Source organism: Triturus cristatus, chromosome 11 (assembly GCF_964204655.1).
Source record: "Triturus cristatus chromosome 11, aTriCri1.1, whole genome shotgun sequence".
In the NCBI taxonomy this organism is placed as follows: Eukaryota; Metazoa; Chordata; class Amphibia; order Caudata; family Salamandridae; genus Triturus; species Triturus cristatus.
This window is the reverse complement of record NC_140594.1, coordinates 78872992-79449707: the sequence shown is the minus strand read 5'-3', so window position 1 is coordinate 79449707 and position 576716 is coordinate 78872992. Positions and strand designations below refer to the sequence as shown.

At 45.9% G+C, this 576716-nt stretch overlaps 1 protein-coding gene across 4 annotated transcripts; it reads right to left on the bottom strand.

Annotated features, from left to right (window-relative positions):
• Window positions 1–126609: 126609 nt before the first annotated feature.
• On the bottom strand, window positions 126610–372658 carry HIC2 (HIC ZBTB transcriptional repressor 2). 4 transcript variants are annotated; one of them, XM_085636147.1, is made up of 3 exons: window positions 372442–372658; window positions 252479–252571; window positions 126610–138209 (listed from the first exon to the last, which is right to left on the bottom strand). In XM_085636147.1, exon 3 carries the CDS (start codon window positions 138170–138172, stop codon window positions 136490–136492), a length of 1683 nt encoding a protein of 560 aa, XP_085492273.1. In that variant the 5' UTR covers window positions 138173–138209; window positions 252479–252571; window positions 372442–372658; the 3' UTR covers window positions 126610–136489. The 4 variants fall into 4 exon arrangements, with proteins under 4 accessions (XP_085492273.1, XP_085492275.1, XP_085492274.1 ...); XM_085636149.1 differs by lacking the exon at window positions 372442–372658 and adding an exon at window positions 371918–372113; XM_085636148.1 differs by lacking the exon at window positions 372442–372658 and adding an exon at window positions 370963–371203.
• Window positions 372659–576716: the final 204058 nt, after the last annotated feature.

Below are 576716 nucleotides of genomic sequence, written 5' to 3'. Positions count from 1 at the left end.
AAAGTCCTCTCCTAAGTGCCCTTAACTTCTAAAATTCCAACCTCGACTTTTCCATAGAATAGAACGGGGCTCATGGCTGTGTTCTCACACTGCATACGTCCCCCATGGGTCTCCTGTGTCACTACCTTGGGTGGTTCCTTGGGGTCCCAGCGATTCTACGTGCTCTAGGCACTGTGTCTAGTCAAGTCATGGTTCTTATACCACTTACTTAATATATGGTTTGGTCTGCCCCTAGGGCCCATTGTATATTGTGCTATTTACTGTCGTTTTAGAACTGTATTATTGTGTATCTTGAACTCTAATCTCATAAAGAGATTAGTAGTGAGTGTTTAGAAATAAATACATATATTTTATATATACCTTATGTGGTTCTCCTTTCATTTAATAATTCAGGAGGTCATAATCTGGTAAACCAAGCTGCTTTACACTCCTTCAAGACTTAGCCCGAAGGCTGCTCTCCATAGCTACCACTAGGATAGCTTTCAATAAAGGTTGTCTTTAAGCCTATCATCAATAAGGGTAGTTTGGACTGGTGGAAGCTGCCCACTATAACTAGTAGACAGCGTATGCCAGGCCAACTTCTCACAAGGAGGTCCTATTTGATTTGTGAAATGAACCTTAAAGGAGTCTTCACTACTGACGCTATTCTAAAACACCCAGACATAGTATTACACTTCATCATGGGAATGCATGTTTCTTGTTATTCAGTGTAGGAGGCTGGCTTAGTATATGGTGCACACTTATTTAAGGGAAGCACCCTGCACCAACCCAGATGACCCTTGTGGTGATTTTAGTGGTCTTAGACAACCATAGAAAGCTCTCTAAGTGGTAGCTGTGGAGAGCAGCCTTCTGGCTTAGGCCAGAAGGAGTGTTAAGCAACTTGTTTTACCATAACTAATCCTATAGTGTAGGTTAAACGAAAAAGAACCACACAGTGTAGTTATTAAAATCAGTAGATTTATTATACACACTCACTAAAACATTGGTATATCTCCTACCTGGAGATATCAACACAATACACACAATATTTCAAATGTAAACAGGAAAGTAAGCACAAATACACAGTAGTCTCCAGGGGGAGACCAAACCATGTACTAAAGAAGTTGAATGCCAACTGTGACCGAAGTGGGGACTTGGACCAGAAGACTCAGAAGAGCTGAGGACACAAGGAACCACCCGAGGTAAGCACCCGGAAGCCCCTCGGAGGCTGTGTGCAGAGTGGAAACACAGCCACGCACTCAATACAAGTCAATGGGGAAGTCACAGTTGCAGTTTTTAAGAAGAAGGACCCAGTGGACCCCTAAGAAACCCAGTGGAAGACAGAAGGAAGGAGAGTCACCCCACCCGTGGGTACCTCAGGAATCAGGATACCTACACCAGGGATATTGGGTGCACAGGTGCGAAGTGATGTCGGAAACCGCTGTAGATCAGAGGACTTCAGAAAAGATGCCGCTGGCGAAGAAGGTGAAAGAGTCCGGTGGTATCCAAGGGTGGATTCTTGAAGAGGAGAACTGCAAGCAGAGGAGACAGTCTATGCCACTCAAAAGTGACCAGGAGGTACGGAAGACCAATGCAATCGTGATGACGGTGACTTTGCCGCTGCAGCTGTGAGGACCAGGCAACACTGTGGAAAACCAGGAGCCGTTCACTAGCTGTGCCATAAGCAGGAGAGTAAGAGCAGTCGCTGAGCAAGCAGAGGAGCCCTCTGAAGCCAAAGAAGACCCTCAAGTGGACCCACAGACCGAAGGCACAGGAGTTGCAAGAGGACCTCGAGCAGCTCACCAAAGATGCAGGCCCAAGGTACAGAGGATGCAGTGAGGACAAAGATCTTGGCAGGAAGAGATGCTGGAGGCTTGAGCTTCGTGTAGCCCGAAGATCTCTGGAGGACAGAGTCAAACAACCTTGGCAACGGCAAGTCGACGCAGTGCACAGGGATTCTGTTCCAACGATTCCAATGGTTCCAACAAGGGATACTGGCCTCAAGCTTGCTGAGAGGACAGACCAGGCCTCGAGAGAGAGTTGCAGTACCTCCACCTGTGTTGATGAGCCTTTTGGAGTCTGTAGGACGTCAGGTGCAGCAGAGCGGTCAGCTTAGCTGCAGCGCCTGCAGATGTAGGGGAGTGACTCCTTCACTCCAAGGGAGATTCCATTGGGTGCCTTTTAATGCCCACAGGCCTGGAGAGGAACCTGGATGAAGCACAGGCATAGACAACGAATAATACTTTGCAGAACAGCAAGACCAGGAGCAGTAGGAGTCTTCCTTGATGCAGTCTCGGTTCCAGGCAAAGTCCAGCAAACTCCAAGGTGTCCAGATGATCGAAGCTGAAGTTGTTTCGGGTTTGAATCTAGTGCTACGACAAATCTGAAGAGCCACCCACAGGTAAGCCCTTAAGTACCCTAGGAAAAGGGTTGGAACGATTTAAGGGTCCCTCCCAGAGGAGGGGCTGGACAGAGGGGAGGATACTCCAATGTCCTTTGGCCAGTTTCGTGCCAGAGCAGGAGCCAACGGCTCCCTGAAATGGCTCAAACTGGAGTATGCAAGGAGGACACCAAATGTGTCCTTCAAAGCAGTCTGGTGGTGCTGGCAAGCACCCCCACCCCAGTCCAATACACCAAGTCCTGTCTGGGAGGTGGTCAAACCTCCCTGTGACAGGAATCCTATTGTTCTACCTTCCACTGCTCAAGCTCAGCAGCCAGAGAGCAGAATCGTGTCTGGGGTTGGCAGCAGCACTAGATTGCTGGCAGACCCTGGAAGGCGGTTACTGACTGGTGCATGGAATCATACCTCCAACACCGGTCAAGGTGTTGGGGTATGATTCCAACATGTTTGATACCAAACATGCCCAGGTTCTGCACAGTCAATATGTAGTTAGCCATTGCTTAGTGACGCATGGCCACTATATGTATCAAAATGGCTGACCGCACTTACAAAGCCTGGATAATCGACTTCGGGGTTTGTAGTGGGTCTCCTGCTCATGCAGGGCACTCTCACACTTATGACCTACCACCATGCCTTCAGGATTGAAAGGGCTACCTTAGGGGTGACTTACAGGTTTTAAGTTCAGTGCCCTCAGATATAAGAAAATATATATCTGTCGTAAGTGGTGCTTGCACCAACTGACACAGGCTGCAATGGCAGGCCTGTAGTTACAGTTTGAGTGGTCTCTCATGGGAGGCCTCTGGTGTACCTCTGCCCTGGGTACCTTACTTCCATATACTAAGGACTTACAACGATACACCAGTAGCCCATTGTGGAGATACCAAAGTACTTACCTTAACAAATTTAGGGAGGAAGCACAGTGGTTGGGGTCCTGATTAGCAGGATCCCAGCTAGACTAGTCAAAACACACTGACACCAGGCGAAAGTGGGGGTAACCATGCTAGAAGGACCCTACCTTCCTACATGCAGTATGAGCAAGTTTGGCCCCAAAAGATCCAGAGACAAGGTCTGTACATCATCTGGTAATCTATTTCACCAGAATCCTCAATACTGCAGAAGTGAATTATACAATATACAATAAAGAACTTTTGGCTGTAAAAGAGATGTTGTCTTTTGGTGACATTACCCAGTAGCGTAACATAAGCCCCTGCATCTCCTGTGGTGCGGGCCCCCTAGCTCCAAAGGATCCCCTCAGCAAAAGTGGTAGGTTGTGGGCTGGAGAGAGTTTTGTTACGCCACTGACATTACCCAGAGTTGGCCCAACATAAGATTACAATTTGTCCAGATCATAGAAATGTCAATTACCTCAAGTCAATTAAGTGAGAAGGCGTGTGAACTCCAGTATCCGACACAGATGCAGAAAGCCGCAACAGCTGTGCGGTCTTTTACCTCTAGTGCATAGATTGACTGAGTCCTTTGTTTTTGAGCATCAATTTGATTAAAGATGGCACTGTTGTATAGATGAGAACATTCTTGCCCTATTCACTGATTGTAAGATCTGTATGTGTACTACTTCCTTGCTTTCATGTCCTGTGGAGGCCCAAAATGCAGGGGCTGAAACAAGTTGACCATTACTTTCCATTGAATCCGTTTAGTGGTACAGCAAAATGCTCCCTATAGAGAACCTCTGATCATTTTGTGTTTGCCCCAATAAGATACGGCATAGCACCGAACAACTAATACCGTGAACCTATCCAGCCCCAATGGGATAAGACACAGAAGCCCTAGAACAAACTCTTCTACCCATCCAATCCTAATGGGATTCCTTGATCTCATCCAGCCTCAATAGGATAAGGCACAGCCACCACAGACAAATCCCTTGAACTCATTCAACCCCAGTGCAATAAAGGGACAGCACCCCTGGACCACTCACTTAAACCCATCCAGCCCCAATTGGATAAGAGGCGGTCTGTTCTTCTGGCCACTCTTTTGATTTGCTTTTTATTCTGACTCTGTGATCTACTGTCAAGAAGCTAACCTCACCTCTCTGTTCAGGCTTTTTTTCCATCAGACCAACAGGCCACCTCTACAGGTCACCAAACAACCTTTGCTTTTTGGATAAGGAGGAGGGAGAGACGGATTTACTAGGAAGACCCATAACTTCCTTAGTAACACTAGAAGAGCAGAAAAAATACACAAATTATAAGGGAAATTGAATACAGGGAAAAAAGCTCCTAGATTTCTTCCAACCAATAATTCAACGAGTGATGCCTTGTTGTAGGACATGGACACATTTGTATCAACCATGTTGTTTGCTAACTGTCAGAAACAACAACCTGTAGTAAAACAAGAATGAACAACTGTTGTTTCCTAGAAAAATGTTCATGAAGTCAAATTCATCAATCCACCAATCCCTGTGATCCCATTGTTTTTCTCTCTGTTCCCAGAGTGATCAAAACAAAACTCACTTCTAACAAATCAGGGGGGGAGAAGGGATTAAGTACGTATACTGCCAAACGCTGAATTGATGCCTCATGAATGCTGGTGACCTCCGGTATGTGCTGTTAACGGATTATGACACATATCCACTCCCCTGCTCTAAATCCACACAAGTTCTACCAAAGTCTAAACCACAAATGTGCCGATGAGTATCACTAAACAAACCAGTGCCAATGGCTCGTCCGCGCTCACATTCCTGAAAACACTATGACTGTACCTATGGTAACTGCAAACATACTTAGTGCCAATGTGGTACCTGGCAAAACTGTAACTTCAGTAAATGCAAGCAGTCCTTTGAAACACAGACACCCTTTGTGATAAACATCACTTAAAAATAAATCAATGCCTTTATATTACCTCAAGTAGTTCAGTATGTCAAGGAGCTCTGTACGCGCCCTCCCCTTTAGCGCCTTGAGACCCTCCCAGGTGAGTAGTTGCGCTTAATAAACCCTTGATTGATTGATTTCAGTGGACATATCAGTGACACCCACCAATGGGCCGAGCAACATAATGTGACTCGAGAGACTGGTGTTTAAAACCTGAATGTCCCATAGAAAACAGGGGGCAACATGAATAAAGTAGTGGCGGCCTGTCCTTAAGGGCGGAAGGGCCCTACCCCTCCAGCTTTTTCCAAACGTGAAGGGTATCCGTCAGACTGAGGAAAGGTCGGCCTGACAGACAATCTACATGTTTGGATGAGGCAGCCTGGTGCTGTACTTGCGCTAATAGTGCAGGCTCCTGGCTGCCCGCGATGAATTTTTCCAGGTTGGAAAAGTCACAGTCCTATGGTTGTGACCTTCTCAGCCTGGAAAAGTACTTGGTGGTCCTCCTCCTCATGAAGAGCAGGAGCATCATTGATAGCCTCAGACGTGGGCGCTTCAGAGTTAAGCCTTAAAGTGCCAAAGGCGGAATGTTTACCAGTGAGGCTCTTTATAGAGTGGGGTGGCGTCAGCAGTCTCACTGACCCCATCCCACTAAGTGATGAGTAAGAGACTGCCATCCCCTCTCATTGGCTGAAGGTCATCCAATGAGAGAAGGTGACACTCCCAGTCCTCAGGAATCACAGAGGCTTCTCTCTCGCCACCCGAGATCACAGCTGCAACGTGGTAAGAGTCTTTTTTAAATGTATGGCACATTTGTGTATGTATGAATGTATGTGTATTTTTGAGTGTGTGTTTGTGAATGGTGGTGAATGTGTGCACATGTTGGAATGTATGGATGTGAGTGTGCTTGTGTGCGTGTGGTCAGGTTACCCCCCCACTCTGCTTGAATTACCGGCTGCCACTAAATAATATGCGGCTGACCGCGGCCCCCGCAGGGGGCCACTAGAGAGGTCAGCCCTCTAGTATCACCTGGGCTCCATACCCCTCCCCCCCCCCTTTTAGGGGCAGGGACTCGGGTGGAGTCCACCCAGCCTGGTCGAGGCGCGCTATGGAGCGTCACTTCCTGGGCGCCTAGTCTGGGGGAGGGTATATAGGCCTCCCCCACCATCTTAGCGACCTCTTTTGCGCGCCCGACAAGCTGTCTTGAAGGGTTATGCGATTGTCGTGTCGAGATTAGCTGGTCGGGAGGTCGCTTTTTGTGAGGTGAGTCGTTGAGGCCTTGGGCCAGTGTAAGGGGAGCCCGCGCCAGAGGTTTCCCCTGTGGATGAGCTCGCCCAGTTCGGTGGGGTGCTCGGTGCAGGCAGCAGGCTGGGTCTGGTTGGCCTGGTCATCGTTGTGGGGCCGATTATCTGGCGGGCTGAGGTGAATGCTAAATCAGGCTTACTGCCTCCCGACCGGCTGCTTCAAGCCCGCTTCACTCTCTAAGGTAGCGGGTGCTACCGCAGAGTCCCCGGTTCCGGTTGGGCCTAGTGGGCGTGTGGGGCCGAGTGGTGTCAGAGGTTGGCCCGATTGCTTGTTCGCACGTCTCGCCTCATTCCCCCGCCAGCTTTCCTGTGGACCATATGTAAGCGGAAGGGGGGTAGTCGATAACCGCCCGCGGGGCAGAGTTTAATCACAAGCTCCGGTGCTTGCTCCGATGTGGGAGATGGGAGCAGGGGGTATTTGCGATCCGCTCCTTCAGTTTGCCCTCCCCCCATGACTTTGTATGGTAAATAATGTTTCTTCCGGGGCCCTTTGGCTGGGCAGGCAGATTTTCTAGTGTTCAGGGGCCGCAGGCTCACATCTCTGCATGCCACCTTATTCGAAAGCAGGCGGCATACATGTGCGGATCACAGAGCGAGGTCTGACTTTGTTGTTGGGGTGTCTCTCCATGTGGGGCCCGTGGGGTGTTCGCTGTGGTAATGCGAGGCGGGCCATGTGTTCCAAATCCTGCGCCCCACAACCCCCCCTTCCTTGGATCGTCTCCTGCCTCGTTGCTGGGCGGGTCACCGGCGCCGCTGATGCAGCTGTAGCACAGGCCGCGTAACTGGGACAGAGAGTTAGTGGCTAGGGCGGTCGGCTTTTAGGCAGGGGACCTGGGTTCGCGCATGGCAAGAGGCTCATACAGCCCCTGATGCTGCGATCACTTTATCTACCTGAGCGTAGGGTAACTGGGTTTGGGTGCGCAAAGCCCCTGCCCTGCACCCCGGGATGGCCACATGTTCAGGGTTTCGGGAAGGATTGGCTTCGAGTTTTCGCATCGGGCCTCAGGACACATGGCCCACAGAATTCAGTGTTTATTTGACAGTTGGTGTGGGGCACGCAGGAACCGGGCGGGGCACTTCTACTATCCTTGTGTCTTGTCTCACACACCTGACTATTGGGCACCTCGCGGCTGTCTATTCTGCTCATCCGCAGCGGGTCGTCTGCTGCTTGGAAGAGGTGTGACACTTCCGATGCCGAGATGGAGTGCAAGGGGTGGATTCACCGGGTTGCGCTCTCTGTACAGTGCGAGGGGGCACGAGTTAGGCCGGGCGTTTTTAGGTCTCGGCTGCGAAAGGCTGCGCTTGCGCAGTCTCGCTCCGAGATTTAATGAGTTGGAGTGACTTTGAGAAGAGGGGCTTGCACCCGCCCCTCTTCTCTCCTGTTCTCCATTGGCTGGCCTCGTAAATGCTGGCCAGCCACTGGAGAAGAGGTCCAGTCACTCCGATTAGGCCCCGTCCTTTTCGGATCGGGGGGCGTGTTTTTTGCGAGAAGTCTCAGGGAGGAGACAACAGCAAAACACGCCCCCCAATCCGAAAAGGACACTCCCTTTCTCCGAGGCATTTTCTGCTGTGCCTCGGAGAAAGGCGGTGGTGTCTTCCGGTGCCCTCGTCGTGTTTTAAAGTCTTCCACAGAGTTTCATATTCATGTGACGGCCCTCCAGGGACCTCGTCTTTATTTCTGGAACACTGCAAAGTAATCTGTAATTAACAGCACCCCGTGGGGTGCGTGCCTCTGCTGTGTGGTCCCAATCGGGTCCCTAAACAGGCATGCACACTACTTTACCTACCTAAAGTGTCGCGGACTGCTAGGCGCGACCAGTCGCCACTTTAACAGATTATGAATTATAAGGCCTACGTTGAATTAAGCGACAGAAAGTGCTAAGAAACGGGCATCAAGTAGCACTGGAAATCAACGGTTAAAATGTGAGCAATCTAGGCAGTTAAATATTTAAATATGAGCATTCGCGACTGCGTTCTTACCAGAGGAGGTCCATATCATTCCACACAGAAGGCAGAAGTGCAGGAACTCCGCGAGCATTGTAGTCAGGTAGCGCCCGCGAACAGTCTCATGCCGGAGAAAGCTGCCGCCCTACGCCCCGAGAGGATCCGAGCCGGGAGCGCGTCCTGCCTCCTCCAGCGCTACTGCACACGCCTACCACAAAGAGCGCCCCACACACGAGTATCACTTGCAAGAAGAGTATCGCCTGCCTGCGCGTAGTGGACGTCGAGGCGCTGCTCGGGGGAGCTGGCTCCTTTGAAGGGAGTCCTCTCCTCCTCCAGTGGTCCTCCGGCAGGTCAGGGCTGGGATACACAGCCAGTGGTGCCTCCACGCAGTGCGCACGGACCCTCCTCGGGCATCGCCTGGTAACACAGGGAATAGAGAGGCTAGCTGCGGCCGGGGAGGAGGCGACGAGCCCGGCCAGGGGTGCAGGCGTGAGGGGAAGGGATAAGCAGCAGCGACCGGCGGCGGGTGGGGAGGAGGGGAGGCAGCAAGCCCAAATTTGCAGCACGCAGGGAGGGAAACTTCGCCCAGTAAGTGATCGGCGTGGGGAAGGCAGGGGGCGGGGGGGTGGGTTTGAAGTTGCTGCGAGCTGGGAGGGAACCTCTGCACTAGCAAGAATCAGCATACACAGGAGGAGGGCGGGGGGGGGGGGCAGAGCCGGGGGTTGCACAGATCCTGAAAAGTCTTCGCCAGTGGTAGTCTCCAGGACAAAAGGGGGAAGGGACCGAGGCAGACAGATTGCACGTAGAGACAGAGGAGCGAGTGGCTGGGAGGGTGTGTGCCACCGGTGGAGCGGCGGCGGACGCGCACACCTTTGTTTATTTTTAACAGCATGACCACAAACATTCTTGAAAAGATGGTCTTTTATACCATTTGCGAGAACACCGTTTTGTCCCTTAACAGGCTCTTTTTCGGGTGATATCCACTCACCAGGAAGACCCACGCAATAAGCGTGAGTGCTGAAATAATTTAACTCAGACACAGTATCCTGCCAGGATAGGCGCTAGAACATGACATATTCTCTGCAGCCGGGTACCGCGAGCCTGCTTCGAATTCAGCACTCAATGCCTCTTTGTTATCGCCCCCCCCTGCGGAAGCTGAGTGGTGTGTTTTGAAGCGGGGACCCGATCCCAACCGGGTCGTTTTATGTGCAGGTAACTCGCACAGCTAAGCAGCATGCGCCTTAACCGAGTGACTTACCTCCCTACAGGACTGGGGCCTGTGGCATGTTAAGATAAACTTCGCAGCTGACGTGAACCTCTTGAGCTATCTTACTAGAATTGAAACCTGTTGAGTTTGGGCACTCGGCTGTCGGCAGTAGGCGCCTTAAGCACCCTAATAGGCTCTTGAAATTAATCCAAGATGTATTAAACGTAGTGCCCCAAAGAACTGGAAAATTCAATAGTATGCCAAAATCAGGGCTAATCAGTAAATATTTCTGTCAGCCGTTTCACCTCGTGGACTTCCTGCCTTGAGCCACACCGTGCAGCCAAATGCACGGAAAACAATAGGGAGGCGTAGGGGCCTACCTGGCTCACCCCCCACTCTGGAAGGACTTCTGGCCGGTCTGTCTGTCTGTCCAGCTGCCCCGCTTCCAAGCTCAGCGTGTCAGGGCGATTATTCCGCCGCCTCAGACATTTTCTGCTTGTTTAAAATCTGATTGGCTGTTAGCGGGGTTAGCGGTGCCAACAAGCAACAGCCATCAGTTTTCCTTGAACGCGCCACAAAAAAAATAGGTTAATGCAGGGCAGGGGTTTGTTAGCGAGTGTGTTAAATCGAGGGAGGGCGGGTGGCGAAGAGCAGCCAGGCTACAAACGCCAGCAGCAGAGGTGTGGGAACCCTGTGTATGTCAGACATCCATACAGGAGGGCGGCGGAAGGGGTCCGCCGTCACAGCGATTACCGAGGCGGAAGTACAAATGCAGCTAAAACACTGGCCGCGCCATTTTTGATGCGTGCGCACTTTATACTTCTGCACTGCGAGGTCTCAACGGCTTACAAAATTTCTGAAACTCAGTAAAACATGTATTTTGTTGCTCGTATACAAATCATTACATCCTTTTGGGCTATTTTACCCTGGGACAACACGGTGTTGAAAAGTTTGTCTGCATGGTGACCTCCATACAATGGATTGTGATGGCCTGTTTTACTTATTGCACAAAGATTTTGCCAACGACAACAATGTAGCACAACAATCATTTTGCTCTTTTTTTCTGGACAAAAGATTCTAACTACACATAGTCGAATCCAAAACATCGACCACCACTATAAATTAAGGCTCGGGCTATAAGTGGGCCACTCTGTCCAGGTCTCAGACCTGCTAGTAATTAACAAGCACTTACAATGCAACGGTCTCGGCATTGTTAAAGTTAGAGCTATTGGCATTGCTCATGACATTCTTTTTGTTTATGTTTTTGTTTTTAAAACATGTAAAGAAACGGCATTGTTATTTACAATGTCAATAGCTTAATCAGTGTGTGTGTAGGTGGCTCTGTGTGTGGGTGCAAATGCAATAGGTCTCGCATTTGAGAGTGCTTAAGCTATTGACATTGTAAATAACAATGCCGTTTCTTTAAATGTTTTAAAAACAAAAAACATAAACAAAAATAATGTCATGAGCAATGCCAATAGCTCTAACTTTACCAATGCCGAGACCATTGCATTGTAAATGCTTGTTGTTGTATAGGAATGCAGTAATACATAAGTTCAGAAATTGATTTCAAAGAATCTAGCAGCCAGGGCGAACCGAGCGTTGTGAGGTGCCAGGTGGTTGGCAGGCAGGACGCTGGGCGTTGGCAGGATGAGGCTTTCGGCCAGGGGGTAAACCAGCAAGCCTGTTGAAAACGCACCTCGGACAGGGCTGCCAGCTTGTTTGTAGGCTGTCTGCATAAATTTAGGCCTGGCGCTATAGATATGAGTGGCACACTTTATGCATTGGAGCTGCTGCTCCAAGGCAGGGTTGTTATTCGGTTGTTATTATGGAGTGCAGTGTTTTCGGTGTGGCATATCATGCTTACTCAGTGGAGGCGGATGGAAACGTCCTGTGTGCAAGTTAGCCTACATATTCCATGGACAGCTCCAGCTGGTTATAATCACATGAACGCTGAGTGTCAAGGGAATATAATCTATGCCCCTTTCCGTAGGTATCTAGCAAAAACCTGCAAACTTGATAGGCACTCTGATACAATACTCTTTAAGTGCTTTAGGGAAACTTATTGTGAGAGGAGAGGAAGTGGCATAACGGCCAGAAGTGCTGACTTTTGAGCGGGAAATCCCGGTATACGTTGTGGTTTTGTTTACCATGCAACACCCATTAACTTAGCAGACAGTGGCTACAGGTCCCTGGCGATGCCAGTATCAGAACCCATTCCTGATGTCATTCCGGATATTTACATGTTCTTTCCTCCTCAGTAATTCAGCGAGTTTTCAGTCGCACCGGATTGTGGTTTGCATGTGCCCATCTCCTGTACTTAACGGTGCCAGACTGTTCAGACTGACTGTGTATAATTTTGATACTGTGCTCCATCTGAGCTACGTCAGTTTCATACCATACCAGGCAGGGGCACCGACTGCCTTGTTAAGCTGTTGTTAATCCTTACGATGTGGCATTCCAGCCAAAGCTGCAGTGTTTGGCGAGTTTTGGCACTGGCTCACAAACCTGTGATTCTGGGCAAATCCCTTGTGTAATGCTACTGGTCCTCATGTTAAAGCGCTCTATACCTGCTGGTCGGGTTCGCACGATACATAACTGCAACAACTTGCCTGGGGTCCTCCACAGGCCATAGGGTGGGTGAATTCCATTATTCCAGCCAGTCGGATTAGGAAAGAAGCAGTTAGTGGGTCTATAAGGCAGTATTTGACCCAGCAGGACAGCGCACACAGGCTTGGACTGTGTTGTGTCCAGGAGAGAGTATAGAGCGGGAACATTGGCTGGCGTAACTTGTAGGCAAATGCACCGCAGCACTCTGCAATGCAGGAAGGTCTAGGAGACCTGAAGAGTCTCACATCATTGACCTTGAATAAGTCATATTAGATTGCTTTCATCGCTCGCAAGGCCACAAGGCCCACATTTTGGGCCAACTCTGTCAGGCATTGGGGGTGCGGTCTGGAGAAGATGTGCAGGGAGGGAAGGGCCCTGCAGTTCAGTCAGTCACGCTGCACGTGACTTAATTGTCTCACTGGCTGCCACGAGTTGGCGCTGTCTGTCTATTTTAGAGATGACCCGACAGGCATGGATTAATTCAATTGCAATTAAAATCACTATTGCCTGCTGCCCAAGCCCTTCGTATAGATTGGAGGGTCTTGGATTAGGCGGAATTATCACGGTTGCACGAGTGTCAGGGTTAGTAGTTGTGGTGTAACTATGATCGGCAGCACGGCAGGAGCAAGATGTGGTGCAAAAGGAAGTGGCGCCTGGCGTGAGTCCTGGCATATAGTGGCACAATTGTCAGGTGTTCCGTAGAACTGCCTTGTTGTATGTAGTGCGGGCATATGCTGATTCTAGTTTCGCGCAATATTGGGCGTCTCTATGTATGTGTCGCCGTGAACAGCTCTAGGTCAGAACTTGTGTTTTACTCAGTTGGCATTGCGGTGCGTCTGCCTTGGGGGTAACCGGACAGGGTGCCCTGGGTGGGGCGAAACAGTATATCAGTTTGGGGTTGATTATTGGTGCATTAAACCAATTTGTACTGCCAGGGCGCCATAAAGTGGGAAGACCACTTGGGGGCAGTGTCTCTCACTTTGGCTGAACAGGAATGAATAATGTCTTCATTCACTAATACCGATAATGGGCATTGCTCCATCCTTCTCAGCAAGGTAGACCAAAGCGGGTCGACATGTCCTTTGAGGTTGATGAGCGATTCATTCAATGCTTCTTTCATAGAACTATTCTCGCCAATTTTAATTCAGTAGTTTGGATGGTGCCTTTGTTTCAAATCCATCAATATTTCATTAACGATATGGTGACTCGCTGTCCGCCGGTCCTTGTTGAAGACTGTCGCATGGCGCCCGAGTTAAATCGTGGACCATGTAGGTTTCAATTGTTTCAATATCAATTCTGTCTGGGCAATCGACCCAATCCATGTCGTGAGTGACCACTCAGTTGGTCATTGTTTCCCTGCTCCCCCCCCCACTAGCACTCGTGCATGTCAGGGGTGCCAAGGCGGGGCGCTCCAGAGAGGTCCACATTCTCTTTAGTTTTGTTGGTTTGGAAGTAGGCAGGAACTGTACTTCTCCCCTCAGGGGGCTTTAAACCGTTGCGGGTTCTTCTTGGTTGTGGCACGGCTGTGTCCGGCTGCCCGTTTGTTTGCATTATATATCGATGTGGGGTTCTAACTTAGTATTATGCCTGGGTGGCAAGGATGGAATTCGCACGTTCTTTCACCTTTACCAGAGTCGCCTGTTTGCCCCCCGGGTGTATGTCTGTATTGCGATATCAGGGAGGTTACTAGTTTGTGGCCGCTTTTCGGGGAAGTGGCCCCATTGGCTAGTTCCTGCATGATGCAGAGGTTTCCTGGCGGTTCTTAATTGTCACTAATGCTTTAGACCTCTATTTCGTCCCACGTGTCCTCGTACTGCCCTCACTAATGAGACGATATTGGTAAGTTGGATGCATGGCATCTAGTATTGGGACAATCGCCAAACCTCCCATGCGCCTTACAAATCCAGGTTCAGCATCATAGGATTAGTGGAGAAATCCCAGCAGATGGTATTTTGTTGACCACAAAGGCAGAACAGGGTGATATGTCGCCTATGTCATTGAATTGGATGACATCTGCATAGCAACAGGTGGATAGCCCATTGGTTGCTTGAGGCACATTGGATAATGGTGCAGGATAATTATTGTTTTATTCTAGGAAACGGGGATCTTATGCCCAGCTTCCGTCTTTCTTTGCCTACGGTTACCAGCCCAGCGGTGATAAAGTACAATTTTACACTTACTCTGGGCAATCACAACAGAAGGAGAGGTGCTGCGAAGGCAAAGTCTCGGCTCCTGAGGGACTATATTTAATTGTAGTTGTGTGGGAGTGGGGCTCGTCTCATCTTGCTATGTCTGGTCGATGCAGCTAAAATGTGTCCTCTGCAAACAAGGGCAGGTTACAGGTCGCTTCAGTTAAGACATATTCACCCCTGCTTTAGCCAGGGCAGCAGGCGGGTTGTGGTAGTTGTCATCTAACAAGTGTGTGTGGTGCAAAATGTTTGGTAAACACCGCATTAGAGCAAAATGGCGACAGGGTGTTCAGACCATGTGGCATTCCCAATATTCAGGAAAGGGCAGGTATTTGCATATAATGTTCCCCTCTGGTTCCCACAGACTTGTCTGCCCCCTGGGTTATCCTTCTATGGGCTAGAACCAGAGACTGGAAGGGGCACCTGCTGCGACATGTGTGCCAAATACGTTGTAAGTCAGTGCTGGAGTAGATGTACCTTGAAGAGCATGATTACTTCCTGGGTTGTCCCAGTGAAAATTGTGGGGCAGATTTACAAGCCCCTTGCGCCTCATTATGCCGCCGTTGCGTCACTTTTGTGACGCAGCGGCGGCGCAAATCCTGCGCCATGGTGCGGGGTTCTTACAATGTGACGCATCTGGGAGATGCCTCACGTTGTAAAGCCCTGCGCCACATGTAGGCGTTCCTGCGCAGGGGTGGTTCCGGCGCAGGAACGCCTCCTAAAAGTGGCTGAGTGAAATCTACAAGATTTCACTCAGTCACTTTTAGGCCCATGCTGCATCAAAACCCTGCGCCTGCCTGAAGCAGGCGTAAGGATTGACGCAGCATTAACAAGATAGGGCCCCCCGGAGCATTGTTGGAGCTGCGTCGTGCTTGCGACGCAACTCCAGCAATGCGCCACTTTTATGGCACAGATGCGTCACGCATCTGTGCCGTCTTTGCCCCATGATGCTGATATGCAGGGATGCGCCAGTTATTGTAAATATGCCCCTGTGTATTTAAGGTTTGCATGACCAATGCGGTTTGTGGTATCTCCTAGCGGACCCACTGAAGTTGTACTGCAGCTAAGCAGGGAACTGGGAATCTGGGTTTCAGTCACAGTGGCAGGTTTAAAGCATTCAGGGTCGTAAATGGGGCAATAAGTACTGTGCATCTGTGATCCGACGGCAGTTAGGCAAGTGGGTTGCGCTGCGTAAGTTGTAATTGCACGAAAGGGTGAGGTGTCTCCTATAGGGGGCACACGACATATAGTTTCAAACCAACTTGATACCATTAAGGTGTTCTCCAGGGTTTAGCAATCAAAGGGGTTTGTGCAATCGTCTGGTCAATGGGGGCGAAGTAAGGGCACCCCAGAACCAAGGAAAGTTGACATGTTCCTGCAGTTACAAAGCTATATTAGGTAGTAGTGTTCCCCAAGATGGGTGAAAAACCGCACATCAATTAACCACAAATGCCCCGCCCGGTTAGCTATATTAGCCCCGCTGGGTGGTGATGCTGTCAGCCATCATGGTGTGCTGCGGTCCCAAGAAATGGGGGAACTAGGTGTCAACCACAAAAGGCTACTATGTAAAGAGAACATTTGGCACGTCCAGTGTTCAACAAAAAAATAAAATTTAACGGAGCAGGTAATTTTCCACCGCTGGGGCTGCACAGGGTGTGAGGTGTGAACCCCCCCACCACGCCCGCCATCTGGGAGTATTCTAGGAGAGGGGTGTTGGAATTGGCACTTTTTCCCTGAATTTTTTCGTTTTTTTTTTATTTTTTTATTTTTTTATTTTTTATTTTGCAAGACATAGGTTTATTGTAGATGTGCACAAATGCTAAATCAGTTGTTCCAGAGGAAACCAAGGGGCATACTTACAAGCCCCTATATTCACCAGAGCATCATTTCCTATGACGCTTTAGTGGTTTGGCGCCATTTTCAATATTTACAAGATGGTGCCAAGCCACTTAGCGTGGCTTAACGCCACCTTGTAAATATGCCCCTTTCCGCCGCAGTCCTCTGCGGCAAAGGGGTGTGAAATGGGCGTTGCTGTGGGCGTTCCACCACAACACCCACTGCTTTTTTTTTTTTTTTAAAAACCTTTATTTACACGTCGAATATTGACAATCATGGGCCTACAACCGCCCGGGCCGGCCGCTAATGTAGAGAAAACAACAATACAGCAGTTAGAAGAGCCGAAGCGAACCGCACACCTAACGGCTGCAGCCGCCCACAACTGAACATAGTATTTCAGAAAGGTTTCTTATTAACTTTTTACAAATAAAACACAAAAAGAAACTTACACCAGGCAAAAGAACTCCATTAACAGGGACTTGCTCTCTCATGGGCGGGGGACAACAGTGACAACGAAGCCAATTACACATTTATTTGCGTGAAAAAGGGCACGGGGGGCAGGAAGAGGCTCGGTCATCCCTCCCGCAAAGCGACCAGGAACATCAAAGTCAAGGGGACATCGTTAATTTTTTCGTTTTTTAATGCATGTTAGATCAAATAACCAGTGTTTAGGTGCAGGTGTTCCCTTCTCCCAAGATGGCTGCCACAGGCCCCTGCTGCTGCAGAGTGGTCTTCATTAGTAGCACCCTAGCTGCCAGGAGCTGGCTGGAATCCCACAACAATGTTGCGACACCAGCCCGCCTTTTTGTCCCATAGGTAGAATGGGGAAGCTCCTGGAATGAGCTGGAACCTTCTAGAAGGGAGGTGTGGTTTTTACTTTTGCCGCCTTGGATAGAGGTCACCTGACCTGGGGCTACTTAAGTGAGGGAGGGAACTTTTTCTAGTCAGTTGGCCAGTGGGGTAGAGCAGAGCTGGAAAATCCACGCAGGAGTTTTAGGCGGTAGGGCCTAGCCAGGGACTTATGCCTCTGAGAGTGACAGGATTTAGGTGCTGCCTCTTAAGTGAGTGAGGGATCCTGTAAAGCCCACTGATCTTGCCCAGCAGTAGGAGGACCCAGGGGCCCTCTGCCCAGCCTGACTAGGAAGGACCTAGTCGCCAACTCAATCCCTACCCCCAAGGAACAGAACCCCCAAGGGCGCCGGAAACATCTGCGCCATCAGGACTTCAGGTCACCCCTGAATGCAGAAACGTAATGCTGAAACCTCCTGTCATGACGGCATGCTGAAACTGAATGCTGAGACCTCATGTCACGACTGCATGCTGAACCTGAATGCTGAGACTTCATGTCGAACCTGAACACTGAAACTTTATGCTAAAGCTGATTGCGGAACGGCTAGGGATCAACCAGGTACTAGCGCTGAGACCCCTGCGCTCCCTGACCTGGCCTGGGACCCCCTGCATCAATCCCCGTTGAGCGCGGAGCTCTCCCGCTTAATTTGACCCCCCCCCTTTTTGTGCGGGGACCAGAGCGCGCTCACCGCCGCAGCCCGGAAGCCTGAAGTGTGCACCATCACCATAGCGTGGCCCGCGGAGAAGCCTGAGGCCCCGTCGCTGCCGTTGCAGCTGCATGCAGAGGTGTGTGAGGCCGTGGCCTGCCCCCGTCGCGGAAGGATCTACTGCAGAGTCCGGAGCTGGGTCGGACGCCTCCAGACGTCGAGATCAAGGTAAGCCGGGAGGCTTGGGACGGACCCGGTGCGCCCCCTACAGACCGGGAGCGGCACCGCACCCCGACACCCGGATTCCCCCTCCGTGGGAGTTCCCCCCGTTCACCCAAGACTTTGACATCCCTCCGAGGGATTGCCCCTCTCCTCCAAGACTGTCGAGTAGCGTTGTGCCCTACGAACTGCACAGAAGTACTTGAGGCTTGCTTAGTACGAGTAACGCTATGTTGGTAGACTCTGCTCCGAAGTGTTCAATGCTCAATTATTACGAGTAACGCTGTGTTGGTAGGCTTTGCTCCGAAGTGTTCAATGCTCAATTATTACGAGTAACGCTGTGTTGGTAGGCTTTGCTCCGAAGTGTTCAATGCTCAATTATTACGAGTAACGCTATGTTGGTAGGCTCTGCTCTGAAGTGTATAATGCTCAATTATTACGAGTAACGCTATGTTGGTAGGCTCTGCTCCGAAGTGTTCAATGCTCAATTATTACGAGTAGCGCTATGTTCGCAGGCTCTGCTCCGAAGTGTACAATGCTTAGTTATTACGAGTAGCGCTAGGTTTATAGGCTCTGCTCACAAGGATTCAATGCGCAATTATCACGAGTAGCGCTGGGTTCTTGAGCGCTGTTCAAAAGTGTACAAGGCCTGACTGGTGCGAGTAGCGCGGTAACCGCCCACTGAGGCGCTAAGGGTACCAGGGGGGCGGTAAGCCCGCGAAGTCGGCCCTGAGCCCCTACTAGTCCCCATGTGTGGCGCTACGATTCCCAGTCCGTACAACGGATGTTAAGGTATACGAGGGTGGCCTAGGGCCTCAGGGGGAATTGCTGGTGAATACAGCGCTGAGGTCACCAGGTACTGCCTACAACACCGTTATGTAATATTGGTGAAACAGATGCTAACCTATGTGGAGAAGGCCATTTACATCTAATGAACTGCATTTACATCTAATGAACTTCATTTACATTTAATGAACTGCATTTACATCTAATGAACTGCATTTACGTCTAACTGCTTAGATAAACTTGAGTTGTTTGCATAAACCCTACAGTGTGGAGTCCCTTATTGTGTGCGTTCCCTGCTTCAGAGGATGTGTGTGTTGTATGGTCGCTTTACACATAAGCCTTTGGGTGCCCAGCCGCTCGAGTCACGTTACTCCCTTAGGGCTTGGTGACCCCAGGTCCTACAAGGGGTAAAGTAGGACTTAGTCTATCATTAATGTTAGACACCATATTATAGACAGTGGGCACTGTTGCCCATAAGGAATAAGGGATACATGGCAAGGGCAGGAGGGCACCCTTGCTCATTGCCACATATTTCTAGTTATGAACATTCCTGGGCGTCATGATTCAGACAGCAAAGGGACTGTTCAAAGGTTAAGTATTATCCTTCTCGCCCTAATAGCCAAAGTAGGCAGGCGGGTTGGGGGAGCGGTCACCTAGCAAGTGTGCTGCTGTCCCATAGATGGGGCACGCAGAGGTTCAGGCACACACGGTGCTAGAAGAACGGCAGCTAGGTGAGATCAGCAAATACATGGGGCAATGTGAGCCATGACGTCTGCAACCGACCCGCCCAGAGTTGGCACGGGGCTAGGTCATGTGATGCAGTGGAACTTTCCCGCATGAGGGTGAATAGTTCTTGGCACAAGTTGACAGGTCAAAAGGGCCTTTGGTTTCATCAGACACTAGCTGATCCAGGCTAACGTCAGGGGCTATTGTGATATACATTGGGTCCATTTATCACCAATAGGGATGGTTCACTTTCATCTAGAGTTGCAGGAGGCTCTAAACAGGAGAAGTTGCAGGTAAGACTAGCTGTTGTGGTGGGGGGCTCTGGCGGTGGCCGCCTCCAGAAGTGTGGCGGAGTTACAGGGTGATCTGGAAGCAGACGAGTACAGAAGGGTACCTCTGCGCTGCACCATAGGGGGTGCTTGAGCCAAATCCTAGGAGCCTCATGGGAGGTTCCTGGAAAACCGTGTCGACGCCCCGTTAGTCCTTCAGGTGGTTGTGGGCCTGAACAACCGGGGGGTTGGTATGCTACACTCCGCCTTGAAAGGGGCGTGAGTAATAAGGTCACGTGATCCGGGAAGAGGCTCACCAGTAAGGGCAGCACAGGTGGGGTTTGCCCCAGTGCTGCCTGGCTCATCAGGCGGCCAGGCGGCCCAGTTGGTTGCCTGCCCCTGGATCGCCCGTAAGATAACCCACCTATTACATAACGGTGTATGTAAAAAACCTGAGCAACTTTACCCAAACAAGAAATGTGTTGTGTGTTTATTTATGCGCATGCATGTTATGTTGGAGGGGTGGGAAGGGATGCCAATGGTGATACTATGCGGCTGACCGCGGCCCCCGCAGGGGGCCACTAGAGAGGTCAGCCCTCTAGTATCACCTGGGCTCCACACACCTCCCCCCCCCCTTTTAGGGGCAGGGACTCAGGCGGAGAGTCCACCCAGCCTGGTCGAGGCGCGCTATCGAGCGTCACTTCCTGGGCGCCTGGTCTGGGGGAGGGTATATAGGCCTCCCCCACCATCTTAGCAACCTCTTTTGCGTGCCCGACATGCTGTCTCCCACCCTACCGCTTACCCAGCCTGGTTTGTGGTAGGCAGGAGGCAGAGAATGTTTTAATGTGCTCTTTATTGTTGCAGGTGGAGTTACAGGGCGATCTGGAAGCAGACGGGTACAGAAAGGTACCTCTGCGCGGAACAATAGGGGGTGCCAGAGCCAAATCCTAGGAGCCTCATGGGAGGTTCCAGGAAAATTGTGTCGGCGCCCCGTTAGTCCTTTAGGGCGGTTGTGGGCCTAAACAACCGGGGGTTTGCTATGCTACGCTCTGCCTTGAAAGGGGCGTGAGTAATAAGGTCACGTGATCCGGGAAGAGGCTCATCAGTAAGGGCAGCACAGGTGGGGTTCGCCCCAGTGCTGCCTGGCTCATCAGGCGGGCAGGCGGCCCAGTTGGTAGCCTGCCCTTGGATCGCCCGTAAGATAACCCACCTATTAAATAACGGTGTATGTAATAAACCTGCAGCAACTTTACCCAAACAAGAAATGTGTTGTGTGTTTATTTATTTGCATGCATGTTATGTTGGAGGGGTGGGAAGGGATGCCAATGGTGATACTAGTGGTGGCACATTCACGGAAGGCTTGAGCCAGGCTCGAGCCCCATGTGGCTTTGGCTCAACTCAAGGTCCTCTTGAACCCATGGGCCCAAAATCAACGAAACTTCATGTGGCTTCCACCTGACATGCACGTTGTAATGTCATGCAACGAGAATTAAAGACAGAGACATACCCATCTACCGCATGGCCATCATTTTTTCTGCATGACCAGTGCGTTACACTGTTAAGGACGGTAAAACAACTAGGGAAATGTCCTAATGACAGTATTTTTCTCCTTATCAAAACATAATTGAAACAGCAAATGCAATAGGAAAATGCTCTCAATTGTTATCTAGAACTGCTGAAATGATCTGTAATTTGATCTTCAAAGAGTACTTTACATAAATTCCAACTTGGGTATCACATCCACACCCCTAAAGAATCCACCAAATGACCGGTATTTTTCACTGGGAAAGGTGGCAACCGTAGCGGCTGAGCTGCACAATGCGAAATCAAAATCCATGGGATCAATCCCAGCTTCCCTGCTTAAACAAATTGTGTGATCCTAGGCCAATATTTCACTCCTCTTTTTTTCATTGCATATGATGAACGCTGTACAAAAGCATGTAGTGTGTTTTTAATTTCATAAGAGTATAATGTTGCTCTATTTATAGTAAGTCTCTAGGGCACGTTTAGGGTGCACATGACAGCAGACTTGCCTCTCAGCTCACGATCGGCATTGTTGTCAGGGCAGAAGGGGGGGGTTGACGGTTTTGAAGTTCTATCCCTTTGAATAAATGCCTTGCACTACGGTGATATTATCTGATGTGCTACGGTGAAAGAATTCCGCATGTTCAAGACACACGTTTTGTAACTTTGAATAGACTTTTTTTTTTACGTGATTTCTTTTGCACGATTTAAATGAATGAATGCAAGGAGATTTGTAAACGCGCTACTTAGCCCGAAGGCATCAAGGCGCCTAACCAAAAGCAATTCAAAAGAAAGGCAAACATCAAGTCTAAGTGTAGGCATTGGCTAATAGCCACGTCTTAAGGGCCTTCCTAAACGCATGCACGGAGGGAAGAGATTTGATCTCCAAAGGCAGAGTGTTCCACAGCTTAGGGGCCAGAGTTGAGAAAGCTCTGCCACCCCACTTAGCTTTACGTATCCGGGGAACTAAGAGCAAGGATTTATTGCCGACCGGAGGGTTCTAGAAGGTGTATAAGGGACCAACAAGTCCCTCAAGCCTCCGGACCTGTTGGTGGCCAGAGCCCTGTAAATCAGAGACAAGGACTTAAAGGATATCCTGGCCTTGATTGGAAGCCAGTGTAGGGTCCTTCTGGCCGTGTGGGCAGAGGCCCGTTTGGGCAGGTCCAGAACCAATTTAGCAGCAGCATTCTGCACCATTTGGAGATGGGTTAACAGGCCATTGTTAATGCCTAAATAAAGAGCATTGCAATAGTCGAGTCTGGAACCTATCAGTGCCAAAACAATTTGTTTCCTGGCCTGAAAGGACAAATAGAGCCTGATCTTCCGTAGGATTTTTATAAGGCCCCAACAGGTGGAAATGGTCCTCTTTACCTGTTGGTCCATCCTCAGGAGGGGGTCAATCAAGACTCCTAAGTTTTTGGCCAGGGTCGTCGGTATAGGACACACACCCATAGTGGAAGGCCACCAGTCAGCCGACCAAAAATCCTCCTTTCCCCCAAACACCAGAATCTCTGTCTTTTCCCCATTAAGCTTCAATGAATTACAGAGCATCCATTGAGCGACTGCCTTCATACAGTTTTTAAAATTGGAGGCAGCAGAGATGACAGGTTGGGCAAAAGACAGCAGTATCTGTGTATCATCGGCATATGAGATTACCTCCATCCCAAAGGATCTAATGAGCCTGGCAAGTGGGGTCACATAGATGTTAAAAAGGGTCGGACTGAATGCCGACCCTTGAGGGACCCCACAATGCACAGGAAGGGATGGAGACAAAAACTCCCCCAGCTTTACTCTCTGTTCCCTCTGATTCAGGAAAGATGCCAGCAAACTAAGTGCCGGCCCTTCCACCCCAATCTCTCTCAGCCTCGATGTTAGGACTGAGGGAGACAGGGTATCAAACGCAGCCGAAAGATCCAACAGGATGAGGAGAGTAGTCTGTCCCTTATCTACCCTGGTGCGGATGGTGTCAAGCACGATGGTGAGGGCAGATTCGGTACTGTGTTCTCTCCTAAATCCGTGCTGCGAATGATCTAACCGATCAAAAGTTTCCAGAAAGTCGACAAGATGCTGATTTAGGTGAATTTCCAGCATCTTGGCGGGAGCTGGGAGCAGCGAGATGGGGCGAAAGTTTTTAAGCACGCCCGGATCAAGTGTGGATTTTTTTAAAAGAGGTTTGACCACCGCTTTCTTCCATTGAGGGGGAAAGGTCCCTTCCTTCATTGCCCCGTTCATAACACCCAATAAGGGAGGCAGAAGACAGTCCTTACACTGTTTAAGAAGTTTCAGAGGGCAGGGGTCTAGAGGAGACCCCGACCTAACCTTAGACAGGAGGACTTCAAGTTCCGATAAGGAAAGGGATGGAAAACTGGACAAACATCCAGGGGGCACCTCCTCAGGTAATGGTAACGGGGTAACAGGAGAACGTGTGGAGGTAGATAGAATCACCTTTTGTAGCTCTAACGCTGAGTGAATATCCACAATCTTAGTATTAAAGAATTGTGCAATATCGTTACAGAGCTGTTGTGAGCTGACCACCGGGTCTGGCATCTTTAGTGAGATGAGCGTGTCTACGATTTTAAAGAGGTCTTTAGGTGAAGAAAGAGAGGAGGTGAGAGAGGTGAAATATTCTTGTTTAGTTCTTATTACCTCCTTCTTATATTTCTTCACGCAAGTCCCAGCTAGACCGCCAAAGGCGTTCCTGTCTCCGTAATCCCTGCCTGAGCAGTCTTAATGATTCAGAGAACCAGGGAGCCGAGGGGGTTCTTCTAGCAGAATAGCACAGAGTGGCTGGTGCCAGTTCATCAAGAGCTGTTTTGAAACCGTTCTCCAACCTCTCCACTGCCGAGGTTACATCCTCCCCAGGGGAGATCAGTAACCCTGTAAGTCTAGGGGCGAGCACGTTGTTCGTTAGATTTTTTAAGTTGCGTCTCAGTTCAAACTTACTAGACTTATTTCCCTTATTGCTGGCCGAGGTGGTCGTTAAAACCACAGGGATCGCATAGTGGTCGGACCATGAGAGAGGAAAAGGCATTTCAGTGGCCAACCGAGTGTCGTTGGAGAATACCCCATCAAGCGTATGGCCAGCCGTGTGGGTGGGGCCTTTAACTAGCTGTATCAACCCACACCCAGAGAAGATATCCAGAAGAGATTGAGTTTCAGTTAAATCTGAATTCTCCAGATGAAAGTTTACATCCCCCAGGACAGTGAAGTGGTCACAACCAAAATGTGACTCTAAGATCTTAAGCACCTGTCGGCCAAAGTCGGTTTTGGTCCCTGGGGGTCTGTAAATAAGAAGGCCCTTGAACGGCACTCCGTATGCTCCATTAATGGAGAATTGGAGAGCTTGAAAAGACTCCTGGAGATCCTCTAAGGGAATAATATGGCAGGACAGATGGTCCCTATGAAGAATGCCAATCCCTCCCCCCATCCGACCCACTCTGTCCATTCTCACTAAGGTGTAGCCTTCCGGGACTGCCTCCACAAGATCCGGACCTGAGGAATCCTTTGCCCAGGTTTCAGTTATAAAAACCCAGTCCGGGACTCTAGACAGTACAAAATCCTTAAAAGCGAGATTATTTTTAATTAAGGACCTCGCGTTTAAAAGAAAACCCGTGTTGCTCCTCACCTTAGTGTCGAATTTAGGCCTTGAAACAGCAGCTGAAAGAATCGGTCCCCGAGCAGAAGACCGGAAACATTGACAATTGGGGGAGGTCAAGAACCCCTCCGGGACGTACCCGTGATGGCATGGAAGTTTGGACGGTTTTAAAGCAATTAACTCCTGCCTCGTATATACTATCCTAGTATTCTCCCGGTCGTTGTAATCTATCCTAACGCCGTCCAGCCCGTCATTAGCGCGGACGGGCGCAGACGGGCTGGACTCTGGCGTGACTCCGGCGTGAGTACGGCGCACACGCTGCGCGAACACGCTGCGCGTCAGCATGACGGAGATATATAGGGCTCTAATCAGAAACCACCTGCCAGCTGGAGCGCTACGTCGCGTCTGTTCCTGCCAGCCTCCCCTTTTCAAGATGGCGCCGAGAATGCAGTAAAAGGCGCCGAGCGCGCTGGGGATGACCCGCTAAAGCAGCGGTGAGGGCCCGATTTAAAGTGCAGGTGAGAGTGACATTTAAAAACAGGGAAGAATGAGCAAACAATTATAAACACAAATACTAAAAGGGGTACTTTTAAAAATGTAATCCGCGCCTAAATATCCAAGCGCTACGCTTAGAAGTAAGCACACTTTCATGGCTCGGCTCGTGCACAGCTCATAGAAGCAAGCCAGACTCTTGGCTCGGCTCTCCTTGTTCATTTGTTGGTTCGCCCACGTCTCCTGAACAGCGTACGGCTTCTGTCATTGGACTGGATTGCCCACAGTGGATTGCATGCACGCTGGGGCCTGTCATGGCGCCCGAGCACCGGCTCCCATGGAGAGCACACTGAAAGGCTCCTGTCATTGGACTGGATTGCCCACAGTGGATTGCACGCACGCTGAGGCCCGTCATGGCGCCCGAGCACCGGCTCCCATGGAGAGCACACTGAAAGGCTCCTGTCATTGGACTGGCATGCCCACAGTGGATTGCACGCACGCTGAGGCCTGTCACGGCGCCTGAGCACCGGCTCACATGGAGAGCACACTGAAAGGCTCTTGTCATTGGACTGGCATGCCCACAGTCCATGCAAGTAAGCAGAGGCCTGTCATGGCGCCCGAGCACCGGCTCCCACAGAGAGCACACTGTAAGGATTCTGTCATTGGACTGGCATGCTCACAGTCCATGCACGCACGCTGAGGCCTGTCATGGCGCCCGAGCACCGGCTCCCATGGAGAGCACACTGTGCGGCTTCTGTCATTGGACTGACATGCCCACACTCCATGCACGCGAGCAGAGGCCTGTCATGGCGCCCGAGCACCGGCTCCCATGGAGAGCACACTGGATAGCTTCTGTCATTGGACTGGCATGCCCAGAGTCCATGCATGCAGGCAGAGGCCTGTCATGGCGCGCCTGCACCTGCGCCCATGGAGAGCACACTGCAAGGCTCCTATCATTGGACTGGCATGCCCACAGTCCATGCACGCACGCTGAGGCCTGTCATGGCACCCGAGCACCGGCTCCCATGAGTGCACACTGTACAGGTTCTGTCATTGGACTGGCATGCCCACAGTCCATGCACGCACGCAGAGGCCTGTCATGGTGCCCAAGCACCGGCTCCCATGGAGAGCACACTGTAAGGATTCTGTCATTGGACTGGCATGCCCACAGTCCATGCACGCACGCAGAGTCCTGTCATGTCGCCGGAGCACCGGCTCCCATGGAGAGCACACTGTGCGGCTTCAGTCATTGGACTGACATGCCCACACTCCATGCACGCGAGCAGAGGCCTGTCATGGCGCTCGAGCACCGGCTCCCATGGAGAGCACCCTGGATAGCTTCTGTCATTGGACTGGCATGCCCAGAGTCCATGCATGCAGGCAGAGGCCTGTCATGGTGCCCGAGCACCGGCGCCCATGGAGAGCACACTGCAAGGCTCCTATCATTGGACTGGCATGCCCACAGTCCATGCACGCACGCAGAGACCTGTCATGGCGCCCGAGCACCGGTTCCTATGGAGAGCACACTGGATAGCTTCTGTCATTGGACTGGCTTGCCCAGAGTCCATGCATGCAGTCAGAGGCCTGTCATGGCGCCCGAGCACCGGCGCCCATGGAGAGCACACTGCAAGGCTCCTGTCATTGGACTGGCATGCCCACAGTCCATGCACGCACGCTGAGGCCTGTCATGGCGCCCGAGCACTGGCTCCCATGAGTGCACACTGTACTGCTTCTGTCATTGAACTGGCATGCCCACAGTCCATGCACGCACGCGGAGGCCTGTCATGGTGTCCAAGCACCAGCTCCCATGGAGAGCACACTGTAAGGATTCTGTCATTGGACAGGCATGCCCACAGTCCATGCACGCACGCTGAGGCCTGTCTTCGCGCCCGAGCACCGGCTCCCATGGAGAGCACCCTGTAAGGCTCCTGTCACAGTCCATGCACGCATACAGAGGCCTGTCATGGCGCCCAAGCACCAGCTCCCATGGAGAGCACACTGTGTGGCTTCTGTCATTGGACTGCCATGCCCACAGTCCATGCACGCACGCAGTGGCATGTCATGGCGCCCGAGCACCGGCTCCCACGGAGAGCACACTGTAAGGCTCCTGTCTTTGGAGTGGCATGCCCACAGTCCATGCACGCACGCAGAGTCCTGTCATGGCGCCCGAGCACCAGATCCTACGTAGAGCACACTGTAAAGATTCTGTCATTGGACTGGCATGCCCACAGTCCATGCACGCAAGCAGAGGCCTGTCATGGCGCCCGAGCACCGGCTCCCACAGAGAGCACACTGTAAGGATTCTGTCATTGGACTGGCATGCCCACAGTCCATGCACGCACACAGAGGCCTGTCATGGCGCCCGAGCACAGGCTCCCACGGAGAGCACACTGCGCGGCTTCTGTCATTGGACTGGCATGCCCACACTCCATGAATGCACGCAGAGGCCTGTCATAGCGCCATAGCACCGGCTCCCACAGAGAGCACACTGTATAGTGCCAACATTGGCAACACACCCCACCCACACAAACACATAGCATGCATGCTACATAAACAGATACACAACACAACTTTTGTTTTGGTAAATATTGCTACAGGTTTATTACATACAATGGTATGCAATATGGTGGGTTATCTTACGGGCGATCCAAGGGCAGGCAGCCATCTGGGCCGCCTGCCCGCCTGACGAGCCAAGCAGCACTAGGGCGAATCCCATCTGTGCTGCCCCTTCTGGTGATCCTCTTCCCGGATCACGTGACACCTTGGTCCCATATTACTCACGCCCCTTTCAGGGCGGAGCGTAGCAAGGCAAGCCAGCGGTTGTTCACGTCCACAACCGCCTGAAGGACTAACAGGGCGCCGACACAGTTTTCCAGGAACCTCCCATGAGGCTGCTGGGATTTGGCTCAGGCACCCCTATTGTGCCGCGCAGAGGTACCCTTCTGTACCCATTTGCCTCCAGATCAGCCTGTAACTCCGCCACAGCTCTGGAGGTGGCCTCCGTCGCCGCCAGAGACCCCCACCGAAACAGCTATGGTCTTAACTGCAACCTCTCATTTCTAGAGCCTCCTGCAAATCCAGAAGAAAGAGATCCATCCCTACTGGTGATAAATGAACCCCATCTATATCCCAATAGCCCTTGACGTTAGCCTGGATCAGCTGGTGTCTGATGAAACCAAAGCCCCTTTGTCCTGTGAACTTGTGCAATGAACTATTCACCCTCCTGCGGGAAAGTCCCACTGCCCCACATGCCTCAGTCCCGTGCCAACTCTGGGCTGGACGTTTTCAGACACCATGGTTCACATTGCCCCATCTATTTGCTGATCCCACCTAGCTGCCATTCTTCTAGCACCGTGTGCGTGAACACCTGTGTCCCATCTATGGGACAGCAGCCCACTTGTTAAGTGACCGCTTCCACAATCCGCCTGCCTGCTTTGGCTATTAGGGCCAGAAGGTATTGAAATAATAACTCAACCAAAAAAACAAATAAATACGAGATATATATATATTTTTATATCCACAATTCTTGTTGGGTGTCATTTAATCTGTCCTTCCTTTTCCAGTATAGTCTTGTGTGTTACCAGGGACCTACTTTTTAGGCCCTAATATATATCAGTTGGACCGGTATCGGTTCCCTCTCTAGTAACTGTTAAGACAGGGCGTCATGGGATCACACATTCACGTTTACCCATACTCTTGTGCTACACCCGCTGGGGTGTGGTAAATAATTTAATTACCGGAACTTAATTTGATGCGGAAAATCTATAATAATAGCTCAGTAAAATAAGAGGCAGAATCCGTGGTATTAGAGGTTCGGAACGGGCTTTATTCCAAAATCAATTTAAATTGAGGAGCTCCATGTTCCATCACCCTGAAGGTTCAGGAAGTGAAGACGCTACTTTATTGACAAGTAATCATTTTTATACAATAGGCATTACAGTGAAACAGATGGAGGAGGCGTAACAATTGATAGCAAAGATAAGACATACATGCGTAGCTAGAGTGGGTGTAACTGGGCGTAACTAAAGAACGTCATCAGGTATGATGTCATAATAGGGTGGTTCCATGAAAGAATTTCGCAATGTCAGTAGAAATACTTGGCAGAAATGCGCGCGCAGCAGCATGACGTGTGATTGACGTGCAACTAGGGGGTGAAGGGGACTTGACATTTAGCTCTACATGTGGCGACAGAAGTCTGGAGGGTCAAGTCAACCTAATCCCAAATCATATCTAACATCCTATGTTTAGAGAACTATGTTATCCAAAAGAGAGGTCTCTTAGAGTAGAATCTTATTCTATACTGACTATACTGACTGTTAGTGCGTGTACAAGCGTCTAAGTGTCTACACTAGATGCGAGGGCAGAAATCTTCCATAGTAACAGGGCTATGAATTACTTGCATAATGACAGAGAAGCCGGGCCTTTTGCTCGGTAGCTGGAAGAATGTTTACTTAAACTACTAGACAGGAATGCATTGGGTAGGGAGCGGAGCAGATAATCTCGAGGGTGAAATACAGTTTTTGGCAGGCAACAGGCTGATGTCAGGCACCGTTAGTCGCGCAGAGAGTAGGGCAAAGTTCATGGATACAGATGCGAGCTCAGACTGGAGCTTTCAGAGGCAGAAGGCAAGAAAAGCTTGATGGCAGAATCAGGGCCTACTTGCCTGGACTGTAAAATGGCATAAGTGAACCATATAAAGCCGGTGGCCTTTCATACTTAGGAATGGAATATCCGGCCCATTCATGGCGGATCTGAAAGAGGACATGTTGACGGTGGACGCACATGTGTTTGCGTCTTCATAACTGGAACTGGAGGGAACATACATGTACTTGTGATTTATACATGAAACCGTTGGGGTCCAAGATAGGGGACATAACTGATCATAAAAATCCATATTTCCACATTCCCTCCTTGTCCCCTACTTGCCCGTTAAGAGATATCAATCTTCATCAATCCGTTGATCTGTTCATATAACATCATTTGTTCTTCTTTCTTCTTCCGTGATGAATGAAATCTTGGTGGTGGAATACACGATGTGGCACATAGACCACAGATCGCTGGTCCACATTGTAGGCATAGACAGCAACTGAATAATATGAGGAAGCCAATACCTAGGAAGGATAGGACCTTCCATCCAAAGGTAGATAATACACTCCAAAACCAACCGGACCAAGTCCAGGTGCCTGGATTCTGGTGTATCTGGCTTACAATCTTATGAAGGCGAGTTATGGCTTTATATACAGATGGCGAATTTTCTGGTATGAAAATGCAACAACTTGATCCGATGATCCTACAAGCTCCGCCCCTATCGGCCAGGATGACGTCAAGGACAAGACGATTTTGAAGCACAACAATCCGCATAGCAGACTGCTCTTCTGTTAAATTGCCTAAGGTGGAAATAGTTTCGTTCACTACTGCTTCAAGGGTTCTGGTTAATCTACGTATCAGCTTACTATTGGTAACTGTACCTATATAGGGAAAGAGACCTTTATTGAAATCTGTGTATTTTTCCCATGCTGTCTCAGTGTAATCGACTATTGGGAGATCTCTCCTTTCTCTATTGTGTACTAAATGAGTGTTTCTGTGATAATCAGGAGGAGCTAGGAAAACAGGTGGCAAAAGGAATCCGATGTAGCAGGTACCATCCCAATCTAGAGGTAGGCGTATATATGCGGTCTGGCCACATATAAAGTAGGAATGGCGGGAAGCTCTAAATGTAGACTTGCCTTGATCACTAAATTCTATCACAGTGGTGCATCTACTATGGCCCATATGTATGGAACCATTCTTTCTTACACATAATTCACCTTTTACTGGAAATACTGACATGGCGGGCAAAATTGGGGTAGCTTCGGATTCGACATTCAGGATCATGAGATTAAGCGTAAAATTACCTAATCCATACACTTCATTTTCTAGATCAGTTTCTGTTCTTTTGGGAAGTCCCTCCTTGTTAGGGTGACAGACTCTGAGTAAAACTAAGTTCAGATTTCCCCATACCCAGTTATTCTGGTAAACTGCAGAATTCGAATCTAGGGAATTAATTAAACTAAACCATGCTCCACAGGAGCCGTTGTGTGTGAACGGGTATGGAAAGAGAGGTAGAATTCCTTTATAGTTCTGATAGGGAGGGAGTCGACCACATATCCAACAATTTGTAGCATTGCTAACCTGATGGGAATGATGTAACATACTAATAAACGTGTTATTGCGCAGCGCAAATCTATAAGACAACTCATGCGGAGGTAATTCACTAAAAGAATGTTCAGCAGTAACATTATAAACATGTCTAGAAATAGGATAATATGTGTGCAACAATATACTTGCAGTAATTATTAAAAGACTTAAGAAAAACAAAATTAATAACGTCACTGTGCAATGACTACGCAGTGATTTACAGTACGCATGTCGTTTCAACTTTATCCTTCTGTTTCTTTCTCCGTACAGGTCTAAGGGATACATGTCAGAGACAAATTCAACCGATTCACCTTGGAGAGGACTTAAACAATCAAATTGCCTGACTTGTTAGACCGAAGTTTTAGTTTGTATTGTTCATGGTTATTCAGTTCAACCAAAGGAAGTTTTGAGTCAATCGGTGAAGACACGCAAGGTGTGTCGTTTACGTCTGATGGTAGTCCATGAAATTTCTTGATATGACTTGAATGTATCCAGCCTTTTCGACCTTCGATCTTCACAGCTGTCCTCGTCGTTAGCAATACGAGTTGAGGCGATTTCCACCTAGGATCCAGCTGAGACTTCCGATCAAAGTTCCTCACTAACACCAAGTCTCCTGGAATTACGTCATGGGGTTTCACCTCGGTGTTGTCGGGAAAGGCTGCAGCTACCTGTGAACGACAAGATTGTAGTGCAGACATCAAGGAAGCCAAGTAATCTGTCAGCATATTACAGTCAATATCAGTTATTTTGCGTGGTATAGGCGTCCCCCACATATTTGGTGGTCTACCGAAGATCACCTCATAAGGGGATAGCCCTGTTCGAGAGTGTGCTACCATTCTCATGTAAAAGAGTGCAACGGGTAAGGCTACTACCCAGTCGACACCTTTCTCTCTACAGATTTTGGACAATCTAATTTTCAGGGTCTGGTTATGTCGTTCCACGAGACCTGCTGCCTCGGGGTGTCGGACACAGTGAAATTTCCACTGATAGCCTAACAAAAGTGAAACGTGTTTCATTAGTTCGGATGAGAACGGCTGGCCGTTATCTGAGTAGACAGCACGTGGTAAACCGTACCGTGGGAAGAATTCTCGAACTAACTGTTTGGCAGTAGTCGGGGCAGTGTAATCTGAAACCGGGTATGCCTCTGTCCAACGGGAAAGAGCACAGACAACTACAAGAACATATTTGAATCCTCGACATCGTTCCATCTGGATATAATCCATCTGGAGGACTTCAAAAGGGTGATCAGGAGGCTGAAATCCACCCTGTTCTACGGGAATGCTTTTACCTGGGTTAAACTGACAACAGATCATACAGGTACGGACTTTTTGTTTAGCTGCTGCTCGTAAATGTTTGTTGAACCAAATGTGTTGGATGCTGTCTAGCATAGCTTTTTCTCCTAGATGTGCTGGACTATGTACAGTGTTAATAACGACTTGGACCATTGAATCAGGAAGGAACCACACAGATTTTTCCTTCGTCATCCATCCTTGATCCGTTTGGATCCCTCCTAATGCAGTCCATTTCTTTATTTCGTCTGGTGTAGCATGTGTCTGTATGTCGATTACGTCAAGAGCGGGATCCTTAACCATCATGCAATGTGTTGGTGTCGGGACTATTGTCTTTGTCATGTCGGATGTTTGAGTTTGAGCAGTCTGTTTAGCTGTTCTGTCAGCTAGATCATTGCCTTGAGAAATGATATCAGTAACTTTCGTATGAGCTTTACATTTCATAATTGATATTGCAGTGGGTAGATGTATTGCATCTAATAAGGCATGAATAAGGGGTCCGTGCTGAATGTGGGCACCGTGAGAAGTTAAATAACCTCTCTCTCGCCACAGCACGCTGAAGTCATGTACAACTCCGAATGCATAACGTGAATCAGTGTATATGTTGACTTTTTTATTTGTGGCTTGAATACAGGCTTGTGTCAGAGCGATGAGCTCTGCTGCTTGAGCTGACAAGGTATTTATGCAATTTGTTTCAATGATTTCAGTGTCTGTTGTGACTGCGTAAGCGGCCACTAGCTCTCCTGTACCTGTTCTCATACATGAACCATCTACATACAACGTCAGGTCTGGGTCTGACAATGGGACGTCTGTCAAATCTTGTCTGGGTTTCGTCGTGATAGTGATAACTTCAATACAATCATGTGCTAGTGGGTCTGTTCCATTTACAGGTAACAGTGTGGCAGGATTCAATGTACTACAACGTCTGATTTCTATATGTGGCTGAAACAATGTTAATTCGTAACCAGTGAGTCGTGCTATAGTCAAGTGTTGTGTTTGTGTGCGGTTCAAGAGAACCTCTACTGCATGTGGTACTTGTACTGTCAATGGATGTCCTAATACTATGGCATCGCTTTGTCTGATTGCTAAAGCTGTTGCTGCCACTGATTTCAGGCACGCAGGCAAAGCCTGAGCTACGGGATCTAATGTACTAGAAAAATAAGCACATGGTTTGTGTGATCCTGCTTGTTCCTGTGTGAGTACTGACAAGGCAGTACCTTCGCGTTCTGTAACGAAGAGTGTAAACTGTTTATTGTAACATGGTGTTGCTAAAACAGGTGCTTGGCATAAGGCTTTCTTTAGGCTTTCAAAAGCTTGTGTATGTTCCTGAGTCCAAGGGAGAACAGTCGATGTGGCTGCCTCCTGTGTTGTCAATTGAATGAGTGGTTTTGCTAGAAATGCATACTGAGGGATCCACTGCCTACAATATGAAGTGAGGCCTATGAAAGCCCGCACCTCCTTTTGTGTCTTGGGTATTGGCATATTAGCAATTAGCTGGATGCGATCTGGTGTAAGCTGCCTTCCCTCCTTGGACAGCGAGTGACCAAGGTAAACAACTCGCTGGACACAGAATTGCAGCTTAGAAGGGGACACCTTGTGCCCCTTTTCGGCCAAAAATTGTAAAACCGTCAGTGAGGCTTTTTCACATTCAGGTTCGCTTCTAGCGGTGATCAGCAGATCATCGACATATTGAAGCAGGGCAGTGTTGACTGGCATGTGGATACTGTCGAGTTCTCGTTTCAGTGCTTGGCTATAAATGCTGGGGCTTTCTGTAAATCCTTGAGGTGCGCGTGTGAATTTAAAGCTACGTCCATTTAAACTAAATCTGAACAAATATTGGCTTTCCGGATCTATTGGGACGCTGAAGAAGGCATTCTTGAGATCAATTACAGTAAAGAATGTTGCTTCGGAATCAATGGCTGTCAGTAATGAAGAAATGTCTGGGACTACGGGGTATTGTGGTACTATGCATTTATTTAATTCGCGCAGATCAATAACCAATCGATATACTGGCGGGGCTGTTGGATCGGTTCGTTTAAGAATCGGAATTATCGGTGAATTACATACATTGGAGTCAGTTTCCACAACCACTCCTTGGGTAATAAGCTCGTCAATGATTTGTAGTAAAGCCACTACAGCATCTGGGGGTAACTTGTATTGTCGCATTCGTGGAAGTACCACTCCTGCCTTTAGTGTGACTCGATATGGTGTAATGTTCATGCAACCAACATCTGTAGGGCCTTGTGCCCATAAATGTGTCGGTAAAGTCTGCAGTCGGTGATCCATGTCTCGGGACACGTAGTGCCCTTTGAAATCACGTAAAAACAATCTTACTCCTTCCGGAGAACAACATATAATAGCTCCTAGAGCTTTCAAAGTTTTTATGCCTAACAAGTTTTCTGGACATGATTTAGTAAGTAATAAATCTGTAGTTCGTGTCAAGGGACCGATCGTAAGTGGAAGAGGCTGTGTTACTTCGTTAATGATAGGTTTTCCTGAAAAGCCAAGGGAAATATTCTGTGAGCCTGAGAGGGGTGCCCCTGGAACTTCACTACGTTTTATTGTTGTTCGGCTTGCCCCTGTATCAAGTAAGAATTTTCTATCTTGACCTAACAGTTCACTGTGTACATAAGGTCCTTCTTGATCTACAGGGACCTCAATAAGGGGAAGCCAACTTCCCTCTCTAGGCTGTTTCATGAGTATCGTTGATAATCAGGATAGTCATACTGTGCGGTCTGATACATCTGTCGGGTCGTTGCTTGTGTGGCAGCAATAGGCTGCGGTGGTGGAGCTGGCATAGACTGTTGCGGAGCTGGCATGGACTGTGCATGCTGCAGTGCTCCTTGTTGGTTCTGATCCTGTCTAAGTGGTCGTGGTCTTTCTTTTGTATTACCTATGGCGATATTATGTTTTAAGACTGGACAATCGTGTACATAATGACCTGGCTGTTTACAATAGTTACATGTCCCTTTTACAGGACCTGTTGAAACACTGGACTGTGTTATACCCTTCTTATGACCATCAGCTGGAACTGTCTGGGAAACTATCATTTTCATCTTCGTGTCTTTCATGCGTCTATGTTCATGTTCTTGTTCTTCTCTAATTCTATTGTGATGGTACTGTAGCATTTGTAACATTTGTGACGGAGTGTTACCTTGCCAGGTACTCTCGAACTTCAATACTCTATTCTTAACTTGGGGCAAGGCATTTTCAACCAATTTTGTCACAAACAGATGTGGATACGACTCGCTACTTGCTTTTATTCCACTATTTATACCAAAACATTTTTCAAATCGGGAATAGAAATCACTAGTGTCTTCATCTGATTTCTGTTTACAGGCTGAGATTGCACCCCAGTCTTCCTTTTTCGTAGTTAATAAACGTGGCAGTACCTGTACTAGTAAACCTGGTAGTGCTTTGGTCTTGTCCCCGAGCCCTGAACCTGGACCTCGAGCTTTTTCTTCGTTCTCTAATCCTGTCCAATCTATCTTCTGGTCTCCCACCTCCCAATCCTTTTCCTTGAGTTTTTCGTAAATGCCCGCAGGCATTAATACCTTCAATATTGTCATAATGTCGGGGTAGGTATATTCTCCCATGAGTAACATATCTTTAATTTCGCGGTGGAAACCCGCTGGGTCTTTGTCATGACTGGGTACCACTTTCTTCATTTCTAATAGTTCTATTTTAGATATGGGTGTGTATACAAACACACGTTTAAACTCATTGTCATCACCCTTTATCGGGTGCACTTCGCGTAAGGGATTTTGTCTATCCATGTAATACGTCGTTCTTTCCTTGATGGGCAGTGAGACATGTTCAGGACATACAAAAAGAATGTACTGCCTTCTAGATTCTAGTATTTCTCTAATTAACTTGGTACCGGAACCTCTCCATTTATTCGTGAGTAATTCAGTCAATATATCAGGTAAGGGGCCAGGATCGGAGTGTTGGCTTTTATATAATATAAGGAGTTGTTGAATCATATAGATACCAGCTAAACGCTGTTCATCTGGGGCGAGGTTCAAAAACGTATGTGCTAGTGTATCATCACCATATTTTCCAGGACTATCAACCCAGTGTACGGCTGACCTGGCTAATTCTTGTTCGTCCATAGAATCGAGTATATGATAACCCCTTCGTTCTCGGAGTAATTTGTCAGCGGCTTGGAATGAATGTTCGGGGGACCTTATATTTATTATAGGAGTTTGGAATTTTCTGTTATTATCTGGACGTATCGGACATATCGGATCAGTAAAGCATCTAGTATTATTGTAAGATCTACCTCTACCTACATAGGCCATGGTTTCTAACTGTCCTGTGGGCAGTTCTAATTCTTCCTCGTCCTCGGTTTGTTCTGGTTCGTCTACTGCTAATCTTTCCTCGTGTATTCGTTCTATTTCTTTGCGGATCTTTCTGCTCATAGCTACTATACATGATCGTTTATCGTGTCTCCCCTCTGATATATTCTTACCCCATGTGGTAAGAATTTGCATTTCTTCCGGATTTACCCCTGGTTGATCTTGATTTCTGATCACACAGTTTATGAGGAAACGTAACAGTTCCCCCTGTATTTCCACCTTCTGGTACTCCATGGCTCTGTTAATACTCTCAGGGTCTCGCCCTGACTGAACAAAGTGATATATATTTTCTAAATGTGCAGTCATTCCTGGTAGCTTTCCTAAGTATATTGCAGCTCGTCGGATACGTAATGATGCCAGCATCATTTCGTCCCCTTTTCCTGGCACAGGGTCATATCTACAATCTATTAGAAGTTCCTTGAGCGTGTTGGGAGTTACTAGTTTGGGTGTACGTTGGTGGGCTAATTCTTGAAAGGAAAGTTTATTTGTTCTGGGTGGCGTAGAAAAAATGCTTGATGTACCTCCGGTAGCACCACCTGGGGTGCTGGATGTGAAAGGATTCGTTGAACGGGATATAGCAACCATAGGTGTGGATGCGGATGTAGAAACAGATGTGCTTGCCGGAACTTGTGTCGGGGTTTGCTGTTGCAGAGGTACAGACGGAGGAGGGTCTTGGCATTGAACCCCCTCGGCAGACGGTCTATGTGGCGCAGCATTAGCATACTCGGGAGCTGCGTCGTCTAAATAAGAGGAAAGAAAAACATCTTCTGCGGATCTGGGGTGCCCTTTGGGATGTACTTTTATCGGAAACAATGGGGGTGGCAAGTCTTTTGGTATTTCCGGAGTAGCCTTAGGTAATCCTTCGGCCAGAAGAGGATACATACCATTCACAAGGGCATTTCTTTGTCTGTCTGTTTGTTCTGACTTTACTCGAGTACCTTCTTCAATTAATACATTTTCTCGAACTTTATTTGAATTCTCCTTACTTTTCTCTTCCTGTCTGAGCGCTTTTTCTGTACGTCTATATGATTCTTTACGCCATAATTCAATGGCATCTTTCTGTGACTGTCTAGCTTTCTTTTTCCATAATTCTTCTTCTACTTTCATAATGCAATCTGCATCCCAGGTCCCAGCTGCGGGCCACCTCTGACTTTCTGGTAATTCCTTGGTGTAGTCTACCCATAGATCAAGAAATAATATGGCGTCTAGGCCATGTTTATGATACATGAAGTACCCTGGAGTGTCCCTAGGAGGAATGGGAACAGCTTCTTCGAGTACCCCTTTTCTGGTTTTGATCTGTCTTAATTTCGAAAAGAGCGGCATATTGAGAACTGATCTGATACCTAATTTTGAACACGTTTAATACCATAAAACACAATAATGAACAGTCATTCACACCACAATATACGGAACGTATTTAAAACATTTTAACATTTAACATTTAATGAATAAACAATGATGGTCATTTAGGGAACTAGTCACTAAGCATAATACTCGATATTAACTAGGTAAATCTGAATTATATACTAGACATACTTGATATACTGCTAAACAGTACAGATACACTGCTGAAACAGTGCAGACCGGATTTGTGTACCCAAACCCGTCTTGACCGGCACAACCTATGTGCACGTCAGAACGCCTCCCCGATAATGGTACTCACCGGGTAGCTCGGAACGGAAGGCCTCGGAACTGAACTGAACTTGAACCGGACTGGACTCGACTCGGAACTTCGGAAACTTCGGAAACTGGTGGGCCTCTGTATACCTCGGATCTTGCTCTCTCAGCTAGGCTCTGGTCGGGATACTTCGCACTTCTCACCGCCTCGTCTGGGTGTTGATCGCAGCCTCAGTTACCCCCGCTCGGCAGGAGGGAGATACAGGAAATCCTGTGGGTACGCGTTGTTGTCCGTCCAGCTGTGACAGGAGACCGGGCCTGCAACGCACCGCCGGCGCGTGAGATGAGAAAGTGTCCCTGTTCGGGCGCCATTTATGTGGTAAATAATTTAATTACCGGAACTTAATTTGATGCAGAAAATCTATAATAATAGCTCAGTAAAATAAGAGGCAGAATCCGTGGTATTAGAGGTTCGGAACGGGCTTTATTCCAAAATCAATTTAAATTGAGGAGCTCCATGTTCCATCACCCTGAAGGTTCAGGAAGTGAAGACGCTACTTTATTGACAAGTAATCATTTTTATACAATAGGCATTACAGTGAAACAGATGGAGGAGGCGTAACAATTGATAGCAAAGATAAGACATACATGCGTAGCTAGAGTGGGTGTAACTGGGCGTAACTAAAGAACGTCATCAGGTATGATGTCATAATAGGGTGGTTCCATGAAAGAATTTCGCAATGTCAGTAGAAATACTTGGCAGAAATGCGCGCGCAGCAGCATGACGTGTGATTGACGTGCAACTAGGGGGTGAAGGGGACTTGACATTTAGCTCTACATGTGGCGACAGAAGTCTGGAGGGTCAAGTCAACCTAATCCCAAATCATATCTAACATCCTATGTTTAGAGAACTATGTTATCCAAAAGAGAGGTCTCTTAGAGTAGAATCTTATTCTATACTGACTATACTGACTGTTAGTGCGTGTACAAGCGTCTAAGTGTCTACACTAGATGCGAGGGCAGAAATCTTCCATAGTAACAGGGCTATGAATTACTTGCATAATGACAGAGAAGCCGGGCCTTTTGCTCGGTAGCTGGAAGAATGTTTACTTAAACTACTAGACAGGAATGCATTGGGTAGGGAGCGGAGCAGATAATCTCGAGGGTGAAATACAGTTTTTGGCAGGCAACAGGCTGATGTCAGGCACCGTTAGTCGCGCAGAGAGTAGGGCAAAGTTCATGGATACAGATGCGAGCTCAGACTGGAGCTTTCAGAGGCAGAAGGCAAGAAAAGCTTGATGGCAGAATCAGGGCCTACTTGCCTGGACTGTAAAATGGCATAAGTGAACCATATAAAGCCGGTGGCCTTTCATACTTAGGAATGGAATATCCGGCCCATTCATGGCGGATCTGAAAGAGGACATGTTGACGGTGGACGCACATGTGTTTGCGTCTTCATAACTGGAACTGGAGGGAACATACATGTACTTGTGATTTATACATGAAACCGTTGGGGTCCAAGATAGGGGACATAACTGATCATAAAAATCCATATTTCCACAGGGGGATTAGTATGCTCCCCACTTACTTGCTCGGGATTAGTGATGGTCCCTCGAGGGGTGAAAGGTCAGGGCCTTCTTCCTGAAAATTGTCCATCCAGACTTCTACAAGAAGTCTACCTCATTGCTTTGTAAAGCTGTTCCTGGTTCCACTATTAATTCTGGTCGATATGCTCTACCAGGTTTGCACCAACATCTTAGCCAATCGTATGCCTGCCTAATTCCAAGGGCTGGCTGGTTTAATGCTTTACAAATGAAACTGCCCGCAAATGAGGCCTTGCACTGAAACTCTACTGGGTTGTCTCGTCTTCCTTTCAAAGCTAGAAGTGACCACCAAGTGTACATGGTACCTGTTTGTATATGGTGCCAGCAGATGTTTTTCATCAAGGTCCTTGTAGCCAATTGCACAATGCAGTCTCAACAACATTTCGCAGCACTTCTCTGCGTTGTAATTGCCCAGAGTAAGTGTAAAACTCAACTTTCCCAACACTGGGCTGGTAACCGGCGGCAAAGAAAGACAGAACCTGGGCATAAGATCCCAGTTTCCTAGAGTAAAACAATAATTATCCCACACCATTATCAAATGTGCCACAAGCACCCATGCTCTATCCACCTGTTGCTATGCAGCTGTCATCCAATTCAATGACACCGGCGACATATCAACCAGTTCTCGCCTTCGTGGTCAACAAAATTCCATATGCCGGGATTTCTCCACTAGTACTTATCAATCAATCAATCAATCAATCAATCAGTGACACTTATAAAGCGCGCTACATACCCGTAGGGTCTCAAGGCGCTGGGGAAGGGGGGGGGGGGGGTGCAGCTACTGCTCGAACAGCCAGGTCTTCAGCTTCTTCCTGAAGGAGAGGTGGTCTTGGGTCAGGCGCAGGTCGGTCGGGAGGGAGTTCCAGGTCTTGGCGGCCAGGTAGGAGAAGGACCTTCCTCCTGTAGTCGCTCTTCGGATGCGGGGGACGGCGGCGAGGGCGTGGTTGGCTGATCGGAGGTGGCGTTTGGGAGCGTAGAAGTTGACTCGGCTGTTGAGGTAGCTCGGGCCTTGGTCGTGTAGGGCTTTGTGTGCGTGGGTGAGGAGGCGGAAGGTGATTCTTTTGTTGACGGGGAGCCAGTGAAGGTCTCTCAGATGTCCGGAGATGTGGCTGGTTCGTGGGATGTCGAGGATGAGTCTGGCTGAGGCGTTCTGGATCCGCTGGAGTCTCTTCTGGAGCTTGGCGGTGGTACCGGCGTAGAGGGCGTTGCCGTAGTCCAGTCGGCTGGTGACGAGGGCCTGGGTGACGGTCTTCCTGGTCTCGGTGGGGATCCACCAGAAGATCTTCCGTAGCATGCGTAGGATGTTGAAGCACGCCGAGGAGACGTTGTTGACTTGCCTGGTCATGGAGAGGGAGGGGTCCAGGATGAAGCCCAGGTTGCGTGCATGGTCTGTCGGTTTGGGTGCGGTGCCCAGGGCGGGAGGCCACCAGGAGTCGTCCCAGGCGGAGGGTGAGGAGCCCAGGATGAGGACCTCCGTCTTGTCCGAGTTCAGTTTCAGGCGGCTGGTCGTCATCCACTCGGCTACCTCTTTCATCCCTTCGTGCAGGTTGGCTCTGGCGGCGGCGGGGTCGTTGGTCAGGGAGAGGATCAGCTGGGTGTCGTCGGCGTAGGAGATTATGCTGAGGTTGTGTTTGCGTACGATGGCCACGAGGGGGCTCATGTAGACGTTGAAGAGGGTGGGGCTCAGAGATGATCCTTGGGGGACGCCGCAGATGACTTCGGAGGCCTCTGACTTGTACGGTGGTAGGCGGACTCTCTGTGTTCTTCCGTCGAGGAAGGAGATGATCCATTCCAGCGCCTTGTCCTGGATTCCGATGTTGCTGAGGCGCCGTACTAGGGTGCGGTGGCAGACCGTGTCGAATGCCGCGGAGAGGTCTAGGAGGATGAGGGCCGCTGTTTCTCCATTGTCCATCAGGGCTCGGATGTCATCGGTGGCGGCGATGAGGGCGGTTACGATGCTGAACCTGGATTTGTAAGGCGCACGTGAGGATCGGCGATCATCCCAATGCTAGCCACCATATTTCAAACTTATCAATATTGTACGGCTTAGTGAGAGAACTACGAGGACTCGTGGGACGGAATAGAGGGCTAAAGCATTAGTGCCAATTAAGAAATCACCAGGAAACATCAACATCATGCAGGAACTAGCCATTGGGGCCACTTCCCCGAAACCCGGCCGCAATCCAGTACCCCCCCCCCCCATAATACCGCAAACCAGACATTCACCCGGGGGTCAAACAGGTGACTTTGGTAAAGGTGAAAGAACGTGCCAATTCCATCCCTGCAACCCGGGCATAATACTAAGTTAGAGCCGCACATCCATATAGGCAAACAAAAGGACAGCCGAACACAACCGTGCCACATCCAAGAAGAACCATCTACCGTTTAAAGCCCACTGAGGGGAGAAGTACATTTTGAGCGTCCTTCGAAACCAAGAGAAGGTGAACGTCTCTGGAGTGCCCTACCTTAGCCCCCAGACCTGCACGAGTGCTAGGAGGGTGGGGGTAGAGAAACAATGACCAACTGATGCCTCGAGTGGGCGTGCATTCCTAGTCACGGCAGGAGCGCACATGGCATCCCTGGGAGAACCTGGCTCTACATATCCATCACAAACCATGCCCATCGCACCTTCCTGAGGCACCAGGCCACATTCTCCGCACAGCCCCCAGTGTCGAGGTGTGGCCATGCCCTGTGCTCCTGGAGGGGCCACTGGCAGCAGAACTAGCTGCTCCTGTGTTGCAGTATTCAAAGCGCATCACCGTCCCTGCATATTAGATGAAAACATTCGTAATTTGGACAAGTGTGTCAGTGCACTGTCAGTAACCGTCCTCAAAGTGGGCATGAACGAACGGAACAGTATCAATTAAAAGCCGTTCGAAACAGGTGCCCCAATAATTTGAAACCAGGGTGGCTGGTAGTACTACAGCGTGTGCTGTTGATTACAATTAAATGCACTTCTGACCTCAAACCTTCAGGATGCCGTGTTTTAAATGCGTCAGCGCCCCCCAAGCGTGCTGAAGAAGGCCGTGCCTTGCACCTTGCCTGGTATTTTGCCGCTATGTCATTGCATCCCTATATTTAATACAAAAGGAGCAGAACACCTACAAGAAGTCCATCTATTGGCTTAGTCAATGCTTCTATTTGCATCATATAAATAAGACATAATTATAGCTCAGTTGCATAGCCAACCAAGAGCTAGCCGCCCCCATCCATAGCTGCCAAGGTTTCAGATTGCTATGTGTGACATTTTCATAATTTCAGTGCAACTATGAGTGACAATTAAAGGACTATGACTCACACTTTCTTGCGAGCAAAATCACAATGAAGATGAGGGAGACGTATCGATATCAGTAATTACACCCATTAGACCAACGAGAAACTCTAAGACCACCAAGGTTTACGGCTGCTTTAGTGCGCATTTTCGGCCTTGGAGGCGCCTTGAGCGATCTACACATGTTCCGTAACCCCTGGTGGCACAAGGAAGTCTTCGCTCAATTAAAAAAAAATGAAACAGATTGCTCACAGCGCACGCCCCCCACAGCGCCCCCCAGGCGCCAACGGGACAAGCTGAGGTTTGCACTGGGCATCACCACTCAAAGGAAAGGCACCACAACCAACCAATCCACTGCGCAGGTCACTCACAACGGCACCACTGTAAGGACCCCACCTTAACAACAGCTCCTACATGAAGCTTGAGTGCACCCTGTGAATAATGTAGGCTGATAAAAGACTGCCCATCGCTCATACACTGTCATTTCATGCAGAACGAACACCGGTAGACCTGGAGCGATACCCCAGAGTTTACAGCTGCCGGTCCGGGGTGACATCAAATGCCTAACCAGCGTGCTATTAAAATTCAATCTTTTGACCAAAGACAGTGATATTTCACTGTGACAACAAAATTACTATGAACAGAACGCTTTATCGCCATTATGCAGGAACTAGGGCTGTTCCACCTAGCAAGGATGCTGCGCCCATATAAACCGGCAGCCAAAGCGTGTCCGTGAACCGCCCACAAACATATCCTGTGACGCTGCATGTTCTGCGCTACCCTGTACCTGAGCAACGCAAGTGCCCCAGTTAAATTACATCCGCATGGCTAGAAAACATACAAATGACACGTGAATAGCAGTTGGCAAGTGAGCACATGTTCGTAAACAAAATGCTCCCAGTACATCCAAATAAGGGCGCTGCGACCAATGATACGGCCGCCTAAGCGTGTTCCTAACCGCACACACCCCACCAACATGCATCATGTGACGTTGCCTGTTCTGAGCCACCCCGTGCCTGAGCAACGCAAGTACCCAAATAATTAAACAAATTGCCGGAGGAACACCGGGGAAATTGGGTGTCCTTAGTTACTCTTCAGCTATTGCACAAGTCAACACCACCTCTACTGGAATTCCTCTAAATAGTGCAGCTGCACTTTTGGGGCCTATCAGATCACGCCTGACTGTAGTTTTCATGCTGCGTTTGCCCCACTATGATCACTGTAGTGTAGCATGCCAAACTGTTGACACACCTTCGACCGAACGTAAAACCCAAACATGAGTAGTGCCACCTGGTGCTAAAGCACCCCATGAGGATAGGTCGATAGCATCTGCTATAGGGTCATGCTGCCAGCATATTGCAGCCAGACGAACTTAACCCTTACTGCAACCGTGTACACTGACCCATGGACCCAGATGCCGAACCTCCGTGTCTGATGCCAAATAGGACGGGACGCATGCACCAGAAAACAACACTCCACAACAGAATGCGGCGGAAGGCCCAGCGCCCGAAACATGTCCGTGCTGGGCCTAAAGCAAACACAACGCCGTGATAAGCACTCTCGGTGGAAGCACCATGAAGGCCGCCCAGAGCGAATACCAATGACTCCTGCCACCATCCCGAGGCAGCACCCCCACCTCAGCGTAGCGGTGCAATAACCAGGTGCCCGCGTCCCAAACCGGACAAACCATGTCTCGGCGCCGCATCCCCAGGGCCGCACCGCCCACCGTGCTCCCCCGATGCACCAACCACCAGGCCTCTGGGACTCCGAACTCCCACCCAGCTCCCCCCGCGACCAGGCTCCCACCGGGAAGTAAAAGCCACCGGACAAGAGGGAGAGACACCGGGGGTGGGGGACTGCTAATGCTCACCCCCCGGACCGTAACAAAACTGACGCACGCCTCTCGCCCTCGGCTCTGCGAGGTCTCACTTAGGTGGGCGGAATTTGCGTAATCGCGTTACGCAAATCTCCGCGAAACGGTAAAAAACCTCTGCGAACACGCAGAAATTCCGCGAGCACGCGGAATTGCTTGTTCGCGATGCTTTTTTCCTGTTCACAATCGCTGTTTGCGTGCTCGGGGAGAAATATCTTGCGAACACGCATTTTGAGAACGCGAACAAGCAAAAAATTTCTCGAAGTTGCGGTAAGCAGAATTTTGGGCAATTTCGCGTTCTCCGCGGAACGCAAAATTGCCCAAATTCCGCAAATTCCGCGAGCGGAACGGAATTTGCCGCCCAGGCCTAGTCTCACTGTGCTCGGCACAGTGGAAGACAAAGAAACTGCTACAGTAGGCCGAAGCCCCCGGAGCTGAAGCTGGCAAGCGGGCACACTTTCGGGTGCAAACCGGGCGACGTGGGGGAGGTCAGCTGCCCTTCAAGCGACGTAACAACACCATACCAAATTGTGCCAATTGACCCTCCGTAACGAAACTGGTGCATCTTTCCAGTGCTCCGTACCTACGGGTCGAATTTGCGCTATATAAAACTCAAAACAGCAGACACGTTTAGCATAGAATACTTGCCAGTGTGGAAACTTCTGGCCTTTTTGTCCACGGCGCTCAGAACTTGGAAACTACAAGTCGGAGACTTAAGCATGAAGTTGACTAATAAATCTGAGACAGGGTGAGTGGGCGACTGCACCCCCCTCCCCCGGCTAAGCTATAGGCCACGAATGCCACAACGAGTCGGGCCATGCACGACCAGGCAGCGGGCCCTTACCACTGTAAAATACGAATGAAATCTGTGGCACCCTGCTGCAACACACAACACAAGGACAGGAGGGGGAGAGACTAGGGGTGGGGGTGATACTGCCCCCCCAAACAAAACGACGCAAGCAGATCGCCAGATTACTGAAGTGGGTACCGCATGGGGTTAATTTACAGGCGATTGCATTGTATATTTTGAAAAATTTGAAAATAGGAGACCTTTGAGAGGTTAATGGTAACAATTGTAAAACCTTGCCTCGGAGTTACTGCTCCTGGCAGTACGCATGCGGCTTGAATAGTTCCACCCATCGCGCCTGGCCAAGGTGCTCCTAGACACCCAGACGTGGGAACTGTTGGCCACCACCAGTAAACTGCAGATACCGCTCCACAAATTGGACGAGGGGGCCCGAATCAAAGAGGTAAGGGTTCTGGGAGGATGCTGTTAAAGCCCCCACACTCACCACAAGTATCCCGACGCACGTGGAACCGCCCGACCAGGTGACGGCACGCTTCTCTCCCCTTCCATGACATAGTATTAACACCAGCACCTGTCCAAAATCGAGAGCCGCAGGCCGGCCTTGGGTGGCGAGACAAACAACGGATTGTTCCCAGGCAGGTGCGATCGAAGCACATGCCCCGCTGGCGCCGGGACCCGAACCCGTGCAATCCATACGCAGCCCCTGCCGCCTGGCAATCCAGCCTCCCCAGTTGCTTAGGGAGTGTGGAAAGGAGGTGACCACCACCGCTGTCTCCACCCCAACTTCGCCCCCTGGTGGCCCTGTGCAACCGCTGCATCTGTGGCCGGGTGGCAAGACCAGTTTAGCCAACAGGGGACAACCAGCAAAAGGGAGGAGGGGGGTGAGGGCGGTATGGGTACAGGCCACTCACCGCGAATTTTCTCGCACTCCCACAACTTCGGCCCGGCGAAAGGAGACACGACCGAAAACCACTAGACGGCGTGTCCGGCGCAAAAGGGGACGCCCGGATGGCAGGGGAAGGCCTATATACCTTCCCTCAATCCTCGGCGCGCCGGAAGTGACGCACCTAGCGCGCCACAGGCCAGGATGGGGGGACTCCTCCCTGAGTCCCCGCATTAGAGAAGGGGGTGGGATGGTGCCCAGATGGCACTAGAGGGCCGTCCTCTTGAGTGGCCCCCTGCGTGGGCCACGGGCAGTCGCAAAGATTCTGTCATTGGAGTGGCATGCCCACAGTCCATGCACGCAAGCAGAGGCCTGTCATGGCGCCAAAGCACCAGCTCCCATGGAGAGCACACTGTGCGGCTTCTGTCATTGGACTGGCATGCCCACAGTCCATGCACGCACGCAGAGGCCTGTCATGGCGCCCGAGCACTAGCTAGGGTGACCAACCGTCCGTAAATTTCACGGACAGTCCGTAATTTCGGCCGTCTGTTCGTTGTCCGTGAATGATTCTTTAACGGACGCTATTTGTCCGTAATTTTAACCGGGCGCCGATCGCACCACCCTAAAGCCGGCACAGCTTCCACCCACCTCCCTGCTTGACTCCGATGCTGTTGAGGTCGGGTGTAACAGACTCCGATGCAGTACCAAAGCTCAGATACCCAGCAGCATTGGAGAGGCACAGCGGGATGGCAACCCTCACACCTTCAGCCCTTGATGAGCTGTTAAGAGGTGTTTGAAGGTGACTGAGAGGGAGGGGCTGCAGCTTCAGGAGCAGGGGCATCTATTCAGATGCAAACAGCCCTGAATGCGTCATGTCTCTGCAATTTAGAGGGGCCTCACACATTCCCTTTCTGCCCAGGGCCCCAAACATCCTAGAACTGGGCCCTGATTACACCAAGGCAGCAGGTGGTTCTCTTCACAGAGCTTAATTACTGTCACTAAATTGTAAGCAAACCTCAGTTCTTCAAACATGCAGTCTATAATGTAATAAAAAAAAAAAATTGCACAATCGCACCCACACTGATTAACAAAGTATGGAGGACAATCAGTTAAATCAGTTCTCTTGGAGTATCTCCTTTAAGTACTGTACATCACAGTGGGGGGTTACAAAACTAACATTTTGGAAAGAGAGCCTGTCTTTTCGATGTCCTGTCCAGGAGGGGGTGAGGAGCCCTACCCCACCCTGGAAGAGACCAAGATTATACTAGAATACTGCATGCCCACTCCTGTGTCCACCCTGGTGGATCCTTTTCACCCTCCTGAGATGGCTCCTGCCCCCCCCCCAGTGATGGCTCCAGTCCCCCATGTGGTGGTTCCTGTCACCCCCCTCCCCCCCCCCCCCCCGCCTGTGATGGCTCCTGTCCCCCCCGTGGTGGATCCCGTCTCCGCCCTGGGTGGCTTCTGTCCCAGTCCTGGAATGGCTCCTGCGGCAAGGGTGAAGTTCTTGATGGGCCTCTTCTCAAAAAGGCTCAGCTCAAAATTAATATGAAAAGTTGGGCGAGTGAGTAAGTAAAGGGATGGGTGGATGGCTGGATGAATGGATGAATGAAAGATTGAATAGATGGATATGAGAGAGGATGGATGGATTGATGAGTGAGTGGAGGGATGGATGAGAGAAAAGGTAAATAGCTGAATGTATAGGTGGAAGGGTAGCTGGATGGGTAAAAGTGTGGATGGATGAGTGAAAGGATGGATGAGTGAAAAGGTGGATGATGAGTGAGTGGGTGGATGGATGAGTGAAATGATGGATGGATTGATGAATTGATAAGTGCAAGGGTGAATGAATGGACGGATGAGTGAAAGGGTGGATGTAAGGATGGATGAGTGAGTGAAAGGGAGGGTAGATGGACAAAAGGATGAATAGATGAGTGAAGGAGTGAAAGGATAGATGGATGAGAGAATGGATGGATGTGTGATAGGGTCAATGGGTGGATTCATGGGTGGATGAGTAGATGGATGGGTGGGTGGATGAATGGAAGGAAGGATGGCTAAGTGAAAGGGTCGATGGATGGATGACTGAAAGGGTGGATGGGTGGAAGGATGAGTGACTGGGTGGATGGATGAGTAAGTGAAAGGATTGCTGGATTGGTGAAAGGGTAAATGGCTGGATGGATGAGTTAATGGATGGATGGGTAGAAGAGTGGATGGATGAGTGTACAGATGGATAGGGTGAAAGGGTGGATGGATGGATGATGGATTGATGAGTGAAAGAATGGATGAAGGGATGCATGAGTGAAATGATAGATGGAAGGATACATGATGGATAGGTTTGCAAATGGTTGAATATGTTTGGATATGGCTGGGCTTACTTATATAATATTGCGCGACCTCCTCTGATGTGTCTGTAAAACTTACCTGAAGTTTTGTCCTAAATTTTTACCTCCTGGCCTGAATTTGTGTCCTGAATTTTGACCCTTTGTCCTGAATGTTTACACTCACCGTCCTGAATTTGCACCAATGCCAGTTGGTCACCCTAGCACCAGCTCCCATGGAGAGCACACTGCATAGCTTCTGTCATTGGACTGGCATGCCCACAGTCCATGCACTCACGCAGAGGCCGGTCATGGCGCCCGAGCACCGGTTCCCATGGAGAGCAGGTATGCAGAGGCAGCTCCCGGGACTCGGAGCTGTCAGACGCCCGTGTGACGAGGCCCTGGGCATGCGCTTGCCCTCCACCCACATGCCCACAGCCAGGCTCGCGTGCTAAGGTTGTGTAAGCGTGCTAAGGTTGTGTAACCGCAGCAGTGTTACAAAAGGCCCGGGACGCTCTTGCACACACTGGGGGCAGGCCCGCCCCGCCCCTGAGCCATCTGTACCCCAGGCACAACAGAAAGGTGAGCGGGCGGCACGGCTTAACCGTGTCAGTGCCAGTCGCGCCTAGAGCCCTGAGCCTGCATCTGTGGGACGGGAGGCGCTTTGAATCGAACCGTCGCGGTCTTCTGTTCTGACATCTTCGAGCCACGCGGGGCCTGTCGTGGCCAGCTATTTGAGCCAGGCTTTCGCCATTGTGTGCCCGGCCACCTGTTTCTTTTGTTCTTTTGTGAAGGTGGGGCTCTAAATTTCACATACATGCCAACATTTCGAAACAGGAGATAGGGAGACAGTGAAAAAAGGTCGAGGGGAGGGGTGTATTTTCACTATTAACTCAAATCAAACAGTGGCGGGAGAAACTAAAGTAAAGCCCTTTTTGGCTCTCAAAATCGGGAGTCTGTGCCGAATCGGGTCTGCTGGCACGCATGGCTTCAAGGCCGGACGGTGAACCCAAAGCAGCCCTGGTAATTGTGTGGGACCAGACCCGGGGGAGTGCCAGTGTGAAGCACCGCTGCTTGCTGCAAGACCAGCCCCCAGTAACAAAACCGCCCCCCCCCCCCCCCCGCTGCAAAACCGGCCCCCACCCTTCCAGCCTCCTGGGGAAACGCCCGATGCCCGGTAAGGACAGTCCGGCCACGCATAGCTTCGGCACATTTCAGTGATTCCTTTGACCCTGTGTCCATCTGTCCGAGGTCCTATTGTTGGATTCCAGGACCGGGCTATGTATTTGTACTTATATAGCGCACTTCTACCCAGGGGTCTCGTAGCGCTTTATTCATACCGCTGTGGAACCCTTCCTGGTTTTCCTGTGAGATGTCCACTCCTGGGCACCCCCCAAGGTGAAGCCCGGCATCCTAGCGCTGTGGGGGCCGTTGTGGAGATTAAGCAAGCTATTGCCCAGAGTTGCACAGTGGGACCCATGATTAGAATAGGCACAGAGGCGAGAATTATCAGGTCCGGGGAAATTGAATCCAAGAGCCGCCGAGGCGGTAATTGAACCCTGGTCCCGGGCCAGACCTCTGCATCAGGGTCTGCCGCTCTAACCATTGAGCCACACTTCTCCACGTGGCATTTACCGATGAGCATCGCCAAATCTATAAATCTTAAGAAAGCAAATTCACTTGCAAATGTACCTTAATGTTTAAGGTAAAGTCCCACGGATGCCTTAGCGTGTGCGGTTATATTTTACTTATAGGATTTCCTTCTTTGTACTGGTTTGTTGACCACTAACACCTTAGTGTCGTTGCACACTTACACACATTTTAAATGAGTCCCTGCTTTGTTGTCCACTGCACATTTCTGGTGGACCATTCTAGCAAAGAGTAGCCACGTTCTGAAGTTGGGTTGAGGCGAGGATTTTAGAAAACAGTCTAAGCAGTTCCTGCTGTTGGGAATTGTATCCATTCACTAAGAGGTTGCATTCATCCCACTAGAGGTACCCGACACCTGCTTGTTAGCGCTTACTCATAGGATCATTCCCGTCACGTGCTCCAGCTTCCATTTACCTGCGTTGAGAAGTGTATAAATGTACCACCGAAATTAGCATTTCATGCTGCAACATATCAAGAGCCAAGCCCTGGCCTCTCGTAATGCCCATTGCCTTCCTTAATTTGAGTGATTGCTGGCTATTTTTGCATTAAACACATGTTAGATTACTTTGTGCTATGCCAGGCATTGTTTTCTTTCACAATCTGGTCTCAAGATTTGCCTTTTAGGGCCTTGTCACTAGGCAAGTTTTCGGGCTATGATGGCCAGGCGTACACACTAGCTCCGAGGCTAGCTCTGTGACAGCTCCTCTGTCGTACCGCAAACAATTGTGCGCTATTGCAGTGTTCATTTTGCGCAATGGAGTCCAGTATGCCCTGGGAAGGACGTTCAACAGAATAGGTCTACAGCCAGCCTTCCTCAATGAGCCCTTGAGGAGACCATTGCAGTGACCCATTCAGCATCCGTCAGCTGGCCTCCCACACCTGCTTCCCACCTGCATTGGAGGGCCTCAGGTTTGACTCAGAGTGCGCTGCGGTGTATCACTGTTACCACCGTTCATGAGCTTCCTCCCCTATAGAGTGCAGAAAGGGCTTCATGTGTTGGGGGTTTGGACCACTGATATTGAGCAAATCTTACACAGGTCATTGAAAGTTTGCAGAAGTCCATCTACAAAATATCTGTTTTCAGGCCGCAGCCCTGTAGCATTGGTGATTATTGAAGGTGCTTTAAATTTGTGATGCATCGACTTTGGGATCAAAGGGGTCCCAGGGGAGCAGAATTCAACAGTAGCTTTTGCTAATACTCTCTGTAGTCAAGTAGAGTCCGATTCTCTTTAAGAAGTTGTTGATAAGGGGTCCTTGCCAGTCATTTTTTCCCTTGTGCCAGGAAGTGCTACCCCCACTTCTTCCAACTGTTTCATGTCATGTTTGGGTTTAGTGGCATCTCTGCTGAGCACGGGTTTAACGCCCGCGAGTCATGCTTAGGAGGTTCCTCTTATGCACGCCTTGAACGCCTCCCACTCAACTAAAACACTAGTCCCGGTCCCCCTCCAGTGTTGGTTTGTCATTGCTTCACTTCTCAGTTTTTTCTACACATCAGCGTGGGTTTGTGCAGTTCCCAATGATATGTAGAGGGAGGCCCTAGCTACAGCAGTCTCCATGTCCCAGAGTCAGTGGAACCAGCTTGACATATCAGGGGCCTGAATTCCAGTACCAAGATCATTCAGTGGCCCCACTGGCCCGCTTGGCCTCCAGCCTTGCAAAGGTCTGTTTCTCGGTTCGTCCTCCATGTCAGGCCCCCTCACCTTCCTCAATGTGGCCATCTGTTGGCTTCATATCTCAGCGTAGGGCAGCTGAGTCCATCAACATGAAGCAGATATTCTCCAGGGCTTCCTTTCTCTGCTCGCAGTCATTCATTGAGCGGACCCGCCCTTGCAGCTTTAGTCTCAGCTCTCAAAATCCACGTCTAAGTTTAAAGATCTGGTCCGAAGAACTCAGGCAAGTATTGGGCATCCAGAGGACTCACACAGGTAGATCTGTCTCTGGCTTCCAAACAAAACCAGTAGCTAGTAACGGCACCCAAGGCGAAACAGTTCACCACGGTCTTGTATGGGCAGAGTCTCTAACCATCATCTACTCAGGTCCATGTGGACTTCACCGGCACAATAATATATCTTGTTTCCCTTCATCCACAGTCAGTGGTGTGCCTCCTCTTGTTCCCTCCCCCATTTCAACCAGAACTCTTAGGTATCCGCCATCTTGTCATTGAGCTGTCTGTCCCATGATGTACCTCCATTTTCCTAATTTTCTTAAGGTCTGCTGCACAAGCTAGCTAAGCTTTATGATTTCTGGGCTGCAGACGTGCAGGATGATGTCAGATTAAAGAGTGGGTCTTGAGGCCAGGCCTGGAACTCACTCAGATATGACCAACTTCAGTGGATACTAGACAAGCCGCCCGTCCAGCAGGTAATCTTGACAGTGATACCGGACACAAAGCCATACAGCGTCCCCAGGGCATAACTGCAGACTACCAAGCCAACACCGCAGGAAACGTTCCTAGGAATAAAGGATAGCTACAGGCCCGGCCCTGAGACCTATTCTTGTTGCAAAAGTCGATTTCAGCTGGAAAAACAGGCAGGGGCACCAGGCACTTGGTGTGTCTCAAGTGCATAAGCAGTACAGGGGTTGTGGGGATTTTGGATATTAATCATAATGCCCCTTCAACTCAAGGTTTTCTGGAAATACATGTATTGTATATGTTGTTTAAATGCCGGTCCTTTAACAATGCAAGCTGCATTTCAAGGGGTGAAGTTTGCCATAGACAAATTCCTTGAACCAGAGATAGAACTAGGTGAAGACATATATAGAGTTCTATTCCAGAAGGTGTTTGGAGAGTCTTCTTTTTCAATGATGAAACATAGACATAAAATACACAAAAGGTGACGGAAGGAATGCTTGCGATTTGCTTAACCACTGGCAATCGCTGGGGCTAGCATCCCAACCCAATCCATCGTTCTTTAGCTCACTATTTCACCTCAGTTTGGACCCACTCATATGCAAATCAGTCTTGACCCTGTTCCTCAAGGGAACAGTCCAGCCCCAGCTGCCAAGCCAGGTCCTCTCTGGACCGGAAACAGAGCAAAATAACAATGGATTAAACCCAGATCTGTGACTAGGGTGAATATTTGACAATGTTTAACATTCCGTCTATCATCTTTTTGTGAAACATAGTCAAATACATTTTTCTGTGAGATACACTTTTTATATGAAAGTAGGTAAGTTTGATGTGTGGTATGTGGCTCAAAGGAACAGCCAACATGTGTTTCGTCCCCTCAGGCTGATATGCCTGGGCTTTCTCAAGGCTTAGGGTGAAAAGATGTTAAGTCCATTTGCGTTGTCAAACTGATAGTAGTTCCAATTCTGTATGTATTTCTGTGTCCATGGGGTAAATCCCTCTCCGGCTGACATCGCTGCAGAGAGCACTTCCCCTCTGAAGAGAGTTCTACCTACTTCCATGTAGGAAGGTAGGATCCTTCTGCATGTGTACCCCTACTTTTTGCCTGGTGCTAAGCTGTTTTTTTACTACTAATCAGGACCCCAGTCTATCTGCTTTCTCCTTAAACTGTTATGTTATGAACTTAGGTACACTCCAGATTGGATACTGGGGTACCCTTGTCAATCCCCAGTATAAGGTAACCATTTACCCAGGGCATAGGTACCCAAGAGCCCTCCCTCGAGCTGAGGCATGTATTATGCCACCCATAAGAGGCCATGCAAAATGGAACTACAAGCCTGCCATTGCAATCTGTGTAAGTTGGTGCATGCACCACTTACTTAAGATATAAGTTTACTATATCTAAGGTTCACTACACTTAAAACCTATAAGTCACCCCTCTAGCAGGCCTTTACAATCCTGAGGGAAGGGTGCTTGGTTCTAAGTGACAGTGTGCCACTGCATGAGCAGAACACCCCTGCAGCCTACGGAGTCCATTCTACTGGCTTGTCAGTGAAGCAGCCATTTACGACATATAGAGTGGCATTATGCGACCATGTGATGACCAACTCTAAAACGGCTGAAACTAACCCTATCGTGTTTGTCAAACATGTTGGAATCATACCCCACTACCAGTAACTGGTGTGGGAGGTACGATTCCACCCCTCAGAAGCGAGCTTCATGGGGTCCCTGGTGTTCCCGGTGCCAGCCTTCTAGTCCCGGACAGCACAAAATGGTTGCTGCCGACCAGAGACACATTTCTGCCCTCCTCCTGCTGAGCCAGCCAAGCTCGAGCTGGGGAAGACAGAACAATAGGCATCCTGTCACAGGGAGGCGTGACCACCTCTCAGACAGGATTTAGTGTATTGGGGCTGTGTGGGTGCGCTTGCAAGCGACTGAAAGTCTGCATGAGGGGCACATTTGGTGTCCCTGTTCATAGTCCAGTTCAAACCAGTCCTGAGAGCCCTTGGCTCCCACTCTGGCGCGAAACTGGATAAAGGCCATGGGAGTAACCTCCCCACTGTCCAGACCCTCCCCTGGGAGGGTCCCCTGAATCTTGCCAACCCTCTTCCGTGGGTACATAAGGGCTTACCTGGCTGTAGGACCTCAGATTTGATGTGGACAAGATTCTGAACCAGAAACCACTGAACTTTGACCGTCTGGACACTCTGGACTTCCTTTGGGCCCGACTTTGTCTCCCTCTCAGTCTGAAGCATCGTCTCTGCCCGTGCATCATACAGGATCCGTGCAGGACCTGTGGAGCATCAAGGACAACCAAAGATATCTCCCTTGGAGTGAAGGAGTCACTCCCCTGCATTCGCAGGCACCGCAACACTGCTGTCCGGTCTGCTGACCCTGAGCTCCTACAGACTCCGAAGGCTTCAGCGACACAGGAAGTGGGTTTATATGTCCCACGAGGTACGAGCTGCCCTCTTGCCAAGTTTGAGATCAGAATCCCTCGTGCGGGCTGTAATACCCGAACCCATGTGCACTATGTACATTTGCAAGTGCATATGCTTGTTGACGTTTCCCAAACAAGTGCATTGGGCCCCGAGTAGTCCCAACCTCTGGCACCATATTCTACCAAGAACTTTGGCCCCCTCACATTGAGTGCTCCGTGGGCTGTTGTTTGGTGAAATCGCTCGAGGTCTTCTTGCGACTACAGTGCCTCTGGCCTGTAAGTCCACTAGAGGGTCAACTTTGCTTTTCTTGGGCTCCCCCTGGTTGCTCCAGGCCTGCCCTGACTCCCCTTGCTGTGTGAGTCTCCTGGACCTTGCTGCTCCGAACCGTACACATTTGCCGTTGCCAAGGCTTGTTGGTGCTCCCGTACACCGACCCCTCAGCACTCAACATCCTTCGTGCAACAGCTCATATCGGGTTCCTGGTTGTCCTCAACGTCTCCTGGTCCCCGTAGCTGCAGAGTCCAGAACTCCATCAACGCACCTGAAGCACCTGACATCAGTGGGCATTCGTCTACGGAGCCCCTGGTCACTCCTGAGTGACCCAGACTCTGTCCCCTCTGCTTTCAGGTACTCGTTGACAAGAATCCACCTTTGGATTCCAACAGACACTTTTCTTCCTTCCAGCAGCGGCTCTTCTTAGAAGTCCTCCATTGGGTTCGATGGCTGTCAGACCTATCCATGGGTGAGGTGGCTCTCCAAACTACTATCTTCCACGGGGTTTCTTCGAAGTCCACTGGGAAGGGTCCTTAAACTCTAAAACTTCAACTGCAACTTTCCCATAGAATTGTATAGAGCATGCAGTCGTGTTCCCACACTGCGCCCGTACTCCGTGGGGTCCCTACTTACTCACCTTGGGTGGTTCCTTGGGGTCCCAGCGATTCTACTTCCTCTTGACACTGTCTTGACTTGAGTCGTGGTTCTTATACCACTTTCTTAGTATATGGTTTGGTCCCCCCCTTGGGGCTCACTGTGTATTAGTGCTATTTACTGTCATTTCTGTGCTTAAGTATTGTGTGCTATGTGATTATCTCCGTGTAGAAGATACTGTGTCGTACTAGATAGTGCTATATTAATAAATACATATTTTTATTACTACTGTGTGGTTCTCCCTTCATTTAACCAATACTATAAGGTTGCATTCTGGTAAAACAAGCTTCTTAACATTCCTTCAGGACTAAGCCTGAAGGCTGCTCTCCCCAGCTACCACTTGGATAGCTTTCTAAGGTTATCTTTGACCTCTTAAATCACCATAAGGGTTGTTTGGACTGGTGCAAGGTGCCCACTTTAATTAGTGGACAGCATATACCAGGCCAACCTCCCACATTCCGCATAAAGCCTACTCTATCGAAATAGAGGATTACCCTTTAAAGAGATAGCACAACCATTCTAAAAAAAGAGCCCTACCTTTCGGAAGCGAGTCAAACTTGTCTGAGAAGACGCTTGTCCTTCTGAAAAGAGCCCGGCAAAGTTTCAAGAGCCCACCCATCTGAAGCGAGACCTGCCTTCTAAAGTGAGCTCTCTCCTCTGAAAACACCACTGCTCCTCTGAAGAAATGTTTGTCCTCCTAAAGAGAGCCCTGGACCACTTCAAGAACCGACCCTTCTGAAATTAGCTCTGCTTTGTGAAGAGTTTCCTCCTGAAAGAGTGTTGCTGTTTCAATAAGGGGTTAGTCACCCACCTAGCTCTGCTATTTTGACGAAAACTTTGGCCTTCTGAAGACGAATGTGTCATTGTTAAGAGTGTCTACAAAGCCCACTGCCATGTCGAAGGATCCACTGCCATTTGGAGTTTGCAACTGTTACTTCACTTAAGCTTTTCTAACAGTAGTGTTATGCCTATGTTCAAGAACATGACCTTTAAAAACAAACTCCTGTCTATCTGACGATAGCTCTGCCCTTCTGGAGCGAGTTCCACTTTTCAGGACAAAGTTAGGCTCTTTTGAAAAGTGGTCTGTCCTTCTAAAGTCAGAGATGGCTTCACCCTTCTGAAGACCTAAACGCTTCTGAAGACAGCTTTTCCCTTCCAATGAGATATCTATTCTGCCTTGAAGAGAGTTCTGTCCTTTTGAAGGGACCTCTGTAATTCCCAAAATAGGTGCGACCTTGCAAAGAGGGTTATGTCGTTCTTAAGAAATCCATTTCCTTCTTAAGAAAGCAGTGTTCATTTGAAGAGTAGCGCGTCCTTTGGAAGAAAACTATGTTCTAAAAGGAGGCCTGTCCTTCTAGAGAGCCTTGTAGTTCCAGAGAAAACCATGTCATTCTGTAAAGATGTGCCCTTTTAAAGAGACCCCGGTCCTTCTATAGTGATCGTTGTGCATTGAAGTGAGACCTGCTAATTAAATGACTGCCCTGCGCTTCTGAAGAGAACGCCCTTCTGAAGAGAGTCCAGCTCAGCCCGCCTGAGAGAAGCCTACCTCTCTGAAGAGAGTCCAGCTCTGCCCATCTGAAGAGAAGAACTCCCTTCTGAAGAGACTCCAGCTCTGCCCATCTGAGGCGAAGAACGCCCTTCCGAGGAGAGTCCAGCTCTGCCCATCTGAGGCGAAGAACGCCCTTCCGAAGAGAGTCCAGCACTCCCCATCTGAAGAGAACGCCCTTCTGAAAACAGTCCAGCTCAGCCCATCTGAAGAGTACGCCCTGCTGAAAACAGTCCAGCTCAGCCCACCTAAGAGAAGCCTACCCTTCTGAAGAGAGTCCAGCTATGCCGATCTGAAGAGAAGAATGCCCTTTTAAAAAGAGGCCAGCTCTGCCCATCTGAAGAGAAGAATGCCCTTCCAAAGAGAGTCCAGCTCTGCCCATCTGAAGAGAAGAATGCCCTTTTAAAAAGAGGCCAGCTCAGCCCATATGAAGAGAAGAACGCCCTTCTGAAGAGAGTCCAGCTCTGTCCATCTGAAGAGAAGAGCGCCCTTCTAAAGAGAGTGCAGCTCTGCCCATCTGAAGAGAACGCCCTTCTGAAGAGAGTTCAGCTCAGCCCACCTAAGAAAAGCCTACCTCTCTGAAGAGAGTCCAGCTCTGCCCATCTGAAGAGAACGTCTTTCTGAAGAGAGTCCAGCTCAGCCCACCTAAGATAAGAACGCCCTTTTGAAGAGACTCCAGCTCTGCCCATCTGAAGAGAATGCCCTGCTGAACAGAGTCCAGCTCAGCCCATCTGAAGAGAACACCCATCTGAAGAGAGTCCAACTTAACCACCTAAGAGAAGCCTACGCCCTTGAAGAGAGTCCAGCTCTACCCATCTGACGAGAAAACCCTTCTGAAGAGAGTCCAGCTCTGCCCACCTAAGAGAAGCCTACCCTTCTGAAGAGAGTCCAGCTCTGCCCATCTACAGAGAACGCCCTTCTGAGGAAAGTCCAGCTCAGCCCACCTAAGAGAAGCCTACCCCTCTGAAGAAAGTCCAGCTCTGCCCAGCTGCAGAGAAGAACTCCTTTCTGAGGAGAGTCCAGCTCTGCCATTCTGAAGAAAAGAACGCCCTTCTGAAGAAACTCCAGCTCTGCGTATCTGAAGAGAAGAACTCCCTACTGAGGAAAGTTCAGCTTAGCTCACCTAAGAGACGCCTACGCTTTTAAGAAGAGACTCCAGCTCTGCCCATCTGAAGAGAACGCCCTTCTGAAAAGAGTGCAGCTCCGTCCACCTAAGAGACCCCTACCCCTCTGAAGAGAACGCCCTTCTGAGGAGAGTCCAGCTCTGCCAACCTGAAAAGAACGCCCTTTTGAAGAGACTTCAGCTCTGCCAACCTGAGAGAAGCCTACCCCTCTGAAGAGAGTCCAGCTGTGCCCATCTGAAGAGAACGCCCTTCTGAAGAGAGTCCAGCTGTGCCCATCTGAAGAGAACGCCCTTCTGAAGAGAGTCCAGCTCTGCCCATCTGAAAAGAACGCCCTTTTGAAGAGAGTCCAGCTCTGCCAACCTGAGAGAAGCCTGCCCCTCTGAAAAGAGTCCAGCTCTGCCTGGAATGGTCTGAACTGTCACACTTGCAGGAGTGTCATGGTTAGTAGTTGTGTTGTTACTATCATTGGCAGCATTCCAGGGGCAATGTGTGGCGCAAGCTGCAGTGGTCTCCTGACGAGGACCCTGGCTGTTCGGGGAATCTCAGACTCCTTCTGAAAAGAGCCCGGCCCTCGTTGAGGCTAACCATCGGTTCGATATTGCTTGCCGTAGCACCTAAGGCTGTATGTATGCAGGTGCTTGCTTCACTGGCTACTTTGAGCTAGACTTCCTGGAAGAGGTAGCCCAATAATGACGTTTCTCGGTACGTAGCCTAGACTTCCAGTTTTAAAAGGTAGATCTTTCATTTCAAAATCTGAAGAATGCTGCCCCTTCCAAAGGTTTAGGGTATTTGGCATGAGAATCCCCTTCCAAGGTCAGGCCCAAGTTTACTGTTACCCCTCATCAATCATACATTCAACACTGCAGCGTCAAGACATCACAGAGGTGCTTCTAGGCAGCAGGCGGGGCCCGCCAGCTTAGGTAAACCAAGGTACACTGAAAACGGCGGGAATGGCATTTGGGGTGGCAACCGTGGGAAAGAGATGGCGATCTAATCCCCTGGCATTTCCACTCAAAATGTCTGTCATACATGAGTTTTAACTAGCAATGGCTGGGGCACTTGTGCAGCGTCATAAAGACAATCAACGTCATAATGACAATCACCTTAATGATTTCAGAGGCACAGACAGAGGGCGGTGCGATCGGTGCCACCGCACCGGGTGCTGACTTGGGGTGGGGGCGCCCTGTTTGCAAGTATATTTTTGTTTTTAAAGCACCTGCTGCCGCGTTCCTTGCTTCCAGCAATTTTCAGCCATCCGTAAAAATGTCACAATCACTCCAGGGATTAATGTTCCTGCTGGAGAGAGATTGGAGGTTTGTCTAGTGGAAGTTTTAACTCACTGTAAGGTAGCACAGAGGGTTAATATGCCAGTTGCAAAGAATGTGTACCATGCCGATCACAAAGTGCATACAATGTAAATAGGTCAGTGGGTTACTGCTTGTGTCCCAGGGATCCTTTAGTTACTTGCAGTTTGTATAAGTTAAAATACTAAAATAGCATAGTGAGCTATTAACTGGCATCAAAGAGCTGCATGCAAATTGCAAGATATATATTAGAGCTATAGGTCTTTTTGCCCTGTCTTTCATTATCCTAAACTTGCAAAAAGGGTTTGTTTAGGTAGAAATCAATTCTTATCATTAAAGAGAACCCCTAACCATGACGTTATTTCTTAAATTCTGAATTTGTGCTTTTCCAGACCAAGGAATCTTAAACTATACTGCCTACCAGTATAGATGACATGTGACTCCTACACCGTGTAACCTTATGTAACATTTCCTATACACTGATTTACACATGCATGATTGTCTCTATGCCAATGTGTGTGTGATCTGACACCCTACATTGGTATGAGTGGCGCTATAAAACGAAATCAGTCTGAGAGAGAGTCGTTATAGAGACTTGAGGGGCACTGTTAAAGGGTGCTTATGAGGGAATCCGTGGCAAGAGGTGGTCATTGGGGGGTGGCGCCAACAAACATTGTCGCACAGGGCGCCACCAGTGCTAAAGCCAGCCCTGGGCACAGACGATGTCAACAGGACCAACCTATACCTAATCTGCAGAAACATGGAGGGGATTTTTTTTTATTGGGGAGGGGGGTTGGGGGGAGGAGGGGGCGCATACTAGCGTGGTCTCTGGGGACATCACACTCCTCCAGGGCCATCGTGTGCTCTTGGCATCCCCCGGTGACCGCCAGTCGCCCTCACCCGCTCGCCTTGCTGCGGCAGAGAGCCTGGGTGTGGCTGGAGCGCTGTGGTTTAGCCTTCCATGTTTCCCTCCAGGGCCTTCGGTGTCAGCACTGATCTCATGCACCCGGCAAGCTTGGCTTCTCGCCTGCTGCGGTTTCCTGAAAGTCTCCACGCAGAGCCTGTCAGTGATGGAAGGCTGCCCGGGCCTGTCTGCTGGCACCGAGCTGTGCTGACGCAGCCAGAAAGCCAGGTGTGTCGAGCTCTCCGGGGCACATTTCCGTGTTCTCGCGAGGCCAGGCCTCTGGCCGACTCCTCACGGATGGAGGGAGAACGGCGAGGTACCCAGGCCATCCTGATGCCTCGAAAGAGAAGGCCTGACGTCACGAGGCCTCCACACCACTTAAAAGAGCAGAAAAAACGCCTCCAAATGAAACTTAAATAGGGGTACCTTCAGGCAGAAAGGAGGGACTCTTGGCTGTGTGAAGCTTGGAGGTGAAACAAAAACCAGACGTCGCTCCTCGGAAAGAGAGAAGTGTTGAAACTCGGAGGTTCCCTGAATGGTAGTATAGAATCATCATCTGTCATTCTGTAGTGCTGCAAGATCTAAACATGGCCTCAGGGCGCTGCTTATCCATTTGGGAAGGGGATTAAACTCGGATTAGGCAGGCTTCCAGCTGTTTCCTAAATACCTCATAGGAAACATCCTTGCGTATTTCCACAGGGACACCAACTCATTTCTTTTGATTGTCCCTTCCCTTCCCGCCACCCGCCGCCCACCGAATAATAACCAGCCAGTCTATGATACCTCAAACCGATCATAGGATTCTTCTTCTCCTGGTGACAGCTGGTGTTGTTGAGTTGAACTGCCTCATCTCCATGTCACAGCAGCCACCTGTGTTTCTCCTGCTAGTATTGCTACTGGATCTCTCCCCAAGATGGCACCGTTACTTCTGGCATCTTTCGCCAGGTCTGGATGCAATGTTCTAGTTAAGAATCGATGTTCCTGTCTGTAAGTGCTGTTGGAAAGTTACCCAGGCTGCTGTTCTTCAGATCCACTTTTGTGAACTCCAACGTCATACTCAACAGGGCCGGCAGGAGGGCGGACGGACCCACCAGCGGCTGCAGGGAGTACTTCTGTATTCAACAGCGGCTTACGTCTAAGAGGGCTTTGAAGACTTACTCGCCGGAGTAATCCTCACCCGTCCGTTTCACAGCAGCATCCAGGTGTCCCTTCTGGGGTTTTAGCACTTTGCAAACAATGACTTGATTGACTGCATGAAGTTATAAACAGACACTGAAACCTAGACTGTGTACATAGTGCCAAGTTGTCCACCAGTTTCCACATTCTGAAACTCTAATGGTTTTTGCATTTGATTTTTACTTTCGAGCGTTGATGCCCCCTCCCCCTTCCTTGTGTGCATCGTGTGTCCGCCAGCTCTGCATGATTACTTGGCCATGACAGCTCCCTTTTCCCACCAGCATGAATCAGAAGCTGCTTTTCTTGGGTTCAACAAATTCACATGCATGACATCAGTACATGTTCACTTTTGGATATTTCATTGTTTTTTCAGAGCCTCGTTTCTTCTTCTCTCTGCTAAAATAGCTCATGTTGGAATGGTTCTACTTCGAGTCCTGTCCATCACGCCAGTCATGGCAGCTAAACCTACATAATCCCTGCATCTCCTGCTTGAACAGGAATCATCCGATGGGTAGCTGTGCTGTGGATGCTACCAATGGAGGACAAACCAAGTCTGCATATAGAGTATGTATGGACCCCCCCCCCCCAAAGGGGTATGTTCCATTTCATAAAGAAGAGGTGAGAATGGGGACTCGGCCACTAATGATGATCCTATGTAGCATGCCTGTGATGAACTTCCAAGGGGCACTGCCCAAGGGACTCAGGAAAACATGAAAGCAATAGTTCTTATGACCATGTAACACACTAGCCTTTGCGCTGACATTCCTTGTGCATGTCATGAACACACAAGGTGAATGTATTACACTCTTATGAAGTCTGGAAAAGCTGAGGGTCTGCCTAGCGAGCAGTAGCCGACCGACTTGCTCGGAGAGGAAAGGAGAGTACCTGGCCCGGAAGGAGGAGAGAAGCTCAGAAACTATCCCAGCAAATGGAGCACCAAGAGGAAGCAGACTACCATTGTGAGAGAAGCCAGTACTGACCCAAGTTGTGAGGCCACCGAGACACTATTCATGTCACAAACCACATGACAAACTAAAGCCAGACCAACTAGGTGTCCGGCGCCCCTGCAGTGTGCCCGAAGAACTGGTGCTGCCATTGTCTGGCGCCTTCAAGGAGCCATTGTCGCCAAAGCAGAAGTCCTTCCCCAAGGTGTGCAGACCACAACTACCGAAGAGAAGCACTCACGGATCAAGCCTCGCATGCTGGACATGGCTGCGGTCCAAGTAAGGAGCATGGCCGCCGTCCGCGGTCCAACAGCCTTTGTAGCTGCCGAAGACATGCCGCATAGGCTGAAGAGTACAACTACTGAAGACGAACACTTGCCAAGTAGGCCTGCTCTGTTGACCACCTCCACAATCCAAGTGAGGCTGCCTCTGCAGGGCAGAGACAGCAAGAAGATGCCAGAGTTGCAATCCTGTTCAGCACGCCATTCAGCGCCACAACAGTCACGTCAGGAGGCAACACAAGGTCTGATCTCGTAGGACGAAGAGGCTCTGTTTTCACAACATGAAAATAATCCTTTCATTAAGAAGTTAACATTTTTCTAGCGTGAACTCTTTGGCAAAACACTATTTGTACTGACCTGCGAACTAGTAAACGGTGATTTCTTAGGGAACTTCCAACTATCCATTTCCCTGAGAATTGGTTATATATGGATTGGTGGTACCCTAAAGTTGAAGAGGGCACCGCAGATCTTGACTAAGGGACCTAGGTGAGATTGTATACCTTGTAGCTGTACCCCCATCTAATTATGCAGTAATTTGTTTTGATGTGATTGTAAAGTGAATTCTTTTACTAAAGAGGAGGACCGGGTGGGACACTGATTTATTGTGTCTGTTGCTGGACTCTGTGAGTGCTGACGAGATGCCCCGCCTACCTTCCTGAGTAGCCTTTGTCTTCTCAACCATGCAACTTTGAAAATCAAATGCAGAACAAGTCTGTCCTGCGGCCCCCAAATGGGATCTGGCAGTTGTGGTGTTTCCTGGAAAGCCTCAGTTGAAAGCTAGCTTGTCATAGAGCAGAATTTCCCAAACTTTGGGTCGCAAGCTGATTTTTGGTGGGTCACGAAAGTTCAAGCGATAAATATAGATGTCTTTAAATTCTGTATTTATCTTGTCACATTTGCTATGCTTTTAGGTCAGAGGTCAAATGTCAGTCTATGTCTTCTGACACCTGCTGCTTATTTTGTAACATGGGGAATGGTATTTACAAACTCCTCTCACTTTGCAGACAGATTGTAATGACTGGAATGAGATAAGTAGGGCTAAGAGTAATGAGGATTACGTAATCAATTACCTCTATGTCTGTCATCTTCGCCCGTGTCACTACTTATGAGGAATAGCAAAGTCCAATTCGAACTGTGCGATCAGTAATGAAAAAACACCAAAAGTCAAACATTTAACCAACAAACTTCATGGTGAATGAAGAGAACTCCAGGGAACCAAGGACAAGGTCCTTGCGATAGGGCACTAGTAACAGGGCTAAGCACAAAAATGAACAAGGTCACGAGGAGTGGCTCAAGAAAAACGCCCAAATGACTTCCAGAGCCACTACCCAAAGCATAATGAAACTGTCCAGGATAAACCCCAAAAAACGAAACCTCAAACAAAGATTCCACCAGACAGCAATACAACCTCCCAAAACAGAGAGTGTTATTTGATCCAGGTGACCCGACCCAAACTGCAGAAGAAGAATCAGATTACTGCCAAACAAGCTGAACACTGGATAAAAGCTAACCCTCGCACGCCAAGAGGACCACAACACACTTCAAGGAAGAGAAAGCGGGATACAGCAATGTAGGATTAGAAGAAGTGCCATGTCACCACAGAAGGCAGAAGAAATTCAGCCCAAAGGACCTGACGCACTGAGGCAAACATGCAGAGAAGTGGACAGAAAGCACTCCAGGAACCTCCCTGCACAGACAGAGGAACAGTGAAACAAGGCCCTTAAATTCAAGGGCAAGCCTTCAGCCCAGAGCACCTATAGCTGGCACCAGTTGAAAACCTCCTAGAAAAAGGAGACATTAAGGAGGAATCCTCCCAACGGAAGAACAGAAAAAGGTCATGAAGGCAATGACATCTGCAGAGGTAGTAAAAACAGTCCGGGAATCCCGGCAATTCGGAACCCAGAGGATAAAACCACAAAAGTAGACAAATTGGGGGAAGGAAGGACAAGAACCACTGGATAAAAATGGACATGGTTGACACAGAAATGGAGTCCCCAAACACCAACCCCAGCTCCCATACCATATCAAGTGAACAACTGGGACATAAAGCTAGAGTTGTAGAGAAAGGGAGGGTTAAAACCCCAATCCTGGTGCAAAGAAAGAAAATAGGACAAAGACCTCTGTCCTTTGGCAGCAGAAAGAAGCAGGAACACCAATCACTGCCCACTTCTGGTGAAGGCACCCTTTCAGTACCACCTTTGGCCAAAAGGCCTTGGAGCTTCTGCCTTAAGACAGACAGATGGTCATCCATCAGTTGGATCAGGGTCAGTGGAAGTTGTGGCGGAGCGGCTATGAAGGGTAGGGTGAATCTTTTCTTTTCGACACGATGCACGACCCACCTGTCCGATGTTATGGTCTGCCCCTCTAGCAAGAATCACTGGATCCTGCATCCAGCCAGGTGGCTGCGCTCCACTAACGACACACTAAAAGGGTTCAGCAAGTGGGGCCTCAGTGGAGGGAAGGTAGTAGGCCAACTAGCTTGTTGACCCTGACTGCAGGTTCGTTGAGTGCCACGACCTCGGCTACTAAATTGCAGGCCACCATGAGGAGGCTGAAAAGGCTGGTGGTATGAATTGCCTCTGCTGAAACTGAGAAAGGAATGGTAGGGCTGATGCGGCGGGGCAGATAAACCCAGTGAGTGTGCTGTGGCCCTGCTCTCTTTGACCAGCTCCAGAGCATCATCTGCCTTGCCCTCAAAAAGGCAAGTCCCGTCAAAGGGCATGTCCATAAGGGACAACAGGAAAACCAATAAAGCGCAGTCAAGCATGGCGCAGAATGGTTCCAATGGCTCGCCCAATTCAATCAATGGTGTCCAAGCCACCACAAATTATGAATTTGTAATATTGGAAATTGGTTCATAATATGACTTTTTCACAATGAAATCAGTGAAAATATTCTTTCTTTGTGGATGCTTGCATTTCATGAACTCCCCATGCAGAGTTCATGGCCAGAATGAATACCATCTTCCATGGCAGAGACTTTACATCTGTTTTCTGGATGGTTTCAAAAGGGCTTTATAAGAGCTCTGAGCACTGTATTTAATTTCTTCTTAAAGTAGGTTAACACAGTGGCAGCCAGACTCTGAATATACTTTTAATGACATTGATTGTTAGACCACAGTGATGAGATCACAAAATTACTGTTAATTGATGAATGTTTGTCTTGATTGAGCCAATTCTAAGAGATATGGTAACAACTCATGACATAAGACAGAGCGGTCTTTTGACGACGCACACCGTATGCAAAATCTCTTCCATTTCCGTTTGTAGATGGCTTTTGTGGAGTTTGCCCTAGCCTGGGCCAGCTTTATACATGCCAGCATGGAGGCTTTGAGGGCTCCTGAAGATGGGCCCTTGATAAGCAAATCGTGAAGTAGAGAAAATCTTGTTGGCTTTGTCTATTCAGGAAAGCAATTGAGGGAGAGTAGAATTTCATGACTACTCATGGTAATGGCAACTGGCCACTTCAAACAGGAGAAACTGGAGAGGTTTAAGGTTTACTGAAATACAGAAATATGCAGATACAGGGACGTCACATTCAACTCATCTAGAGCTGAAAATGTTTTTGGTCGCCATGTGAAAAGATAGCTTTCTCAGACAGATGTTCCGATTCAGAAAATCTATTATTAATATGGAGTCACCCAGCTTCTTTCACACTTGAAAGAACCTGGAACAGAATCCCAGATTTCGGTTTGATTTGGGAGCACATTCTAATGCCTATTTTCAGATTTTGCCCACCAGACAACAGCTGGTTGCGAAAAACCTATTGTGGGATATCCCAAGATATTACAATTGGCTTGGAGCCTGCCCACTGCTTCCGATGGTTCGCTCTTCTGCTTGTTTCTTATTCAATGTATTTTCTTCCTCTTGTGGTTTTACCTCCCCTGGAACATAGCTTCTTTTCCAAATGTTTGAATGGTTGACTGGTATTCTTCACTGTTCACTTTTATGGTGTGGTAAATAAAAATTCCTTTACCGGGACTGAATTTGATACAGGAACATAGTAAAATAGCTCAGTAAAATGAGAGGCAGAATCCGTGATATTAGAGTTTCGGAATGGGCTTTATTCCAATAATCGATTATAATCGGATGCTTCAAGTTCCATCACCACGGGGGTTCAGGAAGTGAAGTACATACTTTATTGACAAGAAGTAACTTTTATAGTACATACGTTATAATGGAGCAAATACAGTAGGCGTAATAATTGATAAGGAACTTGACGTGGTACCTGCGTAACCGAAAATGGGTGTTTACAAGGAGTAAAAAGGAACATGATTGGTTATGACGTAATACATAGGTGGATCTATAAGATAATACTTGGCATTGATGCGCGCGCAGCAGTATGACGTGTAATTGACGTGTAACTAGGGGGTGACGGGGACTTGACATTTAGCTCTATATGTGGAGACGAGAAGTCTGGGGGGTCAAGTCAACCTAATCCCAAATCATATCTAACATCCTATGTTTAAAGAACTATGTTATCCATAAAAGAGGGACTCTCGGACAGAATCTATTCTATACTGACTGTGCGTGCGTGTACAAGCGTCTAAGTGTCTACACTGAATGCGAGGGGGTAGGAATATTCCATGGTAACAGGGCTATGAATTACTTGCATGAGGACAGAGAAGATGGGCCTTTTTGCTTGGTAACTGGAAGAATGTTTACTTAAACTACTAGGCAGGAATGCATCGGCTGAGGGGGAAGCAGATAATTCGAAGGTGAAATACAGTTCTTGGCAGAGAGTAGGCTGATGTCAGGCTTCGTGAGCCGCGCAGAGAATGAGACAAAGTTCATGGTCACAGATGCAGGCTCGGGCTGGAGCTTTCAGAGGCAGAAGGCAAGAGGAGTTTTGATGACAGAATCAGGGCCTACTTGCCTGGACTGTAAAGTGGCATAAGTGAACCATATAAAGCCGATGGCCTTTCATATTTAGGAATGGGATATCCGGCCTATACATGGCGGATCTGTCAAAGGACATGTTGACGGTGGACGCACATGTATTTGCGTCTTCATAACTGGAACTGGAGGGAACATACATGTACTTGTGACATGCACATGGAACCGTTGGGGTCCAAGATAGGGGACATAACTGACCAGAAAAATCCATATTTCCACATTCCCTCCTTGTCCCCTACTTGCCCTTCAAGAGATATCAATCTTCATCAATCCATTGATCTGTTCATATAGCATCATTTGTTCTTCTTTCTTCTTCCGGGATCTTGAATGAAAATCTTGATGTGGAATGCACGATGTGGCACACAGACCACAAATTGCTGGTCCACATTGTAGACATAGACAGCAACTGAATAGTATGAGAAGGCCAATACCTAGGAAGGATAAAACTCTCCATCCCCAGGCTGATACCGTATTCCAAAACCAACTGGACCAAGTCCAAGTGCCTGGGTTCTGGTGTATCTGGCTTATAATCTTATGAAGGCGAGTGATGGCTTTATATACAGATGGCGAATTTTCTGGTATGAATACGCAGCAGCTTGATCCGATGACCCTACAAGCTCCGCCCCTATCAGCCAGGATGACGTCAAGGACAAGACGATTTTGAAGCACAACAATCCGCATAGCAGACTGCTCTTCCGTTAGATTGCCTAAGGCGGAAATAGTCTCATTCACTACTGCTTCAAGGGTTCTAGTTAATCTACGTATCAGCTTACTATTAGTAACAGTACCTATATAGGGAAAGATGCCTTTATTAAAATCTACATACTTGTCCCATGCCGTCTCAGTGTAATCGACAATGGGGAGATCTCTCCGTTCTCTGTTGTGTACTAAATGAATATTTCTGTAATAATCAGGAGGAGCTAGGAAAACAGGTGGCAAAAGGAATGCAATGTAGCAGGTACCATCCCAATCTAGAGGTAGACGCATATATGCAGTCTGACCACATATAAAGTAGGAGTGGCGATAAGCTCTAAATGAAGATTTTCCTTGATCACTGAATTCTACTAAAGTAGTGCATTTACTATGGCCCATATGTATGGAACCAACCTTTCTTACACACAATTCACCTTTTGCTGGGAATACTGACATGGTGGGTAAGACTAGCTCAACTTCGGATACGACATTTAGAATCATGAGATTAGGTGTAAAATTACCTAATCCATACACTTCATTTTCTAGATCAGTTCCTGTTCTTTTGGGGCGACCCTCCTTGTCAGGGTAGCAGACTTTGAGTAAAACTAGGTTCAGGTTTCCCCATATCCAATGATCTTGGTAAACTGCTGTGTCTGAGTCTATGGAATTGATTAAACTGAACCATGCTCCACAGGAGCCATTATGTGTGAATGGATGTGGAAAGAAAGGCAGGACTCCTTCATAATTCTGATAGGGAGGGAGTCGGCCACACACCCAACAATTAGTAGCATTACTAGTCTGATGGGAATGATGTAACATACTAATGAAAGTGTTATTGCGCAGCGCAAGTCTATAAGACAATTCATGCGGAGGTAAGTCACTAAAAGAATGTTCAGCAGCAACATTATAAACATGTCTAGAAATAGGGTAATATATGTGCAACAACATACTTGTAATAATTATTAAAAGACTCAATAAAAACAAAATTAATAATGTCACTATGCAGTGGCTACGCAGTGATTTACAATACGCCTGTCGTTTCAACATTTTTCGGGTATTTTCTCTACTCAGGTCCAAGGGATACATGTCAGAGACAATTCAACCGCTTCACCTTGGAGAGGACTTAAACAATCAAATTGCTCGACTGGTTGGGCCTAAGCTTTAGTTTGTAATTTTCAGATTTGTTAGGTTCAACAAAAGGGAGTTTTGTATCAGTCTGTGAGGGAGTGCAGGGCACAATGTCTATATCCGAAGATAGTCCATGAAATTTCTTGATGTGGTTTGAATGAATCCAGCCCTTGCGGCCCTCGATCTTCACGGCTGTTCTTGTGGTCAACAGGACCAACTTGGGTGCTTTCCACCTGGGCTCCAGCTGAGTCTTTCGGTCGAAATTCCTCACAAAGACAAGATTACCTGGAACAACGTCATGGGGTTTCACCTCAGTGTTGTCGGGAAAGGCTGCAGCTACCTGTGAACGAGAAGATTGTAGTGCAGACATCAAGGAAGCCAAGTAATCTGTCAGCATATTACAGTCAATATCAGTTATTTTGCGTGGTATAGGCGTCCCCCACATATTCGGTGGTCTACCGAAGATCACCTCATACGGGGATAGCCCTGTTCGAGAGTGTGCTACCATTCTCATGTAAAAGAGTGCAACTGGTAACGCTATTACCCAGTCGACACCTTTCTGTCTGCATATTTTGGACATTCTAATTTTCAGTATCTGGTTATGTCTTTCTACGAGACCTGCTGCCTCGGGGTGTCGGACACAGTGGAATTTCCACTGATAACCTAACAGAAGTGAAACGTGTTTCATTAATTCGGATGAGAACGGCTGGCCGTTATCTGAGTAAACAGCACGTGGTAAACCGTATCGTGGGAAGAATTCTCGAACCAACTGTTTGGCAGTAGTCGGGGCAGTGTAATCTGAAACCGGGTATGCCTCCGTCCAACGGGACAGAGCGCAGACAACTACGAGAACATATTTGAATCCTCGACATCGTTCCATCTGGATATAGTCCATCTGGAGTACTTCAAAAGGATGATTAGGAGTATGAAATCCACCCTGTTCTACGGGAACGCTTTTTCCTGGATTGAACTGACAACAGATCATACAGGTACGGACTTTTTGTTTTGCTGCTGCTCGTAAATGTTTATTGAACCAAATGCGTTGAATGCTGTCTAGCATAGCTTTTTCTCCTAGATGTGCTGGACTATGTATAGTGTTAATTATAACTTGGACCATTGAATCAGGAAGGAACCATACAGACCTTTCCTTCATCATCCATCCTTGGTCCGTTTGGATCCCTCCTAATTCAGTCCATTTCTTTATTTCGTCTGGTGTAGCATGTGTCTGTATGTCAATTACGTCAAGAGTAGGATCTTTAACTGTCATACAATGTGTCGGTGTCGGGACTATTGTCTTTGTCATGTCGGGGGTTTGAGTTTGAGCAGTCAGTTTAGCTGTTCTGTCGGCTAGATCATTGCCTTGGGAAATGATATCAGTAACCTTCGTATGAGCCTTACATTTCATAATTGATATTTCAGTGGGCAGATGTATTGCATCTAATAATGCATGAATGAGGGGTCCGTGCTGAATGTGGGCACCGTGGGAAGTTAAATAACCTCTCTCTCGCCACAGCACGCCGAAGTCATGTACAACTCCGAATGCATAACGTGAGTCAGTGTATATGTTGACTTTTTTATTCGTGGCTTGAATACAGGCTTGTGTCAGAGCGATAAGTTCTGCGGCTTGAGCTGACAAAGTATTTATACGATTAGTTTCAATGACTTCAGTATCTGTTGTGACTGCGTAGGCGGCTACTAACTCTCCTGTACTTGTTCTCATGCATGAACCATCTACATACAAGGTCAGGTCTGGATCTGACAATGGGACATCGGTTAAGTCTTGTCTGGGTTTTGTTGTTATTGTAATAACTTCAATACAGTCATGGGCTAGTGGGTCTGTTCCGACTACTGGTAAAAGTGTGGCAGGATTCAATGTGTTACAGCGTCTGATTTCTATATGTGGCTGAAACAATGTAAGCTCGTATCCTGTAAGTCGCGCTACAGTCAAGTGTTGTGTTTGCGTTCTATTTACAAGAACCTCTACTGCATGTGGTACTTGAACTGTCAATGGATGTCCTAACACTATGGCATCGCTTTGTCTGATTGCTAAAGCTGTTGCTGCTACTGATTTTAGGCATGCAGGCAAAGCCTGAGCTACGGGATCTAATGTACTAGAAAAATAAGCACATGGTTTGTGTGCTCCTGCTTGTTCCTGTGTGAGTACTGACAAGGCCGTACCTTCGCGTTCTGTAACAAAGAGTGTAAACTGTTTTCTGTAACATGGCGTTGCTAAAACGGGTGCTTGACATAAAGCTTTCTTTAAGCTTTCAAAAGCTTGTGTGTGTTCCTGAGCCCAAGGGAGAACAGTCGGTGTGGCTGCCTCCTGTGTTGTCAATTGAATGAGTGGTTTTGCTAGAAATGCATATTGAGGGATCCACTGTCTACAATATGAAGTGAGGCCTATAAAAGCCCGCACCTCCTTCTGTGTCTTGGGTATTGACATGTTAGCAATTAACTGAATGCGGTCGGGTGTAAGCTGCCTTCCCTCCTTGGACAGCGAGTGACCAAGATAAATAACTCGCTGGACACAGAATTGCAGCTTAGAAGGGGACACCTTGTGCCCCTTTTCGGCTAGAAATTGTAAAACTGTCAGTGATGCTTTTTCACATTCCGGTTCGCTTCTCGCGGTGATCAGCAGATCATCGACATATTGAAGCAGGGCAGTGTTAACCGGCATGTGGATACTGTCAAGTTCTCGTTTCAGTGCTTGGCTATAGATGCTGGGGCTTTCTGTAAATCCTTGAGGTGCGCGGGTGAATTTAAAGCTACGCCCATTTAAACTAAATCCGAACAAATATTGGCTTTCCGGATCTATTGGGACGCTGAAAAAGGCATTTTTGAGATCAATTACAGTAAAGAATGTTGCTTCGGAATCAATAGCTGTCAGTAATGACGAGATATCTGGGACCACAGGAAATTGTGGCACAATACATTTGTTTAACTCGCGCAGATCAATAACCAATCGATATACTGGCGGAGCTGTAGGATCTGTTCGTTTAAGAATCGGAATTATCGGTGAATTACATACATTGGAGTCTGTTTCTACAACTACTCCTTGGGCAATAAGCTCGTCAATGATTTGTAGTAAAGCCGTTACAGCATCTGGTGGTAACTTGTATTGTCGCATTCGTGGTAGCACCACTCCTGCCTTTAGTGTGACTCGATATGGTGTAATATTCATGCAACCAACATCAGTAGGGCCTTGTGCCCATAGATGTGTAGGTAAAGTCTGCAGTCGGGGATCCATGTCTCTAGATACATAGTGACCTTTAAAATCACGTAAAAACAACCTTACTCCTTCCGGAGAACAACATATTATGGCTCCTAGTGCTTTCAACGTTTTTATTCCTAACAAGTTTTCTGGACATGATTTAGTAAGCAATAAATCTGTAGTTCGGGTCAGAGGTCCTATCGTAAGTGGCAGAGGCTGTGACACTTCATTAACAATAGGTTTTCCTGAAAAACCAAGGGAAATATTCTGTGAGCCTGAGAGGGGTGCCCCTGGGACTTCACTTCGTTTTATAGTTGTTCGACTTGCCCCTGTATCGAGTAAAAATTTTCTATCTTGACCTAATAATTCACTATGTACATAAGGTCCTTCTTGATCTACAGGAATCTCGATAAGGGGTAAGTCAACTTCCCTCTCTAGGCTAGTTCATGCGTAACGTTGATACTCCGGATATTCATACTGTGCAGTCTGATACATTTGTCGTGTTGTTGTCTGTGTAGCAGCAACAGGCAACGGTGGTGCAGCTGGCACAAACTGTATTGGCTGTTGTGCGGCTGGCATGGCCTGGGCATGCTGCGTAGCTCCTTGTTCATTCTGATCTTGTCTTAGTGGCCGTGATCTTTCTTGTGTTTTGCCTATGGCGATATTATGTTTTAGCACTGGACAATCGTGTACGTAATGACCTGGCTTTTTACAATAATTGCATGTCCCTTTTACAGGTCCTGCTGAATCGGAATGTGTCATACCCTTTTTGTGTCCTTCAGCTGGAACTGTCTGGGAAACTAGCATTTTCATTTTCGTGTCTTTCATGCGTCTGTGTTCATGTTCTTGTTCCTCTTTAATTCTATTGTGGTGGTACTGTAACATTTGTAACATTTGTGTTGGAGTGTTACCTTGCCAGGTACTCTCGAATTTTAATACTCTATTCTTTACTGGGGGCAGGGCATTTTCCACTAATTTTGTTACAAACAGATGCGGGTATGATTCGCTACTTGCTTTTATGCCACTATTTATACCAAAACATTTCTCGAATCGGGCATAGTAATCGCTAGTGTCTTCATCTTGCTTCTGTTTACAGGCTGAAATTGTACCCCAATCTTCCTTTTTCGTAGTTAATAAACGTGGCAGTACCTGTACTAGTAGACCTGGTAGTGCTTTAGTTTTGTCCCCAAGCCCCGAACCTGGACCTCGGGCCCTTTCTTCTGCTTCTAATGCTGACCATTCTATCTTTTGATCACCTACCTCCCACTCTTTTTCCTTGAGTTTCTCATAAATGCCAGCAGGCATCAACACCTTTAATATTGTCATAATGTCGGGGTAGGTATACTCTCCCATGAGTAACATGTCTTTAATTTCTCGGTGAAAACCCGCTGGGTCTTTGTCATGACTGGGTACTACTTTCTTCATTTCTAACAATTCTATTTTCGATATAGGCGTATATACAAATACACGTTTAAACTGATTGTCCTCGCCTTTTATTGGGTGTACTTCTCGTAAAGGATTCTGTCTATCCAGGTGATACGTCGTTCTTTCCTTGACAGGCAATGAGACATGCTCTGAGCATACAAAAAGAATATACTGCTTTCTAGATACTAGAATTTCTTTAATTAATTTGGTACCTGGACCTCTCCATTTATTCATAAGCAATTCAGTCAATATGTCAGGTAAGGGACCAGGGTCCGAATGCTGACTCTGATATAGTATAATGAGTTGTTGAATCATATAAATCCCAGCTAACCTCTGCTCATCTGGGGTGAGATTCAAAAATGTGCGTACTACTGTCTCATCACTATATTTTCCGGGACTGTCCACCCAATGAACAGCTGCCCTCGCTAAATCTTGTTCATCCATAGAATCGAGAAAATGATAACCCCTTCGTTCTCGGAGTAGTTTGTCGGCGGTTTGGAACGAATGCTCGTTAGACCTTATGTTAATTATAGGTATTTGGAAATTCCTGTCATTATCTGGACATATTGGACGTATTGGGTCAGTATGACATCTAGTCTGATTCCTATTGCAAGATCTTCCTCTACCTACATAGGCTATGGTGTCTGACTGTCCGGCGGGCAGTCCTGACCCTTCTTCCTCGCTTTGCTCGAACTCGTCTGTCTCTAATCTCTCTTCGTGTAGGCGTTCTATTTCTTTACGGATCTTTCGGCACATGGCTATTATACAATTTTGCTTATCGTGTCTCCCTTCTGATATATTCTGGCTCCATTTTGTAAGAATTTTCATTGCTTCCGGATCTACCTCCGGTCGGTCTTGATTTCTGATCATACAGTTTATGAGGAAACGCAACAGTTCCCCCTGTATTTCTACTTTCTGGTATTCCATAGCTCTGTTAATACATTCTGGATCTCGCCCTGTTTGAACAAAATGATATATTTTATCTAGATGCGCAGTCATTCCTGGTAGCTTCGCTAAATACCCTGCGGCTCGTCTGATACGCAATGATGCCAGGATCATTTCGTCCTCTTTACCGAGCACCGGGTCATATCTACAATCTATAAGAAGTTCCTTAAGCGTACGATCACTTACGAATTTGGGTGTACGTGAATGCGCTGACTCTTGGAAAATAAGTTTATTTATTCTAGGTGGCGTAGAAAAAATATTGGTAGCACCTCCCGTGGCCCCGTCTGGGGCGTCGGGTGTGAAAGGATTCGTCGAACGTGACACAGCAACTATAGGTGTGGACTCAGCTATAGAAGTATTTGTAGGAACAGATGCAGAAACAGATGTGCTTGCCGGAACTTGTGACTCGATTTGTTGCTGCAGGGATACGGGTGCTGGATCTTGGCGTTGGACCTCCCTGGTATGCGGTCTACGTGGGGCGGAATTAGCATACTCGGGAGCTGCGTCATCTAAATATGAGGAAAGAAAAACATCTTCTGCGGTTCTAGGATGCCCCTTAGGATGTACCTTGATTGGGAATAATGGGGGTGGCAAGTCTTTCGGTATCTCTGGAGTGGCCTTAGGTAATCCTTCGGCCAGAAGGGGATACATACCATTCATAAGGGCATTTCTTTGTCTGTCTACTTGTTCTGATTTCACTCGGATACCTTCCTCAATTAATAGATTCTCTCGAACTTTATTGGAATTCTCTTTACTCTTCTCTTCCTGTCTACGTGCTTTTTCTGTTCGTCTATGTGATTCTTTACGCCATAATTCAACGGCGTCTTTCTGTGACTGTCTGACTTTTCTTTTCCATAACTCTTCCTCGACTTTCATGATGCATTCTGCATCCCAGGTCCCCGCTGTGGGCCACCTCTGACTTTCTGGTAATCCCTTGGTATAGTCTACCCATAAATCAAGAAATAATATAGCGTCTAAGCCATGTTTGTGATACATAAAGTGCCCTGGAGTGTCCCTAGGAGGAATAGGGACGTCTTCTTCGAGAACCCCTTTTCTGGTAGTGATCTGTCTTAATTTCGAAAAGAGCGGCATATTGAGAACTGACCTTATACTTGATTTTGACCTGATACTTGAATTTGAACAGACTTAATACAATAAACACGATAATGAACAGTCATTCATACCACGATATTCAGAACATACTTAAACACTTTAAACATTTAACATTAAACCTTTAACTGAAACAACAATGATGATCATCTGCATAACTAATCACCAAGCTTAATTCTCGACAATAACTAGACAATAACTAGATACTTCGGAATACTTCGGAATACTTGATATACTGCTAAACAGTACAGATACACTGCTAAAACAGTGCAGACCGGATTTGTGTACCCAAACCCGTCTTGACCGGCACAACCTATGTGCACGTCAGAAATGCCTCCCCAGCAATGGTACTCACCGGGTAGCTTCGGAAACGGAAGGCCTCAGTAACTTGAACTTGAACCGGACTGGACTCGACTCGACTCGACTCGTCGGACACTGGGCTTGACTTCGGACTGGTGGGTCTCTGTATACCTCGGATCTTGCTCTCTCAGCTAGGCTCTGGTCGGGATACTTCGCACTTCTCACCGCCTCGTCTGGGTGTTGATTGCAGTCTCAGTCGCCCCCGCTTGACCGGAGGGAGATACAGGAAATCCTGCTGGTACGCGTTATTGTCCGTCCAGCTGTGGCAGGAGACCGGGCCTGCAACGCACCGCCGGCGCGTGAGATGAGAAAGTGTCCCTGTTCGGGCGCCATCATGTGGTAAATAAAAATTCCTTTACCGGGACTGAATTTGATACAGGAACATAGTAAAATAGCTCAGTAAAATGAGAGGCAGAATCCGTGATATTAGAGTTTCGGAATGGGCTTTATTCCAATAATCGATTATAATCGGATGCTTCAAGTTCCATCACCACGGGGGTTCAGGAAGTGAAGTACATACTTTATTGACAAGAAGTAACTTTTATAGTACATACGTTATAATGGAGCAAATACAGTAGGCGTAATAATTGATAAGGAACTTGACGTGGTACCTGCGTAACCGAAAATGGGTGTTTACAAGGAGTAAAAAGGAACATGATTGGTTATGACGTAATACATAGGTGGATCTATAAGATAATACTTGGCATTGATGCGCGCGCAGCAGTATGACGTGTAATTGACGTGTAACTAGGGGGTGACGGGGACTTGACATTTAGCTCTATATGTGGAGACGAGAAGTCTGGGGGGTCAAGTCAACCTAATCCCAAATCATATCTAACATCCTATGTTTAAAGAACTATGTTATCCATAAAAGAGGGACTCTCGGACAGAATCTATTCTATACTGACTGTGCGTGCGTGTACAAGCGTCTAAGTGTCTACACTGAATGCGAGGGGGTAGGAATATTCCATGGTAACAGGGCTATGAATTACTTGCATGAGGACAGAGAAGATGGGCCTTTTTGCTTGGTAACTGGAAGAATGTTTACTTAAACTACTAGGCAGGAATGCATCGGCTGAGGGGGAAGCAGATAATTCGAAGGTGAAATACAGTTCTTGGCAGAGAGTAGGCTGATGTCAGGCTTCGTGAGCCGCGCAGAGAATGAGACAAAGTTCATGGTCACAGATGCAGGCTCGGGCTGGAGCTTTCAGAGGCAGAAGGCAAGAGGAGTTTTGATGACAGAATCAGGGCCTACTTGCCTGGACTGTAAAGTGGCATAAGTGAACCATATAAAGCCGATGGCCTTTCATATTTAGGAATGGGATATCCGGCCTATACATGGCGGATCTGTCAAAGGACATGTTGACGGTGGACGCACATGTATTTGCGTCTTCATAACTGGAACTGGAGGGAACATACATGTACTTGTGACATGCACATGGAACCGTTGGGGTCCAAGATAGGGGACATAACTGACCAGAAAAATCCATATTTCCACAATGGAACAACTATTTTTAATTTTTTTTCGTTAAGCACACCATGAGACTGCGTGTATTTGAGAGATCTCTCCTTCATGTGCTTCACCCCACAAAGTAAATGTCCTGTGCTATATGTTGCACTCCACCTCGTGTGCGGCCCTCTCATGTGCTTCTTTACCCCCTCACCAATCTCAATGTTACTCTGTGTGTGCTGCTTTCCCCCATCTACCCTCCCCCCAACTTTATTTTAATGTTATCCATACCTTGTACTCACCGTTGTCCCCAACCCACAATTGCCCCACCCTGTGCAGGTTATGCCGCCAGGTGTTCACCATCAGAGAAATTCTCTGGTGATCCAGCAACTTCCAGAGGCACAGAGGCTCTTAGCACAGGACCTAAGACCCCACCCTGCTTGTTGCAGTACTACATGGGGGTGGTGATGTCTGTGAGCCCCTGCACCAGCCTCACTCTGATGGTGGGCAGGAAGGTCTTTGGCGCCTAACTAATTATCCTCAACTCAACAAGTTGATCTTTCGCCAGAAACCAGAGCCTGATGATCTCCACCTCTCCCAGATGACCTTTCCAACTTACAAGTGATGTATCTGTGACCACTGTCAAATTTGGGTAGGGTTGAGAAGGGTCTGCCACTGACCCAATCACTGTCCAGCAGCCGCTACTGCAGATCTTTTGCAGGCTTCGATGAAATCTGGACACAATCCTACAGATTTCCCATATGCTATGCCCACTGGGACTTCAGGCCCAACTGCACAGCCCACATATGCCATCTGGCATTTTTCACTAGCAGAATGCAGAAGGCCAACAATCCCAGCAGTCTCAGAGACATCCGCACTGAGATCAAGGAGAGAGACTGAAACATCACGATCATAGCCCAAATGTCTTGGGCTCTCCGCTGCGAGGGAAAGTCATAAAAACATGCCAAATTCAGAATGGCTCTGATGAAATGGAGCATCTGTGAAGGAGTTAGGTGCGACTTCGGCATGGTGATGGAGAACCCCAACCATACAAGGTTCACAATCAACTGGAGGTGGTTGACAAATGCCTGAGGCGAGCCAGTCTTCAACAGCCAATCATCAAGGTAGGGGAAGTTTGGTAATCCCAACCTATGAACATGTGCTGTGACCATTTCCATCACGTTCCTAAACACCCAAGGTGCACTGGTGAGGCCAAATGGAGCACTCCAAACTGAAAATGCTCCTGGCCCCCTCTGAACCTCAGATAACACCTGTGGACCTGCTGGACGAGGATAAGGAAATAAGCATCCTGCAGCTCCACTGCCACCAACCAGTCTACATGTTCGAGGAGACAAAGAACCTGGACTAGTGTGAGCATTTTAAATTTGTACTACGGCAGGAAGGCATTGAAAGGTCGAAAGTCCAAATTAGGAGAAAGGCCTCCATCCTTATTTGGCACAAGGAAGAAGCGGGAGTAGCAGCCAGTTCCTACTTCAGAGATTGGACACCTTTTTGTTTTTATAATATCTATACTGGAGTTGTACAAAACTGAAGCACAGTAACAACCATGAAAAACAGGCCCATGCCCTTACACATTATCAAAGGTGCTGGAACAACACATACTAGGCAGAACACTATGCTGGGCATAAGTCCGACACCTGCTTTTCTGTAGAAAAACAACCAGAGGGCATAGACAGTGTAATAAGTATACATTAAAATCATGTTTGGGTCCACTCCATGGGTGGTGTAGAGTCCCAGGTGTAATACCTAATCATAAAAATGCAAGGGTATACAGATCATTGGGTCTCCAAAAACATAAGCACAGAGTACAACAATCACATCTAGGGACAGTTACTTGGCCAGGGTGGTTTTTCATCACTACTGACCTCCAGTCTCATATTATATGCATCTCAAATACAGATATTAGGTCCTATTCCACCCAGGATCTGTATCTTGGTGATGGCATCTGCCTCCGCCCATTTCACAAGTTCATGTAGCCAGCGTTTCATGTCAGGTGCTATACTGGCCTTCCAAGACATTGCTGTCTTCCTCTTAAAAATCAGCAAGGTGCGATTGATGAACCTGTAGGTGTATTTATCACCTTTAGTGCTGGGCCTTACACCTAGAAGACAATATTCAAGGGCGCAGGTATTATGCGATCTACTAGGTCCGACAGCGTGCCGGTCACTTCCCTCCATGCCTGGTGAAGTAATCTGGCAGTCCCACACCATGTGGTAGAAATCAGCCAGCTGACAGTGACATCTCTGGCCCTCCGATGGGGCCCTCCGGAATAGGTATGTCAGATATAGGTAATTGAATGGTGCGTAATGGAAACGTGAATTTCTGGATATGTCCTTCAAGTGTATTTCAGCACTCGCCCATAGCTTACCAGAACCCACTATATGGCCTCTTTGGCCAAAAAGTGCAAGGTGGACAGCTGGTCCTCGATCGCCACCCTGGTGGTGGAGTAAGATGCAGTGGGGTAAAGATAAATGCAAGGGAGTAGCCCTGATGCACACTGTGGGAGACCCACTTATTGGAAGTGATGGCTTGCCACACTTGGAGGAAATACCGGATCCTGGCTCGGACCAGGTGGTTGTGCGCTGCCAAAGATGTATTAAAGCGGGTTTGAAGATGCAGATGCAGAAGGGGCTGTGACCTGAGCCGCACGTTGCCCCTGCTGTCGTGAGTGTTATCTTTATAAACAGCATCCTCAGTCACGAAAGGGCTAAAAGGCCTGCTGCGCTGGTGAAGGGGTCAGACGTTAGGAAAACTGGAAACCCTGATCATATGGCCATAACCATGGACAAGGCAGCATTGCGGATGGAATTATGGCCTTACCCTACCCAAATTTGACAGGTGTGTGCAGAAAGACCCAAGCAGCGTGCTGTGACTCTGCTTTCTTTGAACCGTTCCAGGGCTGAAACTGATGATGAGAACCATCAAATGGCATGTTCATTAGGGATGCTTGCACATCCCTGGAGAAGCCCACAAACCTAACCTAGGTGTGGCACCCAAGTGCCACACTCTGCCCATCGCTCGACCCAGACAGTCAGTCATGTTCAAGTCAGAGCGGTTCACAAATGTTGCTGCATCACAGCCACCCTGGATTGCTTGGGTTAGGAATGCCTGCAGGTCACCTGGAACTGCCGGCAATACTTGAGCCACCTTGTCCCGTAGGGCATGAGAGTAACAACCTAGAAGACAGCTAGCATTTACTAAGCTCAGAGCAAGATTTGTAGAGGAAAAAGACGCTTGGTAAATGTTACCATTGTCTTTGACTCTCAATCAGGTCAGGTGGTAGAGAAGGTGTTGTGTTTAACTTGACTGACGGATGCCTCTACCGCCAAATTCTGGCATAGAATATGGTTTAAGAAAGGCTGGGTTGCCTGGTGCTAGACATTGACGTTGAGCGACATGCCTATTTACTGGCGATCCATAACATGGTTTCCCAAAGAGTATCCTTGAGGGTCTCATTAATTGGTAGCAGAGGTTCTATAGGGGATTGACCAGGCTGAAGTACCCCTGTCAAAATATTAGTCTTCACTTCCGTAGTTGGAAGTTGCGTGTCTAATACTTCTGCCACCCTACACATAGCAACAGCAAACAAGGCACTTTCCTCAGGAGCAGCACCCTGGGGACCCACAAGTCTGGTATCTGGAGAAGTATCCAGGTAACTGGCATCTTGGAGTTTTTCATTCCCCTCTTTAATATTATCATTGTCCAAGTCAGTGCTGAAAAGATTGTGTACATTTTGTGCCCTAACAAGTGATCCAGGCAAGGTGTCAGAATTGTATTGCAAGGTCATGGTGGATTCTGGTCGATCGGATAAAGCTGTGGGCTGCAAATCCTCCTTTAGCGCAGGCACCATAGTTGAAGCAAAAAGAAATGGTGTAGTAGAGGGTGCAGGGACTGAAGTTGACACTGGAGCTGGTGTTGAATCCAATGCGGGTTGAAGGGGCACAGATGGCCACAAGGGAGGACACGTCAGCAGAAGCCCCTGTGGAGCACTGGGGCCCCAAGGTGTGCCAGAAGGAACAGGCAAATCGCAGCACATGCAGCACGGCCTACCTGAAGACCTCTACGTGCTGAAACATTGCCAACTGACCCAGAAATGTGGGGTGCATCGGGACAAGACTTGGTATAGACTCAGATAGAGATCAGGAGTGAGTCTAGGTAGCATGTTTACGCCCTCACACCCTCTCTGGTGTTCAAGAGTGGTGGAGAGGGGTAGATTTCCGTATGGACTTTTTGTACTTCTTGTTCGACCTAGCCAAAGACTTGGGACAAGGACCTGCCGCAGAAACAACTTCTAGAGTGGAAACTGGACATTCCTTTCTACTTCATCCGGTTATGGCGTGGAATCCTTCAATGTTTGGTGACATACAACTTTTCCTCTTCGTCCCATATGGCCTTTGGATTCATTTGAGCGCAATCGTCGCAGGCCCGGATTCATTTGAGCGCAGTCGTCGCAGGGCCTAGAATGTGCTCTGACTACAGGCACAATAATCATACTTTGTCAGGGTCCGTCGTATACACATCTTTTTGCCATACACTGTGAACCCTGTTTCAAGGCGGGGCATTTTCTCCTTGCACACTGTAGAAATTTTAAAAAGGGTCTAAAAGATCAAGGAATAGCTCCACATCTGCATCTGAAAGCACAGAAAGAGAGGATCCAACGCCAGTGTGCATGGGCGGAACGTATATGAAGCTCCAATAGTCACTTCAGGAGCAGAATGACGTATGTGTTGAGGCACACTAAGCCACCTACCGGCATGCAGGAATTCTGCTTTAAAGCAAGGGTCTGGCAGCTCCTCAAAAATAAAGTTTTGTAAAAACCATGACAAAACTAGAACTGACAAAGCCAAAAAATTATTAACCAATCCCACACTAATTGGCATTGTCAGTGCTTGTTTTGGAATCGATGTTTAACTCTGGGTGGTGGCGTTTCAGGTGGTCATTGGATACATTTGAGAGTATAGTCTCATCGCACTAGGTCTAGGACCCACTGGTCTGATATTATTTCTAACCATTTTTGTTGAGAAGTAGAATTCCGGGGCATTAGGGTGGTTGGAGATGATAGAGTGACCGGGGGCCAGACAACAGTCCGCATTGTCATTTGATCCTGAGATTTTGACTGTTCCCCTCCTCTGAGTTTTGCCTGAGGTGGTTTTAACCGCTGCCAGAGGAACACTATGTTGTTGCAGAAAATAAGGCTGTCGAAAGGAAATGGCCTGCTGACAGTGCTACAGTTGGTATTGATACAACTGACCCCCCTTAACAGATGGAAACATGGCTTCTTTCTCTCACAACTTGAACGAGTTTTTGAAGCCTGGATTGACACCAGCGACTTTTCTGTACCCGTATCTGCCCCAATGTGTTTCAACAGGTTTCCCAAAGAGAGATTTGCTGTCAAAATAAATATTCAGAATAGGACTTTAAACTTCAGGTCTGAACAAAGTGCATTTCAGCCTTCTCTGGCCAAGTGAGAAAAAAACACAGCATGGGCTAAGTCCATATACTATTGTTTAATGCACAACAATCTCTTCTGTCCTCTCTTAGAATGGCCTTGTACACATTTTTAGGTCTCGCCTGAGCCAGCACATGCGCTGCTCTGCGAGACATTTAGTTAGTGGATTTTTAAAGTGCTACCAGAGGCTTTTCCTGGCCTCATGCTTGCATTCACGAGCACGTGCACGCACGTAGCCGCCATCTGTCTTTCTTCCGTCTGGCCGTCATGGCTCATAAAGCACAGCGCTCTCCCAAGCGCCTCGCTCTGCCTCTCCCCCACCACAGAGTGCGTCCCTGCGATCACTTCCCGCTCACTTTTATTTTTTTCCCATGGCCGCGTCAGTTTCATTTTTATATGCTGCTATACATACATTCCAGGAACAAATGACATTTGCAACCATGATTTACTTTTATAATTTTGTTATGCTGTAATAAAACCACTCAACTCCCCAGAGTAGTAACTCGTTCTGTATAAACACATCCCGTTGCCAGCAATCCCGTTCTAGCTACTTTGAGGCTTTTTGTGACACAGTATTAACTTATCCCCAGGGAGTGTGGCAAGCGTGCATTTTCTTAAAACCTTCTTCCTTTGCTGTCTGGGAGCTGATCCTTCGCTGTTCTCTGTCGTCACACCTGTTCTATCCATCGCATGCACCAGCGTGAGCATGTTCGTTCCACTTCCTTCCTTGCATTTCCTCGCTTATGTGTTTGCACAGTTTTTTGTTTGTTTAATTCACACCCCGAGAGGACAATGCCAAAATAGAGACTAAGTGTGTGTGAGTGAGTTAGGCGTGGAGCCTAACTCACTCACACACACACACTCAGTCTCTCTTACTCACTCACTCACTCTAAAACACTATCTTACTCACTCTCTTATACTCACTATTACGAACTCACACTCACTTACTGCCACAAACAAACTCTCACTTTAAAACTTAGATTCATTCTCACACTGTCTATCACTCACTACCAGTCTCAATAACTTCCTCACTACAAAAAAGTACTCTAAATCAATCTCTAACTCACTCTCATATTTTGGCTCTCACTAATTCTATATCGCCAAATCACTCACCATAAATAATTCACCATTACTCAGTCTCAATAACTCACTCACTAACATACTCTCTCTTACAAACTATCACTAACAATCTAACAATAATTAACTCTCAAAAGAAATCGCAAAAACTTACTCTCCCAATCTCTGCCAAAAACTTAAGCGCTCTCACTAAGTAACTTACAAACTCACTATCGCTCACTCTATCTCACTAAATCATCCATACTAACTCACTGTCACTAACTCACTATCACTGACAAACTGTCAAGATAAAAACTAATATCGCTAACTCTTCCTATCACTCACAATAACTACATCACCCACTCTCGCTCACTTATTTACTAACTATCACACTCTCTCTCAATAAACTCTCACACTATCTTTCAAAAACTAACACACTCACACTAAATAACTAACTCTCTATCACATACACACTCACAGTAGCAAAATCTCCGTTACAAAAACATCCTGTATCTATCAGACAATAACTAACAAATTCACTATAAAAATAAATAACTCATTCTCACTAACAAACTCTCACTAATAAACTCTCAATAACTCAGTATCACATTATCAAAAAAACTACATTAAAGAAACACTCACATAAAAAAAATTACACATCCAATAGGTCTAGCCTTACACACATTATACCTGTTTACACATGCAAAGAGTAATATTGTTATACCAATAGTATTAAACTGCATAACTACATAATTAAAAGGTCAAATAAACAATACCTATTACCTATCCATTCGCGTAGCCAATAGGTCTCGCATTTGGGACATTACAAGTATTCAGTTATGCAGCACAATATCGTTGCTGCAACAACAGCAACGGTTGCATAAATAAACACTTCTAAAATCCCAAAAGCGAGACCTATTGGCTATGCCAATGCTTGTTAATCTTCTGGGTGCATAGCTATACATGGGGCCATGTTTGTCTCTCATATCAGCCAGTGAATTTGCCACTCTGGTGCAGTTACGGATAACACTTGCTTTCAATAACTATTTTTTGACCCTCAATCTTTGGTGTGGGCTGTGCCCTGTAATTTTGTATTTCTTGATAACATATCAGCTGCCTGCATTACCACTGAATTCGGGGAGTCCCGCAAGGCTGACCAGGCTTTGGTGCTTTATACTTTTTCTACACAAGCGGCACAACAGATGCAGGTGCTTGCATTAGCTTAAGTCTGCCTTGTCAAATAATTTTCCTAGACGGTTAATGTAAATTGGAGGAAGCAGTCAGGTTCATAAGATACATCTTGACGGTTTAAGTGCTTTGGAGCTCTTTCAAACAAACACGGACGATTTGGGCAAAGTGATCTTCCCATCAGACCGGACCATAAAGACAGTAGTGCCTTGTGAACATATGCACTGAAGCAGATGCCACAGCCTGGCAGATGTTTAGAACAGGTACTCCTCACATCAGAGCAGAAGTTGCAGCCTTGGCCCTTGTGAAATGGACCCGCAGACCTTCTTGGAATGCTTCTTGGCCACTGCATAGAAGATTTTGATGTAGAGGACTATCTACATCAAAATCTGCTTCTCTTTTGCGCTTACTGAACACGCAAACAAGTTTGAAAGGTTGTCTAGGCCTTTCACATACCCTCCGTATCATACACCATGGAGTGAGAAAAGCTCAAAATGACGCTCTGGTAATTTTGTGTGCAGTCTCTTACAGGAATATAAAAAATATTAAGAAGAAATGATTCACCCACTGTAGGAAGGTGGATATCTGACTATGGTTACCCCCAACTTTTTGCCTAGTGTCTAGCTGGTTTTTCGACTTAGTTGGCCTGAGATCCTGCCATTCAGGGTCTCAGGCTGTCTGCTCTCTCTGTAAAATGGACTCCATGTACCCTAGGTACATAACCAATTGGTAAGGATCACCTTATTGGACCCTGTACAGTGTACCCTAGGTACCCAGGGCATAGGTGTACCCTAGGCCTCCCAGGGGCTGCAGCATGTATTATGCCACCCCTGGTCTGGCCTTCCAATCAGACACAACTGGCTGATCACTCAGCTGGGGCAAGGTCGTGTAATCACCCCTTGCTTAGGTGTAGTATTCCTATACCTACCTTATATATAGACACATGTGTACCTATCAGTCACTCCTATGGCAGGCCTTAACAATCCTGGAGGCAGAGTGCTTGGTAACATGTGAGATGGTGCTCTAGCATGAGCTGAGCCTGTCTGCAGCTTTCGGAACCATGTCCTTATAGCTGTTCTATGATATAGCCTACCATATACTCTTAAAGTGCCTTATAATCTTAAACGGTTATGGTAACTATGGTTTGGCTTTATCAAAACATGTCGTGTAAGGTGTCTAACACTTTGGAATAATACCCCCATACCATTTCTGGTGATGAGGATATTATTCCTCCCTTCTAGAGGGAGAGACATGTTAAAATCCTACTTTGCTGTGTAACCTCTGACCAAAGCCTCAGCATCACAAAATGGATGCTGCTGCCACAGACACAAGTCTGACCTCCTGCTGCTGGGAGTGATCCCAGCCAGGGAGGCCTGGACAATAGGTTTCCTGCTTGGGGAGGTGCTAGCACCTCCCCAGACAGCCTTTAGTGTATTGGGGCAGGGTGGGCTGAAAGGAATGAGACATGCCTGGGGCACACAAGGTGTTCCTTGCATAGTCCAGTTCAAACCGGCGCTGGGGCACTCCAGCCCCAGCTCTGGCGCGAAACTGGACAAAGGGAAGTGGGTGTAACCACCCCCTCCCAGGTCCCACCCATAAGGCGTGACCTAGCAGGTATCCCAGCCCCCCAGATTAGTATAAGAGTGGGAGTTGGGCCTCAAGACTTTAGATTATCCTGAACCTGCAAAACTGAACAGAAACTCTGGACCTTCGACATTCGACGAAAGAAGAAGACTGAAGAATCTCCCTTGTAGCCAAGGAGTGGCTACCCTGTGCAAACAGGCACCATCAAGTGACTACCCTTTGCTTTGTGAAACGTTCGACGAGGAACCGATTGCAGAGCCCGACCAGAGCCTTGATTTCCAGACTTCTCCGACCCTCATCCACATCTGCAGCAGAGCTGAGATCCGTGGAGGCGACGAGCGACCGGCTACCTGGGAAAAGTGGCTAGTAACTTACAGCGCAGCTTCTGAGGTACCCTCGAAGTTGTGCACCGGGGATTGAGAAGCCCCAACCCCAAGCACCATCTGCACCGAAGACCAGCCCCCCACACTCCACGAGTCCTGCGTGGGGCCCTTCAGCATTTTCCTGCTTGCCGCGTCTGTCCGGTTGCTTGCCCGCTGGCTAGTGGCCTTTGTGACGACGCTCCCTGAAATCTTCTGCGCTGGTTTGGCTCCTCCAGACTGGCTCCCGCTTCTCTGCAAAGAAGAAGCACCCCAGACCTTCCTGGTCTGCACCAGAAGCAAGTCCCTTGTTCTTCGTGGGTTCCGCTTGCCAAGGCTTGGTGAGTCCTAGTCCAACTTCGACGCCGCCGACAGCAAGAGCCTTCGTGGGACAGCTCGCCTCCTGGTCCTGGTCGTCCTCGACGCTTCCTGGTCCTCCTGGCTGCAGCGACAAGCTTCACCTTCACCTGCAACTCTTCACGACATCGCCTGGTTCCTTCCTGGTTCCACGTGGTCACTGGCTAGTGACCTTGACTCTGTCCCCTCTGCTTGCAGGTTTCTTCTCTTCTTGATCCCAGCCTTGGGATCCACCGGACACTCTTCACTGACTGCCTGTCAGCATCTTTCTTCAGGCATCCATAGGAGTCGACGACGAAAACGACGCATCTTCACCCCTATGCACCCGCAGCCTGTGGGCTAGGTAACTTGGGTACTCCGGTGCTCATCAGGATAGTGACTATCCTAGTGTCTAGTTTTCAAGTCTCAACTTCCTAGCTACTCCGGAAGTGTCCTAAATCTATCTATTTCTAAACTGTAACATTGCTATTGACTTTTACGCATTACGCGTGAGTGTTTCCACTCTGCACACGAATCCCGTGGGCCTCCCACTTCCTAACTAACGCTAGTGTAGGGTAGCCCCAGCGATTCCCTAGGCCTAGGCCTATCCTATTTCCGTGACAGTGGTTCTTATACCACTTATTTAGTATATGGTTTGCGTGGCCCCTAGGGCCTAACTGTATTACTTACCTGTGTGACTTACTGTATGCATTAATAAGACTGTGTTGTACTTACCTCTAAACTCATAAAGAGTGCTGAGGGTTTGCTTAGAATAAATACACTTTATTTTATATATATATCTGTTGTGGTGTCCTTTCATTTGGTATTCAAGGGATTATATATGGTATCACAGCTGGCTTCACATGCCATTCAGAGTTTAGCCTAAGACTGCTCTTGTCCATGCTACCACTAGGATAGCTGGTCTATAAGGTTGACTTTACAACCAATCACCATAAGGGTATTTGGACTGATATAAGGTGTACACTATAACTAGTGACATCATACATCAGGCCAACTTCTCACATTGGTGAGCAGCGGTTGGGATCTGAGCTTGCTGTTGTAATACCATTGTAATCTTGAGATACTAAATTGAAAGATCACACAGATATTGTCTAGGTACATATAACATAGATTATTATACTTAAGTCCTACTGGACTTTGTAGTTGTAGGTTGAAGGGAATAACACACCCTGACTACAACTACTAGAAAGGTTTAGTAGAAACAACTAGTGTAGGTAGGTGCACACACCACACCCTCACTAGATCATGCCTCTGGGAGAAGATCAAGTAGATGCTCTCTCAGGAGGGGCAGGTCTGCAGAAGACCCCCTCTAGGTATGATACCTTAACATTCCAGGAGATGAGACAATTGTGTACCTCCAGAGGAATAAAACAGGGTGCAAACCCTACCCTTAGACAGCTAGTGGAGCTTCTGGAGGCCTATGATGCTGAAAGAGCTGCCAGGGATGGTGCCATAGCTGTAGATAGGGGTCTACCCACCACAGATGAGTCAGATGGGACTTCAGAGGAAGAGGTAGACAGCCAGGGCCAAGTAGGAAGACTTAGCCAGGCTAACCTAAGTTTACATGGGAGTTTGCATGGGGTCCCCCCATACAGACCCCCAAGTAGGCTTTCACAGAGAAGCAGGAGGGACAGATCCCCTTCAAGGGAATCCATCCACTCCCATGTTTCTAGCATCTCCAATGCTTCCTCTCACAGGGGAATGACTTCACCTGAGAGAAAGGAGCATAAAGCCAGAATGAGGGAAGCTAATCTGAGGATTCAGAGGGAAGAAATTGCCCTTGCCAAAGAGAAGCTTGCTCTGGCTAGAGAGCAAAAATTGTGTGGGTCAGAACCCACTGGTGGCAGCAACATTCCTAGAGATAGGGATAGGTCTTATGACCATAGAAACCTAAGCAAGATAGTCCCCCCATATCAGAATGGGGATGACATCCACAAATGGATGACTGCTTTGGAGAGGGCCTGCAAAGTACAGCAGGTACCCCAAAGTCAGTGGGCAGCTATCTTGTGGCTCTCCTTTTCTGATAAAGGTAGAGACAAGCTCCTCACAGTCAGTGATGAGGATGCAAATAATTACAAAGTCCTGAAGAGTGCTCTGATAGATGGGTTTGGCTTAACCACTGAGCAATATAGGTTGTTGTTCAGAGACACCCAGAAGACACAGACACAGGACTGGTCTGATTTTGTGGATTGTGCCACTAAGGCTTTGGAAGGTTGGTTAACTGGCAGCAAGGTGCAGGACTATACAGGATTGTACAACTTGATTATGAGGGAGCAGATCCTTAGTAATTGTCAGAACCAGCTCCTCCATCAACACCTGGTAGACTCAGATTTGACCTCTCCCCAAGAATTGGGAAAGAGGGCAGATAAATGGGTCAGGACCAGGATTAGGCCTAAAAATCAGGGTGGTGACCAAAAGAAAGATACCACCAAGCCTCAAGAGAAGGGTGGGGATAAAGCAAAAGAGAAATCTTCCTCAGGGCCCCAAAACTCCACACAGGGTGGTGGGTCCCAAGCTCCCTCCTCTACCACAGTTAAAAAGCCTTACTGCCATGTGTGTAAAACACCTGGGCATTGGAAAACTGACAGCAGTTGTCCACAGGCTAAAAACAAAACTGTTCCTCCAACTACTCCTGTCACACCACCTATTACTGTCAGCAGTAATCCCCCAGGTGGTGGGAGTGCCCCCAAAAATTTGGTTGGGTTTTCTTGGGGAACACAGGGGGACTCTGGCTTAGCCAACTCCCCTACAGCAGCTACTCTTGTCTGTGATGGTGGCATGGGGTTTGCCAACTTCACTGCCTGTCCCAACACTTTGGGTAGGTACAGACAGGAACCCTACATCAATGGTAGAAAAGCTGAGGCCTACAGAGACACTGGAGCTAGCATCACTATGGTGGCCCATAGGCTAGTTCCCTCTGAGCAGCTTTTGCCTGGTTTCTCATACCAGGTAACTAACATTGATGGCAAACAGAACAGTCATCCCATGGCAGAGGTATGTCTCAGCTGGGGAGGGGTCACTGGCCCTAAAAGGGTGGCAGTGTCTCCAACCTTGCCTGTGGACTGCTTGCTGGGGAATGACTTAGAACTCTCAGCTTGGGCTGAAGTTGAACAAGACACCCATTCCAAAATGGTAGGCCTTTCCAAAAAGGGTAGTGGGGTTGTGCCAGTCACAACCCCTGTCCAAGTAGCTTTCCTCCCTGAAAAGGTTGGAAGGGCAGTGGTAGCCACAGCCCAGGCACAGACAGACTTCCCTGTAGAAATTGGCAGAGCTGTGACAGTCACAGCTCAAACACAAACTGAGTGCCTTCCTGAAAAGGTTGGCAAGGCTGTAATGGTCTCAGCCCACACTCAGACTGATATAGGTGTAGTGAAGCCTGAAACTATGGATCACTCCACACAAACAGAGAGTAGTGGGGAGGAAGAAAAGTCTCCCTCTCCCCAGACATTAGGAAAAGGTCAGCCTCCTCAGGGATCTGACCTCACCCCTTGTGAAGGAACTGCCCCAGAGGTAGCCAGGCCTGGCCTGGCAGAGCCTCTGATGTCAGTGGCCCCTTCCAAGGTGGGACCCAGTCTGGTGCAGGTAGCCTGCCTCTCTCTACCCTGCCTCAGTCAGCCCAGGGCTGCAGAGGTCAGGGAGGCCAGTGGACCCCAAGAGGGCCCCTGTCCACAAGAACCCCCCCTTCAAAAGAATGAGGATTGCCTGGTTAGTTGCCCTAGCCAGGTGATGGGTAAAAACATTCCTGAGGGATCCCCTTCACAGGTAGTTAGGGACCTCCCCCAGAGGGATTCTGTTGGGCACAGGCAAACATGGGACCTTAGGGCCCCAAACCTGACCTGTCCCTCCAGTAAGCCCACAAAAGGGACCCAGCCTCCAGCTTTAGGTAGCCAGAGGCTGACCCTGAGAGCACAGTGCAACTCAGTTAGAGAAAGAAAGGCATCCATGGTGGAGGATGATTGGAGGAAGCTGAGGCCTCACTTTGGGGACACTCACTTCAGTACTCCATCTCAACACCAGCCTTTTACTTTGCAAAGACACACCAAAGGTAGAAATTCCCTATGGTGGAGACCCTATGATATCTTTAGGATGAGGGATTGCTTAGTGGACCATGAGACAGGGGGTAACCATGCCAGTGCTGGTTCTTCCTTATATGGCCACTCAGGCAATAGAGGCTTACCTTGTAAAGGCCAGCCTTATCTCCTTTCGTTTGGGGGGGGGTTGTGTAGGAAGGTGGATATCTGACTATGGTTACCCCCAACTTTTTGCCTAGTGTCTAGCTGGTTTTTCGACTTAGTTGGCCTGAGATCCTGCCATTCAGGGTCTCAGGCTGTCTGCTCTCTCTGTAAAATGGACTCCATGTACCCTAGGTACATAACCAATTGGTAAGGATCACCTTATTGGACCCTGTACAGTGTACCCTAGGTACCCAGGGCATAGGTGTACCCTAGGCCTCCCAGGGGCTGCAGCATGTATTATGCCACCCCTGGTCTGGCCTTCCAATCAGACACAACTGGCTGATCACTCAGCTGGGGCAAGGTCGTGTAATCACCCCTTGCTTAGGTGTAGTATTCCTATACCTACCTTATATATAGACACATGTGTACCTATCAGTCACTCCTATGGCAGGCCTTAACAATCCTGGAGGCAGAGTGCTTGGTAACATGTGAGATGGTGCTCTAGCATGAGCTGAGCCTGTCTGCAGCTTTCGGAACCATGTCCTTATAGCTGTTCTATGATATAGCCTACCATATACTCTTAAAGTGCCTTATAATCTTAAACGGTTATGGTAACTATGGTTTGGCTTTATCAAAACATGTCGTGTAAGGTGTCTAACACTTTGGAATAATACCCCCATACCATTTCTGGTGATGAGGATATTATTCCTCCCTTCTAGAGGGAGAGACATGTTAAAATCCTACTTTGCTGTGTAACCTCTGACCAAAGCCTCAGCATCACAAAATGGATGCTGCTGCCACAGACACAAGTCTGACCTCCTGCTGCTGGGAGTGATCCCAGCCAGGGAGGCCTGGACAATAGGTTTCCTGCTTGGGGAGGTGCTAGCACCTCCCCAGACAGCCTTTAGTGTATTGGGGCAGGGTGGGCTGAAAGGAATGAGACATGCCTGGGGCACACAAGGTGTTCCTTGCATAGTCCAGTTCAAACCGGCGCTGGGGCACTCCAGCCCCAGCTCTGGCGCGAAACTGGACAAAGGGAAGTGGGTGTAACCACCCCCTCCCAGGTCCCACCCATAAGGCGTGACCTAGCAGGTATCCCAGCCCCCCAGATTAGTATAAGAGTGGGAGTTGGGCCTCAAGACTTTAGATTATCCTGAACCTGCAAAACTGAACAGAAACTCTGGACCTTCGACATTCGACGAAAGAAGAAGACTGAAGAATCTCCCTTGTAGCCAAGGAGTGGCTACCCTGTGCAAACAGGCACCATCAAGTGACTACCCTTTGCTTTGTGAAACGTTCGACGAGGAACCGATTGCAGAGCCCGACCAGAGCCTTGATTTCCAGACTTCTCCGACCCTCATCCACATCTGCAGCAGAGCTGAGATCCGTGGAGGCGACGAGCGACGTGGGACCGGCTACCTGGGAAAAGTGGCTAGTAACTTACAGCGCAGCTTCTGAGGTACCCTCGAAGTTGTGCACCGGGGATTGAGAAGCCCCAACCCCAAGCACCATCTGCACCGAAGACCAGCCCCCCACACTCCACGAGTCCTGCGTGGGGCCCTTCAGCATTTTCCTGCTTGCCGCGTCTGTCCGGTTGCTTGCCCGCTGGCTAGTGGCCTTTGTGACGACGCTCCCTGAAATCTTCTGCGCTGGTTTGGCTCCTCCAGACTGGCTCCCGCTTCTCTGCAAAGAAGAAGCACCCCAGACCTTCCTGGTCTGCACCAGAAGTAAGTCCCTTGTTCTTCGTGGGTTCCGCTTGCCAAGGCTTGGTGAGTCCTAGTCCAACTTCGACGCCGCCGACAGCAAGAGCCTTCGTGGGACAGCTCGCCTCCTGGTCCTGGTCGTCCTCGACGCTTCCTGGTCCTCCTGGCTGCAGCGACAAGCTTCACCTTCACCTGCAACTCTTCACGACATCGCCTGGTTCCTTCCTGGTTCCACGTGGTCACTGGCTAGTGACCTTGACTCTGTCCCCTCTGCTTGCAGGTTTCTTCTCTTCTTGATCCCAGCCTTGGGATCCACCGGACACTCTTCACTGACTGCCTGTCAGCATCTTTCTTCAGGCATCCATAGGAGTCGACGACGAAAACGACGCATCTTCACCCCTATGCACCCGCAGCCTGTGGGCTAGGTAACTTGGGTACTCCGGTGCTCATCAGGATAGTGACTATCCTAGTGTCTAGTTTTCAAGTCTCAACTTCCTAGCTACTCCGGAAGTGTCCTAAATCTATCTATTTCTAAACTGTAACATTGCTATTGACTTTTACGCATTACGCGTGAGTGTTTCCACTCTGCACACGAATCCCGTGGGCCTCCCACTTCCTAACTAACGCTAGTGTAGGGTAGCCCCAGCGATTCCCTAGGCCTAGGCCTATCCTATTTCCGTGACAGTGGTTCTTATACCACTTATTTAGTATATGGTTTGCGTGGCCCCTAGGGCCTAACTGTATTACTTACCTGTGTGACTTACTGTATGCATTAATAAGACTGTGTTGTACTTACCTCTAAACTCATAAAGAGTGCTGAGGGTTTGCTTAGAATAAATACACTTTATTTTATATATATATCTGTTGTGGTGTCCTTTCATTTGGTATTCAAGGGATTATATATGGTATCACAGCTGGCTTCACATGCCATTCAGAGTTTAGCCTAAGACTGCTCTTGTCCATGCTACCACTAGGATAGCTGGTCTATAAGGTTGACTTTACAACCAATCACCATAAGGGTATTTGGACTGATATAAGGTGTACACTATAACTAGTGACATCATACATCAGGCCAACTTCTCACACCCACCAAATGGCGGCATGTTTCATCATCAGAATCTCTTCTCACCTTGGTTGGATAGTACCACCAGGGAGGACTCAACCATGTCCAGGAGCTCTTAAATATACAGTTTCTCTGGACATTTCTGGAAGGCCAGGTGAAGTAAAAATGGTTTAGGGTTAATCTGTTGCCCCTATCTGTGGGTGGGGTAGAGGCATTACAATGCCCATTCAGGACAGCCCCCACCCCTGAACTTACATTAAAAGAAATCCCTGGTTCCTAGTGGGCATTCTGCCCTCCCGGGGTTGGGCAGATGGTGGCTATCGCCTCCATATGCACCCCAGTGTGGGCAGAAAGACTGTGGTTATTTGTGGGTGGGGGCATTACAATGCCTATACAGGGCAGCCCCCACCCATACATGTACATTTAAAAATCCCTGGTTCCTAGTGGGCTTTCTGCACCTAGGGAGAAGGGGGTGGCAGATCTGAGGCTATTGCCCCATCTGGCCCCCAGAAAGACTGTGGCTTTTTTGGGGAGAGGGGGTATGGGCATGCGCATTCTGGGATGCCAACACCCCTAAATTTACATAAAAATTGTATCCCTGTTTCCTAGTGGGCTTTAAGCTCCCCGGGGGCAGATCAGGGGCCGTTACCCCTATATGCTCCACATGGGGGCCCATAAAGACTATCCCTCTAGTGTTTGGTGGGATGGGGGCATCAGCATGCATACATATTCAAAACAAATATTATCCCTGGTGCCTAGTGTGTTTTCTGCTTCTCCCCCCTTGTGGGAAGATCGGGGGCTATGGCCAGGGGGGCGGAAAGGCTGTCCCTTTAGTGTTTGGTGGGGTGGGGGCATTTGCATGCCCATTTTGGACAGCCCATACCCCTACATATTGAAAACAAAAAAAATCCCTTGTGCCTAGTGTGCTTTCTGCTTCTCCCCCTTGGGGGAAGATCTGAAACTATGGCCAAGGGGGCAAAAGGCTGTCCCTTTAGTGTTTGGAGGGGTGGGGGCATTTGCATGCCCATTTTGGGTAGCCCCCACCCCTACATATTCAAAACAAAAACTCCCTGGTGGCTAGTGAGCTGTCTGCACCCCCTCACCTTGTGGCGGCGGGGGGCAGATCAGGGGCTTTTGTCCCCATCTGCCCCCCCAGAGAGCAGAAAGACTTAATATACCCAAAAGTATTTAAGGAGCAAAGGCCCTTGCCCAAGGGGCCTCTCCCCCCCTCTGGTGTCTAGTGGTGAATGCCTGCTTCGGGCTCGCCCTCCTGTGGTGATCCCCAAGCAGGGATCCTCCCCTTTCCAATGATACCTCTCCCGTCTGTCTAGGTGCTTGGGGGCTGAAATAGCCCCGCAAGAACAGAGGCGGTGAAAGTGAAAAGAGGTGATTGGCTCATTTCACTTTCAGCGCACAATCGTTACTACATTGGGGGGGGAAAAGCCTTCAGGAGGTTGGGGAAACTCTTCCCCATCTCCCAAGACAAAAAAATAAAAAGGAAATCCGTCTGCTGTATGCAGCAGAGGGATTTCTGTGTGGCGTGCAGAGGATGTAACGGTTACGTCCTCGGCACACCACCATCAAAGCCAAGGACATAACCGTATGTCCTCGGCACAGAAGGGGTTAAAAGAAACATGCTGGATGTCTATAAGGAATATAATGATTCCTCCATCCTTATTACACCAACATGTTTTGGCCAGTTTCCTAGTGCATAACAGGTCACCTGGCCTTCTTTAGAGCATCCAGACCTCACCGCCTACCTTCTAGCTAAGGGGGTGGTAAATCGAAATGTGGCATTAGGCTCCAGTACCTTTTTTTGTACTTGAACCTGTAGATATCAGAAATACACAAAAAGCTTGGTATATTATAACCACTTTTTTTATATATCTATTTCAACACAACACAAATGCCCGAGGTATAAAAGCATGCACACGCCAGTAAACAGAATTCTTGACACTACACATTCTCGATAGTGGCGAACAGATCTGGTTGGGCTGTGCCCTACTGCTTGAAGATGCCCTCACCACCTCAGGATAAAGATGCCACTCGTGGTCTGCCTGACGATGCCTGCTAAGGGCATTCTCTGTGGCATTTAGAGACTTTACAAAGCCCCCTCCAAAGGCACAGTAACTCCTGACATCAGATCCAGGAACTCTATCCATCCTGTTTGTTGCCTTATTACATGGCGGTTGTGTTGTTAGTTAAAAGCTGCACCTGCCTCCCTTTAACGGATGGCAGGAAGGCCAAAGTGCTCGACGCTCCAGGAAGATTTATTCTTCACTTTTCCCAGGTGCCACCCCCAACCCATCAGTGACAAGTCTGTCACAACTGTGCACTCTGGGTCAGAGAGACAGAGTGGCCTGAGACCGGTCAGGTTGGTGGCCATCAACCACTAGTGCAGATCTTCTGTGGTCTCCCTAAAAATATGAAGGAAGTTGGAGAGGTATCCCTAATGCTGGGCCCAATGCAAATTGTGGTTCCACAGCACAGGCTGCATGTGCCATCTGGCATTCGTGATGAGGATAATTCATGAGGCCAGGAGACCAAGAAGCATCAGAACTATCCTCAGTAAAACCTAAGACTGATCCCAAAAGATTGTGATCATAACCTGAATGTGCCAAGCTTGCTCTGAGAGAGTAGTCTGAGTAGGGCTCAGGTGAGAGGGGACTTCAGTTCTTTGACGGTCAAATCAATTGATGTCATGAGTTCAGCAGTCATCCAAAGGTGGTCTACGAATGACTGTAGTAAGCCTGCCTTTAGCAGTCAGTTTGCAAGGTACAGGAAAACATGTACTCCCATCTTCTGAAGCTGGGCTGTGACCACCGCAATCATCATTGTGATGTTAGGGGCGGAGATAAGACTGAAGGGGAGAATGGTGAATGGAAAGTGGTTTTGCTCCCTTCTGAACGGCTGATAATAACTATGGGACTGCAGGACGGATATATGAAAATACAAGGATGCCATCCAGTCTCCTGGGTCAGGCTCTGACAGGTTCGGAGCCAGAGTTAAAATTTTGAACCTGTCCTTCCTCAGAAAGGCGTTCAACAGGTGAAGGTCCAAATCAGGCCCGAGACCATCGTCCTTCGGAACGAGGAAGTAATATGAGTAGCACCCTCCTACTTTCTCAGAGTCTAGCCCCCGTTCGACGGCACCATGGTAAAGATTGACTTCCCGTATCAGAATCATGGAGTGCCCCTCTAAAAGTCGACCCAATGAGAGAGGAAGGTTGGGTGGGGAGGAAATTAAGGGCAAGGTATAACCGTTTTGACTAAATCTGAAAGTACCGCCTGTCTTATGTGATGGATCTTCAATCTTTATTCTGTCTCCAACCAGGGCAAACTAAACCAACCTGGCAGCCATTACAGCAGAGGTGGAAGGATTGTAACACTACTGTCATTACTGGACTGAATGGTTCCCTGTTGGTCCCACTTCCGAGACATGAAAAGAACTGGAACTGCTGCTGCGGTAAAGGTTTGAAGGAGCTGGCATTTTCTGTAAGCTAACCTGTGAGAAGTTGGCCTGGTATATGCTGTCCACTAATTAAAGTGGGCACCCTGTACTAGTCCAAACAACCCTTATGGTGATTTTAAGAGGTCAACGATAACCTTAGAAAGCTATCCAAGTGGTAGCTGTGGAGAGCAGCCTTCAGGCTTAGTCGTGAAGGAATGTTAAGCAGATTGTTTTACCATAATGCAACCTTATAGTATTGGTTAAATGAAAGGAGACATGCACAGTAGTTACACAAATATGCATTTATTAATATAACACCCTCTAGTATGTCACAGTATCTTCTACATGAAGATAATCACAAAGCACATAACACTGTAGCACAGAAACAATCTAAGTAGCACTAATACACAGTGTGCTCCAGGGGGAGACCAAACCATATACTAAAATTGTGATATATGAACCACGACTCGAGTCAAGACAGTGTCTAGAGTACGTAGAATCGCTGGGACCTCAAGGAACCACCCAAGGTGAGTAAATAGGGACCCCACGGAGGACAGGTGCAGTGTGGGAACACAATTGTGTGCTCAGTACAATTCCATGGGGAAGTCGTGGTTGAAGTTTTAGTGTTTGAGGACCCTTCCCAGTGGATTTTGAGGAAGCCGATTGGATCATAGGAGGGTGAAGAGCCACCCCACCCGTGGATACCGTAGTGCCGGAGTCACCTATTCCAGGGAAGCCAGGTGCAAAGGTATGAAGTGGTGTCCGCAGTCGATCTCAATGGAGGACTTCAAGGAAATGCCACTGCTGGAAAGAAGAAAAGTGTCCAATGGAACCCAAAGGTGGATTCTTGATGAAGGGAACCTGAAAGCAGAGCGGACAGAGTATGGGTCACTCAGGAGTGACCAGGGGCTCGGTAGTCGAATGCCCACAGATGTTGGGTGCTTCAGGTGTGTTGATGGAGACCTTGATTCTGTAGCCACGGGGACCAGGAGATGTTGAGGACGACCAGGAGCCAAATACGAGCGGTCCCACGAAGGATGTCAAGTACTGAGGGGTCGGTGTCCGGCGGGAGCACAGACACCCCTTGGCAACAGCAACCCAAGAAGAAAGCCAAGGAAGGCCACGGTCTGGACCAGCAAGGTCCAGGAGACTCACCACTTCAAGGGGAGTCAGGGCAGGCCTGGAGCAACCAGGGGGGCCCAAGAAAAGTAGAGTTAACCCTCAAGGGGACTCACAGGCCAGAGGCACAGGAGTCGCAAGAGGACCTTGAGCGATTTCACAAAAGGACAGCTTGCAGAGCACTCAGTGCGAAGAGGCCGAAGTTCTTTGTAGAAAATGGTGCCAGAGGTTGGGGCTATTCATAGCCCAATGCATTTGATCGGCAAACGCCAACAAGCATATGCACTTGCAAAAGTACACGGTGCACAGGGGTTCGGGTATTACAGCCCCCACGAGGGATTCTGACCTCAAACTCAGTGAGAGAACAGCTCGGACCTCGAGGTACGTGGAACCGATCTCCTGTGTTGCTGGAGCCTTCGGAGTTTACAGGAGCTCAGGATCAGTGGACCGGTCAGTTGCGTTACGGTGCCTGTGAATGCATGGGAGTGACTCCTTCACCCCAAGGGAGATATCTTCGGTTGTCCCTGATGCTTCACAGGTCCTGCAAGGAGACTGTATGTTGCACGAGCACAGACAATGCTTCAGACTGAAAGGGAGACATAGTATCGTGTGTCCAGATGGTTGAAGTTTAGTGGTTTCTTGATCAAAATCTAGTTCACGTCGAAGTTAGGGTTCTATAGCCAGGTAAGCCCTTTTGTACCCACAGGAGAGGGTTGGACAAATTTAGAGGACCCTCCCAGGGGAGGGTCTGGACAGTGGGGAGGGTACTCCCAGGTCCTTTGTCCAGTTTCATGCCAGAGCAGGAGCCAACGGCTCCCAGGACTAGTTCGAACTGGGCTATGCAAAGGGACACCAAATGTGCCCCTCATGCAGACTTTCGGTCGCTGGCAAGTGCACCCACCCAGGCCTAATACACTAAATCCTGTCTGGGAGGTGGTTACACCTCCCTGTGACAGGGTGCCTATTGTTCTGCCTTCCCCTGCTCGAGCTTGGCTCAGCAGCAGGAGTACAGAAATGTGTCTCTGGTCGGCAGCAACCTTTTCGGGCTTCCCTGGACTAGAAGGTTGGAACACCAGGGACCTCACAAAGCTCGTTTCTGAGGGGTGGAATCATACCTCCCACACCAGTTACCCGATTCCACAATGTTTGACACCAAACACGATAGGGTTACTCTCAGCCATTTTAGAGTTGGTCATCACACGGTCAGAGAATACCACTCTATATGTCGTAAATGCCGATAGAAAGTCTGGGTCAGCTGACAGCCTGCACGCCTCGGTCCGACTTGGTGGCTATCACCGTTGAGCGGAGGGCGGACAGGCAGACCCTGTTACTTCCGGGTTAGGGGTGGTTAGCGCACTAGCTTCGCCCTCGCAAGACGATAAAGGGAGCGAGGAACGACTGGCTGTGGCGGCTCAGTGTGGACGGTGGCAGCGTGTACACAGGCTGCTGGAAACGCTACAGGAGGCGTAAGCTAACTTTGGCAACACACGCTGTTCTCTGCTAAACAATTTTACTGTAAATTTTAAAGCGCACTAATTCTTTTAAACGGCCATAGGGCAGTGTAATCCCGTCAATCCCCCCCCACTCACTTGTTGTGCCGATAGAAAGTCTGGGTCAGCTGACAGCCTGCACGCCTCGGTGGCTATCACCGTTGAGCGGAGGGCGGACAGGCAGACCCTGTTACTTCCGGGTTAGGGGTGGTTGGCGCTCTAGCTTCGCCCTCGCAAGACGATAAAGGGTGCTCGTCACTCCAAGCGCGCAGCGGTTGCGCGCAGGGGTGTGCCTAAGAACGCGCCTAAGACAAGCCAAAGAGAAGCCCGTCTGCGCCCGTCCGCGACAGGACGAGGCTAGGGGCTAGAGGTCTTGGCCATGATTGCTACTCAGCTGATGACTGGTATGAAACCCCTGGTAAAATATTCTTCAGAAGAGCTGTTGTGTATTCGTAAGCCGGCACTTCAGGGCTGCATGAGGGAGGAAGGGTGTTTTTTGGAGGGCCCCTTCTCATGTCGGAACTGTAAATATCAAACTTCTGCTGATTGTTTGCAAATCACTCCACTTGAAGTACCCCCTGTGATCACCTTCCTAGATGATTCGCATAAGAGTCGTCAACTCCTCTGTAACATTAGATCATTATCTAAACACTACAGTGAAGTGTGGGATATGATAGCTTCATCGCAGCCTGAACTCTGTTATTTGACAGAGACATGGTTAAAACCACACTCCGCTCCTGCTATCACACTAGGGATTCCAGAGGGCTATAAAATAGCCAGGCTCGATCGGCCTACCAAAATTGGAGGAGGCATTGCCATTGTGTACAAAAATAATCTATCAGTAACCATTCTAGAAGAAATAAGTAACCCAGATTTAGAAATTCTGGTTTTTAAAATCAATTTCTCAAAGAATATTGGTTATAAAGGGGCACTGGTTTATCGTCCCCCTGGACTCTATACCAACTTCAATATCTTGTTGCTGGAGGTACTGGCTAGGCATATCGACCCTGATAATGAGTTCTTACTATTAGGAGATTTTAATATGCATTGTGACCTCAAGGACAATGTTGAGGTACAATCATTTTTAACTGATATGTCCGTGCTGGGTCTAATTTTAATAAATACTGGTCCTACCCACTTGGCAGGGCATACTTTGGATCTTATTTTTTCAAATAAACCTAATACCCTGCTATTTGATTCCTCTACCCAGGTTAATTGGACAGACCATTTTGTTTTGAAATTTTCTTCCTCATACTTGGGTAAAGCCTCCACTTAGACACTAGCCCTTCCTATTAGGCGTAGACCATGGCACAAGATTACTCCAGAAACATTTGAAGAATCCTTTGCTAGATACCCCACCCCACTTGGAGAGAACGTTGATATAGCATTAGATTTCTATAATCAGACGATACTCCAGGTGGTAAATAAGATTGCTCCTATAAAAACCTATAAACCCTGCCGAGCTCGGAAACAAGAGGTATGGTTTACAGAACATCTGAGAGCTCTCAAACAGCAAGTAAGAAAATTAGAAAGGGTGTGGAGATCAACCCAGGATAATACGGATAAAAATCATTTTTGGGCAGCCCTTTCTAAATATCACAAGGAAATTCGCAGTGCCCGGAAATCCCACTTACAGGCCCTTCTCCTGGCTGCAGGAAATTCTTCTAGAATACTATACCAAACTTTACAAACATTTGTGAAACCAGCAGCTTGTGAATCTTTGGAGTTGGCTTCACAACAACTCTGTAATGAAGTAGCACAGTTCTTCAACGACAAAATAAACAAGATTCACGACAATATCCTAAATTGGACTTATCGGCGGCGTTCGATACTATATCACATAACATCTTAATCGAACGTCTGACCGCAATTGGAATAGAAAGCACAGCGTTAACTTGGCTAAAGAGTTTTCTGTCTGACCGCACCCAAACTGTCAGCATGGGCTCATTTAGGTCGACAGAAACCCATATCACCAAGGGGGTGCCACAGGGCTCTTGTCTAAGCCCTACTTTGTTTAACATCTACGTGGCACCCCTGGCCAATATATTGAGAGAATTCGGGTTTGTACCGGTCTCGTACGCTGACGACACGCAGCTTATATTCCCTTTCAAGCATCTGACCGACGAAGTGAGGGAGACCTTCTCAAACGGCATGAAAGCTGTTGCGAATTGGATGAAAGCGAACTATCTCCAATGCAACGTAAGCAAGACTGAAGTAATGCTCTTTGGGGAGGTTAGAAATCTGTGGACCTCAGAGTGGTGGCCAAGTGAACTGGGACAAGTACCTGAACCCAAAACGGTCGTAAAAAATCTAGGGGTCCGTCTTGACCGTGAACTTACCTACAAGCAACATGGCAACTGGGTCTTTGGCCAATGCTTTCATGCTATTGGGCTCTTACGTAAAGTGTTTCCACTACTGCCTGATTCCATCAGAAAAACTCTGGTTCAGGCTCTAGTGCTGAGTCGCTTGGACTATTGCAACGGACTCCTGCTATCGGCCAATCAGGGAGTCCTAGCTAAACTCCAAGTAATACAAAACACTGCGGCAAGACTGGTGATGAATGCCCCCCCCCAAGAACTCCTTCTAAACCTCTTCTCGACACACTACATTGGCTCCCAGTCTATAAAAGAATCAAGTTCAAGACATGCTGTCTTATCCATAGAACCATATATGGCACTGGTCCTCCTTGTTGGAAAGATAAATTCATCCCTTACATTCCTACTCGACTCCTCAGATCTAGCAGTAAACTTCACCTTAAAGTACCAACCATTAAGAAGAGTAGACAAGGGGGGAAAGCTCTATCTGTGGCAGGCCCGACCCTATGGAACAATCTTCCTTATGAGTTAAGGCAATGTTCCGAATTCTTGAGTTTTCGGAAAAAACTCAAAACGTTTTTATTTTAGTAATTTCTCATTACGTTAGCTGGAAACTCGCTGTATTTGCGGTGTGCCTTCATTTCTCCCGTCACCTGTAGCTGCCAACTTCTCTTCTTCTGTTTTTCTGTGCGCAGAGATACTCTTATGCAAGAGTCGATTCTAGCGCGGTATAAATTTATAAATAAATTTATAAATAAAATAAATAAATGGCTGTAGCACTAGCAACCCGGGAGAATGGACTCCGTAGGCTGCAGGGGTGTCCCGTTCAGGCATTAGCACCCTCTCACTCAGAACCTAGCACAATGCCTTCAGGATTGTTAAGGCCTGCCATAGGGGTGACTGATAGGTTTTAAGTGTGGTGACCCTTAGATATAGTAAACCCATATCTTAAGTGGTGCATACACCAACTTACACAGGCTGCAATGGCAGGACCGTAGTTCCATTGTGCATGGGTGGCATAATACCTGCTTCAGCCCATGGGAGGCCACTGGGGTACTAATGCCCTGGGCACATGAGTACCATATACTAGGGACTGACAAGGGTACCCCAGTATCCAATCTGGAGTGTACCCAAGTACGTGACATAACAGTTTAGGGAAAAAGCAGATAGACTGGGGTCCTGATTAGCAGGATCCCAGTCAGACTAGTCAAAAACAGTAGCACATCAAGCAAAAAGTGGGTGTAACCATAAGAAGCAGATCCTACTTTCCTACGTGACCCCTGGGAACAGCCTCAGAATTTTTAGTATCAGTGCAGAAACTGCCCAGTTGGGAGCAACAGCCCCAAGGTTCATGCTGTGACACAACTATACTCTAATCGTTCTTGAGCTGCATCAGCCTTTTGTCCCAATAGCCTGATGCAGTCAAAGGATATGTCCATTAAGGAGGGTTGTAGGTCTCCAGAGAACATGGATGATCCCATCCAGGAATACGGTCTGAGCAGAACATTGGTGCAAGTAGACTATCCAGTATAGTTAGGGCTAATGAGGCCAAGGGGAAGTTAATGTTACCTAGCCACAGGTTGACTGACTGGCAGGCATGAGCATGGCCTAGATCATGTAACCAGAAAGGAATTAGTAAATGGCAATCATGGCTCATATGAATCTGGTCATAGTTGACTGTTCTCAGTTAATGCACTTGTTTTCATCTCTAGAGTGAGTAACAGCAATTCTAGTGTTTCAGCTGACAGCTGAACCACCACTGCTAGCAAAACACATCCGCTGGTGGCCCAGATGACAAATCTATTTCAGTTTCAGGAGATGTGTATAGCCCACTGGCATTTAAGTCTACGTACGACTCCTCAGTATAATAAAAGGACGAGCAACCAGTCCCGTTCCTCATCATCATTGGTGTCTTGAAGGACATGGGTGCTTCTTGCACTGTGTCCAAATCAAGTGAATCCTCTTCTGGTAACAGCATCGGTGAAGCGGTACAAGATTGAAATCATGCTGTATAACCACCAGTAGCACTTTTGGAACTTCGTAGTGCGACACAGGCCATGATCGGGCCGACATTGGTTCGGGGTCTGGGATCAGAATGGAGGCTGAATAATAGATCAGCACCGGTGATATAGGTGCTTGCATCAGTACCGAAGGAACCAATGTGGACCTTAATGTTTGAGGTAGAAGTCAGTGCCAGAGTCGATAAAGGCTTGGTAGCAGGTCCTGTGGGGGACAGACCTGCCGGTGGAAGTCTGACTAGAGCCCATTGTAGCTCCATCAATCAATCAATCAATCAATCCATGAGCCTTGAAGGATCCCCAGAGAAAGCTGTAATCACATCAAATGTCTGAAGCATTGCCTCATTTATGGTTGCTATTTGCTGCCTGATTAATGATATCCACACAATTCAGGGTACGCCAGGATCAACTGAAGGATCGGTTCGGAATGAAAACACATTGGAGGGGAGCGATTTTCATTAATCACCATCCTGCTGGAATTCGAGTGTTGGATGTGGACAGGTCCCGTAGGACTTCTTTGCCTGTGCCAACAATTCAACTTGGACTTACCGTAAGACACGACAAAGAGGTTGATTTTTCATGGCAGTGGACTCCAGACCAGTCTCACAAGCCAGAGTGGGACCTATGCTTCAACTGTGACCTCTTCTTATATCCAGCTGTATAGAATGTCACCCCATGGTCCTGAACCACCTTGGGGTGATTAAGGCCACATTTGTTGCACAACTTAAAAATTGTGCCCAAACATCAAAAAAGACCTTGTGGGGGGTTGGACCGACATCTATATCCTGCAGTCTTGGCATGGCTTCAACCTTGTTGTTTTTGGTGGGGACATTATTCCCTAGAACACTGTGAAAGTTTTAGGAGTGACTGATAGCAGCAGTAGTTTCTTTATGGGGTCACTGCCCTCCTGCCCCGGGGCCCCATTTTAAATGATTACTTTTCCATTTATTAGCCGCAGCAGTGTGCGGCATGGCCCCGGCAAACTTTGCTGTTGTCGTTTTGTATAGTCAGGGGAGGGAGTGTGGAGTCGGACATAGGTGGGGAGTGGAGCTGGAATAGTGGTTGAGTGTGACGATGCTGGGCCTCCTTGGGGTGAAGTGCGCATGTCGGGTGTCCTGCTCTGACCTACCCAACATGCGCACTCGAACCCTCGCCAGACTGCAATGGTAGGTGCCTGTGGTGGATTAAATCCACAGCTCCCAAGTCTGCAAAGGAGCATTGGCCGCCCCTGGCAGAGCCAATACTCATGCTGCTCTCATGCCGTCTACAGCATGAGAGCAGCGCGGATATTGGCTTAGGAGTAGGGAGGGGGTGCTGGCCGAGCTGGTGAACAGTGAACTTTCAACATGCAGTATGGAGGCAAAGTGTTCTCTTCGACCCTACAGTGAGTGTGCCTGCCTGCTCATTTTGTTTAATGCCTTCCTGGTGCCTCGGTCTGAGGAGCCGCATAGAACTTTTTCCTCGGCCCGGATTGTGACCCAGGCACAATCCACAATCAAAAATAAGTTCTTAGTAAAGAAAGGAGAAGCATACGTGCAAAATATGATGGAGTCCGGGGTCAGACTATTAACCCTAGAATGCATTTATTTGGGGTGGGGTTCACCTGACAAATTCTCATGAAGAGAAGCCCCTTGGCACACAAAGCCTCTCCTGTGGGACCGTTAAAGGGGTGATCCCGACAGCCTATAGGCAGGAAGAAAGGGTGCCTGAAGGGGTGAATGTGCAGCTGTACAAGGCGGCAGCAGTGGGAAGGGTGCATGGAGTGAGAGGGTCAAACTTCAGAGGTATTATCAAACAGCCCCTAGATCAAGGAGGACGAGCCACACAAACAAGCGTGTGCCCCCAAGAACAACGGAAGTCCCATATCCAGAATACCATTCAAAAACGAATGATTTGAGAAAGAAAAAAACATTTGCCAGTTTCGTGGGGAGTCTTGAGTTTTTGAACTCACAAGTTGGTGCGCATGGGCCATAGTTCTGGTGAGACAGCACACGTCCGGTATTTTCGGGCCCCCATGAGAAGGAGACCGATCACATATGGTCTATCTGACAACACCATGTCATGAGAAAAAGACCTTTCGGAGAGAACCACATTTTGTGCACTTTGTGGCTTGAAGATCTCTTAAAATCAGTGGATGTCTGTTCTAATGAGAGTGCCATTTGAGAATCATTTACTTGCAAACCATCTTTGGTTCATTTTGTCAGTTTGCAAAACAAAAGAATGCACTGAGATTTTGTAGGGACTAGGAGAAGGCACTACAGCTCTACCTATCCATCGAGATGCTTTTAATGACTGTGGCCGACCCATGAAACATACTCTTGAGTTCTGGAAAGAACAATCCACTGCAGAAAGCAAAGATGAGCACTTGCCAGCAGTAGTGTTGTGTGAAGCTTTTTCTAGTGAATATCTGAGCAATTATCAACAGACAATGCCCATTTAAGGTGTGTTATTAAAGGCATACATACACAAAAACACACAAGCGCACACACTCATACATACTCATAATCGCACAATGTAGTAACATCCCCAGGCAGATACCAGCGACCATCACACTCTGACCAAGTCTTCATCCTTGACGCTGTGCTCCAGTACCTTTCAGCTACCTTCTCACTATACAAACACACTCTATATATAAACATATATATATATATATATATATATATATATATATATATATATATATATATACACACATACACACACGTATATGTATATATACTATTCAGAAGGGTCAGTCATAGGTACACAACTCACATACATCTTACTGGGAGACCCATGCAACTCCACATTGTCGCCTCTCAGAGACCCGCCTCTAAGCCCACTCTCAAGGGGTATAGTAATGGTTGAGTAACATTATCCCTATTGCTATGTGGCACCTGAGCCAGTAACGTTAGTGCAAACATACACATCTCACAGATCAAGCACAGAGCGGAGGTTAAACATTGTTGATGTTACCTCACTTCCGTTTTCTATAGCATTCACAAACAATTTATAGCTAATACCATGGTTTTGTACAGGAAGAGTGAGGACTCTGCGAGCAATATAACTAGGCTATCCTGTTTTAGGTTTAAACCTATAATAACTGATAAAACCCACCAAAAGGAAGATAGCGGTCACTAGTGTAAACATATAAACACTGAAAAAACACCTTTGCAACCACAAACTAAATGCCATTCAAAGAAAGCAAAAGGTGAGTGAAAGAGCCATTTTTAGGTATCGCCTAAGCCAGCGTGCATGCGCTGCTCTGTGAGGGTTTAGTAAGGGCTTTAAAACTTTGAACACATGCTCATGCGCGGGCTTTTTATTTTATCTCCCCCTATTGGCCTTTGCATGCATCTTCCCAAGAAAGACAGCATGCAATTGGCCCAAGGCAGGTGCATGTCCCGCCTTCTCTGTGCCATGGTCTAGGGTCCTCGGGAGCGAGCGCGACCACCATCTGTTTCTAATTATCGTGACCGGTCACGTTAATTGGAAACAGATGGTGGTCGCGCTGGCCCGGGTGCACTTTGGCTTGTTCTGGTTAGGTTCCAGGCACTGTTCTAGCGCTGGCTCTTCATTATACAACTTGAATACAAACTAAACAAAAAAAAGCATAACCTTTTCTGCTCATCCTGTTTGTTTACATTTTCTAACCTTAATTCCCACTCACCCAGACCCAGTCATTCTAGAGCTTTGCGTCATCAGTTCCGGTGTTACTCAGACAGTACGCAACGTAAACAATTGGGAAAATAGCCTGTGCATAATCCACCATTTTTTAGTAAAACTATATCCCTGTCTTTGAAACACCCGCAGCCTGGAGTGTCTAAATATAGGCTGGGAATAAATGGCCCAGTGTGTGAATTTTCACTCTGGCAGCTGCTTTCTTGGGTGATATGAAGGTAAACAGTTATGAGCTAAAGCCCATCCTTGCTTATGCGCAATTGACTCCACAATTTTCCTTACTGACTGGATTTGTACAGTTTCTCGGTTACAGTCTGGTTCTCGGCTGCTTGTGCCCCCACCCCTCTCGATGTGCTCCTTGCACTGCTTGCTATATAATGCTTCCAACGGAGAACTCCGCCACAGGCGCTTAATGCATGCTAGCAATGGCCTCGCCCTTCTGACCGGCTTGTTTGATAAATTTGGAGATCTGAGGGTCTCTGACCCGAAGCCTGCCTGTATGTTCGTTTCCTTCCTTGGCTGCCTGTGTTGTGCTGACTGTGCTATGTGAGATCAGGCTGAGTGTGGAATGTTCAGAAATGTTTTTAAAATAATAGATTCTGGAAAGTTCCATTCAATTGTGAAGTGTTAGTTTAGAGCAAAGAAAATCCAGGAACACCAGGGAGTACTTTTATACACAGCAAAGAACACCTAATACAGAAACTACCTTCCTGTCCCCAATGGGCCACCAGGTAAGCAGCTCTTAGTGGAGCCAACCTCGGTTCACTTTGTGGGATCTTAGGTAGTGCCTGCAGTTAGTAGAGGTTTTCTGCTGTCAGCCTAAGGATTTCAAGGCCTAAATAAGTTTGTAGGGCAAGGCCTCTGTGAGTAGAACTGATACTAGTTTAACATGTACTGCATCTGCTATAAGAATACTAACTGTGGTATCCTTCCCCAGCAAAGCATGCTGTAGTAGAGGAGCCTTGAGAGTAAACCGTGCCGTTCAGTATCTGTTACGTGTATGGTCACCTTTTGAGCAGTTAGTCAGAGGTTACAAAGGTATGGGCCAGAAGTGTTGTGAGTAGATATGATCTTGGAGCACTTTTTTTTTTTTTAGCAGAGTTTTATATAGCGCAAACTTGACCCAAATATAATCAGGTGTCAGAGCGCTTTACATAGCACCAGTTACGTTACATGAGGACACACATTAATTTTTTTTTTGTTAGGCACGGGGAGATTACGTGATTTGCCCAGAATCACAGGAGGTTTAGCGTTGTTACCGAGACTCGAACCCAGTTCCCCCAGGTCCAAGGTCGAGCGCCCTAACCGTTAGGCCAACTCCTCTCCCACTCTCTTTACTGGTGCAAGGGCTTGAGTGTGAAGAGGCTCCATGCGATCAGTCTGTGGAGTACAAAGTCCGTTTTGAGGGGAGCATGGCAGTGTATAAAGCTATCCTGGGATGTCATGATGGCGCAGAGCATGAGCTCTCAATGCAAGTAATCTGTCTTAGATGTGCAGGACAGTTTGTGAGTAAAACCGAATCAGACCCAGGGTGACTTCGTCTTTTCTTCTCTTTTCCCCTCTTCAATTCCACTAGCACTCATGATTTCTTTAGACAGTAGCTCTTCCTCTTAGTGCATATTGTAGGATGGTGGAATCTGACTGCATAGTTGCCCCCACTTTTTTTTCTGATGTTTTTCTGGTTTTCGACTCCTTTAAATTGATTACAAGTACTTTAGGTACACTCCAGATTGGATTCTGGGGTACCCTCAGAAGTCCCTAGTATATGGTATTCTATGTACCCAGGGCATAGGGACCACAGAGGCCTACCAGGGGCTGCAGCAATTATGATGCCACCCCTGGGAAGCCTTCCAAAATGAAACAACAGGACTGCTACAGCAGCCTGTGTAAGGTGGAGCATGCACCCCTTACTGAGATTTAGGTTCACTATATCTCTCGATATCACTGCACATCTAAACGTATCAGACACCCCTATGGCAGGCTTTAATAATCCTGAAGGCAGGGTGCTGGGTTTCATGTGAGAGGGTGCCTATGCATGAGCAGAGCCCCATTACAGCTTTCGGAACCTTTATTCCGGGGTTGTTTGTGATGCAGCCAAACCATATACCCTTAAGTGCATCATAACCTCGCTGTAAATGCTAACTTTGGAATGGCTGCATGGAAACATGTCGTGTTTGGTGCCAAACACCTTGGAATCATACCCCCACACCAGTAACTGGTGTGGGAGTATGATCCCACCCTTCTAGAGGGAGAGACATGACAGCACCGGTATACCCAGTACCAGCTTAACAGACCCTGGCATCACAAAATGGATGCTGCCAGCCACAGCCCCTGCTCTGGCGCGAAACTGGACAAAGGAAATGGGTGTAGCCACCCCTCTTTCCTGACCCTCCCATATGTGGGTCCCTAGTTTGTCCCACCCCTTCCTTGGGTATAAGATAGGAAACCTTGGCCACAGGACTTTAGATTTACCTGGACGAAACTCTTATACATAATCCTGGAACTTCGATGATCTACAAGGCGCTAGATGACTGAAGAATCTCCCTTGGAGTAAAGGAGTTACTCCCCTGCAAGGCAGGCACCTAAGACGCATCTGACCGGTTTGTATCTCCGAAGCTCCTGCCGGACTCCGAAGAATTTGCAACACAGGAGGTGGGTTCCCAGAGGCCGACCCGAGCTCCCAGAAAAGCTGAGACCCATTGCCCTCGTGGGGACTGTGGAACCGGAACCGCTGGACACTGTGCACATTTGCAAGTGCATATGCTTCTTGTCGATCCTTGAGGCTGTGTTTTGGGCTACTTGTAGTCCACACCCCAAGCAGCGTCTCCACCGAAGATTACTGGCCTACACTCACAGAGTGTCCCGAGGGCTGGTATTGTGTGATTCCTCTCGAGGTCCCTTCACGATCCCCGATCCGTCGACTGGTAAGTCCCTGTGAAGGCAACTCGAACTTTAATTGGGCTTACCTGGTTGCTCCAGACGTACCCTGACTCTCCATTGCCTGGGGAGTCCCCAGGACCTTGCTGGTCCGCACCGAAGCATCTTTTCTTTTCCTGCGTGGGTTGCTGTTGCCAAGGCTTGTTGGGTTCAATCCGAGCACCGACACTGCAGCACTCGACATCTTTTGTGGGACAGCTCGAATCCAGCTCCTGGTCGTCGTCGACGCCTCCTGGTCCTTGTGGCTGCAGAGTCAAGCTTCACCTCTTCGTACCTGAAACACCAGACATCAGTGGGCATTCGTCTATCGTGCCCCTGGTCACTGGCAAGGGACCCAGACTCTGTCCCCTATGCTTTCAGGTTCCTCTGATCTTCAATCACACCGGACGCTTTTGTTCTTCCCAGAAGCAGCACTTTGCAGCAGATCGCCATGGAAATCAATGACGATTACTGACACCGTTTGACACCTATGCATCCGGCTTCCCTGGGTGAGGTAACTCGAGTACTCCGGTGCTCCCGTGGGTGTTGGCCCTAGAACCCCCTAAGTCTAAAGAGGTTTGCTCAAAGTCCTCTCCTAAGTGTCCTTAACTTCTAAAATTCCAACCGCGACTTTCCCATAGAATAGTACGGGACTCGCGCCTGTGTTCTCACACTGCATGCGTCCCCCGTGGGTCTCCTGTGTCACTACTTTGGGTGGCTCCTTGGGGTCCCAGTGATTCTACGTGCTCTAGGCACTGTGTCTAGTCAAGTTGTAGTTCTTATACCACTTTTAGTATATGGTTTGGTTCCCCCCCCCGGGGCCCATTGTATATTGTGCTATTTACTGTTGTTTTAGAACTGTATTATTGTGTATCTTGGACTCTAATCTCATAAAGAGATTAGTGGTGAGTGTTTAGAAATAAATACATATATTTTATATATACCTTGCGTGGTTCTCCTTTTATTTAGTGATTCAATAGGTTATAATCTGGTAAACCAAGCTGCTTTACACTCCTTGAAGACTTAGCCTGAAGGCTGCTCTCCATAGCTACCACTAGGATAGCTTTCAATAAAGGTGGTCTTTAAACCTATTCATCAATAAGGGTTGTTTGGACTGGTACAAGGTGCCCACTATACCTGGTGGACAGCATATACCAGGCCAACTTCTCACACATATTCCACAATTCTCGTATATTTAGACCAAGCAAACAGGTGACATCACCACAATAGACATTTTGTTTTACCAAAGGGCCTATGTGTACTCCTTTAAATAATATAGCCACAAACTGAGATGTAATCCAAAATCACTAAAATAATTGTATAACTGCAACGGTGCTTGTTCATGCACCCTATGTTCTGATATAATGAAACCTACCCTTGCAGTCTCTGCAAAGCCCTTCCCACCTTTTGCTATAATACCTGCACTCTGGGAAGAGCAAACTAAAAAAAATCAACGAATATACATGAATACCAAGTGAAAAGTTACAAAGTGTGTGAAATGCCGAGTGGGCTCAACACGGTTGTTAAAATAAGTAAGGCTTTGTAGTGGATCTCTTTCCCTCTGCTCCCTGGTCTCGTTCTTCATTCCTTTTATCCTTTCGTGCTCTCTCTCTCATTACTCTCTCATTTGACCTGGTGTCTTGCATACCTCGGTTGCCATTCTGCTTTTTGAACTATCATCTGTGTACTTGTCCCTATGCTTTGGATTCTCTTTCAGCTCTTAATTGATCCCCCTGGGAGTTTGGATCTCTCGCTCCCCTTCCCCTCTTCCTCCAGTATTCTCTGGTTTCTTCCATTTCACTTCTGTCCATCTCATCTCTGGGATCTCGTAAATCTGCTCTTTACCCTGTGATATGGGGCATATCCCACCCACTCTTCCTGCTTTGGGCTCTCATTCCTTTCAGTTTGTTGACCTCATCGTAGCCAAGTTTCTCCCTCCTCCTCTTTGATGTAGGGGGCTGTCACTCATTTAACCTATTATCTGGTACTTCTTTCAACTCTCTGGGATTTCCATAATGCCTCCATTAGTCTTCTGATTTGGAATCTCTTTCATCCTTTTTTCCGACAATGATTCAGTCCTATTTCACATCTTGACACCGAACTAGCATTTCACATTACTCGTCACATGACACTGGGCAATATCCTAGCACTATGGTCGCATAGCAGGGTCCTTTCCGAAAGACAGGCAGACTTGGAGGCAAATCAGTCAAATGTTAGTATTAACTCTGAAAGGCTGACAGAACTAGGGATAGTCATTCACGTGCCATCATCGGTGTAAAAGGCCAATGTGGATGGTTAAAGACCAGTCAAATGGCAGATGTGCCTCTTGAAGACTATTAGAGCTATAACAATGGTTGACAGATTAGTAAAACTGAGATTAGTTAGTCACATACGGGCATTATCCCTGGAAGACTGGCTGGGCTGCGAAAGATTAATTCATACATCAATCCATCTTCATTGATCCTTCTTCAGGAAGGGTCAATGAGTTGAGGAAGTCAGTCACATCCCACATACCTTCATACAGTTGACTGACTCTGATGGCACCTTGTAAGTAACAAAAAACTGAAGTATAAGACTTCACGTTTACATTTACATCGTATTTAGGATGCAATAAATGTAAATGTGAAGTCTTACACTTCAGTTTTTTGTTACTTACAAGGTGCCATCAGAGTCCCAAAGGTGAGACCTATTGGCTATGCCAATGCTTGTTATTTCTTCCTGAAGGGGTCAATACAATGTAATGCTGTTATACAAGGCAGCAGCAAGAAAGACTGGGCTATGATTATTCGGCTTGAGTTTTGTCGTTTAGGGAGGTCACTAAAATTTGGTTTCTTCTTCCTTTTTCAGTTTTGTGTTTTTTGATCTAAAGATGCAGGTAAACTGTATAGAATCAGGAAAGATCAAAATCATATTTGATATTTTAGCTATGCTCGATTCTTTCACCGATAGCTAAAATGTCTGGTTTCATAAGAATCTTTCCCAATAGGTACCATCACATTTAACCACAGACAGAGAATGGGTAAAACCTTTTGATACATCTGCCCCCTTTTCTAGCGAGTCATTATTGATAGCAGATGAATTGCCAAACACCCCAGGCTTTAAACATTCAATGCAAGGTGTAGTGACAGGTACATGTGAAAAGGGTGCTGTGACCAAGTATCTGAGAGAGTGGTTAAAACAGGGCAACCGAAGTTTGAAAAACATGGAACACAGTGTCACTTGGAATGCTGCAGCAAAAAGTTCTTACCAAGTTTAAATAGCTTGGAGCAATATTGTTTGTATTTGTAGGAATTCAGCTACATATATGAAAAGGTTGTGTGGAGCTGTCAAAATCGATACACGAGCTGAAGGGCTTCCCTGTAAGAGACCCTTGCCACTTGCCAGATGGTATGCTTCAAGCACCTTTACAATTTTCAGAAATTTGATTTTACAGCGCTTGAAAAAAGGCTTGCAATGATGCATTGAAATGTCCCTTAACCAACAGAGGCATTTGAAGTTTATGAAGCCTCACTGAGGTACTTTGCACAAGTTCTAGATCCCTTCCGTTAAGGGGAATTTTCTCCAGACTTTAAAAAGTACTGCTTCATTTTTGATCGCTTCAATATCTGAGAGCCTATGCGCCCAGTTCAATGCATATGCTGCAGAACCTGTCCCAGAGAATTCCAATCTTCAGGTGTACCAGTATTGGTATGGAAAGCTATGTAAGTGGCCCGAGTTAGCAAATTGTGTACTGGCTGTTTTAGCTTTGCCCGTCTCAAGTGCCAATGTTGAGAGGGCCTTTTCACAGATAAATGTTTACATGGGAAGGAAAGAGCACATGACCAAAGACTCAAGAAACAAGTATTGCATGGTGTACTACTAGAAGTTTGATTTGTAAAAATGTATTTGGACCGCATATACCCTCTACGCACAGTGTCTATACACATGCACTATCAGTGCAGAAAGCAAGCAATAATAAAACAAAACATTCCATAAACACCGGCAAAACAGTTTTTTTTTATTGGCACGAAAATGTAACCACTCTTTTTTTAAGGCATTGAAAACACTGAAAAACCCCCACCAGAATTTACCAAAAATAGAAACTTTAAACAGGAAAGCCTGAATATAACACAGTATTCCGAGTCTTGTCTGCCTTCCCCCTCTTCGTGAATTGTGCGCCAAAAGTTGTTTACAGTTTGCACAAGGGTGCGAAGCCAGAGAGAAGACTCGCAAGACCAGATGGAGAGTAAGAACACACCTCGTGACCTCTGCTGTGGTCAGGTTCGAGTGACACGCATTTGATCTTTTAGACATACTTTTTTATTGTAACCTCATTTAAGTAGCACTTTATAGCGTGTCATCAAAGAGCATTTGCAGACTGCACAGTTATAATGCTTGGATGGAAGTGTGTGTATCGGTGTCAGTTATGTAGCCTTTATTGGTATTGTATCCGTCGTATTTTAGTGCCACAATCGTGGTTTTATTTTGGTTTTGCACCTATGCCTTGCCTTACATCATAATGAAAATAAGTGTGAGACAGTAGGCGCAAGCAGTAGGTAGGTACTAGAGTATGAATGGGTACTAAGTGCGTTACTAGTATTGGGCTCAATGATTATCATTGTCCCTACTACGAAAGGATGAAAGTCTGTGCCAGCCCTGGCAAAATTCAAATGTTTAACATTCAAGTTGGGATTTTCATAGTGTATCGTAAAAGATTGCCTCTTCCATACAGCACACAACGAATGCACAACGAATGCACACTTTACTTGCAAATGTCACTGCCTGCATGCTTTTGATATGGGAGGAACTTAAAAATCTATATCGGCTTCAATTTGAGGTGAGGATCAAGTTCAATATAATACTGCCTGTTACATATGGGGCACAAGCTTTCAGAAGCAAATATTGCCACCCTCTCGCAGTCATGCAGCATGTTGCTCAATGCAACGCTCGGAGTATGGCTACGCTGCCTTGACGCCTACACCACATTGGCATTTATGTACTTCTGTACTGAAGAATGGCAGCAGGACGGCAGAGTTCAGCGTTGAGCAAAGAATGTAAAACTTGGGATTCTTCTTTGTGTGCAAAACAATGCAATGAGTGTCAGGAATAGGGTGTAGACAAGCCCAGAGAAGTCTATCTGTGTTCCCAATCCAACATGAAGTATTTCCCTATGAAGTTGGTGCCTGTTGGAAACCTAAAAGGAGGTATTTACAAGCCACAACGGACACATTACTTTATGTGTGTCCTTTGCTCTCTCGCTAAGGTTTTTGTACTAATTTTTGATCCTGCAGTTGGAACGTCTATTAGATCTACAATGGATATTCTTCCTTTGCTCTTACCTCTTCCTTGATATTTAGCGGGGTGTGTGTGGGGGGAGAGGGTTTTGAAAATGTCACGTGGTGAATCATGTTATAAAAGATTTCTAAAGCCCAGCTGAAATCATTAAACATTCTTGCATGCCTATTGGAGATAGTTAGTGATGCCAGACTGGGCAAAGAACTGTCTTTTTCTACACTGGATGGTCTCTTTAACCCCTTTGCTGCTAGGCCTTCCTTCCCCTCCCCCCCCCCATGCACCCCCCCCCTCCCCCGGTGGCTATTTGGGGTAGTTCACACTTGGGCCCCTGTAACTTTTTGACCACATAAGGTATCCACGCCAAATTTGTGTCCTTTTCTTCCAACATCATCGGGATTCTAAAGGTACCCAGGATTGGTGGGTTCCCCTGGAGGGGACCCAAAAATTAGCCAAAATACAGCAAATCTTTATTTAAATGGGAAAAAAGTGCTGCAAATGAAAGCGGCAATTTTTTTCCCCTGCAAATGGTATCAACAAGGGTTTGCGGGGCTGAAATCACACTTTTCCCAGCTTACAGGTACTGACAGACTTTTGTCAGAAAACCAAAAATTTTTACACAGTTTTGACATTTTACTGGGACTTAGCCTATTTTGCTATTTTTTGTGCTTTCAACCTTCTTCCAGCTAATGGTAGAAATGGGTCTGAAAGCAATAATGGATCCTGGAAAGCTATACATTTTAGAAAAGTTGACAGAATTGTGAATTCAGCAAGGGGTCAGTTGTGTAGATCCCTCAAGGTTTCTTTATAGAAACTAACAGTTAAATATAGGAAAAATTGAAAATAAAAGCCATGTGTTAACGTTTTCACCTGTAACTTCTTCTAATTATGACAGATGTTTTAAAGCAATATACCGTTACATCTGCTGGACCTTTCTGGTTGTGGGGTTCTATAGGACTTGTAGGTTCACCAAGAACCCGACGAACCCAGAGCCAATAACTGAGCAGCGTCTTGCAATTGTTTTTTATAATGTACCGGGTATATAACAATACATTTGGGAAAATATATATAGTGAAAAAAGCGGGATGAAAGACAACTATGTATTTCTGGAATTGGAACAAAATATAGAGTTTAGAAACAGTAGTTATTTGCACATTTCCAAAATTGTGAGTACCCATAATATACTATAGAATTATAGGACATTTTTCAAAGTTACTTCTTTTTTACACATGGTCTTTCAATTGGAAGGCAGAAATGCATCGGAAGTCAATAGGTAATAACAGTTGCTCTACAATTCTGTGTTACCCTAAGTCTCCCGATAAAAATGGTATCTCACTTGTGTGGGTAGGCCTAGTGCCCGCGACAGGAAACGGCTCAAAACGCAACGTGGACACACTTCATTTTTAGAGTTAAAACTGACCCTTTTTTGCAAAGTGCCTAGCTGTAGATTTTGAACCCTAGCTCTGCCGGCACCTAGGGAAACCTAGAAAACCTATACATTTTTTTAAACTAGACACCCAGGATGGGGTGACTTGCAGAAAGGATGTCTGGCAAAATTGTATGGGGAGGAAAGACCCTTTCCCAAGGGGCCGCTCCACCTTCCCTGGTGGCTAGTGGGTGGATCCCTGCTCGGGGATCGCCCTCCTGGGGCGATCCCCAAGTGGAAAGGGGAGATTCTCCCCTTTACAACGATACCGCTCCCATGTTTTTCGGTGCCCGGGGGGCGGAGATAGCCCCACAAGCACCTAAATTGTGAAACAAACTAAGTTTCAGTTCCGTTTTCATTGTAATGACGACAGGGCGCGATTGTCATTGCAATGAAAACCCTAACCATGCTTTGGGAGGTTGGGGGAGCTCTTCCCCACCTCCCAAAGCAAAACAAAGGGAAATCCCTCTGCTGTTAACAGCAGAGAGATTTTTTTAAAGTGTACTCGTGATGGAATGGTTCCGTCATGAGCACACTTGAACTTGTGCGGAGCATGGAAGGGGTTAAGTGCAGGGTGGCACTGTGGCTACTTTCCTCGAGCAAGCAAGAAGGCAATTCAACAGGCCTTCTCCGTGTCCAGTCCTTGGCATTGCTTCACATATAAAGCTATGCATCTTAAAGAACCCACAGTCTCTCACCAGCTTGCTAACCATCTTGGGCAGATTACAAGGGCTCTTACTCTACCTGGAAACACCTAAAACTCAAAACACTCACAAGCACTGAGGCCAGCATTGGCAGACTTCTGGAGTTCTCTTGTTTAACAAACATATGAAGACAAAAGGACCTAATGGTAAATAACTTACCTATCAATATAGAACTAAAACTAAAAATCTAGATAATTTATTTCCATTTAATTGCAGAAACTACACTCCTCGTTTAAGAAGGCAAGGGAAAGAGAAACAGGCACCCAAAACTCCCCACAAGTGCTGTACAAACCACAAGAGATGGAAAGGCAATGACAAGACACTTAGGCCCAGGATGGTGTGACAACCAGTTCAGACCAGTGGAGGAAACACTGTGTGATGTAATTGGGACAAGACATGTACAAAGTTCGGCTGAGAATGTTTTCATTAGTCTCTGCTGTGAGTTCTATGCGAGTTGACTCCTGAGGAGCTGAATAAACAAGTCTCACAATTACAATGGTGTCTTTTCATGCTATAGTTCAAGTACTGTAAGTTCTACACATTCCTACCTGGAGCAGAGTAAAACTCAGGAGTGAGGGGTTGAAAACCTCACAGACTGTACTTAAAAGACTTGTGGAGTGCAGGATTATGTGGGCATGAAGCAATAAGTTCCTGGAATAATACTGCCCGACAATATTGTGACTACAGACCAGGGGCGGTGCGTCCATTAGGGCGCTGGGGCGTTGCCCCTCCAGCCGCCCGAGCCTGCAGCTCCCTCGGCGACTCTGAACTTAAGTAAACTCTCAGTTTACTTACATTCAGAGACGCCGAGGGAGAACTGACAATGCATGTCAGTCAGCATGACGTCGAACCACCCACCCCCTTCAGAGTCTGAAGGGGTGGGCGGTCAGGCGTCATGTTGACTGACGGGCATTGTCAGGGGCAGGCAGCAGCACAAGTGTGCATGAGTGGGGAAGGTCAGCAAATTTTTCGCCCGTGCCGTCATGCACACTGGTGCCTGGTCAGGCATTAGGAGAGCGAGGGTTGAGCAAAGGCTCAAACCTTGGTCTCCTAATGGGCTGGCGGCCGGAGAGTTACCGTGCCCCAAGTCAATCCTGGCGCTGCTCCAGTGCCAGGATTGGCTAAGGGGTTGTCACCCACTTGCCAGCACTACGCAGTGATGCGGCTGTTGAAGGCGCCAACGGACCTGAGGCGACGCGGACAGGGTAAGATGGTTTTTATTTTATTTAACTCCCCCCCCCCCCCTCCTGCCCGGCCCCTCCCCCCCCGGCGAGCCGCGACTGGCTGATGTTCAGAGTATTGTGAGTTGTAACATTCTCATGTACCGCTCGTGTTACATATTGTGCTATGTGTAAGATGCATTTGTTGTATACACAAACCTTAATGTGCAGTACAGTTACACTGTGTGCGTGATTGTATGTGTGTGTATTTTTGAAGTGCTAACTGTAATATGCTATTTTTTGCCATTATATATGGAGGCGCCGTGCCTCACGAAAGGCAGTACCTTGATTGGGTCGTCATGTTGGCCCCCCCTTCCCTCACCAACCGCAATAAATAGCGCATCACTGCCTCGCGATGTGCATAAAAGTTATATGCTACACAGTTTTTTTTCATGTACCTTGTAATATCCAACTACCACCGGAGCACAGTTAGCTCCACATAGTAAAACAATAGTTGCAATGTGCAGTCTATTAAATAGTGTTTTTCACATTACCGTGATGGTACCCTGGCAGTAACAAAGATTGTGACCTTTGTACTGTAGCAGTAAATTGCGGACTACATGTTCCTTAGTACACTTGTTCTATATAAAAACATTTTATTTGGCCCCATGTTTCTCTTTTATAGCATATATGTGTACTGTATAGTGCGCAGTGTGGAGGGCTGCTGCATGGTGATATATTGTAACTGCTGAGGTGCCTTGCTATTCTGTGAATGGGCTCCGATATTACCAGTGGCCAGCTGGTGTGGGCTTATTTTAGTGCTGGGGTACGACAGCGATGTGCTGAAGAAGGTTCTTGTTGGGCTGGGGGTGACTTGTGATGGGTTTGTGACACTGCTGTGATCCTGGACGTCCAGGATTCCCTCCACCAGCCCCCTCACCCCAGGCAGGCCCCTCAGACAACTTCTTGTGTGCCAAGGAGCGCCCTTCGGGGACAGAGTGAGGAAATTATTGGGCTGTGGGACTACCAAGGTAACGGGAGAGAAGGAGTGAATTGTGTTGTTTCCTGAGGAATTGGAGCGTGTTTCAGGAAGGGCGTGGTCATCGTTCAGAGAACTGGGGGCAGATACTTTACAAATAAGGTGGGTCACAATAGGGTGGAGTACCTGTGTGTTAGGTTCCGTTAGGGAAGGTTACTGACAGGTTGCAGTTGCTGCCTGTAGGCAGAGTCACTGGGATTATGCAATTCTCGGCCCCTATGCTTTCTGCATAATCATGGATGTGCATTGCTTCTTGCCACTCAATCAAGAATCTGCTGCATTAATTGCAGATTTCGCAAGGAAAATATTTCTATTGCAAACGGAGCAAACGTTACTAAACCAAATGTGCTACACACATTTCCGGGTAGTGGCGCTCCCTAACAAACCTTAACCAGCCACCTTTCAGTTGCTATTTTCACGATTCACGAGATAGGAGTTTGTAAGTCAGGCACGGTGAGTGCAGGCGAGGTGCGTGAGTGAGGGAACAGGCAAGGTGAGCAGGCAAGCTGAGTAAAGAGAGGAGATGGAATTGAGGGAAGCAGACAATATGTTTGCATGGAAGAGAAGGGAGTTTAGAGAGGAGAGACGGAAGTGAGAGAAGCAGGGAAGGTGAGTGCGGAGTAGAGATGGAAGTGAACGAAGGAGGCAAGGTGAGCAGGCATGTGAGTGCACAACGAAGGGGGAAGTGACAGGAACAGCAACGTAAGTGCAGGGGGGAGGAGGGAGTGAGCAGGCAAGGTGAGTGCGGGGAAGAGGGAGTGAGCAGGCAACTTGTGAAGTGTAAGAGAACACAGTAAAAAGTGAAAGTCCAAGAGGTCACCAAGAAACAGCACTGCCAGTTACCTTCAACTGAGACTTGGAAACATTTCCTGTTTTGTCGATGTCTAATCATGGAGAGAAGACATGCAAGATGGGCTTCAGAAGCACATGCGGCTCAGTGCCACTGTGGGTAAAACGAACTTCTGCTTTGTAGAGCAGCATATCACCACACAGGATGGCCCATTCAGCGTTGTCAGCATTCTGGATCTTCAATTGGACATTGTGCTGGTCCATTACACTGTGCGCGTGCTCCACTCCGGAAATGGCGTGTGTACTGTTTTGCGGGAAGAGTGAAGGATCACAGGAGAAGCGCTGCAGATAAATGTCGGTGCAGTCTGTGCAATCTAGGTTAGATGGCAGTCTAATTTACACCCGGGGTGGAATGTACTACACATCACTTTTTTGCAGCTACAGAGGATGGTCACAAATCTGAATACAGCACGTGTCTGCTTTTGCAGCACTTCAAAGGTTCTCACAGAGCGTGGACACAGTTGACGTTTTTACCGGCTGGTTAGGCACAACATTTTATCAGTGAGGCAGCCCACACATGTATGGCCGATTCATTACGTAAGTTCAGCTGCATGCCTGTGTTCTGCCTTGTAAAGTGGTAGTTCACGCTGAGTAAGCTGATCATGCGCGAGCACATCAACAGATGGCTGAATGTGACATTACAGGTTACATATGGGCCTACCTCCAAGGCCTCATACCTTTATAAATTGAGCAGCACTTTACAAGAATGCAGAGAAAAATACCTAGCCTCATATCAGTGTTATGGACGTCAGATGGGGAAACGCTTGAGGCCTATTAGCAGCTAAGCAAAAAACTGTCCGTAGCAAAGCCTGTGCACGAAGACACTTTTCCCTCACTATGACTAGCGGTGCTCCACCAGAAGCGACCTTCGCAGACTCCTTTGCTATGTTGTTACGACTATTTGTAGAGCGTGCACCTCACCCTTAAGGGTATCTAGGTGCTAGCTAAGAAGGGAGCTGAGCTGATTGAGTCGGAGGTCTAGTAAAGAACCATGTCTTCAGTTTCTTGTGGAATTCAAGGACTGAGGAGGTGGCTGTGCTGTGCATTGGAAGCTTGTTCCAGTCCTGGGTGGGAGGAGCAGCAGCCGTCTGCTCTGGCTCTGTGGAGTGGTGGATCTGAGCAAGCATTTTCCAAAGGTAATGCTGCATGCAGTGCAAGACACTGGGCAAGCTAAGCATACATTTTAAAGGGCTAAAGTTGTCATGCTGTACAATTTACATATTACAGTAACTGTTGAAGAAATTAATGCAAGAAGACACAGGGCAGTTTTTAATGTTTTAATATTTCAAGACTATACGTCCCCACTTCTTAATAAGCCTTGCTTTATCGCTGCATTCATTTGCTTTAAAATGCACCATTTGCCAATCTTTTTTAAATTTCTTTCTCAGGAGAGGGACTCTGCCTAGACCCCAGGTTTGTCCATTGAACTTGTTCACATCGCTAACTAGTGTTTTCTATTGGAAAGGGTAGAGCCCAAGTAGTCTTGCTTAGTACCCTAACCCTCTTCAGAAGTCAGACTTGCTTGGCAACCCAGAAATTCTCAGAAATAATGGTTGAGTTTTCCTTTATGAATGCCTAGAACTACTGAATTTTTAGTCCATTTATCACAGATATAGTGCTGAAAATCGCACCAAAAAGACGCCAATTTTGTAAAAATTTCTTCACGGGGGGGGGGGGGGGGGGGGGAGAACCCCCCCCGAATCCCCCTTATTGCCGCCAGCCTCGCTCGCTGCGCTCGCATGCGTTGATTCACTCTGCATACGCGTCACCAGTTTCAAATTCCACCAGCCGCCCCTGCTACAGACACCTTTAACATGCTGGTGTCCCGTGGCCTTTGTTGCTCCCATTGTAAAGACGTCCTTAGTCTTTAGCTCCACATCTTAAAGCAGTGCATTGTGTTGTCTACTTGACAACTGGCCTAAGAATTTTCCAACTTACTGCCCTGCTCCTCAAGCCAACCTTTAATGTGTATTAAATATCCACAATCTCTTTGTAATACTGTTGACAAGACGGCCAGCTAAAATGTGCTAAAACGCAAGAATGAAGTAGTGGTACAGTGGAGTAGGAGCTGTCTAGCAGATTTTATTGTTATAATTTTGTATCTATTCTATTCATAAATACTTATGACCTGCGGTATGCTTATTCTTAAGGCATCACAATGGCCATCAGACCTTTTCACACAATAGATTCTAAAACCCATAAATATTTTAAAAACTTAAGGCGTAAAAATATGACTGCGAACAAGAAAAGGAAAACAAAATATCACAAAATGACAAACTAATAACCATCATCAGTCTTCTGATAAGAGTACCTGTATGATGGGAGCAAAATGTGAGTAAATTACTGGTGGTGTGTCGACTGGCCACAATGTGCCTGAAAGATAACTATTTCAGAGCAAAAGAGTGAAAAAGAGCATCACCTAGGGTACATATACCCACACTGATGGTGATGTGCACAGGCCAACAGCTTCCTGTTTACTTACAGCAGGTGCTCAGAGTATCACAATTCTGCCTTCACAGCTTGAACCAAAGCCCCGATACAGGCCACAGGGGTCACCCACTTACTGACCACATGACATGTAAAAAACAGAAACTGCACTGGGGCGCTAATGATGAAATAGGCTTGATCGTGCAGTACACAATGGCGAGCAAAAAGCGTGGTTTTCTTTTAACACCTTGCCTGCTTCTTTTGCTATCAGTATTCACTGCCATGGCTGTCCTTTTCATGAAGATGAGTGCATAATAAACACATAACACTGAAGAAAAGCTGGGACACAGGAATATCGTTTTCAATCAAGCTTTTAATGAAAAGATCATAAAATAACAGTTTATCATCACTGTACATTAAGACTGCAAATGTCCATAGGCTGAGATAATTATTAGATTTTATGTATCCTCTTAATTATTTATGACACTTGAGATTGAGCCACAACAAAACGTGGCTCTGACCTGAATTCAAGCTCTGAAGAAAACAGAACAAAGGAGTATCATCCCTTTAGAGCCGCGTCCCGGGCCCTGCCGTCCATAGGCTAAAGAAAGATGTGCATCCTCCATTTTTATGGTTTGAGGAGCCACTGGGTAAACTTCCCCTATCCCTCTACCCCCTCCAAACTACATTGTGAACCGATTAAACCTTAACAGACCTCAAGCACAAGTGGATAATAAGGTTCCAATGGTTATGGATTTATCTGGGAAGCTACTAGCCTCACTTCCCAGCTCGCCTCTAAAACACACATATACAGATCTCTGTGGGAGAAGTTTACCAAGGAGTCATGACTGGATTGTTAATATTCGCAGAGGTTAAGCACGAATCAACTACCCACTGACATTTTGACCTACAACTTGTTGCAAAGATGTGTTATCCTTATGTCATGCATTGTAAAACAAGAATTGTGAAAGGTTTTCAACTGTACAGTCCGATCATTTTAACTTGGCCCTTTTTAGTAGTTCTTCCAGAGAAGCATCTTTTCAGGGAGCTGCTAGTCTCTAGAGTGGAGGTCTGCCACTTCCTGGAACAGGACATCACAAAGGGGAAATCTGGGTGACAGTGCATATGTTCAGCTCCCTGGATGCAAACTCATTAACTGCATTAAGCTCTAGGGGTCTATTTTTATCCTCTTATCCGTCAAAATGGCTTCCATGAGAACTGCTCAGAACTCCGCCAACCCACAACAAAGCATACATGCCATGTAAAGTGAAGCTGACATGGGCCCACTAAGCATCTTCACTTTTGTAAATTATGGTCCTTAGGTCATGTGGCCTCTTTTTCGCATTACTGCAAAAAGGGCAATTTAATGCATTTTTATGCAGACAAACTCCAATACAAGCAGTGGTCTAATTTAAGTCAGGACTCAGAAAACACAAATGCACCTGAATAACCACTAAAGGATCAGGGGTGTTAAAAATATCCTTTGAAAGCCTGGGGATTTATGTAAACTGGTTCTCAACATTTAAAACCTGTATCCACACAAAGCATGAAATGAAAGAGGGAAGCATTTTCATAATCACATCAATCCGTCAGGTAAATGCTATTTGCAGTTTTACCTTTCATAACACAAAAAGATTTTAATAAGAATCACAAACGGAATTCCAAGTGTGGCTGTTAACTGATAATCGGACCTGTATCAGCCTTTGTTGGGATCATGGAAAGGCCCTGAAACTTCTAACATCTAGAAAAGTGGTTGGACTGATGCAACCTGGCACTGCTCACCTCGTGGAGAGGGATAGGGTTTAAGGTCACAAGGTTGGTGAATAGGACCTATTACACATTGGCTAATGTATCTCTACAAATAGATTCACTCTCACACATTTTAAGATTACAAAATGGGTTCCATCAGAAAGGAGTGAATGTAGAGATAAACTCGAAATGTGAAAAGACCTTTTAGGTTCTTTCACAAGACATACACTTCTCAAAGATCAAGAGGGATTTGAAAAGGTGACATTTCAAATGAACAGACTTTATTCTTAAATGTTTCTCAGCGTGGCATCATGGCGAGTGGCTGTTTGGAAACATTCTTTGCATGCGACGTGACCCAATCAACACAATGCAGAGAGGGATTCCTAGCGTCATCCACCACATTCCAATCGTTGAATGCAAATACACCAGAAAGTAAAACATGAGGTAGTTTCACAATGCAAAACATTCCCTAGATAAATTTATCTTCCAATTTTTTTAAGACAAATTCCTTGCTAGGTGAATCCAACAGTGCATTGTGCATTTGTTTTATTTTTAATTAATTCAACTCTCCTGGGATGTGCAACCTAACTAATGAAATAGAACAAACTATGTTTTGAAAGACATCTTGCTTTCTGGAAAAGATGCAAACTGTGTGGACAGGATTTGTCTTCAGTTAGTCTTCTTCCTTTCTACATCTGTATTGTACATATGAAAATCAGCATACAGGACTCCATCCAGAAAGGATTTTGAGAAAAGAATTGAGTATCACACTGGAATAGAGCATGAACAGTTTTGCAACTTGCTCAATGTACTAGTGACACATATTGTGTCTCCTTGGTTATGGCGGTTACTTCCTGAGATGTTCTGCTGGTATTGCACCACGGGGTGAATCAGACATTTAGGAACTGCATATCACTGGACTGTGCCAAATTGATAATTATGACTCAAGCTTTGAGACTCCTATTGCTTACAAAAAGTATTGATTGGGGAGCAAATTGAGGAACACATCTCCAAACCTTTATTCTTCTCTCGGCCACTTTCCCTTCATCACTCCCAACCCAATTTGGCTTCTACTAAGCCCGGGAAGTGCTCAACTGGACGAAACTCCTTTTTTCTCACAACTGAAGTGACTCAGTAAATACTGATAATCCTGACTGTGAATCAGCACTGTTTGGAGGACAGTGCTCTGCAGAGAGAAAAGAAAACAACAGTAACAGGAATCATTGAAAAAGAGCATACTGTAACGTGGACACATTAAATACAGAAACAAAACAGAAGTTCCTCTTCTAGATAAAGCTACAAAAGTCCAGTCCTTGCACTGTTTTTTCACAGGTTTATGGTTTATGGCTATGCTGTGAGTCTCTGAGATTAGTTATTTTTTTTGTTTTTCTTTTTTTAAAGTCCTGTAGAGTCAGCCCTGTACACGTGCCTTTAACTTTGCAAGCCACATTCTAGATCGATTTTTTAATGTTATTTCCCCTTGCAAAACAACAGGTGTGCACAGGAGCTGAGAAATAAATACATTCATTACTGCAAATACATATTGATACAAAAAAACAACACTGTCAAATAGTGTCTGCACCATCTTTGTTAGACTGAAGACCAGGCAAAATTAATATCCCATTTTCGGTTACCTCTTCATGAGTTTGAAGTGGCTTTTAAATAAAAATTAAAAAAATAGACTACATTTGTGTTTTGAATTCTCTGTAACACTTTATTTATTTTTGGCTTCAGCAATATTCTGTTGACTTGTTTCCTTGGTATCTCTTCTACTGGGGCCTGCTATCTGTAGCTACTTTGGAGATTATCAGCAATGTGAAGGTTTTAAAAAGTAAGAAAGACCAGTGTGAGTAAGGTTTCATACATTTCTAGTTAGCTGACAAGAGAGTACTATCAGACAATACTCAGCTTACAGAAAGATTTCCCATTGTGAGCTAGCAGGTATCTATGTGGTACTTTGGGACACGCCATTCCAGAAAATATCACATACTACATGGCTAGTATATGAAATGCTACGAAATAAACTAGTTTGGTTGTTTGATTGAAATGTGTTTTTGAAAAAAATCTTGCAATAGGGTTATTTTCCCAATGGTTCTAAACCAGAAATGTAGGAAAGATTGTGCCCATGCTGCCATGCCAGCTTAACAGTGGTGCCACATGGACTCGAGCATGCAGCTTGAAAGGTAAAGGTTGTTGTAGTGTTTCATTTTTGGGTATTTGTATTCAACAATAAAGCATTAAATCGTGTTGAGAGATCTTTGGTGATACTATGCCTTTTACATCTTATTCTTTAAATCTTCTCCATAATGGCACCATCCTAAAGAAATCCTGGTCAGAGAACAGTACCATTAGCAACACCACATGGTTCTCATAAAAAAGGTAAGCTATGTACCACATGCCATTGACCAGTTTCATTCTCAGCTTCCACTGGAACGCTGTGTATTTCAGCTTGGAAAATGTTCAATGTGCACTTAAAGGCTTGAAGGGCGCTAATGCCCTGGCTGGAGGAAAGGAATCTTATTTTAGAAAAACCAAGTAGAGTTATTGGTGGTGAAAAGAATCAAACTATTCCTTCCAACAACCCATTGTTCAACAAAGTCATGCTGTAGTTATTTTTTCCATGGGGGTTATTTTATGTGATAAATACTACATATTCAACAGTCTCCAGCCAAAACTATAAAGAAGTAATTTGTCAACTAATGCAGAATCCCTAAAAACGTTTAAATGTATGCCCAGCGACCACCCCAGAGTATTTATGAACACCCATTGTGGCTGAAGAAATGTCTTGCTATGTAATTTTGTTTTGAGCAAGGAATATTAGATAGGACTCTTGAAGGAATTTACCCAAAGAATACATGGAAACTGCTCCCAAAACATTGAGAAACCTAGCTACAAAGTGCTTTAATGCCTTTTTAAGAGTCATCCAACACTCTGTCACCCGCACAATGAAGACTACTCATGCATCTAAATACAGAACACAACCCATGGGTTGTAATGGAATGCGGGTAGATAGCTATTATTCCAACTACTTTCCCTATCATCAATAGCAAGAAATAGAAATGGAAAAGATTAACTTTGACTGGCCCCTAGATCAGTTGAGGTCTGAAACTGTAAAAGTTTATGTAAACAATGAGATAAATATATTAGTATCTTTTTCTGAGCCTAGCAAGGTTTCTACACTCATTCAAAATGTGCTTTGGTTTAAAAATAGTTTTGTGAATTTGGGTATGAGCTCTTTCTTTGTATTTAATATACAACTTTTGCTACTTAATTGGTATTTCCTGTTATTCCGAAACCATTCTGGAACTAAAACAACTAAAGCATTTATTTAAGCTGCCTGGTGCCTTTGTGAATGTTTTTGTCAATGTTTTTTTTCTCTCGAAGCTCTGTGAACCTGACAACCCTCCCACAAAAAAGAGTAATCTTCCCCCAACCCCGAAAAAACTCTAAAATCTTAAATATGAAACTAGTGTTTTGCTTTTTCATTAAAATACAGAAATTGTTTGATACAATACTATGTCGTACAAATGTAGTTGAGAGTTTGGCGCCTAAGCCAACAATCCCTGAAGTTTTGAGTATTATTATTATTACTGTCACAGTTTGGAAATGTTTTTCTCAATAGTCATTCCATGGAACAAAAATTCTATACAGCTACTTTGAAAAAAACAAATTTCTATTTGTACAATACGCTTGCTGTACACAGACATTTTGTCATCGTTGTTTAAGTGCTGAAAAAAAGAAAGCAACAGAAGGCTCTTGTAAAAACCATTGAGTCCAAAATCTTCAAAATAGTGTATCCAGCAGTACAAAAAAACACAAACCAACTGCCCAACCAGTGGGACACAGGGATAATCAAAGGTTTTCTATGTTCCATTGTAAAACACAATCTTCCATATATTGCAGCTGGTAATAGAGTTTTTATGGTGGACAGCAGTACGCAGCCAGGTGGTAATATTACGACACAGGGACATATTCTAAAACATCGACAGGAGTATAATAAAGGAAAAGACATCTTTGGAACACATTGGCATCAGTTATCTTAACTGCATGGATTTGCCGGCTGAAAATGAGCGATCATTTTAACACCAATACAACTTCAGTAATTTTACATGACTTAACTGTACTAATGTGCAGTAACACAAATATTCTACTATCTCTAAGATAAGGGTCTCCATGTTGAAAAATCTGTAAGGGGAGGCAATTATCGCTGTTATCTCCCGAAGCATTGAAATCCACTCTGGCCACGACTGGGTTTGGAGGAGGCTGTTTTAATGCCGTTTTTAAACTAAACTGTTCACACATGGACATCAGTCTTGTGAGCATGACATTAAAATAAGTTCACAGGCAAGTACCCCAGGCTAGTCCCTAATGAAGGGACTTCCCTGGTGAGTCTGCAACCATGACTGATACCTCATGTCACTGACAATAAATAGTCAAGCCTTATAACACCTCTTTGCAGTGCTAGTGTTGTATTACAATTTTACTTGTTAAATAATGCAATCAAGCTTGGCAAAATAACAACTGGAACTGCTGCAAATATGTTGCAGAATCTTGCAATATATTAAGCAATTTGAGTTCAAACATGTGCAGGGATCCATACATTTGAACACTACGTAAATCATATTTTTAAATTGCACAGCCAAATAGAAGGAAACCCGAGTGAGACAAGCAGTCTCTAAATTGCAACTCCCAAGTCCCTCGAATTTGTGCCTCGTTACCAAACATTCATGGATACTTGTAGGATTTCTTCTGACATCTGCACTCCCTAGCATCCCGTTCTGTACATCTGCTAGAGTTCAGAGTAAGACCTTTAAAACTGAGAACACAACAATAGGCCTTAGAACGTTTAATATGGCCACAGCCAATTGAATTGGAAAAGTTACACCAAGCGGTGGGCATCTGACAAGGTCTGAAACTCCAGTGAAAAGAGCCCACCAAGTGTTTTCATGGTAGTCAAATGCTGCAACCTGTTATGCCATTGACAGCGTAAAACACCGGGCATCAATGTAGTTTTTAACATCAATGACACCACAACCAGGAGTGGAATGTAAATAGTCTATATGGTTCACACAAATAGGAGATTTGAACAAACTAAAAGTGCACCGTAACTCTTTTTTCATTTTCATAGACTTGTGAAGGGGGAAGTTAATCACCAGCGGAACTAGGCAGACAACCTCTTAACACTGCATTTCCAAACTAAAACAGCCTGTTGCAGACACAAATTTGACACAGCGCTTCTTATCAGCGGCATATGTTAATTATTGAATCAGTTTTTCTCAAATGGCAGGAGATTAGCTTTAGCCTACGTCTTGGCACCCCACTGTTAAGAAAGCAGTGTGCTTAAAAACATTGATACCCCATGTACCCTGTTTTTTCACAAAAATCTATTCATCTATTTTGAAGTTCTGGACTCAATGACTTCACATTGACAACATCAGTTTGAGAAAAAAACCATAGCTGCATCCCAACCCAATAAAAGCAACAACAAAAATACAAATCTTTGGGGAGAGGAAACAAACGGGAAACGAGGAATGCCCACACCATCCCCGCATAATGTCTTGGAGAAGAGGTTCCACATGCCATTCAACTTCCCTCTAAGAGACACTTCCTCTGGTTTCTTTAGATGTGGCTGTTCTCTTTTTTGGCAAGGTGATGAGTTCTGTTTTACATTCACTGTTGTCCCTGAAAAAGCTAAAGACAGAACATGCTACAAATCAGAAAGCTTGGCTCTGCCAATGCCCATTGTCTAGCTGCCAATCTTGACACGACTCTAGTGTAACAGTGGCTGCCTAGCTAATGAGATAGAGTTTTGCAGCACTCTCCCTGTGCACCACCTACCAAGGCTACACGTGAACTAAATTGAATTTCAGCCTACATTCTTGTCTCATTGGTTTAATGTCTCTCTCGGTTTTCTAATCTATTCTAGCAAAAAACAAATTGTGGTAGAAATAAAGCGTATAATGTCTTTGTTTACTTGTACATGCTTCCTTTTTGGTCTATTAAATATAAACGCATAAATTCAGGTGAGCATAGCAGAGGAGCACCTTTCACATAACTGGACAATGATAACAAGCTACAACAAAAAATGACTTCTTGTAAACGTTACTCAACTCAGAAGGGATGTTCCCTAGTTGCAGAGAAATTTTACCACCGAGTTCCACCAACCAGAGAGCTATACACAAGGTCACGCCAACTGAAGTCAAGGGTGAGGGCAGGGTGTGCACGTGGAGAGGGGATGGAGGCTAAAACTTCAAAGAAGTTTCTGGCAGAAGTGTGAGGCCTCCGAAGTGATAGCAGCTGCTGGCTGTGACAACTTGTGCAGATGTTCAGGGGAATGTTAGTGCTTGCCTGTCCTTGAAGGAGGACGACCTGAAACGCTCTGGTTTGTCTAAGTGCTTTGCACTCTGTGCTTGCATTTTAGAAGTCGAAAGTCCAGACAAAAGTTGCCCATTGATACATGGCACATAAATATCAATCCAAGACCTATCAAGTACGTACAGTGGGCTACCACGGCTCACAGACAACCTAGAACCGAATGCAACCCATAGATGACACAGTCTTGTAGACTGTCAGAAAAACAGCATTTCCTGCAGACATTTCCAGATCTGTTTCCAAAACTGCGTCAGAGTTTGGTATGACACATGAGGAGATATCCTGAATACTAACCCACTGCCTCTATCTCCAAATCCTACGTGTCGAAGTGCGAGCATTGGAGAGAAATGCAGAGGCGTATTCAACTCGCTGGATTATGGGGATCTTGCTGGCCTTGGTCTGGAACGAAATAGCTTTGATAAGCATGACCGGGCCCTCTCATTTTATAGACCTTCGTAAGCCAGCACCCTAGCCTAAATCCAAACTATGTTAAACTCACATCATTAAAGGGTACAGGTTTCCGGCCTGTGCTGGGTGGAAATCTTAAACTTTTAAGCAATCCCTTTCTTTGGCCAAGCGTTGCTGTAACGTGTTTAGCTGAACTTGGTTGATGAACACTGGGTGGTAAAAAAATCCCAAACTTAATTTCTATTTCATACAGTTAATTACATGTAAGGAAAAATATAAACAAAAAAACACCATCTAATCTTTCACTATCTGTCTTACTGTTCTGAATATTTCAAGAGGTAGCAAAGGTAGGGAGCCTGACTTGCACCAGGCTCACTCTTAGTGAGGAGAGAAACGCTAAACATACACAAACACACAAAACAAAGTACCGAACAGAACTCTTATCAAGTCCAGCCTTTACACCCACCTCAAAACAAAAACCCAAGAAGAGTCCCAGAACCTTCCAGTTCAAACATTCACATAATAAACGTTACTACTGTGTTTTTCATTAATAAACAAGTACCTCTGTTCCTCAAAGGACACCCATACATAACGTGTAAAAGTCAAGACCCTCTTTCACACTGTAAAAAGAAATTCCAGGGCATCCAAATTGTCAGCCAGTCACGGGTACGACCAAGAACGGTGGCTGGGTGGTTAGGGGTGGTCACTTGTAGCAAGCCTGTCCTGACATACCAATGTGAAAGGCAGACCAAAGCCTACTCTGTGGGGAGGGACTGAGGGAGCAGAGTCACTGTTTGCCCCTTTGCCTCCCACTGAAAAGTATGTGCATGAGGGTTAGGGTGGGTGAACCCAAGTCCAGCAAACTTGCTACAATGCCTCCCACTCCGGTATCAGCCTAACGTCCACAGGAAGGTCCGGCCACAGACCTTCCTTTGCTACTGCATTCAGACCAGCGTAACCTGCGTTTGGCTGGTTTCCTATGTTTGAGGATATGTGGATAGTCGGAGTGGTTACCAGTCAGAGAAATGATCTGTGGATCAGAAACATTTGAGGTTACTTGGTTTTCACTATAAACACAAAATGGAGATCGCCCCACCCTTTCGCTTTGGAATATCCATATCTGACTTGCACATGCAAAATACCAAGATGTTTGGTGAAAGTCAACTACTGATAGGGAAAACTAACAGAAATACATGCTAGAAAATATCCAGCAGGAGAACCATCCACAAAATGGACCCAGAACCCCCCACACCATTTCCCCTTAAGATGGCAGCAGCAAACAAGGTAAATCTCCCCCTTTTGGAGAATGAAAGGGACATGCTAAATGTGACTTTAAAGCAACATTTATCGTTTCTTCTTCACTCCCTTTTTATATAACAATTGATGACACTGGGGCATGAAATAAGAGTGTGTGTATGATATATATTCATATACACATATATATTTTACACACAGATGGTTGAGGTAAGAGAAATGGAATGGGGCTTTGGGCTAGTGGCATCAACTCTGCTTTGGACCTCCCCCCAACCCCTCCCCCGGTGTTTTCTTTAAAGCTCATTGGGTTTTCTTTCGCCCTTTCCTTTTAAGCAGTCTACCCATGACAGAACTGGAACGTGATATGCCCTTTAAGCAGCAAAGTCTACAGAAAGGTAACCACCACGGCTGGGAGAGAAGCACATTCGCTGGAAATCTTTGGAGTCTTTGGCTTATGTCGGAGAGGTATGCATGCGCAGGTGGCTGATGAGGTTGCGCTGCTGCGTAAACTTCCCACCACACAGTTGACATTCGTAGGGCTTTTCTCCTGAGTGAACACGCATGTGCTCGGTCAGTCGGTACTGCCTTGTGAAGCGCATGCCGCACTCATCACATGCAAAGGGCTTTAGGCCAAGGTGACTGCGCATGTGCCGCGTCATGGTGCCGCGCTGTGTGAACATCTTGCCACAGATGTTGCACGGGAACGGTCGAGTGAGCCAGTGTGTCTTCTCATGTTGCCGTAATGTGGCTGGATCTTTGTAACTTTTCTCACAGATAGCACACTTGAAAGGCCGTGATTCAGCATTGAATGCCTGATTTGGGGTAGAAGACAGGTCCTCTGCTTCCTCCTTGCAGTAGGAGTCCTCATCTTTGATATAAAGTTCTTCCTCTGTGTGTGTCTCCACATGTGAATTGAGCTCGTCAGAGCTGGGGAAGCCCCTCCCACATGGGATGCACACATACAGGTTGTCACCAAATGCAACGGACTCATAACCCTCCTGTCTGTAGATGTAGTTGGAACTGGCAGGCCCACCTTCCTCGTTCTCGCTTTGACCACTGTCCTCACTGTTATCCTTGCCGTTCTCAAGCTCTTCTTTGCATTGGTAGGGCGGTGCAGAGTTGTAGGGTCCACCTGGGTCATGCTCTGATGTTTTAGCTAAAGGGCCCACAATGACTCCGTTAGGAAGAGAGTCACACTCCTCCCCTCCTTGGCCACAATCTTTTTTACTGCCCCAATCCCTTTTTCGTGCAGAGTGGCGGTGGCCTTTGTGATGGCCGTTCTCTGGTGCAGCATGGTTCTCTTCAGTGGACTCCAGCTCCATGGGCTCTGCAACCCCATCCATCAACCCCGAGACATGGTTTGTCATGGAGTCTTCAAATGAGGCACTGTTGGCTGCAGAGACAGAGGCCGACTGTGGTGAGCCATGCTGACTCTCACTGGGCGGCAAGTCATCTTGAGCGTGTGCAGTGAAGAGAGGGGGGCTTTTCTTGGACAGGTCCAAGCCAAGTTCTTGGTCACACCCGTTTCCATTAATGTTTTCAGTGTTGCTGCTGCTGCTGTGGAGTGAAGCGTGGCAGTTTTCCTGATTAGAGCTGCTATGAAAAATTTCCTCATCAGAGGCTTTCCCCTTCGGCAGTTCTTTGGCATGGGACCCCTTGCTGCGTTCACTATATCCAGGGTACCGTGCTGAAGTGACCGGAGGTGCAGAGAGTCTGTGGCTGCGGCCGTGCCGGCCCAAGCCATGGATACCCAGTCTCCCAGAAAAAGCCTTTCCGTAACGTTTCAACTTCTTTCGGCAGAGGGTGGCGAGTTCGTGCAATTGGAGGTAGCTTGCTGCAGTGAGGAGGGCGCTGAAGTTCTGTTCCCCGGGCTGCTCCGTGGACAGGAGCTTCCCAGTGTAGATAAAGTCTAATATCTGGCGGAAAATGGTTGGGTTAACCATATCCGTGTCCAGGTTAATGAGGTTGTCGTGTAAGACGAGGGACTTGAAGTACATGCTGCTTGCTGCCAGGATGTTCTTGTGGGCGCGGAAGAGGGCATTTTCCACCACAATGATGACGTCACAGAGGAAACCTTTGGCTCGCTGCTGATTCAGCTGAAGCAGCAGTTGTTTGGCATGATGTGGCTGGTCCATTTCCACTTAGTCTTGCTTCAACATTCAACTGTACCACCTGCAACGAGACAAGGAGAGTGTTAAAGCAGATGTCACACAGTCTGAGCTTGGTACAATATATTGAACAACTCAGTTTATCCACTCCTTTCAGAACAAACACCCACCCTATAGTAAAGAATTCCAAGAATCCAACTTAAAATGGAGGAGTATCATATTTATTACAGCCCCAGGCAAATACATGACTCAAGGTTCTCCTTTAGAACAGCTTCCTCCAACCTGTCATCACTTAGAACCTATTCTACCCAAGTGTTCTAGAACAAAATAGACATGACAGATATTGAATTACATTCACATTACAACACATATGTCCCATTAACAAAACATTCTAACTGAAATGAGGCTGTAAAAAACAAGCTGACCAACAAATATATATATATATATATATATATATATATTCACTGAAAAAACCATAGGTTTCACACATGTTATAGTTAGCTGGACATTTTACTGATAAAAAACCAATGAAATTCCCCCGTTATAGTTACTGTAGGCAACTATAACTCACGCGACCGTAATCCTCTGCTGATGCTAATACTGTATTTAGACACTTATTTGCCCATATCTTCTTCCATTAAATTTTAGCTATACATATATTACAAATATTTTTTTTTCATAAAGACACATATGTCATCAGCAGAGGATTACGGTCGCGTGAGTTATAGTTGCCTACAGTAACTATAACGGGGGAATTTCATTGGTTTTTTATCAGTAAAATGTCCAGCTAACTATAACATGTGTGAAACCTATGGTTTTTTCAGTGAATTAGCAAGGTTTTTTAAATGCTATTTCCTAACTATAACGTGTGTGAAACCTATGGTTTTTTCATTGAATTTGTACGGTTTTTTAAATGCTAAGTTACTTTACGCCATTTGTGGCGTGCGCGCCCACTTAACGCAGTTCGTTCCGTGCACGGTTTTTATCAACTTTAATAAGCCCTGTACATTTGGTGGCCTTCGGCCACCAAAAGCACAGGGGGTGAGGTCAATGTGGATAGTGTTTTTTTTATTTCGATTTTATAATTTCATGTTGCCAAAATTACGTTTTTTTTCTCTATTAATAAGCCCTGCACATTTGGTGGCCTGCGGCCACCAAAAGCACAGGGGGTGGGGTAAGTGTGGATAGTGTTTTTTTTATTTTTATTTTTTTACCGTAAGCGTACGGTAAGCTTACGGTAAGCGTACGGTAAGCGTACGGTAAGCGTACCCCGCGAAATTGCCGAAAAAAAAATAAAACCGTTTTTGCTCTTGGGGGATGTTTGGGGACTCCCTCAACATGACTATGTGGGAGGGAGTTGTCAAAACAGCCCCGTAACATGTTTTTGGCCATCATGTTTGATAAACAACACTCAGTGCGAGAGACAAAATGGCGGACGCCGCTTCCTGGTTTCGGCCGATTCAAATGTTTACTAAGATCTAAGAGCCAATCAGAATCGCGCTCGCGCACGCCACCGTAAGCTTACGGTAAGCGTACGGTAAGCGTACGGTAAGCGTACCGTAAGCGGGCTCAGATATATATATTGATTTAAAGGCTATTTTCTCAGAATCTACTGAACCGATTTACACCAAACCTACAAAAGGCACTTCCTTGACCTAGGGACTACCTCTCTGCCAAATTTCTAGTAATTCTGTTCAGCCGTTCGGGCTGTAGCTCGTTCTAAAGGTCCTATGGAAAAATGCATGGGAAAAACGCGTTTTGGGACCCCCCTTTTATCTCAGCCCCCGCTTGACGAATCCCCCCCGAGACTTTCAGGGTAGGAGCGGAGCGTAGCGCCCCACCTATTTTGAGAAATTCGCGAGGATTCGTCGACCGGCGCCAAAGTTATTCAAAATAGAATGTTGAGGTTTTCCTATGGAAACGTGGTCCTAACTATAACTACCTACTGGCGACCGCCAGTAGGTTATATATATATATATATATATATATATATATTCTTTAAATCTTTTGTTTATGACACTACCATATCTCCCAGATGTAATCTGATGTTCACATGCAGATTGATTTGAACTTTCAACATCATGCTCTTATTCATAATTAGAAGAGATATCTTTATTCAAATCTGTATTATCACTTCAACACTAACATTGCTATTAATCACATCGGCACTGCCCATTCAATCATAATTTCATGCTTCTTCCATTTTCCCACCCATTTCACCTTTATACTCAGACAACCTGCCCAGATGAAATTTTCCCATCGCTCAACAAAGCTGAATTGCAAAATCATTTTACACGTCTTTAAGCTGGTTCAGAGAACCAGCTTTCTTCCCCTTTGCACATTTACTCTCTCTCCTTACCTTCACCTAATCACTAATCTCAACCGAAAAAAACGTTGTCCCTTGTTTCTGGTCATATCAATTCTTGTGAATCTGTTTTGCAAATGCCATTTTTTTCTACTTTTTTACAATTTCTGGAGATCATTCTGCTTGTTTGGCTATAGGCACCCAACCTAAATCTTTACTGATGGGAATCAAGACCTGGCTGTTCGATCAGTAGCGCCCCCTATCCCCCCTCTCCCAGCGCCTTGAGACCCTCACGGGTATGTAGTGCGCTCTACAAATGTTTGATTGATCTTCATAACCTAATGTTTCCATTTTAACGAACTGCTGACAGCCAGCAGTATGGTATGGTATCTTTAATTACTCGATAAACCTAATTTTCCCAATTCAACTAACTGCTGACAGCCAGCTGTACCGTATCTTTAATTACTCGGTTAAAGAGTTCAACTAACTCATTCCCTTCTGGATGATGAACGGAGGTGGTTTTAAAAATAATGCCATTTCTCTTTATAAATTTCCTAATAAACAAATTAAGGTCCATTTTTGGATAGGATATACCACAGTAACTTCTCTCACATAAATATTTTGTCCAAAAAGTACACAATGCTTTCACAATCAACTTTTATCAAAATTTCAATATCTGTCCACTTTTAAAAATGATCCATTACTAATATGATGCATTTGCTCTCATTAATTTAATCATCTATCGGACCCATCATATCCATACCAATTTTTCCAAACGATGCGCACATGAAAATAGGTGATAGAGAGGAACGAAAAGTCTTTGGACACTTGTCAGAATAATTACATTATAAACACTCCTTTAATTTCCTTTTAATATCACGATCGAAACCAGATCACCATTACACATTTTGTATCCTATTCTTTATCTGTGAGATACTTAGATGTTCTTTTTGACACAATTCTAGTATTTTGTTGCTTAATGTCATTCGTTGTACAAATTTACCACACCTTATTAACAATCCTTTTTTCACTTAATTTCTCACCTCCCATTGGATGCGTTCATTTATACCCACAACTTTCTTCTCGGGCCATCCTTTGTTCACAAACATCAAACGCTTTGTCTATTTTTGTCTCTGGTTGTATGTTCTTTCCACTCATTGATATCAATATCACTCATAACCATCAAATAGGCCAGCAACATAGCCTTCATTCAAAAACTGTTCACTTTTGTCCTTTAAAGGCAATGACATCAGACTCAAGAAATCAGAAATCTGCTCTTAATGCCGGAAACGTAAAGTATACCCTACTTAAAATCTTCATTTATACCTTCAAATATATTACTCATAAGTCACTGAAACATTGCAGCAGCTGATGCCAGTACAAAAGACTCCTCCCCCTCATGCTCAATTCACATACAGGTTTTTTCCTTTGTGACTCAACACACCACATGCTGAAAAATATTTTTATTAAAGTTTGGAGAACATACAGCCAATCATAATATTGATTATTACTTGTGACAATCATGGAACTTATTTTGAAATGTTCCCGCCTCACAGAACCAAACACTCTTAACCCACACATTTTTTTTTAATGTACCGTATACAATCACAAATAATGTTACAGGGTTAGCCACGAGTGGCAGAGATCATTTGTATATTGCTGCATATGTAGCTACCCCTTACTTCTTATCTTTTGACAGTGAAAGAAGTGTAAGGAGGAAAGGACAGGAAAAATTAGAGGTGAAGCAAAAGGGGGATAGGACAGGCATGTAGAGAGGTACAGACGCTTGGTATTACATTGGTGTCAGCTATACAAACTGCATCACGACTTCCTGCGAACCCACCCGGGCTCTGTTGTGTTCTGCGCATTTGGCTCGAGGATCAGTCAGCTTAGTGTGGAGGCCAGTTGTTTATGGGGGTTTATAAGGGTCCAGGTACGTGTCCAGAGCTTTCCACAGCCCCCTCGAGGACGCTTTCCAGGGTGAGTGCTGTAGCGCGATGCTGTCCGCTCCTCTGAGGTGTATGACCCAGTTGATCCATCCTTTGTAGTTAGTTTTGCTTGTATCTTTCCAGTTGGTTAGTACTATTTTAACTGCTGCGGTCAGTAAAAGGTCTATCAGGTCTTTATCCCGCTCAGAGCTCAGATTCGTGCTTATAACCGCCGTTGTGAGGGAGGAGAATTCCACCGCTAGTTTGCAGCTAAACACATTATTGATGAAGTCAAATACCTTTCCCCAGAACACCTTGAGTGTTGGGCATTGGAAGATAGGTGTGCTAGATCCCCCTTCACTTTGTTACAGTTCCAGCAGAGGGGGTCCTTCCTGAGTCCTAGTGTGTGTAGTCTGGCTGGGGTCCAGAAAGATTTGGGGAGCAACCAGAGTTTAGTTTGCGCTAGAACTGGGGTGATCTTATTACGCGAGGCCGAGGCCCACAGAGTTGCCCAATTCCTGTTCATTTAGCGGGGTGTTGGACTGTTTGTTACAGTATGCTATTGTTTTTTCATTAAGTTTGTTGGTTTTGGGGCGTAGTAGCTTGTATAGTTGCGAGACTTGGTGTCCTATTTTGTTAATGTTTGTGATATATCGGAAGATTGAGGGTTGGGCGCTAGTTAGTTTACTCTTTGCTAGGGCTGTTCTTATTTTCAGGAATCCGTAGAGATCTATGTCTTTTAGGTGGTGTCTTGATTTTAGTTCGGAGAAGGTAATGGGGTATTCCCCATTCTCGAGTTGGTGCAGGTAGCATATATATTTTTCTATCCATGTGTTGAAGGTAAGACTTTTCCCCTTGTACTTAAGCTTGCTATTCGCCCACAGTGATTCTGACTTAGACCCTTTGATGCGGACTTCATTCTTCTTGTCAACTTTTAGGAGTGCTATTTTAGTGTTTTTAAAGATAGGTTTGGATGTGTGGGAGTACGAGTTTGCCCTTAGTAGGGCCAGTGGGCTCAGGTTGTTCAAAATAACTTTCTCTACCTTGAGCCATACTGGTGTGTAGTCGGTCGCCGGGGCAACCCAGTAAGCTCCCTGTTTTGCTAGAAAGGCTAGTTGGTACACCCTAAAGTCTGCTAGATTTACCCCTCCTTGGGTTTTCTCTCTCAGTTTCTTTATGCAAATTCTTGCCTTTTTACCACGCAAGAGGAATTTGGTGAGCATGATATCGATTTTCCTGTGGAACTCGTCTGAGTAGGAGTGGGAGCATGCTTATGAGGTAGTTAATCATTGGGGTGATTATCATTTTTATCGTTTCGATTCTTCCCCCGAAGTTATGAATTTGGGGCACCAGGAGTCCAAAAGTAGGGTGTCGATTAGATCGGTACCGAAATATATTCCTAAGTATTTGATGTGTCCCGTCTGCCAGGTCAAGCCCGAGTCCCCTAGTATATCTCTCGTGCAGTGGATGTTTAGTGTTTTACATTCAGATTTATCATTGTTTAGTGTATACCCTGATAGCCTGGAGTATTCTGCTATTGTGGTCATCAGAGCTCTTATTGAGGGCTTTGGTTGTTCTGTTACTATCAGTATATCGTCTGCGTAGGTGGCTAGTTTTACTACGGTTCCATTGATGTCGACCCCTTTTATGTTAGTGTTTAGCTTTATGTCCTGGAGGAGGAGTTCAAGGGCCAGTAAGAAAAGTGCCGGTGACAGTGAGCATCCCGGTCTGGTTCCTTGCTGCAGTGTGAAGGGGTTCAGAGAGTGTGCCATTAACTGTGATGCGGGCTGACGGGGCCTGATAAAGGGCCATAGTCATTCGTATATATGACTCCCCCAGGTTGAAGGCCTGCATACAACGCTCTAGGAAGGCCCAGGAGACCTTATCAAAGGCCTTTTCCGCATCTAGCGCTATAGCTACTGCCGGCACCGGTTTGGAGTGCACTTGTTCCAGTATGGGACATAAAAGCCTGGTATTATGGCTAGATATATGGTTGCGCAGGAATCTGACTTGTGAGTTGCTTATTAGTTTGGGGAGGACCGTGTTAAGTCTGGCCGCTAGGATTTTGGCGTAGATTTTACAGTCCACATTGATGAGGGAAATGGGTCTGTAGTTTTTTGGTAATTGGTGGTCTTTACCCTCCTTTGGGATGACTATTATGTTAGCCTCTGTCATGGATTGAGGTACTTTCCCTGTAGTTGCAGCATGGTTAAAGACCCTTTTCATGGTTGGGTTTAGGTGGGTTAAAAAGGTCTTATAGAAATCCGCGGTGTACCTATCTGGCACAGGGGCCTTATTTTTTTTTCAGTGACTTGATAGCCATTTCGATTTCCGTGCAGTTGATTTCCTGGCCTAGCCTTATTGTGTCTGCAGTGTTTAGCTTTGGGAGCCCTATTCTGTCAAGGTATTTTGTGCATTCTTGTTGGTTGAGGTTCCGGTCATTCCTATAGAGCTCTGAGTACTCTTGGAATGTCTTGAGGATATCCTTGTGTCTTGTGTGTGTTCTATTGTTTGAGTCAGTGATAGATGAGACCACAAACTGGTTGCGTTTGTGTTTCAGGTAGGAGGCAAGGAGCTTCCCATCTCTGTTTGCTTCGCAAAGGTTAAGGGCTTTGCACTTATTGAACCACAGCCCTGCTCTCTCATTCAGGATTTTGTTGTACTCATATTTGCTCTGTGTTAGTCTCGCTAGGAGTTTGCTGTTTTTTGTGTCTTTTACGTGGTCAAGTTCTAATCTTTTTAGCTCTTCCTCGAGTTGGTTTAGTCTCAGGTTCACATTTTTGTTTCTGAAATGAAGAAGTGCTTGCCGCGAGCAACTGTTTGGTGTCCTCGACTTCTTTAACTAAAGCGTCCATTTTTCGCAGGTCTTCATTTATGAGGCAGACTTCTGTTGACACTGAGTCCATTTGCGATTGAAGAGACGTGCACCAATTAGTTATGGCTGCCATTATATCATGCAGGTTAAGGTCTACCGGTTCCGCCGCCTGGAGATTGAGGTTGTCCATCTGCCCCCTCCTGGTGCTTCTGCTATGAGAATTTGTCTTGCTTGGGCTGGTGGGAGAAGTGCCCTCCTCTACCTCCGGTCATTGCGCCGGATGGGGAGCAGCAGCCCCTAGGCTCCATGCACTGTGGGCCACCAGGTACTCACCGCCGCCTGCCTAGGGCCTTGTTCCCCCTACCGGCCTGTCGGTTTTCTCCAGTAGGCCCTTCCGCTGAATTGGTGCACCTGCGCTCCCACCCACATGTGGGAGGCCATCAGGCGTCGTGGTGTAGAATGTCAGTGTTATGCTGGACTGCCTAAATACATAGGACTTTCTCATAACAAGTCCAGAACGGCTCGGCAGGTACTGTAGTATTATTGTTGGACACTGTATGGGGGGGAGGGGTGGGCTCCCTCCAGTTATGTGGTGTTGGAGTCTACTCCGCAGTACCGTTCGATATGTGTCGTTCTCTGCCTGTCGACCATTCAGCCTCTATGTATCACTCAAGGTTATTCTTGGCCTCCTCTTATTTTGTGAAGTGGCCACTAGTGCAATTGGTGGTCTGGGCCTGTCCCATTCATCACCTCGTCTCCCGCTGGCACTGGTCTCTTGCGGTGATGGAAGCGGTTGGAGTTAATCTGCTGCTAGCTTGTTTTCACAATCTCCAGACCGCAGTACTCTGTTTGAGAGTCTCCTTGTGGCTCACAGGGCCCCACGCAGCACTGCAGCAGGAGGATCTCCCCGGCCTGGTGGACTTGGCGCCCCACCCCCTCTGAGCTCACCACGCATCCACACCAAGGCCTCGCTTCATTGTTCGAGGCCTTTCTTTCTCTGCCTCACCACTTGCAAGCTCCTACCTCTCGGGAACGATGCTGTGTCGCTGCCGCTCAGCTTTTCAATCTCTGGGATCACAGGGCGACTGGTTCCTCGTGACGCCCAAGGCTAGGCCCCACTCCTCAGCCAGGCTGAAATGCATGAGGCGGCCGGGGCGCAGTCGCCGCCCCTCCAGGCTGTCACCCTCGCTCAGGTTGGACCCTGTGATGGCCTCGATGCTGATCGGATGGTGTCCGGTCCTGGCAGTTGCGGACGAAATCGGTGACCGGATGGGCGCGCTGCGTTTTTTTGGCCTGATGGATTCGGGGTGCCACCCCTCTCTGGCAAACCTCACATCCACACCAGGGGTTAGCTTGATCATACTAGGACCCCTTTCTCTGCCTCACCGTCTGCCAGCCCCCGTTATTCAGAACCGATGTTGTGTCCCTGCCCTCTGCTTTCCAATCCCTGGGACCACAGGGGGACTGGTTCTGCACAGCGCCCGAGGCCGAGCCTCGCTTCTCAGCCAGCTGAAACGCCTGTGCCTGCTAGCGCGAAGTCACCACCTTTCCAGGCTCTCTCCCTCGCTCAGGCCAGATCCTGTGATGGCCTCTATGCTTATTGGAAGAAGTCCGGTCCCAGCACAAATCGGAACCAGGAGGGGCAGCGCTTTGTTACTTTGTAATGCTTGAGGATGAATTCTCTGATTTTATGGGTATTTTAGGCGCCAGTCGCCAGAGCCGCGCTAGAGTGCTACCATCTTCCTCGGCTGCCGGCCACGCCCCACATGCTGAACATTTTTGATTTTTAGCAAAACACTTCTTATAAAACACCAAATGTTCCAGGCTATCGCATCTATAACACTTTCATAATTCGGGTGAACTGAATTTCTCATGCACAACACTTTTTGAGTCACCATCATTGGTACCCTGTGTAACTTTTGTGGAATATTAACTATTAGCTTCCTTAGCAACTTGTTTGGAAGTATGCAACTCATCAGTTACTGCTTGCGCACAACTCCCAGTTAATTTTGCCTTATTTAACAGTGCTATTTTATCTTTTAATGAGGCTTCTCCATGGACCCACGATTTATCCTGACTGTTTGAGTTGCTGGTATGCATAGTGATTTGTAATGTATTAACTCATTCTGTAGTAATTCCAAACAACAAGTAATGACTAGATTTTTAAGTGCAGACACATACTCATCCACACGTTTGGCTTTACCTTGCTTTCTTTGGGGAACAATATACCTATCCATGGCCACACACACCACAGGTGAAAAAAGTGCATCAAATCTTCCACTCTATCTTCTCTAACATTTTTTGCAATTTTATTGTACGTTTTAAAATCTCCTCGACCTAAGCAGAATATATCAAAATAATTCTCAGATGCAAAGTAATCCTCCTAGAACGTCAAAATATAATTATAAAAGTATTCATTCCTTCCAATCTTGCCACCACATTGAAGGTTCTCCTCTTGCATGTAAGAAATCTTGAGGCGCTGATAGACTCAAGTAGTCCAAACCACAAAAATTGTAAAGATTTGAAAACTGTGCTTCATAATTAAGCTAGACAAAGGGAAACAAGTTGTATAATATTCAATTCCTAGATCTTGACTAAAACCAGTTTCCAACGAATGATAAGTAAAATCATAATGAATACTGTGCGGGATGTCAGTCGCTCACTTGTTTGAAATCGGATTCTTCTTATTCGGTGCGAGGTCGTTCATTTCCTTCACGACACTCTTCACGTAGGTGCGTCGAGTGTTTATTGAAAAGGTGCTGAATTCAATATGGAAGCACGTTGTGTGACCTCACAGGTCACGCAATGCTGCATACGTGCACGGCGGGTCGCAGTGATGTAATTGACACACGTACATGCCTGTCCGTGCACGTCAGGCGCTCGGACGACCGTTAAGGGGTAACAGCTGATTTCGCTCACAACGGCCGCCTTTAAACTGTGTTCGCTCATCAAAATGACTTGTCAAATACGCGTTTTCATCTTTGCTCCAAATTTTGTATTAATCTGCATCGGACCCGCGCCATGTTTTTACCCAATTACTCGCAGACCGGGGGCTGTAAACATTTTCCTTATTTTCGTGCGTCGACAAATCGGTTGTAAAGAATTCCAAAAGTCCAACTTCGAATGTAGAAGTATCATATTTATTACAGCCCCGGGCAGATACATAGATTCAGAACCTCCTTTTTCCAAACTGTCTTCTCTTGGAACCTTACATAAACATTCTACCTACGTGTTCCGGAACAAATGGGCATGAAAGACGCTGAATTACATTCACATTTCAACACCCCACCTCTGCTCTGCACCCTGCTTGTAAATCCAGGTCAAAGATTCCACTCGTGAGTTTCCAAACTGTTATAAGATTCGGAGATAAGGTTTTGATTGGGAAACCAACCAAGCACAACAGGACTAGCACTAGCAATGAAAAGCATGGCCAGTAACTGCGAGGGCAAGTTTATAGAAATATTACTATTTGGCATGCCTGAAAACTAAAAGAACAGATAGAATCTTTTGGCTCTGGGGCAAGGTCCAAAGGACAGGACATCCAAACACTATTTACCTGCATGCTGATCAGGTTACTTCGACCTTTAAAGACTCCGATACGCAGCACTCTAGGAACAGCTCACAACATCATAGTGGCAAGATAACCGTATGGCTAATGTACAGGATGCCCTCCAATCCAGTTTGAAAGAGCTCCCTGGTACTGTGAAAAATCTAAAACTACATTAAGGAGTGTTTTTCCTAAGCTAGCGTGTCGTCCAGTTGTGTTTAGTTTCAAAGTTCCTCATTCTATATGTACTTTTGATATCCTCTATACAACGTCTGCCAGACAGCCGGCTCTTGGCAGTGCCCAAGCTGTACAAAATACCATAACTTGGATCGTCATTGCATAGTGCTGATGCAACCACGACAACCCAGCTGTGTGCACATTAGAATGTCTGAGCTCGCCTGCATGTTTGCTCCACCTCTGTTTACTGGCTGGAAACAACTGTCCATCGCTTGGACTCCCCTAGGCATACGCCCAACAGCCTCCCTGGATCATTTCTGTTTCAGGAATGATGAAACTCATTCTAGTCGCTGCTCAGATACCCTCACCACTTACCCAATACTGAAAAATAAGAGTGGTCAAGGGTGCGGACGGTCACTGAGCAGTCTAGCAGCTGAAATAGGGCAGGATCACCTTAGTCTAAGATGTCCAATATTAAATAATGAATATCCAGGAGCACTCTTTCCTTATCCCAATTGAGACGAAAGCGTGTTAAGGTACAATGTTTCCAAGAATGCCTGTAATGGTATGGGAGCAGATTTTTCTAGAGTGAAGAGCAATAGAGCTAACTGCTAATTTTTAGAGTTGGTAGGGTTTACAAGGCTTTATTTTCAGCAGTTTGAGATCCAGATTGTAACAACGTTTGATGAACTTGGTGATGGAGTCGACTAACTCCAACAAGAGTTCCGGAATTCTGTCCCGTGCTCAGGGGTCCCATGGACAACGAATCTCAATATTCTTCCTCATAACAAACCTAGTTTCATTAAGACGAACATCATGAAATTCAAAGATGAACAGAGATGGAGGCTGGGGACCGGACAGTGACCATTGCAGATGGACTGAAGTATCTTAATTTGAATTACTCGACCGAACAATCAACTGCCTGATCTACTAATTTGATCTGATATCAAAAAGAGTTGCACACAGCACGTGAAAACATAAGCAATAGACTAGAGGTCTAATTAAAATAAAATTCTAAAGCTGTGTGGTGGACACAGACATTTTTTGCAGGTGTTCATATTGGTTTGCCTCAGCAGGATTCAACACTATATAACCTGATAATTCCTACCTGTTTTTACTTTAATCACATGCCCTAAACACAACCTTAAAAAGGCTTCAACAGCAGAAGTGAATATCTAGAGCCAGATTCATAGAGCCAAGTTAAATAGTCATCCGATAGTAGATTCTGAAAAAATAATTCTTGGATGCGTCCCTTCTAGTGTTGAACACACCACTGGTGGGTACTACTGTAACCCAATCATTAAGAAAGTTAATCATTTTGGCTCTTGCATAGTAAAACTTTTTAATGTTCTTCACAAACACATAACGCAAGTACAGCATGGCACAATATTCGTCCTTACACAGTACAATTACAACACAGGATGTTTCAGGGTACACTTCATATGAAAAGAGAACATCCACCACATGCACAGCAGTAATGCAAGCTTTCTCTCACAATGTGTGTATGTAATAGTGTGTGGTGGTTCAATGTGTTTGATGTTGTGTGTAATGGTTTGATAGTGGGTTTGTGGTAGCTTGATGGTGCCTGTATGTAGTTATGAATGTTGGTGTTATGGTAAATATCAGTGAGATGGTGAGAGCGGGGATGGTGTTTTCCAGGTGACAGAGTGGGTTTGTGTGATGAGTAAAAGGAGACATGTTGATAGATCTTTGACGATAGCTGCAAACAGTGTGGAACATCCAAGTGTCACTGCCCTTCTGGAGGGGAAGGGGCCTAGAGGTACCTAACGAGGTCCTCTTCTTCCTGCAGCACTGAAAGAGCATCTAGGTGAAGCTGTCCCATACTGGTAACTTCTTCTCACCATTGGTTTCTGGCAGTAGATTAGCTGGGGAGTGGGACTGCGTCTGCTGCTTGGGTCTGTGGCATCAGAGATTCTGAGCATGTTTGAGTAGCTCAAATCCAGGATCTCTCATCTCTCTTCTGCTCCTTGAAGCCAAGATGAACCTACTGCTCTGGTACCCTCACCCTGCAGCCAATGTTCATGTGCTTGATCTAGTCAGTGGTTAGCCACTCCATGAGGCTTATCTGGCCACAATACCATAATTGACACCAGAGATAGTTCAACAATGATCCAATAGGGTCAATGGACTGGACACAGTAGAGCCCATCTTAGGGTCAAGGTAGGTTGAAGTGACCAGCGTTTTTAATAATCCTCCAACAAGAGGCAGGGTGTATATCCCACATATGAAAAAGCTTTAAGTCTCATTTGCATAGGTTGGCATGTACAGGAGGAACACCCTGTTTAACTGCCTCTAACCTAAGCAGAGCCAGTAATGCGACCGTAAGTATGCATACATTTGCATAAAACTAAATCATACAACCATGTTACAATATGATGCATTGAAATGCTGGTATTCTCAGAAAACCTTGCATGAGTGCTGGAAGAAGAGATGTCAGTTCTGTGCTTCTCGTGCTCTCAAGTGTTCTATGCTTTAATTCAATAGCCATATGTAAGACACCTTCCTGGGGCCCACATGGCAGACAGGCATTACTGAGCCCCTACTGTGGTAGTTTGCCACTGGTGTCCGTCTTACTATGGCTCTACAACGTAAGCCAAGTACGCACTTCCTGCACTTGACTTTCAATGCTGCAAAGGTGATTGACTCTCAGGACAGAGAGGAGTCATAGGCTTCTCAGGAAGGTAATATTGCAGACCATGCCTCATCCCTAGTGCCTTCTTTGGAGTACTGGTATGAAGTTACAAGGGAAAGGGCATGGTCTATGCCTTGTGCCTAATGCTCACTAAGCATAGCCATGCACAGAGATCACTGTAGGCAGGAGGAGTATTCTGGCTACACAGCATGCCCAAAGTGTATGGATTTTGAAGTTGTGGGTGAAATGCCGCCATAACTAACCATAAGTTATGAAATGCAAATGTTGAGATGCAGATGCTGTCTGTATGGTTGTTCGACAGCCATCCCTTCACCAAGTTACCTAACTGCGGGCGAATCGGATATCCTGACATTCTATTGGCCTCAGCACCCACAAAAACCTGTAGGTGCCCTGAGGCATATAACCGAAATTGACCCTGAGACACAAAGCCTGGCTCTGGTATTAAGTGGGGGCACCAAAAGCGTTGGCCAACAAAGAGAGAAGAGGGAGGAGCAGCAGCTGAGACTGCGAATGTGTTTGCTCGTCCATGCTGAAGTACAACTACGCTGAGGCAATCTCACGATGCATCAATGACCAGGCAAAAACCACGCCCGAGAACACACACTATGAGTTTGGTAAACTGTTTAGTGGGGCTTCCGAATGACACCACAACCCAGTCAAACGAGCTGCCTAGCCAAGAGTACAGACTGACCTACAGGTCACATACTGTGGAAAAGCTGCTCTATTCTAGATACAGTGGCATGCGCCTACACTTGGATAGAAGCTTTCCTGTTTTATTGAGTAGCAGACCCTTTAGATTCTGTAGTGATCATCCCATTAAGCTACAACTTTCCTTGTGTACCATAATACATTGTTGAGTGATTAAAGTATTCCTTCTGTTCTTAAAGAGAAGCACTGAGCTGACTATTCCCTTATTGGCTCTACTGTGTGACTGTTGAGTACTCTATTCCTCACACTTCCTCCCCGAGGCGCCTTAGAAGGCTCTCTCCCACCACCGAGAGTCAAGTGCAGTAGGGTAGTACTAAGCCCAGTTTGCAGAGCCATAGAAGGAATGGTTCCAGGGCGTCGGTGGTAAACGACCCCAACTCGTACAGTTGGGGCTCAGTTAGCCTTCCTCAGTAAACCCTTTGTCCCCAGAATGGGTTCTGACAGCAATGTTTTTTAGGATTTGATTATAAGTAGAATGTCCTTTTAGCAAAACCCCTAGTTAGATTGTCACAAAAATTATAGCATACGGACGAATTATTTATTTTGTATTCTTTGTGGAATTTACAATGTCAACCAATAAGAAGGCCAGAGATGATATGAGGCACTGGTTTAAAAAAATATATTGCAGATTCAAAAACATGCGATATAAAAAGGTACATAACAGTGTTGAAGTTCTGGTGACATTTATAAATTATTACCATATAGCTGCATAGCGTTAGAAAGCCCCAATGTTGACGTATATAATTAGGACAATGCAGTGTCGCTTCGCCATAGAAGTGCTGCGGGGCGAGGTGGAGTCCGACATACGACGCACCAAAAGACTCCTTGCATGCTGCTGGAATACCTGCCCAGACCTTCAGTATTGGAGAACGGGAATTCACCTGCTCGACTGTACCAGTAACACAGGGGTGCCTAATGGTGTAAGTGTGGCTATGTACAGTAAAGGGAACATTTTTAAAAATACTTTTGAGTTTGATATTTGAAAAAGTTGGAGAGTTTTAAAAACTATGTATTCAAAGAGATAAGCTTTTTGTTGTTGTTTTTAATACATTTATCGATTTTTAAAACATATGATCAAACTACACACAAAAACATGCATTGACGCCCTTCCCCACCCCAAATCTCACCCCAGGCTGCCTGAAATCTGGTCACTTCTTTCTCATTTATGAGCCTTCATGTTGCCCTTCTCCACTCATTCCGACCCAGTTTATGAAGCACTTGCATCCTCACATCAAGCAAAGAGTGGTCTGAGATCTCTTTCGCTTTATAATCCACTTCTATAACCCTAAGAATAGTCCCCATCGGAGTGAAGAAGTCAGTGCGGGAGTATGTATCATGTGCCCCCGGAATAAGAGCAGTAGCACCTATTGGCCCCGTGGAGTACCCTCTAAATAGCTTCCACACCTACAGCTTGGAGAAAGTGGTCCAGTTTCCCTGATCTGGCCACCACCACGCCAATTCATGGTATGTCCATCGCCCTTGTATATTAGCTGAATACAACACAAACATCAGGAATCTGTAGATACTGGTTCCCTATTTCGGACAGGGTGTGGCCCATAGCAGTACTTCTGGCCTCCCAGGCAGACGCAAGGTTGGCCATCGTAGACTCTGGAGCGCTGCTGTCATGTACGAAAATTCACATTTCAAATGATCTTGTTGGATGTCATGGGTGTAACTTGGGGCGGTGTTCCATCCCCCAGAGCCACACTCTCGGGACCCCATCATCAGCCAATGATACTCACCTGTTCTCAGACTTTGGCCATGGCACTCGCTGGAAGTAAGCCACAACTCACGCTTTCGGACTCCGCCCGTACCTTCGTCGGCATTGCCTACAATAGAGTCCTCCTTAACGACGATGCTGTTCCTGGCAAGGTTGGGGTTGAGTGGTGTCACCCCCTCACTCGGTATCCTTCTGTTCAAGCCATATCCAGACCTCCAATGCAGAGGTAAAAAAGTATGTGCGATCTTTGTCAATGAGCCTTAATTTCACCTGGAACAGCAGGGCATAAAGAATGTCTACGCTTCTCAGATGTTGTTTGACCAGCAATAAGGTCTCAATCGGTCTTTGAACCAGTACTGTACTGTCCAGATAGATGTTAACAGGTTGTCCTTCTACCATATACGGGTGATGTGTGCTTGCCATCTGATGGATGGCATCTTGATCGCGGAAGTTAAGCAATCTAGCTACAATCGTTCTTATAGGCCCTCCAGGAGGTGGTGACCCACCGGGCACCATGTGGGCTTGTTCCACGCTGAACAACTTAGAAGACCCACCCCCCATACCACAGATTACAGCTACTCCTTCAGAAAGAGGTCCAGATGCAGCACCAACAAACCTCGCAGGCGGGACCCCAGGCACCAGCACCCCCATCCAATTCCAAGCGGCAGTTGACCTTCGGTCAGGCGCGTAGAGGCAGTCACTGTTGGGAACAATTTCCCCTTCCCAATGTGTCATGGGGCCATTTGCTCTGGAGTTACTCAGAAATCCAGACTCCACCAGAGCGGACAAGACAAAAGTCGGTGGGCTATGCAGGGGAGAAGTTTGGACCTCCTCCAGAGCACCCTCAGGGAGTCATGCGTTACCGAAGAATGCAAAGGGGGGCGTCACCAACAGGAGCCGTGATAGAATGTGGAACCCTCAACCGTTTAGGGTATGGGAGGGGTGGGCAGAGGGGGAAAAACGGTAAGGAGAACAGTCACTTCCCTAGAGCCCGCGCTGTTCACCTCATCCCATGATGTGGCTCCCTAGGCACATGCACCCCCCACCTCCTTCCATGTTTTTGGCCTCCACCGTCCGATGCCTTTTCCCAGGCCCAGGGAGTCCACAGTGCACACCACAGCAATCACCAATCTTCTCCACTTCTGTAGTCCCAGGTGTCTGCTTCCAACTCTCCCCAATTTTCCACTCAGGAGGGAGTAAACAACTGGTATGCGGTTCCACTCAATGCCGCTTGCCAGACATCTCGACGTAGCGCACCAGCTGTCGTCCTCTATTTGGGTTCTACCAGGGTCCAAGTCATATCACTTACCCCTCCCCAAGGAACCGGCAGTCTCACAATCTACCCGCAGCCCCAGTCGCCTCAGTGAAGCCTGCCCAGAAGGGGTGAAAAGCTGCCAATGCACCCTGTGCTCCCACGCCAATCCCACTCCTGGGGGAGTCCTATCACCAGTTTGCATGGTCAATCCAGAAGCAGCTGACTCCATGCATGCTCTGGCCAGGCCCCAAAGAGATAAGCTTTGTAACTTCGCAGAGGGAAAATAGGAACCTTCTCAAAAGGTCACATGATGTTCACACTAGTATGCCTAGAAACCTGCACCTGGCTCAACTTTCTGGGCATACTAATGGGAATGATTATGAGTGGATTAAAAAACACACATAAGTATGCTCAGGCGAAGGTGTAACCCTCCTCCTAGACATTGTTTTTTTCATAGGGTTCATACATATTATAGTGGTAAAATAAAGCAAGAACACCACTCACTATATCTATGTTTAGGTTGCACTTTCCACAGTTTCCAATGTTTCAAACAATTTAAAGTTGACCTAATTTACAAGACCTACTTGGGATCCATGTGTGGTTACGCATATGACGTTCGGTGTAAATTGATCAAGGCCTTTATAGTTTAAAACTTGGTTAATTACGTTTTTGAGCACTACTCAAACGTGGGTTCCTTCATAGATGATATTAAGCACACATTTCTGAAAACCTTTTCCATTAAATTTCATCAAACTAGACATGTACACATGATCTACTCTGACCACATCTGGATTAATAGTAAACTGCCCTCACCATTTGAGAACAAAACAAACTAAACAAGGATAAGCTTCATCTATACCGGGGATATGCAAGGCAAGAATAAATGAATATTCAGTTAGTATTTGAAAAACAGTACGTGGCAGTACTGCACAAAGCCATTATCAATGCAAGTTTAGAGTTTGGTTACTATATGGTCAAAATTAGGACATTACGTATATAAGCCACTACAAAGTCCGTAAATAATCTGCTACAAAGTCCAATCCATTAACCACTTGCAACACAGAGAATGGTACCAAAAACATTCTACAACTGCTCTAATGAATATACATTCAAACAAGTGCAAATTCGTAAATTATTTTATGTTTATTTTATGAAGCACCAAAGTAATCTATAAATATACTATCATACCGAAGAATGTACATTTAAACCAGTGAATGTTAATTCACAATTTTTTTTTTAGATTTGACCAGTATCAGGGCAACATCATATCTCACCTCGAGTCAACTTGGGATATACCAAGTGTACGGACTATAAAGAAGACTTTGGGAAACAGCGCGGCCAGGACCAACGCCTACAATCCTTGCTGAGCCCCAGAGGAGCTAGCTGCATCATGCCAGACAAGGGCGTAAAGCGAGTTTAGACTGCCCGCAGTGCAGGAGACTTTGGTCAACATCACAGCTAGGGCCACAAGGCCCAAAATACTTGCTGTGTCCCAGAGGAAGGGCTTGCGGCATCGCAGCGGATGGGCACATAAAGTGCTGTTACACTGTCTACAGTGTGGGACATGCACCAGGCCAGGGCAGGCACATCTGCGCCTGTCAGAGTCCGGGGGAGGCAGGTCTGGGCCACCCCTCTAACTGCTGCTGGTTTCATTACCCCAGGTGGCCATTCTTACCAGACTACCCTCACCGAGATCATAAGTGAAGTTGTTAATTGGTGTGACAAGCAGGTGAGGGGTAGGGTGTAATTACCTGACCTCACACATTAACATGGTTAGAAGAACAGAGCGGGCGGGCAATCAGAAGAAAACAGGGGAGGATTATCGTGCGGTTATCAAGTTCGACCAACCAGATATCGCCGGAAATCCAATTCAACAATTATGACAGAGTAACTCCCTTACATCCAGAACAAGGTACTAGGATCAAGGTACTCTCCTTACTTTATTTGTATCTGCAGGTTGCTAAAGGCATTCAAGTATACACTTAGGCCAACAGGACATGGGTACGTTCCTTCACTTATGGAACATATTCAAGCCCCTTAGTACACTCGATAACAAATGACTGTCCACCCTACTCCTCAAAGGATGTGACTGTCCACCCGTGGTAGAGCTACCTTCTTCTTACAGGATGTGGCTGTTCCTTTGGCAACCCTTGTTATGGTACAGGGTCAGAATAGTATCACGTTTTGGAGTTGGAATAAAGCAGGCTTAGGGAGTAATAAATCAGATCATACAGTCAAATTTCATTAAAGGTCACAATATTGTTGGTTTGTAGAAAACATGGGTTATAGTCAATTATCTTTACATGGATGGTTACGAATAGTTTTTTGCCCAGCCATACCTTCTGTTGCTGGTAGAGCTAAGGGGGGAGGGGAGCTTGGCTACACTGGTCTCGTTAGCTATTAACTGTAAATGGTCCCAAATAAGCACAGGATCACTGTTCCAATTAGTAGTAAATTGCGTTGGAAAAAAAACTGCAGAAAAAGAAAAACACATACATCCTGGTGCTTGACTTTTGTAAGTCATATTCTCAGACAAAATCATCTGAGCACTTACTGGGTCTTGAGGCCTTTCTGGATTCAAATGCTTATAAGCGACATCTCCTACACACAGTGGTCTTACTAGGGGATTTTAATACACATTCCTGTACCAATCTTAATTTTAATTTTATGGTTGATGATGAGCACCAATCACTGATTCAATGACATCTGGGGCAGTCAAGACAAGGAGACCTCCTCAGCTTGATTTTGGCTGATCATAATCTAGTATTTATTGGCCCGTCTAATAAGGGAACAGAAGATCTGGGAGATTTACCCACATTTACAGGCAGAGGATTCACAAGCATTACTGATTCAATCTTTATTTCTTTGTTTCGACCTTCTTTTGTTAGGTGTTCAGGGGTTAGTTAGAATCAGTATTATAGTGACCATATTCCATTGTAACTTAGTATAGATTGCATGCAAGAGGGGAAGTATTAGATGAAGAAGGCTTATCTAAATCAAGCCGTTGAACCCTTAGACCAAGATCGCAGACTGAAATGGAATATGGTGGTCCAAGAGGCTCTTATAGCAGCCCTAACAAACACCTGTGGACAGGAAATTAGCATCTGTCTAGAAGATACCGCTCACCAGAGATATTAAGTGCCTATAACAGGGTCTGCAAACAAATGTAATTGTATTAAATCCACCGGGTTGTCAAATGCAGCGAGACCAGCAGATGGTTTTATCACAAATGCTCAGAGGTCCACCAGAATCTACTGGAAGCCTTGAAGAAAACGCCCAGAATGCCTAATGTCAGTAAAAATGTAAGTTACTAATTATTGAACTGAAAAATTAAATTTAAAAAGGGGCCTGGGAACAACTCCTGCAGGGTAGCTTGTTATCTTGTAGTGTTAGATTTTGGGAAATAGTTAAAGGCTATCTCATTGACATACGGTAAAATATTCAACAATACACAGGACACGTTAGGTAAAATTCGTGCAAAGTGGGCAGAGGACATCAGGGACACTGACGACGAAGAATGGCAAGAGGCGTTGGCTTCTCCCCAGGTGGTGGCGATCCGTTCCCGATTTAAACTTATTCAACTCAAACTCCTACATAGAGTTTACTACACTACTTCGGTGCTTGTAAAAATGGGCATCCTGGGCTCAACTACCTGCCCCAGGGGATGTGGTCGAATCGGCACCTACCTGCATCATTGATGGGAGTGTCCGGTTCTTCAGACATATTGGGGGAAGGTCACGTCAGCACTGTCCTCAACCTGCCGTAAAACATTTGAGGTCTCTCCCAGTTTGTGCCTCCTCAATATCTGGGAAGCAACTGATTTATCAAGAACCGAGAGAGGCTGGGTCTTCCTGGGCTGTATGGTTGCGAAACACAGCATAGCTAGAACATTTAAGGGGGTACTCAAACCCAGGTTTCGTGACAGGGAATCCGATATGGACTGGTGTATGCAGGCGGAAAGGGTGGTATAGGATAGTGGATGATGCCTGCAAAAATGGACGAGAATTTGGGGAGCATGGAATGCGAGTAGGGGGATGATATGTACACCCTTCAGCGACACCTCCTCACTGTTGGTGGATCATGGGGGGCAGGGGGGGTATGATGTCTGTATCATCAAGCACTGTATGAGACACTCGTCTGACGTATTGATTCACTGTACTATTATGCCGATCAACGTACCAATGTATGGGGATTGTTTGAACTTACATGTATTGCACTGCACTTTGTCCCTTTTGTTTTGGTTCACTTTGTATTTGTTTATTCAATAAAAGAAGATTTAAAAAAAAAAAAACAAAAAAAAAAAAGATTTGGGGTAATAGACAACAACCCCTTTTTCATTGCGATCGAGAGGTGCAGCAGATTGCCATATCGCCTCTAGTAACTGCGAATGGCATTTTACGAGGATTTATGGTACTGTCCCTGACGCAGCCTCAGTTTCTAACAGTGAGAGTTTCCAAGGTAAACTTAATATAGAATTCCAGGTCTTAGAGGTAAATGAGGCAATTCATTATCTGTCCAAAAATAAGGCCCCCGGATCCAGATGGTGTACCCTCAGACGTATGCATACTAGATCCTAACGGCCGGGAGAAAATATTTTGTTGCATGCAAAGTGGGTATCCCTCAGTCTTGGACAAGATCTATAATTTTACCCATATTTAAAAAAGGGCAAAGGGATGAATCGCTTCTCTACAAGCACATACTGCTTATCGATTCCTTGGTAAAGGTTGTGTGTCAGGTCATCCTTTCCAAGCTAGCCTTATGGCTGGATGAAAATAATGTTATGTCTGATCTACAGTATGGTTTTAGGCCTGGTCGATTCACCCTGGAACAGTGATTAAGCCTACAGATGATAATACGAAAATACAGTCGCTAAGGGTGGCTCGCTTCACATGGCCTTCGTGAACCTCACGTCGGCCTTCAACAGAATGAATGGGATCAAATTATGGGCAATCCTCATTATTATGGGAGTCAGTAAGGATATTGTGCACTTTTTTGCACGAACTACCATTTTTACAGATGCTGCTCAGCCCTGGCAACAGACACTGGAAAAGCAAATACGTGAGCAAGGGCAGACCTATTGTCTTTGCCAGTGCTTATTTACGTGTAGGAGTCTACATCTATGGTAACGGTCATTTAAACCTTTTTTAATAAAGAAATATAAACAAACTTGTGTGCTATGCCATGCTGTGTATAACATATATCACCACTTAGTAACATTGTAAGTAGAAATAGTTCCTATTTGTCATGTCAACGATATCCATTTTATTAATCTCAAAAGCAGAAGTGCCGAGACACTGATACTGGCACTCACAAGAGCGCCCAACAGATTACATGCGACTTTAGCAAAAGTCCCACATTTATCAAAGATACCCAGGTAAATAAACATGTATAGCAGGTGAATTAAGTAGAATGATGCACAGAAAGTTATTTAATTAACTGTCATGAGGCAGTTTATTTTAATTTGGTGCCACTCAATATGAATGGCCTCACAGCAGAAAGAAAACAAACCAGGGCGTAATTTATATTGTCTAATTGCATGCATATAATTTTCCCTTTTCTTGGGAAGGCAAAACTCTCTTCAGATTGTGCCAGTCAAATGGCTATATGACTATTAACACTGATGGGCACTTGCATTCTCAGAGTTTGGTTACATCAGCATCCGTCCCGTCTTTCACTCCTAGGACCCTAGGTCATGATAGTTTATTATAAGGCAAGCGAGGCGATTCAATAGAGTTTACAGGAACACAGATTGTTGAAACATTTACAAAAAATCAAACGGACACTCCTCTATAAGACATGGCTTGGCAGTCCGGGCTGGACTGTTCCCATGAGGCACAGGGTCAAGACTGATTTGCATATGACCATGTCTGAACTGGGGTGGCGTGGATCTGTGACTGGGGGTGAATGTTTTGCCAATGTGCAACATTCCGTCCATCATCTTGTGTGTTTTGCTGTTCGCCCTATATGCCCAGACGTGGGTCCCGTGCTCACTACGCCACTGGAGTCAAGTTATCCTAGCTGAAGAAGGGTGAAAACCCGAAACCGGTCCTAGGATGCTTGATTCCGGTCCATGGAAGACATGGCTTGGCAGTTCGGGCTGGACAGTTCCCATGAGGTACAGGGTCAAGACTGATTTGCATATGGCCATGTCTGAACTGGGGTGGCGTGGTGAGCAAAATAACAATGGATTAAACCCAGATCTGTGACTGGGGGTGAATGTTTTGCCAATGTGCAACATTCCGTCCATCATCTTGTGTGTTTCACTCCTCTATATGTGACTGAGCCTAGGGTGGGCCAGGCTACTTCTCTACTGGCCAGCCTGATCACTGAGAAACAGCCCTGTTGGGAAACAAGGTCACAGGCCATAGGTCTGTGTAATAAAGTATGTTATGGGGTGTTCACCTTTATCTATGTCAATCATTTTATGTCTGAAGTTCTCTTGTGATATAGTGTTCTAGGGTCTTAGTTAGGCTCGATATGCCCGGACGGCTGAGGAAACGGTTGGCAGCTGAGGGTGTCTCCTAGGCTCTTGTACTCGCAGCTTATACTTTAATAAACCTTTGGTGGTTTATCACAGAGGATGGAATTAGAACCTACGCGTGCAAAGCACAATGTATTAGCCTGCTAGTAGACAGGGGGTCAAAAGCAAGAAATCCATGGCTAGACTAGAGCTGCTTGCTGTAAACATTTTAGAGTAGAATGTGAAACAATGTATATACCGGGTGGAAAAAATTGTAAAGTGGATTGTTTGTCGCGACTACCAGCTGATAATTGTTGTGGGCAAAGTGTTAAAGAATATGTGGAAGAGTGCATCATTGCCAAAGTAGAGGATAAGGGGTGTGAGCAGATATGGATGATTGGCACAATGCTTTAGTTCTTAATAAAACTCTTCAGAAGGTAATTGAATGTGTGATAAGGGAATGGCCGAGAGAAAAAGCTTTGGTGTGTGATCTATAACCATTTTGGAAAATTGCCACTGAATTATAAATGGAGAATGGCATCCAAGTTAGAGGGGACAGAATAATTCCTATAGGGTGTTATAGGAATTTAATTGTGGAGACTGCACATGCAGGACACCTTGGGATGACATATACCAAGGAAAGAATAAAAGCTATGTATTGGTGGCTGTCAATGGATGGTGAGGCGGATAAGGTGATCCCCAATGCTGTTTGAGTGCCAAATACCTTGTAACATCAGTACCAGGACCAAGGGTGTCGTGTAGTCCAGATAGATTGTGGAAAAAGGCTTCTCAGGATTTTTTGGTTCAGTTTCTTGTGCTGCCGGCACAAATGAGGTGGTGGTGTTAATGGACCATTTGTCAAGATGGGTAGAGGTGAAGGGTGTGGTGGAACCAACTACAGACAGTGTGATTACATTTTTAAAAGAAGTATTTCACAGAGAAGGGGTTCCCTGAGAAGGGTTATTTGATAACGGTGTACAGTTCACCTCCACTGTCATGTAGGATTTATTCAAGACGTATGGTAACAAACATTTGCATACACCCCTTTATTGTCCACAATTTAATTGGAAGGTTGAAAGATTCAATAAAGTTTTAGTAGAAAGCAATCAAAGTGCATTGAAATCTTGAGCGGATTGTGAGGAGGCAGTTAAAGATACTATTTAGGTGTATCGCACTAAAAAACATTCCGTTACTGGACAGACGCCTTTTGTGGTTGATCACTGAAGTGTCTATGATTTCTTCACTACAGTCTGATAGGTTTATTACGAAAAGAAATGGCAAAAGCAGTAGGGGGTGACATATTTATAATGAAAGGTTTATGATAAAGGGTACAGGTCTGTAAGGGTGGATAATTATTTCTCTGTTTTGAAGGCTGTAGATAGGTACTTTGTTGCATGGAATCTCACAGGTTACCGTTCTAGAGAAGGGTTTGGGTGTTAGTTACCTCCTTCGACAAACCATGCAGGTAGAATATTTGCACTGTGATAATCCCTTTAAGTCCTTCTTAGGAGGGGCAGTATACTGTTTATCAGTTTATTACAAAAAACTAAATGTGAATAGACATTCAAGGGTGCGTTATTATTACACCATCATCATCAAAATCACTTTAGTCAATTAATTCAAATGAATCATAAAAGTTCCTATATACATCACATATAAAAAAGATTGAACACCAATAAAACCAATTAAAAATTCCTGGTTTTTAGCGAAAGACATAAAAAGGAGGCAACACAGTAGCAAATTGGAGGGTCAGGCGGCAATCTTAAATACAATCCTGGACGGCATTGCCTGAATTTGTATCTACGCATGATTGGAAATCTAAATCTTTTGCGATGTACAGCATAAGACTTGCAGAAAAAGAAAATGTGCAAATCATCGTGGGGCGAAACACCATTGCATGAGCAACACGGCAGAGCTTGAGTGGAAAAGATGCCGGAGGGAAAACCCAGCATACACGGGATAAGGTTTAGACGAAATCTAATTAGAATGAATATGTGGCATGGGTTTGTCACAAATGACAAGTATGATGGATCCCCGTCACCGAGCATTGGCCCCTCAAGATCCACTCGGACCGTATATTTGTTAATATGATTAGTGAGCCTAATTTCAGCGATGTGATTTAAAAAGTGCACTTTTAATGCTCTTTCAGATATAATCCCGCATTTGTGTGGGGGTTCCAAAAATAATTTCCAAACCCAATTCATTTAAGGGTATTTTTTAACGTACTATTCCAAGGGATCCTCTGCACATGTTCTAATGCAAGGCATTCCAAGATGAACTGCGGAGTAAGAATGTAGCCATTTACCCCTGCGTATGGTCAGACCCTTATACAATCAGTTTTACTTTGAGTGATACGTTATTGCCTAAATCGTCACCTCATTTAAAAGGTACTTTCAGAAACTGGAATCGTATTGATATGAAATCTTTTTTGGACATGCTAAACCACGAGCAGCCCACTATTCAGGAGAACATGGAGAGTTTTGAGAGGGAGACTGCCAATTGGCAACTGAGGGCTATAGATATCCATGCCCTTATCAAACAAAAACCTCCCGTATAAGATGACATGAAGCATCTAAATGGTTTACTACGGACTTAAAAACTATCAAACTCAACGTACATCAAGCCGAAAGGAAATGGCGTAAAACCTACCTAGAACAGGATAAAGAGCAATACATTGCGAGCCTAACGGCCTATAAAAACGCTATTCTGGAGGCTTTGCTGCTACACAGAAACTTTGTAAGGATCTGAACTTTTTCTTTGTGGAAAAAATCAAAACAATCCAAGACTCTATCGACTATAGTCATAGTAGCGCAGAAGACCCTTGTGACAATTCCAACTCTACTTCTCTGATCACCTTCCCATGTCTAAATAGTAAACATTTTGTTGATCTTGTAAACAAAGAAAAATCAGGTTCCCCCAAGGAGACATGCACACTCCACATACTAAATAAAATCCATCTATCTGGCCGTCCCAGACACTATCCTTGACCTCCTGAATCTGTCTCTCTCTCAGGGTACTGTGCCTTCAGGCTTCATGGAAGCAGTGGTCAATCTGTTGCAAAAGAAGCAAGGCATGGACCCTCTTAACCTGGATAACTACAGACCAACATCTCTCCTTCCCTTATCCGCTAAATTATTAGAGACCCATATAACCAGCTGTCTTAGTCCCTTTTTAGAGGCAACCAATTTTTTGGATACCCACCAGGCAGGTTTTCGCCCATCACACTCCACCGAATCTGTTATACTTTCCGTTATAGATGATCTAAAAGGTCAGGCAGATGTGGACTGTACTCAAGCTTTGATTCTCTTAGACCTGTCTGCAGCCTTCGATACTGTCAACCATGCAATATTGTTGAATCGTGTTTCTGCAGCTGGTCTCCGAGGCACTGCCTTGGGTTGGTTCAGATCATTTTTAGAGGGCCGCAAGCAATCGGTATAGCTCTCACCCTACAAGTCCAATACTGTAAATATGAATTGTGGAGTTCTGCAAGGTTCCTCTCTTTTCCCGATTCTCTACAATGTGTATATACGCCCGCTCATATCCAGACTCCGTCAGATAAGGGTTAAAATATATAACTATGCTGATGATATGCAGCTAATTTTCTTACCATTGAAGAGTCACCTAAACCAGAGGAATTTGTAAGGAACTCAATGCTGTTCATCAAGAACTGGATGAACCGCAACCAATCAAAACTGAATTCGGAAAAAAACGAAATCATTCCCAAAAACAAATTTCTGTATTGGACTCCCCCACACTGGCCTTTGGAATTAGGTGCAGCTCCTCACCCTAAGCCGTGATCAAGAGTCTGGGTATACACATAGATGCGGATCTCTCCATGAGCTTGCAGATTGGCTCAGTTACCTCTGCTTGCTTTGCCCAACTTCGTAAATAGCGAAAGATTAGAAGATTTTTCAGCAGAGAGGCTAGCATCCAAATTATTATTGCCTTGATACTTTCAAAAATTGATTATGGGAACACGATATACCTCGGCCTCCCGCAAAATCAGAAGCATCGTTTGCAGATGATTCAGAATCAAGTAGCCAGAATAATTTACCAACAAGATAGATGGTGCCATATTAGACGGCTGCTGAATGAGCTCCAATGGCTTCCGGTGAAGCAGCGATCTCGGTTTGAAACTGAAGGTATCCTATTCAAAGCCATACATGGTCTGGGTCCCAAATTCTTATCCTCGAGAGTTCTTAAATACTCCCCTCAGCGCACCTTAAGATCCACGCATATGAATCTTTTGGTAGTACTGAGAATCAGATGCAAACTCACCGGAGGGTCTCAGTTTTCTGTACTGGGCCTGAAATTGTGGAACTTACTGCCTACTACCCTGAGACTTGAAGAAGACTATCTGTGTTTCAGAAAATTGCTTAAGACTTGGCTTTTTACTCTAGCACATAATTAGACTGTAACTGGTTTCGATTTCTCCAACTCACACCTTAGTAACAAGAGACCTGCTGGTGAACGTGCGCTTTAGAAATTCACAATTAACATAACATTAACTGTATCGCTTCTCCATATGGAATGCCATAGGAGAATTGGTGCCATGTTTATCTGGTCGGTTATATAGAGGACATCCAACTCACAATGGAGATTAATATTAGAGCAGCTATTGGGAAGGCCCATAATTTTTTTCCAAAAACCGTCCTGTATTGATTGTATTACTGTTGGATTCATGTATGCTCATACTCCAGCTCCATAGGAGGCAACTGCGCTCGTTTTTGCCCCATATACTTTTTTGACCATGTGTACCTGTTTCGAACCCAACTTTTTAATAAACAAATATATGGCATTAATGCTTTTTTATAGCATGATTCCTCTGTTAGACACCATATTGAACAATGATGACATATGGTCAAAGGTCACCCCTAGATAAGAAAACAACTCCCTCTGGGCCACTTTACGTTCAGAGATAAAAAAAAAGGTTGGAGGTTTCTTGACCTTACGACCTGTAACTATAATAAAGGACTTAGCCTCACTTATTTGTAGGTCCAGATTTTTCATAAAATTTACGTAGGTGTCTAACAATTTCTGGAGGGCCCTTTCCATAGGGGCAATTAGAACTGCATCATCTTCGTAAAGTAATATTGGGATGTGAGCCTTGTTCATTGAGGGGATGTCCAGGGTTGACTCCAATAGGTGGGGGGGGGGGGGGCTGGCTCTACTCCATTTGTATATAAAGAGAACAAAAAAGGGGAGAGGACACACCCTTGTCGAACCCCTCAGGGGATTGGAAACCATCTAGTTCACTCCCCCTGTTGGCCGTATCAGACACAGGCTGCAGCCTTCGTATACAGCTGCCTGATCAATAGATTTATTGCTTGGTCTACCCACATCTCCTTCATAATCCCCCATAGATGAGAAAGAGCAACAGTCAAAGGCTGTTGTTAAGTCCATAAAAGGCTAATATAAATTTCCTTGTTTGACTTGGGTATATTTAGCAATGAGAAAACTCGGGTTAAGTCATTGGTCCTGGGTACCTTTACCCTTTTTAAAACCATATTGAGACGGGATCATAACTTTACTAGTCATTGGCCATTCCGCTAGTCTGTTCAATAGGACTTTGCCCATAAGTTTCGCAGTGCTGTCCAGGAGGGGGATTGGCCTATAATTTTTCGGGTCACATTTTTCACCCTTTTTAAAAATAGGTATTAAGATCGCTTTATGCCAAGACTCAGGCGGGCCCACTTTGGCTATTACATTAAAGACGTTAATTAGCACTGGGCCCCAAATTTTAGGAGAGTTGGTAAAAAAGTCTATTGGGGTGCCATCTAGACCCAGGGCCATATTACTAGTACATTGGGCTAGGACTTCACCTTTTCTCCAGATGGTTAAAAGAAAGGACAGGGTTGGAGGACAGAACAGTGTCTTCCAGGGGTACAGAACTTCCCTCTCTTTTACCCTCAATTCTTTTTACAAAATGCGCCACCCAAGAATCCTTGCCAACATGATTATCTAAATTAAGGTCTGTAAGTGGTTTCAAAAAGGGGGCAATAACTATTGCCCAGAAATCCCTGGAATTGTTTGTAAGGAAACTTGATAAAGTGGTTCCCAAGCTTCCTCCTTCAGTTCTTTTAATCTAGTCTTTCTGGCAGTATTATATGTTTGGCGGGCAAGTTTGACCATATCCGTGTTACTTGGCTCAATCTTCAGAATTTGATTTAGGTTAGAGAGTGCTTTAGTACAATGCTGGTCAAACCACTTCTGACCCTTTTGAGGTGGAACTATACCACTATTTGTTAGATTATTTGTTGTCTCCTGCAGGATTGATTCAAAGGTGGACATAATGCTAGATGGTTGGTTTTTTAGCTCAAGGCAGGTTAAGATTTCATTATACCTGCTTGCTACAACCCGTGGGATATAATCTTCCCTATCAATTTTTCCCCACTTAAGTATGAACACATTCTTCCTTGCAACATAAGGTTTTATATTTGAGATGTGGGAACCACGAATCCCCTCCCAATACAATTGACATATGTCCGCATGGTCACTAAAACCTGGAAAATTAATTTTAATATCAGTAATAGCCCCTCTAATAGATGCTGATACTATTATAAAATCAATAGTGGAGCTATTTAGACTGGAACGAAAGGTCTTTTGTGGCTGACTAGGCAGTGTTTCCCAAACTGGGGTCCGAGGACCCCCAGGGGTCCGTGGCACATTCCCAGGGGGTCCCCAGGCAGCAGTTTTAAAAGCACTGCAAAGTTCATTGTAAAATTAGCAGTTTTCCAGCAACTATAAAAGTGTCAAGAAAATGCCAGTGATTATTGTACCTGCTTGAGAGAGATGAGTTTTGTCCAGTGGCAGCTTTGACTTATCTAATGTGACACAGGGTTAATATACCTACTGCAAAGAACGTGTACAATGCATTTTAAAAACAGTATTTTATGTGCATAGGTCAGTGGGTTACTGATTTTGTCACAGAGATTCTTTTGTCACTGTGCAATTCATAAGGGACAATCGTAATCTAGCACAGTGTCCTATAAACTGTCATCAAAGAGCTGCTTACAAACTGCATGGTAAAAGTTAGTAACATATGTTTATTCCCAGTCTATCATTATCCTGATGCTGCTAAAAAGGTTTATTAGGGTGGAAATACATTTTTCTTGTTAAAGTCAATGCTAGCCACTGTGTTATGTTCTGAATCCTGAGTTAGTGCTGCTCCAGACCAAGCACTCTTTAAAAATGCCTACCAGTATGAATGACATGTGAATCCTACACCTTGTAGTCCCCTTTGCCTTATGTAACATTTTCTATACACTGATTTACACGTATGATTCATTATCTCTATATGTGTGTCATGTAAAGTGCTCTGACATCCTACACTGGTATTTACAAGGCAGCGTTAAGCCACAATAAGTGGCTTAACGCTGCCTTGTAAATAAGGCGAAGCCCCTATCGCCACAGGAACATCGCAAAAAGTGACATTCCCATGGCGATAGGAACTTGTAAATATGCCCCTAAAATCCTTAGTAATTCGAGTATTTGTTTTGTGTGCACACGTGTTTATTTTTTTCGAATTACTGTTTTAATGTTTGAAATTTAAATCCGACAAATTGCTTGGGGGTCCCCGGCTTTCAGTGGTGACTCAAGGGGGGTCCTCAGGAGTCAAAAGTTTGGGAACCACTGGACTAGTGGATTCAGACGGGGGGTTCATTATCTCTACATCTTTGGTGATAATAAATCTATTTAGTATATTACCATAATGGTTATGGCTAAAATGCACGCTTCCCACTCCGTCCACATCCATAAGGCCACACATTGAATTTGAGGTGAAGGGACAGCTTTGTACATTAAAATCACCCATTCACATAACGCCCAGATTTTTTTTGCACAGATTAAATAAGACGTTCATTATTCCCTCAACTAAGGTAGCAACCTTATACATCTCACTCCCAAAAAAGTTATTTTAAAAATTCATTATTAAAACAGTGTTGCCATGTGGACCCTTAAGGTGTAGCATGTCATAATATTGGGATTCATTATGGGAGCAAAGCACTTAAAATCTCAAAGTGTTCTTTAATAAATTCAAAATGCACACCTCGCATGTCCAGAATTTGAAGCAATGGCAGGAGTACGGTAAGATCTATAGCCATCTATATAAATAGGACCCATTTCCCAGGTCTCTTTTATGCAAACTAGATCAAAGGGAGTTATATACTTAAGCCATCTTGGATCTGACAGTTTGTATCCCAGACCTGCAACGTTACATGTGATAGCTGATAACTTATCTATGCCCTTAGGGGATAGAATTGGGGTATCCACACCCTCAAGTGCACCAGCGACAACTGCTTTATGGCTCTCCTCCTTGGTTCTTTGTCAGTCACAGGCTTCCATGTTCGACGATACCATGAATCGATTGGAAGTTGGTAGGGTCGGTAAAGGGCTAGTTCGATACCTCATGTGATGTTGGATATCCAATGAATGGGGGACAGTGGGATGGTACCTAATTCCATTTGGTCTTCGCTGTTGGAGTGTTGGTTTATAGAAAAAACCAAGTGGCAGGGCAAACATTGATTAGTATGTATAACAGATTTGGGGCCATATCAGGTTATTTAAGGGTTAAGACTACACAGTGCCCCCTGAGTGTTTTATCTGAGCTTCCCAACTAGGGGACTCTTCTTGCCATAAAGATCTTAAAATGCCCCTCTGCACGTTTGTTTATATGCTTATGAATCCAGTGGTGCGCTTTAAAAATTAGCTGAGTAGTTGTTTCTTTTTGTGTGTTTGGTGTTAGGCAGAATAACCACAAAGGGGCAGGCGGCTGGTGGGAGGTCTAATCTTAACCCATCATAGACTCTCTGTGCAGTAACACAGGATCCCTCAGGCCTCGAATCTAAATTGCCCCAGTCCACCTCCCATAATCGGGGGTGACTATGCACCTCTGTCCCCAGGTCTACAGTAGGAGTTAGAGCCATTGTCTGATGAGTGGATACCGGCGATCAGAGGTACTGGTGTAGGTGCAATTTGAGGGGGTTGGTTCACAGGGGAAATATGGCTTGGGCCGTTGTGATCCATTGCATTTTCTGTTCCCTCAGAAGTCACCAATTTCGAGGCTGTAGTTGAACCTTGCAGGGTGCAGCCCTAACCCCCAACTCCCAGGGATGACAAGGATTTTGTTGGTGCTAACGCCTTAATTGCACTTTCAATGGACTCTAGACGTTGACATATTGTGAGTAATAGCCCTGTAATCATAGCGTAATGATTGTCCCAGTTCAAGATCTTTGGTGGCATATCGTTTACCTGAAGTTAGGAGGTTGCGGTTTTTTCAATTCACAAATTTGTCGAGGGTATTTTACACTTTCTGGGTCTCTTGACATTGCTAGAACAAGGGGCTTTACCCGGGCATCTTTTCCTTTTACAGGCAGATACCGATACTTGGGGGGAGGGGGGGGGGGGGGTTTGTGGGGGGAGGGGGATAGGGGTAGGTGTTATTCCAGTCGACATTTGGGTAGGAGGGATAGCCTTGGTGAATGTAAGGGAGTTGACTAATACATCTTGAATATTCGAGGTCTGAACCTCGATATTCCCCTCTGGTATAAACGCCCTTACATCGTCATCAGCTAAGCCCGACAATAGTCTCCCCTCTGTGCAGGCAATCTCTTTAGCTATAGCTGAAGAAGCATTAGCTAGAAAGGAGTCTAGGGAAGTTAAAGTCACCTCCTCGTCTGGCGGGTGGGTTGTCTTGTTCGCCATTCTGGCGGGGGGGTTGGCTTGTTCCCCATGCTTTGTCATCCTTTTGTCATCTTCCCTCTTTCTCCTTGTCAAGACGTTACAGAGGGGGGCGGGGGGGCAGCCCAGCCTCCTCCAGGCTCTGAGGGGCATGGATGTGCCTGCCCTCTATTTAGCGCGCCCAGGAAACCAGGGGGTGCATGGGATGTAAAGTCCCCAGCGGTAGGGCACAGCTCACTCCCTCACTAGCAGCAACAATCAGGAAGCAGGAAGTGTTGGCAGCTTATTATTACACATATAATTCCATTCCAGGATGGTAGCACTCTCTGCAATGTTTAACTTATTTCTTTATTTTTTGATCGCAAGCATACTCATGCCAAGTTAAGGTGGCATTTTTTCCTTTTAATTTATATATGTGTGTGTGTATGTATATATACACACACACACACATTGAGTTTGTGTGGGCCTGGTGTTGCTTTGCCTGCTGCCTGGTGTTGCTTTGTCCTTTGCTGCTCGCCACACCACCATCCCGTTAAGAATCTCTGGTGGGACAAGGGTCCCAGGGGCAACACCATTACTGCCGCTGCACCATCCACGCTGGTAATTACACTCTGGGGACTGCAACTCCCAGAGTGCACCGCTGTTCCTGCCGTTCCCCGCAGCTGCCACGAGGGGGAGGCGAGACCAACACGCTCATAGCACAGCCTCTCCCAGCGCAATGCGAGACGCGCGCGGGACGTAGCCCGGACCAAGGGCGGGCCAGTCTGGGGCCGGAAGAGGCTGGGCCATCCCTCTGACATCTGTTATTGAGAAAAGCATCGATAATGGAAGTTCCAAGTATTGCTAATATAATTGTTATACCCTATTTGAGAGTGTGCTACCTCGTGGAGTAGCCGGACACTGGACGCTTTTCTTGTGAGGGCTGAGTCCCTGTTAACCCATGAAATTTAAATTACAGAGCGCTGTTTGTCCCTCGACCCTGTATCCTTACAATCTCGTCTATCATTAGGTGGTTTGATTACAGATAGCGTAACTTGTGCAACTCCAAAAAACGGGTCGCTAATGGAAGCATGCCCCGCTCCTACAAGCCTATCTTCATTAAATCTGGGAGCCTCCAGTGAGGCTGTCCCGGACGCGTCTAGTCTTACCACCAGAGCACGGGCAGCACGGCCACAAAGGAATTCCAAAGCGAAACCACAAACTGCCAAAATTGTAAAAAGAAAGAGGAACACTGGGGCGACTAAGACTAAGATCAAATATACTAAAGGCTGCCAACCTGTTAATAATGCATCAAACCAGGTGGCTATTTCTACCGACTCAGTGGGCACACAGACTGATGTTTTCTCCAACTCTGCCTGTAATGATCTCAATACAGATACCATGGGAGCCGCTGTTGACATTGACCTTGCAGCGGAATCTATTGGAAAGGTACTGGCAAACCTCAAGGATTTAATTAAATCGAATTTTGATGTACTCTGGGGGAAATTGGAGCATTTGGACTCTGAATTGGTCAACCTGAGAGGGGAGAAAGGTGGACTTTGTTCATAATGATGGTGGGGGAGGAATCTCCTCAATTCTCCTGGGCGGTACACTTGGGCATGAGCCACAACCTAGTCTTGTCCTGAATAAAGATGTCACAAATTGTAGTAATTTAAATGTATCTCCAGCGCCACAATTTATCAGCGAGCGGAGGGGAAGACAGGACACTCCTCAACCCAATGTAGTCAACTTAAATTCTGCTCTAGGAAGTAGTAATTTTATCCAGCCACAGACTAGTGCTCCTGCAAGTGATCGGAGCATAAGAAAGTATACTTCTAGTAGTTCTAGGATGGCTCGAATGAGGCCAAATATTGATGTACTAAGTTTACCTCCTGCCCCTATGTGCTGGTGTTGGCTGGGGTCCCTAATTTAGTGGAGGATCAAAGGGAGTCTTGGGTAGACCTGCGTAATAAGTCCGTAGACTGGCTCTGTAAATATAAGGGTTTGCACCCTTCCAATATGAATGACATTCTTATGGCCAGAAGAGTAGTGTGGGTTGGTCACTCTGCCAAGAATATAAACGGTGACTGTATTGTTTTGAATTTTCGCAGGCCCCATATGATTCAGCGCTTATTGAATATTTTTGAGCATCCCTCCACAAAAAATACCTGTATTAGTGCGCTTCCTTTGAGCAATTTTTATAAGCCACCTTTTAAACTCGCTAGGGACACTCATGTCCTCCCTTAGCTAAACAACAGGTTTAATGCACTCTCCAGCTTAGACCCACAGGACTGACAACTACCATCAATGGCAGACCAACAGCATCAGCTACTCTATTTGGCGGACCCTCCCGCTACTATAGTATCAACCCATAATGATAAGCCACTCCGAATTAAGACGGTTTCTCCTGCTACTACGGTATTAACTTACAATGCTAATGACAAGCCATCCTCAATCAAAAGCAGTATTGGAGCAGACTTGAATATCCTAAGTTGGAATGTAGCAGGGCTGCAGTCTAAGCTTGGTGACCAGGATTGGTTGTGCCTAGTTAAGGAACAGGACGTAGTTATGTTCCAGGAAACTTGGGCCACTCATGACTTGCATATTGAGGGGTTCCATTACATTAGTGTAGCGGCGTCCCATCATAAATCGGGCCGTCCATCGGGGGGACTTTTCATTGGGCTTAACGTAGCAGCTGGAGGGAGCTTTAAGGTCCTATCAACTAATAGTTGTAATTATCAAGTTGTAATTTACAAAAGAAGAGTCTTTTTATTTGGTAAATTTCTATAATAATGATTTCCAATCTGTTCCTAATAGGAATTTTATTGCGCTTTTTGATTTTATTTCTAATTTAGATTGTCAGCAATACTCGGGCGATACTATCGGGATTATTTTAGGGGGAGATTTTAATGCAAAACTTAATGCTACATATCATGGTGTAGAGACACTTAACCCAGATTCCTCCTCTCGTAGGGGGGCAGAGCTGGCTGTGTTCTTAAGCTGTATAACACACAAAATGGACAAGGGGGGTCCAAGGGAACAGATTTAAAGACCTGCGAGAAGTTTCATTCCCCTAATACGTAATATGCAACACACAAACATAAACTCTCGGGTCTGAGCAACTTTAGAACTAGAGCATGAAAGGAGAGATACTATAGTCAAGCTGTGTCTAAAATGACAGTGAACAAATCAGAAAGGAAAGGAATCCCTTTAAGGATGAATGCCCTCACTCACCCGAAGGTGACATGCTTCATCATTTAGGCTTTCTCCTCTCAGTGGGAAAACCTAGTCCCACTGAGGGCTACAACCACCGCACTGAGAAGTGGGAGCTCAGGGATGCAATCTCTGTACATCGACGGAGTACGGAGTACGGGATTAATTAACGGCCGCAGATGTTATTGCCACGATTCATGGGGATCATAACCCTATCAAATTAGCACTGAAATTGGCATTTCGACCCGTGGTTTCAGTTGAATGTGGGGCTAAATATCTATCGCCATCCACTGACAATTTAAGATTAATATGAAGGGGCGTTGATAGTGATGAATTGTTTAAGTTACTAGTAAAGGATACTCTGCCTCTCATTAATTCATGTCTGTCATTTAAAACCCCGCACCTAGAGGTAGTTCATGATTTCTCTAGACTTTGCACGGTCATCAAAACCTTACTGTCGAAGCCCGCTTCTTTGAGGAAGCAGGGCCCTAGATGGTTGGACGATAAATGTTCACTGGCGAATAGGATCCTACGTAGGGCCCTTTCAGCCAAACCTAGGTCTGCCTCAGATGTGAAATTGGCAAGGCAGAATTATAATGCAGCGGTTAATAATAGGAAGGGAGTACATCTAACCGATCGTTGGGAAACCCTATCTCAGGCCGCTAGTAATAAAAAGGGTAAAATGTTTTGGTCTGCTGGAAGGGATCTCCGATCCACAGAACAGTTACTAACCTCCATCAGCAGTACCATATCCAGTGAATCTTGGGAAAATCACTTTTCCAATATTTATGCTATTCCTTCATCGGAGACGGACCAGTATAGATCTGGCCCATTCACTGGTATCCAGATAACACTCTCCGAAGTAGAAGAAGCCATTCATCAGAGCATTGGGAACAAGGCCCCGGGCCCAGATGGGCTACCAATGGATTTAATTAAATGGAACCCGGACTTCTGGGTCCCGCTCCTTCGGAATGTTTTTAACAATTTAATGTATGCCCCGCTACCTAGTACCTGGGCAAAGAGTATCATTGTCCCAATATTTAAAAAAGGGGATCGGTCACAGCCTAGCAACTATAGGCCGATCTCATTGATTGATAATACCCTTAAAATTTTGGGCAGAGTCTTATACAATAAGATCCTGGAATGGTCAGAGGAATGCAGTATTTTAGAGCCCTGCCAGTTAGAATTCCGCAGCAAGGTTGGCACTAACGAACAATGATTTAACCTTGCAATTGAGATGTATACTATCGCACGGAATTCCCCGGTCTATTTGGCCTTTATGGATTTGTCCTCAGCATTCGACCTTGTGAATAGGTCAAGGCTTTGGGCTATCTTATTGGCTCATGGGCTGGATGAGCCATTGGTCCATTTTCTGGCATATCTCCATAAAGACCTCCATGCACAGGTGAGGATAGGTAGCGGTGGAGAGGTATCGGGAGCCATTAAGGTTGGAAGGGGGGTCAGGCAGGGATGTGTCTTGGCCTCCCTCCTTTTTATTATTTATATTAATGGTCTAAATAAGTCACTGGTACCCATGACTCAAGATGTCCCCATGATTCATGGGAAACCCCTTCCTGTACTACTTTACGCAGATGATGCGGTTCTTATAGGCCGCACTCCTAATTCTCTGCGTATCCTAGTACAGTCCTTTGTTAAATATATGGATAGTTTGGACTTGCGTGTAAATTTTAAAAAATCATTTTTAATGTCCTGTGGCCCCAGGAAACGCCAGCTTAGTTGTATTGTCGCTGGCAATCAAAAATTGACAAGTACCTGTAAATTCCCTTACCTCGGAGTTGTCTTTGCTGCGAACGGCTCCTGGACTGAGCATCTTACTCATTCCAGGAGCAAGTTCTCAAAGACTATTAACTCTATTTTTAGTTTTCCCCGCCCAAAGAACACATGTGCTATTTTAGCCATCTTAAATTTTTTTAATTACAATATGTCCCTGTGGCCATGTATGGAGCTGAGATTTGGGGCACCGCAGATAGCTCCTGTATTCAGCAGGAAGAAAACAGGTTTTGTAGAAAGCTGTTGAGTATTCCAATCTCAACCCCACAATACATTTGCCACAAGGAACTGAATTTAAATTATATATCTGATTTCATACGTGCCCGCCCAGCTCTTTTCTGGCTATCAGTTTGGAAGAATCAGGCAGCTACCTTAACAAAAAATATCATAACAGACTGTTTGAAGTGTGAGAAGGAGATGGACATTCCCTGGTTATCTGGAGAATATCCGAGCTCATGCAGCGTTAATAAAGGCTGCATCTTCTTAAATCCTAGCGAAGCCGAAACTGTAAATAAAAAAGAACTTAGATGCGCTCTCTATTCGTCATATAGCATTGCAAGAACTGTGTTGGAATCAAAGAAACTTTGTTTCCAGTTATACGGCACTGCTACCCCCTACCAAATTATCTCACCCTACCCATGAGTCGTTGGGAAAGAAGCTCTTATTCCGCCTGAGGGCTGGGACAGTTAAATTTGCATTGTGTTTTCCTTTGGGCTACCACCCGAAACTTGATTCGCTACCCTGTCCATGTGATGGGGTGAGTGGTCAATCAACCCAACACTTCTTGTTTTTTTCCACATACTACATGAAATATATCAAGTGGCTTCTCCCATTTTTTAACAAGAGCAGGCCCATCAGTTTGGATTCTGCTTATTCATGTATGCTTGCCTTGGCTGACGAAGAGCTGGTTTTTCGTTTAAGCACATTTCTGAGAATTGCCACCAGGGCGCGCAAGACAATGATTAATCACTGAGTCTTAATCATGTACGGACAGTTTATAATCATCGAATGGATTGGTTTTATATACTAGTGATTAATTTATTATTGACTTTTTTTTTGTCTCAATTTGCCATCTAAATTTCTTGACATTGTGTTTATACAACTGTAATTCTTACTGTTATGTATTACTATTCTTTTCTGCTATTTTAACCATTGTCGCACTTTTATGGATACAATGTTTATCCGAATAAAGTGTGTGAACTGAACTGACTGAGTGTGTGTGTGTTTTTGTGGTTGATGGGTGAGTGAGCTGATGCAACAATACGTCACTGGGCGGATGAATGGGTGTATGAGTGCAAGGATGAATGATAGAGGGCATTGTATGATGAGTTGAGTGCCTCAATTCACCAGTGACTATAAACTAGACTTGCGAAGCTCGTTTTGGACCCTGCCTGTGGAGGGCCGTGGAATCGACGGCGGGTGGCACACCACGGAGGTGTGGGTGGCTGCAGAGTGGAGTTGGGATGAAGATGAATTTACAATAAAGGGGCGCTCTGGGGTGGGGTGAACAGAACGGTTCATCACAGCCACCGCGGCGCGTGAAGCCAGGGCACATAACGAAAATATTAGCGGGTGTGAAAGAAAGTTCAGGAGAAATGTGTCTCAATTCATACCATATGCAGCTCTGACCCCAGGGCCTCCCAGCAATCTGAGAACTGAAAGCAACGCCGGGAGAAGACGCCGAGGCAACTACGAGAGCTGCATGCTCATTGGCGGCACGTTTGGCTCGCGTTCATCTTTAAAACGATCCATAGTGAAGGGAAAACGGCTTTATTATTAACTAAAACCACCCAAGAGTTAGGACTAGTTCTCTAGTTTTGTGGGACTAGTCAACCAGCAGATGGATGAAGTTTGACGGGGATATAAACCCCAGACAGCGTCCTCACCCTTACAATGTTACAGACTGTACAAGCCACGCCGCAGTTAGGGTACGCCCACGTTAACGCCCCAGGCGGCAATCCTGAAGCACACGAAAACTCACTCTGAAGGGTCATTTTTAGTCTTTACTCCTTTACCTGTGGACTAATTCTAATCCGGCCAGATAGCCAGTAAAAAATCTCAAAAGTAATAAAAAGTTTACGTTCACTAATGCAGTAGAAGTAAAGTAAAATCTGAACACAAAGAAAGAAAAATAAAAGGGTCATTGTAAATACATGGTTAAATAAAATGGGCTCAATATAAAAAAATAAGATTAAAATAAGGTAGATGCCAATCTTTTACCACCCTATCTATCCTTTGGCCTCTCTTCTAACTGGACTTCACCACTAGCCCATAGAGCCCACTCTTTCGCCAACCGCTCTTTAAATTGGTGAGCACCGATTGGCGACGGCCACGGTGTAAGTTGGCTCATCAGGCAGCGGAGGGGGCTGCCTGCCCTTGGATCGCCCGTAAAATAACCCACCATGTTGGCATATTTGGTATGCAAATAAACCTGCAGAAATTTTCTCCACAAAAAAGGTGTTGTCTGGTATACTTCCTAATAATATTGCTGTATGTGGGATGGGGAGTGTTGCTGATATTGGCACTAAGGGAAGAGACTCCTTCGCTTTCCTATTCGAAGCTCAACAGAACGTGGGTCAATCCTTGAAAACAGTTACAAGCTGCACTGTGCGAACAGAGTAGTTTAGCTGGGTGGGAGTATTTCAGTTTTTGGAAGTTAATGGGAACAAACATGCCGATAAGGTGGCGACACACAAGAGCACAGACCCGCATTCAGTGGACATGAGTCCATGTCTACTGAGCAAGCGGAGGGGCTCACGCCAAGTTCCCCTTTTTGAGAGAATAAACGCGGTTCCTCATATGCAAAAGTACTGCACACATGCACTACGAAATGCGGCAGGATATTACGTTTGTGTTATTTTCAATTTGCATCACATGGAGTTTTTGTTGAATTATATTTGTAATCATTTTTTACTTTCTCCATTTTATACCTTGCTTTTTGAATCAGGGAATTTTTTTTTATATACAATTCCTCCATCCCACTCGCCCCACCACGGAACACCTGCTAGGAAAATCTTGAAACCAGAGTTATGCAATCACAAATTTAGCCCCACAACTCTAAAGACTCCACCCCATGACATACACAAGAATTAATCTCATATCTCCACACTACATCATGAAGTACCGGAGACCACACCAGACTCCATGCCACTCAACTCCAAGCCTATGGGTATTTATGGATCAGAAAAATTACGTATGCACCCTCTGCTGGACTAGCCTTAATAGTACAGCTCTCTCCAATATGTACTTTTGCCTACTGAATATCATCATCAAGCAATGGAGCATGCTCTTCTGTATGTAAGCGGACGACAAGCCGAACCTATTCTCCTCTTGCCTGGAAAGAAGCAAAGCCACATCAATATCTCAATAGACCTAACAAGAAGTCTGTGCCTGAAGAACAAGTTACTCACCTTCGGTAGCAATCTTTCTGGTGGATACTCTACATAACGGCAGATTCCTCGTCTTATAATTATTCCTTCAGGCGTCAGATTGGATCTGGAAACTTTAGAGCAGTACTCCTGTGTGCCCGGTGGTGTCATGCAGCTCCACACCAATGCCATTCCGCTTTGCAAGTGACGAGATGGAGCCGCATATAAGCTCCACCCATGAACACTGACATCAGTTGCTAACTTAGACTGCCTGTGCCCTCAAATGCAGAATCCATTAGACGATTGGCATGGCCACTGGGCAGATTTCTAAATCTGCGGTTAAACAGAGGATCCACCAGAAAGGTAGTTACCAAAGTTAAGTAACTTGTTCTGCTGGACACTTGACTGCTGATTTCTCGCTTTGTGAACATTACCACAGCAATACATTCCAAGGTGATGGTCCAGTTCAGACCAAAAGGTCCTGCAAGATCGAGTGGGCTACAGAAGGACTGTATTGTTGAGGCAGTAGTGCTTTATGAATGTCTGTACTGACGCCCATGTAGCCGCCAGACAATGTATCCCACGTGCCCTGAAGTGGGAGCAGCCTTAACTCTGGTGGAATGTACGTCTAAACCTTCTAGAGGTTGCTTCTTTGCCAGCGCGTAGCAGATCTTGATACAGAGAACAATTTATCATGGTGGTCTTTTTTTTGCACTGCTTTGCCCTACATTGGTCTGAAGAACTCTACAAAGAGCGGATTGTCCACCTAATGTTCTTTGGTGTGTTCTATATAAAAGTTTAGTCCCCTTTTAAGATTTAAACAATGGAGTCTATCTTCCTCCTTACAGAGATGAGGTGGAGCAAATAATGTCGAAGGGTGATAGCCTTCCGGACATTAAATGGAATGACCGCTTTTAGTAGAAAGGAAACTCGGGACCTCAACACCAACTTATCTGGGAAGAATGTTGAATGAGGTGGGTTGACTTAAATAGCCTGCAACTCGCTCGCATGCCTAGCCGACGTCATTACCATGAGACAGACGGTCAATGTCAGATGTTTATATATTTTTTTAACAACTTTATTTAACATTTTTGTTCTGCAGGTACAGAGTTCTTTAGAGGAGGAAGAATGAGCACAGCATTACCATCAAATAGACCACCTATGCAGAATAATGGTTCTCATTCCCATCCACCCTCAGCCCACAATCCATTGGGAAGTTGCACGCCCCTTGTGCACTGATTCTTCATGGTACAGGCAGAGTCTAAAAATACATCTCTCAGTCCAGAGATACTCCTGATCCCCACCCGTGGCCTGATCTCCTGCCAAGCGCACCCGCTCAGGGGGACGGGGAAGCCCTTGGGTACGTTTAACACAGGTATGAAAGAGGGTCCATGTCCTCTCATATCGCAGCACAGTGTCCCCCACCAATGTCATCAGCCTCTCCATTGCATGGATATTCCAAACCTTTTACCACCACATATCTAAAGTCAATGGGTATGGTTTGCACTAGAGAAGGACCACTACCAGGCGTGGTGCCAGGAGCAGTGAGCTGAGCAGTCTGGCCAAAGAAGGGGCCATCCACTATTCCCAACAGGGCCAACCTGGGTTGCATTTTGGATGGCTTGAACAACCTCCATCACCTGGAGACAATACAGCTGTGTCAGTGGGCACTCCTGCCGCATGTACAAGTTTGTCCCTCTGGTGCAACAACCTATAATGATTACTGAACTTTGCTTGGATACAGGTGGGTGTCATGTACCAACATAGCATGATTTGGAATGCCCTATGCTGGATGCAAATGGAAGAGAGTATGGCCTGTTGACATCCAATAATACAGTCTCCCTCAGTCAAATCCAGTCCCAGATCCCACCTCCCATTTCTGTGTATATGGTAACTGTAAAGCTGGAGTGGTTGTATCGAATGCCCTGTAGAGTCAGGAGAGCATTAGGAAACTACCCTTATCTGCGAACATGTTTGATTTGAAACTTGTAAAGCGCAGACAGTTACCCAAAGGCATCTTGGCGCTGTAGACAACTGTCCAGAGGAGGGCTGCTATACCTCTAGATGCAGAAAAAAAAAGTCTAGAGAGGGTATAGCCAGGTCTTGAGTGCCTTCCTAAAGGGCCGAAACTGAGAAATAGCCCTAAGGCTTTGTGGAAGGGAGTTGCAGAGTCTATTCGCAGCCGTTGAGAATGCTCTGTCGCTCCATTTCTTCCTTTTAGTTCTCAGCACTATGAGCTGGTATTCATGCGATGACCGCAGGTATATGCCTGGGGTGTACCATCTCAACATAGCCTTTATTCTCATTGGATATGGGCGATAGAGAGCCTTATGCACAATGCAAAGAGATTTAAACATAATGAGCTTTATAATTGGAAGCCAATGTAAGGCCTCCAAACCCATGGCGGCAGACTGACGCCTGGGGATATCCAGTATGTCTGGCCAGCGCATTTTGTACTACCTGGAGTCTGTACTGGGTGTTCTTATTTAAATCCAGGTACAGTGAATTGCAATAGTCCAGTCTGGACATTACTAGGGCAAGAGCGACTTGCTTACGGGCAGACTGCTGAATAAGCGGAAAGATTTTCTTAAGCATCCTTGCTACTGTATGATTCGCCTTGGCTTTGAGGTTGATTCCGGTATCTATCAGAACTCTAAGGTTCCTGGCCTTTCCCCCGGAGTCGGGGGGGGGGGGGGACTCCTAAAGATTGAAGCCAGCAGCTACTATTCCAGCTAGGCGATCCTCCACCAAAAATCAGCACATCAGTCTTTTCCCCGTTAAGTTAAAAAAATTACAAGACATCCATTCTGCCACAGTTGACATGCATCGTGAGACATTCTCTGCTAATGAGCATGAATTCTTGGGAATTGACACAATAATTTGAGTGTCATCAGCATATGACACTGCCTTCATCCAAAATGTCTGAATTATTGCCGCTAGGGGAGCCACATAAAGATTGAAGAGCATTGAGCTTAGTGATGAGCCCTGCGGCACTCCACGGGGCAGGGAGAAGACCTCTGAGTAAAAGAGCTGTACCTTCACCTTTAAAGATCCATCCCTAAGGAATGAAAACAGAAGGGCCAGAGCTTGGTGAGAGATACCCAGGCCTTGAAGTCGATCCAACAGTAGCAAAGGCGAGATGGAATCAAATGCCGCTGATAGATCCAAGAGTATCAGAGCCACACCCTGTCACTCATCCACTAACCGCTTAATGCAGTCTGTGCCTAAAGCCGAACTGAGACATTCAGCTAATGCTGCTGTTCTGCAATTTCCATTAGATGAATATTAAGGTGCTTCTCAAGAATCTTTGCTGGAGAAGGAAGTAGAGCGATCAGGCGATAATTTTTTGCAGTCTGTGCTATCCTGATTCGGTTTGTTTAGGAGGGGCCTAATAATTGCCTCTTTCCAACTCTGGGGGTAAAATCAGGATAGGACGACTTTTTAAATTCATTTGGAAATTGGATAGGCTATAGTGCTAGCTGCCAAATTAAGAACAGCTGGTGGTGATCCTGAGTTTCTATTAGGAAGATATTGTTCCACCATCTTAGGGGAAAGAGTTGAAAAAACTGAAAACTTTCGTGACTTGAACGGTTTGCGTTGACATCCCTTGAGGTGTTAGTTGGAGCCAGCTGGTAGAACTTAACTGTGTGGACACACTAGGGGTAATTTCAAACCCTGCATGGATGTCTATGATGTTGGAATGAAAGAAAGCTGGTAAAGGATTACAAAAAAGTTGAGAGCCCTCTGGCTCCTCCCTGGCCTGCAAGGTAGAAAGCTGCTGCACTATCCAGAAGAGTTCTCTGGCACATGAAGCATTTTATATTTTGTGCGTGCAATAGTTGGATTTGTCCTCAATTAACGCAAGCTTATATTCTTTAATGGTTTTTCTGTATAAGATTTTTTCTTGCTCTTCTTGGTTTTTCCTCCAGGACAGCTCTTGACGGCGACACGCCTGCTTGAGCGACCTAAGCCTATCATTGTTCCAGGGGGCTGATGGTGAGAGTCTTATTTGCGAGGCTACCTTATTGGGGGCCAGTTTGTTAGCTGCTCTCTCCAGCCATTCCGCGAGGGCCTCAGCCCCCCTGTGCGTGCCTTCTGGGATATCACAGGGTATACTATTTAGAGTTATGGCCAAAGCTTCAGCCGAAACCTCCTTCCAGTTTCTTAATTTAGTCAGAGAGCGAGGTGTTTTAATATTTCTGGCTGCAGGTGAGGATAAAAGAGAAGAGGCTACTACGCTATGACCAGACCAGCTGATAGGGATGATTTTTTGATAGGCCAGCCTAGTATCATTAGTAAAAATACCATATAGTGTATGGCCCTGGGGCGGATACCAATTGTGACATTCCAAAATGAGCAAGCGCCTCTATAAGGGAGCGTGAGTCTTGATTATCCAACTCTTAAAGGTGAAAGTTAAAATTACCCAAGATGGTCAAACAGTTATTAGGTTAAAAAAGATTCTAATAAGCGTTTAAGCTCCATAGGAAAGGAGGTCTGGGACCTGAGGTTCTATTAATCAGCACACCTCCAAATGAGCAGGTGGCCGATGTAGGAGAGTAGGATCTGCTTCACATGGTTACCCCCACTTTTTGCTGCTGTAACACTGTTTTTCGACTTTAGTCTGGCTGGGGGCCTGCTATTCAGGACCCCAGCCTAGCTGCTTCCTCTCTAAATTGATTCCATGAAACCTTAGGTACATCACAGATTGGATTCCGAGGTGCCCTTATAAGTCCCTAGTATATGGTATACTATGTACCCAGGGCACAGGTACCCCAGAGGCCTACCAGGGGCTGAAGCATGTATTATGCCACTGCTGGAAAGCCCTCCAAAATGATACCACAGGTCTGCTACTGCAGCCTGGATAAGGTGGTGCATGCACCCCTTACTGAGATATAGGTTCACTATATCTCACCTATCACTGCACATAGAAACCTATCAGTCACCCCTATGGCAGGCCTTATCAATTCTGAAGGCAGGGTGCTTGGTTATATGTGAGAGGGTGCCCAGGCATGAGCTGAGCCCCTCTGCAGCCTTCGGAATCTCTTCTCCGGGGTTGTCAGTAGTGCAACCTGACCATACACTCTAAGTGCATTATATCTAAAACAGTTAATGATAACTTTGGACTGGCTGCACGGAAACATGTCGTGTTTGGTGTCAAACACCTTGGAATCATACCCCCACACCAGTAACTGGTGTGGGAGTATGATCCCACCCTTCTAGAGGGAGAGACATGGCAGTACTGGGTTACCCGGTAGAAACTTAACAGAACCCTGGCATCATAAAATGGATTCTGCAGCCACAGACACGGGTCTGGCCTTCTGCTGCTGACCGAAACTTCGGCTGGGGAGGCCTGGACAATAGGTTTCCTGTCACAGGGAGGTGTAACCACCTCCCAGACAGGCTGATGTGTATTGGGGCTGGGTGGGAGCACTCTCAGAGTGCTTTGAAGTCCTGCACTGAGGGCACATTTGGTGTCCCTGTGCATAGTCCAGCTCAAACCGGTTCATGGGCTTCCAGACCCTGCTCTGGCGCGAAACTGGACCAAGGAAATGGGTGTAGCCACCCCTCTTTCCAAACCCTCCCATAGGTGGGTCCCCTGATTCTGAGTTAGTCCAACCCCTTCCTTAGGTATAAGTAAGGAACCCCTGGCAACAGGACTTTAGATATCCCTGGACGAAACTCTGCAACTGAATCCTGGAACTTCGACTCTCTACTCAAGACTAGAGGACGGAAGAAATCTCCCTTGGGTTCAAGGAGTGACTCCCCTGCTTGGCAGGCACCAACGAAGCAATTGCCAGTCTGCATCTCCGAAGCTTCCTCCGGACGCCGAAGACTTTGCAACACAGGAAGAGGATTTCCAGACTTCTCAGAGGCCAACCCGAGTCCCCAGCAAAGCTGAGACCCGCAGCCCTCGTGAGTAACGTGGAACCGGAACTCCTGGTCACCGTGCACATTTGCAAGTGCATTGACTTCTCGACATCTCTTGAAGTCGTGCTTTGGGTTACCTGTAGCCCCCACCTCGAGCAGAGAATCCACCGAAGATTGTCGGCCTAGTCACCCAGGGTGACCCGTGGGGTGCCATTTTGTGATTCCTCTCGAGGTCCCTTCGCGATCCCTGGGCCGTCGACTGGTGGGTCCCTGTGAAGGTAACTTTGATTTTCCTTGGGCTTCCCTGGTTGCTCCAGACATGCCCTGACTCCCCACCAAGTGGTGAGTCCCTCAGACCTTGCTGGTCTGCACCGAAGCATCTTTCTCCTTTCTGCGTGGGTTGCTGTTGCCAAGGCTTGTCGTGTCTAATCCGGGCACCGATGCTGCAGCACTCGACATCCTTCGTGGGACAGCTCGAATCCAGCTCCTGGTCGTCCTCGACGCCTCCTGGTCCTCGTGGCTGAAGAGTCAAGCTTCACCTTCTTCACCTGAAACACCCGACATCAGTGGGCATTTGTCTATCGTGCCCCTGGTCACTGGCAAGTGACCCAGACTCTGTCCCCTCTGCTTTCAGGTTCTTCTCGGACACTTCGCATCTTCCCGGCAGCAGCACTTCTTTGCCAGCTCCCATTGAAAATGACGACGCGACCCAACACTATTTGACACCTATGCACCCGGCTTCCCTGGGTGAGGTAACTTGAGTACTCCGGTGCTCCTGTGGGTGTTGACCCTAGAACTTCCTAAGTCCAAAAGGGTTTGGTCCTAGCTCATTTCTAAGTGCCCCTAATCTTTAAAAATCTAACCGCGACTTTCCTCATAGAAGCTAACGGGAGCTCACGGCTGTGTTCTCACACTGCACACGGCCCCCATGGGTCCCCTGTGTCACTACCTTGGGTGGTTCCTTGGGGTCCCAGTGATTCTACAGGCTCTAGGCCTTGTGTCTAGTTAAGTTGTGGTTCTTATACCACTATTTTAGGATATGGTTTGGCTCGCCCCTAGGGCCTGACGTGCATCTGTGCTATTTTACCGTACTATTTGAAGTGTAACTTATGTGTTTGGACCTCTAGCCTCATAAAGAGACTAGTAGGGTGTGTTTAGAAATAAATACATATATTTTATATATATGCCTGGTGTGGTTGCCTTTCATTTAGCCATTCAAGAGATTATAGACTGGTAAAACAAGCTGCTTTACATTCCTTCAAGACTTAGCCTGAAGGCTGCTCTCCATAGCTACCACTAGGATAGCTTTCAGTAAAGGTTGTCTTTAACCTATCATCAATAAGGGGTTGTTTGGACTGGTGCAAGGTGCCCACTATCACTAGTCGGCAGCATATACCAGGCCAACTTCTGCACAGCTGATTAAATGAGTTTGAAATGGAGAGCTTCACATTTTTCAAATCATAACCAGATTCCATCAAGCATTTAAAATGTGACTTAAACACAATAGCCATACCTCTGCCCGGTCGCCCAGCCCTATCTACCCTCAAGATTGAATAATTAGTTGGTATGGCATCCACTAAGTCGGGTCCTGATGCATCATTAGCCCAGGTTTCGGTAACAAAGACCCAGTCAGGTTCAAATGCTGCTAGAAAAACAGCAAACTACAATTTGTGTTTTATAAGGGAGCGTGCGTTTACAAAGAAGCCACTGTAGCTCTCTTCCGAAGTGGGGCCAGTATGTTTTGGGTCATTAATAGGTGTCGCGGTCATATGAGGCCTAGGAAAGCTTTGGCAGAGGTACATATGAAAGCCACATGAGGCACATATACATTGCTGCTGCTCATAGAGGTCCAGGAAGGGAAATCTGAAACCTATTTTCGTGGTCTTTCACGTTCCTTGTGCACGAATGCCTGGTTGTCTCACCCAGTGCAGGAGCTGTGCAATGCGAAATAGGTCCCAAGGGCCTAGGAGGAAGTCTGTGGCACATTGGTCCCATGTTTTAGGGGATATGGCGAAGTACAGCTGCCCCAAGCATCAATATGTCCCCTCCGCCACATGTCTGGTACTGCCTGTCCATCATACCCGGGGAGAAAACCGGGTCCACAGTACTGGGGTTAAAGGGGGAAGGATAGGTTGTGATCCATCTTGTCCTCTGTGCCTTCAAATACTTATGTAATGTCACCTTCGTGGACCACCTGAGGGACTGATTTGAACTCCATGCTCATTAGGGAGGGAGTGGGGGGATAGAAGATGGTGGAGGGGGATCGAACCTCACTCCTGCTACAGCTGGCACAGAGGTTTCTTAGAGTCTGAGGGGCACCAGGCCGGGGCCAGAGAGATCTGGACCGCCAGGACATAACGCTCTAAATCGGGCACTCCCATTCCCTCCTCACCCAGGCTTCTCATCAAAAGGGTGCGTGCCACTCTAGGAGCCATCCCATCCCAAATGAAGGCCCACATTCCTTGTTTTAATGATTTCAGAGTATCTGGAGGGATCTATACCAGAAGGGTATGGAAGAGATACAACAATCTAGGCAACAGGTTCACCTTTACACAATTTATCCTGCCCATTTAGGATATCTCAAATCTGTCCCATCTATACAGGTCCTTAAACAATATATCTAGAAGGTGCGTAACTTTGCTAGAGAAAACGTCTGTTGTCGAGGGTGGGAACATCACCCTCAAGTAGCTAATTCCCCCTGGGGACCACCACAGCTGTCTTGTCACTATCTCTTCATAGGTGCAACTATTCCCTCCTACCCTCATTGCCATCGATATCTGACACTTCACTCAGAAGCCGGCCACCGAGCGGAAGACCTCTAGCTCCTCCAGAAGAGCCTGTAATGACTCAGCTGGATTAGTTAAGCAGCAAAGGGCATGGTCTGCGAAAAGCCCCAGTTAGATAGGTCCCTGTTTAGCAGGCATCCCGCGATCCTCAGGTTGCCCATAAATCTACTGTAAAGGGGCTCCATAGTGAAATTAAAGATCAGAGGCGAGAGGGGAAACTCTGGGGGGTCTGCTGGTTAAAGGGATTGATTTACAGGAGGTACAAGTAAATTCAAATTTTCGTTGAGGGTCGCGAACAATTGGCCAAAACAAACATTTTTATTAATGGCCCCAGGGGTGTCTTGTCAAAGGACATCCTCAGGAATGATCTGTCAACGCAGTTGAAGGCTTTCTCTGTGTCGAAGGAAAGCCGGAGCACCTTTGTTCCAGTAGCTACTGCCTTGTGGCCCATGTTGAGGGCCAACCTGATGCGGTCACCAGTCTGCCCGTATCTAATGAATCCAGTCTGGATAAAGGGACAACAGGCGTGTCCAAACCTCCCCCAGTCGGTGAGATAAGACCTTTGCAAAAATGTTCACGTCGCTGTTCAACTGAGGACCTTCAGCAACAATAGAAGGAAGAACTAAATCATGGAGGGGAGGTCACCTCCCACATGGCCAAAAAGGAGTTAAAACCTTTTGTCAGGGGAGGGGCCAAGGGGAGGGTCGCGGTCTCCTTCGAGATCGCGACCTTCCTAGAGAGATGGAAGCACGCAGAGGTCAACGCCTTACTAAAAAAAAAAAAGGCGTATCCGAGGGACCTCAAGAACTTCCGGCCCGTCTCCCTGCTCCCGGTCCCGGCGAAGGTCATCGAGAAGACCGCCAACAGACAACTGACCTGCTACCTCGAGGAGAACAGCATCCTGGATCCGTCCCAGTCCGGGTTCCGCAGCAACCACAGTACCAAAACTGCCGCCATCGCCGCCACCAATGACATCAGGGCCCTGCTGGAGAACGGCGAAACCGCGGCCCTCATCCTCCTGGACCTATCAGCCGCCTTCGACACTGTCTGCCACTGCACCCTACGCACACGCCTCCACAACGCAGGGATCCGAGACAAGGCTCTGGAATGGACCACCTCCTTCTTCTCCGGCAAAATCCCAGAGCGTCCGCCTCCCCTCTTTCTGTTCCGAAGCCACCGAGATCATCTGCGGCGTGCCCCAAGGATCATCCCTCAGCCCGACATTGTTCAACATCTACATGGCACCGCTCGCCCACGTCGCCCGACTACACGACCTCAACTCTTATGCCGACGACACCCAGCTGATCCTCCCCCTCACCAAAGACCCCCTCACCGCCAAAACCAACCTCCACGAAGGAATGAAAGCCGCCGCCGAGTGGATGAAGAACAGCTGTCTGAAGCTGAACTTGGACAAGACGGAGGTCCTCATCCTCGTCTCCACCCCCTCGGCCTGGGACGATTCCTGGTGGCCGACCGCACTGGGAGCAGCACCGATACCCACCAACCACGCACGCAACCTGGGGTTCATCCTCGACTCAACACTCTCCATGACCAAGCAAGTCAACGCCGTCTCGTCGTCCTGCTTCAACACCCTCCGCATGCTCTGCAAGATCTACAGGTGGATCCCCACCGAAAAAGAAGAACAGTCACACAAGCCCTTGTCAGCAGCAGGCTGGACTACGGAAAAGCCCTCCACGCAGGAGCCTCGGCCAAACTCCTGAAACAACTACAACGCATACAGAACGCCTCTGCACGCTTGATCCTCGACATCGATTGCCACAGCCACATCACACCCCACCTGAGAGACCTGCACTGGATTCCCGTCAACAAGAGGATCACCTTCAAGCTCCTCACCCACGCACACAAGGCACTCCACAACACCGGAACGGCATACCTCAACAGACTCACCTTCTACACCCCATACAGCCAGCTCTGCCGACCTCGCTACTGTCCCCCGCTTCCGAAGAGCGACCACCGGCGGCAGATCGTTCTCCCACTTCGCCGCCAAAACCTGGAACACCATCCCCATCCGCCGACCCAGGACCTACTAACCTTCGGGAGGCTACTCAAGACCTGGCTATTCGAGCAGTAGCAGGAAAAGTAGCTATAGATGGTGTTCTGTATGGTCTGTGGTGTAGGCATAGTCCCCAACAGGTCATGCATTACGTGTTATTGCCTTGCGCCACTTGGGAGAGGTCCACATAGGGGTGCCATCACTGCAACATTGTGCTCCTCATTTTAATACATGAAGAACAAACTTCGAACTACACATAAGGAAATGCGGAAATACACACCAGACGGCAATCAGTGGGTGTCGTCTGCTGTGTGGCCAGCTCCATTGGGCCTGAACGGATCTCTGCTCCATCCCGGTGGGCCTCTCAAGGTCTTGCTATTTGTCATCTCTGTTGCTTCGTGCCCTCTCTTTGCACTGTCTCACCCACAGTTTGAGGCAAGCTGTCCGAGATGTAGAGTTGTTAAATTTGAGTTCCATGAGCCTTTAGAGTCATGTATGGAGAGGATGCGGATTTTCTTCCTCGGGATGTGGGGAGCCCCGATGACCCCTGGGGCTGCTCTCCTTTTCTCTTTTCTGATTTGTCGTTGTCTCCCCTCCAAGCGCTGCCGATCCAGATGGACCTGTACGACCTCAGGGTCTGCGTTCATGCCAAACAATGCTATTGTCTCCTCACGTTTGGTGACCACTGCAGGTTTTACCTTGTACCGAAACAGAAGCTATGTTGAACATTCCCAAAGGTATGGGATCTTGTGGTCCTGGAGTAAATCAGTGGCTAGTTTTAGAGATTTGCATTTGGCCAAAGTTAGGGAGCTGACATCTTGCAAAAGAGCCAATGATGAGCCCAGAAACAGTAGGGAGTCCACTTTTCTAGTTGCTTTCATTATGCCCTCCTTCTGGCAGAAAAAGTGGACCCTTGTCAGAACAGCTGGTGTCAAATTGTTTGTGGTTTGATAGGCGTTCTGGACCCAGTTTGTTCGGTCGATTTTCGGTGGTGTATCAGCGGAGTCCTGAAGAAGAAGGCAAAACAGGTCTTGGACGTAGCTCGGTAGTTCCACATCCGAGACCACCTCTGGGATCCCCCGAATGCGTATATTTTGTGGTCGGAATCGTTTTTTAACCATCCTCAGCTCTGTCCGTTAACCACTGGCACAGTTTTTCCAGTTCATCAACACAAACTATCAGCTCCTCTCCCGCAGGGGGCTCCTTCTGCTACCTTAAGTTGTCGGTTCGACCATCTAACGTTTGGATGACCTAATCCAAGTCGGACAACGACCTCACCACATCCTGTTGCTGCAGACCCATCTACTCCTGGAACGCAGCCATAAGCTGGCTGATGTCTCGTCTCGTGACAGGGGCTTGTGCATCTTCCTCTGCTGTTGATGAGGTATCCTGCTGGAGGAAGAGCGCATTGACTGAGGCTGCTCCACAGGCAGGCGCGGGATGACTTGCGCTTTGGAGTTAGTCTTATCAGGGAGGAGCCCCTGGCTCTGGGTTAGGACTTTGTCATCTCTGACCATCCATGAAGGGGGAACAGAGCACAGTTGAGGCAATCTCTGGGGTCCCAGTCCTACCCGGCTTTAAAAAGAAAAGTCCATTATACCGCGTCAGGTCTACAATCACTGCCTTCTTGCCCAGCCGGGTTCCGCTGAGGGCTCCTCTCCCTCAGCCTGCCAGCCCTCCATCTCAGTTCTAGGCCTCTCCAAATCTGCTCCACAGGGAAAGCCCCTCACTTCGCAGCGCGCTATGGTCTGCCGGACACCGACCTCGAGCGGGGCTCTCTATCCGCACCCTCACCTGCCCGCTCCCTCCGACCGTTGCTCGTTTAGAATGGGTAGGGGCTCCCACTCAGCACCTGTTCAGTCACACTTTCCCATGGGTCCGCTTCTCCTATGATGCGGCGGGCATCTTGAATCCGGTGGCGCCGGTAGGGAGAACGGGCCTTCCGAAGGATCGACAACTCCTGTTGCTCCCTTCAGCCCAAGCAGTACTCCATTTCCTGGAACTCTGCCTGCAGCTCAGGCTCGCCAAGGGTCAGCGGGCATTTAGCTGAAATCATCGGGAGAGGGCCGCTAGGAGCTTAGACTACGGAGTTTGGTGAGGACATGCCTACACGCTACCCCCACACATCAGAAGTCTTAATGGAGAACATTGGCGCTGCTCAAAAATGGTGCACATCAAAAACGTGAGAACTAAGTTGAAGTTCCACTGTGCAATCCCAAAGGGTTTTGGCAGAAAGAAATTTTAAAAAATGGCAACATAACAGGGGATTGAAATAAAGAACGCGGATACAGCAACCACAAGAAAGCAGAAAGGCCTGGCACATAGCTTTTGATAGGGTCCAAAGCAAGTCTTTAGATCCCAAATCCATAATCTATCCATTCCAGAAACGTTGTAAGGTGTTTATTTAGCAGCACAGCATAACGTCCTACAAGCAGGATAGCTCAAGATCCACTGGTTTTGCCTCCTGCATTCCATGATCAACATTCTCATGGAATGCAGAACGCAAAACATTACATTGGCCTGTGCACATGACATGCAGGAAATAGAATACAACAAAGTCCTTGCTGGACCGGGGACAAAAACAACAAAACTTCGGAAAGCTTGGCTTGCAGTGAGAATGTGTCAGGCACCACACCAAGCCACACATTTTTCCCAACAACTAGCAAAGATGGATTTTGTGGATGGAAGCCTCTCCACCAAGATGACCTCTACGACCTCAAAAGGAAGGTCGAAAAAAGCCAATTGCTGCTGCTCAATCTCCAAGCATAGAGATGCAAAGTGTACAGGCATGGGTGCAGTACTATATGCTGCTGCTGAGCCAGAAGATTCTCCCATGGTGGAAACCTGATAGGAGAGAAGATGCTCATGGCCCAGGAGTTGCTGGAAGACGCCATGTGCTACCTCTGGGAGCAACTGCCATTTGTGATCTGCTATGTGTCTGCAACTGAGCTAGTCCATCCTAGCATTTAAAGATCCCCACCACCTGGCAGTCCAGCAATTTCTTACATAGCCATAGAGTCTATTGGTTCAGACCAATGACGACGACTCTCCTTGATTTTTGCAGTACCATATGGCGCTGTTGTTGTCTGTGAGCACCTATACCACTCTTCCTTTGATGGTGTGTAATGTGGAAGAAAGCCTTCGACGCCAAGAGTATTACCCTCAACTCCAACAAACTGATGAAGAATCAAGTCTCTACCAGAGTCCTCTGATCTCCATCTCTCCAGATGGCAACCTCAACCGAGAAGGGATGCATCCATTACCACGGTCACACCTGCAGATAGAGGGGTCTGCCACCGACCCAATCATGGTCCAATAGGCTCCAGTACAGATCTTTTCTAGTCTCCTTCGAAATCTGAATACAGTCAAACATATTTCCCTTGTGCTGTGCCCACTGGGACTTCAGGTCACACTGCAGAACCCGTATGTGCCACCTGATATGCTTGGCCAGCAGAATACAGGAGGTCAACAATCCCAGCACAGTCATAGTCAGACACCAAGATCCAGTAAAGAGGATGAAACATCAGGATCTCAGCCCGAATGTCCAGGACACACTGCTCCAAGGGAAAGGCACAAAACCTTACTCTATCCAGAATAGCTTAAATGAGTGAGAGTGTCTGTGAAGGAGTCAGTGGTGACTTTGGCACATTGATCGTGAATCCCAACAATGTTTGGTAGTTCGCCTGTCGTCTGGAGGTGGTGGACGAATGCCTTGGGCGAGCTCCCCTGCAGCAGCCAATCATTGAGGTAGGGGAAGCCTGGTATCCTTGACCCATGAAGGAGTGCTGTGACCATTGCCGTTACTTTTGTGAACACCTGTTGGGCACTGGTGAGGACAAAAAGTCAAACTGAAAATGCTACTGTCCCACTGTGGTATTCCTAGTTTTTTGCCCTGAACTGCATTTGCAGGGCAGCACTTTCTGCCATGCAAAATAACTACTTTTTAACCATTCGTAAAAATACTTGGGACATTTATAACGTTCCCCAAAATATTCCAGGAATAGCAATTTTGACCTTCGAGTGTCTGCCAAGCCCACTGCTTGCCTGAGAGTGCAGCTTAGGGCAAGAAACACAAACGAGCGCCCAATGTGAACTGCAGGTAAGTGCCTGTAGGTCTGCAGTACAGGAAATATGGAAATAGGCATCATGCATGTCCGAAGCCACCATCCGGTCTCCATATCTGGCTTTGGTGAAACTGGAAACCTCGACCTTGGCCAAGAAGATTGCAACATTGCTGGAAGAACTGTCTAGTGGGGAACCCAAGGCACTTGCTACGGGCCCTGCTTTCCTTTAACCTGTACAGGGGCAAATTGGCTCTGTCAGTAAAGAGCCTAGAGTTGTAAAACGGCATGTCCATTATGGATGTTTGGGCATACGCAGAGAAGCCCATAGGCTTCATCTAGCCGTGCTGCTGAAGTGTCACACTGGTACCCATTGCTTGACCTAAACAGTCAGCTGTGTCAAAGTGAGAACATATTGCAAATTTTGCTGCATAGCAACCATCATAATTAGCTTGAGTGAGACTCCAGATGGTTGTCTGGTACAGCCAGTAAAACGTGTGCCATGGTGTTCCAAAGGGCATATGAGTACTTGCCTAGAAGTCAGATGGCGATCACTGAGCTTAGATCAAGGCTTGTAGATGGGAGGAGGGGTGGGGGGTTGGGGGAAACGCTTGTTGAATGTCTATATTTGTTTTGACTCGCAATCATACCGGTTGGTAGGGATGATGTTAAGATTCACTTTCCTGGTGGACATCTGTACCACCAAACTCTCTGGAATGGGATGTTGTGCAAGGAAGACTGGATTGCCCAGTGCAAGAAGATGGTGACGAGCCACCTGCCTATTAACAGGTGGGCCTGAACATGGTTGCGACCAAGTCCCAAAGGAGTATCAGTGAGGGCTTCAATAAATGGCAATAGAGGCTCTGTAAGAGTCTGACCAAGCTAAATTACCTTAGTCAAAACATTAGGCTTCACCTACATAGTAGTAGCTTTGGGTCCAAGACTTCTGCCACTCTTCGAATGACCACTGAGAAGGAGGCACTTTCCACAGTAGCAGGACTGGGGGCACACAAGGCCAGTGTCTGGAGAAGTATATAGACCACTGGTATCTTTAAATTCTTTATACCAGTTTCCTCATTATATTGTGGGATATAATCATCCCCCTCATCAAAATAGCCATTCTGAGACAGTGGCAAAAAGAATGTGTAAAGGATGGGCCCTACCATGTGGTAAAGGCAAAGTGTCAGAATTGAAGGATTGACTATTGGCTGCGTGCCGGGCATGGCCTTAATCGAGGTGGATTCTGCTCAGAGTCGTGGAGCACAAGGAGCTGAAAAACGTTCCTCCAGCATCGGCATTGAGGCAAAGGGGACCAGTGCAGGGAGTGGCGCTGGATCCAAAGTCAGCATGAGTCTGTGCTAAATCTAATGTGGGTTCAATGGGCCCGTAGCGGCACCACAGTGCCAAAAATAGGTAAAGTGCCACAAATATACAGCGTGGCCTCTTTAAAGAGCTCTACATTGCGTGACTTCGGAACTGAGGGTGCATCAGGACTACACTCTGCATTTGCTGCAATGGAGATCGGGAGTGAGACAGGGAGGCATGTCGAGAGTGGCGGAAGAGGCTGAATCGTGCTTTGACATCTTATACATTTTCCTGGACTTACCCGAGGCTTTGACTGCTATGATCTGCTGTGGGAATGAATTCAGGACCTTCCTTTCAACTTTGACCAGTTGCGGCGTGGAGTCTTCTTATGTGTGACGATGTTAAATTTGGCCTTGGATTCATCGGTCACAGTCCTCACACGTCCTGGAGTAGTGCTCCGACCCAGACACAAACAACACACTTCATGATGGTCTGTCAAAGACAATTGTTTGCGGCAGAGCCTAGACAGCTTGAACCCGGTTGTTTTAGGGGTCGCCATTCTTTCTTGGACATTGCGAAATGTTTTGACTAAAATTGGTTTTGAAAATCAAGGACAAGCTCCATATCTGCTTCTGAAGGCACGAAAAGTAAGGAATGAATGTCTTCGCATAGGAGTGCTGTTTATATGTGGATCCGCTTATCACTTGGAGAAACATCGGCACAAGTGCAGCACGACACCACCTACCAGCGCACAGGAATACTGCTCTAAAGTTTACAGATCCTGTCCGACACCTAGAGGAATATTCAAAAAGTCAGAAATCTGTGGTTAGAAGTATCCATCAGAATGGATACTAAATGCAAGTGGTTTTAATGAGCAAGCCTAGCAAGATCCATCATTGTCCATATCCCTGAGCATCCCTTATCTTTTCACTTCATTCTTTTTACTTCGTTTTGCTCACACAAGACAGTAAAGCCAGGAAATTGGAGATGATGTTATGTCTTCCACAAGTGAATACCATGACAAAGCTTCAGCTTCAAGTGCTCACCAAAACTGTCCCCATGTGCAATCTTCAACATAAAGTGTATTGGTTCAACATACTGCTGGTGCTCTCTCACTTCTTAACTGGATTACCAACTAAGACTTTACGTATGTTTTCCTAACAGCATAATAAAAGATTTTATGCAAACCTGAGCAGCCAGATTAGGCGTAACGCAATGCTGCTTTCACTTTACAATGGGTCCCAAGTGAAGAAAGGGTGTCCTTTAGGTTACTGGTCACAATGCATAAGGCTTAGTGTACTTGGCCGCTAGTATCGGAGGAAGCTCAGTGACCATTAGAGAGCGGCGCATAACTGGAGGTCCACATCACGAGGTTTGACATTAAAGTTCAACCAGAGCTGATATGGTCAAAGAACACTGGCAACACCAGGTTAATTGCACTGAATAATTTGAGTCCAAAACAGGAGGTACAAAACAACCATATTAGATTCCAGAAGAAGCTGAAAAAAGCGCCCCCACCAAGCCTGTCCAACGTGAAAAACAAAGCAGAAAAGAAGCTTTTTGAACTGTGTGGTAAGGAACGCGTTACTTACCTGTAACTGCGGTTAACCAGTATTGGTATCTTTCATAGATTCACATGCCTGAATCATTCCCCGTCGTCGGGATGGGAGTCCACTGTAAATAAACAAAGCAATGTCTCAGTAGACATATAGAGTAATAGGCCCAAAAGGCCTTACCTTAGTAACATATCCACGTCCTAATGTAAAAAAGGACCAGACTTTGGAGAGTAGCCAATCAGCTATTACCACCCTCTAGAACCTTCCTGGAAGGAGCTCTAGTCCCTCAGATTTTCATAAGCACAGTGCTAAGTAGTTGTATCACTGAGAGATCCAAGAGAGCCCTTCCAGGGGAGGTGGGTGGGTTGCATGTGAATCTATGAAAGATACCAATACTGGATAACCGCAGTTACAGGTAAGTAACGCGTTCCTTATCCAGTATTAGGGTATCTTTCATAGATTCACATGCCTGAATCAGAATAGTAAGCAATGAAAAGCACATTTCGAAAGGTACAGTATATAAATATTCACCAGATAACATATCAATGTGAAAAATAGAAAGTACCAAAAACAATGACATAGCAGAGGCATAAATCACAGTAGAGAAATGTGCGTATAGAAGAAAGGATGGTGGGATGAAAGGAAGGGCTCACCTCTAATGAAATAGATGACGGAGCACCGCTTGACCCACTGCAGCGTCTTTCATGAGTTCGGTATCCAGGCAGTAATGCTTGGTAAATGTATGCGGCGTCTTCCATGTGGCCGCTCTGCAAATGTCCACAATGGGCACTCCTGCAAACAGTGCCATGGAAGTAGACATTGCCCTTGTGGAATGGGCACGAACTGTGGAGAGCAGGGGACGCCCTGCTTGCTGGTGACAGAAATTAATGGCTGAAGAGATCCAGCGGGAAATACTTTGCTTGGCGAGTGGTAGACCTTTTCTAGGCCGACGGTACGCCACGAAGAGCTGGTTAGATTTACGAAATGTCTTTGTTCCGTCGATGTAGAACTTTAGGCAGCGCTGAAGATCCAAGGAATGCAGGGTCTTTTCTGCCACTGTTTGCGGATTTGAAAAGAATTAACGCAGCACAATAGGCTCATTAAGATGGAACTGTGAAGGAACTTTAGGGCTAAACTTCGGATTTGTACGAATAATGACCCTGTCATGCTTGAATTGAAGGAAAGGGTCTTGGATTGAGAAAGCCTGGAGTTCCCCCACTCGCCTTGCCGAGGTAAGGGCTAGAAGGAGCGCTGTTTTCCAGGAGAGATACTTAAGATCCGCTCTGTGTATTGCCTCAAAAGGGTGTTTCATAAGTTGAGCCAGAACTGTGTTGAGATGCCAAGCAGGAGGTACAGGCTTCACCGGAGGGAATGTTCTAAACAGTCCTTTAAGGAATTGCTTAATGAGCCGATGAGACCACAGAGAAGGACCTGCGGAGGATCTCCTTAAGCGCGATATTGCGGCCAGGTGGACTTTAATGGAGGCATGAGCAAGACCAAATTTTGCCAGATGAAGAAGGTACGGCAGTATTTGCTCCGGAGTGGAAGAAAGAGGGTGTATTTTGTTTGATTTGCACCAGATACAAAACCTCTTCCATTTTAATGAGTATGTTCTGTTGGTACTATCTGCTCGGGCCCTAGCTAGAACTGGTCTACAGTCCGGAGGAATGTCTAAACTCTGAAACTCTCTGAACTCAGGAGCCAAGCTGATAATTTGAGAGACGCCGGATCCGGATGCTGGACTTGTTGGTTGTTGAGCGTAAGGAGAGATGAAAACGGTTTCAACCTGATTGGCGGTTCCAGGGAAACAAGGTGAAGCTCTGTGAACCAATGTTGGCGTGGCCAAGCTGGACCTATCAAGATGAGTGTGCAAGGCTCCGCTTTCAACTTCCGGAGCACCCTGGGAATCAGGGGAATTGGCGGAAAGGCGTACACAAAGACGTTGCACCATGCGATCGAAAATGCATTCCCCAGAGACCCTTTCTGGGGAAGCCAGCTTGCAAAGTGTTGGCATTTGGCGTTCTGCTGAGTAGCGAAGAGGTCCAGAACAGGGGTGCCCCATAGAGCGAATATGCTGTTGAGGATCTGCTGATCCAACTCCCACTCGTGACATGCTGCCTGCCGTCTGCTCAAAGAATCCACCAACACGTTGTGGGTGCCTGGAACATACTCTGCTCGAAGAGAGATGTTGTGACTGAGCAGCCAGTTCCAAACTTTTTGCGACTCGTGAGAGTGTGTCAGAGAACGAGTTCCACCCTGCTTGTTCAAATAGTGCATTGTCGTGGTGTTGTCGGTCCAGACAAACACTAGAGAGTTTCTGATTCGTGGAAGGAAAGCCACAAGAGCGAGATAGATTTATGTGAAGTTTCTTCTCGGAAAGGGACCATTTTCCGCTTATCTGCAGTTCTTGAAGGAAAGCTCCCCAGCCCTCTAAAGAGGCGTCCGTAGTGATGATATGTGGAGCAGCAGGAAGCAAGAAAGGCAAGCCTTGAGAAAGGTTCTGTGGGCAAGTCCACCACCGTAGAGCCTTTTTGATCATAGGGGTCACCTGGATGACGTCGAAGGACCCCGTACACTGGACCCATTGAGCCGAAAGCGCTTCTTGAAGAGGCCGCATGTGAAGGCGACAGTGCGGAACTAACAGGATGCAAGAAGACATCATCCCGAGTAGGGATTTGGGGCCATATGTAGGTAGCCTAATACCGGTCGGTAACGGCCGATTTTCGGTAAATATCCCGTTACCGACCGGTATTTAGGCTTTTGCTATGTAGGGGGAACATTTCAGGATTCGGTAATTTACCGAATCGGTAAAATTATCGAATCGGTAATTTTACCGATTCGGTAAATACCGAATCCTGAAATGAGATGTAGGTGACACTCAAATGAGTGATGTGTAGGGAAAATAATTCGGTATTTAGCACCAAATATATGTTGGTGCTAAATATCGAATTCATTGCAAAAAGCAATATTTTGCTGGACTAACAGTGCCATGTGGCAGACATACATGCCCTTAGGGCATGTATGTGCGCCACATGTGCACACATGCAGGAATCAGGGGTGCAACAGGGTGTCAATGTGACACCCTGCCACCCTTGAATGTGCTCCCCCCATTACCGAATCTGTATTTACCGATTCGGTAATGAGGCATACCTTCCCATTGATTCCTATGGGCCCAGGCCCATAGGAATCAATGGGAAGGTATACCTCATTACCGAATCGGTAAATACCGATTCGGTAATTACCTAATTTCTCCGATTCCGTAATATTTACCGAATGATTACCTACATACGAGTTACCACTTCTTAAATACCGAATTGGTAAAGTTCGGTATTTAAGAAGTGGTAACTTGTATGCTACCTACATATGGCCCTTGAAGAGGCGCACTGACAGCGTCTTCTCGGAACTTATACGGAGCGCCAAGGAATGAAGTTTGTCTTTGCGTTCCTGTGATGGAAACGCCTTCCTCTGTATGGTGTCGAGGGTAGCACCCAGAAAACGTATGCGCTGGGAAGGCTGCAGGACGGACTTGTCCTGATTGAGAGTCAGTCCCAGACAATTGAAAAGCCTCAGACAGGCGCTGGAAGACCAGGACGCACCTTCTAGAGAGGGTGATTTGACGAGCCAGTCGTCCAGATATGGGAAGACTTGATGGTGATGTTGTCGTAGGTATGCAGCCACCGGAGCTAGACATTTGGTAAAAATGCGTGGCGCCGATTTTAGTCCGAACGGCAGGACCCGAAACTGGTAATGCCTGCCCGCCACCATGAATCTCAGAAATTTCTTGTGGTTGCGGGGTATTGGAATATGAAAATAGGCGTCTTGCAGGTCTAAAGACACCATGTAGTCGTCTGCATTGAAAAGCTGTAGCACCTCCTGAATGGTGACCATACGAAACGACTGTTTTTCAAGAACTTGTTTAGATTCCTCAAGTCCAATATCAGTCTCCATTTTCTCTCCTTTTATCGAATGAGGAAAAAACTGGAGTAAAACCCCTTTCCCCTTTGACCTGGGGGAACCCTCTCTATAGCTCCCTTCTGGAGCATGAGTGTCACCTCCAGGAGTAATGCACGCATATTTTTGTGAAGCATAGGACGGGGAGGGGTTTGGGGAGGAATTTGGATGAACTCTAGAGAATGTCCGAATTGAACTAATTGTAGAACCCAGCGGTCCGTAGTTATTTTCTTCCAATTTGTGAGAACGTGGGAAATTCTTCCTCCAACTTTGGAGGGCAGAGAGAAGTTGGAGACCGGCGGTAGTTGAAAGTCATTGTCGCCGAGCGGCGTCCTTCGGTCTCCTTCCCTTGCCACGAAAGGAAGATTTAGTATAGGAGGAGTGTTGTTGACGCTGCTGATACTGTGGACGATATTGCTGAGAGGAAGGGAAGGAAGATCGGTGTTGGAAATCTCCTCTAGTAGATGTTTGACCTCTCCCTCTTGAGCCTCGAAAAGAGGGGTTCCGGAATTGCAGGGTACACAAAGCCCTACCGGTGTCTGTATTCTTCTTAATACCTTGTAATGCCTCATATATATGTGTGCCAAAGAGAAGTTGGCCATCATATGGCATGTCCAATACCTTGGTTTGTACTTCCGGTCTGAAGGAAGTTGCCTTCAACCAACCCTGGCGCCGTAACACAGCTGCACCCGCGAGTTGGCGAAATCCGGTAGAGGCAATATCCATTACACAGTCTATAATTTCAGAGGCAGATCTCTCCCCTTCCAATAAGATCTTCGTTGCCTCTTCCTTCGACTCTTCAGGTAAGTTAGTTAGGTATGGCGCAATATCTGCCCACATCCGCCGATTATAACGTCCCAACAGTGCTAAAGAGTTGGAAGCACGCACTGTCAACACAGACATGGACGAAAAGCGCTTACCAATGTTGTCCAGTCGCCTACCCTCTTTATCCGGCGGAGCAGTCAGCAAAGCAGATGGATTAGTCAGCAAAGCAGATGGATTTTTTTACTTTCTCTGAGCGGCTTGGGTAATGACGGAGTCCGGTTTCGGATGGCCTGTGAGGCAAGCTGGAGCGGTATCTGGCGCTTTATATTTCATATCCAGCCGAGGCAAAACTGGAGGGACCGAGGAAGGGTTCTGCATAATCTTTATCCCTTGTTCCCAAATGTAGTCTATAATAGGGATAGATTTAACCGACTTTTTGAAAGGCTCTTTAAAATTGTAGAGGAAACAATCCTGTTGGTGCGAGGGCATAGGAATTTGAAAGCGCTGCGCCGCTCTCTCTGAGAGGTTATGAAAACCTCCAATGTCCTCCGGAGGAGAGTCAGATGTGGTAGGAACGGGAGAAGCTGGACAGGGAAGAATATAATCATCCCATTCGTCCCGATTAGATTGGGTATCCTGAAGCTCTCCTTCTTCATGTTCATCTTCTTCGTCATCTGTAGAGAGACGAGGTGGTGATGTGACAGGCTCAGACTGCAAAATCAATGGAGGGGGATGTGGCCTTGGTGTTGGAGGCACAACCGGCATCGGAGAAGGGGCTGACGTTGGAAACCGCTGCTTATAGTCAGAGATAAGGAATTGTAGATCAAAGACCAGGGATGCAGGCAGACAAACCATAGAAGGTGGAGGCGGATGATATTCCTCAGGTGAAACCTCCTGATATTCCTGTCCATGATCTTCGTAGTCGGAGCTATCTTGGTACTTAACATGCAGCTGTGACGGACGTCGCTGTACGGAACATACTGCCATCGTCAGAGTCTTCCTCCTCCAAAAGCTGAACTGGAGGCAGGAGCTGGAGCCTACTAGGTGAAGTCCGGGCCGGTGTCAGTGCACGTTTTGTAATTTTGAGGTGCACATATGTACTTTGTACATCAGAGTCCATAGCCGTCGACGGTAGAGTCGTCGATGGTGGAGTGTGGACAGGCATCATTGAAAGTTGAGACAGTGTCATCGACGATGAAGGCTTCGTCGACGGAGCCGTCGTCGACGGGGTCCTGGTCGACGCGGATGTCGACGAGGCAGCTGTAGTCGATCGTGTCGTCTTCGACGCCGTCGTCGGCGATCGCAGCGTCGACGGCAGCTTGGATGACGACGATGTCTTTTTAATTTTCAGCGTCGACGAGACAGACCTACCAGCCGTCGACGATGGAGTGGTCGTCGTCGATGAAGACAAGGAATGAGACGCGACAGAAGTAGACACTGTGGTCGTCGACGAGGTGACAAACTGCCTTCGATGGAGATTTCCTCGTCGATGAAGCCACCGTCGACGAGGTAGACGTCGTCGACTGGGTGGAAGGAGGCTTCTTAAAAGGCATGTGGGACTTCCTGAAGAGAAACTTTCACTGGCAGAGTCTTAGGAGGGACCTCTGAAGACTTTTTATGCGTCTTCTTTTGAGGTGGCTGCGACAAAGGACCCGGAGATGCCAGCCTTGGTCTCTTCTGAGAGGAGATGGAAGAGCCCTCACTTTCCTCAGAGGACAAAACTGTATTCTTATCCTTAAACCTCTGCAGCCAAATTAAGAGGCGCCCTTCACGGTCTTTAAGGGTCTTGGAAGAGAAGGTACGACATACCTTACAATCCTTTGAAGAGTGGTTAGGATAAAGGCAGTAGAGACAGTCCTTATGTTGATCGTCCACATGAAGCCTCTTTTTCCCACAGGAAGCACAAGACCTGAAAAGGCCTTTCTTCGGAGTGTCTGCCATGAAGAACTAAAAAACTCCTCACAGAAAATATACATTTGTAGCACGAAACACTGGAAATCCAGAAAACGAGAAGTAATGAGCAGAGCTCGGTGGAGACTCCCTTAGCACGACATGCGGTAGAAAATCTGAGGGACTAGAGCTCCTTCCAGGAAGGTTCTAGAGGGTGGTACTAGCTGATTGGCTACTCTCCAAAGTTTGGTCCTTTTTTACATAAGGACGTGGATATGTTACTAAGGTAAGGCCGTTTGGGCCTATTACTCTATATGTCTACTGAGACATTGCTTTGTTTATTTACCGAGGACTCCCATCCCAACGACGGGGAATGATTCAGGCATGTGAATCTATGACAGATACCCTAATACTGGATAACAACCGTTGTTTATTTCCCATTGCAGTCTCCCACTTCATTTCTTTGTCTTTCAATACACTTTCTATAATGGACTAAATAGGAGTTGCTGTACTTTAGTTGTACCCTTCCATGCTGTATCGCACGATCACGTCACAAGTTAATAATAAGCCAGCACTGACAAAGCCAATAGGCCAGGCTTGCATTTTGAGTCCTGACTAAAATATTAAAAGAAATGCTGCAGCAGTGAAACAAAAAACAAAAAAAAGGTTTGCCAGAATGCATCTATGAAATAACTAATTTACTGTGTGATTTGTCAGTGTACTTTGAGATATTAAACAGTCCTGCCTGCATGGCAATGCGAGAAACTCATAGGAGGCGGAATAAGACACCAAATAGCCAGTTTCATTTGGTGAGAAAACAATACTATTCTGATTGGATCTCAAGCATAATCTGTATGTTTTTAATAACAGGTAACATGTCAAACCAGACATAAGAAGGTTGTACGACATTACAACGGATGCAATGCCTTTACCACGCATACCTTACAATGCAATGCCTTTACCACGAATAAACCTTTACCACGCATGCCCTTACAACGAAATGGTAAGCATTTATTAGGTAAGTGAAACCTCAACATTTTATTTGACCCTTGCTCTGCAACCCTTTCTCTAACCCTCACATCTGACATAGCAGATACGGAGGTTGCTCCTTGTCCTACCGAGCTACAAAGACATGGAACGACCTACCCTTTCATCTACACAGCTCCCCATCTTTTCGGCTAATCAAATGGATACCCTCAAGGGTGACAAGAAGCTCTCTACAAATCTGATTTAAGAAAATTAAATTTATATACACATATTTATTGGGATTGGCTGTGACAAAGCCTGAATTCGGGTGAAACAAATCTGTTTGAGATCCAGCTGTGACCAACAGGTCCAGTGGGGGGGTGGGGGGGGGGGCGGGGACACGCTCGCACACACACACACACACACTACATTAACCCACCCCTAAATCCTAAAACCACCCAATAGATCACTTTGCGTGCGTGATAAAGGCATTGTGTTCTAATGCCCTCATTGTAAAGGCTGTTTCCCCTTAAGGATAATGTATAAGGCAGTCATAAAAAACACACCTGTGTAAACTAACCTTCGTTCTACTGGAAGAGTACCCCATAGCAATAGGATACAAGGCAAAATCCTGTGCTGGACATTAAAATGATGCAAGGAACCTTAAAACTTTTGCCATTAAAGGACGAGGAACGCTGTCGGATTTCCTCTGCTATTTTATATACTTTGAAATGTCTACAATATGTCTGCCTCTGAACGGAGTGCTCCTTGCTTGATATCCTAGAGTCCAACATCAAATCCACTGGGTCAATGTATAACAGACAGTGGAGCGTGAATCCTTCCTGCTCCCTTCTGAGAAGGCTCCTGCCTGGAACATGTGCATCTGGTGCTTTAGAGCATCAGAAGAGCGTCAATGGAGTCAATGGAGAAACTCATTAGGTACTGATTGTTTGTCTATTACAGTTTAAAGATATTTACAGAGCCCTTATCGCCAAGACTGTCAGTATTAAAGTGCTGCAGGTGCCGAGACCTCTACCATAATCTTCTTTTCATGTTTTATCACATTTCCCTTCTCTCACAGCACATGTTTGTTTTCCATAAATTATATTCTGCTTGTGCCAGATTACAGCATGAAAGAAAGGGGCGGTGCACCAGCTGAGGTGTGAGAGTCGAGTGTTTTATAGTTTTACAAGGGGATGCTTGGCCCAGATTGAATGTTACTTCTTGATGCCCAGGCTGCAAAATTGCAGCCCAAGGGGAGAACAAATATTTTCCCCATGAAAGTTCATTTTCTGCTGCCATGTGCAGGCATCCAGGATGCAAGTACAGGCTTCCTGGATAAAACATCCAGAGCGTCATACAGCAAATTAGCACTCCAGAGATTTGCTCATCAAACCAGAATGTTGGTAATAGCTGCTAATGGCCGTTGGCGTAGTACTTTCATTGGCAATAACATCCGATACAGTGGCAAATTAACTGGAAGGTGTGTTATTAACTTTGCCCACTAGTTACCGTGATTAACAGCTGTTAATTCCTCCTCCCCTTACAATGCACCTTCTCTCTCAGCTTCACCCCAACACTGGGCAATTCACAACTGTTAACATCCCGAGCATTGGGCATTTACGATGGGGGATTGGGAGTGTGGGGGCGGGGGTAGGAAGGGGAAGTTCAGTGGGATAACTCAACTTCCCCTTCCTTTGTGGATAAATAAGTCACACAGGGTCTCACAGGATAATACCAGAAATGTTTATTTATACGTACAGACGTGTGCTGTAAATAAAAGCATGTCATAGCAGATAATTAGCTGCTTTGTATGTGAAAACGTTAATACTTCATAAGAAACAATTGTATCTGTTTGGGGAAAGATGTTTATAAGAGTAAACAAGTTGGCCGCTTGTTAACGTTGTATAAAATCAAAAAGTCAACAAGAACCTACAGTATAGAATTTGAAAAAACAACACATTAATAACGGGGTTGACCCAGGATACAAACACACAACAGTAATATGTCACAGTATTAATAACTTTACGGAAAGGTGTGCCCTAATCATTGCGGCTCTCAAAACATTTTAGAAGTAGAACAAGTTTCAGAAATGTGGTTATTATACTAGTCCTATGTAAACCTACCTGTTTCGGGTGGGTTTCAATAGGCCTGTCAAACTGTTTGACTGGGAGACAAATGCAAAGTATGTGACTAAGATTCTCCACATACTGGTGACAGAGTCTTCACTTAAGCGGGGCGGTCACAATGACTCTCCTATGGCTATGAGCAGTCATCGAGTCGCAAGGATGTTTTTCTTGTGCCATTGCTGACCGCATAGACATAGCCAGTGCCTAATTTGTAAAAGACAGAGTGCCAGTGGCCGGAAGCCGTGCTCAGAAGCCCGCGGGCGGTGCAATTAAACGTAGGCACACCGAATACAACGACTGGAAGTTTTAAATCCACCTCATGCCTCTTTAATCCACTACCAGACACCCCCTGCCCCTTTATCTCATTACTCCAGGTCCCTGCTTTCTCCCTTTGTGATGGTTTTGTTGTCTTGCTCCTCCTTCTTCTTTCCCCTTTTTGTGTTTTTTCCTCTTTGGCGCTCCTCTGATGCGAAAAAATAAGTCAACAAACATTGGCTAAGTCAATAGGCCTCGCTTATGCCAGAGGCATTGGCTTTGCCAATATTTTTATTTATTTACTGAGTTTTATATAGCGCTGGCTAGACCCGGAGGTATCAGAGCACTTTACACGAGGAAGAAACATAGTTTCAGAACATGGTTACAGAGTTACATCAGTTACTGGAGCGTAGTTACAGGAATTACATGAGTACAAAAGCATAGCATAAACATGAGGAAAAAAAATAGGCAAGGGGAGAGAAGATTAGGGGAGAGAGGGAAGGAATATGTTTTAGCCATGCTGTACACCAGTGTGGCTGCTGTTCAGCATAGTTACAAGTTAACGGGGTAAAGGGGAGTGTCGTAGAGTAGTGTGGAGTATTGTAGAGTTGAGTGTCGTGGCGACAGGTGTCATGGAGTGGCCTGGTGTAGTGTTGTGGAGGGAGAGTGTTGTAGAGCGGAAGGGCATAGAATGGAGTAGAGTTGAATGGCGTAGAGTGTTAGAGTGGAGTCGAGTGTCATGAAGTGGTGTTGAGTGGAGTGGCATAGATGGTGTTGGGTAGGGCAGAGTAGATTGTCAGAGTAGAGTGGCATAGAGAGGAGTAGAATGCCGTAGAGTGGAGCGGCATAGAGTGGAGTGGAGTATCGTAGAGTGGAGTAGTGTGTCATAGAAAAGAGTGGAGAAAAGTGGCATAGAGGGAGTTGCGTAAAGCATCAAAGAGTTGTGTTGTGGAATGGCATAGAGTGTTGTAGAGTAGGTGGCATAGAGTGGAGGGGAATTTAATGGCGCAGAGCATCAGAGTGGAGTATTGCAGAATGTAGTGTCATAAGAATGAAGTAGAAATGCCTAGAGTGAAGCGGAGTAAAGTGCAGTTTTGCAGTGTAGATTGGCATATAGTGCAGTGGAGTGTGTTGGTTTTGAATACAGTGACATAGAATGGTGTAAAGTGTAGTGTTGCAGAGTATACTGCAGTGGTGTAGAGTGTAGTGGCGTAGAGCAGATTTTTCAGAGTCGAGTGAAGTGGCATAGAGTGGAGTGGTGCCTGGTAGATTGCAAAGGTGTAGACAAGAGTGCTGCATAGCAGTGAAACAGAAAACAGAAGTCTCTTCTGAAGGGCAGACTGGACCTCAGTGGATAACATACTGAACTTGTGTCTGGCGATATTCCTCTCAGAAATAGCTTGTCTGGAGATGAAGAGAAGCTTAGCTTGTGCTGAATGAAGAGTGTTCCATCTACTTCATTAGGCACTTTGCCTAAACTACCACTTTTGGTAGTAACAGCTGAGATAGACATTCTTTCCTTTAGAGACTACCTTTTAGGAGAACCCTACATACTGTAGTGTAAAACTGCAAGACCCACCTTTCCCATTGACCAGAATATGACAGGGGATAGGAAAAGGAGCATTTCCAGTCAGCCCACTGATACGGTGATATTGTACCCCTAGGGCCAGCCAGGCCCTTATCACCTCTGCTAACAGACAGGTGGGGGGGGTGGGGGGGGGGGGGGGAGGGTGTATTTCTTATGGTAGGCACCTCTGTGGAAAAAAATCCTCTGCAGAGGAACAAATCACTGCAAAACGTTTGTAATGATTGTTGCAACGCCTCAGTTGGTTTTCTAGCTTGCTAATCCTACAGGAATATTTCCATCAGATCCAACTAAAAACATTTGACACTAATGCATTCCATAGGGATCAACATGTTTCTGACTCCGGTATATTGTGCCTAACATTAATCAGAACGTGCTACATAAACATCCTCCCTTTGTAGGTGAACTGATAATTCACATTAATATAGTAAGTCATGCCTTCTTCAGCAGTGGCCTCATACATATTTCAGGCACATAAATACCAGATCTAAGAAAGCACCACCGAAAACTAATTTGGAAGGAAGAAAAACACACTGATCCATACGGGTTTCTAACTTTTCAACGCACACACTGTACATCTACAAGCTTACACTTGAATGAAAAAATGCTTGAGCAAAACATACAGAGAACTCCATATTCTATTAACCCCACAGCAGAAATTTCTCTCTTCTATCCTCTGCCAATACCCGGGAAGCATCAACTCACAAGATTGAATGCTTATTACAAACATATAAAGGATCACTCACAGCATGTACGAACACGGGAAGACCCAAAACAGCTCTAGGACGTCCCTGCTTAAAGCAAGGAATTCTGGACAACAAAATACACGAGCTCTATTTGGAGACAGTTGGCACAGAATCTGCAGCACATTCATGTCGAGAAATTCAGGCCCATCTTGGATCCAAACAGGGGTCTGGGAAAAGTTCAATAGCATCAATAGTTTGTGCGATTCCAGATTCTAATCTAAAGGAAGCAACTGAGCACAACTGTGTAACACTGAACTGCGCAGCACAGGAACCACCTCCTGCCACAAAGGGCTACTCGCATTGAGCGATGATGTTCCATTGCTTACTCTCTAGTCAAAGAATATTAGAGGTTTTTTGACCCACAATTTTAAGCAACATGAATAGTTGCCCATGTTTTTGATGGTACACCCCTGTGAAAGGACTGCAAGAGAAATACCCAAATTTACAATTACATCTCATCAGTATATACAGGAAGGAGTGCTAACATCTCATTCACCAGTAAATACTAAACAAAATCCCACGTGGTGAATGAGCTCTTCAGGGATTTCAATAATTGTATGTCAAGCATATTCAGTGACATGCATCCCAATATTCTTTCTATTTAAGCTCATTTAAAGTCTATTAGCTTCCAAGCTCTAACTGATCTTTAAATACGAGCCCTGAACTAATCTAGCAGCCTGTTATCACCTGCATAAGACGACACAGATCTGCACACTACCCAGTTATGGGGGGGAAGGGGAGGGACCTCACCTTCAACTTTTTTGGTTTAAAACTAAAGTGTATAAAGGCATATATGAATTTTTAAACATTACGCATTCCTGATAAATAAATATGGTTTAAATAACCTTTAAAGCGCGATTCTCAATTTATGCTTGAATAAAATGTTTCCATCACAGTACAAACTCCACATGAACTGCACTAAAAAAATCAACCAAAAAGCCTGTGATGCAGGTAGGATCTAAGCCTGGTTGTATTGGGGTTTAAATGCACCTGCAGTTCTCGAATAAGTATGGCGCACAGCTATAAAGTAGGGGGTAAAACATCTGGCTTCTTCTGAACTCAATAACAAATAACTATCTATTCTGTAAGCCCAGTGAATTCGAGCATTCAGTTTGAGAACTAACTGCTGTACCCGAATAAAATAATTATTTTATGAATAGCTGAATAAAAAGGCAGTAATAAACAATCTGAAATGTCACGACTATTCCTAAAGTTTATCAAATGATGAGGGGATTTTTCGCCACTCTATGTCCAGAAAAAACAATAACATAAGCATTCCCTACTTTACCAAAGTCTTGCTTACATCATGGAAGCCTGCAAATCCAGATTGAGGAATAATGTCAATCTCAAATTCTTCTAATAGGTCTACTGACTGAGCAGAGGCCTGCCTTTATGTATTGTGTTTCGAATCACCATATTTCCTTCCAGAGCAACTGATAGAACATAGGCGTTTACTAACTTGTTGATAAATGTAATCTTCAGTATTCCTGCAATCAGATTCAGGGAACATGGCCAGAATCAATTTGCCAAGCTAAAGGCTTGGCAAGGCAGAGGTACAGGTAACGTTTAAAACTTTACTTTCAATTTTTTTCAAAATTTAGCTTGGACTCTAACCACAACAACCAGCACCATAGCAGATAATTGGAACACTATTTCAGAAGGAAACGTTAACAGAAGGCAGAAAAGACTGGTGCCAACCAGGAGAGTAAAACTAGAGAGCCCCTTTATGACAGACAATACATTTTGATCAATTGTTTTGTGGTGTTCCTCCCACTTACGTGCTTTCTCGATGGTTTCACTCTAATACTTACAACTCCGAGTAAGCACCTGCTGATTCCCTGCAGTCCGCCTAAAAGTAACATCCTGTTCACCAGATTCATTATTATCTGTGTGTTAACAACATTTATTGCAAACTTATTTCTTACACAGCAAGTTATTAAAGCATTTAGTTGAGCCGGTAACCCAACTGGAGTGTGGTCTGTTAGCGAGAAATCATCGGTATTTAATAATACACTCACAGCATGGTCAGCCACTGTAAGTGGGGGGGGCGGGGGGGGGGGTTACATTTAGTCCCACTTCATACAAAGGGCAAATATAAAGTGAGCAATAACAGCAAGAATGTAACCTTGCTTGACCCCATTTCCTACTTCTACATCATTTCATTTTTGGGAGCCATTTGCATTGTGGCCAGTGTGTTTTTCATGAAAGTAACGAAAGATGACAAGTAGGCCCCGGAAGCCCCAAATCTTCCTGTTTTTTTTTTTTTACAACAATCAATACTATCGAGAACTGATGGCAAGTAGAAGATATAATTTCCTCCACTGAAAATTTCCATTTCATATAATGCAGGTATTATGTGATGGTTTGTACCCAAGTCCAGCTCTGAATCCATCTTGTTCCCTGGGACATGGAGCCTGTCCTCCATTTGAGGCCACTGTGCATTAAGGCCTATTTGTGCAAAGATCTTGGATGAAACATCACGAAACGAAATTAGGCTGTAAGCTGACAAATCATTGGGGAAACCCTTAGTAGGTCTGGCATTAGCCAATATCTTTTGAGGTTACTATAATTCTTATATAATTACTTCCAGGGTATTTTAGCCATCCCTCTTCAACTACTGAATGGTTGTTTCATTCACATTTTTATTCCTCCACTATGGCATACAGCGATGGGTCATCCCACTAATATAACATGGTTTAGCCCAGGAGGGTGTCAGTTAGAGCTTCATTAAATGGCAGCAATGGCTCGAACGAGGCCTGCCCAGGCTGCAAAACTTCAGTGAGGACATGGATTTTTACCTCAACAGGTGACAACTGTAAGTCCAGGACTTCATCTACCCGTTGGATGGGCACAGCAAATGAGGCTGTCTCTTCACTTGAGGGATGAGTGAGAGAAACCAGCCATTGTCAGAGGAAGTGTCCAGTCCGCTGGCCTCTTGTTGGTCCAAATAGAAATTGTTTACATCATATTGTTGAGGAAATGAATGTCCAATGACGCAAAATGTTGTTTGGCTTTGATCGGCATCTGATTCGAAAAGTTGTGGGAGCACTGGAGGGCAGCTCCTAAGCAAAGGTGCGGTTTGTCTTACTACGACTGAACGGGGGCCAGTTGCGTCAGCACTGTTCCAGGACACAACCAAAGTCTAGGTTGAGACTGATTCAGTTCACAGCAGGACAGGACAATAGGATCGGAGTTGTCCTCTGGCAATGGCTCCGTTGGTGCAGCTGTTGACGTGGCAGAAACTAGCGTGGGTTGTGGTGCCAGCTCCGGAATCAGAGCTGAACCTGAAGTAGGTTACGGAGGTATAGACGGTGCAAAGGGTGGACCTACCAGTGGTAACCCAACTAGAGGCCTCTGCAGATCTTAGGGGTCCAAAGGCATGTCAGAGGGAGTGATCAGGGTGCCAATGATTCACAACATTGCTTTTTTGAATGCCTCAATTTGTTGCAGTACCGCAGACGTCCTCAGAAATTCAGAGTTCCTCTGAATCAGCTACGGAATTGGCAGGTACGAGGAGCAAGACTGAAGAGCACCTTGGCATCCTTCCAATTTCTCAGGAGAGTGGAGAGGCTGGGACGAGGCCCACCTGTGCTTCTTTATAATTCTTTTTGGACTTTTACTGGTTTGAAGCCTAGTTGAGCAGCCTGAGAGCGGGAATGGGTCCATGCTCTCAACTTCAAGGGGGAACGGAGCTTACACAATGGCCTCCAGTGTTTGGAGCGCCTTTGGGTGCATAGAGGCACACTCCGCAGACAACTTGGAGCTGTGGACCGAACCCAAACACCAGAGATATACCTAATGGAAATCTGTCCAAGACATCTGCTTGCACACTGACAAGAAAACGTTAGGAGCTAGCTCCAGATCCACATAAATAGTGGCGGAGAGAAAGGAAGGGACGCCATAATGATTTGGTATCGCTTTATGCGGATCCAGCCATCACTTCTGGGAGGGAGCGTGGTCGAAGTGGAGCAGCAGACACCCACCTACAGGCACGCAAGAGCTCTGATAAAAAAATCTTCCAGATCCAGTCTGGACTCTATCCAGTCTGGACCCCGAGGGTATCCTACAGTTGAGAAATCTGCAGTTAGAAATATCCATCAGAATTAATCAATAAACAAAAGTGACTAGCAGCGATTCGGAGTCTTGTGCCCTTACAATGTCCTGTGGGAAGCCATGAATCTGAGAGGGATTCTCAGGGGGTTTGCGAGCACAGATCCTGCAGTATGGGACACGTCATCCTGCTCTCTTGGGTGTGGTCTTGGTGCTTTTACACTGCCTACTATAAAAGGTGGGGGGTTGGAAGACGCAAGTGCGCGCAGTTAATTTAATTAGCGGAGGAAGGCCCTTCTAGAGCACGAGGACACATCCACCGCACAGACACACCTGTACAGCTCATTAGGATTCCTCCCATGGCATAGCCAGCTGGGCAAAAGGGGAAAAAAACCTTTTGAAAGCTGGGAAAGAGGAGACGGGACAGAAACTAAAGCAGTGTTTATCCCCCATTCATGGCGTCTGATGTCCACGGCTCTTTGAGATCCCGGGCCCACGCTGACAGGGGAGGCCGGAGCAGGGGGGCGAGCCCTCAAAAAGAAAAGAGGCCAAACACAGCCCGTGTCCCTTGGCTTGAGATCAGCTCGCTGCCTGCGCCTGGTGGCACACCGCCAAAGTGGCATTATTCCTGAAAAGACCATCTGAAGCCCAGCTCACCCCTCGCGCCTACGCCACCTATCAACTGAATATCAAGGCACATTTTCCGCTTTCTGAATAATGAAGCGTGGAGCTAGGAGACTGCCGTTTGTTTCATTGTTGAAATATTCCCATTCAGGGCTACCTGCTGACTTCGCTTTTGGACTGTGTGTGTCTGGAGTGGAGCAGGGACGAGAGGTGGGAGGTAGAATTGAACAGTGGCCTGGGCAAGCTAAGGGCATACATACTATCCTTGCATTTGCAAACATCTGATATAGCAATCATTTAAGATAAGGTAGTTCTTGCTTTTCAGAAATGGAACGCTAAGCAGACATGAACAGTGGACCATATGAGGAGAGACATCTACAAGCACACTAAACTGTGATGCCCCTCACCCTCCTGTCTCCGGGCAGCTGGCATTACCAGCTCTGCTGGGCTGAAAGAGGTGGGAGCCCCGCCATACACAAAAGAGAGACCACACACACTCTAGGCCTTGACAAAGGCGAGGCAGCATCGACTGTACTGCTTTCAGCAGAGCCGGGCACACAATGGGCACATAATAGGGCGGCGCTCCCCTCTCCTATTCAGCAGGTATCCCTGGCCAGCTGGGACGCTGGATAGTGATGTGCCAAGCTGTACTTCATGTCCAAGCCTTCAAGAGCTGCCTTCCAGAGCTTCACAAGGCTCTTTGGATGTGCGAATTTCTGATCATCCAAGACCCACGCAGTGGAACAGTGTAGTTATCGGAAGCAAGAAGAAGCAGAATCATACAATGTCTCCAAGCGGCAAAAGATTGGAGCTACCGGGAGTAAGAAGAAGCAGAATCATACAATGTCTCCGAACGGCAGAAGAGTGGAGCTACTGTGAGTAAGAAGAAGCAGATTCATACAATGTCTCCAATCTGCGGAAAAGTGGAGCTACCGGGAGTAAGAAGAAGCAGAATCATACATTGTCTCCAATCGGGAAGAGTGGAGCTACCAGGAGTAAGAAGAAGCAGAATCGGACATAGTCTCCAAGTGGCAGAAGAGTGGAGCTACCGGGAGTAAGAAGAAGCAGGATCATACAATGTCTCCAGGTGGCAGAAGAGTAGAGCTACCCGGAGTAAGAAGAAGCAGAATCATACAAGGTCTCCAAGCGGCAGAAGAGTGGAGCTACCAAGAGTAAGAAGCAGAGTCATACATTGTCTCCAATCTTGAAGAGTGGAGCTACCGGAGTAAGAAGAAGCAGAATCATACATTGTCTCCAAGCGGCAGAAGAGTGGAGCTACCGGGAGTAAGAAGAAGCAGAGTCATACAAGTCTCCAAGCGGCGGAAGAGTGGAGCTACCGGGAGTACGAAGAAGCGGAGTCATAATATGTCTCCAAGCAGCAGAAGAGCGATGTTATCAGGAGTAAGAAGAAGCAGAATCATACATTGTCTTCAAGCGGCGGAAGAGTGGAACTACCGGGAGTAAGAAGAATCAAAATCCAAGCTGTACCTCCCAGTCGCTCGAAACGCTTGGCAAAAGGTGCTACCCAGAGCCTAAATCTTCAAAGAAATACTTTGCGGGTTCACTTCTGCTGGCCACTATGCAGACTTGGAGAACTATAGGCTTCAGGCCTACAAATGGTTCTTCAACATATGCCGGACCTTTCTGTGCCACGATTCCTGCGACCACTTCTTATAAAGTCTGTCAGCGGGACACCTAAATAAGCATCTCACCAGATGTAATGTATTGGCAGGGCTGAGTGCGCACTAGAGAGGGGTACACTAGCTGTCTGAGTCAAGGAAAGAGTGAGGCGAGGGCGCAGATATGGCCTTCAATGCACTCCAGAGGCACAAACAAAACTCATCAGACACGATACAGAGGGAATGTTTCACAAACAGAGGCTCGAAGCACTCTTGCTGTTCCAACTTCCCAATAGAACTACACCATTTAGGAGGTCCACATAACAAGGAGGACAACTCTCAAAGAATGGACATGAACCCATGCATTTAAAAGACAACGAGCGCTAGTGAAGGAATTTGGGGGGTTTAAGTGGCGCAAGACAGCTACTTGTTGGTAGTGTGCTCCATGCAAAAGCCATGACTGACTGAAGCCCACTTATAGATCCAGTGACAACTACACAGAATTACTGTGGTAAACCTTTCACCCTCAAGACTCCAGCCTTTAGAAGCAGCGCTGCTGGGAGAAACCTCGTGGGACTTTGAGGAGCAGGAACTACTAAATGAAAGAACAACAGAGCCAGCTTTAGGGGTAGGGGAAGTCAATGGTAGTGCGAGTTCTAGCTCCTATTCTGATGCTGTAACCACATGTGCTTGCGTCAGTACAACCCTCCTACCCCTAAATGAATTAAACTAGATCTTTAAAGCACAATCATATATTTGCCTAGGGAACCATAACAGCCTTTGAACATCAGTGTTTCGGACACTAGACTTTGTACAGGTTACATTTTTGAACAAGAAGTCTCATGAAGAGTTAGTGTAGGGTACACATATGAATCGGGTGGTTTTTACAGTCCATAAGCACCGAAACGTACTCAAGAGTCAGAAAGAAGAGCTTTACCAGATGTTCCACATGGTTCCCAGAGGATGTAGGCCGCGGGCAGTAGTCACCAGAAGACGTAGGCTGCGGGTAATCTTAGGTCACCAGTAGTCACACAGCACCAGCACACTCAGGACACCGGCATCACAAGTCAACAGCACTCCTAGGGCACCAGCTTCTCCAGACTGAAAAGGTAGGGAGGAGCAGTACCCAGGTGAAAACCACGCCAGATCCTGAAGATGAGGCACTGTATGGAGGGGGAGGGTGAAGCAGGGTCTGGCACAGCTGCTCTTAGCACACACTCTTGTTGTTAGAAGGAGACACTGAATCACTTCTTGAAGGGCGGGATTCCACCTAACCACATGAGCCTGCTGGTGGAGTAATTGTTTGCTTCGTGCTCTCGAACTGTAGTCACTGGCTTTGGAGCACCAGCCACAATAAGGTGGGGTGAAAAACCACATGAACACCAAGCAAAGCCCCTTCAAAACAAGGCCGTGGATGGGGCAACCCCGGGAAGAATTGCACAAACTGCGCTCGTTGAAGGCTACTGTTGTGCTGTCATAGTTCCAAATACACAACCTTCGCATCTGAACTCTTAATGATCAGTAGAAGAATCCAAAATATTTATAATGAGAGGGCAAAACTCAGCTGAAAAGGTATACTCTGTTGCATAAGATAGATAAATAACGAGATAAAAGATGCGTACATTTCAAATTTCATAATGTGGACAAAAGTCTACTGGTGTTCCAAAAGACCAATAAAAACCCTTAATAAACATAGCCGATATAGTTCTTAAAAAAGAAGACAAATCCTTGAAACTGCAAAATGCCATCTAACATTACATAGTTTAAACGTCCATTGCTTTCAACAGCTCTTTGGCGCAGTTTGGAGTTTATAACCAGGAATGGGTTGACTCAAACCAGATTGAGATAAGAACTTCATCAAGTACTGAGGCTGCTCCCCTAACAACCCCAACTCAGTGCCGAGCTTAAAAAAAAAAAAAAAAAAAAAAAAATTATATATATATATATATATATATATATATATATTATCTACTGGCGGTCGCCAGTAGATAGTTATAGTTAGGACCCTGTTTCCATAGGAAATCCGCAACATTCTATTTGGAATAACTTTGGCGCCGGTCGATGAATCCTCGCGAAATTTTCAAAATAGGTGGGGCGCTACGCTCCGCTCCTACCCTGAAAGTCTCGGGGGGATTCGTCAAGCGGGGGCTGAGAAAAAAGGGGGGTCCCAAAACGCGTTTTTCCCATGCATTTTTCCATAGGACCTTTAGACACAGCTACAGCCCGAACGGCTGAACAGAGTTACTTGAAATTTGGCAGAGAGGTAGTCCTCAGGTCAAGGAAGTGCCTTTTGTAGGTCTGGTGTAAATCTGTTCAGTAGTTCCTGAGAAAATAGCATTTAAATCAATATATATATGTGGGCGGAGCCTAACCACACATCTCATCCTGAGATCTGATTGGCTGTCAGCACTTCATCCAAGAAGTGTTGGCAGCCATCTTGGGACCAATATACATGATAGCACCTCATTAAAAAGCATTGCAGTTAATAGAAGGTTTTAAGACTTTAGTTACATTATAAATCATTTGTTGATGGTACCATACTCATTTTAGGAATTGTGGTATGTTCTAAGGTGATTTCACCATGTGAAAAAGCCTTCTGCTGGGATATCATGATTGAGAGAAAAATATTTTCTCATGCTTTTACCACAGAGGTTTGGAAGGTGATCTATAAGCTAAACTGAGAGCTTATTTTCTGTAAATTCACATTATCTTTCTCAGTCATGTGAGAATGAAGTCTGACATTCTCAGTAAAACATGTACATCCAACAAGGGCAGAGACTGTCAGTTGATTCCTTTGTGTTCTACTGCAGCTTTCCAGAGTGTTCCAAAGAACTACTAGAGCGCTAACCGTCCTACTTATGATAAATGTATGGCACACCTGAAGCCATCTTGCTTGGATTAAAGTGGTAACTCTTAAAACATTTAATTTAAAAAGGAACAAAATGAGGGGGTTCATTTTTCAATAAAAAGTATGATTAGTGCTGCAGAAAGAAAAATTAGGGCACATTTTGAGTGACTTCTCAAATCCTCTTCTATTTCATTAAAAAATTCTGACATGCAGACTGAAACATGCACTTTCAATACCAGCAGCAGTTTTCCCTGGTGAGCAGTAGCTTTACTACAGTGATCTAATGAGCAAAAAGAGTGCTAACATTCTGATTTTATGGCAAATGTGTGACACATTTGAATGCCTTCTTGATGGAATCAAAGTAAAAAACTGAAAGTATTTCCTACTGAGGAGACTGCAGTAAATGAGGAAATTAGGAAACTTCATAACAAATAAGTCTCCCAAGATGGCCACCAGAGACAAAAGAGCCCAAATGTAGCCCAAATATCACCCAGATGTAGCCCAAGTATAGCCCAATGACAGAATGTCCAAGAATGTTCTTAAAAACAACTAGAGCACTTACTGTCTTCATTATGACAAAAGTATGGCACACCTGAAGCCATCATGATTGGAATAAACTGGTAACACTTAAAACATTTAATTTAAAAAGGAACACAATGAGGGGGTTCATTTTGCCATAGAAATTATGATTAATGCTGAAGAAAGAAAATGAGGGCACATTTTGAGTGACTTCTCAAATCCTCTTCTATTTCATTAAAAAATTCTGACATGCAGACTGAAACATGCACTTTTAATACCAGGAGCAGACTTCCATGGTGAACAGTAGTTTTACTACAGTGATCTAATGAGCAGCTAGAGTGCTAACATTCAGAATTTATGGCAAATGTGTGACATATCTGAATACCTTCATGATGGAATCAAAGTAAAAAACTGAAAGCATTTCCGACTGAGGAGACTGCAGTACATGAGGAAATTAGGAAACTTCATAACAAATGAATCTCGCAAGATGGCCACCGGAGACAAAAGAGCCCAAATGTAGCCCAAAATCACCCAGATATAGCCCAAATATAGCCCAATGACAGAAGTGTGCAAAACACTTATTATTTTGTGTTTTTGCAGTGTTATATAGTGCAGACTTGTCAGGTATTGGAGTGCTTTACATGAGCATTGGTTACATCACACAAGAACAAATTCATTTTGGTTGTAGACATGGGGAGACTAAGTGATTTGACCAGAATCACAGAATGTCGAGCTGAAGCAGAAACTTCAACCTGGTTCCCCAGTTGCAAAGTCTGCAGTTCTGGAAGTAACACCACATCCTCTCCCCTAAGTGCAACATTTAATCAAGTTGTCAACTAGATAAAAAAACATAAAGATAACAAATAATTTAAAAGTGCTTTGTCGCTATTTGAAAACTCAGAAAATATGTCCTTATTTTAGTCTTTTAGAGCACTAACCATAATTTTGATGCCAATAAGACCCTCTCATATATGTAATTTCTAAAGGAATGCTCTAGGTATTACAGTTTTGATTACATCAAGATGATGTCAGGCGTTCCACACTTTTGTAATAAATATAGAATGTTAGCGATCTAGTTGTTCATTAGGATACTGTTGAGAGGCAGAGGCCAGGGGCACGGACTCTGAAAATTGAAGGCAGGTAGGAGGGTGCAAAGGCAACAATTTAACCACACTGAGCAGGCAGGAAGGGCCGTGGAAGCACAACAGACTATGGAGGGCAGTGGAAAGGGGGGCAAGGGCAACAAACCAACAATACAGGACTTGCAAGAGAGGCTGTTGGAGGGAAGATCTATTACGGGTCAAGGAAACTAGGGGCGGTCCCCAGAGCCCCGGGAGCCACCACAGAACTGAGCAGGAGAGTGAGTCAGGGACAAAAGGGGCACCTTAATTTGAGCCGGGGTGCCTAGGAACGCTTGCTCCAAAAATGAAGAAAACAGACATATGAGACATGGAATTGGAGGCAGAATACAATGGCAGTTTAATGAGAAGATGCAACTTCAAAGAAACCGCAGAATAGAGACATAAAGTACAAAATACAGAATCCAGATAATCATACAGCTGTCATGATATTCTCTGTATCTCAATTAATGGACTGACAGAGAGAGAGAGAAAACACATCTATAAATGCATCATGAGAAACAAGTTACACCAAGGAAAATGTTACCTAGGGACACTCACATTTACTCTTAGAGCAAGCATTCCTGCAATTACAATACAACATCTTTTAAATGCAAAAGTAAAGAGAACAATGGTTAAACATAACATGACATTTCATATAGGTAAAATAGAATAAGATACTTCAAGCAAAGCAGAGCAAGACATTTTAAGCAAAGGAAGACAAGAGCTCCCAGTTCTTGGGGAAAACCTGCACAGCCTGTTAACCTACATACAGACGGCGAGGTTGTCCGTCGATATCTGTGGGTGCTCCCTTTTTATATCATTTTGTGGGCTCCTTTGCACGCTACATCTACCTACGTATGCTACCCAAAAGCTTCGTCTGCAGATTTTACCAGACATTTCGTCATTTACCCACTTAATGCTGACAATGGACTGGGTGAAAAGGTCAGTCTCTCAGGCCAATCGCTTATCGTAAGTTCCATAGAGCAAGCAGAAAATAATGGGTATTGTACAGGAATTCAATATATTCATGTATAAAATCTCCTCAGTTCTCCTAACTTGACGCTCTGCGGTTGCCACTTCCTTAAAAGCGGGAAACCTGCCCAGGAAGCAAGTACCAGTCCAGGATGCAGCCTACTGTATGTCGACAGCTTCAGGGGGATGTTGAACTTTGATACCGAGCACGGAGCACTCGGGTAGGGTGGGGGCTACTAGTTTGGAGCAGAAGGCCTCGCAGACCTGCCTTCAGACTGCTATACACTAAAATTGCAGAGCTATGGTCAATTTAACAAAGAGGCCTACATATTGAACAGAAGGGCCTACACAGGGGTTTTATGCTGGCTGAGTGGTAAGGATGTCTCAGGATAATTATATAGCAACACAGGACCCGCTGGTCAATTTAATACGGCCTACAAATGCGGCTGGCAGGGCAAGGACAAGGGTCTCATACTTCAGGTGTGGACAGAACGGGCCAGGGGCCCCCTGTGATACAAAATCTACCCTCCTTCAAGGCTGTGGCAATGTAATAGACCATTGTGGGCAGAAGGAAGAGGCAATGGTAGTACAACCATACATGCCAACAGACCCGATTCAGCCAGGAAACGTCCAATGTTTTTAAGCTCAAATGGGCTTTATTTGATCTGTCTCCTGTCTACAATATCCTCTTTTTCAATGTAACTCAAAGGGGAAAATCAATACCCCAGTTTTTTTTCAAAATCTCCCTCTTACCAAGTTCAAAATGTTCGCAAGTTTGGTACATTGGATCATGGAAGGAAATGGGATAGGGACATGGACTTGGATAACAGAGGACAGGAGAGACATGGAGAGGTGCACCAAACTGACCCTGCAGGGCAGGCATCAGGGTTTGCAGCAGCACAATACACCACACAGGGCATGCAGGACGGGAGTGCAGCACAACAATCCATAGAAAGCAAGAGGGAGGGGACAGGACCATGCACATGGACAACAGAGAACAGAGGGGCAAGAGGCAATGGTAGCTAGCTGACCATAATGGACAGACAGGAGAGAAGGCTGCAGCATAACAGACCATAAAGGGCAGGAGGGACGGATCAGGGGCATTACAATGGAACAGACAAGCCAGGAGGGAGGGAGTAGGGGTCTGCACATGTAAACAGAGGGCTGGGGGCAAGGGGGCAGGGCAGGAGCAGCAAGATAGCCATGGAGGTCAGGCAGGATGGGCACTAGAAGCAAGACACAACATGAAGAGCAACAGTGAGACTGTGATGGCATACACACAGACCATGGAGGGAAGGTGGGAGGGGGTCAGGGGCAGCTAACTGACCACACAGGGAAGGTGGGAGGGGCCATGGCAGCACAGAAGACCATGCATGGCAAGTGGGAGGGTTAGTGGCAGCACAATGGCTATGATGGGCAAGAAGGAGGGTGCAGGGGCATGCACAAAGGACGATGGAGGATAGAAGGGAGGGTCAGGACCTGTGCACAGACAAGAAAGTTCAGGGGAAGGGGCCTCACAACAGACCACACGGGGCAGGCAGGAGGAGCAGTTGCAGCACAACAGACCAGGGAGGGCAGAAGGGTGTGGCAGTACAATGGACCATGTGGGACAGGAGGAAGAGGATAGAGGCATGGCATGTGGACAGGCAGGGTGGAGGTGGCAGGGACAGGTTACAGTCATCTGACAATGCTAGGCAGGTGGGAGGGGAGTGGCAGCTCAACAGAACATTCAGAGTAGATAGGAGTGGCAGGTCCATGGGACATGGTGGGCAAAAAGGATGGAGCAGGGGCATGCACAAAGACATCGGAGGGCAGGGGGAAGGAGAATAGGGGCAGCAAGCTAAGCACAGAGTTTAAGCAGGAGGTCAATGATGGGGCATAGAATTGGGCAATGGAGGGCAGGAGGAGTGGACTGGTACATCATACTAAATTGAGGGCAGTGGCAGCACATCAGACCATGCATGGCAGGAGGGAGGAGGCTAGTCCATGGATGCACACAACAGAGGATAGGGAGGAGGGGGATGGGGCAGCAAGCTAACTGTTCAGAGAAGGCGGGTATTAGAAACTTTATTGTTTTTAAAACATTTTGTCTGTGCAAACTACTTAAAATATGAACAAGTATGCAGCATAATCTCACTTTTATTCAGGAAGAAGAAGACGTTAGTGACTGTGACTCCGGGCTCACTTGGCAAAAACACCCCCTGACCCTCCACCCCCTATCGCAAAATGTAATGCCCGTGAAAAGGGTAGGTGAACACAGTGTTATATAGAACATAGTCCTGAGAGCACGATTGAAAATGAAAACTAGATATAGTGTATGGTATAAACTATGCACCAAAAAGTGTGATATAAGATGAACCAGGCGTGAAATATAATATGCAATACATTGTGCGCAATGACAGATTCATTGGAGAGCGCGAGATAGCACAGGCACTAGCGCGTGCTATGCGATATGCGCCTTGGAGTGTAATATGCACAGGGCAGTGTTGTGTAACCTAACTAGTCTCTAAAGTTGTAATATAAAATATGTGCTGGGGAGTGTAACGTTGCATATGCACTGTGACAAAGATATGGATCCCAAATTGTAATATGTATGGCATAGCACTGTGCGTTATAACATAGGCATCGAGGAAGGCACGTTAGATGGGGCAATATAACCCGTGCGAAGACAAGTGTGGCATGACATTTTCACGGGGTGGTGTTACAGTGCACATGGGCTAGAGAGTGTCATAGCATATGCACTAGCTAGTGGAATACAATACAGAGGTGTGTGGCACTCGGCAGGCAATGGTGGGTGTAACACAGCATTGGGCTCTGTCAGGTGCGCGCTGTGACTCGCAAGTGATGTTCGTCCCCTTTCCAGAGAGTAAAATAAAAAGTATTACACATCCGGCAGTGGATGTGTGTTTTATTAACTGTGAGGGGGGTTTCTTGCATAGTTTTGGTCGAATTTTTGTCGAATCCCCTTTGAATGGCTTGGTGTGCATGTGTATTAAATGTGCCCGTCAATAGCTACCCATGTTTGTATAAATAAACGACAAGGGTGTCTACCGGGATTAGGCACGGTAGAGCATCAGACATGTCAGAGCTTCACTAGTGGTGTAAATACATTCCACGTGGATTAATTGCATGCATAGTCGCCTTTTAATGAATATCACGCAAATCGTCATGGTGATAGGTACGTACGGTTTGTCCAGCATGTCCTAGGTGTGTCTATAAATATATATTTTTTAAAAATAATAAAAAACAGTGGCCGGTCCTGGGGATTGGGGTCAAAAAAATATAATTAGGAGACAGGCCCTGGGGGATGGGGTCATCAGGGCCAATAAATTAGAATAAGAAGGGGAACCACACAGCCCCCCTTCTTAAAAAAATAAAATAAATAAAAGACTGGCATCGTGCCGGAGGCCATGCCCCCTCCATGCAGCACTCTGCAAACGCGCCCCCAACAGGCATCTCCAGTATGCGCCAGGGAGCTGCGCTGCAGACAGGTGTTCTGAGGCCAAGCCCCTTTTTACACCTCTCTGCAACGCAGCTCTGTGGCGCTTACTGGAGGTACCTAGTGGTCTAGTGTGACCCTAGGGACCCTTAGGATTCAAGGGGACTTAATCTCTCAACTTAGAACAGCCACAGGGCGCGTTTACACAGTGGTGAAGGGAGGGGACGGGGCCTGAGGTGACGTGTGCAAACACGCACCATGGCACGTTTTAAATTGGGGATATAATTTCCCTTCAATACTGAGGGCCCCTGGGGGCTAACTAGCCCACCAAGTGCTTCCAGTAAGCGCCACTGAGCTGCATTGCAGAGAGGTGGTCCAGGCCGTGCCACTTTTTACACCTCTCTGCAACGCAGCTCTGTGGCACTTACTGGAGGTACCTAGTGGGCTAGTTGGACCCTAGGGACCCTCAGGACTCAAATGAACTTAATCTCCCAACTAAAAACGGGCACAGGGCGTGTTTACACAATGGTGAAAGGAGGGGACGGGGCCTGAGTTAACGTGTGCAAAAACGCCCTGTGGCCTGTTTTAAGAGGTAGTTTTAATCCCCATGCCCTATTATATACTAGGGGCTTATAGAGGAGGTAAGGCTAATCACAGGGGGACCCCAACGCATAATGTTCCCTAGTGTATGTAGGTGTTTTCACTGTATTCTAAGTGTCTTTTAACATAGCACAGGCTCTAGGACTGGTTAGTCAGACTCAGTTACCACCAGTATCCGTCTGAAAAAGTTGAGGGTACAGGATGATTTTGCAACAAGGCTTCTTTCTGCTCTTCTTTTTGTTCTTTCTGCACGTTATCCTTCTTCCTGCACTTATCTTCGTATTTGAGGACTTCTGTTGCTTCTTTCTGCACTTCTTTTGTTTCTTTCTGTGCATTTTTTCTTCTTTCTTCACATGTCCTATCTCTGTAGGCATAGTTAGAAATTAGCATTTAAAAAACCTTTGAAATTAACAGAAAAAACCATAGGTTTCAGGCACGTTATAGTTAGGAATTAGCATTTAAAAAACCTCAGAAATTCACTGAAAAAACCATAGGTTTCAGGGGTGTTATAGTTAGCTGGACTTTTCACTTGTACAAAACCATTGAAATTCCTCCGTTATAGTTAGTTCAGCTAACTATAACTCGCGCGCCCGCAATGCACTGCTGATGACGTCACATATTACATCACTCATGACATGGTCAGTGACATCACTCATGACATCACTGATGACATCTCAAATGACATCACTGATGACATCACTGATGACATCATCCTTGTGATAGAGTGGCAGACCTCCTCTCACCCTAATATAACCTTTGATACACACATTCAAAAATAGAGACTAACATTTTCAAAACAATGGACATACCAATACCAGTTACAACAACCTCTTCAGTAATTCTAAGATCCACATACACATCCACTCATTCACCAACAGTCCAATACAGTCACTCATACATGTACTCACTCATCATATGTACTCATACACCTATACATCCTGTTACACAATGCCACTCATCCATAGAGTTACTCACACACATAGTCACTCATGCTAATAAAGAATCAAACATACATTTACTTGCATATACAGTTATACACACACCACCACACTTACTTCTACGGAAACTTACACATACTTAGTCTTTTAAACAATCACTTATAGAAACACATACTTATTCATACAGGAACTCTTTCAATCTCTCACTCTCACATATACTCACATATATACACCAATAGTCACATATACTAGTTTAAAACATATGTAGTTACTCATAAAGACACTATTGAGACAGTCATTCACTCACTAACACACCCATACACACACTCATCCACCCATACAGTCCTGCACACATACTGTGTTCAACACATACAAACAGTGAGTCACTCATTCATGCACCTATGCACTACGTAATACCCCCCACCGAACCATGCAGACACTCAGACTGATACTCAAAAAACCAACTAATAACCTATATAGACACCCATGTAGCTACTCACCAACCCATGCAGCCACTTATACACAAAGTGAGAGACTGATACAGATATTTACATATTTAAACATTACTCACTAAGCCATGTATTCACTATGATACACTTAATCAGTCAGTTACACAATCAATTTTTCAAAAACAAATCATCCATTTAGACACTTATATACCCATTTATTCTTCCATCGACCTTGAGATATACATATATAAAACATATTTAATTTTCAGAATAACACACATTCACTGGATGATGTCATCAGTGATGTCATCAGTGATGTCATTTGAGATGTCATCAGTGATGTCATCAGTGATGTCACTGACCATGTCATGAGTGATGTAATATGTGACGTCATCAGCAGTGCATTGCGGGCGCGCGAGTTATAGTTAGCTGAACTAACTATAACGGAGGAATTTCAATGGTTTTGTACAAGTGAAAAGTCCAGCTAACTATAACACCCCTGAAACCTATGGTTTTTTCAGTGAATTTCTGAGGTTTTTTAAATGCTAATTCCTAACTATAACGTGCCTGAAACCTATGGTTTTTTCTGTTAATATATATATATATATATATATATTTTTTTTTTTTTTTTTAATATTTGGGGCAGTTCATGCTTAAGCCGTCATAACCATTTTACCACAAAAGCTATGCAAGCCAAATATACGTCCTTATCCCCACAAATGTTGGCAAACGAGGCTAAAGGGCCCCATAGTTTTTTTTAATAGGAGAAGTGTGCTACGCAAGATAGTGTGAGTTTTAGGTCTCGCCTACCAGACAGTGCAAGCTGTCTGGGTGCGAAAGACCTATTGTGAGTTTACAGTGGGTTTATAGTCTGCCCACTGCTTACCATGGGTTGGCTTTATTATCACAAATTATTCATCATCTGCTCAGCCCATACTGCCTGGAAAGAGAGATAAGATCTAGCAACCTGAGCCGTCTTGCCATCCCCAGTGTGAAGAAACCTAGGTGTGGTGGGCGTTCTTTTGCATACCTTGCCCCTAGACTGTGGAACACCTTACCCCTAACTCTTAGGATGAATGTCAACTTATTCAGCCTTAGGAAACAACCCAAGATCTATTGGTTTGCTTAAGACTATTGTATACAGCCTGGTAGACCGCCCAGCACTCAGAAGCCCGGTGGGATTCATGCGCGTGATAAAGTCCTTGAATTGAATTTACTGGTCTCTTATTCAATACCTTGCCCTCCTCTTCTCGTCTTTTTTCCTCCCCTGGAACATAGCCTTTTTACAATCCTTTTGGCTGGCAGTGGCCTTGCACTGCTCACATTTAGAGAACTGCTTTCTTCATTCAGCACTCCATGAGAGTGCACATTATTCGTAGCGCTCTCCCTTGAGCGTTGCTTCCCCTCCTCAAATACAGACCCACCCGTGCTGTGTTGCTCCCGATCCCTCCCTGACTGCATGGAAAAGCACAGCAATAAGGATGTTTCTGCTGGGATATATCTGAAGAGTAGACTTTACAGATTTTTTTTGTTTCATCTCTTGCATTCCACATATTGCGTGAAAGCACAAGCTTTGACACAAAGGATTTTATGGTGCTGCATTCACTCCACTGACATCTGAGGAAGAAGTTTTGTTTAGTGAGACATTTCTCCTGGAGGCCCATAATTCTGCTCCATGGGCTACTATACATGACCAAATGGCTGACACTTGTGGCAAGTTAATTAGACGAGGGCAAACCTTTCTCTTTCCATTCCGACATATACTTATTTTTTCAAAATTAGGTCAATTTCCTGTGTGAAAAGGATTTGAAAATCGATCTATGCCATTTATAAGGATTGAAAAAATTGAATTCAACAAACTATTTTGAGATTATAAGATATGGGTTTGCTTTTCCTACAGTATTGTGATGGTTATCATTTACCTAACACTTTACAGGCAGACATTAGCAAAGCCAACAGCTTGGCACTCGCATAATAAAAGTGAGACCTAGTGGTTTTACCACAAGTGTTTTTTCTAAGAATGCTCTCTACAAAAGGTTTGCTGTGCTAAACTCAGCCTCTTCAGAACTTTCAGGAACCTGCAGAATTGAGAACAATTAACAGAATTGTTGTTATTTTTGTGTTAGCCAATATGTCCTAATGTTGTTTTTCGACCCAATTGCAGTTTATGGTGGGAAGAGGTGTAAACTCCATTGGTGAACCCAGAGAGCTATCTATTTCGAAATGTGGACAATTCTGAACTCAGCAATGGGTCATTTGTGTAGACAACTCATGTTTTTTTCCAAATGAAATGATTGTTGAAATTAAAAACCAATGAAAGTAGGAAAAATAGAAACAGAGGACAAAGTTTTCATTTTTGCTCTGATGGTCAATCTACAGAAGTAATATACTGTTTGGTCTGTCAGACTTTCCCAGTCGAAGGGATATACAGTGTTTGTTGGTTGTCTAAAAACATTTAATACCCAGAGCCATCATTTGTAAATATGCTAAAATACGTTAAAAGAAAAACCTGCTAAAATCTAATATATGAAAATGGTAAGGTGCAAAGCTATACTTTTTTATTTTTTATTTAATATGCCCAAGATTATGAGCTTAGGAATAGTGGTTATTTGTACATCTTGCATTTGGGGTTAACTATGATATCAGGTGATTCAAGTGGGCACTTTGAAAAACATGTTCTTTCTTGCAGCTTGGCTTGCAATAAGAAGCCAAACATGGAGACATTCAACTACTACTTTGTGTTCCCATGCGTCTCCCAATAAAAACTGCATCTCATTTGTATAAACATCAAATTTGTCCACTGAATTCTAATCTTTCTGTGCACATAGGCAGCAACGGTGTTTCGGTAGGCAGCGGCGGTTTCTCCATTAGGGCTCAGGGGCTACGCCCCTCTGAAATTCCTACACATTTACATAAAAACATATTAAATAGATCGATTTATTTAGAGATACGATCATATCTCTAAATAAAGTGATGTATTTAAGTCTGGGCTGGGCTGTCTGTTTCAGGCTGCCTGCCCGCCTCGCTCTGAGGCAGGAGACGGAAGCCAGGCAATAAATCAACTTTCTTAACTGTGATTCAGGATGCAGGGCTTTCTGTTTTAAAGCCCTTCATTGCTATTGTGGTCTAGGGTTGTATGCACTTTGTAGGCCAGAGACGCAATAAGCATCACGGTTTCAGGTGTCGGAGACCTCATCCCTGGGTGATTTCAGACGTCTGTCATTCAAAAGCATAGATCCCACCCGTTCGTCATACGGGAGAGTGGATGCAAGCACGTCTGATCCGGTGCCTTGTTCTCGGTAATGGTAAATGTTTGCACCTCTCCCACTGTGACACCCCACACCCTTACTGCAGATCGCTCACTCCTTTAGAAGTGGAGCTGCAGCATTTGTTCTCCCGCGAAATGGATACAAATATCAGAGTCAAGCCCAAAGTGAGAGATATGTGCTTACTGTGGAACATGTGCTTACAGTGGGCAGTTCTCTGATGTATGACATTAAAACTGACTCCCCCGTCTTCATTCCCCTAGGTTAACCCGGATGCCAAAAACATGGATTGACTTGCAAACAAGGATGGTTATAAACATCAAGTGAATGCATTTCAGCGATTTAGTTCCTCTCTTATTTCACATGCTTTACTTAATCTTTCATTCCCCAAAAGTTAGCTATTTTATAGTGTTGTTGTTTATATGTATTTTTTTCTGTGCCTACTTTGAGGCATGAGCCAGGTCAGGTGTTTATGAAGGGCTTTGATTGATCGTGCAGGCGCGAAGACTGAAGCCAAACAAAGTGCCGGTCAGTGGGTTGGCCTCTCTGCAGAGCACACAGAACAATATTTATGTATTCCATTTGCAACTGAAATTCTGTGGATTTGTGTGTGACAAATTAGCTACATGTGGACAGACACACCTTTGCAGAAAGCAGTGAAGGCAGGTCTAGTTACAATATTTTCAAGGAAAAAGTAAGAGAAATCTAAGTGCTTAAATTTGAGGGAGTGCAGTGCATGTTGGGCGTGATGAAGTGACAGATGCGAGGAAGTGCAACTGGGGAAGAGTGAAAAGAGGATGCTGAAGAGGAAAGAGAGGGGGTTGAAGATGTGCAGATGGACAAGATATGCGGAGAAAAAGAGAATACATATCTGACATGAAGCACACATAACTGAAGGCCAAAAATCCTTGCACAGGCCTCAATGCTATTTAATTCACAGACTCACTATTTCAGAATTTAAACATTTCCAATGTTAATTATTTATAAGAAATCATTGTTCTTACTCATATATCGTAGAAAAGCTAACACCCAGTGACAAAGCCAATCATACTGACTGGCTTTAGGTGTATGCCAGTTGTTGTGTCATTTATCTGGTAAAATTGCATCTCACAGAGAAACCAAAATACCGGTCAGGTGGCACACTATGGGAATCACATACATTTATTTGCATGTTCCTTTATAGAGAGCCCCACTTTTTTTCATCTCACTTAAACACCTATCTGCACATATTTCTTACATGACTGGTTACAGCCAGCATTTGTGGGTGCTTCTCGAAGTCTGGTTAGGGCATATTTTTTCCAAAGCTATTGCTAAATGCAGTGCAAGACACTGGGCAAGCATACATTTTGAAGAGCTAAAGTTGTCATGCTGTACAATTTACACATTACAGTAACTGTTGAACATATTAATGCAGGAAGATATGGGGCAGTTTTTAATGTGTTTAATATTTCAAGACTATACGTTCCCACTGCTTAATACACCTTGCTTTATCGCTACATTCATTTGCTTTAAAATGCACCATTTCCCAATCTTTTTTTCATTTTTTGCTAGGGGGAGGGACTCATCCTGGACCCCAGGTTTGTCCATTGAACTTTTTCACATCGCTTGCTATATAAAAGTCATGCCCAATGTTTACGCCTCGCCACTTTCAAATGTCACCGACCACCACTGCGGGTCAGCAGGCACCTTTCTGGAGAATGGAAGATTTGATGATGGGTTATGTGTTTTTCCTCTTGCTTTCCAGGTGTTCCTTGTCCCGGACTGCAGTGAGCAAATGGGGAAAAGAGGTGATGTTGCACAGAGACTGTCTGGTCTGCCACAGTCAACCCCAAAGCATACTGGTGAATTTAGCCACAGACGGTCAATACTCACATTAGAGAAGAGATCACTTGAACTTTCAAACAAAAGCAGTATGTGGACATTCTTGAAACGGGTCTCATACTTGCGTAACCATCAAAAGGATGGTGCCTTGGGGTGAGCTAAGTGGCAGGTTAGCTCTCAGGTGGAAAACACTTTGCTCCAGAAAGCCAATCATAAAACCACAAATTCCCCTAACAAGCAGCAGAGTACCTAAATGGATCTGCGCAAGACTGAGTTCCGAGTTTGAACTTTTAAACTAGCAGTCTTTTACTGCGAGAAAATACTTTGTGATTACATGACATGTACCAGTGTGCAACGGGGGGCAGTCTTGCCAGCTATTGTGCCTTCCTCCCACCCACCCCCACCTATTTTTCACCTATTATTTATCCTTATGGGAGTCTCTGTGGGATTTGTTCTGCAACTTGTCCTACGTGAATTATCAAATTGATGTGTACATGGTATTGTCAACCTTCTTCCTTTATGGCCCGGAGTAAACCACTCTTCTTGTGGGAGTTTCTGCAGCATCATTCCAGCCAAGAACAAGGGTTCCGTCTTCCTTCTCTCAACTTTAAAGGTACACCGTACTGTTGTTAATGCCATTTTCCTCTGCACCCATCTATTCTGCAAGTACAGTGTTATATTTATAGCGCCCATACGTGAACACCTTCATGTATACTCTTCCTTATAGTGCCTCCTACTGTGCTAGATATATTCTGTCCGCCCAGTTTTGCCAGTCCGTTCATTGCAAATGCCACTATCCGGCGCTTCAGCTTGTATATGGATTGTTCGGGCATGCAGCATCTGCCTGACCTGCATGCCACTTTGACATTATTGCAGCATCACAATTATTCGTTCTGTATCTGATTTGTGAACACTGGCAATTTTCTCATGGTACCCGGATCACGCGGTAAAACACAGAGTGCCATGTTTTATATCTCACATATTTTTAGGTCTCGCCTAGCGACGCAGCGCATGCGCTGCTCGCCTTGGCGGCGAGACTATTGTTGTCGGTTTGGTGGGCGAAGGAGGACCGGACATGTGCGCGCCTGGACAGCTGATGAGCACGCGCACGCCGTCTCTTCCCTGGCGATGTCAGCTTGGGGCTGGACAGCAGATGTGCACGCGCACGGCGTCTCTTTTGCTCGCGGACTTGTTCAGAAGGGTTGTCATTCTTAAGTCGCCCCTCAGACTGACCAGAGAGGCTGTAAGCACAGAGTTTCCAGGTGTGGGTCACGTAAGAGTCGGGTCTCCTAAAGATACAGATGCTGTATGGTAATCTGCAGAAACCTCTTCAAGTTATCAGCAGAGAGGCCTCAGGGGTGAATGGGCTCCTAGTACGAATCAGTGGGAGGCATTACTGACACGGGGAGGACATTATTCATGACCGACGCTACATGGGAGGCAGGTTCATGGAGATGAAGGCAAACAACCACCTCTTTCCGTTATAAAGGAAGCGGGTTGTTTATTTGCCCCAAATACCAACTCGGCTCAAAACAAAATGCATTGGAAATGGACCATGTCCCTTACGTGGTGAAAATGCTTCTTTGTTCACTGACACTGCATATGTTCACGGCACAGGCACCACCGCAGCGGCGGTGGAGATTAACACATGACATTTTCAACCTTTGAATGTCCAAAACACCCCACTCCCCCTCACTTTAGGAACATAGCCTGCCTGCGACCCCCGCTAGCCCCGTAAGGATTGTGAAGAGCGGGTCTTGTTTGCCAGCGCCAAGGTTCCATGTTCGAGGGGGAATTAACTGATTGCTACATTTGGCCCCTACAGAGGGTGAAGAGAGAGACCCTACACACTCACTACATGCCGGGGAATGCAGCGAGTGTGACTTGGATGGATCTTTACTATGGAAAGAGAGATCAACGTCCAAAACCATCACTGCTATTAATGAGAAAAATGTGTTTTAAATAGCGCCTCGCACCTCATTCCAGCTGTTACTAGACGCTATAAATTATTAGTTATATTATCAGCGTACTAGGACTCAGTGTGCCAAGACAAAGCTAAGCAACACAAATACCTTCGGAGTCATTTACCAAAAATTAAACAATGCATGAAACCCCAGATGCAATTAAAAAAAAATATTTTAGCCGTGTTGTACATCAGTGTGGCTGTACACCAAGGCTAAAAGTAAAGTTAGTCTTAAAGCGCTATGAAGCGTCCAGCGCTGGTGCTGCTTCCTATTGCTTTTTTGTGCTTGGAACAGGCAAGGCAGGACGGACAAGCAAAGATGGGGCAAGGGTCGGGACGTATGGGAAAGCAAGGGTGGTGGGGGCAGTGGCGGCTCCTCCACTATGGAGGAAGAGCATCGCCGCACTGCTTTCTCGCAGGAGAGAAGCAAACAAAAATAAACAGCATTGAAAATGCAATAGGTCTCGCCTTTGATTACATTAAAGTCATTTGCTTTGCTAATGGTATTGTATAGCAAAGCAAATGGCTTTAACTTAGTGAAAGGCGAGACCTATTGCATGTTTAATGCTTGTTCAAGACAGCAGCAACAATGGAAATAAGGATACCCACGTTAGGCTCAAGATCGTTAATGAACACTTTTAAAGAAGACAACCCATTCCTGAACCCTATACAAGTTCTATGCCGCTTACCCGCCCAGATCACGCATCATTACTTGCAACCAACCAGAGTGTGCCTTTCAAACGTCCTGGTCAAGACCATGCCCCTCTTTCCTGGACATACTTTTGCTTACCATTTGAAACAAGCACTAATAAAGCCATTAGGTCTCGTTTTAATGTGCTAATGGATGAATGCCACGAGGAGCAAACAGCGGCAGAGACGGGGAGATGTAAAGTAGTGCTTTGTGCACTGCTTTACTTGCACTGCATTGGAAACGAAAGGATACACCCAAACAACCAAAAACGGGTGAGTGAGCACTGTTCCTCTGGGGTGAACCAAGCTGGGAGTGACAGTCTCAAGCCAATGCCTGAAAGAGGCTGCTCAAATAAAGAACTTGGTTGAAAGAGTAACTCAGAGCCCACTGTATGTAAACAGTAGGTTAATTACACCGATCACTTTGAGTGTGCAGCTATAGATAATCGCAATGGTAACAACAACTTAAATGTTAACTTTATTATGTTCATGTTCACAATATGTTCCGTGATAAGAGACCCTAGAATTGTACAGCTCTGCCACAGCCAGGTTCAGCCCCAATCCACACAGGGGTGCCACCTCCGCTTTCAGCCAAGCATCACTCAGAATGCACACTTCATGTAGTGGACATATCAATGTTCAATTCCAATACGTCTTTAAAACAACTGGTAGGGCTCTGTTAAACTTAGCTAGATTTTGTCCAAAGGTGGAGGTGCTTGTGGACAACAATAACAATATATTTGTAATGCCCTTTTTTTATTTTCCCTCACCAGGAGAGCCCGTGTAAGGGAGCGGTTGGGGGGGGGGGGGGGGGGGGGGGGGGTTGAGGTGGGGGTGTTGGGGCCGGTTTAATGTTAGTAACAGAAGAATCGGAATGTCCTATTAGTAAATTCACCGTTTGTCGTTTTTATTTAGAAGCATAAACACACAACACATGCAAGACATTTCAATGTGTCATTAGAAATCACATCTCGGCATTTAGCAGCAAAAAGGCCATCTGATCCATTTTCGGTGGTAAACATCATAAAATGGCCGATAAAAGTCAAAAGTCAAATAACAATCCCTTCCCTCTCTGGAAGCCTCAATGAAGAGATGGTGCAGCTGTTATGTATGTGAGCAACAAGATATGAAGAGCAGCGCTGCACTGCCCCTTCACCTCGTCTTCCTTTAAGAACGAGTCCTAAGGCCAAGTACCACCGGCGGCAAGGAAGAGCATTGGCACCATTGACTGCAGGCCTTGGAGTGCCCCTGCCCCTGCGCCTCATTGACTGCAGGCCTTGGAGTGCCCCTGCCCCTGCGCCTGTACCAGGGATTACGGACAAACTCCAACCGAAAGCAATCCCTTTGAAAGTTATCATACTGTCTTTGGAACTGCAGTTTACATTGTAGTCCAGCAAGCAAAGTGCTCTTGTCAAGCAGTGCTAAAGCCGCAATCCCAACACCCAATAGTTCATGATACGCCACACCATGCAAGGAACTTCAGTCCACTCAATTTCCTGATTTTCTAGTCACAAGTTTTACAAAGAACAAATGCAACTGCCGCCGGGTCAAGGGCCCTGCATGTCGCCATCTTGTTTCGGCTTCCTTGGCCGAGTTAGAGGGCTCCACATGGTGCTAAAACCCATTTTCCGCAATGTCTCTGATCTCTGAATGTCTCCTCCACCTGGCCCGGTTGAGTGAACATTCCTCCACATATAGCCTGCACTTGACAATCTGTAGGTGGTTGAGGAGCGTGCAGAGCCGAAGCTGGTGGTGATGGGTACGTAGCCATGGATTACACACAAACATTTAATTCAAAGGCACCATTGTACGCTAGTATGGTAAGGGTATAGTTACGCCAACATCTGGGGCTCCTCCACATGGAACAGCCTAGCACTGGCTGGCCTGCAGCTCTCAGGATGATCTGTGTTGAATTCAGCACTTCATTTGGAGCGAACCATGGCAACCTGGCCTGTTCCACTGTTAGATATACAATCTACAAGATGTTAGCCATGTTCAGAGGATTTAAAAAGAGTTTAGCAATAAATGATGCAGCATGTGTAGTGGCACAGGGGCCCAATGCGGAGTGGGGACTTCTGCATCCAACAAATTGTCACGGGTCCCATATATCACAGTTACATTGGGGCCATTGGCACCCTTCCTGCGCTACAGGAAGCTCTTGGCACGTTTGTTCCTGTTTGAACATTACTGGAGATGAGATCGAGGTGAAAGGTTACAGTGAGTGACCATCAGACGAACATTCACCACTCTTTGGAGCTCTCAAAGTGTGCATCTATTAAAGTTCACTAATTACCCAAACATCCCTTTATGGCCAGGTGTAAAACGTTTGGCAACCACACAGTACCCCTGCATGGCTTGCAGTTAAATTCAGTGAGCGCCCTGAAGCAATCTAGCGCTTCTAGCTAAGTACCATAGTAGCACAAAAAAGATAGCAGAAAGTCACAGCCAGTGTTGGGTCTTCCAAGTTGACAGTTCTAAACTGTCAACATGTTACAGAAATGAAGATTCCTTTGCATAATCACCTATTACTTTTTACATGTCCTGGGAGCTAAGGAAATGGGGTGATGCAACAATTCCCCAAAGGAATTACGTTTGTCTTTGCAGTAGTGTTATTCCACCGCGACTACTACAGCAGAATCTTGAATTGCCTTCCTAAGCACTAGATTGACCAATTGCAAAATAATCAGAACCACAAACCAAGGCTCATCTGTACCCTCAAACGCAAAGACCACCCACCCCACCCCTAAGGTCTTTGCATTGGCTACCGATCAGAGCGAGTTTCTATTTTAAAACACTGCATTGTTCACGAATCTCTACATGGCAACGGGCCTGGTTACGTGGAAAAAACCTTTTTAGCTCTATCATTCGCTCAGGCATCGGAGATCCTGATCTGCAAACCTCCTAGTTGCCAATCCCCGAAGGCTAAAATATTTAGGGGCAGAGCTCGTCACGTACAAGGCACCTCCATTTAGAACTCCCTTGTTCATCAACTGAGATTCAAAAGTTCAGGGGTGTCTCTAGATGCACTTGTTTTGCTCTTCTTACAGCATTTATAGACTTATGCCAGACAACCTCCAGCCTGATCCAACACAAAACGTCTACTTTTACAGCAAAGCCGGCTTCCAAGACTGATTGTTGAGTGCTCATTCCTTATCTAGGCTTTCTCAGCTCCAGAGTCAGTATTACTTCCCAGCAGGATTTCATCTTTTCTACTTAGTTTCTGCCTTTCCTGCATATCATTTATTTGCAGTGGTCCCAATGCCCTCCAGAACATCCCTCTCCATCCAGCAACACTCAATACGGTAATTTGAAGTTTGAGTGCCCTACAAAAACTCTGGGTAGTGCAGCAGAAGGAACATTTTGGGGGAGATCCCTATTCATGTGGAAGCATTGCATTCTCTAGGAAACAACTTTGAAAGCCCATGCTGCACACTGCTTTCAGTCTCAACTTAGGTCAGCGAATACATATATCCACCCCTGAGTGTTATCTGCCCAAGCCGGATACACCTTACCAAGTGATCATGAAATCAGCTTAGTGTGAGAAAGCTGCGGCATTGACTCAATGAGACAGAAAGATAGGCTGCCAAAATGGTTCTGCGCTGCCACCTTTCCTCTGTTTGCTTCCAGGGTAGCTCTCCAGGCCTCCTTGAAACCAACCTCTTGGGAGGAGCCACCACATCATTGAGGCCTACTCGAAGCCAGAGTCTGCATTAATCAGTTGTAGTTAACTCCACAAGCTTACAGTAACCTGCTCACATTCTCAATGCCACAGTCCAACCTAGAGAAGAGACGAAGGCAGTGAACACGCTGAGAGGCCTCCACAAGTTGGAATTAGTTGCTTAGTATTTCCCTCCACCCAGTGTATCTTCCACACACAAAGTCGTTGGAAACACACACTTAAGGACTTCTTAAATATAGGTTTTGGATGTCACACAATAAACCTCTCTAGAAAGGCTTAACCCTGAATTGTTTGGTCAACTTTATATATAAATTCACTCTCTCCCCTCTTCAACGTCTCGCAGAGGTACACCACTTCCACTATCTCAGGAATAAGGGTGGGTTATTGCAGCCCCTCACTGAACTGTGAAGAATGGCTCCAGAAGAATTTGTTTCTAGCTTGCATTTATGACTCATATATTTTATAATGGTTAATACGAATGCCTGGTCGTGGCTAGGTTAACACCACCACAGCAGTAGAGGTGAGGGATGCTCCCCTCCCTAAATCTGCCTATAAAAGAAACACTGTGGTGGAGGGGCAGTCATTGCCAGAGACTACTCATTTAGACCTCTGCTTTGCCAACTATTAAGGGGATAGAACCTATTTAACCTATTCCCTCCTTTAGGACATATGCCAAACTTTCCGATTAACTATCACGGTTGAACCGGACTATTATTTTGCTCTATAGCCCAAATGTTGATCAATGGTGGCTGAAATTCCGGACAAATCAAATTAAAAAAAAAATGATTTGGATATACCCAATTCCCTTAACTTGAATCGGGATATTATTGACTTGATCAGCTACAAAGGTCACACTTTGGGCCATTTTCGGACAATGAAGCACATAAGATCCTTCCTTTTGTTGGTCAGACCGTTTTACTTACTAGTTTTTTGTGGCCAATGATAACACTAAAGAAGGAAACAAAAACGTTCCAGTTCTCTGTCCAATGGTAACACACACAAAAAAAGGAAACAAAAGTTCTTATGTTGGTCACACTCTTCAGCTAAGCAGTTAATTCCACTGGAAGTTTGTATCACAGAACAATTGGGTGTCTATTGAAGCCGACATCCATGCTCTGTGTACAATGAAAAGAACCCATAAAAGCCATATACTCACCCATGTGTTAAATGAAAAAATGGTAGTAGCAAAAACACACATTTTGCCAAACTAAACACCACTGGTTCACAATATATGATTAATCATGCAAACCTTTGTTTAAGACATCATTGAGAGAGTATAAATCCAAAACGTTACCCAAAAAATGATTGTTTTACACTAAGAGGCTATTGCAGGAAAATGATAGTCAAAAACATTTGCATCTTGGTCAGCACAGGCTACTCTAGAACTATGGGGCTCCCTTAATAGGAACTTCATTGAGAAACTCGAGCTCCTTCTTCAAGAAAGAGTGCCAATAATTTCCAACTTTCATGCTTGAAAATGAGCAGTATTCTCATAAGCTATATCCTTTCGAGCCCATTACTTGAAACAAATACTACACTTTGAAACCTTAAAACAGGTGTTTCTACTATTCTCCTTTTTGATCATCAGAACATTAGTATCCCTGGTCCATCATCTATTCTGAAAACTTTGGAGCCCCCCCGTCTGGATCATGAAAATATCCTCAAATGAATCTCGTAGCATCCCTGATCAATTTAAAAAGGCCATTATCAAACCTAGCCTGCAAAACCCTGAAACAGACCCTGCTATCTTGAAAAACTATAGCAGCCAAAACATTAGAGAGTCACATTGCTATCCAATTAAGCGACTACATTTTAAGAGGCCGAATTTCTCAATCTTTTTCAAGATTATTACATCCTGCCCATTGCGAGGAGTCTGTTCACCTAGCAGCACTGGATGGCCTTAGGATGATGGCTGGAATTGGCAGGGTCGGCACATTGATACTTTTAAATCTGCTGCAGCATCATCATCATCATCTTTAAGGTTATGTGTATCACACGCAAAGCACGGTTTAGTAAAACCCCTAGGTACACGCAGAAATGTAAGATTTCTTACCATCCACACACAGCCTAGCACTCCTCATCTCCTAACCTGTTGATCGTTTCTAAATCCATCAGAGTTAGATTGGGTGAGCGCAGTTTCTCAGTTCTCACTGCAGACCAATGGGACGCCCTCCCACCGAACCTCAGAAATCTCACTTTCCTGTGCAACTTTAGAAAGTTTTTAAAGACCTGGCGTTTTGCCCAAGGATTTTAGCTTTTCATTTTCTTGCCTCCTTTAATGAACCCCAATGGCATGAAGCTGTCTGCATATGTATATGTACACTAACAGAATAACATCAACATAACACTCTTGAAATAGGCCAGTAAAAGATTGACTCTTTTCAATAGAAACAGACCTCGTTCATGCAAACAGTGTGTAGAATACAAAAATACCCACTCTTCACTACAAAGGCAGGCACAGTCACTTCCATCCTAGGTCCTTATGGAGTTCTCAAACTTTCAAACAAGTAACATTTTAATCAACAGCTTAACCTTAAATTCAGGCTCACAGGAGCTCTGGGTGGGGTAAGATGCATGATAACGTGCAATGAAATAAGGCTACATAGGTGCAGGTACGTAAAGTGTTCATCTGCTTTAAATTTCTGTACGCAGTCTCAAGCTCCTTAAAACCACTCATACAGCAATGCCCATACACAGACCGGGATATTTGCAAAGAATCTGAGGCATTGCCACACTAAACATGCCATAATCCCTACAAAAGCCCACAAGCTGGTTTGAAAGTACTACATATTTCACTACAAGTATCCAGAAAGCATTAGGAGAATCCTTTGCACTTTCAAAATTGCACCTACTTTATTAGAAATAAAATATTTTACCAATTCTTAAGATGACTATGGTTTCAACAATTGATCTTCAAACTGAAACTTTTGGAACAGCTTGGTTAAAGGTATTTTTTGGAAACAGGAGGACGGATTTAACAGTGAAGTCGAGCTATGTCATGAGTGCCATTGCTCCTCCTGGACACAAAAAATAATCCTGAGACATAGGAAAGAAAACTAGAAACTAAAGCTGCTAATTCATCTTTAACCAGCAAACACTGAGCAGCACGTCACCATCAAATAGTAGCAAATCCGCAGAAAACTGTATTCACTGACTCACCTTGTAAAACAGACCGCCACCAACGAAACAACATTAAGAATGAACTTTTAGAACAGAACTTATTAATTTTTTCCCTGTGCTAATCTACATTATAAACGAAATTTTGATGATCTTCTAGATCAACAAATCTTTCATGAGATCATTCTATTTTACATAATCATCCCATTTCTGAGCTCAACTGTTTCGAGACTAGTTCGGAACTGTTAGTTTCAATGACGAATTGCCTAATCAAATTTGTTTAAAAAAAAAAAAATCAATCAATTTCGGAGGTCTCATTTTAAACCCAATGAGGGTGCTCCCATGTACCATATCAGCTGTTAGGAATGTTCTCTGAGTCTATATTAACTGAACTGCAGTGCTTAATTTGAGTTGGTGGTTGCTGGCATTTATTTCTCCATATTAGATATTTAAGGATAGGAAAGGAGGGAAAATACACAGATCAGAAAGACGGAGGAAGAGAAAGAAATCAAAACCGTCATAAAAGCCAAAATCATGAACCTGCAAGAGTGAGATAAAGGGGCAGGGGGGTCCGGTAGTTAATTAAAGGTGGTTTTAAGACTGCCAGCCTTGGTATTTGGTGCACCGAGAGCTTCTGAGGAGAGCTTTGGGCACCAACAGCTTTTCTTTTATAAATGAAGCACTGCTTAGCTGTGTACATTTCACACATCCTTCGGAAAATCTTCTGAAGCAAAGTAAGCTACGATGAGGACATCCCCCTTTAAAGTACAAAGTTGAAGGGCACAGCCTTCAAAATGGGATTAGGTAATGTTTTACACGAGCAAGAGCGGCATAGGCGATAATATAATAACATATCTAATAAAAGAAAGTCTCCAGGGCATACACAGACCTTGGTCAATTAAGCATCCTATGAGCGTCATTCACAAGCTTTCAGCTATGAAGTCCAGGTAAAGCTTTCATGACACCTTGTAACATGAAGGCCACATAGTCTTAATGCACTTGCCACACACTAAATGTACTCCTGCTTTACCCTATGTTCACTACAATCAAAGAACCTGGAATATTTGGGACAGTAAAATAAATAAATTGCTCAGTGTAGGACAAGTAAGCTTAGGTCACAAGTATGTATGCATGCATGTTGGGAACTTGTATGGTGCTGACATAGCAGCTGAACACTGGACCTCTAGTGGCAGGCTGAAGAGGAGCCACGTCTGACTGTGGGAGCAAGGAGGCAGAGGAAGTTAATATCTGGGTGTAGAGGTGTATTACAAGAGATACAGAAGAGATGTGAAGGATACAGGAGGATTACGTAGATTTATAACACACCTTCACTGAAACCAGCTCGACAGTGGGTCATGTCACTGCATTGCATAATAATCGTGCAACAGCCAGAGTTTGATATTCTCACCCAAAAGATCAGGAAATGCGAGCCTCTATCAAGTCACACTACCTGACCAAAAGAGATCACCTGTAAGCAGAACAATTCTTGTGAGAAGACCTTGTTTGAGAGTTTGGGAGGTTACATTAAATGTCTCATAGGAGAGAAAACTATTGTGGGAGATGTTCATAATGTTCAAGAAAAGGCACCCTCGGCACAGAACGGCAACTTTTGCTGAGCGTGCTAAGTGTAGGTCACTGAAACATTGAACTTGGGCATGAGCTTCAATGAGTCGGTGGTCTACAAAAGTAAACTGCTTGATTACCACTATTCTGATATCGTAGGCACCTTGTGAAACCCCAAGGCGGTGTACATTTTTAACTTTTTTTTTTTTAATAACGACAGTAGCCATAAAACTAGGATGATGAATACCTGTTCAACATGTATTCTGAGCTAGCCATTAAAACGTCAGTCCTGCACCCATATAGTTGGAGGCTCTTCTAAAGCCTCCAAGTCTTCAGGATCTGAGCAACCTCGACAGAGAAGAGCTGGCGTCTCTGGCTGAACTACTCCCTGATAAAGCTGCATTGGCACATGATTGAAAGGAGATGCCAAATGTATCGTGCAGGGTCATGAAAAGTATCAAAGAAATTAAACAGCAGTGACGGTGGTGAAACCTTTCAGGACCCCAAACTTGACCAACACCACTGAAAAGACAGGATTCCTCAACCTCTACTGACGATTTTCTAAGAAAGAATGAAACCTTCCTACGGTTTGCACCAAAACCCAAGACAAATCAGCAGAAGCTCAAGAACTAGCAAGCTCTCGAAACCCTCCCTCTTCCCCAAATCCATCAGGTGTGCCTCTGCTCATTAAGATCTTTCACCCATCATTGTTTACCAGCTTATGCAATGTGCAGGTAATAAAACAATATGTATTCCACTGTACAATTTTGACACCTGGAATAATATTCACTGCTGTCAGAAATGGGGGCACTGTTTAAAGTTTCTTTAACATTTCAACTGCGTTTTAAACCTTTTGGGTTTTAACCAAATTCGTTTTCAAAATTTGCTGTAGGGGATTAAGGCCTTCAATAAGGAACTGCATCATTCAAAGGAACGGCCTCGTGAGTGAGACCGGTGTCTAGATTTCCTTATCCACGACAACACTGGTGGCAAGTTAGCCTGGACAGGACTGGCAGCAACATCTTTGAGAAGGCGGAATACCCTACTAGCAAAGGGGAAAGCCATATGTCTGGATACCCTCATCACACTACTTGTGGCCTATATTTGGCAGAAAATGTTCTAATCATGCTCTTTCTTTCTTGCATGATTGTACCTTAAACCTAAACAAAACAATGTAACAAACTAAACGTGCTTCTGTATGCTGACATCACAACAAACTCTACTAATTACAACACAGCAGCAAACAAACCTCTGTAATATAACTATGAAGCTGCATAAGTTCTAGATTCACCATCTACTGAGTACAGTAGATCATTGATAGACAATGCATTTCTCTAACATTTTTAGAAGTTATAGCAGGGATGTGGAATTCCTATAGCCCAAACATATTGTTTGGGGTCAAGGGGAACAAGTTTTCATGTGTATTTTGTCCTTGGGACAAGTAGGCCCAACCCCCTGCAGCACAAGCCCTTTGGCTGCCAGTTTGCAGTATCACACTTCAGGGAAGGGCACGGTCTGCAGTTAAGTTAATATTTTTGCCCATATGTTAATGCTGTTCAAACTTGTATTGATGGTTCATTAATTGTAAGCCTTTATTATTAGGGTGAGCGCTCTAAGTAAATGTTGTAAGCTCTGACTGCACTACTGACAGCGATTCCTGTACAAAATTGTGTACACACATTTTCAAAGTTTAGCAATATTGATGCAAATATTTGCAGAAGCTTGAAAGCAAGATTAATGATTCTTTGATTTAAAAAAAAATATATTCATAAAAAAAAGAAAGCAGAAAAAAAAAACTGTTTACTAAACTACTGTAAAATTTCAGGTACCATTTCTTTGCAGCATCATTTAGTAACATTTGTTGATGCATGCTAGATTTTCCTAAAAGTATTCATAATGGAAAATCAGTGTAACCAGTTTCAATAAGAATTTAGGAAACTGAAAAAACAAGCATTGGCAAAGTCCGGGGGTCTGAAATTGGTGGTCAGCTTTTTAGTTTTGTCAATGTGTGACTTGTTTTGACATGGTTTTTATAAAGCCTTATTGGTGTTAGAGCGGTTGGGCCCTCACCATAACAACAAACATTGGCAAAAGCAAAAATTGATTTTTTAACTCTCAAAAAGCAGACACTGCCACAGTAGTTGCTTGCACTGAACAAAACTACCTTGTGTGCGGATATGCTCCTTGTGAAAGAGCAGAATGCAGTCACTCACAGTGAAGCCAGCTGATACAGAGAGAGAGACAGAATTTTAATAAACACAAAAGGTCACAGTCAACGCCAGACCAAATTAGGGGCCCAATTACTTTTCAAAAGTCTCAAAAGTGCACCCATGACATATGTCCTTGCATTAAGTGCAGCTATACAGCTTTCGTGAATTCCCAATAAGTTACAGAAGTAGGACAAGAAATAATACTCCTAGAAAATATTTGTGAACTGCATTTTAGCATGAGCAAATATGCATGGTTAGATTTGCGCATGCGAAAATCTGAGTGTTTGCAACATTTCTCAGTATGGGAAAAGAGTGGAGAAGAGTTGTTGAAACCCCTTAAAACATGCAAGTTAGTAGGTTTGCACAGACTCAAAAGGGCATTCTAACCCTAAAACTATTGCTTATCACTGCCTTCCGCCCCAGTATGTAGATCTGCGGAAACATGGCCACATAAGGGGATTGCAAGTATTCAAACACTACTATGGTGTGAACCCTGGCATAATCAGAGATGCTATATCAGAGCTCTTATATAATTAGATTGCTGCTATAATTGTTTGCTGCACGGCTCCAAAGGGGCCAGTGGATTTTGTTACAGGACATAGATTTATGAAGCAACCTGCCCCATGGACAAGTAGATATTATTTTCAATTTCACACCCTTATACAGCAAATGTAAAAGTTAGAATACAGCAAATCATACGTGTCCTATGGAAGTCTCAAACATTTCGCCCAAAATACATTTAATTGTAAGAAGGAGCTGGGCAGCAGATTTGCTGGGTAAGTTTTATCAGACATTCAAGGAAGATACCTATACTCCAGAGATTAAAAACACACACTTAGATTAACCAGCTTAAGAGGACAAATCCATAGAAGGATATTCTAATATCAGATTGTTTAAGATTGGTCTCCAAGAGCTGCTCTAGTTCAGATTTTCAAGATCATGAAAACGATTCCCATTTAGTATATTTGCATAGAACTTCATTCCAGGCGCTTCGCTTGGAAAGCTGGCCCAGATCTGGTCCTCATGGACTGCTGACACACATTTCTAAAGTTATACAAAAGTCACGCAATGGTTAGATGTAGCCCCTTGAGGGATAATGATGATAGTCTCATTCTCAACGCAGCCAGCCCCAACGGTGCCAAGGATGAGGCAAAAATAAGAAACATAATTGACACTGGCTATGCCTTCAGAAATACACCATGAACAAAATCTTTCCATCTGAAATAATAAGCGCCCTTCTCATTTGCCATGAGATACACTGTGGGAATTTGTATGTTAGCACCTGCAAACGTTGACCCAGATCCCAAAAAAAGATAGTACTTATTTAGGTTGTGTGATCTGCTCAGTATTTGTAGCTAGTTAGCCTATAGGCTGCCACGCTTAATTCTGAGTCAGTCTGCAGATAAGGGTTGGCTATATAGCCCTTTCGATCTAATGAACACCTGCTAGATGCTGAACCCTTAATTAAGTGGTCAAGTTATGGTTTGTGGTGCTTGCCTTTGGATTATGCAAAAGTTATTCTCTCGCACACATCCCACTGTATGTGTGTGTGTGTGTGTGTGTCTTGAGTAACGTTTCTAGCGTTATTGCACACCAATCAAACTTGTCTAGGATAGAATTTACCACATCACTGAAAGAAGGATTTTGAGTAAATAAGGCTAGATTTCCAATCTATTAATGCAATGTCCTCTCTCTTTCAACAAAACCTTTCATGTTGAATGTTGTCACTGGAGGATGATGTCAGGATGCCTTGCCTCTTTATTGGCTTGAACTTTGTTGTGCCTTTCTGTTGAAATTCTAAGCAATATCCAGGTCAGTCCCTCATTACCCCAGAGTAAATTCTATGAACTGCTGGCTCTCTCATAACGTAATGTTATCCGGTATTTGTAAAGCGCACGGCTACTCCATGGAGTGTCCCGGCGCTAAGTCTAAAAAAAAAGCGACAACACAGAGCCACACACGCCGCCCCTGGAAACTATAGTTTGAAAAGCCAGGTTTTGGAGTTGTCTCTAGTATTTATGAACCGGAGTGGGATTTTTTGTGTGTTATGTTTCTTACTTTTTTTTTTTATGTTTTAGTACTTCTAAATGCTTTACACATTTTCTTAAGATAAGCCGGTCTACTATGTGCCATAGCAACCAGGGGGTCAAGCTCTGGTTTAAACTACTGAAACTTTACTGAACTTAACAAGAATAGTGCCATTATTACTTGTGGTGGACTACCATCCACTCCAACGTTCTCATAGAATGGATAACCTTGAGAAGTTGAGGAGGATTATGTTATTTAAGGGGATGTTTAACATGAGACATTCACCATAGACAGGGTATTTTGGTAACATAGGTGAAGTAAGAATATAGAGCAAGCAAGGCATCAGAACTGGAAAGCAGGCTAGATGGAAAACAGGCATGTATTCAGCTCTTTAAGGAATTTCAGGTGATCTTATTTAGGGCTGAAGGCAAGGTAACCTGAGTTCTTGTAACTAAGCCGTAAATTCCTTGAATGCTCTTCTACCATAAATGTTAAGCTTATATGTGGGAACTACAAAGAGTGTTTAGTTTAGTTTATTATATATTAGCACAGTTAATTAAAACCATTGCAATAAAATATACTGTTACCACATTAAAAGCAAAGCGAAGCAAACCATCAAATTTCAATTCATACACATATTACTGACGAGGCAGTCTTGTAGTTACTGCTGTAATCACGTGACAGGCTTCAAAAACCAAGGCTAAAATGATTTGGTGCAGAGACACTAGGGCAAAGTGCAAAAATAGTCTGTGATAAGTTTTTGGGGAGGAGGAGCTGGTAGGGCGGGTGCAGGAGAGGGAGAAAGCAGATTGTCCAAGAGTCTCACATATTTTCCGGACCTTGCCAGCACTTGAATATATGGGGAAGTAAAGCAGAGGCCTCCAAACATGTACTGATGCCCCTTTTTAGATAAGGATTTTAAGAGAAGTCTTCTAGGAGCATCAGAGAGCGGGACGACAGCACAGAAGATGCAGCCATGATTCAGACCTGTAATTGCACATTCTGCAAGCCCCCTCCTTACTAGTTGGAGCCCATCGGTTAAAGGCAGTGGAGCGCAGACCTAGGAGACGCATGAAGGGAAGGTCGAGGTACCCCAGGCAGGTATGAGTGGTTCAAGGTGAGCAGGATAATTGATGTTTTTAGGACCCGAATGTCCATCTGGAAGGAAATTTGTCTAACCTGCTTGTTGATAACCCTTTTCCAGACTGTGTATGGAATAGAGTCTGCAGTTTGTGATCTTTCGTAAATATGTAGCGTTCTTATGACTTTTACAATTGGACGGTTCCATGGATTCCCGGAGCTGGCAAGAGTTTCTTTTAACCAGGCGTTAAGCGTGTTATCTGCGGCTTTTAGTGCCCTTATATAGTACTTCAGGGTGTCAGCCTCACAGAAAATAGATAGTCTTGCCCTGTGGATGTAATTATGGAGACGGAAAATATGTTTATAAATCGTAGCTTGGCTGTGGTCGAGACTGGCCGAGCATGAGCCAGGAAAGGCCTGGTGCCCGTAACTAAAGGCAGGAAGAAGGGCAGCTTTAGTCACCTTCAGAATGGGTTCGGCAGAAGGACTACTCAGGGACTGGTTAAGCAGAGTCAGGCTGTATGTTTTTGCTCCAGCTCTCTTTTTCAAGGCAGCCAAGTGGACTGATGGTCTGGAAGACTCGCTAAACCAGACCCCCAGGTAGTTGTATTTTGATGTTGTTTTAATCTTTGCGGACCCAATGTTCCATGCTAAACTTTTCCTTTTCTTGCAATGGCTGAAAATCAAGACCTTGGTCTTATCTGGGTTGATTTTAAGAGCATTAGCTGTGTTGTATTTGTGGAGCGTGCACAAGGCTCTTTGGAGGCCAGACTTTGCCTGGTCCATTATAACAATATCATCAGCGTATTGCAGAATGTGCAAGTTAGTTTTTGCGAGGCCCAGTTTTGGCGGAGACTATTTTTCTCCAGGAATCTCCCCAGGTCAGCGGTGTAGAGGTTGAACAAAAGGGGAGCAAGAACACATCCTTGCTTTAGGCCGTCTGAAGTTGGAATTTTTGCAGAGACTGTCGTTAGGCCAGTTCTGACTCGTACCCATGTGTTCTTATGCAAGGAGATTAGGGCTCCGAGCAGGCTCTGTGGAATCCCTCACTTATCCAATTTCCTCCATAAAGTGTTTATGGGACACTTTATCGAAGGCGGCGCTGTAGTCTGTAAAGCAGCGATAAAGAGAGTTTATTTTTTTGCGCTGCTTTTTGACTCAGGATGGCTAGGGCGTGATGTTGTCAATTGTGGAGGCAGAAGATCGGAACCCAGTTTGAAAGTATGGTAACATTTTATTTTCCGCTACCCATTTTTCTAGCGATCTGAGAAGACACCGAGCATATAACGTAGCCTCAAGATAGAATAGGGCAATAAGTCGGTAATTAGCTGGAAAGGAGGCATCTCCTTTCTTGAAAAATAGGCATAAGATCGAGCCTTTCCATGAATCTGGTATCCGATAGGTAGTAAACACATAGTTGTATAAGGGAACTAATAGCTTAGACCAATCTTCCAGCGCACATTTGAATACAGCAGATGGAAGGCCGTTGGGCCCTGGAGCACCATCGTTTTTCATGGATTTCAGAAACTTGCAGACCTGGGCCGAGATAGTCCGCTCATGGGTTTCCATCCGCGTAGTGTCGGCAGGATCTCCGATTTCAACCTCGACGAGGTCCGGGGCATCACAGCAGTATTGTTGGGTGACATACTGAGACAAGACTTTTTCACGAACTGCGTTCCCCCTGCTCTTGTTGGAGGAACGAAGTTTGTTTATATGGTTCCAAAAGTGGGTCAGGTTTTTTTCCTTTAACAGGGCAAATATTTTTAACCAGTCGTTCTGTTCTTTTTGTTTCTTAGCCTCCCATGTTGATTTTTTACAAAGAGTGGTTTAGAAGTAGATCTAAGTGATTTGATAGGCTTGAACTGTACAAAATGTGTGCCTCAAGAAAAGAGGCCATGTGACATAAAAAAAATACAACGAATCAGAAGGGAAACACAATTCTCTTGCTTACAAGTAGCCAGAAAAATTAGTGTCAAGGACTGGAGAAATGGTCAGTGTTTTGGTAAAGTAGAAGAGTTCTGGCAGCTATGTTTTTAATGTATTATATCTCAGAAATATATTTTGGTTGGCCCACCTAAACTGAACTGCTAAAATCAATACGAGATTGCACAAAGGCATTCATTGCCATCACTGGCTGTGAAAAAGCTAGAAAAGGCTATACTTTTTATGAATCTGCAGATGGTAGATGTATACTTTAGTTACAGCTGTAACCTGGTGAGAGAGGACGAGTACAGAGTCAATCATAATACCTAAACTTCTCAGCGCCCCAAATGGCGGAGGTCAGGGTCCAAGGATTAAAGGCCACCTGATGGAATCCCAGCAAATATATTGGCATTTTGTAAGCATAATTTCTGTGTTTGAAGGATTCAGTCTCAAATGCTCGGTCTTATCCTTTACTGAACGGCATCCAGTTCACCTGGGTTGGTCTCAAACATTTCAGAATCTTCGGCCTGAAACCTTGTGCGTTCTTTGCACACACATAAAATGTGCGTTCTTTGCACACACATAAAATGTGAGTCTGAAAGCAGCGCAGCCAGAGAGTGCAGACACAAAATAAGAAGTAGTAGGGACAACGTCAAGCCCTGGGGAACTCCTCAACACTCAAACCTGGTCTAAATGCACTGTTTAAGATCATCAATTACAAAAGAAACTACTGTGGGCTCAGACTTGGCTGAAACCCATCTTGAGGCATCTCATGAACTCGCAGCTATGCTGTAGCTTTGAAGATGGGCAGTGGCTGGTTTCTCTACATTGGCTGGTTATGGGAGGAGAGAAACTGGCATTAACATTGCGAAATTACAAACATCCAATGCTTTCCCCCCCAAATTTAGAGCAATTCATTGTTTCTTCACCCAACAGCAATGTGTCCAAGTCACTCAATATGTTAGCCTTCTCTATCAGATGCAGGGTCATCGCTATGCCCAGACGCGGGTCCCATGCCCCTGGAATGAAGCTACACCGGACTGAAGAGTCCAATCAGGGGGAAAACAGTCTTTGGTTGCTTGTGGTTCAGGGAGGACCTGGCCTGGAAATTCTAGTCTGGACGTCTGCTCCCATTGGAGCAGGGTCAAGATAGAACAGATTTGCATATGGCTCGGCCCAAACTGAGTAATTACCAGTGGCTGGGATTAATTCAAGCCTCCCCTCCCTCACTTTTGTATACTTCTTTGACCGCATGCGCAGCACTACATTTTTCGTTGATATTCCAACACGCTATAACCTCTAGTGCGATTGGTGTTTTTTTTCCTAATGAATAAATCTGATGATGGCAACGTTACTGTGTCGATGGCTCCCCCTAGTAAAAGTCACAAATTAAACAATCACTGGAGACCACTGTTTTAAACCCAAGCAGAGTAAAGATATAGCCAGTCTTCTGCCAGTGAACGCTGCCCACATTATAGAAGAAGTATGTCTGTCTGCGAACCATGCGTGAAGCACTTGGAAACTCTTCCGGGGCAATCCCCAAGATGGGCCTTGCTGAAGAGAGCACCGCCCCCGAAAAGAGCATAGGAAAGATGCCGAGATTACCTGCGACGCGCTACATTCCAAGGGGGCACATCGGGGCCACCAAGAGAAGCCAGCATTTCAGGCTCGGTCAGACATGACGTGCAGGAAGCAGCCACAATGGCGCAGCTGCCGGCCCAGCCAGTGAAGCAGCATTTCACAAAGAATAGGTCAGGGCAGACTGATAACCCCATTCACTACCTGCCCCGCGGCACGAGGCGTGGCTGTCCTAAACAAGCATCTTTTTAAATGCCAACATTGTGCCTCTGGCAGGCGCGCTACAGGGACCGGCCTTGCGTGCATGCGGGCTGGGGTTGTTGAAAGCAGAGCTTGGCACACATTTCAACTCTGGAGACAAACAAGCCGAGCCGAGAGCTCCGCGAGGCGCCGTTTCACCCCACTTGGTTAGACAAGGTCAGTGGAGCGCTTTGGTGGCCACTGTTTGGACAGCAGAGTAGTCCCTAAGTTTGGACCCAGGTCCTTGTGCGAGTTCAGCAGCCCAGATTTTCTTACTTGCATTCCGATATTTGTGATCCTGAATCTGTAATGCATACACGAGGCCTACAAGTACCAGAATGCAACGTGAACAAATGGACTGTGGGGGCTGCTCACACGTGGACCTGCCAAGACTTCTGCGCTGCGCATTCCCCTCAGACACGCCGCTCGACATCCCAGTAACCCAAGCCAACCATCGTTCGTCGCAGTCAGCAAGAAGCAGTCAGGCAGGGCCAGGCTTACCATTCTATAGGTCAGGCAGCAGCCCGGCAGGGCGGTAGGGGCGGTTCTCGTTTAAAGCTTGGCTGCATTTGATCCTCGGCTCGGTTTCGCCGCCTGAAATGGATAACCAGAGCAGAGAGCAGTGTTAGGGGGACATTTCACATTGTCATATTTATAGCATTTAACGAGAGGTCACAGCGGAAGCGGAATACACAATACACAATACACGTGCAGCCAGCGCTCGGCTCCCGTAGTCCTCCAAGCAGAACAAAGAATGACAAGATAATAAAAGCACTTATTGAGAACGAGTTTCAATGTTGTATGTAGAAGTGCCCTGGCGTGAAAAGAGACATTTTCAAGGTAGAGAATGTTACTGAAAGCAGGAAGTAGTTGAGTTATACAAGGAGAAACACTGTTATTCAGGACAGTCACCGCCCAGCGAACACTGGGATCGGAATGGAATCCCAAAGGCATTACTCGCTTGGAAACCGATTTGATGGTGAATGTGAGGCGCCGCGGCATGGAGGGATTCATTTGACAAGATATCCACGGGGTGAAGCTCAGGATAGACTAGAGGTATGGAAAATAATCACAGGAAGGACAGCACGCGAGTGAGTTACTGGTCTTCAGCACACAAAGACTGAAAGCGTGCATGTGTGTGTTCGTGTGCTTTGGTGGGTGCATGTTTCCGTGCATCTGTATACGTGCGTGAGCGCGCGCGCCTGCGTTACAGTGGGTACAGACTACAACACTTTAAGAAAGCTGAAAACATAGTGTTAGAAATGTGCTTCTGTAATGAGATGGCAAAGTCACTAAGACTCGCTCGCCATTGGTTTTGCCAATGGTTTTTAGCGATGATATTCAGCATCACTGATGCTGTGTAGTGTGGCTAATAAGAACTAAAAAAAAGCCTGCGCTATTTTGTAGGTTGCATGCCACCCATACGCCCCCCCCCCTTTATTTATGGCTTGAGTTGAATCAGTAAATAAAACCACCGTTGTGGGGCACCTGGGGGACAGAAGTAACACAAGGCTGTGTGTGGGGGAAGCAGCATGGAGGGCGCATGTGGGGGCACATAAACTAGAGAGAGCGAAACGGAGAGCACAGGAATGGCATCCTTTTCTGGTTTAAATCTGGGCAGCCCCCCCCCCCCCACAACAGTATTGGCCCAGGTGTGCACAGAATAGGTAGCAGCAGAAAGAGGACTTTATTTATTTTATTTTGAAGGTTTTATATAGCGCTGGCTAGACCCAGAGGTATCAGAGCGCTTTACAAGAAAAGGATAATATGAGGCACATAGGGTATACAAGCATAATTTACAAAGTACAGACAACATGAGCATTATACAAAACCAGATAAATAAACAGGGGCAGGAGCTATACATTTAAGTAATTCGGTAAATGGTGAAACAGGAGAACAGGGTATAAAAATTACTGAACAAATATAGTGTTAAAGATAAGAAATCAGGAGTAGGACAGAGGTTAGGAACCCCAATAATAATTGAGGAGGTGGGTTTTGAGGTCTTTTTTTGAAACTAGAATAGGAGGGATTACAGCGCAGGTTTTTGGGGAGGGCATTCCAGATAATAGGGACATTGCCAGAGAAGGAGCAAAATTGTGTAGCTTTCTTTTTATGCAGAGGTGGGATTAGGAGTAGGGTGTTGGTGCTTCTCAGAGGTCGAGTGGAGCCCGCAGTGTGGAGTTTCTTTGAGAGGTAATGCGGAGTGTTTTGGTGGAGGACTTTATGAGTAATGCAGGCGGTTCTGTAGGTAGATCTGCCTTCGATAGGGAGCCATTTAAGAGATTTGAGAGCCGGGGATATATGATCGAAGCGTTTGCAGTCCGTGATGAGCCTGGCAGCAAGGTTGAGCACAGCTTTGATTGGAGCTAGGTGTACTTTGGGGATTCCATTAAGGATGGCATTACCATAATCAATACGTGACAGAACAAGCGACTGAACTACGAGTTTGAAATCATCAGTGGGTATGAATGGTTTAATTTTATTGAGGTGACGGAGAGTGAAGAGGGCTCCTTTGCCATAGTTTTTGATGTGAACATTAAGGGTTAGGGTGTTGTCGATAGTGATGCCAAGAGATGTGACGGAGTTGGACAGGGTGAGTGAGCAATTGAGTGCATTGAGGTCAGGGATCCATGATTGAACGGTTAGAGGGTTATTGGGGGAGAAGAGAATGATTTCGGTTTTGTTAGGGTTGAGTTTGAGATGATTGGAATGGAACCAGGTTTGGATCTTGGTAAGGGTGTTGTTCAGGTGTAAGATGTCAGCATGAGTTTTAATCTTGTAATAGATTTGGGTGTCATCGGCGTAGATGTGGTAATTTATGCCTGCTGGGTTAAGAAGGAGGGTGAGGGGTTCTATAAAGAGGTAGGGAGAGAGAATAGATCCATGGGGGACTCCAAGGGAGACAGAAGTGGGGGTAGAGAGACAGTTTTGAATTTTGATTTGCCGAGTACGGTGTTGTAGATAAGAGATGAACCATTTGTAGGCGGTGCCATTAAGGCCGAAACTGGTCCTAAGCGCATTAAGTAGGGCTGAATGGTTGACTGTATCGAATGCTGCGGAGAGAGATCAAGAAGGATAAGAAGGCAGGTCTCGCCATTGTCAAGTGATTGATGGATGTCATCTATGACATTGAGCATTGCCGTTTCGGTGCTGCAGCCTTCTCTGAAGCCAGATTGAAAGGGGTCGAGAAGGTTGAAATTTTCTATTTGTTTGTCTAGTTGTAGTAGGACACATTTTTCAAGTACCTTTGAGAGAAAGGGGAGGTTAGTGATGGGGCGGAGATTATTTAGGTTATTGGGGGCAGCATTGGGGTTTTTGATTATGGGCGAGATTTGACCAAGCTGAAGGGAGGAGGGGACACAGCCCGTGGAGAGAGAGGTGTTGATGATTTTGGTCCAGAATGGGGTGATGATGTGCTTAAGGGCAGGGACAAGGTTGGAGGGTATTGGGTCTTTTGTGTGGGAGGACGGTTTTAGATTGCCAATTATATTGAGGACTTCAAGCTCAGTGACGGGGAGAAAGTTGAGCAAGGAGGCATTGTTCTTAAGTTGAGATTTAGGGGAGTTGGTTACTGGAGATGTGGAAGGTGAGAGGCCTGTGGAGTGGTGGGGGAGTATGGAAATGGGCGGGCGAGGAGGCTCGCTGGGGAGCAGTAGGATAGAGGGCAGAGGAGAGAGTGTGTCGTCTGGAAGGGGGGATGTGGAGTAGGCAGAGGTGAGGACAGGATTGGATTGGGAGTTGGAGGATAGTTGTGTGGGAAGGAAGGATTGGTCAATTTTGGCAATTTTTTCCGAGAAGAAGTGGGCAATTTCTTCACATCTGTCTGATGAGGCTGTCATATTTGGAGGTGCGGGGGAAGTTTGGTTTCGGATGATTTTGAAGAGTTACCTGGGTCTGTTTTTGGCACGGTCAAGTTGAGTGCGGAAGAAGGATGCCTTTTACTTGAGGACGTGTTTTTTGTAAGTGGATCTGGGATGTCTGAGAAGTGCAAGATGGGAGGGTGAGGGATCGTGTCTCCAGGACTCTTCCCAGAACTAACTCTGGGCTGCTTCCTGCGTTACAGTCTCCAGAACATGGGTAGCTCACCCAAGTTGTTGTGGTGATGTCCATGGGACTAATCGAGCCGAAGTGTACAAATCCAGACAGAAACGTAGGCAGGAAAAACATGCTTTCCAAACCCAAAATGTCCCCCCGATTCTTGGACCACCTTAGTTACCTGACAAACCGAGCCATGCAGCCAAACTTCATTTCTCTTTTTGACACTACCGAGCAGCACTTCACACTTTGGGACACATCTATCCCAACCATGGACCTCTGTGTCCCAGGTCACTCTTGCTGGTAAGGGAGCAAGATCTACAATCTTTGGAGTGATGCATGGATCCCTTTTCACAAACCAGGATGTTCAAATTGCACACCAACTGGTTTGCAAACATGGGTGCAATATGCTATGCAATGTATGTAGTTATAGATCTCATCAAAAACAGCCCAGTTGCAGAGGGTGACAAAATGACCTAAATAATAAAAATTAATTAGGCAGGTCGCAATTTGTGATCCTCTGTGGTTGGTTGAGAAAAGTGGCCTGCAAGGAATAACCGACTTCAGTCCTTGCATTTGAATTTCCAAATGGAAAAACTTTTTTCTTTCCAGCAGCAGGTATACATTAAGGAGCAGCTGACGCTTTAATTTTTTTTTCCAATTTAGGAGGACATTGAGGAGACAGTTGTTCTATTAACTACTGCATTATGTGCCCAGAGGCTGCCCGACATTATTACCAAGGAGGCAATTTGAGAATTAATTGTTACGTCCACATGGTAGTTTAACTTTTTAATAGCATGCTACTCTGGTCACCAATCATTGGTACATCAGATTTAATTGTGGATCCTTAACAACAGTAGTGTTCCTTTCACGTTCCCTCCATTTTGTGATTTGTAATAAGTTGTACACGCAAGTACCTCTAGTACATTGCAAGTCACTGTTCTGCAGTCGCAAGCCTGTGATTCTGCAAATTGCAGGCTCTGTGTACCACTAAACAGTGTCCAACCTCATGCCCTCAGAGGCATAAAGACTAGCTGACACAGCTGCAGGATTTTCTGCCCTACAAAGTCTGCCACGGATACCCGTGCTGTCCTCCTATTGTGTATCCACTTTCCTAACCCACTAAATGGTAGACGTACAAACTTCAGCAGCAAGACTCATCTTCAAGGTTATAAACCACACATCAAGCTCAGCCTGGCCCTCAAGAAATCCCTGCTTCCTACACAATGCAACCTTCCAGCCCCAGGTCTTCAGAGCCACCTCAGTGCACCCTCCCAAGCTAGTGGTCCTTCTTACTGAGACGTAGCCCCTCTAGGGGATATCATGACAGGTTGCATACAACCGAGCGAAGACCCTCTTTGAATTCTGAAAACTGCTAAGGCCGAATCTCAACAGCTTCTGCATGTGGTGTTCTCCCTCCCTAATGTTACTATCCTGGAGAAATACCTTCAAAGCAAATAAACTTAATCGACAACATCTTCTAATGTGTGATAGCACGAAACACGACAACCTGATATTTGAAGTTAGATTCAGAAATGTATCCATAATTGTAACACGCTAAAATAGTGGAAAATAATAAAGACATTCTAAAATACATCAAGTAGAATATGGAGTCCTTATGAAAGTGCAGCAAGGAATCTTGCTCGAGCACTTCCGAGGACCATGCACTGCGACCATTACATTATATATATCTATATATATATTCACTTAAAAACCCATAGGTTTCACACATGTATAGTTAGGTGGATATTTCACTCGTAAAAAACCAATGAAATTCCCCCGTTATAGTTACTTCAGATAACTATAACTCGCGCGCCCGCAATCCTCTGCTCATGACGTCACATATTACATCACTCATGACATGGTCAGTGGCATCACTCTTGACATCACTGATGACATCATCCTTGTGATAGAGTGGCGGTCGCGCGAGTTATAGTTATCTGAAGTAACTATAACGGGGGAATTTCATTGGTTTTTTACGAGTGAAATATCCACCTAACTATAACGTGTGAAACCTATGGTTTTTTAAGTGAATTTGCAAGGTTTTTTAAATGCTAATTCCTAACTATAACGTGTGTGAAACCTATGGTTTTTTCAGTGAATTTGTACGGTTTTTTAAATGCTAAGTTATGTATGTATTATTATTTTTTTTATATATTTATTTTACAATAAACTACGTTAAAAAAAAAAAAATTAAAATGTTTTTTCTGCCTTCGGGGTCCTTCAGGGACCCCCTGACAAAGGCTAGGGGGTCAGGAACTCTCTACCCTGCCCCCTTTTCACGTTCGCCACCTTCCTTTTTCACTCTCGCACTGAAAACAAACAAAATGGCGGCCGACACTTCCTGATTTCGACCGATTCGAACGTTGACTAACATGTAACCACCAATCAGAATTACGCTCGCGCACGTTAGGGTGCTCGCACGGTGCGCGGCTACAGATATGTATGTGCTTTTAACTGCAATTGTCTCAGGAACTACTGAACAGATTGACTCCATATATGCAAAAGGCACATCCCTGAGCTGAGGACTACCTCTCTGCCAAATTTCAAGTAATTCTGTTCAGCCGTTCGGGCTGTACCTTGGACTAAAGGTCCCTATAGAAAATTGCATGGGGAAAACGCGTTTTGGGACCCCCCTTTTTTCTCAGCCCCCGCTTGACGAATCCCCCCGAGACTTTCAGGGTTGGAGCGGAGCGCCCCACCTATTTTGAAAATTTCGCGAGGATTCGTCAACCTGCGCCAAAGTTATTCCAAATAGAATGTTGCGGATTTCCTATGGAAACACGGTCCTAACTATAACTATCTACTGGCGACCGCCAGTAGATTATATATATATATATATATATATATATATATTACCTACTGGCGGTCGCCAGTAGGTAGTTATAGTTAGGACCCCTTTTCCATAGGAAATCCGCAACATTCTATTTTGAATAACTTTGGCGCCGGTCGACGAATCCTCGCGAATTTTTCAAAATAGGTGGGGCGCTACCCTCCGCTCCTACCCTGAAAGTCTCGGGGGGGATTCGTCAAGCGGGGGCTGAGATAAAAGGGGGGTCCCAAAACGCGTTTTTCCCATGCATTTTTCCATAGGACCTTTAGACAGGGCTACAGCCCGAACGGCTGAACAGAATTACTAGAAATTTGGCAGAGAGGTAGTCCCCAGGTCAAAGAAGTGCCTTTTGTAGGTTTGGTGTAAATCGGTTCAGTAGATTATGAGAAAATAGCCTTTAAATCAATATATATATATCTAAGCGCGCTGGGTGCGCGCACCTCGCCGTGCGCGGGCGCAATTCTGATTGGTTGTTAGATCTTAGTAAACATTCGAATCGGTGGAAATCAGGAAGCGGCGGCTGCCATTTTGTCTATCGCATAAAGAGGGGGTGATAAACAAAGGGGGAGAACTTGAAAAGGGGGCAGAGTGGGTAGAAATAGACCCAGTAGGCATTGTAAGGGGGTCAAAGTAGGACCTTGTAGGGCAAAAAAAAAGATTAATATTTTGTTAAAAAATATCGCCGAGTGCGCGCACCCAGCGCGCACCCGAAAAAAAACTTAATAAAACAAATTAAAAATTTTTTTGAGTGGGTATGGTAAGTCACCAATATCATGGTTCCTTTTTTTCTACTTCTCTACAATCACATTTTCAATTTTTAATTGTAGTCTCTCTATATAAAAAAAAACCCAAAAAAAAAACCTTGGGTGCGCGCAGAGTGCGCGCACCTCAAAAAAATTTCAAAAAAAATTTCTAAAAAAAAAAATTGTTTGATTAAGTTTATAAGTGGCTCTTAAAAGAGCCCTTGAGTTAATGGAGGGAAACAGGAAGAGAAAAACGCAAAAAAAGAAAAAACATCTATGGCCTAGTGCACGGATGCGCATCAAATTTTCTCTGAAGGAGATCAAGACTGGTCTCCCCCACAGAAATAAGAGAACCGCAATCAGTGCACCGTGTAGACAACCTCGCCAAACAAGGTGGACCAACAAGAGGTATAGAAACAGGTGAAGGCACCATCGCAGCTGAAGTGCTCCCCTGAGCTGCCGAAGATGTGCTCGGCTGAGCTGCTGCTGATGTCGTCGGATGAGCAGGTGGAGGGTTTTCTCCAGAAGCTCGACGAGAAGTTACTGGATGCATTTTGTAAACATGTCTCAACATAGTGTGAATGCTAAAAGAATATTTCTTGTTAGGATTCCCACGAGATAAGACTTTTTTACAAAGTACACATGTAACTTTCGGTGCATTTACCTTTTTCTCACCATCTGGAAAAGTGAAAAACTGCCATATAAAGCTGTCTTTCTGCTTCCTGTTCCTCTGCCTCTCAAGAGTGTCCTGGTCACTGTCTGAAGTAGGTTGCTGTTCAGCCATTGTCTCTCAACAACAGAATAGCTCCTTCTCCAAAGGAATCAGAACTAATAATGAGGGGAGTAGGTGTGGTTTGGGAAGAATCTGGAACAGAAAGTACTTCAAACCAATCAAAAGTGATGATTCTTCATCACATGACTTGCCATGAGGGGATTGGGTGTGGTATTGAAACAATTAGAAACTGAAAGTAATGATAACCAATAAGAAATATTGTTTTATTATGTATAAACCCGAGGTGCGCGCACTGCGCAAGCTCCGAGCGCGCACCCCGTGATGACGTATGCACGAACGCGTAAACGCGCAGGTGCATACGTCATATGCGCGTACCTAGCGCGCATACGTTGAACATGCGTATACGCGACCGTTATTGCGCATAATTTTAGCGTATGCGGAAGTAAACCGCGTCGAGCGCGTAGGACGCATGCGTACGTACGCATACGTACTGGGTGCACGCTCCCAGCGCGCACCATGAAGTATATTTGCGCACGTAAATAACGTACGCCGGAATTCATAAAAAACTTACGAAATAGTACTAGGAGCGCGCTCAGAGCGCGCACCCCAAGAATTTATAAAAAAAGTGGACATAAAATAATTTAAAAAATTAAAAAACAAAAAAATATCCTAATTGAATTTTTAAAAAAAAAAATTTATAAAAAAATACAGATAATATATAAATGAATATATAGTAATTTTATTTTAATAAAAAAAAATATCTTTAATTAAAAATACATAACTTAGCATATAAAAAACCATACAAATTCACTGAAAAAACCAAAGGTTTCAAAAACGTTATAGTTAGGGATTAGCATTTAAAAAACCTTGCAAATTCACTGAAAAAAACCATAGGTTTCACACACGTTATAGTTAGGAATTAGAATTTAAAAAACCTTGCAAATTCACTGAAAAAACCATGGGTTTCACACACGTTATAGTTAGGAATTAGCATTTAAAAAACCTTAGAAATTCAGTGAAAAAACCATAGGTTTCACACATGTTATAGTTAGCTGGACATTTTACTCGTAAAAAACCAATGAAATTCCCCCGTTATAGTTAGTTCAGCTAACTATAACTCGCGCGCCCGCAATGCACTGCTGATGACGTCACATATTACATCACTCATGACATGGTCAGTGACATCACTCATGACATCACTGATGACATCTCAAATGACATCACTGATGACATCACTGATGACATCATCCTTGTGATAGAGTGGCAGACCTCCTCTTCCCCTAATATAACCTTTGATACACACATTCAAAAATAGAAATTACAATTTTAAAAACAATGGACATACCAATACCAGTTACAACAACCTATACAGTAATTCTAAGATCCACATACACATCCACTCATTCACCAACAGCCCTATACAGTCACTCATACATGTACTCACTCATCATATGTACTCATACACCTATACACCCTGTTACACAATGCCACTCATCCATAGAGTTACTGACACACATAGTCACTCATGCTAATAAAGCATCAAACATCCATTTACTTGCATATACAGTTATACACACACCACCACACTTACTTCTACGGAAACTTACACATACTTAGTCTTTTAAACAATCACTTAACGAAACACATACTTATTCATACAGGAACTCTTTCAATCTCTCACTCTCACATATACTCGCTTATATAAACCAATAGTCACATATACTAGTTTAAAACATATGTAGTTACTCATAGAGACACTATTGAGACAGTCATTCACTCACTAACACACCCATGCACACACTCATGCACCCATAGAGTCCTGCACACATGCTGTCTTCAACACATACAAAGACTGAGTCATTCATTCATGCACCTATGCACTACGCAATACCCCCCACCAAACCATACAGACATCAGACACTGATACTCAAAAAACCAACAAATAACCTATATAGACACTCATGTAGCTACTCACCAACCCATGCAGCCACTTATACACAAAGAGAGAGACTGATACAGATATTTACATATTTAAACATTACTCACTAAGCCATGTATTCACTATGATACACTTAATCAGTCAGTTACACAATCAATTTTTCAAAAACAAATCATCCATTTAGACACTTATATACCCATTTATTCTTCCATCGACCTTGAGATGTACATATATAAAACATATTTAATTTTCAGAAAAACACACATTCACTGGATGATGTCATCAGTGATGTCATCAGTGATGTCATTTGAGATAGATGTCATCAGTGATGTCATGAGTGATGTCACTGACCATGTCATGAGTGATGTAATATGTGACGTCATCAGCAGTGCATTGCGGGCGCGCGAGTTATAGTTAGCTGAACTAACTATAACGGGGGAATTTCATTGTTTTTTTACGAGTAAAATGTCCAGCTAACTATAACATGTGTGAAACCTATGGTTTTTTCACTGAATATATATATATATATACATACACACTCACACACATATACATATACATACATACACACACACACTTATGCTTGAGAATGAATACCTCAGTACACTAAGCCTATCCAGCCTCAGTATTCTCCACCAGCACCTAGAGGATATTCGGTACGTATACAGCGCAATATTTAAGTGCTTTACTCGCCAATCCCGACCACATCCAAGACACTGAGTACGAGCATCCCTTTCCTACCCACCAGTGAAGGTTGACACACCCTAATGAGTAGCTACAACATTTGGTAATAATTAAAATGTATTAAAAGGCAATGACTAAACTTTAACAGCGAAAAATAAAATGATCAAGATAACACTTCTTTTTTAATTCCATCATCCCCCAAAACACAACTAAAATACACATTCCACAGTGTCCCAATATGTTTTTAAATTGAAGACTCCTACAAATGTTTTAAATAAACAAGTAGGGCATCTATATCTCACTTTATAGAATATCAACCCGACATGTATAGAATATCAACCCGACATGCAAATATAGATCTAATTTTATATTGGGCTGAAGCAATTCTGTTACGCCTCCCACAACAAGCATTTGCAATGCAATAGGTCTCGCATCTACGCGAGTTTGAGCTATTGACATTGCAAATGGCAATGCCTTTTATTCTTGTTTTCGTTTTTAAAACATAAATAAAAGGCATTGTCATTTGCAATGTCAATAGCTCAAACTCACATAAATGCGAGAACTATTGCATTGCAAATGCTAACGGCTGTCCTGCAGTTCCCCCGGGGCACAAGCAGGCATCCACTTCTATCAGGACAGCTGATCGCAGCAAAAAGACAGAAGTGGATGCCTGCTTGTGCCCCGGGGGGACTGACATAAAAAAAAAAAAAAACACGTGAAGCAGTATTTTGTTGCTATGGCAACAAAATGGCGTGGGACTGTGCAGAGTCCCACGGACATGCGCATGCTGCTTGCAATGGACAAATGGCGAGAGCAGCCATCTTTGTCCATTGCAGACGCGTGCATGAGAGCCCTCGCAGAATTGATTCCAAAAGGTGCTCTCCTGGCTAGAGCAGATCATGTGCTGCTTTCGCCAGGCGAGACCGAAAAACTTACGGCTGTTCCTCAACAACTTACTTAAAGCCTCAGTTTTGTCAGCACATTTTTCCACACATTTCACATAATATTCAATAAAAAATGAAAAGAGAGGCTTTAAATAGGGAGTCGAGGAGGACTGAGAACAGGCAGTGAACATGGAGGAGACTAACCGTAGATGCTTCTTAAAAGAGGAGTAATGTGACTGTGGGCAAAAGGTTGGTGGGGCCGTGGGAGGACAGTAAAAAGGACTGTATTACTCATTTAAAAACAGGTGAATCATTTCTGTGGGCAAAGGGGGCATGCGCTTTTTTGGGTGAGGGGAAGAGCAGCATAAGGCGATTCCTAAATTTATGGATGAGGAGTATAAAAATCCGATTGAGAAATGTGCTTTATTTAATCTTTTTATAGCTTATATTAAACATTTCTTAATAATTGCAAATAGAACTCGCTATTTTAGAACAGGTCACTGGGTTTTATGGAGACATCACACCATAAAACAAGGGCAACAGCCCCTCACATTAAAATGGGGCATCAAGAAGGCACAACTTACCAACCATTGGACAAATGATCAACGTCTACAGGCTAGTTGTAGCTTGTACATTCCCATGGAAATACACCCCCTAAGTATTGGAAGGAAAAATAACCCGTCACAGCAAAGACATTTGCTGCATTCAACCACAACGCACCCAAGGACAACTCTCAACCTCCGAAGCATGACATTGTTCAGATATCATCTGATCACTTAGTAAAACGTGGGCAATGATACAGACTCTTCCTAAATCTAGTTGTTTTAAATCTGGCAGATCTGTAGGTCTACTGATCCACCGAACACAACATTTTAAAAATGAATTATGTTTATGTATATATGTAGGTTTTGTATTCCTAAAGTGCAAACCCAGCTGGCTAGCAACGGGGTGCTGTACAGTGGACAAGCCCCAGTGAGCAAACTTGGGAGGAGGAGGAAGGAGACAGAGGGAGTAGGTAGAGTTAGTGAAAAGGGTGACAAGTCAGCCTATCTGTGGTTCATTGAACAGCCAAGTTTTCAGTTTCTTCTTGAATTGTAGAAGGGTTGGAGCTGTTCTGAAGTTGGGTAGGATGTTGTGCTAGATCTTGGTGGCATACGCTAAGCAGTTTTGTGTTCTCCTACCTGTAGTGTTTAGTCTCCTATCTGGTGATGAAAGAGCTTCTTGTCGATGTTGACCTCCATATGTTGGCTATGTAGACAGGGGCATAGAGGGTTTTGTAAGTGATGCATCTAATCTTGAAGTTCATCTGGGCTTGGAGTGCGAGGACGATGAGGTCGGATTCATTCAGTCTCTTAATGAGCTTTGCTACTGCATGAACAGTAATGGGTGGGCCTTTCATGGGAGTGAGGGTGGCCTCTGGGATGCCGCTGCGCAGGTTCTTGCCTCCATCGAGGTGGAAGAGAACCAACTGTCAAGATTAAGTCTCCTCAAGGGAGAAAAGGTTTCAATTTTCATAACAGAGTTGGAAATGTGTTGAGTTAGAGGTTTGAGTCAAAGCTCAATCTGAGGGATTTCACCTATTCTTTCAGGTGAGGTATGCAGCTTACTTGGTGTAAGTTAAAGAGCCATCACTGAATCAGTGACTGTTTGGTGGTGTTAGCAAGCATGAGGAAACTGAGTGCCATAGTGCTTAGCATAAAGTAGTCTGTTGACATAGAGGGGTGGATACATTCGACGTAGGTTTTAAGTCGCTTAGGTCATTGGTTGAGGAGATTTTGAGACAAAATTGGGTGTTGGCATACTGGTGGATTTTGGTGCTGCTTTATGCAAAAATGGTTCCCAAAGGTTCCATTTAAAGGTTGAAAATGATAGCAGACAGGATGGAGCGTTGTGGGATATCACAGGCGACGGGAGAGTCCACAACATGGTAATACCCATCTGAATGAGTTGCTTTCAGTTGGCGAGACAGGACGTGACCATTGCAGGATCATGCCAGTTAAGCTCATGCGAGTTTTTAAAGTGTGGATCAATGCTGGATGGCTGACCGTGTCAAAAGATGCAAAAACTGCAAACATGACCAGTACTAAAGGGCCATTTTTAATAAGAAAGAGGGCATTGTTGACTACTTCTAACATGAATGTTTCAATACTGCAGCGCGAGTTGAATTCTTATTGACAATCTTGAAGTAAGTTATTGTTGCTGGTGTGCTCCTGTAGCTCGGTAGCAACTTCCTTCTCAATTTTTCCATCAAACGAAAGGTGGGTTATAGGACGGAAGTTGGCAGAGTAAACTGAATCTAGTGTTAGGTTCTTCCAGCAGTGGAAGAGTCTGTCCAGTAAAGCAAGGTGCCCTGAGTTAGCAAGCCACGGACAACGTTGAGAAGGGGTTTGGGAGCTTCTACTTGCAGAGACTTGATGATGGAGGAGAGAAACATGTCATCTTTGTGGGAGGCGGCTACGAGTGAGTTCAGAATGTTAGCGAGGTCTGTATGGGAGACAGTGTTGAAGGATGACCAGCTAGTGGTGTGGAGGTTTGGTGTAAGTGGTGGTTTAGATGACAATGATGAACTGGTGATGTTAGATCTGATTGTATTGAATTTCTCTGTGAAAAAGAGGTTGATATTGCTGGATATGTCGACTGATGGTGAGATGGGGTTAGTACACTGTTTGATGACTTTAAAGAGGGCTTTGCTTCAGCTGATTACACTCTTGATGGTGAACTCGGAGATGGTGGCTTTTTAGCTGTTGTGATGATGGAATAACGGTTGGAGCAGAGTGCTTTCAGAAGGGTAAGGTCCTCCTGGCATATTGATCAGTTCCATTTCTTCTCTGGTCTTCATGTGGCAGGCTTAATTTCTGTAAGGTTTTAGGTGTAGCAGAATTCAGATAGCTTAGGCTTGGAAGTCAAAGTTTTCAGAGGAGTACAGCATTCTACGGGATTCTTCAAAGTGATGTTATAGATGTTGAGAGGGGTATGGACATCTGTTGAGGGCTGGAAGAGTCTGGGTAGGTCGATGAGTTATTCTAGAAGGATGTCCTTCAGGTAGAAGGCTTTTTCTTTTATTCACATGAGATAGACCAATGGAGATGAAAGTAAATACTAGCTCAAAGGGCAGGTGAAGGTCAGCATCAGAGCCATATGGGCTGCCAATCTTACGATTACAAAGAACCAAAGCAAATGGGAGCAACTTAGTAGTTCACTTTGTACTACAGGCATGGAACTACATTGGTTTCTAAAAAAGATAGCTTGTAGTGGCTTAAGTGGTATTATACACCAATGAAGAAGTCAGGAAAGTGTCCCACTGCCCATCAGCGAACGTTAACAATTGGAGGTAGCTTTGGCAGATACAGACTGCAGGTGCCACTTCATGAACAGATGCTACAACTTTCAACTGTAGTCAGTTAAACCTTAGTCTTCCCCCCATGCTGCCCTCTCAGCTCACACCCACCGTCGCTCTGTTCAGCAGGAATGCTGTTCTTCTTTAGGCTAAGTACACACCCTGTAATGAGGCACTGCCTCGGGTACCAACAGTGGTTTCCATAGATGCAGCTTGTAAACTCCTCTAGCAGGGTTCTGTCAGTTTGAACATTCATACTTGTACTAGCAGACAGGAGAAGTGAGACCGTGTCGGGTGTGCCAACATTAACAATCCACCGTGCAAATTATTCTAATATTATTGTACCTGAATCCCTAACCATTGGCTTCACTCTTAAGAGATGCCCTCCGTCAAAGAGCCCAAATGCTCTCCAACTCAAGAGGGAAACCACTCACTTAAACTGCCGCCTTATCCCATGGAATGTAGACTTTTCTGCCTTTTTATTAGAGCAAAGTATTTTATTTAAACATTTACAGCACATTCTACTCAATCCATGGCGGTTTTAAAGACTCCGCCATTTTTATAGCTCATCCTTCAAAATTCCATGGGTGAACATGAAAACCAATCTTGCAGTCATAAAATTTCGAACACAGAACTTTCCCAATGAGCAAATAAAGGAGTATCAAATCAAAGACCCCTTTCCAACTACATTTGAGCTACCCAAGTCCACCTAAACGTCTAATACACACCCTGCTAAGAGGCAAATGGCAGCTAGATAGGGATGCCTAAGTCAAGGAGATAAGTCACAAAGACAATTAACCCACCAATTAACCCACAACTGTAGACCATGCTTAATCATTCATAATCTGCATTCACAGTTAGGCGCACCCACATGCCAGCAAATAATACATAACCTCAACCTACACAGAGCTAAAGAATTGCATTTATTAACGCCTATAGATGGGTCATGCACAATGATAAAAACCTCCTGGTGCAGGCATCTCTACCATTACCATCACATTAAAGAAACTCCTGCTACACACTGGTGCAAAGCTTCCCCCCCAAGGATTCATAGAGAGGTTCCTTTGGCAGAACTACTTTTGGATCCCAATCTGATGCTTTTACTTTTCTTAAGCAGCTGATGTTTATGTCACTGCCACGGTAAACAACGTTTATAACGAAACTTTCTGTACGCAGGGAATCACAACGCGGTCATTACAACGACCGCGTTGTGATTCCGCATACCATTACTCCGCAAGTCAGAACTACGACTTGCAGCGGGGGGGGTGGGGGGGTGTTGGATTTAAAATCCAACACCTTCCCTACTGTCTGCAAAGACTGTAGTTGGAATAGTAAATTATACTATTCCAACATCCAGCGCCCCCCTCCGCAAGTCGTGACTTGCGGAGTAATGGTATGCGGAATCACAACGCGGTCGTCGTAACGACCGCGTTGTGATTCCCTGCGGACAAAAAGATTGCGGGATAAGGAGGCATATTCCACTGACATAAGTCATTATTTTTGGGGCCTTTGTTCGTTTGCAAAAACACTTTCCAAGAAATTATATATGGTCTAGTGACCTAATTAAAGACAACAGAACAGGAAGAATGAAGTCTGATTCCCCTAGACCAAGGGGCTGATTCAGAGTACGGCAGTCCCAAGAACGTTGCACCATCGGTGGCGGTTTGCCCGCTGCCCCCTCGGTGGTCTGACTGCCCAATTACGAGCATGGCGGTCAGATTGCCACAAGACTGCTGACACCACCAGGATCTTTGATTACTCGGCGGTGGGGAAAGTGCTGGGCCATGGAGGCGGTGCTGATGCAGGCACCACCGTGCTGATTAAGACCTGTCTTTTTGCTGACCTTTTCATGGCAGGGATCCTACTATGTAAAGGTCAGTGGAAAGGCAGGGAAGGAGTCCCAAACAAGGCCCCTGGGCACTTTAGCCTATTGGACATTGTGGCTGGGGGCACATGTTGTGCTCCTCTATGCCTGCACTGTCGTGCTCGCACTGTGTGCCATGCACAACATGATGCACGGCAAAAGTGTAGAGACTGCTTTGCAGGGGCATTGCCTTCAGGCAATCTCTGTGAGCCGAAGCATGCCGCCACCCCAAGACGGGCACACCACCAGCCCAGTGGTAAACTCCAAATGAAGCAGTCGGAATGCCACTGGGTTTGCAACATTCTCCCAAACACCAATGCTGTGGCCTGCGGGTCCAACCGCCATGGTCGTAACCAAAGCCTATGTGAAACCTCTTCCTGTCTGTACACAACATAGAGGCCACACACTTCTAACGATTTCTTGACTCAACAGATATGACATAACAGAGCCACTGAGCGCTACTGATGCAGCCTACATGGCATGACAGATCGCCTCTCTCCCTGCCAACTCCCTTCCTCTCTTGGCTACTGTAGCACTGTCATCAGAGAGGGGAGGAGTGAAGGGAGCAGCCTCCCTTTACTCTCCGTGCCCTCATTTCACCTCCCGCCCCTGGACCACTTCTGAGGTGCCCTGCATAGGCAGTAAGGGCTATACATGACATGGCAATAGAGGGGATTTTGGTCAATGTAACAGTACTTGAATAGAAACGTTGGATCTATTTTTCGATCCAACACAACACGGAATATAGTATTCTAGCAATAAAAAAATGATACAAAGTAGTTAAGATTGTCTGTTTGCCTCCTCTCGTTAATGTCGCACTCTCTCCCCATCTCACTGTGACCAATGATTTCCCAGACAGTATCGGTAGATAATAATCTCGACGGTCTTTCCTCCTTTATGGTGCACATATAGCACCTACTTTACTTATTTGCATCTTTCTCAGCCTTGTATGTACTTTGTGAATATTGCATTTGTATTCATCTTGTTAATTTTGTTTCTTATCCTAAACCGGATGTCTCTGCCTCGAATGCAGTGTCACGCTCTGCAATCTATGTAAAGTACTCTGTTGCTCTTGTAAATATTGTACTTATAAAGGGCTTAATAATTAAAATAAATAAGAAAAAGGTGTCGCATTTAAAGATAGGAGTTTAAAATGATTTGGTTTGCCTTTCTGGAGATTTAGTGCGGATTTATAAATGTATTGTCAATGTCGAGAACCTTGCATGGATGGGTGTATCATCAACATAGCGCAAAGCTAGCCAAATTGCATCAGAGCACTGTGTAGGATCAAAGGCAACGACGCAGTCTATATGAATAGGAAATTTGAACCCTTGGCACCCACACAGCTCTGCAGCAAATGCATCTGACCGAGGAAACCAGAAAAGTTCAGGCTGGACGGTTCCTCTTGGAGCAGGATCAAGAATGATTTGCATATGGCTGGCTCCTGTCTGAGGTGGCATGGCAGGCAAAATAATTACGGACTGGGATGGAGCCCTCAGTAATTACAAGTAACTGAGAATAATTCAATCATTTTACTTTCTGCAGGTGCACTTGCATGCAAAACTGAGAATGAGGCAAAGTCCTGAAAGCGTTGTAGAAATGACACTGTTGTATTGAATACAAACAACATATCTGCAATTTGACAGGCTAATCTGTTTAAGCAATAACTTGGTCAACATACTAAACAGTACTTTGCTTTGATCAGTAAAGGAGCGAATCCTAACTAACAACACTACTGAATTCCAACTTATTTTAAAATTACATCTACACTAATTCTTCTAGAATACCATTTCTAATGCTATCTTGTTGGTGTGATCCCCAGCCACCTTCCCTGACACCTGGAAACACGCAGAGGTCAGACCCCTCCTAAAGAAACCCTCAGCAGACCCTGGAGCGCTGTGGAACTACCACCCCATCTCACTGCTCCAGTTTCCCACCAGAGTCCTGGAGAAGGCCATCAACATCCAACTCACCGAACACCAGGAAAGACACAACCTGCTGGACCCTTTCCAGCCAGTATTCAGAGTCTATCACAGCACAGAGACAGCCCTGATGGACGCAACAGACGACATCCGCACCCTACTCGAAAAAGGATAATCAGCCGCCCTGATACTACTTGACCTCTTGGCAGTTTTCAACACCTTCTCCCAGATCGAATTCAGAGATGAGGCACTTAGATGGATGGCATCTTTTCTTACGGGGCACACCAGGGTAATCCGTCTCCCCCTTCACCTCTCAATCCAAGCTCACCCCCTGTGGCGTCCCTCAAGGCTCATCCCTCAGTTAAACCCTTTTCAACATCTACACTATTCCACTAGCAGACATCGTCGGAACCCACAACATCAGCATCATCTCCTACACCGAAAACAACCAATTCGTCCTCTTGCTCTCAGCATATCCCACCATGACAAAGACCAATTTCCACAACTGAATGAAAAACGCCTCGGCTTAGATGAAGAGCGACTGCCTGAAACTCAACACAGACAAAACAGAAGTCCTGATGTTCGGCAAAACGCACCTCCCTCTGGAATGACTTCTGGTGGCCATTGAAACTCGGACCGTCCCTCACTCCGAAAGACCACGCCGGCAACCTCTACATCATCCTGGACAGCGAACTCTCCATGAAACTCCAGATTAACACTATTTCCTCAGCTGATTTCCACACTCTCGGCATGCTCCACAGAATCTTCAAATGGCTACCCACCAACACCAGGAAAACGATGACTCAGACTCTCATCACCAGTGGCTGGACTATGACAACACACACTATGCAGGCACCAGCACCAAACTTGTGACGACTCTAGACAATCAAGAACGCAGCAGCCTGACTAGTCCTCAACCTGCACAAGAGAACCTACAAAACCCAGCACCTGAGACCTCCAGTGGCTCCCCATCCAGAAAAGATGCCAATTCAAACTACTGGCCCAAGCCTACAAAGCCCTCCAAGAACAAGGACCTGCCTACATGAACCACCACCTGAATTTCCACCTACCATCCAGAAACCTCCGCTTTCCTCGCCCAGATACAGCGTATCTACTGCTGCCACACCTGAGGAGGTTCCTTCTCCCACCTCACTGCCAAGTCCCGGAAAATCCTTCCCCTTCACCTCCGTACTTCACTGTCACTGACTCACATCAGGAAGGGACTCAAGGCCAGCCTGGCTCTACGACTAAGAGCCGGAGTACAGTGCCTGAATATCCACTTGGGTGATAAGCCGTGCTCTAGAAATAGGATTTGATTGATTGATTGATTAATCACAGTGAACTTAGAAAATAGCTGAATAGGGCAGACCAACTGTAGTGGGCGTACGAAAAATGAGAGTCACAACAGCAGACCAGTGGAAGAAGAGAGCTATCTGGATATTTATATACACAAGTATAATATACATATACTTTTAGTAAAGTCAAAAGATCTTGGCTAACGCCAGAACTAAAAATGTGCACAGTACACAAAAGATTTTACAGGAAAATCCAACAAGAAAAAAGGCATTGAGAACGTGCAAGTCAATAAATCTATCACAAGACACAGAAGGAAGCACCAAGTTATGAGAGAGAGAGAGAGAGAGAGAGAGAGAGAGAGAGAGAGAGAGAGAGAGAGAGAGAGAGAGAGAGAGAAATAAACCAGGGTTAAAGGCGTATAGCTTTGGAATAACTTCCCAGAAGGCGCATTTAAACACTGTAGAGGATTCCTAAACCTTTACACAAGCTCATAAGATACATCTCTTCACAAGATAATACTTCACAAAGCACAGCCTCCGTTCCCACAAACTTCATGACCGGGCCAAGAGGCAATGAAAATGGTGCATGTCGCAACTCTATAAATCTATGTACTCCAAGTCTACCCTCAAACTTGATTCAAGGCTTTTTGCCATCGTCATGTCTTTTAAGTGAGTACCACAGCTTTGAACTAAACGGTTTGCGCACATTTCCAACTTTGCTGGGACAGAAGTACGAGCTAACTTTAAGATCAAAAAGCACCTTCAAAATACTACTAATACAAGACAAAAACAGTTCCCATAAGTGTGAGAAAGAGTGAATTGCACCACAATCAAATATCATCACGATGAAGGATTAGCAGGCTCCCCTTAGCCCCTCTTTCAGGTCTTTGATCTAGCTCTGTGTCTCTTGCATGTTATGAAAGATACGAACTAACATAGCCACCACTCAAATTATTTTCATATTTTCACTATAATAGCCACTCACCACTAATTATTTCTTGATTCTGAAGTAGCGTGCTACTCGCTGAAAAAATACTTAAACACCCCATCACGGGTAGCAAGCACTATATAAATGCAAACATGTTTTCCTCGTCTATATCTCCACTATCCTTCTCAATCCAAATAACGGACTAATATATCCACCACTCAAATTACTTTCATAGTTTCACTATCCAACTAATCCTTTATGGGTTCCGGAGTAGTGTGCTACCCCCCGAAAAAGTGCTTCAACGCCTTGTCAGGGTTAGTAAGCGCTATATAAATGCAATTACAATACAATGCAGGACCCAGAGCAGGACAGGATGATAAAGTAAACTTCCCAAGACTTCTCAGGGGTGCACACCTTCGATTTCCCCATTAATTAAGGGGATCACGTATTGACAATCTTCCCATCCGGTTATCACCCGAGTACTGCACTGAACAATTTTAAAATACAGTAATATCGATCTGCAATGTAAACAAAATGTTCACTATAAAAAGAAGTGAATGCAATATGATGGTTCCAAACATATCACATGCCCTCATGAAGTTCTTAAACAAGACTGACCTCTTAAATATTTGTTAAATGTACTGCCAATGTCCACACAGCACCTAGCAACACAGGGCCCAGTAACCACGCTTTGTTTGCAACTTTTAGAAAGAAAGGTACCAGTTACAACACTCCACTCAGTTCTGGGGTTTGGAGGTTATTTGTTGGGGCATTTTATATTTAAAAAAAAAAAAAACCCACAAAATACAGTTTCTGGTCCAGCTTGCTAGTTCTTGAAGTGCATAAACCATGACGGTGGAACCATATGTTTTTAATTCTTAAAAACAAAAAACAAGGGAGCAATTGTAGAATAACTGCAAGAGTGATGGGCACGCTAGATAGGACTGCTGTGCAAATGTACCATCAATATCCGAGCCTGTATGACGAAGATACCAAACAACGAGCGCAAAGAAGCAGCCACACCAATACCTTACTTTTAAAATGCTACGAAAAAGGCCTGCGACACCAAGGCCGTCCTTTTAACAGAGCAGACACAAAATGGCATTCCTCACGCTGGTCCAGTGTTCTGAATTTTGAATAAGTAAAGTGAGTACTTCATAACTATGAAGTGCATTTGTGTGTACAGCTAAACGACTTCAAAGTGAGTCACCACTGCTGATACCAGGTACACTGAAAGAAAGGCACATGGCTTAGTCCACTAAACCAATGCCTACCGGGGGGCATGACGTCACCCCAATTCAAAACTCATTGAGAATCCCAGCACTGGGACCGCTTTTAAGAATATGTATATGAATGTAGCTTTTTAGGTCTCGCCTAGGCAGAGCTTGCACTGCCTCTTCAAGACATGCTGTGTTCAGGATATAAGATTTCAGCTCCACCCATGTTTTCAATCTGCTTGTGACTGTCCTTTGTAAAGGCTTTATTGTCTTTGGTTACTTTGCTTACTAGTCCCTCCTTTCCTGCTCTTGTAACCACCCATAAGGACGGCCCCTATTGGATGTGTGGTTACTTTGTAGGTTTTATTTACAGTTTGTGAGGCCTCTTTTGTTAACTACTTGTTTGGCGTGGCTGTCGATGAAGGCACATCACCTACGCACTGCCCAAACTGCACTTCCCCGACATGTTATTGTAATTGTTTCTTGTAATTTTAGGTGTGTTTTTCTACGGTTTCGTTTGCATTAGTGTTCACAGTAACATTTTATTCATTTATTTATTGTGCAGCCTGGCAGCCGCGTGTCTTTCTTTTGTTGTGCGCAGCTCACCCAATGATGTATTTTGTTTTTTAGCGTGGCATGCCGCGCCTCTTCTTTACCAATGGCGTCCATTGAGAGGATACCAGTATTCCGGGCAGGGTGCACGTGCTGCATGGCATTGTAAAACACCATAGTCCACTGTCTCGTCCACTGTTGCCCATGTTAAAACGTATGAAGCGCCCTTCGTTTGCAGCCGGTTATGATCAGGACATAAAGGCACTTGCAAAGTAACACAACCACCTATCTCCTGATAAACTAGCCCTGGCCCATAATTACGCTTTTGCATTAAGACACCTGGCACAGGCGCACTGTTGCCAGTTGCAGTTCTATGACAAAATAAAAGTCTGGCCTGGCAGGAAGCCGAGGCAATGCAGTAAAGGGAGGGCAACGCTTCTGAAAGTACGGCCTCTATTTCTTAAGTAGCTTACCAACACCAATTGCTCTAACTTTCAACAATGAGAGACTTATTGCATTGCAAATGCTTGTTTAACCTAGCTATAGAACAGTGGCGACTGATCTGAGAGCAGCAGAAAACGAGGGAAGACATAAGTTCCTTACAACCGAAATAAGATGGAGGCTTAACTTTAGGAGGCAGTACTAAGATCCATATGGTGTGCTTCTGCAGACCTGATCCTTAGGAAAGAAGGAAAGACATAAGCCCTCTAAAACTTAAATTAACGGGGTGGGGACTTCACATTAGGGGCTAGAGCTGAGAAGGTCCACATGGTGTCCTTCTGCAGACCTGATCCTTAAGAAAGAAGGAAAGTCATAAGCCCTCTAGAACTTAAATTAACGGGATGGGGACTTCACATTAGGGGCTACAGCTGAGAAGGTCCACATGGTGTCCTTCTGCAGACCTGATCCTTAAGAAACATGGAAAGACACAAGCCCTCTAGAACTTAAATTAGGAGTGGGGGGGCTTCACATTAGGGCTAGAGCTGAGAAGGTCCACATGGTGTCCTTCTGCAGACCTGATCCTTGAGAAAGATGGAAAGACATAACTCCCCTAGAGCTTAAATTAGGGGTGGGAGGATTCACTTTGGGAGCAGGGCTGAGAAGGTTACATTATGCACTACTTGTGCTTCTGAATAACCATTCTACAAAGAATAAACTGGAACATATTTGTGATCTGACAAATCTCAGCAGCAAAACGAGCGCAAATTCAGACCATCAAACGGGACAGGCACATAGAAGTGGAAGAGGTAGAAAAAGATCTTATGAGAAGATGCTGGGACTCAGCTGTGTGGGAGCACCTGTTGGAGGTCTTCTTATGCTTCTACAGGTCCCCCACAGAGAATCTGCTCGAGCCTCTCTAGCATCCTTACACTGGCTTCCTATCGCGGAAAGGATCCAGTTCAAATCCCTTTGCATCACCCACAAGATTATGTCTTCTAAGGGCCCGCCTATCTTACAGTCCATCATTTCCCCGTACCATCCCAGGAGAGCTTTGCGTTCAGGAAATAAAAGGTTGGCAATAGTCCCCAGAGTATATAGATCTAAGAGTGGGGGAAGACTATTCTCCTACATTGCGTCCAAGAGATGGAATGCTCTTCCAAACCACATGTGGCTAGACTAGGACTATTTGTTTTTCCTTAGACAGCTGAAAACGTTCTTGTTTCCATCCATCTAATGCCGCTCACTGGGTAGGCTCGGTTCTTAGCGCTGGGAGGCCTTCGGGTAGCCATGCGCTTTATAAGTGTCCTTTTCATTTCATTTAATTTTCATTTCACCAGAGGAGTAGCCCAAACACTATTGCATCAGGGAAACAACGTGGTCTCATGCACAATACCAAGGCATTACCAGCATTCTTTTTTCAATATATTTACAAATAGTCATTCGTAGCAATCAGTAAGTAAGCACTGTCAATGTAAAATGTTGGGTTGCAAATAATAATTGCACGTCTTTTTGATGCAGCAGATGAATTAACTTGAATATTTCAACACAAAACGGAAACAGGAATACCAGTTAATAGGGAACACCGCATTGAAATAACTAGAAATCATGATGAAGTATTAAAGAATTGTAAATATTTACAGGAAAGTAAGCAAAATAAAGTTTAAAAAAAGGATCGGAAGTGTGTTTATTGTAATGACCCTTTCAGATACGCAGCATCACCTGTCCATAACTGCAAGATGTTTTGAGTGTTGCCAAAGCAAAAGGATCTTCGTAAACTGGAAAACAATTACACAGTGTGTATTATTTTATCTAGCTTCCTCAAAAAACCCCAAAATATAGGATATTTTATTTTTTGTAACTATATTTTTTCTATTTTCATCACCACAGGTTAAACGAGCTAATATTTTCAAACATCCCTGTAAAATAATGTCATCACCTATCTAAAACTTGTGACTTTTCTTTAACTGCTGCTCACACCAGCCCCATCCTTCTGTGCTTAAATTCGTTTGTATTCAGCTTTGTCAAGACTCGAGAGAATGTGTGTATTGGGCCGAATGGGATCATGGGCTTCACAGTTCCAGCAGCTTGCATCTGCCTCAGCACACCAAGTAACGCCTTCTTGGGTCTGAGCATTATTTGCATCAAGCCTGGACCCTACCAGGGACGCTTCTTGTCGGAAGGTCTGAATATGTGAGTATTCACAAGCCAAGTGAATAAAGTCCCGCTTTCTCTCATCTACACCTCAGATAGTCGGGTACTTAGGAGATTGGAGGAAACTCCTAAAGAGAGTTTACCTGTCAGACAAGGAGCTCAAACAACGGCTTCCCTTCCATTTGGACTTTGTGCCGCACAATGTACTGCGGGCTTCGAAGGGTGACAGGATGCGATTGGGTCTTCCCATCTGTTTGGAAAAGAAATGTCCCACTGTTCATCTAGTCCACTCAGCCTAGTGCTCAAGATTTGGGAGTCCTCTGACCTGGTCTGTAGCTCTACCAGGAGGTGTCCCTCTACCAGAGGAGTCTTCTCACTGGAAGATCATCGTGTTCTGTACTGCTCTATGCTGCCCTGCGGCAGTATTTGCAGCCACTCTAGATGTATAGGGGTCATTGTAGAACTGCACCTTTCGGATAGTGGGAGTAAAAAGGTGACAGATAGGTCAGTTGAGCACCGAAGAGCCAAGTGTTGTGCAGCAAGTTAAGAAAGAAGGCAATCTAACAGCGCATTGTGAAAAGCTATTCTATAATTCAATCACTGCTTAAGGCCCGCTTGGACAGGAACCCTTACCAAGAGGTAACGTGTATTCCTAAAGTCAACAACAGCAACCCCCTCCAGAGAGGGACCACCTCAGTGCGTCAAAGGGTTCAGAGGTTAGGCAGTATAAACAAAACTAAACGGGAAGAACGTAGAGTAAAATGTAAAATAAATCCCAAAACGACCTTGTAGTTATGGAAACAAAAAGCTGCAGGACATCCCACCAAAACACTAGAACATAGGAACAAGACAAATGCATGCACTGTATGTCCTGGAATCACTTTGTATAGTATTTTGAGCCGAGCACTTAAAAAGTCGCGAGCCACTGCTTATAAAAGACAGATTGGGGGGGGGGGTAGCACGGTCTACAAAGGACCCATATGTTAAGAGGTAAAGAGGCAGAGGGCAGGCCAAGATTCAACTCTTTCTTTACTTGAGAGGAAATAAGCCTGGTACTAAAAATAACTAAGGCAAAACTAAACCAGCACAAGCAATGTTTAATAGGAGGAAACGTGGGTCTACTTACCAGCTAATAATGCACTATGGAAGGTGGTTGGAATTCTGAACACAAGCCATGTATAGATCTGCCAGCGGGCTTGCAATATTTGGAGGGTAGATGTACTCTGTGTGCATGCTCCGGTGGGTCCTCACTGGTGACAGTTCCGACACGACCCACCGGGGGAAGATAACTTGCTTCACCCTGGCACCGAGGGGGCAGAGTGATGGACTGTGTGAACAGATAATGGCGGACAGGATTGCAGTGTGATCGGCCAGATGAATGGACGACATGGCTGATGTCTGCAAGACCTGAATGTTCTTTAAAGAGGATTCGATCAGAAAAGAAAAACACTGGAGGGAGGACCTCTTTTACGATGCTTGTGACACACCGTACTGCCTGGGAAAAACACCGGAGGGAGGACCTCTTTTACGATGCTTGTGACACACACCGTACTGCCTGGGAAAAACACCGGAGGGAGGACCTCTTTTACGATGCTTGTGACACACACCGTACTGCCCGGGAAAAACACCGGAGGGAGGACCTCTTTTACGATGCTTGTGACACACACCGTACTGCCTGGGAAAAACACCGGAGGGAGGACCTCTTTTACGATGCTTGTGACACACACCGTACTGCCTGGGAAAAACACCGGAGGGAGGACCTCTTTTACGATGCTTGTGACACACACCGTACTGCCCGGGAAAAACACCGGAGGGAGGACCTCTTTTAAGATGCTTGTGACACACACCGTACTGCCTGGATAAAAAACACTGGAGGGAGGACCTCTTTTACGATGCTTGTGACACACACCGTACTGCCTGGATAAAAAACACTGGAGGGAGGACCTCTTTTACGATGCTTGTGACACTCACCTTACTGCCCGGGAGAAACACTGGAGGGAGGACCTCTTTTACGATGCTTGTGAGACACACCGTACTGCCCGGGAGAAACACTGAAGGGAGAACCTCTTTTACGATGCTTGTGACACACACCATACTGCCTGGGAAAAACACCGGAGGGAGGACCTCTTTCACGATGCTTGTGACCCACGGACTGGGAACCAAAACAGGCCCTGGCAAAATTCTCGGCAGGCCCCCACCCCTGGGAGGGGGGGGGGGGAGGGAGGGGGATGAGGGTGCCGCCGAGCTCTTTGCCAGGGCCGGTTTTCGGCCACTTTTGTTACGGGGCCGATTTTGCAGCTATACAGCAAAAACGGCCCTGTAACAAAAACGGCCCCCTGGGGCCCAAAACCAGCCCCAATCCATGCGGCGCACCGGGGGATTACCCGGTGCCCACTACGGCCAGTCCGGCCCTGACCTTACTGCCCGGGAGAAACACTGAAGGGAGGAGCTCTTTTATGATGCTTGTGACACACACCGTACTGCCTGGGAAAAACACAGGAGGGAGGACCTCTTTTATGATGCTTGTGACACACCGTACTGCCTGGGAAAAACACTGGAGGGAGGACCTCTTTTACGATGCTTGTGACACACACCGTACTGCCTGGGAAAAACACTGAAGGGAGGACCTCTTTTAAGATGCTTGTGACACACCATACTGACTGCGGAAAAACGTTGAAGGTCGGGGTGCTGAATACCCAGGCTGTGTACTATTGATTTCACCTCATGTCTCTTTAATCCATCACTAGATACTATCTGCCCTTTCACCTCCATCCTTGAGACTCTTTAGAATCTCTGCTTTCTCCCTTTGGCACTGTTTTTCTGCCTCTCTCTTCCTCCTCCTTGCTTCCTTTTTTGCTTTTCTCTGTCCTGCTCTGGATCAAAGTTTGTTGAGAAAAAATACATGCCGGCCACAAAAACAAGTGTCAGTGGGCTCAACCTGCAACCACAGCCTCAAATTAAGCAGTGACCATGGGTAGATTGGGGATCGCACAGGTGGTCATGACCCATCCTAAATCACCTGAATGATGTTCGGCTGGGTGGAATGGTCTAACCATGGGTCCGATGTCAACCTTGGAATTTAAGAGGGCAGCAGGAAGCAGGCAGCCATGTTGGGGCACCAAAAAAAGCTGCCAACCCTATGGGAGGGCCTGGGTACCCAGCAACCTCCAAGGTCCTGCCTAATCAATCTGCCAGGTGGACTATAATTTTGGTTTAAGAATTCCAACAATGCAATCCGCTCTGTGCCAGAAAGTGGGAAGCTCACCCCTTTATTTAGACACCTAGACAATCCAATGCCCATGCACCACAATGGACTTAATTTCCTTCAGCTAGTGAAACAGCTCTTAGGGTAGGTAAGCTGGTGGTATAAGGAATGAATAGCCTAGACAGCCTGATATGCGAAAAACATGGAATCCAGGTTGCTCTCCCAATTCCTCTGCGCTGTAAAAAGAACAATTGATGAACAGAATACTGAACAATGTCAAACATTCACTCCAGTACAGAGATCTGGGCCTAAATCCATAGTAGATATGCTCCCCATGCAATTCCAGTTTCAACACAGTCATTTGCAAATCAGTCTTGACCCTGCTCCCCATGGGAACAGTCCAGCCCGAACTGCCAGGCCAGGTCCTCCTTGGAACGGAAACAAGAGAACTGGGACTGGTTTCAGGGTTATCGCCCCTCATTAGCCAGGCTAGCATGACTCCAGTGGCATGGAATACACAGGACCCACGTCTGGGCATAACCGTCCCACTTGTTGCGTTTGCTATGTTCGCCCTAGGTGGTCAAGGGTATGCCCAGACGTGGGTGTATTGCTTGTTATTGCCACTGGGTAAAAGCTAGCCTGGCTGATATGGGGTGATACCCCGAATCCGGTCCCAGGATGCTTGTTTACGGTCAAAGGAGAACCTGGCTTGATAGTTCGGGCTAGACTGTCCCCATGGAGAGCAGGGTCAAGACTGATTTGCATATGACTGGGACCAAACTGGGGTGGCATAGTGTGCAAAAGAACAATGGATTTAACCAAGATTTCTTGACTGGGCATGAGTGTTTGAAAAGTTTCAGAACTCCGTCCATCATCTTGTTGCGTTTCCTCTGCACAGAATTTATTTGTAGGTGTAGGGGTTGGCATGAGCCAGATCCTCCTACAGGAATGTTTTAGTAGAACTTCACATTGAATCTGGGAGGCCTAGGAAGGCCATAAGTCCCTGAAAGGTATCCCGCATGCGATGTGTGTTTGCAGGAGCAGTAAAAGAGGTATGTATGGCAAGGTTAGGATGCATCCGCACTTACTGAATTAGATTAGTTGCAGTTCTTAGGGTTATTGCTCTTGAGGCACTCTACGTTGCACACATCCTTGCTCAGGTCTGACAAGTCACTTCTGCTCCACAGTGGTGTAAATGGGCAGGTATGGAGTACCTGCACTTCCTTAATTTGAAAGGGAGAGTACCACCACTTCTCAGCACTGCTGCAATACATTGAATGGGTGAGTACCAAGATATCTCAGGAACAAACAGGTCCTATAAATAGTGAGTGCCTGCACTTTTATATTTCCATTCAAAGAAGTGGGTTGCACCACTCCTGGTTCTTCTCAAAGGGAAGAGAACTATACTGCACATTTCACACCAGGTGAAGAAGGGAACAGAGCTACTGCTCAGTGGTTGGTTGACATGAATCAAACACAACTGCGGCTCCTTTACTAAGGCGGAGAAGCATCGCCCCACTGCTATTAAGCAGTGCAAAGAAGGAAAAAGCATTGGCATAGCCAATAGGTCTCGTCTTTGGCCTTATAAGTGTTTAGCTATGCAGCACATTGTCCTGGGACAAATACAGTACGACATAAGCAATGGTATAAAAAAAAATATATATAAATGCAAACACCGAAGTTCAGTCATTATAATTAAGACTCAATGAGGAGGAAACCTTCGTCAGCGGTTCGCCCTCCTCCTTGAAGAATTACAAAACTAACAATTTTCATATTTTATTTGATAGGTTGTGCTTTGTTCTAATTACACAAACACAGTTTCCAATCCTTTTCGACAACGAGTTCAACATGTTTCTCTTTCATACTCAAATATCTGTATATGCACTTTATAATATAGGAAGGCATTTACCAAAACAAATGAGCATGCATGCTTTCTATGCCTCAGTCCTCCACCTGTCAACGCCAACACAAACAGTCTGTATTGATTCATAAAGAGATGCACACAGCTCAGGAAGACGCAGCAGGTGGAATCCTGCACGGAGTACCACTCAGCTGAATTCAAAGTATTATGTCATTGCTAATATACAATTCAGTTTGTAATTGATTGTGTAAATGATCCGCATTAGTAATAATATTGAAAGCTTATTAATTAAAGACTGCAATTGGAACAAATCTTCACACTAGTATTGGTCACCTTATTTCCACTGTGATTTCCGCGTTCTGACCAACAGTCCTGCCGGGGGAAAAGTTACTGAGAGTGCTAGTCTGCCTGTCTGCACAACATGAAGTGTGCACTGTATTGTCACTGACTGTATATGATGCTTCATACCCACAGTGAAGCCCCTGTGGTGGACCAGTAGCGCTCTACTGTGAAGTTTTGGACCAAGAGTGAGCTCAATGGACTCAGGGCTGGCCCTAAATCGGATTGGCCAGGACAGGCGCCTGGCTGGAATGAAAAGGTGGTGTTTGTTGTGTGTTGGGGAGGGGGGGGGGGGGGGGGGGGGTAAGGAGGGGAGTTGGTGTGAGGAAGATGGGAGGAGGGCAGGGGGTTGTTGGGGTGCTAACAATTATGCTGAGGTACCTTGAGGGCTGATTCCAAAGCCTTCAATGGGACCTGACTGAGACCAGGCGGGAAGGATGAGCTGCTGTTTGCATGACATTAAAATCAGGCAGCGCCCAGCTGCGCCCCTCGGAATATTGGCGCCCAGGGTCTGGGTCCAGCTCGCCCACGCCCTCAAGGCCGGCCCTAAATGGAATGATTATGAACTTTCATTCGATCCCCAAGTCAGGTTAAATAATGCCACTGCAGGCCTCCTTGCCTCGAGAGGTAGAGCTTCCAAAGCTGTAGTCACTGCTGTGCAGTCCTGCAAACACGCTCAAGTCATGCCTAATTACTTTCCAAGCTTCTTCCTACCAGCTTGCTAGCATCAGTCAAAGAAACCTGTGGGGCGTTTGTAGAAAGCTGAACACACACAGCTGGCAAAATCCTAAGTGGTCAGGAGTGAAAGCAGTGCCTAAAATTAGTCAAAGCAGGTAGCTAGACAAACAGAGCACCATCCTCCATCAACAGACAGCTCAGCTGCACAGAATAGCACCCCGCCAAACCCACATTAAAGGTTATCCGGTGGGCATTTACTCGATTCATTGTAGTGGATTACAAGTGAGCGGTTTCCAAACCCACGAATAATACAGGTCTGCTCCACCGACAACACAGCGTTGGCTTCTCTCGGTTAACGTGATGTAAGATCTAGATGTATTATAACAAAGGATGTACTCTCGGTCATCAGGCTTATCAATCCACCCCAATTTCAAGCCTACATAATAGAACTTTCTTCAGAAGCATTTACTTCAGAATCTTAACCCGCGGGACCACATACACTGAAGGAATAACGCCTACGCCTTCCTGGCTAACAGGGTCTACATTGAGCATGCATCTTCCTTAGTGACTGCTTGCACGATAACCACAATATTTACAGTCCCCATCAACTTAAAGACTAGATTTCTAAATTACTTTAACGCCCAAGTTCCAACGTTCGCTCTAGCATGCCAGCCTCAAAATGGTATTAGATTTTAAGGTTTCGCCATAACAGTGCAATCAGCACATGCGCTGTTCTTGCAGATCCTCTTGTAGACAAAAAAATAAAGCTTCAACGGGCCTACAGCCCGCACCTTACTTGCCATTGGTTGGCTGGTGCATTGCTCATTCCCTTGATTCTTATTGGTCAGCGGCCTCCTGGGCCTCAAGTTTCAGTCCCTGGGTACAGCATGAACCAACTGCAGTTTCCTCTCTGCGGCCAGTGTCCTTCCATTGGCCGCAGGCTCCTGCAGGTCACTGGCTGGTCACTGTAGTGCATGTACTGCCCTCCTACCGCTTCCTTGTGTAGCTTTCACTACCCCAAACCACCTTCCTCGCACTGTCTATTGTTGGTGCTCCCTTCCATCCCCTCCCTTCCTCAGTTCGTTATTGCTTCCCAAATGATTATTAACAAAGCCAAATAGGCATTTATTTTATGCAATTTTATATAGCGCAGACTCTACCCAAAGGTGTCGGAGCGCTTCACAATAGAACCGAGTACTTTACATGAGGAAATTTCCATACTTACACGTTACAGATACAAACAAGATAGATGAAAAAGTAAAATAACAATAGGTGGCAGTCACACAAAAATCAAAAACAAACACAGTAGGATTAGGATCGTACAGTCATATATTACATATTTACAACATTGTAAAAACTTCCTTGAGGGATGTGAAAAGGGATGTATTAATTCTGGAAGTGTCTTTGGAAGAGAAGAAATTTGAGGTCAGTTTTGAAAGTCCAGGTAGAGTTGGTGGTACGCAGTAGTGGTGGAAGCGAGTTCCAGATTCTGACCGCATTGCCCGAGAAAGACTGAGCCATCGATCTATCCCTTTTGAAGGTGGGGGGTACAAGCCGTAATTTTTCCGCATTACGTGAAGGTCTAGAGCCTCCAGAGATTATACGTTTATTTGCCAGGTAACGAGGGGAGGAAGTGTGCAAGGCTTTGTGGGTGATACAGGCAGTCTTGTAGATTGATCTTGCTTCGATGTGAAGCCATTGAAGAGAAAACAGTATGGGTGTGATGTGGTCACTTCTTTTGGCCCAAAAGACAAAACGAGCCGCTGAATGGAGTACGGATTTGCGAGGTGAAAGGTGGAATTTGGGGAGGCCAGCAAGCAGAGAATTGCAATAGTCCAATCTAGAGAGAACCAGAGATTGGACCAAGGTTTTTAGGTCTTGCTCCGGAAAGAAACGTTGAATCCCCCAGAGAAGGCGCAGTTGGTAATGTGCATTCTTTGCAATGGAATTGATGTGGGAGTGTAGATTGAGCCTTTTTGCCAAGTATGACACCAAGGGATTTAGCGCTGTCAACAACGATAGGTTTGTTGTTCAGTAAATTTAATTTATTCCTCCAAGATTGAACAGGAGGAGGAGAGAGTAAGGTAGAGGGGAGGAGGAATTCAGTTTTGGAAGGTTTCAGAATGAGTTGATGAGCTTACATCCAGTTTTGAGTAGAGTCGAGGATTGAGATGTTGTGTGAGGAAGACACCTTAAGGTAGATTTGGGTCTCATCAGCACAAGGGAGGTAAAGTAACCCAGATTTCCTTAAGAGATTTCCCAATGGTTCCAAATAAAGATTGAACAAAGTGGGTGCGAGAATAGATCCTTGAGGGACGCCTTGACCTACCGCCATTGAAGATGAAAGGCTGGTCACTATTTTAATCACTTGAGATCTCTCCGAGAGGAAAGAAGCAAACCATTTAAGCACTGTGCCTTCCACGCCCATTCTCTGTTTTAAAGTGTTCAGGAGAGTGTTGTGATTAACAGTGTCAAAGGCTGCAGAAAGGTCTAGAAGAATCAGAAGACAAGACTCTCCCGAGTCAAGTACACGCAGAGCATCATTGATCACTTGCAGCAGGGCTGTTTCAGTGCTGCAGTCTTGTATGAAACCAGATTGGAATTCGTCGAGAAGATGGTTATCCTTAATATGTAGGGAAAGTTGTTTCGCTACACATCTTTCTGTGATTTTTGCAAGAAAAGGGAGGTGGGTGATGAGGCGGATGTTGTTGAGGTCATTAAAGATGTTAAACAGCAGTGCGAGTGGTTTCTGCAACATGGCTTTCAAGTAAACAAAGGAAGTGCTAAGACACGTTCAACGCTGGACACTATAGGGCTTTGCCTTTATTCACTTTAAGCCATGTTGCACAGCAGCCTGCTGTGCAACGTGTATAAAAGACATTGACAATGCCAATAGGTTTCTCATACTTGAATCTCTTTGCTGATCTTTTTTCTTCAATCTGCCAATTGCCCTTTCATGAGTTCTGAGAGCATGCCAAGAGTATGGAAAGTGATGCAGACATCCGATTAGAATATTTAGAGCACCTCAAAGGTATTTATTGGTATTGCTACAAGGGCTAGAGAGAATTGAATGTCAAGTACCACAGATATCAACTCTGTAGACCCACTCCCTGGTCAGTTGCAGTAATCGTATGAACAGTCTAAGTGCCAAGGTTTGCATTCGCACAATTGGAAAGGTGTTGGTTGGTTCAACGCCGGGTTGAACGTTGTTATAACCAACAAGCAAATTCCAGTTATAGAGTGGGAGTATTTAGCACTCACTCAGGGAATGAAACTGGAGTAGGACATTGGGTCACACATCAGGAATCCACTGCAAAGTGGCAGATTCTTTTTTGTATTACAAAGTCTGGACACAGAATGGTCCCAGTCTAATATGGTGCCAACTAGGAGGGGTCTGACCTTCTCCTTCCTGTTATAGCAGAGGCAGTAAAAACACAAAAAGCCTGGGACAGAGACGCACACTACCTGCTTCACTTCCTCTGGGCCAGTACTCCTTGGGCCCTGTATGAGTTGAGTGATATTTAAATACCTATGTAAAAACTGTAGTTGTATTAACTTTTGAGTGCCATCTCCCGATTGTGTTCCCAGTTCCTGTAGCATCCCCTCTGCATTCCCCTTTGTTTTGTTCCTCCGTTTTCTCACAGCCATCCCATATTTTAGTGCATTTTATATATATAGTGTTAAGGGAAACTCGGGGTTATATCAACAGTGTCCTCTTCTCTTATCACGATTCCTGACACTAAGGGCCTGGTTTAGATGTCACCGGACAGGTTACTCAGTCACAATGGTGAAGGATATCTCGTCCGCCGAAATATAAATTCCATAATATCCTATGGGATTTAAATTTTGGCGGGCGGGATATCCATCACCGTTGTGACGGAGTAACCCGTCCGCCGAAATCTAAATCAGCACCTAAGCATTAATGCATCTCTACTCCAGCATCCTTCTTGCATGGCCAGAGTTGCAAAAATGAAAAGCTGCATATATATTAAATTACAATTTGGAAATATTTCATTATTTCTGCTCTGAAACAAACGTTAAAGCCAAATCCCTCCGTAAGGGACAGGGTTGTGTAACTCGGTTACAAACTGTACGATTTAAATGATAAATTCAACATATAAAACCTATAACAGAACAAAGCAACACACTTTCAACTTTAAGCTTAGACCAGGGACGTCACAGCAGAGGCAGTGAGCCGAGTGAAGAATATTTACATGACTAATATGGTCAAATTTCTATTGTGTATGAAATCTATCTGGCATCATTTGCAAATCAGGAAATGTGCAAGTGCGTCACAAAGGGCACTACAGTAGAGTGGATTGGATTGGATTCCCAGCTTGTCAGTGGGCCTCCACTTTGTTCAAGACCGTGCATATCTGTGAAGGTGCTGGCCTAATTGAGATGTTCATGGATCCTCATCAAATTTTGCAATAAGGGCATTTTATGTCTGGCATTGTTTTTCACCAGAGAGTAATTGAAAATACATAAATATACACACACGTACAAGACTTTCAGTCACTTATCATCCACTGGTCTCTTGCAGTGTAATCCAAATTGTGCTTCCACCCACAATAGTATACAGCATGGGATAATAGGCGAGTCTACTTCGGCCACTGGTTCCCTTTTGTGTGAGTCATTGCATTCTGCCAAAGTCCAATATAAACATCCACTCAAAAATAGTGTACTTCAAAGACGGCGATTGTGGGAAAATATTTGTTTTTTAAATATTTTTTCAATTACAGTTAACAAGTGCCCGGCAGTTCCCTGTACACTGCCATTGGTCGCTAGTATGCCATCATAATGTAAAACGTGTTTATTATTTACTTAATTTTTCAGAAAACCATTTGAAAATGATCACCCTTGAGTGTGCCTTGGAGGCGATTCTGTGAATGGTTCTTAGGTCGAGCCTACTAGACAGCACATGCGTGGTCTGCTGCAAGGCATATTGTGGTTTACTGTGAACAGAGAGGGGATCAGATCCTGCCCTTTGCTTACACTGGTTGACTTGGTCACTGGGTCACTCATCTGCATGCTTCTTATTTGTGTCCCAGCTTCTCGGACCTTGTATTTGCCCTTACAATGGAGCACTGACTCTTTATCACATATGTGTGTTTGCCGGGTGTCTCTGCTCGATGTTAGGAAACTACTTGTTTCTTTCTGTGCAGCACTCACAGAGTGCATGTAGACTTCCATGTGTACTTCTTTCCCCCACGTGCTGCTGCCTGACCCGGTGTGCTTCTCCACACCCATGTCTCTGTTGTATTTGCACATGAGCTCCATGTTGCACCTGCCATACACTCCTACATGTTGCTTCTGTGCCCCCTTACCATCCTCCATGTTGCTATTGTGTCCCCCACCCTACAATATGTTGCTCTGTTTCACCCGCCATTCCCTGTGGTGCTTCTGACCACCTCTGTTGCTTCCACTGCCAGTTGCTTCTGCTCACTCTTGCCAACTGTTTTAAAAAATATATAAGTATAGAAATGCTGCTGCTCGTTTTGTTTTTAGTTACCAATCTGACTCAGTAGCTAAAAACAGAAACAAAAAAAACAGCGGCATTATTTTTTAGGTGCACGTGTGGTTGGCACCTATAAAATGACATGGGTGGCTACATAAAAAGGTTTTTGAAAAGCATCGAGGATGCTATGGTGTATGGTAAAAAACTATTGGGAAAGCCCATACGCTACAATTGCGAGACCTATAGAATTTGAAAATGCTTGTTGTGGTACTTCTTAACAAAAACCCATGCCAAGATGCCCCCCATGTGAGAGTGCACCATGTGTTTGAGTGTGGATGCTATACAAGAAAATCTTTGAATTATTTTTATAAAACGTTATAATAAAGCCCAATACAAGATAGCCGCCCATGCATGTGCAGTGGGGAAACTAATAACTCTGCAGTCAACACCAGACAAACTGGTTTTGCCAATGCAAAATGGATGCTGCAAACAAGATGGCTTCAGCTCATGCTAACAGCAATTATTTTCGATTCCCACACTGGTTTGGTTGTGACACTGTTCATGTGCAAAGAGTTAATTTCTTTAGGATTAACTAAAGTATCATGGCACCAAAATCCTAATGCATACCTCAGAAAACCCAACCAACGTTACAGATGTCCACTGTTCCTAGCCGCTAACAGATTGTACTATACACTGAGGGCTGCAGCGTTCACCTTCCATCACAAGCCCCTAAAGAACACCTTGTTGGTGTCTGGCCACCATCAGCCCCAAAGGCAGCCTAAAATTGATTAATCCACGCCTAGAATGGGTCATGGCTTCAAGAAAAACACTTTTGAAAAAGCTAGTTGTATTGGGCATCTTTTCCCAAACTTCACTCCAGTTGCCCCTCCACCCCAAATCTAAGAGCACAACTACATTTCATGTCATCATTTTGTTTTTAAAAAAAAGTAATCACTAAAATTAACACATATTAAACATTGCAGCAAGCCCAGAACAATGAAAGAATCTTGGTGAATGACAAGTCCATAGAGTAAGGGCTTCAACTCCCCCTGTATCAAAATGTAAAATGTTAACCACTGCGGTGTCTTGTGCAAACACTGTAGCACAGCATTCTCGGACAATCATACACACACATATCAAGCCACTAGTGGACCACATAGAACTGCAAATGGAGAGGCTTGGTATTCTGCAAACTTTGATAGCTCTTCACATGACCTAGATGATGCAGACCACAGAAACCATTGTTGAGCACAGGGATGAGTTGCATGCGTAATGAAAAATGTGTCTAAGCAGCAATATTCAGGAAGCACCCCAATACACTCCCATATACAGAAATCTGGACCAGTAACGCTCAGTGATTCAATACCGATAGGGAAATCCAGGAGAAACCTCATCCACCCCCGCCCCCCACACCCACTGCCCATGTTCTAGGAAACTCAGCACACCCACAAGGAGGCTCAAAATCTGGCACCAGAGATGGAGGATAAATAAAATGACTCTTAACACAACTATTTAAAGAAACTCAACAGCACAAGGAGACTAAACACTACTGAACACTAGCAGATGACAACCAACCATTGGTGATAGCAGAAAAATAGGATCAAACAGAAACCAAAAACAAGTAGGCACAAGGTTGAGCAAAAACTACATTGGGCTTGATAAATTAGGACATAGCACAAATGAAAATATATGAACCGGACCCAACAACGAAACTGCATCTGAGACAAGAGCATATAATAAAAGCATTGCCAAAGCCAAAAGGTATGGCTTTGGCTGCAGCCTTCAAGCTATGTTGATGTTTGTTATATTTTCTCAAAGGTTTTCTATCACTTTATTGTCAGAGGGCTGCTGAGCCCTCGTCAATATAAAATATGGCACTGAAGGGGATTACTGTGTGTGTGAATGTGCTCCTCGTGAAAGAGCAGAATGCAGTCAGTCGTCGTGGAGTTTGCCAATGGTTGCAGTGGGCTGATCCACTGTGCTATGCTGTAGTGGGAGAAGAAAAATGTGAATGACAACAATTCGATGGATGAAGATGGCTGGATGAAAGCTCCTATAAATAAGTTATAGATCAAACATTTAATAAAATCAGAAAAACTTGGCAATTGCCAATTAACAAAAAAAAAAACACAAGTGTGCAGTAGGTGCATACAAACTACTTAGGCAGATTACAACTGGAACAATTCTGAAAACTAGGTTGCAAACGCATATACATCCCCACAAGAGGAGGTATCGGAAACGGGGACCTCGGGTGGTCTTTTACCACTAGAAGTTTTATTATTTCCTCACAAAAGAAAAGCAGAACGCCCATGGGAATTAACGGGCTGCTTTAGTTTACGACGTATTTTTCTTAAGATTGTAAGGAAGTAAAATCCAATATCTGAGGAAAATGAGATTCACCTACAGGAGGAGGCAAACCTCGCTCAACAGCTGCCAAGCTGACTGTGCAGAAAAACGCAGGCAAGATTTAATGCTTCATTAATTTGATACCTTTGGCATCTAAATGGTGCGAATAAAAAGAACTGAAGACGCAGTAGTGATTTACGCACCAGAACAGCAAAAAACATTGCGCATAAAGGCTTGTGGTTAAGCACTTTTTCCAGGGAGGTGGGCCTGCTGCTGCCCAGTGGGGGCGACAGATGAAGACTGAGCCGTTAATCTCAGTGCTGCTCAGTGCCTGTAATAGAGGAGGCTAGTTCGATGCAACAATCCCCTGCCCATCCCCTCTGCAACTAAGAGTCTGGCAACAGCCAAGGGTTACAGAAATGCACATGCTTCAAAATAAGCCATGTAAAAACAGACGTACACTGCGTCTGAAAACGCAGCATAAGTAGCAGCAGGAGGTTTAAGAGTGTCTTTATATTTCCCGCCCCACAAAATCACTGGCATGGGGCCCTTCTGCTGAAGGGTTGGTAGTAAGAGGGCTTACACCTGCCAACGCAACTACACCTTCCTAACCAACCGCGCAGTCTGTTCAGTGATGTCATCTCCACGTGTATAGTATGTGTTTGGCACCATACTGTTCTTGCCAGTTCTGGACCTGCCCTTCCTCGAGGACCGCGGTTTGTGGCTCATTGGGAGAGGAAACAGTCAGACTCCGCACCTAGATATGGGGGTTTATTTAGAGGCAAGTCAGGCTAACAATACTCGCATCCTTGAGCTATGCCGCACATTTTAACAGCCATAAACAGCCCACTAACCAATGAACAAATAATAACTAACTCCCCACAATCTAAACAATTTGCCACTCCTACACATCTTCACCACTCTCATTCTTGGCAATAGAACATTTAACCTACACTGCAGCCGAAGTTATAGCTCTTTGTCCCCCTTCATCCTTCCCTCCATCATGCGTTTCACTTTGTTGTCCATCCTGCCCACCCAGAGACCAGTATTACTTTGACCACCCTTTACTTCTGTCTCTCCTCAACGGCTCCCCAATTCAGGCTCTTTGAGCCGTCACTCAACTTGCTCCCAGCAACCAACCTGCAAATAGCATGAGCATCTGTGCTTCACACCGACTGCTGAGGACTGAACTGCTCTGGTGTTCTGCTATAGCACTGTGTGTCTCTGGGAGGTACTCCGAGGAAGGGCGACACAACTGTTACCCATGGGCCACAGACGCAAGTTTGCAAAATCACTTGTACCAGAAGCGTTTTTACACGCTGGGAAGGAAGGAAGGGATTTCTGGTTTTATTTTAACTAAGATGGGGACTCGCTAGCCATGGTCAGCCCACAAGATCACATACATGTCTGTATGCCAAGGATAATACCGTAGTGTTATGTAGTACTCAAAGTATTGGGATTTAAGGTGCGGAATATAATTAGCGAGACCGAGGAGGGAATGAAATCGTTTCCAAATACGGGTTAAAATTACTCCATAAATTGTTCTTGAATTTGTTTACATTGTGTAACAGATGAATTCGATTTCTTAAATGTAATGAAGTGCTGTTAGCAGTTGAACATGTCAGCTAAAAAATGTCATTTCTGTATTTGTAGATGCCCCTGAAGAAGGGAATTTACTTACCGAAATGCATTGGGTCGTTTTAATAAATGTCATGGAATGTGGAACTCCAATAATGAGTCCAATATGGACTCCTGAGCTTTGAGTACCATGCACACCTAAAACCAGATTAAATAAAAATGAATTGAACATAAATGAAGAGTAAAGGACTACAATGAAGGAGTAAATATTGAAGAAAAAAATATGAGTAAAGCAGAAAAATTGATACATTTGATTTAAACTCACAAGTGTGGCAGTGCGGCCTGGTGGAATCACCAAGGGGTTCCCTGTGGAAATGTTATGGGTCTGACCAGTGGGACACCGGTGTGGTGCGGTGCACAGGCTGGTTATATGAAGAAATACGTGTAACCCCAATCAATAGGTTTAGTTCAAATAAACACACTGGAATGGTTCTGAACAGCCAGTCGCGGTGTCCTTTCTGCATGGCTTTTCCCCATCTCTTCTCCTCGAAGGTTGAACCGATGCCTGCACTAGGCACTGCCCTCCGAGTGCTAGGAGGCGATAACACAACAAATAACGCGAGGCCGACCGGAAAGCCAAGTGCCGAGTGAACGGGACAGGATTAAAAACGTCACATGTTACTAGCTTGTGAAGAACCAGCTTCAAGTCTGTGCACATTGTGAGACGTACCAGCCCTTTGGAAGTCAGAGATCCGGGCGGGGAGCGGCTTTGCTTTGCCTACATGCTTCCACTTGTCTAGGGCTGACCAAATCCCAGAGTAAAGACACCCTGGACATAACCCAGAGGGGCGGGGGAGGGGTCGACACTACAAAAAGACCCGATGGCCCTCCTCACCCCTCATCCGAAGAATGTGAGGAATCTGTACCAATTTCTTCGAGGGCACAGAGGGGAGACTGGCCTCATGGGTGGAGCAGAGTTTGAAAAAGGGTTAGGTGTCTCCTACCAGGATCTCACTATATAATTAAACCTACTTGGCTGGTTGGAGCATGTGTCTGTGGGAGCAGGAGCGTGAAACACAACCAGAAGCCAACACAGTGTTACTGATGCAGGAAACAAGTACAATCTATGAACAGAGACTGCACATGAATACATGTGCCCTGCATGGGATACGGGCGTTCCCCTGCCCAGAGAGTATGAAGGCTGCTAAGTCCTTGAGAGCATTGTCATGGGACTGTCTATATGGGTAGTACTGCAGTTCTGTTGTGTGAGGTGAGAACGCTTCTAGGTCAGGTCTGCCCTTTTGGCTGTCCCCAGTTACAACTTCTGTTGGGCAGATGACAGCCAGGTTCGGAGACCTCACATCTCATTGTGCCTGTGCTGTGGGTGCTTTAGTCTGGAGACAGCCCCAGTGCTCCTTGCTGTGAGAAGCATCACTCTACACAAAGGCTCCGTTTTGAGAGCAGCCTAAAGAAATTAGTTGAAAAACTACTCCAAACAGGTTATAACTGTTTGCGACAACGAACCCACATCCCCCGTCTGGAAAATGTGTATAAAATGAAGACCCAAAACATCCCAGTTTTTTCAAGTCCTTCATGACCAGGGTAGCGAGTGCTCAACAGAGTATTTGAAGGGCCCTTGTGCCACTACAGTTGGCGTCTGCCTGTCAGCTAGGCTGGCCAGAGGTGAGGGAACATTATCTGAAATATTTTTTTTCTGTTGGAGGAGCAGAGTATTTGCTTGAAATAGGTAGACGCACAGGTTGGGTGCGATGGAGCTGCCGGCTTTCTTGAAGATGTGGTGTGGGAGAGTGTCAGACGGGGAGCCGGAGTGGATTGTGCCCATGGTCTTGATTGTGTCCTCGATGCTCACGTTGGCCCGGGTTGACAGGGAGTCGTGGTCGATGGAGTGCGGTGGGTCCGGCGTGTCGAGGCCTGTAGGGGTCGTCCGGGGGTTGAAGCGGTCATGGATGTCGGTGATCTTGTGTTGAAAGAAGGTGGCGAGGGAGTCGCACAGGGCTTGCGATGGCGGGATGTCGTTGGCGCTGGAGCTGGGGTTGGAGAGTTCCTTCACGATGTTGAAGAGCTCCTTGCTGTTGTGTGTGTTGTTGTCAAGGCAGTCTTTGAAGAAGGTCCTTATGGCGGTCCTGAGGAGGTGGTGGTGGTTGCGGATGGCGTCTTTGTGGGCAGCCCGGCTCTCCGGCATCTTGTCGCTGTGCCATTTGTTCTCCAATTTCCGGCAGGTGCGCTTTGATGCTAGGAGTTCCAGGGTGAACCATCTGGCTCTCTTGCTGGTGTCTGTTGGTTGGCTTTTTCAGCGGGGCTAAGGTGTTGGCGCAGTCGTCCATCCAGCGTCTGAGAGTGCGTGCACCATCGTCGGGGTTGGTCGGTGGGTTGAGTGCGAGGTTTGCTTGTAGTTGTTCTTCAGTGACTTTGCCCCAGCAGCGATGGGGGATCTGTAGGGTGCGGTGGTGTGCGAGGGGTTTATGGAAGGTGAAGTGGATGCAATGGAGGTCTGTACAAGTGAGTTCGGAGGCGTGGCTGAAGGCGACGTGGGGGCTTGCGGAGAATATGGCATCAAGCATGTGACCGGCGATGTGGGTCGGCGTCGTGACGAGATGTTTTAGTCAGAGGTTGGCGAGGTTGTCGATCAGGGTGGAGGAGTTGTTGTCGCTGTTGTTCTCCAGATGATAGTTCAGGTCTTCGAGGAGGATGTAGTCGGTGGAGGTCAGCGCGTGCGTGCTGATGAGGTCGGCGATGGAGTCGCAGAATTGTGCTCGGGGTCCGGGCGGTCTGTAGGCGAGGGTGTCTCTTAGGGTGGTCTTGGGATCCGTGTGGATCTGGAAGTACATGTGTTCGGCGGTGCTGAGAGTGTCGTTGGTGTTTGTTGAGACCCCGATGGTGTTCTTGTGGACGATGGCGATTCCTCCTCCGGCTCCATTGGTGCGGTCTCTGCGGTGATCTTGTACCCATCAATGATGGCTATGGCGATGTCCGGAGAGGAGGCTTCGTTCATCCAGGTCTCGGTCAGGAAGGCGACGTCCGGGGATGCGGTGTCGAGTAGGTCTCAGAGCTCGACGGCGTGTTTGCATGCGGAGCAAGTGTTGATCAGGATGCATCCGAGTTGGTTGGGTTCCATCGTGGGAGGGTGTCTCGGCAGCTTCGAGTCAGGAGAAGCTGCAGTTCCGGCAGGTGAAGGGACCGTGGGTGCGCTTCGGGGCGGCCTTGCAGCAGGTGTGGGTCCTTCCTGGGTTGAGAGCGACAAGGGTGCTGGCGTCGTAGCGAAGAAGTAAAACTTAAATTGTATGGAGCACGGGCGGTGCTCTTCGAATATTGCCCATGTCCACTTACTTTGCAAGACATACTCACACTGAAACGCCCATTCCCCTGCAGGTAACATTTGCTTAGGTGTAACACCCCCCCTCCCACAAACACACACACGTGCTCGTGTAAAGCGCTCCAGTATAAGCGCTCCAACAGAAGCACTATACAAAATTGCAAAAAAAATGTTATTATAGGAGAACCTAGGTATAAGCCAACAGTATTTGCGCACATGGCGGTTTTATTTCAGGTGATACAGTTGAGTAGGTGGGTGCGGGATCATAGAACAGGAGGTACTGGGGACTGAATCAAGGGTGGGATCAACAGTGAAAACGAAAACAATACTAAGGTGGTTATTACATGGAGGGTTGGATCGGCGAGGTGAGCGGAGGGCGGAGCACACACATAGCTGCCTGTAAAAATACCGCTTGCACCCATAATAATAACTTTTTTTTTTTTTTTAGCTGTTGCAGTTTTACATAGCGCTAACTCGACCCGAAGGTATTGGAGACATTACATGAGCACCAGTTGCTTTACGTTACAGAAGGACACATTCATTTTTGGTAGGCACGGGGATTAACTGATTTGCTCAGAATCACAGGATGTTGCTCGGATGCCGAAACTCCAACCGGGATCCCCAGCTCCAAAGTCGGCAGCTCCGACTCTAACTCCAGTGTCCGTTTTCTGTTTCCACTATGGAAGAAAAAACTGGAAGAACTGCTGATTAGCAACCCAATTATTTCAGGGCTGACTTTACTTGACTGCGAAGTTGCGTTTTCCATTCTAATCAAAGCCCTACAGGTCATTAGCTAAGATTGCCTCTGGTTAGGTGATTAATCTCGTGCAGCAGTGCAAGAGAGCTCTTCCGTGGCAGAGGTCAAGCTACTTATACTAGTGCACGTGCAGCTGTATCCAGTGATAGCTGAGTGGACAGGGGCCTGGCAAGCACCAAAAGCTCGTAGGTAACATCAAACGCCCGAGAGGCTGAGCTCTGCGTTAGAGAACGTCTGTGGTGCGCAAAGGTGCTTCAAAGCGCTGAGTGGAGAACGGCAGAGGAAAGGTGGAGACAAGAGAGGGAAGGGAAGAACACAAGCAGGAAGTGGGATAAGGGAGGGGGTAGGGCACGCGCACTAATGGGAGAGAGGCACGCAGGCTGGCAAATGGTGTGCACTTTCGCGGCCGCTTAGATGTTCTCAGTGGCTGCGCGGCTCACTGAGAACATCAAAGCGGCCGCGAAAGTGATCACGCAGGCTGACAAATGATGCGCACGCCCGGCGCACATGCACTGTAGCTGGAGGCCTGAAAAGCCACTAGTTTGCACTTCCAAAACCCGCTTACTAAAACTCTCGCCAGAGCACAGCTAAAGCGCTGGCTCAGGCAAGACTTAAAAAGGGGTCACCCAGGTGGGATTAGCAAGGGAAGTGGGATTAGTACACAAGAGAATATCGAACTCTGGGTCGCTGCCCTGTTAACGGAGTGTGCGATTATAGGTACTTTCTTTTTTCTAAAAGACAAGCACTTGACTGGACACTACAGTTACTGCTTCCGTTGGTTAATTTTTGAGTGTTGAGCCCAAAGAGCCTATGCTACGTCCCAGTGAAGCCTGTGACTGCTCGCCATCACTACCCAGAGAGCAAAGTGTGGAAAGGGTTGTACCTGACCCAGTTTGTTGAGCCCTAGTTGAAGACGAGCCCCAGGACAGCAGTGGCAAACTACCTCAGAATCCATGGGTAAGGTCCAGAAGCCACGGTCTGCCCTGTGCCCTACATGTAGTGCACAAAATGCAGTTGTATGAATATTTCTCACAGTGAAATAGTTTGTTTTTCATTAAAATTGCATCACAATGACTGCTCAGCAGAACTTCACCAAGGCCCATTGTTTAATTAGTATGGCAACGCTGCGCGCCATAGCTCATTGTTTAATTAGACTTCTTTTTGTCAAAACCATAACATTCTACATCGCATCAAGATGCACTGTTGTCACTGTAGTGCTGGCAGTAGGTTCAACAATCTCCGAGCATAATCTCTGCCTATTCATCTATTGATGAACGCTGGACATTCCAATTGCAATCACGGTCCCCTGTTAGCTCGGTCGTGAGAGCAAAGCTGTGATTGCTATAGCCAGAATGTGCTTTTTAAGAAAGCAAAGCTTGCTAAATCTGAAACTCAGGACTCTTAAACTACAATACAACATGCTTTTCTCCTTTTGTACTGCAATAAAACAATACAGTTCAGTACTTCACTTACTGTCTTCAATAAACCGTTCCCTGTTTGAAAAAACGCGGTTGTCATGCTAATCACACATAAAAGAACACATAATACAAAAATACTAACACGTACCTTGTGCAGTACATTCCTACATTACCATCCTGGGATTCTGCTAACACTTACAAGCCAACTGGCCTTTGGCTCCATGTTTTATATTGTCGTCAGAGGCCCTCGTGGGTAATACAGGAATATCTGGACGTCGCCAGAACCTCAAGATGTGGACTATATAAACATATTACATAGGTTACCCATGGGCTATTTTTATCGAATGTTTAATTTGGGCTAGCTAGCTTGAAAAATGTGTTTTCTCAAATCGGGATATGTTAATTGAAAACAGTGAATTTACCATTGGCTACATTGTTTGGTCGTCTGGATTAAAAGGAAGAGAACGATTATTTAACTAAGAATGTAGAATTGTATACAAATTCAGTGTGTTTCTCCTTACAGAAGTATCACAAAGAGGGGCTGGTCTCCGACCTTTCAAACTAACCTGTGTGAATGTTGTGTGGCGTGGATTGTCTCTGCGTGGGGATTGCAGTGTGGGCTTTGTTCGAGCTGTATGCACGAAATGTTCCATTCTCACACATTTCTAGAAGTTGGTGTTGTGTTATTCCACTGGCAACGTGTGGCTAGAGCAAGTGCCTGTACAGTGGTGTGTGTATGCTAGTTGTTTTGGCCTGGACCATACGTCTAATGGCAACTGGTTTGTGCCTGTTTTTAGAGGTTCTAAATTCTGCTTTACAGCTATTTCAGTGTTTAGTCTTGATCTAAATTGCCAATTGTTACCTAGTAAGGTTAGGTTTTACCCATTCGCCCCGGTGCCTGTGTTTTCCTGTTTCCCACCTTTCAATTTCGACAGAGCCTCAGAGGGAACCTGCACTTGACGCATTTCCAGCCTCAAGTCTTATCATTTGGGATCTTGTACTTCTTCAGCAGTGCACTGCAGTATAAAGAACCTTCGATGCCAATGTTATAGGGCTGCAGTCTAGCATGACATGGAAGAATGGTTGACCAAGTTTCATAGTCATAGCTTGGGGGGCAGGGGTTGTTGATTGATTTCACCGTAGCTTTATGCTATGTAAGCCTTTATTTATTTTCGAGTTTTATATAGCACTTGCTTGACCCGAAGGTATCAGAGTGCTTTCATGGTATTCGAAGAAATTTACTGTAACTACATGTGAGGACTCGTGTGGGTCAGAACAGTCGTCCAAAGAATATAGAACAATACATCATTAAGGTAGTCAATCAGTCAAGAAAAAGTAAACAACAATAAAGTATAAAGTATAGCAGCCATTAATTACAATGGGGTGACACTGTGTCCCTCAGAACCTGGGTATGTAACAGTATATGGCAAAAATAGGCTCTGTAGGGAAATCAAGTGACAAACACAAAACAAGCATTTGCAATGCAATAGGTCTCGCATTAGGAAAGTTTGAGCTTTTTGTATTGTAAATTGACTAATTTTTTATTTATGTGTTGGTATTGAAAATATTGAAATTACTAGCTCCCTCATGTACAATGTCAATAGTTTTAACTGTTGCAAATGTAACACCTATAGCAGTGTCAAAGAGCAGTGTGGCTTGGGCTGGAGTTCCAGAACAATGCAGCATCACACAGACAAGTGTGCAGGGAGAAAGTTGTGTAAGATGCCTGCGCATGGGGCTGGACCTCAAACAGCATCACACAGCTGAGTGTGCAGGGAGAGAGCCGTGTGGATGTCTGCACATGGGGCTGGTGTTCAAAAATACTGCAGCATCACACAGCCGAGTGTGCAGGAAGAAAGAGACATATAGATGCGTACGGAAAGGTCTGGAGTTAAGTGACACTACACCATGCCAAAACTGAGCGGGGGGGGGGGCGGCGCGCGAGTGGCTGGGATGGTGCGTGAATTTTAAGAACCTTTAAGTTTCAAAAGTCTGAGCGTGAAGGGGGAGAGCTGTTTGGAAGTCTGGACGCGGGCTGAAGTTCCCAAATACAACAGCATCAGAGCTGAGTGTGCAGTCGCAGAGCGGAGTGTGGCCTTTTATTTTGGGAACTGCATCCTACCAAGTCCGAATCTGGAGAGGTAGAGCTGTGCATGTGGTGTGGGCAGGGTGAGTTTCGGGAACAGCACATTATGATCACAAAGATAGCAGGAGTGTGTGCGTGCTTGCAAAGCGTGACCGCTGTCTGAAGAGGGGGGTACTACAAGGCAGGCAGGTCGGTTTATAAATAACCCCATGGTAACAGCTGGCAGATGAATCTGTACAACAGCTAGAGGCCCACACACCACAGAGCGCAATGCACAGAGACCACAGGACACACGCCATCACCAAGCCTTCCATAAGGATATATATCATATCAACACAGGCACTGGGTGCCCTCACCAAGGTTACATCGCCCCCTCTCAGCCATCAGTGAGAACCCCCCCGGGCACCATTCCTCGCCTGCTTGCACTGGAGCTTTGAACGGCGCATGCCACCCAAAGCCACTTTCCAGACCGTGTTCACTTGTGGTTCCAGGTGCCACATCTCCAATTCCAAGCAGTCCGATACAACTGAGTAAAATGTACATTATTTTGCTACAAGGACTACTTCTATACACTGGTTTGGCACTACAGCGCCCCATCCGGCACCTCTCATGTTACCAACCATCTATTTAACCTCATCAACGGCAAATGACAAAGTACACTTTATCAATAATTACTGGCATTCAACAATAAATACAGCTAAATAAAGGTGTTATCACCCAGGAGACTCCGAGGATAAAGTGTAACAAACAGGAATGTCTTTCAGCTGGAATCTGGTGGAGAAGGAAGGTTTATGTCCGTATCCGGGTCCCAGGGGGCGAGATCTGTTTCACCAACAGCGTTTAAATGAGGTTCTTGAAGGCGACTGAGATTAGTTTTGGGATGAACGGAAGCATATGAATTTCCACAAGTACCCCGAATGATCTACTTCTGGCGGTGTTTAAGCAGCACACCGAGATCCCGTTTCTGTCCACAGGTCATAAAAAGTAATGACGCGAATAGTGAAATGACAACAGCCACTATAAGGGAGAATATATGGACGTGTGACCGGCCTAACACATTAAGTCACAAAACTACACCGACAGTAAATAACAAGCGGCCGCGAAAGTGAAAGTGATCGCAATCGCGATCAAACATCAAAGCGGCCGTGCGGCCGCGAAAGTGAAAGTAAACGAATGCTTTCAGGCTGCCAAATGGTGCGCGCGCCCGGAGCACATGCACTGTAGTTGGCGGCCTGAAATGCATTTGTTTCCACTTCCAAAAGTCCCTTACTATAAGTCTCGCCAGTGCAGCGCTAAAGCGCTGTCTCAGGCGAGACCTAAACAGAGACAACGTATTTGTTGGCAAAAATCAATTTCATTACTACAGTGCCATTTCTCTTAAGGAAATCTCAAAATGTCAGCCTGTTTCAGTTAATTTTTTATGCTTTATGCCGACCTTCAGATCCAAAGCAGGGCACAACATAGAGATATTCAACATGTTGACCCTTCTTAGGCAATACAAGAGAATTTTGCTTTTCCCTGGAATGGTACTGGTGCGGCAGGGGAGATAGTTCCGAAGGGGACGATTCAAAATACAGATATCCACACAATTTTTGGCAAAAAGTAATGCTTCTTTCATAAACAGGAGAGTTTACCAAGCCTGTATACAAAAACAAGCAACAGAGTAGTAGGGTTGGAGGCAACAAGCAATGGGACGGGAGGGAGAGGTACGAGGGCATCAAGCAAAGGGGACATATCTTATATTAACAGACGTTGCTATGCCTGTTTACTAAACCAAGCAAGGGGGCAGGAGAGAAGGGGACAACAAGCAATGTAACAGAAGGGTGTGAGGACAGAGCAAATAACGGGGAAGGAGGGGTGACAAAACAAGCAGCGGAGCAGGAGTGAAGTGGAAGGAAGAAAAACAAAGTAACATATCTGAGCGCAACCAGCAGAAGCACATCTATAAATAAATCAATCAGTACATGGTCATGCTCCACAGACTGGCCAAACGCACAAAGACAAAAGGAAACCAGATGCAATGACCAATGGTTGGTTAATATAAACAAGCATTGGCATAGCCAATAGGTCTCAGATTTGGGACCCTTGTAAGTTTTTGGCCCCAGCAATTGGCTTTTGCAATGTTTTTAAGCTGTGTTGAAGAGCTCTATAGCACCACTCTACATTTGCTCTACAGCACCACTCTACCGCTCTACAATACAGTACCCCTTTACAGCACCACTCTAAAGCACCACTCCACACAGCACCAATCCACACAGCACCAGGTAGGGCTGGGGCAGAGTCCCTGACTTCAGCGCTGAAGCAGAGGGCGCTCTGGAGCCATTTTATAGTGTTCGGTAGGGCTGGGGCAGAGTCACTGACTTCAGTGCTGAAGCAGAGCGCGCCCTGGAGCCATTCCACTGTGTTTATTTGTTATAGCAACTGTGCACCAGAGGGACACAAATATGTATGGCAAAACTTCCCCGTGAGGAGGGCTTCAAATTGTAAAAATAAAAGCAGCTGTACACATTAAAGCACTACATAAACGTGGCACTGCAAAATTTGCTGCAGTGCCACACTGCACCATTTCCTTGCAGCTGTGCCCAAATTTGTCATCTCTTCAGCTCCAGGTGACAATATGCCCTCTTCACCCATTTGGCTACAGAAGAAACCATTTCCAATTGGCCTTTCCACAAGGCCCCTCTCTCCACTGCACGAGCGAGACACATGCAAGAAAAAACACTGCAAATATTTAGACAAAAGGGTCATCTTTTTCTCACGTTTTGGAAATCTTCCATTGGAGGTGCAGAAAGTGCCTACATTCTGTTGTGAGAGTTCACGCTTCGGAATCTTGCTGAGGAGATAAAAATGTAAGACAGGCTGGCCGGTGCAAGCCAACGAAGAAGCTTGGAGCAAGGTTGTTGAATAAAAGGGGTGTGGGGTGATTGCATAATCTTTAAGCAAACAACCCTTCTGGGCACCCAGAGACCCGCTGTTGCATTGCGAGTGTGAAAAACAAAAGGCAGCCATTTTCCACTGTCGTCAGTACACGAGAGAAACAAACAGCACTGTGCATGTTTTGAAAAGCAGAAGACACTGTTTTTTAATGTGGTGCTTTGCTATCAAGTGAATTATTTTGCTCCGTTGCTGTTTTACGAAACACGCAGGATCCCCGTTTGGAGATTTCAATTCAGTAGTTGCAAATATGGTTCTGCTGCACCTGGATGTGGCGCCATATTTTTGATTCCGCCGTCTCAATTCCCGGCAGAAAATGAAAAGAATATTTGTACTGGGGAAATACACAGAACAGCTTGTACCAATCTACACCATTAGATACAAATGGATATAACTACAACAATTTTGCTTCACAGCACGTCCGCACGTCATTCAGAGAAAACCCCATACACTGCTAGAGGATTCGGAGGAAACGAGAGAAAACTGGTCCTAAAGAATTCATGCTTGTATAGGCAGTGCGCAATGCGTATTATAAATTGTAATGCTCTCTTCAGCGCGTTTGTGTAATGCGATTTTCTCATTTTCCTCGAGCACTGGACTTTACAGGTTTTCCTGAACCCCACAGTCCTGCATTCTCAGCTGCGCATGGCGGTTGCACCCGCCCCTTCTTGCAACCAAGCGAGCCTTTTTGATATTTTACTTTTTGAGCCTTTATTTATAGTTCCTTTATATGTTGTGTGTCAAGTACCAGGTCATTAAAGCACATGTTTCGTGGGGTTAAAGTTCACACCAGGCAGGTCTGTAATAAGATCTTGCGCCGGACGCCTCATCACTGCCGTTGGCTGCCTGCTGCTTCTACAACCTGGAATGGGGAGGGGCGGAGAGCGTCCTAGGACTCTCAGAAACAGAACAAGTGCTGGAAGGGCAAGGAAAGAGTATGTGTGAAAGAGGAGAGAGAACGGAAGAGAGGGAGGAGAAGACGGAGCGGAGGAACAGAGTGAAACGGAGAGAGAATGGATGGTGACAAAAGAGGAAGATAGAAATATAGAGAGAGACAAAGTCGGAAGGTGAGAGTGAACAATGAGAGAACATAGTGAGCGAGGTTCCCATGTTTCAAAAGAGCACAAGCAGCAGCTGTTTTGAAGCACTCATGCTTGTGCTGGCATCCGCCTTGCGGGAGCGAGCAGCGGCAGCGCGAGAGCCATAAGTTTTCAATAAGCACGCGCGCCGCTGCTCGCTCCAGCAAGGTGGATGCCAGCACAAGCACGAGTGTGCTTGAAAAGGAGCAGACCGATTTGAAAAGGTCATCTCCTAGAGCAGCGCATGCTCGCTGCCTAGGCAAGACCTAAAAACGAATTGTTTGACATACAAACTTTGAGTCTCTTGGAATAAATTGCTTCTGTGTAACAAAATATATCGACTAAAGTGGTGGGTTCTGGCTGGCTTAGGTGCATGCCCTGGCCAACTAGAAACCTAATTTTTCACAAACTGTTATATGATCCTTTGGGAAAACCAAGTAGATGTTGAACCATCAGTTCTTTTGAATCTCGATACTACAGCCAGATTCTCCCTGACTGAAAAATATCCGAGACCACTTTTGGCCAAGCTTAACAAATATGGCAGGATCTGAGAAGGCTTTATTTGATTCTGATGAAGACCATTATTCCTGCACTAGACACACAAACGTTTTCATTTAGCACTGTTGGTTGGTGGAGCACAAGCCTACGCTAGAATCGGTTTACACTCTTGCGATAGATCCAAATTGTGCGGCACAGGCATTTTAATGAAGGACTAGCATACATCAACAAACAGCATGACCTTCCACCAACCAACCAGATACCTACGTTCCCTCCTCCCTCTTCCTCACAGACACCCCTCAGATCTGCCAGGGCAACAGAGGGGGATGCTCCTTCTCACACATAGCGGCAAAAGCTTGGAATGACCACCCCCTGCATCTCGGGACCGCCCCATCACTACTGGAATGGAATGAGACCTATAAATGATACCATCATACCTACTAGGTACCTGTAGTGCCTCACTTTGATCGATTGCTTTCCAGCAATCGTTTTTGTCATTGTCTGTAACTTTCTTATTCTTTCTGCTGATAGAAAGGCTTTCCCCGACTGAGTGTCTAGTATTGCTCCCAGAAATTGGATCTTTGTTTGGGGCACCAACGAAGATTTCTTCATGTTCAAAGTGAGGCCTAGTCTCCGGAAGAGATTTATGCAAGCCTTCGGGGAAGCTTTTTCCCTGGATGGCACTTTGACTAACCAGTCATCCAGGTATGGGAACATCTAGCGAACTTCTCTCCTGAGAAAAGCAGCAACTGGAGAGAGTCATTTGGTAAATATTCTCAGCGCTGATCTGAGCCCAAAAGGGAGCACCTTGAACTAGTAGAACCGACCCACGACTGAAAATCAAAGGTACTTCCTGTGTTTTCGGTGAATGGGTATGTGGAATTAAGCATCCCGAAGGGCCAGGAAGACAAGGTAAAAAAAACAACAAAAAAAACACATCCCCTACCTGCATAATCAGGATGATTTTTTTCAGAGTAAGCACCCGAAAAGATGGTTTCTTTAGAAACTTGCTCAGGTCTCCGAGGTCCAGTATCAGCCTCCATTGACCGGTTTTCTTTTTTATTAGGAAGACCTTGAAAGGAAGCCTTGATTCCTTTGCGACTAGGGGACAATTTGTATGGCTCCCTTGGAAAGAAGCATGAGAATTTCCATTTGCAGCTCCTTCCAATGAAGATGATGATCCTTTCTCGGTGGACAAATTGGGGATCTCTGGATGAACTCCAACGTATGGCCTGACTGGACAATTCATAAAACCCATTTGTCTGAGGTTATATTCCTCCATGCGGGAGCAAAAATGACCCCCCCTACTCCTAAGGACCAGACAGAAGAATGGGGGGGTGGGGGAGGGGTGGGAGGGGTAGTTCTCCGTCTGTTAGAATAGCTCTCAGCGTTTCCCTGTTATACTCGGGGAGAAAATCAAGTAATGGAGCTATGTCATGCCACATCTGGCAATCGTAACGATCTAGAATCGCCAGGGCATTGGCGGTCTTAATTGTGGTTGATGCCACAGAATAAACCCTCCGATCCACAATGTAAATATGTTTGCAATCCTTGTCTGGCAGACTAGATGATTGTGTTATTGGAGTCTTGGTTCTTCTCTGAGCTGCTGAAGCAATTACAGAATCTGGTATACTATGACCAGTGAAACAAGCCGGAGCGGAATCTGGGGCTCTGTATTTCTTTTCCAGATGAGGTATCACAGCTAGAACAGTAGCAGGTGTCTTCATTATTTCAGACCTTCTGAGCAGACATAATCATGAATAGGTATAGATTTAACGTATTTCCGAGGTTGCTCTTTAAAGTCATATAGAAAACATGGTTTATCTACAGAGGTCACTGGTAGGTTGAATTTCTTAACAGCTCTTTCAATCCACAAATGAAATTTAGAGATATCATCTGTTAACATCTTGGGCAATCATTTCCATTTCGAACAATAACATCTGGGTCATCATCATCCTTTCCATCACTGTTTGGTGGTAGCTCACTTTCCTCTCCTTCTACATCAGAATTGGTAGAACCATTAGAGTAAACATCATCCATGTCTTCTCCATGGACAATTCCCCTTGGCGTTGGAGGAGGTGGTAGCGGTGATGGCTGTCTAGGGGGAGAAACTGTTGAGGAGGCAAGAGGATGTGAGCAGCAGGTAACCTCATGTTAGAATTATTAGACGGTTGCTGTGGCAATAATTTAGTAAAGTATCCATGGTTTGTTGCAACATCGATAAAAAGGCCATTGGCACTAGGGCCACGTCTGGCTCTCTGTAATATTTAGGTGGTTTCTGCCTGAAATCCATTCCAGTACTTCAAGACTTCTACTCCTGCTAACACACACATTTATTGTAGGACTACTCACTGTACATTGAGGCCTCTACAAAATCTGGGACATATCTCAAATCCAATTGTGTTTGGTTGTAAGTAGTGAGGCATAATCATTAGCCCCTTCTTCTTGATCTGACTGCAATAGTTGTACTGGAGGCACATACATCACCCTTAAAAGGTAAAAAAATATTTTCTCCCTTGTTTATTGACTGTGTGGTTCCCAATGGTGATGCCGTAGACGGTCTGTTAATCGCCACAACACTATGGTTGCCATCGTTGATGGTATTGTCATCCTAGTCAATGGTCGGTGACGACATGCTCGACGTTGACAGTGTGGTGGTTGTCGATGATCTTGGACGTCGACTGCCTTGTTGTCAGTGAGGTTTCCTTTGAAGATTTCATTTTTATCACCTGTGCGTTTCTGTAGCGCTCACACTCTGGTTTGTCAGCGGAGGAGGTGGCTGCAAGTGCTGTACCAAATAGATCATGTTTAGAAAGCTGTAGAAGTCCCCTTTTGTGCGCTGCCTTTATGGAAGTGCTTGGGGGGTGGGGGGGGGGGGGGGAAGCGGGGGGACACTTATGGTATCTTCCAGTAACGAGGGGCATCTCCTTTAGAAGGAGGAAAATTCTCTTTATTCATAATAATGCCAACCTCCTTTTTTTATCCTTAAGAGTCTTAGTGGAGAAAGACTTAGAGCTTACATTGCATTGACTTATGCTTCTGATAAAGTCAATAAATTCACTGAGAGTGTGGGTCCTCAGTGTGAATTTTCTTGCTGAATCAAGATCACCACTTTTAAAAAGAGATCTCTCCTCTTTGTCAGCCTTTGTGACAGTTGGCAACAGTTACTTGTCAGACCAAAAAGATCTCCCTGGTCCAGATATTGTAGCAATCTTTGCTAAAAAAGAACTCACAGTACAGTATTGCTGAAGACAGGGTTAGTTCAAATCCAGGGCAGACCAAAATGTAACCAATTTAACGTTTGCCGAAAGAATAGACCAGAGCTTTGACGGGGACTCCCTCACATACGACATGCGGTAGAAATAGGAACTATGGTGGCCTCTAGGGGGAGTAGGAGTGCTGAAGCTTTCATCGCATTGGCTGAAGTTTGGGTTCTTTGAAATGAGGTAGATGTGCAACTAAACATACTGTGTTGTTTCAGGCCTATGGCCATTTTAAATGATATACTGTTTGTTATATATATTTTACACTGTATACTGCTATTTAAATGTACTGAGGATTTCCAGCCTGCGATGGGAAATGATTCAAGCATGTGGTGGGTGGACCCAGCGAGCTCTCTTTTGGGGTATTAATTGATAAAAGCAGGATTAAGTAACTACTGAAATCTGAGGATCTAAGAAGTGTTTAGATGAAACAAAGGTTTCTAGCAGCATTTACCTAATTAGGGTGAGGGCCCAATTATTTGCATAATAATGATTAGACCCATTTATTGATTTTGTAAACTGGTAGAATTTCTGAGTTTTCTTGGGTTCTGTCATAGCGGATAAAGTAGTAATCGAAACTCTGGACATTATATTTTTGCAGGATATTAAAAAAAATGAAGTTCTAGACGCCGACCGAAGCTGTGCCTATGGGTTTTGGAGCACCTGACTATTCTATCACTTCACCAAGCAAACTACTCTTGGTAGTATTCATTGTAACAAGACAATTTCTACAGAATCAAGAGACAGTATCACCTCTTATTCACAATTTAACTAAATGGATTGAGACAGAAATGTATTTAAGAAACTCAAAGGTATTCTGGATTTCCAAAACCTAAGATTTGGGCAGATTTGTAGGGTTTGAGAAATAATTTGTACTTATGCAACATTACAGGTCAAACAATCAATCTGGGTGAGGGGGGCTTGCAGTGGGTTAATCAACAACTAATGTTTCACTATCTGAGGGGAAGTGCTTTACGCTTTTAGTCAATCTTTGTAAGTCCTAACCAGAGCACACTGAATAAGTCGACTTTAAAGTGATATTGTCCCCTTTTATGGTACGCCAGGAGGACAGATATATAATAAAATGTTTCTGTTTCTACTGCTAGTTAGAGAAGTGGTCAGGATAGCAACAACCCAAGGTTTATACTTTTCCTCTATAACCTCTTCTTAAAAACATTAGCACGGTCAGTTTTATTACATGTAAATACGCATCCATGCTGCTTTTTGAACTTCATGCAAGTTTGGACTTTAAAAGTTTAAAATAAGCTGGCATCCGCTCATATAGTCTAGTATAGTATTGGAGCTACTATTTTCTGTGCCTTTTACTGGGTTGTCTAAGATTGAAAGAATAGGGAGAATTAGAAGCTTAGCCAATGAAGAGAAAGTTTAAAGTGCCAAACTCAGTGCAACTCCAACACTGATTACTTGTCATTTTGGTTTGAAACACAGTTCAGGCTGTCTTGTCCACTCTTTGATGATGGTCTCCTGAGCTCTCGTAATGGGGTCCTTCATGATTTGGGATTTTAGTTTTAATGGGATTGAGTTCAAGCAGTCAGTGGTTGCATTCTACTTTCCGTCTTTGAATCATGCTACGAAGTTACTGTTGATCTAATAGTTTGGCTTAGTGGCCAACCCATCCGTTGCCAAACTTTCAGCTTGTCACCACCTGGCGGGCTAGGAGTACACGGAGGTCTGCCAAAACAAACTGGATCTCAGCACTTACTATCACCTAATAAAGCAATGTCAGCACAAACGTAGTTTCTAATCAAATTTTAAAAAGTAAAAGTGTTTGCTAACAAAAGAAAGCATAGCAAGTGAAAGCCTCCTACTCTGTTCTTCCATAGTGAATCTGCCACCCTCGGGAGTGTACACGTGAGCAGGACTGGCGTCTCGGAGGGGGGCCTGGATTTCCATGCTCAAACATACACCTCATTGAACACACATCATTCATGCTCCAGGCTTAGGGGCATGCATTATTCATGCGCCCATGATGATACAAGGGAGACATCTCTCTCTTTCTCTTGGTTACATTTCAGCGTGGGGGAGGGAGGGGTTGGATTACATGATGTACACTGCGCATAGCTTCGTGGACCTGGTGTAGCCATTTAAGAGCTCCCGCTTCTGTCGCCTGCTTTCATGCCGCCGTGTGGGCTCGAGGATGTCTGCCCAAACTTTAGGACTGGGATTATATCGCGTTAGGCATCATTCTCCTTCTGGTGCACACACGCCCCCCCCCCCCCCCCTGCACCGTGCACGTGCTTGCTGCCTCCCCTCCTCTTGTCACGCCGAGGTCGGCTTGATATCCCAAAGCGACCATACTTCACTCTCTTCCAAGCGCCCTGACAGTGGCTTCAGCGAGGAAACGTGCGTGCTCTATGGAGGAATTATGAAGAGCTCGGGCTGTTTTATTTCCGTTTATAATGGCATTCTCAGTGCGAAGAGAACAGTTTGATAAATACACTGCACCGTGCATTGCTTCTCTCACGGGGCAACAAACTACCCAAGGCTTCCGTCTCCTTGAGGGCGGGGCGAAACTTATTTATTGGAATGAAATGCTGTATAGGACACAGAGTTAAGCCTAGAAATAGAACTGGAGCACCATTTTTAGCGCTGGAGTGAACAAAGGCCTTTTCATTTTACTAAAACTGTATGTACATACATATAATATACATAATATTTCAGCCATCCCTCTTCACCCAGTTGTCTTCTATTGAATCATTCACATGTTTTCTTCCGTCCACTACAACACATAGCATGGTGCAATGGGTCAACCCACTTCAGCCATAGATTACTGCACTGTGGCGGATGGCAGTCTGACCTTTCACCAGGAGCACAAAGTAGTTCCCTTCAGTGCCAGGCAGAACAATGGCCATGCATGGATGGCATCAGAGACCCACCCAAAAGATTTTTTTCTTTTAGTCATTTTGTGTTTTTTTTTTTTGACTGACGATGGCCAGAAAGCTCCAACAATAAATGCAGTTTTGCAAGTAACAAAACAGGGACTGACAAAAAACTGGCATCTAATGGCAGAGCTATTGGCTTTGCCATACTTGTGTTTGTGGTGGTCTTGGTACAAGAATGCGTGAACGTGTTTGTGACTGAGCAAGCCCACAGGATGCCGGGGCCACGGCCACCCCCAGGGCCCCTCCCAGGCCTGTGATTGCCTGTGTTTTTTAACTACCAGGACAGAGATTTGATATTGCAAGAGATGAGGAGCATAGGTGAGGTCCGACTGGGTAATACTAAAATAATAGTTTTTCCGGATTACTCTAGAGATGTCCAGAAACAGAGGAGAACCTTTGACTCCGTCAAGAAAAAGTTAAGGACCCATCGGATACAATACATGTTACTCTTCCCCGCCAAACTTAAAGTTATATTCCAAAATAAAACGATCTTCTTTCAAACACCGGAGGAGGCCTGCGCCTGGCCTGGATAGATGAATGTCCCCAGAGATCGCAAAGATTGGAACAAACAGAGGTCCATGGATCGGCCACGAGTACTACAATAAGATCCAAACCGCAGAACACAACATCAAAACGTTGTTTGGGAAGAAGATCCAAACCGCAAAGAAGAACGCCACGGAGACATGATAGGAATCTGGAGAAGACTCACAGCTCGGACACAGAGGAAGGGTCTGAACAAGGAACTGCATAAGTGACACCACCCAGGGGTAGAGCCCGAAGACAGGCCACTCCGGTCATGTCAGAACTGGAACAAGCAGGAGACACGAACAGTGATCACCCCCTCAAGTAAAAGATTACCAGGCTAGAGGAACCAGAAGTGGATAATGACACTGGTGAACCCCATCAGACGCAACACCGGATGGGAGCAAAGAGGACCGTGATCCTGGGCGCAACAGGCGACCAGCCTTCGGCTGCGCCAATATCCTTTAAATAGTTCTGTTGGTGAGCAATTGATTTGGGGAGGGGAGAGGGTGGTGAATACGGAACTCTAAGACTTTTTCCGTACCAGTTTGTGTGGGAAGTGGGAGTGTGTGGAGGGGGAGGGAGGGGTTGTTGGAAATGTTGCAGGAGAATTTTCTGTGTATAACAATGTTGATTTCTTTATGGCCGAAATGTGGGATGTTGGGAAGGAGGGTGGAGGGAATGGGCAATTATCGCTGAAAGAAGGCTACTGTCAGTCTTCGTAGACATGCATTGATATGTCCAATGAGTGAGAAAGGATATACGGTCCTGACATAGATCGTCAATGGACTAAGTAAAAAAAATTAAGAGGGGGCTAGTTACGAGGTACTTTAAGAGACTCAAATCGGACATAATCCTACTGCAGGAAACAGACTTGATGGGAGCACACAGCACTATTCTGAGAAGAGGGACATATACCACATTGGCACATGCTGGGTTTAAGGGGAGTAGCTATCCTAATCAAAAAATCTCCTCCCTTCCGGACTAATAGAACTTGGACAGACCGTGGGGGCACTTTCGTGGTGGTACAAGGGACCTGGGGACGGAATGCGATTACACTAATCACTGTTTATGCACCCCCACGTTTGCAAGCTCGGCCTCTAGACAAAATAACCGAGATTCCTCTAGAATCCGGTCCTTCCCCACTCATAATTGGGGGGGGGACTCTAACGATGTGGTCGACCCACTGATGGACCGTAAGGGAGGGAATATAGGTTCCAGTAGACATTCAACTGGCTGAAATTTAAAAAACCCTGGGCTTGACTGACCTAGGGTGTTGCATCCACCCGGTGGACCATACCTACTTCTTTTTTTCGGGAGCCCATATACTTTTCTCCAGGTTGGATTATCTCTTCAAGCCAGCGGGGAAGATGGAGACAGTAGAAAGGGCTCACTACCCAGCGAGAGGTATATCTGATCATTCACCCTTATGGCTAACAGTGGGTGGGAATTCGGGTGGAGGCCAGCGGGAATGGAAACTGAATGCTTGGAATTTGAGAGACAGGAAAGTAGCAGGCAAGATTAAAGCGGACTCGGAGGTGTACTTCCAGGAGAACATGGGTTTGCTTGTCTCGGCTGTCACTCTATGGGAAGCTCACAAAACGGTACTGAGAGACAGAGCTCAAAATACAATAGACCTCAAGAAGAGAGAAGAGACCCGCGAGATAGAGGCTTTGGAACAGAAGATTGTATAGCTGGAGAGACTGGTAGATACTAACACAGACAGGTTCACACTTCAACAGCTTGCAGTAACACGTAGTGAATATCGAGCCCTGGCAGAGCGAGAGACCAAACTTATACTCTAGGCAACACAACAGACTATGAAACAAGAGACAAGGCAGGGAAGCTGCTCGCATGGTTGGGTAGAAAGGAAATAAAGGCAAGGTGGGTTCATACGATATGTGTCAAGGAGGAGAGGCACACTACGGCACCGACCATTAAAGGCGCATGTTCTAAATACTACACTGAACTCTACAGAGCAAGACCCCTAGCGGATGAGGCTCTAATTAGTAAATACCTAAACAAAATTACAACGCCCTTCCTAGAGCAGGTGGAGAGGTTAGAACTTGAAAAGGATAGCTCCTTGACAGAAGTAGTGGATGCTATTGGTAAGATGAAAGCAGGAAAAACCCTGGGCCCAAACGGGATACCGGAAGAATTTTTTTAAAGTAATGTCAGCCTGCTGGGACCCCCATCTGTTGATCATGTACCTCGCAGCTCAAACAGAGAAGTCACTATACCCGATCTCTGCAACGCAACAGTAGTTGTGATCCAAAAAAGGCGAAGCCCCCCACGGAATGTGGGTCTTATCAACCCATTTCATTACTTAATGTAGAGACGAAGATTCCAGCCTCTATCCTTGAGGCTCGATTACTGACGGTCATCACGTCGCTTGTTCACTGTGACCAATCAGGTTTCATGCCTAAGCGAGCCACGCGATTTAACCTTCGTCGGCTGGCCAACTGGCTGGACACAGTGAAGGAGAGGTCTGCCCCACATGTATTTCTTTCATTAGATGCCGAAAACGCCCGAGTGTAGTTCATTGGCCGCATATGTGACAGACTCTATTAAAGTTTGGATTCTGTCCCATCTTCCTTGCATGGGTAGAGTTACTATACACCAACCTGAGTGCTAGGCTGCGAGTAAAAGGGACATTATCAGATGCATTCCTTATACAGAGAGGCACCAGGCAGGGTTGTACGCTATCCCCCCCTTCTGTTTGCCCTGATATTGGAGCTGTTGGCATGCCCGATTAGGGATCACCCATCCATGAGCAGCTTCTCCGATGAAAATGGGTGCCTCCTGGAAGAGTGAATTTCACTCTACGCAGATGACATACTGTTGTAATATGGGACGTTACAACGCATGCCGTTGCAACGCAAAACTTTACCCCGACTTTCTCTCGGGGGAGCGCTGGAAGTTGGAATAGATTAATTTTCTATTCCAACTACAGTGTGTGCAACCGTAGGGAAGATGTTGGAGTTAAATCCAACACCTTCTACCCACTGCTGCACACCTTTTGCGTTGCAACGGCATGCCATGTAATGGCACGCGTTGTAACAGTTGCGTTGAAAAGGCTGTTTCCCACTGTTGTATGTTAGTGACCCTAACAGAACACTTCCTCTGATCTTACAGGTGTTCGAAGAGTATAGCAGATAAGCAGGGCATAAAACTGCGACAAATCCAGCTTATACAAGGTTGGAGGCACTTTAGATACTCAAACACTCCCACAATGTTCGGGGAGGATTCCAATTTCTGGGTCTATTCATAACTATTAAGGATCCACTGAACCTTGCACAAAGTATTAAGCGGGTTCTAATGGACTTCAGGGACGATGTTAGAAGATGGAGATGATTGCCCCCAACGATCTTGGGCAGATCAGCCATGTACAAGATGAGGACACTTCTGAAATTACTTTATATATATATATATATATTGCAAAATACGTACTGTAAGCTACCGGAGACAATCTTCAAGAAGATAAACAAGGAGTTACGCATGCTATTATGGGATTGGGGACACCCAAGAGTAGCACGGAGGACACTACACCGTAGTCACTACAATGGTAGCATTGGCCTACCAGACATACAGTCATACTACACCTGGTTGTGATTAATGACTGGGATTATATAGCAGGAGGACATCCAACCTATCCCTTTGAAAGGACCCAGTTGCAGGAACGCACGTATTGTCACTATATATATATGGGGGCACGGGACTCACCCGCCTACTCCCTGCCTCCCAAAGAACTCTAGAGGCCTGGAAAGGGGCAGAAAAACAAAGAAAAATAAAAAAAATTAAAGTGTGAGAAAGTGGGCAATCGGACAACTGTAACAAGAGGTAAGGCGATTTAAGCTTATGGAGAAATCTCACATAGATGAGCTATAAAAAAAACATCTAAAAACTAACACCTCCCCCACCCCTCCGAACTGTCCAACGGTTCCAAGCACATTCCCATCGCTAGAAAGCATTTGGCTTGTCCATCTAAAATGCTCACTGTTGCAAAAATCTTCTCAAGACAAAGTACTAGAGGAAAATGTATTTTTCCTGGGATTCTAAATCAAATGAGTTTTATTAATTAAATTAGGCTATCTTCTGTGACAATATAAAAGCTAAATCTGAAAAAATTCTTATTTGGGAGGAGATCATGTATTGTTCCATCTTCATACTCACAGACTTTTAAGAAGCGTCTTATAGCTACGCACTTTAGATTTAAAAATTTTTTTTGCTCAGGACAAGGACTAATACTTGCTAAAACTATTTTGTATGCATTGATCAGCTGAAAAATGTGTTTTAGGCATATAACTACGTACCAAAGAAAATGTTTACTCTTCAACAAAAGGAAGGTCCTAAATTGTAAAATTTTAAGCACCACCTGTCTTTGAAAGTGCATAGAATCTCATCAGAACACGAAATACACAATATAGAAAGGGGCAATAAATCACGAAAGGCATTCACTCCCATATATTTATATTCTTCAGCCTTATGGACCAATAGTGTTTTTTATAGAAAAAAAATTACCTGACTATTTCCATACGAAGGGTATTGGCTGAACTTTGCACGAATCAATTAATTTTGATTACTGCAACACAATACAATTGACAATATTCACAATTGGCTTTACTATATCCCATTCAAGTAACATCTTCCATATTAATTTAAACTTGATCTTCCTTGTGCATGCTTAATGTATCCCGGAAGTGCTATCGAAAAGTACTATCGTTGTGATCTGCTACTTATCAAAGCAAGTGAATTAACCCAACTCCAGATCATGAACAGAGCACTATTTATAGAGTGAACAGATGCAACTCCACCCCCTCCACTAGATAGGCCCTAGTGTCTGAAACCAGCTCCTCCAGTACTTACTGGTGCAAAACCCTCTTTAAACATTGCCTAGTGCCTAAAAGTGAGTATGGAGACTATGACAGATGAAGCAGGTCATACAACTTGACCATACCAATCTTCACAAAAGAACAATTTGGTTAGTGGGAGCCTAGGTCAATGCAACACCGACTGGGAAATAGAGAATGCAAGCAAAAATCAAGTTGCCTGAAGCCGTCTCTATTCCAATGCTGCCGGTCACTTAAAAGTAAAGTAGTTAGACCGGGTCTTTGCGAGATTCGAAAACTACAACCCAGTAATTCCAGGGGGTGGGAGGGAGGGAGGGCTGGGGGGTGATAGAAGGCTCTTTTTACTCTAGCTAGACAACTCTAGCTAAGCGATACCCTGACACCCTGAGCAGCGTTTGGGATTGAAGGTGGAAATCGGTAGCACAGCAAGGATTACAGAATCAAAACACAGGACACTTTAGTATGGATATGTCGTCCAACGCTTCAGTTCAGCTCAGCTCATTTACCTTCCCGACTTTAAGATTAAGATATCCATGCAGAGAGGACCGGGGGGATGTTAAAACAGGGAGTAGATCCTGACTTCAGGCTTAAAAGGAGCATAGTCTCCAGATCTGTCATACAAGAGTTGTTTTGAATGAACGTATTGCCTCTAAAGTTCCGGCTGTGAAAGATGCTGACAAACCTCAGCAGAATGGGATTGTCTGGATCTCATTTAAAGGCCAGGCCTTGAATCGGCTTGTCAGGCATGGAAGTAAGGCTGGCAGACTTTGGTAGAAACAGTCACATATCAGACACAACCTAAAGGCCCAACTAATGTACGGAACTGGAGGGCTAGATTGACTTTGGTAGAGAAAATAAAATGTCAGGCACAGCTTAAAGAGCGACTCGGAAAGGGTAGAGCCATTTGCTTCTCGGATTGTTAGATTTGCTGGACTTTAGACCAGCCCCAATGGCTTTTCAGAATCCTACGTCCATCACACAATACATCATTTGTCTAGAGGGTACATTAAATGCTGAAGGAACAACATTTTTTTGAAAACAGAAAAATATTAAAGAAAGATCAACAAGTCTGTCCTGCCATGAGCATGAAGTGAGGAGCGGTGGTAAAACTCATAGCGATCTCGCTAAGAGTCAATGTTGAAGTGTAGTATGCTGTCCTCCCCATCCTGAGCCACAATGTGAGAGTGAAGTGTCTCTCTACACAGCACAAACATCTCATCGATAAAATTGCCTTTCAAGGCAGTGGCTACATATGAACACTAGGCTTTTTTGGTTTTACAAGGTTGGTTGCGGGTATCATGAACTGCCTCGACCAGTGAATCACTCACTGGTGTTGGATGGAGAAAAGTAGTCAATTGGTTAAACTATGGGCAAGGACCACGGTATTCGTATTGGGCATGTGACTGCCAAGCAGTTACCAGTGTCCCTTAAAAGGCCATAAACACACTCTCAAATGAGAAGTGTCTCTTGTCCTGTGTGTAGGCGATAGGAGGTCTAGACTGGTGTCTTAGCAGAGCACACAATAAAGACCTGCCTTAGGAAGCTCCGCAGAGTGTCTGGGTTTGATCAGGTTGATAGTGCTGCTTTTGGGAGCAGGAACCCTAGAGGTGTGCAGCAGACTTGAATTCTGTAGTAAGAAACACTGGGGCAGATTTACAAGCCCCATGAGCCACATTTACACTGCCGTTGCGTCACTTCTGTAACGCAGCGGCGGCATAAACCATGCGCCATGTTGCGCCTTATTTACAACATGACGCTTCTAGGGAGATGTGTCACGTTGTAAAGCCCTGCTCCACATGAAACCTGCATTCGGTTTCATGTGGGCATTCCGGTGAAGGGTGGGCGTTCCGTCGCAGGAATGCCTCGTAAAAGTGACGCAGTGAAATCTACAAGATTTCACTAAGTCACTTTTACGTCCCTGCTGCGTCAAAACCCTGCGCCTGCTTGAAGCAGGCGTAAGGAGTGACACAGCATGTTAGGCATAGGGCGCCCCTGAGCATTGCTGGAGCCGTGTCGCGCTTGCGACACAATTCCAGCAATGCGCCACCCTTACGCCACAGGATGCGACACGCATCACCCTATCCTTGCACCAAGGCGCACGGCGTTGTAAATGCGACGCATTTGTGGTGCGCAGGGAGGGAATTGCGTGTCGCATCTTTTCTGGCGCCTCCCTGCTGATTTGCAGAGATGCGCCAGAACTTGTAAATCTGCCCCAATGTCTAATGATCTAAAGTAGCCAGGAAAGGCAACAGGATGGTAGAAAGTGCTACAGTGAGATATATATAGCACGACAATGTAGGATGTTTGTTATGAACATTTCTGCTTCTACCATCAGTATGGCACCGAAGTGCTGCCTTAACTTGGATGTCATTTTCATACAATTCTAGGATTTCCATCACTCGATTGAGGATGGTTAGTAGAGCTCTGTTAAATGTTTAGTTTAGTCATTGCTTGGGGAGGCTACTATGTTTGATCCAGCCAAAAATCATTGTAGTGTAATGCTGAGGAACTTTTCGGTTTTTCTGTGATGCATTTGCTCAGGTCTTCCAGGACGTCTACTGACAAACTTTGCCTGCCAGATGGGGACCAAAAATCAACAAGCATTTGCAATGCAATAGGTCTCGCATTTGCGAGAGTTTAAGCTTTTGGCATTGTAAAGGGCAAAGCTTTTGATGTATCTGTTTTCATAATTAACACATGAATAAAAGGCATTGTCATTTACAATGCCAATAGCTCAAACTCTTGTCAATGCGAGACCTATTTAATTTCAAAGAAGCGGCTGCCATTGTCCCGTGCTGCTTGGAAAGTAAAAGCGCGCATAGAGCACTACATGTTGCAGGAAAGCATGCCGTGCCAGCAGAAGTGACATCACAAGCTATTTGACGTTTACTTTGGCTCACAGACTTATGCTTACACATACACACACATTCAAACACTTTTTTTACATATAAACACACTCATCAGCAAGCACGCATGCAACATACATTTAAAAGCATTCTTACTTACCTTGGCTGCCATATGGTGTCATATTACAGCTAACAATGCTCCATTTTTTATTACACTAATAGTGAATTCATGTTATTAACTATTTGTGTAATTTAAAAAACTGACAGAAAACTAGGGAAGTGGAGCCCTAACCGACGTCCGCTAGGACGAGCTATACCTGTTTTCTAGGTGCTAATTTTGCCACCTCTGAGGTCAGGGGTAGCAAAGGTAAAGCCAGGGGTCGCAAGGGGCAAGCCAGGGGTCCCAGCTGCGACCCCTAAATGACATCCATGTTTTTTATTTATGTTTGCTTTAATTTGATATTTTTGGCCTTTTACCTTGCTAATCAGGTTGGCACAGCGTGTTTTCCATTGCTTATGCCAATCTAGTAAATTATTGTATTTTTTCCACATTCAATTGTTGAGGTTTCAAGTCTAACACTAATGTAACTGTGTATGTACTGAAAAGGACTGAAAACCATAGTGATTTCAATGAGACTCTGTCCCCTACCCCTCCTTCCAGCCCCCACCCCACCCTCACCCCAAGTCCATCCCTTTTGCAGCTCATCTCTCAGTCCTGTTGCAATATTCAGACCGTTGTGCCAGAGAATTCCTTGGGGAAGTGATCATTCCCCTTCTAGTGTTGGCACTATCACCGAGGCCGTCCACGTAAGCGTGCATCCTCATGTGACTGCGTGACGCTCCCTGATGTCCTCACACACCAGTTTCTCAAATTCTCGGCCACAATCCCCAAACTGGCATCTCTGTGGGGACGGCACCGGCCTTCTATGTCTAGTGATTCATTCCCTACTCTTGGAAGCCAAAATTTCTACATTTTTCCTTCCATTTTCATGAGGCTTTTGACTCCTTGAGCAAGTTCAGCGCATAGTTTCCATGACAATTCAATACCTATTCTTGTAGGTTCAATTCTCTAAGCTGCCCATTATTCCTATGAAGCTTTTGCCCTCTAGCCTTTATGGATACAGCATGTTGGTCCATTCTTCAGTTTGGGCCAAATTTGGACATTATTTCTCTCCATGGGCCCTTCCGCCAGACATCCGATCCTATTCACTTTATATAGTTAAGGCACCTTCCCTTTCCTCCGGTTGTCATATTTCTGTGGTAAACCTGCGACTTCTTTTCTCCACATATCCCTCCTCAGTACCCTTAAGACTACTGCTCTACACAGAAGTATGGCATGATTGATTCTCCCTGTGGTGAGTCCTTGCCAGCCTATATATAAACACCTTTCCCTCACCTACATCTTTTTCACTACTTCACACCCCCCAGTCCCCTATCCCAGATATTCATTGCCCCTTTGCTTCTTCCTTACCTTATGCCTTACCGTTACCCCTTCAACTACCATTTTCGAGCTCTGGACCTTCTGGCCCTATGTACGTTTTTTGTGTCTTATATTAACCTTTTCCTATATTGAATACAAGTCCAGCCGGGATGATTCCCTGACCAATTTTCAGACTAGAGTGCATTGCCTCGTCCCCAGTCTTGATGATGACCTGCCATGCATCATAGAGGTCGAAACTATGTTGACTTGATACACAGACTCACTGACACCCCCCGCCCCCCATCTCGGTGTATATATCTCCGACAGTCCCGAGTCATTTGTTTCTTCGCTGTACACTTCACTTCTTCACGTTTGTTCACACTCTGTAATCACTCTTTAGATCACCTAAATGTTATTATATGGCATACATGCGAATACATGCATATTTAACTATTTCTTTTTGTATGGACACTATGTTCTAACCACTTGTTAATTTTACTGGGTGAATTTTTCATCAATACATTGTTGTAACTAATGTCTAAATAAGTCCTCAGGGAACCACTGTATAGAATATGTGCAAATGCATTTCTCCCCTAAATCAGAGAATTGTCTGTCTGTATACTATCTGCAGAGTACGGTTAGAGGAAACTAGCATATTCCTTGAAATCTACAATATTAGTACATTTCCATGGGAACTCGAGAGTTATGTGAATCGCAAAATAAGAGTAAATCTGCAAAAGTCGCAGGAATAAATCAACTATTTGTTGTGACTTAGGCCCTGGATAACAAACTATACTAATGATGTGATCAGATTTCACCAACTGCAACGTTCACCTTCGGTCTCTACAGCCCCACGCAGTGCCCTATAAAATAAGGTATCTATGTCAGATATATCTAAAGTGACATCAAACTTCACAAGCCCTCCTACAAAGAAAGCAGGCAGCAATAACTCGGAGTCGTGGCATGTCAGTCATGAACGTTTGTGAAACTGGGTTAATGTAGTTGGACGTTTTAATGGAGCACGGTGGGAAGAAAAAAAAAAAGGAAGTACAATTGAGTCTGGATACACATTTCAACACTAAATCGGGCAGAACTGGACCTCTGTACGTGCTAAATGGGTATTGACCTTGTACATTTTTGTAAACTCGACTCGAGAGATTAAGAGACTTTTACTAAACAAGGCAATCTAATGAAAGAAACAAACTTCTATGGGGGGAGAACAAGGAGCAATAGATGGCTGCATGATGTAGGTGGAATAAAGAAATACATAACAATATTCTGAGTTAAGGCGAAAAACACAAAGGACATGCAAAGGTGTTTTATGTCGGGCAGCAACATCGCTAGACTAAAATCCAGGAAGAGCATGAAGGATGAGACCAAATACCAGGTGTTCTCCTGCGACACTTCATGAACACGGAGGTCCATCCCAGGCTAAACCAGATAGGCACCATTACTGCACCTCTTCAGACAAATGCATAAGGGTCCATCTTCAAGCATCAACACCTAATCGCAGTCCAACTGCAGATGTCAACACCAAGCTCAGAGCTCCCCAAATGCCCAGTTTGAATATATCCATCCTCCAAGCCAGTCACTAGGCCTGCTGAGGTCTGCAGATGAGTGCTACTTCACAATCAGCAGCTACCTCCTGTATTCTGGCTGACAGAATCCTTATGAATCCTCTTCCACTCCCAATAAAAGCCTCAGATGCCCAGTATTTATTTTGCAGTTTCAAAGAAGCTATTTTTGGTACCCTAACAGGGGCAGGAAATTAGAAGTGGAATCTGAAGCGACTGCAAGAAGATGTGGCCATCTGTGAAAGTGAAATACCGTACAGAATAGAACTCCACCTTTTAAACTCTACAAGATGGAAGACTTTAGAAATCATGGACGTTAACATGCGGTTGGACTTCTGCCTGAACTAGGAGTCATGTGTTTGATTCCCAATGATTGCTCCCCTTTAGGTTAACCGACACAATAGAGCCTGGTCGAACATAGTCCTCAGGAACATCCATGACTTTAGAGGGTGCATTTGAGAGAAGGGACTGTAAGGCAGACCCTGTCAGTGAACAAGCAGACAGACCTACTGATAAAGCAGTACACCAGCGCGTGCCAGGAAGCTCAGTCGAAGACCGGGAGAACTCATCCTGAGGTTTGGACCAATCCACACTCAGCAATCTGATAGAGAGAGGAAAAGAACCGACAGGTAATGCAGAACGAGGCCTTCTGCCTTCCTCCAAATCATGGTGCTCAAGCCGGAGTACAGTGGACTGGCAGTGTTTACTCCTGCACCTGAAGCACATTTCTAGGACTGGAGCCTCCTTTCTATGCAGTAGTGCGGGCATTCTTATGCTGCTCCCGACAGACTGACCCATGGTTATTTGATGGTTTGTAACGCGCTCCCAAGCCAAGCGGCTTTATGCCACCAACACAAATAGGAAAAATATATAAAATGGACCCTATATCCTGTTAGTCATCTCCAAAATCCCTTCAGAAGGCAGCGCACATCCAGCAGAGTGCAATGCACAGCTGCAGCACGCGGGAGTATTCAAGCTCCAAGAGAAACAGGTCAGAGAAGCAATGAAGGTGCCAGGGTGCATGCTGGAATGCAAGGATTCGCCGCCCTGCCTCTACGTAGAAGACACTGGAGCCAGAGGTAGAAAACACCCTGCACATGGACAGCAGCCAAGAAAATGAACAGCCTGGAATCTGGACGGAATGTTTTCCAACAGAGCAGCGTCATTCCCTTCCAAGAGCATATGACCTGGAGCAAAAGGAAGTGCTTTTCCAGGAATTTTTGACACTGGTTATGAGGCAGTGTTGAGTCACGCTTACAAAGCTGTCATAAACCGATGTAACCCAAGAAAGGTGGGGGGGAGGGGGGGTGGGGAGAGCAGCACTAATGAGGTAGATGGCATCGATTACCCGCCCGCGGCAGCATTAGCCCCCGGATTGGGTAAACAGAATAATAAGCTTCTTGACGCACCTTGAATTTGCGGCTTGGAGAACCCCACTCCCACCTTGGAAAGGTGTTGAGAGCCCCATGCTGGAACTCGCATTCGATAGGGAAGGAGGGAGGACGGGGCGTTTGTGCGCGCAGGCTCACCGTCCACGGAGTGAGCCTACCTAAACAAGGACTGGGACAGCGCCCAGATACCCCTGGGGGTGACAGTGCTACGCTATACAAATGCTGATATATACATGGATTGATCTAGAAGAAGATAAATTGGTTACATCTCTGCAAAAAAGTTTTTTTCTCGCACGAAGAACCGAGATTTTGACTTCAGCTAACATAACTCAGAAACCTGTTTAATTCTCCCTGTGCTACGTCACTGCTGAAATGTAGAAATCGGATACATATTGACTTGAATGCCTATATAAATACCTGTACCAGATTGTCCTTCGCTGATTGGAGGCTTAGAACCAAGGTTGGATTAGGGCCACACTTCAACCCGGGCATTAAAAGAAAAAAGAAGTGGCCTATATTCGCTGATCGCAACTTTCGCAATACACTGCTAAGTTAGGGTACTGGAGCTAAATGATGACAAACATTTGCTGTAATAAAAGTATTTTAAAGCTTATAGGGACAGTACTTAAATAGGAAGTTAACATTCCAATGGAAAAAAAACCACTTTAGAAGCACAGAATAATTACAATTACTAGGAACTCACATTTAATTGTGTTTTTCATCCATACATTTGCTGTGGATGTTTTGATTAATGTTCACTGGGGAACATGATATGGCACAGACCCACACTGCCTTTTACACTCACTTTTTCTTTAATGATACTCATTTTAGGTTTATGCAGTACTTAGAAAGGCCCTCCAATGTTCAGAGACTGTTGAAAGGTGCATTTGTGTTTTTTGTTTTACTTGCGGCTAGCATCATGTGTAGGTGCTGAGAAAGGGAAGGAAGCAAAAAACACACAACTGATGGACGGAATGCAGAACAAATCAAAACATTCACCCCCAGTCAAGAGATCTGGGTTAAACCCATCATTCTTTTGCTCACCATGCCACCCCAGTTTAAACCTGGACATATGCAAATCAGTCTTGACCCTGTGCCTCATGGCAACAGTCCAGCCCGAACTGCCAAGCCAGGTCCCCCCCGGACCGGAAACAAGCATCCTAGGACCGTTTTCGGGGTTTCACCCCTCTTCAGCCAGGATAGCTTTATCACAGTGAGCCCAGGACCCATGTCTGAGCATACCTGGCACACTTAGGGCGAGAAAGCAAAAAACATGCCCAGACGTGGGTCCTGGGCTCTTCATGCGACTGGAATCAAGCTATCCTGGCTGAAGAGGGGTGAAACCTCGAAACCGGTCCTAGGATGCTTGTTTCCAGTCAGGGAGGACCTGGCTTGGCAGTTCGGGCTGGACTGTTCCCATGAGGTACAGGGTCAAGACTGATTTGCATATGGCTGAGTTCAAACTGGAATGGCATGGTGAGCAAAAAAACTATGGATTTAGGCCCAGATCTCTGTACTGGGGTGAATGTATGACATTTTTCTGCATTCTGTCCATTCCATCAACTGTTGTATGAGAAAGGGAAGGATGCTAGTGTGTAAATGCAAAAAAAATAGTGTCACTTTCCTCACAAGCAGTTTTATAGAGCATGAACTAGGCCCAGAGGCATTGGAGGGGTCTACGTGCACACCAGATAACATTATAGAGGGTCATATAATTTATATAGGTTCATGTAGATTAAATGATTTGCCCAGAATCATGGGATGTCGAACTGCCACTGGGACTTGAACCCGATTTCTCATTTTCAAAGTTAACTAAGGCCACAACCTGTCCCTGTTGACTGCAGTAATTGTTATTTGGCAGACAACAGAGAAGAGCTAAGACTGAATTTTCTCCGCCTCTTACTTGGAGTGGAGGCGGCCATAAAATAAACCGAGGGGCTCCCTCGCTGGCACTCATCACCCACCCAGTGCTCTCCCCTATTGCAGTCTCCTGCAAAGTAAGTGCTAATGGCTTCCGATCAGCAGCTCCTTGCAGACTATCACACCTGGAGGGAGCAAGGGGGCAGGCACACCTCATGCTGTGACAGTCTGAGCAGCCCATTATCATTCTGTCTCTGACATTAGCCCACTGGCCTGAATTCACGTGCAAGGGATCAGGTTTGGTAAGACTGTAACAACAGCCTTTCACGCTGTGCACCAGGGGAGAAGTCCTAGGTAGACCAAACAAAAAAAAACGGCCCACCAACTGGCCTCAGCCAGAGGCCCATTATGCCGATGCCCGCCTTGCCAATCTGAGGCTGCTTAGAACCCATTCTCACAAACATTAGCACAGATGATGTCCATTTGAAATGACCCTTTGGTAAAATTACTGTTGGAACTTTATTTGAAGCATAACCCGACCATTCACACCAACATTAATACTAACCTACCAAGTCCTCTCCAGTCTCAACCCAGCGTTAAACTGCGACTTCACTTCAGAAACTACAACCTGTTGTCTGGCTTTCTCAGTGTTTGCATTAGACGACCCTCAATGAAGTAAAGTTCTTCACTTTGACACCAGACTGAATGTGTTCTGGCTGTCCCAGAAACAGCATTTTAAACGAGCCATCCTTACCCCAGTAGCCCCGTGGCATGGATTTCGTTTTTTCATCCTTAATATTGGGAATTACGTCTACTGGATTATAAACACCTTAGTGGGTCACAGCCAGTGTTACTTCCCAGTCGCCCCAGATCCAGGGCCGACAGAATCTGTCCAATGTGAACACCTTCAATTTATAATTCCACAGGAAGGCATTTAGAGGGCAAAGATCCAAAATAGGACAATGGCCTCCGTCCTTCAGCACCAAAAAATAGCAGCAATAATATCGAGCCCCTGTTTCTATGGCGGTCAACATCTCTTACGCCCCTTTGATCAAGGGGACCTATGCTTCCTGCAGTAGGATGGTCTGGGGCCACCTAAGAGCAGCTCTGATGTAGGTGGAAGATGCAGAGGGTCGTAAAGGAATGGTAGGGTGTAGCCTCAATGGACAATTTAGAGGATCAATCTTTCTGATGTAATCTGTCGCCACCCCTGGAAAAAGTACTAGATCCAGCCCTCCTTCAAGGTGGTCGTGAGCCTCTAAAGGCAAGGTAAAGTGGCTTGAGGGCTGTTGCAGCAGGGCTGTGGGACTGAAGTTCTGTGCCCCGCGTGACTGGCATATTGTCTGTCTGATCCCCATTCCAAATCCCAAAAGGGTGGCAGGTTATGGTGGGTAGTGCAATTTTTGGCTTAGTCTCTATGCCAAACCTCTGTAAAAGCTACAAAAGGAGCAGGTTTGTTGTGGGAAGGGAACTTTCCTTAAAACGTTCTAAAGAAAAATCTTCCTTTTCACCAAGCAGGCGAAATCTGTCAAATGGTATGTCCATAAGGGAGACCTAGACATCCTGAGAAAAAAAAATGTTTAAGAGAAGCAATCAGTGGTGTTCAAGCCAGATGGAATGACATATTTAGCGGTATCCTAGCCACCGCCCTGAATGTTTTGTGCTAGAGAGCCCGAAGGTCTTCAGGAACTGCCGGAAAGATCCCTTTGACCAAATCCCAAACAGGGTGCATATCTCCGCTAAAACAACTGGCTTTGGCTAACCTCAAGGTTAAACTGGCTGAGGAGAATGTACGTGTCACAAATGCTTTAATTCCCTTTAACACTCTGTCTGGGAAGAGTCTTGGAAAAGAGTTGGGATTTACTTTGCTCGTAGAGTTTTGAATCACAAGACTCTTAGGATTGGATTGCGGAGTAAGGAAATCATATCGCCTGTGGTGTCTGGCAAGCTGCCTGTTCACCGGTGGGAGCTAGACTTTGCCCATGTGCCCGTCAAAGTAGGAGTTCAGGCCTCATTAAAGGGCAATAAGGGCTAAGAGAAAGCCTGCCCAGGTTGCATGACCTCTATAAAGACTTTAGTTTTGACCTTCACAAATGGGGAGTTGTATGACCAACACCTCCACTGCACGACTAATGACCACAGCAAATGAAGCACTTTTTTGGGGTTGGAGGTCCGGGGGATAAATCATCCATTTATCAGGGGATGTATCCAGCCCCCTGGCAAGTCCATGTACACATTGTCCTCATCTTAGTACGGAAATAACACATCCCCTTCATCAGTATTATCAGCTCTAAATGGCAGCAGACTCTAATCATAGTCCGAACTAAGAAGTTGGAGGTGAACCAGAGGGCGGCTCTGCAGCAGGGGTACCATTTTGTCAAAATCGGATTGAAGGGGACACAGCAATGTGAATACCAACCTCATGGTCACAAGTTCAAATGTCAGCGGGTTTCATCCTTCTGAGGTCGATAAAATGAGTACCATTGAGTTGAGAAACAAACATCTGTTATTTAGCGCCAAGCTACCCTTGGGTGAACGTGCGCTTTACAAATACACGTTCTATCCATTCCTGTTGCCACGTGCCAATTTGTTGGCTAGTTTATACCTTGAAGGTCACGGACAAGCCTATGTTTTTAGACACAATTCCTACGTCAGCTCACAGGTGTGCAAATCAGATGTGCCCAAGTCAGCTTTACAGCCTCGCCTTTCCTTAAGGCATACCTGCTTTAAAGATAATCAGGTAATTCGCTGGTAAATACCACTACATACTGATAAAGCCTTCTCGGCCTCTTGGCTAAGATCAAGTCTTGTAGCTGGATGGCTGGCAGGCTGGCTGTGGATGTACAAAAAACCACAAGCCAAAGCCTAGATACAGATATTACTCAGACAACGAGACAGAAACAACCACTGTTAGGCCTAAAACAGAATCCCAACATCAGGACCTTTACACAGAGGACTTGAACGATTTAGCAGAACTCTTGCCGTGTATAATTTTTAGAGAAACAGAATACCTCTACTGCTTTCACGAGATTCTTCGGGACCTAACTTGCACCTATGAAAGGACAACTGACAAAACATTAGGTGCAGTGTCTCAGGACGCGAGCATCCAGCTGCTAGACAACCCACGATTTAGCTCTACATTCACGCGGGTTAGGCTGGAAGGCTACAAGAACAAAATCCCTAGGTAACACCTCCGAACCACCCACGCCTACCGTGGTTTAGGAATGGAATCTACGAGGGAAGAATGCCAGCTAGCAGCTTTACAGAAAGAACCAAAATAGGCACAAAGCATAGGAGGTCAGTTAAAAGGCTAGTGCTATACAAATATCCAGTAGCAACATGTTACTTTTATTTAATTTAGGGGCTTCAAGTTGGATGTTGCTGCCTTTTTTTGACTGTCCTTTGGATCCGTCATCAGCGCGCTCAACAACCCTCTTTCCATTATGAATTACCATAGTGGTAGGATTCAGCGAAGAACACAATATAAATGAATCCAAAATAAAACTTTAAACACCTTTGTTTACCACCATGCTCAAGTGAAACCACTCGCAAAGTGAAAAGTAGTTGCGCGCTTTTAATTTAGGAAATACAAGTTAATTCTTAGTCAATAGATAGAACTTTTCTTTAGGCTGAACATACATTTTACTCTATCCTGGAGGCGATCACTGCTATCAGAACATTAAAATCATGTATTTCATTAGGGAAGCAATAATATTTATTATCTTTTTTAGTGTTTTAGTTACACTGTGAACATACATTTACATTTCATTGTGTTCCTCACACCACCTCCTATGAACATCTCAAGAGTCCAGATCAAATATCCTCTTCCAGGCACCCCCCAGTTTTAAATTTAGGGTGCATGTTGGGAACCAAAGAGGATTGGGTCAACGGCTAAACTTCTTCCTTCCATCTTGATGATACGATGCATGGGAGACACCAGAATCTGCATAAGTTATTGAAGGCCCAATTCGCAAAGCTTTCTTTTAGGCACAGGAGTGGCTTACTACAGAAAATTCAGGAATACCTCAAGAATAATTCCAACAAACCCATTTTGGGATTTGGGCCCCAAGTCTCATTCAAGATTGTATGGCCCAAAACAAACTTGCCCTGAGAGGCAGGAGACACAATGGCTACATTTAGCCATCCAACTACTTGCTGCTGCTACTTTTCAACTGAATACCTCCTTATATCTTTAGCCTCCACCAGATCATTTAACTTGAAACCTACAGTATATACTTGATCACATGAAGCAGTTGATGAAGATAAACTATTATCACCACCTCCTGTTGAGGCACCCTACACTATATATTTCTTTTGATCATAACGTCCTTGGTCCAATCAGATGTTCTCTATAGAACAGACTAAGCTAACTCTCTCTCCATCTGCTGCCTCATTTCCTGACCAATGAGCCCCCAAACTATCCAAAACAAGGTGTGCCTTATATTCAGCTTGCAGCTGCATGGTTCAACCAGCACAACACTGAAAGAGTAACAAAGGTGGATGGTCAAGGTGCATATTACAATAATCTCCTGCTGCATGACCTCCAGATGCAAGCACGTACCAGACTGACAACTTGGGTTCTCCAATACCACTTTCCTGAAGTCCTGAAATCCTGCTGGCAAGGCCGAGGTGGCCCCAGGTTCAACGTGAAGGCTTAGGGATTATGGAACTCAATACCATCAATCATACAATACCAGGCTTACCTTCTCCGAAAGAATCTTAAATATTACTTGCTCAACTCACTTGATAATTTCGGGTGCAATTAGCTGAATTGGCCCTCTCTCTCCCTCTCTCTCTATACATCCAAAATCCCGGACGTGAATTATTACAATTACTTCTGCCCTTATCCTATCTTCCAAAACACTTCTAATCTGCAGGTTTAAGACCAGACTATGGTATGTTGGTTAATTCAAAAGTCAGGTCATCAACTTCTTGCGGAATTCAAGAAGAGTGGAGGAGGCTCTGGCGCAGAGTGGAGGCCGTTCCATGCTTTAGGAGCGCTGTAAGAGAACACCCGTCTTCCTTATCTGGTTCTGTGTATGCATGGGATGTGGGAAGCGGCGTTTACTTAGCCTGCGTTACTTCGCATGCCGTTACTACGCGGTCGTTAGTACGACCGCGTTGTTAGTTAGCATACCTTTACTTCGCAATTCGGAACTACGAATTGCAGTAAGGGGGGGAAGGTGTTGGATTTAAAATCCAACACCTTCCCTAGTGTCCGCATAGACTGGAGTTGGAATAGTAAATTATACTATTCCAACATCCAGCACCCCCTTACTGCAATTCGTAGTTCCGAATTGCGAAGTAAAGGTATGCTAAGTAACAACGCGGTCGTACTAACGACCGCGTAGTAACGGCAAGCGAAGTAAACGCATGCGAAGAAAAGTTATATATTCATGGGATGTGTGCGAGTAGGCCGGTGGAGCAGAGGTTGCTGGGTGGTCAAGTCTGTGTTTCCACCTCCCCAGTATCGAAATTTGCCTGTACTTTTTCATCCATTGTCCTCACTATGTATGGTTTCCCCACCCTTTCCTTTCCCTCCATATGTAGGATTCAGCTCTGTCAAGGCCTATTCCAGCACGTTAGTTCTCCATGTTGCTGAGGACAAACCGCCTGGTGTCTTCCAGGTCATTGCTATTGGTCTCCTTGCAACACCATGGCGAGATCTATAAACTTACTGGTCATTTTTTGTTTTTGGGAAGTCCACATAGGCTGAATATGGAGATCTCGCTGCATCAAAACGGATCATCCAGTGGTGACTGTACTATACCTCTCCAAGATGCAGTAGAAATTGGGAAATCCCATACAATGTGCTAAAAACACCGTTTCACTCGTTTTCCAGGCATCGAGGACCACCCACAAGAGGACAACCTCAGAAAATCAAGATGCTATAGCAGGAGCAGGCCTCGAGAAATCTATACGCCCACTCGCTATGGCGAGTTGGATTTCATCAAGGCGAGCTATTTTCAGAGTCTCCTGGACCATTCTAGAGCTGACAAATAATAGGTGTTCTGCTCACTCACAAAGTGAACGAGCAATGAAGATGCTTTAAATCTTATTTTTATCTTATCACATTTGCTCTGCATTCAGAGAGGTCAAAGGTCAGTTGGTCTTACATTTGCTTTCATTTGTTGGACTGCTAAGTTAGAGGATTTTGTAAAGTGAACTGTCTGACAATCATGTGAAATGAAAGGCTGTAAGATGTCAGGCGTTTTTTCTAACATGTAAATAGCTAATAAGTTAACTGCAAAGACATTTTACAATACATTTCAGTAGTTATGAAAGCATGTTTGTAAGTCTGTGGTGAAAAAAGATTTTTATAGGATGAAAATAAATCAGAACACTTCAGTTGGTGATGTGGAAATGATAAATATATTTGCTGAAAATGCATGTTAGTGGGAAAGTCTATGGTCATTTCAACGGTCAGTAAAAGACTGTGCACTAGCTCATCAGGATTTAGCAATATATTTAATAAAAGTGAGTTTTTAACCATGAATTGCGAAATATTCCTGCCCCGCCCGGATGACAATGCTATTAGTGAACTAAAAGGTAAGTCAGGAGTAATGTGTACCCTATATGTGCACCAGATTTGAACTATACATGGAGCAAATGCTTAGTGTATTAAATAAAAAGAAGAGGGTTTTTTTTAACAGCAGAAACTCTGAACTCGCATATTTGAACGTGCTCTCATGTGACAATGAAGAAAAAGCCAGCTCCATAAAAGAAAATATTTGTCTAGGATCACACAGTTTGAGACTGGTTTACCGGCAAGTAAACTATAGTTAGTTCGAGTAGATTATTCAACTTGGTGGACCTGCAGGTCTAGTAACGTTTTAATGATTTTTCGAGGACTGACGGAGCTTTCACATGGCCTTACTCAAACGCTGGTGCAAATTCTTAGTGTCAGCAGGCGCAGAAAGAAATACTCGTCCTATGCTCGGCCTGTTCTCTCATCCCGCTACTGAAGCAAATAAAAACATTCAATAAACTGGTTTTATAGCAAGCCACTGCATAATAGCCTTTATCTTTTCAATCTTGGATTCTCTGCGTGATTAAAAACAGCTACAGATAAAAAAAATAACATATAAATAACCCTACAGGCAGCCAGAAAGCTGCTGCGGCCACTCCAGGCAGTCCAAGGTCTGTCAACTCAGCGTTAAAATATGAATTCTTAAAAGCCGTCATTCCGGCTCCTTTTCTCAAGAGGAGGGGGGTGGGGTTGGGGCGGGCAGGAGAGCCCAGGGCTAGTCTGCTATTTCGAATCTACAGTATTTCCCTACAAGCATGCACAGGTCAGACATCATGGAAACCGGTTCTGGCATTGTACCCCTGCATTCTTGTCAAGCATGAAGGGAAGTCGTGGGATGGAAGCAGCCATCTGCCCGCAGCTCAGTTCCCAAGACACCATGGTCACCAAAACATCAGTAAACATATATCTTGTATTTCTAGAATCTCAGTATTTCCTCTTTCACTTACTCTTACAGCTAGAGACTGCGATTGGTGCCTTAGGTCTCCAGGCAGCTGAGAACCTACAACAGATCCACACCATCAACAACAGTACTGGGCACCAGTGGGCTGCGTGCCATAACTTCATAGACCCCCATGTGGAAGCCATGCCTTCTTGCTGTATAAAGACCCCCCTGAGTGATCCTGTAGTGGTCCAATGCATAGTTTGAGGGTAGGCACAAATAGCAACAACAACTCTTCCCAAGATCTGTGACTTGGCCACAAAATGGCACTGGCAGTCACATGCCCCACAACCAGCATCTCACCGGGCTCCAGGCAGCCACGTTTTCACTACAGTTTACAAGAGCTACTGCACCTACTACCCTTACAACCACGAATAACACCTTTCAATGAGTCGCACCCATTGAGAATGACTTGGAGACCCAGCAGAACGCAAGAGGAGGCACTAACAGAAGGCGATTCTCCACATGTCCCCGATAGTAAATATGGCGAAAAAACAGGCATTTAACAGACTTTCAAAATAGAAAATTAGTAGCCTTTAAAAATACACCCCATTAGCATTTTCTCCAAATCAGTGCTTCAGTTTAAATGTGTAAATACTTAATTGAAAAGAGCATGGGCGAAATGGGCCTATATACTTTAAAGAGCAGGATAGCGATGTAAACAATGTTTAACGGGGCCTTAGTAGGAAGAAAACAAATAAACGATACTGGGCACCTTGCTAGAAAGGTCTGTGCCCCCACTGGACCACTGTACATTAATCTGGATTACTTACTTCCAAGCTAAAAATATTTCTCTCCAGATCTGTATTCGTCAGCTGAAAAAGCAAGACATACAATTGCGATTAATTCCTTATTTTGTATAACTCACTAATTTCCAGTGGCGAGTCTGGGCGGTCTACACCTGTACACAGAATTTTCTTCTTTGTGGAGTAGCAATAAGGGCCAGGTCTATAGACTATGTTCTCAATACAAGATATTATATACCATTAAACTGAAGCTACATAAATATGACCACCCTACTTGCATAACGTTTTAGGCTCTTAGCAAGGGATTATGGGAATTCTGCGATTATTTTCAATGTGCAGGCTGAGCTGAACATAACGTCCACCATATGCAGTTGAAAACATCAAATTAACATGCAGATGTTCTTGAATGACACCAATATCACATGCGCATGACATATCATTCAGAAGTCCTTCTGCACTCTGTAGTGATTTAAGGTGTTGCAAAGTGCTGCAAAAATTACCTATATGATACTCTCTTTTTAAGGATTTTTCAAGTCTAGGTACAATTGTAATGACTGTAACTGGACATTCCATACCCAAAGCCACACAATCAATGAAAATGTCCTAAATCCTTAGAAGACCTCTGTTTTTTAAAGACCAGTAATCATCAATGTTCAACTTGTAAGTGGCCAAAAACAAGAGACTCAGATAGTTACGGTGCGGAAGGCAGTAATAAAGGACCGAAAAAGAATGACAATCTGAAACAATGGATCAGAATTACCAAAAGCGCAAAACCCCTGTGAAATAGATAATGGCAGTGGAGAACATAAATAATGTAGGAGAAAAACAGGTGTGGCGCCGCGGCAAGGGCGACTGACTCCGGAATCTGGGGATCACGGTTCGATACCTGGCGCCCGCGGCAGATTAGCCCAGCACCATGTAACTCTGGGCAATAGCTTGCTTAATCTTCCCGACGGCCCCCAGCGCCTAGAGACACTTACCGGTGATTGTTCGCGCTTTACAAATGTGAATATTATTATTATATTATTACATACCATAGGGGACAATGTTAAAAGATACTGGACTGAAGCTTAAGAAATAAGAAGAATTGTATGTTTTGCTACATTTTGTTTGAATTGTGATTTATAGGCATCAATGGAATATCTGTTGACACTTTGTGTCTGTCATGCATATTACTATTTTTAGCTTAATTTGTCTCAGGTAGGTTGAAATCCCCAATTGTGTGTAATGATGCTTTTGATGAGCCTCACACAGTTTGTGGACATAGTCCTGTGCTACAGAGGGATTTGTAAATGGATCCCCCCGCACCGGAGGATTACTGCCATTGTTCAAAGTAGGAGTTCCTCTCACCGCCTGGAGCCTGAAGATGCAGCAAAATGACACAATGAAGGAGAGACAGGCTCTGTGAGCTAAGAGAAGAGATGAGCTTCATCTACTCAACAGCAGCTCACCAGGCACACACCTGTTCCATAGCCAGCCCCAAGAACTGCTTCTAAATCAGTCTTAAAGCATGGTCTTATGAACTGAAATCGGAATCAGATACACAACCAGGGAATTAAGTTGGAACTGTGCAAGCTGGTAATTTACAAAGACTGGGACTGTCCAACTGTCAGTGAACTGACATTGTGTAAACTAAAAGCTTGCTAGGATTGTCAAACTGGGAGGATATTAGAATTGTGAAAATGGCTGGTAGTGGAAGGGAGAGAACTAAGAGGGCATTGGGATTTAAGAGTTTGCGGGAAGTGTACTGGGGTGAAGTACAATGGGGAAATACAGAACTTTCATAAATGCAGTAAACGGGGATGCTCTAAACTGGGAATGCACTTAAAAACATGCATTAATGTTGTGGGACAATCCATAAACCATCTACAACGTTCAAAGTAGGGTGACAATGTAGGGGACAATTCCTAAACCATCAGCAGCATCTTAAGGAGAGTGGCAACATCTTAGGAACAGCGGCAATGTTAGGGACGGTTAAAAAAAATTGAAAGATTTTAGGAGTGTTGGGGACTGTTTAAATAATGTTTGCAGAATGTATTTGTGTTGACTATTGTACAATATATTTCTTATAAATTTGGTAGGAATGCCTATGTTGTTGAATATTGAAAATAGTTCAGTTTGTGCTGGCAGTTTACTACATGTATTATTTTGAACAATTCATAAAAATTGCCACCATTAATTTTTCTTGTATATTAAACAGGGTGATGATGGCCCATCACGCTTCGGGCAGTGTCTGAGGCAGGATTCTTTGAAGGCCAAATAATCTCAATTTATGAAGTATTCTATCCGTTTACTGTGAGTATTTGCAAACCTTTTTCCGATATTATTTTCAGATATTGTCATTTTGGGGAGATCATGTCATCTTGCACTTGCTAGTGCTACTTGAAGATAACTTCAAGAGCTCAGAAACTTCAAAATTGAGCAGTCCAGTTGATTCAGGATAAACAAAGAGGAAACCTGTATCCTCTGTGGTCTGGAAGATTGCCTGGCAATCACCATAGGCAAGAGTATATTTGAAGGCCAAAGATTTGTCTGGGGCCGAGCAAAACGGTCTACAGTGGCAACTTGGTTTTATATCATGGTGTGTGCTATCGGGGTGCAATGTATTCAAACCTATTCTCTCCAGTCTAGAATGCCGGTTGAACCTGCTGATCAGTTTGCACCCAAATCATCTCATCGTATGTCCTAAAATGTAATGTTCTACAACTTTCCTTTGGCACAGTAACCAATCACCTTCATTTCTGTAGTACTATGAAGACTTGTCTCTTAAAGTGACCCCAGCTGTCCCTTTTTGCTTCTGTGCCAGGCGGATCACCAGTCAAAGAATGCACAAGCGAAAACAAACTATTTAGCCATCAAAACGTCCAGCACGAACAAGAGGGAAAAAAATACAGATCAAAGGCAAAGTAACAGAACCGCATACGACAGTTTGATCACAGTGAAAGCATGAAATGCAAAATAAGGCACAGCAGGCTTGGGAAATATATAATAACCTTACTGGAACTTATGACATTACTGCACCAAGAACCAATTCTGAAACACTGTCAATGTACAGGAGCTGATCCTAGGGGGAGTAATCTCCACAGTCATTCAAAGATACTACACCCTCCATGGTTGCATGCAACAGAACAACTAGATCTACACCACGGCAACAAGAATGAACGCAGCCAAGGAACTAGCAAACGCCTCCAGGGTGACCTTTCATAAAGTAAAGGCAACAGGAGTATGATGGCACACAACATAATTATAGCAGCTCACAGAGGCAGTGCATTACTGAAAAATTGTTCTCCAAACTCAAGGGGGAAAGTACCTATTCGCTATCTTTATTGGCTCAACGGATCAAAAAAGGGAAAACGACAATGTTATTGTTTTTTATTTTTTAAAACACATCCTAATTTAACAGTTATTGTGATCGGTACTCTCGAACATTGTCTGGGATGGTCGAGGGAAGAGATGTTGAGCCAATGACATCTGGACAGGTTTTCTGACCCCGAGAGCAACAAAGGCAAGAATGAAGCCAAGAACACTTTCCAAAGTTTAGAACGCTGACATTTTTAGATTTTACCCTTTACAGACAGAGAAAAACAAATAGCCTATAGTGCTTTACAGAGACCGATCTGTTCTTATGCACAAACTTATTAAGGCACACATTATGTACAGCAGATCAAGAGAACCTATAGCTGCTACTCAAGGGCATTACCCAATGGACCAAGTGGCTGAAGATAGGAATCACATTGCATAGCAATATCATTCAGAACCAGAGACAAAGCAACAGGGAAGTATGCCCGGCCAAATGATCGGCTTTAAAGGGACACTCAAAAGCCACAAACAGTTATGATGTAGAGGAAAGTGGAATTCCGTTCCCCTCTGCACTTAACAGCCCTCCTGGGAGAGTGAACATGAAATTTGGCTTCCGCTCACAAAGGATGTGTGGTCGGAAAGAACCCTGGCAGCAAAAAACACTTACAGAGAAATACTAAACACTTTGGGGAGAAAATAATTTCTCAGGAATACTCAGTCCTCCTGAGGGATTCTGAGCAACTTAGGGAAAAGATCAGAGGTTAGCAATACCTTGGCAAGTTCCACATCAAGACATTTCAAAACACCAGCTACTTGAAGCCTCAAAATAAGCATTGGCAAACATAAGAATGCGCCTAGAATACAGTGCAATGTAGCCTGGAGCTGAGATCTGCTTGCTCCCCCATACATGTTGGAACATGGTTCCCTTTGAAGAGAGCCATGCCTTTCTTCTCTAACCCAATACCAACCATTTCCTGCACCTCCTGTCACAACGTTAGTCACAGCCTACAAAGAGCAGGCACAATGCCATGAGAACCTGGATAAAGTACCAGCTCTACCACACTTTGGCAGGTATCCATTTTTAAAACACACACAAACCCTTAACCTTGTCATCTACATAAATAGAAAGGGTCAACAGAAGCTAAACTCTATCTGGTAGAGGCAATACACAGTTCCAAGTTTTACGTTGACCGCCCATTGTGAATAATTTTTTCCAACATTGCATTCTTTCCTGCCCATAAGTGATAAATAGACAAAGGGCCCCTTATATCATGTGGTATGCAGTGATACATTGTGTAGTAGGAATGACTTACACAGCAACGAAAATCAAATTATGAATATAATAGGATTAAATAAAAAATATCGACTACCTGCTGTAGCATTATCTAGCAATGACATTTAACACAAAGTCTGGCTATATAATCGATAACACCCTAAAAGTAAATAAATACAGATGTTGAAGAAAGAGCACTATACTATTTAAAACGTTACTGACCAACAATTATTCTGTTTTTCTTAAATGGAAGCACAGAACATCGTTTTAATATGAGAATCCCTCCCTACCATCCACAGCGGGGAAAGGTCTCTAACACGTAGGGCTGCACTCTGTTGAACTCTAGTATGCCTGAACACAGATCTTGTAATGGAAGGTTCATTTTCTATTTTACACATTCACTAGGGTCTAAAAACACCTATCACCTGCAGTTCAGTGTCAAGTTTTTTCTCTGAACACACTGGGTGTCTAAAAATACCCCTTCCCAACAGTCCTACTGAGCAGAATTTAACTTATTTTTTAACTAGAAGATGCGCTCATACTCAAGACATCAGATATTTTAAAGAGATGTAAATTGTTTGAAATTCTACAGAACCTCGAGTGCACTCCTGAAACAGTTTGAGAAAACGTACACAGGAATTGGCATCAAGATTTAAGCAAAAACATTTTCTAATAAAGAATGAATAATTATTTAAAATATATACTGGTTTTGCTTCCTGTTCTAGACAAAAGACCAAGTTAGTGCCATTTGAGTGGCTTTCTCAAGTCCGAAAATTCCTAAATGCCGTGATGGCCGGGTACCAGCTGGCCAATGCACCTTTGCAAGCAGTAGGCATTGCATTGCTTCCCATATGCAGATTCCAACTGCTTCTGATTTGTTTGATCTAGAAAGCTTGTGTTGAAAGGTACAGCTAATACAGCAGATGATAATTTATGTGGCAAATACATACATCTTTTCCCGTTTTTTCTCCTTAACAGCCATTACCCCTGCCGGATACTCATGGGGCTCTAGCAGCAAATCGCTTGTGTGAGAAAACAAGTCTTTCTTTCTCACTATTTTTTACCATCGATATTTTTGCCACCCACCTTACCGCATATACCGGTTCTTCACAGTTAATACCATCACCCCGCCGCTAGTTCCGCAACCATGTGAACGTAACGGCAAATATGATTAGATGGGATAATGCGTATCATGCTAACCTGCTTTCTGTAGGTTTGTTATGTCCTGTATGTTTCGTTTGTACAGTACTGTCCTGAGAGGGAAAGCCCCTCTTACATATAATGCACCTTAGCGCGTGCAAAACATAGTTTGTTTCTGTGTCACTACTTGTAGCATAGTTCACTTAATCACCACTCACATAGGTCCTGAGGAAAGACAGTTTACATTTCAAGGCCTGGCTGAAACATGTAGACCACCTACTGGATGCAGGAGTACCCTAAATATAACTCCACCCACATCCAACGCCTTGTTTTTACTACTGCCAGAGAGCCTAACAATAAAGTAATCTTTTTGGGATCACTGGACAGTTTTTAACCTTTCACTCTTCACGTCACCAACACTGCACACTCAGTAATATACCTGCTTCGCTGTACTCAGGCATAGAAGCACACGCGGAACACAGGCGGTGTCATCGGGTGGTCCCAATGATGAAGCATGCCACCAACTAGGTTGGTGGGTGGGGGCTTTCTAAAAGGAAAAACACTTTCCTTTTACATACATCATAAAACATACACCCTTGCGACTTCCCTACACGTCTAAATAGACTAGTTCTCATTGATTAAAGCAAATACATCCCACCCATAGCTCTACTACTCATGCCACCTGCCTTCAAAGACTCATTTTGAGCCTCAATCCTCGCTTTTGTGGGACTGTCTACCAGAGGACTGAAGAGCACGGAGTGTAGCCCACCATGACATCTTTCCTCCAACACCTGAAACCCCATCTCTCCAGGAATATATATACCTGTGAGACTACATTTATATAACATTTGCTGAAACCTTTTTTTACCCCCTTCCAATACTGCTGCCATAGATCTCAATAAGTGATTACTTAATTAGTCTATTCACGTTTTATCAGATGTTCTATGTAAACTACGCATGTTGTTGTTCTATGTAAAGCACCCTCATATCTCTGAGCTATAAAGAACCATTAAACAAATACATAAATAGGTAAATAAATGTGACCCTGTGGTGCGCTAGATTTTAGCAGGTGCCAGTTTAAGAGCACTAACCAGACTGGGGAACAGCACAAACACAGCACCTGCTCCACTCCTTCGTGCTCTTCATGAGTTTCAGCTGAGACTGCTGCCATCAGTTCTGCACCCTTCTGTTCTTTGGCAAGTTGGGGCAGACTCTATAAAAGCAGCTGTGGCCCTCCCGGGCGGCAAGGGTGCCAGAGCCAATGCTGCACTCAGCTCTGCTCTGCTCATCCATGCTCTTTAGTAAGTTTGGGCACAGTCTGCCTGAGCAGCGGCTATACTCAGCAGTGGCTCAGTATGACAGCTGATGCTGCACTCCGCTCCTCTGTGCTCTTTAGTAAGTTTGGGCACAGTCTGCCTGAGCAGCAGCTATACTCAGCAGTGGCTCAGTATGACAGCTGATGCTGCACTCCGCTCCTCTGTGCTCTTTAGTAAGTCTGGGCATAGTCTGGCTCAGCAGCAGCTATACTCAGCAGTGGCTCAGTATGACAGCTGATGCTGCACTCCGCTCCTCTGTGCTCTTTAGTAAGTCTGGGCATAGTCTAGCTCAGCAGCAGCTATACTCAGCAGTGGCTCAGTATGACAGCCGATGCTGCACTCCGCTCCTCTGTGCTCTTTAGTAAGTCTGGGCATAGTCTGGCTCAGCAGCAGCTATACTCAGCAGTGGCTCAGTATGACAGCCGATGCTGCACTCCGATCCGCTGTACTCGTTAGTAAGTTTGGGCACACTCTTTTCTTTGTTACTAACTAAGCAGCCAATATGCTCATGGATTATAGAAATCACTCCCCCTTCTTGAGTGGAAAGAAAATACCGATCCTACTCTTTGCAGGTGACTATTTACTTATTTACCCAACTCCAATAGGCCTCCAAAACCTACTAGATACATTTCTGGTCTTCTGCAAGCAAAGGGGCCTGAACTTAATGTAGAAAAAACAAAATTATGTTTTTGGGGAAAGGAAAGGGAAAACTCACTAGTAGTTGGGATCGCAGACAAGCCCCTTGAGAGGGTGAAGAGTTTTGACTATCTGGGGATCAGGCTAACCATCTAGTTAAGATGGGAGCAGCAACTTGACAAAAGATTTCATAGACAGACGTAGGCAAGGCCGTTGAGTAATGCACTGGAGGTTAACAGGGCCAAAGCCCAAAGCGCTGCAATCTACGGTGCCGAGGTCTGGGGCTACATTGATACCCACAAATTGACGGTGTGTGAAAATATTCAAGCTAGATCTCTTGTTTCTATACTAACTGGCACTCCTCTAACACCATTGCTTTTAGGTCTTGCCTGAGCCAGCGCATGCGCTGCTCTGTGAGACATTTAGTTTACGGGTTTTCAAAGTGCTACCATATCTCGCTGGCCGAACGCTTGCGTTCACGCGTGCAGCCGCCATCTGCCTCCCTTCCAGCGAGATCACTGCTGCGCGCACCACTCGCGTGCTTACCACAGAGCGCATCCTCGCGATCACTTTCGCGGCCGTTACTTTTACGGCCACACGGCCAAATGCTTGTTTTCATTACATCAGCTCTTCGCGGTTTCTTGGGAGTCTGTTTTCTTTCTCCGACAGCTCCAGTATGACGTGTTTCTCTGATTATCAAGTACCACTTAGGGGGAAACCCTCTCTGCAGAAGACCTCATCCAAGAACTTCATAACATTTTCTGAGGTGACATCCTTTACCATTTTAATTTCTAGCCATTTGGAATAGTAATTCACCATGACTATGCGACACACCTCCTGTCTAGGCAACACTGAAAATGGGCCAATTCTATCCAAAACGAGTTTCCGCCATGTTGCCTCTGGAACCTCAACAGGCTGGGCATCAGGAGTCAATGCTTTAGCCGATTTATCAATCGAAGCACACGCACAACACACCCGTACGTAAAGTTCAACAAACGTATCTATCCCTGACCGCCAAAAGTTCACCCTGACCCGCCTCCTAGTGCTTGAAATACCCATATATCCTTCATGAGCAAAAAACAAGTTACTTACCTGTACAATGTGGTTCTTCAGTATTTACATCTTTCATAGATTCACATGCTTGAATCTTACCCGTCATAGTGGGAGTCTCACGGTTTCTTATATAGCAGTACAGAAAGTATTACATAGAAACCAATGCAAAAGGAATAGAATTTTTGTTAACCCATTGTTGTACTTATAAGGTTCAACTTTCAGCCCTGAGACTACTAGCCCCTGCAGAACCACCATACCTCAGATTTCAAGCACACGTGCGAGTTACAGCTAAGTGTAATGAGGTAAAAGTGTCCAGCCTTAAATGGGGAGGCGGGTCGACCGCACATGAATCTATGCAAGATGTCAATACTAGAGAACCACAGTGTACTGGTAAGTAACTTGTTTTTTCTCCAGTATTGAATCTTTTATAGATTCACATGCTTGAAACAGACTAGTAAGCAGTACAGGACCCTTCCGTAAAGCATTTAAAGGCATGGCACTTTCTTTTCTAAAGCCAAAAAACTTTATCAACCCCTATTATAGAAAGTAGAGTTTGAATGTAAAGAATATATATAGCAAACACATTCAGAAAAAAACTATCTATATATTAGAGTACGTAAGTATATATATACATATATATCACCAACAAGAAGAAATGCCGAGGCCCAGTTCCTTAGATACACATTGCATTTATTTCGACAGGCAACCTGCTCTCATATCCCTAACGTTTCGGCTCCACATTGAGCCTTGCTCACAGGTGAGGCAGATTGTCAAGACTGGCTGCGTACTTCCTTTAAAGACCATGACACCACGTGACTCACATAGTTCACCAAAATACAAGTCCCACAGTGCATCGCTGATGTTATATTCTTCTCTCACAACTGCGCTGTAGATTCTAATAAACCCCAATTGTATTTCATATTGCGTAGTTGTAATTTATACAGTTCTTTAATTCTGCAATGCACTGGTTCGTGAAAATCCAAGGACACAGAGTTGCGTGTAATTCACCTCAGCTTTGCATGATCGATTGTATTTCTCTACGCACAGCCTTGAACAAAGTTGTAAAGTCATACCTGCATCAGTGCAATGTATCTGGCATAGTCAAAAGGAGAAAAGTATCCCACTCTTGTATCCCTTTCTCACCATCGCCTCTGTATTAGGATAAATCCTTTTCAGGCAGGACGGCGAGCGGGTCATGCTCTCTTAAATACAACCACTCCGAGAACCTCAGAAAAAAAGAGAGCCTTCGACCCTGCAGGGCGGCCAAGGCGTTAACAGGCACGGAGCATCCTGGATATTAATCACCAACAAGAAGAAATGCCGAGGCCCAGTTCCTTAGATACACATTGCATTTATTTCGACAGGCAACCTGCTCTCATATCCCTAACGTTTCGGCTCCACATTGAGCATATCTGATAGACATATGCATAAACATATAAACAGGTATAACGAGGAAAGGAGTACCTTAATGAAATAGAAAACGGAGCAATGCTTGCCCAACGGCCGAATCTCCTTTCCATGCTGTATCCAAACAGTAGTGCCTGGTTAAGGTATGGGCATTCAACCATCTTGGTGCTCTACAGATGTCCAGGAGGGACACTGCCGCGAATAACACTGGAGGTAGCCATCTTCCTTGTTGAATGGGCTGGCACTCTTGACGCCAGTAGTTTCCCACTTTATAGTGGCAAAAGACAGTAGCTTCTAGACAGCGCGTATCTTTTCCTGGGGGAGCAAAGACGTTGAGTAACTGGTTTGATTCTAGAAATGTTTTTGTACTTTTAATGTAAAATCTCAAGCAGCATCTTACATCTAGCGTGTGGAGAGACCTTTCTGCTGGAGATGTTGGCTTCCTGAAGTACGTTGGAAATATAATAGGCTCATTTAGATGGAACGAACTTAGGACTTTCGGTATGAATTTTGGATTTGTCCTCAGTACCACGTTGTCCTTTTTGAATTGGATAAAAGGGTTCCAAGATTGAGAAAGCGAGGATTTTGCTTACTCTCCTAGCTGAGGTCAATGCCAGCAATAGTGCAGTCTTCCAGGATACAAATTTAATGTCTGCTTTATAGACAGGTTTGAACGGTAACCTCGTCAGTTGAGCATGGACTGTATTTAATTGCCAGGAAATCGCTGGACACTTTATTGGCGAAAATTCCACGAAGAACCCCTTCAGGAATTCCTTCACCACTCTGGAAGACCAAAGCGATGCATGTTTTGGCTTCCTCTGGTATATTGCGATTGCCGCTAAATGCACTTTTATTGAGGAATGGGCAAGACCCAGTTTTGCTAGTTGTAGCAAATAAGGTAGTATTTGATCCAGTGTTGAATGTAATAGATATATCAAGTGTTCTATGCACCAATGGCAGCATCTCTTCATTTTGAAGCCTAAGTTTTATAAGTGATAGTTTTCTTGAGAGTCCCAACAATCTTGTGGAGTGTTCAGGGATTAAAATTCCTGGTCTTGAGGTTCCAGGCAGACAAATTCAGAGAGTCTATCTGCAGGTGTACTAACTGCCTCTTGTTCCTGGATAGAAGATGTGAACAGGTGGGAACCAGGAGGGAGGGGATACCGACATCCCAGTAAGCCTGAGAACCAAAATTGTCTCGGGCATGCTGGCGCTATTAGGATCAGGTGACACGGATCAGACTTCATCTAACGTAGCACCCTCGGTATGAGAGGGAAAGGCTGAAATGCCCATTTTTTGAAGATTTGGACGATCCGAAGATTCAACTCCCATTCGTGGCATTGAATTGAGGACTTCTGAGGGAGTTTACCCATGTGTTGTGGACTCCGGGGAACGTGCTCCACTTGAAGAGCGATATTGTGTTTTAGAAGTCATTGCCAGATTTTGTGAGCTTGCAAGGATAATATTTGCTATCTTGTTCCTCCCTGCTTGAGCAGATAAAACATCGTGGTAGTGTTGTCCGTTCTTACTAGAACAGGAGAATAGCAGATTCTGGCCAGAAAGGCCTATAACCCTAAGAAGCTCTAAAGAATTGATGTGCATCAGTGTCTATTGAGCGTTCCATTGTCACTGAATCTCCAGTTCTTGCAGACGAACCCCCACCCTTGTAGGGAGGCATCTGTAGTTATTATGAAATTGGGAGTTTGCAGTTCAAAGGCTAGTACTGTAGATATATTTTCTCTTATCTTCCACCATGACTGGGCTTTTTGAATTTATAGAGTGATAGTAATGAGATCCTTGAATGAGCCCTAAGCTTGGATCCCCTGTATACCTAGTTGTTTGTGAAGCGGCTTCAAGAGTAGCCGGCATTTGGGATCAGTGGAATGTACGAGGAGAGCATCCCCAGCATGGATTTGTATATACTCACGGAAACTGACTTCTTCCCCTGTATTAGTGATGTCATCTTTAATATTTTATTAATAAGTTCCTCCAAAGAGTAGGCCTTTGCGTTCTTTGTGTCCAATATTGCCCCTAGAAGCAGCAGGGATTGCGATGGTATGAGGGAGGATTTTCCCACATTTACTCATAGACCTAGCGTCTTGAAGAGCTGCCGACAAACACTTGAGGAGTTTTGTGCCGAGTGGCATTGAAGTCCTTTTACTAGCCAGTTGTCGAGATATGGATAAACTTGGTGTTCTTGCTGTCTCAAGAACGCTGCTATTGGCGCTATACACTTTGTAAACACCCTTGGTGCTAACTGAAGACCAAAAGGCAGCACCTTGAATTTATAGGGGCATCCCACCACCTCGAGCCTTAGAAATCGATGTTTGATAGGGATGTGAAAATAAGCATCCAGAGATCTAGAGATGTTAAAGTCTCTTTTGTTGATCATTAAAGAATCTCCTGCAACGATAGCATCCTGAAGGGTTGTTTTTTATATATTTGTTCAAACCCCTGAGATCAATTACCTGTCTCCATTTGGCACTCTGCTTCTGTTTTTTTATTAGAAAGACGTTCGAGTAGAATCCATTTCTGTTGCTGTGGAACCTCTATCACCCCGTTTAGAAAAATTTCAGAAATCTCTTGCTTTAACAAGGCTAGATGTTGGTGTTTTCTCGAGATGGGAGGGAGACCAGGAGGCTTTAGAACAAACTCCAGGGTGTGTCCCTGATTAATAATGTCCAATACCCATTTGTCCGAAGTTATCTTTAGCCATTGATGGTAATACGCAGACAGGTAGTGATTATGATGTGGTTTGTGTCGGTACGAGGTGGGTGGTACAATCAGACTGTCACTGATGTCTAAAGTTGTCCTGTGGCCTTCCTCTTGTAGGAGCACACCTTCAGGCTGTCTGCTGGTGGTAGGGCACATTAGACGGGCAAAACTGTTGGTGGCCTGCATACTGGCGATAACCCTGTTGTTGGTAAGGTTGATATCTTTAGGACTGAAAGGAATGTTTTTGCTGGTATTGACCCCTTCCTTTACCTCCTCCAAAGGACTGAAAAAGTTGCTGTTGGAGGGTTCCTAGGGAATGTGCCATTTCCGTATCTGCTTCTATACCCTGTAGACCATCGTCAATATGCTTCCCAAAGAGATTCTCAGTCGAATGGCAGGTCTACGATTTTCAACTGAATCTCCGGGCAGAAGGGGGTAGCCAGCCCCGCCTACTCCCTCCATTTGTCTGAATGCCACCGATAAGATATCCTTTGCTATATCAATCATCTCTGAGGCTGCTCTAGCACCCTCTTGCAGGATCTGTGTAGCCTCTTCTTTACCTTCAGGGAGCAGGTCCAGAAAAGGTGCCAAGTCGGATCACATCTGGTGATCATAACATCCTAAGATGGCTAATGCGTTTGACACCTTGATGGAAGAGGCCTCCATCACTGCAAATCATTTCCCTGTACCATCCATCCTTCTACCATCCCGACTGGGAGGAGAGGAGCCGCAGGATTTCTGAAGCGCCTCTGGGCTGCTTGCATGACTACCGACTCAGGTCTTGAGTGCCCAATAAGACATGCTAGAGAATACTCTGGGGCTTTATATTTTTTGTCCATTCTTGGAATTGCTGTGGGTACTGAAGCTGAATTTTTCATAAGCTTTAGTCCCTCCTCCCAAATGTAGTTCACCATTGGGGTGGCCTTTATAGTATTCCAAGTGGAATCTTTAAAATCATACAGAAAACAGTTTTACAGGGAGAGGCAGGTCAAACCAATTTGAGGCATCATTCAAACAATTCATGGAAACCCCCTATGTCCTCCGGTGTAGAATTAGCTGAGAACGGTGGCGGAGATGAGGATGACGCAATGTAATCATCCCTTTCTTTAACCGCTGGAACGACATCGTGCACCAACTCTCCTTCTTCTGGTTGGTCTTCCAAATCACTCTCAATAAAATCATCTCTAATGGCTATTACTCTAAGAGCTAGAATGCTCTGTTGTGCCGGGGGAGGTGCCAAATCTTCAGGAGGAGGTGTATTCTGTAGCCCTTCTTGCTTGCTCAAAGTGCGAGGAACGGGAGCATGCACTTCTGGAAAACGTTTATAGTAGTCGTCCAACATGTGTTTAAGGTCTGTGACATTGGGACTGCTATGGTATCTTCATGTGAAGGTGGCAGATTATCAGTCTTCTTCGAAACCATAATGTTCTTGGAAAGACTCAGAACATTGAGTTCTTGGAGGTGGGCGATCTATAAGGGAGAAATCAGCCTCTATATATTTTAACGTGTCGCTCTGGTACTCATTGTCAGTATCCTAGCATTTCACTTTAAGCTGTAAAGGACTATAAGCAGGCCCAAACGAACCTTCATCCACGGATTCTTCCATTTCCAGTAGATGAAACAGAAGAAGTGTCAAAATCTTACTCAAAGATGCCAGATCTGATGACATCACCTTGATTCTGGTGTCAAAGTGTCCTTTTTCCGTTCCGTCGATGAGGTCGCCGATGGCGGAACGCGCTTGATCGTTATTGTCAGACGATTCCTGCATCCAAGGAGATTTAAACACAGTTGTCGACGGAACTGTCATCAACGAAGTCGGCGTTGGAGCAGCCGTCGACGGTGTTGTCGCTGGGATTACCGTCGACAATGTTGTCATCAAGGCAGCCGTAGACGCAGTCATCGCTGTCACTTTCCTCGTCGACGACGCAGTCGTTCACTCAGTCACTGCAGAACTGTCTGCCTTGGTCGCCGGCAAGGAAGATTTTGATTCCCCGTGTCGACAGGGCTGTCGTCCCCAGGTCAGTTGATCGGAGTCTTTTTTGCCAAAGAAGGTTTGTGAGGAGTATGAAGCACTGAGGAAGAAGTTGAAGACTTCTTCTGAGAAGTGCTCGCAGAGGGTTCGGAAGTGGCTGGTTGTTCTTGAATTTTTACTGACTCCTGCCTTTTTGGGATCAGCCTTAGATGAGGAGGAAGGTTCATGCTACCTTTTACGCTCAGGAGCAGAGCGACCCTCTTCAATATCGGAGCCAGACTCCGATCTGGATTTCTTCTTCTGCAACCACAACAACAGTTTTGTCTCTGTCTTTTGAGGTTTTAGCAGATAATTTTCTGCAGTATTTACAATCTCTTGGGACATGGTTGGAATGTAAGCAGTAAAGGTAGTCTTTATGAGGATCCTCAGAAAAAAGCCTTGCTTTTCCACAAGACCTGCAAGGTCTAAATCATTTCTTCTTTACATCCATCACACATTTTCAAAAAAGGAAGCCAAGCAAAATACCTTTTCCTTTCCAGAGAGTTCTGAACTAGAAATAGTAGGGTCAAAAGTTCATCAGATGAAGAACTGAGCAGAGCTCAGGGAGACTCCTCCTCACACAAAGTGCAGTTAGAAATCCAGGGTATGGTGGCTCTGCAAGGGCTTGTGGTCTCAGGGCTGGTGCCTCATTGGCTGAAAGTTGGACCTTATCAAGAGGACAATTGGTTAACAAAAATTCTAATCCTTTTGCTTTGGTTTCTATGTACTTCTTTGTGTACTGCTATATTAGATGCAGTGAGACTCCCATCATGACGACGGGGAAGATTCAAGCACTTGAATATATGAAAGATTCAATACTAGAGAATGTCCACAATAATCTTCCTCAGATTAAAAGGAGGTATACATTTATCACCTCTTACTACGACGCCGTTTTCCACAGCCAATTACTCCAGCGCTTTAAAAAAACCAATTAATTCTCCTTGAATGTTCCTTTCCTGTGGCCAACTGCTCCGAATAACTTGGATTTCCATATTCAACTCAGTCCTTGTCCATCTTCTTTTTTCCATCTTGTTTCCTGAACAGGATCTTCTAGACTCAACAAATTATTATCCTGCAACGTGAAAACCACTTCACATTCTTCCATATCTGCATTACTGTGATCATCCCCAGGTTAAGGGTAACCTGTACATACAATCTGAATGCACATTATTCTTTGCAAGAACATATTCCATACTGTACTGAAAACTTTGCAATCTAGAGGCCATGACCACCACCAGGAGCCATCATATGCACCAACTGTTTGTGATCCGTTTTCAAGATGAATTTGGCACAAAAAGGATCTATAATGTTCTGCACCTTTCACACAGGCCAGCAACTCCATTTTCTATCATCGAGTAATTTTTCTCAGCATCCTGCAAAGCTCTCGACAAATATGGCACAATCCATTCCCTTCAGTCATCCCTTTGCATCAAAACACTTCCTAATCCACACCTCAAAAGCGTAAGAAACTTTCACCACAAGCAGATTTTATTCACAACTGCGGGGTAACATGAGTACAGGAAACAAACTGATAACTCCAACTGCCAGCCCATGCACATTGCTGTCTATTGCAACCACGCTCCTGCTATCATGATTGAACACATTCCCATGAGCATTCCTCAGTGAAGTTAGCGACCTGCAGGACCGGCATTATACGAAATAGGCACAAGCGTAACATCACCAATGTCATGCTTTTGTTCACATAGTTACACCACATGTAACAGGTGTGTTGCACAATGTCTTCAGCTGAAGACAAGTGCTCACCTTCTTTGTGGGCACAGCTCAGTCTGGTGTAGCCACCGAATATGCCTCGGTATCCCACAGTCTTTTTCCCCCGCAGGGAATTACAACGCGGTCGTTACAACGACTGCGTTGTAATTCCACATACCATTACCCCGCAAGTCGTAACAACGACTTGCGGGGGGGTGGGGGTGGCTGGATGTTGGAATAGTCTAACTTACTATTCCAACTCCAGTCTGCGCGGACATTAGGGAAGGTGTTGGATTTTAAATCCATCACCTTCTCCCCCCTCCGCAAGTCGTTGTTCCGACTTGCGGAGTAATGGTATGTGGAATTAAAACGCGCTCGTTGTAACGACCGCGTTTTAATTCCCTGCGGGGAAAACGTTTCGTGGTAAACGTTGTTTACCATAGCCACCAACTACTTTTGCATGTTACTGGGCATCTTCTGGCTTCTAAGTGCTAACTTCTACTAATGTGGTTGAACATTAAGAAATTAGGATTTCTACAGCAAGGCACCTTGATGGGGGCACCTCCAGTGGACAGCTCACACTGCTGGAGCGCTTGGGTCACCTGGATACCATATATCGTTGCGAGTGGTGCAGATCATCCGTGGGCTGCAGCAGCAAGCACGGTTCATCGCCTCCAGAGGCCCATTTACTGTTCTACTGCAAGGCCACTATCAATGCCACTCCTCAGCAGAAAGCTGGCTCTGCAGCATCTTCTATTGGCAGGCAGCGGAACTTCCCCAGGTTTTGGTCCCAAATCTGCTAAGGGGAGTTTCCTGTGGAAAACCCAGCCTTGGAATACACAGAAATTCCTTGATCGCTACTGGTGTGGGACCCTTGGTTCTGGTAGAGAAATCTTGGAACACTGGCTTGAAGTTTCTATCTCACCTTTATACTAAAGTTGTAGACAGTAATTGTGTATTCCAACAATCAGATAGGAGACCTTTTGCTCATTCAGTTCATCCTGGACTTTGCCATAAAGTGTGAGTGGGATGATGGGGTGGAGATGGGAGGCTCCTTTCAGCAGAAATCCAAAACAAAGGCATAAAGGCAAGGGAGGCTACCCCATTTAATTACCTGTTAACAGGTGGCGTTAGCCCTTTGAGAGAACAATGGATCAAGGAAAGAACATAGGATACGCTTTAGCTTCAAGAGGGCCTTCTGTCTCCATTCCTAAACGCTTCATGATCTGACCCACAACTAAAGACCCCTGAAATGTCCTAGGGGTGCCCTGCAATTCACATCTGCAGTCTAGGCTCCTTCTCTGACCCTTCATCTTAGGTACCATTAAACATAGCAAATACATAATGGATCCCGTTGTGGCTATGGCCCCCTGTGTAATATGCACCATCATGCAGGTACATGCACACCCATGTAACACCAATATGTGACAAGGATAGGCAAAGGACCTGGTTGCGAGGGACTGGCAGCATACTTTTATAACGCACAGAGGGGCCAATCTCCCTAGCAGGTGACAGGTAAAAACTCCTCTTCCACTACTAAAGTCATTTTGGTGTCACCAATGACAGTCTGGTGAGATGAAAGAAGTCACGCTTGTCAAAGAAAGATGTACAATGTTGAGTCCCTTTGACCACAAGGCATCAATATGTGTCAATATGTGTAACAAAAATACTTCCAGCACACACCATTGTTGTATGCGTTGAGGCAGTGGTAAAAAAGCTACAGCTTGCTATGACGAATTTGAGGCAAATGAGCACCCTCTCCATATCTGTCCAGTCAACAAGCTATCCCCAAATTCATACGTCATCATAAGCACGATATTACATGCAGTTCTTGATCAGGATGCAGAGTCCTGTGCCTCTTCTCAACTGCTAAGGGAAATAAGATTGTAAGTGAAATTCTCTGCACTCTTGCCTTTTCCGGACTTGCTACGGTTATGGTGAGTTGGGGCACACTGCATGTGATGATCACCAAGTAAACAATGCTTCTTTAGATTCTCCTGGGGAATTAACAACTTCTCATAATTCCAAGCACACCTTCTCAACAGCTTACTGGAAACAAGCACACCAACTGAACTGTGAAAGTCGGTGGCTACATTTGAACGTTCAAGTGACCACATCTTACTCAAATGTTTTTTACTTTTACATTCCAGGTACAAACCCCTAAAAGAACACTAAACTTCTCTGACAAATGTCTGATAGAGACCAAGAAGCAAAACCATTTCCTTTGGGGTCAGGGCCTTTTCACTTGCAGCAGCTAGAGACTGGAATGAACTAACTCTTGATTTATGTAAAAGCCACTTTTCTCACTTTCCAGAAAAAGCTTTCCTTTTTAAACCTTTAATCTTTCTTGTTCCTAGACTTGATTTTTACCAATGAGGTCTTCACTATGTAGCGCCAAGAAGCTTCACTGTACTTGCACTGGCAAATACATTTTAACTTAAGATGACATGACATCCACCAGAATGCATTCGGGAGGGCTGGGACAATCAGGCCAGTCAGTGTACGAAACCTCCCCAGCTCATTAGGGGAGGTGGTGGCTAGCTCCCGGCCAGTGGCCTGAGCTGGGGAGCCGGCTGGCAATGTATCTAAGACACTGCTGCAGCGAAAAACGCCCCCCCCCCCCCCCCAACAGATGCTTTGTATTTCTGACGAGAATGGAAATAGAAAACACTTCAAATCGACCGTACTTTATTTGGAGTGAACACTACAAGTTATGTTTTGTGTATAGCTCTCAACTCCCCCGGTAGGGTATCCTGGCGCTGAAGCAGGAGCTGTGTGGGCCGAGCCAGGGTCAGTTCTAGGTGAACAAACAGGTCTTCAGTTTCTTGCAGAATTCAAGAGCGGAGGAGAAGGCTCCGTTGTTATTCCATCAACTAGATTGTTTTGGGGAGGACAGGACAGTCCTACTATCCAAGTGGGTGGCTACACACCTATGGCACAGCGAAAGCCTTTGGCTTGGGAAATCAGCCATTTAAATCTCTGTGTAAAGTAGGCTGGGCAGACGGAAACAAGGAGATGCCTTTAAGTCACAAGAGATGCAATGACCAGCCTCCCCATGGGCACTAGTGCACATAGAAGGTACTGGGAATCAACAAGAGGAACGAGCTGTGCCTTTTTCAACCTGGGGCAGCTCATGGAAAAAAGAACAATAGATGGACGGAATGCTGAACATGTCAACACTCACCCCTAAGAACAGAGATCTGGGACTAAATCCATAGTTTTTTGTTCACCTTGCCACCCCAGCTTGGACCTAGCCATATGCAAATCAGTCTTGACCCTGCTCCCCATGGGTACAGTCCAGCCCGAAAGGCCTAGCCAGGTCCTCTCCCTGGACCGGAAAACAAGCATCCTATAACCGGTTGGGGTATCATCTCTCATCAGTCACGATAGCTCACGTCTCGATATTAGAAAGGCAAGCATTACCACTGGAACGAACATAACCTGCCTTTGCGGTTCTCCAACAGCTTCCCAAACAAACAATAACATTTCCGATTGATTTTCTGGAGGCCCGCAGCTTCACAGCACTGAAGCAACACAGCACAGGGTCTTACCCCAGAGAAAGCTCAGTCTGGGCTTTAGACACAATGGCTCACGGTGGCCATGAGTTTAGGGTAGGGAGGGTTTGTATAAGCAAACTGCCTCAACACTTCAGTGCAGTTTATAATGGACACTAAATAGATAGACGCATCCAGTTCTTTCAGATCAGTGACATTTGCCGTCCTGGTACTTTGGGTTCTAAGAAGGCTCAAGACCAGTACGTTTAAATGCTATGTAAAACGTCACTGCTTTCTCTTAAACTACAACTTTTTGCGTTTGTAGAACCGCTAACATTGGTAATCAATTTAACCAAATTAACGAAAGGTTTTGAAGCAAGATCAAGAGTCACAAAGTCAAAGTGTCAGAGCCTCTAAACACTCCCATTTAAGGGCGCTGTACGGGATACAAACTGATTAGCACAGGCTCACACAATTTGCTCAAGTGGGAAAGAGGGACTAGGAGCCTGGTGTTACATAAAGGATGGATCCTGTATAAATGATGTAGGTTAAGATCAGGCTACAATTAAAGCCCCACCCGGAGCAGCAGCCTGCTGCTGAGCCCTTCTCACTCCAAGTGTCCACTCACTGAAGTACAACCACTCTTAACATTTCAACCATCCAATGACCTCACTCACTGGCTGAACAGCAGGAAACATCAAGATTGTGGGGCGAATGCAAGAGGACATCCAATGACCTGGTCTCTTGGTTCCCAAGTTTATAGTTTCATTTTAAAATGGAAAAAAGCTGGACCTTTTTAAAGGGAGATCGTAATGACCGCTAAAAATCAAAGAGCACACGTTCACTGGTCATGGCCCAGTTTTCAGCAGGTTCATTATAATCAAAAAATCCATATCAGAAGAAAAAAAAACTGTAGATGAATCCAACACTAAACTGTAGATAAACTGTGTTAATCACAGACCGGGACAAAGCTTCCGCTTGTAAAAGAGAACACGTATGTTGAGGCATCCATGGTACTAAGACCGGCAGATTACTTAAAGGTACACAATGCTAAAGAATGTCAAAACGTACTTCTGGCAAAAAAAAGTCACCGCAGATTCCCCTCATTAACAAAAAAAATGCATTAGCCCTATTTCATATTGGCCCTCTTTTACAATTTGCCCAGGTATAGCTACGCCTCAAGCAGGTCTGTTTTGGGTGTTTTTTTGCTCCAATTCAGCATTTGGAAATCATGGACCTCTGAAGGGATGTTTATGATATTAAGAGGACAATGTAGTACTAGACGTGAAACACTCCTTTAATTAATTAATGTGCAGTACATAGCACGTGGACAATGCACCCAAAACCCACATCTACAAAGAAGAGTGACACAATAGAAGCAGAACAAGTACTGTGTAACGCCAAGACCTTCAAGGCAATCGAGCATTAAAGACGAGAGCTGTGCAGTAAAACATCGAAGAGCAGCATAGCCATAAAGGAGAAAAATACAGCAGAACACCAGATCAGCACAGCAGGAAACAGAATCGTGATGCAGAACTACTGAGAGCAGCACAGCAGACTGAGTCACACATGTAAGGCACTCCCACTCTCCCTGAATACAGCCCTCTGGAGGATAAGGTTACCCCAGCAGCTCTTGAGAGGAAGGTATATCCCAGCTGTACAGCACATTAGGGAACAACGCTCCAGACCCTGCGGTCACTCTGCGGGATAGAACAAGCTCAAGGTGTAGGCCCGTTAGACGAGACGGCAAGGAAGGCACCAAGAGACCAAGTAGTCTCTATGACAACGAGGCTCCTTCAACTGAAATATCTACACATCACATACTACATCCCAGCCCCACTGAATGAAGTGGAGACCAACTTAGACCCACTGCGCAGTAGTACTGAACTGGGGACCTTCTACCACACAACACTGATCCTCCTTCCACGGGACACTGTCCTAAGACGGGGGCAGACCAGTGGTACTGAACTCCAAAGCGGCCCTCCTGGGACTAATGGGAGTCTGGGGAGGGCACTAGCCACTAAACAACTGGGTGCAACGTAGACTGCAGCGTGGCATGGACTAGAGTGCCATGGTGGATGAGCGTGTGTATAAACCATGGGCGCATCCACAGAAATGTAAAAAAGTGGGGGAGCATGCTGGAATTATCTTCAGGACTAAGAATTAAATACCTGTACAAGTGTATTCATCCTTTGATACATTTAAAATATATTCCTGATCTATAAAAATCAATAAAAAGTATATCTATATATATATGTATTTTATTTTTATTTTTTTAAGAGTAGCTCAACCATACAGTAAAACAATGGGGATCTGAACATCCGTATGGTATACAAGCACACACCAGAGTGCAGCACATTGGTAACGTAAACACAGACTAGGGTCTATTTTCCACAATAATTTTCAATACCTTATGAGGCAGGGAAAGGAAGAATTGATAAGGCAATGATCCTCACTGAGTGCGGTCTACGATCGGTGTCTGCATGTACATGAAGACATCTCAATAAACGAAATCCGTGTGTGTTTTCAATGAACGTAAACATTTCATACAGGGATGTGAAATCGATATAAATCAGCAAATAAAATGGATCATTAATGAAGAGGTGAGCCTTCTTAAAAGGCAAGCGCACTGTGAAATAATGGGAGTCAATGTTTGTGAATCTTTAAAACGTCACATCCTATTGAGATCATCTCCCTAATGCATCAATTAGCCAACACTTAAAATACATGCACTAGACAATGCAAGCATTCAGTAGTCCACACTATTGCTTCCACTGGCCCACTCAGCCGTTGAAATTCTTTTGGTTTTGCTTTCAGGTTTTCTTTTTACAGTTCGTTTCGCGGAACATTTAAAGCAAAGAGGCTTCTAAGGACTGGGTTTGAACTTATCATTCGGCTTCATGTTGAACTTTCAGTTACACAGAATGAGGAAGAAGATGGGTACATCCAGAAGGGCTCCGTCCTCCTATACACTGTTGACCTTTTTATTAGAGAATGCCTCGTTTTACAATTTGAATGTGGTGCACCATGAAGGCCAATATTCAGGTTTCTGTCATAACCTAGCTCCTCCCTCCTTGACAGCCATTTCAGGGCCAGAATTTGCAGCCAAAGAAAATATAATGCAGCCAGCTTGAGGCCCCACACAGGATATGGAAGGAATCATGAAGGAAGACAGGGGCAGCTAGATTGTGGCAAAAAAAAGATAAAAATTGATGGGACTAAGAAGCCCTTCAAATAAAATCACGTAGGATGTTTACTGATCTTTTAAGCATTATGCATGTTCCTCATAATTCAAAAAAAGCAAGAAAACTTAAATCCAGAAACAAGCACGAGTCTGATGAAGGAAGGCAGATCTAGTGCTGCTGGACTGATTCAAATGGCAAACCAATGCTCACATCCATCAGACTATGGTGTATCGAAACTTGTGCCTATAACTGCACTTATACATAACAATTATACATTTTATATTGGAGCTTATATTGGTTATAGGAGATTGGGCCATTACATCTTCTGCAGAAGAAAAGAAAGTCCTTCAGGTAACCAATTTTTTGCAAAAGAAATCCATCTTTAACTTAGCAAAGAAGACAAAAGACATTCTTTGATGGCTCGTTGGCAGTAAGGACAGATTAGTATCGCGCTGGACAAGGCTGACAAGGGGTAAGCCATACTTTTAGAAGGACTTTGCCCCAAAACTCTATAAAGCAAGTCTTCTCCTGCAGCTTTGAAGTAACACTGGCTCCATCTCATAACCACAGAAACAGGTCTTTCACCACAAACCTCTGATTAGCTTTAGTTTCCTCTTCAAGGCAATCCCAAGAGCCCTTAAGTTTCCAAGCCACTAGAGAATTGAAGCTGAAGAACTGAAGGAGACATCATGAAGGAAGAAGGAAAAGAAACAGCTTTCCAAAGACATTCAACTATTTTGTATTTATTGAATTTTATATAGCGCTGGCTAGACCCGGAGGTATCAGAGCGCTTTACATAAGGAACCAACATAGCGAGTAACAAGGTACAATAATTTAAACATTTTTCACAGCAATTTACAAAGAAATGACAAGTAATAAGAGGCAGAGAAGGAAAAGGGGGACAAGAATAGGAGTCTGGGAATAGCCGAGAGGGGAGAAAGGCACCTGAGGGGGGGGATGGGGTAAGGGCGTCCAGCAAAATAGAGAAAAACGTTCGCGGGTCATCAGAAGGAGTAAGGAGGGAGGGAGGGAGGAAGGAAGGAAGGGAGGGACAGGGGTCATACAAGATGGCGGGTCCGGATCATGGCAATCGACGGAGACCATCTCCACAAAGAAATAGAGGGATGTACATAAGTCACAAGAGTCAGGTTATCAGAGAGTTTTACATAAGAAGAACAAGTAGCGAGTTAGAGGTACTGTAAATTAAACAATTAGTTGCACAATCATAACAGAGTGAGTGGAAAAATCGTGAGGGGGGGGGGGGGGGGGGTGAAGGTAGAGGGGCCCAAGAGTAGTGTTGTGAGAGAGGGTGAGGAGAGAGAAGGGAACCAGAGGAGGGATGGGGTTTAGGCCGACCATAAAGAAGGAGAAAAACGATAGCGGATCGTCAGGGGGAGACCGAAGGGAAGGGGGAAAGGACTGGGGTCAGGCAAGATGGTGGGTCCGAGTCGTGGGTATCAACGGAGACCAACAACAAAATGGTGGGATGTCCAAAACTCAAAATTCCATAAGGAAGAACCAGAGCGCAGGATTTAAGTGCGAAGATTCAGAGGGGGGGACTATGACGTACACAAGCTCTCCCCAACCAACCAATTTCATATGTTGCTTCTTTCAATGCAGCATACAAGAACCACATATAAGAGGGACACTTTGGGAAGAAGGAAATTGTCATAATTGCGCATTAATTTTTGAACATATACACAATAACAACAATGGAAACATTCAACAGCAAGCTGGTATAGAACAAAATAACATACATATACACCAGAAGGAGCTAGATAGGCATATTAAATGAAAGGTAAATAACGGATGGTCATACAGGTTAATGTAACTAATTAAACGTCAGCACTCAAATCCTGCGGACTAACTAATTAATTGCCAATGGAAGCGTCGTCAAAACCATAATTTAAAGAAGGATCCCCAAGGACCATGATGAGTAAAGTGCCAAAGAGCATTACTGATAAAACAACGAACTGAATAATCAAACTATGAGAAGAGCAGAAAAACAACAAGCATTTACAATGCAATCGGTCTCGCCTTTGGGACCTTATATGTATTTAGCTATGCAGCACATTAGCCTGGATGTTGAAACATTTACTGTTCTTTAACATGGAAGGAAAGTAAGCACCAAACTGCGTGACATGCAAGGTATGGGAACACATGGAGCGAAATATTGCCTTTCAGCAGGAAACGGTACAGTGCAAAGCTTTGCTTTTAATATAAACTCAAAGCCTTTGGTGGTCATATCACTGAAAATACAAGATATAAAAAAAAATCTTAATGTCTACGGGTATTCATGGAAGACAATTTCTATGGACTGGAATCTAGAGAATGCTTAAGTGATTCTGATATTTTACTGACCTCTGCTGGTCGTTTTCTATCAAGAATGTTAAATAGAAGCCGTTGCTAGAAAAATAAAAAAAGAAAGTCCCTCAGCAGAAAGCACTTATGGGATGATTTTACTGACCTCTACTGGTCGTTTTCTATCAAGACAGTTAAATCGAGGCAGTTGAACAGAAAAAAAGTCCCTAAGCAGACAAGTCCTAGGGCTGATCTCTAGAGCCCACAAAGTACATACACATATAAGTATATACTAAACTATATACAAGAGGTTTCAAATGCTCGCAAAACCAACGAGCATCGCAGGGCAGATAGACTGGGAGAAGACAAATGGTGCCGAAATTTAAAGATGTGTGTTCCTGTCCGGAAGGTTAAAAACTCTTTGGCCTCCAAAGTAAGATGCATAAATGGAAGGAGCCTACCAAAGAAATCATCCAAATAGTGAGAACAGCTGCAGGAGGATGCAGGCAAAATAATCTCCAGTAAAAGGCGGTTCAGTGCAGTCCTGGATGAACTACCGAGATATAATTTACACAGAGATCCATCAACTGTAAATTCCTGCTACTTTGCTTCCACATTTTTTGAGCCTCCCCTCCCAAGGACTACAGCTTCAACTAAGATGCATGCGTTCTAGTGACGGTGCTGTGAAGGCTCAGCGAGATTCCGGCTTGCGGAATACCGTCACACATTCGGGTGCAGACTTCAGAAAAGGCTGATGTAAACAGCCATGTCTTTGAACAGCGCGTAAATCATTAGGAGAATCCTCGATTTATGTGAGGGACCATTCAACAGTTTAAGAGTTCTGCCCAAAGATCTAGGTAGGCGAACTAGAAGATTGTTGAAGCCTACGGAAGAAGCCGATTCAGCAGGTATCTGGGAAGACTGGTTTGGAGCAAGAGGAGGGCAGTAGCATGAAAGGTACAATGTCAAAAACACAGAATTTTCAGGTTGATTCCTGTAAAACATTTAAAGCAACTGATAATTGGGCAGAATATTTGAAATGCGTTCTCCAGGCAAAAGTCAGGCATAAGGCTGCATTCTGAATCAACCACATTTTAGATGTTATGTTCACGGGAGACAACAGGTAAAGATAATGGTCATAGTCTTGGGGTACATAACCTTTTGACTTCTGGGGACAGCTCCGTGCCTAAGAAATTTCTTTGATTTGACTCTCAAAGTAATACACAAAAATATAGAAACCGATATGCAAACAAATGCACCAATAATGGAATCGTTAATTTAATTAAGAAACACAAAAATATGTGAAAATTGAAATTTTAATAGGAAAGCTGAAGCTTTTCACAATTTGTTTTATTTCTAAAATACATAGAGATATGCTAGAGTCTGGCATGCCCCTTTAGTCTTTTATGCTCCTAATGCGCGCTCTTGCAATACATATCCAAGCTGCTTCAATTTATGCCACCAACCGCCAATATTAGATTCTGTTTCTGTACTACTGTTGCTCCAATAGATCATGATAAGGATACCAACTTAATGAATTTGAATAATAAAAATGTACATTTACTGGGTGTTTTAAAACTTTCAAGTTTACATTTTTTTTTATGTACATGTACATTATTGATTTGCTAATAATATATATATATTTTTTAACAATCGTGGAGCTGCCCACCCCCTCCCAAGGTAAGCTTCGTAGCTTCCTGGTCTCCGTGGACCACAGTTTAAGAACCACTGCCGTAGTCCATACAAGGCTATACATCAGCAGGCCCTCAGGGTGCTAATGCTGATCACACAGTCAAAACCTAGTGAGAATCTTTTTTGTTTGTGATGATCAATTGCATGTCCAATAAGGCAGAGCTGTTGTTTGTCATTAAGTAATTGAAAAGGGCTTGACTCAGAACAAGTTGTAGTACACTGCACCAAGTTACATGCATTCTGATAGTCAGGTAGCTCAATGGGGCAAGCAACCTCTTATTCTTTTCGGGTGGTGGAATTTAGGAATGTTTACAGGTTGCAATACCAAGCTGTACTTGAAGATTACGGTCAAAAGAATATACTCTGCAACAAATTCAATACAAATATAGGAAGTACCTTCACCAGAAGATCACAGATCAAAAGGTGAGAGGAATTATGACAATGTGTACTGAGAAAGTCATTTTATCTTCTAAACCCCCATTAAATACTGTATCAAAGCTGGGCTTTAAATTCAAAGAGTTGAGCAACAATAACCAGATAATCCTACATGATGCACACGCATCAAATGGCTCCTTTTTGAGAACGATTGTGAAATGCAAGATTCACCATGGAACTGTGAAAGGAAATCCCACTCAAAAGCAAGGTTGTTGCAACTCAGGAGTGTGGGACAAGAAGGCAAAAACAGTTCATGCATAATGCATTGAGTGACAGAAGGGTAGACGGAAGCACTCAAGTCTCGGCTTTTTTCCAGCCCTGGCTCTCCTATCACCCACCAGCATGTATCCATAGTACGCCGCACAGCCCAGGGGGTATGCACACGCAGCTGAGGGACTTCAAAGGCAAGCTACGAGCATAAAAGGGTGCGCATATTGAGAACCTAATGTGTAGTATGCTCATGGGTAGAGGGCACTAGAAGGGGGCGTTCGTCAGTGTTGAACATCCATCTCAATCATCATCAGTATGCACACCAATTCCCTCCATGAGCCCACAATGAATGTAAACATTTTCCAAAAATCTACTCAAAAAATGAGCATCAACCCATAATTACAACAGAGGGTTGTAGCCTGGCTATTGACCCATCAAACCAGACTTCTTTTCCCGACTTCCTGCGGAGCTATACTGTTATGTTATGTAGATTTGTAGAGCGCACTGTGACCCGGGAGGGTATCCTCACGCACAGCAGATGCGAGTTTAGGCACACCTAGGCCCTAGTGGGGACTACTCAAAAAGCCAGGTCTTCGGTTTCAAGTCAAGCGGCTTCATCTTCCAATGCCTTAGTTTGCATATGCACAACAGCTAACCAAACGAAGAGCTCACCTATCCATTTATTAAATACTTGAAACATGCTGGAGCTAAATCTGGATTTGTCAAACATGCACCATGGAATCCAGATCTAATCCATGCATACAAAATGTCCTCAGTATAGAAGGCTACCACTGAAAGGTAGTCTTGTACTGGTCCACCTAATATCAGAAGGTACACACTTCTACACAAATCTGTATTGCTGAAGAGCAACAATCGTAGACCCCTAAACAAGGCTTTACAGAAACCACAACCACCTTCCCTCTCTTCCAGATAGGCCTAGGCTGGCTGCTGTGGACAGTACGTCCGTTCTTGATGGAAGCTGCTGCAGAGCCTCTTTTCATCAATAAATTAAAAGAATTGTGCGTCTGAAAGGGAGTAGTGGGGAAGAAATGGGTCGATGATATCACATTCCGATTGGCTCTGCAACCCTACATGGTATCAATTCCATGGGCATTAACTGTCAGAAGATGACCATTAAGCCTGTAAGCAAAGTTTCAAATTTCATAACTTATTTCATTTAAAAAAAATATATACATTTTTATGTTTTTCGCTGAATTTCAGTTACTTGTTTTCCGGACCAATGTTTAATCTTCGATAGTAATTGGGCATGCTTGGGCCTGGAGTCAAATCAACTAAGGGGAAATCTAGTTCGACTCAAATAGCTTATTACATATTTAGCCAATGACAAAATAAAAGTGCGTTATTTAAATAATGGGACGTCTCCAACTCGGATGCTGAGGAACAAACCGTCGAGAAGCGATGCACATTACTTATGTGGTCTGACTAAAATTCAGGGGCGATAAATTAGTCTTGGATATCCGAATATAAACAAGGGTATCTGTAAAGCATGCTGTAGAGCACCCTCCACCATGAGTGTGCCTGTTTGAAAGCAGGCAATAGTTTAAGATGCTTAGTGAACAGAAGTACAGATAGAGTCAGTAATTAGCTGAGTGGGATGCATTCTAGTCTAATGAAAAACCCAGGATAAGGACTCTGGTCTCCCAGTAACGCCATCAATAATTTAGCTACTAAACTACATCAACTACCACTGGAATCCTTCTGTCTTTGCTCCATGAGCTGGGTGCTGGGGTAAATGGTGCGGTCCCCTAGCAGGAAGAACCACATTTGCACATGTTCCATGTAAATGTGGCCTTCCAGTACATTCAACAACAGCGACTGCCTAATATTATGGAAACAGAAATATCAAAAACGTTTGTATCAAGAGGTTTCCTCAAGATTTGAGGCGGGAGATGGATCTCTATCAAGCAGACGCATTCCCACTCCGAACGCCACCCAAGTGCCAGACAGAAACTACACAGAACGGCATTGGTTGGGAGGAAGAGGATGAGCCAGGGGGCAACTAGACTTGAACTTCTGGGGGGCTAACACTTCCATCCAGGGCTAGCCCTAGTACTGGTCGCACACGGTGAAAGTTTTTTTTGGCACCCCCTCCCCCATTTCCTCCTTCTCCATGAATTCCCTCACTAACTCTCAGCAACAATGCACCTCATCTCTCTATAGCACCTGTTTGACAAACATCTTTTTTTTTTTCTAGTGCTACTCATAGTTTACTCACACTCGCATATAAACCCTCTGCACTGTGTGGGTGGCAGGAGGGCCCATGTGAGTGCACGGTGAGCAACAACAGTGTGAGAGTAGGGTAAGAGGAGTGACTGCAGGGTGAGTGAGGTGACCGTATGAATTTGGATGCAGATGTAAGTGCAGAGTGGGACGAATTAATGCATGGTTAGTGATGGGCTTGTTTGAGTGAGATTGCAGATTGAGCAGTGACGAGGACATGTGAGTGCAGGGCGAGTAGTGTGCTCATGTGACTGCAGGGTGAAGAGCGCAAGTACATTGTGAGTGCAGAGTGATCACGGTTAGTGTAGGGTGAGCGGGTGAATGGTGTGAGTGCATGGTGATCACCGTGAGTGCAGGGTGAGTGTGAAAGTGAAGGGCGAGAATGAGGAGCGAGTTGTCTGAATGCAAGGTGAATTACCAGACACTTGAAGTAACTCAGCTTGTTATTGATGGGGCGTAGGGTTTTAGATACAAGTTAAACTATTGCTATGGCTATAATGGCATTAAAAAGGGATCAAGGGTGAAGGAAATAAATAATGTACTGATCCTGCAACAAACTTCCAGTCTTGTGATTATGGTTGCCAGCTCATTTTTTTCATGTCCCAGACGGTACAAAAATAAACAGTCACCTAAAGCCGTATTTTCAGCACTTATCTGTGCATACTTCCAATAGCAAATATAAATAGAAAGCACTTTTGATTGTGTTGTAGGGCTGCCTAAATGATCCATGACTGATAATTAAAGGGAACAAAGGCTGAAGTGAAAAGTCACATTACAAATGAATACATACCTTTTTATTTATAACCCTATAATGGCAAGACTTGGTCTTTGTGGGCTCTTTAAACAACACATGGCTAGCATTTTTCTTTTGGCAACACTACTTTATATTCCTTTTTATGAAATGCATCCTCACACTATGGCAGTAAATGTAAAAAACAAATGTAAAGAATAGGCAGAGTGGGGGCCCACGGGGTACTGGAACCAGAAAAAAAAACTAAGCCTTGGTAACCAGTTTATAAAAGGTATGTAAATATGCAAATGGTCTTTAAAGACCTGTGAAAAACTCAAACATGCCGGAGATAAGACTCCAGACACTGCCCAGCCGAGCCCACAGAAGCTCGAGCTGCAGCAGCCCGGGATGACACACGACTGGGGAGGAAAGTGGTTGGGCTGAAGTTCTTTCAGACCTATGGGCGTTGCGTGCCTGGAGTGAGCTAAGGTTTGATTTGTGGTTTAACACCACTCCCCCACCCATTTGGTAAGAGCCTTGAATATCAAGCTCACATCAATTTCTCCGATATTAGTTTAGAGAACACTGACTGCATTTACCATCAACTTAGGGAACTCTTGAAAAAAGAACGGGTTCTTCTATGCAGCTTTCAAGCGGAATCATCTTTACCCAAGGAGAGAGAGTGAAGAATGCTGATTTAAAGACTGTCCACTAATTCCAATTGAACTCTTATCCACATTTTAGGTCTCAACTACCAGACAGCTCAAGCAGTCTATTTGTGTAAGACCCATTGGCTGCCTAAAGTGGGCTTAGAGCCTGCTCACTGCATTCCATTGGTTGGCTTTGTGGTCACTCATTTGCTTGCTTCTCATTTGATGGCTTGCCTATCTTGTGGCTGCCCCTGGAGACCACCCTCATTACTTATGTCCTTCCACAGCTCACTTGTTAGGAACTAATTTTTTTTGTTTAAGCACTTCACAAGAGTGAATGTGTTTTCCAGCTGTCTCCCTTGTATGCCCTCTCCTCATTTGCTGCTCTCTCGCTGATATTTTTTTCTCCCCTCCCACATTGCCCTTTCTTGCCTGTGTGCTTCTTTCCCCCAGACTCCATATTGCTCTCTCGCTAGCATGCGGCTCTTCTCTCCAACTACACTCCACATTCCTCCCTCTCGTGTCCTTAGCCTACCCCCCTTAACCCCCGTGATGCTTCCCCTATCAGTGCCCTCCATGTTGATCACCTCCAGCTTGGGTCTGTAACAAAACAAAGAAGTAAAAAAAAAAGCATGTGGCATTTTCTAGGTGCATGCACGAGTGGTCCTCCAACGGCCAAAAAATAGCACCTGTTTTTTCCCTCTTTTATCCATGCTGCCCAGCATAAGGAATGCTAAAAAGCATCACTAAAAACCCTAGGCTAAGTCCATGGAGGGCAAAGGCAAGACCTATTGGCTTTGCCAATGCTTTTTAAAGTGTGTCAGTATACTCTGAAGAGACTGAGAAGGCATACCAGTGGTTTATGAAACATAGTACAAATAGTCACATAGGTGCTCTGTAGTAGATGTGAGAATCAAAACTCTAGGTCCTTGTAGTGTATTAACTCTTCAGGAACTCGGGTGAATTCTATTATATTTGTTGATTTATTGAAACTTACATTACATATAACTAGGCCCACAGGGGAAACGCATATAAGTAGATAATAACTTCTCGGGTGCAGGTTTCCATCTGACACCAACATTCTAACACACAATACAAATACCCCAACAATATTCTAACTATTCCACTAGGACTTCATTACCTTCAACTACGTGATACCTTCCAATACAACAGTCCTCCAGCAGGATGAAATTATTGCCAGCGTGGGTTTACCAAGATCTTACAGGGACTTACTTCTGGCTCCTTGCTCACCACTTGCTGGCTATAATGTGACTCTCATTCACTTGCTTATTAGCCGATAGCTTTCCTCGTATGTAGAGTTTGCCCCTCCCCTGTAGCATTTCCTCTCTACCGTTCTTTTGACTGGTTGACTTGAATCCTTCCACCACTCAATTTTAGGGAAGTACTTTTTTTCTTTTTATTTAAGCTCTCCATCAGAGTGCACGTGTTTTCCTGCTCCCTCTCTTGTGTTTCTCTCTCCTTCTGCCCCACCAAATGTCCGGCCCCGTGCTCTGTGGTGGCTGCTTGCTCTCCCTTCAGTATACTTTTCATCCTGGTTTGCCGTCTCCCTCATGTGCTTCTACCCCCGCATCAGTATTGCTATCTCCCTTGTGTGCTACAGCCCCACCCCCTGTTTTGCTGTCTTCCTCATGCCACCCATCCACTGCCCATCGTTTCCCCCTAGTCCTGCTGTTCTGTTTTTAAATATTTATTTTTGAAGGGCCAGGCAGCAAATTGGTGCTGGCTCAACACAAAGCATGGTTGTGCACTTACACATGCCTACAGAATGGTTCAGCCACCGCATTACACTTTGTTTGCCAATGCTAAACAGCACTGGCAACAAGCTCCACTTTTTACCAATGTTGATCGGCAAAGCCAAAACTTTGTCACAGCTAATGAGTAAGGCAAAACCAATTGGCTTTACCAATCCTTATTCAAGTATGTTGAAACCGTAAACTTGAAAAGTCTGCTGTGACATCTGTGGCTGAAGTTCCTAATATATTTATGGTAACCCCTCAGTTGCAAATTTCCTTAAACATGGGACTCATGAACCCGGGGCAATGACATACCAAATTCTTCAATTTTATTTGAGATAATGTGTCCTTATTCATTCTATGGCTCATATATATCTGGAGTAGCTCCACAGAGCCCACAGCACTTTTTAACCCAAAGGCAGATTCATAGTTCTTGCTATTGCTTACTGCATAGAGCAAAAGATTCGGCAACTTAAGACTACTTTAAGCTGAGTGTAATTAGAACAAATAGGTCTTCAGTGAAGCCCAACTCAACCAAGACCATTTATGTTTATCTGCTAGGAACAGGAAGCAAGAAATAGTACAAACCTGGCTCAGTGACATGAACCTTGGCGGCTTCGAACCTCACCTTTTACCAATTGTCAAACCACTTGCCTTCACCTTGGACGCCAAGCTCACCATAAAAGAACACATACCAAAAAAAGACTAAAGACATCATAGTACCAACTATCTTCTAACAAAAGCCAATCGTTTTCTTTCAGAAAGCTACTGGGAACTGCTCCTACTCTGGCATCTGGATAGTGGTAATGCCATGTCCCAAGGCTTTCCACACTCCACAGCACGTCTCATCCGTGGGCGGAAGAAATATGATCACTTCACCCCCATCCTGATGGAACTCCATTACCAGTCTGCACCATTTTCAAAACCAGCTGTATTATTTGCAAACCCATTTATCTTGCACACAAGCTCTTCTTCTATGGTGGCTATATGCCCACCCACAGCCAGGCCACCATCAGGCTGGAGACTAAGAAGTATAAAAAGAAAAGAACAAACAAACAGTCAGCAGGTATTTTCCATATACACACACTCAGGGATCTGGAATAACACCCCTGCAGCCATAAGGACTGCCCCCAAGCTGCTCGGAAATAAGAAACAGTTGAAGATACACCTCTTTAAAGAAGACTACATCACAAGACAGTAATAGTCCAAACCCCAGCTACATCTCCTATTACTTGTTGACGGCGTAGTAGCCTTTGAACATGTACACTCTTGTGCTGCTCTTTGGCTAGGCTTGCACTAAATAAATAATACACACATGAAGAGTTCAGTAACAGTTGTGATCTGGTGTAATGCGAGTCTGCAAACTAGATTGTGAGTCCACAGATCGCAAATGACACCAAACAAGATTGTTAAAAATGTGATATTTAGTTTCCGTAGGGTACAGCAGTATCCTAAAAATGCACATATCCAAAATGTTCTTCCCTCATCTGAATCAAAGTGAAGCTCAACTACAAAAACAATGATGTGAATAATGGTACAAAATTATGGCCAATACACAATGTGGTTCAATACTGCCATCTGGGGTCTGAGTAACATTTACAAACCACTTGGCCTTAGGCCTTGAAGTCTTAACTTACCACAATTTAACCCTCCATATGCACACATCGTCTGTTAACTTTTGTGCACATTCGCCAAAGGGACAATTAAAAACACATTTTCTATACCCTAATCAACTTGTTTTGTCATAGCTTTTGCAAAACTTTATTGTTGGGGAAGCTGTCCGCCCCATTAAATTTGGAGGGGAAAAAAGAAAACAAATGGCTAAAAGCAAAATTGGTTTTAAAAAGCACACATTTTTGTAATAGTCCATGGCACTGAAGGGAACTACTTTGTGGTAATAGTGCATGGCACTGAAGGGAACTACTTTGTCTGCGGATGTGCTCCTTGTGAAAGGGAGTACCTTCACTCACATTTATGTTAGCTGCATCTTTTCCCCATGCTGTATGTTGCTGTGGGCAGAAGTAAAACATGAATGACCCAATAAGAGTCCAATGGAGGGATATATATATAAAAAAAATATATATATATAAAAAACACAAAAAAACACCCACACCTACCATGCATGAAGAACTTTTAAGAGCAAGGTGGAATGCTTGGGAGAAATAAATAAAAGGAGACAATAATTATTAGCAATACGACTTCTTTCTGCAAGCGAAACCTTAGGTGCATGTCGTGTTTACATCACTATTGCACACAAGCTGCTTCCCCCTGAAAAGACACTCATGGTTCCCAAAGCAGGGGTGCGGAGCCTCTTGGGTGCAGTAGGAGGGTGTGCAGGAAGTTATTCAGTTTAAAAATGCTTCGGATAAATTCAGGGTATAGCTTTTGTTAGGATACTCCGGCCTTCTAAGGACAGAACGGGAAGCACACGGCTCATCTCTGGGTTCGTGATCTTTCACTGGGGCGGGAGGTAATAAATTCACCATCACCCACAAACCAGAGTGACTTTGATGCAGAAACGAGGGTAGGCAAACGCTTGCAAACTATATTTAAATGCTGAAATGGACAAGTATATACAAAAAACAAGCAAAACGGTGTCTTATTGTAAAAGGAGCCGGGGATGGTAATAAACCAAAAGATATCCTTAAATGATTTGCAGGGAAAGCGCTGCTTCTAGTAACGCTGTGCAGTAAAAATCGCAACAAAAGAGGTTTAATTGGGGTCCAGTGTGCAGCTAGAGTGATGCGTCAGTGGCAGGTGGCAGGCTCTTCTGGTAAAAGAGATGGGAGCCAGATTTGACCTCGCAGGGTCAGCCATCAAGAGTTAAACTGATTTCAATAATTAGGCCCAGAACTGTCAGGCACCGCTGCAAATAATGGACTGCAATAATGCTTTTAGGGTTAGAGCGCTAATGAAGAAGGCCACTTGCAGCCATGGAAGGAAGTCACATCTTGCGTTTTCTTGCCACAGACCTGGATGTAATCTGCATGATATGCCATTTCAAGGGCTCGGCAGCATCCAATAACAGCCAAGGCCTCAACAGTCGGTGGCGTGCTCCGGATGAACAGGGCGAGGGACAGGCCGGATGCACCCGCCCATCATACAAGTGCCACTGATTGAAATGAAGAGGTTTAGTTGAACCGGTTGGACATTTCATGACCGTGAATTTAAAGGATACAGGTGCAAAGGTGTTTGGAGGCACACACATTCGCACTCGACTGATACCTGGAGCAAATATTTGTGTTGTAATAAAAATGCAACCCTGCTGTATGCAAACACTCAGGCAAAACAGTTCGAAACCCCCATTATTCCTGAAGAAAATAAATAAACGAGTGACAGCATGCAAATGAAGCTTTCCTTGGTGTCAGTTTGCCTAGAGGCAAAATGCACATTTTGCAGAAAACCGGATCCACTGCCCCACCTCAACAGCCTTAACAGGACGTGGGCGGCGGAGGAATAAACACCGCACGTGTGCCCCTCTCGCCAAGACCCTCCCGTTCCCCCAGACCGCATCCACAGTGCAGTGTTGCCAGGACTGTACTCGGGAAACGTTTCAATCCAGGCACTGTGCTTATAACGTTGCCAATTTGTTCGATGGGGATGTTCCATTTGCCTTGTTCGAAGGCTGCCGCGAACCCAAACACACAGCGCCTAGAGACGAACAATGGCACAGTGCGCTAAGCAAAGTGTTACTGACTAATGAAACACGCGCATATCATATAGTACTAAAGTATGCCCCTGCTGTAAATGCGTTCTTACCTAGTTTACTGCGCTCAGCCATTCAGGAATTTAAATACTCCCCGTATCTCCCCGGCGCTCCAGTGCTGACACGCTCTGAACATCTACTCGAAACCCCCGCGAGACAATTTAGCTAGGTGCGCCCTACCCACGAACTCAGTATTATGAGCTACGCTGCTCGCTCCAAGCCTAGAAAGCATTGGCCAGGAGGGTTTTCTTGGACCAGCGGCACATGCACAATACCACCCAGCTGCTTCCACTTCCCTGGAAGGATTGCTCCCAAAGCCAGCTAATTGGGCACCGGGTACACATGATCTCAAAAGGGCAGGGCAGAAAACGAGCCCGTTGATGTCCGCACACAAAAGAGAGGCAGCTATTGGGAGCCCCGGCACCGATTGCCCCGTTCACCTGAAGGAGTTCAAACAAAAGTCAATTATTGACTTTTCCACCTGGGCCGGGGCTGCTGTAAACAACCCGATGCCACCAAAAACGCCCAGTATCAGAACAGTGCTAAATGAAAACATGCTTTTAACAGACTTTCTGCATTATTCAGGGATCTTCATGCGGCAAGAATGCATTAAACATGTATCGGTAGATGCTGAAGGCGGATGGAAATCGCGTGGATTTTTGCAATAATTGGTGTAAAAATGTAGAGCACAATATATACTGTGAGAAAGTAAAATAAGAAGCTTTTACATATGTCCGAATACAAACGGTATAACCAAAACATGACAGTGCCTATACGGAATCCGTACGGACAGCGGGAATATGAGCATTGCAGAAGGCAATGATTGCCTATCCAATGTACCAGTACACCCCAACTCACCAGAAGCAGTCAATGCAGACCCCCCAGGAGAACTGATAGTAATACAAGGGGGCAGGTTGTTTACACACAAGAGGCAGCCCGCGTCAACCCAAGGAGCAGGCTTGAGACTGAAGGAGAGGAGTACGTAAAGTTGAGGTAAAAGACAGATACCTGCACGGCTTTGTGCGTCCCGAGCCGGGGGGAGAATGGCGCCCAGCAGACCCTAGCTGCAGAGTAGCAGTACCAACGCTGTGCCAGCAGCCCCATACCACCGACCGAGCCCACCAGAGGCGTAGCACATCGTTAATGCACACACCGGAGGCAGTAACGCGCCCCCACCTCTCACGGGGCACAATCTTGTCTCACAGCAGAGGCAACAACCCTCCTTTACCAATACGCCGCCCCAACGCCACTGACCCTTGCCACTCCGTAACTCCCCTCCCCAACACACACAGGCACCGCATGCACAGTGTGCATTTCGGTAAAATGCACGGCTCCTCCCGTCCTCACACCCCGACGAGAACATATGTGGGGGAGGGGGTGGCAGCGCTGCCAGCCTGCTCGCCTTCTGTGGGTGCAGACCCCCTTTTGTTGGCACCCCGGACTGGCGGGTGCGCACAGAGCCCTCTTCTCCCTGAAGGTTGGGGCACCCTCCAACGCCCGCCCCCTGCCGCCCCGGGACCCCGGAGGCTCACCTCACTGCATGGTCCGGAGGGGCTCTCCCTGCCACCCTCTCACTCCGCTCGCTGCTGCCTCCCCAGCGCCATCTTGTGAGCTGTGACGTGGGCGCTGCTCACCCCTGACCCACATTTGAATAGGATCCAAATGAGAAGGCGAGGGAAGCCGGGCTGTGCCAGGGCACGGGGGGAGCCGCGCTGCCCGCACTGCACGCGCTGCCCGCCGCCTGCAGTGTGCTGCGGGCACTGCAGGGGGAGGGCTGGGCAGAGGCGCTGCAGGCACTGCCCGCCTCCTGCTGATAATTAATGAGTGGTACTACCGGGGAGCAGCGCGCTGGCCGCCTCCTGCGGGCACTGGGGGGCATAAGGTGAAAGAGTGCTACTGCAGTCTCTATCCGGCCACTGACGTGTGCTCCAGACTCTAGTGCCTAGTGCAGCCTCCTGGCACTTGCAGCCTCCTGCGGTGCGTTGTAAGGTCTGCAGGGTGAGTGCGCTGTAGGCACTGCATGGGTGTCAGTAGAGAAGCAGTGCACTGACCATCTCTTACAGTGTTCTGTAAGCCCTGCCATGCGAGGGCTGGAGGTGTGCTTCGTGCACTGCACGTCTCCTGCCCTGATCAGCAGTTGCAAGGCGAGGGCTGGGGTGTGTGCTACTCTCTTCTACATGCACGCCTTGGTTTGTGATTGGGACCATGGCACTGCCAGCCTCCTCTAGTGCTGTGGGCATTGGCTGACTCCTGCAGACATCCAAGGGACGCACCGGGGATCAGCACACTGCCCGCATCCAGCAGCGTGCCCTGCTCACTGCAGGCATTAGGGGAACGTCCTACACTCACTACCCAGCTCATGCAAGCGGTGCCAGACTGGTACTGGGGGCAGCCTGCTGTCCGCCTCCTACAGTCTGATGCAAGCACTGCAGCTGAGAATATAGCCGTCAAATAGCCTCAAGTTGTTTGTTATACTTTGTCAGTCCAACAACACTTTCCATTATGCAGTTTTAAGCTGATTATTATAATGTTGAAAGCAAAACCCCAAGTCCCATAATGCAACATGCCGAAAATGTAAAAAACAAAAGGCATTAAGTCCTGTAGTGTAGTTCCTATTTCCCTTATAGGCTCTGCGCATTGGAATAATATACACTATAGTTTTTGCATAGGACTAAGGTCAGTATGCTCCTATCGAGTACATTAAACTTAATTACTTCTGTGTGCCAGCTAACTCAGAGGTCACTAGAAACTTCTTGAATAAACAAGAAGGGATTAGTTTCTGACAACCGCATAAACATGACAACTTTGTTTCCCTTAGAATCAGAACGCGTCTCAGAATTGTGGAAACAATAGATAACAGTTTCACTCAGTCAATCGTGCATGCTTAGTTTCTCCAGAGTTACACAGAAATAGATAGACGGGCTGTTAGAAATGGGGGTCTCTAGTTGGAAATGGCTGGCCACTGTCCAAGTAGGGACCCTTCTTCCTAAGTCAGAGTAAGAGGGCTACACCCTTTAATAACCCCTGCGGTAACGTAGCACGAGCAGCTAGGCTTATCTCAGAGGCAGTGCGTGAAGCATTTATGACCATACACAGTAACACAGTGAAGAACACTACAAAGGGACACCACACAAGTAGTTATAAAAAATAAGTATCTTTATATATAGACTTAACACAAGACCAATAACGATAAAAAGCCACAATACTGTAAAATAGGATTACTCTAGAAATGCTGCAAAAATAGCTCAAAGTGTGCTAAAAGGGGAATCAGTTCAAAACAGTGGTCTCTGCGACCCTTTTACTTAACAAAGTATCTGGATTTCGTAGCAGAACAAAACCAAATGTCGCAAAGAAGCTGTAGCGATGAATTTCTGCACGCGAGGCCGACGATGCGATGAATCCTTGCCACGAGGGAGGAGACGATGTGCCGATCTGCTGATGCGTGCGGGGACAAGGCGAAAAACGTCTGCACGCTAGGCCGTTTGTGCGATGACTCCTTGCCGCGAGGGAGGAGACGAGGCGATGATCCTGTTGCGTGTGCGATCAGGTTGCGACAAGAAGAAATGGCGCTTCGCGAGGGAGCGACGATCCTGATGCGATGAAAATGGAGGACGCCCGGCGTCCGCGCTGCGATGTCGTGATGCGATGAGCTTTGGAGTTACCGAGCACTTGGCAGCCCGCATACCTGCGATGCGATGATCTTTGGTCGCGAGCACTCAGCGGCAGCAGCGCGATGATTTTCCGGTGCGCTTTCAGCTGCGTCGGCTCGCAAACGGGCGTTAGCGGCGATTTCAGCACTCTCTTCTCTGTAGTAGAACTAGAGGCCCTGGAACTCACAGGAGCCACACCTGCAGATAGAAATCCTCGCTGGGAGGAATCAGGAGGCTGGTGGTGAAGTCTGATGTGCCTGAGACTTCAGCAGGAGGCTAGCTCTCTCCTAGCCCTTAGGTGATTGCTTTAGCAAGATTAATAAAAGTTTTCTCAAAGTCCTTTTCCCTCTTCTTCCAAGTCCAATGGTAACCACTGCAGGCCAATCCAAGAAACAGCACACAAGCACAAGGATAGTCACATCCTGCAGATTCCTTCAGTTACACGGACAGAGGTTCGTCTTGATGTCCAGGAGCAATACAAATTGTAGGGGTTTGGGCACAGGTATTTATACCCCAAAAGTATTTGTTCTAAAGAGTCACAAGTCACTGAACCCAGCCAGATCCAGTTCTGCTCAGTCCTGGAGCACTTTGTTTACCAGTCTGCATCCTTCCTTTCAGAGAGGGGGGGTCTGCCATCAGACGCACAGTAGGAGGTGGAGCCAGCATTCACCTTGCCAGGCACAACCCTATTCAGGTCAGGGAGCTACCCCTCCCTATACTCCAAATGCAGATCTCTCTATTCAACCCAGGTCTGACTCCGCCTGCACTGTCCCTCCAAAACCAGACAGCCAATACACATAACAGCAGAGCACACTGGAAGGTTTAGGCAAGAAAATACCTACTTTCTAAAAGTGGTATTTTCAAACACAGAATAGAAAAATAAACTTTACCTAAAAATGTATTTTAATATCCTGAGCTCAGGCAAACTAAATTCGTTTTTCTACCATGTTCCTTGGGTCAGTTAGGATTATAGAATGTAATATTCAAACTACCTATTCTGGCCTATGGAGAACAGGTAGCCTTACAGTATTGAAAAACGAAATTGGGTGTAAATCACTACCAGGACATGCCACACATACCAAGGCATGTCCTACCTTACACATACAATGCATCCTACCATGGGGGTGACTTATATGATGCCAAGGGAAGGTTCAGGGGCTGGGAAGTGTGGGCACTTCACAGCCAAGATGGCAGTTCTGGACTGCACACAGACTCTGCAGTGGCAGGTCTGAGGTACACTTTATAAGCTGCTTCTGTGGGTGGCGCAAACCAGCGCTGCAGGCTCACCAGCAGCATTTGGTTTACCAGCTCTGGGCACACACAGGCCACTCTACTAGGGACTAACAGATAAACCAAATAAGCCAATAATGGATAGACCAATTCACGTATCATATTTACACAGGGAGCATTCGCGCTGTGGCACTGAATGGCAGTGGCACAGCGCCCAGAGCATCTAACTCCAGCAAAAACAGAGGAGACAACAGCGAAAAATGGAAGGGAGACCCACGCCAATGGTGCCAGGTCTAACACGGGCGTTTTAATAAAAAGGGTTTATTGAACAGTCTTGTTTCTCATGTAAGAGATGTGAGCTGTTACAATCATTAGACAGTAAACAAGATATAATATGCACAGCGTAAGCAGTAAGAAGAAATAATACTGCAATAGCATTGTCTTTTAGCTATGGCATATATTCATATATACATACATAAATAACACAGGCTAAAAAGTGAATACTCGTCTGATGCTTCTAAATAGTTCTACCCCAGTGTACCTAACAAAAGTGTAGTGCAAGGTAAGAGTAGGTGCTGTTTTCTATAGTATGATATATACTAAGTTTTTATGCCAAGAGTCTCTCTAGGTTCTTGTCAACTCCATACCTTAGAATGAGAGAGGTAGGAATCTCTTTCCGGGTCTCAAACTCTTAACACCCCACGAAGAGAGTCAGAACACTGGAAGCTGGATTCTCTGCGAGCAGGAATGACAGCGTCTGGTCAGTGCGTCAGACCGGGATATGGTATCTTCGAACTTGCCGTGGCGAACCGTGTAGTCAAGTCGTGCCGAGCCGTGCTAAGGGAAGGCATATTTATACCTGGAAGGTGTTTAGGAATGCTAGCATTGACGTAAAGTCGGGCAGAGGAAGACGTCATGGATGAACCCCTAAGGAAAAGCAATTCATGCATAATAGATGAGTTCTTGGAGAAATCAATAATCCTAGCTAGGGAAAGTCCCGATGGCTTAACCTCTTCAGTGCCCATGACGAGATAGTCTCGTCATGGTGCACGGTTGTGCTGTGCCCATGACGAGACTATCTCGTCATGAACCCCACCCACTAGTGCAACGCCCGGCACAGGAGGGGGAAAGGGCGTGGCACTGAAGGGGTTAAGGGTCTGGTTTCTTAGAACTCGTTGTGACGTGGGATGGACGGATGTAGGTGACCATGCCTGTATTTGGATATCATGGCAAATGCCTAAATAAGGACTGGGATTCTATGCCTAAATAAGGGCAATGCAAATTGTGCCTATATAAGGACATGATTCATGGAAACCTATGTATGGGCATCTAAATCGAAACACAACACCCACTCCATTGACGAATGATCGATATTACTAAATGCTACACATACTAAATAAATAAAATTGAGTATCACATGTTCCTTAAAAACATTTGTAAAAGCATACTAAAAGAAGTCGTTCGCTAAAAAACTTCGCTAGACATGAAATGCAAAGGTGCTGTACGTATGAAAGCAATGTTTCATTCTAAGCATATAGTTACAGTGAATGCTATGTGAATGAACTGAAACATATACACATATGTAATGAAATGGTCTAGTTGTACAGAAAGGAAAAAATGTTACAGCCATTTCATGTCATGATTACATAAATGCGAAGAAAGGTGACACTGTGTCCCTGGAAGTATTTCAAAGAAGTCTGTTCTCTATGCAAGCAGAGGATGTAGCCATAAAATGAAAAAATCAATATTCACAAAAAGTGATCGTAGGAAAGTTCCAAATTTAGTCTTTTGTTTTGAGAAAGAAAAAAAAAATTGAAGGCCGAATTCATAGATTTTATGGTACACTGTGAGCCAAATCAAAAGTTATTTGAGAATGCTGGAGAAAACATGAAATCCCCTAATCCTGTAGACAAAAATTTGTCTACCGTTGTCGGTGATATTCCTGCAACGAGTGCTAGAATTAGCGGCAGACCTCCAAACACCGAGTGCATGAAGTTTGGAATGATTCAGAGGATTGCTTGAAAAGGTGTTAACAGTCCCGAACATACGGTCTTAAATAGATGCACAATACCGCTCGTATCAGACAAGTTTAAGATACGTCCCAACATTTCTGTGGAATGTGTAGGGCAATTTGTCCTTAACAGAGCCTGTATCTCAGCCAAAGTCCTTGCGACTTGTAGATCATAGGTTTCTTTGGCCGAGGTCAAAGGCACGGTTTGTTGTAAAAGAATGGCTTTTATTCTGCTTAAAGTATCAATTTGTATAGAAGAGATGTTCAGTGAAGGCCACAAAGGCGACTCTCTGACTGAGCTTACCGGGGATAGCGGCGGAGACGCGCTGCTCGCGGACGGGGCTTGCTGCTTGGCTGCTGGTGACCGGGGCTTGCTGTTCCCTCCCCTGCTAAAGTCGAGGAGGCTTCCTCCGCGGCGCGGGACGCGGGCAAAGGGCGGGCCGTCTGTGGCCGTCAGAGGCCAAAAGAGGCTGGGCAGGGCCAGTACCCTAACATCTACAGGAGGCTGCTGAAGGTCCACCAAGGTATTGTGTTGAGCTCATCACAAACGAGGGTGGATGTTACGTAAGAGCTGACCTGGGATTATAAGGACAAGGGCAGACTATTGTAAAGTCCTATATAAATTTTGGCATTACAGTAATAGCGACATGTCCACTAAACCCAGAACACGATCGGCAAAAGTAAATACTACGGACCAATTACACCCTAGAAAAATGAGCAAAGCTTTAAAGACCCCGCCACATGTACCAGCGCCACAGACTGCAATTGATAGAATGTTGCTTAAAGCTATTGGTGAAGTCTCCTGCGAAATTGCACGCACGGAGAGGCGACTTTCATTAACACCCCAATTGAGTCAACTGATCTCGCCTCCCCCTACTCTACCACTGACAATTCAGGACTCGGTTTTGGAATCCCCTGAGACTGCTAGTTCCCCTGTACAGATATCCCCGGATAAGTGTGCAAATGCTAGGGGTAAAGGGATTAATATGCAAGCTGGTAAACTGAAAGTGACTAGTAAAAAGAAACCTAGGCCTAAAAAGGGCAGAGGTCGCCCGGCCATTAATGGTAATGATATAGTAACCATTCTGGCGGAAGAAAGAAGGGACCAAGCAATGGGATTTCAGGTTCCCCCGGGCTGGGTGACAAATATTATTAGCGACTTGAAGTCACACTTTGAGCAATTAATTGATGCCCAGACTAAACAAATCCTGAGTAGGCTGGACAAAGTCGTGTCGCTAGTAAAACAAAAAGGAGGGGGTAGTAATACGCCCTTAACATCATTGCCCAATATTTCAATTAGCGACACAGCCACTACAAAGCCAGCATCTGTTCAGAGGGAGAATCTTAGCAAAACTAAGTCATTGGCAAAAAAGACCTCGCCCACCACCCCACTAGATAACCCCGTAGCAGGGCCTTCAAGTGGTTGCATAGGACTCCCGCCATTGGCCACTCATATTCCCCTTCCCACTGGTGGACGAAATAATGACCCCAGCCAGAATATCAGAGAGGTACCTTATACTAAAGCAGGTAACAAGGGGTTCTGTTTAAATTTACCCCCAGAAGCAGCCCCTTATGTTATCATCCTTACAGGGGTCCCAGAGTTAAAACTTGGCCAAACAGAGATGCACGACGAGCTTAAAAACAAAGTCACGCACTGGCTGAATAATAATAGGCCATTGCCAAGGGATGAACAGGGGGAAATCTTGCACGTAAGAAGGGTCAGGTGGATCGGAAATAAGGCAAAAAACACAGTGGGTGATTGTGTGGTGATAAACTTTAGGGCCAGTAGAACAGTAGACTACATATTAAGTTGGGGCCCGGCAGTTAAGGATAGCACCATTAGTCCCGCACCCTTATGGTTCTTTTATGCCAATGACTCAAGTCCCCCGTCTAGGAATTGGGCAATCCAAAGCAGTGAGGAGGGTTATCAGACTAGTAAGGATGTCTATGGCATAAAGTCACATGTTCTATTTAGAAATCATGGTGGAATAGCCCTGTCAAACAGGTTTGATCCCCTTATGTCCATGGATGAGTGGGATTGACTGCAAAGGGTGGAAAATCAAGCAGAGCAAACCATACAGGATTTCACTTCTGATCAATCCCCCCCTTTGGTCAATGATCAAGTGCACTCTACAGGGAGTAAATTAGGTCCTAGTTACTTGGCCGGGGAAAGATCCCGAGACAATACCAATGTAACTAAACTTACATCGGATAATGTGGTGGGGAATAAGGTAGGGACGCAAGAGGACAAAATTATCGAGTTGGAAGCACAGGTGCCCTCCCAATCACATCACGCACAAGTTGTACAAATTGAGTGTGTATTAAAGAAAGTTCCCACTGAAGCAAAGGTTCACCCCCCAATAGCCAAACAGTTCCACTAGGATCGGTAAGAAAAGAGGGGATTGAAATGGTCTCCTGGAATATTGCGGGGCTAGCTGCCAAATTCCACAACCAGGAGTGGAGACAGTATGTCAACAGATTCCGTGTAATCTGTTTACAGGAAACATGGGTGGTGGACCATAACCCTTTTTATCTTGATGGCTATAAGTGTTTTTGTGTGCCCGCAAGGAAATTGGCTCCGGGAAGACCAATAGGAGGGCTAATCACATATGTGAACTTACAGCTTGAAGGTGTGTGGGCTGATTTGCAGTGGAACTCAGCTAATATACAAGCTATTGGGCTCGAAGTCAGGAAGATGAACATTGTTTTGATTAATGTGTATAATGCTGTTTCAGGGAACGGGAAGAGCTCAATAATACAAAACCTAGACGATTTATTGACCGATGAGCTAGCGGCAAGTAAGAGGGTAGTAGCCCCATATGTGATCCTAGCAGGGGATCTAAACTGTCATCTGTGCCCCAATTTAAGATGGACGGAGGGGGTTTGGTCTGGTTGCACAGTGGGAAAAGGCCCACACCTCGAACACACCCCTGATGGATTGGAGTTAGAGAGGGTCTTGAACAATCATGCACTTAGGCACACAATAGACCTGATGGGGCCTAAAGATGGCCATGAAATCACCCCAACATTTAAGGGAAGAGGGTATTGCTCCATTATAGACTATATAGCAGTGTCTATTCCTTTTGTGAACTGGTTAATCAAGGCTGGAATTGAATGGAGCATATTCAGTGACCACAATCCCCTAGTCTTGAGGATCAAGAACTGGGCCCCTTGCAATAACAAGAAAAGTGATAAGGCAAATAGCACACTGAGGGCGATGGACCAGGGGAGAAGGCTCAGATGGGCCAGGGTGGACGGGGACGCCTTTTATAGATCCCTTATGGAGGACGGTAAAGAAATGATTGGGGTGTGCTTAGATACCTCACTTAAGGGTTCTATGGTGGTTAAAGCCTTTGAGGCAATGGCACAGGTCATCGATGGCTTATTAAAATCTCCTGTGTCAGGGCCAATGAAATGCTCCCCTAGATGGTTCAATAGAGATTGCTCTAGGGCCCATAACGAACTAAAAGACAGTCTAAAAAAGGTCCCCAGAGACAAGGGGTGTATTGCACAATGTAGGTTAGCATACAAAAAAGCTATCAAATCAAGGAAATTGGCTCTGCAATCACAAACATGGGAAAACCTACGGGAGGCTGCAGATAGAAAAGACCCTAGGGCATTCTGGGAAATAATAAACAACCCTTGCTTCCAGGACGTGGTTGCACCGGAAATTGGCACAGCCATTTTACCGGAGCAATGGTTTGACCATTTCAAAGTTCTGTATAGCCACGCTAATGAGCAACCGGGGGGGGGGGGGTAATCTGCCCATGGAGGACAAATGTAGAATTCACGGTGGATGAACTGGTAGTGGGGATCAAGGGGCTGACGCAGAACAAGGCCCCAGGCCCGGACGGTATCCCCCCGGATCTCTACCTAAGTAAAGTTGATCTTTGGGCACCCATCCTTACTAGAGTAATAAACATGGCAGTCTCCACAGGTATGCCAAGATCCTGGTCGACAGCCACAATAGTTCCAATTTTTAAAAAGGGAAAAAAGGACGACCCCAGGTGTTACCGACCGATTTCTTTAATTGATGTAACGGCCAAAGTATTGGGGAGAGTTGTCCTGAATCGCCTTTTAGACTGGGCTGACGAACATGATATAATAACAGACTTGCAATATGGGTTCAGAACAGGAAGGTCAACTACAGACCAGTGTCTGAACCTCTATTTATTAACAGCTAAATACACTATCGCAAGTAACCAGTCGGTTTATATGGGGTTTATGGACCTCTCATCGGCTTTTGACCATGTTAATAGAGAAAAACTCTGGAACCTGATAATCAAACTAGGGCTAGATGAAGGCCTGGTAGTTATCTTAAAAGCACTCCACTGGAACACCTCCGCCAAAGTGCGTTACAATTTGGAGGGTGATACTACAGCTCCCTTCCTTTGCACCAGCGGGGTGCGCCAGGGCTGTATCCTGGCCCCGTTCTTGTTCTCACTATATATAAATGGGCTAGAACAGGCACTATGTTGTTTAAATGTAGATACCCCTAGAGTAGGCGCACGAGCAGTACCGGTTTTATTATACGCCGACGATGCGGTACTCTTAGCTCGAACTCCGAAAGGCCTCCAGACTTTGCTGGATGGGTTTGTCAGCTTTATGGCTAGTTTAGATTTATCGGCTAATTTAGCGAAGTCATATATACTGTTGGCTGGTTCTAAACCATGTAAAAAGTTTTGTTATAAAATCGGCTCACACGTAATGGAACAGGTTAAAACCTTTTCCTATCTGGGTCTTTTATTTGATGGGCTTTTAAATTTTAAACTTTTAATGGAAGGGAGAAGTGCAAAAGTAGTGGCATCAACAGGGGCCATAATGAACTATGGACGTAGGCTTGGCAGGTGGTCGCCTGAACAGGTCATGCACCTCTATGGCTCAGTTTGTTGTCCCAAGATAATGTATGGGGCCGAAGTTTGGGGCTTTGTAAACTCCACACAAATTCAAACTGAGGAAAACAAATTCCTGAGGAAGGTCTTACAAATCCCACAAAGCACGTCAGCTTATATCACACATGCAGAACTGGGAAGGGTATATATGGAGGACCTGATTAAAGTTAGACCACTTATGGCCTGGTTAAGAATTTGGACTAATAGTGAGGCTGGCCTGAGCAGACAAATAATTAGAGATTGTATGGGTAGAGACAAGGGGATGGATATCCCATGGTTGAGTTACGTAAAGGGTGCTTTGACTGGATTAGACCGTGAGCATCTCTTTACTGAACCCGCAACAATCACCGCCGAGGAAAAAACCAACATTAAAAGAATTTTTTTGGCAAAGGAGATTGCAACCGCCTCAGAAGAAAGTAAATCCACAGTCCGTATTTATAGCTCAGTTAAGTCAGCTGAAGGGCTAGAACCATATCTTGCCTTACTATATAATGCACAAGATAGATTTTTAATTACCCGTTTTAGGCTCAACCTTTTACATCACCTTTTGGCTGATCCGCCCGGCTTTACTGCCACGGTCGAGCAGAAGGGTACCTGCGGCTGCGACAATAGGTCTCTGCAGGATACCCTTCATTTTGTATTACTTTGCCCTTTTTATTCAGTACCCAGACGCCGCTTTTTAGTAAGGTTTTTAAAACAATTGAAGTTTAGACATGCCAAAATTGCGCTTTTATACTTACAAAAGGCCGAGAACCCATTGACGTTAGCTTGCATTATGAACTTTATTAGAGTTGCAATAAGACTGAGACACACTAGAGGGTCACTTTGAATGCCTTGATGCAAATGGTTCCCTAAATGTTAATGCAAAATGAAATGTACTGAAATGTTTTTAACTGTATATTGTACTTTTATGATATTTTTTAAATATCGAATAAAGGATTTTGATGATGATGACTCTCTGACTGTGTCTATTTGGAGGAACAAGACTTGCATACAGCAAGTGACCCTAGAAGTAGCCGTTACTAGATATGGGATACCTGGCAACATGCCACAACAGCTCTGATCATTCAACATGAAGTAACTCCCATTTGAAAGTTGTCCAAACGTTGGAATTATCACAGCGGCTGGTGAACCTTGCAGATGGCAGGATAAATTTGCAGTGGAACCGCTACAGGCCCCGTGTAAACTAATATCCCGACATATGAGTGAACCGCTCTGTGCATTTTCATAGTGTGTACCGCTAATAAACACTTCACGCCCCCCACTCCAACATCTGTGTGTGTAAGGTAAATCCCAGGATGTCCTGATGTATTCTTTACCCAACCTTTCATATTTGCCTACTGGCATGTGTCTAAGGCAATACTGAAAATGGAAAGTTGTAACAGGCAGAGTTATTTTTCCTTGTATGATCCATTCTGTAGCTGTTTTTTCTGCTACCGTAAATGGCAATTTTTCCAGTTTTTTAATGCTCAGCACTGTATACTTTGCTCCCCTTTGTGCCAGTTCAATCTGTTTGTCTGTGAGATTGTAATCAGAAAACAGAGAAGATGTGTTGATGAAACGCCAAGGCACATAGCCTGCACGCACGTTTTGTAGCATCCAGCCTAATAACAGAATAGAACGCAATTGAGACTGGCCATGACGCAGCAGGACCAAATCTTGTTCCACAATGTCTATAGCAGAGGATACAATGTTGCCCAATGCATATATCCTGGATGACAGAGTTGTTAACCCATTGCCGGCCACAGCGAAAGATTTCTCTAAATTAATACGATCAATTTCTCGTATTCTTTCTGCAGCGCCTGCTTGGGTAACCTTCCATATTTCATAATAAGCAGCATAGATGCCGGCATATATGAAATGTTTTTGACGCGGTTTTCTTGGACCTTGCAAGAATTCCCTAAGGTCTGCGTCTTCTTTAAGTAAAGATAAGTGTTGTTTCACATCTTCTAGTGTAGATGTCTGTGGCCAGTCAAGGCATTGTCTCCCTACACTGTATGTTGTTACCACCCCTGGATGCTGTCTTTGAACATATCGTGGGTCTGGCCTATTGATTGTTAAACCTTGTATCTTGTTCAGGAATCTTTCTTGACAGATGTCTGTGTCTGTGGGCCAGAGCAACCATTTTTCCATTCAGAATCTGATCTGTTGTTTTGTAAGATAGTATGAACGTCGACCAAACCCTGTGTAATGCTATTACTTGCGGGTGCAGGTATGGACGGTGTGTTCATGTCTTGATCTTGGCTAATCCATGGCACGACGTTTGTTGGACAGTGTCATTAAAAAACATTATCTGCTGTGGGATGATGCAGGCTCTAAATAAAGTTTCTATCCTCTGTACTTGCCAATCTTTTGTACCCCAGACAGATTTTGTGTCAATTGTGTCTTTCCAAAAGTCGAAACCCTGTCTAGACAGTTGGGCAATAAAGGCTGCAGAATAAATCTGTTTTGTTAGTTAACATATTTTTTGTTCCTGTTTTGTTCACATTTTCAAGATAAAATGTTTCTGGATTGGATGTATTGTACCCTGAAAAATATGGAAACTTCATTTCAAACGTTTTTGTAGGACAATGTTCCCAATGGTTATACATAAATACATTTCTAGGTGTTGCAGATTTATGCAAGAAATGATGACCCTAGTGGTTATAACAAAAAAGCTGTTCATAGTTAGTTGAACCCTCTTTCTAGATCAAACATCATGTTATTAACAATTTCAAAGTCCCAATCATCAGAATAGGTACTAGAGGTAATAAAGTCTTTTAATGATATCTTAAATAAGTGTGGAATCTTCAAAACTTCAGACGGACCGAATATATCATAATCTGTTTTGTTCCAAACTATACCATCTTGTATAGGAACGGCTGTGATGTTCACTGATGTTCACGATGAGATGATTTGTGCGGTTTCAAAAGTAAGTTCACATTTTTACTTTCTGTGTCCAAGTGAATATATCTTCCATTTATCAGCATGCTCAGAGACATTACTAAAGCTAGCCAAAGCAGAAAGAAAAATATTCCAGAAATAATCCTTAGTTCAATCCATGGTGAAACCAGATAAGTCTTTTCCACGTGATGAAAGAAGTCTTGTGTTTGTTCTTTTCGCTGGGATCCTCAGAAAACGTATCAAAGTTAATGAAATAGCCAGAGGCAGTTCTTTCAATAGTTGATATTGCATCAGGATTCGTTGAAATCGCTGGAACCAGTCGATCACCTGCTACGTTAGTGTAGGCAGGTGATCAGGGCGAACTGTTATTTGGGTTTCAAGAGGAACGAGTTCCATAGCATTGTTGCTTAGTCCTTCCTTTCTTACTGTTGGATTCTCAATGGTGATGAGTCTTTCAGTTTGAACCTCTTGGATAGTAGCTTGAGGAGTGTGTCTGCTACTTGGTCGGAGTCCACAAGGCCTACTGCTTAGTATTGGCCATATAGTGTGGTTTGATGAGGTCGATGGACATAAATCTTTTCTCCTTTTTACCAGCAAGGGGTGGCAGGAGTACTGTTCTTGATCCGTGGATAGCTAGGCAGGTACTGGTTGTCTGTAAGAAGGCCCAAATTCCTTTGTGTCTGCGATCTTCTCTCTGACTAGATCCCCAAGCTTTGGGATCCAGACAGGCCTTGCTGGGACGGCTGGATTATCCCCAGTGGTGGTTGGCTTCAGGAACACGTTGCTTTGTTTCGATCTTAGTTCATTTAAGTCCTGTAAAACAGCCAAACGATCTTTGATATCAAACGGTTTATTTTCCATCACTGTGCCTTTACATTCGAGATCAGGAACCCACATTCTTGTTCCAAATAGGACCTCATATGGAGTGACTCCTCCTAGAGAACTTCTTGGCAAATTGTTTAATGAGCGTTGGACCCCATAAAGATGTTTGACCCACCCATCACCCGAACCTAATACCCTAGCTGTTATAGACCGCTTTATGTCCCGGTTTTTCCTTTCCACAACAGAATTTCCCTCAGGATGGAATGGAGAGGAGTACCACAATGTAAAGCCCAAACTGGCCATGGCTTCTTTGTAAGCCCGAGAGCTAAATGCAGGGCCCTGGTCAGAGTGTAGCGTGCCTATTGCGTATGTGCTGATAAAGACTCGCAAATCTTTTATAACAGTTCGAGCGTCAGCCGAGCGCTGAGGCCACATCCATAGGAACCGTGACTTAGTGTTTATGGGATTGCATGTGTACAAGAGGACACATGTACGTAGATAGTCTAATGCTGTCTAACAATGGTGTCTGTACTGGGCAGGCTACTTTGTAGTCTGGTGGCGTTCTGCCCTGCGATCTCTATTGCAGTCTATGCAGTTATTGATGAAGATGTGAATAAGTGTATTCATTCCTGGCCAATAGTACGTCTCTTTTAAAGTTAAAATTGTTTTAGAGATCCCCTGATATGATATACCCTCTCCCAGATGTGCTTCATAAATCAAAGCTGCTCTATGTTCAATGTTTGGAATTACCCTATCTCCCACTCCAGGGATTCGAGCAAACGCAACGTTGTTCGCATCAATTAAATACGAGTATTTGGGTGGAAATTTTTTAGGCAACGCTGCATCACTGCCTTTGCTTGAAGCATTGACAGCCAATAATATCTCACTGTCTATTTTCGTTTTCGAACGAGTGATCGCAGCTACGGTAGCCGTTTGCACAGCCCCCTTTGCGGCTTCGTCAGCCAATGAATTCCCTGCAACGTGAACGCCATCACGTTGATGACTCAGCGTGTGTATCACGTGACTGTTTTGTAGTCCGTTTCGCAACTGAACTACTTGTTCCCAAAGCATTTTATGATTGATTGTGCCACCTTTTGCATCTTTGAAACCATTTTGAAGCCAATTCTGTAAATATTCATTATATGATTGTACACAGAAAAAAGAATCGCACACTATAAGTGTGGGGAATTCGTGATCCGTATTTTCAAGTGTCAATTTGCATGCTTGTAGTTCAGCTCGCTGAGCTGTGCAATCTCCTAGAGATTGTGTTTTAGTGACCATCGGTCGGAATTTACCATTACGCATACGACCTTTAACGATCGCGCATGCTGCACTGTAAGCTTGCTTACTTCCCGCAGCGGGTTGTGCTGATCAGTCAGTATAAATTATGAATTCATACTGGTCAAGAGGGAGAATCTCAATAGGCAGAGAACATTCGTGTTCGTATTGCAGGAATGCTTGTGTTTTTAAATTAGGATCAAAAACATATTCAACATCTGTTGCAGCAAGAGAATTAACCCATTGTATCCATCTTGGATGTAAAGCTTTTGCATTTGGAATGCTCGCTTTTGTAACTGCCTCTAAGGCTGGTACTGGAGTCACAACAATAATGCATTTCCCCTGAGCTAGAGCTCTTTCTTTTGCTACAGCGTTTTGAACTGCTGTCAGAAATTTTTGTTTCGAAGTGAAGCGCATTTCCGCTTGTGTATACTAATGTGATTTGTATGCAATTGGTACTTTTTCACCTTCATTAAAAGTCAAGTAGGTGAATCCGCATTGACCCGAAATTATACGGATCACTAAATTGCTTGCATTTACGCATGTTTGTAAATGATTTGTTGCTAACATGTCAGCTTGAAGTGAACGCAGGATTTCTGTGTGTTCCCGTGTCCAATCTTTGTTTTTGAAATCAGGTTTGATTTATTCGTAGAGAGGTTTAACCCTCTCTGCGTAGTTTAGAATGTAAGTTCTTCCAAATTTCAGGAAACCTAGAATCGACTAAGTTTTTCAGCGTTTTTGGAGGTTGGAGCAGCGCACACTTTTCTAAAAAGTTAGCGGCCAGGCTTTTGCCTTCACTTGAAAGCTCATATCCTAGGAAAAGGACATTGAGATGGGCAATTCTTGATTTTTTAAAATTGAATTTGTAGCCCTCAGAGGCAAATCCCAGTATAATGGTATTTACCCTGTTCAAGTGCCTATCCAGGTCATCGTCTGTCGGATAGATATCATCGACATATGACAATGCCTCGTCATCATAAATTTGTAGTAAATCTGTTACTCTTGCTGAGAATAACCCCGGGCTGTTCTTGAACCCTTGTGGGAGTCGACAAAAGTGACGCTGCGTCCCCATTATTGAGAAAGCTGTCAAGTACCTACTTTCAGGTGCTATGTTTTGACAAAAGAAACCATTTGAAATATCCAATGTGGTTTTATATTTTTTATGCACAATGTTACTCATTAGTGCTGTACTGTGTGCATTTTGTACTGCAAAAGTTTTAGAACAAGTGTTCAGGTGTCTGTAATCCAAAACTAGATGATATGTGTTGTCTGGTTTGGAAACAGGAAACAAAGGATTGTTTCCATGTCCATGTTTCAATCACCCTTTGGTATTCAAGTTGATCCGAGATCTCCCTGACCTGTTTTTTTATCTTCTTGCTTAATTGGGTACTGCCTTTGTGCATAAGAGTAGAATACGTACTAAAACCATAAGTTCACCGGCAGCATTGCACTGGTTAGAGAAGAAGCACTCTATTGCTCAATTGAGATTCTGCGTTCTAGAAAAAGTTTCACCACGTTAAGACAGGGACATGACAAAACTTTTGTCCCAACGCGAATCCTATTGGATTTGGTTTTTGCAAACTTTACTCCCAAAGGGGTTAAATGATAAATTTGAACTGGCAGGTTTTCGTTAAAACTATTCTTTCCTGGTCGGTTCCTGATGCGCATTATGTACATTACTAAGTGAGTAGTTGTTAGTTGCTCACTTTATGTTGACATTGTATTGTTCTCATATTCTGTAATAAAACTGAGATTGTTATGATGACACATTTTGTAACAAAGTTGAAACTGTGATGTTGTTCTATGTTAAATTTTATGTTTATTGCTTTCTCATTAGGTATTTCCATTTGCCCTAAGGTCTCTTAATTTTATTTCTTTTTATTCCTTTCATTTTAACTTTATTGTTCCTGTTGAACGTCGTCTCTCGACATTTCTCATTTTTTATTCATTTGTACTTGGTGATGGGCTTCACGTTTCAATATGGCGGCTGTTTTTACAGCCTGTTCTCGAGGTCAACTGTTGCACAGCATGATATTTAGCATGGGCGGGTGGCCCGCTAGATGAACTACTAACTTAGTCCTGTTTCCATGTTATTTTCGTCTTTTTTGAAAAACGTGATCACGCAATATTTCTCGAGCCAGAAACTTGGCGTGTCTGGTCGTGGAGTTGACGCTGTATTCAAAGCTTGTTGGTAAGCGCGTAATCTTTAGCGCTATATCCAGTTGGTTCGAGGATGGATATCTTGTTCATAAGGCAAGCATTTTATTTCTATTGTATGTATTTTCTGCTACAGATACCCGTGTTGAAAATTCGCATTGGTACAAAGACGGGTGTTGGACTCTTACTGTTGAGGTGACGTTAGGCTGTTGGGTGGTAAGCGGATCCTGTTGGTCATCGATACGTATAGTCTTGATTACAGGCACCCCATATTTATGCAGTCTCTTTTGGATTACAGATATTTTATGACAACGACAGTCTTGATATAACCCCATTTATTGTGGACTGATTGATTCAGTGTATTGATATTAGAATCCACGTACTGCAGTACTTTAAGGTACGCTTCCCAGTCGCTGTTGATCTAGATTAGCACAAACTTATATACACGGGAGTACCTTTATTAATTTTCAGTCTTTGTGGCAGTGGGACGTTAGGTATGCTTCCCAGTAGCTGGTGATCAATATTAGCACGGACTTGCCATATTTACACGGGTGTTGACTTTTATGATTTTTTAGTCTCTTTTTGGCTGTGGAACTTTACTTGCACTTCTCATGGTTGATTCTTTCTGTGCCTGTCGTAACATCATAACACACAAACCCCTGGCTCCTGTTGAGTTCACTAACTAGTAAAGTATATCATTGTAGGCATTTTCTTTATCTGTAAATCATATTTTATTATTGTTTATACTGACGAAGGGCTCATTTCATAGCCCGAAATGCATTGGGATTTTCTGTTAACACGTGGAACTTGAATAATGTATTACTGCTGACTACAAGCAACGTTCTGTTGATTTCACATAAGAAGCTATCTGCATTCACCAAGAATAAAGGCAGAAGACTTCATTTGTTATCCTGAAATTTATTTTTGGAACTATTTCTACTATTGTGTTTTCATCCTATTGTGATTCATTGGTCAAAGAATTGGGTTTGAATTTTATAATATACTGTTTATAAATGTTTTGAAAACCTGCTGCTGTTAATTCCGAATACGTGAGTACGCCCCATTGGGGCATTTAGTAGTGCACTAGCTATTTCTAGACATTTGTCTAGAATTACTAATCTTTTTGTACAAGTCAGGTGGCTGGCAGTGCCACTTACCTGGTGCACACATTATTGATCATTATTATCTAACATTTTGTGTAAATATTGAGTAATTGATTATTTTGTTAAAACAAGTGCATACTTAGCTGCTATTTTTCTATAGTTTGTGCAGTAGGTTGACATTTTAATTGGATTTTATGGTGAGGTGAGTCCTCATCCCATCCTACATGATTTCTGTATAACACTGGAGCCTGGGCAACTGCCCATTTCCTGGCATAAGTATATTTTAAATTTATAGGAACATGGTTGGAGCAGGCTGGCATAATGATGTCTTCACCATGTGGGCACTGCCTGACAAATTTTGGTGGCCATTCTTGTTCTGCTAGAAGTATGTCATAACCCCTTGAAAGTTTTTCCCAAAAGAGTGCTTTCACTTTTCTTGGTATGTCCCCCTCCATCCGGATGTGTTATTTCATATAACGTTTGTGGAGAACTAACCCTGGTGTCTACAGTCTCAACTGTGATATACTCATTCAAGTCCACTATCTCCAGAAGATCCTTCAGGTTCTGGCGAGCTATTGTTACTTCTGCTGCACTGTCCAGCATTGTCTGAGCCGATTCTCCGTTCTTGAGTTGTGTTCTCAGAATTCTCAGCATGTCTGATCTTCAGACCTGCTACCCTTTTCTTAGTGGATTGAGGTTTTTGTTTGTTTTTCTGAACGTGTTGATCGTCTCTGGACTTCACGCATTCTTCTTTGTGATCTGACTGTCCTCTTCTTTCGGATGTCAGCGAAGATGTCTGAAAGGTACGAGAGGAACGTGTATCAGTATCTTGATACCTGTCAGGTTTTCTAAAATTATCCCTATTCCTGAGGTTATACCTCCTGTCAGAGGGCTCCTTTTGAGGAGACCTATCTCAGGATTGAGAATGTTTTTCTTTTGAATGTTGTTTGCTATTTTCCCACTTCTTTTTAGAAGATGTAGGATTGTGTTTAATTGAGTTCTTTTCAGGACCCTCAGACACTTGTGGTTTAACTGGTTTTCCACCCAAACAGTCTCTGCCTAATTCTTCATAGGAATATTCTATTATTCTGGGTAGTTCATGTTGATGTTCTGTTACATTAAATTCCCTTAATTTTCTGGCGGATCGCCACTGCTGCTGCCTCCCCTTTAATATTAGATAATATTATTGTTGAGACCTGGTCGAAGCTTTTTAGTAATTTCATACCTAAATTCAGAGCAGGCTCGGCCTCGTATTCATTTTGAATTTGTTTCAGGACATCAGGTATTACCGCAATAGATGGAACACCATGTGTTTTAGTATAGATGGCAGCAAAGACTGTGCCCCAAGTGGTGCAGACTTCCAGATGTGGTGTCATCCCCATTGGTAGACAGATTGTTAAGATTCTGTGTTACTCATAAGGGCTAGTATTAGGAAATACTGTTTCGATTTGAGTAATTTTTTGAGCTATCCAGAATGGAATTTGTTCACGTTTTGTGGGCATTTTACCCATGACTGCGTGTAAAGTCTGTGGAGTAATCTTTAGTGTATTCCCCTGGTGAGGGGTTTGATTTGGAATGGTTATCGGTGGTTGGACTGTTAAAGTCCGCACGACATATTGTACCAACTGTCTGTAAATTTGTATTAACTATTTAAGTTGAGTGAGTAATTCATCGTCTGACATCTCTTCAATATCAGGATGAGGTGTGTAGCCGGCTAAAATCGGGCCATGTTGCTCCTGGTCTATGAAGTGGACCGAGCCTGGTAATGTGATTGAAATGTTTTAGGGTGCCTTTAAACCAGAGCTGATGCTCCTGGTATGTGAGTGGAATTTCAATATCCTCAAAGGGAAGTTCATCTTCTTTGAAGAAGTGAAACACGTGTTAATACCCTCATCGGTTTCATTTAAACCTGTAGCATTAAAAGCTGTTGCAACTTGGTCAGCCGCAGCTTCATTATTATTATCCCAGTTTTGGGACATTGTTTTGGAAAATGCAGAACAAGTTTCAAGGAAACAAAGATAAGGTGCACAATATTTTGGAACACTGTATCCTTCAACGTTGAACAAACCAAACAGCTAATACATAGGATTCTCGTCCTACTCAGCTATGGCAGATATTATCCCTACCCACTCCAGACGTCTTATGGAGTATTATGAGTAGGGGTCTCTGAGAAAAGCAAGACTGAGTTACTTCAGAATCTAGCGTTAAATTAGTGCCTTACCAAATGTTGGGCGCCATGTAGTGTAGTTCCTATTTTCCTTATAGATGCTGCACATTGGAATAATATACACTATAGTTTTTGCATAGGACTAAGGTCAGTATGCTCCTATCGAGTACATTAAACCTAATTACTTGTGTGTGCCAGCTAACTCAGAGGTCACTAGAAACTTCTCGAATAAACAAGAAGGGATTAGTTTCTGACCACCGCATAAACATGACAACTTTGTTTCCCTTAGAATCGGAACGCGTCTCAGAATCGTGGAAACAATATATAACAGTTTCACTTAGTCAATCGTGCATGCTTAGTTTCTCCAGAGTTACACAGAAATAGATAGACGGGCGTTTCAATAAACGGGGTTTATTGAACAGTCTTATTTCTCGTGTAAGATATATGAGCTGTTACAATCATTAGACAGTAAACAAGATATAATACGCACAGCGTAAGCAGTAAGAAGAAATAATACTGCAATAGCATTGTCTTTTAGCTATGGCATATATTCATATATAAATACATAAATAACACAGGCTAAAAAGCGAATAATCGTCTGGTGCTTCTAAATAGTTCTACCCCAGTGTACCTAACCTAAGTGTAGTGCAAGGTAAGAGTAGGTGCTGTTTTCTATAGTATGATATATACTAAGTTTGTATGCCAAGAGTCCCTCTAGGTTCTTGTCAACTCCATACCTTAGAATGAGAGAGGTGAGAATCTCTTTCCGGGTCTCAAACTCTAACACCCAGCGAAGGGAGTCAGAACACTGGAAGCTGGATTCTCTGCGAGCAGGGAATACAGCATCTGGTCAGTGCGTCAGACCGGGATATGGTCTCTTCCGAACTTGTCGTGGCGAACCGTGCAGTCAAGTCGTGATGAGCTGTGCCGTGCCCTGGTAAGGGAAGGCATATTTATACCTGGAAGGTGTTTAGGAATGTTAGCATTGACGTAAAGTCGGTCAGAGGAAGACGTCATGGATGAACCCCTAAGGAATAGCAGTTCATGCATAATAGATGAGTTCTTGGAGAAATCAATAATCCTAGCTAGGGAAACTCCCGATGGCTTAAGGGTCTGGTTTCTAAGAACTCGTTGTGACGTGGGATGGACGGATGTAGGTGACCATACCTGTATTTGGATAGCATGGCAAATGCCTAAATAAGGACTGGGATTCTATGCCTTAATAAGGGCAATGCGAATTGTGCCTATATAAGGACATGATTCATGGAAACCTATGTACGGGCATCTAAATCGAAACACAACAGTCCAATGGTAACAATGAATTTGCAACGCAACTGGCACAACCTATCTCTCTGACGATTTCCTCTAGGGATTCAGACAGTAATACAACTGTTTGGCTCCAGGTAATTTATTTTAACGATTTTATTTTGCATTTCAAAAGAAAACAGAACACATCCTACAAATCTGCCAGGAATAATAAGGCTTGCTCAAAATCAAGAAGAAAGAAAACTGGACAGAAAAGCAGAATATCTACATCAAGGCATTTTTAAATAATCGATATTGCGGTCCCCCACCCTACCACCTCGATCACAGACACAGAAATTAAATTTTAACAGATCCATTCTCAGGATCAGAAGAGGACATAATGTGGCAATCAGAATCAGGTATTACCTTGGACATTGTCATATGAAGCTCTCTCGCCCGCTCTTGGCGCTTGATATGGATAGTAAAGGGGCGCCATATAGAATCGAAATTGGTCACCCATTCCCGGATAATAGCAGTCAATTTCCCTGTTGAGTAGATGGACAACATCTTTCCCCACCACATATTTAAAGAAGGAGGAAAAGGTTTTTCCACATCTGCGTCACATACAACTGTACCACCCGGAGGAAGTGAGAGAGCAGGCGGCCCATAGAAATCGATGTGAGAAAAATTCTATTGTCCCCTGGGTCCCCTAAGAGAAGCATCAGTGGTTCGACTGGAAGTTGAACGTTGGTTATGGACTCCACTGACCCCTGAATCTCAATCCAGAATGTCCGGATCACAGGACAGGACCACCATGTGTGTACAAAAGCCCCCCTCTCTTCACACCCCTTCCAGCACAAATCCGTACTCCAAAACATCTTAGCCAGTCTAACGTGTGTAAGATACCAGCGAGTCAATATCTTGTAGGTGTTCTCCTTATAGCGGACACAAATCGAAGATTTAGCCGCTCTTTGCCAGATGGCCTCCCAGGTGTCTTCCGATATCTCCGTAACCAACTCCTTCTCCCATTGCTATACATATGCATGTTTGCGAGGAGGGGTCATCTGTAAGAGGTAACTGTAGAGCCAAGATATGCCTTTGTGATGTACGTTAGTGAGATAGGGTGACTCTATGGGGTGATTGTCGCCCTGTAAGGTCAGACTCACGAGGGGCCCGCCATCCTAATGGAGTGCCTGAGTCAGTCTAAAGCCGTTGTGTCAACCAAGGATCACAAGTGTTTTTCAACCATTGACCTTAGGGCAGCATACCACCAAGTCACTTTACATACTGACAGCAGAAATTTTACAACATTCTTTACACCCTTTGGGTGTTATCGCTTCAAAAGGGTTCCATTTGGATTAGCGTCCTCTGCAGCCATGTTCCAGAGACTTATGAGTGAAATTTTCAGAGGTGGGAAAGGATGAGAAGGAACATGACAAGAGACTGGAACAAGTATTAAATATTCTGGAAGCCAAAGGACTTACTGCTGATCACAAAAAATGTAGGTTTGCTTGTTCAGAGGTAACGTACCTAGGACATGTAATCACAGCTGAGGGCATTAAACCCAAGAAGGAACTATTAGAAGCAATCCTCAATGCCCCTGAACCGCAAAACAAGGATGAGCTGCGTTCTTTCTTGCATCTGTTTTATGCTAAATTTATTGGAACATTTTCAGCAAAAACATACGATATGAGACAACTGCTTAAGAACAAAAAACACATTTATATGGTCAGATGCTTGCAAAAAAGCATTTTCTGAGCTCATAAAGGATATGTGTTCCGCCCGCCCCTGCAAGGTTTTGATCCTTCCTTATGCAGTATCGCTACTACAGATGCTAGTGGTAAAGGGCTAGGGGCAGTGCTTACCCAGAGAGATGCCAACGGTAATTAATGCACCATAGCTTTTGTCTCTCACTCCCTCACTCCCACAGAGGAGAGATACTCTGTCATAGAGCAAGAGGCTTTAGCTTGCGTGTGGGCTTTGGAGTAATTTAGGCAGTTCATTTGGGGAAACAAAGTGATTCTGCAAAGTGACCATAAGCCCCGTACCAAGGTTTTGACCACGAAGGGACTCTACAATCCATCCCCCAGACTAGCCAGAATGTCAGTGAGATTATTGGACTACAATTACGAAGTACAGTACATGCCAGGGTCTAAGAATGTAGTGGCTGATTTTTTAAGCCGCATGCCGATTCTGACACAGGAGTCTGGGTGCGAGGTTGAGGACTATGGCTGTGTAGCCAGTATACATGAGGAAATGCAAGGTATATCCTTAGAGGAATGGTCTTCAGAACAAAAAAGTGATCTCATTTTAAGTAAGGTCCTCACCAGAATTACAGAGGGTTGGCCTGAGAAAAGGTATATCTCCAAAGACATGCGTCTCTTCTGGGAAGTCAGGAATGAGCTGTCGCACGAGGATGGTTTATTAATGCGGAATGGCAAAATAGTACCTCCTACCAAACTCAGACAAAAAATCCTACACTTATGTCATGAAGGACACTTAGGGATTAGCAAACCCAAGTGCAGAGTTAGGAACTTGTATTGGTGGCCCGGAGTGAATTTAGCCATTGAAAGAATGGTCAGGGACTGTCTCCAGTGCTGCAATTCGGACAAATCCCAGATCACGTTTAGGCCCCCCCTGCACCCTATCACATGTCCAGCCATGCAGTGGGAGAGAGTAGGAATAGACATTATGGGGCCTGTCACAGATCAAGGAGAACAGACCTATGCCATTGTCCTAATAAACCATTTCTCGAAGTGGCCAGAGGTTGGATTAATCAACAAAGCAGATGCCACTAGTGTGGTCAAGTTCATGGATTAAATTATCATTAGAGAAGGGCTACCCGAGTGTATAGTCACTGACAATGGCCACCAGTTCGTTTCTGAAGTGTTCAAAAACGACATACACAGGAACAAAATCACACACCACATCGGTTTACCACCCCGCTGGCAACGGGGCTGTAGAACGATTCAACAGAGTTATCAAAAGTATAGTAGAACTTGCCAACAATAATGGGTTGGTGTGGAAGAATGAGATTTACAAGACTTTATGTTCATACCGCATCACAACATGCAACAGCACGGGACACAGTCCTTTTGAATTAATGAGGGGTAGAACACCCATGTCTAAGAAAAATGTGGGATGGTCATCCGCCTCAAAAAGAGTGGAATGGTCATCCGACCAATTCAGGGAGAGGGTAAATAAAGCTCAAGCAGAAATCAAGGATCAGTATGACAAAAAACATGGATGTAAAACTGTGCAGTTATGCATTGGTGATGTGGTAAGAGTACGTAAAAGTGGTATCACTCCCAAGAGGCATAGTAGGCTTTCACAACCCCTTACCGTTAAAGAACTATTCTGCAATTCCGCTCTTCTAAGTGACGGGAGAGTGTGGCACTTCTCAAGGCTATCGGCATGCAAATCTGCCGTATCATTCACACCAACTATTCTAGACAAACAAGAAGAACACAATCTCACTCCCTCTCAACGCAAGAGAACATCTGGGCCCAGGGCAGAAGGGGAGAGGTGGTGGGACTATGGGGGAGAGGAAGACAGTGCGAGTCACTTCCATGCAAATCACAAATGCACCCCCAGTACCTCAAGAGGGCCTGCGGCAACCACGGAAAGGCTTGACGCTCCCACACAGAGCACTAGAGTAGGAAGGCAAATTGTTCCACCGAAGAAATGGGATGATTATGAATGTTAATACGATGCTGTTTGTTTTGCTTCCTGTAAAGGGGAAGATGTGTTGTATACTGCTTTGCTTTCACAGTTCACCCTGTTTGTCCCCTTCCCCCTCCCGTACTCCTTCCCTGTCATCAGCTGTACGTTCTGGAATGTTGACAGACGATAGCTGATGACTCCCCTGGCCGGACGCTCCTCCCGGCTTCTCCTCCTGACATCCCTGATGTGTTGGAGTTCTACTGGAATAAACTTGGAATACACATTCTACAAGTGTGGAGAGTCTCATTACATCAATTTCAGTCAAATTTGGTGATCAAGTCACCCCTTGGCTGTAAATCACTGTCATCGTGGACGTCGGCCAAGATGGGGGAATGCCCCTGCGCCTAATGAAATGAGGTCAGTCGTGCCACACCCGGGGGTAAATCAGGATAGTGCGTCATAGGGGTAAGCAGGAAAGGGTACATCAGAAATGTCCTACGTTGGCATACCTCTCTCCAAATAGCGAGGATCAAAGACGTTTAAGGTAGCAACAGGGGAGCTTTTACCTCAGAAAGCTTTGGAAGCCACAGCAACCCCGACAATGGGGAGGGAGAAAAGGCCTGCTCCACCTGAACCTTGGGTTTCCTGTCAGGGTCGTGGTTCAAGTCTAGAGGGAAGGGCGGAGTTGCACCGCCAAGATATAAGTGGAGACATCCGGGAAGCCCGGGTCACCCTCCAAAACAGGTCTACTCAGCGTTGCTCACGCCTCACATGGAGACTTGCCTCCCCAAATAAAATACAGACGTTTCACGCAGATATGTTTACGGATCGAAAAAGGAAGGACCAGTGGAAGAGTCTGGAGGACCTACAACAACAAGGCAGAAAGTTCATTTTCAAACTGTTTAGTCTGCCTAAACACGAGATCTCAAGTTCCCCCTAAAAATCTTTGAAGAGGGCAATGAGTAGAGGAGGGGTGTTGCAAGCATATAAGTCATTCGTCAGAGGCGCCAGATGAATCCCTAGATAAGTGATGGACGACGTCGCCCATTAGAAACCACCCTTTTGAATAGGGCCCTCAAGACTGTTGTGGGGATCAGAAATCCCCACACCTTGACTTAGTAAAATTAATTATGAAGCCGGACCCCTGAGAGAAGGCTTTGAGCCCCCTCCATCAGCACTGGAAGAGTGATGTTGGAATTCATTAAGAAACAAAGAATTTCATTGGCGAATAAAGTAAGCTTATTTTCTACACCATCAACCACCACACCACTAATGCGAGGGTTAGCCTGAACTTTAGCCCAAATGGTTCCATCATAAGGGCAAATATTGAAGGGTACAATGTGCATCCCTGCCAGGTGCCCCCGTGTGAGCCGACTTGACTGGGAAAAATAGACATTCATTTTAAGTTTAGCAGTAGGGTTTCTGAAAGTTGTCCAGAATAAGCGTTTTTGTTTTACGTCCTAGGGAGATTTTATACAGGACCTTAGTGAGATAACACCAATCCACTCTATTGGACACCTTTTAGGCATCTAGGCTCCTGGTACTTTATGATGCACTTCGTATTCTCAATTTCAGGAGTTTCTGTATTTTTGTCCTTCTTGACTTATATGCTACATTTTGACACCCTGTCAGGGGTAGTAAGGGCTATATAAATGCAATTTCAATTCGATAGTGACCCATTCTATGCTCATTATTACCCCAAGCAACGCTTTGGTATTGATGAAGTTGTCTTTCATTGGTTTGAATCTTACCTGACTAATAGGTTCCAGTGGGAAATGGACACCTGCTTTTCAAGTTTGGTGGCCTTATCTGGGGAGAGGGTGGGACCTGCATACTTCAGTTTTTGCCCTTTCTATTTTTACTCTGTGTATCAAATCATTTGGAGTCATACTTGAAAGCTGTAGGATTCTACTTCATCAACATGTGGATGATACACAGGTCTATCTCAAGATTTCCTCTCGCAACAAATTTTCAAATCTTGGCAAAACTCTAAAATCCCTTCTTGACTGGATGCCCGCCTACCATTTAAAACCCAATCCTGTGAAAAGAGTGTTTCTTGTTATCTCATCTTCTCAGTTGCCCTCAGTGGCCTGCATCCATTTAATCCAGGACTGATTCACTTGGTGTCCTCGTCTGCAAACCTTCCACTATTGACTGCCCTAAATCCATTGATAAAAGACACAACTTCAGACATATATTGTCTAAATGACCAGCATTATGCATTATCAACTGTGACTGCCCTGGGAGATTCACCAATTTATCCCTGAACAAGAGCTCAAGAATCTTGCCCAATCTCCCGCCTTTCCTCTCCGAAAGTACAGAGATCAACTGCAGAGTCCCCCAAGGATCATCGCTCATCCCCACACTTTTCAACATCTACATGGCCCCCCTCACTGCCATCGTCAGACAGTATGGACTCAGCATAGTACCCTACACCGACGGCACCCGCTCTTCCTCTCACTCACAAAGCAACCCGACACCACCAGACTCAGCTTCCAGGAAGGACTGAAAACGTCGCATCCTGGATGGTCACCAGCTGTCTGAAGCTCAACTCGGAGAAGACATAAGTCCTCGTCCTCAGACCCACCCCTTCAGCATGGGACAACACCTGGTGGCCCACCGCCCTCGGCAACCCCCCCTCCCGCGGACTACGCCCGGCACCTCTGCATCATACTCGACTCCTCCCTCACCATGACCCGACAGATCAACACCTGTCTCCTCCACGTGCTTCAACACCCTCTGCATCCTTTGCAAGACCTTCAAATGGATCCCCCCCGAATCCAGAAAGACTGTCACCCCCGCACTCATAACAAGGAGAATGGACTATGGAAATGCCCTCCATGCCGGAATCAACAAATCCCTGCTCCGAAAGCTCCAGACCATCCAGAACACCCAGCCAGACTCCTCCTCGACATCCCATGACATGAACACATCACTCCACTGGCTCCCTGTCGAGAAGAGAGTAACCTTCAAGCTACTCACGCACGCCTACAAATCCCTTCACAACACCGGACCCCAATACCTCAACGAAAGATTCTCCTTCCACGTACCCAAGAAAAACATTCGCTCTGCCGACCTCGCCCTCGCCAAAACCCCGTGCATCCGCAGAGCCACAGCGGGCAGAAGAGCCTACGCCTACATTGTGACAAAGACCTGGAACGAGCTCAAGCTCAACATCAGATGTTCCCCTATGCTGCACACTTTAAGGAAGAGCCTCAAGACCTGGCTCTTTGGCTGAATCTGAGCTGCACGAACCCACACACTCCAGCGTCTTGAGAGCCTCTCGGGTGAGTAGCGCGCTTCACAAATCCCTGATTGATTGATTGAATCTCCGGTGTTGTCAAAGACAGACTATGGAAAAACTATATTGACCAAACGTCTCAAAGTCCACCTAGCTTGAACCAGTGCTACGGTCTACAGCATCTTTTGTCTCAGGAACCAAAAGATGTGACCATATTACATCAGTGCTATTAACACTCCAATGGCTTCCCTTTGAGGCCAAAACATTTTATAAGACAGCTTGCATTGCTCAGGAATTTCTACACACCTCCCTGACCTGGCATCAAAAGTTAAAATGTTGGTCGGGTGCAGATTGTTACGTAATTCTGAAAACACTGCTCCTAGAACCTCCAGCATTCTGAAACACCCACCTGCATAATCCTTTTTAGGTCTCGCCTGAGCCAGCACATGCGCTGCACTGCGAGACATTTAGGTAGTGGATTTTTAAAGTGCTACCAGAGGCTTTTCCTGGCCTCAAGCTTGCGTTCACGAGCGCGTGCACGTGCGCAGCCGCCATGTGGCTTTCATGGCTCATTAAGCCTTGCTCTCCCAAGCGCCTCGCTCTGCCCCTCCCCCATCACAGAGCGCGTCCCTACCATCACTTTCGCTTTCACGCGCCGCCGCGTTACTTTGACGGCCGAGCGGCAAATGCTTGTTTTGTTTTGACTTGCGGTACCATCCCTCCACCACCTCCAGCCCGTAGCTGCGTTTCCTGCTCATGTTGGGGCCCGTTGATACTCATAATTTGCTTAATCCCTCAAAGAGCAGGCACCGTGTGTGGCATGTTTGAATTGCACAAACTTTGTTTGTTTGTATGATTTGAGAGGACACACAACTTTTATTTTAACAGCACGGTGCCCGTTTAAGGGACGCTGCACTTCAGTTTGTCGTCTTCTTTCCTCACCGGCATAGCTATGTGCGTGCCTTTATCGTGTTTGGGATTCAGGGGTGTTTAGGACTCTATTAGCTTTCAGCGGGTTTTAGGCTTTTCTTCAAAGGGGTGCATGTTTGTGATACTCTTAGAATGCTAAACGTATTATTGTTTAACTTTCCATTCCAGCGCTGTAATCCAAATGGCCAATTACAGCCTAGACTGCAGAATCGTTCATGCTTTGCTCATAACTTTTAACTTCTATACCCCAGATCACTACTGAGCTGAGTTTGCTCTCTGTCCCCCCGGAGGCCTTTAAAGAGAACCTTTACGAAACTTGTGTCTGAACCCATTCATCTTTAAAGGACATGGTGTGCGTTCTGCTGAATTTACATTGTTTTTATACATCTAGCATGGCCGTCCATTGAGGAGCGTGAATCATCTTGGAGGGCTACCACACGCACACTTTTATCGGTGACACCTTAGTGATGCTGGAAAACAAGGGCTCCGGGCGGAAGTGGACTATTGAAGGCAGAGGTTGCTGACATTTTTTCTCGATCTTCTTTATGATCACACCCTGAGGCTGTCTCCTCACCTTATGCCTCCGTCTGTCCTCCTCATTGTTATTTTTTGTTTTTGTTTATATTTGCAGTTTTTTATGTAGTGTGAACTAGACCCATGGGCGCTAAATTACTTTAAAAGAGCACCAAATTACAGTAAGACTCGTTTTGGCAGGATGTAGGGGCATTCAAGTGCCGGCACTCCAAACTCCCAGTAGTGTTTAGGCCTCTTGTTTGTCACAGCCTTACACAGCTGCCATCTATACCAATTCAGTTCTGTCTCACAAAACAATGAGGATCTTTTTGAAGTGCAGAATCTATCCTAATCTGTCTTATGATGCTTTCCTCTTTTGGCTCGCCCCTTCTACTCCCACTCAATTCTCACACCTCCTCACAGTCCCCGATTCTTATTTCCTTTGCCATTTACTCTCACCTCCCCTTCTCCGCCATTCCATTTGTCTCATTTTCACTTCACTGTATGACGCACCCATCGTCGCACCGTCCTGCACCTTCACTTTCTCCCTCTCTTCCTCACCCTACTTTATTATGTTTCGCACCTTCACTCTCTTCCATTCACCAGCTGTTCCCCGTCCTTTCCCCTTCTCCTTTCACTCAGTCATTCCATTCTTACCCCACCTTCATTCACCACTGCCTCTCACCCTTCTCTGTTATTTTCTTTCCTACTCGCGCCTCTCTCAGTTCTCTTCTTCTCCAGACCTTTCCCTCTTTGCTATCTAACCCCTCGCTACTCTCCTGCCATCTCCTCCATTCTCTTCAACCGTTCTTCCTCCGAAGTCTTCTCTCAGTGCCAGGAGGTGCTATTTGCAGCTTTGTCGTTTATGTCCTGTGCCTGGCCGCTCCTTCCCCCGTCTCAGATAATATAGGGTTTTGTATTCTATGTCTTTATTTCCAGAGCGTCTGTTACTGCATGCGATCCCACGCCAGTGGCCTGCATATGTACCTGGGTGCTGTCTGAGCAAGATATGCACTGCACATCCTCTTACAAAATTAGCTTTTTTGTCCTCCTGACATGCAGTTAGGGTTTCAGTACCATCCGTCCCAAAGGTGAAATGTATCAAACAATTTAAGAACAGTAGATGTAGCACCCAGGATAACGTGCTTCATGGCTAAATACTTATAAGGTTCCAAATGCGAGAACTATTGGCTATGCCAATGCTTGTGTTACAGGGGGCCGATATTGCCAACCCCCAGAAACAACAAGCATTGGCATAGCCAAAAGGTCTCACTTTTGGGACATTATAAGTATTTAGTTATGCAGCGCAATATCCTTGGTGCAACAACATCAACTGTTGCATGGTTAAACACTTATAAGGTCCCAAAGGCGAGACCTATTGGCTATGCCAATGCTTGTTAGGCAGTGGTACTAGGATTTTGAACTCGCTGCCCCTGGCTGACGTACCTTCACCTCACTGTTTGCATTCAAGACTGAGTTGAAAATTCCTCTCTACCAAAGACACTATTATTCATTCCCAAACAACCTTCTCTCTCTGAATTCTGCCTTCTTCTCGGGCCCCTGAACTCTCTTCTGCCGTTTCACCCTACCTCTATCTCCCCTGCCTCTCACTTGTCCTCATGCTGATTCTTCTGCATTTTTTAAAATTGCTACCTACCGCATCATATCTTGCTTGTGCTGCTTTGCTATTATTAATCTCGCAATACCATCACTTTACCACAATCTCTAATAATCAGGCACTGTCCAGTGATTATCTCTCTTACATGGTACTACCGGTTGATTTTTTAATGATGTTCTATCTCACTAAGTTAATGCAAATGTGTATTATCCAGTTCATGTTTCATCTTTGTTACTCAATTTTATTAAAATCACGGCTGTGTGTAATTAGTATTGATATGTCTGTGATATGTAAAGTGCTCTAACGCTTTCAGGCAATGTCTATACTATTTACACCGCATAAATAAATAAATGATGAATTCATAATTAATGGGACCCAGGCTTGATTTGGGGGGTGCAGGGGGGCATTAGGGATCACTGTAACTGGGTCTTTAAAGACTTATGCAATCTCTACAACTCCGAAGGAAAACACCATTGATGAGGTACCCAGTGGTCCCATTCTAACACCTGAACTAGTAGAAAAGAGGAAGACAATGCCCAATAACAGGACACGCTCAAAAGCAAATCCGACCAAGAGCACACATGGAAGGGGGGGGTGGATCCACCAACAGCAGATTTAATGCTGCGCTCATTTACCAAACTTTTGGAAAAGCCCCTAAACCGTATAAAGAGCGCCTAGCTAACATCGAAAAAAGCCTGGCAAGGCTAACACAACCCTTACCAACACCACCTCTACCAGGATGTTCAGGGTGCCCAGCACCAAACTACTTGCCCGTGGCCGTCACTAGCAGTATGTTGACTGGAAGTAAGGCTATTGATGAACCCAGTGACCCTAGTGATGCGGCAAAGCATTCACAACAAGATTCAAATCAAAGTATGCAGCAGACCCAGCAGAAACAATGCGAATCTCCCAGTGCATCCCCAAAGAATTCAAAAGCACAGGAAGGAAATTCCTTCACCATTATCTTGCCCCTTCTCCCAGAGGCTTCGCCCTACATTGTGGCCATGGCCTGGGTGCCCCTGCTGAAGGACGATCAAACAGAGTCATGGGAGCAGACACGGACCAAGGTGCTACATTGGCTTGGAGCTAACAGGAATTTCAAGCACTCGGACGAAAAAGACATTTTATTGGTCAGATGAATAAGTTGGGTTGAGCCTTCCCTAAAAAAAACATTCCTGGCGACTATTGTAGTGAATTTTCTATGGCCAACCACATTAGAACATGTATTGGGCTACAAAGCCCAATGGTTTCTCCTGAAATTAGCTACTATCACACTCCCACTAGAGTACTTTTATAGACCCCCTCAAATGGTACCCTTTTTTCCCCCATGTGCTTCCTACCAAAAACCCTTTTGGGGCTTAGCAAATAGTAGCAGATACGCAGCACTGGCTGACTGCAATGAGGTCGATTGACAGACTATCTCGGGGGATATAAACCCACGCCTCCAGACTGTAAGTCTAGGGATAGTGAACTCACAACCGCCTGATGCCTTTCCCATAGAGACAGAGCTGGCCCTAGACTCTTCAACATTGTTTTTAAATCTGCCGCACCCTGAGGAGCCCCAAATTTCCCCTGTTTTTAGTAATCTACACCCATTGTCAATTTTAAGCTGGAATATAGCTGGTATTCGTTCAAAGATCTTACTCCCAGAGTGTCAGTCATTCATAAATACTTATGATATTCTGTTATTTGAAGAAACATGGGATACGACCCCTATTGCTTCTGATAGTTTTGCTAGCTTTTCTTCCCAGCAATATCAACTAACTCAGGGAGACCAATCGGGGGTGATCTATCTGGGTAAATCTATTACTCAAAGGAAGAACAGAACCTATCGTGGAAAATGAGGGGAACTTTCAAATAGTAGTATACAGGGGGCGGGGGAGGGCTTGGATTTACACATTGTGAACTTCTATAATAATGATTTTCACAGCATCCCCAATAAAATATTTCAGGCTGTATTCAATTAAATCTCCACCCTGGTGGAGAAAACGGTAAACACAGGGCGCCAGTTATACATCTGCCTTAACGCTAAACTACCAATTAAAAGCAATAGTCCTACCGCATTGGTTGATGTGAGAGTGGATATACAGGGTAAAGAGCTAGAGGCATTATTTGACCTTTCAGATATGCGCAATGCTCCAGAGATAGCCAGCAGGGACAGGATAAGGATTCGAACATTCAGAGGCAAAAATTGCACAACGATCATAGATTATATATTTATCTCCCGAAATCTGACTAATGGTCTAATGGTCTAAACCATACCTATCATACCGACCCAATTTGGTGATCACAAGCCTATCATAGCTGAATTTACACCCTGTATTCATTTTTGTTGTGTTACGTTTACATCTGATATTGCTACGATGATCACAAATTCTTGTTTTCACCTTCCTACTTGTCATTCCTATGTAACGTAGCTCGCAAGGGCATGTGATCATATAGATGACATTACTAGAATTACAATTAGTATGTCTGTTCAGGTACCATGTTTTGTTCGCTTCCAGATCAAGGGTTTTTGTCCTGTGAGTCAGGTCGCAGCAAGAATTTGTGAACATCGGAGCAATATCAGATGTTAATGTAACACAACAAAAATGATGGACCATTTCTTAAGAACCAACCCTATGTTAAACGACCTGAAATGGGTAGTGATGGAGCAACTTGATATACAAGGGGGTGACCCTCAAAGTATCCTCCTGGAAAAGGAACAGAGATAGATCTACCGCCTTTACACGCATCAACAGGGTTTAAACAATGATATACCCTGGAATCCATGGTACATTCAATTTAGTACGGGATTAACCTTTCCCCTTGTAATGAACCACATGATATACACATTGAGGTGTATAAGAATTTGGAATTTGGAACCCTCTTTTTTTCCAATTATCACAAACCAGTAGATTACATGCTCAGCACACCTCCTGAGTCTTATCCTTAATCTCATCATCATATATGCTTTATTTCGATTACAAGAATCATAAAAGCAACATATAAAACACACAATCAAACATTAAAAATATACAATATATCACATGAATTTTAAAACAATATTCGGGCTAGATTATCAGAATGACTAAAAATATTCTAATTTGTTAAATGTGGCCTAAAAAATGATTAAACAAAAAAAAAAATTAAGAGCATTAAAAGGAGCAGTATAAAAAACCTTAATACAGTATGAAAGAGTAAACAATGGGCACGAAACTAGACATAAAAAACGGACTTAAGAATGAATGCAGTTGCACAAATATGTCTAGCTGGATAAGCAAAGTCAGTCGCATATACAAAGAAGTTTCACATTGTAGGGTACTCTGCACAGCTTGGGTATTTGCTCAGAGGGACTGAATACATAAACTCTACAAGCTATTGCAGTACTTGTACGGTGAAAGGTGAGCTAATGTAGGTGTTTATCCCTCGACTAGGGTGCTGGTACCCCTTAGTGCTTTACTTCTGACAATCCAAGCACGACTCAAGAACTTCGCCACCCCACACGATAAGAGCGCGCTGGTGTCAGTTTTAAGAATACGCAAGGCGGTCCTATGGTCTCGTGTTCCCATAGTTTTGCAAACCGGTTTTATCCAGTGTGACCTAGCTACGGAATAAGCCGGGCAGGCAAAAAGAAGGTGGGACACGCTTTCCAACGGGGCTCCACAGCAACGACAGGTCTTATTTTGATACTTGTGGAAGTGCCATTTGGAGGTAGTTGCATGAATTGGAAGTGTGCCCAACCTAAATTGCATATATACCCGTCTGTCCCTTGGGATCTGATGATATCCATATAGGGTTCTAGGCCTAGACACTGTTTGTGGCGGAAAAACTCTTCTGTCAGAGTCCCGGGTTCTGGATTACTCAATACTTTGGTGTCAACCCAATTCCAGTAGGTGAGCTTGAGCTCTACCTTAGTGGGTGGAACCCGGGTGTCCCATGCTATTGTGAACCCCAGCTGGGACATAAGCCTTCTGACATTGGATATCCACTTAATCCTGTGCCCCGTGTCTAAGTCAATCACCTCTGATAGGGACGCAGCATAGTTGGCGAGCTCAGGGGTACGCATTACTCGTGCCCAAAAAAGAAGAGGGCGCAGTTTTGCAATATCCCTGAAAGGCCGTCTACCCATGTCAACCATCAATGGAGTTGATGGGGTGTTGCTGGGGAGCAGCACCAGGTCCCGCAAGAACTTATTTTCGAACCTGCCAATGTCCTCGGTATTTTCGAAGCCCCACAGCTCCGCTCCATAGAGCGCGGCAGCAACTGCTTTTGCTTCATAGATTATGATTAGACTACTGGCCTACTATAAGAGGCTCGATGTTCTTTACTCAGTGTGCCAGCAACTCTTTTGTGGTTCAATAGCATCTTAGTTAAGTGCGCCTTCCAGTGCATCTTATCCGAAAGACGGATGCCTAAATAGTCAAATACATTTACCCTCTCCTGTCTAATATTGTTTAAAATTTAATCATTTTTGAAAGTCTTATAGGGGTTAAAAGCCATACATTTTGTTTTGTCTGTATTATTGACCAGGCCCCGGGAGTCACAAAATAATTGTTATCGATTAAGAAGTTTTTACAGCCCTGACGGGGTTTTCGACACCAAAAGGGTGTCGTCGGCGAACAGCTGTGTTGTAACTTTCTCACCCGGCAAGGTTGGTGCGTCTGCCGGGGTGTCCTGTAAGAACTTCACCACCCCATTGATGTACAAAGAAAATAGGGTGGGAGCCTGGAAGCATCCTTGGCGGACTCCTCTGCTGACCACGATCTTATCTGTAACCTCCCTTTGGGAGCCCCACCTAACTTGAGCGAAGTTTCCTTCATGAAGTCGGATTAAGAAGTTAAGGAGAAAGGGAGGGATGCCTGAGTCTCTCAGTATTTGCCACAATCTTGATCTGGGTACGAGGTCAAAAGCTGTTCTCAAGTCGATAAAGGCAAGGTAAAGGCTTCCCTTGCCGATAACGACGACCTTCCAGTAGATGAGTAATAATCTGAAGACTTGGTCAATCGCACCCGTGTTGATTCTAAACCCGGCCTGATATGTGGAGAAAATGTCATCCTCATCAGCCCATGTTTGTATTAGCTGGAGGAGGACCCTACCAACCAGCTTTTGCATAGCATCGAGTAGGCTTATTGGCCTATAGTTGGATGGATCTTCCCTGTCTCCTTTTTTAAATATCGGGACCACCAGCGCGCCTTTCCAAGAGTCGGGAATTGGGGATCCATTTGCTAGACTGTTGATCAAAAGTTGGACATAACGCGACCAGTTCTTAGGATCAGATAGAAAAAGGTCACCAGGAAGACCATCTGGTCCGGGGGCTTTTCCCGGCATTTGCTATTGCAATTTCAATTTCAGACAACGAAAAGGAATTTACTCATATTTCCCCAGGAGGAATGTCTGTGGTGCCGCTTAGCTCCTCCAGACATTCATCATCAGAGGCGGAGTACAGTTTCCTGAAATGATCATGCCATTCATGGCATGTGATATGATTGGGAAAGGAGAGAGAGTCTCTACTAATACCCTTGCATACAAGGGACCAGAACTGTTTTTTATTTTTCTCCAGACTAGCGTCTTTCAAGTCCTTCCAATGGGATTCATCCCACTCTATCCTGGCCTCATGGATCGCAGCCCTGTATCTCTTTCTCGCTAGTCTTACCATTTCGCAATTCCTAGATCTGATTATCCTTAATCTATTTTTGGCTTAACTTAATTTCTCTGTACCGTTCTGGTTTTAATGGCCCAAACACAACAATAAGTCTAAAAAAAAATGGACCGCACTATACGACTCTCCTAGAGAGTGACTTGGGTATTCACGAGAGTGGCTCGCCCGCTCTAACCAATCAAAAGACTTCATTCCCGCGTCTACGCACTCTGTGCGTCAACGTAGGTAGGATGACTCAAACATCCCGGGAGCATCTCTCCTGGTGAGCGGTTAGGGTTAAACCACCAGAGGGACTCGCCTGCTTGAACCAATCAAACACTTTAGCCTCGCGTCAACGCGATCCGTGCGTCAACATAGGCAGGATAAGTCAGGCATTTAAACATCTCGGTTTCGGGGGCACAGCTTCGCCGAGATCCCGGGAGTGAGGAATGACTAGGTAACTCAGCAAGCGGCTGACCTTGACGCAGTGAGTAATTTTAGAAGACTACCGCTTGCTCGAAATGCCGCATGGCAGGTACCACACATGTTGATACCGTTCTCTGTCATTTTCCTCTTCCCATACTACCACGTACAGAGTATGACTATAGGTACCGCCTCCCACCGGGACCTATGTTACGGAAAATGCATTAAGTAGGTTTTATTCATAATCCTTTGCACACACCTGGTGATTTTTAATTGAATGTGAGAGTCTGTTCGGATATACTTGCCCGATTGTTTGACGCGCCGGCAGAATGTGAGATCTTATCTATAAACAGTAATAACGTGCTGAATTTCAGCCTGATGGTATAAAAAGGATATTCCGGTTCTCCCTGAATTTCGGATCTCCAACTGGTAGCACCACTAAAGTAGGCTTTAGGCCTGTACGCGACACCCAGCATTAACTGCTGCATGCTTGACGTTGCGTCCACTACACCCACGGACGCACCTGTCTATAAAGGATGGGACACTGTGGGTGTACTTGGATGAATGACAGGTCCCGACCATGGGGGGGAGGGGGCACCCCCATTCACACAAGTGCAGTAGTCATAGGCATGGAGACATGTGGAAATGGCGGTTGGCATGCTCCTCCCCCAGAATGGCGGTACCTCGTGTCAATGCATGGCACCCATATCGCGGTAGCTACCGCCTGGCACCGGCGTTGTGTCACTAATACCCCCATTTACACAAGTGCAGCAGTCATAGGCATGGAGACATGTGGAAATGGCGGTTGGCATGCTCCACCGCCAGAATGGCGGTGCCTAGTGTCAATGCATGGCACCCATATCGCGGTAGCTACCGCCTGGTACTGGCGGTGTGTCACCAGCACCCCCATTCATACAAGTGCAGTAGTCATAGGCATGGAGACATGTGGAAATGGCGGTTGGCATGCTCTGCCGTCAGAATGGCGGTGCCTCGTGTCAATGCATGGCAACCATATCGCGGTAGCTACCGCCTGGCACCAACGGTGTGTCACCAGCACCCCATTCACATAAGTGCAGTAGTCATAGGCATGGAGACATGTGGAATTGGCGGTTGGCATGCCCCGCCACTAAAATCGCGGTAGCGCACACCAGGCCCCTGCGGTGTTACACCGCCATGGAGCTCGCCCTAGAGCCAATGCGAAGCTCGATAGCGGTGGCATGATGCAATTTTGCTCCGTCACCGCAGAGGCGGTCATTGGCTGCATTTGAAAGATGCACCATCACGGTTGCGCACCCCGGGCCCCAGCGTTGTATCACCGCCATTGAGCATGCCCTTACAGTCAATGGGAGCCATGATTGTGGTGACATAATGCAATTTTGAAGATCGCAGTAGGCGTGCTCCGCCACCGCAGAGGCGGTCATTGGATGCATTTGAAAGAGGCAGACATGGACCACCAATTGCTGGAGCTTGGCACCTTTGAAAGGACCCCACGGGGCTATATATGTGGGAGTGAGCCTCACATTGTCACTGCTCACAGAGCCTGCTGCCTGAGACCCCTCACCTGCTGCTGCCTCCAGGGACTGCTGCCTGAGACCCTTCACCTGCTGCTGCCTCCAGGGACTGCTGCCTGGGGACCCTCTCCACCAAAATCCCCTGCTGTTGTTTCACGTCCACAGTGATGGCAAGGACAGAGAAGATCCGTGCCAGTCCCTTCACGAGCGAGGAGCTGGAGGTCCTGGTGGACGAGGTGCTCACACAGTACCCAAGGCTATATGGTGCCCCAAATGTCATGGTGAGTCTTCAACAGTGGTGTGGTAGGGCAGGGGGGCCACACATGTAGTGGACTGGTGCAGTATGTGCCTGGGAGTGTGGGGTAGTTTCATACACTGTTTGACATGCTGTCTCCAGTGGGAGGGTGTGTGTACCCAATACCACAGCTTTCCCTCCCTGCACATGTAAGTATGAGTGACCTGTGTTGTGTTGTCAGCCATACAATGACACAGAAGGTTGTTCATGCTGTAGTCAGGGCAGTGATTGCTTGGCTGGATGGCTGTGTGTGCCCCTGTAGTCCATCTCAGTGTGAGCCCAGCTGGACAGCACAGTCCCCATCTACAAAGACAAGGACACATCACAGAGTATGACATCAGTCTTTTCACATTGCACTCCAGGTATGGGCCATCTCAGCACTGCAGATTGCACACAACCGCCCTTGTGAAAGGCATTTTGTATTTGTGAGATCATGTCCCGCAATGTGACATCCATGACACAGTTATCTATTCACAGGGCAGGGACATTGAGGCCTGCGCAGTCTTGGACACAGTGGGTCACCCCCCCAAACACAGGTTGATATGTGATGTATGTGTTGCTCAACCCAACAACTGACTGGATATGTGGGCAGGCAGGTTTCAGTGCTGGCATCCTGCATGTGTGTGAGATGTGCAGGGACTGTGCTCCCCTCACATCTGCATGCTTTAACATCAGCTTTTCCCATGCAGGGGTCCCAGGTGGGCTGTACTATAGTCTCTGATTGACCTGTCGTTGGATATGTGATGATGTTGTATCTTGCTGCCATTCTGATAGATGTCGGTACATGGCACTGTGTCTCTGATCATTTCTCACTCTTGTCTCCCATGCCTGCAGCTCAAGGTACACCAGCGTAAGGCTGTGTGGAGGGCCATTGCAGCGAAGGTGCGAGCCCTGGGGGTCTCAAACAGTCGGCGCACCCACTGCCACAAGAGTTGGGACGACATCAGCCGGCTGGCAAAGAATGTGGCGGAGATGACCCTGGGGCTGCTTCCTCGCACTGGGCGTCTGGCACGGCGCAGCATGACACCACTAATGGGGCGCATCTTGGCGGTGACACAGCCTGAGCTGGATGCATGTTTGAAGGAGCATCAGCAGCAAGCCAGGGGTGAGCATTTGGGGAGTCTGACTTTGAATGGGATTGGCTGAATGTGTAAAGAGCCTGTGCCAGCGTTGGCCTCTGTGATGTTGGTAGTGTGATGCTGTGGCATGTAAGTGGCTGCTGGCCTGGGTGCCTGTGGCATGCATTTGCCCTACCTGTACTTGCAAAGTAGATTTGGATGCTGTGCCTTCACATTACATTCTGAGTTGTGCTCTTCAGGTTTCTTCTGCATTGGTGTAGTCTTGGGAATCCCATGGGAGGGAACGGCAGTGTGCCCAATCTGACTGTGCGTACATCAATGCGTCCATTGCATGCACCCATATTGGGGAGGGCTAGACATCTTACAGCAATGTGCAGCATTCTATTGCCCCCACGGTGCGACATGGTGGGTGGCATGGGCTAATGTCCACTGTGGACTGTCATGTTGTAGTCTGGGTATGTGTTGTCCCCTCCTGTTCCATCCAGTTCTGTCATTGGCAACAAGTACTGTGCCCCCATCACCCTCACACACCTGTGTCTCACACAGGTGGGCCTGTACTGCACATTGTTGCCCCCTGACTGTGTTGCTGACCATGGAAAGGTACAGTCGCACACATTCCCTGTGCAGCTTCTCATGGACATGCTCTGCACTCTGCCCTGGTCACTGGCCTTGTTGTTCACTGCTGTTTTGGACCCTTGCCTGTGCAGCTTATCATGGACATGCTCTGCCCTGGCCACTGGCCTTGTTGTTTTGCCCTTGCCTGTCCAGCTTCTCATGGACATGCTCTGCCCACTGGCCTTGTTGTTCACTGCTGTTTTGCCCTTGCCTGTGCAGCTTCTCATGGGCATTCTCTGCACTCTGCCTTGGCCACTGGCCTTGTTTTTCACTGCTGTTTTGCCCTTGCCTGTGCAGCTTCTCATGGACGTTCTCTGCAATCTGCCCTGGCCTTGTTGCTTTGCCCTTGCCTGTGCAGCTTTTCATGGACATGCTCTGCACTCTGCCCTGGCCACTGGCCTTGTTGTTCACTGCTGTTTTGGACCCTTGCCTGTTCAGCTTCTCATGGACATCCTCTGCATTTTGTGCCTTACTCTTCTCATCTCATGGTGACTATCGGTGCAATTTGTGAAAACAGTTGCTCCAGTTGTCTATTTTGTCAGTGTCCTTATTGAATAAAGTTCTTTTGCTGTGTGTAAATGGTTTACTGTGCCACATCGTCTGTGTGGCACTTCAACATGGTCAATGTTTGGGCTCACTTGCTCTCTTTTTTTTAGGGGTGACAGGGTCTTCAGTTCTTCTTGGCACAGATGCTTGTGGTGGCAACGGTGTCAATTTCGAATGGTTTGCAGTTGTCATTTACTTTAGTTCATGTTGGCTCTATTGTACACATGTCAGATTGGGGGGCACTGTCAGCACAGGGTGGGTTTCTGCACACATTATTGTAGGTATGGTTTCCAGGGTCATCATGTGTGTGTTCTTACTATATGTGTGCCCAGTAGTGTATGTGTGTGGTCATCTTGTGATGGCCAGTCACCCTAGTCCCATGGCTTACTTTCCATGTGTGCTCTTGGGGCCAGGTAGTGTGCAGTGTGAAGGGGGTGAATTTGTGGGGAGTGTTGATGTGTGCGTGCCTATGCAATGTCAAATACACATGTCACCCAGGAGTTGTGTGCTTGTTGTTTTGATTGTTCATCCCTGTGGATGTGGTTGTATACCCATGTGTGAGTTGTATGTTGGGCACTGTGCAGTGTGTTGGTGTGTCCTTGCAGTTCTATCTGACTCCTACTTGTTGTTTTTGTCACTTGTGAGTATGCAGAGGGTGTTACTGGCAATTCAGTGTTGTGTTTTGTTGCACATCCATGTGTCTGGTGGCTGTTTGTGGGGTCTGTGCAGACCTGCTGCTCCACACTGCCATTGTGGTTGTGTTTTCTCATGCCTTGCTGTCCCATGGTGCCTTCTTGCCTCCAGTGTGGCATGTTGTTTGTGTTGTCATGCCATCCCCTATCTGTGCTTCAGCTGTTTACACATTGTGGGTCTGCACTTCCTCTCTTTGTGTATGGTACATTCCTGCCACGTCCCCTACTGACATGCAGTGCACTTCACTTTGGTGTGAGCTGTCCACTTGATTTGTATGTGTGTGTGCCTCCCCATGACTTTATTTGTGCCACTGTGCTTTATGGTGCAGTTCTTTGTCCAGGGTCAATGTGTCACTCAGTGGATTTCCCCAATGGGTCATGTGTGATGTTCTGGTGCTGTTTGTCAGTCATAGTTGCTGCTATGCAGTTCAACTGTGTGTGCTGCCCAGTCCTGTGGTCAAGTTGTTTCCACCTTTGTGTCCCAGACTTGTGCATCTATTGGGTGTTGTGTTGGATGTATGTGTGTTGTTTGTGTTATTGCTTCACTTCCTGGGTGTGCTGTTGTCTTTATGCTGTGCTGTATGGTGTTGTGTGGGTTGCTGTTCTGTCACTGATGTCTGTGTGTGTCTGGTATGCTTGGTGTGCACACACAGCTTGTTGTGCATGCAGTGCTGTGTGTGTATGTTGCCATGTGATTGCCTGGTGTGCATCCCCTGATGTCGTGCTATGTTTGCTATGTGATTGTTCTGCCTGTGCATCTGTTGTTTTGTTGCTGTGGCTGTGTTGTTCTGTGACGGTGCACTTCTTGGGTGTGTTGTGGTATGTTGTCTGTGCATTGTTCCTGAGTAATGAGGTTGTGCACTCCTGTTGTGTCTGTGCTCCCATTGCCTTTCCCCAGTTTAGCTGTCTGTTGTTGTTGTTGTGGCTCTGTGTGTGTTTCTGTTGGGTTATGTGTTTGTCTGTTGTATTTGTTTCCACATTTGTGGTGGCATCCCTATGTGTGTGTGTGTGATGTTTGTGGCTGGGCCCAGGGTGTGTGGTTGTTTGTGTGTATATTGCCTGTCAAGTATTGCCAGCCTTCATTGTGTTTGGCACTGGTGTTGTGTGCTGCTGGTGTGAGGGGGGTATGTATGTAGATTCATACTGGTGTTTGTCAGTCCTGAGGTGTGTAGTGCTGCTGGTGTACTCCTGTGAAGTAGTTGTAGGGGCCTTCCTTTCATCCTTGTGCCTATACATGGTTTGCCTTGCTGTCTCCCTGTGTTGTTGCACTGAGCTGTCTGTGGTTTGATTTCTTTGACTGTGCCAGCCATGTGTGCTTTGATGGTGTGAGGGTGTTGTGCTCTGTTCCTTGTGTTGATGTGATGTACACATGCTTGTTGTGTGTCTCCATGGCCTTCCATTTGTGTGCGGCCCACTTTTGTTTCCCTATTTGTTGTGCTCCATTGCTGTTGGCATGTGGGGTGTGTATGTGTGTGTGTCAGTCTGTGATATGTATGTGTGACTGTGCAGGCTGTGTGTGTGTTCAAGTGTTGCTTGTCCTCATTGCTTTTTCCCTGAGTGTGGTGTTGTGTGTGTTTCCCTGGCCCTGTGCTACTGTACTGTGTGTTGTGTGTTCCTGTGCAGCCACTCCTGCATTGTGTGTCTCCATGATTGTTTGTTGTGTGGTGCAGGGAATGTATTGCCCTGGCTTGTTGTTGTGCATGGGGTGCACAGGGGGGGCACATGGCATGTGCCTTCATGGGGCGTGCTAGTGTGTGGTGGGATTGGGTGTGTCCCGGTGGACTTTGAGACCTGCCCATGTCTGGCACTGGCCCTGCCTTCTGCGCATGTATTTGCTTGTGTTCGCCACTGCGGTGACGTGACCGGGACATTGCTGCATGGTGGCGGTAGCTGTGTGTCCAGGATGCAGCGGGGTGACTTTGTGGCAGGTGGGTGATGTGTGGGTGCTCTTGTGGATGTGTCCCTGTCCCCCCTAGGTTGTCTGATGTGGATTTGGACCCTGTGTCAGGCTGTGGGTTATGTGTTGTGTGTTGTGTTATTGCGTACCTGCGGCGACGTCCGCGGCGGTCCATGAGTTCCTGGTGATGTAGCAGGTACAGCACCGGAAAGACGTGTAGAGCTGGGTCCATTGCGGTCGTGTCCGGGTTGTGTGGACCGGGACTCTGGTTTCGCGCTCCGCTGTCGAGTTTCTGCCGTCTCTGGTTGGGCAGTGTCTCCGCTGCGGTGCGTCTGCTTGCTTGAGTCATCCTAATTTGTGGACTGGGGCGGACGTCATTCCACACGGTGGAGGGTCTCCATTGGCTCCCACCGCCACGGTTGCGGGTGCACTTTGATGGCGGTGTGCGTCGCACCGCGGCGGTTGGGAATTGGCCTATGTTTGACCATACTAATATGGCGGGTGTGATGTTCGCTGCTAGCGGGCGGAAAAAGGCATTTTTCAGCACCGCCAGGCGCAGCGGTGGTCCCACCGCCCTACATCCTAATGGACCCCTAAGTCTGGTAAGGTCCACTTTAGGGAAACAGAACAACATTCCAGGAACCACCAGGGATTACCGGCAGGCCAGATAAGTATTTCAGGATGAATTTTCACTTGGGAGATATAAAATTTACAAGGTATAGTAAATCAAAGCATTTCACATGACCGCGTACAAGCATTGCCAAATTCAGCGAATTTGACACTTAGAATTTGTTTCACTAAAATGTTGGGCTAGTTGTAATGTGGTCACCTCGAGTCACTTTAGATGACCAATTCCAGTAGGGAGTCAGTCATGGGGACCAGCAAACGTCCTCAGAATCAGTTATCTTTACAGGTGAGGCACTTTATCCTTTTTGCAATGGATTCCTATGAAAGGGATGAAGGACGCTGAAGATGCTAAAGGATGCTGTGGATATAAATGCGGTCGACGGGGGTCGTACTGCAGCTACTTCTCTGTCCTCGAAGGGGTGAGTCTGTCCTGGTCACAGGGTCGAAGTCACTCTAAGTCTTCTCGGTGCTCGGTTAGAAGTCCAGTCATCACTGGGCCACTGGTTGCCTGGTTTCACGATCACAGCAAAATCCTTCCCTGGGCAATAACATGACTTCTGGGTGAACAAGCTGTGCTTCAACAACTCTCTCAGGCTCAGCAAATTTGGGTGAAACTCTGAGCATCAGGTCCTGGTCTCTGGTGCTGCATGGCAATGGTTGGCAGCAGCTTGAAGATTCTGGGCTACCATCTTTCCCCAGCAAGTGTCGCAGCTGTTGTGTCCCTATTCCTTGAACAGGAGGTCAGCTATCAGCTAACTGACCCTTGAAGTCTCTTGCCTTTGGCTGGGCTCTGAAGACTTCTTCACAGCAGGCACAGTCTCTCTCCTTTGCTATCTAACAGGTTCAACAGGTGCATCTATGTCGGTGAAGCTGCTCTTTGTTTGATCCACAATGCAGCAGGGCATTCCTTTTTCCAGTCCAGATGAGATCTGAGTGCTGTGTGCCAGGGGCTCCCTATTTTTGCTCAGAAAATGCCCTCAGGGTAGGATGCAGTTGGTAGCCAAATGGGCAATTATGTTTTCTCGCTCATGATGACCACTTTCTGGGAAGTGTTGCATCTGGCTAACCCAAGTTGCGCCATTCTGCCCACCTGTGACATTAGATTCGATGTAACCATTAAATCTGATTTAATGCACTAATTCTTTTGATACCTTACAGTATTAACTTTAGCAGTCCCATTCAGAAGTTAGGAGGGCTGAGGTGTCATCCTGCAACTCTGTATTTGCAAATGGGCTACTAGCCTTTTCACAGTAAAAAGTAAAAGAGTTTTTACGACTTGAACATGTAAAAGTACATGTTCCACTTTTTAACATACAGCACCCTGCCGTAGGGCTCGTTAAGCCTACCTTAGGGGTAACTTACACATATTTAAAAAGGGCAAAGTCGAGTTAGTAGTTTAAAAATGCCCTTCTAGTCTGCAGTGGCAGATTAGGAGCCATGTTTTACCTTGTTGTACTTGTGGTGGCACAACTTGGGCTGCAGTCCATGAGAGACACATTAACTTACAACCCTAGGTACCCCTGGTACCATATACTAGGGACTTACAAGTAATTTGGGCTATGCCAATTCGGGCAGATAATTAAACATATACAATTTTAAGAGTCAGAGCACATGTATTGAGTCCTGTTTAGCAGGGCTTAGGGCCTTTCACAGCCATTACACAAGTACCTAGTAGTCAAGATTGGGGTGCATAAGGTGGTGGTAAACCTGCAAAAAGCCCTTTTCCTTAAAGTTCTCCTATTTCCTCATAAGGAACAACCTTTGCCAGTTGATCACAATTTTGTTACCTCCAAGTCCCCAACAGAATCTTTTCCCTTCCCGCTTCCTCCCCTCCACCTCCTGTCACGTAAGCGGGTACCCACCAGGGTAAGATACGCCCCTCCCGGAGCGTAGGTGGAAGCCGGGCACCTTTACAGTCTGCAGGTCTGTCCCGAGGGAGAAAGGCGCTACAGCAGTGAGTGGAGCCTCCACTCGTTCTCATGGACTTCCTGCTCTCAGTTTGGATTCCCTGAATCTCATCAATCATCGGGTCCGGTCCGCTCTGCTCCTCCACGCTCTCAGCTCTTTTCCACACTTCTGTTTCAGGTGACTCCATCACTTATGCATGTGAGTATGTTTCCACTTCCTAGGTTACATCCTGAGGGAGGAAAATGAGATCTCTTTTTATGTCGGTCTTCTCTTTCTTCGCCGTGCGTTTTGTCCTTCTTCCACTGCACTGTCTTTTTTCCCCTTTTAAAGTCGGCTTGAGGGGAGAGTTACAAGATCGCGCCCAGGTAAGTACTGCTGTTCTTGTTTATTGTTACACGGTGGTAATGCAATTTGCAAGACACCTATTTCATGGCTAGTTTTCTTAAGTTCTCCACAGAGCTTTTGTCCTATTTAACTCTGAGTGATCCTTCTTGCTTCAATTTTAGTTCTGCTTGCCGAACTTCTTGCTGAACTTCTAGGTCCTCTATTTTCCTCTTAGCTGTGTGTTCAAAGTCAAAAAATGGGAATCAATGTGGCATGGATAACCACTTCACAGCATCCCCTGTGGTTGCCTCTGTAACATCCCCATTAGCGTTTATCTCAAAGTATTGTTGAATTGTTTGTTATATAGTTCCTCACAATGCCGGATCATGGAACGCAATCTAATTGACCATCCGTGGCTGTGGGATCAGCTTAAGAGGTGTGATGTTGGAGACAGAGCCAGATCAGAGAGTGTGCCCTTTACTTCAAATTCCTTTCCGCTTTTGTCAGTGAATGAAGCTGCCAACGAAAATTCTAGGCCCCCAACAGAGGAGTATGGCGATTCCTCACACTTTGGTGGTATATGTGGAGAGGAACTGAGTGGAGTACCAACAGAATCTCAAGTGCTTGGTAGCTTCTTTTCTTAGGTGATGTTCCTGGAGGGCTATGTCTAACTCCTTGTGGCAAAGCCCTTGGAGAAGCACTCTCCTTTTGAATAAAGTGTTTATGCCCTGGACATTCAGAGAGACAATGGTCAGTGGAAGTGTTTTGGAGTGCCTGCCTTCAGGATGGTCATTGGGCCACAGACAGATCTAATGACCCAGTCCTATGTTCGTAGTTTCCGGGGACTCTCACACTGTCCCCCCTCCACATCCATCGCTGTGTAACAATCAGTGTCACCCGGTGTATGCCTGTAGGGTGTGCGAGTCCATTCTGAAACTCAAAACAACTGGACACCAAAAAGAAAACCATGTACCACTGGCAGAGCCCCTAAAATGGTGGGCCTGTCTGTGTAATGATAACAATGTAGGCATATAGGGTTCCTCAGAAACAAGGGACTTGAATGGGCTTGCTCCATGAACTAAGGTGAGCCTCAAATGGGAAACCAATAGTTTAGGCTAGATGTATTAGGCAAAATTGCAAAGACACAGCGGATGGTTCACAAGAGATGTAATGGCCAGAGTAATGCAGTCAAAGTTTGTCGGAGGATTGTGCCTAAGTTTCTTTTTCTTGTCGAAGGCATTGGTGACAACGTTTTCTTTTTCCCCCGGAGTTTTATATAGCACGAACTTGACCCGAAGGTATCAGAGCGCTTTACATGAGTACCAGTTGCGTTACACAAGGACACATTCATTTTTGTAATTTTTCCCACTGAGCTGTGGTTCATTGCTGTGCCCACTTGCCTTTCATGTTGCTGTTTGGGGCCACTGATGGCTAGCGATTATGGCTCAGTGATGCCCAACAGTTCTCGGCTTTGTGGGCATGTTCGACAACATGGTGCTTTCATATGAGCATGAAACGGAGGCAGAAAGTATAGCCTCATCTGTATATGATTTTCTCTTTCTGAAGAAGTGATGTGATTTCTCTAAATTCTCGCCGGCGGACTAAAGTGTAGGCAGTGTATCTTGTTAAAGAGAGATGATATGGCCTTTAAAGATCAGCGGTTCTTGCTTTTGAGCTTCCAGAGGAATCTTTTCTTTTTCTTGAAAAAGTGAACCCTTGTCAGCACATCGAGGACTACGTTTTTGCATTTTTGGAAAGCCGAGATCACGCTTGTTATGCGGTCTAGGTGGATTGGCTGATTAGGAGGCATTGGAGAAAGTGTGCAAATACCACCTGTACATGGGTCTCCAGATCTTGATTTGGAATGTCCTTGTTCATGCGCCTTAAAGGTTTATTGTTGCATCTTGCCGAATTTTCAACTTCATCGATTTTGTTCATCATAGTTTGTTGGCATTGTTATATAGCTCTGATTTGAAGGGCTTGTTCTTCTTGCTCGTGTGCCTGTTCTCTCTTGGCCCGATCTAGCTGAAGTTCAGCCTCCATTAGAGAACTATCAAGTCCTGAGATTTTGCCAGACAAATCGTGTCCTAGGATGGTCTGATCTTTCTGTAATTCTTAAAGGAGGGTTCTAATATCTTCTTTGGTTGCAGGCACTTGAGAGTCTATTATCTCATCTGTGTGACCCTGGCAGGTTCTCTGCATATTTTTTTAGGCTTTTGAACAAGTCTTTAATGGACAGTGCTTTCAGGGTTTTTGCCTGGTTGCCACCCATTTTAACTTTGCCATCTGGGCTAAGCCAGCAAAGGAGGGGTGATCCAAGAATGATTGGGTTTTCAACGCTATGTAGAAGCATTGTAGTTGTTTTAGGAGCGTTCCTAGGGGCCTGGAGGCTGGAGGAGCTGTTTTGTCTGGTTCACTTAGTTATTTCACCCCAGTTCAAAGCCACAGCGATGTTGGGTGCATTGTCTCCATCAGAGAGTGAGAGTTCAGGCTGCGGCAAAGCAGTCATGGGTGGTACATCAGGCGCTGTTAATTTCTGATAGTGACATGGTAGATTGAGCCTGCAATCTCTTAGCCAAGAAGCCATCTCAGAAGCCTCTCACCGCCTTTTCATTCAAGCTCTGTTTCACAACTGAAATGTTGACTTCAGCACTGGGGAGTGTCGCAGGCCCATGACCTGCATGGGTCAGCACCACACTCCTCTAATGAACCCCATGAAAAGGCTTCTGGATGCAGGTGCCCAGCTTGTAACCTGCTCTCATCCATTGTAGACAGTTGGTGAGGCCCCAAGGCTTCAACTATATGCCTGAGCATGCCACTCCTGGGCCATGGCTCCCCATGAGGATCTATCTGCAAGGATATCCACCATCTTGCAAGCTAATAAGTGGACTCTGAGGGCATTGAGGCCAGGAGACAACATTTTATTTTGTGTTTCACATTGACGTTGTTTCCGGTGGGCAGCCTGTCACCATGGAGCCCACTTTCAAGGTGGGTCACTGCCATCCAGATGTACTGCCTCCCCCACAGCTTGGAGCTTCGTTCTGTCTGCCATCTTGTATCTGGCTAGCGCAGCAGCGTTGTTGGAATAAGAGCTGTGATGGGCAGATTATGGACTTTTCTCCATGTCACATCGGGTCAATCAGATTTCTGTTAATCAACTTTGGTGCCATTTGGGGTGTTGGTAGATGAGGTTAGCGTGGTAGGCGGGGACTTGATGCTAATTATTCTAATAGAGACGCATCTTTGTGGGTCTCAGCCTTGGCCACACCTGAAACAAATCATTTCTATAGATTTTCCTGCTTTAGGATTTGAGAAATTTCCCATGAGTGTTAACAAAAACTTCGCAATTAATTCAAAGATAAAAATTGGTGAACCCCAAGAAGCATTGAATTTCCATGATGTAGGGTGGAGAAGGAGAACTCAAAACCGCTTCTATTTTGCTGGATCTATAGCTAAACGTTCACGGTAGAGAGTATATACCAATAGCCCATTTAGGTTACTTTGAACCGACATTCCTCTCATTTGTAGGTTAAGAAGTTAGTATTTTAGGGGGACGTGGCTAACTGGCCACAATGGCGGTAGCAAGTCCGTAGAGCTCCGCAGCAATTCCCCGAGTTATCCTGTGAAGGGGAATCCAGCGGTGCCGCCTTCGAGCTGAACGACTGCAGAATGGAAGTGTAGTGGTGCAGGGGTGCTGACGAGCTTCTGGAGCTCTGTACGTGAAGTGGACGGGCTGCGGAGTGCTGGCAACGCCTGGCCTGCGGGGCTGAGGACAGTGGTTCCCCGAAGGGCCGCGTGGACTCCGCCTGGAGCTGCGGGCGTCGGAAGCATTTGCTGCGGTGGAGGCGAGTCCGGGACAACCGGACCAACATGGGCAGGTGGCGGAAGTTGCTGCTAGACGAGGCGTGTGACTGCTGAGCGAGACCCCGGATGCAAGATCTGGAGTGCGAGCCGATTGGAGCCACGGTGCCGGGAGTAAGGAGTGGAGCCACGAGAGAGGCTGCCAGTGTGGGGACACCCATGAGGACGAGAGCACGGACCTGGTGAGCGACGCGCCTGGGCAACCCAGCACAAAGCGGTGAATGGTGGCGGGCGATCGCCGACGTGGGCAGACGGGGCGCGCTGGGCGCCGGAGGCATTGGATCGCCCTCAGTAACTGTTGGGAGACGCGGGAGCCGGGCGGCGACGGCCATTTTGAGCCTCCTCCCTGGGGTAGCTAACTACAGGTCAACGCACGAGGCACAAGGCAGCCAAAGTAGTGGGCACACTACATGCGGAGAAAACGCAACGAGGAGAGGCGTGGATAGTCCCTACTGTCACAGGGGACGGCAGACGAGACCCTCGGGATGCCCGCTCTTACCGGCTAATGGGCACTGTGAGAGCCAGACTGTGCGGGGAGCGCATACGAGACTGGCGCCGTGAGGCGCACATGGTGGCGAACCTGGGAACATAGTGCCTGAGACTGTCGGAAAGCGGAGGTGAGAGGTGCGGAGTGGCGGCGACTGTTGCCAAGGTACTTGGCGAGGCTGCGGTGTGGGGGGGGCTGTCTGTGCTCCCGAAAGACGCTGGGAGATCGAATCATATGGTGCGGAGGCGGGCGTGAATGGCGAAGCTGCACTTGAAGAGTTGCCCCGGGGGTGAGCTGCAGCACTAAGCTGAGAGGTCTCCGCCTGACTATTGTCTGCCGCTTTGAGATGTGACCGACGCTGCGGGCTAAGGCACGCTGCCCCATTCGGCCTCTGGCGGGTGCTGGTGGTCGCACTGCGGTCCCCGGGAGTGGAGATGTCTGCGCCTGTCGGGCGCCGTTGCTGCTGCGAGTGGTGACGGAGGGTACAAGCGAGAGCAGGCCTACCGCTAGCGGCGGAGGTGGACCCCACCGACGGACCCAGACTGCGACTTGATGAGTGTGGAGTCTCCCTAGGGGGTGGAATCTGTAGACCCCCAGCGGGGGGCGCTGGCTGGGCGGGCCTCACCTACCGGTCAACTGTCATTGTTCTGGGGAAACTGACGGGGTGACGCCGCGGGTGCATCAGGTTTACTGGAGACCGGCGACAGATGCCCACAGCGCAGCAACTGGTGATGGGCCGCATGCGCGCCAGGCAGCAGCAGGGCCCGCTGCAGGTCCTGGCCCCGACTGCACCCGCCACCGAGCAGAGATGGAGGAGGGACCGTCGTCTGCGTCACTTTCGGCCAAAATGGACTCTGTGCTGTTACGTACCCCACAAGGCTCACCTGTAGCTTGCGGAGTTTTCTCACAGAGACGACATGAGCTATCGCCCTCAACCCCACCTCACCCCTGTAGGGAGCTAACACCAACAGGGATAGAGATGGATTGGGGAAGGTAGCCAAAGGCAGTAGGAATGAGGAGTGGACGCGCCTCCCTGCGATGAGACCGCTGTGTATCAGCCTAGTAAAGGAAACAAGGGAGACCAGTCAGAGCAGGGACGCGCAAACCCCTATCTAGGTTACCTCTCATGCGCCAGGGGGCTCGGATAATTACCTGATGAAAGAATGCGCGTTGACCCAGGGAAGAAGCCACTCCAAAAAGCGCTCCTGCACGTCCTGCTTCCTTTCCACGGAAAGATGGAGTGGCAACAACTAGTATCCTGGCGCCAAGGACTAAAGTACACACAGCGCTCTGATTGCGGTGAAAAGAAAATGGTAAGCGCTACTGCGCGAGGTAAAGGAAAATTAAGCGCTCCAGCGCGGTGTCTGCAATGGCTTTGAAGGTACTCCAGCGCGTGCTTGCTACACGCCCTCCTGAAGTGTTTCTCCGTGAAGTTGTGCTGTTTCCCCTGATAAGTGGTGCAAAGGAAAAGAACAGCGCTCCTGCGCTATGAAAACAGCATGCGCTCCTGCGTGGTGTCAAAAGGAAAGCCCCAGCGCTTCTGCGCTAAGAAAAAGAAATAACATGCGCTCCTGCGCGGTGTCAAATGAAAACCCAAGCGCTCCAGCGCGGTAACAGTTACGGCTCTGGCAGTGCTCCTGCGATATCTGCGAAGTGCCCCCCAGGAGTACTTTGGCTTGGAACTTATGCAATGTCCCCAAAGATGCTCAAGCCTGGTGCTGGTAACTTGCTCTTGGAAACGCTCAGCAGAGCGTCTTCACCAGGTCCAGATAGGCGCTGTTGCGCGGTGTCCTGAACTAGTCTCAGAACGGTGACCCAGTACGCAGTCCGCCGAGTCCTCCGGAAGTGTACGAACCTGTGTAGCGGTCTGGAAGGCAGAATCGACGGAATCAGTAGCAGCGTTAATTCGAAGCGCTGATCCGCGGGAACCGCCATGGTTAAATCGGCGTTCCCCGGAAGCGCTGGTATGACGCAGCAGTGGTTTCGGTCTGAACACTAGACCGCTAACTGCCAGCTGCGTGTCCATCATCACCATCCGATCCCGCATGCGCCTGAGAGGTAACGCGCAGCGGAGCCGGGAACCATGACAGTACCCCCTCCCAAGACAGGTTCCCCCGCTCTCCAGCATGAAGGTCAGACAGGGGTGGCAGGGCAAGGGCTAAGAGGATGGCCAATGTGGAAAGCACGCACTAGAAGAGGGGCATGCCGGACATGAGACAGGGGCTCCCAGGATGGCTCCTCCGGACCATACCCTTTCCAATCCACCAGATAGTAAAGTCGTCCCCGGGTACGACGGGAACCCAGAATCGCCCTAACCTCGTATTCCAGGTGTTCCTCCCTAAGCACAGGGGAAGGAGGAGACGAGCGAGCACAATCGGGGTGAACAGCTCGCAACAGGGACACGTGGAAGACGGGGTGTATTCTCATGTGGGGAGGCAACTTGAGTTTCATCGCTACGGGGTTCACCACCTTATCTACAACGTAAGGACCCACAAAGTGGGGCAGGAGCTTCTTAGGACCATGCACATTGAGGTTACGGATGGAGAGCCACACTCTGTCCCCTTTCTTGTATGCTGGTTCCTTCGTCCTCCGCTTGTCGGCCTGTTGCTTGTAGGATTCTTTGGCCTTGGCCAGCTCAAACCGGGCCTGTTGCCAGAGATCGCACAGTCTGGCATGATGAATCCGGACGGTGGGCAGGGGACTGTGCAGGGGTTCCTCCCAAGCGGTGGTACGTGGATGCCGTCCCTGAAGACAAAAGAAGGGAGACATTCCGATGGCGGAATGTTTGCTGTTATTGTAGGCGTATTCTACCATCCATAGCGCCTCTGCCCAGTTACGGTCCACTCCCAGTAGCAAGCAACGCAGATACTGCTCCATGGTGTGGTTGGTTCTCTCAGCCTGGCCATCGGTTTGTGGGTGATAAGCGGAAGACAAACGTATGTCCATGTCCAGTATCCTGCATACTTCACCCCAAAAACGGGACACGAACTGGGATCCCAGGTCCGTAATGACCACCGAAGGAATGCCATGGAGGCGCACAATGTTGTGTAGGAACACCAAAGCCAATTCGGCAGCCGAAGGGATTCTCTTCAGTGGTATGAAATGGGCCATTTTGGAGAGGTGATCCACGACTGTCAGAACTGTGGTATATCCAGATGCAGTGGCCGGTAATTCTACCACAAAATCCATGGAGAAGGTGTGCCAAGGATACGGAGGCACTGAGCTGGGATGCAGCAGTCCGATTACGGGCATTGAAGCGGTCTTTCCTTGGGCACACACCGCACATCGTGCTATGTAGGCCTTCGAGTCGTCTTCCAGGGTTGGCCACCAGAAGTGCCGTTGCAACAGCTCTATGGTTTTGTGGCATCCGGGGTGACTAGATAGAACATGATCATGACACATGTACAGGGCCTGTTGACTCACAAATGGTAGGTAGTATTTGTCGTCCTTAAACCAGAACCCATTCCGTGCGACTATCTCCTCGTTTCCTTTCAGTGCGGGGGCGACCTCGTTCTGGTTGATGTCCTTTTGTACTTGGGTAAGGAAGTCGAAAGACATAAGCGCCCCCTGGAAATGGCGTTCTGGGAGGACCGCTACAGGTTCTGGGGCAGACGGGTTGTCGTTCATGTCTTCCAGACGGGATAAGGCGTCGGCCTTAGCGTTCTCTTTCCCTGGTCGATAGGTAATGTTGAACTCGTATTCGTTGAAAAACAAGGTCCATCGCAACTGCCTGGATGTGAGGGCCCGGGCTGAACGAAGGAACTGCAAGTTCCGATGGTCCGTGTATATGAGCACCGGGTGTTTGGCGTCTTTGAGATAATGGCGCCATTCACCGAATGCGGTTTTGATGGCCAGGAGTTCTCTGTCGGACACGGTATAATTGCGCTCGGCCGGTTGTAGCTTCCTGGAATAGAACGCCACCGGATGCAGGAGGCCCGTCTCGGTGTCTCTTTGTGATAGCACACCTCCCAGTGCGTCTTGCGAGGCGTCGGCTTCTACGATAAACGGCCGTTCGGAGTCAGGGTGTCGTAAGACAGGTGCCGTGGTGAATAGTCTCTTCAGTTCCCTAAAGGCGTGTTCTGCATCAGTGTCCCAATGGAAGAGGACTCCTTTGCGTAACAACCGGGTGATAGGGGTCACGATTCTGGAAAATCCGGTGATGAAGCGGCGATAATAATTAGAAAAACCTAAGAACCTCTGTACTCCTTTCACGGTGGTGGGAGAAGGCCGTCGTCGTATTGCTTCCACCTTCTTGTTATCCATTTGGATTCCAGTAGGAGTGATAATATGTCCGAGGAACTCGACTGTTGTGGTGTGGAATACGCTCTTCTCCAACTTCACGTAAAGTCGATGTCGCTCCAGTTGCTGTAGTATGGCACGGACGTGCTGAATGTGTTCTGTAAGGGAGCTTGAATAGATCAGTATGTCGTCTATGTAGACGATACAGAAGACGTCAATGTAGTACCGGAGAACCTCATCAATGAAATACTGGAAGGCGGCGGGGGCGTTGCAGAGCCCGAAGGGCATGACCTGATATTCGAAGAGGCCGAACTTCGTCCGGAAGGCGGTCTTCCATTCGTCACCCCTTCGGACTCGGACAAGATGATACGCCCCCCGCAGGTCCAGCTTGGTGAAGATGGATGCATTCTTCACCTGGTCTAGGAGATTGGATATTAGCGGCAGCGGATACCGATTCTTTATCGTGATGGCGTTTATCGCCCTGAAGTCTATGCAGGTTCTCAGGTCTCCTTCCTTCTTGGCCACAAAAAACTGAGGGGAAGATACCGGAGACCGGGAATGGCGTATAAACCCATTACGTAAATAGTCGTCCAAATAGGAGCGCAAATGCTCCGTTTCTTTTTCCGTTAGGGAGTAAATCCGGCTACATGGAAGCGTTGAACCTGGTTGGAGATCAATCCTGCAGTCGAATGCGCGATGTGGCGGTATGGTATTAGCCCCCTTTTCATCAAACACGTCGGCCAAATCACCATAGTCTTCCGGTACACCGTCTCGGAGTACCGCACCCACGCCCACTAAGGGGAGAGAACACCCTTGGATGGTGTTATCCTCACGGGAGGTGGTCTGGTGGTAGCAGGTCTTGGTACAATATTCCGAGTCCAGGTCTATGGTTCTAGACGTCCAATTGATCCGTGGGTTGTGCTTCACGAGCCATGGGAGGCCCAGTATAACTTTGAACTGTGGTGCGTCGATAACATCAAACCCTACTTTTTCCGTGTGGTTACTCGCGAGGGACATCGTTAGTTCTTCTGTTTGATATCTGAGGAGACCAGAAGTGAGATCCGTGCCGTCCACTGCTTTCACGATTTCTGGTTTGGCCTTGGGTATGTTGTTAATGCCTAGGGTCTTCGAGTACTGGGTGTCAATGAAATTACCGGTGGCTCCGGAATCAAGAAGTGCTGTCACCTGCCATACCTAGCCCGATCGGGCTCTTAACGTCGCATGCACGCCCAAATGGCGATGGTTGCCGAAATAGGCAGGGATCGCGGTCCTGCAGGACGAAGAACCCAGTAGCCGGACCCCTTTGTCTACTGGGTTTCCTCGTTTCCCGGCTTTTCTCCTTTGGAGACTGGCAACGCAAAAGGCCTCCTTCCTTTAGTGCGTGTGGGCTTGACAGGGCATTCCCTCACGAAATGGCCGTTCTTCCCACAGTACAAACAGAGGTTTTGTTTCCTCCTCTTCTCTCTTTCTTCATTGGAGAGAGGACCCCGGATTCCACCTAATTGCATGGGTTCTGGTGTGTCGTTCGTCGGAGCTGGCTCCTCCTTGGTCCTTTCTCTGCAGGGCAGGAACCGGTGGTCGCCTCCTCTGTTCTTGTCGGTTTTCCTCTCTTGTATCTTGAAATTCAGTTTGACCACTAGATCGATGAACTGTCCGATGTCTTCTGGTGGATCCGGTATTTGTGACATCAGGTCTTTAAGTTCATCCCGTAGTCCCCTGTAGAAGACGGATACCTTCTTAGAATCAGGCCAATGGGCCTCTATAACCAACCTACTAAAGGTGGTGATGTAATGTAGCAAGTCATTATTTCCTTGTCTCAAGTTAAGCAGCTCATTATCGGCGGCTTGCACGAACGTGTGTTGGGCGAACATGCGCCGCATAGTTTCTTTAAATACGGGGAGGTTGTACAACATGGGATCGTCATTCTCCACCAAGGAGATGGACCACTGCGTGGCATCTCCACCCATATAGGACAAGATGAAGGCGATCTTGGATGCGTCGTCTGGAAAGGCAGACGCTTTGGCCATGAAGTGCAGCTGGCATTGGTGCAGGAATACGCTGTATTTCGTACTGTCCCCATAAAAGCGTTCAGGAGGCGCCAATTGCACCGGATGTGTCGTCATGACCTGAATGGCATGGTCCTGAGGGGAAGCGGAAGAGGGACCCCCATAGGTAAAAAAGGGCGGTCGTAAGATCCCTTCCTGTATGACCCTGGAGGTAGGAGTAGGACCCCAAGGACTTGGTGCCCCCGCTGCCGCTTGGCCTTGTAAGGCCGTGATATCCTGACGTAGGCTGCGGTTTTCAGCCTGTATACTAGAGAGCATGGCTGCTATGTCCTGGGTGATTTCCGTATCGCTCATGTCGCCCGGGCGAGAGTGTACTCGTGGGCTTCGAATTACGTACCCCACAAGGCTCACCTGTAGCTTGCGGAGTTTTCTCACAGAGACGACATGAGCTATCGCCCTCAACCCCACCTCACCCCCGTAGGGAGCTAACACCAATAGGGATAGAGATGGATTGGGGAAGGTAGCCAAAGGCAGTAGGAATGAGGAGTGGACGCGCCTCCCTGCGATGAGACCGCTGTGTATCAGCCTAGTAAAGGAAACAAGGGAGACCAGTTAGAGCAGGGACGCGCAAACCCCTATCTAGGTTACCTCTCATGCGCCAGGGGGCTCGGATAATTACCTGATGAAAGAATGGGCGTTGACCCAGGGAAGAAGCCACTCCGATAATCGCTCCTGCACGTCCTGCTTCCTTTCCACGGAAAGATGGAGTGGCAACAACTAGTATCCTGGCGCCAAGGACTAAAGTACACACAGCGCTCTGATTGCAGTGAAAAGAAAATGGGAAGCGCTACTGCGCGAGGTAAAGGAAAATTAAGCGCTCCAGCGCGGTGTCTGCAATGGCTTTGAAGGTACTCCATCGCGTGCTTGCTACACGCCCTCCTGAAGTGTTTCTCCGTGAAGTTGTGCTGTTTCCCCTGATAAGTGGTGCAAAGGAAAAGAACAGCGCTCCTGCGCTATGAAAACAGCATGCGCTCCTGCGCGGTGTCAAAAGGAAAGCCCCAGCGCTTCTGTGCTAAGAAAAAGAAATAACATGCGCTCCTGTGCGGTGTCAAATGAAAACCCAAGCGCTCCAGCGCGGTAACAGTTACGGCTCTGGCAGTGCTCCTGCGATATCTGCGAAGTGCCCCCCAGGAGTACTTCGGCTTGGAACTTATGCAATGTCCCCAAAGATGCTCAAGCCTGGTGCTGGTAACTTGCTCTTGGAAACGCTCAGCAGAGCGTCTTCACCAGGTCCAGATAGGCGCTGTTGCGCGGTGTCCTGAACTAGTCTCAGAACGGTGACCCAGTACGCAGTCCGCCGAGTCCTCCGGATGTGTACGAACCTGCGTAGCGGTCTGGAAGGCTGAGTCGACGGAATCAGTAGCAGCGTTAATTCGAAGCGCTGATCCGCGGGAACCGCCGTGGTTAAATCGGCGTTCCCCGGAAGCGCTGGTATGACGCAGCAGTGGTTCCGGTCTGAACACTAGACCGCTAACTGCCAGCTGCGTGTCCGTCATCACCATCCGATCCCGCATGCGCCTGAGAGGTAACGCGCAGCGGAGCCGGGAACCATGACATGTGCTGGCCGCTGTGGAGAGAATAGGGACAACTCTGGAGCATACTAGGACGTCCTTGGAGAATCGCATAGATAAAGTCACGTCCGACTTTACACTCCTTCATACGGATCACCGGAAGTTGGCGGACACGGTCGCCACCCAGGGGGAGACGCTCAAGGAACTGCAACCGGTCACTCGCAGTCATGCCGCCGCCCTGCAGGACATGTTGGATCGTATCCATGCTCTTGAAGACAGGGCGGAGGATGCAGAAGGGCGATCCCGTCGCAACAAGGTTCGCGCTGTGGGCCTTCCGGAGGAAGAGGAGGGGCGAGACCCGGAGCAGTACGTGGAAAATTGGCTTCGCACTTTCATGCCACCGGGGAAACTGTCGGCCCACTTCGCAGTGGAAAGAGCTCACCGAGTGCCGGCCCAAAAGCCGCCGCCGGGAGCCCGGCCGCGCCCCTTCTTGTTCAAACTACTGAACTACAGAGACAGAGACGCCATTCTCAGAGAAGCCCGCAATGCGACTGGTCTCTCAGTGGGTGGCAACCAAATTATGCTTTTCTCGGACTATACGGCGTTGGTGCAGCGCCGCAGAAACAACTACATGGCAGTGAAACGTCAACTCCGGGAGCTGGCAATACCGTACTCCCTGTTATTCCCAGCCAGGATGCGCGTGGTTGACAAAGGAAAAACACACTACTTCGACTCCCCAGCGGAGGTCTGGAACTGGCTGGAGGAGAAGGGATTATGGACAGGGCTGAGGCCCGCTGACTCAGGAGACGGAGCCCGTCCAAACAAGAGAGAAGGGCGCAGAAAGCGGAGACGACCCATGCAGGAGATGTCGGCGTGGACAGTGGCTCCTACGCCGGAGAAAATGAGGCTGGAGCGCCAAAATGTATTACAGGCGGTCACGACTCTTGCTAGCCCAAGTCACGTAGACCCATCAGACACGGATGAGCGACCCGAGGTACTGGTGAGCGGATCTACGTCGCCATCGACGACACAATCCGAGGACTCTCGTGGGCCAGTGGTCACCCCACAGACTGCGGACGGTATCCTGCATTGAGAGGTGGCCTAGAATATGGCATTCGTGCAAGTATCTTGTAGCTGGTTGACTTAATTAAGTGGGTTGGGGAAGGAGAATGAAAAATGGGACTGGCCGGGTAGACCCACCGATCTGGGAGAGTGAGTTGATGTGTCTATAGCTGCCAGTCCCGAGTTAAGGCCCATATGGGGAGAGTCATTGCTGGGACTAGTTCCTGGGAGCTTCGATTGGGCCTCGCTAGCTACACTACCCAACGTTGGATGACATTTATTAGCGGCACACCGCAATTAAGGGACACACGGGGATACAGCCAGGGAGCTGTCATCTGCACATATACTCCCCCAGGTCACACCCTGACCTAGTTTTCACCTGCGTACGGTTACGCAAGTTTGGACGGACACACATTTGTGAGGTTCGCCCCAACTGTTAAGTAGTTCTTGTTACTATGCTGTTATTGTTACCTCAGACCACTACTTCCTTAGGTTACTGCAGCATAGGCTGGCTGCCGCAAGTCCCGAGCCCGCTTCCCTCAAATCCTATACTGCTTAGTCATGACACGCGTTAATAGTATTACGTGGATCATATGGGGCATGCACACTCCCACGCGACGATATTCTGTCTTTGCCTACCTCCAACGACACTCGGTCGGTATTGCATTATTACAAGAGACGCACATGACAAAGTCCGAGTTAGAAAAGCTGCGCAGGCGCTGGAGAGGTCAGATATATGGTACAGTGTACTCGGCGCACGCCAGGGGCACCCTCGTGTGGGTTAGGGCGGGGGTCCCGTTCGTCTGTGAGGAGGTGTCTGTGGACGCTGCAGGCAGATACACATTGGTACGGGGCACACTTAATGGCCTGCCTCTACTGCTGGCCTCGATTTATGCTCCAAACGTCGACCAAATATCCTTCTTCGCACGACTATCACTGGCGCTCACTCCATACGCTGGGCTCCCCTGGTTGATGGGAGGGGATTTTAATGCGGTACTCGACATACAGCTAGACAGGTCATTTCTTCTGCTCCGCGCGACGTCCGTCGCCTCTACGGCGCGTGCACTGGCTGATTGGCTCTCGCAGTGGGGGGTACTTGATATTTGGCGGGCTCTATATCCCGCAGACCGCATCTATTCATACTACTCCAAAATGCACGATCTACATGTGCGACTGGATAGGATAGTAGGATCTCAGGCGCTGTTGCCGCTGGTGGCAAGGACGGAATACTTGGGGCGCACGCACTCCGACCATAATCCATTGTGGCTCCAACTTAGCTGGGAAGTGGATCGCCCTCCCATACCTACATGGCGCCTTCAACCCACTGCGCTAGAAGACCCGGAATTTCGCTCCTCAGTGGAGAGCGCTCTCCTCTCCTATTACGAGCTCAATAAAGGCACAGCGAGTGACGCAAGGGTGGAATGGGATGAGCTTAAAATAGTGCTCCGAGGTCACTGCTTGGGAGCCACATGGAATATGCGGAGGCAGTTGGCGATGTTGCAGGGATTCTGCTTATGCACAGAACTATGTGCAGGAAACCAGGACCTCAGAGAATTGTGGTACCAGAAACTCCCCTCAGAACCAAGAACCCCTATCCGACTAGCTTAGTGTCACATTCGTTATCCGAGATTTAGCTCGGCGGTCCCAATGTATAGACTACCCAGAACAAGCGACTTAGATACTCTCAGGAGTGGTGGGAATCCGAAATACCCGTTGGTAGCTATATATCAGTCCACAACAGAAGAACAAAGACACGGTAAAGTTTAAAGAGTTAATTTTATAAACCTCGCGTCCTAAGATGCAGTACTTTGGCTAACACAAGCAGACAAATGGTTAGGATCAGCACCATCAGCATTGTTACAATACCATAGAAAATGAAAGGAGCAATCATAATAATAATTACAGTGGAAAGCAACCACCCTCCTTTCTCTAGCAACTAATAAGGTATTATTAGACTAATAGAAGGTCTCTTAGGCTTGCATGGGGGACCCCATAACTTATAGATCAGCTTAGTGGAATCACATCACAGGATCAGCTAGGCTCTCTCCTGCAACAGCTCTTCGTTTCGAATGTAACAGAAAACATGCTGCTCTGTAATATTAAAGGGCTCGTCTTTCAGGTATTGGCAGCTGTATGTATGTTATGGCTAAGAAGTGGTACGATCAACCTGAACACAACAACCTGCACCGTCTAGTGACCCAGACTCGTTCTTTACATGGTGTACAGACCAAGGTCACAGCTCGCTGTTAAGGATGTTAAACAACAGACGGTTCTCATGTGAAGCAAAGTCGAGTCAGCAGTTCTCGAATGAATAACATGTAACAACAGTGTCGCGTGCAAAAGCAGCAGAAGCGGCAAGCTGGCTTTCTAACAGCCATCGAGGTTATGCTAACTTAGCGTTGTACATAGGGAGTGGTTAACCCATACTACACCCCCCCTTGATCGGACTACTAACCACTAGGGGCGCACTTATCAAGAACTCAGAGTTCAAGTTAGAAAGAACGGAACCAAGGGCATGAACTATAAGTCCATATAAGGAAGTGTAAGTTCGAGAAGAAAAAAAAAATTCAGAAAAAGATGTCGTCAGGTGAAAAAAAAACATGAAAAACTGGGGAAAAAACGACATCGATGGACATACCCTGAGTCCACCAAGACAAAGAGTCAATCCATAAAGGTATAGGCACAATAAGTTGCAACAGCCTCCAAGAGGAAATCATTGGAGCGTTCCGCAAAATTATCCGCCATCCAATTCAGCAAGGGAAAGGAACACACGGGTTCACTCACAATTGGAGCTTCCAGCACCACACGGGGACAACAGGAAGGCTCCTCGATATAACTTCGTTCCAAAAAGTCAATTGCAGCCTCTTCAATGGCCCAATTTCCAAGGAATCCATGTGCCGCACCCAAGGCCATAAACCCAACACCAGAACATTCATACTCATGAGCCGTTAAGGGGCCCATTAGTTGACCAAAATCCGGTACAGGTGACACCGAGGTTGACAGGCATAAATCCAGAGCCCACTGGAATGGACAATCCAGGCAGTGAAAGACGGGTTGCACACAAGTAAAGAAGGGAAACCGGAAGGACAATCCATACGCGACACTTAAAGTCGCCAGGGGCAACGTGCCATAGTATTCAAGCATCCGGTTACGCAGATGAAACAGCCGGGGCATGTTGTCTCTGTACGCAAGTTGCGCAGCCATTGCGTAGGACGCAAACCAACAAAAGTATTCCAGCTATAAGGGTGAGAAGCAAAGGAAGACCTCCGAAGACGCTGGAAAAAATAGAATGAAAAAATGCAGGAATTACACCAAAAATAGTCTGAAAGGAGGTCACGAGGCCGGAGCCCACTAGTTTAAAAAAATGAACTATGCCGGTCGTAGACGAGGCATTAAGGATAGTCTGTATCAATGTTCCAAAATGGAAGGGGAGGTCAGTATTCAAAAGCGCCTGCACCTCCGTGCGGGTGTTTGCCACGTGAAGAAGAAAGGTTTCACGGGATGAAGTCAAAGCGACCTCCCTTTGAGACAAAAGAGCCCTTATTCTGCTCATCTGGTTGAACTCTGCGCTCAAGGTTGGAATTGAAGGCCAGATAGAAACATCGAGCCGGCCATGCGGGGGTGGCAAAAGGACATTATTACAGCAAACTACACGCTGTGAAACAGTGACTATGTATGGTATGCCCTTTAGCATCCCACAGCAATTTTCATTATTTAAAAGCAAATAACTACCGTTAGCAAGCAGTGTAAATGAAGGGGTTATAACTGGCACCGGTACACCTTTCAGGACACAAGCCAAATTAGGAGCGTGTACATTGCAAGCACCATGTAATTGTATGTGTCTACACACCACTGAATGATCAGGAGCAGAAGTGCATTCCTCACCCTTCAGATAAACCTCTGTGCCCTCCCGCATGCATCTATATGTAAACGGGAGCGACCAAACTTCGTGCAGGAAAGCACTACCAAGTTGTTCATATCTGCCAAGAGCATGTTTCATGCACGAACTAAACTTAAAAAGCGAAAAAGGTAAAGTGATCACGCCGTGGATAAGCCACACGGCTGAATTTAACTCAGCAATAGAGAAAGGCAATGGTTCTAATTTCTCAATGTGCAGTAATGAATAAGTCGCATCCTTCATAGACATAAACTGTTGTTTCGCAGTTAAATTAAAAGGGAGGAACAAAGAGGAAACATTCATGTAATCCCATGGGACCTTCCCTGCCTTTAACGTTTGTAAAGTCCATGCAAACTGCATAACAGAACGCAACTTATTCTGGCCATGATACAACACAGACAAATCATCCTGCACAATGTCTACGACAGATGAAACAATATTATCTAACGTGTAAATTCTAGAAGACAAGGTATTTATACTATTATCAATCACAGCCAACACTTTTTCCATATTGGCCTGGTCAATAGCACGTAATCTGGACGCAGCCTCAATTTGCGACAATTTCCAAACTTCGTTGTAAATAGCATATACCCATCTTTTGGACCTGCCTGTCGCAGGACCTTTAATAAAATCATTCAGATCAATTTTGTCGTTTAAACGTAACAAATGAAGTTTAACAGACGCTAATGTGGAATGTTGCAGCCACGACTGGCATAACTTACCAACAGAGTAGGTAGTTATAGTGTGTGATGATTCAAAACGAGGATCTACCCTGACTTGAGTGTACCCAGGTGCCAAGGCTAAAAATCGACGTTGACAAGAATCTGAACCAGTATGCCATACCAACAACCCCTCAGGATTAAACGCCGAAACATTAAAGGTGGTGTTGGAAATGAGGGACTGCAACCTACTAAGGGAAAGATCCGTGTAATTACCCCCAGCCGGGATAAGCACCCAGATCCGGGATTGTGGGGGAATTCAATTTTTTAGACGTTGCCAAACCAAAACAGGTTGTCTGAAAAATAGATAAATTCAAAAATAAAATGTGGTTTGGGATAAGACAGGCGCGATGCAAAGCTTCTGTTCCCTGAACCTGCCATGGTTTAGTACCCCAAACCGATTTAAGATCGATAGTAGCTTTCCATAGCTCATAGCCTCCGACAGCCAATTCGTCCATAAAGGACTTGGAATATAATAATTTGGTATGTGTCAACCTTACCTTCGAGGCGGTCTCAGGCGCCATTTTAAAATAAAAGGAGGTAGATTTAGACACACTAAAATCCGAAAAAGTATGTGAACTTGTTCACTAATGTGGCAGAACTGCCATGATAAGGGGCCGGACAATGTTCCCATTGTGTGTAATTAACACATTTTCGAAAGGTATTTGCTCTGCGTAGGAAATGTGTGCCATAATGTTGATAACAAAATTGTTCACCATAATTAGCAGAATTTAAATACAAATCTTCAGCATCAAATGCAGCATAATATTTTAGATCAGAAAATAGTGCTTCTATTGCTTGTACATCCCAATCATCAGATCGGATATTCTGTTTAACTACATCACCCATAGAAACACGAAATACATTAGGCACATTAATCACTTCGGTAGGTCCATGAATTTGAAATTTAACAGCATCCCAAGCGATCCCATCATGCACAGGCCAGGCAGTAATGTTCACAAAAGTCTGGTCTCTTTTCATAATGTGTGATGAGGAATGGGGGGCCAAAGTTCCATCAATTAATCCAATCGTAGATCTTTCAGTCAGGTAGTGTCCACTTATAACTTTCAAAAACCCTACCACAAAGCCAATTGTCATGAACAAAAAAATACATATTAGCACCAGCCAGATGTAAGTCCATGGTGCCACCAAAAAATGTCTCTTGAACCAGGCAAAAAATATAGCAATTTTGGAAGGGGCAGTGGAAGTCATTGATTCAGTGTCAAAGGAAGAACGGGACTGGGTAATCGCTGTTGAATGTAAAAGAGGCAACGGGACAGCTGAAGGATAAGCATACTCAGGATCATCAGGCAAACCACCATCAATAGGCGGCATAGGAGGGGCAGCAACAGCATGCATCTCAATGGCAACCTCAGGCATGATGTTCGAGGGCGGCATCACAACAGAATTTCGCAGAATGGGAGGGCAAGAAACTGAAGGTTTCATACTATGGAGTATCGGCCACTCACTGTAGCTTGCCATTGTCAATGGAGATGTACCTGTTATCCTTGCGACCAGGAAGTGGTGGTAAAATAACTGTACGTGTACCCTGGACTCCAAGCACCGGGACTGGTGCACGATAAGAGGGGCCAAACTCTTTCTTGTTCTCCACCTTCTCACGGACCAGGTCACCAACTCGAGGTAGCCAGCCGACTACCGGAATCTGGAGCTCAGCTTCGCATGTAGAGGGTACGTGTTCCTTTGCTAGAGTGTCTCTTGCTTCTTGTAGATTCTGCAATACAGCACAGTGATCATCTAGGTCAAAAGGCGCGGCAGCCGCCGCCATGTCTAGACCCTCAAGGTCCAGAACAAACATTCGCACTCCAAAGAGCATCATGTATGGGGTCCGCCCACCCAGAGACCTTCTAGGGAGATTATTAAGTGCACGTTGCACGTCATACAAGTGGGCTAGCCAGCTTCGGCCTGTACCTAAAACCCTTGCTGTCAAAGATTGCTCTAGGTCACGGTTCATTCGCTCCACAACACTATTGCCCTCAGGCCGGTATGGAGACGAAAATTTGACTTGGACCCCCAAACTTCTCATGGCTTCTTTGTAAGCCCTAGAGGCAAATGCAGGGCCCTGGTCAGAATGAAGGGTACCACATGCAAAACTCCCAATAAAGACACGCAAATCCTTGATGACCGTCCGGGCATCCGTACTCCTTTGCGGCCACACCCACAGAAAACGTGTGCACGAATCCACTGCAACCAAGATGTACTTGTACGCAGTATCAGAGGAAAAAGGACCGCAGTGATCTAAATAAACACACGCAAGTGGTTGATTAGATATATACAGCTGCGTTTGTGGTGGACGCGCGACAGTAGAAGGTTTAATCTGCTGGCAAATGTCACATAAAAGAACATAAGCTCAGGCTTGTTTGTACAAACCGTACCACCAGTAACGTTGCTGCAAAAGAGATACAGTTGCCGAAACGCCGGCGTGCGCAGACGCAACACCTTCGTGGGCAGCTGTAATCAGAGATGGTCTGCAGTCCGCGTTGGGAATCATTCTGTCACCAACGTCGTTAATCCTCACTAACGGGACGTTATCAGGACTTAAACGATAATGGTAGCGGGAAGGGAATCCTGTCGGAAAGCCCGTCCCTGTCTCGGACGCAGCAATAGCTGCCAAGATGTCATCATCAATCCTAGTTTTGGATCTTGTAACTGCTGCTACTAAATATGTCGCTACTGCGGTTTTTGCTGCCTCGTCAGCCAAACTGTTACCGACAGCATGGACACCAACTCGTTGGTGACCAAGAGTGTGAATTACATTCACGAGGGGCAGACCTTCTTTAAGTTCAGCCACTCGAACCCAAAGCGTTTTGTGCTTTACTGTGCTACCTTTCGAATCACGAAAGTCATTGTGACTCCAAAAGTGTAGATTCTCGTTGTATGATTGAACACAATAGTACGAGTCACTCACTATAAGAGTGGTGACTCGAGGATCAGCAAACGCCAGTGCAAGCACCAAAGCTTTCAGTTCTGCCAACTGCGCGGTACAATCACCCAATGACTGCGTATGCACGACATCAGACTGGAACTCACCGTTCACGAAAGTACCCACTACAATTGCGCAGGCCGCTGAATAGGCGTGCTTTGATCCAGTTGCGGGTTGCGCAGACCCATCAGTGTAAATGACACAATGGTACTCCTCGAGCGGGCGCAAAGTCAGAGGAGCCGGATGAACAAATTCATACTCCAAGAACTCCTGTGTCTGTAATGCCGCGTCAAAGATATATGTGACGTCAGGCGAGGTCAAGGAGGTTGCCCATTGTATCCACCTTGGATGCAAAGCCTTAGAATTAGGTACACTGGCTTTAGTAACCGCCTCAAGGGCAGGGTACGGTGTTACCACCAGCATGTGCTTCCCCTGTGATAGCGCTCGCTCTTTCAGGATCGCCATCTGAACTGCTGTCAGTACTTTCTCGACAGCGGAGAAGCGCAGCTCAGCCGACGTGTACAGATGAGATTTGTATGCAATGGGGACGGTGTCGCCCTCATTGAACGTTAAGTAGGTGAAACCCACTGCACCCGGTACGATTCTAATGACTAGGTTAGTGTGGTTATCACGAGTTTGTAAGAACTTTGAAAAAAGAAGATCAGACTGCAAAGATTGCAATGCAGCCGAATGCTCAGGCAGCCAGCAAGATTTGGGAAAAGTAGGTTGTACCAAGGCATAAAGCGACTTGATACGCTGGGCATAATCAGGAATGTAGGTACGACCGAAAATCAGAAAACCCAGCAAAGATTGTAATTTCTTCAGTGTCGTAGGAGTACTAAGGCGTGCGCATTTCTCAAGGAACTGCGGAGCCAAGCCTCGACCCTCATGATTGAGTTCGTACCCCAAGAACAACACTGTGAACTCGGCAATGTGGGACTTGGCAAAGTTGAACTTGTAACCGAAGTCAGCAAACATAGTTATGTTATCCACGCGAGCAAGGTGTGGAAGCAACTCGTCGTCCGTCAGGTAGATGTCATCTACATACGAATATGCTTCCGGGTCAATCATCTCCAAGAGTGAGACCACACGAGCAGCAAAGACCCCGGGGCTGTTTTTATAGCCCATCGGGAGCCTTTTGAACCTCTTTTGTTTGCCACCCGAGGTAAACGCCGTCCACTCATAGCTATGAGGAGACAGGTTGTGGCTATAAAAGCCATTGGAGATGTCAAGAGTAGTTTTAAATCGTTTTCTCACGAGACTATCGACGAGAGCCGAACTGTGTGTATTCTGTACCGCACATGTCCGGCAGTGCAAATTTAAGTGCCGGTAATCCAAAACTAGGCGGTACGATCCGTCAGGCTTCGTCACAGTGAATAAAGAATTATTCATGGGTGACACACATGTTTCAATTACTCCCTGATATTCCAATTGTTCAAGGATGGACGCGACGTGAGATCGAGCCTCACGACGCATGGGGTATTGGGGTTGTGGCTGGGGTTCCGACCGCAAATGAATCGTATGATTGGGAGAAAATTTGTCCCAGCCCACCTGAGTACGGTACAACGCAGGTGTGAGCACCTGCGCCCACTCCCCGGCTAACCTGTTAGAATGTTCCAGTGGCACTGTGTGCCCAAAGGACGGGAGGATTACTACCTCCCCTCTAGGAGCCTCTAACACGAAAGCCGGGGGCCAATCTGCCTCCGCCAAAAGGATATCATAGGTGGTGGTTAGATTATCCCAAAATACCACTTTAATTTTACGTTGTATGTCACCCTCAATTAAAAGGACAATTTCAAACATCCGTTCAGGGGGAGCTACGCGAGTATCAGCAGTTTCAACACTTACAAATGTATCAGTTGCTGTCGCCGCCAGAAACGGACGCAGCGCTTGGCGCACTACTGTAGCTTCCGCCGCGCTGTCTAGCAGCGTTAGCGCCCATGTCTTGTTCAGAAGCTGTGTCCGTACCATCTGAGGCATATCTCGCAGTCAGAGCAGCAACTTTTTTCTTCTGGAACGGGGGTCTTTGACGTGCAGACTCGTCATGCTTGCCTTTACAGTCAGTCTGACGGGGCTGCTCATGACGTTGAGCACCCCTTCCTTTCCCACGATCTCCTCCACCGGATTGAAAAGCCGATGTTTCCTGTGAAGAACGAGGAGAGCGTTGTTCAGGAACCTGAAATCTATCAGGTGACTTAATATTAGAACGATCGCGCAAATCATAAGTGCGTACCCTTCGTATCTGCACCGGCGACGCAGAACGAGACCTCCGTTTCTCTTGCTGCTTCCCCTGTTTTTTAGCTCGCCAACTTTATTTTGGAAAGTTGGGCTTCTCGTCTTTTGGTAGACGAACTCACTTTAGGCTGCTGCACCACAGTAGGAATGAACACGGTGGGTTTCACAAACAAGGCGCTACGTCCCACCATTCTGTAGGCTTTCGCTACAATCTTAGCGAATTCCTTTGGCCTGTCGCCCGGATCCACAAGTGCCAACATATTACACACTTGGAATTGCATGGCATCTCCTTTGAGGTTGCCCATGACCATGGAACAAACAATATCGAAGCTGTCGACAAGCCTCATTCCCAACTCAATGGCTGCCTCTGCACCATGATTGTCTTGGACCTTCTTGATGACCGAGGGCAGTACAGACATAGACGGAGTGCCGTAGCACTTCGCATAGGTCGCAGCAAAGCCCTTGCCCCAATTGTCACAATCGACAATATCTGGGACCAGGTCCTTCGGCAAAGTTATAGTGAGTATCCTGTGTTTATCCACAGGAGAAGTATTTGGAAACACGGCTTCAAATTGATCAAATTTTTCAGCAAGCCAGTAAGGGAATTCATCCCTATTTTGGGGGCGCTTGCCGACAACCGAATTAACCATAACAGGACTGATGACCGTCGCATGATGGTCAGTCGTGTGGCCCGCAACTGCAGGTGCCCCCACCTGTACATTGCGAGACACGTACTGCACTAACGCCCTATGGACCGTAATCAAGGTAGTGTGTAGCACTCGTAACTCCGCCACCGCCACAGTCATGTAGCGGGGATGGGGTGTATAACCGGCCAGCACCGGCCATGTGGCCCCTGTAATTGACAACGGGCCCATTCTCGCCGGCGCTACCGCATGGGGAAGGGCGCCATTAAACCAAATAGTATGCTGCCAGGCAGTAAGTGGAATTTCAAGCGTCCGATAAGGGGCATAGGCTGCAGGCACCGCGGTGTGAGTATATTCGTGGAACAAATTGTCGTTTGCATCCACCTTCTCAAACGTCACCCAATAGTAAAACAACTCATACGGGAACGCCGCATCAGCGCCTACCACTAAAATAACAGCCAAGCCATCATCCGGGACCCCATAGACCCTCAAATGTGCGGTCAGGGGAACCCGACTTCGGGACACTCAGAAGAACAACAAAAAGCTATACTGTAGCACTGGGGTTCAGAAAAAGAAAACCTTTTTAATTATCAAGCTTGAAAGAACATTTAGTCGAAACCTAGGTAGGTTAAGCCGTCACTCCCGTTGTCCGGAAACCAGAGTGAGGGCGTTGTGGACTAATAAAAGCACTACTAAGGCGTCTCAGATCAAAAGACCAAACGTTAGGTGCACCATGTTGCAGGGATTCTGCTTATGCACAGAACTATGCGCAGGAAACCAGGACCTCAGAGAATTGTGGTGTACCAGAAACTCTCCTCAGAACCAAGAACCCCTATCCGACTAGCTTAGTGTCACATTCGTTATCCGAGATTTAGCTCGGCGGTCCCAATGTATAGACAACCCAGAACAAGCGACTTAGATACTCTCAGGAGTGGTGGGAATCCGAAATACCCGTTGGTAGCTATATATCAGTCCACAACAGAAGAACAAAGACACGGTAAAGTTTAAAGAGTTTATTTAATAAACCTCGCGTCCTGAGATGCAGTACTTTGGCCAACACAAGCAGACAAATGGTTAGGATCAGCACCATCAGCATTGTTACAATACCATAGAAAATGAAAGGAGCAATCATAATAATAATTACAGTGGAAAGCAACCCCCCCCGTCCTCTAGCAACTAATAAGGTATTATTAGACTAATAGAAGGTCTCTTAGGCTTGCATGGGGGACCCCATACCTTATAGATCAGCTTAGTGGAATCACATCACAGGATCAGCTAGGCTCTCTCCTGCAACAGCTCTTCGTTTAGAATGTAACAGAAAACATGCTGCTCTGTAATATTAAAGGGCTTGTCTTTCAGGTATTGGCAGCTGTATGTATGTTATGGCTAAGAAGTGGTACGATCAACCTGAACACAACAACCTGCACCGTCTAGTGACCCAGACTCGTTCTTTACACGGTGTACAGACCAAGGTCACAGCTCGCTGTTAAGGATGTTAAACAACAGACGGTTCTCAAGTGAAGCAAAGTCGAGTCAGCAGTTCTCGAATGAATAACATGTAACAACAGTGTCGCGTGCAAAAGCAGCAGAAGCGGCAAGCTGGCCTTCTAACAGCCATCGAGGTTATGCTAACTTAGCGTTGTACATAGGGAGTGGTTAACCCATACTACAGCGAGGTCGCTTGCTCAACTTGAGTCCCAGCTGTTGCAGTATGAGCGGGAGGGTGAGGGCCCCGGTGAGCAGGCGCAACAATTGGCAGACTTGCGTGCGGCTCACACGGCACTGCTGGAGCGACTGAGGTGTCTGAACTATGCGGCGCATACAGCACGCACGCATGCCTCGGCGGACAGAGCGGGACGGCTGCTGGCCTGGCTTTAGAGGCAGGAGGCCGCTCGTGCCCCGATCGCAGCGATGCGTACGCCAGAGGGAGAACTAGTGTGCACCCAAAGGGAGATTCATGGGGTTCTGGTAGACCATTATACCCAGTTGTATCGCGCGCGAGGTCACTGCTCGGGAGATGACTTAGAGCGGTTTCTTGGACAAGCACAACTGCCAACGGCTACTGCCGAGCACCTAGAGGCCCTAAATTGCCCTCTCACGTTGGAGGAGATAGGAGAGGCTATATCCTCCATGGCATCTGGGAAAGCTCCGGGTCCGGATGGACTACCCACGGAGTTTTACAAGGCCTACCGGGAACACCTGGTGCCGCACCTCCATAAGGTATATATGACGGCGGTTGAGGCAGGCAGACTGCCTCCCTCGATGCAGGAGGCTTATTTGGTGTCTCTCCCCAAGCCGGATCGGGACCCCATGGATCTGGGATCGTATCGCCCATTAGCGCTACTTAACACTGACTGTAAGGTCCTTGCAAAGGTGTTTGCGGAGAGCCTGGCGCCGGTGGTTTCGCACCTAGTCCATACAGATCAGAATGGATTTCTGCCAAAACGTAGTACGTCTTTGAATCTGCGGAGGTTTTTCAGGGTTGCGGCGGATAGCACGCAGGAATGGCCTAGGGCAGGCTGTCTACTATTAGACCTGGAAAAGGCATTTGATTGCCTGGAATGGCGATACCTCTCGGTGCTGCTGTTACGGTACGACCTTGGCTTAGGGTTCCTGCAGGTGGTGGGCCTTCTTTATAAGGATCCTACGGTGCGGGTGCGACTGGCCCCGTATACCTCGGACGCCAAACCGATTGGTAGGGGAACCCGACAGGGTTGCCCACTATCGCCGCTCCTGTTCGCTCTGGCGATGGAGCCCCTGGCAGTGACCATACAGGAGAAGATGGGGGCTGGCATACCACTGGGGGACGCGGTCCATCAAGTGTCACTCTATGCGGATGACCTGCTGGTATACGTTAGAGATGTGGACGATATACCCCCTCAGTTGGACCAAATTCTGTGTGCATTTGCTGCCCTCTCGGGGCTACGGGTGAATGCCAGCAAATCTTGTCTCTACGCGTTAGGCGAGGGGCGGCAGGATCCCGGATATACCTTGAACGGCACCAGAGTACAATGGAGGGGAGACACTTTCCGGTATCTAGGGCTTCGCATCTACCGCCAACCGGCGGACCTACTGGATGGCAATCTAGGCAAGAACTTTACGGCTATAAAATCCCAGATACGTTTCTGGACCACATTGCCGCTGACGGTCACAGGCAGAGTGGCACTGTCAAAAATGGTGATCCTCCCGCGGCTCTTATATTACTTTGCTAACCTACCCCTATATGTCCCAGCGGCTTTCTTTACCAAAATGTCGCAGCTTCTCAGAGACTTCATCTGGGGGAATGGCCGCCATAGGATGTCGCCTAAGAAACTCTATCTCCCTACAGACCAAGGAGGATTGGCCGTACCCTGCTTTGAACACTATTACTTAGCGGCCCAACTGCAGTGGATAGCCCGCTGGCTGGCGGATAGGGGCCGGGAGGATACCGCAACAGTGCTGCCGCCGTATTTGCTTGAGCAGTTGCTGGTGCTTTTCCACCCGGCTACTAGGACCACAATGCCAACCCCGCTCCTCCTGGCTGTGGCGTACCGCTGCTTCCGCAGGAGTCTCTTCCTCACCCGACATGTGACCCCATACGCGCCGGCACTGCCGCAAGAAGGCACTCCCAGAGTGGCGGGACCGCTCACTTCCCGCGCGCTTCTGCAATGGCGAGAGGTAGATATTCAGACATTGGGTGATTTGCACCGGGATGGAGTGCTCCTCTCGTGTGACTCGCTGGTGGAGGAGTGGGGGCTACCGCCGGGGGAATTTCTGACTTATCACTCCATAGTTAGGACCCTGGCTGCCAGATGGGGAGATATGACTGCGGAGCCCAGTCAACACCTTAGCATACAGTATCTGCACGTGATGGGGAGAGGCCGGCGGCTGATTCATTGGTTTGCAGCGTCATTGCGGACGCACACGGTGATCGCCCTGGAACCGCTTAGAGGCAAGTGGGAAACAGATTTAGGGAGACAGCTGGCAGACAAAGAGTGGGACCGTATATTGAAAAGCCCGGTGCGTATACCTAGAAATATGCGCCTCCGGCAGATACAATTGTTTGTACTGCACAGGGCGTATCTCACCCCTGCGGCTCTTAATAGCTACTTTCGCTGTGCTGACGCCAAATGCCCTAGGTGCGCGGAGTTGGGGGCTCATCTTTTACACATGTTGTGGGGTTGTTGTAAACTGCACTCCTACTGGACCGCAGTCCATGACTCCCTGCGCGCTATTACAAACCGTGACAGACCAAGGTCACAGCTCGCTGTTAAGGATGTTAAACAACAGACGGTTCTCAAGTGAAGCAAAGTCGAGTCAGCAGTTCTCAAATGAATAAAATGTAACAACAGTGTCTCGTGCAAAAGCAGCAGAAGCGGCAAGCTGGCCTTCTAACAGCCATTGAGGTTATGCTAACTTAGCGTTGTACATAGGGAGTGGTTAACCCATACTACAGCGAGGTCGCTTGCTCGACTTGAGTCCCAGCTGTTGCAGTATGAGCGGGAGGGTGAGGGCCCCGGTGAGCAGGCGCAACAATTGGCAGACTTGCGTGCGGGTCACACGGCACTGCTGGAGCGACTGAGGTGTCTGAACTATGCGGCGCATACAGCACGCACGCATGCCTCGGCGGACAGAGCGGGACGGCTGCTGGCCTGGCTTTAGAGGCAGGAGGCCGCTCGTGCCCCGATCGCAGCGATGCGTACGCCAGAGGGAGAACTAGTGTGCACCCAAAGGGAGATTCGTGGGGTTCTGGTAGACCATTATACCCAGTTGTATCGCGCGCGAGGTCACTGCTCGGGAGATGACTTAGAGCGGTTTCTTGGACAAGCACAACTGCCAACGGCTACTGCCGAGCACCTAGAGGCCCTAAATTGCCCTCTCACGTTGGAGGAGATAGGAGAGGCTATATCCTCCATGGCATCTGGGAAAGCTCCGGGTCCGGATGGACTACCCACAGAGTTTTACAAGGCCTACCGGGAACACCTGGTGCCGCACCTCCATAAGGTATATATGATGGTGGTTGAGGCAGGCAGACTGCCTCCCTCGATGCGGGAGGCTTATTTGGTGTCTCTCCCCAAGCCGGATCGGGACCCCATGGATCTGGGATCGTATCGCCCATTAGCGCTACTTAACACTGACTGTAAGGTCCTTGCAAAGGTGTTAGCGGAGCGCCGGGCGCCGGTGGTTTCACACCTAGTCCATAAAGATCAGAATGGATTTGTGCCAAAACGTAGTACGTCTTTGAATCTGCTGAGGTTTTTCAGGGTTGCGGCGGATAGCACGCAGGAATGGCCTAGGGCAGGCTGTCTACTATTCGACCTGGAAAAGGCATTTGATTGCCTGGAATGGCGATACCTCTCGGTGCTGCTGTTACGGTACGACCTTGGCTTAGGGTTCCTGCAGATGGTGGGCCTTCTTTATAAGGATCCTACGGTGCGGGTGCGACTGGCCCCGTATACCTCGGACGCCATACCGATTGGTAGGGGAACCCGGTAGGGTTGCCCACTATCGCCGCTCCTGTTCGCTCTGGCGATGGAGCCCCTGGCAGTGACCATACAGGAGAAGATGGGGGCTGGCATACCACTGGGGGACGCGGTCCATCAAGTGTCACTCTATGCGGATGACCTGCTGGTATACGTTAGAGACGTGGACGATATACCCCCTCAGTTGGACCAAATTCTGTGTGCATTTGCTGCCCTCTCGGGGTTACGGGTGAATGCCAGCAAACCTTGTCTCTACGCGTTTGGCGAGGGGCGGCAGGATCCCGGATATACCTTGAACGGCACCAGAGTACAATGGAGGGGAGACACCTTCCGGTATCTAGGGCTTCGCATCTACCGCCAACCGGCGGACCTACTGGATGGCAATCTAGGCAAGGCCTTTACGGCTATAAAATCCCAGATACGTTTCTGGACCACATTGCCGCTGACGGTCACGGGCAGAGTGGCACTGTCAAAAATGGTGATCCTCCCGCGGCTCCTATATAACTTTGCTAACCTACCCCTATATGTCACAGCGGCTTTCTTTACCAAAATGTCGCAGCTTCTCAGAGACTTCATCTGGGGGAATGGCCGCCATAGGATGTCGCTTAAGAAACTCTATCTCCCTACAGACCAAGGAGGATTGGCCGTACCCTGCTTTGAACACTATTACTTAGCGGCCCAACTGCAGTGGATAGCCCGCTGGCTGGCGGATAGGGGCCGGGAGGATACCGCAACAGTGCTGCCGCCGTATTTGCTTGAGCAGTTGCTGGTGCTTTTCCACCCGGCTACTAGGACCACAATGCCAACCCCGCTCCTCCTGGCTGTGGCGTACCGCTGCTTCCGCAGGAGTCTCTTCCTCACCCGACATGTGACCCCATACGCGCCGGCACTGCCGCTAGAGGGCACCCCCAGAGTGGCGGGACCGCTCACTTCCCGCGCGCTTCTGCAATGGCGAGAGGTAGATATTCAGACATTGGGTGATTTGCACTGGGATGGAGTGCTCCTCTCGTGTGACTCGCTGGTGGAGGAGTGGGGGCTACCATCGGGGCAATTTCTGACTTATCACTCCATAGTTAGGACCCTGGCTGCCAGATGGGGAGATATGACTGCGGAGCCCAGTCAACACCTTACCATACAGTATCTGCACGTGATGGGGAGAGGCCGGCGGCTGATTCATTGGTTTGCATTGTCATTGCGGACGCACACGGTGATCGCCCTGGAACCGCTTAGAGGCAAGTGGGAAACAGATTTAGGGAGACAGCTGGCAGACAAAGAGTGGGACCGTATATTGAAAAGCCTGGTGCGTATACCTAGAAATATGCGCCTCCGGCAGATACAATTGTTTGTACTGCACAGGGCGTATCTCACCCCTGCGGCTCTTAATAGCTACTTTCGCTGTGCTGATGCAAAATGCCCTAGGTGAGCGGAGTTGGGGGCTGATCTTTTACACATGTTGTGGGGTTGTTGTAAACTGCACTCCTACTGGACCGCAGTCCATGACTCCCTGCGCGCTATTACAAACCGTGACATACCTTTTGACTGGGTGGTTCACCTGCTGCATCACTTTCGCAGAGGTGACGTCTCGATTCCTAGACCTGGGATTTGCGGTAGCAAAGCGCCTCATAACTAGGAGGTGGAAGGCACAGGACCCACCTCACCTGCGGGCATGGAGGTACTCGCTTACTGCATGGGCCGGGGCGGAGGGGACTGCTGTCGGACGGGAGGAGTCATTAGGGCTGCGGAAGACGCCCATAGCCACGCAGTGGGAGGAGCTACGTCGGGCACTCAGACATGTTGAGGAGGTGGACGGAGAGGGCGCGACAACCAGTGGGGAGACGACTCCGAGACGGGCACAGGGGGACCTGCCGGAATGATGTCGTGGTGTTCCACGTATGCTATGCATCTAGTTTAGGTACCAGGAGAACACGCGCTTAGATACAAGACTGTGAGACACGGCTGAGCCACAGCACATCCCCATGAGGGACAGGGGGCGGACGGGTGGCAGGGATAGGGTAATGTAAAATGGAACTGGTCTAGGTTTGAGGTGGTTGAGGTTTTACATGGGGTTGTTGTTCTATTACTATTTGTTGGAAATAGTTGCGGACTCGGCTGAGGGACTTAATGGGGCAATTTGATGTATTAATACAGAGGAATGGTGGGCTATGCATAGCACTGTTTAAGGTCTGAACTGCGACAGGAGTCCTGAGGAATTGGACAGAGCTGTCAGTTGATACATTGTTATATGACTATGTTCCTTGCATGTGCAATGTATAACGCTATTGCCACAAAGAGTTCCGACTACGGAATGCATATGCCAGTGAGCTGTAAGTTTGTAACTATGTTTAAGAAATCAATAAAAACAGATTTAAAAAAAAAAAAAAAAGTTAGTATTTTAGCACCTCAATTACGTGCTGACGATGTTCCTTCAAGGAGGTTGACTAGATCAAAATATCATCTAAGTAGGCAGTGACACTGATGTTTACAATGTAAGATAAACAAAGAAGGTGTAACTTAGTAAACACTTGTGCTTTTCTTAATAACTCCAAAATGTATTTTATTACGGGCACAGGAGAGGGGGGTAGAGTCTCTATTTGTGCAACATGAAGCAATTAGACATAATAGTTTGAGCCAAAGAATATGTGAAGTTCAATAAGATTATATTATGGTTGACTTAATAATGTGTACATTTATTCCTGCAGAGAACATTATTGTTTAGTTGTTTCACACCCAGGTTCTGCTAAAGTTACATGGGCTTGCAATTTTGTTTCCCAGCCATAATGGAGTTGACACATATAAGAGCCCCCATAGCAAATAGTGGCATCCTCCTGAACTTGCCAAATGCATGGTCATGGCTTCGGGTTAATCCGACCGGTATGAGAAGGCTTAAACAAACCACTGCTTAGGACAGGTAAGAGGGCACCACAATCCACCAATGTACCAGCCAAGTCCTGCCTAGAACGCATGCATTCCCCTCCGCCCCCAAAGGGTAAGCAGCACTACACCCAGTTTCCAGTATGGGCTGTTGACACCAGTTTTTTACTGCTGTACAACAACAGATTATCCCAGAGTAATGGAGGGGATCAATAATAACCCAATTTTTAAGAATAGCTATAGGTACCAACCTGAAAATTATCGTTTAATTACCCTCCAAGGTGTCGAGCCCAAACATTTTGCTAGCCTGTTACTCACAGATCTGCTGAGGTGGGTGGAAGACCATAAAATTGTATTCCTAAATCAAACAGGTTTTACCCAAGGGGCAGGTACAGCAACCAACTTATTGGCACTACAATCAATAATGGACAAACTTAAGCAAAAAAGCAACCGCTCTATCTCTGTTAAGTCGATTATAAGTCTGCATTTGTCTGTGTGAATGATAACCTTCTGTGGCAAAAGTTATCATCCCAGGGTATCCCGGAAGGACTTTTTAAAGCCAAACAGCAGCTGCATACAGGGCCAGGGTGTGAATCAGAGATGGTTCTGTCCTATCCAGAAAAATGCAAACATTTCAGGGCCTAAAACAAGGTTGTATTTCAGCACCATATTTATTTATTATGTTTTAGCGGACCTATCGCCCGAATTGGATGTAGTAAGCTCCCCCATGCTCCTAAGATAGTCTCCATGTATATTTCAAAGTTATTATATTCTGATGATGTTATGTTGCTTAGCCAGACAAAGATCGGGCAGGAACGATTCATAGACAAGCTATGTGCATTTTCTTCAACTAATGGCATGACAGTGAATTTAAAGAAAACAAAGGTTATGGAAGTGAGTTGCAGAGTAAAGAAAAGTTATAAATAGTTCCTACATGGTGACTAACTGGAGCGGACAACAACCTACAGATATCTAGGAGTACTTTTTAATGACAGAGACACTTTCAAACAGCATAGAAAAGAGCTGATGAGGAAAGGTACAGCTCTGATCGTGGCCTTTCATGCTCTACTAAGAGCTCTGGACAGACCACGTTTTCTACTGCTACTGAAAGTAATAGCGGTACAACAAATTCTGAGTGTTCCATATGAAAGCGAAGCGCTACGGGCACAGATGCAGCACATATAAACTCAAGCTCATCGAAAGTTTGTACAGCACTGTTCTGTCTCCCTCCAAATGCCTCCCCAGCCCAGATAAGACTGGAGTTTGGTCTAGTAAATCAGTTAATAGTGAGGAAAGGGGATTACGTAAAAACCTGGAATAGAATAAGGTCCGCCGCAGAAAGTAAACTGTACCAAGCTCTTTGGAAGGAACTGCAAACGAATGAAACAGCACCTGCTCGCCTTTACCTTGACCTGGCAATTAAAGATCTAAATATTCATACAACTTGGGAAAATTCCTCTCTCCAGTGGCTTTAAAAAAATTGGTCAATGTCACTTTGAAGAAATCATTACTGCTCAAAGACAAAGATACGCTATATAGTAGATCACATGCCTGGTCAGTTCTTAATTAATATAAGACACTTAAGAGCAAAACGTGAGGCCGGGTGGTAAAGAAACTTAAAAATTGGCTTTACTCACTATTGCTTTGGCCCTCATCCTGGAGAAATCAATACAAAATTGTGGAAAAAACGACTGCAAAGGAGTACTGCAGGTTGTGTACCTCTGCGGAAGAAAACATCGTACACATTACATTCTTATGCCCAGCCTTATTACAAGACAGAAGATCGCTGAAAGTTCCCTTTAATCTGCGTGGAATACGGACCTGAAGGCAGCCAGTAATTGCAAGTTTAAAATCTACGGATCCCATGATGAACTGTTGGTACACAACAAAGAATCACTAAGAAAAAACTATCTGCTATTGATGCATGTTAGTCATAAAAGAGAAATTGCTTCCTCTCCTAGTCTTACCTAAAATAAATGAAATTGATAGCTCTTTCCCACTTTATGGTTTTAATCCGCTGCATTTGCACTTTCAAACGTTATTTTCTACTGATGCCTAAAAAATGTTTGAATATTCTATTGTCATTGTATGGTTTTATGCTCCGCACCTGCACTTTCATATGACATATTCTTCTGATTTCCAAGTGCTGAATGTTTTATGGTCTTATTGCTCCACATTTGCACTTTCATACAATATTTTTTGATCCCAAAAAAATTACATTACGTATTACTCTTATTGGTTAGATGCACCTTTCCTTAACTTATAGGCCTATACAAACGATGAGGTATTGGGTATTCATTGGTTTCGGTACAGGATTGAATACATTATTTGCCGTTTATATAGATTTGCTCGTTTAAAATGTTTTTTCAAATTGTTATAAAAATACATTTAATCTATATTGATTTTTTAAAAGCGCAATGTTTTAAAAGTTTTTTTTTTATTGAAATCCATATAGTACATAAATTTGCATCTTCAAATGTATTCATCAGAATTCATCAATAACGTCAGATTGCAGGACACAGAATTTAAAATAAAACAACTAATCAAGAATTCAACAAACTGAAAAAAACTGCATTTAAATCCTACAAGAAAAGATACATGTTGTCTTAAAACAATGTCCACTGCCGCAAATTAATACCAATTCGACAGATCATTAGATCTTAAATTCCTAAAATATGTAGAGAGTAAGACAGTATATGTAAAGTGTAACTTCATCCTATATAACTACTAAAATAGCAGGAGCGAATTACAAATTAAAGTGCTAATTTTTTTAATCACAAAAGACAGGACACTTCAGATGAAAACTCCTAATACCAATTCTGCAGCTTAAAGATCACCATTAAAAAACCTCAGCCCAGATCTTCTCAAACTTCTTAAGCCCACCAATTCGTAATACATAGGCCCGTTCACTTCTTTTAACCTGTATCATTTTCCGGACCCATTCATTTTTTGATGGTATTAAATCCGTTCGCCATCTTTGGAGAAGAAGTGATCTGGCGACAGCCATTTCGGTATATAGCAGTTTGATCATCTTGTCCGGTAAGCCGAGATCTGGGTCATAGCCAAGCACTATCAGCAGGGCATTAGGCCCGCTTGTTAATATGCATTCAGTTGCTAAATAATCAAAAATGTCAATCCAAAATTTCTGAATCAGAGGGCACTGTAATATTATATGTGTCCAATTGGCTGAAGGGTGGTTGTGGCATCGAAAACACTGCCCTGATTGATTAGGATAAGCCTTAGCTACAAAGCTAGGGGTTCTATACAGTAACCACTTACTAAAGAATAACATCCTTCGCCAATTAGCCCCTCTGACCGTACTGAAATGTAATTTATTAATTGTAGACCAAACATTTGCTGTAATTTCCAGCTCCTCATATTTTTCCCATTTGACAATAGCCTTGGCCTTTAAATCTATCCCCTTGATTGAGGCTAAACGTCTTTTCCATTCCCCCGGTTTCTTCAGAACCATATCTTCCAGTAAGTCATGTACTAAACGTTTCTGATCAATGATCTGAGGCAGATCAAGTTTACTAAAGAACTTACTGAGAACGTTATATGACCCTAGGAGAAAAAAATCACGGGGGATTAATTGAGACATTTCACTTATATTCAACCATCTATCATACCGCAGGAAATCAGAAAGTTTCCGGAACCCGTCCTTAGCCCAATTTTGAATAATTGTAGACAAATCTTTAATTCCTGCAGAGTCAATGAGACCCGCTATCGGAGATGAACAATTAATTGCTAAAATGGAGTATCTTCTATAAAAAGCCTGACATTTGTGATAAAACCAATGTAAACACGTATATCGTACTAATTTTGGAGATCTAAAAATTGATAATGGGCAATGGATCTAATTTTCTTTACAGATTAAATTCATTAAAAAATAAAAAAAAAAGGCCCAAATGTGATTCCTGCGTAAATCTAGACATATATTGTACTCAGTGCAATTCGGGGAACTAGACTCTAGTTTAATAAAAAAGGAGTTGACTAAAACACACGGAATTGCAGAGAAAAGAAAGTTAAAAAGTGGAAGCAGTGACATTTTGATCAATGCCACCCTGCCGAGAATGAATAATGGGAGAGAATTCCATCTGGTAAAAAGATCTTGAACTTTACGTAGTAATGGAACTAAATTTAAATCATATAATTCCGAAATAAATGGTGAGAAGTAGACCCCAAGATATCTCTTTGGATTTGTATTTAGATATGAGAGGATATCGGGGTGTAAATCCCTAGATGCACCGCCGCACAATATTATTTCTGTTTTTTTTAAATTAATTTTATAACCTCCAAATGACTCATAGTGTTAAAAAATCTGGAAGGCCTTTGCCTGCACTTCCTTCTCTGGCTTTATAATGAGCATGATGTCATCAGCATATAATTTTATTTTACCCATATTTGGAAGCGGAGGACAAATATCCCTTTTATTCCTAAGGGGCTCAATAAAAAAAGCAAATAGTACCGGGGACAACGGACATTCCTGTCTGGTTCCCCTTTTATCTTTTACTTGGCCAGCTTTAACGGCGTTAATAATAATGTTGGCCTCAGCATTCGAGTATAACTTCTCAACCAGCCCCGTAATTTTAGGGGGGATGCCAAATTTATCCAAAATACAAAATAAAGACTCCCAGATCACCAAATCGAAAGCCTTCTCGGCGTCTAAAAAAAGCACTAATGCCGATATCTTCTGGGTCTCAAAATAGTCAAGTGCCTCCACTAAAAAATGTGTGTTCGTGCCAAGCTGCCTCCCAGCAATAAAACCATTTTGGTCGTGATGAATTAAATGTGAGGCAATTCCATTAAATCGATTAGCTAAAAGTTTGGTCATTATTTTGTAGTCAGAGTTTAAAAGCGTAATGGGACGGTATGAATTGGGATCTTCACTATTTTTGCCTTTTTTTAAAAAGCTGACTACGCTCCCTTCTCTGAATGACAGAGTTATAGGTCCGTCCACCCTCTAGAATTGAATTTACAACTAATTAAAGATTGTCCACAATTACACCTATAAATGTTTTGAAGAATTCGGCTGGCAGGCCATCTGAGCCGCAAGCTTTACCATTCGGAAATTTTTGATGACGTCCCCTAACTCATCTTGTGTAAAAGGTCTCGCCATGTGCCCTTTATCCTCATCTGATAACGCTGGTAATTCATATTCCTGAAGAAAATATTTCAAAGATGTCATATCGATTGGTTGTTGTTGGCCATAAACATTCCTATAATGTTGGACCATTATATCTCCTATTCCTCCTGAATCCTCAAAACGAGAACCGGAAGTAGGGCATCTCAAAGCAGATATTTGATTCCTTGCGGCCCGTTCCCTAGCTTTCCCATGCCAGAAATCTCCCTGTGTAATTGCTTTCCTCATCGATCTTTTGCCTATCCTGCTGAAAAAGAGATTCACTTTTAGCATAATATATTTCGGTCAAGTTTCGCTTAGCCTGATCCCACTGTCGTTTATTTAAAACCGAGGGATTAGAAAAAAATCTGTCCGAAGACCTTTGCACTTTTTGTTCTAATATATGCTTTTCTTCCTTCCTTTTCCTTGATTTCTCTGCATCTTTACCTATGACTAGTCCACAGAAAAAAAGCTTTGAACGAATCCCAGAGCACATGCATTGGTGGAGAGTCATGGTTTCGCTCAAAGAACTCTGTAATTTCTCTTTTACTAGAAGATACCCAGTTTTCCTCTAGCAAATATTGTCGGTTTAACAACCACCTTTTAGAGGATGTACTACCTTCGCCCAGCGCTAACTCTAGAACGACCAGTGCTTGGTCTGAAAACCCATTTTGAAGAATTTTCTGCTGTATAAAAACCAATCTCCTGGAAATAAGAAAAAAATCAATACGTGAAAAAGTATGAAATCTTCCTGAGAAGCAGGTGTAAGCAATTTCCATAGGAAATATCAAGTGTTGAACTATAATTCAGTAGAGTTTTGGAAGTTCTTCGTTTTAACTGTTTTTTTTAATTAGATGAGGAGTCAACCTTGGGGTTCATTAACAAATTAAACACCCCCCCCCCCCCACAATCAAATCTCCCGGAACTTGGATTAATGATTGAAAAAGTTCCTCATATGGGAAGGGATTGTCCTCTACTGGGGCATATATGCTAGCAAGCGTCAAAGGCCGGTGATCTACATTACAGGTGACCCAGCACCATCTACCACTTTGATCGCTCGCAGAATTAACCACCTCAGCCTGAAATCTTTTACTAAGAAAAATCGCCGTTCCCCTATGGGCTGCTGATGATGAAGAGAAACCCCTGTAGGCTACACAGGATCTAAACATTGAGAAATCTGGAATTTTCCCCGTTGGCATATGGGTCTCTTGTATGAGAATGGCAGAGGGATTCTCTGTCGTAATCCAAGCCTCAATGGCCCGCATTTTCCTCTTATTGTTAAGGCGATTCACATTAAAAGAAACCACTTTCAGTATTTCCTTATTTCCCATTTACGTGGACAGGACACGTTTCTGAATATCCGCATAATCTGAAGACAGATATACGTTTACCGGCTCGGAGACGGGACTCCAACCAGAATCTAGCAGAGAGGATGAGCCCCCCTTCTTTGCTTTCACATAACAATGAGCTGATGAATTTGAACTTAAAATATGGATTTCATTTTTTTCCCCATGCTTCCTATCCACCCCTGTGACCCCACCCTCCACCCAATGTCGCCATGAGCAGATGGCCGTACCTGCTCAACCCTGACAAACTATCCCACCCACCTTACTACTGGCACAATGACTTAGTGCCAGGTGCTACTGGACAACCCACACACCCCACTCCACTCCCCTCCCTGCCATTAAACAACTAAACAGAAGCTGAACAATGAGAAAACTCAGAAGACAAGAGAGAAAAAAAAAGAGAGATGAAGAAAAAAGGAAGAAAAAGAAAAGGAAAAAACAGCAGACCTCCACATATGAACTACTCATTACCCTGCCAGAATAAGAGAGAAAAGGAGAAACAAGAGCAAAACGTCATTACGATTTTTCCGAGGAGATTTGCTGCAATAATTCCTGTGCTTCCGGTACACTGCAAAAGATGTGAAATCTGCCCTTGACAAGCACCTTCAGCTTACTCTGCTGGGCTATCACTGCCTGTGCTCCCTGTTCTTTAAACAGATATAACAGTTTAACAAACTCTTTCCATCTTTTAGCTGCTTAGGCTGACATGTCCGAGAAGATACGACATACTGGAACTTCTGCTGAGGTGAATTGTCTTTGTTTGATGGCCCTTGTTAAGATCTGTTCCTTTACTCCGAAGTCCCCAAAGTTAACCAGGATAGTCCGTGGGTACTTGGCGTTAGGAGGAAGATGTGCTGGAACGCGATGAGCTCACATTATGGTCAGATCACCATTAAACTCTGGGAGGACATTTTCCTTTATAAATGAGTTAACCCATTGAAGGGTCTGCTGGCCCTTAACGCCCTCCGGGATACCCAGAATGCGAAGATTGGAGCGCCTAGAGTGGTTTTCTAGTTCTTCCAGCTTATATTCCAGAGTGGTCTTCTGGCTTTGGAAGTCAGCGACTTTCAGATCCATCGATGACACCTGATCTTCCAATTGCAAAATCCTGGTTTCAGCCTCCAGCAGTCGTGCTGGGGTCTGGGCCATATTTTCCTCAATTTTGGACAGGCAGGCATGAATTACCGCAATCTCGGCGGATTGGGAAGCTTTCAATTCACAAATTTCTTCCAGAATCAAATTGAGAAGACCTTTAGTGTCCCATTGCATAGGAAAAGACCTTCTGTCTTGTGAAAGATTAACCTGACTCGAGTTAAGCTGATCCTCTGGCTGTGAAACCTCTGGGTCTGCGTCTATTGACTCCACTGGTATAGGCCAGGCCGATGCTACTGAGACCACTGGGGTAGGTTGATCGATGGGATCCACAGACTCCTCTTCGACTAACGGCTCTAGGAAGCCCGACGCTAAAGTGGGGGGAGTGACTAGCAATTGCGGAATTTAAAGTCTCCAGACATGAGTCCAAAGAATTGACCACTACTAGGGGATCATTCCCTGCCGTCTCCTGCACCAGCCCCCCTGAGAACATACCAGGCTTAGCTTTAAAGAATAGAGGGTACTTTCTGAGGTCTTTGGTCTCCTCTACTGCTCCATCCAGTTTAGAATTTCTAGATTTACTTGAATCTGAGAGAACAAGAGTGTCAGCGCTAGAGGAGGCCAACCCGATCGGGCCAGTCGTTGAATCAAGCTCCGCTTTGGCAGCACCCTGGTAGTCTTGTTAGTCGGCCTCAGTGTTTGCCATCTCAGCAATTTCAGTATGGAGGGGCAAATCCTTCCTGAAAGCTGCAGCGCGATTAGAACCGGCCACTGCCTGGCCGGCTCGCTTTTTAACTTTTTGGCCCAGATTTGGGGACTCAGATTGAGCAAAACCTTTAGCTCCTTTAGTGAGATTTTGCATAATGTCTTAGTCAAAGAGCCCCTCCACGGTCAATTGGCCAAGAATACCCCCTGGAACCTCCCCAGCAACCCTAACGGCTAAGTGGTATAGGGAGCCCACAGATACCGGTGGGTAAGAAAGAAGGGAAGGAAAAACACCTTCACTTACCCCCACTTGGAGAGAAACCTGGTGGTCCAGGGGGGGTCCAATTAGGAGCCAAGAGATCCAAAGTTCAAGAAGCTTGACCAGGGGTGTCCTAGTACATTACCCCAGCAGCAGATCCTTAGCCTTCAGCCTTACGTCTTGTGTTAAATCTGCAACCTCCAGCTGCTACTCGTCGGATCTTTTTTTCCCCCACGGTTGTCTAGGTCGTCCAGCTTTTCACTTCCCACTCCTATCACTGGGCAAAGCTGGGGAGGCTGAAAAGCATTTGCAAAGGGGAAAAATCACGCTACCCAAAACATCGCAGCAGACCTCAGCAGTTTAATTCCATCGGCATCGGTATGTAAAACGGCCTCTTCGGGAGTTTCAGCGGCATTGTAGAACACCGCTCAGCTGCTTGCGGCGTCTGACGTTGCAGAGGAGGAAGTGGGAGGGCGTGGTTACGGCCTCTCTCACTCCGTCAGCATCATACCACACTCCGTGCGTCCTATGTACAGTGATAGTTGATTTCTGTGTTTGGTTGATGACGAATTGATTGTAAAGGTTTGAATTAACGGTACAATAAATACTTTGATTTGGGAATGAGTTGTTGTGAGAGGATGCTGTGAGGCAATGACGTGTCGACACTGGGGGGTAGTAGGACATTCGATCTAGGATAGTCCTTGACTGCCCAGCTTCTCTGGTCTGGTGTGCATGGTGTTACAAGCAGCCAAAGATCCAGTAATATCAGTGCGGCTGCTCCTTGTCTTGTTCACTGTCAGTCTTAGATCATCCAAAATAGAGGTCAAGGTGCATTTAGTGCCATGCCTAGAGGGAATGACACTTGCTAGTAAGAGATAAGATTGTTCACCTTCCATAAATGCAGCTCCATAGTTTTCATAGGAATAAGGCACTAGACATCAGTCAGGTCTTTGTAGGGTGTGATGGATCAAGGTTCTGCTTAATTTTGTAAACATATTTTATTGTATTTTAAGGCTGAAACCGCATGTAAAGGCTTACTACTACAGTAATACATCAAATATCTGAGTAACATCAATATACAAAGTCACAAATCAACTTCCCTCCCCACCCCTGACAGAGCTATCTGAGTACATTATTAGTCATCAATGCAATTCCAAGGCAGTGTTTAAAAGAGTCCACACTTCTCACTCATTATTATTCGCCCAAAACGTGGTCCTACTGACATTAATCTTTCAATCGAACATTTTAAGAGGGCTCTGCCATATAAGAAAGTAAGTTTCCCAAAGTTGTCAACACCACTTCTTGTTCCATTACCTTACAATCTTTAATCACACTATTAGTAATAGTTGGCTTGTTAATATCCAATTACTTAGAAAGTGTCTCTCCCACTCTAGGGGTCAATCCCAAGGATCAATACATTTGTGCTGTCAGATACCCCCACTATCTCCTTTATTGCAGCCAAGCTCATTTTCCAGTAAACGTTTATTACGGGGCACACCCACCAAATGAACAGGGGTGTTCCCTTCTCCTCCAATCGCTCTTATGAAGATTATCTGGTGTTAGATACCACCATGTTAGTACTTTAAATGCAGACTCTCTATGCTGAACATTAAGGCTGATTTTGTCTATATCTCTCAGAGGGTCTACCATCTCTTAGTGGGTCTCTCTTTTGTAGAGTTGTGGATCGTTTACACATTAGGCCAAGATGGGTTTGTCTGAGGGAAGCCCAAGAACTTTGGGGGTGAGGAAACCCACCCCCTTAGTGCCTTGACACTTTGTTATAAGCTGTTCTGCTTGTGTGAGAGACCTAGTCGCACCTGCTGGTATTAGAAACGATTGTGTTCTGGAAGACTATATGTTCTCCTGCAGTCAATAAATGTTCTACTGACCCCTTTATGTAACATGTCTGATATCCTGCAGTTGTCTGTCCGCCAATTCATATGGGAAGTCAACCCAAGTGCGGGGGTGAAGTCTGGGTTGTCTTAAATCGGCAGAGTTGAAGGAAAAGTTGTGATTTTAAGTTTAAGTGCAATTTCGTCCCATACGTTCATCAGTATAGTAGTGACGACTGCAGTAAATGTTTTGCAGCCTATGTTTCCGAGACAACCATATTAAATCCCACACAGGTCTACCCGCTATTGCTCTATCCATATGCGCCCAGTGTTTATCGGATTCCCTATATGACCATTCCCCTATGTTTCTTAATTGGACTGCTCTATAATAATTCCACACATTCAGGAAGATGAGATCACCTTCATCTCTGGGCTCTAGTAAAACTTTCTTAGAGACTCTAGGGGCCTTGCCATACAAATTTAACAAAAGATTGATCAGGATCATCTAGCATGTACTTGTCCGAAATGGCTGTGCTTTGAAGACATAGAGCAATCCAGGGATTGGAGTAATTTCAATGGCTGCTATTCAGTCCAACCAGGAGTTTTTATATATATATACATATATATATTTCCCCATGTCGGCTCCTTTTGTCGGATTCCTGGCGCTCAATACCCGTGCGGTACCCTTACGGTCGAGCCTGACCGTTACATATTCATCCGGTTCCTTCAAGAAGGCACAGGGTCGCACTCTGCAAATAATTGGTAGTGTTAAAGTATTTTATTTCATTTCTTCAGCTCGTTATTGTTATGTGAAAGCCACAAATCGACGCGTTTCGGTCTTGGCACAAGACCTTTATCACGATAATGCTAAGCACACAATTCCAAACATTTGAATACTTTTTTAAAACAGACGTAATTTCCTGTCAGATGGTTAGGCAAAGCATTGTGGGATTTGTAGTCCTTAAAAATGAAATTATGTAGTACCATTGGTAAAACAAAACGTGATAAATGTATGTACTTGTGAGGTTATTTGATTAAGGATAACAAATCATAATGTAAAAACATGTTTTTTTGAAGTTGATGCACACCATTACTTTAAAGCTTTTCTTTTTCACTCATTTTTCATTTCAATTTACCCATTGTTTCAAAGAGTTTTCATTGTTCTTGTATATGCAAAACCTTTTTACTTTTTGCTCCAAGGACAATAAGATCCCTCATTGCAAGCATACCCTATGGGGAATTCTTAAGAATCCGTAGAATTTGTACAGAAGAAGAGGAATGGAAGAATCAGAGTGAAGCGACAGCAAAAAGATTTGAACAAAGAAAATACAATAAAATCATGATCAGAAAATGCTGGAAAAGAGCAGATGAAAGATCAAGAGAGGACTGTTTTAAACCCAAATAGGAGACATAATCAGATAAACCTGAACCCATAAGAATGATTATGGATTACTCCAATGACGCCAAAAAGATAATCAAAATATTAAGAAAAAATTGGAAAATCTTACAAATGGATGAAACTGTGAGCAAAATCATAGGGAATCACCCGACGATAACATACCGCAGAGCCAGGAATCTGAATGATCGATTAGTGCATAGTCACTATAAAGGGAAAAAGAGCACACAATGGTTGAAAACTAGTGGTTTCATCAAATGCCACAATTGCAAAGTGTGCGAAATTGCAAAACCGACAAAGGAAATCAAACTAGCCAACAATAAAAACTAGCAAATCAAAGAACTGATCTCATGCAAAAGTCAATTTACGATCTATGTCATCGAATGTCCATGCAAATTAAAATATGTTGGGAGTACTACTTGCGAACTAAAAAAGCGTATATTAGAGCATGTCCGGGCGACAACCAACAAGGACAAAACAAATGCAGTGGCCAGACATATGGAACAAGCCCACCTGAGCAATTGGAAGCTTTTGAAATTTTATGGCATTGAAACAATTCCACTAAGTATCAGCGGTGGAAACAGAGAAAAGATTCTGCGCCAAAAAGAATCACGGTACATCATTAATCTTAGAACACTGACACCTAATGGCCTCAACCAGAGTGGGGAACTGTATAGCCACCTCTGAATGAAATGTCTCATAATTAATGATATAGAACCCTTTTTTTGACCTCTCGTATTCCATGGTTATCGGTGCAAACCTATATAAGATTTGAATCAAATGAATAAAGGAGAGATATGAGAATGTTAATGATATCCCACTAGAGGGATCTTATTGTCCTTGGAGCAAAAAGTTAAAAGTTTTTGCATATACAAGAAAATTGAAAACTCCTTGAAACAATGGGTATATTGAAATGAAAAATGAGCGAAAAAGAAAAGCTTTAAAGTAATGGTGTGTATCAACATTCAAAAAACATGTTTTTAAATTATGATTTCACATCCTTAATCACATAACCTCACAAGTACATACATTTATCATGTTTTGTTTTACCAATGGTACTATATAATTGCATTTTTAAGGACTACAAATCCCATAATGCTTTGCCTAACCATCTGACAGGAAATGATGTCTATTTTCAAAAAATATTCAAATGTTTGGAATTTTGTGCTTAGCATTATCGTGAGCAAGGTCTTGTGCCAAGACCGAAACGCGTCGATTTGTGGCTTTCACATAACAAAAACGAGCTGAAGAAATGAAATAAAATACTTTCACACTACCAATTCTTTGCGGAGTGCGACTCTGTGCCTTCTTGAAGGAATCGGATGAATATATATATATTCCGAGGAGACCCACCAGAGGGTAATTTCATTAATGAATCAATCAGCATGCAGATTTAAAGTGGCTCTCAGCGTGACTGTGCCATTTCCCATGAGCCTATGATCAAGAAGTATGAACTTCGAAACACGTAAGGCAGAGTTATTACCTGAATGCAACTTGCCGGTTGGTGTTAAATAAAAGGAATTCTTGGAATCCAGACAGCAGGCGAGTGCGTCTTCATTTTTGTTGGACAAAAAATGGGAACATACACACACACACACACTCACTCACACACACATATTTCTCCTCTTTACTAGGTCTGATTGTGAAGTGGCTTGATACCATCCAGAGATCGAGTTTGGTAGCAAAACCCCTAGATATCATATCACTTTAGTAGTTATTTCGAGCAGGGCTTCATTTAGAGTTTTGAGGATGGTATTTACTCCATAAGGGTGCCTGAGTAAAATACTCTGTCACCCTGACGGAGTACCTGTCCTCTAAATTTAGAATTGTCCATCGGACAACTAGAGTGGACAACTCTAGCCACAGCAGTTCCTGTCAGTGAGTTAAAAGTTTGACAGACGAGTCTGTCAAACAAGAGGACCAAATTTGAAAAAACAAAAAGTAATGACACCCCCCACACTCATCCTGTGGGGGTCATTTAAAACATTTTACTGTCCCTTAGCCCTAGGTTTTTCACATCTGTAAGGGATAGTAAAAACTGCCCATTTGACCGCCCACTATAAATTGGGGAGGCAGCCAAAAGTTTTTGAGCTTAAGAGTTTTCATCAGCAGTTTAATATTAGATTTCTTTATAGATCGCAAATTTCCCATTAAATTTGGAGGGGAAAATCCCAGCAAATATATTAATAAGCTTCATTCCCGACTTGGTTCATCCCGACCAAGATGGATTTATGCCTCATTGTGTACCCGGCACAATATTAGACATTTGTATAACGCATTGGCCTTAGCTGACAGGTTGGAGGGACCTGCGACACTTCTATTTGCTGATATTGATAAGGTCTTTGACTCCGTGAGATGGGTACATTTGTTCACACTCCTTTGCTGCTTAAATGTCGGCACTAAATTTCTATCATATCTTAGACTTTTATACACTGATTTGACAGAAACGGTGTGGGTTGCCGGTGCTAGTTCCGATTTGTTACCAATTCAGCAGGGGACGAGGCAGGAATACCCCATCTCCCTTGCTGCTCCCGCTTGCTACAGAGCCCTTAGCGGTGTATGTGAGGAGGGACTCTGATAGAATAGCACTATACGTCGACAATGTCCTCTTCTTCTTGACCGCTCCTGCAGCCTCGAATTTTGAAAATCATGTGTATCTTTGGTGAATCCTCTGGTCTTTACATTAATGAACCTAAATCTACCATGTTCTAAAAGTGTAGCTGCCCACAAAACCTCGGTTGGGCGTTGGGATTGTGGATTGCCTCGGGCGGGTTTATAAATATGGGTATTTTTGTGTACCCCTATGCGGCATTGGAATGGACGCGTAACAATATTCAGGTATGTTCGGCCTTGCCTTTGTCCTTAACTCGTAGGTCTGCAACTTTCAAAATGGTGTGGGTGCCCCGGTTTTTATACCAACTGCAGAATTTTCTGTAAGCTATTCCACAAAAATGGTTCCATAATTTAAATTCCATACTTGGAATAGCTTCCTCTGGGAAGGCGGGACCCCCGCATTGCCCTTGGTAAATGCTTTCAGTCCACTTATTGTGGGGGAATTGCTGCGATGGATATGGGTCCATATTATTAGGCATCGCATTTAGTGGTCATTAATGACTGGTGGTACGATACCTAGGGCGACCCCCGCCTTTATGTCCAAAAAATGAGCGATGGGGGACAATCCTCATTTTGTATCTTTATGGCAGGGGCGACTGTGGTGGTCTTCCTGCAGTAACTAGAGTGGTCTTGACTCAATGGAGACGCTCTCCGACGGATGGCGAGTTGGGGGAGGCTGACTGAGTGGACACACCTATGGCAGGGCCGCCTGCTGCCGAAGGTAGCCACATTAAAAGGCTTTCGGTAATGGGATCTAAATGGGATCTCTACTCTGGGAGATGTCATAAGTGGGACGGTTCCAAAGTCCTTCCAGACTCTGCAGATAGAATACCAACTTCATCGTTTCATCATTACCTTCAGCTCTGCCATGCGCGTTAACCCGTAGCCCTGTCTAGTCTTCCAGAATTTAACCCACTGGAAGGTAACCTTATTATGGGAGATCTAGGCGAACACAAGATTGCAAAGATTTACAAGACACTCATCTCCAAAAGCTCTGACATGTTCTTTGCTCTCCGGTGGGCGTGGGAGGCTGATATAGGGGCTCTGGAGAACAAGGATTGGACTGAGGCTCTGGTGGTGCCTAGAATGGGTGCCATTGCAGCTAGACGTCGGCTGATCCAGTTTAAATAAATCCATAGGGTATATTTCAACCATTATCAGCTGTGACGGATGAGGGTGATCGCCTCCTCAACCTGTCTTTGCTGTGGCATGGGGGATGGAAAATCTTTACACACGGTATGGGATTGCCCTTCCTTGGACCGGTTCTGGCACGGGGAGATGTCCTGTTTGGGTGGGGTCTTGAACTGGACAGTCCCAATGTACTCAAAAATCGCTCTCCTCGACTTTAATGATACATTGGGAGGTAATAGATACAAGCTGCCCTATTGTTCCTGGGTCTGACTCCGGCAAAAACAAACATAGCAAGAGAGTGCAAAGCCACGATCTCCCATCCACCCCACCCCCCTTCCCCCGACCCTGGCAGTGTAGAAAAATGGTCTGGATTACTGTATGGGTTTGGAGGTGGTGTATGAGCCTAATGGCTGTCCATAGAAGCAATCAAAGATATAGCAGACGTGGGCAGGTTACAGGGCATTGTGTTGGAACTGGTCTGTTGTATGTGACAAATGGTGAATGATGACATTCGTCTGTTCATGGGATGAGATATGGTTGGAAGAGAATAGAACAGGTGATCTGGTTTCTGAAAGTGGATAGGGTGGAGAGTAATGTGCAGGTATTTGCTTTTGTTTATGCATTCATTTTGTATGCTTCACTTTTCTTAACATGTCGGCCTTTCAGACCATGTATAGTTTGTAAAATATATAAAAAATATTTTCAAAAAAACTATTTCTTGATAGATGCCTTCAGTTCCTGCCTCTGCTTGTACAATAATTTGGGGAATGTCAGGCCATCCTAGAAGCAAATTATCATCCCACTCTTCTCCAATGCCTCATAAGTGATGTGGTCTTGCATTGTCTTCAGTTCTCTCGTGTTATGTTTGTGTACCTTAGATTTGAGTTTAGAAGCTAATATACATAAGCCTTATTCCTAGTCTTGTACCCCTTACTTTTAGGAGCTAAAAGGGCAGTGGCGGCTGGCACGGATCGGGGGTGGTGAGGCAGGAGAGGTGGGGGTATGAACAAAAAAAAGTAAAACCACTTACCTTTTCGCCGCGTCGCGCATCTCTCCTCAGTCGGACTTGGCTTAACCAGGAAGCACTGCCAGGCTCCGCTGACCAATCACAACGCTGCAATGCAGTGTTGTGATTGGTAAGCACCCAGGCTCCCCTGACCAATGACAACGCTGCAATGAAGCGTTGTGATTGGTCTGAGTGCCGTGGCTCAGCGCTCAGACGGGACCTGGGCATGTTCTCCACACAGGCTGTAATGCAGCTTGCATGCTAAGTCTGTATGACGGTTTAGCCAGCCCGAGAGGGCTGTTCAAAGCGTCTTTACTCTCTTAGTAGTGGGCAAACCATGCCTCCCCTGCCCTGCCTGAGAGAAGAGAGGAGCAGCCCTGCCTGCCGCCCGCAAAGCAGACGTAAACAATAAAATGATAATAACATGACGTTATTATCATTTTATTATTCCTTAGTTACACTGCTTAAAAGCAGTAGAGGGGTGCTCCTCTGCCTTAGCGGAGGAGCCTCCACTGTAGGAGGGTTCTTTGTGCTCTGTTGAGCTGCATGGCCCTCAGTTGGCGTCTAACTGTCGTGAGGGATTTCAGAACTGCCTTTGTGCCCGATTGTTTGTATTTCTGTACTACTACCTATAATGTGTGTTCAAGATGAGACTGAATTAGTGTCCATTCCCTTTTGTCTCTTGCTGTTAGATCCATCAGTTTGCCTCTACTTATAGCCTTTACAGCATCCAATAGGGTTGCAGGGAAGTGTACGCTATTTTGTTTGTGTTAACGTAGTCATGTAAGGCTGATGAGATCTCTACCCTTGCTGAACCTTGAAGGAATGTTTTCGCTAGCCTTCATCGTTTTGTTACACCTTTGTTCTTAATTGCCAGAGATTATTTATAGCCATATGGGTAAATGACTGGAGACCACTATAGCCATTGCTGTCACCGACAGTGTTGCCATGGTAGAGATGAAGATCAAGTCTATTCTAGAAAAAGACTCGTAAACCGGTGAATCGAAAATGTAATTTCTATCCCTCTGTTTAGTCACACTCCATATATCGAACATCCCTAGGTCTGTGTTTCGTTCTTGAATCTTGGTGGACATTTCCCTGCTAGGAGACCAAATGGATTTAGTCCTACCTATTGTGCCCTGAGGGACTGTGGTAAAGTCACCCGTGAACAGAAGGAACCCTTCAGCGAACTGAGATAATATCTGCAAAACGTTCCCTAAGGCTTATGTCGACCCCCCCGGCCAAGTTTTAGCGGGTATACTTGAGTTGTATTGTCACGTTCATAATTTAGAGAAAACAGGTAGTAATTTCTCTTCTGGTGTGTTTCTTGCACTGCTACAATATCTGCTTGTCCATAGTTAAGAATAGGTGGTGCCATTTGAAAGGGAAATTTAATGAGATAGCCTGGAATCACACTGATAACCCAAATGTTATAGCTTCTTCCACTTAGTGTTCTGCGAGTTCTTCTCTGATGAACTCATCTCGCTTGCTGCCAGTGGTGCTGTGCAGAAGTAACAAGTCCCTATTCATTTTATCTTGTCTTCTAGTCTTAAAGTCTCCGTACTGCAACTTTGTTTTATCAGGGTGGGTGGGACCAGCATAGACTTGTCTCTTTGATTTTCCCACCCTGGTGTTTGGGCTCGGTCTCCGTACTGCTTCAACCCCATATCTTGAACCCTTCTTCCACTGTGTACATGGAGGGTGTTGCCATCTTTTTGAAAAAATCCACTCTACAACTGATTGTCCTCTGAAATTCTGTTTTATCATCATTAAAGGTATCACTGAGGGGTTTCATTTTCCTCCATTTACCAAAAATTGACTGGCAGAGGTCTTCTATCAGGATGACTTTGTCTCTGCCAAAATGCAGAGGTGAAGATCTCTGTGCCTCTTTGAGTATGGCTTCCTTTTAGAGAAATGAGAGCTTTACGACTGTACATCTGGGTAGGGCCCTAGCATTGTTAATCCTCGGTCCCACTCTATAAACTCCCTTGACTCCAACCAGCTCTTCTTCTGTCATTTGCAGGATTTGACTGAAAATAGCTTGAACGTACGCTTGTATATCTGAGCACTGCACATCCTCTTTCACATTGTGGATTCTGATCTCTACGGGCTCGATTTTCCAAATCTTCGTATTTGAGTTGAAAAATGTCAACTTGCGACTTATCCACTTATAGTAATGGGAATAAGAGACCATGGCATAAGTTAAATCTAGACTTGTTAAATAGCCTCCTGGAAGCGAATTCCCCAGATTTAGAACTCCCGCTCAATTCTTTGAATATGGCGGTTTCCAATTGGCTTTCCTCTTCTATTAATCTCTGTTTGCCTTTTACATCAAAAAACAGCTCCTCTCATCGTCCTTCGGTCCCCTGGTTTAACGATGACTTGAGGATCCTGAAATCTAAGTGCAAATCCCTGGAAAGGAAATGGCGCAAATCATATGCTTCCAGCTGTAAAGCTGATTATAAGGCAGCCCTTCACATATACCATTCCGCTTGCAAGGCTGCAAGGACCACATATGTCTCAAATACCATCAATAATGCTTTAAATCACCCTCAAGCCTTGTTTTCCATGGTTAAAAAACTGGCTGGTGCAAACACTCTTCCTCTACCTCCCGTTCTTGATTCTACTAGATGTAATAACATCGCTAATTTTTTCATCACCAAGGTAAAAACGATTTATAGTACTTTAAATTGTTCTGTTCCTGATGCCCCCGATAAACTGGGCCCAGATAACAATCACATGAATCCGCCTGGCACATTAAAAATCTTACAGTGGCCCTTCCTCGATGATGACTCTTTTGCCAATTGCCTAACCAGGGTAAAGTCAGGCTCCCCTTTGGATCCTTTACCGGCTAACATCTTGAAACAACTTTCTCCTGCTGTATTGGGAATCTTTAAGGGGCTCCTCAATTCCTCTCTACGTGAATCCTCTGTCCCTTTGGATTGGAAACACGCAATGGTGGTCCCCCTGTTAAAAAAGCCCAATGCTGACTCTTCGGTTTTTGCCAATTACCGTCCCATTTCACTTCTACCTATACTTTCCAAAATCTTGGAAAAACATATTAATTTTCAGTTAACTACCCATATTGAAAATGCAAAATTTCTACATCCTTCCCAATCTGGTTTCAGGACACATTTCTCAACAGAGACTACATTACTAGGAGTAACTGAAAAATTACGCGCTTGTTTGGATCAGGGTGAGACTATGGCACTCATTTTATTAGATCTGAGTGCCGCATTTGATACTGTGTCTCACTCCATCCTGTTGAAATCCCTTCAGTCAGCAGGAGTGGAAGGATCTGCCCTTTTATGGCTGTCCTCCTTCTTCAGCGATCGTACTTTTCAGGTCTTTTCATTTAGCTCCTCTTCTACCTCACGTTCATCTGCATATGGAGTTCCCCAGGGGTCCACCTTGAGCCCAGTGCTCTTTAACATCTATGTGAGACCCCTTGCTACCATCGTTGAGGACGCAGGTCTCACATTATACTCCTATGCAGATGACACTCAAATCATTTTCTCCTTATCCTCTTCTAAAGACACTCCTGTATCCTCATTACGGAACGGTTTACGTCAAGTTTCGGAATGGATGAATGCTAACTGTCTGAAATTGAATGGGGAGAAAACCGAAGTCATCATTTTGGGCAAAGATAAACATCTTTGGAACCCTCATCACTGGCCCCAAGAAATGGGTCCTTGTCCCAAGCCAGTTGCTCAAGCTCGCAACTTAGGGTTCATCATTGACAGTCAACTCTCTATGCGGCAACAAGCAATCAGCACCGCCGGTACCTGTTTTTCTATACTTAGATGGCTACGAAAGATCATTTGGATTCTCCCCGTCTCAACTCAGAGAACCGTGGTCCAGGCTCTTGTCATCTCCCGCCTGGACTACGGGAATGTACTCTATTTGGGGAGCAACAAAGAACTTTTGAAGAAGCTCCAGGTGGTCCAAAATTCTGCGGGCCGTCTCCTTTGCCATGTCCCAAGAAAAACCTCCATCTCCCCTTTCTTTGACAACCTTCATTGGCTTCGCATTGGAAGTCGAATTAAATTTAAGGCCCTCTGCCATATTTTTAAAATCAAGCAAGGCTTAGCACCTACATACCTGCATGAATTGATTCACCCTTACACTCCGCTTCGCGCCCTGCGCTCCTCCTGTCTAGGTAACCTGGCACTTCCTAGAATTAAACTGGCTAGAATGGGCGGACGCTCTTTCTCATACCTTGGACCCAGATTTTGGAACTCTCTTCCTAATCACATGAAACACGAATCTTCCTATCTCAAGTTTCGACGCGACCTTAAAACCTGGCTTTTCACCCAGCAATTGGCTTAGTTACCTAGTCCAGATTCTAGACATACTCGCGCCAGGAAACCCTGTCTGGGGTAGCTGTGCGCCTTATCAAATTAATTTAATAATAATAATGTTCTCTACATGTCTAGGTGACATCCATTGCACACTGGTTTCCAGTTCTAACTCTTGCGCGGACTTATTCTATGTCCCTACCGTGTGACGTGATTGTGGTGTTGATGCGTTTTTCAACACCTATGCCTCCTGTTTCAGGCCAAGCTTTTAATCTTTACTTAATTCTTGTAGACAAGCCTTTAAATCAATCTTTGGGAGGCCTTGATGTGGGCCTTCTTTCTCGGAGGCCGTGATGGGGATCTCAAGTGGTTCTCCCTGTGGCTTGTCCTCCCCTCCTTCCATTTGCTGCCATAGCAGAATTCTGTTCTCGTGTCAGAGTATCTTAATTGTTTCTGCGACATTTGCATCTCATCAGGTGTGGATCTCCCCAATAACTGTGTTATATGGTGGTCAAGGAAATTCCATGGAAATACAGTTGGCTCTCTACGTGGGTCAGACCGCTTGGTTTTCCTTGAACTCTGCATTGGTTATTATAGAGGCTTGTGAAGGTTCAAGTATATATGTATGGGTTTCTGCTTACATTACATTCTGGTGTGCAAATTGCCTTTCCTGCACAGAAACTGATTTCCGTCAAGGATGGCTGGCCCACATGGGTGCATCTTATCTATTGCTACAGAAGTGTGCAGTGTGTATGGAGTTAAATGGTCCCTGGAGCAGCTCTTTGATTTGGCACAATTGAAATAAAATGAAATTTCACTAGAAATGAGGACACCTACAACTTCATCAATCCAGCTCTCACCATACATTTTTTTTCTCATTGCTCCATCTTGTGCGAGCCCTGCCAGGCAGCGAAAATCTGCTACTTATCCATGATTGGGTAATGTGGCACCCACATCCGTCACTTCTCTTACAGGGCATTGCCGCCCCAGGCCGTTAATCTTTCTAGTTTCAGGCATGTGGGCAGGGGCGTAGCTTCAGTGTTTGGGATGTTACACCGCCCTAATTAAAGTATTATTTAATCATTAGTTAGGTACAGAGGCTTTCAGTTGGGTATGGTAAGGTATCTGTCGGATTTCACCTGAGATTTTATATGATGCTCATATAATTAACAAGATATGCCAGTGTGATTGTTGGAAATTCTGAATCTCACATCCCCCCCAGGCTTACTGACCAAGCTACATCCCTGCCTCCGGGCCCTTTTGATTGTGCTAGAGTGAGCTTTCTTAATGTTCACTATCCCAGGCTACTAAAACGCACCCAGAACTGTTAGTATGTGGCTGACTCTCTGAGATTCTTCATCGTCAGCAGAGCATGCTCCCCGCACGCGGTCTTCCCTCCTATCTCCCTACTAAGCAATCTTACTTACTTAATTTACTTTATTTCGGCCAATGACCATAAATGCAATACAATTCAAATAATTGGAAAAAGAAGCATAATACAACTAGAAAATATACAAATAACTTACATGAAGTATTCACAGAATTATTCACTATTGGCCTAAAAACACAAAGCAGATGTACAAACACTTCACCATAGACAAAAACCTATTATGGTCCGTCATGACTAAAAGTAAGTTTTATACATGTTGTGCTGTAGTAAGGGTGTTGAAAAACTTCAGACCAGAATAAAACACTTTAAAACGTGGGTACCCCAATAAAAAAACATTACTAGGTGTGTGAGTACCACATTTAACCTTTAGATTTATCCATGATGAAACAAGATGGTATGGAATGTGGAATATAATTTGGGTTACGTACACTTCCCTGCCGCACAGACAACCTAGTTGAGTAAGGTTCAAGTGCTTCAGCTTACATTGAATTTTAAAACAAGTTCTAAAATCAGTAAAACCATGATGCAGAAGAGGGAGGGAAATATATATTTGAGTGCGAAAAAAGGGTAAATGAGCCAAATTTTTGTTAAATTGGAAATGTGCTCTCCAAATATTTAGCAATGGATAAAACAATGGCTGGGGACGTGTCTGCTCTACATATCCTTATCACTACCCTGTTTTGAATGACACCTAAAAGCCGGCACAAAGTGTGGAAATATACCTTTTTAGGAGTAAGCTGATGCAGGGTCACCCTTTTATCCACGGGTTCAAAAACCAACAAAGTAGAGATCAGCACTGGAGTTGGGAATAAATAACAAGTTTATTAATTACTCATGAGTGGGGCCACGTCCACACAGCACTCTCAAGTGCTGCCTGAGGTAGTAAATATAAGTCACAGAACACAGGCCTTATATACAGCTTTTTCTGCACTAGTAAGCATGTGGATAAAAATAGAAGCTACAGGCCTACACAGGAATAGTTATTGACAAACATGGGCAGATGGGAGATAACTTAGTAAGCAAGTGGGAGGGGGAGCAGGGGTGCTTATGGCAGCAGTAAATGCTTGACAGTTGAGTCTGAGACCAGGTGTTCTGGCAGCTACAAACTTTTAGCATGCACATTGCTTTTAGCTGAGTCAGGAAGTCAACTAAAATAGACAGCACAGGCAGTGAAAAAGACGAGCAGCAGAGGATGGGAGAATTACAAAGCCAACAAAATGGAAGCCACAACCAAGATGGCTTCCGCTTATGCTAACAGAAATGTTTTCAGATTTCCACAGACGACCCTTTTAGCATAAGCCAAGACAATTTTCTTATGCTTCTAAAGGGGTGCAATAAATGTTATATATATCGATTAACATCGCATCGCTGACTTCTTGGTCTATTGCTAAACGGGCATTTACATTTTGGACATTTGTTTTAGATGGTAGACAAGTAGTACAAGTGGAACTACAGAGGGAACAAAGCATTGGCCCGCATTGAATACATAAACAACAAGAGAAGAGAATAGCTATAATTATGAACAAGGCCGACAATATTTTCAATCCCCATACAGAAAATACTCTCCAGAACCATCCAGCCCAAGTCCATATTCCTGAATCTTGATGTATCTCAGTGACTAAATTATGCATTTTGGAAATAACCGCATATACAAAAGGTGAATTGTCCGGTGTGAAGACACAACAGCTGGATCCAATGATACAGCATGCTCCAGTCTATATTATCCCCATGTGGTCCTTGTCTGGTTGACTACAGAGACATCGATTGCACGTTTTCCCCTACTACCAGCACGGTGATCGAACAATTGCAAAACTTGATGATAGGTTGGGGAGCTAAAAACACAGGTGGTAGAAGGAAGGGTATGTAACAGGTACCAGGCCAGCCTGGATGTAGGAAGTACTATGCCTTAGTTCCACACACAAAATAAGTGTGACGTGATGCAAGGAAGCTGCTTCAGCCTCTCATAGACATCTGCAACACTGTAGTAGTTACTGTGGTTCACTAGCACATCGCCTGTACTTTGTACACAAAGGGGCCAGTGGTCATGGCAACAGAGATAACCAAGGGTCCATTTCCTTTAGCCGAACTAGAATTTGGATACACATAGTTTGTTGCTGCACTTCTTTTACTATATTCTTCCATTTCTAAAGCAGTCCCTTTTGCTTATGGGTCCCCATCTTTGTTGGGGTAACAGACTTTGTTCATTAGAGGCATATAGAAGTTTGAACCAAGCTGGGCATGAGCCATAGTGAGAGAATGGCAGCTGTGACAACGGGATTCCTTTTATGTTCTGATGAGGAGGAATCTTGCCACAAACCCAACAGTTAGTAGCATTACGTAGCTGGTGTGTCTGATGCAACATTTGAAGAAATTAAATTGTTTCTCAGATTTTGCCGGTATCCCTGTTTATGTTGCGGCAAATCAAAATGAAAGTGCTCTTTTGCAGCAAGTGATGTAACAGTAGTGTTAGGTAAGGAGGCTCCAGGCAGTACTTCCTTCACTACCTGCATTACAGTAGAGATGATGGCAGCAGTCAAAGTCAGACCAAGGATACAGTTTATACAGCCGTTGCACGTTGTCGCAGCGATCTCCTTCTTCTTAGGCGAGCTCATTTTCATCGGCAAACAACAACATAGATGATGCCCTACGGTCCTGGGCAGGCGTTGGTTTCTTCACTAACGTTAAGACGAGTAGTCACTAATAGGCTACCCCCTTTGTAGTCAGTCTTTAACCATCCAGGACAGTGGCTCAAACAGTCTCTTTCTGCGCTGAAATGTCTTTCTTCCTGGATAGAGGCAGATATCTAGATGTACCAGGGATCGTGTGGTCCGGGAAGACTTTCTCAGGTCTTTCAGGTGATACAGCTTGTCCTTTCTCAGTAACCAGGATGTCGCGGTGATCTGTCAACACAGCTGGGCTCACGAGGGCATGCAGCATGGAATCGCCAGGCCACATATAGGGGCCTTCACTCTGTGACCTGTCTGGAAGCGCTTCCCGTACCTGCTGATAGATAGAAGACAAGCTGTCAGTTAACTGGGACAAATAGTCACTCCTCAACACATGAGGTACATCATGTATAGGGCGAGGCTTAGGGATTCCCCAAATATTCATGGGCCTGCCAAACACAACCTCGTATGGCGTAAGGCCAGATCGTGTATGTGGTATTGATCTGATAGAAAGTAGTGCTAGGGGAAGAACATCAGGCCATTTCAAAGACGTGGAAGCCTGTATTTTAACCAATTTCAATTTTAGGGTGGAATTGTAACGCTCCACCAAGCCTGCTGATTGTGGGTGAAAAGCGGCATGAAATTTCTGCTTAATCCCTAACCCCTTCATGACATATTCGACAACTTGCCCAATGGAATTAGGTCTGTTGTCCATTTGCAGGTCCTCAAAAGGTGCAGTTGGGGTCGCAAATCCTCCTGTTGGAGTTTGCGTTCACTTTCCAGGATTATAGTGGAGACAGACCAGACAAGACTGGACTATCTTTTTAGCAGTGCCGGCAATATCAGGATGATCCCAAACTTGCATAAGTTGTTTTGCTATTGAGGATGCATCAACATGTGCCGGCCCATGTGCCATGTGAATCAAGGGATATAAGTAGGCTGTGGGTAACTTCCATTTGGTCATATCTTTATTCCTCCAACAGCCCTTGTTGCAGGGATTCTGCACATATACAGAACTATACACAGGAAACCAGGATCTCAGTGTGTAGTGGTGAACCAAAATACCCACCTCGGTACCCAGAAACCCAATCCGACTAGCTATAGTGTCTCATTCGTTCTCTGTGCTACAGCGAAGCTACCAATGATTAGACATCTTAGAACATGCTACTCCGTCCCTCTCAGGATACGTGGGAACAAGAACACTCTTTCGTTCAAACTCTCGTACTTGTCCAAAACATGAGTAAATAGAGCCAAGGAATAGTTTAAAATGTTTATTTTAACTAACGTACTCTATAATGCAGTACACTAGCCAATACTAGCAGCAATATGAATAAGATCAAACAAATCAGCATTGTTACAATTCCATATAGAACAAAAGGGGAAATCATAATATAATGATGGTGGAAACAGGGCTATAGCGCCTTGTCACCCTGCTCGTGCTAGAAGCTAGTTTATTATAATTATAGAAGACCTCCAGGCTTTGTCAGGGGGACCCCATACCTCCGAGTTCAGATGCAGGATTTTACATCACCGGACGAGCACAGCTCTTCTATCATGGAAAGGGTTTCTCCAAGTGCTTTTAACATGCATGCAATGCAATATTAAAAGCACCAGATTTCCAGGTTTGCAACTGTGTTCTATGTTATGGCTAGGGACGTGAGACTGACCAAAGCAAATCAACAGAACTCATTGTTTTTCGACCTTAAACACGTTGTACAGACAAGGAGCAGAGTGTTCAACTAAATATGTTCTCATGTGAAAGCGAGCAAGCAAAGTGTTTACGAGAAATGTGGCATGTAGTAATGTGAGCAAAAGTGGCAAAATAGCGACCAAGCATATACTAACTTACGCTAACTTGGCAATGTCCGCAGGTGTGTTCATATCCTCACTACACCCTCATCATCCAGTGTTTCCTCATTAGACCATTGATCTAGTTCATCAGCAGAGGCAGATTGTTGCATGTCCAGCACTTCCTGCCTGGCATCATGCCAACGTTCAGCTTGTGACTTCACCACATACATGGAGATGGTACTTTGCTGCATTGTGGCCTCACGGGCTGTGTGATCCGCATATGCATTTACCTGCTCCTATTTTATCTGTCACTTTCTTGTGTGCACTACATTTAACAATTGCTACTTTCTTAGGATAGGTTAGAGCAATAAGAAGAGTATGCAATAATTCTCCATGCACTATCTGTGTCCCATGTGAGGGGAGGAAGCCCCTTTCTTTCCATAAGCGACCAAAATTATATGCCACCCCGAATAAGCACTGGCTGTCGGCAAAAATATTGACAAGTAAGTCTGTACTAAGCTCATATATTCTTGTTAGTGAGTGTAGTCTGGAGTTCCTAATACTGGTGCAGAACAAAGAGCTTGGCATGACTGTTAGAAGGTATCCTGACATTCAGTAGCCCCTGTATCAACCAGAAACCGATCAGTGGATCCCAAGAAATTTGCGTCAACATAAGGACCCCTTTGATCTACTGGCACCTCAACCAGTTCCTAACCCCATCCTAGGCATGCCCATGCAGGTAATATTTGGTTATAGATGAATTTCTCGGGAATTAGAGCCAAAGGGATATTTTATATATTGCGTCATCCTAGGCATGCCCATGCATATTCGGAATCTGCAGGGGCATCAGCAGAATAATCAGATATTTGATATTGATTTTATCAAAAGTATCAGAGCAATTTGGTCTTTGTTCAACTGCTTCAAATCTACGGCGAGCTCCTGTACTTCCCGTTTCCTGAATTCCCTGGACGTCCTCTCATACTTCCCCTTCCCCACTTATACTGCTGAACTCCCAAAAGAGGGCACTCAGAGCACCAATGCCCAGTCTCTTTACAATAAGCACATTGATCAGGGGACAAATTTGCTCAAGGGAGAGGGGATACTCCAGGTGTATACATTGCACGTCCGCCTTTCCACCTCCCCTAAATGGTGAACCATAGATTTGAGCCAACATAACTTTTGTTTTTAAAGCTTTATCCTTCTTATCCTCCCTGCCTTTCGCTTCCTGTTCCAGTTGCAAATAATATTGGGCCATAGTCAAAAAAGATACTGGGGAAGACGTAGTCCAAGAACTCTCACTGGCCTTTAAACGACTAGCTATATTCGGTAACATATTAGCGACACATTTTTTGACAAATGCTGACCCGTATCATCGGCCAATAACTGACCACTAAAATCTTGGAATGTTTCCTTAAACCTTGAAAAGAAGTTGGAAACTAACAAATCCTTTTTCTGTTTACAGGACGCAAACGTAGTCCAATCTATTTTCTTAGGGGGTATGAGAGTTTTTAACTTAGCCAAAATAGCTTTAGGAAGATCTAATATCTCCTTCTGAGGTTTCTGCGCAGGCTCCCTTTCCGCAGCTATTTGTTCTAAATGTTCCCAGGTATCACCATATGCTACATTGTCATCTATTTTACATATTGTTCTCCACATATCAGGGGGCAAAATATGTCCAAAGAACATATCAATATCTGGCAAGGTCATAGTGCAGGAGCTAATGTCTCCTTCCACCTCCTCATAGAAAGCGGAAGGATTTTTCCGGGGGTCGGGCAAAGCAGCTTGAAGAGCCATCACATCAGCTCTACTCCAAGGAGTATAAACGCAATATATAAAATATCCCTTTGGCTCTAATTCCCGAGAAATTCATCTATAACCAAATATTACCTCCAAAACTAATTTTTTACAAAATAAAATTGCTCTGCACTGTTCCACTGTTGAACCATAGTTACAATGAGCGATGCCGCGTGAGGCAGGTGAACCTCCTCCCTAGCAGCGGCTTTTACTTTATCTTTTTCTGCTCTAGTCAAAGTAGAGTACGTCTGTTGCCCATCTTGCTTATCTTTTTCTTCTGAAGACAAATGCTCCTTATCAAAAACCTCATCCTCAGGGGCACTTGAAGTGGGGAATATATACGGGGTGGGGGTTGACCTAAGAGGATGCAGTCATCCTGAGGTTTATTAAGTATGGGATAAATAGGGCGCCTAATAGGGTACTAGCCATTTACCTCTAATTGACGATCCCTATCCTCTTTTTCTATTTGTTCCTTATTTATCTTTTTTTTTTTAAATTCTAGCGCTTTTTCATATATAGTTTTTCGTTGTTTTTTTATACTATAGCTTCTGCTCTTTTCACTCTCTCTAGTACTTCTTTCTCCCACATACGCACACAATCAATCATATCCGGTCTATTTTTTGTTTCAAATAAACACTACTCTATATATTGAACCTTTTTAAAATCAGATGACCCATTCACAGGCCACTGTAGATCAGAATCTTTCTTTGTGTATTTGTTCCACAGTGTACTGTTTTTCAGACACGCGGGATGGTGGCGAGTGAGAGGTTGGCGGAGCGTAGCTGGCGGTTGAGGGTGTAGAAGGAGAGCCTTCTGTTAAGGTAGGCTGGGCCGGTCTTGTGGAGTGCCTTGTGTGCGTGGATGAGGAGCTTGAAGGATATCCTCTTGTTGACGGGGAGCCAGTGCAGGTTTCTCAGGTGGGGGGTGATGTCGACGTGTCATGGTACATCGAGGATCAGTCGTGCCGAGGCGTTTTGGATGCGTTGTAGTCCATTGATGAGCTTGGTCGGGGCTCCCGCGTAGAGGGCGTTTCCGTAGTCGATTCTGCTGCTGACGAGGGCCTGGGTGTCTGTCTTTCTTGTATCTGTCGGGATCCATCTGTAGATCTTGCGGAGCATGCACAGGGTGTTGAAGCAGGAGGAGGAGAGGGCGTTGACTTGCTTGGTCATTGAGAGCGTTGAGTCGAGTATGATTCCCAGGTTGCGTGCGTGGTCGGTGGGGGTCGGGGCTGCCCCCAGTGCCGTTGGCCACCAGGAGTCGTCCCAGGCTGACGGTTGAAGCCGAGGATGAGGACCTCCGTCTTGTCCGAGTTCAGCTTCAGACGGCTGATCTTCATCCAGTCAGCGACGGCCTTCATTCCTTCATGGAGGTTGGCTTTGGCAGTGATGGGGTCCTTGGTGAGGGAGAGGATCAGTTGAGTGTCGTCAGCGTAGGAGATTATGTTAAGGTCGTGCTGTCGGGTGACGTGTGCGAGCGGGGCCATGTAAATGTTGAACAGTGTCGGGCTGAGGGAGGATCCCTGGGGTACGCCACAGATGATCTCGGAGGCTTTGGAATGGAATGGGGGAGGCGGACGCTCTGGGTTCTGCCGGAGAGGAAGGAGTTGGTCCATTCCAGAGCCTTGTCTCGGATCCCTACGGTGTGGAGGCATGTGAGTAGTGTGCGGTGGCAGACAGTGTCGAAGGCGGCGGAGAGGTCTAGGAGGATGAGTGCTGCGGTCTCCCCGTTGTCTAGCAGGGTCCTGATGTCGTCGGTGGCAGCGATGAGGGCAGTCTCGGTGCTGAGGTTGCTGCGGAACCCAGACTGGGAAGGGTCCAGGATTCTGTTCTCTTCGAGGTATCGGGTTAGCTGTCTGTTGACAATTTTCAAGATTACCTTGGCCGGGAAGGGGAGCAGAGAGATGGGCCGGAAGTTCTTGAGGTCTCTTGGGTCTGCCTTGGGATTTTTAAGTAGGGAGTTGATCTCGGCGTGTTTCCAGCTCTCTGGGAAGGTCGCGGTCTCGAGGGAGAGATTGATGACGTTGCGCAGGTGGGGTGCGATGGAGCTGCTTGCTTTGTTGAAGACGTGGTGCGGGAATGGGTCTGACGGAGAGCCGGAGTGGACTGTGCTCATGGTCTTCATGGTGTCATCGACGCTCACGCTGGTCCAGGCTAGCAAGGGGACGTGGTCGATGGTGTGCGGAGGGTCTGTTGTGTTGCTGTCTGTTGGGGCTGTCTGGGTGTTGAAGCTGTCGTGGATGTCTGCTATCTTGCAGTGGAAGAAGGTGGCGAGGGAGTTGCACAGGGCTTGCGACGGCAGGATGTCGTTGGTGTTGGAGCTGGGGTTGGAGAGTTCTTTCACGATGTTGAAGAGCTCCTTGCTGTCATGTGCGTTGTTGTCGAGGCGGTCTTTGAAGGAGGTCTTCTTGGAAGCCCTGATGAGGTGGTGGTGCTTGCAGACGGCGTCCATGTGTGCTGCGTGGCTGTCCGGAGTTTGTTCACTGTGCCATTTCTTCTCTAGTTTCCGGCAGGCTTGCTTGGAGGCTAGGAGTTCTGGGGTGAACCAGCTGGCTCTCTTGCTGGTGTCTCTGTGGGGGGGTTTCTTCAGCGGGGCGAGGGTGTTGGCGACGTCCTCGATCCAGGGTCTGAGGTTGTGGGCAGCGTCGTCGGTGTTGGAGGGTTCGGTGGGTGGGCTGAGAGCGAGGTTTGCATGTAGTTGGTCTTCGTGATTTTGCTCCAGCGGCAGTGGGGGATCTGTTGGGTGCGGTGGGTTTCTGGAAGGTGAAATGGATGCAGCGGTGGTCGGTCCAGAGGAGTTCGGTGGTGTGGCTGACGGAGACGTTTGGGCTTGAGGAGAAGACGGGGTCGAGCGTGTGGCCAACGGAGTGGGTTGGCGTTGTGACGAGTTGTCTCAGTCCGAGGTTGGCGAGGTTATCGATCAGGGCTGTGGAGTTGTTGTTCTCAAGGTTCTCAAGGTTGTTGAGTTGTTCTTCTCAAGGTGAAAGTTCAGGTCTCCGAGGAGGATGCAGTCGGTGGAGGTCAGGGCGTGCGTGCTGATGAAGTCAGCAATGGAGTCGCTGAACTGGGGGCATGGTCCGGGGGGTCGGTAGACGAGGGTGCCTCTGAGGGTGGAGTTAGGGTGTGTGTGGATCTGGAAATGCATGTGTTCGGCGGTGCTGAGCACGTCATCGGTGCTGGTCGAGACCCTGATGCTGTTCTTGTGGACGATGGCGATTCCTCCTACGACTCCGTTGGTGCAGTCTCTGCGGGTGATCTTGTAGCCGTCTGGGATGGCTATGGCGATGTCGGATGCGGAGGAGTTGTTCAACCAGGTCTCTGTCAGGAAGGCAACGTCCAGGAAGGTTGTGTTGAGCAGGTCCCAGAGCTCGACGGCGTGTTCAGTAGTATGCATCGGAGGTGGTTGAGGTAGTTGAGGTCTTTCTTGGCGGGTGGTTCGTCAGCTCTGTGGCTGGTGTAGCTGCAGTTCCGGCAGGTGAAGGGACCATGTGTGCGTTTCGGGGCGGCCTTGAAGCAGGTGTGGGTCCGTCTGGAGTTGAGAGCGTGCAGAGTGCTGGCGTCGTAGTGGCAGGTGCGGGGGCCAGGGGTTCTGGTGCTGGGTGTGGTCCAGCCGCGGCAGGCGCAGACGGGTTTGCCTTAAGCGCGCCTTCAGCACGCCAGCGGCGCGGCCGAAATATATGGGGAGGTGGGAGAGAGGAGCAGCTGGGAGGCGGGGGCAGCGAATGGGCAGTAAGGGGGGCGAGGCCGCAGGGGACACAGCGTCTGGGGCGGTGAGGGGCGACGATGGAAACAGAAGGCAAAAAGGTCACAAAAATTGGGGGAAAACGAGTGACATAGAAGGCAAAAAGGTCACAAGGAGGGCAAAAAAGTCACAAAAATCGGATGGAAACGAGTGGCACAGAAGGCAAAAAGGTCACAATATATTTGACATATATGTCTTTATTAGGTGTCCCTTCTGGGGGAGCCGGCTTACTTTTTTTTCCTTCCAAGTTTACTTTGGTACCACTAGAGCAGCAACACCACCTACTGAGTGTGCTGAGAACAGGCATGCTCAACAAATATTAGTAAAATATTACTATGTCAAACAAATATTTCAAAAGGAGAAAAATCTCCACATTACCTGCCTACAATTTTTGCTAAAACTGAATAACTAATTCAAGCAAAAAATCCAGGCTTAACAAATCAAGAGTGTCGCTTTAGCGACCTTACCAAACAGAAGTCTCCAACTCCCACCTGCTGATCTCTGGTCGACCTAATGGTCACTACAAAAGTGCGCCACAGAAAACCGCAGTTGAGACCGGCACCACCTGGAGGGTCAAATCGGGAAAACAGGAAAAGACACGTAGTACTGCAAAGACAAAGGTCTCCTCGTGCAGTGCGCTTCCTCAGTGAAATTCCAATCCTCCGCCAAGACCACTCCTTCGGACGGCCGCGTCTCCAATGGGGTCCCATGACGGGTGCCAACTGTGGAAATATACCTTTTTAGGGGTACACTGGTGCAGGGTCACCCTTTTGACCACGGGTTAAAAAACCAACAAAGTAGAGATCAGCACTGGAGTTGGGCATAAATAACATGTTTATTAATCACTCATGAGTGGGACCATGTCCACACAGCACTCTCAAGTGCTGCCTGAGGTAGTACATTGAAGTCACAGAACACAGGCCTTATATACAGCTTTTTCTGCACTAGTAAGCATGTGGATACAAATAGAAGGTAGAGGCCTACACAGGAATTGTTACCGACAAATATGGGCAGATGGGAGATCACTTAGTCAGCAAAGTGAGAGGGGGAGCAGGAGTGCTTATGGCAGCAGTAAATGATTGACAGTTGAATCTGAGACCAGGTGTTCTGGCAGCTACAAACATTTAGCATGCACATTGCTTTTTGCTGAGTCAGGAAGCCAACTAAAATAGACAGCACAGGCAGGGGAAAAGACGAGCAGCAGATGATTGGAAAATTACAAAGCCAACAAAATGGATGCCACAACCAAGATGGCTTCAGCTTATGCTAACAGAAATTATTTCAGATTTCCACAAAAGGAGCAATCCAACGCCTACGCTGCTGATAATACTTTGAGCAGAAAAGCAGAAGGTGATCATCAGTTTCTTCAGCACTTCTGCAAACAGGACATATTTTGTTTCCACCTTGTTGACTGTTTCACTTGGCGGTAAAGGAAGCAAGCGGAAATTAACCTAACCTGAACCTTATATAAAGAGATTTTGAGAATGGGGATGTCGATATCCTACATGGGGTTTTCAAAATAAGATACTGGCTTGAATCCTAAGAAACAATCAGTCATTTTGCCCAAACCTACCTGTTTGGAGAATTTACCCTCCTCAAGCTCCCAGTAGATGTTCTTCACTCTCATATTTGCGGAAGATCGAATAGTTTTAGGGGGTCAACCAATACTCATGTAGATTCATAGAGTATAGGGACTGCTTTACATAGTCAAACCTGGGTAGGCAGTCACCTCCCACTGTTTCTCCGCTTTGAAAGTGCAGACCGCCTTATGAGGTGGCGGCCGCCCTCCAGAGTTCAATTATCGGCTTGGACCCCTGTTCACAACATCTCACAAGACGGGTGGTGGCAGAGCTCAAAGGCTTGCGTCTGCCATTAAGGCAATACCCTAGACCCCCATCTCCTCCCCAGTCAAGGTTCTGTTTTTTGATGAGTGGGATGATGAAAGAAATACTGACTTCTAAGTGGCAGGATCCTTTTAATAGGGAGTTGTCCAGGTTGTTTGCCACACCAGCTACTGAGGTGTTAAGTAAGATGTCTTTGAATATTCATGCTGAGCAGGGGCTGGGCGGAGATCCAGCAGGTCCTCTAACCTTGATCGGTTCTTTAAATTTGCCTTCAAGAGCTGTTTGAAGGAAGCTAGACACAGTTGTCTGTTATCTAGTTCTGTTTCCTGTGTTATTGTTGCCTGGTTTGGGTCACTTTGTTCCTGATGTAGTCCTATAAGTTCTTTGATGACACACTTGCTTTGCAAAAGGCTAATCAGGGAGGCATTTTACAAGAAGGGCAAACAGGTTTTCAGAACTGTGAAAGGATCCTATGTAGCTTGTTAGATGGACATTTGTTTATGACATTTGTAAGGGCCAATGAAGTCTTTTCCATTCTTAATGTAAGACTTGTATATCCAGTTTGTGCAGTTGGAGGCATATTTGTTCTTCGATAATGACACCAGTTTTTAGTCTCTTAATCTTTTCGATCATCCAAAGGATTCTCTTTCTGTGCTTACTGTAGGACAAGTTACTTGCCTTCAGTAACGCCTTATCCAGTAGACACTCTATCTAGCTGCAGGTTCCGTACCTTAGAATATTCCCCAGGCATCAGGCTGGATACAGAAACGTTTGATGAGCAGTAGATGGGGTCATTCGGCTGCATGTGGCGTCATCAGTGTTGTCCACGAAGAATCAACATGTGCGAGGCCTATATAGATGCCACCCCATCATGCGGATGTCAGTATATTTTTGTGACTTTCCACACCAGAAGCGCTTCGCCACGAGGAACACCGGTGTGCAAAACTAGGGCTCTTAGAAGGGGTGAACCCTTTATACTATAATCCGTTTGCAGAGCGGGTAGGATGGGAAGGTCAGTAAGGAATCCGCGGCTAGATAGTCTCTACCAGATAAGGCGTAACTTGTTCATCTGATAGAGACTTCTGCTGCAGATTCTTTACTTTAGAACAGATACCCAAGTAATACCTCCCTGAAGGTGGGACTGCAATACGGATTAGACTAAAAAGACACGCTGGACGTGACTGTCTGGGTAGTAGGTCTTCGCAAACTCACATTGCTTACTGATAGATATCCAGGACAGGAACTCTGCGAGGTAAAGCAGTGGTCACAGTCTTAGCTCTGGTACAGTGAGCATGCAATGTCTCAGGGGGTTGACTTTTGGCCGCTGAATAACAAATTTGATGCAGAGCACTATCGAGAGATGGTCCATTTCTGCACCGCCTTCCATTTCCTGGCTCCAACATACACCACGAATAGTTGATTGTTCACCTGGAATACTTTTGTGCGGTTAAGCTAGAATTAAAACACTCTTGTTCAGTCCAACAGATGGAGTCTCTTCTCTACTTTAGTTGGATGAGGCAGAGCGTAGAAGGTAGGCAGAGTGATAGACCAGCCTAAGTGGAAAGGAGTTACTACCTTCGTTAAAAAGAAAGCTCGAGTCCGAAGGACCTGCTTGTCTGAATCGATGGTAAGGTGTGGAGCATTTGCAGACTATGCCTGTAACTCAATGACTCGCCGGGCAGATGTTATCGCCAGAAGAAAGACAGTTTTGATGGTTAGCAATTTGAGTAAGCAGTTGTGGAGCGGCTCAAAGGGAGCGCAATTCAGAAGCGTAAGAACCAAATTCAAGTCCCACTGAGGCATACTAAAAGGCACTGGTGGAAACATATGTTGGAGACCTTTCAAGAACCTACAATAGGGGATTTAAAAAGGGACGGCTGGACTGGCAACAGCAGAAATGCAGAGAGGGCAGAAAGATAACCTTTCAACATGCCCAAGCAGAGCCCTTCTGGGCCAAGAACAGGATAAACAGGAGAACTCTGGAAAGAGGTGCATACAGAGGATCACCATTGTCAACATGGTCTGTACATCATGCCAAGAACTTGCCCCAATGGTGGCTGCCAAAATCATATTGCAGACTTTCGGAGGAAGGTCGAAAGCTGTCAAATGTCCCCACTCAATCTCCACGCATGAAGACAATTGCGTTTTCAGACGTAGGTGCACAACCCTGCCCTGTTCATGTGACAGAAGATCCTCCAGAAGAGGAAGACTGATTGGACGAATGATGTTCATACTCAAAAGCTCGGGATACCAGACTCTCTATGCCCAATCAGGAGCCACAAGAATGACTTAGGCCCTGTCATTCCTGATCAGAATGAGAACTCTGGGCGGGAGTGGTATTACCTGAATGGCTTATAGGAGGACAGAGGTTCACTCGAGATGAAAAGCATCTTCAAGCAGAGCTGCCTTGGAAACTCCAGTACGCAAAACTGCTGACATTGTTCTTTCTCAGCGGTGGCGAACAGATCAACCAAGGCTCTGCCGACTCTTGAAAGAGGCCATGCAACACTTCCAGATGGAGATGTCATTTGTGACCCACTACGCATTGACGACTGAGTTAATTCGCCCTGGCATTCAGAGAGCCAGTCAGGTGTTGAACCACTTGAGATAAGCGCTGGTATTCCAGCCACTTTTGGAGAGGCAGAGTCTCTTGACAAAAAGTCCATAAACCCACCCGCCCTGCTTGTTGCAACAGCACATGGCGGTTGTGTTATCTCTGAACACTTGTACCAGCTTTCCCTGATTGAAAGAAGAAAGACTTTATATGCCAAACGATCACTGAAAGCTCCAACAGGTTGATGTGGAGCCCAGACTCTGCCAGTGACCAGAGACTTCTGATCTCCACTTCTCCCAGATGGCCGCCCCAGCCCAGGAGAGAAGCATCTGTGACCACTGTGAGATCTAGTTGGTGAAGGGAGAGGGGCCTGGCACTGACCCAATCATGGTTTGTTACCCACCACTAGAGATCTCTTGCAGTTCCCTCCTGTTATGCAGATCCTACAAATCTATTAGGACTGTGCATTTAGAACAACAAACTTCACAATATAGAGATTGAGTCTTCTTATGTAATCAGTAAATGTTGGTTTGTTTGGCAAGCTCACAGCACTATATCTAAGCTTCTAACTTTATAGAGTTATAGATATTCTCAGTAACCTCAAACATGACCACTCAGATTCCCAAGGAAATTGTGGAAACAGATCTAACCCTTTCATTGTTCCTTTTTGCATGCCCAAAAGTGTCACAGGGAAAAGATACAATATTGCATTTTCAAACGTTTATTGAAAGGTTCCAACGTTTGTAAATAAAACATGAAGTGCGATTGTTGGAAAGACGAGGCACGTCATTGTTATAAGCATTATTAGAATGGTGAAAAACACAAACAATTTAACCATATTAATTGTTCATAAAGTTACTGTTACTCCTATCTATTACTAGTTTCGCTAGGTTAAATGGGATGAAGGTCGGGGACAGTGGACCTGCATATCAGTTACAGCAGCATTCCAAGAGGACTCCTGCAGGAAGTGAACTTTTCACCAACTTCAACATGGACACTGTTTAGATCATAAAATGACCAGCTATCATACGGTGCCAGAGGTGCCAAACAACGTCTTACTTTGTCTGGGGAGAAACAGTTGTCTCTTACGCTCAAAAAACAAAGAAAAATTAAACAAGGCATTCTGTTCTTAGTTGTGTGACCTTGGAACTAAATGTGCAGACTACAGTGGCTATCAGAAATAAATGCATGCATGGCACATTCTCGCAATAGTGAAAACATGTGCAAACCACCATCAAAGAACAATGCTCAGTTAAAACGAGAAGCTAAAATGAGGAATAAATGTAAGCTACATAACAATCCGAGATCTAGACCATGTTGGAGAGATTACCCTGATGCTGTGCCCACTGGAACTTCAGGTCTCACTGAAGAGCCTGAATGTGCCAGCAAGCATGTGTCACAAGCAGAATGCAAAAGGTCATGAGTCCCAGCAGCCTCAGAGTCAGTCTCATGAAAATCCTGGATAGAGGCTGAACCATTGATATCATAGCCTGAATATCCTTGCCGTTCAGGAGCACAGACCCAAAACCGCACCGTGTCCAAAATACCCCCAATAAAAGGGAGCATCTGTGAGGGAGTCAGGTGTGACTTTGGCATGTTGATAGTGACTGCAGGAGGTCCACTGTAGTCTGGAGGTGGGAGACAGGGAGACTGCCTTCAACAACCAGTCGTCGTGATCGAGGAAGACTGGTACCCCTGATCTCCACAGTTGAGTTGCAACCACCGCCATCACCTTGGTGAACACCCAAGGGGGTGCTAGTAAGGCCAAAAGGGAGCACAGCAAATAGAGTTATTGTGGTCCACCGTGAACAGCAGGTAATGCCTGTGAGCAGGCAGAAAGGGGATATGGAAATATGTGTCCTGCAAGTTCAGTGCTACCATCCAGTGTCAAGGGTCCAAGGCAGACATGACTTGAGCAAGAGTGATCATTTTGAACTTCTTCTTGAGGAAATAATTGAGAGGGTGCAGGTCTAGGACAGCACAAAGACCTCTGTACTTCTTGCACACCAGGAAGTAGCGGAATAACAACGGAAACCTACTTCTGGTGTCAGCGTCGTCTCTATGGCTCCCTTGGGCCAAGAGAGCCATCCCTTCCTGGAGGAGAAAAGAGAGATGATCCTTCGTCAGCTTGTCGCAAGTGGGTGGCATGCTTGGAGGGCAGCCCTGCTGTTCTTAAAGCGCTCCAGTGCTGAGATTCCTTGTCTCCAAAAAGATGTGAGCCATCAATGGGCATGCCCATAAGCAATGCTTGGATATCCACAGAAAATCTAGTTGTCCTTAGCCAGGCGTGGCGATGCAAGGCCACCGACGATGAAACCGCTTTGCTCAGCGAGTCGGTCGTATCCAGCCAACATTAGATCATGAACATAAATGCATCTCTCTCGCCAGCAATACAAAGTGTAGCTTGGGCCTTGTCCGGGACCATGGCCAGCACCTGCATCACCAAAACCCACTGAGGGTGGGAGTAACAGCCTAAAAGGCATGCAGTGTTTACGGACCACAGTGCCAGGATGGAAGAAAACATTTTCTTTCCTAAGGTGTCCAGCCTCTTGGATTCCCTATTGAGTGGAGTGGTAGGGAATGCACCAGGATATACACGGGAGGTGGAGACTCGGATTACTAAGCTCTCCAGGGTAGGGTGTTGTGTGACGAAATTGGAGTCCCCTGTTGAAAGTAGCCTCTATGCAGGGTTTGAACCACGCCCCCAGCAGGACTTCCATGAGGGCTTCATTAAATAGGACCAAGCCAGTATCTGGAGAAGTGTACAGTCCGCTGGCATCTGCCAAATCCTCACACAAGTCCATGTTAGAGTCTAGGGGCTGGTGAATTACCCTAGTGCCTGCGACCCCTCCCATTCCTCCCCGAGTCCCAGTCCATAGGAATAGGTCTCTGACTGAGGCCTGGAAGGTATGGCTATAGACGGCGCTGAAGCTGGCATCGGAATACTCCCCTCCGGATCCGTACTGGAGTTGGGGGATGAAAATGGGGATGTCGCCACTGAAGGGCATAGGAAGCATCGGCGAAGATCGAGGTGTTATGACCGGCGCCAGTCTGGAAATATATGCGGATCTAAGGGGCCTGACTGGAGCCGGAAACAGATCTGCCAGTGGAGATCCATGGGGCCCAGTGGCATGCCAGCAGGGACAGGTTGCCCAAATATGACACGGTGTTGGATGGGGGGTCGCTTCAGCTCCTGGAAACTGAGGGAGGCATGGAGCCAGCCCAGACGCAGCCTGAACTGCAGAGCCAGGCCTCGAATGACAATGCTCCCTCGTCTCGTTGAATGATCTCGAACAACGGGGGAGAAGTCAAAGACCTCTTTGACTTCTTGCTTTTCTTCCTATGGTAGGACTTACCTGAAGACAACTTTGGGTACAAGAGGATCTGGGGTTCTGCGACTGATCACAGGACCTTCCTCTTGACCAGGAAATTTTCCAGGAAGAAGCGGAGGCAAATGAGATTTTTTGGGGAAAGGTTTGTAAAGATTCGTCAAACGATGCTAATGTTATCAGCAAAACAAAAAACCAATTTCCTATGGAAAAGTGGTCCTAGCTATAACTACCCAGTAGCAACTGTTACTCTGTCACTAGGTAGTGTGTGTGTGCATATATATATATATATATATATATATATATATATACACACACACACACACACACACATATATATATATACAAGTTACCTTCGGTAATGCTTTTTCTGGTGGGTACAGTATCTGCCTGTGGATTCCTCACCTTATGAATACCCCCTGCGCCAGCATTCCGCGGAAATTCTTTCGTAGCTCTCCCACGTCGACGAGGACGTCACAATAGCATGGCTCCACTCACGACATCGTATGACGTCATCAGAGCCATAAGAGGACCTTGTTGGCATGCGGACGTCAGTTCCACCCATTTTTTCCGTGCCACTGAGGCAAACGGGCAGACCGACACATTTTCAAATGTAAACATAGCATACCAAATAAATACACATATATAAATTCACAAATGCATAATCAATACTGACATAGAGAAATAGCAACTGAATAAGCATTTCTCATTTTTAAAATATCAAAATGATTAAGACATATTAAAATTTAAAAAAAATTGGTAGAAACAGGTGGACAACGGGGAGGCGGGCGGGACAGTGAGGAATCCACAGGCATTAATTTCTGTCCTATACAACCGATGGACCTTGCACAGACCAGAATTGACCTTTATAAATACGTTAGAAAGATCAAACTGGCAAAGATCTTTAAAGAAAATCAAGAAATGGCAAACTTCATTGAGAAACAAAATCAAAAGAGAACTCAATTAAGCACCAAGACATCATCCTTAAAAACCACCGACATGCCGGCACTCCTGACCTTGATTAATTTGGACGTGATGGAAGAATCAGATATGGCTGGTGAATCCACAGCATGCCCACAATTGGGAGCTGGTCTTAGTGGGAAAAAACCATCCTCACGCTTTTATCCACAATTACTACCTGGTAACAAAATCGACATTTTTCAAGAGGCAGTGGTTCAGGAAATTTACAACATTAGGGGATCAAAGCACAAGGAGAGGTGTGGCTCACTGGTTAGAGGCAGCAGACCCGTAAGCAGAGAATCGCCCAGGGACCAGGGTTCAATTCCCGACGCGGCAGGGTCGTGGACCAGGGTCAAAACGGACTCGATAATTCTCACCTCGGTACCTACTCTAACCAGGAACACACGCGGCAACTCTGGGCATTAAGCTTGCCTCATCTCTACAACGGCCCCCCACAGACGCCGGGGATGCCTGGTTTCACCTTGGAGATACCCAGAAAGGGACCATCTCACAGGGATAGCCAGGACGGGTTCCCCAGCGGTCTACAGCGCCGGGACGCCCCGTTCCTGGGGCAGCTGTGCGCTTTACAAGTCTACAACAAGGACAACTTAAAGAAAGAAGAAAGAATGGCCCTAAAAACATTAATGGAGGATAAAACCATTACCATAAAAATGGCTGATAAGGGTGGAAATATTGTCATCCAAAACACCGAAGACTATGTGATGGAAGCACATTCTCAATTGGGAAACAAGGAATATTATACCAAATTAGATAGGAATCCAACAAAAACCTTTAAAGAAAATTTGGATAAAAGAATCTTCCAATGGCAAAAACAAAACCTAATTGATGAAGATGAAAAAAGATTTCTGATCACCGAACACCCAATTACGGCAACAATATATTTCCTACCTAAAGTGCACAAAAAACCCCACAAACCACCGGGCCGTCCGATAGTGTCAGCAAAGGGATCACTATTAGAACCCATAGCCAGCTATATCGACCATTTTTTGATGCCTTTTGTGCTCAATCTAAATTCATACATACAAGAAACAACGGATCTCCTGAGACATCTGCAGGAACTATCTTGGCAAACTTCATACATGCTAATCACGATGGACGTGACATCACTTTATACTAACATTGACAACGATATTGGTCTGACTGCATGTAGCTTTTTTCTAAAAGAAAGGGACATCAAATTCAAACATCACAACCAGATGTTGATAGACATGATCCAGATGTGCCTGACTCAAAATGTGTTTCTCTTTGGAGAAGAAATCTATCTACAAATCAAGGGATGTGCGATGGGTTTCTCCTTCAGTCCGGGATATGCATGTCTCACTATGGGTTGGTGGGAGCAGCAGGTAGCATGGCATCCAAACAATGACAAGTATGTGGAGAAGATCATGAAGTGGTTGAGTTACATCGACGACTTGTTTATAGTGTGGGATGGCACGGCACAAGAATTTGAGGAATATTTTAAAATCTTAAATTCCACGGATGCGAACATCAAATTCACATATAACATCAGTAATCAAAGAATTGTTTTTTTGGATACAGAGATATATGTTGCCAATAACAAGTTAGAAACCACACTACACAGAAAAGAAACTTCTACTAACTCAACCCTGCATGCCAACAGCTTCCACCAAACAGCAGTAAAGGATAACATTCCATACGGGGAGTTTTGAGGCTACGCCGCATCTGCTCGGAACAACATGAGTGGGAAAAACACAGCAAAAACTCAGCAATGAGATTTAAACACCGTGGATATAAAAAAGGGATTATCCAAAGATGCTGGAGGCGCGCCAATGAAAAGAAGAGACTCACTATTCTAAATTAAAAAAACAAAGGAAGAAACACAGAAATAAATCAATCGACACCTATAAGATTAATCTTGGATCATTCAAAGGAAGCCAAACAAATAGGAGATATCCTACGTAAGAACTGGAAGCTCCTAAAACTAGACCCAGTAGTAAGTGAAATCATGGGTAAACACCCGAATATCACGTATCGTTGTGCTAAGAACTTACGAGACAAACTAGTGCACAGTCACCATCAGGACAACACCAAAAAGAAAGGAACACAATGGTTAACCACCAAGGGTTTCAAAAAGTGTCACTCGTGTAAAGTTTGCCAAATACCCAGAAATGTGACAGAGGTCCCAATTCAGGATGGAAACAAAAAATGGCTAATAAAAGAACTGATCACCTGCAAAAGCCAGTTCGTGGTGTATGTTATCGAATGCCCGTGCTCACTTAAGTATATCGGCAGCACCAAGTGTGAACTAAAAAAGAGGGTACTTGAACATGTGAGAGCCACGGTGAATAAAGACAGGAGCAACGCTGTTGCCAAACATATGGAAAGTCACCATGGCAGCGACTGGAAATTACTCTGTTTTTATGCTTTGGAGACAATCCCTGCACATGAAAGAGGAGGAGACCGGGAAAAAAATGTGAGATGCCGTGAATCACGTCAAATTCTGAACTTTAGGACCTATACCCCTTGGGGTTTAAACCAAAGTGAAGAATTATATGTCCATTTGTAAGATTTCCGGTACGATTGGTGTACTTGTTATGAGGCTATCTGTCTTTGAGGGGAGGTACACTGGGGTATATACCAGAATGTCTACTGTAATGAGCTACAGCCCAGATCCCTTATGCATTAACTATTGTGTCCCTGTTATCATGCCCAAGAGTTAACAATTTATACTGTTGGTGTCACAATTGATATGAGTAATATAAGCCCACCGGAGGGCATATCACTGATAATTAAATACACAATATAAATTCTAACAATTAAAAAGATCTGTATGACACATCTAGAAGAGATCGGACTAGGCCTTGAATTGAACAAAATTATGGTGGTTAACCACCAAATAATCACCGTTACCAGCAAAATTCAACCATACCTATTATGTGTCGCAGGGGGTTTTGATAGATACCTGCTCACAAGATTCAGATTTGGGACTTTTCATCGTCTTATTACTCACCCTGACATCAACGACTGGTCAAGGGAACTTTGCTGCTGTCCGTGTGATAACATTTCATCACAAACCACAATACATGCAATTCTATTTTGTAAGTTTTACAATAATGAAAGGCGCAGATGGATAATTCCTGTATTAAAAGAAGGAAGATGGAGGCAATGCCGTCCTGCCCTGGTATACCTCCAGATGTTGGAAAATTGTTACTGCATTGGTTCAGTGGTAGGCTTTTTAAAGAGTGTGTTGCGGGTTAGGAAATGTCTAACCACTTAATTCACAAAATGAGTAAATGGTTGAAATCAATTTTAGTATTATGGCCTGTCCAAGACATCTTAGATGGTTGATATGTATGTCATGATTCGTCTTTTGTCATTTAAAAATACATTTTTCATTTTTCTATATTACTGATGTAGTATATTTGTTATTTGTGCTGGAACTTTTATTGCTCTTTTTAATATGTTTGCTTTTATGATTTTTAATTTTAAATCGAATAAAGCCTGTATTGAATTGAATTGAATTGAATTGAATAGTAGCCAACTATACAGTTTCAATCTTGAAAAAATTATTGTTGCCGAGATGCGCAAAAATCCGTTGTTGATGGAAACGTATACTTGTGGAAGAGTATAATTCTCGCTATTTCTGATAGTTGGTTATTTGTTTGTCGAGTCTTGAACAGGATATCCTAGTATAGGAAAGAAATGGAATTGGGGAATTTATCATGACACGTAGACAGCAGTTTGTGAAAACAAATGAGTAACCTGTTTGAATCAAAGTATAATCTGGTGTTAACTACAGGGACCATAAGTCATTGGGGAAAGAAAGTAAGACATATGACATCATTAATCACATGATCTGACATCACTTTGTTTTTATTGGTTGGTTTGAATAAGGTACACTGACCATGATCAAGCTATCGGCTGATAGCGAAACGCGTTGGTTTGTCCCTCAATTTTTGAAGCTGTGAGCTGAATAAAGAACATTAGGGATATCAATTTCAGAGCCTGTGAGTGCGTGCCAATTATTTCCAAAGGGAGATAGGATGTTGAACACATATATATATATACAAGTTACCTTCGGTAATGCTTTTTCTGGTGGGTACAGTATCTGCCTGTGGATTCCTCACCTTATGAATACCCCCTGCGCCAGCATTCCGCAGAAATTCTTTCCTAGCTCTCCCACGTCGACGAGGACGTCACAATAGTATGGCTCCACTCACAACATCGTATGACGTCATCAGAGCCATAAGAGGACCTCGTCGGCATGCTGACGTCAGTTCCACCCATTTTTTCCGTGCCACCGAGGCAAACGGGCGGACCGACACATTTTCAAATGTAAACATAGCATACCAAATAAATACACATATATAAATTCACAAATGCATAATTAATAATGACATAGAGAAATAGCAACTGAATAAGCATTTCTCATTTTTAAAATATCAAAATGATTAAGACATATTAAAATTTTTAAAAAATTGGTAGAAACAGGTGGACAACGGGGAGGCGGGCGGGACAGTGAGGAATCCACAGGCAGATACTGTATCCACCAGAAAAAGTGTTACAGAAGGTAAGTAACTTGTTCTTCTGATGGATACTTCTGCCTGTGGATTCCTCACCTTATGAATAGACTCCCAAAGCTGTACCTCTCCTGGAGGAGGGTGTCCACCTGACTAGACCAAACAATCTTGCAAAACAGAACGAGCAAAATGGGCATCCCTCCTAACCTCAGAGTCCACGCAGTAATGCTTCGCAAAGGTGTGGAGAGAGGCCCAAGTTGCTGCCTTACAAATGTCAACAACAGGAACACCTCTAGCCAAGGCAGAAGAAGTAGACTTAGCTCTGGTGGAATGAGCTCTGATACCTTCAGGAGGGTCCTTCTTGGCCAAGGCGTAGCAAATCTTGATGCACAAGATGATCCACCTGGAGAGAGTCCTCCTGTACACAGCCTTGCCTTTCATCTTCCCAACATAGCCCACAAAGAGCTGATCATCCAGCCTCAGATCTCTTTTCCGATCCAAGTAAAAGCTGACAGCTCTCTTAGGGTCCAAATGATGCAGTCACTCCTCCTCCTTGGAAGGGTGAGGGGGAGGATAGAAGGTAGGTAAAGTAATGGACTGTCCCAAATGAAAAGGGGTAACCACCTTGGGAAGGAAAGCAGCCCTGGTCCTTAAAACCAACTTATCCGCATGAATAGTCAAGAAAGGAGGTTTCGAACTAAGAGCCTGAAGCTCACTTACCCTCCTAGCCGAGATAATGGCAACCAAGAAAACTGTTTTAAAAGAAAGAAGCCTCAACGGGCAAGTATGAAGAGGCTCAAATATGAAGAGGCTCAAACGGAGAACCCATTAAAAAGGTAAGTACGAGATTCAAATCCCACTGAGGCATAATGAAAGGTGTGGGAGGGAACTTATTTGTAAGACCCTTAATGAACCTCATGACAATGGGGGACTTAAATAAAGATGGATGGTCCGGCAAACATAGAAAAGCTGACACGGCCGACAAATAGCCCTTAACAGTGGCTACAGTACAACCTTGCTGCGCCACAGAAAGTGAAAACACTTTCCAGCTATAATTTGTAAAAGTGTTGCCCCATATTCTTGATAATATAAGAGGGCATAAGTTACTTTTAGATAAAGTAGAAAAGAAGTGCTACAAGAAACACTCCTGCACTACATCATCTCAGGTCACAAGAACAATAACAAGTAAAAAACAGTTAAACACAAATGACTTTATATTACATAGAAATGTACGCTTTATAATTTTTTACAATTTCTATTCTGTAGAATTCGGGAAAGTTCTGTCATAGTACTTAGAGATCGCTCACTGCTCCGATAACAACTCACATACTCTTTTAAGAATATATAGGATAGTAGTATAATAATATACACTACTGGTCCTATATATTCTATAGGGAGAAGGTGAATAGGAACCGCAACAGAGAAAAATAGAAATACCAAAAAAACATTCAGAAATGTAGGGTTTATCAAAGGTATTCACTAAGAAAGTATGCAAACTATCTTTTTTAAACTGCAATTTCGGAACATAAACTCATGAATACAAAACAAGATCAATAACGAAATACTTTCCAGCGATGAATATGTTCAGAGCTTCTTTTCTCCGGGACTTCGAAATCTTTCATCTTCACGCCAAGGGGTCATAAACTCCTCTGAGATCACAATGACTGTTAATATTATAATATACATATTCACAGTTATGATCCCAAAGGGGAAACAGAGTTTGAACCAGAAGGTGCTGACGTTACATATAAATCTTTAGTCTTCGCGCCAACGGGTCATAAACTTCTGTGAGATCATAATGGGTGGTTATTATAATAAACAAAATCACACTATATGATCCCAAGGGGGAAACAGACTAAGACCAAGAGGCTACTGACGTTACATATAAATCTTTAGTCGTCGCACCGACAGGTCACCAACACTTCTGAGGTGAAGTAGAGTGTCAATATTAAAATATACAAAGTCACACTATATGAGCTCAAAAGAGCCAGAAAAGGAACAATGTTTGCTGTATTCTGTCTGTTTCTGAAAACAAGCTGCTGACGTTACATATAAATGGCAAAAACAACCAATAACACTTTTTTCTAAATACAAGTGTTTAAATATTGACAAATAGCTACGTATTATAAATATCTACTATGCCATAACCAAACAACTTACAACTCTGATTTATGTTTTGTGGCCGCAAAAGAAGAATCCAACTCTAGAAAAGAGCACCTACATCACTGAATGGACACGCGTAAATAACTTGCAAAATCAAAACTAATCAATTAACAGGTGTGATTTATATACTTTTTGGTTATTGAGTAGTCTATGGAAGGAAGATGCGGCTCCTCCCATTTAGATGCCACGTTTTACACTTGACACGTGCTCACGTTTGGAAAAGTTACAAATTGTGAAGCGGTAAAGGTTTCGATTTCGATCCTAACAAGTATAAGGTCCTTAATATGTACATACGTTGGAGAGCTTAAAAACTGTTACCCGGCAAACCGTGTCATTTCCATTCTCATGACTAAATACATTTATTAATTGCCGTAATTCTAAATAGAAGACATAAAAAAAATATCTTTCAGAATAGAAGAAAAAAAAACGTGCTAATATTTCTCATCACTATGATTCTAAATTTAAAAAATGCGAGTATTTGTCAAGCGTACAGCTACCCCTGGAAAGGTGTGCCGGCGCTCGGGGGCGTCGGAAAGATTAAGCAAGGTGTTTGCCCACAGTGACATAGTGGTGGGCTAACGTGCCGCTCGAGCTGGGAATCAAACTGAACGCTGTTGTTCGAAGTCAGGTATCATAACTGCTGCGTCACACTTTTTCCACACTTATATGTTAATTAGTGCTAATTAAGTTTTAAACATTGTTAAATTATAACTTATAACAGACTACTGTTACAGTTAGTTTTTCACTACAAAAAGTATGCACGTCTTTTTAATATTTACTTAAAAACAATATAGGTTTCAGGGACATTGTAGTTAGAAATTAGCATTTATAAAACCTTTAAAATTCACTGAAAAAACCATAGGTTTTACAGACATTATAGTTAGAAATTAGCATTTAAAAAACCTTTGAAATTCACTGAAAAAAACATAGGTTTCAGGGGCGTTATAGTTAGCTGGACATTTCAATCGTACAAAACCATAGAAATTCCACCGTTATAGTTAGTTCAGCTAACTATAACTCGCGCCCCCACAATGCACACACACATACATATGAACACATAGACAATAGTGTTTATTGAATGAATGTTCTGACTTCCATGTGGTGGCTCTATCATCTCACCCAGGCTTTTCAGCATCTATATGAAGTCTCTACCAGCAATGATCATGGAATTTCAGCTCACATGGTATAACCATGCAGATGACAGACAAATATTCCTTAAAATGGACAGCCCGGAAGACATTGGAAACTCAAAAATCTTCAGTTGCCTTAGAGCCGTTGATCAGTGGATGAACATGGAGCCATCCCAAATTGAATGCTTGCAAAATTGAAAACCTGACATGTAGCGACTGGAAAAATGATGACCCACTCTATACATGGTACGAAGATCTGGGACCTCTTCCTAAAGTATCTAAGGAAGTAAGAAACCTTGGAATTACAATGGACTCCAGGTTATCAACGAATGCCTAAGTGGACAAATTAGCAAGATCAAGCTTCATTACAATGAAAACTCTGCAACGCATCTTCTGCCACCTGGGATTTCCACACAAAGTCCAGGCTACTATCTCTCTTGTACTGTCTAAACTTAATTACGCCAATGGCCTCTAACATGGATCATCTTTATTAACTATGAAAAGACTACAACAGAATCAAAACTCTGCTGCCAGACTACTCCTACATTTAAACCACAAGCCCACATCTCCCCTGCTTTGAGGGCCCTACATTGGTTATCATAAGAACTCCCTTCAAGCCGCCCACAAAGTAATACATTTTTTTATTTTATTTATAGAGTTTTATATAGAGCGGACTTGACTCAAGGGCATCAGAGCGCTTTACAGAGATTCACACAAGCAGCAAATACTTGAGATATCTTTGGATTAGATCCATAGTGACAAAAAGTGATGTTTGGTATGTGGCAAGGTATATACATTTTGAGGTAGATTACAGGTTCACATAATTATGTATAGTGCATTACAGTGCATTGCATCAATTGTACGACCTTGCCGGAGGGGCAGTTAAAGGAAAAGTACATAGTAACAGTATATTGGGGTAAAAGCAGCAAAGCAAGCTTGATCCGTCTTTGGGATGGACAATGTAGTTCTGAGGTAGCTGGGGTAAGGATTTGTGCAGGCAAGGGAAATTAGAGGCACCGTTTTCCTTGAGATGGTGTTGCACCGATTAACTTAGAGAGTGCGAAGCCAAGTGCCCCCAGGCTGGTCAGGTGCCCAAGGGGGTGGATTTAAGTATTTATTAGAGAGTAAGAGCTTCAGTTTCTTCTTGAAATATGAAAAGGATTGGTTTTCCAGCAGGTCCTTGGGCAGGCAGTTCCAGATTCTAGGAGCGATCGCAGAGAAGGAGCGGGTGCGAGATTTCTTTCTCTTAAATTTTGGTTGGATCAGGAGTAGACTGTTTGAGCTTTGTAGATGTCTATTTTGACTGGCTTTTGATAATTTATTTGTGAGGTAGATTGTTTTTTCAGTGTAGAGCGCTTTGTGAGTTATGCAGGCAGTTTTTAAAATGACCCTTGCCTCTACTGGCAACCAGTTGAGGTGCTTGTGGGTGGGAGTGATGTGGTCAATACGCTTTTCCTCCGTTATGTCTGGCCGCAGTGTGGAGAATAGCTTTCAATGGGTTAGTTAAGATTTTGGGGCGTCCGCGATCATTGCTTTTCCATAGTCCAGCTTGAGTATTGATTGCAACGCTGTCTTTAAATCTTCAATGGGGATGAAGGGTTTAACTTTTACAAGGTTTTTCAGCGTGTAGAAAGCACTTTTTGCAGAGGCCGATGCCTAGAGGCTTTCATTCTTAGGTGGCAGTCAAGAGTAATCCCCAGGGATCTGACAGAGCAGGAAATGTTCAGTTTGCAGTTTAATGCTATGAGGTTGTCGAGCAAGGTGTCTACGGGAAAGGTTTTTCCTGTAGGATGGATGAGAAGGAGTTCAGTTTTGCTGGGGTTGAGTGTGAGGTGGTTGTTTGTCAGCCAGGCTTGAACTGTGGGGCCAGTGTTATTTAGGTGCTAGATTTGGCTTGCTTCAGGATCATTGCTAGGGGTTCCATATAGAGGTTGAATAAGGTGGGAGATAGGATTGACCCTTGGGGAACTACTTGTGAAACTTGAGTTGTGTTTGAGGTTTAGTTGTTGAGCTTGATGTGCCTCGAGCGTTTATTTAGAAAGGAAGTGAACCATTGGAGGACAGTCCCCTTGATGCCAGTGCGCTGCGAAAGGGTGTTTAGGAGGATCTCGTGGTTTACAGTGTCGAAAGCAGCTGAGAGGACTGGGAACCTGGACTGGCCCTCATTCAGAGATTTGTGTAGGTCGTGAGTGTTGTTTAGTAAAGCCATCTCTGTACTGCAGCCTTTCCTGAATCCGGACTGCAAGGTGTCCAGTAGGCTGTATTTTTCGATGTAGGTACTGAGTTGAGAAAGAACACATTTTCCAATTGTTTTAGCAAGGGGGGCGGAGGTTGGTTATTGGTCTGTAGTTATTAAGGTCATTCTGGTCGGCGTCTGGTTTTCTGATGAGGGGTGTGACTTGGCAAAGTTTGAGGGAGGCCAGCATGGAGCCACTCGATTGGAAGAAGTTGTAGATGTTGGTCCAAATGGGAGAGATGATGTGCTTGAGGTTTTTCATAATCGCAGCAGCGAGGGGGGGGGGGGGGTGTCGGAGATGTGAGATGCAGGCTTAATGCTGGAGAGAATGCTGAGGACTTCTTCTTCCGGGGTAAAGTTACATTTAGATCAAGTTGCATTATTTTTCATTTGCAAGGAGTGGGAGTTTGTGGGTTGAGTTGGAGTGTGCGGGAGGCATCCATTCATTGAAGGCAGGGATGTGGGTGAGCCCCTTCCACAAGGTGCAGGGTGAGGAGGTTGGAAGGTCTAGGTCCCTTGTTCAATGTTTTGTCTGCAAAAACACGTCATACATTTTTCACAGTGCTTTGATGAGCTGTTAGATGTTTGTTGGGGGAAGGAGGAGCTTTGCTGTTTGATGATGCTGAATAGGTCCTTGGACCTGTACCTTGACCGGTCAAGTTGCTCTCGGAAGTATGTGGATTTTTCTTTAAAGATGTGTTTTTTTCTATTTTTGTTGTACGGTTCTCAGGATTGAGAGATTGGATTCCGAAGGTTGTAATCTCTAATTTCTTTCGGCTACATGTAATTGGTGCCTATCATTGTTCAGGTCTTTGATGAACCAAGATCTGGAGGGGATATTCCTTGATTTTCAAGGTGGCGATTGTTTCCACTAGTTCTGTTATTTTTGTGTTGTAGTGGGCGGTGAGGTCCTAGGTAGATGAAAGGCCTGGTGGAGTAAGGTTTTGAGTGCTGACTAGTGCTTCAAGCTGTGCTTGGGGGATTTGGTGGAAGTTTCTTACCCAGCTCTTGGAACGGCTGACCTGGTGTGAGTGATGATGGGTGGAATTGAGATCGAAGAGAATTGGTCTGACCAGCTGGATGAAAGGGACAGACCACAGAGATAGAGTGTTGTGCTGGAAAGACGATTGCTTCTAGGGTAGAGCCCTTGTTGTGCATTTGAATCTTACAATGTTAAATGAGATCATTTGCTTCCCGGAAGGTGCGGAGGGCTTTTACTGTGGAGTCTTTTGCGTTGTTCAGGTGCAGGTTTATATCAACTAACATCATGTTGATGCTGACTTTTATGGAAATTTGTGATAGCAGGCCTGCCAGGTCTTCAAGGAATTGTGAATTTGTACTGGGAGGGTGATAGATGACATGGATTTTGATGGGGCTGGGGCCATTTGTTAAGAGCTGGATTCTTTGGTATTCAAAGGTAGGATGTTTGGCAGCGTGGAAAGGAGTTAAACAAAGATCGCTTTGTGTATAATTGCAATTCCGCCACCTCTTCCCTCTTTGCAGTCACTGCAAATGATTCAAAAGCCCGGTTGGGAGATGAGGTCGATGTAAGGGGAGGAATGATCGTTTAGCCAGGTTTCAGTTAAAAAGCAGATGTCCATGTTGTGATGTAAGATGGTATCAGCTATAGCAATGGCATGCTTCATTGCTGTTTAGACGCATGCAGCGGGACATGGGAGAGCGTCTCCGTTTAGGATGACTGGGTTGGATGGTAATTATTTGGAAGAGGACCACTTTCATCAGGAATAAAATCACCAAATACATTCAACAAAGGAACCTCCGCTCAAGATTGACACCTCTCCTTAAAACCCCACCATACAAAGAAAAAAAAATAGGTGATACATCCTTCTTTGTTCAAGCAGCCAAACTACGTATTCAGGGATGTGGAATTCCTATAGCCCGATGCCCAGGACATATTGTTTGGGGTCAAGGGCAACAAGTTTTAATGTCTATTTTGTCCTTGGGACAAGTAGGCCCAACCCCCTACAGCACAAACCCTTTAGCTGCCAGTTTACAATACCACATTATGGATCAAGGAAGGTCATTGTCTACAGTTAAGGTAATATGTGTGCCATGTGCTAACACTGTTCAAACTTGTATTTATGGTTCATTAATGCAAAGCCTTTATTATTATGGTGAGCACTAAAAGTAAATGTCAGCTCTGCCTGCACTACTGACGGTGGTTCCAGTATAAACGTGTACACACGTTTTCAAAGTTTAGTAATATGAGGCTATGTATAATGCTCCCAGAATGTTCTCTGATTATATGCAAATATTTGCAGAAGCTTGAAAGCAACAGTGATGATTCTTTGCTTTCAAAATAAAATGTCCACAAAAAAATGCAAGTAGGAAAAAAATATTTTGCTAAACTACTGTAAGATTTGAGGTACCATATCTTTGCAGCATCATTTAGTAACATGTTGATGTATGCTTGTATTTCCCCAAAATATTCATAATGGAAAATCAGTGTAACCAGTTAAAATACAATTGTGGGAAACAAAAACAAACAAGCATTGGCAAAGCCAGTAGGTCTGAAATTGGTGGTCAGGCTTTTGGTTTTGTCAATGCGTGACTTGTTTAGGCATGGTTTTTGTAAAACCTTATCTGTGTGGGAGCTGCAGGGTCCTCGCCATTCTAACAAGCATTGGCAAAAGCAAAAAACTGTTTTTGTCTCAAAAAGCACACATTGCCACGGCAGTTCCAGGCACTGAACAAAACTACTTTGTGTGCCAATATGTTCCTTGTTATAGAGCAGAATACTGTCACTCACAGTGAAGCCAGCTGATAGACCGAGAGGAGAGAGAGAGAGAGAGAGAGAGAGAGAGAGAGAGAGAGAGAGAGAGAGACATAATTTTACTAAACACAAAAGGTCATGGTTAACCCCAGGCCTAATTAGAGGCCCAATTATTAAAGAAAGTCTCAATAGTGCATCCATGGTATATATCCATGTGTTACGTGCATATATACAGTCTCCGTGAATTCACAAGAATTTACGGAAGTATGCCAAGAACTAGAACTCCTAGAAAATATTTGAGAACTGCATTTTAGCATGAGCAAATGTGCTTGTGTAGATTTGCTCATGTGAAAATCTGAATGTCTCAAGTTTACTTTTCCTCCAACCACTTTTTTCCCAACCCTGAAGAACTTTTACGTCTGCCACTGCCAAGAGTAAATTTCCAACCTTTTTCAGTATGGGAAAAGATTAAAAAAGAGTTGGTGAAAACCCTTAAAACATGCAAGTTAGTAGGTTTGCACAGACTCAAAAGGGCATTCCAACCCTTGAACTATTGCTTACCACTACCTTCAGCCCCAGTATGTAGACCTGCAGAAACGTAGCAACATAAGGGAATTGCTAGTATTCAAACCCTACTATGGTACAAGCCCTGGCATAATTAGAGAGGCTTTATCAGAACTCTTGCTTAATGAGATTGCTGCCGTAATTTGTCGCCACATTACATGGCACAAAAGGGACAAGTGGATTTTGTTACAGGACAAGTAGATTTATGAAGAGACCTGCCCCATGGACAAGTAGATATTTTATTAAATTCCACACCCCTGAACTTATTACTCTCAAACACAAGATCCACAAATAATTATCTTATCTTCAGAAGACTACTCAAGAGTTGACTCTTTCCTACCTAGCCACCGTACTCCAACATTAATGTCCAGCATATCCCTGTGTTTGTAAACATTTATAATTTGATTATATGTATCTAGATATGCATTTTTCTTTGTACAAATATGTATATAACTATGGTTTTTAGAACATATACATATTCTTTAAGTCTACTGACCAAATGTATATGTATATATATATATATATATATATATATATGTATATATATATATATATATATATATATATATATATATATATATATATATATATATATATATATATATTACTCCATGCTTAACATGTTTATAGGTCACTGCATTGCTTTCATATACGTTATCTGATTAGATGCTTATGGGTCTCTGTTCTATTCATCTATCACAATTTGTAAATATCATAACTATTGTATCTACAAGTACTTCACTATTTACATTTTGAGGAAAAGATAAAAAATGAAATAATAATAGTTATCAAAATACACAAATGAATTAGCTTCAAGTACAGCAACAATTGAAAGTCTGAGTTTATACAATACAACCTTAAATCTCTATATATTATGTTCCTTATACATGTATACCCTTTCTATGTAGTTATGTATCTATATATTTATTAATTTACTTCTACTGTAATGCACTACTGTCTCACCCCATACCTCTCTCAATCTATCCACTACCTCCACTCTCTGACTCATCGCAAACCTCATTCTACTACTATGATCTCTAAAATAACCCTTTCTAGACTCTTCCCACCTCTATCTCTCCTTGGGTCACCCCAAACCTTACTATGATCTCTCAAACAACCCTTTCTAAATTCTTACCGCCTGTATCCCTCTTTTGACCCATCTCAAACCTCGTTTTACTACAATTTCCCCAAACCCTTTCTAGAGACTCTTCCCTCCTCCATCTCTCCTTTTACTCATCCAAAACCACATCTTACTACTATGATCTACCAAATAACACTTTCTAGACTCTTGCCTCTTCTATCCCTCCATTATCCTAGTCAATCCAACTAACAACCTTGCTTATCCACAGCTCAAATTAAGTCATATTTCCCTATTCTAATCTACCACTAATCCTTTTTGCGTTCCAGAATAGCATTCTGCTTGCCGAAAGGCACTTCAACACCTCATCGGGGGTAGTAAGCATCATATAAATACAATTACAAATGCCTAAAATAGGAGGGATATTTATTATCCATGCTGTGGTAGCCTCTTTTCCACTAGTTTAGTATGCTTTGCGTTTCCCTGGTAATGGCCTATTTGAAAGTTGGTAATATAATGAAATACAAGCCACTATTTTTCTTGCAATTAATTGTTTGTAAGTAGCCAGCCCTTGTCTAATGTTGGCATTATTTACAAACACGTTTTATTTTTCTAATATCTATGTTTTTCTCCAGATAAAACTGAAGAAGCTTTTTAATACCTTACGAGTGGAGAACCCTCTTTGCTGAGGTAGACTGGCTAGGGAAGAACGTTGGAAAGGTAATATTGTGAATAATAATTATGTGGATATGAGACAAGACATTGGGTATGAATGAAAGTTGAGTTTCAGAAAAAAACCCTATCAGAATGAAAGATAGTAGATAATTCTTCTGTAACTCACTGAGGGCCCGATTCACAGAACTAACTTTAAACAAAATTCTAAACTTACTACCATTTTGGTATTCACAGAAGGCACTTACTCATTAAGGCACTTACTCATTTTGGTATTCACAGAAGTTAGGACTCCTAAATGCCTTCTGTGAATACCGAAAGTCTTAAAGTTAGGATTTTTCTCAGTTTAGGAGTAGTAAAGTTAGGACTCCTAACTTTAGGACTCCTAAAGGCCTTCTGTGAATACCGAAAGTCTTAAAGTTAGGATTTTCTCAGTTTAGGAGTAGTAAAGTTAGGACTGGCAGGTGGATATACCACGAATGCCGCAGGATACGGCAAGCCGAATATCAGAGAAAGCTGTCCGGAGTCTCGAGATCCACACAGCAGTAATCCAGGAGGCCATCAAAGGCACTAAGCCCACTCTGGAGCACAAAATTAAAGAGGTGGGGTTACTCCGGGCAGACCACAAGAAACTAGCAGAGAGGGTCAGGAACACAGAAAAGACCCTCACGCAGCTGTCTCCACAGAAAAGGGGGACAAGACCACCTAGCAATGCTGGAAAAGGGAAACGCGACTACTGTGGCGAAGCTGGATAATCTGGAGGGCCGCTCACACCACAACAACATCCGGATAGTGGGGATTCCGGAGTGGGCCGCGGGCTCACTGCATAATCAATCAATCAATCATTTGTAGAGCGCACTAATCACCCGTGAGGGCCTCAAGGCGCTGCGGGGGGGAGGGGTGCTGCTACTGCTCGAACAGCCAGGTCTTGAGAAGTCTCCTGAAGGTCAGCAGGTCCTGGGTCTGTCGCAGGTGGGAGGGGAGGGTGTTGCATGTCTTGGCGGCGAGGTGGGAGAAGGATCTGCCACCGGTGGTCATTCTGTGGATGCGTGGAACGGTGGCGAGGTCAGCAGAGCAAAGCTGGCGGTTCGGGGTGTAGAAGGTAAGTCGTTTGTTGAGGTATACTGGTCCGGCATTGTGGAGTGCTTTGTGAGCGTGGGTGAAGAGCTTGAAGGTGATCCTCTTGTTGACGGGGAACCAGTGCAGGTCTCTCAGGTGGGCTGTGATGTGGCTGCGTCGGGGGATGTCGAGGATGAGGCGTGTGAAGGCATTTTTGTATGCGTTGTAGTCTTTTCTGGAATTTGGCCGTGGTTCCCGCGTAGAGGGCGTTGCCGTAGTCCAGTCTGCTGCTGACGAGGGCCTGGGTGACCGTCCTTCTGGTTCCGGTGGGGATCCATCTGTAGATCTTGCGAGGCATGCGGAGGGTGTTGAAGCAGGAGGAGGAGACGGCGTTGACTTGCTGGGTCATTGACAGCGATGAGTCCAGGATGAACCCCAGGTTGTGTGCGTGGTTGGTGGGTGTCAGTGCGGCTCCCAGTGTGGCCGGCCACCAGGAGTCATCCCAGGCAGAGGGGGTGGAGCCGAGGATGAGGACCTCCGTCTTATCCGAGTTTAATTTCAGGCGACTGTTCTTCATCCATTCGACGACGGCCTTCATTCCTTCGTGGAGGTTGGTTTTGGCGGTGGCGGGGTCCTTGGTGAGGGAGAGGATCAGCTGGGTGTCGTCGGCGTATGAGACGATGTTGAGGTTGTGCAATCGGACGATGTTGGCGAGCAGTGCCATGTAGACGTTGAAAAGGGTCTGGCTGAGGGATGATCCTTTGGGTACGCCGCAGGTGATCTTGGTGGCTTCAGATTGGAACGGAGGGAGGCGGACCCTCTGGGTTCTGCCGCTGAGGAAGGAGGTGATCCAGTCCAGGGCTTTGTCGCGGATACCTGCGTCGTGGAGGTGTGTGCGTAGGGTGGGGTGGCAGATGGTGTCGAAGGCGGCCGAGAGGTCCAGGAGGAAATGGGTCGCGGTTTTGCCGTTGTCCAGCAGGGTCCTGATGTTGTCGGTGGCGGCAATGAGGGCGGTTTGGTACTGTGGTTGCTGCAGAATCCGGATTGGGACGAGCCCAGGGTGTTGTTCTCCGCGAGGAAGCAGATCAGTTGCCTTTTGACAATCTTCTCGATGACTTTCACCGGGAATGGGAGCAGGGAGATGGGCCGGAAGATCTTGAGATCCTTTGGGTCCGCCTTGAAATTCTTGAGTAGGGCGTTAATCTCGGCGTGCTTCCAGCTCTCCGGGAAGGTGGCGGTCTCGAGCTGTTAAAGATCTTCCGGAGTTGGGGTGCGATGATGGAGTTCGCTTTGTTGAAGATGTGGTGAGGGCAGGGGTCGGATAGTGAGCCGGAGTAGATGGTGTTCATGATTTTGATGGTGTTGTCTTCGTTGACGTGGGTCCAGGAGAGGAGGATGTTGGTGTAGCTGGGGGGCAGTGAGTCTGAGGTGTCTGCGGCTGTCAGGGGGGTCTGGGTGTTGAAGCTGTCGTGGATGTCTGCGATCTTGTGGTGAAAGAAGGTGGCTAGGAGTCGCAGAGGTCTTGCAACGGCGGGATGTCATTAGAGCTGGAGCTGGGGTTGGAGAGTTGCTTCACGATGTTAAAGAGCTCTTTGCTGTTGTGCGCGTTGTCGTCGATGCCTTCCTTGAAGGAGGTCCTTTTGGTGGTTCAAATGAGTTGGTGGTGTTTGCAGCTGGCGTTCTTGAGGGCTGCGTGGTTGTCTGGTGTCTCTGTTCGTGGCGCCACTTCTTCTTGAGTCTTCGGCAAGTCTGCTTGGATGCCTGGAGGTCAGTGGTGAACCAGATGGCCTTTCAGTCGGTGCGTCTGTTTGAGGGATTCTTGATCGGGGCGAGAGTGTTGGCGCAGTCGTCGATCCACTGCCTGAGGTTGCAGGCAGCTGTGTCGGTTGGTGGGTTTCGGGCGAGGGTGGTAATAAGGTGGTCTTCGGTGACCTTGTTCCAGCTGCGGTGAGGGATCGGTTATGGGTGGTGGTGCATGGTGGGTTTCTCGAAGGTGAAGTGGATGCAGCGGTGGTCGGTCCAGTGGAGTTCTGTGGTGTGGCTGAAGGTGACGTGGTTGCTGGCGGAAAAGATGGGTTCGAGGGTGTGTCCGGCGGAGTATGTGGGTGTTGTGACGAGCTGTTTGAGTCCGAAGTTGGCGAGCAGGGTGGTGGAGTTGCTGTTGTTGGCGTTATCTAGTTGGAAGTTCAGGTCTCCGAGGAGGATGTAGTCTGTGGATGTGTAGTGAGGACATGGGATTAACTGCGGACATTGCTAAAGTTAGCATAGGTTAGTATATGCTTGGCTGCCATTTGCCGCTTTTTGCACGCGATCCTACATGGCTCTGTTCTCGTAAATACTATGCTTGCGCTTTTTCACGTGAGAACTGTCTACTTTTCACACTTCTAGCTGTACACTGTGCTCCCCGTCTGCACAGCGTGTTTAAGGTCGAAAAACAATGTATGCTGTTGATTCACTTTGGTCAGTCCCACGCCCATAGACATAACATAGAACACAGCTGCACTACTGAAACACGGGTGCTTTTAATATGGCATTGTATGCTTGTAGAGGCACTTGGAGAAAATCATTCCAACGAAGAAGAGCTGTGCTTGTCTGGAGATGTAAATCCTTACATCTAAACTTGGAGGTATGGGGTCCCCCTGACAAAGCCTAGAGGTCTTCTATAATTATAATAAACTAGCTTCTAGCATGGGGAGGGTGGTAAGGCGCTGTAGTCCTGTTTCCACTATCATTATAATATGGTTTCCCCTTTTGTGCTATATGGAATTGTAACAATGCTGATTAAATTGTTCTTATGCCTTTTGCTGCTAATATTGGCTCGTGTACTGCGTTAAAGAGCACGTTAGTTAAAATAAACATTTTAAACTATACAGTGTCTCTGTTTACTCATGCCGTGGACAAGTATGAGTGTTTAAACAAAAGAGTGTTCTTTTTCCCACGATTTCTGAGAGGGTCGGAGAGACATGTTCTAGGATGTCTAATCATTGGTAGCTTTGCTGTAGTACGGAGAACGAATGAGACACTATAGCAAGTCAGATTGGGGTTCTGGGCATCGAGGTGGGTTTTGGTACACCACTACACACCGAGCTCCTGGTTTCCTGCGCATAGTTCTGTGTACGTGCAGAATGCCTGCAACATGGCGCACCTAACGTTTGGTCTGGTACTTATTTACGAGGCACTTTAGTAGTACTTGCACTTGTCCACGATACCCTCGCTTCAGTTTTCCGGAAAAACATCTGTGACAACATAACCTACATATATTGATGTTTTTATAGGTTCTTTTCAAGCTTGATACAATTAAATGATTTTTTATTCATTAGAATTACTACCCTATTGCGCTGCCACACATTACGTTGATATTCTTACGTAGACCTTATGGCTGATGTCCATAATGCGGCGCATAGCCACGCTCCACTCCGTCATCATTTGACTACTTTTGCCTGATGCGGGTATCGTACTTATTTTTGTGGTTGGAGCTGATCCAGCCTTCCACTTTGAGGTGTTCTATTCTTGGGTAACCTTTCCGGCAGTGAATGGAGATAATAACTTGTTCCATGTATACACTCACACTGCAACCTAATGTATATCGGCCTTATAGGACTCTCGAAGTACCGATTTCGCCATCGCAACACCATATTTGGTTTAATGGCGCCCTACCCCATACAGTGACTCCGGTCCGTTCAGGCCCTTTATCAATTCCAGGTGCCACTTGGCCAGTCTTGGCCGGGTACACACCACATCCACGTTATCTAGCAGTCCCAGTAGACGAACTGCGTGTCCTGCACACCTCCTTAATTGAGGTGCCTAGGGCTCTAGTACAATACGTCTCACGCAATCTCCAGGTGGGAGCACCTGGGGTTGCTGCACAACCAGCTGGACCTTGCGGAGTGACTATTAGTCCAGTCATGGTTAATTCGGTTATGGGCAAGCGTCCACAGAATACGGATGATTTACCTTATTGGCTTGCTGAGAAATTTGACCAGATGGAAGCTGTATTTCCAAATACCACTCCTGTGGAAAAACACAGAATTTTAACAATTAGTTTGCAGAAAGACTTAATACCCGAGGTAACCGATTGTCGAAAATTGGTGTAAAGTGTTCGCGGCGGTGTATGCAAAGTGTTTCGGCACACCTTCTATGACTGTGCTCCCCTCCGTGATTAAGCGTGTTCAAGATGAGCACAGACCGGAGGCGGCGGTAGAGTTGGGGATGAGGTTAGTTGGAGCGTTCGACGTAGTTGCTGATCTAATCCTTGCTATCGTTAAGGGAGATGCAGTGAACTTTCAAGTGTTTAATGCTTTGCGCCTTGTCCCAGAGGAAGAGAAACCCCATGAATTACCAAAAATTATTGCAGATTCCTATAAGACCATTGGAAGCAATAGTTAGGGTGTTAAGCCTTTTGCTAGAATACCAGCACAACAGCAAACACAGACGACGCAGTCTACTAAAGATGACTGTCCTATCTTTCCTAAAAAGAACTGGAAAAATAAAAAGCAGGGGAAGCAACAACAGAAACAAGGGTTGCGTGCAGCGTCACCGGTACCCGAGTCTTCTGAGCGCACTTATGATTTGTGCAACCGCGCTAGAATTAGGTCTCCTGACAGTTTTCAGGTTCCTGATTAACGTTCTCCTCGTTCTTCACAGGAAACATCAGGCTCACAAGCCGGTGGCGGAGAATGCCAGGAGCGTGGCAGAGGTCGAGGCGCCCGCAAGGTCGTGAGCAACCTCGTCAGACTGTCAGTAAAGGGAAGAAAGACGATTTTCCTCGTCAGCGCCCACAGTTTCAGGAAAAGAAAGTTGCAGCTTTGACAGCAAGATATGCTACAGACAGTGAGGACACGGCTCCGGAACCTATCATGGGCAGTAAGGCTGCTAGACAGCGCAGCGGAGGTTACCATAGTGCGGCAAGCACTGCGTCCATTTCTGGAAGGTGATTAACCCGTGGATAAGCCATACAGTGGAGTTCAATTCGGCCACAGAGAAAGGCAAAGGTGCTAACTTTTCAAAATGCAGTAATGAATATGTTGCATCTTTCATGGACATGAACTGTTGTTTTGCAGTCAGATTAAATGGAAGGAATAAAGACGATGTATTCATGTAGTCCCATGGAACTTTCCCAGCCTTCAATGTCTGCAAAGTCCATGCAAACTGCATTATAGAATGCAATTGATTTTGACCATGATATAACACAGACAGATCATCCTGCACAATATCTACTACAGACGAAACAATATTGTTTAATGTGTAAATTCTGGAAGAAGGGTGTTAATACTATTATCGATAACAGCTAGCACTTTTTCCAAATTGGTTTGATCAATGGCTCTCAATCTGGAAGCAGCCTCAATTTGCGATAATTTCCAAACCTCGTTATAAATAGCATACACCCACCTTTTGGACCTGCCACCCACAGGACCCTTAACAAAATCATTCAAATCTATTTTGTCATGTAATTTTGATAAATGATGCTTAACAGATGCCAATGTGGAATGTTGCAGCCAGGTCTGGCATAACTTCCCTACAGAGTAGGTAGTAACCGAATGGGAAGATTCAAAGCAGGGGTCCACTCGAACCTGGGTATATCCAGGGTGTAGACCCAGAATCCGATGTTGAATCTGAGCTCCTCTGCCATATTAACCACCCTTCATCATCTAAATCGGAAATGTTGAAGGATGTATTAGTAATGTACGACTGCAACACTTCAAGGGACAGATCTGTATGATTATCCCAATTAGGATAAGCACCCAGATCAGGAACAGAGGGGGAATTCAACTTTTTAGTAGTAGCCAATCCAAGACAGGTGGTTTGAAAAATAGTAGAATTCAAAAATAACATGTGGTTTGGGATAAGGCAAGCACGATGCAGAGCTTCAGTCCCTTGCACCTGCCATTTCTTAGAACCCCAAACCGATTTAAGATCAATAGTATCTTTCCACATCTCATAACCCCCGATAGCCAATTCATCCATAAAGGACTTCGAATACAATAATTTATTGTGGGTCAGCCTAACCTTCGAAGCTGATTCTGCCGCCACTTTAAAATAAAAGGCTTCAGGTTTAGAAACACTGAGATCAGTAAAATAAATACATTTGTTCACCAATGTGCTGGAGCTGCCTTCCATTCGTGCTGGACAATGTTCCCATTGCGTATAATTCACAAAATTTCTAAACGTATTGGCTTTATGTAGGAAATGATTCCCATAGTGTTGGTAGCAAAATAGTTCCCCATAATTAGCAGTGTCTAATTACAAATCTTCAGCATCAAAGGCAGCATAATATTTTAAATCAGAAAACAGTGCCTCTATGGCCTGAACGTCCCAATCATCAGAGCGGATGTTTTGTTTCACAACATCTCCCATAGAAACACGAAGTACATTGGGGACATTAATAACCTCTGAAGGTCCATGAATTTGAAATTTTACAGCATTCCACACAATCCCATCAACACAGGCCAGGCAGTAATATTCACAAAAGTCTGGTCCCTTTTCATGATGTGTGATGAGGAGTGGGGGGCCAAAGTTCCATCAATTAGTCTAATCGTAGATCTTTCGGTGAGATAGTGTCCATTTACAAGATAAAAAAAATACCACCACAAATCCAGTGGACATAAACAAAAAAATACTTATGAGCATCAGCCAAATGTAAGTCCAAGTGGGAATTAAAAAAATGTATTTTAAACCAAATAGAAAAAATAGATATTTTCGATGGGGCATTTGAAGTCATAGAGTTAGTGTCAATTGAAAAACGTGACTGGAGTATACTCAGTATCTTCAGGTGGACCACCAGCCGGTGGTGGCAACAAAGGATTAGTAACTGTATGCATCTCGATGGCAATATTAGACCTGGTGGTAGAAGCCGGAGCCAAAACAGGATTTCTCAGCATCGCAGGGCAAGAGACCGCTGGAGTCATACTAAGAAGAATCGGCCACTTGCGGTAGTTTGACATAGTCAATGGAGATGTACCTGTTACCCTTGCGACCAGGAAGTGGAGGTAAAATGACTGTTCTTGTACCCTGCATGCCAAGCACTGGTACTGGTGCACGATAAGAGGGGCCAAACTCCTTCTTGTTCTCCACCTTCTCACGGACCAGGTCACCATCTCGAGGTAGCCATCCGACTACCGGAATCTGAAGCGCAGCATCAGTTGTGGAGGGCAAGTGTTCCTTTGCAAGACTGTCTCTGGTTTCTTGTAGATTCTGTAATACAGCACAGTGATCATCTACGTCAAAGGGTGCGGCTGACGCCGCCATGTCTAGACCATCAAGGTCCGGGACAAACATCTTTATGCCAAAGAGCATTTCGTATGGGGTCCGCCCACCCAGAGACCTTCTAGGGATATTATTAAGTGCAAGTTGTACGTCATACAGATGGGCTAACCAATTCTTGCCAGTGCCTAAAACTCTAGCTGTCAGGGATTGCTTTAAGTCACGGTTCATTCGTTCCACAACACTATTGCCCTCAGGCCGGTATGGAAACGAAAATTTGATTTGGACCCCCAAAGATCTCATGGCTTCTTTGTACGCCTTAGAGGCAACCGCAGGGCCTTGGTCAGAATGAAGGGTACCACATGCGAAAATTCCCACAAAGACACGCAAATCCCTGATGACAGTTCGAGCATCAGCACTCCTTTGTGGCCACACCCAAAGAAAACGTGTGCACGAATCCACTGCAACTAAGATGTACTTGTACGCAGTATCAGAGGAGAAAGGACCGAAGTGATCTAGATAAACACACCCAAGTGGTTTATTAGATATGTACAACTGAGTTTGTGGTGGGTGCGCAGCAGTCGAAGGTTTAATCTGCTGGCAAATGTCACAATCAAGAACATAAGCACGAGATTGTTTATACAACCTGCGCCACCAGTAACGTTGTTGTAAGAGAGTAACAGTTGCTGAAACGCCGGCATGGGCAGAGGCCATACCTTCGTGAGCCGCTGTTATCAAGGAAGGTGTGCAGTCCGCGTTGGGAATCAATCTGTCACCAACGTCGTTAATTCTCACATAGGGAACTTTATCAGGACTTAAATGATAAGAGTACGGAGAAGGGAAACTTCTAGGGTAATTACTGCCCTTCTCAGTTGCAGCATAGCTGCCAAGATGTCAACATCAAACTAACTTTTGGATCTTGTAATTGCTGCTACTAGATATGTTGCCACTGCTGTTTTCGCTGCTTCGTCAGCTAAGCTGTTACCGACAGCGTGGACACCAACTCGCTGGTGCCCAAGAGTGTGAATTACATTCACGAGAGGCAGAGTCTGTTTAAGTTCCGCCACTCGAACTCAAAACATTTTATGCTTGATTGTGCTACCCTTGGAATCGCAATATTCATTCTGAGACCAAAAGAATAAATTGTCATTAAAAGACTGAACACAGTAAAACGAGTCACTCACTATAAGAGTAGTAACACGAGGATCAGCAAACTCCAGTGCAAGCACTAGAGCACGTAGCTCTGCCAACTGTGCGGTACAATCACCCAATGACTGCGTATGCACGACATCAAACTTGAATTCACCCTTCACGAAGGTACCCGCTACAATTGCGCAGGCGGCTGAATAAGCATGCCTCGATCCCGTCGCCGGTTGCGCCGAACCGTCAGTGTAAATGACACAATGGTAATCTTCAAGCGGGCGCAAAGACAGAGGAGCTGGATGAACGAATTCATACTGCAAGTACTCCTGAGTCTGTAATGAGGCATCAAAGATGTAGGTGACATCTGGTGATGTCAAGGAAGTGGCCTATTGTATCCAACGTGGATGCAAAGCTTTACAATTAGGTACACTGGCCTTCGTCACTGCCTCTAGAGCAGGATACGGTGTAACAGCCAACATGCGTTTCCCTTGCGACAGCGCTCGCTCTTTAAGAATCGCCATCTGAACTGCAGTCTAAACTTTTTCGACCGTGGAAAAGCACATTTCAGCCGAAGTGTACAGGTGTGATTTGTAAGCAATGGGGACTGTATCGCCCTCATTGAACGTTAAGTACGTGAAACCCACTGCGCCAGGCACAATTCTTATCACCAGGTTAGTGTAGTTATCACATGTCAGTAAGTATTTCGAAGCAAGAAGATCAGCCTGCAAAGATTGCAAGATACCTGAATGCTCTGGCAGCCAGCTCGATTTGGAAAAAGTAGATTGTACCAAGGCATATAGCGGCTTGATACGCTGGGCAAAATCAGGAATATAAGTACGCCCGAATTTTAGAAAACCCAACAAAGACTGTAATTTTATCAGCGCTGTCGGAGCACGCAAACATGCACACTCCTCCAAGAAGTGAGGGGCTAATCCTCGACCTTCATTGTTGAGCTCGTAGCCCAAAAACAACACTGTATACTCTGTAATGTGAGACTTCGCAAAGCTGAATTTCTAACTGAAGTCCGCAAACATAACAATGATGCGATCAACGCGACACAGATGCGGCCATAATTCGTCGTCTGTGAGATAGATATCGTCAACATAGGAGTACGCATCAGGGTCAATGCTCTCTAACAGACAGACTACACTTGCGGCAAAGACGCCAGGGCTGTTTTTATAGCCCATGGCTAATCTCTTAAACTGTTTTTGTTTGCCGCCAGAAGTAAAGGCTGTCCACTGACTACTAATAGAGGACAGATTATGGCTGAAAAAGCAATTAGATATGTCAAGTGTGGTCTTAAACCTTTTTCTCACGAGACTATCAACGAGGGCAGAACTGTGGGTATTCTGTACAGCACAAGTCCGACAATGAGAGTTCAAATGCCGGTAATCCAAAAATAGGCGGTACGGCCCATCATGTTTAGTTACAGGGAATAGAGTATTATTCATTGGTGACACACAGGTTTCAATAACACCTTGATATTCCAATTGTTCAAGGATTTCTGCGACGTGAGATCTAGCTTCGCGGCGCATAGGATATTGGGGTTGAGGCTGGGTCATAGACTGTAAAGGAATCTCATGGCTTGGCGACAATTTATCTCACCCAACCTCAGTATGGTACAAAGCCAGAGCAAGCACCTGGGCCCACTGTTCTGCAAATTTTCGAGGGTGATCCTTTGGCACTGTGTGCGCGAAGGACGGGAGGATTATCTCCTCCCCTCTAGGAGCAGCCAAAATGAAAGCTGGCGGCCAGTCCGCCTCTGCTAATAGAATATCATATGCAGAGGTCAGATTATCCCAAAAAATCCCTTGTATTGTACGTTGTATGTCACCTTCAATTAAAAGGACTATGTCATATAGTCTGTCAGGGGGAGACACTCTAGTATTTGCAGTTTGAACGTAACCTCCGCTGCGCTGTCGAGCAGCGTTAGTGTCCATGTCAGGTTCCGAAGCTGCGTTCTCACTATCTGTGGCATACCTCGCTGTAAGCGCAGCAACCTTCTCCTTCTGAAACGGGGGACGTTGACGTGCAAACTCATCCTGCTTGCCTTTACCATCAGGCTGACGGGGTTGCTCACGTCCTTGTTGGGCACCCCGACCTTTGCCACGTTCTCCGCCACCGGACTGTGAGGCCAATGTTTCCTGTGAAGAACGAGGAGAACGTTGTTCAGTAACCTGAAATCTGTCAGGTGACCTAATTCTAGTGCGATCACGCGAATCATATGTGCGTTCACCAGTCACCTGTACCGGTGACGCAGGATGAGACCCCTGTTTCTGTTGCTGCTTTCCTTGTTTCTTAGTTCTCCAATTCTGTTTAGGAAAAGTTGGACGATCGTCTTTGAAAGACGAACTCGCCTTAGTTTGCTGTTGTACATCTGGAATGACAATACTAGGTTTAATCCTCAAACTACTGCGGCCAATGGTTCTAAAAGCCTCTGCAATAATTTTAGGCAACTCTCGTGGTTTATCGAGTTCGTCAACGAGGGCTAAACCATTTGCCACTTGGAAGTGTACCGCATCTCCCTTGCGGTTACCAACGATGAGAGAGGCCACTACGTCGAACACACCGACAAGTCTCATTCCCAACGCGACCGCCGCCTCCGGACCGTGTTGATCTTGAACACGTTTAATGACGGAGGGAAGCACGGCCATAGACGGGGTGCCGAAACACTTCGACTAGGCCGCTCCAAAAACTTTAACCCAGTTGCCACAATCGGCCACCTCTAGGACTAAGTCCTTCTGCAAACTAATGGTGAGTATCCTGTGTTTCTACACAGGAGTAGAGTGCGGAAATACCGCTTCCAGCTGGTCAAATTTCTCAGCAAGCCAATAAGGTAAATTGTCCTTATTCTGGGGGCGCTTGCACATTACCCAATTAACCATGACGGGACTAATGACAATCCCGGCCGGGCCAGCTGGCTGCCCCGCAACAACAGGTGCCCCCACCTGCACATTGCGTGAAACGTTTTGCACTAAAGCCCAATGTACTGTAATCAGGGCTGTATAGAGGACACGTAACTCATCCACAGTAGCATTTAAATAACGTGGATGAGGCGTAAATCCGGCCAGTACCGGATAAGTGGCCCCTGGAATTGACAAAGGGCCTAACCGAACTGGTATAACCGTATGGGGGAGGGTGCCATTAAACCAAATGCGATGCTGCCAAGCCAAAATAGGAATCTCCTGTGTCCTATATGGCGTATAATTTGCCGGGACCTGCGTGGGAGTATAGGAGTGAAACGTACTGTCGTCCGCATTCACGGGCGGCATAGCAACCCAAGAGTAAAACAACTCGTAGGGATATGATGCATCGGCACTCACCACAAAAATTACAGCCATCCCATCGTCCGGCACCCCGAACTGCAACAAATGTCGCCGGAGAGGTGTACGGCTATGCGCCGCAATAGCGACCGCAGCCATAAGGACACAGAGAAGAAAAACAATCTATTATAACAGTAGCACAATAAAGGGTCTGAAAATATAAAAACCTTTTTAATTGACAAGCTTGATTGAACCTATTGAAACTAATGGGTAGGTTAAAACCGTCACTCCCGCTATCCGGAAACAAGAGTGAGGGCGTTGTGGACTAATATAAGCACTACTAAGCCGTCTCATAACATAAGACCAAACGTTAGGTGCGCCAAAAGTAACAGCTTAGCTGACGAAGCAGCGAAAACAGCAGTGGCAACATATCTAGTAGCAGCAATTACAAGATCCAAAAGTAAGATTGATGATGACATCTTGGCAGCTATTGCTGCAACTGAGAAGGGCAGTAATTAACCTAGAGGTTTCCCTTCTCGGTACTCTTATCATTTAAGTCCTGATAAAGTTCCCTATGTGAGAATTAACGACGTTGGTGACAGATTGATTCCCAACACGGACTGCGGACCTTCCTTGATAACAGCGGCTCACGAAGGTATGGCCTCTGCCCAGGCCGGCGTTTCAGCGACTGTTACTCTCTTACAACAACGTTATTGCTGGCGCGGGTTGTATAAACAGACTTGTGCTTATGATCTTGATTGTGACATTTGCCAGCAGATTAAACCTTCGACTGCTGCGCGCCCACCACAAACTCAGTTGTACATATCTAATAAACCACTTGGGTGTGTTTATCTAGATCACTGCAGTCCTTTCTCCTCTTATACTGCGTACAAGTACATCTTAGTTGCAGTAGATTTGTGCACACGTTTTCTTTGGGTATGGCCACAAAGGAGTGCTGATGCGCGAACTGTCATCAGGGATTTGCGTGTCTTTGTGGGAATTTTCGCATGTGGTACCCTTCATTCTGACCAAGGTCCTGCGTTCGCCTCTAAGGCGTACTAAGAAGCCATGAGATCTTTGGGGGTCCAAGTCAAATTGTCGTTTCCATACCGGCCTGAGGGCAATAGTGTTGTGGAACGAATGAACCGTGACTTAAAGCAATCCCTGACAGCTAGAGTTTTAGGCACTTGTTAGCCCATCTGTATGACGTACAACGTGCACTTAATAATCTCCCTAAAAGGTCTCTGGGTGGGCGGACCCCATACGAAATGCTCTTTGGCATAAAGATGTTTGTCCTGGACCTTAATGGTCTAGACATGGCGGCGTCAGCCGCACCCTTTGACGTAGATGATCACTGTGCTGTATTACAGAATCTACAAGAGACCAGAGACAGTCTTGCAAAGGAACACTTGCCCTCCACAACTGATGCTGCGCTTCAGATTCCGGTAGTCGGCTGGCTACCTCGAGTTGGTGACCTGGTCCGTGAGAAGGTGGAGAACAAGGAGTTTGGCCCCTCTTATCGTGCACCAGTACCAGTGCTTGGCGTGCAGGGTACAAGAACAGTAATTTTAACTCCACTTCCTGGTCGCAAGGATAACAGGTACATCTCCATTGACAATGTCAAACTACAGTGAGTGGCCGATTCTTCTTAGTAGGACTCCAGCGGTCTCTTGTCCTGCGATGCTGAGAAATTCTATTTTGGCTCCGGCTTCTACCACCAGGCCTGATATTGCCATCAAGATGCATAAGGTTACTAATCCTAGTCAGTCTCCGAAACGTACGTCGACCAGGAGCACCAACCATACACTGGGAGATCCTCAGAAGAATTCTATTTAAAACGTCATGACTCTAGAATTTTAGGACATAACAAGAACTGTCTAAAACTTATGTATACACACTAATTTTGCTTGCACTAGAATTGTAGCAGGATCTTTTGCCAGAGATGGTTTGTTGGTTTTTAATGAAAAATCAAAATTTACCTATGGAGAATGTCTGTTAGTATGCAGGAGTGAATGATAGGTGAGAATGTTGATGTGACGGTTTCTTTGATTTTCCTTTGGGGTCTCTAAACATAAGTCTTTTTATATAGTTTTGTTTCTTATGTTCACAAGTATCTATGAAATTTAATTTATGAGGAAACACAGTGTGAAGCAATGTATGTTCTACATATGAATTAGATGCCAACTTAACAATTATGAATGCTCTGCTATGTATATCCTTTTCTTTTTAAAAAAAAGTAAATAATAAATACCTTATATAAAAAAATGAAAATGTTTTTTGTGTAACCTTGCACCTTGGGGGTCTTTATAGTACACAAGTGATTAACTCTACAAGAACAAGACAGGTCAGATAAGAGGTTCTCTTTCTTCATTTGTCGTCCTCCCCTCCTCTTGGACCTAAAAGTACTTAGGGGAAACCTTTCGCTCATATGTACTAATCCTTTGTTGCCACCACCGGCTGGTGGTCCACCTGAAGATACTGAGTATACTTATCCCACAGATGTGTTGTTGCCTGGTTTACAATCAACTGCAGTTGACCAGTCACGTTTTTTCATTTGACACTAACTCTATGACTTCAAATGCCCCATCGAAAATTGCTATTTTTTCTATTTGGTTTAAAAGACATTTTTTAGTCCTCCCTTGGACTTACATTTGGCTGATGCTCATAAGTATTTTTTTGTTTATGTCCACTGGATTTGTGGTGGTATTTTTTTGTCTTGTAAATGGACACCATCTCACCGAAAGATCTACGATTAGACTAATTGATGGAACTTTGGCCCACCACTCCTCATCACACATTATGAAAAGGGACCAGCCTTTTTTGAATATTACTGCCTGGCCTGTATTGGATGGGATTGTGTGGGATGCTGTAAAATTTCAAATTCATCGACCAAGAGAGGTTATTAATGTCCCCAATGTACTTCGTGTTTCTATGGGTGATGTTGTGAAACAAAACATCCGCTCTGATGATTGGGACGTTCAGGCCATAGAGGCACTGTTTTCTGATTTAAAATATAATGCTGCCATTGATGCTGAAGATTTGTATTTAGACAATGCTAATTATGGAGAACTATTTTGCTACCAACACTATGGCAATCATTTCCTACATAAAGCCAATACGTTTAGAAATTTTGTTAATTATACGCAATGGGAACATTGTCCAGCACCAATGGAAGGCAGCTCCAGCACATTGGTGAACAAATTTACTTATTTTACTGATTTCAGTGTTTCTAAACCTGAAGCCTTTTATTTTAAAGTGGCGGCAGAATCAGCTTCGAAGGTTAGGATGACCGACACTAAATTATTGTATTCCAAGTCCTTTATGGATGAATTGGCTATCGGGGGTTATGAGCTGTGGAAAGATACTATTGATCTTAAATCGGTTTGGGGTTCTAAGAAATGGCAGGTGCAAGGGACTGAAGCTCTGCATCGTGCTTGCCTTATCGCAAACCACATGTTATTTTTGAATTCTACTATTTTTCAAACCACCTGTCTTGGATTGGCTACTACTAAAAAGTTGAATTCCCCCTCTGTTCCTGATCATGGTGCTTATCCTAATTGGGATAATCATACAGATCTGTCCCTTGAAGTGTTGCAGTCGTACATTACTAATACATCCTTCAACATTTCCGATTGAGATCATGAAGGGTGGTTAATATGGCAGAGGAGCTCAGATTCCTGTCAACATCAGTTTCTGGGTCTACACCCTAGATATACCCAGGTTCGAGTGGACCCCCGCTTTGAATCTTCCCATTCGGTTACTACCTACTCTGTAGGGAAGTTATGCCAGACCTGGCTGCAACATTCCACATTGGCATCTGTTAAGCATCATTTATCAAAATTACATGACAAAATAGATTTGAATGATTTTGTTAAGGGTCCTGTGGGTGGCAGGTCCAAATGGTGGGTGTATGGTATTTATAAGGAGGTTTGGAAATTATCGCAAATTGAGGCTGCTTCCAGATTAAGAGCCATTGATCAAGCCAATTTGGAAAAAGTGCTAGCTGTCATCGATAATAGTATTAACACCCTTTCTTCCAGAATTTACACATCAGATAATATTGTTTAGTCTGTAGTAGATATTGTGCAGGATGATCTGTCTGTGTTATATCATGGTCAAAATCAATTGCATTCTATAATGCAGACATTGAAGGCTGGGAAAGTTCCATGGGACTACATGAATACATCGTCTTTATTCCTTCCATTTAATCTGACTGCAAAACAACAGTTCATGTCCATGAAAGATGCAACATATTCATTACTGCCTATTGAAAAGTTAGAACCTTTGCCTTTCTCTGTGGCCGAATTGAACTCCGCTGTGTGGCTTATCCACAGGTTAATCACCTTGCCATTTCCTTTGTTTAAATTTCCTGTATGAAGCATTATGCCCTAGGCAGATATGAACCATTGGGTACTGCTTTTCTGCATGAGGTTTGGTCACTCCCATTTACATACAGATGCATGAGAGAAGGCAAAGAGGTTTATTTGAAAGGTGAGGCATGTACTTCCACACCTGATCACTCAGTAGTCTGTAGGCACATCCAATTGCATGGTGCATGTACCATTCAGGCACCGAATTTAGCTTGCGTCCTGAAAGGGATTCCAGTGCCAGCTATTACGCCCTCTTTTACGTTGTTAGCTAACGGTAGTTATAATGAGGCTTGCTGCGGGATGCTAGTGGGAATTCCCTACATTGTGACTGTCTCACAACGAGTAGTCTGCTGTAAAAATATCCTTTTTCCACAACCGCGTGGGAGGCTGGATGTATCCATCTGGCCTTCCATTCCGACCTTGAAAGCAGAGTTCAACAAGATGAGCAGAATAAGGGCTCTATTGTCTCAAAAAGAAGTCGCTCTGACTTCCGCCCGTGAAACGTTTGTCCTTCACGTAGCTAACACCCGCACTGAGGTGCATGCGCTTTTAAATACTGATCTCCCCCTTCATTTCTGTGCTCTGACTCACACTATATTCAATGCCTTGTCAACAACTGGCTTGGCGCATTTTTTCAAAGTTGTGGGCTCCTGCCTCGTGACCTCCTTCCAAACAATCTTTGGTGTGATACTGGCATTTTTTCATTCTATTTTTTCCGGCGTCTTCGGTGGGCTTCCATTGATTCTCGCCCTCACGGCTGGTATGGTCCTGTTGGTCTGCTTGCTGCGCAATGGCTGCACGATTTGTATCACACGACAGCCTGCCCCGGCTGCTTCAACTGCGTAACCGGATGCTGGAATACTATGGAACATTATCGTTGGCCCAGAAATCAGGGGGCTGATAACTCTGAGCAACAGGAGATATGTATATCACGGTGGGGAAGAAGGCGCTCCGGCACGTCTTCCGCGAACTACAGAGTCAGAAAGGGAAACCAGAGTCTCGGCAACGAAGGAAGCACTGCGGTGCTTCTTCCGACAATACCGCTGGCTAGAAAGGCAGTAAAAGTATTGTAAATGAAGTAAGCGCTCCGGCACTCCTTCCGAAATACCTGCACCTCCGTCACTCAACCTCCGCGTTCAGGAACTGCAACGCCCTACAGGCGCCGATCCACGGAAAGGTCAGGAAAATGCTGAAATGCTTCTGGCTCAAATCCGGCGGGGAGCACCATCTGCCATCTTAATCCACTCTGGAGCAGATTGTCAAGCACCTTCCTCATGAGGAAGGGGTGCTTAAGTATGGGGCTGCCTGTAGCCTCATTTTGATAAGCCCCACTGCCTGCTGGGAAATTTAGTGCCCAGGGCTTTTTCTCCACCTACGCCCGGGTACTTGTATGCAAATGCGGTGCAGAGGAGCCTGTCGGGCTGCCACCTTATGGGCGATTGCTACAGATACAACCTACATTTTCCAAAGCCTGCTGGCTTCCGGAACAGTCAGCTATCCTGCATTCTTTGCAGGGTGATCTTCTTGAATCTAAATACTTGTTGACACGTGATAACCACACAAACCTGATGATACGTATCGTGCCAGGCGCGGTGGGTTTCACTTACTTGACGTTTACTGATGGTGACACAGTGCCTATTGCTTACAAATCACATGTGTACACTTCGGCTGAACTGCGGTTTTTCCCTGTTGAAAAAGTCTTGACAGCTGTCCAGATGGCAATCCTAAAGGACGCACTCTGGCACAGGGGAAACTCGTTTTAGTTGTGAGACCATATCCTGCTCTAGAAGCAGTGATTGTCATGCCCCGCGGTTAAGCCCCTACAGGTAGTGAGTATATAAGGGGCGAAGAGCGTGTAAACGCCGCTTCGCGTTCTAGCATTGAGCCCCATTTCCGTCCCAAGAGCTGTTGCCTGACTTCCTGTAGCGTTAGTTCCGGTTTCCTGTTGTGAGTCGTGAACGATTCCCGGCTCCGGTGGTTGTTGCGTTTTGGTTCCTGTTGTTACGTGGTGCTGACGGGGTCCTCTCTCTGTCAGACTTCGCCGTTGAGCGGAACCCGCGACGCTCCGAGCGGCGCTAGGGGCGGAGAGGTATGGAACTACAATACCCATCACCCCTAGCGACCGCGCGAGCGCACTTCCGGAGGCAGTACAAAAGCCTCGTACACGGAAGGCCGGGGGCTTGTCAATCAAGTTCCACCTGGCGTTCCGCGAGGTAACGGACTTCGCAGTTCCTTATCTCCCGAGTTTCCCTGCTTCCCTGCTTCCAGAGCAGGGACCTATCTCTATCCCCCTGATTCCCGGCACGGACGGCCTTAGCGCTCGTAGGCGCTCCGCTTGGACCCGTGACGCCGAGGGGTACGCCGCGACGCTTCATTCCCGGGCATCACTGAAGCGCGCTCTACCCGAGGGGCCCCGCCGTGACAAGAGGCCTGACCAGAGTCTCTCCACCTCGGGAGCTGCTTATCTCCCTCAAAGACCCTTTTACCCCCTCCCGCTTGGAGCCGTTTGAAAGGCTCGGAGAGCGCCTGGACAACGCTGCAGCCGCGAGCCCGTCCTGTGTGTTGATCCTGCGCTTGGAGCCGCTTGAAAGGCTCGGAGAGCGGCCCGCCTCCTGTCCCGTGGTGACTACTACTGGAATGGACTCCTTCCACGTCCTCTCCTGCACCAGCTGAGTCGTGAGTACTGTGTGAGACTGCTTGGGCGATACGAACAACCGTTTGAGTGTGTGTGCTGGGAACTTCACCCCCACTGTACTTGTGTTCTCCCTGAGGTAGGGGATCCGGTGACTCAACTGTCCCTTCTCTCTCTCTACAGGAGTGGGTGTCGTGAGTGCAGGTTCCACGTAGTCGCCGCAGCCCTTCCCCTGTTATCCTTCTTCCCTCCTTTCCCCCGGGGTGGTGTTGCTTATAGAGGGTTTCTGGAGTCCTCGTAGGTAATACCGTTCTTGGGGAAGAGAGGACTCTAGCGTCGTGGATCGCTCCCGCTGTATCCGGCTTCTGAGGTTAGTGTGCATCCGGGGTGCCAGCTGACAGATTGACAAGCCCACGGATAAATACAGCCTGAGCGATGGATACCGCTACCGTCCTGGCCACTATGTTAGATACCTTGAACGCGCTTCGAGTAGAAGTAGACGCCTTCCGGGTGGAGAATCTGGAGCTTAAGAACGAGATGGGCACCATGAGGAGAGAGGTCGCCTGCCTGTCCCGTCACCCTCCAGCCGAGAAAAAAGGGGGTTCCTATATTAGAGACTGGACCCTGCCTCCGCCAGCAAGAACTCAAACTCATGTAGCGGAAGGGGGTGCCCAGACTGCCGGCGGGGGATCACCAAGCACCGGGATCTTCCCGCATCACGCGTCCTCTACACCTCAACAATCCGGTTCTCCCCCGGTTCAATTCATTCAGCCTATGCAGCTGCCCCTTGCCCCTCCTGAACGATTCTTTGGGGACCCAAAGAAGTATGGCATCTTTATGGGACAATGTAGGCTCCATTTCTTGTGCAAACCGGCTGTCTTTCCGAATGACCAGGCAAAAACGGCCTTTGTCATGTCTTACTTAGGAGGCAACGCTGCTAGCTGGTCCTTCCCGTTGATCGAACGGGACGACCCTGTTCTTTACAACTTCCCGGCCTTCTGTGTGGAGATGCGAAGGCTGTTTGATCGCAAGGCACATCAAATGTCGTTGGATAAAGAACTCCTTACCCTGAAACAAGGGTCTCAGGACCTACTGACTTACATTACCTCCTTCAACCGGCTCTTGGTAGAAACGGACTGGCCGATGGAAAAGAGAACATCCTTATTCTATCAAGGGTTGAGAAGCGAACTCAAGGACGTTCTGGCCCAAGTGGTACAAATGCCGGCCACTTGTGCAGAATTAATTGACTTAACCGTCCAATTAGACCACCGGCTTCAAGAGCGGAAAGGGGACAAGAATCGCAGCGATACCAGGTTCATTCCCATCCGGCCCCGCTTGGTTCCTGAGGAAAGGCCTTCCCAAGGGGACGGGACCGAGCCCATGCAGATCGGTGGCACTCGAAGTCCTCTAAGTCAAGCAGAACGAGAGAAAAGAAGAACGCAGAAACTCTGCTTGTACTGCGGCAAACCAGGCCACTTCATCAAAGATTGCCGAAGTCGATCTAAGAGCGCAACTACAGGAAGCCCTGGGCTTAAGACCGTGTCCGTAGCGGATTACACGACCGAGGACCTGGGAAACTGACGAGCCCAAATAAGATGAGGACCGCTTGTTTGAGGCCTAGAAGTGATGAGGTCTTCCCGGCTGCAGCCAACACAATCCAACCCTCGGTAGCCCACATGAATGTGTGTGTCTTGCTGAACTTGCCTCATGAGATATCTGTGGTTGTCCACGCCCTACTGGATTCCGGCGCCACCGGTAATTTTATAGACCAACAATACGCCAAGGAACTAACCATACCCTGTGATCAAAAGGAAATTCCAGAGAAGGTGAAGGCAGTGGACGGATCGGCACTGACCTCGGGTCCTGTGTGTTATCACACTAAGCCCCTCGTGATGCAAATAGGGTTGAATCACTTCGAACAGATACGATTTGACCTGATTGATGCACCCCATTTCAAGCTCATACTAGGAATGTCCTGGCTGACTCTCCATGATCCCTTGGTGAGGTGGACTGCACGCACCGTGACCTTGAATTCTTCGTTCTGCCAAGAACACTGCACCGCCGAACGAGTCTGGACCCCGCCCCAAGGTGAATGTTCCGCGGGGTTCCTAGCTAGCACATGCAAGCAGCCGTGTGTAAGTCCAATCACCGAGCTGCCCAGTGTATACGAAAGATACAAGACTGTCTTTGACACGCAAGAGGCCAAAAGGTTGCCTCCTCACAGAGACTACGATTGCGTTATCGAGCTAGAGGCTGGAGCCAGCATACCCTGCAGTAGGATCTACGCCCTCACGGAAGCCGAAACCTCGTACCTCCAGAGTTATCTTGACGACATGCTATCCTCTGGGTTCATACGTCCATCTTCTTCGCCTGCCTCCTCTCCGATCTTCTTCATTCCGAAGAAAGAGGGCGGGTTACGGGCCTGCATCGACTACAGGGCGATCAACAAGGTCACTATAAAGAACCGATATCCCCTGCCGTTGATCCCTGTTCTTCTAGACCAACTGAAAACCGCGACCATATTCACCAAACTGGACCTCAGGGGAGCCTATCATTTGGTGCGGGTAAGACGCGGCGACGAGTGGAAGACCGCCTTCCGGACCAAATTCGGCTTGTTCGAATATACGGTAATGCCCTTTGGTCTGTGCAACGCCCCCGCTGCGTTCCAGTACTTCATGGATGAAGTACTGAGGGGCCTCTTGGACGTATCATGCATCGTGTACATCGATGACATCTTGGTGTACTCCGCGTCCATGGAAGAACACGTGAAGCACGTGGCGGCGGTGTTGGAGCGCCTGCAAAAGTTTGCGCTATACGCCAAACTGGAGAAGTGTCTGTTCCACGTTTCGGAGGTGGAATTCTTGGGATACGTCATCGGTCCCGACGGATTGTGTATGGACGATAAGAAAACGCGGGCTATTACCCAGTGGGAATCGCCTACCAATGTGAAATCCCTACAAAGCTTCTTGGGCTTCGCGAATTTTTATCGCCGCTTTATAAAGAACTTTTCTGGTATTATACAACCATTAACCCTTCTCCTGAGGAAAGGTGCCTCCTTCGAGTGGACCGCCGCAGCAGAACAAGCCTTTCAGACATTGAAGGTCTGCTTCACCACCGCCCCAGTGCTCCGACATCCGGACGCCACACGTCCCTTTATGGTCGAAACCGACGCCTCCCAATATGCAATAGGGGGCATTCTGTCACAGAGACATCCAGAAACCGGACAGTTGCACCCCGTTGCGTTCTTTTCCAAAAAACTATCTCCCTGTGAGGTGAACTACAGTATTATGGATAAGGAGCTTCTGGCCATAAAGAGAGGGTGTGAAGAGTGGCGTCATCATTTGCTCGGTGCAAGACACACCGTAGAGATCTATACGGACCATCGGAATCTCCTATTCTTAAAGACTGCCAGAGCCCTGACCCCCAGACAACTACGCTGGTCGTTGTTTTTCTCAGATTACGACTTCGTAATCAAATATCGTCCTGGGCCACAGAACGGAAAGGCCGATGCGCTGTCCCGGCCCCAACATCCCTTCACTACGAACCCTGCGCCCGCCACAGACAACCCCCTTATCTTGAAGGCGGCATCATTCCCAGCTATGAGGACGGCAGCAGCCACTACACCCGACTTCATAGACGAAGTGCGACACCAAACCTCAGGAACCGACGAAGTAACATGGGTAGCTGAAGACCCACTACATCGGTCCTCCAAACAGCGTCTCTTATATCAGGACGAACGCTTATACCTGCCGACTTCTTCCCTACAGCAACACGCCTTGAGATGGGTTCACGACTCCACCTTGGGAGGACATCTGGGAGTACATAAAACCACGATGGCAATGAAGCGCCGTTTTTGGTGGCCTTCATTATCTACGGACACTGCGGCCTACGTAGCAGGGTGTGCCATATGCACGCAAGGGAAGTCTCAGCACCAACGGCCGAGCGGATTGCTCCAACCTATCCCAATCCCTCCAGCTCCGTGGCACACTCTGTCTATGGATTTTATAGTGGATATGCCCCCCAGTAGAGGAATGACTACCATCCTGGTCGTCATAGACCACTTGACTAAGATGGGCCATTTCATTGCCATGGAGAAACTCCCTTCAGCGGCGGGTCTAGCCCAGCAGTTCTTACAACACATCGTACGAAGCCATGGAATCCCCGCGGTTCTCATTACTGACAGGGGAACGCAGTTCACGTCACGGTTCTGGAAGGCCTTGTGTCAAGTCATGAAGGTGGACGCCCGTCTCTCCACTAGCTACCACCCTCAAACTGACGGCAAGACGGAGAGGCTGAACCAGACGCTGGAGCAATACCTCAGATGCTTCACGTTGCTCCACGAGGAGGAATGGTGTACGCTGCTATGGATGGCGGAATTCGCCTACAATAATGCCGAACACACTTCGCTGGGATGCTCCCCCTTCTTCTGTTTAACAGGGTACCATCCAAACATGTTGCCCTTTGAATGGCCTGCACAAACTAAGCACCCGACTATCCAAGAACATCACTCGCACCTGAAAAAAGTATTACAGAACGCAAAGAATCAACTGGAAACAGCGCAAGAACGAGACAAACACTACGCAAACAAAAAAAGAACTCCCGAGCCGGCCTACGCAGTAGGAGACAAGGTGTGGTTAGATACAAGACACCTACGAATAAAGGGGAACACCCGCCTGAAACCAAAATACGTGGGCCCGTACCCCATTGTAAAAGTAGTGAACCCTGTAGCCATGAAACTGACACTCCCGCCGGCATGGCACATACACCCAGTGTTCCACGTCTCTCTACTAAAACCGTGCCTCCCTCTCACGAGACTCCCCCCTATTCCTCGGCCCCTACTTTTAGACGGCGGGGAGGAGTACGAGGTGAAAGGGGTATTAGATTCCAGGTACATCAGGGGTAGGCTACACTACTTGATCGATTGGAAGGGTTATGGACCCGAGGAGAGGTCCTGGGAACCTCTGGCCAATTTGCATTGCCCTGTGTTACTTCGCCGCTACCACGCAGCTCATCCTACGAAACCCGGAGGCCCGTCGAGACGCCGGCCCTTGCCGGGGGGTTCTGTCAGACTTCGCCGTTGAGCGGAACCCGCGACGCTCCGAGCGGCGCTAGGGGGCGGAGAGGTATGGAACTACAATACCCATCACCCCTAGCGACCGCGCGAGCGCACTTCCGGAGGCAGTACAAAAGCCTCGTACACGGAAGGCCGGGGGCTTGTCAATCAAGTTCCACCTGGCGTTCCGCGAGGTAACGGACTTCGCAGTTCCTTATCTCCCGAGTTTCCCTGCTTCCCTGCTTCCAGAGCAGGGACCTATCTCTATCCCCCTGATTCCCGGCACGGACGGCCTTAGCGCTCGTAGGCGCTCCGCTTGGACCCGTGACGCCGAGGGGTACGCCGCGACGCTTCATTCCCGGGCATCACTGAAGCGCGCTCTACCCGAGGGGCCCCGCCGTGACAAGAGGCCTGACCAGAGTCTCTCCACCTCGGGAGCTGCTTATCTCCCTCAAAGACCCTTTTACCCCCTCCCGCTTGGAGCCGTTTGAAAGGCTCGGAGAGCGCCTGGACAACGCTGCAGCCGCGAGCCCGTCCTGTGTGTTGATCCTGCGCTTGGAGCCGCTTGAAAGGCTCGGAGAGCGGCCCGCCTCCTGTCCCGTGGTGACTACTACTGGAATGGACTCCTTCCACGTCCTCTCCTGCACCAGCTGAGTCGTGAGTACTGTGTGAGACTGCTTGGGCGATACGAACAACCGTTTGAGTGTGTGTGCTGGGAACTTCACCCCCACTGTACTTGTGTTCTCCCTGAGGTAGGGGATCCGGTGACTCAACTGTCCCTTCTCTCTCTCTACAGGAGTGGGTGTCGTGAGTGCAGGTTCCACGTAGTCGCCGCAGCCCTTCCCCTGTTATCCTTCTTCCCTCCTTTCCCCCGGGGTGGTGTTGCTTATAGAGGGTTTCTGGAGTCCTCGTAGGTAATACCGTTCTTGGGGAAGAGAGGACTCTAGCGTCGTGGATCGCTCCCGCTGTATCCGGCTTCTGAGGTTAGTGTGCATCCGGGGTGCCAGCTGACACTCTCTCCAGGATATTTGACGAGGGTTACCCGTTTCCTCTGGTTGTGGCATCTTCATTCAAGTAAGGTCTGCTGGGTGTTTGGAGGTCCAGGGGTTTCCTGTCTCGCGTCGCTCCTTACTTAAAGATTTAGAAAGATATTGACGGAGCGCATTCTCCCTTGCCCGCGCTTCCTGTCGGGGTGTCTTCAGACCAACGCCTCGCTTCTCAAAGAGTTATACCTGAAGCCTCATCAGGCGTGTGTATAGTTATAGTTTTACCTGCTGTTAAGGTAACTCCAAGGTTGTGCATATTTGGAGTCTTTTCCTTTGTGTATTTACCACGCCCCTAGTATCATTTACTCCTCTTCACCTTTATATCCATCCCCTTCGTCATCCTGAGCTGCTATCAGGAATCCGGTGGTGATAAATTGCGAGGACCATTGAGCAGGGGGTTAGGTTTCCCACTCTTCTTCACAAGAAGCAAGGTATTTGATCTTCCCACACCTCTCCTATGTACTAGAGGAATACTCTACCTCCCTGGGTTTACGATCTTGATATACCTACTCCCCGCAGCTGCCCGCAAAGGAACTACTACTTAGAACACACCTGCTTGTTCCCACAGACTCATACATAGCAGCAGACGATATTCCCGGTAGGTGTTGGGGAAGTACAGAATTGAAGGAGCGCAGGTGGCGATACAGAGATATTCCACTAACCATCTTTATATTACAGCTGGGAGACCCTCTTGTTTGTCCTGTTACGATCGATCACGCTCCTGCTGTTCCTCCTGCCGGAATCACCCATCAAGACCTACCGGATCCCCCCACCTATCCTTGTTTTGTTTCCCTGTTTTCCCCGGTGGGTTCTCCGCACTCTAGAGTTTGATAGAGTCGGGGGAACATGGGGGACGACTGTGGACTTTTCTTCACGACTCCAGACGCTCCTGCAGAACATCCGCGATCCTTACAGTGATGAAAGCGAGTGTACCAAACTCAAAGTCTTTACATCCGCGTTAGATACAATGGGCTACTTTGTTGACATCTCCAGATGTCACCTTTATCTTCGACTCCTCACTGCAAACACAAGAGTTTTTACAGTATGAATTTGTTCATCCTGCTCCTCTGTCTATGCGTCAGTTGGAGGAGTACCATTGTATCATTTACACCGACGGTTCCGCACAACCGGCGAACGGGTCAAAGCATTCTTATTCACCAGCATGCGCGATTGTGGTAGGGGCGATAGTGAACGGAAAGTTCAGTGTTGAACACACACAGGCACTAGGTGACTGTACCACCCAATTAGCTGAGCTGCGCGCTCTGGTGCTTGCACTGGAGTTTGCAGATCCGAATGTGATTACTTTAATTGTAAGTGATTCTTACTACTGTGTTCAGTCTTTCAATGACAACTTATTCTTTTGGTCTCAGAATGACTATCGTGATTCTAAAGGCAGCGCAATTAAGCATAAGATGCTTTGGGTTTAAGTCGCAGATCTTAAAGAACGTCTGCATCTCACACAGGTGATTCATACTCTTGACCACCAGCGCGTAGGCAATAGTTTAGCTGATGAAGCAGCTAAGTCAGCAGTAGCCACGTGTTTGGTTGCAGCAGTTACAAGATCCATGAATAAGATTGATAATGACATCTTGGCAGCCGCTAAAGAGAAGGGTGGTTATTCCCTTCAAAATACTCTTATCATTTAAGTCCCAATAAGGTTCCTTATGTGAGAATTCATGACGTTGGTGACAGGTTGATTCCCAATGCAGACCTTCTCTGATAACAACCGCACAAGATGGCATGGCTTCGGCGCACGCTGGCGTGTCAGCGACTGCCTCTATCTTGCAGCAGTGTTACTGGTGGCGTGGTTTATATAAACAAACCCGTAATTATGTGCTTTCTTGTGACATTTGCCATCAGATTACACCCTCTACGGTACCCCGGCCACCACAAACGCATCTTTGCATTTCAAATAGACCTTTTGGATGTGTTTATCTGGATCACTGCGGTCTGTTTTCTTCAGATACGGCCTATAAATTCATCTTAGTTGCAGTTGATTCGTGCACACATTTTCTTTGGGTGTGGCGACAACGCAGTGCTGACGCACGTACTGTCATCAGTGATTTGCGTGTCTTAGTGGGAATTTTTGCATGTGGCTCCTTTCATTCAGACCAGGGTCCCGCGTACGCCTCTAAGGCGTACAAGGATGCCATGAGGTCTTTGGGGGTCCTTGACAGCTAGAGTCATAGGTACTGGCAGGAATTGGTTCGCCCATTTGTATAGCGTACAACGTGCACTTAATAATCTCCCTAGAAGATCTCTGGGTGGGCGGACCCCGTACGAAATGCTCTTTGGCATGAAAATGTTTGTGCCAGACCTTGATGGTCTAGACATGGTGGCAGCCACATCCTTTGACGTAGATAATCATTCTGCTATGTTACAGAACCTTCTAGAGACCCGAGACAGTCTTGCAAAAGAACATTTACCCTCTACCCTCTGCCACTGCTGCAGCACTGCAGATTCGGGTAGTCCGCTGGCTACCCAAATTCAGTGACCTGGTCCGAGAGAAGGTGGTGAACAAAAAGGAGTTTGGCCCCTCTTATCGTGCACCTGTCCCAGTGCTTGGCGTGAAGAGGACTCATACAGTCATTTTACCACCACTTCCTGGTCGCAAAGAAAACAGATACATCTCAGTAGACAATGTCAAGCTACTACTTCTGTCCGATCCTGAATAGTATAACACCAGCAGTTTCTTGTCCAGCAATATCCAGAAATCCGATGTTGGGCGCTTCTGACAATACGCAGCGTGAAGCTGCCATAGAGATGAACTCTGTTACAAATACCTTGCTAAACCCACCTGCTTCCAGTCGTAATGAAGAAATTGAATATGATTATCTCACTACCGAGTCAATGCCTGGTTTGAAACAGGATAACCTTAACCAGTCACGTTTTTCTTTTGACTCGCACTCCACTTCATCGTTAACCCCTAGCAAATTCTCTATTTTTATCACCTGGTTTAGAGAGACTTATTTGGTTCCGCCTTGGACATACATCTGGTTGGTGCTCATCGCCATTTTTTTGTTCATGTCAATTGGATTTGTTATATTTTTTTTCCTTCTAATCAATGTTCACTACCTATCTGAACGCTCCACTGTGACATTTTTGATGGAGCTTTGGTTCCTCACTCTTCTTCTCACATCATGAAAAGAGATCAAACTTTTGTCAACATCTCCGCCTGGCCAGTTGCGGATGGATTATTTGGGATGCAGTGGAGTTCTAGATTCATGGCCTTACCGAGATAATTAATGTACCAAATGTACTTTGTGTGTCAATGGGTGATGTAGTGAAACATAACAAACGGTCTGATGATTGGGATGTATAAGCCGTACAATCTTTATTTTCAGATTTTAAGTATTATGCTGCTTTTGATGCAGAACATTTGTATTTGAATACTGCAGATTATGCTGAATTGTTTTGCTACCAGCATTATGGACATCACTACCTGCATAATCTAGTACATTTAGAAATGTTTTTAATTACACAGTGGGAACATTGCCCAACTTCTTTGGAAGGCAGCTCTAAAACACTTTTGAAGAAGTTTCCATATTTTACAGATTTGAATTAGTTGAAACCAGATTCATTCTACTTTAGATTAAATGCTTCATCCAATCCTGAGGTAATGCTCACCCGCACTAATTTATTGTATTCCTCATCCTTTATTAATAAATTGTTGGTGGGTGGCTATGAGCTGTGGAAGTCCACAGCAGATCTTAAATCTGTTGGGGTTCTAGATCTTGGCAGGTGCGGGGCACAGAAGCGTTACATCGCCCGTGCCTCATTCCAGCTCAGATTATATTTTTAAATGATTCGGTCTATCAGACTACTTGTTTTGGATTGGCTACTTCGAAGCAAATGAATACCCCCACGATTCCTGTTCTGGCTACATATCAGAACTGGAGCAGTCATACAGATTATTCCATGGAAGACTTGCAATCATGGTTTATAAATGATACCTTTAATATTTCAAGTCTAGACCCCCTAGGTTGATTGGTTTGACAGACTAGTTTGGATGCTTGCCAACTCCGTTTCCATGAGAAGGCCCCTGGCTACAAACATGATAGGCCTGATCCACGTTTTTCTAACTCCCATTCGGTTACCACCTATTCAGTGGGAAAGTTGTGTCAAAATTGGTTACAAAGTTCAACACTATCATCAGAAAAACAACATTTGTCGTTACTATCAGGTGACATTGATTTGACAGATTTCATGAAAGGGCCTGCTGGTCCTAGATCAAAATGATTTATATACGCAGCTTACAATGAGATCTGGAAGCTGTCTCAAATTGAAGCTGCTTCACGTTTGAGGGCAATAGACCAGGCTAATCTAGAAAAGGTACTTGCAGTTGTTGATAATAGCATTAACACACTTTCTTCCTGCATTTACACATTGGATAATATTGTTTCATCTGTTGTTGATATTGTACAGGATGATATGTCTGTTTTGGATCATGGTCTAAATAAATTGCATTCAGTTATGCAATTTGCATGGACTTTACAAACTTTGAAAATGGGGAAAGTTCCATGGGATTATTTGAACGCGTCATCTTTGTTTTTACCTTTAAACTTGACAGACAAACAGCAATTTATGTCCATGAAAGATGCTACATACACTATTTTACATATTGAAAAGTTAGATCCTTTACCATTCTCTGTGGCCGAAACTGATTCTGCTCTTTGGCTCATCCATGGGGTAATAACCCTGCCGCTTTCTCGTTTAAATTCAGCTCATGCATGGAACATTATCCACTAGGCCGCTTTGAACCCTTCGGCAGTGCTTTCCTTCATGAGGTTTGGTAATTAACATTCACATACAGATGCCTGCGGGATGACAAAGAGGTTTACCTTACTGGGTAATCATGCGATTCGACCATAGGTTATTCCTTGCTTTGTAAAGATATACAGTTGCATGGAGCCTGTGACCTTATGGCCCCAAATCTTGCATGTGTTTTGAAGGGTAATCCGGTGGCAGCTATTACACCTACTTTCACTCTGCTTGCAAACGGTAGTTATCTGCTTTTAAATAATGAGGAATGCTGCAGCATGCCTGCTGGCATCCCTTACATTGTGACAGTCTCACAACGTGTGGTTTGCTGTAAAAATGTACTTTTGCCACCCCCACAGGGAAGGCTCGTTAACTCGATTTGGCCTTCCATTCCGACCTTGAAGGCAGACTTCAATACGTTGAGCAGAATCAGAGCATTGTTATCCCCAAAAGAAGTTTCGCTCATATCTGCCCTTGAGACATTCGTCCTTCATGTGGCTAACACCCGAACAGAGGTGCAAGCCCTTCTTAATACTGACCTTCCACTGCACTTTGGTGCGTTAATTCATACCATTCTCAAAGCCTCTCATACAACACGCTTGGCACATTTTTTTCAAGTTGTGGGCTCAGGCCTTGTGACTTCTTTCCAAACTATATTTGGTGTGATACTGGCATTTATTAATTCTATTTTTTCCAGCGTCTTCGGTGGGTTGCCAATATTACTTGCCTTAGCTGCTGGAGTTCTGCTGCTGATTTGCCTACTGCGAAATGTCTGCTCCTTCTGTGGCCCTGTACAGCCCAGACCGGCTGCAGATGCTTTGTGGCCGTATGCTTGAATGATATGGTACTCTGCCCCTGGCCACACTCAGCGTGGCTTGCGTGCAACCAGTCTTCATCTGCTTGGAATGTTCATTTGAATGGGCATTGGATCTTTGCCTCTCCTCGGTGTCTGAGAATGCAGAGTGGTCAGACGAGGACGGACATAGCTCCTTTCTGGAAGGCAGTATGCAGGACACAGATAGTGATCAGGAGCAAGTACCCCCTACTACAGCGGTCAGACCTGCGGCAGGTCCGAAAGATCACTATGAGCTAAGCTGGGACCATTCATCAGCCATGCCATTGCAAGGGAGCCCTAGCACGGAGGCGTCTCAGATGTCGCTCCTGGAATTGATACATCAGGAAATTGTCTCTCATCGTGAGGAGACACGCCAAGACAGTAGGAAGTCACAAGCCGCTATGAGGAAAATGCAGGGGGCTGTGAGGAAGCTGTCTAAGGCGTGTACAACTCTGGGCGACAGAGTGTCGAACTTGGAGGAGAGGGTCGTATCAACCGAGGCCGAGGCAGCAGCTGCAGTATCTAAAGTGGATGCCCACTGCTCACAAGTGGTAGACATCCAATGGAAACTCGAGGACATGGAAAATAGACTGAGACGTAACAATCTCAGGGTCCTTGGGATTCCGGAGGGGGTCGAGGGCTCTGATATCAGAGTGTACACCATCAAGCTATTCGACCGGGCATTCCCAGAGCTCTCTAGCTGGAACTGGCCCTGCGAAATTCAGAGGGTACATCGTACTCCCTTTAAAGTACGGAAAAACGCGAGGGAGGGGGACAAGCCAAGGGCTATTCTAATTTTTCTCGGCAACTTCGTACTGAGGCAATTAATCGCAGAGAAGGCAAGACCGGATGCAAGGAGGACTAGTGAGGGAATGTCATTCTTCGTCCGGCCAGATTTCTGCCATGCCACGGTAGAAAGGAGGTGGAGGCTACGGCAGCTCATCAAACCCTTCCAGGAAAAAAAACTACAGGCCTACCTGATAAACCCCGCTCAGTTAAAGGTTATCAATGAAGGGAAGACCCTCTACTTTTCATCTGAGATAAAGGCGAAGGAGTACCTAGACTCTCTGGGCAACTAGATCTTTGCAGGAAAGATTACCAGCCGGATATCTTGTCTGTCTAGGGTATTTCCTGAGGGCCACAGTGTTGTTTTCTCTTTTTCTCAGCGATTGTCAGGCTCTTAGGTTGTTCAGGGGGTTATATGGTGCTGCCATCTCATTCCTAATGTATGTCCGTCCCGGGGGCGTGATCCTAGGTTACAGTTATTGGCTTTTTCTTTTTTTTTTATTCCTTATTGCGTCCACTGCTTTACATCCCATGCACAGACTAGGTCTGAGCGCCTCGTCTGAGGGGGTACAGGGGAGGGTGTGGGGGGGGGGGGTTGGGGAGTAGAGGGGGTGAGAAGGGAGAGGGGTGGGGGAACTGGGTGTGGGGGGAAAAAAGGAAAAATGAGATAATCTGGTGTTGCAAGGAGTTTGGTGGCTATGAAGCCGGTTGGGTCAGTGTTGCAAGAGCGTTAGTAGGGATAATGTTACAGAGAATTCTGAGACAAATAGGGCATACAGATGCATTGATGATCAGAAATTTATATAATGTTGAACATTAAAATATGTACTGTCAATGTTAGCGGACTGAACGACTGGAAAAAACGTCAAAAGCTGGATTATTTTGCTAAACACAACGGGATAGATGTACTTTGTTTGCAAGAGACCCACTTACCGTGGGCCAAACGGAATTTACTCTGTATTAGGGGGTTTGATTTGTTAGTCTGTACATCACAGACATCTGTAACTAGGGGGGTTGCAATCCTTGGCAGATCTTCTTTAGGGGGGGGCGAAGCGGGTTAAAAGTGATAGCCTGGGTAGGTGGGTTGTTGCAGAGCTGAACTTAGGATATACAATCTGTTCGATTTATGGGTCAAATTGCGATGATCCTGAGGTTTTTAACTTCCTGGAAGAGGAGCTAGCGGGCTGGCCAACCCCCTTGATAGTCTGCGGTGATCTAAATATATCCACTGACTGGCATAATGTATTTAAGTATTTAGGACGGAAACCTAGGGTGTTTCGGGCTATGTCCTCCCTCATGAGCTCACATGGGCTTAAGGATGTTTGGGGTGAGAAAGAGACACAGAACCCTGGGTATACGTATTTCTCGCACCCGTTCCAAAAATACTCTAAACTAGATTACTTCTTTATATCGATGTCGGAACTGAATAGAGTTAGTATAAAGAAAATCCCTAGAGTAATTTCTGACCACAACCCGCTGATCCTATCTTGTAGAATAGATTTAGCAGAGAAAAGTCATACTAGCTGGACTTTTGAAAGAAGGCTATTATCGGACCAAAGATTTATAGATCACATTAAAAAATGGACAGTGGAGTTCTTTGACGCAAACCGCTATAGTACCTCTAGGAACAGCGTTTGGGAAGCTTTTAAGGCGGCCCTCAGAGGGGAAACCATTAGTTGTTCAGCGAGAATAAGGAAGGCGGACAGGGGAGAGCTAGATAGGCTTATGGGTCATTTAGCGAAGGCGGAGGAACTGCACATTAGGGACATTGGCAGCGGTGTAGATGGGACAGAGAGCCAAAGAAGGTTGGGGATCATTAAAGCCGAACTCCAAAAATTGGTCACACAGAAGGCAGTAGGGGATTATCAGGCATCAAGGGCTAAGCGGTATGAGACAGGGGAGCAGGCAGGTAGGGTTCTGGCACTTCGTATCAGACAGGGTAAATCGAGGAACATCATATCTAGCATACATGAGGAAGGTAAGACTTATTTGGAGACAAAGGATATTTTAAGGGTGTTTAAAAATTTCTATCAAAAATTGTACGATGAAGAGAGCCGCCAAGGACCACAAATGGAGGAGAATGGTAGCTGGGGTCCAATGCTGGATGATCTATCTAGAGAAGAGCTAGATAGGGACCTGACTGGAAGTGAGATTCAGGCCGCCCTACGGGAACTTGCTGCTGGTAAGGCAGCAGGACCCGATGGAATCCCCCTGGAAGTGTACAAAAGTATTGAATCTGAGATAGTCCCTATCTTGCTGGATCTCTTTAATGGTATACTGTGTACAGGGGACATTCCAGATTCATGGAAAGAGACCAATATTATTGTCTTTCACAAGAAGGATAAACCCAAGGAGAACCCAGGTTCTTACCGGCCTATCTCGCTCATCAACGCGGATACTAAACTGTACTCGAAAATATGGGCCAAAAGGCTAGGGAGGGTCATTGGCGGTCTTGTCTCTCCTTGGCAGCATGGGTTTGTGCCTGGGCGTGGAACGACGGACCACACACGCCGTGCTATCGCACTGTTCGATGCTCATGCTGCTGGGGGGGGAGAGATGGCCATGATCCTCCTAGATGCGGAGAAAGCGTTTGACCGCGTGGTCTGGGAGTATTTGTGGGGTATTCTTGTAGGCAGGGGATTTGGTCCCAAGGTCATCAGGGCTCTTAGAGCTATGTATAAAGATCCGGTGGCCAGGGTGTCAGTAATGGGGGAGAGTTCGGAGAAAATTATGATTAAGAGAGGAACACGTCAGGGTTGTCCCTGTTCCCCGATCCTCTTCTCACTATATATAGACCCCCTGATTCAAAGAATTTTGGGCTGCCCTCAGATTAGTCCAGTGATGTTGAACGGGTATACAAGCAAACTGCTAGCATACGCTGACGATCTGGCGGTTCTTACTACCGACCCCCAGCAGGCGATGTCTGCACTTGCAGAACTGGCGAAAGACTTTGGTAGGAGGTCTGGGTATCTGCTAAATGAGGGGAAGACCCAGATTATTTGTACTAAGAACATTAATAAGTCGGACAGTAGATACGTAGACTCAGCGGTCTATTTAGGGGTTAGAATTAATGCCTCAGTAGATAAGATCATTACAGAAAATTATTGCCCCCTTATGGGATCGATTGAAGCAGAATTAAAGAGGCTGGACGTATTACACCTCTCTTTGGTAGGGCGGGTTAACGTCCTTAAAATGTCAATATTTCCGAAGGTTCTTTACTTGTTTCGAGCCATCCCATTATTGCTGGAGGAAAAACTATTAAAAAATCTGGAATCAATATTTAATCGGTTTATCTGGCAATATGGGAAGACTAGGCGCTCCATGAACCTTATGTCGCTCCCGTTTGTAAGGGGGGGCATGGCTTTACCAAACCTTCGTCTATATCATTTATCTTGTCTTCTGGCTCAAATGTCAATACTTTTTCAATCAGCCCCCAGCTCGGTAGCGGCCCAGGTAGAGAGTCAGGATCCCCCATCTATTTTTGAGCTTTTAGTGGGGAAGAAGGCTGTTGGGCTACTCTTGAGCAAGGTGGATCGGAGATTTTATAAGAAGGCCCGGCTTAAGATCATGGGTGGGGTTTGGGGGTCATGGAAAGCCGTACAAAAGCTGCTTGAAATTCCTAAGATTAATGCGCACCTCCTTCTCTGGAACTCTAACCTATTTCCTTATATGGGTATGGACAGGAATGGCGCGGCTTGGAAAGAACATGGAATTAGTTCTATTGGGGATATTATGGAGGGGGGGAGGTCCTCAGGTTTGAAGTGATCCAACATAAGTTTGGGATTTCATCTAATCACTGGTTTTTGTACGGACAGTTAGTCCAAACGTTGAAGGCTTTTAGACCGAGGATACCTGAAACAAGACGTTTCCCCTTGATCGATTATTTATGGAACGGGGGTAATAAAATAACATTTGTCTATAACCACTTAATGGCGGGTATTCAGGACGATTTGGAGAAAACAGAATCTGCAATTGTAGGGAAATTAGGCGACCCCGACGCGGATTTAGATCTAGCACTTGCATTAAATAAGAGATTATTTCGATCTTCTAACCTACGGGCTCAGCATTACAAAACCCTGTTTAATTTGTATTTTACTCCGGCGAAGCTGTATGCCTGGGGTCTGGTGGAGAACGATAAGTGTCCTAGATGCAATAATGGTCCAGCGGATCTAATCCACATGTTTCACCAGTGTGATAAGCTTTCTATGGTACTAATGGAAATCTCAAAGTTTCTGGAGGGGCTGCTAGATCGTAGGATTGGCCTATCCCCCACGTTGATGTTGCTAGGTGTAGATAGGAAATTGGAGTTGGGTAGTGCGGCTGAAGCTCTGGTCTTTATATCTACTGCAGTGCTACGCATCCTTATTTCAGCAGGTTGGAAAGATTCCTCCCCTCCCACTTTTCAAATGTGGATTGCAAGGTTGCTGGGAGTGCACAATATTGAGGCTTGCCTATATGAGTTAAAAGGTAAAACATTAAGGGAATTAGGAAGAAATATTTGGGCACCACTTGCCATCTGGAGGAGCTCGAGCGCCTAAATACTTCTTTATTTATTTCATGATAACGAATGGTTTAGAACTTTTGCCCTATTATTATTTATAGTTTGGCCTTGTATTATTTGTATCTACTATGGTTTTTATTGTCTAAACGTGCTCTTGTATGGTTTAACAGGAATATCTATTTAATGAATTTGTTAAAAAAAAATTGTATGACACCAGTAAATTCTCAATAAAAAAAAAAAAAGGATCTTTGCCTCTCCAATACGGTATCTTCTGCACCATATTTTGATCTGCTAATGAGTCCTTTGGTGTCCCATGAGCAGGAATGTTCCAGTGTTAGGATTATGGCCTGCACGGCTGCGCTTGGATTTGGCGTAGTGGGATATCTGTGCGGCTGCACAGGACTTCGTCCAACTGAGTTACATCGAGTATCACACAAATTGTCTCTGATGGTGCTGGAGGCACCCATTATTGAAAAACACATATGTTTGTTCTGTGTACTTGATTGGATGGCGTCTCTTTTTTCTGACGATAACAATGACTTCCTCTTGGAAGCCGTTGCAACTTACTGCTCATACACTCTGATGGATTAACTTGGCTGGCGCCCATTATCTGCCGGATATATTTTTTTATTGTTGTCTATGTGTCACCTTTTTACAAGATATTTTTTTCCTCAGGCATTTGTGCATGATTTCATATTAACTCTTTGTCCAAATTTGAAGTCACAGCCATATTGATGCTCTTGATTCTTGCTCACACTTGTTGAACTCTGTGTTCTCTATAAACCTCTGTCCGATGGCCTGACCAGGGGAGGGTGTAGTTAGGACATGGGATTAACTGCGGACATTGCTAAAGTTAGCATAAGTTAGTATATGCTTGGCCGCCATTTCCCGCTTTTTGCACGCGTTCCTACATGGCTCTGTTCTCGTAAATACTCTGTTTGCGCTTTTTCACAAGAGAACTGTCTGCTTTTCACACTTCTAGCTGTACACTGTGCTCCCCGTCTGCACAGTGTGTTCAAGGTCGAAAAACAATGTATGCTGCTGATTCACTTTGGTTAGTTCTGCGCCCATAGACATAACATAGAACACAGCAGCACTACTGAAACTCGGGTGCTTTCAATATGGCATAGTATGCCTGTAGAGGCACTTGGAGAAAATCATTCCAACGAAGAAGAGCTGTGCTTGTCTGGAGATGTAAATCCTTGCATCTAAACTTGGAGGTATGGGGTCCCCCTGACAAAACCTAGAGGTCTTCTATAATTATAATAAACTAGCTTCTAGCACGGGGAGGGTGGTAAGGTGCTGTAGTCCTGTTTACACTATCATTATAATATGGTTTCCCCTTTTGTGCTATATGCAATTGTATCAATGCTGATTATATTGTTCTTATGCATTTTGCTGCTAGTATTGGCTTGTGTACTGCATTATAGAGCACGTTAGTTAAAATAAACATTTTAAACTATACAGTGTCTGTTTACACACGTTGTGGACAAGTATGAGTGTTTCAACGAAAGAGTGTTCTTCCCACGATTCCTGAGAGGGTCGGAGTGACATGTTCTAGGATGTCTAATCATTGGTAGCTTTGCTGTAGTACGGAGAACAAATGACACTGAGCTAGTCGGATTGGGGTTCTGGGCACCGGGGTGGGTTTTTGGTACACCACTACACACCGAGGTCCTGCTTTCATGCTCATAGCACTATGTATGTGCAGAATCCCTGCGACAGATGCAAGGGCGTGAGTGTTGACGATGTCGGTAATGGAATCGCTGAACTGTGGCCAGGGTCCGGGGGTCTGTAGAAGAGGGTTCCTCTGAGGGTGGTGTTGGGATCGATGTCGATCTGGAAGTGCAGGTTTTCGGCGGCGCTGAGGGTGTCTTCGGTGCAGGTCGAAATTCTGAGGGTATTCCTGTGGACGATGGCGATTGCTCCTCCAGGTCTGTTGGTGCAGTCCCTTCGTGTGATCTTGTAGCCGTCCTCGATGGCTATGGCACTGTCAGGTGCAGAGGAGGGGTTCATCCAGGTCTCCGTTAGGAAGGCGACGTCCGGGGAGGATGAGTTGGGTAGGTCCCAGAGTTCGATTGCGTGCTTGTGGACGGAGCGGGTGTAGAGTAGTATGCATCTGAGATGGTTGCGTCCTGCCCTGGCGGGTGGGGCAGGATGTGCAGGTGTTCGGCGGCTGGTGAAGCTTCAGCTCCGGCAGAAGGGTCCATGGGTGAGCTTCGGGGTGGCCTGGAAGCAGGTGGATGATCGGCCGGCGTTGAGTTCGTGGAGGATGTTGGCGTCGTAGCGGCGTCGGGGTGGTCGCGGAGGCCAGGGGGTCTGGCGCTGGGCGTGGACGGGCGCAGACAAGCTTGCCATAGGCGCGCCAGCGGCACGCCCGCTGCGCGCCGCCGCCATTAAGAAGGGGAGGGAGGAGCAGCTGGGAGGCGGGTGCGAGAACGAATGGGCGAGCAAAGGGTGCGGGGCCGCAGCGGCGGGAAAAGGGGAAGTGGCGATAAAGCTGAAGGAGAGAAGAGAGCTAACGGAGAAAAAAAGAGCAAAAAAGGCAAATAGAAAAAGAAACAGCAGACAAGCAGAGACAGGCAATTGGAAAAAAACAGAGAGGGCAGACAGAGTACTGACGGCACGAAGTCGCGGCAGCAGCGAGAGCGGGGACATGGGCACAGTCAGGTGGAGCTGCGCAGCGTGGGGAGTGACCTGCCTGGAACAGGGTCATGGGTCGATCTATTCACCGTGCAGCGGCCGCCATTAAGAAGGGGAGGTGGGAGGAAGGAGCAGCTGGGAGGCGAGTGCGGGAACGAAAGGGCGAGCGAGGGGGGGGCGGGGCCTCAGCGGCAGGAAAAGGAGAAGTGGTGAAAAAGGTGAAGAGAGAGCTAACAAAGAAAAAAAAGGCAAATAGAAAAAGAAACAGCAGACAAGCAGAGACAGACAATTGGAAAAAAACAGAGAGGGCAGACACAGAGTACTGACGGCACAAACTCGCGGCAGCAGCGAGAGCGGGGACATGGGCACAGTCAGGTGGAGCTGCGCGGCGTGGGGAGGGTCAGTGGTCGCATAATCAGATCATTGAATAGAGGACTGGCTGGGCTCGTTGGTCCTGGAGGAGCAGCCCTCTAAGTCACGATGGAGTGGGCGCACTGAGTACCAGGCAGACCTCCACCACTGCGGACCTCCACCACTAGCTATGGTCACACGGCTCCTCAACTTCTGAGGCAGGTCCCTCATTCTACAGGTAGCATGCACCCACGGTCCATAGCAGTTTGGGGGGGGGAGGCGTGAACATCTACACGGCTACACCACAAAAGTGCAGTAACAAAGAGAGATACACAGTGAGGTCAAGCGACAACTGAACTTAAAATATGCACTCTTATTCCCCGCAATGCTGCGAATAACTGACACAGAGTGATCTAATTGTTTAGAGACTGCAGTGGAGGTCTGGGAATGGCAGGAATATAAGGGTCATCCTAGACCTGGAAACACCGACAACAACCGCGCAGAGGGCTGGCAAAATCAGAGAATGAAATGGGATCGATGACACAGGCCCGGAAGTAGCCCAACTAAAACACAGGCAAAGTACGAAAGAGCTAGGGATTGTAACTGAAATTCAGAGTCACCAGACCTGGACCACAGGTATTAAATGGGAGGCACTGAATAAGGACAAAGATACCACTGATAGAGAGATCTCAGCAACAGGAGATGAGCAAGATGTCTGGGGTGGCCAAAAACTCTAAAGGACCATGGCCCGCCATTGCACCTACCTGCTGCTAAACTACACAGCCAGACTGAGACAGCAGATACAACATGGAGGGGAGGGGGGGCGTGACATACACCTCTAGCATTAGCGGGGATGGGTTGTTCTATGCTCACCGCATGGGAAGGGGTGTTGTTATTGTTGGAGGGGGGGTGGGAACACACACAAGCAGACATTGGTTACTGAGGCCGAGGCGGGGTGGACAGGCATTAAATGGCTACAGGAGACACATCCGGTGGGTAATAAGAGTGGGTTCTTCAACCAGGGTAGATATACCCTGGACGCTTGACCCTGTCCCTGGCAGGCAGGATGCTCCCCACGCCGCGCAGCTCCACCTGACTGCGCCTGTTCCCTACTGCCTCTGCTGAAGCGTGTTCGAGCCCCCTGAACAGCTGTGCTTCCGATCGCCACCTTGGTACGGCCTGCTTTGGTTTTCTTTTTAGTGTGCTCAGTGTGTTTATTGTGCTTACTGTATCGCTGTATTTCTTGTCTGCTCCACTATATTGTCCCTGTGCTCTTTTGCCTATTTTGCCTTCTGTTCCCTCTTCGCCGTCGTCCCGCCGCTGCCTCCCCTGCGGCCCGCCCGTTTTTTCTTTCTGTGTCCCTCGCCGTTCCCGCTGCTGCGTTTCCTGCAGCCCCGCCCCCTGCTCCCATTCGCCATCCGTCACCCGCCTCCCTGCTGCCCCTCCCTCCCACCTCCCCTACTTATGGCGGCCGCTGCGCGGCCACATGCAGCGGAAGATGGGGGACTGACTGCTGACTACACCAGATGCTCTCACCAGCATTGGGTGAGACTTAACCTTGAGGGCACTGGGAACCAGGACAGGGTAACACAATCACAACTTCCACCTAAGACAAACACATGCCTGGCAACCTTCCTAGGCTTACTGGGACTAGCTGATCTGTGGAGGATGCAGCATCCAGAAAAGCAGCAATACTTCTATGCAGCTAACGCCATGAGGTCACTCTCCCGTTGAGACTATCTCCTGGTTCCAAAGCACCAAATAGGCTGGTTCAGGGGCACCCAATACTTGCCCAGATGTATCACAGGCCACTCCCAAGGACCACAACATGCCAGACACATCTCTATACCGTTCGAGGGTGAGATGGAGTCTTGACCCATGAGAGCTTACACAATGGGACACCAGAAAATATGTGGCGGAGGTTGCCAAAAAGATATTTTGAGGTAAACAAGGGCCCTGTGAAATTGAGGCCGATCCCGTGGGAGGCATATAAAACGGTAATCCAGGGCCACCTGATCACCCATACTGTGGGGAAAAAGGAAACCAGGAATGCCACAAACTAGAAGCAAAACGTGTATGCTGGGAGGTGGAGTTCCCACCATTGCCAACACCTGAACTTGCAAACAGAACTTAAAAACCTGCAAAGATTTTAGATCCCTAGCCCAACAGGACACCGGACCCGGTACAGGGCAAAACAATGGCTAGAATATGAGCTTTGAGATACAGTGTACAAAACCCTGGCATAGCTGGTGAAAAGGGAAGAGGGTAAGCAATGGATACACAGGTTCAGAGGGAGAGGTAGAGCCATGGTGGAAACTCTGGAAGGCACAACCCGGGAGCTGGAAGCCTACTTACGAGAAATATATTGATCCTGCCTATCAGGGGATGAGGGAGGATAGCTAAACTTTGCAGAGACCTCCCAAACCCCTCTCTGGGGGAAGTGGCTCGGGAAACACTGGAGATATCGGACTCTGAAATCTTGGACACATTGACACACCTGAAACTAGGAGGGCTCTGGACCCCAATGGCCTCCCACCCGAATTTTTCAAATATCTCCGAACCCATGTAATGCCACACCTGGGGGAAGATGTTCCTGTGTGCAAGAAGATAGGGAGTGCTGTCAGAGGACCTGCCCCAAGTTTTGATCATCCCTATAGAAGAGTAGGATCTGCTTCTTATAGTTACCCACACTTTTTGGTTATATATCACTGTTTTCTACTTAGACTGACTGGGATCCTGCTATCCAGGACCCCAGTCTAGCTGCTTTCTCCTCTAAATTGGTTGCATGTACTTTAGGTACACTCTAGATTTGGATACTGGGGTACCCTTATCAGTCCCTTGTATATGGTATACTATGTACCCAGGGCATAGGTACCCCAGAGGCCTCCCAGGGGCTGCAGCATGTATTATGCCACCCCTGAGAGACCATTCAAACTGACACCACAGGTCTGCTACTGCAGCCTGTGTAAGGTGGTGCATGCACCCCTTACTTAAATATAGGTTCACTATATCTATTCTAAATCACTGCACATATAAACCTATCAGTCACCCCTACGGTAGGCCTTATCAATCCTGAAGGCAGGGTGCTGGTTTCTATGTGAGAGGGTGCCCCTGCATGAGCAGAGCCCCTCTGCAGCCTTCAGAACCTATTCTCCGGGGTTGTTTGTGATGCAGCCAACCATATATATTTAAGTGCATTATAATCTTGCGGTAAATGCTAACTTTAAAACGGCTGCTTTGAAACATGCTACTGGAATCAATCTATCCTGGCTGAAGAGGGGTGAAACCCCGAAACTGGTCCTAGGATGCTTGGTTCCAGTCCAGGGAGGACCTGGCTTGGCAGTTCGGGCTGGACTGTTCCCATGAGGCACAGGATCAAGACTGATTTGCATATGGCTGGGTTCAAACTGGAATGGCATGGTGAGCAAAAAAACGATGGATTTAGGCCCAGATCTCTGTACTGGGGTGAATGTATGACATTGTTCTGCATTCTGTCCATCAACTGTTGTTTTTGCATTTGTCACCCCGAGGGGGCCGGGTATGCTCAGACGTGAGTCCTGTTCTCTCCATGCCACTGGAATCAAGCTATCCTGGCTGAAGAGGGGTGAAACCCCGAAACCGGTTCTAGGATGCTTGGTTCTAGTCCAGGGAGGACCTGGCTTGGCAGTTCGGGATGGACTGTTCCCATGAGGCACAGGATCAAGACTGATTTGCATATGGCTGGGTTCAAACTGGAATGGCATGGTGAGCAAAAAATGGATGGGTTTAGGCCCAGATCTCTGTACTGGGGTGAATGTATGACATTGTTCTGCATTCTGTCCATCAACTGTTGTTTTTGCATTTGTCACCCCGAGTGGGACGGGTATGCTCAGAGGTGAGTCCCGTGCTCTCCATGCCACTGGAATCAAGCTATCCTGGCTGAAGAGGGGTGAAACCCCGAAACCGGTCCTAGGATGCTTGGTTCCAGTCCAGGGAGGACCTGGCTTGGCAGTTCGGGCTGGACTGTTCCCATGAGGCACAGGATCAAGACTGATTTGCATATGGCTGGGTTCAAACTGGAATGGCATGGTGAGCAAAAAACGATGGATTTAGGCCCAGATCTCTGTACTGGGGTGAATGTATGACATTGTTCTGCATTCTGTTTATCAACTGTTGTTTTTGCATTTATCACTCCTGAAGGCAGGGTGCTGGTTTCTATGTGAGAGGGTGCCCCTGCATGAGCAGAGCCCCTCTGCAGCCTTCGGAACCTATTCTCCAGGGTTGTTTGTAATGCAGCCAACCATATATATTTAAGTGCATTATAACCTCGCGGTAAATGCTAACTTTAAAACGGCTGCTTAGAAACATGTTGTGTTTGGTGTCAAACACCTTGGAATCATACCTCCACACCAGTAACTGGAGTGGGAGGTATGATTCCTCCCTTCTAGAACCACTACTGTGGGTCATCGGGCTACCCGATACCAGCTTTCTCGACCTGGGCATCACAAACTGGATGCTGCCAGCCACAGACACGAGTCTGCCCTCCTGCTGCTGAGCCAAGCTCGAGCAGGGGAAGGCTTGACAATAGGTTTCCTGTCACAGGAAGGTGTGACCAACTCCCAGACAGGATTTTGTGTTTTGAGGCTCGGTGGGTGCACTCTGAGAGTGTTTGAAGTCTGCACTGGGGGCACATTTGGTGTCCCTGGGCATAGTCCAGTTCAAACCGGTTGCAGGAGCCATTTGCTCCTGCTCTGACGCGAAACTGGACAAAGGACATGGGTGTAGCCACTCCTCTGTCCTGACCCTCCCATAGGTGGGTCCCCAGAGTTTGTCCCACCCCTTCCTTGGGTATAAAGCAGGAACCCCTGACTACAGGACTTTAGATTTTATCTGGACTAAACTCTGCTACAGAAACCAAGTACTTTGACGATCTACACTACGCTGGATGACTGAAGAATCTCCCTGGGAGGAAAGGAGTTACTCCCCTGCAAGGCAGGCACCTTTAACGCATCTGACCGGTTTGCATCTCCCGAGCTCCTGAGGACTCCGAAGATTTCTGCAACACAGGAGGTGGGTTCCCGAGTGTACCTGATGTCGATCAGTTCTCTCAGCAATCCTGAGATCCGTATCCCTCGTGGGGACCGTGCAACCCGAACCCCTGTGCACCGTGTCCTCTTGCAGCAGTATATGCTTTTGGGCGATCCCTGAGGCTGTGCTGTGGGCTACTTGTAGTCCTGACCCCGAGCAGTATTTCCACCGAAGATTTCCTGCCTACACTCCATGAGTGTACCGTGGGCTGGTATTTTGTGATTCAGCTCGAGGTCCCTTCGCGATCCGTGGTCCGGTGGCCTGTGGGTCCCTGTGAAGGTAACTTTGACTTTCCTTGGGCTTTCCCGGTTGCTTCAGATGTGCCCTGATTCTCCATTGCTTGGAGAGTCCCTAGGACCTTGCTGGTCCTCACCATAGCTTGTTTCCTCTGCCCACATGGGTTGCAGTTGCCAAGGCTTGTTGGTGTTCGTTCGGGACACTGACCCCCCAGCACTCGACATCCTTCGTGGGACAGCACACCTCCGGACTTTGGTCGTCGTCGACATCTCCTGGTCCTCATGGCTGCAGAGTCAAGCTTCCTATCATAACACCTGAAGCACCCGACATCTGTGGGCATTCGTCTACTGAGCCCCTGGTCACCCTGAAGTGACACAGACTGTGTCCCCTCTGCTTTCAGGTTCTTCTCACCTCAGATCCAGACTTGGGTTCTCCTGGACACTTTTCATCTTCCCGGCAGCAGCTCTTTCTCGCATCACGCCATTGAAAACAAAGAAGGTTTCCGACACCACTTGACCCCTATGCACCCGGCTCCTCTGGGATAGGTAATGCGGGTATCTCAGTACTCTCAAGGGTGCTGGCCTTAGAACCTTCTATGTTCCAAGGGGTTTGCCTAAAGTCCTCTCCGAAGTGTCCTTGAACTCTAAAATTCCAACCGCGACTTTCCCATAGTGTTGTACGGAGCTCGCGCCTGTGTTCACACACTGCACCCGTCCTCCGTGGGTCCCCGTGTCACTACTTTGGGTGGTTCCTTGGCGTCCCAGAGATTCTACGTGCTCTAGGCACTGTATCTAGTTAAGTTGTGGTTGTTATACCACTTTCTTAGTATATGGTTCGGTGTCCCCCTGGAGCCCGCTGTGTATTGTCCTATTTACTGTCGTTCTAGTGATTTAATATTGTGTGCTTTATGCTCTAATCTCATTAAGAGGTTAGTAGAGAGTGTTTAGTAATAAATACATATATTTTACATATCTCTTGTGCGGTTCTCCTTTCATTTGGCCATTCAAGAGGTTCTGATCTGGTAAAACAAGCTACTTTACATTCCTTCGAGACTTAGCCTGAAGGCTGCTCTCCACAGCTACCACTAGGATAGCTTTCTATAAAGGTTGTCTTTAACCTAATCATCAATAAGGGTTGTTTGGACTGGTACAAGGTGCCCACTTTAATTAGCGGTCAGCATATACCAGGCCAATTTCTCACAATCCCCATTCACTAGGCGGGAAAACTGTGCATCCTATCATCCCATCTCGTTGTTAAACATAGAAGCTAAAGTGTTGGCGCTGGTTCTCACGAACAGCATGTGGCATGTCACAGACTCATTGGTGACAGCTAATCAATTGGGGTTAATTCCGCATATGGTGACACAACATAATATCTGACGTCTATTTGGCTGTTTAGCCCACAGCAGTGAAATCAGGGTGCCAGTGGTGCTCTTATCACTGGATGCAGAAAAAGTGTTTAACTCCATGGTATGGCCCTATTTGATGGCGATCCTGGGGAAGATGGACTTTGGAAAATTCTACCTGAGTTGGGTCAAACTGCTATACTGGGATCCCGTGGACCGGGTACGAGTAAACGACACACTGTCGGAGGGTAGATCAATAGGAAGGGACACCAGGCAGGAATGCCTGTTGTCCCCCCTACTGTTCGGGGTGGCACTTGAGCCGCCTGCTAGCTCAATAACCAAAGAGGCTCAGATGCGCACCTTGAGATAGGCCCATAAATGGGAAGACACAATTTCCCTATATGCGGACAATATATACTTCTCTATCTAGTGGATCCCTGCCAGTCGCTTCCACAAATACTGGAGATCTCGCGCGTCTGTGAGACATATGCAGTAACATGCATAAACTGGAATAAATCTATGGCCTATCATTTGATGGACTGATGCCCCTCTCCTGAACTGTTACTGGTCCAAAAGGAGCCTGTCGGCTTCACCTACTTAGGCATATACACCATGACCAATCAAGACAAGCTCTTTCACAAAAACCTGGACAGGGTCTTGGAGTTCGAAAGGCGAAATACAGGTCATAGCAGAGCCTGCGTCTGTCCTTGTCTAGTTAATGATCTACCTGTCCGAATACATCTACTCCTTCAGAACACCCCTTAAGCGGTTTTTCCGCCAGGTGGACAAAATCACTAGAATGTTACTCTGGTATGGTGGGGTCCCACAGAGAGCCCTAGAAAAGCTGATTCAAAAGCTTTGGGACGGGTAATTGCTCTATCCAACCTGAGGCGTTACTACCGGGTGATCCAGCTAGTGGTCCTGAACGATTGGGCCTTCTCAGACCAGCGAGATCCCTCCTTGCGAGCAGACAGAAGGGCGCTAGACCCAGAGGGGGACATATGCCGCCTTTACGGTGGGAGAAGGACATGTGGGCTCCCATGAATGACTGCCATGGTGATCGACACAGGGAGAAGAGCAGTACAAGCCATAAGCTGGCTGGGGAATCTCTCCCTCATTTAAATTAAATGAGATAGAAATGTTTCAATTTTTTATTTTCTCTGAAAATTGCTATGCCTACGTTTCACAGATTGACCGATGGGATTATCTGATAACAGGATTGGATAATTTATCTAAAACATTTAAAACTGCTCTACAGCAGTCATTAGCTGAAAGAATTCAGATAACATAAAAAGTAGATTTCGTTTTTTTCCCCCTACTTTTTTGAACCTTTAGAACAACAGTGTAGTTGGTCTTACTTTGTGGTTTGTAATCCTTACACCATATTCTTCCTAATGCTTTTTTTAGCTTTAGGTCTTCTATACACTATGCTCCTGGGGGGTTCTTAGAGAAGGATCTTAAAACTCTCATTGGATTTAATTGGTTAATGTTAAACACTGACTGGTCATTCTGGTAGCTGTATTTACCTCACTGGTTTAATGTAAATAACATACATTTGGTGAGTTTAGCATTAATAGATTACTTAAATGATCGCACTCTAACCTAATGTTAAATTCCCTGTGCACAACAAAGGTAGCAGCTATTGATACAACTGAGGCAATCAACTGGATGAACTCATGAATACATTCTCTGACAGATCATGGGCCTGGAGATCTGTGTGCTAAAAACAGGATATGGAACTGGTGTGTGAAAATATCAGCATAAAGGCTAGCATTTCTGCAATTTTGATAGAGTCAAGGCTTAAGCTGATTAGAGTCAATGTAGACTTGTAAATTAATGCATCGACCCGAGCTAATTTTCCTGCTTAGTTCAACTCGTGTATCTTATAGTCCAGAACAGCCATAAGTAAGTCGGAGTTTGAGGTATCTGTCAACCAAGTTTCAGTGATTTGTTTTTTACATCTCGTTAAAAGTAAAATAGAACAACGAACAAAGCGAGAATACTAATTGGTGATGGAGTCGCACATCCAGAGTAGGCACCCTACTCGAGTGTGGATAGATCGCCTCAAACAATGTGTATTCAGCCAGAGAGTACATTAAATAACATTTGTAAGTATGCCTTGCAATAACGTGTTAACATGCACTGTGCACGACATGGAGTCGTACTTGCAATATATAATGTGTTTCGTGGTGTTTTGGGTCTCAGGGCGTGGTTTCCATAACACAGGTGTATTACAGGGGTGACCCTGTCGTCCTGGTCCTGCCATGACTTGGGAGTGGTTGATGGGGTCCCTCCTGTGGTTCTCCCTCCTGTGGTTCTTGTGGCGACCATGGGTAGCGGGGCTGTAACTATGTGATGGACAGAAAATCACTAGTGTCACTGATTCCCTTCTCAGGGTTGGGGTTCACGCTTCAGTTTTAGCCTCCAATCTCGTCATATACACATCCCGGATAAAACCGTTTGGACCTAATCCACTGAGGAGTTGGGCCTTTGTGATGGTGTCTGACTCTACCTTGGGCCGCTTCAAAAACTCCTTAAGTTTCAGTGCTAAATAACAAGTCCAACTTACAATCCAAAATGAGTTCCTGAATTTCTACTTTATGTTAGGCACTGATCGTGTGTTGATTAACACAATTGGATAACAGTAACTTCTGGCTACTTCCTATGTCTTAAATTTCCTCAAATCATGTAGTTGGACTTCCTGTGGGAATCTCTAATAACATATTGGTAAATCAAACACATATTTCCTTACCTCTAACAACTTTTCTCTAGACTGATATTTATAGTTTGAAATTTTGGTAGAAATTTGACCAGTTAGGCAGGAACATATTTTGAGGAACTTATCATGGTATGGAAGAAAAGTTCGAAACATTTCCTCCTTGTCGTCTGCTTATCTAAAAATTATAAGCAGAACCTCTTCCACTTGAAACAGGAGGGCCTGATGAAAGGAGGCTTTACTACCTTTATGATTTTCATGCGGTCTTGAATGTTCAGATTTCCATACCATAAGGTCTGAGGAGCAAGGTGTTCAAATTTAATGATGGAAGGCCAGACTTCTGAATCTTGTCTGACATCCAGGACAGAAAGTCCATACTCTTAAGTGGTTAGATATATAGTTGGAGCAGATCTGGATACTACAACTGATGCGACCAGGAAGGTGAAAGTTGGATAATCTTTGCTTCTCACTGTTTTTGTGAATTACCTTTGAAAAAACAGAGATCGTCTGAAAAAAACAGAGAAATGTTCTCAACTAGTCTATCCAACCATTCCGTTCTTCTATTTGGGAGACCATTTTCCTTGGTTGTTATATTCTATAAATGAGCTCCCCGGCACATCAAAACGGAATCTGCATCTATGGTCTGATCTGTCTGTGGTTGTTAGAAACAAACTCCCTTCAACATGTTCTACATGTTGCATCACACTGAAACAATTTCCCTGCATATATGCTTAGGGCGATTTTTGTCCTCTCAGTTTCTGGTGTTTAGGCTCTAGTGGCCACTCACCGTTCCAGCAGAAGCTTCATGTGGAGCTTAGCATTGGACATCCACACAGTAGACAATGCCTAGAAGAAAGGAGACGTCTGACTTTGGGTCTGACTGTAGAAGGTCAATTGTTCTCAAGTCCTTAAGCTACCAGTTAATGGAATTTTCCCTTGGCAGCCTATCATCAAGGAAGGAATAGATGAAAATTCACTTGCAATTAAAGAAAACAATTACTGCTATCATGCACTTGGAGAACATCTGAAGGGCTGACTTCATCAAAAAAGGAACTCTGTACTGGAAGTGCCTTTCCAACCAGCACAAGACACTTTCCATACAGAATGCCTTGTACTGGCTGGAATGTGCATACTTTAAGTTTATGGTGCATGCCAATTCATCCTAGTGTAAAAAGAAAAATATATAATGGCATAGCATGCCATGATTCTGAATTTCTACCATTTATTCATTCCAGTTGTGGGCCTTCCCCCTTATCTTAATAAATACCTTCCTCAGTAAGATTTCCTTCTGTGTCAACTAATCCAGGAGAAAAGGCTCTGCCAACCATGGTAGACGGCTGAGTGAGGTAGTTGCAAACTTGATTTTGTATTCATTCTGCACAATATAAAGTACTCATCTGTAGGAAAGTAGGATCTGCTTTAATGGTCACCCCTACTTTTTGCTGATGTCGTCATGTTTTTCTGGCTAGTCTGACTGGGATCCTGCTAATCAGGACCACAGTCTCTGTGCTTCCTCCCTAAATTGGACATGGTGAGTACTTAGGTACACCCCAGATTGGCTACTGGTGTACCCTTGTAAGTCCGTAGTACATGGTACTGAGGTACCCAGGGCATAGATACACCAGAGGTCCCCCATTGGCTGAAGCATGCATTATGCAACCCCTGGGGGATCACTCAAACTGTAACTACAGGCCTGCCATTGCAGACTGTGTAGGCTGGTGCTAGCACAACTTACGACATATATAGGTTTCCCTATATCTAAGGTCACTGTACTTAAACCCTGTAAGTCACACCCCTAAAGCAGACCTTTCCATCCTGAAGGCAGGGTGCTTAGTTGTAAGTGTGAGGGTGCCCCTGCATGAGCAGGACACCCCTACAACCTTAGGAGTCCATTCTCTCGGGTTGTAAGTGCATCAGCCAATTATGAGACACAGAGTGGCCATGTGTCATTACGTGATGACCATCTCTAAACTGGATGTAACGTACACTGTCCTGTTTGGTATCAAACATGTTTGAATCATACCTCCCACACCGTTAACGGTGTGGGAGGTATATTTCCATGCACTGTAAAGGTCCTCCGGGAGGCCCTCAGTGCTCCCGGTACCAGTCTTCTAGACCCAGACAGCACAACATGGCTGCTGCCGACCAGAGACACGACTGTGCCCTCCTGCTGCTGAGCCAAGCTCGAGCAGGGGAAGGCAGAACAAAAGGTATCATGTCACAGGAAGCTGTGGCCACATCCCAGACAGGGTTTAGTGTTTGGGGCCGGGTGGTTGGAAATGCAATTACATATTAACCAGTGGTGGAAAAAGGAATACATCCTGTGGATCTTCACTTTACTTGCCACTACTGAGAAGAACAAATGTTACTTACCTGTAAACTGTGGTTCTCCAGTATTGGTGTCTTTCATAGATTCACATGCTTGAATATTCCCCGTCGTCGAAGTGGGAGTCCCACGGTATATAAAAAGCAATAAGTGTCATGTATATACAGATACATATATAACCACATAGTAGCATATACATATCCAAATAAACTTTATATATAATTCAAAATAACATATCAAGTGAAAATACCATAGGATAGTATTGACACATAGGAAAGCATTGAGAAAAAGAATCACTTTACTGACATATCCTTGTCGTTTTATAGTCCAAACTCCAGCCAATCAGGCGCAAGCACCCTCTAGAACCTTCTCCTCAGAGGCTCACGCCCTCAGATTTTCGTAGCACGAGAGTGACAAAAGAGCCTAAAGAGGAGAAGAGAGCCTCTGAGGGGAGGAGGGTGGGTCGCATGTGAATCTATGAAAGACACCAATACTGGAGAACCACAGTTTACAGGTAAGTAACATTTGTTCTTCTCCAGTATTTGGGGTGTCTTTCATAGATTCACATGCTTCAATAGAATAGTGAGCAGTAAGCAGCAGCCGGCTGACAAGGCCGTATTAATATTGCATGAAATACAATGACAATGTATTTAATACGCAATTGAGAATACCCAAGGAGGAGGGAAGTAGCAGAGGCTCACCTTATTTAAACAGATTCCGTAGAACTGCTTGTCCCACAGCCGTGTCCGCTTCATTAATCGACTCCAGGCAGTAGTGCTTCGTGAACGTGTGCCTGCTGGACCACGTAGCTGCCCGGCAAATCTGATGGATGGGTACACCAGCGAACAGGGCAGTGGAAGATGACAGTGCTCTCGTTGAATGAGCCCTTACTCCAGAAGAAAGAGGCTTGCCAGCCCTTTGATGGCAAAAGGAGATTGCTGAAGAAACCCAACGGGCAATCGTGGGCTTGGTAACCGACTGCCCTTTACAAGTGCGTCTGTAGGCCACAAACAGCTGATCCGACTTGCGAAAGGATTGTGTTCTGCTGATGTAAAATTTAAGACATCTCTTTAAGTCCAAAGAGTGTAAAGTCTGCTCCGCCGGAGACTGCGGATGCGGGAAAAAGGTTTTTAAGATTACTGGTTCATTGAGATGGAAATCGGATGGCACTTTAGGCATGAAAGCCGGATTAGTGCGGAGAATTACACAGTCCGATCTGAATTGTAGAAACGGAGGTTGTATTGTAAAGGCGTGAATGTCACTGACTCTGGAAGTCAGTGCAAGGAGGAGGGCCACTTTCCAAGTTAAGAATTTGAAATCCGCCGAGTGGATTGGCTCAAAGGGCGCCTTCATGAGCGGAGCCAATACGATGTTCAGGCGCCACGTAGGTGGAGGACGCCGAATGGGCGGGAACATTCGGAAGAGACCCTTGAAAAATTGCTGTATTACTCTAGATGAATAGAGAGAGGACGAGCCGTCTTGCCGAAAGCGAGATATTGCCGCTAGAAAGACCTTTAAGGTAGAGTGTGACAGTCCAGACTGCGCTAACTGCAGGAAGAACGGCAGAATGTGTTCCGGGGAGGCGTGCACTGGATGTATGTGGGCAGACGCACACCAAAGACAAAATCGCTTCCACTTTAGCTTATAAGTTTTCACTGTGGAGGGCGCCCTTGCCTTAGCTAACACCTCCCTGCAGGCTGGTGGAATGTTCAAATTAGCAAATTCAAGGTGCTCAGGTTCCAAGCCGACAAGCTGAGTGAACTGGGATTCGGATGGCATATCCGCCCGTCGTTCATTGTTAGAAGGTCCGGCCTCGGGTGAAGAAGGATGGGTTCGCATTGGGAGAGGAGGAGCAACTCCGAGAACCATGCCTGCCGAGGCCACCGTGGAGCTATGAGGAGCATCTGGCACGGTTGTTGCCGCATCTTCCGCAACACTCGAGGAATCAGAGGGATCGGCGGAAAAGCGTACGCAAATATCCTGTACCAATTTATCGAAAGGGCATTTCCGCACAACCCTTTGTGGGGAAACCAGCTTGCGTAGGACTGGCATTTGATATTCTGTGGGGTTGCAAAAAGGTCGATAGTCCGGCGACCCCAAAGGCCGAAGACAAAGTCTAGAGTCGGCTGGTGCAATTCCTACTCGTGGGTCGATGACGTTGACCGACTGAGTGCATCCGCCAGAGTATTGGAAATGCCGGGCAGGTGAACTGCCTGGAGCGTAATCCGATGGACTATGGCCCAACTCCAAATCTTCTGAGCCAGTCGGGAAAGCAGCGGAGATCTTGTCCCGTTCTGCTTGTTCAGGTAGTGCATGCAGGTGGTTTTGTCCGTCTGAATGAGGACTGACTCCCCCTGGAGCAGGAGGCGGAAGGATTTCAACGCCAAGAAAATGGCCATCAGCTCCAATCTGTTGATGTGCTAGGAACGCTGAACCATTGTCCACTTGCCCTTGACGGATAAATCTTGAAGATGTCCGCCCCATCCTTCCATGGATGCGTCCGTGGTAAGAACGAGCTCTGGGGCTGTCGTTGGAAAAGATGTTCCTGCTGCGATGTTGGAAGGACGAGTCCACCAATGCAGCGCCTGAGCCATGCGGGGTGTCACCACGAGCTGGTCGTTGAAGGAACCGGAGACCTGACTCCACTGCTTGTCCAATTCCTCCTGAATGGTAAAACTCCTCAGTCTGCGATGTGGGATCAAAGCGATGCAATAGGACGCCATCCCCGGAAAGGACTTTAATGTGCGGACTGAAACTGACTGCTTTGCTGCGATGGAGCTTGCAAGCTGTCGAATCCGTGCTTGACGTTCTGCAGAGGTAAAGGCCATAGCCCTGCTCGTATCGATGGTAGCGCCGAGAAAGGTCTTGAACAGAGCTGGCGTGAGCTGAGGCTTTTGAAAGTTGATCGACAAGCCCAGAGACTGAAACAGATTGAGACAGCGCTGAGTATCGAGGGCCGCTTGGTGGGAGGATTGAGATTTGATGAGACAATCGTCCAAATACGGGAATATTTGTATGCCCGTCAGTCTCAAATGAGCCACCACCGGGGCCAGGATCTTTGTGAAGACCCGCGGAGCTGAGCGGAGGCCGAAGGGCAGGACCTTGAATTGGAAATCCCTGTGACCTACACGAAAACGTAAGTACTTCCTGTGGGGTGGAATTATGGGCACATGGAAGTAAGCATCCTGAAGGTCGATTGTTGTCATGAAATCGCCCTGTGAGAAGAATTGAAGGATGTCCTTTAGCGTGAGCATGCGGAATGATTGGTCCTTGAGAAATTTGTTGAGCGACCTTAGATCGAGGATGGCGCGCCACTCCCCAGATTTCTTTAGTATGAGGAAAAAGCAGGAATAGAACCCCAACCCCTTTTGTGATTTCGGAACCACTTCGATGGCCCCTTTTTTGCACATTATCTGGATCTGATTGAAAAGTTCTTTGAGGTGAGCAGGAGGAGGTCCGGGTGGAGAGGTGTGTGGGGGAACCTTCACAAACTCTAGGGCATGGCCCCTTGAAATAATGTCCAGAACCCAGCGGTCCGAAGAGATTGAGGCCCAAGTTGAAAAGAACTGGGAGATTCGTCCTCCAACTGGAGAAAGGGGAAAACTGGAAAGAGGGGACCCTTGATGTACCCAGTCATTGTTTTTTGGAAGAGTTTCCCTTGTAATTTGATTTTCCTCTATAAGATTTGCCAGACTGCTGCCTGTAAGACTGTTGTGGCTGTGAGGAATAACGTTGTTGTCCTTGGTTGTAGGAGCGGTACTGGGAAGAGGACCCACGAAAGGAAGAGGAGGTGCCGCGGCCGCGCGCACCCCGAAAGTGCTGCTTCCGGAACTGGAGAGTGCTGAGGGAGCGAGCCGTCTCCGTGTCCCTCTTGATGGCTTGCAAAGCGTCCTCCACATGCTGGCCGAATAAAGATTCTCCGTCATACGGCATGTCCAGAATCTTGGCCTGTACCTCCTGACGGAATGAGGTGGAACGAAGCCAACCCTGTCGTCTTAAAACAGCCGCTCCAGCCAATTGACGAAAACCCGTGGAGGCAATGTCGACGGAGGATGTCCTCTCACCCTCTTGCAGGATCTTTAGAGCTTCCGCTCTAGAATCTTCCGGGATAAGCTTAACGAAAGCCGCCATGTCCGACCACATTTGTCGATCGTAACGACAGAGGATGGCCAAAGAGTTTGCTGCTCGGACTGTTGTTGAAGCCATGGTTGAAAACTTTTTGCCAATGGCATCCAGGTGGCGGCCTTCATGATCCGGAGGTGACGAAAGTGGAGATGATGGATTTTTGGAGCGACGTTGCGCCGCCTGGGTTATCACCGAGTCTGACTTAGGCTGAGACACTAAGCAAGCTGGGGAAGAGTCCGGGGCCTTGTACTTCTTCTCCAGTCGCGGGAGGACAGCCGGGATGGAGTTAGGCGTTTTCATTAGCTTAATGCCCTCGTTCCAGATAAAGTCTATAATGGGCACGGCTCGTATCTGTTTCTGCGGCTGGGACTTGAAGTCGTACAGAAAGCAGTCCTCCTCCCTAACCACCATGGGAAGGTGAAAACGTTGAGCCGCCCTTTCCATCAGTTGATGGAATCCTGTTATGTCGACAGGTGGTGAATTTACTGGAGATGTTGGAGGTGATGCGGGCAAATTGACTTGATATGAATTGTTTCTTTTGGTTAGGTTTAGGCTGAACTTCTTCCACCGTTTAGTTGCTTTCCCGTTGAGAAACAACTGGGCAAAAAATCTACCTCCCTGTCCTTGTGATGGGATTTCTACCCAATCCACAATGCATACCATCCTTTTCTGCAAATATTATATGGAACAACGGAAAAAATTATTTATCCCATTATTAAAACGAATGGGTTTCGGAACTTGTCGTCCAGCTTTTCTCTTTCTACAGTTACTGGATGTGGCGGGGCTGGTTTACATTGTTTTTAATTTTTTGCAGTATATTTCGCGCCATAGAACTAATTTAGGATGATTTTAATAGGGTTTAACGATTGGGACGGGTCAATGATGGGATTTGAGTGTTTTAATCTATATTTATTTATGACCGATTTTATTACTTATTGATGGTTAAAATATATTGATGCTCTTAATCCAGTCACTTTATATGCATTGTCACTTTAGCCGTGATCAAATTCCCGTGATTATCTGTGTTTGTATTTTTTTTTTGGTTTTAAAACTTAAATTCAACTAATTTTTTAATGATAGTACATTCTTATGAGATGTTTTAACACTCTATTTGTATGTGTATCTTTTATGACCTGTCTTCGGAAGGTCGAATAAAGAAGTTTTTTGATTTGATTTTTGATTTGACTTGATAGTCATCCCAGTCCGCCATAGAGTCGTCATCATGAAGCTCTCCCTCCTCCGTATCCAGATTATCCACCACCTCATCTGTTGCAGGGAGAACCAATGCAGGTGTGGATGGTGTCGGCATCGTTGGCAACACAGGGGTAGACGTAACAGCAGATGGCATCTCACGTGGAGAGCTATGAGAGGAAGCCGGAAAGCACCGATTGTAATCTTCCCAAGATCTAAAATGTCATTCTTGGACGTCGAAATCTATGTTACAGACGGGGCACTAGCGACAACACTCTTTAAGAAGAAGACAGATAGGAACAAAGCTTTACACTTTTCCAGCAATCATCCAAGGAGTCTTAAAGAGAATTTGCCCTATGGGCAATTCTTGCGAATAAGACGAAATTGCACATGCAAGGGTGAATATTTTTCCCATGCAGAGCTGCTTAAAAACAATCTCATAGCTCGAGGATACCCCAAAAAGCTTCTTAAAAAGGCAATCAAGAGAGCATGGTGGACTCCACGCGATTCATTACTTGAGAGAAAAGTCAAAACCAAAACAGACAGAATTGTCTGTGTGTCAACTTTTGACCCCACATCCAACTGGCTTAAAAAAAACTATAAATCAAAATTGGCATTTGGTGAAAAACTTGGACCCAACACTCAAAGAAGTCCCTCTATTTGCTTTCAAAAAAGACAAAAGCATTGCCAATCAGATCGTGCAAGCTGCCCTACCAAAACCTAAAAATACGACAATCAGAAGTTTTCTCAACCTACCACCTATACAAGGACATCACAAATGTGGTACTTGTGTGTGCTGCGAGTCTACCATCGAAGGGGAGCTCTTTACATACAAAGGAATCCATTGGAAACACGTCACGTTTACAAATTGCAAATCCAAGTATGTAGTGTATGGGATATTGTGCCCATGTAACAAGCTATACATTGGCAAGACAAATCAGGAGATCAGGTCTAGAATTCAGCAGCATAAATCTAGAATACGTAAAAATGTCCAGAATGCACCATTGGTCAACCATTGGTTGGCCAACAACCATACTGAAAAAGATCTAAAATGGACCATTATTTCAAAAGTGGAACAAGATGCTAGAGGAGGCGACTGGGATTCGAAATTATTGAGACGGGAAGCAATGCTCATCATTAAATTCAATACATCAGTCGATGGACTGAATGAATTATCTGAAATATATAATCTTCAGACATCTTTCATGTAAGAGCTTGATTTAATGGAGACGTTTTCAGCAGATCATGTATTTGAAAGCATGAGTATTACAAGTGCTATGAGCTAAAAAACCGACCAACTCTTCAGGATGGCTTCAACATGAAGTAATTTACCGTTAGCGAAATAATTTCTTTAATAAGAATATGTGCCAGAACAAACGACAAGGCTAGTACTGGCTGACGTTCGTTTCCATGTCCGATTCATACCTGTCAGTACATATTAAGTATTTCTGGACAAAGACACCGGGCATTTAGTATCTATGTAGTGATAACATCTCCATGAAAAGACATTGTCAATTCAATAAAGTTTTTCCAGCGCACTTTTTCAAGCGAAGCTCCGCATTAGCAACTAGACTACAAGCAGGTCTTATTGAACTACAAATCCCAGAAGGATTAATTAGGCGCGCGCGACACACGTCACGCACATAGTTAAAACCGGAAAAGACGGATAACATCGGAAAGAAGCGGGTTAGCTGATCAACCGAAGGTGAGGTCCTTAGGCGTCCACATTTGATGTCGCATTAAAGGGAGGCGAGCCAGCTCGCCATGCTGCTCTTTATACTATATTTGGCGCAAAACTATAGGGCGATATATTTCCTCAATGGTGCATTTTTCTATTGTGCTTACAGATAGTCGAGGAAAATTGAATTGGCAACACCGGCCACTACCTTTCCGACTCACTAAGTGGAATTACAAGGCACCCCAAAGCTGTGAATTTTGGAGTCAAAGGCGCCCACACGATCGCATTTCTGCGACCACCCTTCTGCTCGATAGGGACTTGAGAACACGCCCGGATTCGGGTCCACAAACCTCCACGGACATTACAAGTAAGACGATTTGACTGACATCTTGACTTATCAACTTGAGAATAGGTATGTTGATAGTTCTAAATAACGCCATTTGCAATAAGACTGTATTTTAATTTGTATTCTCTAGGTTTGGTCTGGATGTTTTTCACCCCTGATTGGCACTGAATTGAGGTGCAGGTAAGCGATACAAACTCTTGGTAGAGCGCTGAGGCAAATAAGTGGGTAGGTCACTTGGTAAACAGAGTTCTTTTTGTTTTTTTCAGTTAATACTGGTCCTGATGAGGATCCCACCAAGAAAAGGGATCTGAAACACGTAGACCTCTGTTTGAGGCCAATCTATCAGCCATGAGTGTAAACTGAGTCCATATTGTCTAAAAGAACCACTAATATCATTTATGTTGATGGTCTCTATATTTGTATGTAAACGACTTATGTTAGTCTAGATGTGTTTAGACATTATGAGTTGGGTGAATGGGTATGAGTGATTGATCGAGTGTTTGTTCTGTATTTGGTCATTGTTGTCAAAATGTTAGGAGATGTTTCAAACACACAAAAATAAATATGTTTTCTAAAAATATTTCAAACATCACTATGAGATGTGTTTTTAGGTTTGTGGTACAATTCGTGTGAAATGTGGATATTATTTTGAGTTATTTATGATTAAATCTGACAGAAAAAGTAGTCACCAGTGTTAGTGTATCAGTCATTACACTTTGCGAGAAGCTGATCTGATTAAAGTGCAGTATTGGCAGACTTTTTGTTTTTTGATACTATTAGGCTAGGCCTTGCTGCCAATTGAGCCAAGACCCGAGATTGTTGTTTCCGATTGTAATCTTCCAACATGAATTGAAGGTTGGAGATGAGCGACAAAGGGAGCTGCGCCATGAGAACTTGTGCAGGGGGATGTTGCTCCTGCTCCTGACAGTAATAGTCCTGCGAGTAGTCGTCCTCTTCAAAATCTTGGCATTTAATGTGAAGCTCAGAAGGACTACGAGCATCTCGAAAAGAGGACTGAACATCGTCATCAGAATCCGAAACTTCCTCAGCAACCGAGGGGAATAGCTGATGAGATGGCCGAGTGACCGGTGGCATCATAACAGAGTCCAGCACAGCATGGCGACGCTGCAACAAGGAGTTGTCCACCGACACTGGCGCTGGTGTAGACATTGGCACCAAAGGCACCGTTGCAAAATTTGACACCTCCGTCGTCGAGACGATCGTCGACGAAGTCGCCGTCGATGAAGTCGTCGTCGACAAAGCCGCCGTCGACGAGGCCGCCGTCAATGCCGTCGACGAGGCCGCCGTCGATGAGGGTGCCGTCGACGAAGCCCGCGCCGACGAGGCTGCCGTCGACAACGAGGACGCCGTCGTCGACGATGCTGTGAGCGTCGACGGCGATGACTTCTTCTTCTTCTTTATTATCGTCGACGAAGCTTTAGACGTCGACGGAAGCGCCAGCTTCCTAGTCGTCGACGAAGAAGATAGTGGAATCGTCGACGAAATAGTCTTTAGGGAAACGCACACCACTGTCGACGGTGAAAACGTCGACGAAGTCGTCGTCGACGACGAAGGAAATCTGCTCATCACCGTCGTCGACGAGGTTGATGAAGTGGCAGATCTCGTCGACGGAGGGGCCGTCGACGGGCGTTTTTGACTAGAAACATGCGCTGACGGAGTCAGAGACGCCTGAGAGCTAGGTCTCGGGGGCGCTGGCGCAGTAACAGAGTCTTGGCCTGCAGACACTTCCTCAAGATGAAGTCTCTTCTTTTTCAAAAAGGGAGACGGCAAGTCCTGAACACTACCACGCTTGGAGGAGACTCCTGTTCAAACACTCTCCACCTCAGAAAGGGGGTTATCCGTATCCTTCAGTTTTTGAAGCCACAATAATAGGTGACCCTCCCTGTCCTTCAAAGTCTTTTGAGAGAAGGTTCTACAGATTTTACAGTTGGCCACCTTATGGTCAGGGTAAAGACAATAGATACATTTTTCATGAGGGTCCTCAGAAAAGAGTCTTAACTTCCCACAAGATGAACAGGGACGGAAAAGAGACTTCTTACTTGAAGACATGATGAGAAAAACTCAAACCAGACCAAAGAACTGAGCAGAGCTCAGGGAGACTCCCTTCACACGACGTGCGGTAGAAAATCTGAGGGCGTGAGCCTCTGAGGAGAAGGTTCTAGAGGGTGCTTGCGCCTGATTGGCTGGAGTTTGGACTATAAAACGACAAGGATATGTCAGTAAAGTGATTCTTTTTCTCAATGCTTTCCTATGTGTTAATACTATCCTATGGTATTTTCACTTGATATGTTATTTTGAATTATATATAAAGTTTATTTGGATATGTATATGCTATTATGTGGTTATATATGCATATGTATATACATGACACTTATTGCTTTTTATATACCGTGGGACTCCCACTTCGACGACGGGGAATATTCAAGCATGTGAATCTATGAAAGACACCCCAAATACTGGAGAATTTTAATTGTTCATTTTAATGCAGTGCTCCCTTTTTGAAAAAAGTCTTGTCCAGTCGCTCTAAGAGGGCCTAATCGTTGAGGGTGTCATACAGCGATAGGTCTGAGAATTTAAAGAAAATCATACCTGCAGGCTGCTAGGAATTTTCTCCAATCTATTATATCAACAATGGAGAGATTACAAGAGAAGGACATAACATCACATAACATGTATTTGTAAAGCAAACATTTACCCTGGTGGCCATGGCACTGTACAAAAGACTTTTGTTGTTAGCCACCACGATGGTAATTGTTTTATTGACAACAGGAGAGTGAAGGTCTGAGTGCACCTGCCAAGATTTTAACCTGTGACCATGGGAGTCAAACACAGATCCCTACAATGCTTGCATGAGTGTACTAAGCCCTCAGATCCAGAACAGACGGCATGAAAGGGGGAGCAGAGAATGGCAGGGCAATAGTTATTTATTTATTTTATATTCAGGGGGCAGTTGAGGCAGTTAGAAAGAGGAAAGAAAGAAAAAGTTAGAGGGTGGTTGGAAGGGTTGGAGAAAGGGCATTGTGTGTAGATTCATCATGACTAGGCGCTCTCTGCACAGCTGATCCAGTGAATTAGCTCACAAGGGGGAATGGGAGGGATGCTCGTGACATGCCGGAAACTATGTAACATTATAGACAAGTAGTTACCAGTAATGACCGTCTATCTCATCCTCTCTGATGTCACATGAATCCCCTTAGTGCAAAACAAACCTGCTGTTGAGAGCTCCCGATCTAAGGTATTCTATGGACTAAAGAAAATGCAGTGAACCATTTCCTAAAATTCTCTGCACACAGCCAGAATAAAAGACACTGCAGTTTGGCAAGGCTAGACTTAATAACAGCCCGAAAACACTGCAAGGTTTTAAGCAAGAGCCCTACAATACTCACCCTAAAGGACACAACCCTGTATCAGAGCTACATTTAAAGATGCCTTTATGGCCATCCAACCCAACCTAGCCCAAAAAGTCACAAGCCTGTCTCATTGACAGACACACTGATACAGTGTGACAGCACGGACTGTTCTAAATAGATATCCCTGCAATACAGGCAATCTTGAGGACACTCCCGTTGAAGAGCACCCCCGGGGTTTAAGGCACAGTCCTGAGCACCCTAAGGCTTAAGGAAACTACCCTGCAAAAGAGCTACAATTAAGCCCGGCAACAGAGCCGGGGCCAAAATCAACCTTGCTGCACAATCCGGTTTAAGTACACAACCTGCAGAAGTGAGCCCAATAGACACAGACATACAGCACAGCTGGGGTTATGAATACGCGCTACAGCATAGTATAAAACAAGCATCCATGTGCCAGACGTAAGAACGAAACTTTGAAAAAAGTTCCAGCTTAAGGAGACAGTCTTGCAACATATCTAGCTCTAAAGATCCAGAGCACTGTTCTACAAAACACGACCAGACCGAAAAACACAGCAAGCTTCACCAACAGGTTCACCGTCAAACCTTGCTGGGATGCAGAGCTAGCCACAGCCTTACTGCCAATGCAGATATACAGACATAGCCAGGCCCAAGGACACCGCCCAGCCAGGCTGGAAGACAAGTCAGTGCGTGGGACACAAACGTACTGCAGAGTTAAGGTTTCAAGTTAGAACCCTGCAGCAGCACCCCCAGTCTTAAGAGCACACCCTGCAGCAAGGTAGAGATAACAACACAGCCCCACAGCACAGTCAGGCCTATGGCCACAGGCATAAAGGCACACATTTATAGCATATTCAGACCCATAGAACACAGTCCTGCAACGCAGCCGAATTTAAAGTATCAGTCCTACAAACCCGGACGGGCTCAGACAGTTCTCAAGAGCACAGTCCTACCCGAAGAAGGCCCTGCTGCGCGGTCGACTCACAACAGAGCCACGCAGCTCGCGCACAATACCCATCGCGGGCCATTCATTTATTGCTAGATTCCAATTAAAAAGGCAACATGTTACTTAGAGCAGCGCTGAATTTTGCCACGTCAAGTCATAGAATTCAACCAGCTGTTTTCTGATAAATGCCAGATTTATGTGGAAAAGAACACCTCGTTTACTATAACCCTTTGTAGATATTGAAAGGCAGCGCAGGTCTGGAAAACTGAATTCAAAGAGTCTATGCCAAAGAAAGGTCATTTCCAAATTAACATAATGCTGTGCTCCCAGAACGCCCCTTTCTTTCTCAATATGTTTATCCATCTCCAAGACACGCGGCGTTAGAATTAGGACGATTTGCTAGCCAATCCGCGAGAGTCTGGCCTTGGGGAAAGCGTGGGTTACCCTCATTTATAATGCATAATTCTGAGAGCAGCACGCCAAGGGCACACCCGTGGTAATGCATCATCCCTCGAGCAATTTGCAATTGTATATATTGTAAAGCTACCAAAGCCCCTAACCCCTCCCCCAGCAGCAGCTGAGCCCCCGGTACACCGTCCACCCCTCCGTAAAGCAGATGCGATGCCCATTTTCTTTAATAGACTGCAGAGGTCATTGAAGAAAGAAAGCAGATTTATTGGACGGCGCTAACAGGCAAGGAACAGCTAGTAGGGGGATGCGGATAGCAAATCCGAAAGCCCACTTCCTTGTGGCTTGCACGAGGAAAGTATATGTCAGTGTTTGCGGGTATATGTACAGAACCACTGTTTGTCATGTTTGACTGCACCTCGCGGGATTACGTCATCCACTCTGCATGCACGTGCAGTGTTAAAAGTATTCCCCCTGACTCCATTTTGTTGTTTGTGTGCATTAAACTCTGTTCAAGGGTCTTGTAGCCCATTGGCTAGGTCTGCGCCCCCTACCTCACAGTCTGATGACTGCCGGACGGTGGATAGACGCACAAAGGTGATGTGAGGAATGCTTGCAATTTGTCAAACCACTGGCAATAGCTGAGGGTATCACTCCAGCCCGTTGTTCTTGTGCCACCAAGACACCTCAGTTTGGACCTAGCCATATGCATAGCACCATCATGGCAAAAGGTCCCCCCCCCCCTTAGCATGAATGCCCGCAAATAAATACAAACCACACAAGTTTATACTTGGGAAAAACTGCTGCAGGTTTATTACATACACTGTTATGTAATCTGGTGGGTTAGCTTACGGGCGATCCAAGGGCAGGCAGCCTTCTCGCCACCTGCCCGCCTGATGAGCCTAGCAGCACCGTGGCGAACCACCTTTGTACTGCACCTTCTGGTGATCCCCTTCCCGGATCACCTGACCCTTGGTCCCTTATACTCACGCCCCTTTCAGGGCGGAGCGTAGCTAGGCAAGCCCCCGGTTGCTCAGGCCCACGACCGCCTGAAGGACTAACGGGCGCCAACACAGATTCCATGAACCTCCCATGAGGCTCCTGGGGTTCGGTTCTGGCACCCCTATGTGCCGTGCAGAGCTACCCTTCTGTACCCATTTGCTTCCAGCTCGCCCTGTAACTCCGCCTGCAACGAAAAAGTACAACATTGCAAAGTTCTTGCCATGCCTCCTTCTGCCAACACGCCGGGTAAGCGGTAGGGTGGGAGACAGCATGTCCAGTGTCGTGGTGTCCGCGGCGTGTCCGGTGCACAAGAGGCAGAAAACATGGTGAGGGGGACTTATGTACCCCTCACCCTGCCCGGCGCACCGGACATGACACGGCACACCTGCGACCCTGGTGGGGACTCCTCCCCAAGCCAACCCCCCCCCCCGAGGAGGGGGGGAAAGGTGGGGGGGGGGGGGAGTCCGATGCCACTAGAGGGCCGCCCTCCTGAGTGGCCCCCTGCGGTGGTCTCGGGCAGCCGCATAGCACCATCATGGCAAAAGGTCCCCCCCTTTGCATGAATGCCCGCAAATAAATACACACCACACAAGTTTATACTTGGGAAAAATTGGTGCAGGTTTATTACATACAACGTAATGTAATCTGGTGGGTTAGCTTACGGGCGATCCAAGGGCAGGCAGCCTTCTCGCCACCTGCCCGCCTGATGAGCCTAGCAGCACCATGGCGAACCACCTTTGTACTGCACCTTCTGGTTATCCCCTTCCCGGATCACCTGACCCTTGGTCCCTTATACGGACGCCCCTTTCAGGGCAGAGCATAGCTAGGCAAGCCCCCGGTGGCTCAGGCCCACAACCGTCCGAAGGACTAACGGGGCGCCGACAGAGATTCCATGAACCTCCCATGAGGCTCCTGGGGTGTGGCTCTGGCACCCATATGTGCCGCGCAGAGGTACCCTTCTATACCCATTTGCTTCCAGATCGCCCTGTAACTCCGCCACCGCCCTGGAGGCGGCCAACCGTCGCTGCCAGGGCCCCCCACCAACCGCTCTTGTCTTTACCTGCAACCCTTTTGTGCTAACGCCTCTTGCAAGTCTAACAAGAACAAGTCCATCCCTACTGGTGTGAGGTGTACACCGTCTGCCTCAAAGTATCCCTTGACCCTCTCTTGAATCATTTTGTGTCTAATGAATCCAAGGCCCCTCTGCTGAGTGAACTTGCGCATGGAGCTGTTCACCTGTCTCCTGGGCCGCTCCACCACCACGCAAGACTTCGCCCCCTGCCATACTCTTCGTGGCACAATCTCTGACCACCAGAGCTCGCATTGACCCAAGCGCTTGCTAAGTTCCCCTAAGTCAGTTTTCATGGCATGCAGGAGCAAAGTCCTCCCAGAGGTAGTGAGGTCATTGCCCCCCAGATGGATCACCCAAAAATTGGGCAGGGCACCCAGCACCGCTAGCGAGTGCTCTAGTCTGTTCACGAGGCTGCTCCATCTCATTCCAGGAAAACCCAACCACTCAAACTTTGTCTGCGAGACTCCATGCATCCAGTTCCTGATCGATGCCCAACGGGCCAACCGGGAGATGGCAGAGTGCCCAATGACCCATACTCATGACCCTGATAAAACAAAGGACACATTTCAACTCAGTATTTTTATATAAGACATTTTGCCATTGCACTTAGACACTACAAAACACATCAAACCATGTGGCCCACAACACTGCAACACTAGTTTCCACTACACAGATGCCTTCAAAAGCGGATATAGCGTTTGTAACACTGGGACTCCCAGCGTCCCACTTTTTCCACACGTTCAGGTTCCATGCCTGTTGTAAATGAAGTGGTGGCTGCCTCTATCCTGAAAGAGTGGCTGAAATATTTTCTATCTGCCTGGAGGAGGCCGGCCCTGGACAAGCAAGCCCCCATTAAACGCTCGACCTGGTATTTGTTTAGAGGCACCAGGTCGGCATGTATCAATAAATAACCAGGTGCCACTGAGCGAAGTGATACGTACTCCCTGACTTTGGAAACCGGGCAGTATCTGGGGTCTCCCAACGGCATTAACTCCACCTCCACCCCCTTCCCTTTCTGGTCTGTTTTCAGCCTCCTGAGGTGGATGGTTAACTAACCCTCCAACCCAATATCCAATATGCCCAATGCGTCCCCTGACCTGTCTGTTTTGGACCGAGCCACTAACTCACTAATGCGGAACGCTCCAAAAAACGCCAAGCAGAAAGCAGCTGCAAAGAGGGAAGCCTCATAGGGCGAGTGGGTAACTCCTCCTAGGACGTCTAACATGGCCTGCAGAATGGGAAAGTCGATAGGGGACCTGCTGTCTGGAACCCTGGGCTCCTCTCTGGCCCACCCTTTCAGTGCCGCCCTAATGACAAAGGACTTAGCAGGGTCCTGGCCTCCCCTCAACTTAACATCATGGCTGACAGCCGCGAAATGTCCACAAACCCAGGAGTGGCTCATCCTCTGTTTTTTGGCCCATACCACAAACGCCTGTACCTTGCCCTCCATGGGTTGCCCGGACAGTCCCAAGGCATCCGCCACTTTGTTGAAGGAGGCCAGTTGGGCCAGGTATCGTTTCCTAGTACCTGGGGCCAAGGACCGTTCCCCCAGTGCTCTCAACTGTTGTTCCACTCCAAGATCCTCCAGAGGGTTGCCGAGAAGAGGGTCATCTCCGCTCACGCCTGTGGCCAGGCCTCCCGGAAACGGAGCCACTGAAAACGAGAGAGAGCGTCAGCTGCCACGTTCTTGACCCCCTCGATATGTCTAGCCCTACACTCCAAGTTGCAGCGCAGGCTCCCTCTGGCTAGTTCCCTGAGCAAGCAGAGCACCAGCGGGCACTTGGCTATCTTCCCATTGATGGCCTGCACCACAGCCATGTTGTTCGACCAGAATAGGACCCTTCTGTCTGACAGGATCTCTGGCCACAGGTGGAGTGCAATGATGATGGGGAACAGCTCCAGAACTGTGATCTTGGTAGTGATGCCGCGCTTTCGCCAGGCGTTGGGCCATTCCTGTGCACACCACTCCTCGCCCAGGATTGCCCCAAAGCCCTCCCTCCCTGATGCATCCGTGAAAAGGCTGAGCTCTGGACTGTCCGCCCAGGGAGCCCTCCAGATAACAGTCCCATTGAAGTGAGACAGGAACTCCCCCCACATGCCAAGGTCCTTCTTCAGGCCTACTGCCAACTTAACATGGTGGTGTTTCTTAGACACTTTTGCTGTGGCCCTGGCTAATCTTCTAGCGAACACTCTCCCCACCGGGATGACTCTGGCTGTAAAGTTGAGCTTGCCCAAGAGGCTTTGGATGACACCCAAAGGAGCCTTGTCTTTCCCCAGCAGTGACTGGATGTCCTGTCGGTCGCAAAGCCTGCACCTTCTCAGCAGGGAGTCTAGACACGCCCATCACCGTGTCCAGCTCGATGCCCAAAAAAGTGAGAACCTGCGCAGGGCCTTCCATCTTACCATGTGCTAACGGCACCCCAAGGTGTCGGGCCATGTCCTGAAAGCATTGTAGCCCCCTGCTGCACTCCTGCGCACCAACACCCCCTCTGAACAGGAAATCATCAAGGTAGTGGGTCACCCTTTCCACATTAAATCTTCCTGAGAGTGCCCACTGCAGGAATGAGCTGAAGGCCTCAAAGTAGGCACAAGACATTGCACACCCCATGGGCATGCACTTGTCATAAAAGAATACCCCTTGCCACTTGAACCCAAGAAGGTGCTTGCTCTCCGGGTGGACTGGTAGTAGGCGGATGGTTGACTCGATGTCAGCCTTGGCCAACCACGCTCCCCTGCCCGCCCTCCTGACCATGTCCACCGCCATGTCGAGAGAACAGTATGAGACCGAGCAGGAACCCTCCTCCAGCCAGTAGTTCACTGAATCCCCATCCGGGTACGACAGGTGTTGAATAAACCTGAATGCCCCTGGCTCCTTCTTAGGAACCACTCCCAAGGGAGAGACCACAAAGTTCGGGAGAGGAGGATGCTGAAAGGGGCCCACCACCCTCCCCAGGGAATGGTTCCTTCTTAATCTTTGCCCCTACGATTTCGGGATGATCCCTGGAGGACCTAAGGTTCTCAGAATCCCTGCAAACCAGGGGCCCCTGATAAGGAATTCTGACGCCTTCCAAAAACCCGTGGGCTAGTAACATTCTGTCCTTAGCATTAGGATATTCCCTTAACAGAGGTAGCAAGTTTGAAATGACAATGGGGGACGGACCTCTGTCCCGGCGCTCCCCAGTAGGGGCACCCGTGGGGGGATGTGCAGGGCTATCCAGGGAGGAGGGGAGCGGGGGGGGGGGGATGGGGAGGGGAGGACTTGGCCAGGGAAGGCTGGGCCGGAGGCCTACTTGTCGTGTCGGGCAGGCACCGAAGCGGGCTTGCGCTTGTCGCAAGAGGTGGATGAGTGTGTGGAGCCACACTTGCTGCAGGTGTGGGAGAATCTACAGGCCTTGCCCCAGGAGCATGCCCCAGCGTTATACAGCCTGCACATCC

What these genes read in the sequence shown, in the direction of transcription:
- HIC2 (XM_085636147.1), bottom strand. Translation starts at nt 138,172, where the DNA reads ATGGACCAGCCACATCATGCCAAACAACTGCTGCTTCAGCTGAATCAG.